At 48.2% G+C, this 525,925-nt stretch overlaps 3 protein-coding genes and 1 pseudogene across 13 annotated transcripts; 2 read left to right on the forward strand and 2 right to left on the reverse strand.

Annotated features, from left to right (window-relative positions):
* Positions 1 to 27,306: 27,306 nt before the first annotated feature.
* On the forward strand, positions 27,307 to 30,192 carry LOC127386713 (protein Fer3-like). Its single transcript, XM_051624181.1, has 2 exons — positions 27,307 to 27,874; positions 30,155 to 30,192. The coding sequence occupies exons 1-2, from the start codon at positions 27,307 to 27,309 to the stop codon at positions 30,190 to 30,192; spliced, it is 606 nt and encodes a 201-aa protein (XP_051480141.1).
* A 33,791-nt stretch (positions 30,193 to 63,983) lies between these two features.
* Positions 63,984 to 98,942, forward strand: TWIST2 (twist family bHLH transcription factor 2). Its single transcript, XM_051623857.1, has 2 exons — positions 63,984 to 64,644; positions 98,440 to 98,942. Exon 1 carries the CDS (start codon positions 64,125 to 64,127, stop codon positions 64,605 to 64,607), a length of 483 nt encoding a protein of 160 aa, XP_051479817.1. The 5' UTR covers positions 63,984 to 64,124; the 3' UTR covers positions 64,608 to 64,644; positions 98,440 to 98,942.
* A 15,104-nt stretch (positions 98,943 to 114,046) lies between these two features.
* LOC127386714 (uncharacterized) lies at positions 114,047 to 130,927 on the reverse strand (annotated as a pseudogene).
* Positions 130,928 to 131,973: 1,046 nt separating this feature from the next.
* On the reverse strand, positions 131,974 to 383,933 carry HDAC4 (histone deacetylase 4). 11 transcript variants are annotated; one of them, XM_051623785.1, is made up of 27 exons: positions 383,895 to 383,933; positions 356,406 to 356,643; positions 284,711 to 284,782; positions 251,944 to 252,188; positions 237,246 to 237,396; positions 233,525 to 233,645; positions 227,000 to 227,121; positions 213,606 to 213,746; positions 209,878 to 209,990; positions 204,713 to 204,829; positions 204,438 to 204,624; positions 200,346 to 200,575; positions 186,530 to 186,787; positions 184,856 to 185,042; positions 178,434 to 178,567; positions 170,546 to 170,666; positions 167,191 to 167,237; positions 158,653 to 158,760; positions 158,048 to 158,103; positions 157,058 to 157,145; positions 155,662 to 155,781; positions 153,441 to 153,538; positions 146,175 to 146,293; positions 144,346 to 144,479; positions 138,061 to 138,145; positions 137,048 to 137,189; positions 131,974 to 136,003 (listed from the first exon to the last, which is right to left on the reverse strand). In XM_051623785.1, the coding sequence occupies exons 2-27, from the start codon at positions 356,425 to 356,427 to the stop codon at positions 135,964 to 135,966; spliced, it is 3,258 nt and encodes a 1,085-aa protein (XP_051479745.1). In that variant the 5' UTR covers positions 356,428 to 356,643; positions 383,895 to 383,933; the 3' UTR covers positions 131,974 to 135,963. The 11 variants fall into 11 exon arrangements, with proteins under 11 accessions (XP_051479745.1, XP_051479744.1, XP_051479747.1 ...); XM_051623784.1 differs by lacking the exon at positions 383,895 to 383,933 and adding an exon at positions 383,377 to 383,395; XM_051623787.1 differs by lacking the exon at positions 383,895 to 383,933 and adding an exon at positions 371,531 to 371,561.
* Between the last annotated feature and the right edge of the window lie 141,992 nt (positions 383,934 to 525,925).

The raw sequence follows: 525,925 nt of genomic DNA on the forward strand, positions 1-525,925 counted from the left end.
TAAGGCAAAGCCCCAGTGTTCTAGAAGCTCTTATCACCTGCAATGCATGAGCTCCAGCTGGCCTCCCTCTGCCACCCCTCATCGTGCTTGCTCCTGTTGTCCAGAGGAGACAGGAGGTCTCTGCTGCTGCCTGGTCCCAACCAATGGACCCCAGAAGAGAGAGAAGGTCCTCCCAGCTCACTGCTCCTAAAACACAAGGTGTTCCTAAAGGCAGAACCATGACAATATGGAGCTACTTCCACAGATTTTTCAAACCCCTTTTGAGCACCACAAAGCCAAGGAAGGTCATGGCAGGGCTGGAAGGTGCTGAACTGATGTTGCACGCCACGGATGAGACAAAGAGAGGGTCATACCCCTGCTGGACAGACAAAACCTGCTGGAAGGAAAGGACTGAGCTTTTGACCCTCTCTTCCACCAACCTGGCCAGGGCAATTTAGTAATGAAGTCTAAGACCCAGCTCCAAATTTCTGCTCTGACCTTGAGGAGCCTCTGAACCTGTACCACATAGATTCAACACCCAGGGAGCTCACATGGGAAGAGGTCTTTACAGCTATCAGGTGCCTCCAGCTGCCTTCCATGGGGACTGTGCTCCTCCACCCACATCTGTTCACAGCCATAGTCCCCCAGGGACAGGTCTTGTGCTGCAGGACGAGGCAGTCATGTCTAAAGAAGGTTGTTCTGGTCATTGCCTCTAGGCAATTGCCTCCATCCCTGGAGGTTTTTAAGGCCAGGTTGGATGAGGTTTTGTGCAGCCTGGTCTGGTGGTGGGTTCCCTGCTCATGGCTGGGGTGCTGGAGCTTGATGATCTTTGAGGTCCCTTCCAACCTTCATGATGCTATGATTCTATAATGCTGCAACGGGACCAGATTCCTGGTCTTACACACTTTGCTCCCTATCAGGACCTTTTAAGGACCTCCTGCCTACCTCAAGACTGTGCCACACCTCTTGTGTGTCACATTCACCTTAAGGACTCCAAAAGCTTGGAAATAAATAAAAAAATACCCACCTCCCTTCAGTGTTTTTAAAACCCACACCTAGTCCCACAGTGGCTGCTGTCTCCAAGTGACCACTTTTATGTGCTTTGCAAAAGCTCCTTCCTCTTCTGCCCCTGTTCCCAGAGCTGTGGGCAAGTCAACTGAGGCCACCACTGCCCCATGTCCCTCAGCCCCACATCTACAGGGCTTTGAAATCCCTCCAGGGATGGTGATGCCACCACTGCCCTGGGCAGCCTGTAAAGAGCCAGCAGGTCTCCCCTCACCTCCTTGTCTCCAGGCTGGACACCCCCAGCTCCTCCTCACAAGTTCTCCAGCCCCTTCTCCTTCTGCTCCAGCCCCTTCCCCAGCTCGTTGCCCTTCCCTGGACACTCTCCAGCCCCTCCATATCCTTCTTGTGAGGACATGTCCTTCTGGGTGAGGAGCCCAGAACTGAACCCATGATTCAAGTCCTCACCAGTGCCCAGCACAGGGGGATTATCACTTTCCCTTAAAGAAAAGACAGAAAAACCCCACAGTTACAGATTGGGATGTTTTCCACTGGTGCAAAGGTTCAGGCACATCTGGCCTGGATGTCTAGCAGGTCCTCAGTTTTCCCAGATTCCTATTAACCACATCTCAGCTCCCCATAATGATTTTCAGAAGATCTTCAGTAGCATCCAGTGAGAACAGGGACATTTCAACTGCTCTTGAGCATATTCTAGTGACCTGAAATTACAGGTCAAGCTTAGGGAACAGTTTATTCCCTGCCATGGGCTGGGTGAGGGTTGGTGTTGGGGTCCAAAGGGAGAGCCAAGCAGAGAAATCTTTTGGATCCCTTGGGACTGCTTTTTTTCCCCAAGCCCTCGACCTCAAGGAGCTCACACAAGTCTCTGTTCAAACCTTGCCTCAAGTGAACATCTCCCCTCCTGCGTGATCCTCCCCCATTCCACTGCTTCAGCCTTTCCAGGTGGAACAAAAACGGGATTGCAAAGGAAAGGTCTGGGCCCACCAAACTGCACCAGAGGGAGAGACACGCTTGAGACACAACCTCACCCTTTAATCTCCAAGATACAGACCCTTCTTTTCTCCCCCACACAGCAATTCCTACGAAGCATGGCAGCCCAAGGCCAAAAATTGCCAAGTTGCAACGATCTTAAGTGAGATGTGGGCACCTTCCTCCTCTGCCTCCTTCAAACCTCCACCCTTGCACCCAGCCCCTGGCCGTGGGGACCACAGGACCAACAGTGTTGTCCTGCAAGACTCCCAGCTGTCCCTGGCTCCATCCTGCTCCCTGTCTCCTCTCCCCTCCCATCGAAGGGAGCAAGTCTGGGAGAATTATTTTTGAACCCATTAAGGGAGTCACCCAGACTTTTACGGTGCTGGGGACTTAAAGCTGAGGGGAACCTGCATTTGATGTGGAATATCCTGCAGGCATCACTTCACCAAAGCCCTCACCTTTTCCCCCCGGGGGGCTGCTGTGCCAGTTATCTCACTCTGCTTTGGTGTCTCCCACACGACCCTGGTGGAAGAGACGCTTGATGAGGAGAACAAGACCCAGAGACACAGCTGATGCCTTGAGATCATAAACCACCCCAGGCAAACAGGGAAATCTTCCAGCTTCAAGGGCTCACAGGCTTTTCTACTTTGCAACTCACCCGTTTCAGCCGGGAGCAATTTGCAGCAGGGCTAATTGCAGCTCTGCCCTGAGCTGTGCAAAGTCACAGGCCAATTCTTTCTCCTCCACCCCCTGTGACTGCTGAAAACAGCATGAAAGAAGCAGCCAGATCTTTTTGACCCAGCAACGGATCAGCATCATTCCTTAAAGGCCATGCTAAAAAACCCCAAATGAATTTCATCAAAAGATAAGCAAGGAAGTGTGTGTGTGTGTGTGGGGGGGGGTTGAAGCAGTTTCGTGCTGCTGTGGGTTTCAGCAGGACAAGAGCTAAGCTGGTTGCCAAACACTCCTGGAGGTGAGGAGGCATGAGGGGACTTTGCAGCAAAGCTACACGTGCACTCTCTGTGTTAATAGAACCCACAAAGTCGCTGCAGGCAAAGAGGCTGAGTCAGAGAAACTGCTGATGTGTTCAGCTCTCTGCAGCCTCCTGTTGCAGAGGCAGCCATGCCTGCTGCCTTTACAAGTCCAAAGTGTTGATATCCTTACAATTTAACTTTCAGTGGATAAATGATCTTTCTTCTGAGTAACATTAATACACTTTTACTCCTATAAAAATCTTGGAAAGTCTGCATTTTCCCATCTCAGGATCCTTTGGGACTCAAAAGAGGGTCCCACCTTCAGAAAAGATCCAGTTTCTTCAATGCAAGTGCACCTGCAGAGCTAGCAAGGAGATCTGTCACGTTTCAAAGCTTTGAGGAAGCTAATCCTGGGATTTTGCACTAAACTAGAAGCCAAGTTGAAGTGGGAAGTCCAGGTGTGCTTGAAGAGAAGACTGAAAATGTTTAGGGTTCCAGCTCAGTGATGGGGAAGGGAGAGGTGAGTGTTCAGAACATCTCATAGGTCCACCAAAAGGTCTGTGAACCAGCATCCCCCAAATCTATTTCCTGTGTCACCTGAAGTGTCCTGAGCTACTCTGAAATGCCACCAAAGTCTGATGGTCTTTTTCTGGCACAGAAATAGGCTTCAGATTGCCCCGGGATCACCCAGAGCATGGTTTTTGCAAGGCCAGCTGGTTGAGAAGCTCAGGAAAACAGCTGGTACCTGTTGTCATGCAGAGGCCATGAGCACACCCCTCTCTTTCCCACCTTGTCCCCAGACATTCCTGACTCCCATCCCATTGCACCATGATGGTGTCAGGAATGGAAGAAGACTGTTCCCTGTGACAGCTGTCCTGTCAGAGGCCAGCAGCATGTGGTTATAGTGCCAGGCAAACAAACTGCCCACAGTGGAGCTAAAGAAGGATGATAGTACCATGTAATACAAAAAGGACAATTAATATCTCCCATATTAATTAACATGACACAGAGGCAGCACAAACCCAACAAGTTCTCCCTTCCTCACACCCCCACTCTTTTTGGCTACAGCCTCCAGTGCATGAACAACCTCAGATCCAGAAGGCAAGTTAATGAGCTTTCCTCCAGCCAGGCAGGGTTTCCAAAGCCAAGGTTCACCACCAAATTCTTCAAGGTTTTCCTTACAGAGGAGAAGGATTTGACCACAAAAGCTTGTAAAAGCCACTCACCTCCTATAGGGAAATCCATCCCATTCCCACTGTCACCTGTTGCTTCCCAGCTCAGATCTACAAAGATGCCAGGCTCCCTGTATCAAAAAAGAGATGCCTTCTCTCCTAGGGATGAATTTCATGTCACCTTCTCCTTCCCAAGGAAGGCAGACACACAACTTTTGCACTGGTGGAGTGTTCATACTGCACATGATGCAGCTGGGCTCTAGGACCAGAGGGGATATACAAAAGGGGACCAACAAGAGCTAATAAAGCTCTGCAAAGATCACAGAATCACAGAATTGCTTTGATTGAAAAGACTTTTGAGAACATCAAGTCCAACCATTAGCCCAGCACTGCCAAGGCTGCTGACCCCCAAGGTGTTAAACCCTCAGCACCATCTCCAGGGCTTGGAAATCCCTCCAGGGATGGGAACTCCACCCTGGCCAGGAAGGAATTGTTCCCAAGTTCCAATCTCAACCTCCCCTGGCACAACTTGAGGCCATTTCCTCTTGTCCCATCCCTTGTTCCTGGGGAGCAGAGCCCGACCCCCCTGGCTCCAACCTCCTCTCAGGCAGCTGCAGAGCCAGCAGGTCTCCCCTCACCTCCTGGTCTCCAGGCTGGACACCCCCAGCTCCCTCAGCTGCTCCAGCTCAGTCTTGTGCTCCAGCCCCTTTGCCCTTTATCTGGACACGCTCCAGCCCCTCCATGTCCTTCTTGTGCTGAGGGGCTGAGAACTGACCCCAGGATTTGAGAGGTGGCCTCAGCAGTGGTGATCCCTGCCCTGGTCCTGCTGCCCACACTGCTGCTGATATACAAGCCAGGATGCCCAACAGATCTAGTAGCACAGGGGATGCTCTCAAAAGGACAAGGCTGACTTTCCTGTGCTATAAACAAAGTCACACTTGTGTCACAACACCAAACAGCACCATCACAACATGACTTCTTGCCACATTGCAATGTTATTAGTTGGGCCTCAGCAAAAGATACCAAAAGAAGGAGGCATCTCCTGGAGGCCAAGGGAAGGAAGGGAGAGCCTCTCTGGGGGAAGAGATCAGACTCTCCATCTACATCAGCACAACCTTGTTGGATCCAGCAGTGCTATGTCGATGTGCACCTTATGCCCTGAGAATTCCTTGGCATTTCCATTAAGATCACAAATCAGTTGCTCCTCACTGTGATGACTCAGGACAAAAAGCAGCAGCCAGCCAGGTTCAGAGCAGAGATTTGGAGGTGAAAAGCTCTTTAACCTACTTTGAAAACTCCACAGACCTAAACCACGCCATCCAAGACACAATATTTATGCGCAGCTTATAGATCACAATGAAAGCGAGTAGGCCAAAGACCTATCAGCTCTTTTATGTATCCTTGGCAAGGTTACAAGACAGCAATTCATTTCCCTGGGACCTTTCACTCCCCTAATAAATTCCAAGAGCCACTTTTTTTTTTAATTGGCAGATGCAATTTTTGTTGGTTTGTTTGTTTTATTGTAAGGAAATTTGTTTTGCTTCAGCGATGGGCAAACGTCTGCAGCCATAAACAAAGAGAGGGAGGGTGGATTTCCACTGAGGCCAGCCATAGCTGGCTAGTGAGATCTCCAAGCAGAAGGAAAAGTTGGATTGTGGGGTGAACTACAAAGAAGTTCTGCAGAAAGCTGAACAACAGCTTTTGTCCGGAAACCCGAAAGCACAGGCACTTTTGGAAGGCTATGGAATGTGTTACAAGTTGTAATCCTCCCAGCAGAACCTCAAAAGCCTTGGCTTGTCCTGCTCTTTTAAATTCAGGACTTGACAGCTATTTAACCAGAACCACAAGTGTTAAGAGGTGGAAAAGGCCTAGGGATTATCTAATCTATTCCATGACTTTGGAGAACAGCAACACGAACACTGCGCCGCGAAAGTGATGTGAAAACGCCTGCAGAAGAAAGACTCAGCAAAACTGGTGCTGGAACTCCAAGGCAGCACATCTCCCCTTGACTTCCAACTGGTTCATGAATCTTTTAGCTTCTTGACCAGAAGGATGATGGCATGGCACTCAGCTGCTTGCAGGCTACCAATGAATGCCCACACATGAAGAATTCAATCTTTCCAAGTGGCCTGAACCCACTCAGCAGGTTCCCAGCTGGGGAGAAAGGCCCTGGCATCCATCCACCACCAAAACATGCATCCTTTATACTTTTATAGCAATGTTGCTTTGAGTCTTAAGAAACAACCTCTCTATAAATCACATCATAAAATGTATCCAGACCGATGGTTTACAGGAAAGCTCAGAAACGTCAAGGCTGCGGGGTTTGGGTTTGGGTTTTTTTTGTGTGACCATCTGCTTGAAAAACAAGCAAAAAAAAGCAGTTTTCTTCTGATGCTGGAGGTAGGACGGTTCATTGCGTGTGGATTAAAAGCCTTGCTCACAGCTGAAGTATTTGGAGTGTTAGTAGCCACTGGCAACTGAATTCCACCATCACCCCCTCCTTGTTCTATTGGTCTTCACATTTGTGCTTTGCAGGTCTGCTGTAGAATGGATTCTGGTTTGCTGAACTTCTCACCCTGCTTCTTCCACAGGCTCGGAAGCGTGCAAGGGGACAGCTCAGAGAAGATTCTTGTGTACCAGTTAAGAAGAGAAGGTGATCTAGGTCTTGACCCAGGACTTCCTGAGTCTTCTGAATGCTGGCCCGAAGACAGCAGTCTCTTTGCCTGGTGGGGCAGGTGGCAGGAGGGTTGGATAGCACAGGAAGAAAGGCAGAAGCCCAATCTTGGCTGATTTGAACACTCTAAGGGGACAACACGTAGTGAAAACCCCTCCAAACTCCCACCTTTAAGGACAATGCCCCTCTCTCAGTTTAAAGACATCTTCAGATGAATTGTGCCAGGTCTACAGCCAAGGAAGGCCATGACAGGAGATACAGAGTTAGGTCAAGTCAAGATTCACAGAGTTAGAAATCCTCTGGCTGCCCTCAGCAACAGGTCACAGCAGCTGGTGGACAGGGGAAGACCATGCCAGGCTGTGTTGCCACCAGCTTACAAAGTCTCCCCAGGGTCTTCCTTCTGGGACACACACAGGCAACACAACAATATAATCTCATCTCTGTGTGATCCTTTGATGTACTTAGTGGCCCGAAGCTGATTTTTTTCCCCATGCAGGATGGTCGGTGTTCACAGATGACCTTGGTGCTGGAGCCTGAAGCTGTCTCCTCTGCACAGTGCCCTTACCACCCACCAGGGCAACGTGGACATCAAGGAGCAAAAGTCTGCCCTTTGGCATGAGAGATGTTGAATTCCAACTGGTCCCACCCATGAGTCCCAGGTTAAAATCCAAGGCCACCTGTGACCAGGTTCTTCACTGTACCACACCTCTCCGATAGGAATCCTGGTGCCTCAGCACAACATCAGCTTGGACACAAAACTCCTGGGAGGACTCAATTCCTTGGATGTCCCACTGGCTCTCACCAACACCTCTTCAGGATCAAGGAGGCTTAACCCCACCCTGGAAGCCCACTGAGGCAGAATCAAACCTGTTGTCCGGTTCACTCCCATTCCTCAGATCTTCAAAGGGGAGAGTGAAACTTTGGGCAATGGGGGGACTTGGCCAAGACCAGTGTGGGTCTGGAGGCTTTGGCTTTAACGTTTGCCCTAAAGACAGAGAGAACCAATGCTTCCAGGCACAGAAAAGCTGCAAGCAGATGGCTCCGACCTCTGGAGTGTTCAGCAGCCCTTCCTCCGGCCTGGGCTTTGCGTGCCACTGTCCTTATCAAAAGGAGCAATGACACATCCCCAGCTGGAATGCAGGCTGTGCTGACATCCAGAGGCACAGATGCTTCGCTGAACTCCCCCCATCCCTCCACTCTGGTGGCTGGGAAGATCAGGAGCAGATTTCTCCTGAGATTTCTGGCACTCCTCCTTCCAACCACGGCCGGCAACTCCAAGAGAAGTGCCTCTATTATGTTTTGGCACTTCCAGTGCTGGCAGGAGGGAGGAGGGAGGAAAACAAACCTGAGGCTCCCAGAAACTCCCTAAACAAACAAAGATTTCTTCTCAATGTGGTTCTGAAGAGAGCCAGAGATCTGGGAAGCAGAAGGAGGGGGGGGTATTATAGCCTCAACATCCTAAACACAGCACAAAAACCAGCCCACGCCTCTCCTGGACCTTATGCCCCAGTGCCAGCCAGTTTGGATGGCAAGGTATTCCCATTGTGGGGAAGAGATCCTCTGCCAAGCCCTCTGAAAGTGCCTGCATGAGGGTCTGTCCTGCCCCAGGCCATTAGGCAGTATTGAGAAAACACAAACCTACAGCCAGAAGAAAGATGGGCAGGTTTGGGCACATCACAGCAGAGCAGGGAAGTGCTTTTTCCAGGTGTGGAGGCACATCCAGCCTCCCTGCTGGATCTCGGATGAAAACAAAGCAATTTGGACTCTTGCAGGGGAGCTCTTCCAGAAGGAATTTCTTCTGTTAGCCCTCTACATATTGAGGTGATCCAGACAAGAGCTGCTCCTTGCTGAGTGTGTTCATTATGTCCCTGAGCCCAAGTGGGTGGCATAAAGGGAGTCTACACAGCTCCCCGTGCCTGTTACACTGAGGCTCTAAGATAAAAAATCAGCTCAAAAATGGGGGAGTTTGGGAGGTCAGTCAGCAGCTGGTAAGGCAGGAAAAGCAGGTGAGAGGGCTGATAGGAAACCTCTCTTTGTGAGAGCTCCAGTACCCACGGAGAACAGATTTTCCCAGTTGGAAGATCTAAGCAGACTTGTAAGGTATTAGATGTTCAGGAAGAAACTGCTTAATAAAATACTTTCCTCCTCTCCTTCCTCCAAAGGGGGAACAATCCTGCTGGGATTGGTGCTATTGTTAGAGCATCCTCCTTGCCCTTATCCAGGCTCCTGCCACTTTGGAACTGGCTTAACAACATATTCTCCTGAGCACTTCAGCTTCATTTTGTCCAGGGCAGTGCAGTCTGGTTTTATTAACTAATTAATAAATCAATTCATGTCATGCTCACCTGCCTCGAGTTGCACAACTTTTGTGAGTTGTACTGATGAGCACCTGATGGCCCAGACTCTCATCCTGGACGGGTTTTTTTCCAAATCTAAAGCAATTCAACTCTCTCACTGTCACCTCCTGCCCCTGCAGCCCAGGGAAGTGCTTCCAAATAACTTCCACTTAAATTAATCCCACTTCTTTTCACCCAAAAAAATGGTCGTACCTGATAGGACCAGTCATTGAAAGATGATTTGTTGGGTACATTGATTTCAGTAAGGGTAAGGCCAGGCAATCAGAGCCTCAAACACAGAGGTTTTAGTGAAATGCTGCCTCCTGGCCAAGAGTCCTGCTTGGCTGAGGAGCCACCACTAGACAGATGTGATCTGAAAAAAAGCCAGTTGGTCAGATAACAAGAGCTCAGCTCTTAATCCCATCATTAATGAACAACTAAGTCACGAATGAGTCACTTCTACCTCTCTGGCTTAGTTTCCCCACTAATACAAATGAATCATCTTTTTTTTTCTTTTTCTTTTTTTTTTTTCTTTTTTTAAATTTATCTACTTTGCTGTGATGTTCTGCAGACTGATTAATGAGGTGTTTTGCTGTGAAACAAGGCAAAAGGATGCTAGTCCTGGGAACAGTCTTGTGGAGATGCTGCTGAAGAAGTGCATATTGTCAGGGGTGACATGGCAGAGAGGCCAGAGGTTCAATTTACTGCTCTGGAACCCCAGGGCATTATAGTGTTGTTTCCCACCCAGTAATTTTCCCTTTTTGGATGGATTTTATCAAAACCAACTAGGGCTTCTCCAGAAAGGCACCTCTTGCAATGGAATTAAAAACTCTGCTCAATCCAGATTAACTCTATAAGGGCTATTGTCTCCCTTGGGGGGGGTTGGTCAAGGTACAAAGCACAACTTGCTGCTCCATGATTTAAGCAGGGGAAGGGAAGGGTGTTATTTATATGCCCGTATATTGTTTCCTCTCCAACGTTGGCTTCTCTCTGCTCTGACTCCAACATCTCAGCTGCTCCTGGAAGCACTTCACACAAAGGGAACACTGGGAGCTTCCACCAGAGGCTTCGCACGCCCGACGGGACTTGCTGCAGGGAGAGAAAGCTCCCCCAGACCCAGGCTCCTCCTGGAAGGTCCGCCCGCGTTTTCTGAGCCACGGGACCACGTCCTGGTGTGAATTAACATTTCCCACTCCCCAGATGTTCGTTCCGCCTTGTTGCGACACCTCTTACCTACTTTCAGGCTGACCTTGTGCTGGGCCCGAGACTGTTCACGAGTTTTTTAGTCATGGTTAAAGCGGGAGGGAAAAGCAACAAACATCTGGTTCGCAGAGCTGCCAAGCGCGCATTCCTGCCTTGTTTTTCAACCTTTCAGTCCCTTTGTTTTCGGCCTGAAATTCCACTTGATAAATGCGCGGAGAGCCACGGGGCACGGGGGAGATGCAATTCCAGTCCTGCCCCACGCCACCCCTCCACCAGGGCTGCTTGGTGGAAGCACCACCGACACGCACGGACCCCAAACCAGGAGGAAGGGCCTGGTGGATCCATCCCAACTGTCTTCACATATGGGGGGGCCTGATCCTACTCCCACCCAGGTCAGTGGGAGCTTTGCCACCAACCTCAATGGGAACAGGATGGGGCTTTAACGTTGTTGCTGCACTGAAATGGTGTTCAAGCCCATCCTCTGCCAAGATGTGGGCTTCCCAGCTCCTATAGCTGTAGCGTGGTTTTTTTCTTAATTGGAACCAACAACTTAATTGAATCTTGGCCCGTGGTGCTGGTGCAGCTTGACCAGACCAGGTGGGGTTGTTTCAACAAAGGCTCATGAAACATCAAGTAAAAGAGGGGGCCACAACAGCTTCACCTTCTTAACCTTGGCAACACTAGCTGCAGCCTCCTGCACCTCCGCGCCAGGGTGTCCTTCTGGACCACAACTACTCAGACCTGGGTCTGTCATCCCCAGGTGTGGGCACCTCTCTCCACCAGCTGAATGAAGGAAGGGAGCTGCCTTAGATTTCATTTGTCGGTAGAGGGACCCTTCCAGGGGTGGATTCAGACCTTGACCAGGCTGCACCACCTCCCAGAGGCACCTGCTCTTTGGCAGCTACGTTTTCAGTTGAAACCAGGAAACCAGGATCGTGAGCTCAGCATGAAGAGCAGCTTTGAATCCTTCCAGAGATCTCTCCCAGGGAAAAGGTAAGGCACAAGAGGACAACTCTGTTCTCAGTCAGCAGGATGCCACTGCATTAGCTGTTGCCTGGAATAGCGACCATCTGAGTCTTTTAAATGCCTCCCTCTGTTTTTTATTTACGTGCGAGTGAGTCTGTGTCCCTGCAAAACCAGATTGGAAGATCATCAATCCGAGAGGGGGAAGCGCCAGACTCGTCCAACGCTGTCCCACCCGCTTTGTCAACCCTCACCCGCCCCAACCTACGCAAGGGCTGACGCGGCGCAGCGGGATCGGACCGGCCTGGGAAGCCTCTCTTTCCCGTCAGAGCCGCCAGGGCTGCGGTGGGGCTTGATGGTCCCAGTTGACACCAGCCAGGAGACAATTCCTTCTCCTCCCCGCTGGTCAGTCCCACCAACGCCAAGTTTTGGGCAACACCACGTACGGCACTTCCAAGCAAACTGCTCCGTGACCTCATTTGCGTTGCCAGTTGGTTTTGGGGGGGGGGGGGTTGTTGGGTTGGGTTGGGTTGTGTTTTTTTTTAAACTGTTGGTTTTGTTTGTGTGTTGATTTTTTTTGTTTTTCCTTTTGGCCATACATTTTAGATTAAAACATCGTAATCGTGCAGTCTCTCAGGAAATGGGGCTTTCAAAATCAGGGACACTAAGAAGCGTGGGCTGGTGGAGACGTGAGCAGGCAGACTTCACAGCCACGTGTTGGATCCCCCTTTTTATCAAGATTAGTTTCAGTTTCTGGCCCCTGCCCTCCCATCACAAGTCAGATCTTTACCCCCTGCCTTTCCCTGGTCCGAGGGAACTACAAACTCAACAGCCAGTTATTAATTTCACTTGTGGATGCACAGTCCTCATTGATTCCGATTTAAAGTGATTTCTGAGTCAGGAAATTACAGCCCAAGTACTGGCTACACACATGAGGTCTGAACATTAGCAGTCAAGTCGCTGAGAGCTTCCAATCTCATATCTCAGAAGAACAGAGTCTTGGGGTGAGCTTGAGCAGATAAATGCAGAAGGATCTTGGCATACCAGATGTGTGTTTTACAAGCCTAGATGACCATGCCCTTTTATCAGCTGGAAGGAGGAACAACACACCTCTCACAGCTGGGAGCTACAGAATATTTGTATCAAGACATCTGGACAAGCATGGTGGAGACTATTGGCAAGTGCAGCTCTGTGGAATGAGAACTGTTAAAACTTCCCTAAGCTTTCCTATCAGTTCCATCTATTGAATCCCACCAACTCAGAGTGGCTTAATGGCCTCTGCAAACCAGCAAAAAAACCACCCATAAAATCTTTAATAAAGAAAAGGTTTTGGAAAGCCAGTTTCTCCAGGTCTTCTCCAAAGCTTTAGAAATTCTTCCTCTGTGCTGTACAGATGCCCTCTCACTGACCCACAGCTTCATTTCATTCTCCTCAAGAGGAAGAAAGGAATCCCTGCTAAAATTATTAGCTTTCACAAAGAGTATTTTCTTTGAGGAAATGGCCAGCACACGTGCTTTGCTTTCTCAGAGGGCTCCCACGAAATGCAGCACACACTCTCTGCTCCTGCAGCCAGGAGACTTTTTGTCTGCTCCCCAAAGGCAAAGGGATATTAGTACTCTGTAATGCTTCTCGTCTCTCCTGTTGCACTTCCCATGGAGATGCCACAGAGCTCAGCAGATAGACCTCCCCGGGTGTTCACACTCTGTATCACAGCTACTTCAGGTGCTTTGTGTCCCTTGGTCACATCTCCCACTTCTCTCAACCTGCTTTTGCTTCTGCAACAGCCCACAGGCACCAAGCACAGGGTGGTTGGTGGGCAGCAAAGATGTCCAACCGCTTTCATTCCCTCTTGTCCAGCTGCCTGCCCACCCCCAGAAGAACTGCCACGAAGTGGGATGTTTAGACCTGAAAAGCAGCCCAGGGACTTCAGCTGGAACCCCACCACAGCCTCCTAAGACAACATCTGCCCTCTCTTTTTAGAGGGGAAAACCAAACCAGACCGAGTTTGCACAACATGTAATCAAACACAGTTATTCACAAGGCAAGGAGGAAGAGATTCCTGCTGTCCTCCAGCATCCATCCAGGGCCCTACCTCCCCAGGCTCTGCCTAACATGATCTTGTTCAGCTTCTCAATCATATTTTCTGCGTGTAGCTCGAGGAGTTCTCCCCTCGTGGAGGTTTCCAAGCCATAAGGGCTGCAAAGAGCACAAGAATATTAAGAGCAGTTGACAGAAGGGTTCTCAGGGGGACATGAGGGCTCCTGGCTTACCACTCAGTGCACAGGCCCTTAGGATAATGTGCATTGTCTTCTTGTTATAATTATTATTACTCTCATTAAAGTAGAGGAGAGGAGAGACCCATTAGGGGAGGAGAGCCTAAAATCACACATACCTTCTTTATGACACCCTGCACAACCTGCTGTCCGAGCCAGAGCACCCAGACAGCCTCTCTCATCACATCCAGCAGCAGTGAAAAGAGACCTGTGAGTTATTTGATGGAAAGCCACATGATGAGGTATCGTGGCCTCAGACATGGGGGGCTTCAAAGCTACTCCCAGCTCCGGGGCTTACTCAGGGTTGGCCTCATCTCAGTCCACGTCCAGGCCCAGAAAATGCTGCCTGTTCTGAAGAAAACAGCATCATGGAATCATGAAGCCAGAGCCTGTGCACCAAAAGCCACTCTGCTTTGCTGCCACTGCTGGGTTTTGCAGGAAGACCCAGTGTCTCTCAGACTGCTGCCACAATGATTGCAAGGAGTGCTAATTAAGCCCCTGTGGCATCACCCAGCCAAAGTAGGTACAAAATGTCCCTGTTTCTAGCACAGCTGAGAGGATCACAGAGTGGTCAGGGGTGGAAGGGGCTTCTGAAGATCATCTAGTCCACCTCCCTGCTAGAGCATTATCACCTACAGTAGAGTCACACAGGAACACATCCAGGTGGGTCTGGAATGTCTCCAGAGATGGAGACTCCACCAGTTCTCTGGGCAGCCTGTCCCAGGGCTCTGTTACTCTCACAGTAAAGAAGTTTTTCCTGATGTTTAACTTGAAACTCCTGTGCTCCAGCTTGCACCCATTGCCCCCAAGGAAAAGAGAGTGGACCCATCCTCCCGACACTCCTCCTTTAGATATTTATAAACCTTCCCATCACACTTCAGACCAGGAATCAGGATAAACCACTGGTTCCCCAGATGACAGGATGTTCATCCACAGGGTTGTCACCTCAGGCACCACACGACGTAGCCTTCTCGCTCCCCCCCAGCGCTGTGCAAGTACCACCACCCCCAAAAGCAGCTGCTTCTCCCCCTTCAAAACGTTCCTCAGTCTATCATGTTCTTGGCAGCTCCCCAGAGAAGTCACACACGTGCAACTGACCTTGGGCAGGACACAGTGTCACCTCCAGCACTGTGTCCATCACACGTTCTTCAGCCCTGAGGAGAAACATCTCCGAATCTGCACAAACGAAGAGAAACACATTAATTAATCTTTCTGATCCATCTTCCCCTAATCCACCCAGGAGTGTCCTTCAGCTTGTGACTGCTGGCTTGTTACCCAGTCCTCCCAGAACACATTAATCACTTTAAGACACAATAAAGCTTTCTAATGAAGAACAAGCTACAGCTGTTAAGGAAAAGCAAACGCTAGGCCAGCTTTTGGGGGCAAGTCGTATAGCAATGCTGCTCTGGTGAACTTGCCATTTGGATGCATGCAAGTGACATTAATTAGCACAAACAGAAGGTTAACTTGATGACTGTTTTAATGTGTTCAGTTTGTTTGATGCACGGGAGACGCTGACGCTAGAGAACCACGCGCTCCGTGGAAGCTTCACTGAAGCCAGTGGGAGGCAATGGTTAGACAATGAGGTGAACTCTTCAACAGACTAGATTGTAACCCATGGTTAGTAACTTGGATTAGTCCCAGAACATTAACCCCACATGCATCATAGTCATCTCTTGTCTCAGCTGCCTGCAGCAGCTGTGGCCAAGCTGCACAAAGCCAGGTCCTGCAGAGATACCAGTGCTTACCTTAGTGGGTAGAGGCTCATGTAGGGCTTGGAGTGGCTGGAGTGAAGCTGTTCCTGCTGCTGGCTTGGTCTGCTGTGTCCACAAGACCTGTCGGTCTGAAATGGGGCCCAGGAAAGGGAACAGCAGGAGGCTGAAGACACAGGACCTATGTGGGGAAGTAAAAGGGAGCCATGCTAAGCACAACAACTCAGTAAAGGGCAAAGAGCAAGACAGGACAGGGGGACAGACTGTGGAGTCACAGGTGTCAGCAGAAGGGAAAAATCAGTTTGGGAATGTCAGAAATCATTAGGAAATGTCTTCTATTAGTAAGGATGGGAAAGCACTAAGTGAAGCTGCAGTCACCACCAGCCTCTCAGAACAGGTAAGGCACCCGTTTGGGCTTAAAGGTGCCCTTGGTCATGTGCTGGGGAGAGAAGAGGAGTGACGTGGCTTCCTGAAGTCCTGCAGCCACACTGTAATTGCCATGTGTTGGGGGTCTGGTGACTGGGCATTTCTTTAGTTTTTGCACCTGATTCTCTAGTGGTGCCGCGTTGCTTCTGCCTGAACTACAGGACTGGGACTGATGCTAAACCCCATGGGTTTAGAGCACCATGGTGATCACACTGGGATCACACCTTCTACACCACCTGGTCAGCTTTACTTTAGGTTTATCATAGAATGGTCTGTGCTGATTTGAAAAACGTGTCTAAAAAGTAATTTATACTCATAATCTGGAAGAAACGTAACTGATTCCCATTCTCCTCCTCCCCTCCAACCTCCTATACTTAAGCTTTTCACCTCTGGTCTCTGCACACACATCCTTTTGCAGAAAAACTGTCCTAAAGGTCAAGCCAGTTGAAGAAATCTAAACTCTTGCATATGAGGGAGAAGACCAAGCTCCTCTTGGGACTCATCCATCACCCATTTTTTGACCAATGGGTCTGTGAGGCAAATGACCCTGACCAGTTTTTCTGCAGCTTCACTTCAGAGCTAAAGATCACCAAGAAAAACTCATGCCTGGTTACGTAGAGACCAAATGAAGAGCCAGGTTTTTAATTCCTGTGTGTTGATGTGTCTGTGGATATGGGGAGGTTTATTCACTTCATTTGTGGCTTTCACTGGTATTTCCACCAAACAGGACAGTGCTTTGAAGCTGGAGGCTGGGCAGGTTCCTTAAGAACTGGGGGTGGTTCCAGAATGCAATTATATTATTAGCACAAACAAAGCATGACATTTCCTACTACAGCACATCTAGAAGGAATTCTGCCATAGTTTTCAAAACTCCAGAGGCACTTCAGCCCAACTGCCCTGAGCACACAGGTTTCTCAAGAGACTTCCCATTTCAGTCTTCCTCACCCCAGCTAGAAATTTCAGACAAATTCCTTGAAGACTGACTCAAGGAAAGCAGCCAGTCACTCTGGAATACCAGCTGCTCGGAAGAGCAAAGACTCCTTAAAAGAATGAAGTGTTTAAGGTTTCATTTTTATTTTTTTTTTAAAGAAGTGACTTTCCTTTGTCTTGCTTCACTGATTTTCAGTGAGCTGAATAGATTAAGTTACTGCATCACCAGCAACAGTTGAATTATGATCACGAACATGCTTCTCTTTGGTGGACTTGCAGAGAAAATGAATACCATTTCTCCACATACCTGAGGAATAAAAGCACTTGTGGAGAGGAATCCCTCCCACAGGGAACCCTTGTGTACTTTGCAGTAGTATTTTATTAAGAGCTGGAGAGTTCAAAGGTCTCACAAATGTAAGTTTTCAATTAGCTTTCCATTGTGTCCCAAACAGTCTCTAAATACTCAACTAAACTTTAATCCAATCACTTGATTTGACTCCAAGCATGATTTATCTTTTAATCATCATCTGTTCAATGAGGGGGAAAAGAAAGCAAACTTGTTCTTGGCCCATCATGACTCATACATGATTTTACTGCCATCAGAGCTGTGCTTTCCTTTTGGCTGATGCCTTGGCAGTTGCAAGCACTGCCTTTGGCTTGCTGCTTAGCTATGATCCTCCTGCTCCTTCCCCACCTCCCCAAAACGTTGAGCAGCACTGCATGCTTGTCCTTTCCACCTTTCCCCACTGAGGCAGGGAATTTTTCTTTTCTTTTGCAAGATCTCAACCCTGCATTCATCAAAAGTGTCTGCTACTTGGCCTGCACTCAAAACACAAAGCATTTTTTAAGAAGGGGGTTACTATTTGAAAAGGAATGGCATTTTTTTTCCTGGAAGGATGTATCAGGGGGCAGAGCAACAGCAAGGCACTAACCTTCTGGGTTCAGAGCTCAGCTGTTGGGCCTGGGGAAATGGTGTTTCCTCATAGACAGAGCCTGGTGAGATTTAATCCTTCCTCCACGTGGCTGGCTTGCTGACCTGCCGAGCTGCTGACCATGGCCTGCCTCAGTTTCTCCACCTGAAAATGAGACTTTCATGCAGCACCTTTAAAATCCCGTTCTCCAGAATTTCTCCTTACCAGCTGAATGTTTTGTGGCCACCACAGCATCTAGATAAAGACAGAGATACAAAGTCCCCCCCAGCCCCTCTTGGGGAGGGTGGAGACTGCATCCCAGGAGCTGCTGCACTCTATTCACCAGCCACACCACTGAATGACCTACCTCCCAGAAACATCCCAGCTTTGGTCTTCATTCAGCAGCCCCAGTCCAACACACCCCTCCAGCTAAAATAAGGAGCAGGCCTGACCTTTGCCCATGCATGGCATGAACCTTTGAGGTCTGAAAGGCTTGTGCAACATCTTCCCATGCATTAGTCCTCGTGTCAGGGGCTTGTGCAACTCCAAGTTCCAGCTGACAGCGGGGGCAGAGTTTGCAAAAAAGCTGCTCTCATCACTATTTGCTGGCTGCCCAGAACCACGGAGCAGCAGAACTCCCCAGAGCATCCAGGTTTCTCAAGAGGTTTCCCATTGAAGTCTCCCTCACCACAGCCTGAGATTTCAGACAAATTCCTTGAAGACTGACTCAAGCTTCAGTACAGGGCTAACAGATTTTGATAGTCTTCTCCAAGTGCCACGTTTTGGAAACAGAAAATTTCATTACAAGCTCAGGTTTCTTTTTTGTTTCTGTGGGAAAGCCAGAAGACATAACCCCTCCAGACCAAAGACAACCAGCCTCATTCCCAGACACATTCAGATGGAAAAGACAGGAAGGCCTTTTAAGCTAATGTCATGATCTAACTGACCAGTTCTGCTCAGCAGGAACAGATACTCGTCTCCAGGTTTCTGAGGAGCAGCCATACTGTGCCTGGCCAGGAGTCCATGCTCTCCTGGCTCTGATCTAACCCCTACTGGATGCTCATGGAAAGAGCACAGAAGTCCTCATGCTCATAATTTCCCTGGCATCCTCCCCTAGCTTCCAACAACCTGCAATTTAGGGACTTCTGGAGCTGTGGCTGGTTCACACTGAGGTTGCAACTAGTGGAAAAGTCAGGGCTTCGTTCCTCATGGGATAGAGCAGTGAAGGAGATGTACTTGGGTATGTAGGAGGAACCATTTGCAGACACTCCCTTGCCCAAAGCTTCAGTGAATGGACTTGCTCGTGGGCTGCTAAATAAAGACTCAAGTAACAAAAGAGACCCAGCTTAGCAGCCTGTGGGCCAGCTCAGACACTGCCAGGGAGGCTGTGGTGACTCTAAGTGATACTCATCTCTGGAAGCTGGTGTAGAGGTGTCCTTCTCCCATTCATAGGCAATTAATCCTCCCCATTGCCTGCTTCCAGTTTCCTGCCAGCTTTGGTAAAGAGAGTCCAGCCAGCCAGTTCAGGTGTCAGCATCTCCTTCATAGGCAACTTTGTTATCATCAGGTCTTATTTTCAGCCAGCTTCCCATGCAGCTTCCCAGGCAGTGGGAACTGGATAACTTGTTGGGGAAGCAGCACTGGACTGTGCTTCCCTGGGCCATCTCCATTTGCTCACTCCTGTCCAGCCCAGAGGTGCTGCTGTGGTCTGACTCTTTCCAGGGATTCTGCTACTGGGCAGGGTGTCCTCTGCCTCCAGGGCATCTCCTAGTTAGTCCCCCCAGGTGCTATGCTTCAAATTAGACCTTATATCCAACTACAACAAGAAGATCCCAAACATGCTGGCTAACAACCAACGGTGTGTTTTATCAGAGCAACCAGACTAGCAGGTCTTCATGACTCCCTTCTGTCCTTAAATCCCCTGGAAACTCACTGCTTGTTGATGCTGAATCCACAGAGCAGGAATTCACACTTGGGATGGGTAGACACCACAGCAATCTCAACCCTTTCCTGGTTTGATGGTGGGAGGTTGCATCTGTGCCTCTGGGAATGGCTCTCAGGTCTCACTCTGGTGCTCAGTTGGTTGTTGCTGCCTCTTCCTCTCATGCTGCCCGTGGCCTTGCTCTTCTGCAGACCTGCCCCAGGGGGGAATGGTGCCACTGCTGATCACCACTGGCTCAGCATAGAGAGGGAAGGGTGGGAGATGGTAGAATTCAACTTATTTTTTGACTTCAGGGTGATTCGTGATTCATCTGATCCAGATCTTCCCCAAGACTCTGGCTCCCTCCTGGTGTCTGTGAGACAGAGACCACTGGCTCCTGTCTGGGAGCCAGCAGTGACCTGCCAGCAGGAAAAAGGCAGAAACACTGAAAAATAGAGTGAGATCATCAGCAGCTGAACAATTCTTTGCTGTGAGGGTGGTGAGAGCCTGGCCCAGGCTGCCCAGGGAAGCTGTGGCTGCCCCATCCCTGGCAGTGTTGAAGGGCAGGTTGGATGGGGCTTGGAGCAACCTGGGCTGGTGGGAGGTGTCCCTGCCCGTGCAGGGGGGGTGGGACTGGGTGATCTTTAAGGTCCCTCCAATCTAAATCATTCTATGATCCCTGGAAGAGGATCTGGCTGGTTATCCCATGCTGGTGTAGGGCCCAGCTGCACAGCTGTGTCCTCACCAATCATGCTCAATAAAGAGTCCATCCAGGTGGTTCCAAACTTGCTTTTTAATCCTTAACCTTTGTGTTTTCCATGGAGTACAGCAGGACCCTCATAGTCCTCTTTGGTTGTTCCCACCTGCTACTGTCTTTATCCCCACACAGATCTGGGGGAGGGTATTCTCTTCCAGACCAGTCTGTTGTCCTGGTAGGCACTTAGTCTTGTTCCCAGATCTCTGAGTTTTCTCTCCTGATTTCCTAGAGATATTTCTGCAACACCAAACCACCCAATGGGGGGAAAAAATAATAGTTTCTTCTCACCTCCCCCAGTGCAGCATCACCATAACATGGTGGGACAGGTCTCTGTCCCATGCATGCTTGGTCCAGCCACTGTGTCCTCAGCAGTGGCCGTGGAGCCAAAGTGGTTTTGCAGAGAAAACTGCCTGAAGCTGCAGTTCCTGAGAGGTTTGTTTTCCCCCCACAGCCCAGTGGGTAACAAATGCACCTGCAGGAAGGGCACGATGATGCTGCCACCCCTGGGTGCTGCCTTAGCTTCTGCCTGAGTCGACCAAAGCTACAAGGGACCAAGTTGCAAACAAAGCACATCGAAGGTGGTTTGGTAGCTGCCAGGAAGAACCACCTCGCAGATGGAGAACGGGGCTGAAGGGTCTCATGCAGGTGGAAGTTTTCCCAAGCTTTTATTCCTGTTTTATAGCAGGAACATGTGCTGCCTTCCCATAAAGCAGCCACAGCTGTCAGTCAGGCAGACATCACTCTGTAAATCTACCCGGCTCACCCTGGTTCCAAACTCGAGGTCTCCAGGCAAGTTTATGAGGTGCCACCTGTGTGTGAAGAACAAGTCCCAAGGATGACTGTGCAGGTGCAGGGATTAGGAGGGGAACGGGGCCAGGAGGAACCAGGGTCCCAGCCTGGCCAGAGCTCTGCCACCAACCTGGACTCCAGGCTCTGCTCCCATGCACAGGGAGTGCAGGCTCCAAAGTCCCATAAAGATGACACATTAACGGGAAACATCATGAGATTCCAGTACCTGAAGGGTCTCCAGGAAAGCTGGGAAGGGACTTTTTGCAAGGGCATGGAGTGATAGGACAAGGAGCAATGGTTTTAATGGGAAGAGGGGAGATTTAGATTGGAAATTAGGAAGAAATCCTTTGCTGTGAGGGGGGTGAGAGCCTGGCCCAGGCTGCCCAGGGAAGCTGTGGCTGCCCCATCCCTGGCAGTGTTGAAGGGCAGGTTGGATGGGGCTTGGAGCAGCCTGGGCTGGTGGGAGGTGTCCCTTCCAATAGCAGGGGTTTGGACTGGATGATCTTTTAAGGCCCCTTCCAACCCAAACCAGTCTGGAATTCAGACAGGGGGTAAAAGCTGGAGCTGCACCAGCATGGATCTCTTCTCTGTCCCATCCTTTTGTCTGGGCCCAGCTGTGTCTCCTCATCAGCTCTCCCCTTAGGGAAAGCAGAAAGGCCATGTAGAAATGACCCTCAGCGCTGCTCTGGGAGACAGAACTTGTGAGGGTTTGCATATGGTTCTTTCCAATATTTTTTCTTTAAATCAGGCCCACAAACAGTGCAGGCATTCAGGACTGCTTGCACCCAAAGCAAGGGCAGCTGGCCAACAAGAATGGATAATCCACCCCTTTAAAAGTCGTTCATGCCCCTTGCAGAACAAACATTTACTACAGTGGTTTTGCAAAGGGGCTGAGGTTTGTTTTCCTCCAGGAGAAAAGGGCAGAGTGGTTGTTTTTAGCTCCTGACTGGCTGAACTCACTGCTCTGATGATCCCCAGATTTTAAGGCACTTAAGAATGGGAACAAGGCAGCTAAAGTCACTGCTTTGAGACAGCCAAATAAAACCACTAATAACAGCACTAGACGTGACACAAATGGCAGTTGTTCCTGTCCCTGGAGATGTTTCTCCTGGGTTATGGAGACAGGGTTATTCACAGGCACTACCTGTAAGGCCTGGAGGCAGTGCTGTGTTAACCTCACCAGGGGCATGTTTCAGATGGATGAAGAAGACACCATAAAACACATCACCTTCCTCAGGCTGTTCCACAATCAACACCACTTCCCACGAGCCCTTCCAACCCCTTGAGCTCAAACCTGCAGAGCTAAACACAGGCTGGTGGGACATCTTGTCTCCCAGAGGTGACCAGTCCCTCAAACAAACAGTCACAGCCTCCACTGCAGTGACTTGGACGAGGAGCTATTTGGCAGGAACAGCCCAGAGCTCATCTCCCAGCTCATAAAAAGCTCTGTGAAAAGGGGGAATACCCGAGTGAGTGTTTTTTTATGAGAGAAAATACCTCCCTTCTCCTAGAGACTGGGATTAATTTTCTGCAACTCCGCAACCCCCCGGCAGAAAGGTTAAAGTGACTGTGTTCACTTTTAAACACCAAAGACTTTTCAAGAAGAGGCTGCCCTGACTAGTTTATACTAATAATGAAATAAATCAAAGTTATATTAACAATCACTCACCAGGGCCTTCCTCCACAAACGTTGACATCTGATGTTTCCACCCTGCAAATAATAAAGGTCCTGTTACCTTTTTCACTTAAAAATCAACATCCTGCCTGTGCAGTGAAGGTTTCATTTCACAATTACTTGAGCATCTCAGAAACAGCCATTATTCCTTTGAAATTCCCTTGCCCTGGAAATCCTGGTTCTGCTTCTCATTACATCATTACATTTGCTATTGTTTGAGGTTAAAAAGAAGCACATTGGGCTGTTAAATGAGGATACTTGCACTTCTCTTGCCCCCCCAGCACTTCACGACCAACTTGCCCAGTAGTTCAGGTATCCCAGGCATGGCATGTGGCTCAAAAGAAGGTACAGGAGCTTGGTGGTCCACCCTGTAGCTGTAAGGAATCCCATCATCCATTTGGAAGGCCAGCCCAGGTCCTGGAGATCCCTTTGCTTTGGCAGTGCCATTACTAACACATGTTGAGGGAGCCTGACAACCACAAGCTGCACTCTCCCACCTGGATGAAGCTTTCCCCAAGATTTTTGGCTTCTCTCATCTGGTCTTCTCTGCTCATCTGGGACCCAGTTCCCAGCTCTGAGTGAGGAGGAGCTGCACAGCATAACATTAGATTAGCAGAAATGACACGATGGACTTGTACTTTAGAGTCATCCAACTTGAAAGCAAAGCATCTGGTCCTCTCTGCATCTGTTCTTTGTCCAGGCCAAGGACTGACTCCCTTTATTAAGCAATTAAAGATGATGGAAACATGGTCAAACTAAATTCCCAGCAAAAATAAATAAATAAATGGTAAGTATGCCATTTTGCCAGAACTGGGAGGTTTTGCTGACTCCAACATAAAAAGGTGACTGGGAAGGCTCCCCAAGCTGAGTCTGAAATAAGGCCAAGGGGGCATGAAGGGGAGAGAAAAATCTACCCCCAAAATAACCTGAGGAGACCCTGTTATCTTTGAGATACAGGCACAGGGGAACAGCTTTCAGCTGTGAAGAAAAAAAGGCATTGGAAATCAGGTTTGTACCCAGAATCCTGTGAAATAGGCAAAATGGCAGAGGCTCTCTAGGTGGATTTGTTTAGATGACTGAGGAGGGTAGTTCCCAGCAAGAATATGGAAAATTCTGAAGGAAGATGTAGACGTTCCTGGAGGAACTCATAGAATCATAGAACTATTCAGGTTGGAGAAGCCCCTTGGGATCACCCAGTCCAACCATCATCCCTACTCTGCAAAGTTCTCCCCTAAACCACATCCACCAACAGCACATCCAAACGACCCTTCAACACACCCAGGGATGGTGACCCCACCAGTTCCCTGGGCAGCCTGTTCCAGAGTCTGACCACTCTTGCTGTGAAAAAATTGTTCCTAATGTCCAGTCTGAACCTGCCCTGGTGCAGCTTGAAGCCCTTCCCTCTTGTTCTGTTGCTGATTACTGTGAGAAGAGACCAGCACCAACCTCTCTACAATGACCTTTCAGGTAGTTATAGAGACTGATGAGGTCTCCCCTCAGCCTCCTCTTCCTCAAACTAAACATTCCCCGCTCCTTCAAGGGTTCTTCATCAGATTGATTCTCCAGGCCCTTCCCCAGCTCCGTTGCCTCCTCTGTCCTCGCTCCAGCACCTCGAGATCTCTCTGGAATTGAGGTGCCCAAAACTGGACACAACACTCCAGGTGTGGCCTCACCAGTGCTGAGCACAGTGGGACAATCATCCCTCTGCTTCTGCTGGTCACACTATTTCTAAGACAAGCCAGGATGCCATCTCTCAAATCCAAACGACCATGGCTCCATTGCCTAATCTAGATAGAAAGCCCAATTTTATTTCACTAGACCCTACTGACTAAAATCAACTGGCAGCCAAATGGTATTTCTGGATTCCACTGGACCTGACGAGGTTTTTGGAGAAATGGTGGTTGAGAAGATCTTGAAACAATACCAACGTGCCATAATCAACATCATTCCCACCCCGTGTGGTGTCCACACGACCTGGTTCCCTGTTGGAGATTCCTTCACTTACATCTTCCAGACAAGTGCAAAATTAGCCCAATTAGTTGTACACTTCCTCCTTCTCTGATGAAGAGAGTTGCAGAAACACTGGGAGTGCAACAGGCCTGAAGCTGTGGTAAGGGTTGCTCATGTGAGGGATGGGAACCTCAGCTTCTCTTTTGAGACCTGACCTCTTTCGTAGCCTTCTAAGGGGAAATCTTCTCTTGCTTTCCTCTCTTTCTTCCCCTACCCTCCCCCTTCTGCTTTATCCAGAGACTAAGAGAGCCAAATTCCCCTTGCACACACTAAAAAGAGGCTTGCTGGAACATCTGCTCTCCATCTGTGGAGCCAGACATATCCCCAGGCAACACTATTAGCAGTGATGGATCTGGAAGGGAACGTTAAGCACTGAAGAAGCATCTGCTGAGAAAGAGGAACCCAGCACATAAAACTAACCATGTTATTTGCTGAGCCTCCTTGTCTCTGCCCATTGCTCCCACTGGACAACAACTGTCTCCTCCAGAGCCCTGGTCAGGAGAAGACCTGCTCTTCTCTTGTTGATTTTCAAGTGTCTTATGTTTGTGCCTAAGGTGGCCAAATAAGCACCACCAAGTGCTCAGTGAAGCAGTGTCTGGGGAGCCAGAGAAGCATCTAAAAGAGAATCTGCAGCGTGGGAGCTGCAAAGCATCCTGCCCTGTAGCCAGCTGCCTTGTCCCTTGGTGGGATTCAGCTGGAGGAGAGGCTGGTTGTCACACCACAGACTTTCACAATACCAAGATTTCCTGGTTGGGTATGTTGGGATCATGACAAACGAGGTGATTTGTATAAAACCAGAACAAAATTTCTGCCCTGAGGTGACCAGAGAAGACGAGACACAGTCTCATTATTTAAGCACCACCTGCCCTGTAGTGTCACACTTGTTGTTTTCCTTGACCAAGCAGATTTACAGAAAGGTGGTTTCTTGTCCAAGTTGCACCAGAAAAGGAAAAAAAGATACTCCTGGTGTTTCACACACTGCAATTTTCTCACTTCTACTCTTTATAAAAATCTTTCCTGCAGCCTGTTTTCTGTTGCCTGAAACTTCCTGGAGCAGGTAGAATTGCCACAAGGAAAAAAAAACAAGTTGCTAAGAGTCATCAAACACCTTATCTTAAAATAAATCCCTATATTCATGGGGTTCAAAGGCCTACCAGGCTACCAGGGCTGCATCCCAAGTCATCCTTAGATGGAGGACCTGACCATCCTTTCGGATCCAAGGAAAATGCAGGTCATTTTCTGCTCTCTGGCTCTTCATCTGAAGCTACTGAGATCTGTGCTTTCAACTGCCCTATCAGGAAGTTGTCTGTGGCTCATCAGCTTCACAGCAGACATCTCCTGAAACTTCACACAGCAGCAGGACATGAGTCTGTGCATGAAGTCAAGCATTTGATTGAGTGTCTTGATAAAAGTTCTTTATGACATGCTTCAGGAAAAGCATTCAGGCTTTCTCTAACGTAAACCACCTTTCCATTCCATTCATTTAAGTCCTTAAAATATAACCTAAACTACTTCTGAATGAATTTAACACTGGCTTTAACATTTAATTTAACATTGTGGAAATCAAAGAGACTGAAGCATCCACTTCTATTATGCACTTGTTTCAGACTTCTAGAGCTGCTTAACGCCTTCCAGCCCATTTGTCCAGCATCCCAGGAATGCTGGACACCTGCTACTCTCCCAGTTTGCAGCACATCTCAAGATGTGGCCCACCTGGTCCACCATTCTAAGGACTGCACCCGTTGTGGTTTTTACAGCTGCTGTTGTTTCTCAGACAGAGAACTGAATACCTGCGTGCCCACAAAATGTGTCATTTCAGTGTGAAGCAGAAAATGCAGCAGCCAAATATATCAGCTCACTTCATAGGAGGCATCAGTGTGTTCCAGTGTAACACAGCACTACATCCCATGTGTTTATCCCAACCTTTCTCTTCCTAGAAGAGCAGAAGGTGCCACTCACTAGCTTCTATTGTCAAAGAGGGCAGAATCATGTGTTTCTGACAGCGTGATAATAGTGCTTTGTTTGCCCAGCCACAGGAGAATGTGAGGCTATTAACCCTTTGCCAAAAAGATAAAGGACTGTGTTTTGTTTCTTCCTCCAACCACTCCTCACCAAAACCAACAGTAAGAACAACAAAATCCCTGTGTGAACCCTACTCTACACAGCAAGTGAAGAGCCTGAACTTGGGGAAGAACTCAATAACTGTTTCAATGGATTTTCCAGGAGAAAGTCAATAGAAACCCCACTCTTCCTTGTTGCATTCATTTATATTGTTTTGCAGTCAACAGCTAATCAAAAGAGAAGCACGTGTACTAATTAGTTTTGAGTGGAGAAGAATAGGATCATTCCCCTGCTGGAGAGCCATGAAGTATTTAAATCATGAGTCCCACTTGGGTTTGCAACTGGGGAAGCTTTTGCAATAGCCCTCCTCAAGGACACAGCCAGGACTCCCTGCAGTTAAGAGACTTCACTGAGAAGTAGAATTACTAGGAAGAAAATTGGTTCTGTCCTGGCTTAAACCAGGACACCTTGATATTTTGGGGGGGGGGATTAATGAAATTAAGAGTTTAGTCTGAAACTGCAAGCTTTCCCATTAGGTAGGTCAGAGGATGGAGGACTTTTGCTACAGCTTTAAGCAGGAAGACTCGGCTCCTGAATTTCCATTCTGGGACCAGGCAGATGATTTCCTCCTGGACTTCTCCTCCTCCCTGGCCGACCCCTTCTCCCCTCGGTCCTCCCCCGCTTGCTCCCTGGCCCTGGGACAACCATCACAAGGTGCTGAAGCGGACAGCTCCGAGCCACTGGGACCCACCGCGCCCACCACTGGTCCCACCACTGGTCCCACCACCGGTCCCACCACCGGTCCCACCACCTCACCACCTCCTGGTCCCACCACCCCAGCACCCCCCGCCCACCGCCCCCAGCGCCAAGCCGCCAACATCCGCGAGAGGAGGAGGATGCTCAGCATCAACTCTGCCTTCCAGGAGCTGAGGTGCCACGTACCCACCTTCCCCTACGAGAAGCGGCTCTCCAAGATCGACACGCTGCGCTTGGCCATCGCCTACATCGCTCTCCTGGGCGAGATCCTCCTCTCTGGCTCTGAGCCCAAAGCCTACGTGGAGCGGTGCCTGAGGGACGGGCTGCAAAGCCAGCAGCGGGCAACCTGGAACACAAGTGGTGAGTGAACCAAGGGTTGTGGTTTGGGGGGTCACAGGGATGCTTTGGGTGGCCAGTGAATCGATCCCGTTGCTTCGGAGCACCCACCTGTCACATTCAAATGGGGCAGCTCTGCTCTGGAGCCAGGCTGGGAGAGTTGGGGTGTTCAGCCTGGAGAAGAGAAGGCTCCAGGGAGACCTTAGAGCACCTGCCAGTGCCTGAAGGGGCTCCAGAAAAGCTGGGGAGGGGCTTGGGACAAGGGCAGGGAGGGATGGGAGGAGGGGGAACAGCTGTAAGCTGGAAGAGGGGAGATTTAAGTTAGACATTAGGAGGAAATTCTTCACTATGAAGGTGGTGAGAGCCTGGCCCAGGTTGCCCAGGGAAGCTGTGGCTGCCCCATCCCTGGCAGTGTTGAAGGGCAGGTTGGATGGGGCTTGGAGCAACCTGGGCTGGTGGGAGGTGTCCCTGCCCTTGGCAGGGGGGTGGGACTGGATGAACTTTAAGGTCCCTTCCAATGTGGAGCTCCTGGAGCAAGTCCAGAGGAGGCCAGAGAGATGCCCAGAGGATGCTGGAGCAGCTCTGCTCTGGAGCCAGGCTGGGAGAGTTGGGGTGTTCAGCCTGGAGAAAAGAAGGCTCCAGGGAGACCTTAGGGTGCCTTCCAGTGCCTGAAGGGGCTCCAGGAAAGCTGGGGAGGGACTTGGGACAAGGGCAGGGAGGGAGAGGACAAGGGAGAACAGTTTCAAGCTGAAAGAGGGGAGATTGAGATTAGACATGAGGAAGAAATCCTTTGCTGTGAGGGTGGTGAGACCCTGGCCCAGGTTGCCCAGGGAAGCTGTGGCTGCCCCATCCCTGGCAGTGTTGAAGGGCAGGTTGGATGGGGCTTGGAGCAGCCTGGGCTGGTGGGAGGTGTCCCTGCCCATGCAGGGGGTTGGAACTAGATGATCTTTATATTCCTTCCAACCCAAACCAGTCTGGGATTCCATGATGCTATGAAATGGCTCTGACAACATACACCAATTTTAAAAAAGAGCAGCTAAATAAGGTCTCAAAAAAAAAAAAAAATCCAACCTTGTCTTCTAATTTTGAAGAACTTTTCCTTTAAAAAAACAAACAACAAAACAAAACCAAAAAGAAAATAGAAGAACTCACTATGCTCATGGGAGTGATTCTCTTTACAAACAAGATTAAAGATTTTTATTATTTTTAGAGTACATTTTAGTTGGTTTTGTTCTTTTTGTCTCTGCTGCAAGCTGATGGAGCCTTTACAAAATTTTCTCTGCTTCCTTATAAGTTTCCTGTAGCCATTACCTGACTGAGAAAAACACCAGGTTTTGCATATAAACAGTATCTCAAGTCTTCCAATACCCCAGTCCTAGTAACCAAGAGTTTCTCTGAGATGTCACAGTTTAACAGCAAAAAAACTGGACACACAAGAGAGTGCACTCAAATTTCAGGCTTGTTTCAAAGGACAGGGCAGCAAGTGCCTATTTGCAATTTACATTCTTATGGAATTATTTCTATTTGGAAGGGAAGGACTGCTATTCTGTTTTCTGTTTGGCTTGTACTCAATCCTGACTTCTGTGGGACTGAACTTCGTGCTCACGTATTCACCAGAACATGGTGCTTCATCAGTCCACCTGATGGTGCAGGTGGGAAATTGCCCAAGTGTCCAACACGGGGGCCTCCAGTCCCAGATTAAAAGCAACAGGTTTTGTGTCCCTTCGTGCAGGGAGGAGCAGAGGGGGATTTTCAGGAGCTCCTGGCACTTTGCATGATCGGGTCATTAACCCCCTTTCTATCTCTGCTCCTTTGCACTCTAAGTTCCTTTGGATTTTGTCACTTTTTGGAAATGGACCTTGGAGCCTTATCAGCCTTCCAAAATGTGGAGTAAGTAGAAAAAAACTCACTCCAAACAATATTTCCCTTTCATTTCACAGGGAAGTGTCAAAGGCACAAAGCCTACAGGGAAGGAGCAAACAGTTAACTTTAAAGAAACAGTTAATGAAGTCTCTTTTCTTTCCCTATTAATTTCCATCAGCTACATGAATCCTGATCACGACTCTGTTGACTACACAGAACATTTGTATTTTATTTCCCAGCTGCCTCCACAGGTTTTAAAACAACAGGAATGGCTTTCATAGGTATCACCTTTCTTGTTAACTACTATTTCTGAAGAGCTCCACTTGGACAGATCTAAATGGAAGAGGCTGAAGAGTTGACTTGTTAAACTCTCATTTAAATTTGGTTTTGCATTCATGTGGTGTGTTCTTCACTTTGGGTTTTTCCTTCTGTTCTGTGCAGATCTGACAGCCCGCCTGTCCTGGGTAAAGTGGGATTAAGTGGTACCCAAAAAAGAAAAAGGCTCTTTAAAGGCAGCATATTGCAAAACCTGAGGACCTGACTGCTGGGGACCGGCTGTTACATTCTCAGCAAGCAAAAGCTTGGCACTTCTTGTCCCAGATTGCTTCTTCTCCCCTTGTCCAACCTCTTGTGTTGTTCATTCATGGCTGTGTAAGGACCTTCTGCTGCTCTTTCTTCTTGTTTCTCACACCCTTACGGGCTGGAAACTAACAAACCTGATTAAAAATCAGTGTCATTGCAACATTTTTCTCTTCTGCCGAGTGAGAAGAGTGTCCAAAGCCCATTTCCAGCGTGTGGGAAAACTGATCCCAAGAAAAAAACTCAGCACCACCTGTCACAACCAATTGCTTGGCTGAAGATGTCCAGGGCTGTAAAAGTCACCAGTGATTTAGAGCAGAGAGACCATGAAAGGGCCCAGTTTTCAGGAGATGATAGATGGGCCTGTCTGTGGATGTCTCTGAAATTTTTTGTGCCTTCCTCCCCGTGTGACAATTTCAGGAGGCCTGAGCCCAAGGCATTTGGGTAGGAAAAGGCCGATGGTCACTAGCACTTGTGCACCACCTCCTCTCTGCCCCTCATCCGTGTCAAGCCTGAATGCTCATGCACAGACAGCAGTTGGCTTTTGACATCTTTACAATAATGCTTCTGGTGTGTGGTTGATTTTTTTTTCTCTTTTGGAGCAAATGCCGGTGACCTGATCCTGCTCCAGCACCAATCAGGAAGGATTTGATTAACTTTTCCAGCACGAGATGCCACCCCCTTCCCCCTCCCTGCAACAAAACAGAGGCAAAGCAGCACGTTCAGCCTTGGAAAAAGATGAGTAAAGGGTTCTTTTCACCCAATCCTGTCCTGCAGCCAGCCCGTGGTCATCATGAAGAGTTTCATAACAGCAAAAATAAAACCATGAGGAAAAACCTACAACTGTTTCCAACACAATTCTCCCAAATCACCTGATTATACCAAAAGCCAATGTGGTGTTTGTCTGTTAAATGCATTTTATTCCCTGTTGGTCAATTTTTTGGCACAAAGAGCAGCCATCATACACCTTGCACTCTTCTTTAACACCCTGCTAGTGCCACCTGCTATGCCTGAAACCCTTCGTGTACCTTACCCTGGCACTTCTTAGCAGGTAGGATGCAAGATCTAGATAACAGAATATATTTATTCTATCATACTGGTTAGTTGTCCTCATAGTTTTGATCTCTACAAGGCCAAACCATGTCAGCAATGGAGGGTTTGGGTGGGAAGCAAAAAAAAAAAAATGAAAAGGGGCCTTTTGAGGGGAAAGCCGAAAAGAACCTTTTGACATTTTAAATTTTCCTGTCAAAACAGAAGCAGGAATTTAATCTCAGATGCAACAATGTCCTTCAGTCAAGTCAGAATAAAATATCGGGTTGCAAAGTTTTGACTCTCTCTGCTGTTTCCCCCACTTCAGACTCCTGGGTGAGTTTTTACAGGAGACAGCGCCTGAGAAGGTGAAAATGTTAAAAAAAAAAACAACAACAAAAACCTGAAAATGCCATTTTGCACTTTTACCTACTTCTCTACTCAATTTGGTTTAAAAAAAACAACACCCAAACAAACAAAAACACCCCCCAAAAGAACCACCACAAAAAAAACCCCTATCAGATTTGACTTGAATAAGTAAATAGTATAAACCTGCACAATCTTTAAAATATGATGCAATTGTGGGTTGGTTTTTTTTTCCAAATCTGAGAAAGACAAGCAGGACAAGTGCTGGGCAGGGTGGGGGTCTCCACACTATCATCCTCCCAGCCCACAGCTGCTCATTCATGGAAGGGTGGGAAAAAGGCCTGATCCAGGTTTGTCTGGCAGGGAGAGGCAGAAGCAGGAGGCTGTTTTCTTTTCCTAGGGGAGTCCAGGTGATGGCATCCCGAGGAGACCACTCCTCTGGGTGAGATCATCGATAGAATCTCTCAAGTTGGAAGGGACCCATAAGGGTCATCGAGTCCAACTCCTTGCCCCTCACAAGACCACCTAAAACTAAACCACACGGCCAAGAACATCGTCCAGAGGCTCCTTAAACTCTGACGGGCTCTGTGCTGTGAGTGCTTCGAGTCTGTTCCAGGGACCCACCACCCTCTGACAGTGAAGGAACCTTCTGCTGATGCCCAACCTGGACTTCTCCTGGCACAGCTTCATTCCATTTCCTCATGTCCCTGGCACTGGGCACCAGACAGAAGAGCTGAGCACCTCCCCTTCCACTGCCCCCCCAGATGTTATTCAAAGATCACTCCAGAGAACTTAAACTCATGCTTCCCTTCTTACATCGGTCTCCAACCGCTTGAAAAGGCCTGAATTTGGAAAAGTTACCACAAAAATAAACACCTTGAGGCTTCTTCCTTTAGCGTGTCACCAAAATTCAGGGGAACTTTTTCAAACTTAGTATCTTAAACTGCTACTGAAGCCTTATCCCTGAGACCGTCCTAGCTCTTTCTCGGTTGCCGTCCCACGGCTGGTCTCGGGAGAGGGGGATGGAAGAGGCAGGAAGAATTTCCACACCCGGAGAAAGAAGGAACGTGTCCCCCTGTGGCACCCCACCCTACAGCCCCTGCCAGCCATCACTGCCCCACGTGTGAGGGGTCCCTCTTGCCCCCACCCCAGCCCAGAGGGGCTCTGGCTACTGCCCTGCAAGCCCCAGTAGCCATGACCCCCCGGGCCCATCCTGGCCTCAACCTGCCCTTGTTGAGCCCCCCCCAAACACCCCACAAACCCACCTGAGCACCCCTCAAACCTCCCCCAGGCACCCCCAACCTTCCTCCTGAGCCTGCCTCAGCCTGGTAAGCCCCCCTGAAACTCCTCAAGCACCCCCCAACCCTCCCACTCCCAGCACCCCAAAACCTGCCTTGGACCCCCAAGCCCAAGTGAGCCCTCCCCACTAACCCATCCCCACCCCCAGCTCCAACCTGCCCCTGGTGAGCCCCCCAAACCCCTCCTGCACTCCAACTTCCCCTGGGCACCCCCAGAGAACCCCCAGATACTCCCAACCCCCCAAAAAAGGGGTGCCCCCCCTCTCATTAGCAATGTCAGACCCAGACCATGAAGTGGAGGCAGCTGATGGCAGCTTGGATGGTGAGGGGTCACACCAAACCCTCCCCCCCTCCCCCCAGGACCCCCCTGGAGCCCCTCCAGGACTCCCAACCTCTGGGGAGGACCCCAGGAACACCCCACAACAAGGAGGAGCACCACAACACCCCCAGAACTCCCTGACCCCCACCAAGGAATCCTGGGGACCACCCAAGGATGCCAACTGACAACGGGGGGACAGCCCAGGGACCCCTCCTGACAAGAGGGGGGCACCCCAACAACACCCCGGGGCTCCCCAAGTCCTGAGGGAGGCACCTGGGAACCCCCACACCCTTTGGGGTCCACCAAGACCTCCAGAACCCTCAATGCCTCCTGATCTTGTAGAGCCCTGGTCCTGGCATCGCACAGATTAACGCCTCAGATGGACTGACCAACACTCACACACCTCACACCAACACACCAACGCCTCACACAGACACACCAAAGCCTCACACCGACACACCAAAGCCTCACACAGACAGACCAACACCTCACACCAACACACCAACACTCACACCGACACACCAACACTCACACCGACACACCAACACACCAATGCCTCACACAGACACACCAACACTTCACACCAACACACCAACACTCACACCGACACACCAATACCTCACACTGACACACCAACACTCACACAGACACACCAACACCTCACACTGACACACCAACACCTCACACCGACACACCAACACCTCACACCGACACACCAACACCTCACACCAACACACCAACACCTCACACCAACACACCAACACCTCACACCAACACACCAACACTTCACACCAACACACCAATGCCTCACACAGACACACCAACACACGGATGCCTCACACAGACAGACCAACACTTCACACCAACACACCAACGCCTCACACAGACACACCAACGCCTCACACAGACACACCAACGCCTCACACAGACACACCAACACTCACACCGACACACCAACACTCACACCGACACACCAACGCCTCACACCGACACACCAACGCCTCACACCGACACACCAACACTCACACAGACACACCAACACCTCACACAGACACACCAACGCCTCACACTGACACACCAACGCTTCACACCGACACACCAACGCCTCACACAGACACACCAACGCCTCACACAGACACACCAACGCCTCACACCGACACACCAACGCTTCACACCAACACACCAACGCCTCACACAGACACACCAACACCTCACACAGACACACCAACACCTCACACAGACACACCAATGCCTCACACAGACACACCAACACACGGATGCCTCACACAGACACACCAACACTTCACACCAACACACCAACACCTCACACAGACACACCAACACCTCACACCGACACACCAACGCTTCACACCAACACACCAACACTCACACAGACACACCAACACCTCACACCGACACACCAACACTCACACAGACACACCAACACTCACACCGACACACCAACGCCTCACACCGACACACCAACACTTCACACCAACACACCAACACTCACACCGACACACCAATACCTCACACTGACACACCAACACTCACACAGACACACCAACACCTCACACTGACACACCAACACTCACACAGACACACCAACACTTCACACCAACACACCAACACTCACACCGACACACCAACACCTCACACCGACACACCAACACCTCACACCGACACACCAACACTCACACAGACACACCAACACTTCACACCAACACACCAACACTCACACCGACACACCAATACCTCACACCGACACACCAACACTCACACCGACACACCAACGCCTCACACCGACACACCAACACCTCACACAGACACACCAACACACCAACACTTCACACAGACACACCAACACCTCACAGACACACCAACGCCTCACACAGACACACCAACGCCTCACACAGACACACCAACGCCTCACACAGACACACCAACACTCACACCGACACACCAACGCCTCACACCGACACACCAACACCTCACACAGACACACCAACACACCAACACTTCACACAGACACACCAACACCTCACAGACACACCAACGCCTCACACAGACACACCAACGCCTCACACAGACACACCAACGCCTCACACAGACACACCAACACTCACACCGACACACCAACACACCAATGCCTCACACAGACACACCAACGCCTCACACAGACACACCAACACACCAATGCCTCACACAGACACACCAACGCCTCACACAGATGTTGTGGCAGGAAACCAGTGGTGGGAAAGCAGGAAACCTTAACCTTTACCACAAAGATTAGGGCTCACAGCGCCATGAATCCAAACTCTCCAGTAGCAGGACAGAGGCAAACACAAGGAGGCTTCCTCCATCTCCAAGGAAAAGCCCCCCTGACGCCCTCCCTCCCTCCTGCTCTGGCAATGCTGAAGGTGACACGAGTGTCAGTCAGCTGGCTGGGACCTTACGGAGATGAAACCCACCAGCCCATGGCCTCTTCAAGTCCTGTGGTCCCACCGCCACCCCCCTGGGGAAATGCAAAGATCTGCATGTTCCCAATCCCTGAAGTCAGGCTACCATCCTCTGTCTGCAAAAACGTGTCCACGCGGGGAGGGCTGAGTCAAGCCAGCTCTTTAGAAAGTCCAAACAGACCAATTAGGGCTTTCAGCAAGTTTTCATCAGGGCGGGGACTTCTTCAAGGTCCTTGCTGATGGCAACAGGGACCTGTGACTCGTGCCTGGACACTCATCCCTCCAAGGTGCTTTCAGACAGATCCCGCAGGTCTGCAGTCATCAGGGAGCAACAACCACCTCTCTAGTGTTGTCAGGGCTAGTGGTGGAATAGCCTCCAGCGGAGTTACCTGTTGTAAAAGGTCCTTCACCCCAAGCTGATTTTGGGTGTCCAAAATCCCTGGCCCCAGATATCCCCCATTTTGATGGTATCAGAGCCTGGACTATCTGCCTTGCTGCTCTTCACACGGCAGCAGAGGTCTGTGCTGGATACAAGACAATCATGCCATGCAATGAAATGAAGAAACAGATGGTGCAGGCACCTGGTTACAAGCAGAAATGTCTTTTTTTTTTTTTCCCACCCCTCAACACGTTGAGTCCAGCTCAGGAAGGCTTTAACTGCAGCTCAAGCCTTGCTCTGCTATGCCACCACTGCTGGTCCATGCTCGAAAAAAGCAACGCCAGGGAAGACAGAAATATCTGCAGAGCTTTCTGCAGCCCAGTCCCAACACCACCACCACCACCGTGGAGCTCCTAGGGGAACCTGCTCATGGGCTGCAGGCTGGGACCTCAGCTGTGGAGGCACCCCCTCCTATCCCAGCTGCCATCAGGGAATGGTCACACAAGGCACAGCTCTGAGGAACGGGCTGCTGGAATTTGATGATGACTCTTGAGCTCGGAAAAACTGCGGCAAATAAATCCTGCAGCAGGGTATGTCAGGATTGGGGTTTGGGTTGAAGTCAAAACGAGAAATAAAAGTGTTCCTTTTGGGAGTTAAGACTCTAATCCTGGGCTCTTGAGTCAGTAAGTAGGAGTCAATACATTTATTGCCACTATTAAAGCTGGTGAAGCTGTTTCTCCTCACACACACTCTGCTTTGACACCCGTATCATTCCATCACCTTCAGAGGAGCCACATTTGATTGATGCTGGCCAGAGGGGACAGTCCACCACTGCCTGCCCTCCCCAGGCTACCCTGGAGTCCGACAGGCTGCTCCAGCCACAGGTGTTAAGCCAAAGGATGCTTCTTGGGTCATGCCTTATTAAGTCATTTGGATGCAACTGGCTGCTAAAATGGTGAAGGTGTCATGACAGCAAATCGGTCTAACTTTCATCCTCCCCAACGACCCCATTAATTTGGGATAAATAAAACCAAGTGAAGAGGGTATCAGGTCTCTCTGGCTGAAGAAAGACGAGCCAGTGCTACAGCCTCTACCTGCAGAACTGTACAAAGCTTAATTCATACAATCCTTTTGGTTGGAAAAGACCTTTCAGGTCATTGAGTCCAACCACTAACCCAGCACTGCCAAGGCCACCACTAACCCATGACCCTCATAAGACTTGGACTCCAGCCCCTTCCCCTGCTCTGGACACACTCCAGCCCCTCAATGTCCTTTTTCTGGTGAGGGGCCCAGACCTGCCCCCAGGATTTGAGGTGCCCCCTCCCCAGTGCCCAGCACAGGGGGATGATCCCTGCCCTGCTCCTGCTGCCCACCCCAGTGCTGACACAAGCCAGGAGGCTGGTGGCCTCCTTGGCTACCTGGGCACACGCTGGCTCATCTTCAGCCACTGTCAACCAACAACCCCAGGTCCTCTGCCAGGCAGCATTCCAGCCACCATTCCAGCCACTCTTCTCCAAGCATGGGCTGCTGTAAAGGCAATGGGATATGACCCAGGAAGCCTGCCTGAGGAAACAGCAGGAGAAAATGACAACAGCCTGAAGGGTTTCCACAGGTACTGCTGTCCTTGGGATCTGCAGAAGCTGGCTGCTCCTAGGTCAGACTTTGGGATGGAGGCAAGGAGCCTGTCCCCTTTGCATGGCTGCAGAGCAGCACGGCCAGGGCCAGCCCCTTGGTCAAAGCAGGACCTTGCCCTGTCCCTGTGGACACTCCTTGGAGTCAGTTTGCACATGTAGGGAGGCAAACAGGCAGTCTCTGCATGGGTTTCCAAGAGGAGGTTATATATATATATATATATAGTCAGCATCCTAAATGCCTTGTGGGAGTCCCCTTAGAAAAATCCAACACATTGCCCTCCTGGATACCCCCAGTAAATCCACATGTATAGACCCAGCAAGCCCTGGCGTTTGGGAAGAGCCTCCCAAGCCACACCAGCTCCTTTTGTGGGAACCCACTGCAATGACAACCACAGTGCCTAATTTTAGCTGACTCCCACTCCCATCCAGCCTGTTTGCTTAAGTCCGAGGGCGTTTGAACAGGGAAAGGCCAGAGCCAAAGGGATTCCAATCTCCAAGGTGATTTCTTGCCAGGAGAGGGGAGAGAGGGGAGGGAATAAAATGAGGTATTATTTTGCACTCCCAATCAAAGCCTGCATCCCAGGCGGGTGGAGGAGCGGTTGGAAATCCAGCTGCAGGCACTGCCCTCTCGTGGCACAGGGTGAAACTCTCGCCTTGCCAGAAACAGGGAAGTGTATGCACACCTTGTTATCTCTGCAATTAAGACTATGGTTTGTGCCTCTTCAGCTAAATCCCAGGTGTTTTATCTTTCTGCAGCCATTTCCCCGCATCTTCCTGCCCTCTCTCCAAGTGCTTAATTCCAAACCTTGCAAAGAGTGGAGGCTCCTTCACTGGAGACATTCAAACCCACCTGGACACGTTCCTGTGTGATGTGCTCTGGGGGACCCTGCTCTGGCAGGGGGGTTGGGCTGGGTGGTCTTTCGAGGTCCCTTCCAACCCCTGGGATTCTGTGATTCTGTGAAAGAGACAAGAGACTGAATTATTATTTAGCCTCATAATGCTCCCATCTGCAGTGCCCGAGCACCCAGGAACGTGGATGCAACACTTGCACAGCACCTGGAGAAGCCAAGATGACACCAGCTGGCCCACAAAGCACCCTCTGCCATGGCACATCCCCAGGCAGCAGCACACCATTCCCTGCGGGGCCTGCAGGTCCCAGAGGCTGCCTGCCCTGCGGCCAGACGCCTCTTTCTCTCATCACAGCCTCCCGAATGGCCAAGCCATCTCCTCCAAAAGCACTTGCCAAAAATAATCAAGCTAAGGCAGACACCGAGCATGGAAAATTTTAGCCCCAGCAGTTCCCGTTAGACACAGCTGGAAACGGCACGAAGCAACGGGAAGGGGAATGACAGGTTTGGCTACTTGCTATGCTCGTTTATGTGTCCCTGTCTCTTGGAAATGTGCGATGGGAGAGGAGGGAATAAGAAGACTTCACATACAGAGATCAGCAATTGTTATCCACCACGAAGTGACACCAGCCTGCTGGACCTTTCCTTGCAGCAAGTGTTTTCACAGCGTTTCAGTGCCCGGCAGGTTTCCCTCACACCTGTAAGCAGTCACACTCACAGGTGAGGCTTATCAAAAACCCATTTCCTAGCTCACGGAGCCAGATTTCAGCTGGGATTCCCAGAGAGGGACTTCTGCTAAATGGCCACAAAGCTCCTCAGAGGGGAACCTGATCCTGATACCCCCTGGGCTGAAGCTCAGGCAGGCGTGTGTGCACACACTTCAGCACGCAAGAGCCATTCCCCAAGCTAGCATTTACACAGTTATCCAGAGGACAATAAAGTTATATGAACTGTAGCAACCATTATTGGATGTTATAGCCCGAGACCCAGCCAGTGAGCTAATCTGAGACCTGGTTTTCAACAAACATCAAATCTTCTCATTATTCAGGTACCTGCATTTCAGAGCAGTGATTTTTGACTCGCACACCCCCTGCTCCAAGCTTCCCCCTCCTCACCCTAAATCACAGCAGATACTTGTATTACCTTCCTCATTTCTCTCATCCCATATTTTCCTACCCAAAGTCACCAGGGTGTTTCAGAGTCGTAGGTGGTGACACAAGACAAGTTGGCAGTAGCGAGCTTGCAAGAGTGAGGCAGAACTTCCCAGCTAGCACAAGGCTTTGAGCAGATTTTTGCTGGTTTGCAACATTTCTCCTTGTTAATCCCACTCCAGCAGCACAGGAAAATGAAGTAGCCACTTAAATATAAGCGTGTGCTTAGGCTGAGCTGGTTTCAGTGGGTATTAGTACACAAGACAGACTCCTGTGTCCTGATGGATTGACACCTTTCACTGAGTAGCTTATCAGGTTTTCTTTCTGCCACTGAAGCATGTGCTGCACTCTTAAATCAACATTTTCCAGGCAGGTAATTCCTTATTAGCAGCAAGTTTCCAATATACACTGTCCAACTCTCCTCCTAACACCATGGGCTGTGATTTCTGCAACATCATGACAGTACAAAACCTTCATCCTTAGAAACCTAACACTGCCCCAGCAGAACGCTGGACCTGCCTCCGGGGGGTGAAAAATCCTCAAGCCAAACAAAAAACACCAGAAAGGGTCTTTCTCAACAACTTTCTTTTCCTTTTCCACACGACGTTCTTCTACTAATTCTTACATCTTAGTGAACCCAACCCAATGCAGTGTTGCCACAGCCAAGACTGTTCTCCATGGGGTGAAACATCAGCAAAACACCCGACTCGCAGCCAGCGCTGAAGCCGAGCGGCTTCGCAAAATGAAAGTAATACCCGGGTTGCCACCTTCCCTTTCCCATGTTAAAGATCAATAGTAACTCCACAATTCTATAAAAACACAGAATTAACTCAGTGAGAGAAGTTAGCAAACCCTTGAAAGTTTTGCTGGTAAAAATATAATTAGAATTGGCCAGTTCTCACGGTATCCTAAATGCCACAGAAGAAGGACTTGCAGCCTATCAAAGTAACTTGCTCTGAGAACATTCAGGTGAATTCCCTAGTGAACCTAATCTTGGTTATTTTCATGTCAAAATGTGCTGCCCTTATCTTTTGAGAGAGTTCATAAAACTAAACATAATCTAGGGAGGAGCTGAGCAGCCTCTCATCTGAAGGCATTTAGCACAAAGAGGAGTGAGACCAAATTCCTAACTAACACAAACTCTGATCTTCTCAAAGCCAGAACAAAAATAGTCACGAAACTGCCTGGAACGATTATTTACCTAGAATTTGTTTTAATTCTTCACCTCACTAGAAAAACCAGTACCTTTTAAAATACTCTCACTGCTTAAATAAATTTAAGACCCTAAATAAGCAGCGATAGAAGCAATTTTTACCTTCCTCAAAAATTCCCCCCCCCCTTCTTTCTCTTTGCAATTTCTGTTACCTTGCTAGTTACTGCTAGCTCAAGTTCACAGCTGCAGGGAGGGCTTGCCTTTTTTTTTTTCCCTTGTTCTGTGAGCAGATCAGTTTGAATCTGGAAGGGAATTTCATGGTTGTGGTTGTCCCCCAGCCTCCCGAGTTGAGGAGAAAGCTGGCTGGCCTCCCCTCGACAAAACCCTGTGGCGCAGCGGATCAGTGCCTTTGAGTCTCAAACTGAAAAGAAAAAGAACAACAAAAACCCCAAACACCCCAGATTTCATAAGCTCAACCAGATGCCTTAAAAGGGCAAATATCTTGTTCCTCTTTAATTAAAAGGTATGGTAAATAAAAAATCTGGCTTTAATTAAACAGCAGGAATAGAAGATGTTATCTCCCCAAACCGCTCCGCCGCGGTGAATTAACTTCTGCTAGGTTTTTGTTTGGGTTGGGTTTTTTTTTTTAAAAAATCCATCACGTATCAACCTAAACCCTGCACATAGAAGGAAAACATCGTTTCTATGTGAATATTTATATGCTCCAAGGCAGCAGCTCCAAAGCCAGGGACAAACTGGCAGGGTCAATGGTTTGTACTGGTCCAGGCTAAGACCAAAACGGGTCCTTTGGAGTCAGTTGGCGTTGACCGACACGTGAGCACCCGCAAGTCCATACATAAGCACATTCACCCTTTGGCTTCACACTCTGAGAGATACAGGGAACTAATTACAGCATTGAATTGATTTTCTATCAAGCCCTACCAAGCCACTTGCTCCAGTCCCTCCAGACTGTCCTTCTTCAGCAACCAGCACCCGCACGGATGCGGCTCCCGGATCGCAGGGAAAAAGCCCTTTGTACAAAGGCATTCCCAAGCAGGGTTAAGTCCTGGCTTTTCCCAGCAGCGTGCTATCCCAAACCAGCACCCAGCCTGCTTGTAAAATACTGCAGGTGTGTTTATTGTAATCATCTCACACTAAAATGAAACAGGTTTAGGGAGTTTAAATATAATTAGCATGAGCTACACTCCTGCCTTTAATCACTACCTTACTGGTTAATATAATCAAGAAGGTAAACAAACAAGGATTAACTCCATTAAATAAAATATATCTATATATTCTACTGAGGAACTTGCAAAGGAATTTGGTTTTATTCTGCTGCTACAGTGCATCATTTTATTTCTGTGTTACAAATTATTTTTACCACTGAAGTACTCTGACTGTCTCTCACAAGGAAGAGCCCAAATAAAACACCCTTTCATAGGATTTCACAGTCAACATAGCCACAACACTTTGTCTTTCTCAAGAAGACATCCCAGCACTGAAAAATGTTTTCTCGTTATCTAAAATATAAGACAGCAGTTGAATCACACACCCACCTCCTTGACAGTTTATATAAAATATGTCAGACACAAAGGCAGGTTTCAGCACATTTTGGTGTGCCCAGATATTTGGGGCAGAACACTGCTGTGCCTGGACCCTCTTGTTTGTCATCCAAGAAACTGCCTGAATCCTGAATGGAGTTTTTGGGCTGTTTGGATATGGGATGGCACATTCTGCTTTATCGTGACACAGGAATCATACCCCTATGAAACTGCCGTTCATTTCCCATGGAAAGCTCAATTTAAAATAGTACTTCAATAGAGGAAATGCTGTTATCAGCAGAGGTAGAGGCACAGGGCTTTAACACGAGGCTCGTGGAACGCCGCGATCATTGGCAAGAGGAAGCCGGGGATAAACATGGGCATGTGGATATGAGCTTGTTTCGGATGTGGAGATAACTGCCTATCTCCTTGCAGAGACAACAACTACAGAAATCCACTCTCTTCTCTTTCCTACCACCAGCCCTCAGGGTCTTCCAGAGATACATGTGAACCAATCCTCCCTGAAAAGGGAAAGGCAGCTCCACTGGTGTGTTTGCTGATACAGGTCGTTCGGTACCTGACTGACCAGCTTTTGCTTATAATAAAGACACTTTTTGGTGCAAATTTTACAGAATGCAGCGTGCCAGAGTTTAAAATCAAATGGGAGATCACCATGGTAACAGCACATGGGGGCTGCAGTTGGGAGAGGTCCCTCTGGGAAGTACAACACTGGCAGAATTTTAAGCATTTGCGATTATTCTGGTTTGTATTTTTTTTTTTAAGTTACTTCATCGCTGTGGGGAAGAAACATCTGGGGTGAAAAAGAAAAAGGAAAAATACCACAAAATTCTTCACCAGTTTGTAAACAGACAGCTGTCCTTTTCCCCTTAGAAACTGCAAAGAAGAGGGAAGAAAGAATTCCTCCCAAAACACAGCAGATGGGAAGCGAGGCAGGAGTCGGAGCAGGTTAAAGCGATGCTCGGCGGGCGGCTGCAGCGAGCCGAGGCCAGGGGCCTGGAAAGCATTACTGCCAAGGACGAGCCCAATCCTGCAGCAGTTTATTCCCTGTGCTCTCTGTTTTTTTTCCCCCTCCTCAACCTCCCCTCAAGCAGCTCCTCTGAGCTCAGGGCAACTTTAGACATTTAAGAGAGAAAAACCCCGGCAAAGTCCCTGCCACCCCGGTAACGCAGCTCACCGGGTCTTAACACCCTCCACACGTTAAGCAGGACCCCAAATCAAGCCAGGCTTAAACGTCCCTCCAGCAGGTCAAAAATGAAGAAGCAGCTTCAAAACTGAGCTGAGCTGCTGGAAAATAGCACCTTTTGCAAGAGAAATGTCTATCAGCTTTCCTACTTCTAACTGCTCGCGTCGGGCGAGTCTCAAAAAAAACGGGAACAAGAGGACCTGCTCCCAAAATAAATGCAACATTTTCCTTCACCATTACCTGCATTTCCAGAAGCCAAACACTTGATCTTTTTACAGCAAACTGAAAATGTTTTGTAAAAACAGAGGTTACTTTTGGTTTTAACCAACTTCCGGTTTTACATTCCTAATTTTGGAATCAAAATGCACGGGTCGGGGGGGGGGGAACCTCCACCCTATCTTTTAGCACAGAAAACTTCATTTTTATTTAAAAAAAAAAAAAAAAAAGGAAAATGTTTAAAAACTGACCAACCGTTTCTAACAGCAACTGGGAGAGGATTCAAAGTTGAATCATGCAGATCCTGGTTCTGCCTCTCATCATTTCTTGCATTGCCCAGGGAAGGCAGAGCCTGCAGGACTTTCTGCCGGCAGGAAGAAAGGTGACTTGAACCACATCTGGCCAGAGGCAAATTCTGGAATTTTGCAGAGTTTCAAGAGTTGTTGGGGAAAGAAAAGTAAATAAATTTAAACATCCTATCAATAAAGAAAAATTCTGTTTCAGAGCCACAGCTGTACGTGCTATATCTCATTTTAGACACATAGTGCCAGAGATAACTTAGAGACGCATCAAGTAAGGAGACCTAGTTAAGCTCCACTTTGAGGACATGAAATACTCATGCACTGTTGTTTTTTTTAATGAAAGGATATTAACAATTGAAAAAGTATTCAAATTCTAGGCTGATCACTTGGAATAAACAACAGGTATGGCTGCACAATAGTAATGCATCAGTTTCTCTCTCTGCCCTTTGAAAGGGGCTTCAGACATTTGAGCTTTCTCCTGCTTTTTGCACAGATTTGCTCCTTCCTGGGGCGTTTTGGCGAGGAGGTTTCAGCAGGAGCAGGGAAAGAGGTTTTGAAACTCATGCTGCCCTAACACCTGCAAAATCCCAGGGCTTTCCGTGGAGTTAAAACAGGGCATGAGAGTGAAAGTAAGTCCTTGTTACATTAGATCCTTCTTTCAGCAATGCCCTTGGGTCTCAAGAGTGCTGATACTTGCCCCGCAGTGCCCTGGAGCATCCCCTTCTGCCTTGCCAAAACCTGCTGATGTCCTGAGAGCCATGAGCTCTCCACAACTTGTCATGGATGATGATAAAGGCATGAAGGAGAGCAGAGGTGGTGGGGGCATATTGTAGGAAGAGGACAGTAGGGTTGGTTTGGGTGTCAGGGTCACAGGGCTGTTGTCACCATTTGATGATGGTGGGGACCAAAATGTCCCATAGGTGAGCTCTGAAGTGCCAGGCTCACTCCCCACCTCCAAGCCCTTTAGCAAGCAGATGGGAGAAGATGGCAATGAACAGTAATTTCTGGAGCTCTGAAAATTAGTGGAAACTGAGATAAATTAAGCACCAGAGATATTCTTCTCATGTCCTTTACAAGCTCATGAGAGCGCAGCGCTAGCAAGAACATCACTGTAAAGCTTTGAAACAAGCTCTTGTTTATCAAGACCATGACGGTAAAAGCACATGGATACTTTCTTGTGGAGGCCAAAATAAACCACTAGTATTTTTCCATGTAATTCCACCCCCCCCCAATGGAAAATATTCCCTTTCTGAAACATTTTTCAAATTTTTTCAAAGTATCCTTCTACTGCTGCTAACCTGATCCGTCGCCCTCATCTGTGCCCCAGAGCAGAAAAGAGAGTGAGTGAAAACAAAAATTACAGAAACAGGAATAGAAATACATAAAAAGGAATTAATTGTGTTAAAATCCTGATTTTAAAAGCTGCACTTTGAGAAAATAAAATGTACAACCTATTTTGGTAGGCTGTAAAACAGGGAATCAGGGGGAGCAAAGGGAGATCCCTCTTCTTCTCTAGGTGCTTCGGCAAGAGTTTTGTAAAGCATAAATTTTGGGGTTGGTGGTTGACCCCACCTCTTTCTTCCTCCCCAGGAAAAGTCCAAGAAAATATAAATATTGGGTTTACTTAAGCTCTTTTTTTTTTTTTTTTTCTTTTGTCCTTTCAACAAGAAAACAGTAAGGAAAAAAATGTTCAGATCAAACAGGACAAATTTCATTGTATGTGAAACAAAACTGTTTCGGTTTTGTCTGGGCTGAATTTTACACTATTTAAAAACACAACATCCAACCAAATTTAGCCTGACAATACCTTGTTGTAATCAAAATATTTTCCTTCTAAAGTTTTAGCACAAAAAAACCCAACAGCTTTAATGAGGGAAAAATCCACCCTTTTTGATTAAGGCTAACTTAATTTCCACACTAACTCACAAACGTTTTTTGTCAAAACAAAAAATACACCTTTTGAGTACATCAGCTAAACATCTGGACTGGGTTTTGTGTAGAAGGTGGCACTTCTGAGGCCCTGATGTGCACTTTGAGGACTTGACTATTGTTACAGGTTGGACATCACTGTTATATCTGTCCTGCAGCTGAGAACAAGGCTGCTTCATCCTGGGTGCTGTAGAAAGACTCTGAGAAAAATACAAGTATCATCATCATCATCAGTATTATTATTAATAATAATTTTATCTATATAATTACTATTAATTATATTATAATATTATATATTATAATATTAATTATATAATATACTATAATTTATTATTATTGTTGTTATTGTTGTTGTTGTTGTTGTTGTTATTATTATTATTATTATTATTATTATTATTGCCTGGCTTGGACATTCAACCACCCCAAAAAGACAGGGAACAAAATGCACCCCTTCACTTCTTCTCCTCTTGGGACTAAGCCACCATTTCTTTGGCATTCCCGTTCCCCAGCATCACGGCAGCTCTTGCTACACTTGAAAGGTTTGACTGCACTCAAGACCATCAATAGCTAAGAGCAGCAGAAAGAGATGATCATCAACACAAGATGATAATATCTGCTTTGGCCCTTTGGTGGCTCTGGAAACGTGCAAGTATCGTTGGGGAGATGGAAAATAATATGAAACACTCACTAACAGCATGTAGCGTAGAAACTCAGAAAACCACTGTAGTCATTGACTCACAGATGGTCAAATGAACAACATGTTTCTATTCCTGTATTTAATTAAATCTTAATTATGCCACCAACAGGGTTCAAAACAGCATTATGAAACAGCTTGCATGAATACCAAAATACGATTGGCTGACGAGACTTTGAACTGGTGTAATTATCTTCCCAAAAAAGCACACACGTTGGGCCTATGAAGGCTCTTCGCCCAGCAGCCCGTGGCACCACAGCACAAGATTGGCAATAAATCCCTGTAGAATATTCTCAGCTCAAGATATGGAGCTGATAAACAGAGAGGCAGATTTCAAATTACCAGTGAGACCAGTTGAAAGATGCTGGGAGTCAGAGGGAGAATTTCCAGGCCTCCAGTACCCTCTGGATTGGGCTCCTCCATGGAGGCTTTGCCTCTAACCTTTGTTGGTCTGTAGATAAAATGGACCCCAAGTAAAATCAAGCAACTTTAATTTAATTCTTCCACCAGCTGATCACGTGAGTTAATTAAAAGCAGCTGCCTGAAATACTCCTTCGAATTGTCTTTTTATTTTGTTGCTGTTGAAAGAAGGCCCTTTATTGACAAGAAATATTTTGGAGGGTCTTTCTCTTTCATTTTTAATACAGCAGCTAAAACTCGACGACAACAACAACTTGCAAAAGCATTTTCTCAAGGAGTTTAGTATTTGCAGTTCTTTCCAGAGCAGGGCACTGGGGAAGGCCCCTGGAAAGGAGATCCAACCTAAATTCAGCTCCCAGGCTCTTCCTCCAGATTTTAAAGCCATTTCAAGCTGCCTTTCAACTTGATATCAGAGCTGGGATCCCATGCCTCTTTCCCACTTGCAAGCACCGCATGGAAGAGCCGTGTGCCCCGGAGCAGAAGAGCACATGATCCAACCTGTGTCCACCCCACAAGCCACAGGTTCAAGAAAAAGCATGAGAGATGTTAAAAAAACCCCAACCTTACTGCTTTCAATTTTCATGAAAGCTTTTCTACTTTGGCAACATTTCCTTTGGTGGACACAGACAACACCTGTCCCACAGCCTTTGAGCTGAAAAGACATTTTGCTCTGCAGAGAAGTGTAGAGGGAGAAGAAGGAAGACAATGAAAATGTCATTGTATTTTTATTTTCCAATGAGGTAGCATAATGTAAGCCATTGTGGTGAAAACCATGAGAAAAAAAATTATGTGAAGCTTTTAAAAAATGGGTCTGTGAAGTCTACTTTTTTATGGAGGTGGTCAGAACAAATGCAACAGAGAGCAGGGAAAAAGGAGAGGGAGAAAAGGAGAGGGAAAAAAAGAGAGGAAAGTAAAGGAGAGGGAGAAAAGGAGAGGAAAGAAAAAGAGAGGGAGAAAAGAGAGAAAAGACAAGAAAAAAAGATGAGGAAAAGATGAAGAAATAAGAGACAAAAGATGAAAAAGAGACAGAAGAGTAAAAAGAGACAGAAGAGTAAAAAGAGACAAAAGAGTAAAGAGAGACAGAAGAGTAAAGAGAGACTAAAGAGTAGAGAGAGACAGAAGAAATAAAAAGAGGAAAAATAAAAAATAAAAAAAAAAGAGAAAAAGAGGAAAAAAGAAGAGAAAAAAAAAAAAACCCAAGCCCTAAGCTGCCTCTGTCAAAAATTCCCACCCAAGATCCACAATTGTTTCAGGGTTAGATTTTCAGTGAAAATTATAAGTTTGGAATAGTTTTAAATTTTAAATATGTATAGCTGCTCCCTCCACCACTGGAGATATTCTTCAAGATGAACTCAAATTTCTAAGGAAAGTGCAAGGAAAACAGACCCTTTTCAGGAAAACTTTTGCCAGTGCAAAAATTCTGTTGGGTGGAGGGAAATAAATTCACTAGAAAACTTTAACCTGTTTGAAAACTATTCACCCTTTTGGTTGGGTCACCTGCATTCAGACGAAAAAACAGATCTCCCTTGGAAATACAAAGGTTCTTGAGGAAAACAGAGAATGGGAAACCCTCTGGATGGAAGAAGACCTGGCTGGGGACAACCTTACACCTGTCTCAGAGAAGAGGTAGAGCACAGAAGTCTCCAAAGCATCCTAGTAGGCATGGGTTGGATGCTCCTGGGCATCTCCCGTCGGGGTGTGCCTGCCCAGGAGTGGAGGCCACCTCTGCCACCACGTTGCTAAGCTCACCAAAGCCCTGGTAGAAGGGTCCAAGGAAGGTGCTGCTCCCTTGCATTTTCCTTTGGAGATGAAATACGACACAGACACGCACTCGGCAGACGGCTGGCAGCGTTCCTGCTTCCTATAAAAATCTCCCCAGATCTGCTGAGAGAGAGAGAGAACGTCTTTTCACACCCGTTATTTGCACTTTTTGGTTTTTTTTTTTTTGACCTAACTTGATTAGCGAGTCATCTTAAAAGGAGAGCAGAGTTTTGCTTGGTCTTTCCTTTTTTTCCCCAGCGAGGCCTCACGCTCCCTGAAATACCCAAAATCGCTGACACAGTGCGCTCCTCCAGGAATCCAGAGCCTTTCCCACTGAGTTACAAGCTGCCAAGGAGGCTACATTATAACAAAAGAAGTTTTTATATCCTCCTGTAGGCAGAATACTGGAAACTACCATGAAAAGAGCATTATCTGAGCGGTGTTTGTTGATGGTTAAAGCTCAGCTTATTTAGGAAATTTCCAGCTGATACATAAACACGCCATGGAGAAAGGATGGAGACAGCAACAGTGATGCAGGGACTGTCTGAACCCTCTTGGCCCTGGTCCTGGGACTTAATAACTTGTCCTTATGAGTCACTGCAAGTGAAGGAGCCAGGATTGCTCTTGTCACATTTGGTAGGTGGACTGAAAGGCAGTCACAAACCATGCGGTGGCTTGAGGTGGGGCTGGGCAGGACATCTCCATCACGGCAGGGACGCCATCGTTTGCTAGGGACCTTGCAGAGTTTAAAGTATGAAAAGGGAAAAAAACACAGGTGGTGTGGGTGTGTGTGAAATAGGTGAAGCTGAACAGGGAAAAGGAAAGAGAGAGGTAGGGAGTGACAAATTGTAGGCAAACAGGTCAGGGGACTCAGCACAGGTGTCTGCTCCTGCCTGCCACAAACAGGAGGTCAAGGCAATCAGACAGCAGCCCCTTCTGGCATCGAACTGCTCGATTTTTTATTAAACCAGCCCAGAGCACTAAGGGCCCCCAGGAGGGCAGCCGGAATCGTTACCCGATCAGCATGGCTCTGTCCATCCCGTGTTTCCTCAGCTTTGCTCAGAAGAAGAAGGCCCTTGTAGAAAGGAGTCCCCACAAAATCCACCTCTCGGTGCCTCCTGCACCCGTGAAGTGAAATACAAGTGCTCCCAGCCAAGAGGAAGGGCAGCAAATGTTCTTATTCACCAGCTCAAGCGATCCAGCCAGAGCCTAAAAATCAGGGTGCTGGCTGCTCTTCTCTCCCTTGCCATTCTGCCCCGCTGGCCGGGCAGGTTTTCCAGACCGAGTTCCAGCCTCAGATGCACCTTCACTGCATCCACTGACCTAGCACTGATTTCCCTGGGCAGCAGCAGATGAGAAAGGAAAAGAAAAGCTGCAGGGAAGCCAGCAAACCCTCACGTCTCCGCACGCGTTTGGCCTCAACGAGTAGCTAATTCCGCGCTTACCAGCGGCGCCAAAGGAAAGCAAACCCAAAAGCAAACAGGATTGTCTTGGGGAAAAGGCCACATGTTTTACACTCAGGTTTTTCAGGCTAAAACCCAACTTTTAGAGCGACTCCGGCGCCAAAGGAAAGCAAACCCAAAAGCAAACAGGATTGTCTTGGGGAAAAGGCCGCATGTTTTACACTCAGGTTTTGCAGGGTAAAACCCAACTTTCAGAGCGACTCCGGAGTCAGCAAGTTGTTTGAGAAAAAACAGCACCTTCAGCCCTGGTCCTCGTGCCCAAACCTGCCAAGTCCTGCACTAAACCCAGTGTTTGTGCCTTTGGGAACTGCAGCTTCAGGCCGGCTCTGTGAGAGGCAGCTCCATCCCCCTCTGGCTCCCAGCTTCCCAAGACACGTTATCCCAAATCCTCCCGCCGAGCCCGGTTCCTGGCACGGACGTGGGAACAGGAAGGAGCCCTGTGAGATGGTCCCAGCCCACGTTCTGCAAAGAAACCGAGGTGACTGACCCGATTTTTCCCACCCCCCCAAAAAAAAAAAGAGTCCCCAGTGTGGTGCTTTCATTTGGAAATTCAAATGTAATTTCCTTGCCAACAGGTGGGGGCAAGAGGGGATAGGATCTGTCATGCATGGATACTCCTCACTATCCCTCTCACTAATTCCTTCATCCTTCTTTTTCTTATATTTTTTTTTTTAAAAAAAAGGGGGGTGGAAATCAGGAATTGCTTGAGAACACAAATATATATATATTTTCCAAACCCTGATTTTCTCTGCCCTATCCCCCTTTCTGCTGACAGGGAAACCCTTCCCAAAGGAAAAGCAAAAAGGAGCAAACTGAAGGAGTGAAAGAACTTGTTCCCAGAAATATTTCTCTGGTTTTCTTCTCAACCTAGGAGGCTTCGCTGTGAGCATTTCAAAACGAGGGCTTGGGTGGGGTTCCCTTCTTTTTCAAGAGGTAAGAAATAAAAATGCAAGGAGTAAGTTTTCGTCTGCGTTTAATCGCTCCCTGAAAAAAAAAAAAAATAAAATGCAGGGAATCTTGAAAGGAAGTGGAAGTTTCACATTAATTTCCAAATTAAAAATGTAGACGTATCAACATTTCATGACTTCCTCCTTGCCGTGAAACACTGAGGGGAAAATACCCAAGCCCAACTTCCAAAGAGCGACGAGCGTGATTTTTGTCCGAGGCGCCTTCTCCAGCAAAAACAAACCACCAAAAAAAACGAAACCAAATCTTATCAGTGACATTGTTTTGGTCCCCGCCATCCAACGGCCTCTTTATTTTTAACCCCAGAGATTTGTATCTAGGTCAAGTGTGCGACCAATCAGTTTCTCAGGTTCTAAAGACAATTTGGCAAAAACGCTCTTGGGGTCAGCGACGAGAGCCAGTCCGAGGCCAATTCATATTCCATATGAATCGGTTGGTCCAGTCCTAGGGACAAGAGCCAGAATATCACATATGCAACAACACCGGGCCCTCCTTAATGATGTTTAAAACATATGGCACAACAACCTACCCCACATTTCCAGAGCTTCACGTGGGGGTGTCACTGATATGCCTTGGATTATAAGGAAAATAGGAGGACACGTTGGATCGCTGTCCCCCTCCCCCTTCCCTCCACATGGAGAGGATTTCATCATACGTCTGCTCTGCTCTGATTTTATTATTCATCTGTGCTAAGTGTCTGACAGATGCTTGCTTGCAAATTTCTAACTCGGTCTGCGCCGGCCTCACGTCTCTCCCGCCGCATTCACCGGGCGTCTGCATGGAATCCTGGAATCCTCTTGGTTGGGAAAAGACCTTTCGGATCGAGTCCAACCGTTAAGCCGGCACTGCCAAGGCCACCACTGACCTCAGCACCCTCTACACAGCTTTGAATTCCCTCCAGGGATGGTGGTGGCTTCACCACTGCCCTGGGCGGCCTGGGCCAGGGCCTGACAACCCTTTTGGGGATAGAATTGTTCCTCATATCCAATCTAAACCTCCCCTGGCACAACTCGAGGCTGCTTCCTCTTGTTTTACCCCATTGTGTGTGGGGAGCAATGCTGTCTGCCTGCTCCTGCATCCTCCCCTGCTGCAGTGAGACAAACCCCACAGCAGCTGCGAGATACAATGCTGGCAACAAGCACTGGGAGGAAAAAAAGAAACACAACCCCATCCCATCTCTTTTCTCTATATTCCCAGCCTCCTGCCACACAGCAGAATAAAGATGCCGATGCAGAGAGGTGTCCAGGCTGGAAAGGTCCTGCATGAAGCTCACATCTGGTGACCAAGAGCTGTGAGAAAAGGGTCTGGAGGTAGCAGGTTTCTAGGTGGACCTTCAGCAACAAAAGACTGAGCATATCTGACGAGTTCAGTAACCCAAAAGTGCCACTAAACAAGCCCACTTTGCTGTTGGCAGGTTCCCATCCTCTCACAAAAGCCCTTTCCTCCAGGGTCCCATGCATCTCCTAGGTCACCCGTTATGTTTCTAGGCACCTTTGCCAGGCCACACCACCTTGCAAAGATTTCAGCTTAGAACCTCCCTCCATCCTTGGCCATGGAAGCATCTTTGTACGGAGAAAGAAGACAACATTAGAACAGCAATCAGACTTGAGGGTTTCCAAAATTGTGGTGTCAGTGAGGCCAGGCTGAAGATTCATCTTATGATGAAGACTCATCACTTGCTTACTAAGCACTGTTGCATAAAGCCTTCTGCTTTGCCCCAAAAAAAACTTCATGCTTGTGAAAACTTCCTTTAGGAAGTTCTCAACTTCCTTGAAAATAAGTTGTTTATTTTCAAGCAACCCTTTTTTTTTTTTTTTTTCTATTTGCTTTCTGAACAAGATTTTTCAGGGTGTCCTCCTATTAAAAAAAAAAAAAAAAATCCCACTGGAAAAAAACCCCACAACAACCAAGGAGCAACTTTAATTACAAAATGTAGCTGAGCTCTGGTTGCACAACAAGCTGTGAGGCACTGATGTTTCCAGCTTTCAATTTAGGCTCTGCCCTGTAAGCTAGAAGGTATGTGTCCCACCAGCCCCACCACAGCTTTGTGCTTAACCAGAAACCTTGGCTCTTCATTTGGCCACCCCAATCTCACAGCTCCCAAAGTGAAGCTGACCCAGGGCAAATCAATGGGAGTGTTTCCATCACCCTGCCCAAAGCTGCTTTTCTCCTGGTTTATGTCTGGTGCAAGCAAGCTGTGTTCTCCTCAGGCTTCCTTCACTGCTTAGGCAGAGAGGAAGTTTCCAATGGAAACCACAGTTTTATAGAGGTGAGGTCTGAGTAAGTGGGTGCTCATGTGCCTGGGAGTAGCCTGATGCTTGCAAGGTGGCTTTACTGGAATTCATTAGAAACAGGTGAACCCAAAAAGTAGAATCATAGGGGTTGGAAGGGACCCCTGAAGATCCTAGAGTCCAACCCTCCTGCTGCAGCAGGAACACCTAGAGCATGACAAAGTGTTTCACTGTGAATCTGTGCTGTACCCAGGACATCACTCTTCAGCAGGAACTTTTACCTAAGTGGGATGGTGAAAGGGCCTCCTAAACTGGGGTTCCTCTTCCCAGTCCTTCTAACAGTTTACAGATCATCTGCCCTCCCACTTGGATGCGAGAGTGTCTCCACCCAAATCCAGCTGCACCCCCCCTTCTATTGCCTACCACCCCCCAGAAAATGGCTTCTCACACTGCTTCACTTTTCCCATCACCTGAGCAACCCTTGGGAGCCCTCCACAGCATCCTTATCCCAGCCATGAAATAACAGCCTTCCCAACAATGACAGAACTACAGAAGAGCTGAGCTAAAAACCCACCGGACACATCTACGGGCAGAGCCCATGGCAGCTTCTCCACCTAGGTGCCCCCAACACTAATTCTTTGCAGACAAAAGGCTACCTGGAGGTGCACTGAAAATTGAGCCTTTGAAGGCAGCAGGCAGCTCCCCGACCTATTATTGCTTCCTCAGATACCCTCCTCTAGATCAAAATTCTACAGATGGTTCTGTCACGAGAGCAAAAGCAACTGCTTCGGTGTCTTCCCTGCCTGAAAAAATAAAATTAAACAATGCAAGCCAGCTTATCCAAAGGATCTTCCAAGTTGTATTTCCTCCATGTGTTATTTTTATGTATCTTCCAGGGAAAGGCAACTGGAGAATTGGAATTTAATAAGGGATACGGGGGGCTATTAAGTCTTCAAAGAGCAATCGAGCACCAGCGATGGATCAAAGGCCTACAAAAATGTGGCAAGAAATGTCTGGCCCCTGAGAAGACTGGGACACACAACAAATGCCCTACTGGATTTGTCCTCCAGCCCCCTTAGGAGGGCAGATTTACTAAAGGTGGCTGTAAAAAAAACCTGCCGAGAGCAACATCAAAGTTTTCTCCTGACTTTGAGGGTTGTGGATCGGACTCCGGGTCACCTGACAAGAGCCTATCGTGGAACAGACAGTAAACCTTTCTCTTTGCCAAAAGTGCAAAGGAGGAGGAAATGAAACATCCTGGTCGTGTGGATGCCAGGAAAAAATAAAGGGAGAGAAAAAAAAAAATCATCACAAAGCTCAACTGAGAATGAAAAATCTGGGGGAGGTTCAGGCTGAGGACAGGTATGCTTTATAGCTCTCCTCCTTCAACAATTAAATGCAAGTTAAATGACTTTTTTAGCTAAAATACACCAAAAAATGCCATACTTTGTGCTCCACCAGAGTTGTGGTGCTCATCCTCCTCCTGTTGTTTTAATTCAAGGGTTGGATAACACAGGAGCTACACTACCTCCTGAGGAGCAGCTGCTGCCCAGGTCACCTCCTGAACTGAGGTGCTCCTGGAGAAGGTCTGAGCACAGGCATCACCTCCTGAACTGGGGTGCTCCTGGAGAAGGTCTGAGCACAGGCATCACCTCCTGAACTGGGGTGCTCCTGGAGAAGGTCTGAGCACAGGCATCACCTCCTGAACTGAGGTGCTCCTGGAGAAGGTCTGAGCACAGGCATCACCCCCTTAACTTCAGTGCAATGACTTACATGCTTGAAGTTGATCACACACTTGAAGTTCTCTCCCACAGAGACCAAAACGTGCCCCACCCTAAAGTGCACCCAGCCCTGTAAAGCAGCTTGTAGCTTCACCACAAGGAATATTTCTCAAGGCCACTTCTCATCTGTGATGCCAAGGTAGGATGTGAGCAGCTGAGACAGATGAATTAGGGCCCAGCTTCTTGCAACACCACTGGAGCACTGCTTCCCACCACCCAGTGTGTGCTTCCCACACAGCAATGCTCCAGATTTGGAGCTCCCTTGAGCAAGTCACCCTAGGAAGTGATGCATCAGGGATGCAACAGGGCAAGGAAGGGGGCAAGGATGCTCTGACTCCTGGATTCAGCAGGCCTGGAAGGTTAAAATACCCCAACAAGCACCTTTTTTGACATTACACATGCAAAAAACAATGACAGTAACTTGTGACTTTATGGTTGCTTCTTTGAAAATCTACCAACCTTAACTTTGGAGAATTTGTTTGGGTTGGGGCTTTTTTACCTAACTGTTTTGAAAAGAAATGATGGGCTTTTCCTGCTTTTTCTCTCCAGATCTCACCAGGAACATCAAGCCTGGTTTTCCCTGGGATTTGCTGAGGGTCTTAGAAATGGAACCTGATCTTTTGGGGTCCAGTGGAGTCTTTAACAAAGCTACCTTTTCTCCTCAAAGTTTATTCAGGTGCTTGAGTTAAACAGGTGTTGGTAAAGACAAAGAAAAAAGGCAAAGTTTATGAAAAATCATTTCCTCTCTCTGCTGAGCAGGTTTGGCTGACTGGCCCTTCTGATCTTGTGAGATTAGCTACCCAGCATTTTGAAACTTATTTACCTATTTTAAATGCAAGATTTCAACCTCTTAGCCAATGAAACAGCCCAAGTGAAACCAAACCAGCTGATAACCAAGCAGCTGGGTCAAGAGGTACCAGCCCATTGCTGCAGCAACCTTCAAAGTGAGGACATTGTGTCCATCCCACTGGTGGCCAAGCAACCTGGGACATGGCAAGCTCCTTCCTGCTCAGCTGCCATGGTCCATCAGGGGCAACAGGCAACTCAAGTAGCTGGACACATAAGGAAACTCAAACTGCAACACTCAGAAGTAAAGCAGAGTTAGTGTGCCTGGTTTTCCAAAATAACTCACATTTCCTAGGAACATCGGTGCCTTTCACTAAACATGGTTCCATTTAGAAAACAAACATTTTTCCCTCAACAGCCAATTCTGCCAGGTTTTTCTTCACCTGCTTGGTGAGAAGTTTACCAGTCACCATGTTTACCATGTTCCTCATGTTAAGGTGGGGCTTCCTATGCTCGAGTTTGAGTCCATTGCCCCTCGTCCTGTCCCAGGGCACAAGTGACAAGAGCTTGTCCCTGCCTTCTTGATGCCCTCATGTATTGATAGACATTCATTAGATCCCCCCTCAGCCTTCTCTCTAGACTCAACAGCCCCAGGTCACTCAGCCTTTCCTCATCAGACAGATGTTCCAGTCCCTTCATTATCCTCGTAGCCCTCCACTGGACTCTCTCAAGTAAATCCCTGTCCCTCTTGAACTGGGGAGCCCAGAACTGGACATAACACTCCAACTGAGGTTATTCCCATATTCTTCCAAAAAAAAAAATAAAGCAAGAAGCAGGCTGGGGTGCCACATTCTGTCCTGCTGCTGTGAGAACCTCAGTGACAACTAAAACCACAGGGAGCAATGCTGGTGGGAAAGAACTTAATAAGATGTTAAGGTGTAGTTTAAAAAGATGGATAAGAAAGGAGGAGAGGCTCTGATCTTTGAGCAGTTTTTCCAAGAAAGGGAAAACAAACCATAGGCATTCAGTTTTTCCATCAAGTTACAGGAGAACAGCTGTGATTTGGCTCACAAGAAGCTTCACAGCCTTCAAGGCAGAAGGTGCAGCCCCCTCTTTTAAGTAAATGAATATTAGGGGAGGTTTAGCTCAATTGCTTGAGTTGGCCCAGTGCTGACAATGACCCAACCACTAGAGCTCTTCCCTTCTGGTACAGGAAACCAAGGTCCCATCTCTAGGATCCTACTACCAGGCTGAAGGGGTGTGGAAACATTTCAAAGGCAGGACCTTGCACTGCTGGGAATGGTGATGAATGACCTGTCACTCAGCAGCGAACCATCCAGCCCATCAACCAGTGCTGCTAATGAGCTGCCCAGTCTCCCTTCACCAGAAGATGCCACATGATACATGGTCTCAGCTGTGGCTTAAACCCTGGAAGAAATGACTGGAGAGTTATGGTGCTGTGGGATGAGAAGTGAGGACAGATGTTGCCTGTTTTCATCTGGGCAAAGGAGGGCTCCAGGGTTTTCAAACTCTGAGGAGCTCAGATATCAGCCTAAGCCAAGGTAAAGCTCAGAGAGGACCAAAGAGGCTACAAATAGTTTCTTTTCACTAACCCCATCCTCTTCTCCTTGAAAATTCAGTTTTTCTTGCCTCAGAAACCTTAGAATATTTCCCCTTGTTTTGCCCTGCCATTCAAAACTGTGATTTTTCCAAATTCTGACAATTCCAAAAGTCTCGGTGGGTCCCAGATGTCCCAGGGGCTGTGCTGAGGCCACCAGCACATGCACCCAGTTCCTAGGAAGGGTTTGCCTTCCCCTGGCTGAGCTGTCTTACAGATATCTGTGTCCAACTTCATCATTTTGGCCTCTTCTCTCCCTGGCTCCTCAGTGGGAGTAGTCCTGCATCTTCTGGAGATGGAGAAGCTGGAAGCCAAATTTGATGATGTTTTGAATATACCTGCCTAGAAGGGTGTGGTCCAAAAAAGGAACAGAAGGCTGACCCTCCCCAGCAGTGCTCAAATGCTGCTGGAACAGCCAGGCTGGTTTTGGGTCCTCCTTGATATTCATGGGAAGTCCTTCCTCCCCAGTTTATTGTGGCTGGAGACAGTGGAGGAAAGGCAAGGAGAACAAAATGCTTCCTATCTTTTGATTTTTCCCACTTCATGAAACAATATTTGCAATTCTCCTAGACCACTTTTGAAGCTACAATTTCCACTGCTGCAGCCTCAGTTAATATTTCACCTTCCAAAAAGAGGGTGGAGGGGGAAGATCTGCCTTCCCTGTGGATTCCCCGGGAGACATTCCGCTCCCATCTGCAATTAGTGGCGGCCTCGGGTAAATGTTCTAAAATAGAAATGTTATTTTTGGAATCATGATAGCTACTACATTTTACTCCCCTGTAGGCCAGTTACTTCTTTTTGCTTTATGCTGTCATTAAAAATAGAAGCCACAATTGCAACATGGCTGCCTTTTGGGCTCTTCCTACAGCAGGACACGTGCTGTCTTCCCAACGATACTGACAAGAGAAATGACATGGATTTCTAATCTTGCCAACAGCCAGACCTGAAACAGTGCACCCAGTATTTGAGACAAGAACTCTGTCTGGTCTATGTTATCCTTGTCCTACTGACAATGGAGCTTGGATGACCACAAGATGTGAACTGGTCGTCCAGAAGCTTAATGCTTAAGACCCTGATCCAAAATCTGTTGAAGCCGCTAAAGATGTCTCTTCTTAGAATGGTCTGGGTTGGAAAGGAGCTTAAAGATCCTCAAGTTCCAACCCCTCTGCATGGGCAGGGACACATCCCACTAGACCAGGTTGCTCAGAGCCCCATCCAACCTGACCTGGAACAAGGAGGAGGCATCCATCATTTCCCTGGGCAACCTGTTCCAGTGTCTTATCACCCTCACACTAAATAATTTCTTCCTAATGTCTCACCGAAATCTCCCCTTTTCCAGTTCTAAAATCTCCAAGTTCTTCCCTCTTTCCTGTAGTTCTCCCGTGAAGTCTCCCCTGAAAAGACCTCTATTTCCCACCTCCTCAAGCACACAGCTGAGGAATCCAGTCAGAGCCATGAAACCAGGCACGGGCAGAAGCTGCCACCTTGCTCCCAGCAGGGCAGGCACCAGCACACCCCAGCAACCAACATCTCTGCAAATCAAAAGCACACCTTGACCTTGACTGCATTTACTGGCAGGACCAGCAAGGAACAGGACTGGCTGTGCCCTGGCTCAGCTTCCTCTTTGCTTGTGTCTGCTGCTCCCGGGGCTTTTAACTGAGGAAGCAGAAAGGAAGAGAGGGCACATCAGCTGGTAACAGTTCAGAAACAGATGTACATTCCTGCAAACAACTCCGACATTAGCAGATCCAATTACTTTGAAGCCCTGCTCTGCTCCAACTGTCTTATCCCTAAAGCCTCTCTCCCCTTCCCTCCTGCCTCTTATCTGTGCTGCTCCCTTACTGCTCCTTTGCTTTATGATTATAATTTGATTTGGGAAGCACCCACCCTGGCTGCACTAGGAACAGGGAAACAAAGCCACAGAGCAGAAGAGCAAGGTGAAGCACAACTGCCTTTGCAAAGGTAGCAGCATGTGGAGGATGCACACCCCACACTTCTGCTGTGCAAAAGCAGTAAGGAATTATCCCCGATGTCACACCAAAGGCAAGGAGAGGGGAGAAAACCAGCTTAATTACACCTGGCTACATTAGAGGCCATCCAACACTGGATGGAATTTGCCACAGGGATGTTTCTGAAAGGGGAGACGATCCTTTTCTATAACAGCAGGCAGTGAGGAAGAGGATGGCATTAAGCACAACAGCATCTTTCTGCTTCCAGTTTGCACCATAAATGTGTGTCCCTGGCAGCTCCCACGACAGAGAGGAGCTGGAAGAGCAGCCTGAGCACACTGAAATGCACCTTTGCTGCTGGGCACCCAAACTTTTCAACTTCCCTTGCTTCCTACTGCAGGCAGAGGGAAGGGGGGCAGGAGGTCGAAGTCCAAACGCCCCTGTCTGCAGTGCACAGGGGCTGAAGGGTGTCTTGCTGGCCAAGCCCTGCCAGGAGGACAACTGGACCACAGGTTTCCTACAGAGAATGAGAACTGCCCCAAAAGCCCGGTCTGTTTTCCCTTGTTTTCCTGTAATTTAGAAAATCTTAGGAACCTGGAAATGGCAGCAGAACAGCAGCAGCACCACCAAAGTAGATGTCACATTTAAACAGGCTGTTAAACTTTCACCAAAATCTGTTTTTTTTTCTTTAAAGGGCAGGTTTTAATTCATAAGCTCTTCCCCACCCTGCTGTGGTAGCAGGGAGGATGCCCCCACCCCATCCTCCTTGGCCAGAGGTACCTTCATACCACTTGGCTCCCTCCAAACCTCCCAAACTCCCTGCTCCTTTGGGACAGCCAGATCCTATTTCACCCGAGTCTGTGCACACCCAGACCTTGCTGCTCCAAGGGAAGATCTTTGCAGTGCTGTCAACACCCTGCCTAGCTCTGGCACTTGCTGGGGTCTCGGTGGCTGTGAAGAGCACACACACACACACAGACCAGCTCTGGAGTGGAGCTTGTAGACTTCAGCATTATGACACAGCCCCGAGTTTCACCACGTATTTCCCCTCATGAAGCCTGCCCAGTACTAAAAAGCTTTGCACATTCAGAGGTTGCACACAGCAACAGCCTCCACAGGGAGAAATCCTGCCTTGCTTTGTCCTGCAAAAGCTTCTTCAGGTTCCTTGGCAGAAGCCAGGCAAGGAGCTGAGGCTGTTCGTTGATTTATTTAACACAGCCGTGGCACTCAGAGGAGCTGGGCTGTGCTGCACAACCCAGAGAGGCACAGTTGGAGAGGCACGGGGAGCAGCAGCCACCTGGCTGGACCAGGATTGTACCACACAGCCGTGTCCTTTGGCCACTGTGGCCAGGAGCTGCTTGTATGGGATGGGTTCAGTGGGTATCACAAGGACAAAACACCTGGGCCAGCTGAGAATGGGGTGTTTTGAGATACACCCACACTGTCAGCCTTCCAAAAAAATCACTGTCTCCAACCCTTGGGAGGACCAAGTTCCACTGCACGGAAACACCTTCTTCCCTGGGAAATCAAGTCCTGCCTTTGGTGGTTATGGAAGAGCAAAAGGAGGATGCAGAATAAATATAACACACATCACCAGGGCGAGGAGAGAGGCAGCAACGAGCATCTCCACTTACGCTCTCAAGCTCGGCTGCTCTCAGATACAACCCAAACCCTCAGCCCTGCTCCCTCTCTGAGCAGCCTTTTGCAGGCACCTCCAGCACCTTTGGGCAGGGCATGCTGGGTGCTTAGCCGTGCATCCCAACAACCCTCCCATGCTCCATCCATCCCTGCAAACCCTGCATCCCAGCTGCTCCCCCGTGCTCCACGCATCCCGTGCGGACCCATGGCAGCTCAGCACCCAAAACCACGGTGCCGGAGGAGCCAGCTCTGTCAGCTGGGAACCTGTCTGCTGGGAAAAGCTCTGAGCAGCTGCAAAGCAAAGGTGCCCCTCCAGCCTTCTCCTAACACTTGGAGACACAAACCAAACAGCCTCCACGAGGGGTGTTTTGCCCTACGAGGCGCAGTTTCACATCGGCACCGCTATCGACCACAGTTTATTTCAGTTACAGGGCAGGAAAGAGGCCGATTAACTCTAGTTTTCCCAGTGTAAATGCCTGAATGGCCTGAATGCCTTGGGGTCTGCGAGGTTGGCAGACACCATCCCAGCCCCAGTGGACTTCCAGGACACAGATACAGAGCAGCTGCCCACCCTCAGCCCCAGCTGCCCAGCTCTGAACCCTTCTGGAACCCTGGCTCGGGGGTGCGAGCGGCGGAGGCACCCGCCCTATCCCGCTCTCCAGGGTCTTAAATTGGATTTAAAAAATCTATTTGCAGAACTGCCTCCCTTTCCGACTTCTGTGCTGCACCTGAAAACCTTTCCTTTTGAAAGCAAACACAGGCTCTCCCCAGGGGCTGCCTGGGGAAGTCTTTCCACTATAAACATTACCTACCAGTAGTAGAGTCAGCCCCAGGCAAGCCAAAATTCCTTCTCCTACCAAGGAACACTTTCCAATCAAACCAGACATTATTTTTTCCATTAATGGGTGTTGATACCTACTGGAAAACTTTGCAAAGAAATCCACTCCAAAATTAATTCTTCTGATACAACATCTAGACTTTACGAGTTTCTTTTGTCTTCCTTCTTTTTTATTCTTGTTTTATTTCGTTTCCCTGCTCCGTATTGAAAACACGATCTTTGCTGCCCAGGAATGTGTCTGTTCCTGCAATTTGGGCTGTGACTGAAATCAAGAGGTCCAAACCTGATTTTGCTCTGCCTTAGCTCCACGGAAGCAAGCAGAGTTTTCCCACATTTTCCCTGGTGTGACGGAGAGGAAAAATTAGATCCCTGATCTTCTGCTTGATACATCAGAAACCCTGGAGCTGCTACCGCAATTTCTATGCGCTGGGATGCCACAGTTTCACCAGCTGGATATTCTGGAGGAAAAGGTGTCCTCCTGCCTACCTCGGCTCTTCCTTCCCCAAAAAGTACTTTAGAATTTGACTGGGGGGTGGAGGAAATGGGGAGAAAAATGGCAGGCAGATGGGCTGTGTGGTCAGCATCGCCCCTCTGGGAGATTCTTTACAATCTATTATCTACTTTCCAGAAGATCCATATTTTGGGCTCCACTGGGTTAGTCCAGGAGGGTCTTTCCATTCCTCCCACAAACAGGGGGCTTGAAGGGGTTTCCCCCTAAAGCCTCACCTTGCATAGAATCATTTTTGGTTGGAAAAGACCTCAAAGAGCATCGAGTTCAACCACTAACCTCGCTCTACCCAGAACATTCCCCCAGCTCACCGTGCCCCAGGGGACCTCTGCCACCCCAAGGGACCAGGAGGAAAGTCTCCCACCACCCCCCATTTCCCTAGGGAAGGAGGTTCGGAGAGGAAAGTGCTGCAAGGGGCAACTTGCAAAAGTGCAGCAGAAGGTTTGTGAAACCTCCCCGCAGCGGGAGGTGCAAAATAGGGCACAGTTTTGCAACAATGGGACACCTTCTTGGGGGTACACCTGATTTGGGCAAGCTACTGCTGCCCACCTGGCCATGGAGCTGGGCTGGGAAGCAGCCTGCTAGGAGACCAACACCCCCCCAAAAAAAAAATACAAACAACCCAATCCCCTGGTAAGGAGGTTTCTTTGGAGGGGTGCTGCAAATTCAGCATCTAGAAGGAAGCAGACTGCAAGGAGACCAGCACCCCTCCAAAAAAAAAACCCAACCCAACCCCCTGGCAAGGAGGTTTCTCTGGAGGGGTGCTGCAAATACAGCATCTAGGAGGGGTGGAGGTGGGGGTGGTGGGGGTGGTGGTGGCCAGCTATCTTTTTATTCGAGGTGCATTCCCAAGATTTTAGTGAAGTGTAACATAAAACTGTGAAAGTTTAGCAGGGGAAAAGCTTTCCTCCCACTGACCTGGCCGGCCAATCAGAAGGGAGCCCCGCACCTCCCTCACTTCTGACAACTATTTAGCAACTGAGCTCAGCTAAAGTTTCCAAAAAGTTAGAATAACTTCCTCTCTCCAAGACCTCACAATTTTTTTTTTAATTTTTTTTTTTTTTTTCTTTGCACACAACCCCGCTCCTTGAAATAAGAGCCCTTCAAGCAACCTGGAAAACGTTTGGTCAGCAAAAAAAAAAAAAAAAAAAAAAAAAGAGAGAGAGAGAGAGAGAGAGAGAGAGAGAGAGAAGGGGGGAAGAAAAAAAGAAAAAAGCAAAAAAAAAAAAGCCCTCCTGTTTTTCCAAAGGATCTGTCTCAGGAATTTAAAGCACATTTAAGACACACACACACACTCACATAACATAAGGAGGGGGGGAAAGTCTCTTCCCCTCCCCTTCTTGCAGAAAGCATGGAAGAAAGCTCCAGTTCTCCTGTTTCCCCTGTGGATAGCTTGGGGACCAGTGAAGAGGAGCTGGAAAGGCAGCCAAAGCGATTTGGCAGGAAGAGAAGATACAGTAAGAAGTCCAGCGAAGATGGCAGCCCCAACCCAGGGAAGAGGGGGAAAAAATCCAGTCCCAGCTCCCAATCTTATGAAGAACTGCAGAGCCAGCGGATCCTGGCCAACGTCAGAGAGAGGCAGAGGACTCAGTCACTCAACGAAGCTTTTGCCGCCTTGAGGAAAATCATCCCCACTTTGCCCTCGGACAAACTCAGTAAAATCCAGACCCTCAAGCTGGCAGCACGGTATATAGACTTCCTCTACCAGGTGCTACAGAGCGACGAGATGGACAGTAAGATGACGAGCTGCAGTTACGTGGCTCACGAGAGGCTGAGTTATGCCTTCTCCGTATGGAGGATGGAGGGAGCCTGGTCCATGTCAGCCTCCCACTAGCCACCGCCCGGGCCAGGCCAGCCCAGCTGCCGAAGGGGTAGGTACCCGTTTCTCTTCTCCTAGATGATGCTCTTGTGTCCTCTGTGGGATGGGGGTCCTGTGGCTTCCTCTTTTGGGGAAGCTTTTGGCTTGGTCCTGTGCGGGGAGAGGTGGCACGGCTTGGTTGGGGCTCAAGGGTGCTGCTGGGCGAGGGGTTTGGGGTCACTGACCTGGACGTGAGACGGGCAGTGTAGATGTGTCTAGCCCCCTCCTGCTTCCCCATGCCAGAGAAAATTAAAAAACCTTCCAGGCAGACAAAAAAAAAAAAAAATCAGATATGCCCCATTTTTTGAAAGAAATGGGCATGTTTCTATGCTGTAAGGATGGGGGAGCTGAGAAGGGACCAGCACCCAGAGCTGGGTCGGGGGGGAAAACCATCGTTGCATGAGATTTCCCAGAAAGTGCTGCTTCAGGGAAAGGTTTTAAGCAAGGAAAAGGCAATTCGTACAACAGGCTGACAAGGGGATCTGAAACAGCTGCTGCTGCTCCTCTCCTCGGGCAGCTACACCCAAAAAACCCAGCAGCAAGCCATCGGCTCCTGAGGCAGCCGCGTCCTTTCCCAGCTTGGGGGGACCAAGGGGTCCCCAGGACAAGTTGGCCCCAGGTTGCGTTTCTCTTAAAACAGAAACGAGCAGCAGATGTCGGCTGCAACCCCGGGCTGTGCCCCTTCCCTCCCCTCACACCATTAAAAAAAAAAACACAACAAAGATAGAAGAAACTTTTGCCACATTTTCAGATTCGTGCAGTTTCCCTTCCCCAAAGCGCCGGTAAAGCAAAGGCTGGTGGTGTTAGATGGAGTTTCTTATTTACTCTCATCACTAAACCCTTCCCTCACCCTTCTCTGCTAGCAGAAAGCTACTTCCTCTGAAGTTGCCTTTTTAATATTTGGGGAATAAACAGTAAAAAAGGAGAAGGGGGGGTGGAAGGACCTTAATAACACCCTCATCTCCAGCTAATTAAGCGGAGCAGCTCTGCACTGTGTCAGCTGGAGTTTGTGTACGGCCGGTTGCTCCCTGGGGCTCAGTACATAAAGCAGAACCCATTTTGCCCAGAAAATGTTGGAAAGGGAAATTTGTGTGTGTGTGTGTGTTTCCCCTCACCCTCCTCACCCCGTGTAACGTCGCTCGTGATGCAAAATGAAATAATTTCATCACGCGGAGAATCGGCTCCTTAAAGATGAAAGTTTATCCCAGCCCATTGGCCAGGCTGTTTTGAAGAGGCAAATCCAACTTTGTTGGAGGAGCTCATTTTAAAACAAACCAAAAATCACAGAACCTTGATGCAACTACAGGGCTTTGGAAAAAAAAAAACAAACAACAAAACACCACAACAAAAAACACACAACCCAAAAAATCTTCAACCAGGCCCTGCTAGTGATGTAAAACACAGACTTAAAACCATGTTAGAAACCACTTCAACGTGCATGTTTTGCTTGCCTCCTGGAAGTTTGCAATTAGGGTTCCCAGATGGTTTTCTGGAGAAGTTTCCCCCCCCCCAAATTATTAGGCTGTTCAAAAATGGGTCCCTCCATCCATTGCCCCAGTTGCCTGTTGTTTAGTTTCGTCTCAAAAGGCAAACGCCACCGCGGTGGGTTTTATGGCTATTGCTGGTGTTGCTGTTTTTTGCATTCTGTGCCCTAAATCCAACCTCAAACAAGTTGAGTTGCTTTGAAAAAAAAAAGAAAAAGGGTAAACCCTCTGTTTGTTAACCAGAAAGCTTTTTCCCCTTCCCATCTGGCTAAAAAAGCTGCAGCAAATAGATAGAAAAAAACCAAAACCAAACCCAGCACAAAACATCACACGCAAAAAAACCCAGGCTTCTTGTCAGAAACAGATGTAAAATGTCCCAAACACATATTTCTTCAGCAGTTTAGATTGGCTGAATAGTAAAGTGCTGGGATGGAACAATGCATTGATTCTGTTGTTTCCCAAATGATGTCCTGCCATCAGCCAACACGGTTTTAAAGACTATTATCTAACGTACAACCTCCTGCCGCGCGGCAGCAAAACCTGCTTCTTTTTTTTCTTTTAAAAAGCCCATTTCAAAAAAATCAAAAAAACCTGTTGGAGTTATCACTAGCCTTGCTTTGATGAGGTGGGGTCTATATGGCAATGCTCAGGTTGTCCCCACACTTGGGGCTGTGTGGAAAAACCTTAACGTAGAGACAAACCCCGACGCCTTTTCGGTTTGGTTCGGAGCGCTCCGGTGTCTTTGCCGTGACCTGGCGTCCAGCCTGGTGGTCGGAGGTGGCTTTTTGCTCTGCCTTTGTGCCCCCTGCAGAGGAAGGTGGCCTGTCCCCAAGCCCCCAGGACCTTCCCCTCCCCCTGGGTCTCTCCTTTCCGCGCGTGTGCTCGCACACGAGTGCGGTTGAACTGTTGAAAACGCTGTTGACAAATGGCCTGGTGTGGTGCGGTGTCAGATTCGATCGTTTATGGTGACAGAAATCATGTCTGCCAGCAAAAAAAAAACCAAAACACCAAAAAAAAAGAAATTAAAAGGATGAGACCCTCAAGAAACCCTCCAAAACGGGCAGACTTTGCTGGGTGGCGTGTCACGGGCTTCTGCGTGGGTTTGTCCTGGCTGGAGGAGTTTTTATTCATAACAGGGGAGCTGCTTGTGCTGTCTCAATGGCAATAACAACCAACCTTAAAGAAGTAGGGATCTGACTTTGGGATCAGCTCCTGCTTTTCTTCGGGAGCAGACTTTGGGTGAGCACGGAGGGCTGAGCTCCTTTCAGGCTGGCTTGCTGCAGCCAGCTTCCCTTTGCCCCGGGTTTTGGGGAGAGGTAGGCAAGGAAAGGTTTTCTCCTTGGAGGAACAGTCCTTCCCCCCTTGGCTGCATAAAGAAAACCAGAGGAGCTCGTTGATTAGAAAATCAGAGCTTTGGGAACTGGTAAAATGCCACCTGGCCTCAGCCAACGCCCGCAGGTCACCGCCGCCGGCTCCTCTGGCCTCGAGAGGTTTTTCCTGTTCTGCTCCGTGTAATTGCAGGCAACTAACTCCGATAGTTTTGGGAGAAGCAGGCACAGCTTTGCACCTCCAATAGTGCAAAGGGATGCTCCAACAGGAACACCGAGCTGAGCCTTCCTCCCCCGCAAAATCTCTGCCTCCTCATCGCCGGCACCTGCGCCCCTTCCCTTGCAGCCACCTCCCTCTTTTCCCCTCAGTGTGTTCAAGATGCTCTAAACAGCAAAAAAGTCAGGGGAAAAAAGAAAATATGTTTCTGGCTATTCTGTCCAGTAGGAAAAATACCATCCAACTGGGATGTCAGGAGGACCAGCAACGTGTAAAGGACGACGTAGCCGTAACCCTCCTCCCAGTAAGACCAGTCTGCCAGTAACCCCCTTATTCCCACTTGCCACAGCAGGGCTTGGGATGAACCCTTTGCCTCCACTGGGCTTCCACGGGCACTAACGACACCTTTCCCACCACTTTTGTCCTGGAAAAGCAGTGTGCAACGTGTTCTTGTGATGTGCAGTCCTCTTCCCATTGCCCCTTCAGGCTTCCAGGGCTGTTTCCAGCACAAAACACCAGCATCCTATTTCATTTTGTCCTTAAAGAAGCAAACAGATCTTATCTCTGCTGGCCCTGGGAACAACCTAATTCTATACTTTATGAGAGCAGTACAGTTAACTGGGGGTGTCGTGACACTGGAATTAAGCCCTTTTTGTCCCCAAAGCCCCATTTTTTTAAAAACGCATCCTTAGAAAAATATAAATACGTTTCCTTGACAGGAAGGATTGTAAAGTTTGGTATTTATATTAATAGGCTTGTAGCAGAGGAGGGGGGGGGTGTGTTGTTGGTGGTTCATCTTAGTGCATTTAAAAGCCCAGCAAAAAGCATTTTAGATCTTCTGTTTATGTTCGTGTCTTTTCTTGGGAGAGGATAAATCTGTTACACTGCGGACACCGAATACGCTGCAGCCGGGCAGAAAACTCTCAGGCTGGGAGATCTTGGAATGGGAGAGTGGAAGGAAAACACTCTGGAGAAGGAGACATGCTAAAGACAAGTCTGCTAGATGGGTATAAACTAGTTATCCATCCTAAAGAGCTAGAGATATGCACAGAGGAGGGAAAATGCAGGATCAAAACTGGAAGACCCCTCAGAAGGGCAGCACAAGCGGGTTGTTACTTAATCTGCTGGGGCCAGGGCTGTGGTAAAAAGTCCCTTTCAGGAGAAGGGTCATTAAGGCAGCAGTCAAGGCATACATTTCAGCTAAGTAGACCTAATTTGTCTCCAAATTAGTCATCCTCACACCCAGTCATCTGCGTGGAGTCACTCTAATTTTAAGAGCACACAGAGCATCCTCATTAAAACAAAGGGGAAGATCGCGACGCTTCTCCTCTGCAGCTCCCTCCACATTCCTCCCTGCAGTGCTTTTTTGGGGCATATTTCACAGTTACAGGTAGTGGTGATAAATTAACTTTGGAGATCACAGCAGCCTCTTACAGAGCGGGGACAGATCCTGTAACCACCGCTGCAATCTTTCAGGGACATTTCTTGTCACTCTTTCCCCCAAGCCATCTAATTATTTTTATAGCTGCAGCTCCGAGAATCATTTCCATGTGGTTCAGCACGACTTTGAAATCTCCAAGCCTGAAATCTCCTGAATTTATGTCTTGCTGGAGAGCCGTAGGAACAGTTTGATGAGGCCGTGAACATGTAAGGGAACTCCACCACAACCCCCAGCACAAAACTTAAGCAGGGAATTACAGCTGCTGGGGGGGGGGAAAAGAACACATTTTGGGGAGCTTCCCCCCCACCTCCAGGCTTTGCAGGATATTAGAAAGGTGAGGGGGAAAAAGCTGATTAAAATAACATGTTTGCCATGAAAAACAAGCTGGGCCAGATCATCAGCTGGCTCTGAGCAACCTGGCTGCTCCCTGGAGCTGCCGAACCCATCAGACATCCCTGTGGGTTGTTCTAAGGGACTTCATGCTAGACACTACCACCTGGGTTTACTTCTCAGGCACATTTGGAAGTGAGGAAAACCAAGAAATCCTGCAGCTGGATACTAGCAGCCTCGTGCTAATTAATTATTAGTTCTCAAGAATTAAAACAGTAGAAATATTTGCCGAGGGGGGGGGGAGAACACCAAAACACCAACTCTAGGCACCCCAGCAGTTAATTAGATTTGTACTTGTAGAAGATGACCACTCAGCAACAGCAACTAATCATAGACAAACAACAAATTAAGTCAGCCAGCCAATAAATCAAAGCAAGGCAGCCCCTGGTACCCATCTCTTTAACCACTTCCACACCAGACCCAGTCAGCGGCAGCTGGGCTGCCCAGCCCATGCTGGGGCACAGCCACCAGGCCACCTCCTGCAACACCCCTGTCCTTCTCCTGGCCAGGGGAACCAGATGAAGCAGCAGAAAGGTTCTCCTCCCTCGGCTGGGCTCTTTGTTAGGCTCTGCTCATCCTCTCTGGCCCTTGCATTTTCTTTGTGTGCCTGTTGACAGGCAGGCAAGGTGGGGACTGGGGCTCTGGTAGCTCTTTGAGATGTGCTTCTCCTGCATTAAAGCAGAGGACCTCCCTTTGAATTTTTTCCGTGGTCTGTCACCCTTACAGTCCAAGGCTTTCAGCTTTCAGCAGTAAGGAAGGTTTTCCTTTAGGCAGGGGGAAAAAAAGAATTAAAAATGAGGCTTTCTGCCCCAAAAATGAGTCGTCGCATCACGAGAAGCAGCAGCAGGAACCTGGAGACACGGGCAGGTCTCTGGAGGAGGGTGAACACAGGACAGGTAGGCTGCTGGCACCACACAAATGTGAAATAAGCCACAACAACTGCTCAGCCCTCTTGCTAACAGAGGAGTTCAAGGAGGCCATTAGACCCCTGATCATTTTTGGGGGGGGGAGGCAGAACAATATTTGGATTTAATTCTCTGCGCTGAACCCAGACGGCACAAACGCTTTCCCAAACCAGCAGCCAGTGGGTGCTTGTCAGGGCACCCACTTCCCTCCTGACCCCAACTGGGTACCCCCAGACCTCTCCCAGGGCTTCCTTTGTGAGCTTTCACACCATGTGGAGTTATTTTATTGCTCCTGCATTTCAACAACGGATGGGAGTCAGGCAGACCCAGTCTTGTGCAGCTTGTCAAAGGGACCAGGCATCAAAAGTGAAAATAGCCCTTCTATCCTGCACAGTGAGCTGGAAATGAGCTCTAGTCCCTCTTCCTCCCATATTCTCCTCTCTTAACGTTTAACCAATAAAGTTAAACAAGAGGAAAGGGGGGGGGGGAGCAAAAAAAGACAGATGTCTACTGGTTCAGCTTGATATATATTTACTGGAAAAGGTCCAGTAAGCCTGTACTAGCTTTAATTGAATTCCTAATAAGATAGTTTTGCCTTTTAAACTGCCACCCCCAAGAAGCAGAGCTTTACTGTTTCCTTAAGAGATATTAGACCTGCCAAACACACATTTTAAAATGTAGGAATTAGGTTTCAGATTAATTTAGCCACCAAAAGTTGTCACGCAGTAATTTATGTGACGATGCCTTTGGTTTAAGCTCTTCAGGCCCCTTTTAAAAATCATGTGTTTGTGCTTAAATGTCAATAAACTTAATTGCTCAGCTAAGAGAGATGTGGGGGGATAACAGTTGTACTGAGGCTCCTGCTAAAAAAAAAAAACCAACCAAACAAAAAAAACCAACAACATAAAAACATCAGCTTATCCAGCTTGGGAAATTCAGATGGAGCCAGGATTGGGCTTTCAGGCAGAAAACAGCATTTTGGGTGGCTGGGGGATCCCCCAGCACGTCTGTATCTAATGGTCCCAGCACTGAGCTCTCTAATAAAACGAATCTGCACCTTTAAGACTGACCCTCATGGCATAGTAGAAGAAATTCCAGCAAGGAAATGCTGAAGGAAAGTGGGGAAACGCAGTTTCGTTGCTGGTCCTCTGCATTTCCTCACTTTCCTTTCAACATCTGAGCAGCCCCAGCCCCTACGTGGGCATTCAGATTCCCATTTCCTGGTGGAAAATGCTGCTGCAGGCAAAGCTGTACACACGGCATGGCCCAGGAGGAGCCCCAGCATCCCTGGTGCTGCCCACCCCGAGCACAGTTTTATCATCCCCAGCAGGACCATGGTTCGATGAGGGACTCCCAGCAAAAAAATCATCCAGGGCACAATCAAAATGTTAATCAAAAGGAGTTTTGGATGAGGAAAATGGCTTTTTTTTTGGGGAGTGTCAAAACTCCCCGGCTGTTTTGCCTGCTTCCCACCAGGATGCCCAGCATCACCTCCACGCCACGACCACTCCAGCTTGCATCCCTCAGCACCTTCTCTAAATTCTTGTGAGCTTAAGTCTTTCCTCCCCCCCACAAATGACACAGAAGGTGGCCCAGCAGACTGAGGCACCCTAGGGATCCGTGGGTGCCACAGCACGGGGTGGGTGGCAGGGACTGAGCCTGTGCAAGAGCATCCACATGAAGCCAGAGAGTTTCCAGCTACGGCAGAGCTTCTGGGAACACCATGGAAACTTCCCAGTAAGATCCTGGGGCATAAAACTACATGTTAAAAGAAGGCCAGATGAAGTGATACCATTAAAAAAAATTAAATCTATGCCTACAACATATTAATGTGGATTTTTACGCGTTAGATAGGATGGCTACTCTGTATCTTTGGAGGAAATTTGTCCTTTTGCCTGATGAGCCCAGAAAACTGCAAACATCAGCGATGCCTTTTTGCTGCCCCTGGTTCAGGCACAGCCCTGCAACCTCCACACTCCGAGCTCTCCTCCAGCTTGGTGGGGTTCTATGCACTGAACAAGCAGGTCTTTTGCAAGAGGTTTTTCATCCTTGGCCACCAGAAGGGCTGCTTAATAGATCCCTGTTATTACCAGCACCAAATAATCTCTATTTTATACCGCATGCGTCTGAAATGTCTGTTGTTGGAGGGGAGCTGCTTTCTCACCACCTTCCCGCTAGAGAAGTGAAAAATGTGTCGGGCTTTGGTGCTAAGCACCAGGTTCTGAACTGTTCAAACCCCAGTTTGTGCCTCAAGAGCAGGGGAAGAGATCAGAGTACCCCTTGGAAATTTTAAAACCAGGCAACCTAACGATCAACGTTTATTGCCATAACTCAAAGCACAGAGGAATAACTCACCCCTGTTTTACACGTCCGTGCTGGGGAAAACGGTGCTGGAAAGCACCACAGAAAGACCCTGTCACCCCAAAAATATAATTACAGGTCCTCCAGGGCCAATGCCATGTGTCCCGAGGGCTGGGGATACAGGATAGCATTTCCAGCTGTGAATTGGGAGGTCAAAACGCACCGATTTTCAATAGAACTGAGTTAGTCTGAACACTCTGAAGCTGTTATTTTGTAACCCAGGCAGTACTTTCACTCTCAGTGGGTGGCAAAAGGTAAATATTTTAAAGTGGTTGAGGAGCCTGAGGGAAACGGACACAGCTTGGAAAACTGTAGCTATTTTAGCCGTGAATTATGTCAGGGAAAAAAAAGAAAAAAGAAGATTTAAAAATGCCTGGCTTTAAAAGCAAGTCGTCAAACGTGTGCTTCCCTCTTTTCATACTGGTTTATTGTTCTCATATGTCATAACTGGCCCGTTTTCTGCTGCAATGGGAAAGGCTTTCAGGCACACCGCGGAACGCCTGAGCAGGTACGGCTGCGAATCCCAAGCACGTTTATTAGACCTGCCCCCTCGTCCCTGCTCCTGTGGGAAATAAACCTGTTTAGAGCAGGTTTGGAGCCATTTCCCAAAGCCATCATCTCCAATCGGTGCTGATGCATTTTCAGTTCCCCAATGCCATTTTCCTCCCCCCCCCCCTTCATCTTTCCTTTAAATGCCGCCACACAAGTTCTCTGCGCCGCTCGCTCTGCCTCTCAGCTCCTCTTTGCTTTCGGGCACAGGCTGAAAATTGCACACGGGGCCAAAATATTTCACAACGAGGGGCTTTGGGGTCATTTCTGCCACGGCACACCAGCAGACCCAGCCTGACAAAGGAACCTGGGAGAACCCCAGGAGAGCCAATTCCATGCAAGCTTCCCCGCTGCATCCAAACACACAGCTCATCCGTGCAGTACCCTGTGCTGGGCAACCCCAGTAGATGTCCACCTTAACTCTGTGTCTTCAACAAGTCCTCCAGACTGCACCTTCCCTATGCAAAAAGGGTGGTTGCCCTTGGGGCTGCCAGGAGCTCTGGAGAAGATAAAGCTGTAGAAAGTCACACAGTGGGTTCTGCAGCAGCGCTGGCAGCAAGCATGGGGCAAGCTCCTAGGGACAGGGTGGTGGCAATCACACCCTGGATGGTCCTTTTTCATGGGACAAGGCCAGCACAGCCCACATGTGCTAGGGAACTTAAGGATCAACACTGCCATAGTGGATGCAAAGAGGGAGAGGAAAGCTTCCTGGACCTCTTACAAAGACCCCAAGCCAGGACTCACTGCCTAAAGATTTGCAAGGTTGCTGGGACTATTCAGGGATGGGTGTTTTGAGTTGCTCCACTGTGCTTTGTAGGTGCAAACACGGCTGGTGAGGCCTTTAATCTTGGTGTGTTCCCCCCCCAGCACCTCACATGAGCCCTCCTGACTGTGGGTTCTCCACCTGAGCCCTCCTGACTGTGGGTTCTCCACCTGAGCCCTCCTGACTGTGGGTTCTCCACCTGAGCCCTCCTGACTGTGGGTTCTCCACCTCCCTGGCTGTCAGCAACACAGCACCACAGAGGGATGAAGCACCATCAGGCTTTACCCCTGCAGGTCCAGGCTGGAGCTGAGAGGCAGATGAGGTTGTTCCTCTCGTTTTCTTAGGAAGAGAATAAATTAAAGGGGGAAAAAAAAAAAATAAAATAGGAAGAACAGCATTTGGCAGCAAGCAGAGGGTGGGGATCCCTGCCAAGGCCTGGACAGCTGTACCTTCTTCACTAGCAAGTTGTGTGATCAGCAAGGGCTGTGCTGGAAGCCAAGAGGAGTTACCATAGCTGCCACATTGCATTTGGCTGATCCTCCCTCTGGGAGACACCTTCAAGAAACAAACCCACCCTAACAGCTACGCCAGCCCCTCACGCTCCACCGTGCATCAGAGGAAAACTATGGGTGACCTCTCGGGGTTCCTGCTTTGCCTTGGGTTTGTTTTTTTTCAGCCCCCCCCCCCTTTCCCCTGCCTGCACCCCCCCTCCCCCCCCAAATCTCCAGCGTTTCTGATCCAAGCCGAGGAGACGAGGGAGGAGGAGAGGAGTTTACAGAGCTGTTTTTCCACTCCCCGCAGCCCGACTCGCACACAACGAGGCCGCCTGCCCCTCCCATGAGCAGCCCTGGACCTTCCCAACAGCTTGAAATAACCCAGGAAATTGTGCAAAAAAAAAAAAAAAAAACCCACACCACCAAAAAAACAAACCAAAACAACACAACCCCAACAACAAACCCCCCGGGGTCCCATCCCACCCGGCTGGAGGCACGCACAGCTCAGCAGCCAGGACCAACCCTGGGCCCTTGCAGTGTAAATCTTGAAGCTCTTGCTTGGTGGGGCCTTAAATAAAACAACAGCGGAAGGGAAGGGACACGTCAGGAGGAGGGAGGGAGATGGGATGAGCCTGGAGGAGCTCTGAGGAGCACGGACGGGCTGCGCCCAGCTGGCAGCAGATAGCCACCAGCAACAGCCCTGCCAGTCCCAGGCAACCTCTGCAAAGCTGGTAATGCAACTAAAGGCCCTCAGATTTCTTTTGAAATGGAAAGTTTTTCATCCTTTTCCCAGAGAGGCCTTTCCAGGTGTTATCCCTGCTCTCTCTGCCCCCCTACATGACAGCCAAGCACTCCCCAGGCTTTGAGATTGATTTTTAAGCTTATCAATGAAACAGCCTCCTGACCTTCAAAGCCTTTTTCCATATGTCCTGCCACCTGTATTCTTCTTGCCATTATAAGGCTCATTTTCCTTGAAAAACATCTCCAAAAGGTACTTCCAAAGAGCTGTGCTTGCTGCAAAGCCATACGGAGATACCCACTCCCCAAACTCTTGCCCAGACATCCTGATGATGCACAGACGTATTGAGCAGCTCTCCTTCTCCTACCAGCCTCTTAATTAGCAGTTTCCCTGGCTCAGAGAGCTGGATTTCATCATATCATAGAATAGTTTGGGTTGGAAGGGACCTTAAAGTACACCTAGATCCAACCCCCTGCCATGGGCAGGGACACCTCCCACCAGCCCAGGTTGCTCCAAGCCCCATCCAACCTGCCCTTAACACTTCCACGGATGGAGCTTCCCTGTGCAAAGTCAAAGGAGCACAGCAGAGCTCACTCCTGGGCTCCTGCTGACTCAACATCTGCTGGCACTAGAGGGCAGGATATATTAAAAAGTTTGAGGTTGCATTCCCGGGCCACATCTCACCTACATCTGACAGGGAACCTGCAGCACACCTGGGAGCAGCCAGGACCTGCCCTGCTGCACAAGGACCCAGATTTTGCACTGAGCACATCCCACAGCAGTGCTCAGCAGGACAACAGCCTCCCAGGTTGTTTAATTTACTCTCAGAACACCAAAGGCCACCAGAGGCACCTCCCACTTCTCTACCAACCACATAACCCAGGGTGAAACATTCTGCCTTAGCAAGTGCTGCAGCTCAGGTTCCTGGAAATCAGCTTGTTCATCCACAGGAACAGGCTGCCCAGAGAGGTTGTGGAAAGTCTTCTCTGGAGACTTTCAAGACCTGTCCGGGATGCCTGAGTGATCTGCCCTAGTTTTATTTGGTCCTGCTCTGGCAGGGGGGTTGGACTCTATGATCTTCAGAGGTCACTTCCAGCCCCTGATATTCTGTGATTCTGTGATCAACCAGCTGACACTCAGGCAGTTGTCAACATTATCTTTATATATATATATATAGTGTTGTTTTTTTAAAAAAAAACCTTCATACATAGAAAAACACACCAAATACAGGAATATAAGTCAAGCTATACTGCCTTCATCTTAAGAAATGTTTAGGTTAGGGCCAAAGACAACAAGCCCAGGTTTACTCCGTCCCTTTATCGAGAGCCACTTCAATAAACAACCAGTTTTTTAAAAAGCTCTCTCCACACAGAGGGTGCAGAGTCCTCTCATTAGAGGAAACCTCACAGCATTGGCAGGCTGCAGGAGAGAGGCAATTTGTGGTCTAAACACAAGAAAAACTTCCCTCCAGACCTCCTTGGAGGGAGTTCCTGCTCCTGTAACCACGACGTGCTGCTCTACAGTGTGGGGGATACGGATACCCTGGACATGGCTGGGGGAAAAGACTGTGGGCTGACAGCCAGGAGCAGCAGGTTGCACCCTCAACAGGGGCTGGTTTTTGACACTACGACTTGTAAGCAGCTCAGCAGCCCCTGCTCAAAGCCTTCATTTTAAGCTGAGACACCTGAAAACAGCACAGGAGAGATTTCAGGACCTGGATCGAGATAGTGGGTTAGGGAGACGAGAAGAGCAACAAACAAAATATGGCTGTTCCATAAATTGGTTAGAATGACAGAATGGTTTGGGTTGGAAGGGATCTTGGAGATCATTTAGCTTCACACCCCTCAAAAGGGTGTTGGGGCTGGCTCTGCTCTGGCCAGCTAGCTGAGGTCCCTTGTTGAGGCAGTTCCCACCAGGGCTTCTGGGCTAATGACACGGTCAGCAGGTCTTTGGTTACTGCCTGCTCTCTGCTTTGCTCTCCTTGCACACACAGCCCGTGCTGGGGACATCATCTCCACTGTGCCCTGAATGAAGGGACCAGGCTCAACCTACTCCTGCTCCAGGCCTGTACTGGGCACTGGTGAGACTGCACCTCAAATCCTGGGGGCAGGGCTGGGCCCCTCAGCACAAGAAGGACATGGAGGGGCTGGAGCGTGTCCAGGGAAGGGCAAGGGAGCTGGGGAAGGGGCTGGAGCAGAAGGAGAAGGGGCTGGAGAACTTGTGAGGAGCAGCTGAGGGAGCTGGGGGTGTCCAGCCTGGAGACAAGGAGGTGAGGGGAGACCTGCTGGCTCTGCAGCTCCTGAGAGGAGGTTGGAGCCAGGGGGGTCGGGCTCTGCTCCTCAGGAACAAATGATGGGACAAGAGAAGATGGCCTCAAGTTGTGCCAGGGGAGGTTGAGATGGGATATTAGGAGAAACTTCTTCACTGAAAGGATTATTAAACACTGGCCCAGGCTGCCCAGGACAGGGGTGGACTCACCACCCCTGGAGGGGTGTTAAAGCCATGTAGATGTGGTGCTGAGGGACATGGGGCAGTGGTGGCCTTGGCAGGGCTTGGTTAATGGGTGGACCTGGTGATATGAAAGGTGTTTTTCCCCCATAACAATTCTGTGATTCTAGGATACAACCCTGGTTGATGGATGGTGCCTCAGTTTCCCCTCTGAAAAGCAAAAGACTTTGCCTTTGCTTGCCTGCCCACCTCAAACCTCCCCTAGAACCTTCCTACACACAAAGCAGGGAGAGAAGGGACCCACATGCAACCAGACAGGTTTTTCCCTGCCCAGCCCCGTGCCTCCCAGTTAACCCACCCTCCTTACTGGTTCCCCCACACACAGCACAGTCCAACCCACTCAGTACCCTGTATTTTTAAGTGCTCTTTTGCATCCCAGAGGGATCCAACCCCCCCGGCAAACGGAAACCAGCTCAGCACTGGGCTGAGCAGCCCATCTACAGCAAGTTATTTGCATTTCACAGCTTCTCATTTCAGCGATCTAAATTGCAGATGTGCCCTTCAGGTTTTGGAGAGAGACAAAAACGGAAGGAAAAAGGTTAAAGCAGCATTGTGAGTCACTCCAATCCACGACCTACTGTTGATTTAGAAACCTGCCTCGGCAGTAAATACAAGAATAAAGTTCTCCCAACTGTTTAACCTTTTGTATTCTGGCCAGCAAAGCAAATAAAACCAGAACAAAAAACACCTCTGCAGAGTCACAAAAAAGCAACAAATCTGGAAAACTCTGCAGTGGGGTTAGGACCAAGAAAAAAAAAAATAAAAAATGACCCAAACCAAGTGACCTAAAATGGGCTGAGAAAGAAAAAAGCAGCAGACATGAAAGGCAAAGAGGCAGGAGATAAGGAAGGGAGAGCAGAGCTCAGGCTGTGCTGCTCTCTGGGAACTGCTCCAGGCAGCACAAGGCCCACCACAACTTTCTAGGCAAGAGGAGGGAGACAGCACAATTAAAAAAGAAATTACAACCCAAACCATCCTGCAGTTGAAGCCAACAGCAAAACCCTGGTCCAGCAGGCACCAGCACCCACTTTGGCAGGGGAGCACTTTGCATCCAGGTTCCCCTTGGAGCTGCAGACTGGCCTTGTCTCAGGAGAGCCCCAAATTATTTACCCACAGGCTGCCACTTTTTGGGGACTGAAACGTTAAAATCTTACGCTAGTCACTGCTTCCCATTTGTGTCTTCAGAGACTTTTCTTCTACTGGTACCAAAGAATCGATTTATTCCTTCAGCTTCCTTAAAAAAGGGGGAGGAGCAGAGGTGCAGAATGAGCAGTTCATAGGGTGTCTCTGCAGTGCATGTTAACTGCAGGGCTTACTTTCTGACAGGTGGGATATTTTTGCATGTTTAGCTGCTTTCAGGTAAATTATAACATTAAAAAAAAATAATCATCATAATAGCAAACTGGGATTCCTGGGAAAATGAGCTTCAGTGCAGGCAGAGGGGTGGTGAGGAAGCTCTGCAGAAGGCTGACATGGAGCAGGCTGTGCATGGAGGTCTCCTTATCTCAGCTTTGCAAACCCTTGTGAAGATTTGAAGGCAGCTGAACCATACAACTCCCCCCCCCCCACCCCCTACCCCAAGATCTTGTTGAATCCTTTTCTTTTTTGCCTTCAAAGCACAGGGTGTAGCAGCGGAAGGAAAGATTTCCCTGGGATTTGAGGCACTGAGTGGGAGTTGAGAGAAAGGCCAGCATCTGCTGATCTCAGGGTACCACCAGGAGAATACTCCACCAGAATCTTGAGGAGTTCACTTGGGCCAGAGCCATCCCAATGTCTCCAGTTCAGGCTAAAAAGCAAAGGGACCGGGGGAGCCAAGGGGGGGGGCTTTAGAGTCCCAACAGTTGCAGTGATTAGAAGGAAAACTGATGAGCAAGCATTTCCAGCATAAATCAGGCTTTCCTTAAACATTTAGGCATGCTTTCAATCAGCAGCACCGTGGTTCACAAACCACCAGGGATTGTGTGGAGATGGGGATGCTTTTTTAAAATTATTTAAAAAAAAAAACCCACACCAAAACAAAAACAAACAAACAAAAACACCAAAATACCCCAACAAAACACCGTTATGGTCAGCACAGAGATGAGATGCAAAACTTAGGGAAGAGACAGAACTGCCTGGATAATCATTGAGATGTAAACACTGCTTCTTGGACTGGTTTTCTCCCCTGACTTCCTAGATCACGGATGCAACGTTTCCCGCCCCGTACACACACTTTCTGTACAACAGTTGAATACAAGACTGAATTTCTTGGTCAAAAATCATGCTGATCCCTGGAGCACCTCTCTCCACCTTGCTGGGGAAGCCCTCTGTGTTCCTGCAGCTCTGAGCAGCCCTGGTTTGTCCCCATCCCAGGCAGCTCCCAAACCCTCACATCAGATGCTGAACCAAGGCAGGATCTCAGAGACCCAAGACTTCAGGTTCTTTTCTCTGCTGGTTTTGAGCTCTTCAAAGATCATGTGTTCGAGCTGTCCCACCTAAAGTCTGAAGGCTAAAACCAGGCTCTATTAAAAATACTACATTAGTTTATTGAGTAGGGCATAACGTGTTAATAGCATTTTTAAAGCTACATGGGGCTTTAAGAAGAAAAATAAAGCAGGGCTAAAACTAGACGTGGCAACATGAGGTTTGTGCTTTCTGCTTTTCTTTCTGCACCAAAGATCCTTCCTTGCCTCACAGGTGCTGTTCAGCCAGCAGCCTTCCCAAATTATGGATATTTTCAAGTATGTCCTCCTGCACTTTCATCCCTTTGCTGTAGACACGAGGGCTGCAGGGTCCTCCTCCAGGCTGCAGCCCCTCCTGAGGAACAGGATGGGACCTCAGGGGAGGTGCCCCCTTCTTTGCAGCGTGGCTGTAACAGATGATGCCTGGTGGTGGGAGGGAGCCCATGGGAAGCTGAGGGGACTTCAGCATCAGCTTCCTCCAAGGCAGGACAAACCCACGCTGATTGAATGGGAGGAGAATTCCGTGTTGCTTCTGAAGCTTTGTGTGAGAAGGAGCCTTAAGAAGGGTTGTCAGGGAGCTGGGATCATCTCCTGGGCTTTCATCTTGACGGGGGCAACTGATGGAGCAAAGGGAGTTGAGGAGGAGCAGACCAGGAGAAAGGGCCCAGGAGCCCAACAGAGGAGGAAGCAAAGGGCCTTGGAGACCAGGGAAGAGGAAATAGGCAGAATGAGCAGCCTGGGCTGGGATTTATCACAAAGGGAGGCTGAGACTGACCAGGCATCACACGAACGTGAGGAGCCTGTTCCCAGTGGGAATATCTCCACTTTGGTGAGCAGACAGAGCATTGCATCACATGGAAGTTGCAGGCACAGTGGCTGGGATGAAGGGGGAGCTGCCAGACCTGCTGTCAGCATCAGGGTCAAGAGAGACAGGCTGGAGCCAGAAAGACCCCCCAGGAACCAGCAACACCCTCTTCACACCTACACATCCCCCAGGGGCACAAAAAAGAGGGAAGGAGGAAAGATCTAAACATCACCCTGAACAAACAGCCAAAACTACCTTCTGATCTGTTGTTAGGGAAGTGAGAGGGTCTGATGAACAGGCTGTAGCTCAGAGGTGAGGCCAAAAAGATTCAGGGCCCCTTCAGTGCGGAGTTGTTCTGGCTTTTTTTGAGGGACACCACATTTCCTTGATCCTTCTGAGAATTCCAGCCTACGCTCATGTCTGAGGGTTTTATCATTTATTCACTCTTTGAATCCCTTGGAAAAAACACGAATCCATAACATACAAGACCAGCACAAGTCAGGGTATAGAAACATTTTCAGGTCTGATGCATACAGCTGGAAGTCCAGGAGAAGACCCAAGCTGGTTCAGAGCAGTCCCTGCATGTCCAGCTACTGCAGTGGCCCAGGTCATCTCCACAGACATTTCTGGTCCCTAGACTTTAACCACAGCTCCCTTTCCTGGAAAGGCAGCCCCCAGGCATTCCCTTGGCTCTCCTATGCCCAGGAGCAATCCTCAGCCAACAAGACAACTCTGGGTCTCAGAGGTGATCCTCTGGCCAGGCAGTGAGTCCCCAAAAGCTAAGCATCTTATCCACAGCCACCCCTCATGGAAGGACATAAAGGGGAGCAGATTCCCCCAGAACAGATACAAAACACCAGCTTTTGCAGTCACAGAACAGCTTGTGTAACCAGGCACAGCTCCACTAGAGGGAATAAACTCAACTCCTTTAACTAACAGAGCACAGATGAAAACAGTTTAGCTCGTTTAATACTGGAGAAGTCTAAGACTCTATTCCCTGGATTTAAGACTATTCCATATCCAGAGATCAATGAGCCACAGGAAGTGATGGGAGCAGAAAAGGGACATCCCTAGAAGGAAAATCAATGCCAACAGTTCTCCTTTATCTTTGGAGCTGCTGTGATACAGCAGGTTTCAGCCAGTTCTTACCCCAGCCCTACCTAGTTTGGGGCAGCATGGAAACACCTGGAGGTCAGTGCAGGTCCTTCCTTCACACACACCAGGATGCTTTTGCAGCATGTCCTGCCCTGGAAGGGAAAGCTCTCCAGTGGAATAACCCAGGAGGGTTTGCCAAAGAGGGACTGAGGGGAGAGAAGGAAAGGAAGTAGAAAGCATTTACTAACTCCTAAATCATTTTTTAAAAATTCATTAGCTATTATTTCAGCTGTATGACCTCCTGAAGGGACTTTCTAGAGGGCCAGATTATGCAGTCAACTAAAAATATAAATAAGTAAAGGGCAGAGATCACTTTATTCAGCCAAATGGTGTGGGATGGCAGGTTAAGTTTCCTGTAGGATGCATCCATGTACTTCCAGAACACCAGTGTGAGTTCTTTCTATTTTCATTCCTTGCTACTTCTACCTTCAAGGAAAAAAAAAAAAAATCCATATGCCACAAGAACCAGCCAGTCCCCCTGAGCCCACCTCCTAAAGCTTCAGTTCATTCACACATGGATTGATGCTGATTTAGTTAACTGCTGTTTTCAGGGAGCCTCTAAGGTGAAGGAATGCTGATCCTTGGAAACCTATTTACCTTTCACATGTTAGAAATACATCTAATCACATTTAACTGAGGATCAGGTGGCAGAGGAGGCTCTCTCCACAAGGTGTGATGTCTGAAACCAGAAATTCTTGCAGTGGTTTGGGTGAGAAGGGACTTTTAAGTATCATCAATTCCCAACCCCTTTGCCATGAGGACACCTCCCACCAGCCCAGGTTGCTCCAAGCCCCATCCAACCTGCCCTTGGACACTTCCAGGGAGGGGGCAGCCACAGCTTCTCTCTGGCCAGCCAGTTTCTCCTCTTATCACTGGCATCCCCATGGCTGGGCTCCTCAACAGCTGAACATATATATACATGCACATCACCATTTACTGACACAGGCCATGCAGCACACATACAGACATGACAAGACACATCTTTGCCTGATTAAGAGTGGCAACCAGACATTGCAAAAGAAAGCAAAAGCACCTTTAACTGTTAAAAAGCACAGAGGAGTAAAAAATGCTTCGGTTATGTCTCCACAGCCATCCTGTACTCCCCTCCACACCTACAGAATATTTAAAGAATCATGCACACACACACTCCTCTAGATAGAAACAAATCAGTACCTCCCCACAGCCAACCTGCATTCAATTTGATTAATTAATGAGCCTTCAAAGCTTCCACTTCAACTACTAAAGGTGACATCCAGCCTCCCCCACGCTTCAACATACAAGTGCAGTTTTAACCTGGTGAACAGGCAGCTTCAGGAAACATTTTGCTGCATTGCAAGCATAAAACACGTGCAAGACTCAGTTGTGTGCAGCAGAAAAGCTGCTCAGTGTCAGCCACAAACCCGAGCAGTCGGATGAGAAGCCCACCAGCAGCAACTTCAGAGCAAGCCCCCAGTTCCGAGGAGGCACGAGCTCAGCTCCTCCTAGGACAGGCTTGCGAAATTCAGAGAGGAGCAGCCGTGCCAAAGTCAGAGCACAATGCCTTTAGTTTGGACAGATTGCTCCTCTTCCCAGCCCCCGGGGAAGGAGATTGCCCTGGTAGGGCAGTCTCACAGGTTATTAGCTCAGTGGGAACCCAGCAGAGCTCAGCCTCAAAGGTTCAAGCACTTCTAGCTTGCAGCTGGCAAACCTAAACAAGAGCCAGCCAGCTGGCCTTGAGCTGAGTCATCCACACAGCAATCTGGTTGCAAATGTTGACTTAAACCATTCATTTAATCACCCAAATAAAATTAAAAAAAAATAAAAAATAAAAAAAACCCTGACAACTGCAGTCAAGAGAAGGTACATCTGCCTTTTGCAGAGTAACAGGCTGGAAAAGACCATGTAAACCAATTTTCCAGAGCTTTTTGTAGGCTTCTGCACACACCACTGTTCACATTCCTGGACGTGGCTTTGTAGCCTGTTCTGCTCCAGCAAAGCAGACTGCACATCCTTAGAGTGTGTGCAGAGCATTTAGACACCAGGCCTGTGATTAAACACTTCACCAAGCAGAGACAAGCTCAGGACACGCCGACTTTTATTGCTCCAAAACCAGAGAGATTTCATCTCTGCATGCTTCTCCCTTCAGGAGAGTTTGAAGCTGCTGCAGGGAGACTGTTTGTTCCCCTTTGAAAAACAGCAGCAAGGCGGGGGATGGACTTTTATGTCTTGCCTCTGGTGAAGCCATAAGCTGCATAAGCATGGTGAAAAACTGAAGTGATGGCTTATTTCTAGAAAACAGCCCCGTGAAAAGGTGGCAGGCAGCAAACAGAGCACACCACCCTTTGGTGCCTGCTCCCAGCTCACTGATGCATATAAAAAATATTTTAAAATAGTGTTTACTCGTGGCAGATGAAATTATAACACTAAATTATAGGAGTGCAGGCTGTTGGAGGACATAGCAGAGGGTTTGGGGCAGCTCCCAGCACCAGCCAGGCTGGAAATGTGTTGCTAAAGAGGTGGTGAGTAAGATCATTCCCTCTCCTGCTTCCCGGTACTTGCCTGCCCGGGATGACCCGTGTAAAAAGAGTTTCAGGAAAGGCTACAAAGCAGGCAGCCAACCTCGAGTTACAAGCAGTGATGCGATCCTGATGAGTCTTGGAAAATACAAGTGATTCATGGTTTCTCCGTGCCCGGACAGGGACCTCTCGGACTAAGATGGCAACATCAAAAACCGCAGAAAACAAGAGGAAAAAAAAAATCTTTCCCCCTGTGAAGGGCTGAAGTCACATTATTCCCTCCAGCTGCTGCAGCACTGCCTTCCTCTCCAGGAAGCCTGGCCATTACCTTAATTAGGAGCTCTCTGGAAGCCACCACAGCCCGAGGGAGACAAATCCCGCCAAAAACCAACACAGACCTTCACAGTGTTTGAGGGAGCTGAGCCAGCCAAGAGGTTTGAGACAAAGCAAACAGGGCCCTGCTGAAGCACGGGGTATTTACCGAGTCACAGACAAGATGACCCAGATCCAACCCCTCTGCCATGGGCAGGGACACCTCCCACCAGCCCAGGTTGCTCCAAGCCCCATCCAACCTGCCCTTCAACACTGCCAGGGATGGGGCAGCCACAGCTTCCCTGGGCAACCTGGGCCAGGGTCTCCCCACCCTCACACTAAATAATTTCTTCCTAATGTCCAACCTAAATCTCCCCTCTTCTAATTTTAATCCATTCCCCTTCATCCCATCCCTCCCTGCCCTTGTCCCAAGTCCCTCCCCAGCTTTCCTGGAGCCCCTTCAGGCACTGGAAGGTGCTCTAAGGTCTCCCTGGAGCCTTCTCTTCTCCAGGCTGAACAACAACTGAGGCAGTGGGGGGGGGGGTTGCCTCACAGGAGCAGGCAGCAAAACACACAAAAAATATTCAAACACACCAAAATACTCAAATGCACCACCCCTCCCAGACCCCAAAACTCCTTGTTAGCCCCTTAGATAAACTCACCTTCAGCCACTTGGGCTGGAGCCCAGGCTGCAGGTCACCCTTCCAGGAGGTGGGAGACAAGGAGGTAGCCAGGCTGGTGACAGATCCCAAAGGGGAAAGGGAAGGGGCTGGTGTAGCTGAAGAACAACAGCTGGGTTGGAGGAGTCGGGATTTTAAAGGGGCAGGTTGAAGCGCCAGGCAATGCCAGCCACCTGGAAAGCTGGGGAGGGAAGGTTGTGAGGAGGGTTGTGGAGTGTGGGCAGCAAAGCCCGCAAGAAATGGGCCAAGGTGGGGATTGCAGGAGATGTCTGTTGTTCCTGAGACCTTGGAGCACCTTCCAGAGCCTGAAGGGGCTCCAGGAAAGCTGGGGAGGGGCTTGGGACAAGGGCAGGGAGGGATGGGATGAGGGGAAATGGATTAAAACTGGAAGAGGGGAGATTTAGGTGAGATCTTAGGAAGAAATTCTTGACTGTGAGGGTGGTGAGACCCTGGCCCAGGTTGCCCAGGGAAGCTGTGGCTGCCCCATCCCTGGCAGTGTTCAGAGCCAGTTCGAATGGAACTTGGAGCAACCTGGGCTGGTGGGAGGTGTCCCTGCCCGGACAGAGGAACCCAGGGAGATTCAGACTGGACCCCCTTTGCTTTCTCAGCTCATCAGAGAGGAGCCCAGGTGCAGCTGGGTCCAGTCTTTGCCTCAGACCTGGCTCTTCCAGGGAGAGGGACTAAAATGCTGTGGTCTGAGGAAAGGCTTGACTGTCAGATACCCCTTGCTCAGGTTCAGGTGAAACAACACCCCAGGTCTGCCTTTGGACATTAATTAAAACTATAGAGGGAATACTGATACTTCAATTATTACCTCGGGGCTGCTCAGATCACAGAAGCTTCCAAAGCCCACCAGCACAGCTCATCCTTTTATAGGCCTGTTTCCCTTGGGCAATCATTTCACAACTGATGAGTAAGCAGTTGAGACAGGATTGAGCAACTGGAATGGTCCTCCACCCCATCCTGATCTCTGTAGTCCTTATCTCTTTGTCTCCATGTGCAGGCTGTGATTTCCATAGGCACCGGGCAGTCCTTTGGTTTTCCTTGAAGGCTTACAATGTTTTTTCCACACCATTCCCCACAACAGGCCCTGAGGGCTGGTCCCTCACACCCTGCCCATGGCAGGGGAGTTGGAACTCCATGATTTTAAAGTCCCTTCCAGCCCAAACCACTCGAGAGTTCTAGAAAGTGCAAAGCAAGCCGTGGTCTACCAGCACATATACCACTCCCAGAGGCAGGGTGTCTGCAGCTGCCCTTTGCAGGGTCCCCAAAAGGGGGGTGCATGTGTCCTGGGGGGCTCCTGTCCCCCGTGACTTTCTCTGGAGCATGGTGTGGCTCACACCACCAGAACACACACTGCAGTGTCTTACCTGCAGGATGCCAAGTGCTTCTTACCCCAGCAGGATCGTTTGGCATATAAAAATATATCTCCCTCTGCACCACCTATTCTTAAAGAGAAAAAAAAAACCAAACAAACAACAAAGATCAGAGCATCTTTATTGACTGCAGTGGAGTTCAACTGGTTTATTCCAAGTGAGAATTTGGGCCCTTGACTTCAATGAAGCTGTGTTGATGAATCCCAGATGGAGACCTGGCCGGGTGCAATCCTCTCTGGAAGCCCTGTGAGATGAGTAACACACAGGCAGGATCCTGGCTGTCACTCAGAGCCTGGGTGGTTTATCAGAACCCTGCACCTGCCCGCCCAAGAAATGCTGTTGGGACGGGGCCAAGGGATTGTGGTCACCAACTTTGGGGACCAGGATGGGGTTCTTCAAACGCTGCTTCCTGCTCGGAGCTGGGAATGTCACCTGGGGTGCGAGTGAGTCCTGGTTCTGCCAAAAGCTGGGCATGGTGACACTGAGCAAGGGAACAGGGGAATCCTCCTCCCTCACATAAAGGGCTTTTTCTGATGCTCTGTCAAGATCCATAGGTGCAGAAGTTGAGGATTAAATCCCCCAAGCTTCAGGGAATCTGCCTCAGCATCTCTTGGCCGATTTTGAAGAGCCAACAGCAGCTTCGTGCAGCAAACTTTCCTCCCCACTCCAAAGGCAAAACAAACCAGGGTCTTTTTTTCAGCAGTCACCTCCAGTTCTCTCTCATGGCAGGCAGAGTTTTGCTTCCCAGTGCCACAGGAGCTTCTAAGCAGGGAATGAATCCACTGAAAAAGAAAATCCCTTGGCCTTCCCAGCAGGTCCTTTGCATGGAGAGGGATGGTGAAGCTCTGCCTGGTGTTGCAGAACAACACCCCAATAAACCCATTCCAAGGTGGGGGTTGATGGTTGTCTATGGGGTCTCAGGTGGCAAAAAAAATGCAGAGTGGGTGGCAGAGAGCCCATCTCCCCAGGACGTGAATCACACAGAGGCATGATTCCTGGCTGTAGGAATGCTGGCTGCCTGGAGTGTCCCCTCTATTTGCTGGGAGGGGGTTGAGGTGGCCAAAAAAAAGGGGCTCAGGATGGCACGCCCAGGAGACACGACATGGTTGCTGGGGAGGAGGAGACTCCTAAAAGAGGCTGCTTGCTCAGCCCAGCTCTGCCTTCCAAGCCTCTCTGAAGTCAGGCAGCTGGAGCTGAGGCCACCTGAAGCTGAAGCAGCAGCAGCACACGTACAGCTGTGCACATCTGGCCGGCAGGTGCTGCAGCTGCTGCTTGTCAGGGGCTGCAGGGACCATGGAGAACAGCACCCCGACTTCCTCAGGCCATCCTACCTGGCCCACCCCTTGTCCACAGAAGCCCACGAAACGTCACTGACTCTGTGCAAAACCATCCCTGCTGTTGAGTGGGTGGCCCCAGGGTGTTTCTCCTTCTGTGTCTTTGGAATTTAAACTGTAGGTGCTTTTAAGGGCAGGGGGTTTGTTGTTATTTGTTCTGCTTCTTCCAACCCCTATCATTCTGTGATTAGTTCTGTGAGTTATTAGTGGAGCCAGCCATAGTGGATGGCTCCTACCATCCACTTGCTGATTGACCCTCAGGAGTCCAGGTTGCTCACAGAGTCTTCGTGTTGCACAGATGATAAAAAGCCAGAGCTGCCCCTCCTCGTGCTCAGCTGTGCATGAGCCCAGCAAGAATTCCTCCCAAAGGACCTGATCTGAAGAGGGCAGGGACAGGTAACCTGGGAAAAATGGGTAAAAAAACCCACAAGGTTTCATCCACGGGGGAAAGACCTGCCTGTGCCCAGTCCTGGAGCTGGAGGATGATGCTTCTTGCATCCTGCAGGGATGCTGCCACTCCTGAGGGCTGCAGGCTGCAGCTGGATGCTTGCTGCACACAGGAAACATGAGGAGAGCAGGGAAACTCAGCAGGCCAGACCAAAAGGTTCCCCTTGGAAAAAGAAGAAAGCTACAGATGTATCCACTTATTTTTAGAGAAGGTGTTTTGGTTTTTTCCCTAGAATTTGTATTATTTTGGCAGGAAGGCAGCGGGGAGGAGGAAAGGTTTCCTCTTTGCTGTTCTGAAGTGGGGTGGAGGCAGAAAGGTGTTTCTGCAGCTCATCTCACATCTCACTTACGTAGAGAAGGACTTTTCACACCAATTGCCAGCAGAGCACACTGCATGTCACACCAGCTGCCCAAAGCCACCATCTTCACATATTTCCAAGAGGAAGACAACCATGTTCCCAGGGCTATTTTCCAGGTAGTCTCAGTCAGCCTGCAAGAACGTGTTTGTCTGAAACACCAATATATTTGACTTTCCAAACAGCTCAGTGCAGGTACATGATCAGTCATTGTAGCCTAGCTGATGGCACAAGCCACTGAGCTGTGACAACAGGTCATACAAGTGTCTCCTAAAATAGATTGAGCCTCAGCTTGAAAGCTCTGTTTGTGCAGGGTAAGATTTGCACATGACAAACCTCCCACCAGCCCAGGTTGCTCCAAGCCCCATCCAACCTGCCCTTCAACACTGCCAGGGATGGGGCAGCCACAGCTTCCCTGGGCAGCCTGGGCCAGGGTCTCACCACCCTCACAGCACAGAATTTCTTCCTAAGATCTCATTTAGATCAGCTTCAGTCACCATTCAAGGACATGGGTGCATCTGTGCTACCTCTCCTCTCCAGCCCCATCTATTTCCCTTCAGCTGCCCAAAAAGAACATCTCCTTCCCTGCCTTTCCCTGCTCCTTTATTCCACACCTTTCTTGGGCACAGTGTGGGTGCCCCTGGGGAGAGGAGATGATGATGCCCAAAGAAACACCCATGGGCTTTCTCTGCTGCTCTGGGAGGGCTGGTGGTGGCTGGTTCCCTCCTGTCCTTCTTTGCCTTTGGCTTTCCCTGGCCACTTGCCCTTTGGTGGGTCAGGAGATGCTGGTGGTGTGTGTGTGTCCCCAGCCCTTGTTCTTCCGAGCCACCCACGAGGCAGCTGGGCAGAGCTGAGGACAGGGCTCAGTGGGTCCTTCCAGCCTGCTTTTTCCTGCTCCAAGTGCTCATTAGCAGCTTCCTCCTCTCAGCAACTCCTGGCTGCCCTTCCCAGTGATCTGCTGCCAAGGTTTGAACAAGGGGCTCCCACCAACCCACCTCCTCCTCCAGCTGCAACAAACCCCACCGCCCTGAAGCTGATGCTCAGAAAATGTTCCTTCTGGGGGGGGGTTGTGTGTGTGTGTGTGGGGGGGTGTCTTTCCTGTCTAAAGCTTTTTTATTTTAATTTCTTGTAAATTTCATTTTCTGGTGAGGGAGAGAGACAGCACCTGGGAGCCAACATTCCTGACTGCCCAGGGCTTGCTGCAGAGAGGCAGGACAGAAGGCAGACACCCTGAGTGTCCCAACAGGGAAATGCTTCCCTGCAGAGCTCTCACCTCTCCTCCCTGCAGTGAGACCAGCCCCAGGAGACTGATTTTTATCTGGGCCAGAGCCATATCAGCCACAAGCCAAAATGCTGAAGAACTGGCTTTTTCTAGCTGTTCCAGGGCCCCAAAGGGCGGGTTGTTGTATGAGATGCTTCTCATGAGCCCACAAGTTCCTGGGTCTGATGGTGGCCACCTCAGCTTCCTGGTGTTGGTGGGCACAGTTGTTGGGTTCTGGCAGTTCAGATCAAGGGGCAGAGCTGGTGTCCCAGGGGGGCTCTGAGCTTGCAGGTACAGGATGGGGTTGCACCAGACCAGCTTCTCTCTTTGGTGAGCACCTCTCTCTTCTCAAGCACAAAGGAGCTGAAGCCCCCAAGGAAAGCCCAACAGCTTGGTTACCAGGAGCTAAGGAGAAACTGAGGTCACACCATGTTAAACTTCTTCAGGAGGGTCTCAGCCTCCTCTGGTGCCAGAGGCATCACTCCAGGTGCCTTGCAGAGATATTCCTGAAGTTGGAAGAATGGGAAACCTCATTTCCCCTCCCCCTTTTAAATACAAACTGGGTGCAAAGAAGGTCAGCTGCAAAATAGCAGAGTAGGTGGCCCTCAGAAGCAGTCAACTAAGTGCTGCAGCTGATGGTGATTTCTTAATAGATGAGCCCATCAATTAGAGATGAATACAGCAGGTTTAATTGCAGGCCTTTCTGGTAAACTCAGCAGAGCCACTTGCACACCAACAGTATCTCACCCACTTCTAAAATGTCTGTTTTCTATATTTTTGTGTGTTGAGTTTTTTTGTTTGGGTTTGTTGATGGTTTGTTTTTAAATGTAAAGAAGATTAACCCAGGCTGGTGAGAAGGAAAGAAAAGCCAACCAGGGACCAACACACCACAGCACTGTCAAACTGGACTCCAGCACCTTCCAGGCCTGGCAGCTCTTCCAGGACTGCCACCCACTCCAGAGATAGTGTCCACTGAGATGGGTGGCCATGGGCACCAATCAGCCTTTCTGCAGCAGAGTGAGAAGAGGAAAAATATTTGATGATTTCAAGCAGGATTATTCAGTCATTTCCATCAAAGTTTGGCTGCTTGCTGACATTGGGCTTCTTGAAAAATAGTGTTAAATTCAATCGGTCCCCTTCTCTCTGCTGTGGGTGGTTAGAGGAGGACACCCAAGTGTCCCAGCTTTACTGAGAGGAGGACACTCAAGTGTCTCAGCTTTACTGAGAGGAGGACACCCAAGTGTCCCAGCTTTACTGACAGGAGGACACCCAAGTGTCCCAAGGAGGACACCCAAGTGTCTCAGCTTTACTGAGAGGAGGACACCCAAGTGCCCCAAGGAGGACACTCAAGTGTCTCAGCTTTATTGACAGGAGGACACCCAAGTGCCCCAGCTTTACTTCAGCTGTGGGTGAAGGACCATTTTTGGTGGCTGGTCCTGTCTTTGGGCTCTTGGGCTCCATCCTGCTCCTCTGGCTTGGGACAAGACACGGGCAGGAGGAACCAGAGCCAGCAGCTTTCCCCTTGGTTTGTTTTTTGGGGCATTGCCTCTTTAGGGTCTTTCCTGGGTGGTGAGGTGTGAGCAAAGCCTTCCTCCACGGTGGGCAGGATGGGCTGGGGAGACAGAAAGAATCTTTGGAGGGAGGAGAAAAGTCTTCAGTCTCCTTTTTTTGTTATTGCCACATCCCCATCAAACAGCTCGTGACGATAACGAACCGGGGAGCTGCCGGACGCGGGGAGGATGTTTCCCCTTGGCCCAGCAGATAAATCCCCCAAGGTCTGAAAATCCTGAAGCAAATTAGATTAGAGGCTTTCTTCTAGACACCGAGGGGAACATTTCAGTGATAGCAAAGGGTGGCCCAGCAGCTCGGGAAGGAGAAACTGCGAGGGGCTTGTTAAATGGTTTCCCAGCTGCAAGACGCACGTAATCGTGGGTTTCCTTCATCTGGGAGACTTCAAGAGGGGGTGGGTTGATAAGGGCTCATGCCAGCAACGGCAGGAAAACACGAGCCAGGGGATCTGGTTTCAGTCTGTCTGTCCCCACAGCATTAAGTCTGATTCTGGCCCCTCTCCCCACGCTGCCTCTAGACAATGATCTGAATTCCTTCCTCCGCTGCTTCCTCCCCTCCGCAGCCTGGCAGACCTCGCTGCCTTCTCTGTTGCTTGGGGGACAACCACACATTTGAGCTCCTTTCCCGGCCCACGGAGGGGTCTGTGCCACAGCCACAAGGACCTGCACTCCCTGGAGGATGGGAATTTATTCCTTATCCCCGTCTCTTTTGTGGTGGGGAAACGGCCTAAAAAAATCAAGGGATTTCGGCTCTTTTAAGGTGCTTTTCCTCTGTCTCTCAATGTTTAGGGATGCTCCCTATCCCTAAACAGAGCAGAGACCCAGATTTCCATCCTCATCCCTCAAGATTTGATGCATTCAGCTGAAGTTTTCCATGCCTTCTGATTTGGGTTTTAGCCTTTTGTGATACAAGTCATATGTAGAAATTCCAGCGTGGGGATTTGGGAATGGAAAAGCCTTTGGAAATGCCCCTGATGCCACTTCCTGACATCCAGTTTTGACTGAGAGAGCAAAATCTTCTGCACAAACTCCAGAAACAAGCAGGGCTGCTCCAGCTATGGACCAATTGCTCTTGTTTTGGGGGTGAAGCAGGCAGAGAGAGGGCAGCAAGGGGGGTAGGGGGAGAGGATCCTTCATATGAGGGCTCTGGGGGTTCCTGGGCATGGCAGGAGAGAGGCAAGGCTGCACCTCAGCTTGCTACAGGATCCCAGGGGCTTCTCCAGGCAGGAGGGAGGCAAGAGGCTTCTGCCATGGAGCCAGGCTGGGAGAGCTGGGGTGTTCAGCCTGGAGAAGAGAAGGCTCCAGGGAGACCTTAGAGCACCTTCCAGTGCCTGAAGGGGCTCCAGGAAAGCTGGGGAGGGACCTGGGACAAGGGCAGGGAGGGATGGGATGAGGGGGAATGGATTAAAATTAGAAGAGGGGAGATTTAGGTGAGACATGAGGAAGAAATTCTTTGCTGTGAGGGTGGTGAGAGCCTGGCCCAGGTTGCCCAGGGAAGCTGTGGCTGCCCCATCCCTGGCAGTGTTGAAGGGCAGGTTGGATGGGGCAGTGAGCACCTCATGCAGGGACCCTGCCCACCATGATGACCACCCCTGGCAGTTAAAGGATTTCTGTGTCCCTGCTAAGATCCTCCCAGTTGTCTCAGACCTCTGCTCCTCCAGCTGCCACGCAGGTCTCGGTGGCAGTGCCCTTGGCTGGTGTATCTGGGCTTGAAGTGGTGGGGGAGGAGAGGTGCATGGAATGCTCTCAGGAGCCCAGGCCCCCTGCTGTGGGTCCCATCCACCCCTCTGGCCAGACAGGGCTCTGATGGCCAGAAATAATCCAAATCCAGACTTTCTGGCCTGCGAGTCCAGAGGCTGAGCTTCAACCCTCCTCTCCAGCTTGGCATTTCCTACTCTTCAACCCAGAAAGAATTAAGCAGGACAGCCCCACTTCTGGAGCTGCTGGCTTTGGCATTCCAGCAATCCCTGCCTGCCCATCCTGACCTTCTCCCCACCACGTGCAGCCCCGAGTCACGTTTTGCATTGTTCCCTGTGGTTGCCCCTGTTGTCCCCTGTGCCCGGGGGCAGGACCCACACGGTGCTGGCTGTGACAATGGAACCCAACCAGCCCCATGTCTTCATCTCACAGAAATGTTCAGGGCAGCTGCTACAACATTTTTGTTGGTTTCTTGTTGGTTGTTTTGTTTTTTTTTTCCTAGAGCCCCTTTTTGTCTTGTGACCCAGCTCTGGCTGGAACCCCCTGCTTGGACTATTGGAATAACTCACCTACCTCATATTTTAGCTGCTTTCTGAAGAGAGAGAGGGTCTCCAACCCTGAGGAGATCTGGGTAGCAACAACCAGAGAGGTCACTGCTTGTTCTGCCTTGTCTTGCTCAGGCATCATCTCCAAGCAGATCCAACTCAAGAGGGGACCTCTCCTTCCCCATCCACGCTGCAGTGTCCCTGTCACATCATAGGAGCTGCTGTGCAGAGTGGGATGTTGTTGCATGTTCTCCTGGTTTTGACCCCTTCTGGTCATTCTCATCTGGGACATGTTTGGCTCGGGACAGTGAGTTTTGAGACCTCCAACTTCAGGTGGTTTGGTGTTACCCCATGGGCTGGTTTAACACTCCCCTCCACAGTGTGGGTTTGTTTCCAGGGATGGAAGATGGCCAAGCTCTTCTGCTCCCTGCTCCAAACCTCCACTGCCTGCAAATAAAATACAAATAAATCAGCCTTTGAAGTTAACATCCCATGAGAATGAGTGTTGTGGGGGTGCCTGAAGAGCAGGCACAGTCTGGAGGGAGACTTCCAAGGAGGCAGGGGTGGTGCTGGAGGCATGGGACAACACAGACCCATGGGGATGCTGGCTGGGACCACCAGGGCACAGGGCAAGCAGCTGCTCTTCACTGATTCTCTCAGCCCTCATCTTCTCCCTGCAAAGCCCCAAAACCAAGGCAAGAAGCTGGGCTGGCACTTTCCTGGCAGGAATTTTGGCTGGAGAGAAGGAGGGAGAGAGGCTCAGCCCCAGGCACAGAGCCACTTCTTTGCATTCCCAACTTTCAGAGAAGTTGGAAAAGCATCCTTAAAACCAACCAACCCAACTCAGCAGCTCGTGCTGCATTGCAGATTTCATTTGCACGCTTGGCCATGGGATGGAAATGATTTCAATCCGTTTGCAACCAAACCCACCCTGATCCTACATAAGCAAGGACTTTGGGAACCAGTTGCTGGGAAATGCTCCTTTGAGGGGCTGGGAAATGCTCCAAAATCAAGGAAAAAAAGGCCCTGGACTCCCTGGCCAGCAGGAACTGCTCTGGCTCTGCAGTGTAGTCGTGCATCACAGCTCCATTCTGTGTTACAAGCTGCCATTTCCCAACCAGGGAAACTGAGGCACGTGCAGAGGCACCAGTTTCCTGAGCTGGGATTAAAACCAAGCTCTGCAAGGTCCTGCTGTCCCAGCAAAGTTTAGTGCCAGGAAGAAGCTCTGCCCCCTCCCCGTGAAACCCACTCTGGGCTTTGCTGCCTCTTTGAAGAAGATAGTCCCCGAGATCCATACCTCTGGAAACCCTCTGCCATGCCTGTGGGATTGCATGAGGAAGCCTCCGTGGCTCCAGCTGCTGCAAGGAGCAGATGCCCACCTCCTTCACTTCCCATTGAGGTGTTTTCAAAACTGGTAATTCAAGCCAGGTTTTCCAAAGCAGTCAGGATCCAACATCCCAAGGGTCCGGAGAAGGAGAACTGGAAGGAGTAGGTGGCACAGCAGGGTTGTCTCATCTTGTGCTCTCCTTCCCTTCTCTCCTGCTGACAGATTGGGTCTGTGAGGGAGCAGATTTGCCCCTTGGATGTGGGTCTTCTGCAGAGGAGGTAGAAAGAACAACCAGCAAAATGGACTGAAACCCAAGTGCACGTCAGGGTGGGGAGAACAACCCCTTCCTTCATGGCTACAGCCACAGCAGCTTCCTTTGGGTGGCCTCTGCATCTGGTCAAAATATTGCTCCACCAGCTGAGACAGGGTGTTTTCATGGAGAATGACAGAGAACAGCAGTGGGAACAGCTCGTCTGCTCCTGCCAGGGCTGGGAGCCAAAGGCTGAACAGCAGCCACATCTGCCCACCCTGGTCCTGGTGCCCTGGGAGGGGACCTGGCTGAGGGGCAGACCATGCTCAGTGCTGATTCATCTTGCCTTAAGAGGGAAGGCAAGAACACCCCGTTCTCACTGAGCTGCTGTGAAATTCCCATTTTCCCAGCTGGCAGGAGCCAAAGGAGCTGCTGGAAACCAGAAAGGACCCGTGGAATCAGGCTCCTGCTCTGCAGCAGCATCTGGCCCCGGGGTCAGAGATGTGGGCTCTGCTCCACCAGCAGCTTGGAGATGACCTTTCCATGGTGTCTTAGGATGAGTATTTTTGGAGTTGGAAGGGATCTTAAAGATCATCCAGTCCCAACCCCCCTGCACGGGCAGGGACACCTCCCACCAGCCCAGGCTGCTCCAAGCCCCATCCAACCTGCCCTTCAACACTGCCAGGGATGGGGCAGCCACAGCTTCCCTGGGCAACCTGGGCCAGGCTCTCACCACCCTCACAGCAAAGAATTTCTTCCTGATATCTCACCTAAATTTATCTTCTTTCAGTCTAAAACCATCCCCCCTTATCCTCTCACTGCAAGCCCCTGGAAAAAGCCCCTCCCCAGCTTTCCTGGAGCCCCTCCAGGGACTTCCACTATGAGGTCCCCCCCAGAGCCTTCTCTTTTTCAGACTGAACACCCCCAACTCCCTCAGCCTGTCCTCATCAACAGCTGCTCCAGCCCAAGGATCATTTTCGTGACCCTTCTCTGGACACATTCCAAGAGCTCCACATCTTTCTTCTGCTGGGGGCACCAGAGCTGGATGCAGTGTTCTAGGCGAGGTCTCACCAGGGCAGAATCACCTCTTTCCATCTGCTGGCCACACTTCTTTTGACACAGCCCAGGATAGAGTTGGCCTTCTGGGCTGCAGCTGCACCTTGGTGGCTCATGTCCAGCTTTTGATCCACTAGTCCCCTCAGGTCCTTTTCCACAGGGCTGCTCTCAGGTGTGACCTCCCCCAGCCTGTGTTCATATCTTGGGTTACCTTGGCTCGGGTGCAGGACCCTGCCCTTGGCCTTGTTAAGCCTCAGGAGGTTCACCTGGACCCACTTCTCCAGCCTGTCCAGGTCCCTCTGGATGGCATCCTGTCCCTCTGGATGGCATCCTGTCCCTCTGACATATCAACCTCACCACCCACCTCCTCCTCCCTGCATTTTATTGTCCTTCCCTGAGCCCCTCCCCAGCCAATTGCCAATTCCTGTGGCAATTCCAGCATTAGGGAAGGACCAGCCTGTCACCTGCCATACCCAGCCCACCACAACTCACACACCCCCCTGAGCAGCTGAGCTTTCCCAAGTGCTCCTGGGCAGCCCGTCAAGTCCCCCAGCTCCTCTGCAGAATGTGGTTGCAATCAGACAATTAATAACTTTTGAGGAGGGAAGAAGGAAAGGAAATCAGCTAAATGGAAGCTGGAAGGAAGTCATTACCTCTGCTTTTTGATATAGGAGCTGAGGTGGATTGCTGAGGGCAGCAAACAGCATCTCTCCTGCGGAGCCCCAAGTTAGATGGGATCTCCCCTGGGTTCTGCTGGAGCTTGTCCCACCAGCCCATCAACCAGCAGCAGGTGGTTGCTGCAAGACCAGAGCAAACCCTGCAGGTTTCAGGGCTTCCCCAGGGTGCTGCTGCATCCCCTCACCTCCCAGTAAAGGGGGCAGAGGAGACACCAGCTGCAGGGTCCCCAGGAGCCACGTGGAAATGAGGGATTTAGCAGCACGTCCCTCAGGGCTGGGGACACTGCTGTCACCACATGGAGCCCCTGCTGGATGAGTTGCTCCTGCCCATGGACTCGCCACATGGACTCACCGTTCCTGCAACAACAGGCTGTGACACAACCTGACCCTCAGCTCAGGCTGTGCATCCAAAAGTCAAAGGAATTGTTCAGTTTAGGTTGTGTTTGGGCACCTTCTTGAGGACATCGGCAGCCTGTTCCCCCAGGATGCAAAGAGAACATGCTCATTCCCAACAGGATTGGCCTGGGTGTGCAGGAGGAGCTGGGAGGCACTGAGGGTGGGGTTTCCAAGGTCCATCTCAGGTGCCTGAACATCCCATCTCCCCACTGCAGTTCCTGCAGGGATGGTGAGTTCCTGCTCCCACTGCCCTGGAGCTCACCCAGCTACCGGGTTATCCCTGTGCTGGGGACCAGGCATCGAGGTGGGGTTGAAATCCAGGTGGTTGAACCACAGCCTTGATTTGGAGGGAAAGGAGCTTAGGAGACAACGTATCTAAGAAAGATGCCCTGTATCTGGTGTGTTCATTTCTATTTTCTGTTCTGTTGTCTTCTTTCTTCTTCTCTCCAGACTGTCCAGCGTCTGAGACTGAAGTGGAATTGGGATGTATCCAAGTTTGTAGCTTCTGAAACCTTAACAACCTCAAGTAAACTGGTCCAAAAGACCCCTCTTGACCTCCCCTCGCTCTCAAACTCTTGTGGAGCACTTAGACTGAGCAGAAAAGAGCACCAAAACCAACGGCCTGAACCTCTGCACCATCTCTTCCCCCGAGCGAGAAAAGAGAAGCAACATTCCTGGCTGGTTGCTGTTGTTGGGTTTTGTGTCTGTCTGTCTGTCTGGTTGGTTTTATGTCTTTTTGTTTTGTTTTGGCTGAAAAAAAGAAGAAATCTTAATTCAGGAACACGTTGGGTTCGGATTTTATTTCCCCTTAGCTGTATTATTATTATTATAATTATTATTATTGTGGTGGGTTGGTTTTTTTTTGGGTCTGTTTGGTGTTGGGTTTGTTTTTTTTTTTTTGCCAAACTGAAAAGCCTGATTTCTCCTGCAGCAAATGTCAAAACTGGACCAAGGCTCTCAGAAGAAAAAAAAAAAAAAAAGAAAAAAGGATTAAAAAAAAACCCAAAACAATAACCACCTTCCCTCCCCACCCTGTGTCCCCAGCTCCCTGCATGACTTTTGTTTCCAAGCACAGCCTGGATGACAGACCTGCCCTCCACACTCTTCCTTATTGCTCCATGATTTGCTACCCTTCCCCCACCCCCAGCATCTCCCAACCAACTCCTTCCCCCCCCCCCCCCTTTTTTTTTTTTGGTTTGTTTTGTTATTGTTATTTTTATTTTTCTGTTCCAGTGTATATGTTGCTTATTTGTTTTATTTATTGAGATATTTTTAAGGAGCTAAGAGACTGCAATGTTGCTGTGTATACTGCTTCTCTTGCCAATAAAGAAATAAAGATGTCATGCAGCTGCTGGGGGTGGTGAGACTGCACATTCTTGGGGGCACAGCAGAAGCTGAGCTGCTTCCTTGCACCCCACCATCTTCTGTCGTTCACCAATTTCGTAGAGTCCCAGGATGGTTTGGGTTAGAAGGAACCTTCAAGATCATCCAATCCTGCCACAGGGCAGGGACACCTCCCACTAGACCAGGTTGCTCCAAGCCCCGTCCAACCTGCCCTTGAGGACTTTTTGGCTAAAAGCTGTGACCCAGCTAGGGGGTGGTGGGTGCAGAAGGTGTGAGGATCACTTGTCAGGGCTGATGCCTGCCTGCAGGTACCAGCAGTCGTTGGGCTAAGGAGGTTTGCTCAGGCTGGAAGTGCTGTAGAGGGACCACTCAGCTCTTGGTGGTCCCCAACACACCCCAGGGGTGGATTCTGCTCTCAGCAGAGCCCTTTATGAAGCAACATGCAACACATCTCAGCAGGCATCAGACCCACGGGTCTGCAGGCTTGCCTTCAGCTAGAGGAACAACAGGTTGGTCTCCATCCCACTTGCTGGTGGAAACACTGAGGCCGAAGAGTTTCTGAAAGAGAAGAGGGGCTGCAGGAACATATGGAGGTGGAAAAGCTGTGTCTGTGATCCAGAGAGGCCTTGGTGCCTGGAATAATCCACAAAAGCTGGTTCCACCACGGCAGTGCCCACCCAGAGCCACTGATCTGCTCCTTTCTGTGAGCACAGGTGGGTTGTGTTGGTGCTCACTAACCTGAACCCTCCTCCCCTGCCTTGCAGACCCACCCACGTGCTGAAGCCAGGTTTCAATTCCCAGGTCATAAATAACACATTTCAAAAGAACTCATCCTGAAAAAAAAGAGAAAATCCTAAAAGAAAGAAACTATTGAAAGAACAGTCATGGTGGATCTAGGATCTGAGTGGAAACATGGGCCCAAATTATCCCACCTGACCTTCTGCTCTCCCACCCTTTCCCTGCTGGATTAATGGCAACGTTAACCAGCTTGAGAGCAGCTGGACTGCAAGGCTGAGGTGACAGGGAGAGATGGATTAAAGGGCAGGTCCCTGGCAAAGGCAGTTTGGGAGCCTCAGCCCTCCTCGGTGGGATTATCAGCTCCACTTTGTGAAGCAAGAGGCAAACCAGACCTTGGGAAGAAAGATCTGCTCAGAAATTGGCAGGGGGTGATGTCTCGGCGGGCAGGAGGGGCAGGGAATGGAGGGAGGAAGAAAAGATGGTGAGGGATTATTTGGGGTGGGGGGGGGGGAAAGGCAATTCTGTGGTGTCTAGAGCCATTAAAAAAATAAATCATGTCATTCCATCTAAACCAGCTTCAGAGGGAAAACACTTCACATGCCAAGTCAAGGCCACGCATGCGTGTCGGGCCCACTAATTGCCTGATGGGTTTCAGAGCTTGGACCCCCTGATGTTTATTTTAAAACAAGAGCAGTTGCATGGAGTAACAGCCATCGAGTCCATTAGAAGCTCTTTCCTTCTTCAAAATAAATGACATCTCAGTCTGGGCTTTTGGTACCAGCAGAGCCAAAAATGCCATTTAAGAAGGTGAGCTGAACAGATGTCATGCGACGCAGCACGCCCAGCAGCAAACTCAATTGATGGTTGGTTTGGGGTTTTTTTTCCCCTCAGTGTGTTAGTTTCTGCATTTTTCTTTAATATTTACTGGTGCTCCAGCTTGTGCCAAACTGATTTCACCACAAGGAGTGACACTTTTCCAAGCATGAGCACCCAAATCCAACTGCAGCCTTGTGAGTGGCTTGTCAGAGCCCAGAAATCACAGAATCCCAGATTGGTTTGGGTTGGAAAGAACCTTAAAGATCATCCAGTCCCAACCCCCTGCACGGGCAGGGACACCTCCCACCAGCCCAGGCTGCTCCAAGCCCCATCCAACCTGCCCTTCAACACTGCCAGGGATGGGGCAGCCACAGCTTCCCTGGGCAGCCTGGGCCAGGGTCTCACCACCCTCACACCAAAGGATTTCTTTCCAATATCCCATCTAAATCCCTCCTTTTCCAGCTTAAAACCATTCCCCCTCATCCTGCATCTTTTCATTTTCAGGCAGAAAAAGCAGGAACTATAAAAGCTGGTCAGAAACCAGCCAGGCCATGGGGCTGAGACGAGTGGGTTTTGGTTCCTGAGGAGAGAAGTGAGGCCATCAAAAGCTCCAGCAAGCCCTGACAATTTGAGAGCTGTTAAGCTCGTCTGGGTAACAGATTTTTAACAGCAACCACATTGGGATTGATGACTAGAGAGAGAGACACACGTTGCCATCAGCTGCTCCAAAGGCTTTTGTGTGCGAGTTCACCCCAATTCCCAGGGTGACTGAATTTGTCCTTCCTGATCCCACCCCTGCACGAAGCCCCAGAGGTGAGAGAGCTGTGGAGCTGTGTCCCTCTTCCTGGATGAAACCAAAAATCCCCTTTTATGCAGCAGGCTCAGTCATCTCCAGACAACAGGGCTGCTCCCCCGTGGCAGCACGTCACCTGGGGCCGGGATAAATCCCCAAACCAGCTCAGCTAAACACCCCCAAACTCCCTCGTTTTCAAAAGGGAAAACCATCTCCAGCTAGAGGCCTCCACACAGAGCAGAAGAAGAAAAAAAAGATAAAGAAAAAGAAAGATTAAAAAACCCAGCAAACAAAATCCAAACCTCAGGTCCCACCCCAGGATCTCTCTTCCCTCCCAAGGCCACCCCAGGGGAGGGTGGCAGCAAGGAGGGATGAGGGAAGGGGGGAGCACTGGCAGTTTCTCCCAGGGATGCTTGTCAGCTTGGAGTCCTTGCTTGGCTGGGACCACCCAGGCATCATTTCTGGGGTGGTGAAGGCAGCTCCCCTCCAAGGGTGGCTGCACACAGAGGTCTGTGGTGGTGAGCATCCTCTTGGCACTGAGGGTTTGGCATCCCACCCAAGCCTGAGACAGCAGGGAGCCCTTGAGCTTTCAGGGGCACCCATACACCCCCCACATCAGTTGTAAGATCAGGATGAGGAGACACCTTCTACTTACTGCTGGTTTGAAGCAGATGACCCTGGCAAGCTTGAGGAGCAAAGCATTGCAGGTGGTCCCCCCCACATGGCACTTGCTCCAGTCTGGATGGAGCCTCCATCAGTTTTGCTCACAGCCTTGGCCAGAAACACCCTCATGTCTTTTCAGTGGGGGCTCTGTCCACTGCTGGATTCAACCAGACATGGATCTCAAAGACCACAGATGACTTGTGGATGCCTGGACTTTGGAAATCCTTTCTGAAGTACTCAAGGAGAGGAGAGATCACAGCTACAGAGATCAAGAAGCAATGCCCACCTGCCCCTAGAATTTCACCAGTCTTTTCCTGGGACTCTGTTGAGCCTCACCTGGCTGGCCACCACACAGGGAGCTGTTAGAGGAGCAGACCCTTCCTTTGGGGCCCTCCTCCATCTTCCTCAGGCAGACAAAACCTCTTCCAGCAGCAGCTTCAGCAGCAGATGGACTGCTGGAAACCTGGAAAGACAAAAGGAGAGGTCAAGCCCAGCAGAAGACCCTCTTTCCACAACCCATCCCTTCATCACTCAGGTGTGTTCCCTTCATCATGCATTTAAAAATCATGAGCTAATGCCTCAGCTTTAACCCTTTCTCCCACTTCCAGCACCAAAGCTGATCACTTAAACCCCCATGAGAAGCAGACACCACCCATTCCCAGCATTTCACCCACATTTTAATGGAATAAGTTCAAGCTGGTGGAGGTTTCTCAGCTGTGTCTTGATGCTCTTTGTGGTTTCCATGCCATTCCCCTTGCCTTTGTAGTCCCAGAATTGGTTTTGAGCCGGGTAAAGCCCTTTTATGACTTCCTGTCGTGGTTCAGAGCCCCTGTGCTGAAAGACTTTAGTTGCCTCCTAAATCTTTTCCCAGAACTCTCCTGTCACGTCCAATATTGGTCAACATTTTGTTAGCTCCAAGACTTTGAAAGAATATCAAAGTAAACCTCAAAGGAGAAGAAGGCAGTAAAGAGGCAGGTTGGAGCTTAATTCCTATTTAAATCAAGATCTTTCCCTTCAGCCTGGGTTACTGGGTAAAAGGACTGGGAGCAAATGGGGCTTTTAAAGGCCTCATTCCCCCTGGGGGTCTCTTTTAAAATGATTGGTGACCCTACCAAGAGAGGAATGAAACTGCCTTCCCATGAAACATTCCCCAGCATTGGGAAGGGAAAAAAAAAAACTATTGAAGTTCTCCAGAATCGAGATGGACTTTTTCCTCCCTCCACCCCCCCCCAGCTGTGACCCCAGAGGATGTTTGCAAACGATGCTTTGTTCCTGCAGGCAGAGAGGAACTTTGTCAAAGCCCTTGCAGAGGGAGACAAGGATTGATTTGCAAGTCAAAATAGAACTTCTCTCCTTTCCCCTCTCCTTCACGTTTTCTCCTTCTCTCCTCCTTCTTCTCCTCCTGCTTTTCTTTCTCCTTCTCCTCCTCATTTCTCCTTCTCCTCTTCTCCTTCTTCTCTTCTCCCTTCTCCTTCTCCTTCACTCCTCCTCCTCTTCTTCTCCCTTCTCCTTTTCTTTCTCCTTCTCCTACTCCATTTCTTTCTCTTCCTCCTCCTCTTCCTCCTCCTCCTCTTTTTCTCCTCCTTCTTCTCCTCCTCTTCTCCTTTTTTCTCCTTCTCTTCTACTTCTTCTCTTCCTCCTTCTCCTCTTCTCCTTCTCCTTCACTTCTCCTCCTCTCCTCCTTCTCCTCCTCTCCTTGTCCTTCTCTTATCCTCCTCTCCCTCCCTCTCCTTCTCTCCTCCTCCTTCCTCTCCTTCTCTCCTCCTCCTCCTCCCTCTCCTTCTCCTCTCCTCCTCCTCCTCCTTCTCCTTTTCTCCTCCTCCTCCCTCTCCTTCTCCTTCTCTCCTCCTCCTCCTCCCTCTCCTTCTCCTTCTCTCCTCCTCCTCCTCCTCCTCCTCCTTCTCCTTCTCTCCTCCTTCTCCTCCTCCTCCTCCCTCTCCTTCTCTCCTCCTCTTCTCCTCCTCCTCCATTTCCCTCTCCTTCCCTTCTCTTTCATCTTCTCTTTCCTATTCTGGGGGGAACTGCACATCTTCTGAAACACAGACAGAAGACACCCCCCCTTTTGCCCCTCTCAAACTGCTACTTTTTGGGAAAGCAAGCAGGACCTAGGGGCTGGTTTCCAACAACCCTCAGCACCTGACAGGGATCTGTGGGAGGCTGGAAAGGCAGGTTTCCAAGCCCAGCACAGGTACACTTGGGAGAGCAGCCAAGCACGGGGCTCTCCTTGTCTTCCCCTGGGGATCTCCTCTGAAATTGGCCTTTCAGCTTCCTATCCTGGAGGAGAAGTGCTGCTGGATTTAGCCTTCCATGCACCCTCTGCCTTCATTTCTTATTTCCTATCCCAGCCCCAGGAACAGTGGGTGGGAGGGACGAGTTTTGCTAACGCCAGCAGCTCCGGGGCTGCCAAAAACCCCAAACAAAGGCTGTGAGAAAAATATTCCTGCAGGAAACATTTGCTGAAACATGATTCATTTCTTTGAGAGAAGTCACATTTCCTTTGGCCAACACTTAGAGAAGGGTTAGCCTCCCTTCTCCTTACTCCAGCCTGGATGATGAACACGGATGGAGGATGTTGGGGTGTTCAGCCTGGAGAAGAGAAGGCTCCAGGGAGACCTTAGAGCACCTTCCAGGGCCTGAAGGGGCTCCAGGAAAGCTGGGGAGGGGCTTGGGACAAGGGCAGGGAGGGATGAGATGAGAAGAACTGGCTTTCAAGGGGAAGAGGGGAGATTTAGGTGAGATAGGAAGAAATTCTTGAGTGTGAGGGTGGTGAGAGCCTGGCCCAGGCTGCCCAGGGAAGCTGTGGCTGCCCCATCCCTGGCAGTGTTGAAGGGCAGGTTGGATGGGGCTTGGAGCAGCCTGGGCTGGTGGGAGGTGTCCCTGCCCATGGCAGGGGGACTGGAACTGGGTAATCTTTAAGTTCCCTCCCAACCCAAACCAGTCTGGGATTCCATGTTGCTTCCAGTTGACCCTCTGGAGCTGCACACGGGTGTAAATTTGCAAAGGAAGCTTGAAGCTGGGGACTCACCTGGTTTGCTCTGGGGTTCTCCTTGTTGTCAGCATGATGTTCCCTCCTCCCCTGCCCCAAGTCAGGCTGCTGAAGGGGACTGTTGTCCATCCCTCCCCCCGCCCCCCCCCCCCCCGATTCATGCTACCACTTCAAGCAGCATTGTCTTCAACCCGGGTCTGACATCCTGCCTGGGTCATGGTGGCTTTTTCCACCAGCTACTAGAAACAATGGGCTCTGAGGGTCATTTGCAGCTCATCAGGGCTTGGAGATGTCTGGGTAGCTAGCTGACAAAACCATTCCTGCTCCAGACGTGGCCACAAGATGCACAATGAAGTTTCCTCACAGCCCCTGTTGCAGAAACCTCTTCCAAGAAGCCAGGCTGCTGCTGGCTTTCCCAAATGAGTGAGCTGGTGGGAACTGGGCAGGAGGTGGGTGAGGGACCAGCTGGCAAGGTCCTGGTGATGAGAGGTGGGCTCTCAGGGCTTGGTCCCACCACCTGCAGCCCCTGCTGGTTTTGGATCTGGACCCCTGTCCTGACATGTGGCATGAAGAGCTGGTGGAGCATCTTCCTCCTCCTCAGCCCTGAGGGGGCTAAGCAGAGGCTGGGGGCTGCACCAGGATCCAAACAGCAGCCAGGCCTGGACCTGGGGGGTGAAGGACCTGAAATGTGGGGCAGGGAGCTCCGTGGGCCCAGCACCTCTGGCCGTGCTGGTGTGGTGTGTGCCAAAGCTGGCAGATCCCACCCACAGGGACATGGGACACATCTACCCTACTCGAGAATGAGCCTGGCCAACCTCAGCCACACTGTAGTGACAACGTTCATCCAAGATGAGGCTTCTGAGCTCCATCTTTGCTCTGCCTTTCTCCATCACTTTCCCCTTCATCCTGCCCCACTGGTCTCCACCAGACCATGTTTTCATCAGTTTCCTCTATGCAACAGTGACAATGACAGCCAGAGTCTGTTCAGCCCCATGGCCACCACCCCACCAGGACCACCTTCCCTCCCACGGACACGGGATGCTCCCGGAGATCAAAAGGATGCCTGAACTCCAGCAGCTCCTTGCAGCTCAGCAGGAGTGCTGCAAGCAAAGGAGTTGTGGTCTCCTCCTGGTGGCTTCATGGTATCCAGAGCATCCTAGCCAGGATACCAGGAGAGGGGACAGGTGAACACACAGATGCTGTTCCACCCCAGAGAGGGGTGGACGTGGTTTTGGCTGCGCTCAGGTTTTAACACCTTAACATGAATGAGTGAATCATCTCCAATTTCTTTTCTTTCTTCTCTTTTTTTTTTCTCCCAGGGATACATCCAGTCAGAGGCGTTGCCCAGAGAGATGTTTCCATGAGTCATTTCCTGGCTCTGTCTCCCCACAGGCAGGTCTCCCCATCACCTCAGCTGCATCCAGGCATGGTGCCCCCTGCCACCACCACACATCTGATCTAGTGGGAGGTGGGAAATTCCAGCCCCTCTGCATGGGCAGGGACACCTCCCACCAGCCCAGGCTGCTCCAAGCCCCATCCAACCTGCCCTTCAACACTGCCAGGGACGGGGCAGCCACAGCTTCCCTGGGCAGCCTGTTCCAAGTGTGGTTGTTCTCAGGTTCTAATTTCACTCATGCTCAACTCTGGGGACAAGACGTCTCAAGAAGAAGTCTCAAGTCTCTTCTCTGCACTTCAGCACAGCCTTTGGAAGCCACAGCTGTTCATGCTGCATTAAAATCGAATTCAATCAACTGTGCCAATATTTTTGTGTCAAACGATGCAGGAGCAACGTGTCCCCACCAGAGGAGTCAGAAGATACACTATGCTACTAAACATGGTCCTTTCTCACCAGTTCTTTGCAAGAAATTCCTCAAAATACCCATTAGACAGGCAGAGCCCTCACTCCATCCACCTCCACAACCATATGGGACACACGGGACCAAAGCCCTCAGTGGTGAGCCTGGAAGTGCTGCATGACTGGTTGGACTTGATGACCTTGAAGGTCTTTTCCAACCCAAATGGTTCTCTGTGGATTCTGTGTGTCCCTGCCTCAAGCCCCAGCTTGTGCAACACGGTGCATGGGGTCTCCTCTCTCTCTACACCCACCATGGATGAAGGGGGGTTTGGAGAGGAAGAGCAGGACACCCAAAGGCAAGAGGTCTCTGCAGAGCAGCTGCAGCACAGGCACCACCAGCCCTGCTGAAGTGGGATGGGGGAGAGCCCAACGTGGGCTGGGAAGGGCTGGCTCTGCTGGGCTGTAACCAGATCTTCCCCCACTGCACCTCATGCTGGGACGTGTTTATACGACCAGACCCTTTCCCCTTCATTAGTGTTGGGGTCAGGAGAAGCCAAAGGTCGAGCTCGAAGCCCACGATCTCACTCCTGAACAAAACCATCACCTCCCTCTGCCTTCCTCCTCAAAAAAGCCTGGCTCGTAAATTTTCGTTTCGTGCCACCAAGCTGATTTCCACTCCCCAACACACACATTCTCTTTTAACAAGAGGGATTATTTTATTCCCCAAAACCAGAGGGCAGCTCCTGATTACCCTGAGTCCCAAGCTATTTGGAAAGCTTCAGCCAAGATCCTGTGCTCCTGATTTACAAAGTGCCAGGGGTGGGGGAATGGCAAGAAAAAGAAGGCTTGTAGCAATATAGATATAAATATATATTTTTAATATTATATCTATATATTATCTATATAATATATAGATATAAAAAATAAACAGAAATATACAGATACAGATGATAAAGATGATAAAGATACAGATGATAAAGATACAGATGATAAAGATGATAAAGATGATGATGAAGATGATGAAGATGATGAGGACAGACAACCCCATGGCTGCCTCTTGCCAGATCCCTGCCCAGATTTAGTGGCTCTGCCACCCCATGGTCCCACAGCACCAACACCCCCTTTGACACGCTGGGGGGGGGGGCTGGAAAGGGCAAAACCAGAGGCAGAAACGCACATCCTTGCTTTGAAAAGATGGGGGCAAAAAAAGCAGAAAACCAGGTTTTGGGTTTTCTTTTCACATCGTAAGAGTTCGGCTAAAGCTGAGAGTCAAAGAACAAACCAAACAGCACAAGCAGAGCCCCTGTTCTGGTTTGGCTGGTGGGTTTTTTGGTAGCAGGGGAAGGGCCCCAGGGTGGCTCTGGTAAGAAGCTGAGGAGCTGCCCCTGCTCCAAACCAGCCAAGGAGCCATTAGAGGGACAATAAATGAACCTCTGCCATTAACATATGGAAGGACTGATGTAAAACTTGAGCAGAGAAGGACTTGGGGGAGAAGAGCTGTGCTGGGGGAGAAGAGCTGTGCTGGGGAAGGAGAGCAGTGCTGGTGGTTGGTGAGGAAGAAGGGGAAGAAGGTGCCCAAGCAGCAGTTTCCCTGCAGCCCATGGCGAGATGGCAGCTGTGCCCCTGCACTCGTGGAGGAACGTGGTGGGACATTCCCTGAAGGCGCCAGGAGGGGTGAACTTGGCCACTGGACTTGGATGTTGTGGCCAGAGGATTTGCTGCCAGTGGCCTGGGATGGTGCAGCTGTGGAAGCCCCCGGGCCAGGGGAGGTGCCTGTTCCCAAAGCCCCCGGGACTGGAGCAGCTCCAGTGGGAAGGACTCATGGAGGAGAGGTTGGTGGAGGCCTCTGCCATGGGAGGGACCCCGTGGGGAAGCAGGGCAGGACTGTGAGGAATCCTCCTTCCTGAGGAGGAAGGAGCAGCAGGAACCACCAGCCTGTGACCTGACTCTAAACCCCATCCCCATCCCCCTGTGCTGGGGGGAAGGAGGGAGAGAAAGTGGGAACAAAGGGGTTTGGGTGGGAAGAAGGGAGGGGTGGGTGACATGTGCCAGCCCTGGTCTTTGTGTTGTCTGTGTCCTCTGTATGTTTGGTTATGGTGAACTTAAATGGTTGGTTTTTCCCCAAGTTGAGTCTATTTTGCCCAGGCCCTTAATCAGTGAAGATCCCTCCTTGTCCTTTCTCTCCACCCAGGAGCTTTGTCCTCCTCATCCCAGAGTGTGTGTGTGGGGAGTTGCCATGGGGCTGTTGTGTTGTGTTGGGCCCAAACCAGGACAGCCCCTCTCCCCTCCTCTGCCCTGGACTGCTCTGAGCCTCCCAGAAGGTTCAGCCCCTCTGTTGCTTTACAAATCCTGGACTCACTTGCTGAGCTTCTTTAGACAGCCCAGCAGTGACGGCCCTTGGTGCTTCCTTGTCCAACAGCATTCTGCTGCTCTGAGGGAAGTTCTGGAGCTCAACCAGCTTGGGATAATAAGTAGGATCCTGCCATGCAAGGAGGAGGTGGGTTAGACAGCCAGTTTCAAGAGAGGTTTAGGGATGTGGGTGCTCAAATCCTGCTGAAAGCAAGGAGCTGCCCAGTGGGACAACCTGATCCTTCCTGGAGCTGCAGGTTGACATCCCATAGCATCTGTCATGGGTTAAAACATGGTGGTTTCAGCTGGGTCTCAACTCTCATTGACCACTGGGAAACAGGACAGTTGAAAGCCAGCAGGTGTTTTCTGAGCTGGGGGGGCTGGACTTCTCTAGAGTCTCATGATAGTTTCAGGCCAGGAGTGCCCATCTCCTCGTGTCCACCTGGCCAGGGACCAGCCTCTTGCAGGTGCCTGCTCAGCAGCTGCTGCAATCCCCACATAGCCCAAAGTTGTGATTGGTGCCCTGGGGAGCCATAACCAACAGGAACAAGGTGGGACACGATCAAAGGCAACAACTTTGGACTTGATGACCTTAGAAGTCTTTTCCAACCAAAACAATTCCAACTTCCCGTCACAACCAACGACGACTTTGCTGACAACAGTACCTATAAATCACCCCCAACCAGGAGGAAACGGTTGGTGTGCACCTGGACCCAACACAAGAGGTGGAGGTCACACCCAGCTCTGCTTTTCCAGCCCACTGGGCCAGGGCTGTCAAGGAAAGCTTCCCCTGACTATGTTTTCTTCACCTCCTCCCCAGCCTAGCTCAGTGTGCAGGACAGTGCCTGTGGGCTGGTGCCATCGTGTGGATGCAGCTGCAATGAGGAGGAGGAGGAGGAGGTGAGGAGGGAGGAAGAACACTGGGAAAATGAGAAATTTGGTGTCGTCCAAGTCAAGAGTCTAAGCCTAGATCCCTGCTAGGGATACCGATGTGGCTGCAGTGGGACCCTGCTGCTTCCTCCAGCAGGAGGAATGTAAACATAACAACAGCAAAAGCACAGGCCCACCTGCACCTTATCTACCCTATGATATCTCCAGGTGCTGACAGCAGCTCCTCAGGAGGAGCTTTCCCAGATGATGCCCTAATGAAAGCAGCAGCCATTGAGATGAAGATCTCTGCTGTGCTCAAAAAGGCTCAGCAGCTGAAACGGAGCTGCAAGTGATACTCACTCTACCTCACCAAGGCTTTCACGTTTGGAAACGGGGCTGGAACACGCTCGTGCACAGATCATCTCCTCCAGGATCTCCAGGACTGTCTGGTGTACCTACACAAACACTCTTGAACCTGAAAGAGAAGCAGGTTGTGGATTTTGGCTGGTGGCAGAGGGTGGGTTTCTTTGCTCCGGGCTTGCATCCTGTCCTGGAAGTCACACAGTCCCCAACCTCCAACTCTCTTGCAAAACTGAAAAGCAATCCCAGCCCGGGATAAAAATAAAAGGGTCCACGGGGTCCTGCCACTCTGGGGTCAACTGACACAGTGGACGTGCAACCAAGCTCCTTCATGTCATTTTTCCACCGCCTTTTACAGGCTGGATCTGAAATGGAGCCAAACGATGAGTGTGTGTGTGGGGGGGGGGGGTTGGTAACAAATCATGAGCCTGGGGTTTCCTTTCTGCAGTCAGAATCCCAGGCCAAGTCCTGCTGGCTGGGATCTTCCCATTATCTTGCAGAACAGAGCACTCAACTCCAAGGGGCTCCTTCCCAAAGCCCATCCGCTGGGATGGAGAGCAACCTGCCCCGACTGCACGCCTCGCTCCTCCCGGGATGAGGATGGGGGGGGATGAGCTTGGTTCCCACAAGGAACAAGGGAGGAAGTCTGTGGGGACCCTGTCCAGGCACTGCTCAGCCTCCCTCTCCGAGGAGCCAACCATGTCTCCTTACCGACCTCAGCGCCTCCCACACGCCTGTCCACCCTTGTCAGGGTTTTGGCTCCCTCCCCTGAGTTCACACTGCCAAGGTCTTTGCAGAGCACTCGTAGCATCACAGCAGAGAGACTTCCCACACACAGGCACTCTGTCTTTGCTAGGATGGCTCTGGAGGAGCTCTGGGTCTTGGCTCTGGAGGAGCTCTGGGTCTTGGCCCTGGAGGAGCTCTGGGTCTTGGCCCTGGAGGAGCTCTGGGTCTTGGCCCTGGAGGAGCTCTGGGTCTTGGCTCTGGAGGAGCTCTGGGTCTTGGCTCTGGAGGAGCTCTGGGTCTTAGCCCTGGAGGAGCTCTGGGTCTTAGCCCTGGAGGAGCTCTGGGTCTTGGCCCTGGAGGAGCTCTGGGTCTTGGCTCTGGAGGAGCTCTGGGTCTTGGCCCTGGAGGAGCTCTGGGTCTTGGCTCTGGAGGAGCTCTGGGTCTTAGCCCTGGAGGAGCTCTGGGTCTTAGCCCTGGAGGAGCTCTGGGTCTTGGCCCTGGAGGAGCTCTGGGTCTTGGCTCTGGAGGAGCTCTGGGTCTTAGCCCTGGAGGAGCTCTGGGTCTTGGCCCTGGAGGAGCTGGCCCCTGGAGACTTCCTTGGATGAGATGCAAGGGACACACAGGTGGCCAGCACTCAACCCTGAGCTCCTGGACAACCCCCACTTGCTGGTTGTCCTGGGTTGGACCCCCAGCCCATAGGTGCAGGTGGGATCTCATTCCTTGATCCATTCAGGGCACATCCATCCGTGGCTGTTTAGGCAGCATGTGGATGACTGCATCCAGGATTCATTCACGACCCAATCCCACGTTGCTGTTTCAGATTAAACTGTTCCCAACGCTGTGCATTGTTCTTTGGGAAAGGCAGGAATTTTTCCCATATGTCTTTGACCTATAAAACGAACATCCCTCAAAAAACTGGAAGGTTGTTGCCAACGACGACGTGTTTTCATTTCTCATCTTTAAGCCCATTTCATGGGCTGCCAGAATTTTTTAGGAGGTTGAAGCTGAAGGCCCTGACTCAGGAAAGCGCTTCGAACACGTGCCAGAGAGGACTTGCATCTAAGCACATGCTGGACTGAGATGTTTTTCCCAAATTGGTGCCAAAAAAACCACCCCCCCCCCCATCTCCCTCTTCATTAACTCCTAGGGTCTCAGCTGCTGTTCTCAGCTTTATGGACAGTCACCTACAGGTGACATTTGGCTTGTAGGTGTGCAGCTCCCAGACTGCAGAGAGCAGGTGACTGTTTGGGGGTGGCTGGTGAGGGGCTTTGGGGAGCCACAAAGAGCCAGAGTGAGTGGAGGTGGCTGATACTTCTTCTAATTGCTATTATTAAAACCACAGCAACTTCCAGGGATGTCGTGGTGTGGTTGGTTTGAGCAGCAACAACATCTGGCCAAAAAAAAACCCAAAAGTCCAAATCAGGATGTTGTATCTCAGGAGTGTGTCAATTAAAATTCTGAAAAGGACCTTGATTTGAAAAGTCTTTTGCTTTATGATACAAAATAGTCAGTGTCCAAGGGAAATATTTCAGGCTGACTGAAATATCTCACTCGCCAAGGAATATATGGGGCTGATTATTATTATTTTGGTTTGCCAGAAATTCCTACCATTCCTTTTTTCAGTTCATCTCAAATCAGCACTTTGACTCCTTGAAGTGTCTCTAATAGAAAAGTCAGTCCTCTCCCTCTCTCTCCATGTTGTGAGAACTGAAAACAGAGCTGGGTAAACAAAGAGGGGATGCAAAAGTCCGAAGTTGGTAAGAACTTGCCAGTCATCCAGGAGGAATTCAAGCTGTGGTAGATCCCGTGGGTATCAAAAGACAAGGGAATCTGTGCTCTGCTCCCAGGAGAGAAACATTTCACAGTTGCAAGGAAGAACACTGGACAGAAACCAGCTCCCCGTGAGCTTTCAGCATTCCTACCTGTGCTGCTAAGTCCCCAAACCAAGCCTCCTCCATTACATGCTCTTTATCTCAGCAGCAGGGCTCTCTGCAGGACAGAAAACCTACCTTAGAGTCATAGAATCACACAACTATTTAGGTTGGAAAAGACCTTTCAGATCACCAAGTCCAACTACTAACCTAACTCTACCAAGTCCACTGCTAAACCATGTCCCTCAGCACCACATCTAGACATGTCCAGGGGTGGTGACTACAGCCCACAGCTTCATGACTGCTCTAGAAGACACTAGCACCACCACAGAATCACAGAATCACTTTGGTTGGAAAAGATCATCGAGTCCAACCATCAATCTAACTCTGACAGGTCCTTCACTAAACCATACCCCTCAGTACTGTGTCTATACACATCTTAAATACCTCCAAACACAGTGACTTCACCACTGAGCATCCCACCTCTGAGCCCAGCCTGGTCAGAAGACTTCTCCACCAACCTGCATCCCCGGGCAGCTCTTTGGAGTTGGTCTTCACCAAGCAGAGAGCAAAGCAACCAGAGCTCTCCCACCCATGTGGCTGCTACACAACACGATGGCCCAGAGGGGCAAAAATGCCCAAATCACTTGGTTGTTTTTCAAAATCCTTAACAAACGGGGTCACTCCTGAGCTCCATTAAGAACGGAGAAGCTTTAACAGGGGGTTGAAAGAAGCAGGAGGGCAGCTCACTTGGTTTTATTCCTATTGTCACAGGGTGCGATGGGTCCTTTCCTGAAGACGTCGTAAAGCTGGGAAGCAAACACACCACAGCCAAAGAGCCAACTTCCCAACATCCCACCAGAGTGAGACCTCCATGGACGGAAGGAAACGGGCTGCAAAACTTGCACGGAAATAAAATCAACCTCCCTGAGAAGGGCTTGGTCGGAGATAACGGGGGAAAGAGGCTACGAGCGTTGGTAGGAAAGAGCGCGGGAAGAGCTGAAAGAGCCCCGAAAACAAGGAGGAAAAAGGAGAGGAAAGAGCAGAGGGAGAGAGGAAGTGGGGCCAGGGCTGTGCCCGTCAGGAGGGATTTGGCCGGAGGCTGGGTTTTTTTGGGTTAAAAAGTGTAAAGATACAGTTGGGTGAATCCTGGTAGGCAACACCAAAGTCATACTTGCAACTCCCAGCGCGCTGATCAGGGAGAGGAGGCGGAGAGTGACTCATGTTGGAACCTGCCCAGCTTCCAGAGGGGGAAAAGGAGGAAGCAAAGGAGGGGGAAAAGGGGAATCTCAGTGCTCAGGCAACCCTGACAGGCCCTGGATCTGTGCTGGGAGAAAGGGCAGGGCAGGCATGGCTGCAGGGAAGGAGCACCAGGTGGGCTGTCCCCAAGGAGGGCTTGCAGAGGACCTCCCCACCAGGAGGATGGGGACCCTGGGAGAGGTGGGGGGTCCCTGCTGTGGGTGCCTCTCCAGGGCTGGGTCTGCCTCAGCATCTCCCTGCCCACGTGGGCAGGACAGTTTCCCTTCCCATCGCTTGGATGCTGCTGTCCCAGAGGTGCCCACAGGAAGATATCTACCCTGGGGAGGTGATTTCTCCTCCCTGACACCCCCCCAAAAAAAACCCCACCTTCTGCCAGGTGAGGGTAGGAGCTGGGGGATTGCAACGTGCTCCTACCTCTGCCACCACCCTGTCACTGAGCCATGGAGATACTTGGCTTTCCAAGCCAACCCCTGCTGAACTCCTGGGGGTCTTGCAGAGATGTGGATGGAGCCCACCAGCCCTGGGTTGCACGGAGGCCAGGTCTGATGCCTCACAGAGGGAAAAACAAAGTCACAGACCCCATGTCAAGCTTCAGGCATCCCACTCAGTTCCTGCATGGTGGGGAGGGAGCTCCTCACCATCATTTAGCAAGGAGATGCACACACACAGATGTTTGCTCAGCAACCATCACCGCCAGCTCCAAACCGTCTCTCAGGACAACAGAGGAGAAACTAAGGGGGGGTCCTTGCCTGATATTTATTATCCCACCCCAGCTCCCTTCTCATCTACTCATTTTTAACTCTCTGAGAAGCTGACAGCATCAGAAACCGAAGCCAGAGCATCAGATTAACAACATCTTTCTTCTCCAGGCTTTGGGCCACATGTTTGAATCGGTTCAGCTCGTGAATAAAACCAAACCCCCAGAATCTTACAGGCTTGAGACAGAGGTGGGGAGGCCTGGGAGGGTTGGTGAGGAGATGGGAATGGACTTCCCAGGGCAGTGGTGGAGGCACCACCCCTGGATGTGTTCAGGGAAAGGCTGGATGTGACACTTAGTGCCATGGCCTGGCTGATGTGGTGGTGTTGGTCACAGGCTGGACTTGATGACCTTAAAGGTCTTTCCCAGCCTTGGGGATTCTGTGACACCAGATTTAATGTCTTTGTAGCCAACTGGAGTTTTGTTTCTTTAGCTTCTTTTTTTTTTTGAGGGGGGGGGGGAGAAAAAGAAAGTTGTTTTATTTGGGGTGGGTTTTTTTGGTTGGTTGGTTTTTATAGAAAGCAAGAAATGAAGCTGCAGGGTGTGACTCCCCCATCCCCAGCACCCTGGCTCACAGCTTGGCAGTGCCAAGGATCTGTCACACGGGTGGCACTCAGGTCTTGCTTGACCTGAGCAGAAACCCATCCTGTGGCTTTCAAGTAGCACTGACAACGGGGCAAGGCATCACCAGGACACTGCCCTGCAATGCTGTGCTCCTCCTCTCTGCCACCCCATCTCCACCACTCACCCAACTGGCTCCATAACCACTAGAGGGGGGTGGAAGGCAACTAGTTGAGGAGATTAGTTCCTCCTGGGAAACATGGACATCAGCTGGTTGGGGAGGTCTGGAGTTGTGGGCAGGGTATGGAGGTTCACCAAGCTCCAAGTGGTATCCCCATGAGGAAGCCTCCCCACCAGCCCCACCAGCACACTGCTGGAGCTGCCTTCCTAACGGAGGAACCACAGGGGGTGTCAGAGCTTTTCTCCAAAGAGGGATGTTGGGTTGGGGAACAATGCCCCTTGGGGTTCTCCTCGTGGGGAGGGAAGGTTAACCAAACCACAGGCTGGGGAGCTGTGGAAACCAGCTCCCAAATGCCAAGGTGGGAGAGGGAGAGAAAGGCATCCTGATTCAGAATGTAAGTGATCTCCCATTGCCCTAGCCCCCTTCCAGAGAGGATGAACCTCCCTGCAAGCAGGCCATCTTATCTCTAGTGGAGATAAGAACTGAGCTGCTCTGCAAGACTTATGTTTTCTGGGAGGCCAAAGAGGTGGAGAAACCACTGGATGGGGGGAAATGCTCCTTCGGGCAAGAGGAACCCACCACAGCTCTGGGAGAGGATGGAACCTCAGTTCTCCTCCAGGTTCCTTTCACCCATCCTCCTCCTGAGTGAAGAATCTATAGAGACAATTTTGCCTGGGGACCTGTGAGATCTTCTAAGGGTGAAATAAAGCATTTTCCTGTTGGAAGACTTGAAACTGATGAAAACAAGAGTTTAGTAACATCCATCTGGCAGAGTTTTCCCCTGGGAAATGTTCCAGAAGTTGTGATTCTAGGTTCCCCACGTCTTCCTTGCTTTCTGATTCATGCCACAGGGCAGCAGCTCCTGTCCCCAGCAGGCTGCTGGGTCTCCTGCAGTCTCTCTCCTACTTCTGGAGATGCAGGGCACCAAAGAGCAGGTGGACCCAGGCCACAGCCTGGCCACCCACCTAAAAGCTGGCACTGACCTGGAGCTCATCAGCATGGTTTGATCTCCACGTGGTCTCTGAAGTTAATTCGTGTAAATGAGCAGAAAGCAGGATCACCTGCAGCTCCCAGAAAACTGTCCACAGATGAGGGGTTCTCTCCCTGTGACCAAACCACCTGGGAAACCCTTCAGGATGCTCAAAAAAGCAAACCACAACCCCTGCAAAGGTCCTGCTGAGCTTCCCCGAGAACCACAGCAGTGAAAGGGTTACTCAGGAGCTACAGGAGGCCAGCTCCACCTTTTTGGGTCCCTTAGCTCATGCCTGCCTGGTGACACCTGATGGCATCCACAGGGCATGGGCTCTGTGGGTCAGAGACCACCACTACAATCCCATGTCCTCCTGGTCCCTCTGTTGTCTTGCTGTGGGATCTCAATAAAGACCAAGGGCCAGTCCTGTCCTGCACACAGTGCTCAGGTGGTCTCCTAGACCCATGAGTGTGGTGGAGCCTGGACAAAAAGCTGTTGACTCCCCACAGTGACACCTGCATGCATGTTCTCCTCTTGGTGGGGAGCTGATGCCTGCAGGCCATCAGCCACAGGGACAAACCTCCAGGCTTGTGGAGACCCTGCTTGCTCTGCTTTCCCTTTTCTGACCCTCTCCTTGCTGTTGCAGCTGCAGGACAGAGTGCTGAGACAGGACAGAATGAGGTCCAACCCCAATTAGTCATCTCCCACTAATGAGCTTGGGTTACCAGAGGAAGGCCACCTGTGTTTTCTCAGGTTGCTCTTGAGACTCCCAGCCACAAATATGTCAGGGAAAACGGGGGAAGCTGCCATGTGGGACACCAAGCCACCCAAAAACCCCAGTGTTCTGCTGCCCATGGGGCATCCAAACCACCCTGTGGGACCCGAGAGCCTGCACCTCTAGTGCCTGACCCAGTCCCTGCCAACAGTCCTGTCATCACAGAGCTGAGAAGAGACCAAAAACCATCTGAAGCTGCCAACGTTTCCCTACCACAGAGTTCCTGCTGCCTACAAACAAGATCCTCCTACAAACAGCATCATCCAGTAGAACCACAGAAGGTTTGGGTTGGAAAGGACCTGGAAGATCACCTGGTTCCAACCCCCCTGCACGGGCAGGGACACCTCCCACCAGCCCAGGTTGCTCCAAGCCCCATCCAACCTGCCCTCCAACACTTCCAATAATTGTGTCTTCTATAAACAACACAATCCTAGAAGCAACAGAGTCAGAGAGTTGTCATGGTTGAAAAAGACCTCTAAGATCATCAAGCCCAACTGTCCCCCCAGGGAAAAAGAACAAAACAAACCAATGAAACCCAGGCTGGACTTCACTTCTCCAGTTGGTAACGACGGGCTCTGAAAGGTTTTTCCACCTGAAGAAAACTGGGAGAAAAGGTTGAACATTTTTTTCTTCAGTCTGGAAGTCCTTGAGGTGCTTCCCTCCCCTCCAAATAATTCAGTGTGTGTCTCAGTGTGTCCCAGCCAGCCCGAGCATTCCTTCTGGGACACAGCACACAAGAGGCTGGGAAAGGTGGAGATGGCCATGAAATGCAGACAATTTTGTGCCAGTCCCAGGACACATGGAATATTTCTCCTTTTGCTCGTGGGAAGATACATTTTACTCCACTTGAACTTCATGTTTTACTCCACATTTTACTCTGCTTGAACTTCACGTTTTACTCCACTGGAACTTCACATGTTATTCCACTGGAACTTCACCTTTTACTCCACTTGAACTTCATGTTCTACTCCACTGGAACTGCACATGAAACTCCTTATCAGGGTGTTTTTGTCAGAAAAAAAAAAAAAGGAGGCTTTTTTTGGTGCCAGAGGGAGTTGTCCTAGATCCAGGGGGAAGCCCATGCTGGAGGAGAGGAGCAGGGATAGAAAGCACAGAGCTTCCTGGAAAGTGGCACAGGGGACAGATGGGGACAGACTTTTTAGCAGGGTGATGGGACATGGGGTGATGATCTTAAAATGAAAGAAGGGAGATTGAGAATTAGATAGAAGGAAGAAATGGTTTACTCTGAAGGTGGTGAAGCACTGGCCAGGTTGCCCAGAGAGGTGGCAGATGCTCCATCCCTGGAACCACTCCAGGCCAGGTTGGATGGGGCTTCGAGCAACCTGATCTAGTTGAAGATGTCCCTGCTCACTGCAGGGGGGGTTGGACTAGATGTCCTTTAAAGGTCCTTCCAACCCAAACCATTCTGTGATGCTATGGTGCTATGAACCCCCTTGGGCCATCCAAACAGGTGCCCTGCAGTGCAATTTGGCAGGTTCTGAAGAGGTCCAGCGTGGTTATGGTAGCTCAGAGCAGCCTTTGCTGCACTCATCATCCTCCCCCCAGCCAAAACTGAGCCATGTATCTTCTCAAGGTGATCAACTGGGGCTCTGGTCTCATCAGGCATCTTCCCCCCACTTTTATCTCTCCCTAATCTGTCCAAGCAGCTCTGGAGTCCATCAAGCCTGTGATATCACCCCTTGGCACAGCCCCCTCCTCTTCCCCTTTTGCCAGGAGGAATCCTGCAAACACTCCCAAGAAATCCCAGTGGGCCCTGGGGGAAGGACTCTTTTTTTGTGTGTGTCTCCCCCCTCCAGAGAAACTGCCCCAGGAACATGTTCATGGCTCCTTCATGGCTCACACAGGATGCCAGGGAGAGAGGAAGCAGAGGCTGAGGAGAAAGCAGGAAGAAGGTCAGGGATGGAGGACCTTGCCATGGTTTTCCCTGGAACTGAGGAGTGAGGATGACCACATGGAACACAAACAAGCCTTGGGATGAAGGAACCAGCTGGGCTCTCTGCCATTCCCTTGGTTTCCTGGTTGTTCTTTCTCCTGCCCTCCAGACTCCTTCCGAGCCCATTCCCAGTTTGCAGGCTGGCCTAAGTGAGGGCAGTGATGCCAGAGAGATCAAATGTTGGGAATGCTCTTGGCAGACGTGTGGGGAGAGCCTTGGGGCATGTGGTTTCCAGCCTGAGCCCAGCCCAGCTTCCCCCCAGCGTGGCAAAAGCCACCCAGTGAGCAAAACTGGAGCCCACCAAGAGCTTGCAGGTTCCTCGGGGTGATGTGGGAGGAGGCAGCTCAAAGTCACCTCACCCTGGTGCTGACATGTGGTGCCCCACCACGCAGCTGTCTTAAGGAATGGCAACCATGGCCTGGTGCCAGGGCAAACTATGGGCACATGGAAATGACCTTCAAGATCATGAAGCCCAGCCAGGAGCCTGTGGCAGCACGTGGAGGTTCCTCTCTCCACGGCTGGAGAGACCTAAGGAACTTTGAGCTGCCCCCCCCCTCCACAACCATCTTGCAGTGCCAGAGAAAGAAAAAACAAAACCAAACCCAAACCCCTAAACACCATAAACAAACCACCCTCCCAGAGCACTTTGGGAGCTGGGACCATAAACATTCCTTAAGGGAGAAGGTGGGGATGGAGCAGGAGCTGGGGGAGGGGAGATGCAACACCCTCCTGCAGGTCCCACCTTCCCACCTAATCCCCCTCTTGCCATCTGGCAGATTTACTGGCCCCAGTAATGTTGCTCCCACTGATATAATGAGGAATTGCAGCCTGGGCTGAATTTCCTCATGGATTTTGCTTCCCTGCCAGAAAAGTTCAGGGCTGGGTCAGACTTTGATATATACTTATGCATATTTTATATATATATATATATATATATATATATATATATATATATAGACACAAATACATGAGATACCTATTTTTCTTCTTTCCAGGTGATTTTCACCTTTCCCCAGCTAAAGACTCTTTCATCCTCATCTTCCCTGCTCACCAGGAGGGAAACTCCTCTCCCTGAATCCCACATCTGCCCCCTGCACCCTCCCTCCAGCTTTACCCCACCACCCTCAAACCTCCCAAACACACTCCCCTTCAACCTGCAGATTTCTTGTTCTGAGCAGCAACCTGTAAACCACAAGAAGAGTGTCCTTCATAAGCAGCAGTGACAGGAGCTTTTCTGAAGGCCAAAATAGACCTCAAAAACTCATCTTAGGGCTTCTTGTCCTCAAAAAAGGGGGCTTGGCCACCTCTTACTGCAGCAGGATGGCTTGGCCATGGCCATGGGGATGGATGGGGCATGGACACAGATGGACAGGGACACAGGACAGGGCCATGCCATCTTGGCATGAGGAGAGGACACCAAAGACCTGCAGGACCTGGCTGATCCCCTAGCATATCCCCTGCTCTCCCACACTCCTGTGAACCCACAGAGAACCTGGATCACCCCCTTCAGGAGGGGAAGGAGAGGACTTGCTGTACTCGAGGCACTCCAGCCCCTTCAGGAGTGGGAATTTTTATAAAGCCACTTATTAAATACGAGGCCATTGCCCCAAAAAGAGCTGCCAGAACCTTTGCTTCTCCAAGCACCATCCCCTCCTGACCAGGGGTTGGCTCTAAGCTGCCTTTTTCCCACAGTTTCAGAGTTTTACTGTCAACGTTCCTCATATTCCATGTCATTAATCTCCCTGGGCCCCAGCTCCAAGCAGGCTGGAAGCCAAATCCTGCCAGACAGGTTCCAAGAGAAATCCAAGTTGTCTGGAAAAAGAAGGAAATTCAACTAAAAAGAAAAAAATATTTCAACCAGCACATGAACTGTAGCCTGGCTCCCACCAGGGCAAGCGTGAGGCTGCTCCAGCCAACAGATGGGTTTGGTGGCAGCCAAAGTGCCTTGTCCCATCCCACTTGACCAAAATAAGTCTGTTTGCCAAAGAGAAAAAACCCAACGACAACAACCACCCAACAAAGAACCAAACCTGGGAGATGATTTGTAAGTTTCTCAAGATTTCCTTGCTTTGAGAGCTCCCGTTGAGCATTTTTCACAGCATTTTTGGTGTCTCTGTGAGCTGCTCTGAGGCCCCAAAGCTGTGGGTAACACAGGCAAAAACCTCTTCTTTTCCAGGAAAGAGAAGAAGCCTGTCCTGTGGTGGGAAAAAGGAGAAAGGGGAAGTGAAAACAACTCCCTCATGTGGGTATCTCAAGAGATGTCCTACTGCTTTCAACCAGCCCTCTCCCCAGCTTGTCCAGATTGCTGTGCAGTTTGTCTCTGCTCCAGAGGATGAAGCTCCATGTGGCAGGAATACTACTGATCTTCACCTTTCTTGCCAGATGCAGGTGACTCGAATCTGAGGTGACCTCAAGCTTTTGGCTTTGCTCAGTGTCTCCCCAAACTGCTCAGCCTTTGCCAACACCACTTTGAGCACCAAGGAACTTGGGAAACAAGCTACGTCGGACCCAAGACCAAAATCAAGGTGACCAGTGGGAGGCTGGGAGATGTGGGATTATCCCAGAGTGGTTTGGGTTGGAAGGGACCTTGAAGAACACCTAGTCCAAACCCCTGGGGTTGGGAGGGACACCTCCCACCAGCCCAGGCTGCTCCAAGCCCCATCCAACCTGCCCTTCAACACTGCCAGGGCTGGGGCAGCCACAGCTTCCCTGGGCAACCTGGGCCAGGGTCTCCCCACCCTCACAGCAGAGTTTCTTCCTAATATCCCATCTCAGTCTCCCCTCTTTCAGCTGGAAACCCTTCCCCCTCCTCCCATCCCTCCCTGCCCTTGTCCCAAGCCCCTCCCCAGCTTTCCTGGAGCCCCTTCAGGCACTGGAAGGTGCTCTCAGGTCTCCCTGGAGCCTTCTCTTCTCCAGGCTGAACAGCCCCACTCCTGCCCCAGCCTCCTGGCACTGCCATCCCTGCCACAGGCTGCACAGACACACTCACTCCCCAGCTGGAATTACCTCCCCAGCCTCAGACGGGGCCCGGCAGCAGGTGGGAGCTCCGGGCTCCCCCTGACATCCCACAGGAGCCTCGGAGCAGCCGAGCTGCTCCTGCCCGGGCTCCCAGCAAACAAGGCTCCTCTCCAGCTGCTCTTCCCGCCGCTCCCTCATCCTGGCCCTGCCTGCTGGGCACACAGACCCTCCACAGCTCTGCTGGAGCCTCTGGAAGCCGCCCTCAGCTCTCCCCGGAGCCTCCTCCAGGCTCAACCACCTCAGCTCTCTCAGGCAGTTGCGTGTAGGCGCCTTATTTTCCTCCCTCCAGACACAAGTGCCAGCAAGGGTTGAGCTGGAGGAGCTTGTGTGGCTTCACACCGGGGAATAAACTGCTGAGCAGAGCAGCAGCACTAGCGTGTGGAGCTGGGATCCATAGGAACAAGGGCTCTGACAGCCCCGTGGCGTGATCCATCGCTCCTCCGCGCCAGCCCTCTTGGAGGGAACCCGAGAGCTGCTCTGGAGGAGCCCTAATGAAATCTGCAGAGCTTTGACTGCTTCCTTCCCCCCACCCCGACTCCAAACCTCTTCCAAACAGAGCTTGGTAGCTGCCTGCGATGCTTAAAGTCCTTAAGACCTGCCTCTCTCTGCTCGCAGAGGGAACCAACAAGGAATTGTTTTGAAATCACAGCGCAAATCGAATTACCCGTCGCCGATAAGGGGGAGAGAGGTCAAATATGAAAAGGCTTTAGATGAAAAGAAGAATTAGCCCGCAACCCACAAGGAATAACTCAACTCAAGTCTCATTTTCAGCACTCCCCACCCCCCCCCCCCCCCCCAGAACCTGGCGCAGCAGAAGGTCCCGAAACGAAGCCCGAAACAGATAAACCCGGCCAAGACGATTTGTTACGCGGAGCCGCTTCGCCCGCCACATGCTGAGCATCAACCAGCCCCTCAGATGGGAGATGTATATCAACGTGCTGGAAGCCATCATCAATCAGCTCGGAGGAAACCAAGCAGCCCTTGCTCAGGTTCCAGCCAGAGCTATGGGAAGCCAGGCTGTGGTTTGGGTTTGAAGATCCTCAGCACTCCCTCCTCCTCCTCCTCTTCCTCCCGAGGTGGGGTTGGGGGCCTGGCTGCTGCCCCAGCCTGCAGACATCCCCACAGCCCCGAGAAGACCTGGGTGGTGGTGGGGGGAGGTTTGGAGACCTTCTCCTCTTGGCTGCACCCAGACTTGGCTGGGTTATTGACGGGCTTGGGGACACGCCTGGGGCTCCCAGAAGAGCTTTTCCAGCCATCTCTGCTTCAACTTTCCCCCCCCCTCACTTCTTTCACAGAAGAAAAAAAAATAAAAAATCCCTCCACCTTTTCCCAAAGACATATTTTATCCCCTTTGGTTGCAATCTTCCTTCTCTCCCAGAAAGAAAACAATCCAAGGCAGCCCTACCAAGGCTGGGCTTGGTTTGGAGGCCAAGCAGGGACCCACCTCCTGGATAAACAGGCTCCAGAAATTCCTGTCGCTCACCAGCCAGTGAACCCAAGCAGCTAAAAGGCAGCTGGTGAGCTTGTGCTGGCTGTGTTATCCACAGGGATTGGGGGAGGATTTTAGAAACTGCAGTGGGGAAGGAAGGATTCTTTTATTCTTTTTCTTTCCATTTTCTCCTTCTCACTGAAACGCGTCCTTGAAGAGCAAACTTCTGAAAGCTTTTCTCAAGGACTCTGGGTATTTAACTGCCTTTAAAGCCCAGGAATTGATCCCCATTCCCTTTCCTGACTCAATGGGAAACAGGTCTCTCATCCCTACAGACCCTCTGAAACTCCCGACCATTTGGTAATTGTGGCCTGACAGATCCACCTACAAATGCACAGTGGGGTCCATACCCCCCCATCCTCCTAGATGCAGTAAAAAATGTGTTGTCTTGCTGCTTTTCCTTTAAATTGCATTGAATTTGCAGATTCCCAACCTTTCCTCCTTGGAGCAGAGGCATGAATGAATGACAAAAATAGATGAAAACTACTCAGAAGAGCCACATTAAAGCAGAGAAAGTGGACGTGACTGTGGCTGGTGCACATTGATGTTCTGCCCCTGCAAACAGACCTGCATGGGAAGAAATGTTTTCCCCACCCATGCTTTGCATAGAATCATGGGATCCTTTTGGTTGGAAAAGACCTCTCAGATCATCCAGCCCAACTCTTAAACCCAGCCCTGCCAAGGCCACCACTGCCCCATGTCCCTCAGCACCATCTCCAGGGCTTTGAAATCCCTCCAGGGATGGGAACTCCACCCTGGGCAGCCTGGGCCAGGCCCTGACAACCCTTTCAGGGAAGAAATTGTTCCCAAGATCCAACCTCAACCTCCCCTGGCACAACTTGAGGGTGTTTCTTCTTATCCTATCACTTGATCCTTGGGAGAAGAGACCAATCTCCCTTCACTCCAACCCCCTCTCAGGCAGCTGCAGAGGGTGAGAAGGTCTCCCCTCAGCCTCCTTTCCCCCAGGCTGAACATCCCCAGCTCTCTCAGCATGCAAAGCAGGAGGGAGGTTTTGGGGAGCTCTTCTTTAAACCCTCCCAATCTCCTTTCAGAGCAGCAGCAGCAGCCTGGCTGGGTAAAGAGGTCCTGCAGCAGGTGCCACCACTTTTTCCCCAGGACACAGTCCAGTACAGCTTGTTATTGGTAGGTGACCCCCTCCAGGGATCATACCTGCCTTCTGGACTCCTCCTGTTTCTTCTGCATAGCCCTCAAGCTTCTTCCAGAAAAGAAGCAAGTCCCAGGCCTGCAGCTGTGAAAGGTTTGAGGGTCTCCTGGCCAACAAGCACTTCTGTGCTGCTCCCAGGTTTTCTGGGCACTCTCAGATTTGGGTAGTGTAAGAGGATGGATAGAGGAACAAATCCGAAGCCCTGTGCAGTCATGGCCCAGGTGGCTTCTCAGATCTCCACACACTTGCAATCACACAGAAATCCCACAATCCCATCCAGAAGCCCCTCAGGAAACACCGAGAGCTGGTAACTAGTTCCTCTAGATTGGTTCTTCCCTGCTGATGCCTTCCAGCAGTGCAGCCTGTGACACAGAGGGTGGTCAGACACTGGCCCAGGTCACCCACAGAAGTGGTAGATGCCCCATCCCTGAAACCATGGAAGGTCAAGTTGGAAAGGGCTCTAAGCCACCTGATCTAATTGGAGATGTCCCTGCTCATTGCAGGGAGGGTGGAATTCGATGTCCTTTGGAGTTCCCACCTGAACCACTCTGTGATTTACTGTCTCTGGGCCCCTGAACAGGGGACCAGCTGTACTGCCTGCAGGTTGAGACCCTAACCTACCCCCACCACACACATCTAGGACTCACATTAGGTCGTTCACATCTGCCTTGAGACACCAGTACAACCCAATGTGCAACATGAGCAGCAGATGCCACCAGCCTTTTGGGTTCCCTCAGAAAATGCCCAGTATTACTCTCTATTGCCCATCCCTGGGGTCTTGGCCTGGTCTTTGTTGGCAGACATGGTCTGCAGGGTGTTTCCTTTCACTGGGAACCTCTCCCTGTTCTCCTAGAATTCAGTCAAACACATGCATTTTTCAGCCAATCTCCATGGCAGTCTTAGAGAGCAATTCCTGCCTCATGCACACACAAAACAGCTCCACCACCCCGTTGTGCTGTGTCCACACCACCCCACTCACCTGGCCAGCACCAAGCTTTCCAGAGCATCTGAACTGACTTTCTGCTCCACTGGCTGCATTGACTCCACCTGGGAACAAACTCTTACTGGCATTTAAAAATCTCTGTCTCTTGGAGTAGTTACTGTGGGGTCTCTGGGTCTCTCTCCTTTGATGCTCTCATGTTCCTGCAGCCCATGTGCAGCCCTTTCCTTCAGCTTCTAGAACTTCAGGTTCTAAACCCACCAGTTTGAGAACAGACAGACCAATCCCAGCCAGTATCTCCATTATTTTCTTGTTTTCAGTTCCTTCCAGATGTGATCTTCCTTTGGAGCTGGATTTGCTGTTGACAAATCTCACCCAGGCAGGACAAAAGAGCAGCAGCTTCAGCCACCTCTCCTGGCTGGTCCTGCTTAAGTTTGCTGGGTTTTAAAAAAATAATAATTATTATTTTTTTAAAAAATCTATCATTGTTTTCTTCCCAGTGTTTATCTGGGTGGCCCAAAGCACATCCCCTGGCCAGAAGACCACCCGTCTGGGGACAAGACTTGAAAGCTGCAATCCATGCCACCCCCTTATGCATCACTGGCATTTTAACACCATTGGATATGGGATTGTTGCTTTTCCTTCACGTGGAGGAGCAGATGCCAGCTGCCTTGGCCAGGCATTAGCCCTTCTCCCTCCCATACTCAGGCAGGAAGTTCTCAGTTCCCAGACACCTTTTCATTAGGTACCACCAGCTTTTCCTCCAGGGGAAACACTGGGAAACACCTCCCAGCTTTTCCCCACTGAGAATTCGAGCTCAGCAACATCCCAGAGCACCCAGTTCAGGGACCAACATCTCTAAACATATTGTTGTTTTTTGTTTTCTTTTTCCCCAGCACCATGACTCAGTTTTCCCTGAAGCTTTTACTCCTCAAAGACCTGCACATTCCAATTCCCACTCCCTGAGCCTCACTAATAATTTTTTCCTTGCCTAGCAACAGTTGGGTTTTGCAGCCCAAAGCTGAACTTCACCTGGAGAAGAGCAGCCGGGATTCTTGGAAAAGGACCATGAGAGAGAGAAAATGGCTTTTGGAGCCAGCTCCATCCCACAGCTCCCAGGGAAGCCCCACAGGACCCTGGCCTGGAGCTGGGCAGTCCAGGGAAGGCAGCAGCAGCCTCGTGCCAACAGCTCCCTGCCCTCCTGCCAGCACCAAAACCCTTCCTGCCTCCCCTGGAGAAAATCCAGCAGCTCTCCAGAGGCAGCTTTGGAAGATCACACTGACATTTTTTTGCCTGGTAAGATGCAGGCAGGGGGAACATTCCCAACTCCTCCAGTGATCTTCAGAGCAGCCCATAAGAGCTCAGCCACACACCTGCCCTAGGAGCAAGGTTCCACCCAGCACAGATCCAAATCCCATCACAAAAGCAGGACGTTTTGCTGGCACAGGCTGAACTCTTTGCCTTTCCTCCACGTGCTCCTGCTCTATTATTTAATACTCGACCTTATCCTTTCCCCTCTGGTGCTCCCATGGCTACAGAGACATTCATTTAAAGGACAAAGCCTTGACTTGCTGCCCAGAGTGAGGAACAGCCTCTTTCTACTTAAAAAAGCAATGAACTACAAATAATTATTAAAAAAAAAAAGCAACAACAGAACTAATCCCTAAAAGAGCCCCAGGAAGGGCAGGGAGCAGCACCCACCCTAGTGCCCAGGGGAGCATCCTCCCTCTCCAGCCACAGGCACCCACTGGAGAGGCTTGGAGGGACCCACCTGAAAGGACAGGTGGATCATCAGAGACTGTGGGTCCTGGGGGTGGGGCAGAGGAAGCCCTGACACCTGCTGCCCCCCCAAAAAAACCAAACATCCAGGCCCAGCCCTTTGAAACAACCTCTCTCCATCATCCTGATCTGTAGGGTCTCAAACCCACCTCTCAGCCATGAATATTTATCAGAGCCCCAAGTGCCTGGGGCTCCTTCAGAGGATGAGAAGGATTAGCAGCCTCTGACACCCACGCTGAGGCTGAAATGGTGTTTGCAGCCCCCCCCTGCTCCCCTCCTCCCACAACAAGCCCCTGCCTCCAGGCTGTAATAGCTGGGCTGGATGGCCAGGGAGGGCAGGGAGTGATGGGATGAGGGGCAATGATTTTAAGCAGAAAGAGGGGAGATTTAGATAGGTTTTAGGAAGAAATTCTGTGCTGTGAGGGTGGTGAGAGCCTGGCCCAGGTTGCCCAGGGAAGCTGTGGCTGCCCCATCCCTGGCAGTGTTGAAGGGCAGGTTGGATGGGGCTTGGAGCAGCCTGGGCTGGTGGGAGGTGTCCCTGCCCATGGCAGGGGGGTTGGATCTAGATGATCTTTAAGGTCCCTTCCAATCCAACCCAATCTGGGATTCTACGATACAGAGGGTAAATAGAGGGAAACCACATGGAAATGAGACCATGAAAGAAAAAATTTCTATCTACTTAACCCACCTGAACTTGAGGGTAACACCAAGACCCTCCCCTGAAGGGCAACGTGAGCAAGTGTGAAGTCTGATGGGGGCACAGACACAACCCATGGGTTTGTGGAACAACCCCCCCACCCAGCCTGCACGACTGGGCAGAGCAGAACAGGACCATCAGACATGGAAACGTGGTTTGGGAGACCCCGGCGTGGTGTTGGGACACCTCGAGAGAGGGTCCTTAGGACCTTGAAAGACTGGAAGGGGTCAGTATTCCCACCCACTTCCTGTCACAATCTGTACTATCCAGGAGAGCCAGAAGCTTTGCCCTTCACCCTTTCTGCTCCTCTCTCCCTGCCAGGGCTGCTGCTGGTTCCTTTGGTTTCCCACGTGCTCTCTCCAGAATCCACCTGCACTGGGAGCTGTGAGGAGCCCTGCACCTCTCCCGTATCCCTGCAACCATCAAGATGGGTTTTGTATGGAAAGACTTATCTGTCCTTCCCCCATATTTTACCCTTTCCCCTTGTGTTACAGTAAATTTGCTTCTGGTTTCAATTTCCAAAGTTTCTCTTCTGTATTCCCCTTCTATCTTCCCTGGCTCTTTGGTGCGTGGGCATCTACGTCCCATCCCTTCACTGCCCATGTCTCCAATCAGGCAGCAATATCTTGCCACAGGGCTCGGCCCAAAGGGGCTTCCCCCTGTGCTGCCACTTGTCCCATTTCCATCCCTTCATCCACCCCCACAAAGCGTTTGCTGCCATCCAGGAACCCGTGCAGAGGTCAAGTATTGGCCACTGCTCTGCAACGTCCAGGGCCAGCTGGACGGCCTTTCCTTCTGCAAATTGCCTCGATTCACCTTCTCCATCCTCAGCTTGTGCAACCTGTCTCGTAGGACTCCAGGCTGCAGCTTTCCACCTTTCCACCTCCGCTGACTTCCTCCTACAAGATCCATCAGTGAAATGAGCAAACTGCTTTTCATGCTCTGACAGTTGATTATACGGGGCAGCCTCCTCTGCACCAGCCACTATCTCATCAGGTGCCATTCCAAAAATCTTTGCCTCTGGCCAGTTTGTGATCACCTCCACCATGCCTGGGCCACTGGGGCCCCTGTTCCAGCTCGCTGTGTTATCAGGGCCATCCACTTGATCCAGGTGGCATTAGTGACATGGTGTGTGGGGTCTTGAATACCTCCAGAGAAGGAGACTCCACGACCTCCCTGGGCAGCCTGTCCCAGGGCTCTGTCACCCTCACAGTCAAGAAGTTTCTCCTCATATTTCAATGGAACTTCCCATGTTCCAGCTTGTCCTGTCACTGGGAACTCGTGACAAGAGTCTGGCTCCATCCTCCTTGCACCCACCATAGATACTTACAGGCATTGATCAGGTCTCCCCTCAGCCTTCTCTTCTCCAGGGTAGAGAGTACAGATGTCCTACCATGGCCATCCCGACACATACACATGGGTTATCTTTGACCAAAAAGCCACTTTTGGTGCCCAGACCCCCTTCCACAACACCAGGAACTGTGCTGGTTCCACGTGGATGCGACACGACGCCAAAGGCATCAGGTGCAAAGAAGATCAGCGACAGAAACCAGGGTGATACTATAATTAACTTTTTCTTTTTATTTACACCACAAGAATAACAAGTTGTCATAATGTGGTACAAAATACTGGACTCCTAATAAAGTTGAAATTGAAGTTGGTACTGTCAGAGAAAGACACCATTGGCCAGTAAAAAAAAAAAAAAGGAGATAAAAGAGAGGGGGAAAAAAAAAACAACAAACCACAACCAAAACAAAACAACGGAAAAAACCAAACCAACCCAAAACAAACAAAAACCAAACCCTAAACAAAAAGAAAAAAAACAACCAAAAACCAAGAAAAATACTCCAACTCCACCAAGTAAAAGAAAGGACCATCAGAAAACTTAGCACAAAGGATGCTACCATCACTTCAAAGTAGGGTCCATACAAGAAGAGTGAAACTTGTGTCTCAACGACAGCGTAAACCGGGCAGCTGCTACCAATGGTGACGTCATACTGAGCATGTATAGGTATAAAGTAGAATATAATATAGTTACAACTTTTTGATACTACATATCTGTAATAAGCTCTCGGGTGAATAATGTTTCAACCCCTCCCACCCCTCCCCTCCCCCGTCCCCTCCCCACTTTTATATATATATTATATATATAAGTTTGTCATCCTCATAAATTGGAAAATAGCGCCTCCACTATGGAGCACAGAAAAAGTGTTAATTTATTTATTTTTTTTTTTCTTTCAATAGGATACTTTTTTTTTCTTCTTCTTCTCCTTCTTCTCCTCTCTCATCAATATCAAAGACAAAGGGAAGATGAGCCAAGAACGGGCTCAACTTCATGACAATGAAGAAACGTGTTTTTCCTTTCGATGTCAAGTCTCCTTTCAAACCACAGTGTTGCACAGTACACGACTGTTTTTAAAGTGAAACCCAGCAAGAATACAGCATGGAAAAGTTATTTTTTTTCTTTTTCCTTTTTTTTTTTTTAAAAAAAAAACCAAAACAAACAAACAACCAAAACCCAAACCAAAAAGTTAACCCAGCTGTGCTGAAGAGTTAACTCTCTCTCAAGTCCTCGTCATCCGTCTCTCCTTGGAATTAACGACTCCGTGCGTTGACAAAGGGTTTTGCATCCAACCTCCCCACCCAGCTGAGAAATCCAACCAAAAAACACCAACCCCAAGTTATTAAAAGGAAAAAAATAATTATAATTATTATCATCATGACGACACAGGCAGTTTTGCTTTGTGTAGTTTCCCAAAAAAACACTGTTTCCACATAAATACAATAAACTCTATTATTGGTAAGTCACAAGTGCTAGATAAACTTTTTTTTTTTCTTTTTCTTCTTAAAATGAGAAATGTTAAGTAGTCCTTTTTTTTCTTTTTAATTACTCTTCTCTTTTTTTTTTTTTTTAAACAATAAAAAGCACAATTTCTCCTTAAGTTTCAGTAAGACACAAAAAATAGTGTTCCCACTCTCCTTCCTTCGTGTGTACCTGTGTGGGTGCATGGGTGGGTGACAACAACATCCCAACCTTTAGTCTCTGCAAATGCCACGAGAGGAAAAAAAATATATACCCCCAAACGAAACAAAAACCAAAACAAAAAAAACCCCAAAAGAACAAACAACCCCCCAAAAACCACAATTTTTCTGTGTGTGTCTGTTTTCAAAGCTGCCAAGTTTGGCGTGCAAAAATCTGTATACAATATAAAGACATGCCAACCTTACAGACCATGCAACCTCAAGGTGTAGGAAACTTAAAAAAATAGATTCATATATATTTTTTTATATATATATTTATATATATCAATGCCCCTAAAAGACGTGGGCCCAGAAAAGTTTACAAAAGGAAGAATGGAATGAATACATGACTGCGACTAATAAAAAAAGGAATGTTTTGTATTGAAAGTAAAAAAAAAACAACAACAACCCAGCAACACCAACCCCCCAAAAAAAAACCCCTCAAAAACTCCAATGATTACTTGTGTACTGCAAACTGGGCCTCGCTTCTCTCTAAAGAAGGTTTAAAGATTTCTCTTTTCTTTCCAAGCAGGTATGAAGGACGCCCTGCGCAGCACTCGGCAGGGATGCAGGAGCACCCTGGGCTCCTGCCCTGCCGGTGCAGCTGCCCTACAGCAAAGTCATCTGAAATGAAGAAGCTAATGGCTCAAAAGGTGAAAAAAAAGATCTCCGGGGAGCCTCAAAACGAGGGCTCCTTCCCCCCCTCTCTGCATCTGCACCAGGAGCATCCCGACTTCACCCGGGGAGTGGGCACCGCTGAGGGACAAATCCACATCTCCGGGAGTTTGGAGGAGACGTCTCGGAGGGGAAGAAATAATCTTTCCATCCCTGGCAAAAAGCTGAGCGAAATGATGGAAAGAAACGAAGGCAGCATCCTGAGAAGCTCCTCCGAGTTTTCCAAAGAAAGCAGCTCAGCACGGGGGCTCTCAGGGACACAGAAAGGGAGAGAGAAAAGCTTTGCCACAAGCCAGAGGAGATACAAGAAAACCCGCCGGGGAGAAGCGGATGACAGAAACGGACGCGTCAAGGCGGTCGCTGCCCACAGCGTCTACACGGTGAAACATGAAAGTCAGTCACCAGATTTGGCAGCCAGGTTTGAGTTTGGATCACAGCAGCAAAGTGGTCGGTTGAAAAAAAAACAACAAACAAAGAAACATCATTAAAAAAAAAAAACCAACAACAAAACCACAACATCTCCAGGTACGTCGTGTTTGGACACGGGAAGATCACTTCTAGAATCTGCTGAGGCCGGTCCCACGCGACCGAAGCTATTCGTGATTTCAGCACGTACTTGGGTTTGCAAAAACTCAAATACAGTAGTGTCTGGTTTCTAAATTGCATTATAAACTGAGGAATAAGTCATAGTTTAAAAAAAAAAAAAAAGGCACCAAAAAAAAAAAAAAAGCCTCTTGCATTTGCTCACACGTGTATGATTACGCTTCAAATTCCTCCCGCGAGCGAGTCCTGAATGGAATGAAAACGGCCGCTTCGAGAACTGGAAAAAAAGAGGAGTTACTGGAAGCGACCCCCGCCAGTCGTCATTGCCACAGAACAGAGTAAGGATGGACAAAAAAGCTTCCCATTGTTGTTGGGATGAGGGGTGTGTGCTCTCCTACACTGCTGTAAGAAGGCACCCGTGTCGAGCCGGGCTCCTTGAGCTCTTGGTGGCAGAGCTCGGGTGCTTCACCCACCGCCCTCCTCAGGAGGCGAAGGTCAGCAACAACCTCCTTGAGGGAGGTGGGGGGGGAAAAATACTTGGGGGAGAAGTTCTCCAGCCCTACCAGCGAGGGGAAGGAGAGGAGAGAAAGAGTGAGGGGGAGAAAAAAAGAGATGAGCGTGCGTGTCCGGCGGAGAGAAAAACACCAGCTGTCCCACGAGGGTCTGACAAGGCTTCCCAAGGGTGGGCAGCGGCGGCAGCCGCCGGGATCCTCGCGGAGGACAAAGACGTCGCCCATTGGAATAACTACTATGTGGAAGGTAAGAAAATTCCTTATGTTCTTTACACAGCTACTACAACAGGACGGAGGAAAATATACAGTCGGCGGTAGCGTTATAGACAAGAGCTCATCGTGTTCCCTCCTCCTCGCTAAAAAAACAACCTCGCCCTTCTCTCTGACAAAAGAAATAAACTCTGACCAATCTGCCAAGGTTCCTTACGCCTGCAGAAAGCTGCTCACTGAAAGACTTCAGAAAAAGGAGGGGAAAAAAAGAAAAAAAGACACAAAGGAAAATCATGTACAAGCAAGAAGAGTGGGAGGGGGGGGGAAAGAAAGGCTGAGACGCGAATTCGATCGGAAACGAAACCTGCCGAAAGGAAATCAAGTGTCAAAGAGTCGCACAAACAAGGCTTCTTGAGGGGGTTGTGAAGTCTCAATATAAAAATCAACAGCAAATTCATAGTCTTTGCTATAAAAAACTCATTTTTTGTTGTTGTTGTTAGAAAAGGACCGCAACTAAAAACCTTAAATTAAAATACAAATGTTTAGGGTAGTTGCCCAGTGGCTAACGTGTTGGCTTTCTGAAAAACTTCCCCAACCTGTTGCCTCAAAAGTCCTCGAGTTTCAACCTGGATCCTTTTCCAAAAGCACCTTTGACATCCCCAATTCAAAAATCTGTCCCTAGGGAGCCTCCAATGGCTACTGTTATCGTATGCATTTATTACATATATTTTTTTTCTGTAAATGCATCATAAATATTTGTATCAGTAATTCATAGGAATCCGGTTTCTAAGCTTGGAATAACATTTGGAATATACATTATACACACATATATATTTATACCTAACAATTTAAGCAATATCTCATGCTAGTTGCTTTTGATAAAAAGCATTCCAGTCTTAAACCTGCATTTGTCTCTAGTACATGCTTCAAAACCAAATTGATAAGTTCAATTACTAGGTAATGTAGAAGAGAGAAAACACTGGAAAATTTGCTTTCAAAAATGGTTGAATTTCAAAGACCCAACAGTATTTGCCACTTTCTTGGCAACTACCTTAATTCATTTTTCCTTTTTTCCCCACTTTTTTTTTTTTTTCCTTATTTTTTTCTGAAACAGCAATGAAAGAAAAACAAAACAAATCCAAACTTGTAGACAGCTTTTGGAGACGCTCTGTTCAGCTGATGCCTGCTTCCCAACCATCATGCCAGCACAAGCCAAAAAAAAAAAAACAAACCAGTCTTCCTTTCCTGATGGCAATTCTTGGCTTTCCCAACCAGAGGAAAAATATTCACGAACTGCTGTGTTCTTTGTGGTGAATTTTTTGTTTGTTTTGTCTTTTATGTTGTTTTTTTTGTTTTGTTTTGTGTTTTTTTTTTTTTTACTTAAGGCATTGTTCCTCAAAACTTCAGAAAATCCAGCTGCACCAAATCCATCAATTAAAAAAAAAGGCACAAACTCATCTTCAGATGGCTTTGGAGACAATAAAGCCGACTCCATCTGGGCTACCATTTCCCCCCTTCTCTTTTCCCTTTCCTTTAGATGTAAGACAAGTCCCTCCTTCCCTGTCCCTCCCCATTAAAAATACAACATCTCCCATTGTTCTGGTTCCGACAAGAACGTCGTTGACTCACAGGCAGGCAAGAGCCATTTTAAAAAATCCAAGGAAAATGCAACTACAAGGATGGGTCGAGTGGTTCAAGCAGAGGTTGCTGAATGGTGGGTCATCAAATTGTAAGCACCAGTTTTACCTTAAGGTTTGTTTGCTTTGTCTTCCTGTGTGTTGATGAAGCTTCGATTTTTATGTTTGGTTTGGTTGGTTCTTTTCCTGGCAACTGTGCCAAAGCCTCCACGGGCCTCGTTCCCCGTTCCGCTCCCGGTGAGGGCAAGAGGAAGAGTGCCCAGTGTTGTCAGTCCTTTTTACTGCTCTTCACCAGCATGTTTCTTTTTCAGCAAATTGATACTGCAGACGAGTAGAGATATGGAGAGACTTTTTTTTTCTTTTTTTTTTTTTTTTTCAGTTGCTTTGTTTTACACCTGGTTGTCCTTCTGTATTCTGGAGAAAACCATGACAGGACGCAGGAGTAACAAGAGAAAGCTTCTTGGCAGAGCTTCAAGACGAAGACGAACAAACAGGAGAACTCCAGCTCGAAGGTGGATGCTACAGGGGAGGTTCCTCTTCCATAGGTTCATCATCAGGTCTGAGCCGTTGCACAGCCAGGAAGGATGGGAAGGGAGGGAAGAAAGAAAAGAGGGTTGAGGGTGACAGAGTTGGACTATTTCACAGAATCGCAGAATGTCTTCGGTTGGAAGGGACCTCTAAAGGTCATCTGGTCCTACCCCCCTACAATAAGCAGGGACATCTCCCACTAGACTAGGTTGCTCAAAGCCCCATCAAGCCTGACCTTGAACATCTCGAGATGGGGCCTCCACCACCTCTCTAGGCAACCTGTTCCACTCATCCACCACCCTTGTATTAAAGAACTTTTCCCTAATGTCCAACCTACATCTACCCTTTTCCAGCTTAAAACCATTACCCCTTGTCCTGTCGCTACATGCACTTGTAAACAGGTCTCCCCCAGCCTTCTTGTAGGCTCTTTTCAGGTATTGGTATTTGTGGTGCTAAGCCTTACATTCCCATCACCTTCCCCCCCCAGGCAGTTGTGCTCACCTGGACTTAAAACCTGCCACCAAGAAGGTTTTTTAGACAATCTGTTTTCACTTGTGCAGTGTTAACACTTTTGCAGTGAAATCTCTTTCCTCTTGTGGTCCAAAACCATGTTCAGCTCCTGTTGGAGCAGGCACAGTGGGCATCATAGAATCATTAAGGTTGGAAGGGACCTTACAGATCATCCAGTTCCAACCCCCCTGCCATGAGCAGGGAACCACTAGACCACGTTGCACAAAACCTCATCCAACCTGGCCTTAAAAACCTCCAGGGATGGAGCTTCAACAGCCTCCCTGGGCAACCCATCCCAGTTCCTCACCACCCTGAGAGTGAAGAATTTCTTCTAATACCTAACCTAAATCTCCCCTCTCTCAGATTAAAATCGTGCTAAGGTCACACACGGAGATCATGGCACTGCTCTCCTCTCCCAGCCCCCAAACTCGGGGGTTTAGCAATACAGAAGATGTGGGGAACATGCGTGTGGCGGTTAAAGGGAGAGGATGAAGCCAGAAGGTTACCCACCGTGGCCTGGGCAGACTCCCAGATGTGAGGATAAAAGGCCAGGAAGGCAACTCACCTCTTCTCAGCTGGCTTCACGCCCACCGACAGAGAGGCCATGGCTGTCACCGTCTCTGCCTCCTCGTTCTCGCACTTCTGCGCCTCCACCAGGGAGTATCCCACCGTGGAGGAGAAACGCTGCAGTGAGTGCCAGTATTTGCCTGGGGAGACAGGAGGCTGTTGGGGCACCTGCACCAGAACGGGCCCAGCTCCTGCTTCCCCATGCCCAGCAGGTGGCTGAGACCTGCCTGGGAGAGACTCACCACATCCACAGAATCCCAGAATCATTCTGGTTGGAAAAGACCTTGCAGATTAGAGTCCAACCCTTCCCCCAGCCCTGCCCAGGCCACCACTGCCCCATGTCCCTCAGCACCACATTTTCATGGCTTTGAAAACCCTCCAGGGATGGGGACTCCACCCCTGCCCTGGGCAGCCTGGGCCAGGGCCTGACAACCTTTGCCAAGAAGAAGTTGTTCCTAACATCCAATCCAAACTTCCCCTGGCACAACCTGAGGCAATTTCCTCTTGCTCTTTCAATCCATCCCCCAGGAATGTCCCCAGGAAAGCTTCAACCATCATGACTTTATCTTCCCCAGCTAAATCAACCTACAATATTAGCAACTTCAAGCAATATTCTGTTTAACTTTCATTTCTATCCCCTCTTAATTAACGGGTGCCACAACCCCCAGTGAGACTTATGTTATCTGGAGATACCTGGCTTGCTTTGAAGAGAGACACACTCTAAGTACAGGACATCCTGTCCTTTACTGAGATTTGAGAGGTTTTAATACTAATTCCTCCTCAAGTGTCAAAGCAGTTCTCTGACCCAGCTGCTCCCCATGCCTGGCTCAGTCCACTGCTGCACCCACAGCAAGACCAGTTTGTGGCTGCACAAATCCAGCTCATGCCACAGTGACCACCTGTAAACTAGGAGGAGGGAACGTGGGGCTTCCTGGATGATGGAGAGGTCAAGCTGGTGTCCCCCAGGGCAACCCAGCAGGGGAGCAGCTGGGTGGACAGGGCTGTACTCACTGTGTATCTCGATCACTTTCTCCATCGAATGCACCGCGTTGGCATTTGCTCTCTGCTGGAAAACCTTTTCTGGGAGAGGGTCAAGCTGGAAAGAGAGAGAGGAACACCAAAGAAACATCACCTCAAGTTAAGAGACCAGGCGTTCAGTGCCATTTAGCAAGTGTCTCTGCCACCTCAAGCCTCCACCCCTTTTAGGTAAATACCCAAAATGAACAGACCTTCTCTTGTGATACTGAGCACAGCCTCCTCCAGCCTGATGCTCCTCCACACACACAAAGCCTGCAGCCACTGATGGACACTATCAACAGGCACTGCTGCAGACCAGGAAGTGATCCTGGGCTGCTTTTACAAATGAACTTTTTAAACTATTGTTTGGATCTACCTTTTCTTGCAAAGTTTCCACTATTGAGATGAAGTGACATGCAAATAAGAGGGACCTAAAAACAAGGTACCAGCCATACTTCTGGTATTCCCCTAAAGAAATAAGCCAGGTAGCTTTTAAATTCTTCTAAGTGCCCAATTTGATGCATTTATTAACACTTAAGTGAAAAAATCTGTACCCTGAGTGTAAACAGCCTAACTTTGGTACAGAGAAGCAGCTTTAAAAGACACATTCAGCATGAGTGAGGTGACTTCAGTCACCAGTGATGGCTCTTCCCAGCTGCTGGGCTTGCAGCATTTCACCTGTATCTTCATCTTCACACAAATTTGCCTCAAAGTTACCAGTAAAGCTCCTCATGGGGTACTAAAATGGAGGCTTTTCAGTGCTGGCTCCTTTCCTTTGCTCTTTATAAACACAGGTGACAGCAAGAACATGCTGCAGGCACTGAGATTTTAAGTTGGAAGACGACACAGCCTCCCCAAAATGTTCAGTGTGAATGCACATAATGAGCAGGTATTTTTCTGGGCTTGGCTGCTTTTATGCTGTGGGGAGTATCTTTGTTTTGCTAGACAGAAGCTTATTTAGGGAATGCCACTCTAAAGAAGCTCCTGTAAGTCCTTTCTCCAGTTGTTCACAGAATCCAAGACTGGTTTGGGTTGGAAAGGACCTTAGAGCTCATCTAGATCCAACCCCCTGCATGGGCAGGGACACCTCCCACCAGAGCAGGTTGCTCCAAGCCCCATCCAACCTGCCCTTCAACACTGCCAGGGATGGGGCAGCCACAGCTTCCCTGGGCAACCTGGGCCAGGGTCTCATCACCCTCACAGCAAAGAATTTCTTCCTAATGTCCAATCTACATCTCCCCTCTTTCAGCCCAAGACCCATTCCTTTGTCAAGTCCACAGAGTCACACCCCTGAGAAAGTCTGTTCTGCAGTGGGAGCCTGAGAATCCTCTCTTGAAGGAAAGGTCCTGACAGAACTGCTGGAGGGTTGTTTTAGTTTTTCTTTGCTTTCCTTTAAAAAATAAACCCAAGAAGAGGACACCATCCTCAGCTGGGCATCTCCTCTCTACCTTGAGACAACTGCAAAGCTAAAACTGTCCCCTTGACCTTGATGAAGTTAATAAACCTTTTACTGTTGTAGCTACGACGCTTGGTTTGATTCCCACTGGACAAGACACTTGGGCTCAAAACCAGCCCGTGGTTGTTACTAGTTTGTTGTGCTTTTATTTTTTCCTGAAGAGCCAGTGGAGACCCCAAGATCCTTCCGTGTGGCTCCAACAGCAGGTGGGACAAATCATGCTACATGGTAAGATTTTCTAAGGGGAGGAGATGGGGTTATTTGCTGTCACCAGGTAACACAGGGGAGACTCTTGCTTTCCTCTGGCACAGTAGGAGCATCTCCTTGGTAGGCAGGGATGTCCCAACAGCAGCTCTGCTTGGCTCACATCCATGGCCAGCAACTTGGATTTGATTCACATCAGGACACGTCACAACCAACGAAACACTCAAGAAACTTCCCTCTTCTTTCTTTCCCCCCTCAGATCTCCAAAAAGAAGGTGAATTCATCAGCAACCTCCCCCTTGGCTAGGGATCCAAAAAGAGAGATGTTAATTGTGGCTGGAAATAACAGTCAAGGCTCATCCAGGGATATTCCTCAGTAAAGAAGCAGCCTCAGTTTAATAGCAAAACAAAAAAATAAATAAACCTGTGGCAAAGTTTAACTGTAACTTCTGCTCAAAGCCAAGAAAAACTCCAGCCAAGAGATCTGGTACTTCATGAGGACTGGAACTTGCTCTGCTCCAGATGTAGTAACTACAGATTGCATTTTTTATGAATTCTCCACTCTAAAAACAATTCTGTCCTAACCTGGCTCTGCATGACATTAAGTGGAGGCAAAAGCAATTCCTGGATGAATCTTTAAGGAAGAGGTTTCTAACACCTCTGGGCTGATGCTGATCTAAAGCACACCCCACCAGGCAGCCTGGCCACACACGTGCTATTTCACAGATGAATCCTTCCCAGTACATGTTCTTCCTCCTGAAACAACACTCCCAGACAACAGCCCCACCCACAGCTCTCCTGGAAAAGGAAGGACATACCTCTGGGCATTAGGCAAAGGTTTTAAGCAACTACCTCTTACCACCTTCTAGTTCACTTGGGATGTCCTGAGTCTGGCACTGGACACCTCTCCACTACTTCTGCATGAAACATGACAAGGCATTTGTGGCAGTGACAGGCAGCACTGCTGAGCTCCAGGACTCCTGCCACGTGTCTCCCATCCCTCTCCCCACCACCAGCAGCTCCCATGACACAGGAGCTCCACACTCTGCTCCAGGCATGGTGCTGGCACAGGTCCTGGTCTGGGGAAGCACATGCTCTGGATGTCCCAGAGCTCAAATAGCAGCATTGCTCCCTGGGGAACACACAGCTTACACAGGGTATTTGCCACGGGGGGCAGAAGCTGGTTTGAAGAGTAAAGGTGATGTCCAAGTGAGTGGCTTTGCATGGATGATGCCTGAGGGAGTCACAGAATCACAGAGTGGTGGGGGTTGGAAGGGACCTCTGGAGATCATCCAGCCCAAGCCCCCTGCTAGAGCAGGATCTCCTAGAGCAGATCCCACAGGAACACATCCAGGCGGGTTTGGAATGTCTGCAGGGATGGAAACTCCACAGCCTCCCTGGGCCATTTGTTCCAGGGCTCTGTCACCCTCAGAGTCAAGAAGTATTTTCTCATATTCAGGTTAAATCTCCTGTGTGTCAGTTTGTGACCCTTGCTCTGTCCCTGGACACCCCTGAGCAGAGTCTGGCCCATCCTCCTGTCACCCCCTGTAGATACTGACCAGCACTGATCAGATCCCCCCTCAGCCTCCTCATCTCTCAGCTGAGCAGCCCCAGCTCTCCCAGCCTTTCCTCCCAGGCAGATGCTCCAGCCCCTCATCTCAGTGCCCTGTGCTGGACTCTCTCCCTGCCCTGCTTGAACAGGGGAGCCCAGAACTGCACACAGGGCTGCAGGTGAGGCCTCACCAGGGCAGAGTGGAGCAGCTTTGCACGGCTGCTGCCCCCTCTGCCCCCCAGCACTGCTGGGAGGGGCTGCTCCGAGCGCTGGAAGAGGCTTTTCGGGTCAGACCTCCCCTGCATCCTGCCCAAGCCCTGTTCAGTTTTGCACGACTCAATTCGTAAGGAACGTCGGTCCCATTTTCAAGCAACCTTCCCAAGCAACCCCTTCCACATGACAACAACCTGCTGCAAAGTGCAAGCCCTGCTTTCATTTCCTGGATCGAGCCGGCTCCGGCCCCCGCGCTTCTTCCGAGGCAGGAGTTTTGATCTGAGGGCAGATGCTGCGGGGACTGGCAGCCTTCCCCTCATTTCCTACCACTTCCTGGTGGAACTCCAGGCCCTGCTCCTCATCCAGCAAAGCTCCCCACAGCCCCTGGGCGGCCGCAGCTGCCTGCCCATGTGCAGGCAACGCTGCCTGACACGCTGTAGATCAAACCTCATCAAAGGGCCGCGGGACAAAGCGACGGCAGCTCCCGCCAACTTCCCTGCATCAAAAAAGGTGGTTTGTTGGGTTTGGTTTGTTGTTTTTTTTTTTAAGAAAAAAAAGGCCTTGATAAAAGCAGTGTTTCCTGCTTTTTGATGTGTGGGTCGGAGAAGGGCTGGCGGGAGATCTGCAGAGTCTTACAGCCCACCTAGGGAAAGCGAGACCAGGTCCACCTCTGAGCATCTGCAAGCGCCCTGTGGCGGCGATGCAGTGATTTAAACAAAGAAATGGGAGGGGATTTTTAACCTTTCACGATCAATATTCACTCTGCTCATGGAAGCACTTTGGGCAGCTGACAGCACCCAAGCTCTCCCGAGTGCCGAGATCCCCCCGAAAGCCTCACACTCCCACACGTGTTTGTGGCTTGGATCAGGGGTGTGATTGCAGATGGATCCTCTCGCCACGCTGTGCTCACCTGCCTGCATCACAGGAGCATGTCAAGAGAGAGGAGCCTTTGTGTCTCACCTCCTCTGCCTCCCCTTCAAAGCACGTCCTGCCATCCCAGCAGGGGATGGAGCTGGAGGTGGTGACATCTGTGGTGACACCAGCACTGCCCACTGAAGGGAGATGGGTGCTGTAGTAACAACTCCGTTGCTTCCACGCTGCTGGAGCAGCTGGCTCCCAAGTTTCTGGCTGTCCTGAGGGCTGAGCACAGGCTGGATCTGTGAGCCATGCCAAGAGCCTTATCAGAACTGCCTGGCCAAGCAGAAGGAGCGGATGCTGCCTGCATGCTTGGAGATGGGATGCTGGATGCCTGAAGCATCTGCTTTTGATGAATCCCAGCTGGTTTATCTCTTGGTTAGTGAGGTTGCCCCAGGCACTGTCGCCCTTGGAGTGGAGATACTGCAAGACAGTGCACTTCTTCAAAAGGCTGGAAACGTAGCTGATCTGAACCTCCATGCAGATCCAAGCTCCAACATCCCAGACCTGAGAAAGGCTGACGGTCAACCCAGTGCAGCTGTGAGTCGAGGCAGGGCTGCTCACAGCAGCTCACCACCATCCCCAGAACTCAGCTCCCTCTGGAGGCAGACCCAGAGCTGAAACACTGCTGGGCTTCCCCTCTCTGTCCCCATTCACATGTCCTCCCTCAGCTCCTGCCCCAAGGGGTTCTTCAGCAAAGGGTGGTGATGAAAGACCCTGGTTGTGCTCTCCAAGGCAGGTGAACACTTTAGGAGGAACCTCCTTCCTTCACCATCAGACAGGCAGGCAGATGTCTCTCCTTGTGATAGAGACCACTGCCTTCAGAGCTCTGCTCCATCAGGGAGCATCTCAGCAGGCTCCTCACGTCCTGTGTTAACTATCTTTTGAGATATGTTCCTTTCCACAAGGTACTGAGGGCAATCTCCAAAAGAGATTGTCCAAAAAAGACCAAAAGAACCAGGAGGAGGGAGGCTTGACCCAAACTAACCAGTTACTCATACTCAAAGGTGAACAAGTAATAGAGAAATATGCTTCTTGAGCAGAAGTGTGTGCAAAAGTAGAGCCACAGCTGACCCACCAGAGCCCCAGTCTGGGATTTTGCCACCAAAACCTGATTTCTGTACTTCCTTGCAGCCACCTTTCTCTGGTACATGACCCTGAACTCCCCCAGCCCAAAGACGTGTCAAATGCCACCACTCCCAACTCCTTGATTACCAACCACGTTGGAAGAAATGTAGGAGTGAGCTGCTCATTCCATGCCTGCTAGCCAGGCTGCAACAAAGAGGATGGACACAGGGAATTCAAATATTTTCTTCCTTAATCCCACTGGTACTGTAAGTGGAAGGGAAAAACAAAGGCAGAAAAGCTCAAGTATCTAAAGTTTCCTCTGTAGGAGAACACCCTCGTCTCCCCAGATCCCAACAACTAGATTTCCTTGGTGTGGTTCTTTGTCTTGCTCTTATCTTGCAACTGGCCTTTCTGGCCAAGTTCTGTGACACAGCTGAGGGTTGTCCAAGACACGAATGTGCAGAAGAGAGAAACTGTAACACCATCCCATCAACGGAAAACAACCCCAGCAAGCTGCCCAAGGCAGCAGGCACAGCCTGTAGCACTGGAGAGGAACCTTGTGAAGAGAAGGGAGGGCTTGGGCAATGACTTCACAAAGAAATTAACACTCATTAGCTGTTTTCCAAAGGGCACGACTTGGATAAAGAATAAACCCAAATTCAATCCTCAGCTATTTCAGTCCTTGTCATGTGGGTTGGCAAACATAGGTAGTTTTTAAACAAACAAAGCACTGGACTATTTCAATCCATGTGTGTCAAAGGGACCAAAGATGATGACAACGATTTGACAGATGGACTGTTTTTGGAGAATGGGGTGCTGAAATGGAAGGGGGCCGGGGGGGTGGTGGCCCCAGTTTTTGCTTGTGTCTGTACCTCATTTCCCAGCAAAGCAGAAACACAGGCTTCTGAGGCATCACAAATGGCTGTCAGGTCGTGGCCTCCTTCCAGGGCCAGGACAACGCGGCCCCCGGCCAGGCCCATCAGCTGCTTCGTCAGGTACCCAAAGCCTGGAAGGAGGGAAAAGAGGAAATGCAGGAGAAGGGCAAAGGTTGTGGCTGGAATCAGGCTCCTGGCAAAGGATCAAAGAATTACAGAAAGGAATTACATCATATTAAAAAACCACAAGGGATCTGAAAGGACTCAACGCATAATATAAGCCAGGTTGGATTTTAAGACGCCTGCCGCAGAATTCCAGCCACGGTTCCCTGCTGGACTGCTGGGATGGATCCGTGTCACCCCCACCAGCACTTTGCTGGGGTTTATCCCAGGTGAGAAACACCACGATTTTAACACAGCAGGGAGTTATCTCCTTTGGAAAGGAGGAAAGAGGGTGGAAGGAGGCAGCTTTGTTGCCCCGTTTTGGAAGATGCAAAGTTGGAGCAGTCACGGGGGAGGGAGGGGAAGGGGAAACCAGTAAAACTGCTGCTGGTGCTTTCAGCTGTGATAGCAGCATCACGGTACCCCAGAGATATTTGACATCTAGTCCTTAACAGACGTTTCTTCCCATATATAATATGCTATAAAAATTCCTGGGGCACCTGGGACTTTGATCAGATGACACACAATCCATTTCTACCCTTTAAACAAAACAGAACCAAGCTGCGAGGGTATAAAAAAAACGTGTCCTCAAAGCAACCTTCCCCCCTCAAAAAAACCCCCCCACCAAAACCAACCCAAAAAAAAAAAAATCCAAACACAAGAAAATCCAGGGCATTTCTACCTTCCATCCAGGCTCCCTGCTTTCTATTTTGCTGTGAACCCCCCGTGGGGGCTTTTGCAAGCTGGCAAATTTGCAGCCAGACAAAAAGATTCACAGCTGAGCCCATAACTGGCTTTGCAAGAGAAGGAGAGCACAAGAAATTCAACAAGGAGGTAAACAAGACCTTCTATAACAGGGTGTTGCTGGAGATCTTAAATAACTTGTCTCTTGTAAATCTATTTCACTTTATTCTTGTATAAAGTTTATAGGTTCAGCTACCTTACAAGGTCCTGAAGTTCGCTGTAGAGAATAAGTTTCCTGGCTGAAACAAACTCTTAAAAAATAATAATACAATCCTTTTGCAAGTAAAAAAAAAAAAAAAAAAAGAAAAAAAGAGTCTTCTCAATTGGCTTGAACAAAACAGAGCCAGACAAACCCAGCATCACTAAAGAGGGGGGTGGGATTTCAGTGCAACTCCTGTGCAATGCAAAACAACACAGACCCAAAGCAAAAAGGAGGTTCTTGTGGGCCTGGATGAAAATTGCTTCAAAGACACGGAAGAAAAACACTCAGCTGGAATTTTTAAGAAGGTATCCTGGAGGAAAAGAGGGACTTCCACCAGCATTCAGGGCAAGGCACAGTTCTTCCATCTGGCATTGCCCCTGTCTGCAGTTTTGCATTAAGCCAAGCAGAACTCTCTGACTCTGCAGCCACCTTCTGCAGAGATGGGGCTACAAACGACTTGGTAACTTCCTTGCTTAATTTATTTGCACTCAGAAGTGAAACACGCAATGCTTCAAGGCTTCAAGGCAAGGAGGAAGGCTTCAGCCAGACCAAGAGATGTACAGTGCAGTGACAAAACACAGGAACATTCAAAGGAAAAAACAGAAAAGTTTGTGAAAGATTTGAAGGTGAAGTCCCGAGTGTGAAAACTGCAAATATTCTACATTTTCAGCATTTTACACCAGTTTCGGATCTCTGCTCTTGAGGACGCCCCACTTACATTTTGCTGACAGGTTGTATCCTCCCAGAGGTGTGGGGTGACCTTCCACTGCATCGAAACCAGATGACACCAGCACCACATCTGGGGCAAACTCATTGGCAATGGGCATCACTACCGTTCTGCAAGAGAAGGGGAACAAGGGCAGACACGTGACTTGGGCTCTTGAACAAACACAAACACTCACACCGTCTTGAACAAACCTGTTCTAAAACCTTGTACAATTATCCCAGGGTAGCAAAACCCATCTCTTCTTTACTTACAAGGTGAGAGCCTGGCCAGCAGAACACCTTGCACCACCACGCCGGACAATTTTCAACTTCACCTCACGTTAAGTTTTTTCAGTGAGGTCTCTGAATTCTTCCTCCACCAACAGCTTCACGTTTTGACCAAGTTCTCACACTTTGTGTTTCCCATTTCTGATCATATTTGCTTTACATACAGGGCAGGAGGGGATAAGGAGAAAGTAAGAGGGCATCTGGCAGAGGCTGCAAAACCACCTGGGAAACCTGCTCGATGGCAGCCTTGGTTTGTGGCACTTGTCCCCATGTTCTTCTTCAAAATACCTCCCCTTTAGCCTCCCCCCAAATACACCTCTCTGAACTCTGGTTCCCCATCCTCTTGACGTTTTGTGAAAAAAAGATGGGCTGAATTGTGTCATATTGACCAACTCCTGCCTGCTGAGCCCAGGGTTTAAAGGAAACAAGAGGCGCGTGTCCGTGGTTCCTCAGCAAAAGGCCTTGTCTCTCTGTTTTCTCTCTTCAATCCACTCCATTTCTGTTCAAAACTAAGGCCTGATGTTGCAAACACCCCACATCAAGTTGCCAGCTCAGTAAAACTGGGAAGTTAAGGAGAGAGCAAGGGATTGCTTCTTGGTATAACAGCCCCAGCACAAACTTTCTAACACATGAAGCGACTCACACACCACAGCACGACCCTGTCAGTATCTCTGCATACCTGAGAACTTCTCTTTTACTGAGTAAAGCTCTTACATCACGTACCAAAAAACAGGGAGAGCCCCAGCAAGGGCTGTTCCGTGCTGAGAATGCTCAGGTGGCCTCAAGACACCCATAAAAATCCACATACTTTGCCTCAATGATGTTCCACAGCCTCAAGACACCTCTGGGCATCAGCAACTCGTATTAGCCCCAAGGCTGATCTGAGCTCGTGCCATTGTGCCCTCCACATTCTGTTTTATAGCATAAAATGTATATTTTACATTTTATATTTATGTCATATTTACATTTCATTTTATATTTATATTTTATTTTATTTATTTTATTTCAACCATCTACCATGCCCATCAGATCCTCCCAGTGTTGCTCAAAGCCACCAAGTGGTTTCCATTGCCACCACTGAGCAGGCAGGCAGGGACACCAGGCAACATTGCAGGTCTGGTCAAGGTACTTGGACACCATGAAGTCCAAAACAACCCAAACAAACCCTTTTAGCTTAATTTTTTTTGCCAACCAATTGCTGCAATAACCTACCAGCCTCCTGCAATCTTCCTGCCTGCCAGGCTCTGCATCCCAAATGCTAAAAGGGTCTTTTTTTTTCTCTAATATAAATTCTCACAAAATCCCAGAGAGGAATCCAAATTTCTTCCCCCAAAGGCTGTGATGTTCACATACATGTTGTCCTCAGAGAGATGATTACACAAGGAAGACAAAATAACACAGGTTTTTTGCTGATGACTTTGCAGTCGACAAAAATCTGTTCAGTGAAACCCACAGAGGCTTGAAGTAGAAACCACCTCCACAAAGGACCAAAGCAGCAGTTTTGAAGCAAGTGCACGTGGCAGAAGGTCTGGGTTTTTTTTTTCTTCCCCCTGAGCTTTGATGTCCTGCTGAGCTCTTTAATTTCTAACCAAAGGAAAACTGCTCAAATCATCAGATTTCTTTTCTTTTTTCTTGCTTTCCCTCACAGTTCCGATACCAAGGGAGCTGCTGGTACCTCTACTCCTGTGGGGGACCACCCGTAGCTGGTGGCAGAGCGAGCCCAAACCTACACCATGGTCTGTCAGCACTGAGCAAGCCCCACAGCCCTGAATCAGCAAGGATTTCTTGGCCTGGAGACAGCTCGTCCACTGCTGCCCAAGCACTGAGGCTCCCAAGGAAGAGGGGCAGCAGGACAGTGCTTGGCTGAAGGTCCCTGCTGTGACAGCAGCTCCAAGGTACCCTCTGGTGGCACAGCCACCACACAGGCAGTGCCCAGGGGTAACCATCAAGCCCAGTCTGTGTAAATTTGGGGAGAGAAAAAGCAGCAGTTGCTAGTTAAAAAACCAAATCAATCGGTATTTGACAAGAGTTAAAAGAAGCTCTTTTGAAGATGTTCAGAGTCTTCTCCAGTGCAGGACAGGGTGACCTTACAGCTGCAGCTGCTTACCCCGGCAACTATCATCATCTCTGAGCAATTCCTACTGCTCTGTATGCACAGCAAGTTTTTACTAGGTCTACCAGAGGTTTAAGAAACATGTGTCCTCCAGGAGGAGCTGGGAGGACAGTCTGCCCGGGAGCCACGAGTCTCAAGCGCAGCTAGAGGAGAAGTGCAAGATGTCTGGGTAAATAATCTCATGATGCTTTTAGTCCCTGGACCATCACAAGCCCATCCAAACATAAGAGCACTCTCTCAAATCCAGACTTGAACCCTTTCCTCCACCCGTGACTCCTACCCAAGCTCTGCTGGTCTGCTCTTTCTTCTGGCGCTCTCCTAATTCCACCGTGACACCAGCTCTAAGTTGATCCTCACCACGTATAATCCATCCCTCCTTTCCTCTCAGCACTTCCTCACTCATTTTTCCTTTCTACTTGTTAAAAAGAAGACAATCACATGTGAGAATGTAAGCCCCAAGCAAACAGCTTTCAAACGAAAACCTCAAAACCTTTTTGTTTCTTAAATTTTTCTTGCGCCAGATGAAACCAGCCCCTTTGCTCAGAGCCACCCCTGCAAAGCTCAGTCCTCAAGAGAAAGCAACAATTACACTGCAAATCACCCTATGGCTTTGCCCTGGTGATGATACTACCAAAAAAACCCCCAGAAATTCAAATTACTATCAAAAAGGTGAGCAGTTTTGGCTGGACCTGGGTCTTCTGGCTAAGGTGGCTGCAGAGCTATTCGCTGAGGAATGGAAGGGTTTGTAACACTGATTATTCATTTAAGCCAGGCAGAACTTTTTAAAATACAAAGGTTACCTTTCAATTTCCTGTATTTTTACAGGGTTGTTTTGCTTGCTTAAAATAAAGCAGATCCTTTCATTTGATTCATTACTGAACAGTTATGCACCAATCAATACCAATGGCTGCAGACAGTAAAAACGACTGCTCGTCTTCTGCAATCATTTGGGGGAGACCAAAACCATGCTATTTTATATCTATTTTCCAGAAGATTGACTAATTTTTAGTCTGCTACTAGCCAGATCAGCAATTAAACCCTTAATAAATGACAGGCAGATTAAACAGTCCTTCTTTTTTTTATTTGCAATGCTCCATTGCAGCAAGCAAATGGGTGAAACTTAAAAGCCCTGAGCACTTTTTTTTTTTCCAGAGCCTTTTTCCCATTGTTGGCTCTCTATATATCTGGATTTTATACATCTATATGAGGCTAATCATCCTCCTGAAAACTCCATTCTTTGTTTCTTCAAGCAGCCATCTCCACGGTCATTTACTATGTCAAAAGGGATTAGGAGTCTGGGGACAAAATCAGTGTCGGGAGAGCATGAAATCTAAAATACAGAAAGAACCGTTCCAGGCAAAACATCATCAACTTCCCCTCCTTCCCTCCCACTCACTCCTGAAATGGTTTATGGATTGAGGGAAAAAACAAAATTCCCCCCCTAAATTGGCTCCTGAACTCATTTAGTGCTTTCTGAGAAAGGCAGGAGGAAAGGGGGACCTTTCAAATGCAATCCTGGCTCTTGCTTCTGGTTGAGGTGTTTTAAATAAAACAAAAACTAACAGGGAATCGAGTTGTGTATGGAATTATAATTGTAGAGGACAGCCCAGGGTAGGGGGGGGAAAATTGCATGAGACAACACAACTGCTAGAACCTTCAGGAGAACTTTCTTACAGTAAATTCAGAGGAAAAGTCCTGTGGTTAAATACACTTTAATTTCACTAAGAAATTGTTCTCGGGAAAGAAGGAACCAGCTGCAGTCTTAGCATTTTTTTTCTGCAGGTCTCTCAGCTGGGTTTGCACACTCTGCTTTTGCAAATGTCAAGAGGATTTACAGGAGCAAACAGGATTTTAGTTAGGGAACAACAGACCCCAACAAAAAAAAAACCCAAACTACCTGAATTTTACAACTGTTTGTTCCTATAACTACGGAATAACAGCACTGGGCACCAAGAACATTCTGATGAGTTAAGGGGCTCTGCAAATCATATGCCCTGCACTTCTTTCACATTCAAGTTCAATCCATTCCTGCCTGCTGTGTGAAATGGGTATTGCCCACATAGTTTGGGGGTGAGCTCAGCCATGGGAGCTTCGCCCAGTGAGCAGTCCGCTCAGTGAGAATGTCCTGCTGGCTGGGGCAGGCAGAGCCGTCACCATGCTGGGGTGGAGAAGCTCCATGCTCACAGCAAACTCCCCAAATCCCTTCTGCACATCTTGTAAGGGACTGGGGTGACTCCACCCTGCTCCCCTCAATAGCAAATTAAATAATAAGACAGCAATCATGATATCACCCCAGCCTCGAGATGGGGCAGCCGGTGATTTCAGCCCTCAGTTATGGAGACAACGAGCGGCGAAGTGCACAGCGAAGCTGCTCCCCACCTTTTGCATTTTTAACCCTTGTTCTCACTTGTGAAAAGGCTGGGGGGTGTGAACAGACAAGCAGAGGTGAGGGGATCCCACCCAACCCAACGCTGCTGTGCAAGGGGGTGAGGGGGCAACCCTGACATTAGAGATGTTCAGCAGAAACGTCATCGCTGCGAGTTACCGTCCTTGCTTAGGAAAGAGTAAAACCAACAGGTTTTCAGCGTGGGGGTGATGATCCAGCTCTCACTGGGATTTGTGTGTTGGCTCAACAGAAGCCTAATTTATGAAGAACAATTATCTCAGCTATTCTTTCATCAGAGCACATGCTTTTATCACAGCCCTGCACCAGCTCATCCTGCAACAACAGAAGGTCTCAAAAGACGGAGAAGCGCGTTGCTTGTTTGTCTTCTGCTCGTCTGACACAGAAAAAGGCCTTTCTTCCCCAGAAGCAGACAAGCATGCAAAGAGTTAAGGCTTAAAAAAAAAGGGAAAATAAAAAAGAAGTATATCAGTATCTTTGCCTAGCTCAAAGGATTTCCACTGATTCCTCTACAGACTTCAAAGCCTCACAGTTTGGCATTTGGGCTGGTTTGAATTAAAGCTCAGTTCTCCGCTGCGAGTTTCCAAGTTCATGGTGAAAATGCCTGCTGCTTCTGGAGTTCATTATGGCCAATTTTCTTATCTTTTCTTCATCTTAGGTTTGATCCCCAGCAAATGCAACGTGGCATTGGATGGGGTGGAATAACAAGGTGCTGCCTTGAAGGCATGCATTGTCTCAAGGGGCTAACCCAAGAAAAGGAAGGGGGGAAAAAAGGATATATGACCCATTCCCTTCACTTTCTAACTCTCAGGGGACTATAAATTGCAAACATCAAAGCATTATTTTCCATTAAAATCAATAGAAAGATTCAAGGGGCAAAAAAAAAAAAGAAAATGTTGTTTCAAAGAAGCTGGTTAAGATTTAAAAAGGTCACTTGATAATGTATTATCATGAGCACACTTGGCATAAGATGAAAAAAAACCCTCCCAGTTTCACTTCTTGACTGAAGGTGTGCACATGGGGCAGACCACGGGAGGTGCAACCTAGGAGGACATACCCCAATGTCCCAAAACCTTGGCAAAAGAAGAGCTGTGTGACTAATTCCAAATAGCTGCAGGCTCTGGGCAAAAAGACACCAGCTCCTACGAAGGGATGGCTGGCAAAGGGCTCACTGAGCAGTTTTCCAGGAGCCTTGAAACTCAGTATTTAACGGCAAGTACATCACTCTGTCACCAGCTACAGGTTCTCTTCATAATGAAGAGATCAGTCTTGTTGACTGCTGGGATAAACAGACTTCCACTTTGGAGGAAAGTGCTGCTTTTCTGCAAGAGGAATAAAACCTGGAGACAAATGACAGTTATTTGACGAGATGTTATTTTAACTTGTATACATTCTTTGAAGGCTTTTTCATGGCAGGCTGAGGAGTGAAAGCTCTTTTTGCTCAGTCTAACAGAATAAAAATAATGCTGTTCCATGAAGTTGATCATTCCATCTGCCTGTCACCAGAAATTACCATCTCAAGTGTCTGTCTCCCTGAATTCATGGGAGGTGGTGGCCACTGAATCTGACCTGGGGACAGAAAACCACTTCAACCCAGGATTGTTACAAGGGATGCCAGCTGGAGGAGGGACACACAGCACAGGGGAGGCAGGGGGTGGAACAGGACAGACCTTAATTAAAAGAAAGCCTGTCTCTCCAGCAGGTCAGAGAATGAGATTCCTTCTCCTGGAAGGAGTATGAGAAAGGTCTCACTCTGGCCTCTGCTCACTACTGCATTACCTACAAGTTCTCCTCTACTCAGAGATCCACCTTCCCTTCATCTTGATATTCTGTGGTTTCCATAGCTAATTTTAAGTCCTTCCTTTCCCTGCTCTCTGCAGCTCTGGGAGGTAAATGCATCACTTCAGGCTTGCAGCAACACCCCAGAACACCCATGAGTCTTTGAGTCTTGGGGTGTTTTGCCTGTAGCTGCTCAGGGCAGCAAGATGGTGTTCAACTTACTCTTGCAGAGACACTGCTCAGAGACACCACAACCTGGGTCTCCATCACTGCAGATCAGCTCATGTGTTTGGCTTCATGCATCTCTTCTGATGACACTCACGTGAGGAGGAAAGCAGGGATCAGATCAGCATTCCCTGCAGGTCCCTCCCTGTGATCTCCAGGTACCCCATGCTTCTGTGAGCAGGACAGTAAGACCAGCAGGACATGAACAAGAGAGGCAACAAGTGGCTTCATCCCCTGTCTCCATTTGAAGACTCAGATGATGCCAGTTTTTTGGAGCACGTTTGAATGTGCTTGTACAACTCAGCTTCACTTTTTCTTATGGGACTCCAAAAGTAACAGCAACTAGGTGTACATCTGGTACTTCTGAACGTAGCAAGAGAGAAACTCCAGATCAAGGAGGACTGCACAAGGGAAAGGTAAACCCAGTTGAGGAGAAAAATATGTTTGTAAGAGGAAGACTTCAATGTTACCTGAAAGCAGTTAAGTATTCAGTGTCTCCCATCGGTGGATCGAGGCCACCAGTGAAGGCCATGTTAACATTGAAACCAACTCCTGCTCCTGTGCCAACCTGGAAAAAGGAGATGGAACTCTGAATGACACACACAGAAACAGCCAACCCTGGCAACACATTCTCTGCTGTCTTAATACTCTTTCAGTTGCATCTGGATTTTGGTTCTACAGTTTAGGTGGTAGTAAGGTTCCTTTTTCCCTCTAAAGCCACCGGGTCCCCCAGACGAGTGAAAATAAATGTTCTGATCTTTACAGGAGCTCTAATTGACTGCTGCTCACCCAAAACCACCTCTTCATCAAGTGGATCCTCTTCCTCTTCTGCAGGAGAGCACATCACATGCAACACCTTGCCTTCATTCATTTTCAGCTTTATTTAGAAGATTGTTTTATATGTCTTTACAGTGGCAACTGGGGGAACAAACCCACCGTCTTCATCAGAGCGAGCTCTCCCTCTGCTGGGGAAAACCAGGATTCACAGGGAAGAGATTTTCACTGCTTGGGGGACATGGGGGTGGTACACCTAAGTCCCATCCTTGCATGTCCTGCCAGCGTCCCCATCTGCACTGACTGCAAGTACCTGAGAGAGGGGAGAACTGAAAAATAAACCAGGGCTTTCCAGTAACTCGTTTGTCAAGAAGTAGGGCCTTGTTCTCCCCACCCCTATGGAAACCCAGGAGCCTGTGTTCAGTCCCTTCATCAAGCTGGGGACCTTGTAGCTGTCAGAGCACAGGCTGCAGGTCCATGGGGACAACCAGGGAGCCAGGCAGTATCTACTGTCACCAGCCACTGGCTGCTCTGCACTGGGCTCTGAGCTCCTAAACACACAGTTTATTTGGTTGGGTTTGTTTCTTTTTTTAGGTTGCTGCATATTAAAAAAAAAAAAAAAAAAAAAGTAAATGGGTGTGTTATACAAAACCCAGCCAGATAATTCAGGCTGGATAAAGCTGCAGGGCTTTTAATGCATATTCCTCCTTGTATTGGTGCAAATACTGCTAGTAGGAAAACTCAGGGGGTTCATGCCTCCATCCACAGACTGTTATTTAGCCATCTGTGGCTTGAACTGAATTTATTTGGTATTCTTTGTTTAATTTGGTCTAGAATGGCCCATCCAAAAATCCCTCTAAATGGTAAACAGGGAGTGGATGTAGCTTCGTGACTCTGCATTTTGTAAGCCAGATTACTAGGTTGTTAAAAGGTCAGTAAAAAGGTAGGTCTGAGACCTTTGCACACCCTGAAGCAGAAATAAATCTTGATGCTGTTTATTCACTACAACAGCAAGGCACAAACAGGGTAAAGAAGCTCTGTCAAGTTATGTTTAAGTTTCTCTAGAAACCAAAGTGGCAACAGCGAGTTTGATGAACAGGGAAATGTAAAATTGACAGGGTGGAACTCTAGGAGTGTTCAGATGTAACCTGGAGTGCCCCAGGTTACACAAAATTCAGTATTAAATACAATTCCCCTTAATAAGTGACCCTGGAAGGAAAGTATTTCCTGCCAACCTAGAGGGAAAGCAAGAATGGGATGGATATAGGAGCATCTATCCAGAATTCAGGGAGGTCTCCCACCTCCACCAGCCCAGCCCTTCTGCTGTAGTGTCTGAGGACACCTCCAGGACCTGGTGGATTTGGTCCAGCAGCATCAGTGAGGGGTACTCAGATCCCACCTCTGGGAATGCAGCAGTGACAGAGAGTGATGCCTTGGCAGGGCTGGGAGGAAAGGAGATGGACAGGCTCCAAGGCTGTGCCAGGAGACTGGAGTGCTGGTGGCACAGCCACAAATGACCTGTTCCCCCTGCCTCTAAGGGGGAAATCCTGAAAAGTACAGGGAGTGCTGGGACAGCTGGCAAAGAGCTCCTCTGGAACAGGTTCTCCCATGCAGGCTGGAGAGCCTAATTGCATTGACTCATTTTCTGCTCGTTAGCCAAGGCTTTCCTGCCAGCTGGCAGGGCAGGACACAATGCCCATGGCTGTCAGGACTTGGATGAGAAGGCACCAAACACACAAACCTGGGTGGCGTGTTCCCAAAGGGGCATTAACAAGCACCACCGTGGGAGTGGTGGCTGGAGCTTCTCTCCAAGCCTTGCTTGGCAGAGGCTCCCCAAGACTTTGGGGGCATCTGAATCCCAGCCCCAAGCAGTTCCTTTCAGACATGGGTGGATGCTTGTTGGATCTGTGCTCTTACCTCGTCAGGAGCTCCACTGCCTGGAAAGAAGTTCCCATCATCGTAGCGATGTAGTGAAATATAAAGAACATTTGGGTCATTGTAGAAAGCTTGTTGAGTACCATTCCCATGGTGAACATCCTTTGGGGACAGAGATTGCAATATATGAGGGAGGTCAGAACCTTAGTAAAACCAAATGAAAGTCACCAACTTAGGATTCAGGGCGGGTTTTTTTTTGGCTGTTGAGCTTCCATTGTCTGTGCTTCTCTGATCCAGCTGGAGCAGTTTGTTGCAAGTGAGAAGAACCTGCTCTGCACAGCTGGCTTCAGGTCACACTCCTTGTTCCACACATGGGCTAAATAGGGGTCAAAAACAACCTCAAGCTTGTAGCAAAACTGAGGAAAGAATCTTGGATGGAGAGAACTGGATTCATAACCTTGGGGGATGAAGAGACAGTGTATGTTACCCCAAATCTGTAGCTTTAATCCATCCGTGGGGTGACCACTGGCAAGAGTGCTCAGCAAAGCTGTGCTGGACCCAGCAAGGTTAAACAACACACCCCCATTAACTGGATCTCCTACTGCACTGCTACTTGGGGCAGAAAAGCAGGATGGGCATTCAAAATGCCCCTTTCTGACATGAAAACCAGGAAAAGGATGTCCATCCAGTAGGATAAAAAAGCAAATACATCCCTTTTAACTTGTGGGTCTAGCCCATGGGAGATCCTTGAAGTCCCTTCCAACCTGGCATCCTATGATTTGTGCATTCTAATCAAAACTCTTGGCCAATACCCAGCAACTCAAATGCCTTCCCAGCCAGAGAGACACATTTTTAAAGCTACAAAAAATAAAAATAATAATAATCAATCAATCAGGCCCATTTTTACACCCACACAAGCAAAATGCCAAACAAGCTCCTTCTCAAATCTGCTGTGCTGCCTGAGGAGGGTTCCAGTGCCTTGTTCCCATTTAGAGGTGACTTCTGACTGTCTGCCCACCTGCACAGAGGCTGGACACTGAGACCATCCAGACTGATAAGTCAAGCCCTTGTCCCTTGTAGGATCCAGTCCTCACATCTTGAACAGAAGGCTGGGATGGATTGTAACAGTTAAGGTCAAAAACCTTCAGAAAAAAATAACCAAAAGCCAGAGTGGTTTGCAGTTATCCAGCTTTGAGACTGTGCTGGGCTTGTTTTAGGAAGCAACCACTTCTTAATCACAATTTTCTTCTGAAAACCATGGTGCCTTTAAGAAATATTTCTATTAAAACCCCTTTTAAAATAATAATAATAAACCTTTTCTAAACAGGTGACATGTCTCACTGACTTACAAAGCAGGGCTGCCCTTGCAAGAAAAAAAGAACCCCAAAAGATTTCCACCTGCTCTTCTGAAGGGTAAAACCAGACATTTTTTACTCACCCAGTCCACGATAAGGATTTTGCTAACATTCAGTCTTTGCTGGAGCAGCTTGGCTGCAATTGCCACAGAGTTAAAATAGCAGAAACCCCTGGAGGTGGTGAGAGGGGGTAGAAAAGGGGGAAAGGAGAGGTGTTAGATGGAGGTTTCCTCGGTCCCGGTGCACCTGACATCTAGATACAGCACAGTAGGAAGGAATAGCTTGGTTTTGCTCTTCTTTCCTCCCTGGAAGATGTTAAATGAGAGACAGAAAATAGACCCGCAGCAGCAGGTGTCTTGTGATCTCTCTGGGAATGGGGAATGTCTCAAACTTGCCCAGACCTGCTGCAATGAGATGGTGGTCAGTGCCCAAGGGACCTCCAGTGCTGTGTGCGAGGGAAAGGGACAGGAGAAGGAGGGCACGTGGCTAGGGGGGAAGGAGCCAGGGCTGGAGCACTCAAAGAGGCCTCAAAATGATGAGTTGAGAGGAACCCAACAGCAAGCACTCATTTGGGTCCTTTTCCTAAAAAGAACTATTTCTGAAACTTGGGAATTCTTCAGTCAAGTTGTGTGTATATCTTGCTCCCACTAGACATCCAAACTTCTGGCTGACACTGGGCTGTCAAGAGTGCTGGGTCATTTCTGGTTGGAATTAATCTTCATTTTGAAGGCCAGGGTTTAGTGGTGGATTTGGCTTCACTGGGTTAACAGTTGGACTTGATGATCTCAAAAGGTCTTTTCCAACCAAAACCAAATCTATGATCTCCCACCAAAAAGTGCTGAAGTACCAAAGACATGAAACTTCAGCACCTGTTAGGACAGATACACCAAGTCAATGTGACCTTGCCATCTTCAAAAGAATTACTGGGAGCTTTGACTATCATACTGTCTCACAGATCAGTAATCAAGAAATTCTGCAATAAAACCCCAAGAAACCCCAATTTTCATTTCCATCTGCTGCTGGCACAAGAGATGAACACTGAGGCAAGTTGCTGAAGCACATGGTGCACTTACATGGGTGTGCTCTCCTCTGCATGGTGACCCGGAGGCCGAACGACAGCAAATCCATTCTGCACACACAAAAAAATAATGAAAGGAAGAAGTGAGACAGAAAGGCAGATTTATTGCACTAAGACAGCTGCAGAGGTTGCAGCAGTGATTTCTGCTTTGGAGCTATGTAGCTGTTCTCAGTGGTGGCCTCACAAGATGTGGGGATGATGCCCTCGCTCGTTTTGGAGAGGAGGGGGTAAAAAAGTGTGAATGTTATGGAACTGGTTGTTACAGCACTTCCTTCCATTCAGGGAAAAAATAAAACAGTTCTGCATGAGGTGGCTGAAACAGCAAACAGGCTGGTCCAGCTGAGGGCAAGAGCAAGGCCCTCAGATAACACAGGAACAGGGATTTCACTCACTGCTCTTGTTTCTTTCTGCCTTTTAACCGGCACATAAGAACATTCACCAGGAGCCTGTTGCTCACTTGCTGGGAACCCCAGTGTTTTTTATGGCCAAGGCCAGATGATGCCATGAAAAGGAAGCTAAGTGGACCTCCTGCAAAATGCAGCCCTGAGCTAAGCCCTGTACAGAGCCTGCATCAAAGCCAAGTTTGATTTTCGTACCAACCTTCAGTTCTCCCGTGGCTACTTTGAACACCAGCTCAATGACACAGCCCACGGCCAGGCGGGCGGCGCCGGACGAGTGGACTTCATTCCAAATGGTGTCACTGTCCACCTAGTGGAGACACAGAGGAACCACGTTTAGGAGCCACGAGGACAGCCCAGAAACAGGCCCACGTTTTGTAAAGAAGCAATTAATACGCAGTGAATGGATATTTCTGCGTTACATTTAAAGGCGTTCATTTTAAAGGCATTAAATTGCAGAGCCGGTCTTGGCAGCATCAGGGCTGGGACCCCTGGGATCCCACCAGTGCCAGTGTCCATTCAACCAAACGACCTTCTAGGGGTGACCACCTGCAACCCTCTGCCAAAGGGTCAGTGCCATAACAGAGAAGCAAACCCAGCATCTCTAAACACTGCACGTTTGCAGGCGTCTCCTACCAATGCTCCCACCAGGAGCTGTATTTCTCTTTACTTGCTGGAGGAAACTGATCCCAGATAGAACAAAAAGGTTTGTGAAGCCATTCAGTTATTCTAGAAAATAATAAATAATAATTTAAAAAGCAAAATAAAGGAGTTTTAGTCATGGGTGTTTAAGAGCTGCCTGCCCAGGACTGCCAGGTTACGCTGACAGCAGCTTCCCTGGGGAACCATAAGATCAACCCTGCCTCATCAAAGAGACCTTCAACATCCAGCTGCTGACTACAGCCATTTCCTCCAACCCTAAATACCAGACAGGACCACCACCCTCTGCATTTCTCCCCAGAAAATGTGCCAGCAGGCCAAAGGCAAGGCACTCTGCAGCCACCCCCACCCCATCACTGGAGGGGATCATGCCCCAGCTTAAACAAGAAGCGAGAAGCGCTGGTTTCTACCACGCTCATCCCAACAACTGCAGGAAGATCAGTTTGCAGAGACGTGATGAAATAAATGTCTGTTGGTTGCTTTGGTGGGTTTTTTTACTGCCATTCAACCACGACTGTGGAGAGCAGAGGAGGCAGGACAGCTCCCAGGGGCTGTTTCCAGGCTGAAGCTCTGGATCTTCTCCGCCGCGCCGCGATGAAAGCCAAGCTGCTTTGCTCCTCTTGCCAGTCCCAGCCTTTGCAAAAGCCAGGCTGCTGGGACTGTCCCATGCCAGGCCAGCTTGGGAACATCACAGGATAAATATAACATTTCTCATTCTGGAGGATCACCAGCTATTTTTTTCACGCCTTGACTCGGGGTTGAGGGTATTTATGGAAACAATGGCAAAGGAGGAGAAAGAGAGAGAGAGAGATGATTTGTTTTGACTGCTCGCTGAGCTGCAGGGAGATGCAAGTGGCCTCACAGAAGCTTGATCCACCTCCTTCAAGGTTGTGCTAAAGCCAGTGGAAATGGTCCCAGGTCTGTTATCAGGGACAGCTTCTGGCAGCATCTCTGCCCTGAGGATGCTTTGAAGTCACAGTAAACCAAGGAAGCATTTGGAGAATACCAACAAGCCAGCTCTGTGGGGTCCTCTTGCCAATACCTGCACTGTCCCAGACTCTGGGAAAGCCACCACACTGGTGGAAAAGCCCTGCAGTGGTATGAGGGCTCGCTCAGACCTTCAGGAGTGTGGGCAGGAACATGAGAACAGAAGTACAGTGGGGTCTGAGTTACACACACCACCTCCAGGAGTCCTGGATCAGCACTGCACACGTGCAGGAGGTGGGACTGATCTGACCACATCCTTCCAAAAGCCCCTAGAGCAAGGTGGGAAGAGCACCAAGCTGCTCCCCACTGACCAGCCAGTTAGTACTCTACAAGGCTCCATCTTTGTGCTCCTCCTCAGCAGTCCTGTAAAAACATTCTAGGATGGTCAAGCTGCTTTGCCATCAGCATGACACTGCTACATGCCTGCAGTCTTCATCCTCAGATCCTCTCCCCCCAGTATCTGAGAGCTGGAGATGCTCATGGTCTATACAACAGAGAACATCTACTTGCCTTTTGCTAAGAGCTGACCACCTCCTGCCCTTGGTCTCACTGTTCAACTGAGATACACCTGCATCATGTAGTCTGGGCTGAGCCCACCTAGCCCATCCTTGAGCCCACCTAGCCCATCCTTGAGCCCACCTAGCCATCCCTGAGCCCACCTAACCATCCCTGAGCACACTTAAGCCATCTTTCTTGGTCTTGAAAGAAAACACTGCAGGACACCAGTAGCTAAGAGCTTCCCTCTCTGCCCAGCCACAGCAAGCACCAGGCCCCTTCCACAGATGCAGAATTGCAGAGGACCATCTTCATTCACCGTGAGGCATCAGAGGAATGGAAATACAAAAAGCCAAAATTCAGCTGTCCTAGGCATGGCTTTACCTAAGGGACCAAGAGACCCTGGGATCTCCTCAGACCTCTGCTCCAGCCAGCCCTTCCCATAAAGCAGGCTGAAGTCACCAGTGCCTCAGCCAAGCACTGTCACCTTCAGGCCTTTTGATGCCTGCAGGAACTGGGCTGGTCTTGGCAGCACTTCAAGAAGAACAAGGAGGGCAAGACAGAGTGGTTTTATAGAGTTACTATTTCTGCAGAGAGAAATTAAGAACTTAGACAGTATTCCACCTGCCTTTTAGAAGCCAATTTGAAGGACTCTGCCATGCCCCCACACTCAGCTCCCCAGCAGGAGGGGGACTGGATCCACTGTCACCCTCAAGCTCTCCACTGCCTCATGCCACGTGCAAACATCTCCAAGATAAGGATTTAACACCCAGCTACCTTCCCCAGAACGGATGTCTGGAGACCACTGGGCTCTACTCCAAGGCAGCACTTCATCATCTGTGTGACTGTGTTTGAACAGTCCCACTGAAGCCATCAGAGCTCTGCAGCAGGGGGGTGTAGACTCTGCCATGGTGGAAAATGTTATTAATGTGGCTCTGAGCTGGACTCCTCTCTGGCTCCAAAGCTGCTGCTGTTTGGTGCACGGGCTGCTGTTGACCCCTCCATCAGTCCTGAATTCTGAAGTTCATTACAGGGGAGATGCTATTTGGCTTTCCCTGCCTATAAGCTCTTTGATGTAGCTGCCATCACAGGAGTTGTTGCTGGGACAGCACATCAAGCCTTACCATCTGGAAGGACTTTAGGGAGAGAGGAAGCATATTTCTTGCCTTTTGTTGATCCAGCAGCCTATCTTTCTCTTTTTTTTTTTTTTTTCCCTCCCAGGCTGGAGGATAGAGCTGCAGAGATATTGAGTCTTCCACATCTGCTGCTGCTGGATGAGGAGCAGTTGTCCTGGTCAGCACGCTCATCCTCCTGAGAATATTAATGCCTTGCTCATTCCAATAAAGAAGCTGCTGTTCCTGCTAGGTGAGCCTGCAGGAGAAGGCTCCTGGAGAGGTGGGGACCTGCTGCAGGCTCTTAACCTTGACAGCACATACTGCTATTAGAAAACCATGAGGGAATGCAGAAGACAAAGGGTCAACAGTCTGACAACAGGCTCTCTTCTACAAGGAACGTCTTCAGGTGTCTCAGGGTGAAACCTGAAAGAGCTTTTCCTTCCTTGTAACACGAAGTCATGATTCATATAAAAGAGGAGGCTCCTGCTCACACTCTGTATACTCTGCTGTACACAAACGTGCAGCTATTTAAAATTGAAAAGAGGAGGGTCTTATGAAAGGTTTCATTGTTCTCATCTTTTCTGTAGCTGAAGAGCTGTGCGGGTAAGAAATTAAGTACAGGGATGGACAAGCTGGAAAGTGGAGGGAAGCAAAAGAGTTCTGGCTCTTCCCTCCCCACTGCTCATCACCTCGTTTAGGTGACAGCAGCACAGGCATCTTTATCCAACCCTGTCTCCTACTGCTCTCGAGCACTAATTAAGTCACAGTGCTCACATTTTGTTCTTCCAAGTCTTACTAATTAGTCTCTTCTCATTTACATTCCATGGAAGTCCTTTCTGTTGTCTCTGCTCTGTGCTAATGCACCTTGCTTGCACAAGGGGAAGATTTTTATACACACTCATCAGGACCTTAAGAGCCAAAAATAGAATAATGTCTTCTGGAAGAGACCAAAACACTAGGAACATTTTTTAAAGGCCTAGATCTTAAGATATTTTTAGACTGTAGAAAAAGACAATACTACACACAAAAGACAACAAAGCTATTAGCTATCACAAGATCAAGCCTTGGAGTGTTCTGAGGAATCTGGATGCAAGGATGCTGGAAATACTTTGCAGATTTTCAAAGCTTGTCTCCAAAAGCTTCTTCTAATTATCCTGGATTATGTCATGCTCTGGTGCATGGAAGTCATATGTTCAGAAAAGGGCGTGTGCAGCAGAGAAGTGAAGGTAACATCCAAAGCAGAAATAGTGCACACTGCACTTGCAGATGCTGCTGAAGATCAGCAGAAATAAATTACTGTTGTTGGAATCAGAGCTCCCATCTGTTGATCCAAGTGCTTCTGTGCTGTCTTCCCTCCTTCTCGCTAGGATCAGCCCTCTGCAGATGGCAGGAGGTTTGGTGGAGTCAGCTGTGCTGATGTGAAGGTTTCTTAGTAAACAAAGGAGAAAAAAAAAGGCAACACAAAACTGACAAGAGTTTCCAAGCACCAGGGAACAAATTTACCCTTTTTCTCACTGCTCTCAAGACACTGTGACTTAGTTTGTAAAGAGAGAGCCTGAAAGGTGATGAGCGATGAAGCGATTTGCTCTCGACTTCTTCCTGCTCTTTCACCCTCTAACTCCCATCGTCTCTCTCGCTGGCATAAAGAACTCAGGGCTGTCCAAGTGCCAGATTTCATCCTTCATCCTGGTGCTTCACAGCTCTTCTTCAAGGACTTCTCTCCCCATAAACTGCTACACATCACTTTTCAGACCCATGTATTCTTTTAATCAACGTACCATCCTCTCTGGAAGAGAATATTTGTTTGCAGAAAAAGGACTTGGTTTCAAGGCTTCCAACCTACCACTTCAGCTGGTAGTCCCAGCTCCTGGATGACAAGGAGCAGCAATCATTCAGCTTTCACCTGCTCCAAGCCAGTCCCCCTCCTGCCCACAAGCATCATTCTGCATCCAACACTGAATTTCATCTCTTACGTAACTAGTTATGTCTCTCGTTATCATGACACCAACCTGATTTCTTCGTAGGCAGTTTTCATTTTCATGACTAAATCAATTTCATTCCATCAGCAAAGGACACAGGCTTATGACCCATCCCCTGCACAGCAACATTTCGGTGAACACACGGGTTTCTGGGGGACTGTAATTCTGACACTGTATTTCTAATCTTCTAACCAGAAATTAATCCAAAGGAGGGCTGGTCCCACCATTTTTCTACAGTAGCATGTTTTTTTACAACTTCCTTCTTCCCTTTTCTTTTCTCTTTACAGCATCATGTTCCCCCTGGAAAGCATTTGGCAAACCAGTATCAAGCTCTCCAGGGACATCCCTCCTTACAAGGCATCGTGGTGAGCTGAACACAAAGACCCATGAAGCTTCCCCTAACTGCACTTAACATTAGGTGACAAAGTCAGAGAAAACAACATCCCTGCTGAAATAAACCCCATCTCCTTCAAACCTGGGCTAGAAGCCATAAGGAGTCAAGATGATGTCCTACAAGTGCTCTGATCACCACATGCATTTGATGTTCCTTCAGCATGAAGTGACTGGAGCCCACACAAACTCCTCACAGCACCAGGGCTGCCCCTGCACAACGTTCTCAGCCTCTCAGAAAAAGACAGACCAGGGACTGATTACTGCTCAGTGAGGAGGAATGTTCTGCCAACCTGATCATCTCCAGCAAGGGAGAGTCTAAATAAAACTCCATCACTCAAGGAAGCTACACGGCCACCTTGCAGCCTGGAAATGGCCTGCCAAAAACCAGCAGAAAAACACCCCTTAGGGTCTCTTGCCACAACAACTTGAAACAATCTCATTACACCACAGCAAGCATTCCACCCCCCAGCAGCATTCACATGAAACTTCTCAGGTCTACACTGCACGAAAACTCCTCAAAACTGACGTCTTACCCTAGGCTCTGATTGTTAAAAATCCATTTTTCTGATTTCCTTACCAAAAAAGAATAAATCAATCATCTTACACGCATCTCAAAAACCTCTTGTCATTCTCTTTGGTGCAGAAAATATTATGGTTCTCACCTGCTACTGAAAGGTGTGCTCTGGGGCCCCAGCTAAGATCCCAGCTTTGGGGCTTCTCCCAACAGTTCCCCACAGCAAATCAAATCAGGAGCAACTCGTCTCCCAGAACTGGCTCCTAACAAAGGCTACAGTTTTCTCCCTCTGTCTTCAAGAAACATCCCACGCTGCTAAACCAGCTTTCTTGAACAAACCACACACTTCAGGAGATCACTGGAAGTCTCTCCCACCCCAAAGGAGATGGCCTATGCTGAAACCCACATGTGCTTTGTACACGTGCAAAGCACTTTAAGTGCTGTAGCCAATCGTTCTGCACCACAGGCTCAATTCCCCTACAATTACTAGATATTAACAATATATTAATTATGCAATACTGTAGATATTAATTAGAAATGCCTCCCAAAAGCAGTGAGGATTGTGTGTTCCTTCTGAGATAAGGGGGGAATGAAAACCAAGCACAGACAGAAACCTATTTTGGTGAGAAACCCACCAGGCAGTTGCTTACTGGTAAACCACTGGTTTTAAGAACCTTTTCCTAAGAAACATGGACAAGATGAAGGTTGGTGCTGGTCTCTTCTCACAGTAACCAGCAACAGAACAAGAGGGAAGGGCTTCAAGCTGCACCAGGGCAGGTTCAGACTGGACATTAGGACAAGTTTTTTCACAGAGAGTGGTCAGACCCTGGAACAGGCTGCCCAGGGAGGTGGTGGAGTCACCATCCCTGGATGTGTTGAAGGGTGGTTTGGATGCGGTGTTGGTGGAGATGGTTTAGGGGAGAACTTTGTAGAGTAGGGATGATGGTTGGACTGGGTGATCCCAAGGGGCTTCTCCAACCTGAACGGTTCTGTGATTCTATGACCTTCTCAGGATCTCTGAAGCACTGCACAGAAGTCAGCAAATGCTTCATTTAACACTTCAGGGTCTGGAGAGACAACCCACCAGCAAGTTTACTGCAACCACAGCAGCTCCGCGGCGTTTCCTGCCCGGGTTTGGGATTTCATGCAAGACTCCCGGGTCTGCGCTGGGCTGGGGCACCGTCTCGACTTGTCACCATCCCCTCTTCATTTGCAAATGATAGCGGGTTGGGTTTGTTGTTTTTTTTTTTTCCTGTTATTTTTTTTATTTTTTCCCCTGCTTTGAATGGCATGCCTGGCTGCAGGGCAGGGTAAATCCGAACCTTTCAAGCTCCAGCCAAAAATTTGCCACGAATTAGGGAGGCTGCAGCACATTTACAATACAAAATAAAACATCTCCACGAGAGCTCAGCGGTGGCTACGAAGAAATGCTGATTATTCTTTTTGTTCCCTTCCCCCCCCCCGCCCCAACCTCTTTTTTTAAAATTTTTTTCTTCTTTTTTTTGACAGGATAATTTTCAAAGCAGCGATTTTGCAAAGGCTCAGGAAGAAAACAATTTTGTTTCATTTCCATAACAGAATCCAGACCTCTAAATTCAACCTCACGAGCTACAATTATGCACAAGAACTACCCACTGTGAATTTTCAAACACAATGCCTTTTATTGTCCCCCCTCATTCTTTTCCCTTCCTGCTCCCCGAGCTTTTCTGTCCTGTCACCCTCCACAGACATATTTTTTTTTCTGAGCAGAAAAGTCTGACTTGAAAGGAAAACCTTCCAGCTTTCAGGCTTCAAAGGAAAACAATGACGCAAACCTTCGACACAAGGTATTTGGGTTCTTTTCAATCCTTATGGGAACAAACAACGGAATCTGGACAGATGAAAACTACTGTTCAGCTTTTCCATGACGGATGGAGGGGGGGGTGTTTTAGTCACCTCCTTCAGCATTTGCTTTGTGATTGTCCTGGAGCTTCAGAAGTGAGAGATGCTGAACCTTGAGGGCTGCAGAACTCTCCTGTGCTGCGAGACCTTCCAGCCGAGGACACTAACGCAGCCCAGACACCAACCCAGCAAAGCAGTATTTACAGGAACTTCCCAAATATTGCCCTCCAATATGACTACTTTTCTTAATATGTTTCCCACCTGCGCTGGGAAGCTCTGAAGTACAAAACACTGAAGATGAAACACCTACGCAGCAGGGGGAAAAAAAATAGCACATCTTGCTTTCCTACCGAGCAAGCTTTTGTTTTTTCGGATTCAAGGGGTTGCTTTCAAATCTAGTAACCTCCAAGCTATTAAACATCACTGCCTGGGAAATGAGGTCTCTCCCCTTAAAAGCCAGAGACAAAACATGCCTCTGGATGTCACACACACTTCAGGTCTCCAGAAGAGCTTAAAAAAAAAAATCTTCATGCTGCTTTTGAAGAAAAAGGCACGTGAGGCTGTCGCTGCCACCCCGCGCCCCAGGCAGGCCCTGTTTATGGGGAACATCTGCTGGCAATTACCCACTTGATGGAATGCAAAGCAACAATTTTTGGTTACCAGTGGGGCTGGGAGAACAAACAGGACATTATTTACACATTAAAGGGAGTACTCACCCCGACACCACCGCAAGGGAGCCTGACAAACATCGACGTTAGGGAACCTGTTGGGGAAAAAAAAAAACAACACCACTGTACCCTCTAAGTCAAAGAGTCAAAGTTCACCAGATTTTGGTCCAATTTTATGGCAAGGCTGTATTTTTTTTCTGAAGGCAGGAACAGAGCAAGGCTGTCTTGCCATTTCCAGAAAACACACAGCCAAGCCTGTGACATTACAATACCTACGTGCACAATACACACACTTGTTCAAAAACCTTTCCAATATAACCCCCCCTATAAATCTCCTCTTTTTAGGCAAAGTTTGTTTGCTGTCCCTATAAATGACTGAGATGCTACCAGCAACTGCTCAGCATGTCTTCTCAGATGAACGTTTTAATTCCTTTCAACTGGAGGAGGATAAGAAATCAAAAAACACCCTAATTACCAGTCATCTGCACAGTTACTAGAAGACTCTGGAGCGCCTGAGATTCATAAAAGAGGAAGACAAAAAATAAAGTGGTGGTGAGCAAACACAACGTGTTTGGACTGAAAGAGCAAACCCTCCATTAGGAACACAAGAAAAATGGAGAAAACCATCTGTGGGGCTAATTTTGCATTGCCACATCACTTTCTAGGCTTGCACACAAGCAAATTACCCTCCATTCAGAATTCTGCAGGTCTGTAAAGCACGGATTGAAACAAGAACATGCTGCTTTGTACCCACCCACCAGCACCCTGTGTGCGTGACTTGTACACGTGTCTGAGCACCACGGGCAAAGAGGGAGAGGGAAACCTGTGCAGGCAGACACTGCAAAAGATCTGGAGAACATCACCTGAGACTCATTTGCCTGAGGCCTAAAGAAAGTTACCGAAAGCTAACGGTGAAATAAACTTCGAGTTGAGGGATTTTTTTTGGGTTTCTTCCCCCCCCTCCATCAAATCAGGTTCTTGCTCTGGTCATGCCAGACTTCTAAATTCCTTTAAATACTGGCTCCCAGCTTTGGAGAGTGGGAATTGGCCATGACAGCAGACAGGCATTACTAAGGAGCACGCTGGTGTCAAAGGCATCGCAGCCACAGACGTTGCCCTGTGACTGGAAGAGGAGTTAATGCACCTGTAATTATTAACCTGAGTGGAAGGGGAGGTTCTCTCTTTGATTAGATCCACATGAAAGTTCTTAGATCATCCTGCCTTGGACCTCCTGTCACATCTTTCGCTGCTAATCCACTCGTTATTTTGATATTTATCTCCATGACAACACTTCGTGATAGCTCTCCACAAGTTAAAAGCAGCCTTAGCTGCCTAACTTTAAACTTGTTCAACAGGTTCCAAAGCTTCACGCTGTCAAACGAGAGATGGATTTGGGTGCTTCATCCTCAGCTTTCTCAAGGGCTTTAGTGACATTTCCAGGGGTGGAGACGTGCAACCTGAAGGCCACCACCTTCAAACCCTCCTGGATAAAACACAGCAAAGCAAATCTTTGTGATGCTCAGGGTTCTCTGAGGAAACTCACTTCAATACCAGGTCTTGGGTTTCTACTGTAAGTCTCTTCTACATGTGTGAAGAAGACTCAGAAGTAACAAGCTACAGGACAACTGCAGAAGAAGGAGTAATCAGCAGAGCCACATCGATGCCTACTAAGGATTCTGAAAAACCTGGACCATTTACCCCCTTCCTGCTTTCTCCTCAAGAACTGCCAGATGAAGGGACACCCTCCTTCTCATTTGCAGCAGCTTAAAAAGAAACATTCATTGTTTTCATCCCCCAGCTTCACAAGCTCCTCCTTTTAGGCTGAGGTTTCTCATGTGCCCTCAGAGGTTTTCCCAACACGTCAGGAGCTGTTTCCCTCCCTCAAATCCAGCACTGTGGAAGCCATCAAGTTAAGACACTGGTTCTAGGGCCACCATCACCCTTCCTGCCCTGCTCCCAAGGAAGAACTTCTCCCCAGGTGCTGTGGAGAGACATCTCAGCCAGGCTCACTCCTCTTGTCACTCTGGCTCACCACGCTGTCCCCCCAGGCCCCCAGCTATCAAGCTGTCAACTTATTTTCTCCTGCCTGGTGGGATGAAGCTGTTTTCTCTTCCTCTTCCAGGTCAGATCCTGGAGGGCTGCCTGGATCCCACCACAGCAGACAGTCAGGGGACACAGCCTCAAGAATTCACAGAGAAGCCAGCCACTGGGAAGGTGGTGCAGCTGCAAAGGAGGAGCCTTCTCAGAACTACCAGGCAAGATTTACAAGCAGTTTTTTTGGACTGGTGGAGATGCCTTATGTGAGGTGAGAGTTTTACACTCCCAAGGACATGACATCATAAATTCTTTACACTTCACATCTTAATTGAGCTATCACTCAGCCAGAGGTACCTACTTTTCATCTCTCTGGGCTTTAAAGAGGTGGTAAGTTAGCTATAAATACAGTGCTAATTGCATATTTAAACAAGTGGCTAATAGCTTTCCTCTTTGGGGATCTAGTGTACATACTGAATAGTTGCAAAATCTTTCCAGCTCTTTTGCTGCAACTCCTCCATCATGCAGGTGATCAAGCTAATCCTCTTTTTATATCATCCAAAGTCAACTTAATCCCAAAATAAACTTTCCCCAACTTCTGGGCTTCAGAACTGTCTTTCTGCTGATCCCCATGCACAGTTCCCAAACTGTCCCTCACCTACTGCTGCAAAAAGGCATAAACTACAGGGAGAAGATGAAGCCTCCTCAGAGGTATGGTGCCAAAATCTCTGTGGCTTGGTTGCTGTGGAAACCTTGTTTATCTCAACAACCACTCCCTAGATTTTTTGCAGGGAAGACTTCTGTGTTTTAAGGCAGATGCAGCCTTGTTTCAGGAAGATCCAGTCTCCAGTGAAAGGGATATACAATCTTACTCCAAATCAAGCAAATCTAAGACTATCCAAGAGGCTCCTGCATCTCTCCTGTGGGTTATCCACACAAAACTGACAGCTATTTGTTGATGTCTATGCAGCTGGTTGGTGCTGCAGATCCAGGTGCTTGGTAGGGTGTTCTAGTGCCTACTTAGCAATGGATAACTTCCTAACAAGCAGAGAAGAGCATCCAAGGATAAAATAAAATGTTTAATTTACCTTTCCTCCTCAGGGAAATCTCCTTTTATAATTTGAAGAATGGAAATTGGAGCTATCTAGGATTTATGGATCTACCTGAGGAAAGGGATATGTATCTTTACTGCTCCCAAGAAGACACTGACTGGAGGTGGGACGAATTCTCTTGGAAACTGCCTAGAGTTCAGGATGGAGGGAGCCACCTTTCATACTGCTCTCACTGACTGCCAGAGCCTGGGCTGAGGACAGTAGTGGGAGTGCTGGAGGTCAGGAAAGGGCTGTTCCCCCCCCCCATGGAATGATACCTAGAAGTTTCTTGCTGTCCAGTTTCTGTCTGTTCAGAGGGTTTGTGCCGTACAGCAGCGCGTGGGCTTCCGAGTGAACTGTCTGCAGCTCTTCTAGAGTTGCTTTTCTTCCACGAATGCACTGAAAGAGGAAAGAAAAGGGGTGATGAAATCACTGATTAACTCCTTAATTCTCATTAAAACTTTTCTTTCTCCTTGGAAAATCATAAAGATAGTGGCTAAAAAAACTGGAACTGGTTCCTGTGCAGAAAAATAATTCACTGGAAGACAGGTTTTGGTTTCATCCCTTAAGTCAAAATACTAGCTTAACATATAAAGTCATCTTTCCATTTTTTTAATGTTTGTTTTGAAAATACTTACAACAGAGTCTTTGCTAAGTGACAAAGTGACTGCTTAGCTACTGCAGATATTCAAGATTCCAGTCTGAAGTCATTAAAAAGTGATTCTCTGGTGGAAAATGCACCCCCTGAAAGGAGGCCCTGACATCCCCAGCACCACTACAAAGCTAACCCAAAAAACTCTCCCAAATACAGTCCTTTCCAAACTGAACCTTTGAGCAATTAAGGGCCCATTGGTTGGAAGGGACCTTAAAGACCACCCACAGTCCCAAGCCCCTGCCATGGTCAGGGACACCTTCCACCAGCCCAGGCTGCTCCAAGCCCCATCCAACCTGCCCTTCAACACTGCCAGGGATGGGGCAGCCACAGCTTCTCTGGGCAACCTGGGCCAGGGTCTCACCACCCTCATAGTGAAGAATTCCTTCCTAATATCTCTTCTAAAACTCCCCTCGACCACTTTTGATCCATTTCCCCTCATCCCATCCCTCCCTGCCCTTGTCCCAAGTCCCTCCCCAGCTTTCCTGGAGCCCCTCCAGGTACTGGAATGGCAGCAGGACCCAACCTAAATCCACATTTTACAAAATGAGGAACTTTTCCCCTTTTTTCACAGGAGTCCTGCTTACCTTTGGACCTTCTATTTTTTTTTTTGCCATCAGCCACCTGTGATGGAAAACTTATCCATAACAAAAAAGTGCTGCTTGGACATGCCAAACCTTGGGCATACAAGGATCATGCCATGGCCTCTCACAAAGGAGCAAGCATTTCCCAGCAGGCAGATGGTGCCAGAGGTCTATCAGGTGTTCCAGAGAAGACAACCGACTCCCAGCAGTAGGGAAAACACCTCACCTTTTAAAATGGGAGCTTGTGTCTGCCTCCAAAATGTTGGCAGGGAAAATAAGCACCGAGTGAAGAAAGTGCTGAGGCTGGGGGAAGTCAAGAGATGGCCATGGGAAAGGGGAAGGAGTTCTTTAGAAATCAAGATAGGTTTGCTTCAGAAACATCTGTGCACTCCCCTGCCTCCAAAAAGAAGCATTTTACATGGCTTGAGAGTACTTTGTGAGTTTTGGGTCATGATTTACTCTAACATGCTTTGAAAGGAGTCGTCGCTTTGGGGGGTGGTTTCCTCCAGAAGGAACCCCAGGATCATTCCTCCCTGCAACAGTAATACTAAAACATAAACAGCTATCAGCAAAATGTTGGAAGGTTCTGAAAGCCTCTTGCAGAGGTCCCAGGGTCACCCAAGACATGAGCTTCATCCAGGAGCATCCTGCTGGCAGCCCACACCAGGTGACAGGTACCTCCTGCACAACCTGCACCTTGGCCTGGTGGCAGCCAGTTGCTTTTTTGACTTCCATGCTCCTGGAGAGGCAGAGTTTCTCATGAGAACAAAAAAAAACTGGATAGCTTAAAGGAAACAAAAAAATTAATCACACTCCTAAAAAGAACAGACTTTCAAAAGGAAAACTTGTTTGGAGAGAAGGTCAAGCTGTGCCACTTACTCCTGAGCTGCTGCAGCTCAGAAAGCACTGCTGGGTGCTGCTCACTTTGCAGGAGAGTGCTGGAGACAAGATTTTGGACTCAAAACTTCAGCACAAGCACAGCAGGAGCCCTCACACCCTCTGCCTCTCCCTGCTCTGGCAACCCTGCTCTCTGGTTCCTCTTTCATTATCTCTGTGCTCTGCTCCATCACCCAGCACTTCCTGAGGTTAACGATGAGGCAAAAATGCAGCATCCCATTAAAGAGGCAATAATAACAAAAATGCTAGACCCAGAAGGGATGGAAATATCTGGCAAATCCCCCTTGAACTTTTATTCTGTCTTTCTTCCTTTTTCCTTCGTGCTAAGCCTGCCTCAGTCCTCCCTTACAGGCTTCTTCAGCTTCCCTCTAACCCACAAGCCAGTTCTCTGCCTTTGAACAAGACATACTGCTCTGTTGAGGGGAGGCACAGAAGCAGCATTTTGTGTCTTTTGGTGTTGTGTGAGGACACCAGGGCAGCTCCTCCATGGATGTGAACAGCTTCAGCCCCCTGGGATGGGGAAGGGCTGCTCCTGTTTAAAGCAGGTGGCCCCACCAAGACATCCACACTCCCTGTGCTTTAGGAGGGGATCAAAGCCACCCTCCCCTCCACGTGACACCCAACAGCCAAATGGAAACTACAAAGTGGATGAAGAAGTTCCTTCTCTGCTGGAAGCACAATATATTAAAGGAAAAAGCTGCTGCTTACTGAAACAAATATGTATCACCAACATCACTGCAAGCATTGCCTGGTTAGGAAGAATTATGCTTGAGTTGCTTTGCACCTTTCTCATCTCCCAGCTCACACACCACAGGCTTTGTCCTCGGCTCTAACACAGACACCAAAAAAATGAATGAAACCCCCAAGAATAAAGCTGGAGAAGATAACACGTCTCTTGCTCCTGTTTCCAGACCCATCATGACTTGTGTCTCAGTCTGTGCCTCAGCCTGCCACCCACACTCACAACTTGGAGTAGTTCTTCACTTCCTAAGACCTTTTCAAGTCATGCTACTCTTATCTCTGAGGCCTGCTGAGCTTGCTCACTCCATATTACCCCCCATCTTGTCTAACCTTCTTCCTGGCTACTAATCCCTAGCTTTTCAGCTCAGGAGCTGGCTTCTTAACCCCAATAAACTAGTTGGTTCTTCTTCTTTCATGTCTCTTTTTGCCTGAAACCTGACCTTTTGTAGCTTCACCCCACCTCTCCTCTCTCACTGCTTTATACAGGTCCTTCTGCAACTCTTCATCAATTTCCAGCTTCTCCTTTGCATTTTGAACACCAGAAAAACTTACACTAGTCTCTTACGTTGCATTTTGCTCACCCTTTCACCCCATGTTCTTTCAACTGGAGAGGATGTGAATCTCAAGCAGAACCACCAGCCAGACCTTGCCTCAACTGTGGTCCCCAAAAGGCCACAAGACCAGCTATAAAAGCTCCTCTCCAGGGGCTGACTTCCCACCACCACCTCCTACATGCCCTCAGTGCTTTGTGATGGGAAACCTTGGGCATGGAGCAGCTCTCCAGACCCATCCCATCCTCCAGCCAGACTCCTGCCCAATGCTGTGGCCACAGCTCTGCTCTTACAGCCAGCCAGCCTGGGGTCTGGCTTTTCACATCTGTCTTCTGCAGCTGCATTTAACCTTCAGCTTCCAGTCCTCCCGCTTTTAAACAACGCAGGATCACTGCCAAGAAGTGCTTGGAGACAGACTCTGGGTTGAGGAACTCATTCCTCCCCATCCTGGTGGAGCAGCCTGGGGATTTGATTACCAACCCTATCGATTTCCTCGGGCTCTTGATGAAGGATGGGAGGATTATTCTACCCCGTGATTGTGGGTTTTCGTCAAGGGGGCAGAGCCTTTTATTGAGATTGCCTCAATTAGTCTAATTGTTGCTTTTAAACTCTGAACATACACCAGAGTAATTGCCATATTTTACAAAGTTAACTTAATTAAACCAGCAATAGTCTCAACTGCAGCTGTGGGTGAGTTTGCTGCTTCCACTCCAAAGGGTCATCCTGAACCTCGTGTGACTTTGCCAGACTCTTGCCTACCTCATCTCTCACCCCAAGCCCAGCACAACTTCCACAAACATGTATCTGTTCTCATTGCTGAAAAATGAGAGGTGGGTGGGGGGGAAGCCATGTGGGTTTTCTTCTGTCTTAACAATATCTGTGCCCCTCCTGGATCCCTCCTCTTGCCTCCGACAGCAGCGCTAGGAACGCAGCCCTTGGCAGGTTGTGCAGGAACCTCTTGGCTGCCTGATGAAAACAGGTTTCCACTTAAGTTTGCCTCTGAAATTTCAAAGCAAGCATTTGTTTGGACGCCTGATGAAAATATTTATCTGCGAGCCCTTTTCTGACTGGGGGCATCTGTGCAACAGAAACACCCAAAGGCATTTCCAGGAGACAGACGCCGAGAGCTGTTGGAGCTTGCGTGGAAAAGCAGAGCTGGGATTTATTTCCAGTCGTGGGGGCAATGAGAGTGTTAAACTCCTTCTGGAAGAGGACAGGGATCCAGTGGAGGCTCATCTGATCCCTCCCAGTGTGCACGGGATTATTCACTACACAGGGTTCTGTGTTTTTCATCTGTGTTGAGCAACCACTTTGCAACCAAGAGAATCAGACTATACCCAACCCCAGACCCCAGCAAAGGGCTGTTAAGGAAATGTGAGGGTAAGGAAATGTCAAAGTCCAAACTGTCCTTTTACAGACAGGAGTTGAATGGAATGGATTAAACTATATCATCACAAACAATTTGCACATCAGGCCCTTGGGCTTGCTTATAATGTCTGAGGCACAGGACAACAGACCTGCAACACCGAAGACAAAAATGAGTGTGCATAGATGTGTCCAGCAACAGCAGCTTAGAAAAAACACAACAAAGAAAAAAGAATAAAACAGGAATTCAGCAAAAAATTAGGTGTACAGCCTGGCAAGTTTCTGAGTGCTGTAGTCCAGGTTGCTGCTGCTGACCTCCTGCAGCCCTACTCCTAATTCTGAAAATATTCAGCTCTTTCTGAGTGCCTGCAGGGCTGCGAGGCAGAGGGAGCAGTTCTAACCCATAACCAACCTGTAGACACATAACAGGCTGCATTGGTGGTGTCACCATCCTCACGTCAAGAGCTCTGATAAAGTTCACCCATGACACACACACTGTTGTGGGTGGGGGCAGAGGGCACAGCTCGTGCTGTCCCCGCATGGAGCTTTGCCAGAGGCAACAGGGATTTGAAAAATGTCATGTGATTATTAAAAGTAATCAGAATGATTAGGCCAGACTGAAAAATTCCTTTTAAAACAGTCATTCGATGGAGGATGTCCCACAGAATGAAGTTTTCTATATGTTGAACCTACAGCATTCCTAGAGGAGGAATTCCTGTAGGAGACAAGTCCATCACCCCAGGCAGTGACACCAGCTCACAGCCATGCTCCAACCCAACAGCAGACATCCCTTGTGCCCAAAAAGCTGTGCCCTTGCCATACAAGTGCACCTGATGTGGAGGCAATCCTTCCTGAAGGATCATCCCACATGGTCCCCTACTCTGCTTGCTGGTAGACAGGTTCCAAGTGGGGAGCTTCAGAAACTCTGGAGGACAAGGAAGTGAGCAAATGGCTTTCTAATGTGGAAAAGAATTACATGGGTCAAGAAGAGTGGGAAGTGAACAAGTGGCTCCAGAGAAAACCCTGTCAGGAACAGAAGAGTGAAGTGTGGAGGTAGGAAGAAGAGGGAGGAACAGGGAAAGGTTGTGCACATCAAGCCATGAGAAAAGTCAAGGTAAAGAAGGAAGCTGGGCAGGAGGAGCAGACAGTGGGGGTAAAGGAAAGCAACTGGAGCTGATGAATGGAAGCTCAGAACTTGAAGCCATCAGAGAAGGGAACACCAGAATTAAGGCATGTTTTTATCATTTTCTGAGAAAGGAAGGGTCAAGATGCAGCTGAATGTCACCAGTGGTCAAAGGGGAAACACAGGTGAAAAGCAGGTGAACATCAAGAACACCACTAATTGTGAGAGGAACTAAAAATACCAAATGAAGGGGATCATACCTGGGATCATACCAAGAAGAACTCCACACATTAGAGAACATCTGTAAGACAAATCTAGGAGGCAGTTAGCACTGCATGATTTCACTCCTGCTTTGAAACAGAGGAGCTAGACAGCAGTGGGCTACTTGTTTGGGTGTGTTCTTTTGGTCCCCAACAGTAATCCCAAAATTAGATTAAATGGGTCTCCACAGACAGAAACAGGTTTGAAGTTCTTCCTGGTTCTCCTCAAGAAGGGTAGGACGGGAACTTCAGGCAATGGCAATGCTGCCACCACGTGGAGGTCTCTTCTGATTGCTCAGAAAATCTTTCCAGCCAGGTGCTGACACAAATACACTGTGTGCTTCAATCCCCTCAGATGCTCAAAGACTCAATGAACACATGCTGCCATCAGTTATGAACAATAATTGCTAATCACCATTCATAATAATTAGTCTCTTGATTTCACAGTATCTAAGCTTTTATCTTAGCTTGCCTTGCTCTTAAAAAATGTACATCCAGTGCAATTAATTTCACCTCTTGTGCCAACAGGGCTTTGTTATGCCCCCCTACCCTCACACTTCTGACAGTGTCTTCACTACAGGTTGACCATTACTTATCAAAGAGTGTTAAAAAAGTTATTAATCCACAGAAATTGAAACTTGTTGTGGTTATGACTGGATTGAGAGCAAGTAACAGGGTTGCTTCATATCATGCTCTCAGCTTTGGCTGCTTCAGCATCCACTGCTTGGTGGGGACTTCCAGTTTACAGGGAACTGGGCCAAGAATTAAAGCAGCAGCTTTACTGCAACACCAGGCAAGATAATTCTCCATGACATTTCACAGAATCATGGAATGGTTTGGGTTGGAAGGGACCTTAAAGATCATCTAGACCCAACCCCCTTGGATGGGCAGGGACACTCCCTACTGGACCAGGTTGCACCATCCAACCTGGCCGTGAACACTTCCAGGGATGGGGCTTCCAGAGCTTTCCTGGGCAGCCTTGTGCCAGTGTCTCACCACCCTGACACTAAAAAAATGTCTTCCTAATGTCTCATCTAAATCTCCCCTCTTCCCGTTCTAACCCATTCCCCCTCATCCTCTCACTACAAGCCCTTGTCCAAAGTCTCTCCCCAGCTCTCCTGGAGCCCCTTCAGGTACCAGAAGGTCACTATGAGGTCTCCCCAGGACCTTCTCTAAGCAATCTACAACATTCCTAACAGTCAATGCAATGCAGCAAAATCAGATCACTAGGAATGTGCTCCTGACAGATGCACGCACACACGAGCATTAGCAGTCATCCAGGAATGGATTAAATTTAGGCCACATATGGCAAAACGTGGCCAACAGCTGGAGCTGTAAAGATCTCAAGCCAGGATGCACTATAAAGTTTGCACATCCAGGTAGCAATCACCAGCCTGAGCCTCCGGGTGGGTACATACACCATCATCCAAAGCAGAAATCAGCCCCGCCCCCCCCCCCCAAACGCTGATAATCACAGAATCTTAGGGGTTGGAAGGGACCTGGAAAGATCACCCAGTCCAACCCCCCTGCCAGAGCAGGGTCACCCAGAGCACATCACACAGGAACGTGTCCAGGGGGGTTTGAATGTCTCCAGAGAAGGAGACTCCACAACCTCTCTGGGCAGCCTGTCCCAGGGCTCTGTCACTCTCACAGCAAAGAAGTTCTTCCTGATATTCACATGGAACCTCTTATGCTCCACTTTGCATCCATTGCCCCTTGTCCTATCACTGGACATCACTGAACAAAGCCTGGCTCCATCCTCCTGACACTCACCCTTTACATATTTGTAACCATGGATGAGGTCGCCCCTCAGTCTCCTCCAAGCTCAACAGACCCAGCTCCCTCAGCCTTCCCTCATCAGGGAGATGTTCCACTCCCTTCAGCATCTTTGTGGCTCAAATCCAGCAGTGGAATCAGCCAGGCAAATCCAAACCCTCCCTCTCTCCCAGGCCCACCACCTCAGCTCCCCCCTTTTTACTGGCAGTTTTCTTACCTCACACTTGCCACGGAGCCCCGTCTCCTGCAGCCGGGACCAGATGCTCTGGATCCTCCCCGCGTGCTCGGGGTGGCTGTTGGTGTTTCCACAGGTACACTGGTGTTTCAGCATCAAGGTGTCATACACAAGGCCTGCAGCAGGGGTTACAAAATTGCTCAGTTAAAAAAAAAAAAAGAAACAAATTTTAAAATTGCCAGATATATATAAAAAACACCTTGGTTGTTTTTTTTTTTTTACTTTCTATTCAACTGAACACTTCTAGGCCAAGACTGTTCTACCAGGAGCCACAGAGCTCTAGGAAACGAAATTGCAAGATGCTGATTTGAGACAGCACTGAACCTGCAATGATCCCTTCCTCTGGAAATCCTCAGTGGGGATGGAAAAGGTATCAGGTCACCAACATCTCCGCAGGCTGAAGTTATGAGAGCGACAACTTGAAAGCCCCAGCGAGGGTACAAAGATGCCAGAACAGGACTGACCCCAGCCTTTTCCACTGGGTCCTTTCCTAATAATGACTCTAGAGCTTGGGATTAAAAACCAGAAGGATTAAGTCGTTAGCAGGCACTAGGTTTCATTAAATAGTTTGTGTTGAAGTCTTCTGCATCCATGTTATTTGACAACATGCTAATTAAGGCTATTAGCACACGCTTGGGCATAATTATTCAGCATGACATGTGAGTATTTAGCAGTGTTGTTTCATGGGAACGTGGGAGTCAGGCAGCTAAATCCCCTTGCACTACCAAGGATTTATGGCATGACAACAGTGCAGGAGACTTTGCTTCATGCTTCAGAGTCGCCCGGGTACATTTTGGGAAGGGGAGTTATGATTCCATAGCCAGTGTTCCACTGGAAGAAAAGAGCAAGGTCCTCACAGCTATGCAGTCCCAGGGACAACCCCCTTTTTTTCACTTAAGCAAGAGAGACAGACCCCAATGTTAAATCTACCATTCTCATCAGCCAGAAGCTCTAGAAAACAGAACAGAAGGGATTGGATTATTCCCCCCCCCCAAGCAATAAGGTTTCTTGCAAAAAATACCTGTCTGAAAGCACAGTATAAAGTTACAAATCAAAAGTCTTGGTGTGAAATTTAAAAAAAAGCCTTTGAAACAGCAGTGAAGGCAGGAGCTGTTCCCAGATTCCACTGTGAAAGGGTCTGCACCCCGACAGGCCCAGCTCCTCCAAAATGCCAGCCCAGCACAGCTATGCCAGGGAGCACAGCCCCAGGAGCTGACTGGAGCTGCCTTTCACAGAACCAGTTCAAATGCTGGTAAAACAACAGGATTCACACCTGCACGGAGTTCAAAGGGGCTTGTGAAAAACCAGACTCTGAGAACATCCATGGCTCGTAGCCTGCAGCTGAGCACCCTGCTGCTGCACACACCCAAGATTGGCTCCAGCTGCAGTCCCAGCTTTTGATGGAGTGTGGGCATGTTCTGCCACTGCAAAACTCAGCTTTCCCTTCTGAGGCTAAGCCTGGCACTGACACTTTTAGATATTCAGCCTCAGGGGAGGTATCTGGCAGTCCCCTGCTTTGCTGCAGGTGAGCCCAAAGAAAAAAAAAGCAAGCAACAAACCAAACCAAACCCAAACCACATTCAGGTCTAGGAAGAGAACAGAGCACCAGTGAATTGGCTGCCCTTGGGTCAGCCAAAGTTCAGCTAAACAGGATCGTGCTGCAAAGCTCTGTAGAAGTCTCCCACATTTCATTCACAGCATCAAACTTGATGAAGAGCTGCCAGGCAAAGGCAAGCACTGTAAATGTCACCTGAGGAGAAACTGGAGCCCAGTGGTAAGGGTGGTTGGCCACGACAACTCCCCAGTCTGAGTTCATTAAATCAGCTCTAGTTTTGAAGGGAACTCATCTTCAGGGGACATTGTGCATTTTCACAAAGTATTTGTTACCCAAAAGAACCCCACGTATCTACATGGCCTCCTGGACCATATGGGAGGAGACAACAGGTTCGGCTAAATCAATCAGACTAAAGAAAGGAGAGTGGTTCCTGTCTTCCCTGATTTCCAGATGTATCTACAGAGACTATAACCAGGCTTTCTAGATTTAAAGCCAAAAGCTGCATGTCTATCTATTCAACATAGAATCACAGGATGGGTTGGAAGGGACCTTGAAGCTCATCTAGTTCTAACCCTCCTGAAAACAGACATTTGCAGTCAAAAACTAGCCTTGAATTTAAAAACAACCCAGGCACAACCTGGCAGTGAATTAAACCCATGGCACTGCAAAGCTGGAAGGGGTCTAAGACCATGTAAATAGCTGACATGTGAATCTGTGCTAGAAGTTTCTCTCCAGAGGGTGTTTTCCCCAAGTCTTTAAGCTTTAAATAGAAACTCCTGAAAAATGATCGGGATGCATCTCCAGGTCTATGGGTGAGGCAACACGAGGCAGATGAAGTCTCCATCTTCTTCTCTATTTTGTTCCTGGGTAACCCTAGAGCCTGGTAGGGTAGAAGCCAAAACAGAATCACAGAATAATTCTGATTGGAAAAGACCTTTAAGATCATCGAGTCCAGCTATAACCTAACTACCAACAATTAATCTAACTCTTGACACAGGTCAAACCAAAGATAAATGCAAAGGAAACACCAGCTTTTTGCTTTGACCTTATATTCTTCTCTTCTTCCCTCATCTTCCTACAGCACAACAGATTTGCCAGGTAACTCCCCAGGTTTTTTGGGAAGAAGTCTGGTGTCAGCTCAGAAGTAGGCTGTGGGATTTACCAGCTCATCCTACTTGAGAGCAAACACAGGTAGCTGTGGGCAAGATCCCCAGCCACACAATCCAGCACCTCCTCATCCACAGATGGGCTGGAAAGCTGCACGTGTTTAAAACACACATATGCACCTAAAATGAGGTTTGGCTCCCGGGCTCATTCAACATAGGGTTCAAGAAAAGGTCTTCAGAGAAGGGGGTGGGAGGACGCCTACTTGTCTCTCTTTGTTAACAGAGGCTGCAGTGGGGTTTACAGAATCTGGTTCATCTATGAAGTTCCTCCTTCCCCAGTGACTCAGTGATAACAGAGGTGTCTCAAGGAAGTTCTGCACATCACTCAATGTGTCTCTTTTTAAAAACCAAACCCATGGAAAGGAGGGAACTGCTTCAAGTTCCTTCCTGTGGTCAGGGACACTCCGAGGAAGACAGGCACACACAAAGGAAGGCTTGGCAATTTAAGTTTAAAATACAAAGCTACATTGGCCATTACAAGTTAAATTAAGTGGTGCTGGAAGGAATACTCTCAGACATGAGGACAATAATTTTTAAAGGTCAGCAGGAAAGCATAACCAGCTCGCTTTTCTTGGCAGAACAAACATACGATTTGAGGTTCAGATAATTATATTGCTCTGCTCAGGAGAGGATAAATGCCTTCATCAGAAATGAAAAATACTTTAATGCAGAACATCAGAGTAATTTGTGGATCCATCTTTAGAGGAGATCAGAGACTGGATAATTGGAGCTATGCAAATTAATGGCCTAACCTGAGAAGCCTTATTCAAGTGTGCAGAACAGTGCAGGCAGAGGTATTCATTAAAGTCAAGGGGGCTACTTGTGCCAGCGAGGGCAAGTTCAAGGACTAGCTTTCTTTTATATGCTAGGAGGAAGGAAAATTACATGTCATGCTTCAGGACATGAAACTGATTGCTTGAAGAAGTCAGGGAGGGCACTGTCTTCACTTTCATGTGGAGTAATGCACATCATGTTTGAGAGGTGTATCATGTTGTTCTTCCTCTATACCTTTGAAGTCTCAGGTACTGGTCACTGAGAGAGACAGGGAAATAAATTATACATAAATCCTAGAATTTGCAGCTGTCTGGTTCTAACTCTGTCCAGAGAGAGCATTACTATTTTCTATCTAATATCCCAAACGTGAAAGTGAGGAACAATTCCTTTGTCTGTTGGACAATAACTGATCTCTTAAGAGCCACATTCATGCCTAAAGTGATCATGGTTGCCTTCATTAGGGCCACTGAATGAGGTTTGTTTTTTCCAGTCCTCTCCCAAAATGATCTCAACTATTCCAATCTTAATTTCTCTGAAATCCAGAGTGCAGAATCATGTCAGGATCAGCCTCCTAAGCAGCCACTTATCAAACAGATGGATTTTCCTAGCAAAAAAGAAGCCCGATGCACTTTGGCACTGCTTGCTTTGAAAAATACCCAAAACTTTGATTTCCTGCCTTTCAAAGACTACTTCAATCCTAGTGATTAAAGCTTTAGTATCCACCTCCAAAAACACCCTCTCCAATGCACTGTGGATAACTTCAAGAAAACATTAGCAGTCAAACTCACACACATGCTCAGCAGCTGAAACCCCTGCATTTCCTCTCGGGGCTCACGTGCCCACAGCAGCAGGCTCTTTATTTTTCCTGCCACTTTTAAAGCAGTGACAGTTAACTAACTAGTTCTTCACCTTTTATGTAAGGTGAAAGTCTAGTTATAGGACCAGTACAAAGCTCTTGCCTTTTATGCTTTGCACCTTCTTCAGTGCAAAGATGCCCACCAGCATTTCTTCCCTTGGCAGCATTTTATTGTCTTTTTCCTCCTCCGTTCACCCAGCACAGAGGTAGAGAACTGCCCAAGCTAGAAGGCAGTGGGAAAATCAAGCCCTTGGCATCTTAACATGGGTAAATGCCATGAAAAGGCTATTTTACAGCTGAGCTACACACTAAGCAGTCTTCACATCATCACACTGGCAGTCCTGTAGAAAAGCCATGTGATATTCCACCTCTTACTTTAAAAGCCACTTCTTTACTTTAAACCCTGCCTCCAAGGAAAATACATCACAACATTGTAACGGTGTCTTTTCAAAGCAGCACAGTTCCCAAAATCTGCATTTTTACCATCACCTGTAATTTAAAATGAAATGTAGAGGCCCATATCAGAATCCAACTTATATCCTCTGGTAGGAAATGTTATTGTAAGTTCAAAGTCTTGTGTATGATTGACAAGGCAACTTAAATACCGGAGGAGGAGACAGGAAGAAAGAGAAGGAATGAATAATCTCTTAAAGTAGGGCCAGGCTTCCTTGTTCTTAAAGCATCAAGGTTTGGAGTCCAAGTGTCTTAGATGCTCAAGTTTCATCTGGTTTGACTGTGAGTCAGGGGACTACCCTCCTTTGTACCCTTGGCAAAAGCCAAAATCCCAAATAATCTGGCTATAACTGGTTGCATTTGAAAGGCAGTGTTGCCAACATGCCAGGTTTCAATATTAAGAAGAAACAAGAGACTTTAAAGGGCTGATTTGCAAAAATGAGAGAGGCTGCTGGGGCTTTTGCTGCGCTGATGGCACGTGCCTCCCACCCTGCAGCAAGCAGCTGAGGAACAAAGCCAGATTTAACACGTCCCTGTTACTATCCCAGCAGTGTCTGAAAATAAACCCCATTCACAGCGCGGATGTTCACGATGCAAAAAAGGGTGGCTTATGGAAGAATAAATGGATAAGGGAATGAGAAACAAAATCGTGAGTTAACTCTTATTTGGGCTTTCTGGATTTCTCCCCCTTCTCCTCCCCCTTCCTTTTCCCAGGGCACAGATCACACTGCAAAATGTTCAATCACAAAATGGAGCGTGACATTTGGGGAAGAATCACTCAGCGCAGGACTTGAAAAGTTGCTCGTAAATTACCCTTCATCTGTTACTAAGGCTACTGAACAGACAGAAAGGAATTGGGGGAGGGAAGGAAGTTGGTTGTCAGGAATCAGGAAGAACAATTATTTCTTGTCTTTAATCTTGGTGAGGAGATTAACACCTCTTTTTGCACTTCTGGTTTTCACCAGACAGATGCAGGATGGCATTCATCATCTTCCTTTGAGATGAAGACTGAACAGGTAAGAAAAGACTGTTCAGTCTGTTTGTCTGTTCAAGACAACTTGAAATAATCAACTCACCTCGTTCTTCCTAACTGGTGGGCACAGGTTCCTGGGCTGAGATTGTGTTACAGAAGGAGGGATGGGCTGGCACCGAGCCTGGAACGGGTAACTTATGGCATGAGATTGCACAGGGACTGGAGAAGGTGCAGAAAATCCAGCCAAGAGATCCTGCATTTGGCAGGCTGTCCTTCTGCAAGAACATTGCCTCTCTCTGCCTTGCATCTCAATCAGCTTTGTCACAGCATATGACTTGCCCTTTTAATGATTTTTATTATTAGATGCACAATTAAAGTACTGAGCTATGCTTCTTTTTATTTGTGCAGGTTGTTTTCTGGCTGGACTGTAGGGTGTCTGTCCCTCTGGGGAAGGGACAAGCAGGACAACGGGACAGAAGATGCCTGCATCTTATCCTTGATGAAGACAGGATGTTATGGAGTCCCCAAACAGGAGGCTTTGTAGGGACAGGGCAAAAAAAGCACAACCTATGGCAAAGCTGTAACCACAGCCCCACCATTTCAGCCTCCAGTGCCCCAAAACGTTACCTGTTGTGAACCTTGGCTTAGTGGGTGGCTCCTGGACAGACATTGGGAAGGTGGCTGAGGCAGGGGAGGACTGAGCCCGGGACAGAGGCCGATGGCCTCCGAAGGAGACGGGCATGCCAGCTGCTTCCAGCGACGCCTGGTAGTTCCTCAGCTGGTGAATACGTTGCTGCTCCAACAGAAGGGCTTGCTGCAGGAAAAAGGAGCAGTTAGTTGCTGAAAGTCTGCCTGGTGCCCTCGTAAGAGGGTTTTGTAGGAGGTTTTAAAGTTCACAGGTGCGGGTTCCTTTCCCTGACAAACGAGCACACACGTGCAGCAAAGCAGGACGTGCCCATTTCCAGAGCAAGGCCAGGCAAGTGCAGCAAGGTTCAAAGCACAGCCCTGAAGCTGGAGCACGCTGACAAGGGCACTGGCAGAAGCAGCCCCATCCTCCCCTCGGGCCTGGCCACATCCTCCTCCCCCTGGAGGATGGAACATGGAACGAGCCCAGCTCAACTAGACCCCAGTCAGGAGAAGGACTTTCCAACAGAGCTGGTCCTCTGCACAGCCACACCACCAGCTGGCCAGGCCAGGCTGCTCCAGCTTGCCACGCTGCAACCACAGCCTCAACACCTTCCTTTTCACTCTGTTTTCTTTCCTCTCCTCTTTGAGGCCAAGGAATTGCAGAGGACACTGCCTTTTCAAGACTCCTCAGGTGTCACCATGCATCTAGGACTAGGCCAGGAAGGAGGCTGCACTTTGAGAGGAAGCAGGGCTGCTGTGAAGATAACCCTGCTCAGACAGGGACCAACAATGCAGTCTCTGGAGCAACAGGCAGGGACACTCCTGCAGGACAAGGGAGTCAACTCCGCAGGGCAAGGAAGATGGAAATCGCTACAGGGAGCAGCCTGATTCCCAGGCACTGCAACTGCAAAGCTGGCACCAGGTCACCTTCCCTAGCCAAGGGCTGGGGATTTTCTTAGGGAGCTCCACCCTAACCTGGCTACAGCAAACTGCTCCTGGCTGCAGGTCCCAGGCGGGGTTACGCACAGCTCGAGGCGCAGCCAGAGCTCTAAGGGCTGCAAGGATGAGCAGAGCACTGATGCCTGGAGAGATCTGCAACCTTCTCACCTTCATTACTGCTGCCACAACAGGCAGTTTTTGGGATGCTGCCATGTAAGTGGGAAGATTAAACTATGCTACCTTGTTATTGGATTTACTGCTTGCGCTCCACAAGCCTCTGGTGTTTACCCTCAAAAGTAAGCACAGCTGCAAACCCTGAGATCTGCAGTTCTGAAGAAGGGATTTCCTCCAACGAACTTCATCCCTCCTTCCCTTACCCTCTGAGACAGTCAATTTGTTTTAAAACATTAAATCCTCTGCTAGAATTTAGTCCTAAAAAAATGTAAGACATGGCTTGTCTTCCCAAAGAAACAAACAGAAAGTGGTTCACTGGCTGCAAACACAGTGACTGTGGTCTGTGCAGGTGATCCAGACTCTTCTCCCTGGGACTTCTGAGTAGACAGGGTGAGTCCAGGGAAGGATGGCACTGATTTTACCCTGCAGGTTTCTTTACGTAGCAAACCCTCAAGAGATGGCTCCTCCTTCCTTCTGCCAGAGTAGTACGAGGTGACTACCAAGAAACAAACAATCTTCTACAAAGAACCAAGTCCCAAACTTGGTATTTTGTGAGCTCACCTGACGGAAGAGCAGCTCCTGCTCAGCCTGCCTCTGCCCAGACTCCAGCTCCTGCTGTGGCTCTGCTTCCTCCTCATCACTCTCAATGGGTTCTTGCTTCACTTGCACCATGTTGGTCAGCCCTGGGGCCTCCTTTTGGCTTGTGACTCTGTCACCATATGGCTCCTCCAAAAGGGCTTGGTGTTCCCGCAGCTCTTCTTCTGTCTCCTCAGGGTGGCTTTCATGCTGGCGAGCTGGTTCATTGGGTTTGGATATAATCTGAAAACAACCCCAAGACCGACTGATAAATAACATGTAACTGATTGCAAGTAAAGTTCACTCTGTTCTCCTCAAAGAGCCAGCTTCACAATAAGAGCAATTATGAATTCTAGCTTTATCTTACAAACTAGGTCCAAAACAACCACCCCGGGGAAGGGTCAGGTCAACCTTGGCACTAAGCACCATGAAATCCCGTGTCCTGAGTAACAACAGCCCCTTCATTTTGCATTTCATTTTCCCTCTGAAGAAGGAAAAGCCTCTCCCACCTGCACACCTATGGTCACTACTCCATTCACAAACCTGCCCGGGAGAAGAGCAACAACCACCAGTTCCCTTGGCAATTAAATTCTGAAAAACACTAAGAGAGAACAAAACCCTCAAAGAAGGTTTCTGTTACCTCGCTTGCCCAGCTTCTTCTTGACTCATCCTGAGTTTCAGCTGTAAAGTGAGAAGCTGTCTTAGAAATATTCCTCCAAAACCTGCACTCTTATCAAGTTAGTTAGGAGACAACTGGGGACACTCTCAGCATCTGTACAGAAGCCAGAAGAGAGTCCTTCTACCCAGATCTTCCTAAGGAGGTAGCAAACCTCTCTGAAACAGCTGCTAAAACAAAGGGAACAATATAATTTTCACTGTAACTCACAGAGGCTCCGATTTTTTTAAAGTTCATTGGCAAGATAAAATTCACAGCTCTGTGTCTCAGAATGCTTGTGATTTTTATTTGGAACAAAGAAACCCCACCATGTGAACTGTTTTCAAACCCAGCACAGGTAAAGAAATCCATTTCCTTTCTTGAAAAGAGCTCAGGCTGTAGCTATTTCACGGGCTTACAGAGAAAATACTGAACTTTGAAAGATGCCAGGGCAGAGCTTTAATAAGGATTAGGTCATTGGTATGAAAAGCAATATTGATTTTAACTCTAATAAAGCTAAATCAAAACAGGGTTATTGAACACATGCTGAAGGAGTGACTACTTGTCAGTAACTTGCTCTTTGAAGAACAGTGGCTCAAACCTAAGGTATCACAGGAAGGACAGCAAGAGGTTGGCAGAGGATCTCAAAGCACTGGAGCTCAAGGCTTGCAAAAATGGAGCACTGCAAGGACTTGGCCTGCAGGGCCACAGCTTCCCAGAACCCTGTGGATTCCTGCATTTCAGGTATGCCCAACCCTGAGAGGAGCAGGACACACAGTATCTTACCTAGAAGCTTTAGGCAAGACCTTCTGGGGTTCAGGTGGCCCCCCCCAAGTATGGATGGGGGGGTGCAGCCCACCCCTCTTTGTGACCAGAGATGGCACTTTTGTAGTGGTCAACAACGGGCTGCTGTTAGCTGTTGGATTTCAAAGTCAACAGTTTCTTGGAAGAGGTGGGATCCACCTGCCTAGACAGGGAAAAACTACCTTTGCCAACAGGCTGGCCAAGCTGATAGTCAAGAGCTTCAAACCAGAAGCAACAGGGGAGGGAGCAGTTCCTCAACAAGTAGCTAAGGAAGCTGGGGACAAGGGCCTGGGGTGGCGTGAGCAGAAAGGACACAGCCATCAACAAAACAGAGCAGTTACAGGGCTAGGACCTCCCTGCCATCATGGAGACACGGTGGGACAGCTCACACGACTGGATTCTGTGATGGAGGGATCCAGGCTTTTTAGGAAGGCCATGGGAAGGCGAGGAGAGTGAGCAGCCCTTCATCTAAGAGAGGAACAGGATGGCATGGAACTCTGTGCCTTGGTCTGTGCCAGGAGCCAGTCAAGAGCTCAAATATCAAGACAAGTGGACAGACCAAGAGGAGAGCTGTTGTACGGGTAGACTGCTGTAGACATCCAGTAGGTGAGGCCCACTTCAAACACCTGGAAGAAGCCTCATGTTCACAGACTGCCATCTTCATGGGCGACTTGAACCACCCTGCTATCTGCTGGAAGGACCAAGCAGGGCTCAAGCAGCCTAGGAGATTTCAGTGCATTGATGACAAATTCCTGACCCAGGTGAGCCAAGAAGGAAGGTGCCCTTCTGGATGTGACACTTACACACACGGAAGGACTAGCCAGGGATGTGAAAGTCAGAGGCAGCACTGATTGCAGTCAGCATGAGATGGCAGAGCTGGAGATCTGAAGTGGAGGGAACAGGGCCTGGATTACAGGAGGGCAGGCTTCAGTCTCCGCAGGGATCTTGCTTGGCAGACTCCCATGGGATACAGCCCTGAAGAGGAGAAGGGTCCAGGATTGCTGGTTGACATTTAGGGATCCTACAAGCTCAAGAAAGAGCCATTCCAACATGTAAGAAACCAAGCAGAGGCTGCAGAAGGCCTGTGTGGATGAGGAAGGAGCTCCTAACTGAACTCAAGATATCAAGAGGTGGTGTACAAGAGTTGGCAGCAGGACAGGCGGCCCAAGGAGGAGAGAGTTGCTCTCTGATCTTGTATGAATGGTGTTGAGAAAGCCAAAGCTGACCTGGAGCTTAATCTGGCCAGGGGCATCAAGGGCATCAAGAAAGAGAAAGGAAGACTAGGGAAAACGTGGGCCCACAGCTGAATGGAGCAAGGAACCTGGTGACAAAGGACATGGAAAAATGTCTTCTTTACCAGCAAGAGTGGCCTTCATGAATACCAGGTCCCTGAGACCAGAGAGAAAGTCTGGAGCAAAGGAGACTCACCCTTGGTGGAGGACCACCAGGTTTAGGGAGCACTTAAAAAAACCTGGGCGCATGGAAGCCCATGGGGCCTGATGGGTTGCACTCACAGGTGACAGGCCAAGAGGCAATGGGCACAAATTCAAACACATGGAATTCCTTCTGAGCACAAGAAAACTTTTTGTTTCTTTCTTTTACTGTGAAGGTGGTCAAATACTTGAGCAGGTTGCCCACAGAAGCTGTGGAGTCTCTATTCTTGGAGATATTCAAACCCCGACTGAAAAGTGCTCTTGGATAATCTAGCTGACCCTGCCCAAGCAGGGACATTGGACTAAATGATCTCACGAGGTTCCTGCCAACTGAAAAAGATTCAGTGATCAAAACTCCTCAAGGATTTCTGTGAGGCAACCCCCTCCAGTTTCATTACTTTATTACACATTGGATAACTAAACCCTGTCAAGCCAAAGATAGTCTTTTCCATCCATTTTCTTTAAGCTCACTTAGGCTTGATGAATATAATCTGTTTTAAAGATAATTAAATCATCATAAACCATCTTCTGCTGTTTTTATTTCTGCTTGGATCGAAGGTCTCAGGCTTTGAACTTAATACCTTTTGAACTTATGAACTATACAAGGTAATTGCTGGGAAAATAACTTCCAGTGTCATTGTCAAATCTAATGGAAATGAGCAGCAGTGTAATTCCCTAGAAGTGTTAAATTATTCTAACTCCAGAAAAATGCAAGAAAGAAATGAAAAACACAATGAAGGTTGAAAGATAATTGGTCGATGACAAGGACGTTGGGAACATTCTGTTTGCTCTCCTCATTCAAAGTGAATCTCTCGGTCTGCCATTTGTTCCAGTTGCTGCAACCCTCTTCTTGGAGGACAATTTTCCCAAGAAAGCCCTTTGTTAGGAACACATTCCATAAAATGCATGTGCATCCCATTACAACTCCCTAAAAATATTCCAGTTTTTGTGATTTTAGGAACACGTGTTCATGTAAATTTAGAAAATGGAAGGTAATAAAAATGCAAGGAAATGAATATAAAGTTAAGACAGCACTGAGAGCACTTATGTATCTGAAATAATAGAATCACACAATCATTTGGGTTGGAAGGGACCTCTGAAGATCATTGAGTCCAGCCTCCCTGCTGCAGCAGGAACACCCAGGGCAGATCCCACAGGAACTCATACAGATGTGTCTTCAAAGTCTCCAGAGAAGGAGACTCCACAGCCCCTCTAGGCAGCCTGTCCCAGGGCTCTGTCACCCTCACAGGAAAGAAGTTTCTCCTCATATTGAGGTGGAACTTCCTGTGTTGTCACTTGGTGCCGTTTCCCCTCGTCCTGTCACAGGCTCCACTGAACAGGGACTGGTCCCTTCCTGACACCCACCCTGCAGATATTTATGGACATTAATCAGGTCCCCTCTCAGTCTTCTCGTGACTAAACAGCCCCAGGCCTCTCAGCCTTTCCTCACCTGACAGATGTTCCAGTCCATCATCCTTGTAGCCTCCCTTGGACTCTTCCCAGCATCTCCCTGTCCCTCTGGAACTGGGGAGCCCAGAGCTGGACACAACACTCCAGATGTAGTAAACAGCTCCACAATGCACCATAACTAACACATCCTTCCCTTAATTAATTGTCTAGCTTCCTTTGTCATGCATTAACTCCTCTATTCTCAAACTCAAGGCACCTCATGCCAACATAAAACACTGCTCAAGGTGCTGCCTCTCCAGCTTTGGACAGACAACTACTTCAGTACCAAAGAAACCCCACAGCTCTAGTCACAAGCACTTGCAGAAGACTGGATGCAGCTGCCAAGATTTCTTACCTGCATCTTTGAAATACAAAGAACAGAAAGGAAAAATAAAATCAAAATCATAGCAATGTCAGGTCACAACACAAAGAGAACCCAAGAATGCATTTTGCTGTGGAAGTCTTTGTAAGGAACAACAAAGAAAGAAGCTGTATTTCTTTGCTGGTAAAATTTCAGGTCAGCTGGCATTTGATTTGTCTACCAGGTATGATGTATCTACTTCTTCACGATACCTTCCCTGTGGTGATACATCCTTAGGACACTGATGTCCTTGAAGATATTACCAACCAGGCTAGAAATGTCTGTCAACTCATCACTAATGAAGAGGCCCTAACAGAAAAATGCTTGAGGAGCTCCAAGAAGGTTACAACTAATGCTCTTTTTCTTTAGGCAACAGGTGTGACAGGGACATGTCTGGTGGCTGAAGAACTCCTTGGGAAGCTGAAACCGAGCTGAAGAACTTCCATAGGACTGCAAAAGCTTCCTATCAGGAAGACCAACACACACACCCTGATGAAGCTGTGCACCTCCAAATCTTTCTCCTAAGATGATAAGCAGTTACAGAAGACATTTCTGGTCCTGCAGAATTAAAAGGACAAGGCTCCTTCAACACTGAACATGAGAGATCGCCTCAGTTATCAAAGAGTGACAAAGATGAAAGTTGAGCCTGACTTCAGGTAGAACTGGAAATAGATTTATTTTCAAGATCTTTTCCAGTTGAGGAGTCCCAGACAGGAATGTGGCATTTCTCCAGTGTTGCTCATCATGGCAATGGTTACTGAAAGCAGAGAACAAGTGTCCTGGTTTGAGCCAGGATTAGGCCAATTTTCCTTTTACTGATTTTTTTTTTTTTCCTTCAGTAAGCTTTCTTGTACCTAGTAGCAAAGTGTTCCAGCTAGGAATGATAACAAACAGTGGAATGTTTCTCTAACTGCTGGGGCTTCAAGGTCTCAACTTCACTCTGCTGGCTCAGACACAACAGGGAGATCTCTGACCCCCCTGTAAGAGGCTGAGTGAGACAGACAGCAAAACTGGCCAGAGATCTTCCATTCCAGAGAGCTACGTGAGCTCAGAGGAAGGTCAGAGATCACAGAAGACAACTCCCTTCCTGCTTCTTCTGCCCTTCTGCTCCATCCATGCCTGGGGAGGACTCTGTCCCTCCCTCCCCATGGACCCCCAGGCTCCAGCTCTCCTGACCCTCCTCACTCTGTGCTCTCTCTGGCAGCTCCGGGAATTTCGGGGCTGTTCCAGCTCAGGAGACGCTGTGGGAGTTGCTGGGGGTGGGGAGAGGCAAGAGGTTTTTGCAGATATCTGAACACATTTGTCTGTAATTGTATATATTTTCTTATATCGTTAGTGTTTAACTCAAGCTGTGCAGTTTAGTTTTCAATCCAGCCTAGTCTCTCTCTTTTTCTCTCCTTCCCTACCTGGGTGGGAGGGGGAGTGCATAGAGAACATGGTTGTCCAACCTGAGTCAAAGGGTGACAACAAGTTTGAACCACTGAGGGGAGTGCTTCAGATGGATAATAACAGGCTCATGGGAAGAGGCATCTGCTGGAGGGAAATACCTCGAGTTGCATCCTTCAGAAACGTCAGTGCTGCTGGGCAGACTGGTGTGCATCAGAGGTTGGAGGCTGTATCCTTTGCAACAAACACCTGCCTTCAGAGGCATCCCATCTCCACACAACTCACCCAGGGTTAGCTACAGGTAGTAGAAGCTCAAAGAGATCATCCTTGACAAGTCATCACTGGCTACACTTTGCCAGTTATGTGCAGCTGGTCCAAGCTTTGTGCAGACTGGGACATGCTGGAAGGTGGTTGGGACAACACCCCTGTTGGTAACACTCCTGTTTATATCCTGGGAAGTGCAAGCATGCCCAACGGGGTGGGGTAGCAGAAGGTACCAGCTAGAATGCAGCCAGCCTCAGCCTCTTCTGGGCTGGTACCATCAACCACATGAAGTCCTGTTCCCCCTGTGAGGGACACAGGTGTTGGTGGGGTGGGACAGCAAGTCCCACTGACCAAAGGAAGACAGAAGCCAGGAAGCAAGGAAGGATGACAGACTGGCTTGGCCCTAACCATGCCATGCTGTGCAGAAGTGAGCAGAAACCTCCCTTTCCTCCTTCTGGAGACCAAGGACAAAGTCAGGGAAGAAAGAGAACAACTCTAGATACCTGGAGAGACAGATCTGGTAAAAATCAGGGGGGAAAAAGCAAAACCAAAAACACAGAGGAAAAAAGAGATAATAAAAGCTCAGCTCAAAAGTATCCTGAGACAGACAACAATTGTTGGTCTCAAGTCCAGGATGTGGCTAGGAATGGAGAAGTGGAAGGCAGGAGGTGTGGAGCAGGAACACCAGCTGGGATGCTCAGGAGGAAGAAAAGCACCAGCAAGGAGGTGTAAGGCAAGAGGGCATCTGCAGGGGAGCAGACATGGAGAAAAGTACTCAGAGAAGAAAGCATAATGCTGAGGGCTTGAATGAATCACTTGGAAATGAGAGCACAAGCCTTGCTCTTCTGGCTGTCACTGTGTTTCTTCCCATGGGAGGCACCCCTTGGATTCTAACGTTTTACTTATATAGACTTGGGAGAAAAAAGAGATGAAGGGCATGTAGTGATAGGACAAGGAGGACTGGTTTCAAGATGAAAGAGAGAAGACTTAGACTAGACATTAAGAAGAAATCCTTTCCTGTGAGGGTGGTGAGACACTGGCACAGGTTACCCAGGGAAGCTGTGGCTGCTCCATCCCTAGAAGTCTTCAAGGCCAGGTTGGATGGGGCTTGGAGCAACCTGGTCTGGTGGGAGGTGTCCCTCCCCATGGCATGGGGGCTGGAACTGGATGATCTTTGAGGTCCCTTTCAATCCCCAAACCAGTCTGTGATTCTATGATAAGGGATAATGGGAAAGGCTGAGTTGGGCACAGGCCACCTGGGGAGCTGCAGCAGGTGAAGCCTAGAAAAAACCCCACTGAAGTGATGAGCCAGCAGGCAAAGAATAACTGCCTGAGACAGCCTACCTGCTGGCAGGCCCAGGAGACCTCTGGCCTCTGTGCCTAGACCAGAGGGACTGACCCAACTGCAATGAATCAAAGAACAGGGACAGCCTGGGTTGGAAAAGGAGATGGAGAAGTCTTAAAGCGGAACAGACGTGGGGCTCTGGGAATAGAAGACCAGGGAAACGAGGATGTTGATAAAGCCCCATCCAGAGAGGTCAGCCTGAAGCAGTCAGCCCCACGCATGAGGACTGCTACTGTTAAGAGCAAGAGGGGGGTAATTGTTACAGGAGGTGCCCTTCTGAAGGGAACTGAGGGTCCCTTAGGACAGCCAGACCCTTCCCACAGGGAAGTCTGCTGCCTCCCCAGGGCCCAGGTTAGGGATAGAACCAGGAAACCTCCTGGTCTGGCATGGCCTCCAGGCACTACCCACTACTGGTTGTGCAGGTGGGCAGTGACAAGATTGCCAGGGGAAGTCTCAAGGCAATAAAAAGGGACTTCAGGACACTGGGTTGAATGGCTGAAGGATGAAAGGAACAGGAAAACACAACTGATTAACACCTGGCCCAGAGGCTGGTGCCATCGGTGGAATTCTGGGTTCCTTGACTATGGGGATGTTTACACGGCACCAGTGACAAGATGGAAAAGGGGAAGAGGGTTCCTGGCCAGGAGTTGGTGGGGCTTATTGAGAGGGCTTTAACCTAGGTGTGAAGGGGGACGGGGACAAAACCAGGCCCACTAGAGATGGGTGACAAGAGGGCAAGAGGTAGCAGGGCTTGTTGAACGGGCTTTGAGCTAGATTCTGAAGGGGGTGGGCATGTAACTGGGCTTGCTACAGAGGGGCCCGGGTGCAGTAGCTCAGGACCTGCAGGGCAGAGTGCTTGGTGTTTTTGAAAACCAGGAAGGCCCACCACCCCTCAAGAGCCAACAGGGAAACACCCACGAAACACCTCTAGGGAAATAAGGCATGTTTCTCTAAAAAGATGATAGGGCCAACAGCCCAATCATGAGGTGCCTTGACACGAACACACACAGCAGGAAACAAACGGGAGGAGTTGGAAGCTGCCCTGTTGCTGGAAGGCCACAACTTAGTGGCCTGTGTGCTACTGTAACCCATCCCTATAAACATTCAAGGCTTGACCAGGTTCTGACCAACCTGATCTAGTCAAAAAGGTCCCTGTGCACTGCAGGGGGGCTGTATGAGATGTCCTTTAAAGGCCCCTTCCAACCCCACACCTTCTAGGGTTCTGTCTGAATGCTGTGCAAGATAACCTCATACACTTTAATTTTTATAATCTTACAAGTGAAACATGACACAGGGAAAGCTACTCCAGGAGTCACTTGAGGCTAAACAGTTAATGTGTTCAAAAAAAAAAACCAAACAAACAATTGGGGGAAAAAAAATTATCAGGAAATAGCAAAGTTAAATTCTAGGTGTTAATAAAAACGTATCCACCCAATGCTGCTGCACCACAGGCAAGTTGGAGCACTGTGGTCTGCTGTGTGTATGTTGCCACATATATGCCAGAGGAGGAGAAACACCTCACCTTCCAGAGTGTGCTAAAAAATGGGGCTTACTCAGAAGAACCATAATTTGACCACAAAAGCTCAGTGTTAATTTGCTTAACAGCACAATTCAGGGCAAAAAGGGAGATGATCTGTTCTAGCAACTCTCTGTGAACTATACATCCAGGGCACTAATGCCAGCACGCTCATTTTCACTGTGGAAAGGTACAAAGTTAATTTTTCTGGCATAGAATTTACAGAAATTTCACTTGTGTGCTTCTTTTTAGAAAGGGAACTGCTGCTTCAAGACCCATCATGCTGAAAAACAAACGCTTTCTACTCCAAGCACCTTGGAGCCTGCTGAGAGAACAGGGTCCTGCTTTGTCTGGTTTGCTGTCACAACAAAAGCATCCCCCCTAAACGCTGACCTCCAAACACCACAGAGATCCGCCAACATATCACAGCTCTTCTCTCTCATCACTAAAAGGCTCAATTTTGCATCTTAAAAAAGCCTGAAGTCTGCAGAGAAAGTGTAACTGCTGCATACATTTACCACATGGCAAAACAAGCCCCCTCGCCCAGCAAAGCTCCTCCAGCCATGGGGAAAGAACACTCCTGAGGTTTGAACGTTAAACACACAAAAAGGGTGGAAAACACAAGCTCATGTTGCCTGTGTAATTTCAGGTCAGTGCTCCCGTGCGTTAACGTAGAGCTTTTATTTTCAGGACTGTTTTGTGTTTACTCTTTTTCAGGCACATGCCTCATTCTGATCAAAGGTTGCACTGAGCTCAATTACCAAGAGGTGATTCAGCATCTTACCCAGAATCTCACTTAACCAAACCCTGCTTCTGAAGAAAGATCTGTTGATTTCCACCTCGGTTTTATAATGTGATCATCACTAGAGCACCTGAGTGTGCTCTCAAATCCGAGCATGCCTGCATTCATAGAACCACAGACTGGTTTGGGTTGGAAGGGACATTAAAGATCATCCAGTTCCAACCCCCCTGCATGGGCAGGGACACTTCCCACTAGAACAGGTTGCTCAGAGCCCCATCCAACCTGGCCTTGAACACTTCCAGGAAGGGGGCATCCACAGCTTCTCTGGGCTGCTTTCTATTCCAGTGTCTCACCACCCTCACAGTGAAGAATTCCCTCTTAATGTCTAGTCTAAACCTCCTCTCTTCCAGTTTTAATCCATTACCCCATGCTCTCTCACTACAACCCCTTGTCAAAAGTCTCTCCCCAGCTTTCCTGTAGGCCCCAGTGTTCACCATGACTGGATGGCAGGCAGGGAGTGGAGATGCTCCCTGACACCAAATGCAGAGTTGGGGCAGAGATCATGGTCAAGCTGTGAGCTGGATGGGGGTTTTGCTATGACATGGTTGATTGAACGTGGCTCTGGGGCAGAGAGGAGAAAGCCAATTCCACTAAGGCCACTTCTTTCCCTCTTCCCCTCATTAAGCTTCCTCTGATGACAAATGAGGCACCATGTCACTGGAGAGCAGCCTCACTCTTCCCCGTCTCTGCACTTACTTCAGAGTCTTGTGAGAGAGATACGACTTCATCCTCAAAAACGGAACCAAAGAGATGCAAAAGTAGAAAAAGTGATTGAGTCTTGCATGGGAAACTTAACTGTCCCCCCATCTTAGCGTGAGAGCTCAGTTTGGCAACTTCAATAATGCTCTTTTCACTCACTCATGTCTCTTTTGTCCTCAGTTTTTGGGAGGGTTGCACGGGGATTTTTGTGTGGGGTTTTTCCCCCCCCCCTCCTTAAAACAAATGCAAATGTAACCACCAGGTGACAACACAAACACCAGATGAGACAGGCTGGGGCCCTCATTGTCCATACAGAGCCTTGCACTGAGCCAGGGGACGGTGGCAGACCAGGGGCTTTAGAGCCCACACTGGAAGGGATCACACCCAAGGAGCACAGGTCCCCTCCAGTCACCCCAAGGAGCCCTTCTATCCCACCCAACCTGCCCCTCTGCACTCTCCTTCCCTATCCAGCCACACACCCTCTCTTCATTTCTCCAATTCCGAGCTACTGCTTCAAAGCCTTGGGCTTCACAGCTGAATTCCCTAGATTCTTCACTAGGAAGGTGATGAGACACTGGCTCAGGTTGTCCAGGGAAGCTGTGGCTACCCCATCCCTGGAAGTGTCCCAGACCAGGCTGGATGGGGCTCTGAGCAACCTGATCTCATGGGAAGTGTCCCTGCCCATGGCAGGGGGTTGGATCTAGATGATCTTTAAGGTCCCTTACCAAACCATTCTAGGATTCAATGATTATTAATTTTAATCAGGACCAAAACAACATCTTTTTCCTTAGCCACCTTCTTGGAACCAGCAAGACTTGGTTTGGCTGCAATCTTCCCCAAAATTTCATCTGATGTAGACACCTTAACAGGGAAAGTTTAAGGCCAAAATCCTAAAATTCAGAAAAATCACAACCAATTGAAAACAGCCTCCTATTGTTTACCAGAAACCCACCGCAAGTTAAACAGGCAGTGCTGTCACTCCTGCTAAAAATTAAACAGGCAGCAATCTATTACATTATTTTTAGTTGTGCCCTTACTCTCCTCCATACAAGGGTCTTAAAATATCTGTGCATCTGGGAAAAAGTCTTTTTCCATGTCAGCACTTGGCTGCAATCCCACGGGATAAATTTGCCACACGCGCACAAGCGCTCGCACCAAACCCGTTCGAACTCGGGACTTACATAAATCCAAGCCAGGGCAACGGCCCCTGCGCCACCAGTGCAGTGACACCCCCACCTCCTGCCTGCCCCTGCTTTGTGGATGTGAGGGATCCCAGCTCCAACAAAGGGGAAATTCAGAGGGCTTGCGGGAGGACTCGCTCGGCTCCGCTCACACACGCTTCTCCAGCTCCTGGGAGGTCCAGGAGAAAGTCTTGAATGAGTTCAGCGGGGACGTCACGGCCAAGCGTTGGCAAAGGAGCAGCCTCCAAGCCCTCAAACAAACAAGCTGGCATTTCTTTCCCAACAAAGAAACCCGACCTAGCACCCCGAGCCTGACCATCCTGGGCACGAAGCGTGTTTGGAGGGGGAGGAGGGGAATTTCTATGGAGCAGCAGCAGCTCCCCACCACCCCGGTGCGCGGGGCCGACCGAGGGCTGGGGCTGGCACCCGCCGTGCCTGGTGGCAGCTCTCCAGAAGTACATGATTGACGTCAGTAACTTGTGTAATCATCCTGCCTCAGCTCCAGTCTATAAACAAAGTTTTGGGGGGTTGTGTGGTGGGTTTTGTGTTGTTGTTGTTGTTGTTGTTGTTTTTCTTTCTTTTATTTTTCAGTCCAGCTCCCGGTAGTTGTATTTTCTCATGGGAGTGGAACAGTGAAAATATTTGGAGAAGCCTCCACCATAAATTAATCTGCAGCATTATGAACGGTCTGCCTGCCATTGAACTTGAGCCTGAAACCAACTACTGGATTTGTTTGGTTCTTTAAGAAAGCCACCACTGTAAATCCTGGAGACAAGTCTTTAGAAAAGCCTCTAAACAGTACAAATCTGAGTCAGAAAAATACTACACTGATTATGATTGATTTCTCCCCTCCCCAAAAACATTTCTATACTGCAAGCCCAGCAGTAGGTTCTGAAATCCTGGGAAGAAACCTCAGCTGAGGTGAAACATCACAGCTCCATCCATACTACTTGGCATCAGACCTCCTGGGCATGAAAGGCAAGTTTAACTTCCCTTAGGCTACAACATCCACACAGATTTTGTCTCTTCTTTAACGCAATCACCTCAAAGCAGCTTGGATTCAGTCTCACTGTAACATCAGGATGCCCAGACAGAGGATTTTGGCTACACAGCAACTACAAAAATCTGGGCACTGATGAATGGTGCTCAGCAACGCTCACCTGGTGCTCCCCACGTGACTGACAGGAAGGGAGATAAACACAGCGCCTGCTTTCCTCAAAACAATTTCTGAATCACAACCAATTAATCTCTAAAACAACCTCTGCAGGATGCACAGTAATATTGTTCTCATTTTCAGGAGAAGGAACGGGCAGGACACTGCAAGGCTTTACACAGGGCTGCAGGGAAGAGAAATCTGGATGGAGATGGGAAAAGCCTTTCCCTTCCCAAAGGTTACTCCAGGGAAAAACGCCGCAGTCAATCTGAACAGCGTCACTCACAATTATTTTCTGGTGTTGTCATGTCTGAAATCCTTTTTTTTTTTTTCCCCCTCAAATCTGTTATTACTGCCCCACCTCCCTTTCAAAACAAATACACAGCAGGTGTTTTCCCCACATTCCTTGACAGCATTTTACGTTCTCTGCTACGACACTGACAAAAGATCCTGATGTGGATGAAGGGCAGCAGTGACAGCTTTAAAAAAATACTACTGGAAAGCCAGAAGTTTTAACCATCCTGCCTTTCCACTGTCTCCAACACAGACACTGATCCTCACCTCAGTGATGGATGTCCACATACTTGATAATGGACTTCTCAAAATCATGAAGAAGAAGTTCAAGGATGAAGGCCAGGTGGTTATGGAGGCCCAAACACACACACTAATGCACAAGAAACTCTGAAATAACGTTGCCCAAAGTTGGTCTTGATGCCGTATGAGAAAGAACGACTCGAAAAGCATCGTGCCTACCTTGTTGATGTGCAGCTGCTGTTGCTGGAATTGCTGTTTGTGTTTCTCCAAGAACTGCTGGTGCTGCTGCTGGATCACTAACTGCTGGAGGGCCTGGGCGTTCTGGGGCAGGGGAGCAGACTGCGTGCGCCCCAGCGGGCGATGCTGCCGGAGTTTGTGTATTGAAGGGGAGACCCGTTCTCCACCAACCAGAGACTGTGCATGGAGGGGCAGTCCTGAAAGATACCAGTCTGAAGATAATATGGAGGAAAAAACAGCAGAGAAGAAAAAAAGGAAGAAGAAAGGAAGGGAGAAAATGGCTGTTGAGTAACACTGATGGTGACAACGATATATAACGCTAAAACCAGCCACCTTGCCATTTACAGCTCGAGCACCCTTCAAAGAGAACAGATAACAATTAATTACCACTGGAGAGAGTAATATTTTGCTTTCTTCCAAATTCTCTGCTTGCTTGTGTACCCAGAGACCCCATGGAAACGTTTCAATGCCATGAAATCAGCAATACCTTTGTGGACCCTTCCATCACTCAGTGGGTGACATGAATTAAGATGACCAGGGTGGTTTGCAGAAGTTGAAGTCTTACAGCTTGTCTCGGGAGAAAGGAGCAATCCCTGGCTCACTTCCAGGTTAAGTACCAACCCAAGCTGCCAAACTGTGGCAGTTATACCTTACATGGAAAGATGATGGATGCTGATGAAGCTGCTTCTTACTCTAGACCACACGAGGACGCACATCTGCCCTCGGCTGTTCTACACCTCACCACACAGAGATCACTAGGGATGAAAACTTCCACATGATACACCCCTGACCAGGTTGCTGTTGGAAAACAGCACCCCCTTGAAGCATTTCAGGAATATGGGAGCCATCAGGCTTCATCATTTCTGTAGGAAGGTAAGTTAGAGGCCCAGATAACAAATAGCTAGAATTGCTGCCATCACTGTTTGGTGTATATATGCCAGTGCCTCAAGGAAAACACAAGGTTATTCTGGGATAACTTGCATTACTCACATGCTCTTGGCCATTTGAGTGTCTCTGATGACTACCATGTGAAATACCTGCCTGAGCTCCAGTAAGGGCATGTCCTTAGGAAAAACCTTTTAGTTGGATCTTGGGGTCAGCCAGTTCATGCTCTCTGAAAATAAAGCTTCACATACTTCCTAGAAAGCTGGCACATAAAGACATGCCCAACACAAAGCCCAACCCAAGGGTGGAGGAGCTGAGAAGGAGCCTTTAACTTTTGCTTGTTACACCTTGGGATGGCAAAGCATCACTGGTGTGAGGTGTTGTCTCCCTGATGTGGATAAGGCTGCACAGACTTTTAGTAAAAAAACGGATTCTCTTGCTTTTCTTCCCTGTATAAAACAAATCAAAGGTTGTAGAAGTGGCCAATAACATTCACAGATACTGCCCTCAGTTCAAAGGTCAGAGAAGTTGTATCTTCTCTCTGTTTGAGAAGAGGGTGAAGCTGCCCAGAAGTTTGCAGCCACCTGAATATACTGGATGCACATGGACATTTCTGTCCCAGGACACTGCCTCCTTTTCCCACTGATTCACAGCACTGCCCCCCGTGGAAGAAATGGCCTCATTTAAAATCTCCCTTCCTGGGGAAAGATTTACCAAGTTTCTCCCACCCTTTGCTTTTCTGAAAGGCACCAGGAAAATGGGTGTCTTGTTTTATAAATTGTCTCTATACACGTGTCTGTAATTTGGAAACTTGAGGTTCATTTCCCTTCCAGCAGAGTTCTTCTTACCAAAAGTTCAAATTAGACAGTAAAGGAAAGGATTCTTTACAGTTTGCATAGGACACCTTGGAAGATCACCTTCCTCCAAGAGAATGACCAAGGGCACCCTGTGAAAGCTTTCCAGGAAGACACCTTGCTGGAAGGTGTTCCTACTCCAAACATAGGGTCATAGAATTATGTTGGTTGGAAAAGACTTTTAAGATCATTAAGTCCAACCATTACCCCAGCCCTGCCAAGACCACCACTGCCCCATGCCCCTCAGCACCACATCTACAGGGCTTTGAAACTCCACCAGGGATGGGGACTCCACCCTGGGCAGCCTGGGCCAGGGCCTGACAACCCTGGCCAGGAAGGAATTGTTCCCAAGATCAATCTCAACCTCCCCTGGCACAACTTGAGGCCATTTCCTCTTGTCCCATCACTTGTTCCTGGGGAGAAGAGCTCAACCCCCCTGACTCCAACCTCCTCTCAGGAGCTGCAGAGCCAGCAGGTCTCCCCTCACCTCCTGGTCTCCAGGCTGGACACCCCCAGCTCCCTCAGCTGCTCCTCACAAGTTCTCCAGCCCCTTCTCCTTCTGCTCCAGCCCCTTCCCCAGCTCCCTTGCCCTTCCCTGGACACACTCCAGCCCCTCCATGTCCTTCTTGTGCTGAGGGGCCCAGACCTGACCCCAGGATTTGAGGAGCAGCCTCAGCAGTGCCCAGCACAGGGGAAAAACACAGGTTGACATAGGTCAACGTGAATATTATCCAGATATTATCCAGAGTGACCTGTCACAAGAGGAACAGCAGACCTAGGGAATTCTGCTGTTTCCCAAAACCCCCATATCCTTTCAGCACAGAAAAAGCAGGGCATCATGTTGGATTGTTTTGCAGATGTCAGGAGACCATCTCCAGAGCTGAAGGCTATCAGCAGAATGCCAATAAACTGCACTTTGCTTCCAAGGAAGCCTGAAGTACTAACTGTAGTTTGGCAGCCAGTCCACTTAGGGCTTTGGAGACATGTGTTAGCTTGCTCTTTTGGTTACTGCAGCTGGAACGTGTGTTTCTTCTTGTTGCTCTGTTGTGTAGTGAACACTTCTCCCAAGTGCTGGTTCATAACATGTTGTACTCGCTCTGAAAACACCACACGTAGCAGGTGGACTAGAAGGAATACACTTGGAAGCAAACACAGTAAACTGAGGGAAGCTTTGAGAGGTCAAATAAGGAACAGAACATTTCTCCCCATGCGTGCTTTACAGCAAACACCACCACGAACAGAGAGGAAAGCCTGGATGGTGGGATAACAGGAAATCTTCCCCGACAGCTCCTCATCACCAGACCTTGGGCAAAGGGCAACTGGTGAGGAGCCGTGTCATGACTCTGGGTAACCTGGTCATGCCACAGCAACCAGGGCAGGAGGAGGCAAAAGAGAATCTTGTGAAGCTTCAAGGAATCTGCACACACCCTCCTCCCAGCTCTGAGCCTGCTGGCTGAACATCACACTTCTCTGCTTCAGCCTCCCCACACGCCCCTGCATAAGCCCGTAAGCTGATCACAACCCCATGTATATTCCTGTCAGAGACAAGCCAAACCAGGAGCCTGCTGCAATGCTCCAGCGATCGACAACTGCCAAAGAGCTTCCATCAAAAATGGAATGAAGGAAAGAAAAATGAACCCTCCCGTCACTTCGGCAGAACGTCCTTCGTCCCAGCGTCACGCACCGCAAACCAGAAACTCATCCTGCTGGGGACTGGTGCTTCCACCCAGCCCTAGTTATAGAAACACGCCTTCCCACAGGTACTTAATTCTGAAAATATGACACAGGGAGTGATTCAAAGCAATTAGCACACTGAAAATGTAACGTATACAAACAAATACAATCTGCTTGAATGCAGCTGATTTTGCCATTTACAATAATGATAAAAGCAAGTATTTTCATCTCAGATTTTGTAAACGTGTGCCTTTCCTCTACAGAATAGAAACCATCTGGGATAAACAGGAAGGGTAATCACGAGGCACAACATTTTTGTCTCCACTTTAATCTAAAGTGGCTAGAACTCTTAACTATGTAGTTTTAGATTGTGACCTACAAACTTGGGCTTCACTTACAGAAGTAAATACTATTTATCTTCATTTTGCCAACATGACAGGGCAGCTCCCCACTACCTGCAAGATGAGGTGGGCAACCTCTGAGTTTGCAAACGCCACCGGTATCCAACCTGTCAACACACACACCCTAAAGGTTCTGTCACACCAACAGAACAGGCAGATGATGCTGTCTGTCCCTCTTTTGCTCTCACAGCCTTGACAAAAAAAACAACCTCTTTCCCCAGCTGGGACTGAGTTTCACACAGTAATTCCAGAGCGCTCACCTGTGACTAAGGGAGTTTGTGCAGCTGGCTGTTCCAGTAAGACCATGTGTTGCAGAAGAGGGTTATGTGCAGTTCCCCCATCTCTTTCCAACGTTGTAGTGCTTAGGTATGGAGTGAGGTGGGTGCCCGGAAATAAAGAGATCCGCTGCGGTAGGGTCGGGATGGCATCCTGCTGTGCTGACCCTCCCTGCCAAAGCACAAAGGATGGAGCAGGGTGTCATGGGATGAACGGATGCAAACCACATTTCAAAGGCTTCATTCCCCACCCCACTTACACTGGAAGGGCCAGTTGCAGGCAGTCCTAGCGTGATGTTGGGCAAAGAGGGAGATGTGTAGAGTGGAAGCTGTGTTACCGAGCCCTCGCGATTCACAAGTCTGTGAGCCAGGCTGGTCTGCAAAGAGAATGGAGAACATTGTCCTGGTGAGAGAGCATCCAGAGATGGGATCAAGGGCACGGTGCACTTGTTGTAGGGACACATCAGAAACGTGCAGAGCTGAAGGACTGAGCAGGGGAGCTGAGCTGTGCTTTAGATCCAGCCTAAATAGGCCCAGACGGGATGCACACCCTGAACCACACAGGGGTGAGGAGACCAGAACAACCAACACAGATGATCTCACCCTGCAAGTGCCACCTTCATCCTCCCTGGGTCTCAGCCTCCACGTAGAGCCACTGCAAAAAGCTTGGGCAAAAAACCTTTAACAGCTCACTTGTCCGTTACAGGTATTTGCCCTTTAAAAGCTGAAACAGATTACCTTAAAAAAAAAAATGGCATTTCAATGGCTGTTGTTCTCTTTAGCAAATCACAGACAATTTGTGCTGTTTACTAGTGTGCTTTAGCTTAAATCAGACTTCAACATTTCATCCAAAAGTTGCATTTATGCAGCAATTTCCTGATTTTCAGGGTGAAATGCGAGATTTACTGAATTATCTTCAGGGCAGCTAAAGCAAGAGCACTTAAGTAAAAATACCTTTAATTTCAAAACAAGATTGATTTGAAACTGGTGCTAGAAAACCCATTATAGAAATTACATTACTTTAAACTGCTCGATTTTCCTGTTAGGAAACAAGTGTTCTGATCACCCTGAATTGTCTGCAGGCCATTTACCAACTTAAAGAAAACAGACTTTAGATTTGCAAAAAAGACTTTCTATAGAATTTCTACTGTTTAACTCAGGTGCTCTTGTGAAAAAAGGCATTATGATTAACTTATTATCCTATGGAACAATCTCTGCTGATATTTGAAGACTGGCTTTCTACATTTCAGACCTAAATTCAGAGTCTTGTAAGTCCAACCTACACTGCAGGTTATTTTCCTGGCTGCAGGGCTGGGACAGCTTTGGATAAATAAAAATCTATTTTTCTCCCTCAAAAGCTTTGAGGTGGAGCTTAAAAAAAAAATGCCTGCAGCAACCTAATAGAGGAGAAATAAAAACCCCTAAACACATAAGAACTAATACTGAAAAGCAAACATTTTCTCTAAAGCAATCCTGCCTCCTTGATGAGCCAAAATTGACCTGACAGCAGCAACAGGATCCTCCATCCCTACCCCTGAGGTTGGTGCTGCCCATCCAAGGAGGACAGGAGGAGCAAAGCCATCCCACAACTTTGTCACTGTCACCAGACACTGAGCTGCCTTTTCAAATGGACTCTTGGCTGTGCCACTAACTTGCCAGTCCTGCTCCCACTGCCCAACTTTGTCTGAAGTCCTGATGTTGAGCAGAGCCACCCACGTCCCACACGACCTTGTGCAAAATTTAATCTGCCAACTGTTTGGGTTGGGTTTTTTTTTTTCCCCTCTTATTTCCTTTTGCCTTCTTGTGTTTTCATTAATGTCATTCAAGCTTATTGAAAATAGATGACAAATCAGCTTCCCCATAAAGAGAGTAAATCGGGTTTTTAAGATGCCAGTTCACAATTTGCAGCTCCAAAGGAGGAAACTGGCAGGGAGAAATTTTGCTGTTGAGTGGTACCAGGTAAAGGCACTTAACAGTGCAAACCACACACCTCTTCTTCCAACAAATTTTAAGCACTACTGGCAATTTTGCTTTAATTTAAATTACATCATGTTAGCATGCTGCGTGGAGAAGGAGACGGCTCTTGTCAGCAGACTGATGAAATAGTTTACTGATCTCAGAAGCGAAACAAAACTACATCCATTTTCTCTTTGAACAATCAATACTCTCTAGTTGTGCCTCAAATTATCTCCTGGGGATTTGGTTGAAAAACAGCAAAGAGGAAAAACGCAGCAGCTCGATGTTATCAGATGATATTTTGCAGCATTATCTTAACCTTAAACACACAGATCCCAGCTACCAGCTGTACACAAACATCTTTCCAATTGCTCAGAACAGCTTCAGCCTGTGCAAATTTCATCTGTAGTCAAGTACTTTTCACAGTCTTCTATCAACTGCAATGAGAATGAATATCATGTACCTTTCAGAGGAGGAAAAACACTAAGATTTAAATGCAGTATTTAAAAATAAATCCTGTCTATTTTAAAATGAGGCAAAGAGCTGCAGTCTTTCCATGCTGAAGGCAAGCACTGAAACAAGGAACCCAGAGAATCTTCCAACAGATCTGAAATGGTTCAAGAGGTGACCCAGCAAACTATGAAGCAGAGAGACATATTTCTCAATTTAAATTAAACACTTGAAGCTAGCAACATTATCTTTTTCAGAAACTTTTAAATATTTATAAATATTCAGAAAAATATTTCTAAACATTAAATATTTCTAAACATTAAATATTTCTAAACATTAAATATTTCTAAACATTAAATATTTCTAAACATTTAAAAGTGGGATCATGAGAACACCTGGCCAACTATTATTTACATAACTCCAGCACTTGGGCTACCAGGTAATACTTCTTTTACTGCAGAAGTAGATTTTAAAGGAATCAAAATACCACCTTGCCAGGTTGTTTTTTCCCAAATTAACCTAGACAGGCAAACTGATCAGGTACTATCACCCCACAGGAAATGATGGATCAAAGAGCAGAGTTATTTTTCCTCAAAAAAAACCCCAAATACAAAGGACCAGGACATTCAGCTCAGCCACCCAAGAAATGCTGAGAGGAGAACAGTTTGTGCAAAAGGCTCTCCATGTTCTGCTTGCCACCACACAGTGATTTATGCTCCATTCTGTTCTGTAAAGGCAATGATCCCATATCCTTAACACACCCCTGGGCAGCCTTCAAATCGGAGCTGCACAATCATTTGTTATCTTCTTCCTATATCCCCCAAATTATTAAAAGTTGGAAAAAAAAAAAAACAACAAAACAACAAAACCCAACCCTAGGCATCATCTTCAAGGAAAGGAAAATTAGATTTTCTTCCTCCTTTTTGCATAGGTTCTTTGGAGGGGGTCCTTCAAATGCTGCTCTTGTGAAAGGTCTAGATGAAGAGGCTTCTTTCTTCCCATGCAGAGGGAATTGCTGTGAATTGCCCACTGCAGCTCAGCTGCAAAAGAGCCAGTGACAAATCCCAGGAAAGGCTCTGGGAGTAGAGGGATTGGGTTTTTTCCAATTCATCTGCACCATTCATGCCTCAGCCTAACTTAGAAAACTGCTGAATTAGAAGCTGTTGATGACAAGAGTTCCTCTTACGGTCTGTGTCCATGTAATGAGGTATTGGTGGTCTAGTCACAGGTCACCAGCTCAAATTCTTTCCCAGTCACCTGCTTGAGCTTACACTGACTTGCAGGAAGCTGTTTGTACCACAATAAAACTGCTGAATCCTCTAGTCTGGGCACCAGCAGTAATTGGGGCTTTGCAGTTTGCTAAGTACAGACAAGATCGACACCTCCTGCATCAGCAAAACTTCTGAGCACTGCTCTTCCTGGGGCTGACACAAACACACCTACCAGCTGCCCTCAGCTCAGCCCTTCTTTGGTTCTGCCAACCCCAAAAATAACCCTGCATCTAAGATACCTATTCCCAGGTCTGCTCCACACTACTACATGGCTGGTGTGCATTTCAAAAGCCACATCTCTTCAGAGCAGCTTTCAGCCGTCCGCGTCAAGCGAAGGCTCCACCTTAACACCATCTTAATCTTTAGAGTCATTGTCTAGATCTTGTAAGGTCTACAGGAGATGAGAGTGGAGAAGAGAAGGCTCTGGGGAGACCTAAGAGCACCTTCCAGTACCCAAAGGGACTACAGGAAAGCTGGGGAGGGACTTTGGCGTGGGGTGATGGGATGAGGAGGAACGGTTTCAAGCTGAAAGAGGGGAGATTTAGATCGGAAATTAGGAAGAAATTCTGTGCTGTGAGGGTGGGGAGACCCTGGCCCAGGTTGCCCAGGGAAGCTGTGGCTGCCCCATCCCTGGCAGTGTTGAAGGGCAGGTTGGATGGGGCTTGGCGCAACCTGGGCTGGTGGGAGGTGTCCCTGCCCATGCAGGGGGTTGAAACTGGATGATGTTTAAGCTCCCTTCCAATCCAAACCAGTCTGTGTTGGATAGTTTGGCAGGGGAGAGGGTGGAGCAGAAGGCCTAGTCCCCACATTAAATGCTGCTTACACTACATTAGAAATAAAATGAAGTGAAAATCTGTACACAGCTAGAAAGCAGTGAGGGCTTATATTTATGCTGCAAGGAGCCCTTTTCAATTCTAAATGACAATCTGGGGAGCACAAGCCCAAGTTTGTTTTTACAGTCCTGGTGTAAGAACAGACACTATAGTCATGGAGAGAACAGCTAGTGGTAAGCTGGAAAAAAAAAGAAACACACCAGTAACATCACACAACCACAGTGGTTTTCCACATGCAAGGTTTATACTGGAGCCAGTTAGCATGGCCCACATCCCATTATCTGCCCTTAGGAAAAGGTGGGCTTCAGTAACCCTGAGCACTGGAGCTGCTGGGTTGAATCACAGTCCCAGTTTGCCCAGCCCAGCACCCTGCCCTTGACACCCACAGCTGAGGCCTCAAGTGATGGTGACACCTTGTGGGATTATAAACTAGCACATCAGGCCTGACCTTCCCAATCCCTAAGTGGGGAGGAAAAGGTTAAATCCATTCCCTTTAATCCAGTTCTGGTTTGGTCATATTTAGACTAACCCACTGCACACAACAAAGCCACCCTATGGACAAGAGATGAGAACAGATTCCCCACGTTTGAAAATACTTGCATATGACCCCAAAACTCTCTGCATGCTTTACCTTGCTAAATCGCTTCAGTATTAACTCTCTCCTCACAACAAAACCCCTGCAAGTTACCACAGGCAGCTTGTGAGCTGGCTCAGACTAGATTTAATAACCAGCTCTTGCGTCCTGTCAGCCCAGACCGAGAGGGAATTCCCAGAGTCTGATCCAAGTCACGACCTGGGGCTTGTCTTCTTTTCCAGTGTGGTGCACACCGGTTTGTAGGCCTCAATTCCCCAAACTCTGCAACAACTGGTTAGAAACCCAAATGTTAAAAACCAGAGGTAGGGAGGGCTCTGTACCTCGGCTTGGATACTCGTGACTGATCCTGCAATTCCGTTCTCGGCGCTTATGTTATTGGAGCTGTTGTTTGGAGAGCTGGGACCAGATCCAGGAGCACTGTTGCATGCAGAGTCTGAAAAACACATCCAAAACCAACCTTCAGCGTTACAAACAATCTCTGTGATGGTATTTAGACAGATAACAACCCCTCTGGTTTTGTTTGGGAGGAAAGCAAACCTCCTCTTCCCTGTTCCCCCCCCGAAAAAATCTTCCCAGGGCTCTTAAAATACTGAGAAACACTTTCAAATGGTCTGTCCAAGTATCTACTTACCATATTTATCTCTTCTCCCCATGGGGATTTCTCCTATAGTATATTAATAACTTTAAATACGATTGGAAGATAAGACATGGAGGGCTCAAAGAGGCCAAACTGGAGGATGCCAGATTGTCCTGTTTAACTTTCCAGCTTCCCTCACCCTCTTTAACCTGTAACCCTGGAGACACCCTCTTGCCACCTATTGCATCAGACTCGAGCTGGAACAACCAGGGAACCATCTCAGCCTTGACATTTTCCCATGCAGGCTTCTGGTGCATCTGGATTTACTGGAAATAGGCTGCCAGCACCCAGCCCTCACACTGATTATGCCTGAGAGATGGCTCCTCCTTTTATAAAGAAGCATCAAGATCTTCTGGTGCAGGCAAGAGGGCACATGGATGTCCCCGTTCCCTGGGAAGTGCCCACACTGTGCCAAGTCCTTGGAGAAACTCCACCTGCCTTGGGCTGCCCTTCACACACCTCCCCGATGGCACCAAGCTCCCCAAAACCGTGTGGGGACTGACTCACAGGGATGATATTTCGCTGGGGGGGGAAATGAAATTGTTTGGAGAGATTTAAAAGCTGCCTGAGTGACTTGGAGGGACAACTCGCCACGGTCACAGCTGAGCACATTTGACCAAAAAAACAGGCAAAACTTGACAGGGTCCAATAAAGTAAATCTGTTTCAAATCACTGCCTTTTATTTCCTGGGAAGGGTTCTTCACTCAGGGAGCAGAACACTTGCTCACCCAACGCAGACTTAATCCGCCCCCAAATAATTTTGTTATCACCTGAACTCTCAGAAAATCCTCTCAGCCTTGTTTATTTTATCAACACAGGCCCTGCAAACTCGCTAACCAGAACCACAGAGATGACCAGCCTGAAATCAAAGCCTCACACAGAAATAACAACAAACAAACAGTGCACAAAATTGCAACAGCCAGAAAGGCTTCCCTCACAATGTGTCCCACCTGCCCAGCCCCCCAGTGTTTCTCCTTTTATTTTGGAAGACAAATAACATCAAGACTTTTTTTACCTCCCTGAACTTTCCTCCTCCCCAAGCACAGGATTTGCCCAATGCCAGAAGAACCTCCCAGCTTCTGCATTAACTGCTCTGGGATGCCCCAGTAGAAATTAAAGCCAAATCTTACAATTTGGGAGATTGTAAAGAATTCTTTCTTTTGTGGCATTCTTCTGTAGGTAACTGTTTTGCTATTTTGAGCCTTCCAACTACCTCCAGCAGAGTAACAAGGACCATTTCTGCTTTTAAAACAAAAAAGAAGCCATGCTGCTCTTTGTTGGCTGTGCATCTGGGGAGGCAGCTCACTTAGCAAAAAAGCCTCAGCACTGAGTAACACCCAACTGAGCACCTAACATTGAACTTCTTCATGGAAAGCAACTTTGGAGAGCTGAGCTGTTTTGAAACACTATTCTGGCTGCATGGTAAACATGTGCTTCTTCTGGGACCATGGCCTTAACTCCAGCCTAGCAGAGAAAGTTCCTGATACATTCAGACTGTGACTCTGTGGGGATGGATTCTTCAAGGATTACATGTCATTTCGATTCTCCAAAGTGGGACTTCCTTAAAAGGTTATTTTCCATTCAAAAGTCCCCTCTTGTTGTAAAGACTCAGGTATTTTTCTAGCCAGGCTCCAGGCTGGCTTCCTCAACTACATCCATGCTCAGTGAGAAGCTGGAGCTTCCAGTGCTATTTCTGAAGGCGCTTCTGGGACAGAGTGGTCAACCATTAGGGCTTGATTGATCCCAAAAGCCACATGACATAGAGCAACATGGGAAGAGGGAAGCAAATTACATTTTCAGTGCAGAGAGAAATTATGCTTAGCTGTTGGGATCATCTCTTCCCTCTGTGAACAGAGGGGCTCTGGCAGAGTGGTGCATGGCTGCCCCAAGGTGTCCCAAAGCCACCTGGCTCTCCGAGAGAGCTCACTCTGAGTTGGTTTCAAAGATGATAATGTGCCTTAAAGTGAGACAAAAGTTTGGAAAAGCTGTCACGTAGTGGTACTTACACAGAGGCATCCCTAGATGGTGCTAAGAATTAACTTTATGGTAATCTATACGATCTACTTGACTGGTCCCTCCTCACAAACTTTACTCCCAGAAGAGTATTATTTTTCAACAAGAAACTGTCAAATAAGTGGTCAGAAATATCAGCTCTATACACATACCCAAAAAAACGTCCTACATGTTTTAAAACTTTGGCATAATGACTTCCAGGGAACTCTGGCAGTCTGCCCAAAGCCTCAAACAAACAGGGGCTGTAAAACATTTCCTGCTGGAGATGGACAGCCCTGAATTACAGCCTCCCCATAGATGTTCAAGGGATCACCTTTCAGAAATTTTCTCTCTCAACAACCTGTCGCTGAAGGTCTCAGAAAAGCTTGGGGGAAAAAAACCAACAACACAGCACTCAGGTGTTGCGTCTACATCTGTCTAGATGTGTCTTAAAACAAACTACAGAAAAAGCTCATGGAGGTGGGACCGCTGTCTCAACAGACCTGATGGCCAACACACATCTGCATCACCCGCTGTAGAACTGCACCAAATTCATCTTGGTTTCTCCAGCACTGAGAGGCACACGAGAGAGCCTGGAGCAAGTTCAGAGGAGGGCCATGAATATGATCAGAGGGCTGGAGCAGCTCTGCTCTGGAGACAGGCTGGGAGAGTTGGGCTGTTCAGCCTGGAGAAGAGAAGGCTCCAGGGAGACCTTAGAGCACCTTCCAGTGCCTGAAGGGGCTCCAGGAAAGCTGGGGAGGGGCTTGGGACAAGGGCAGGGAGGGAGAGGACAAGGGGTAAGGGTTTTAAACTGAGAGAGGGGAGATTTAGATGAGACATCAGGAAGAAATTCTTCACCATGAGGGTAGGAAGACACTGGAATAGGTTGCCCAGGGAAGCTGTGGCTGCCCCATCCCTGGCAGTGTTGACGGGCAGGTTGGATGGGGCTTGGAGCAGCCTGGGCTGGTGGGAGGTGTCCCTGCCCATGCAGGGGGGTTGGATCTAGATGATCTTTAAGGTCCCTTCCAACCCACACCATTTTATGATTCCATGAGTTTTAAAGCCTTTAATGCTTACTGCTCATCCTGATCTCTCCAAGTTAGAACTTCTGTTTACTTGGGTCATCTCTGTAAACTGCTGGGAATAACAAGTACATCTGGTCTGAGCTTCTAATCACAATTTCCCCAACAACTACGTTTTCAACTGGAAATTTTCAGATGTTGGTCTCCTAGACCCATGTCAGGAGACCCATGGGAGGTGTCCCTGCCCATGCAGGGGGGTTGGAACTAGAGGATCTTTAGGGTCCTTCCAATCCAAACCATTCCAGGATTCTGGGACACGATTCTGTGATGCAAGATTTCATTCTGGAAAGGCACACCTCCCTGAGCAGGCAGCGACTGGTGCAGGTTTGGTGCTCACCTGACGTACCTGTGACATCCAGCGGGCGCTTCTTCAGAGCAGTGACCACCGGGCCGTCCTTCCTGCGCAGGAGGGGGCTGCTCCGCCGCTCCGCAACCTTCTGCTTTAGCCGGGACCGTAACTTCAGGTTGGGTTCAGAGGCTGAAGGGGGAGGGGAAAAAAAAAAAAAAAAAAGGGAAATCCAGCAATGTTTTGGTTCGTGGCAGCAGCTTCTGACTCGAGGCAAAGGCTGGGCTGCAGTTCAGCACTTGCAGAAGCCTAAATGAAACAGACCTGGAGCAAAGACTTTAGGATATAATGACCAGGTCCCAGCCTGTGCTAGATCTGAAGTCACTGGGAAGGAAAGTCAGTAGCATTTAAATTAAAAAAAATTAACAACCATTCTGCAATTTCTTCTCTCAAGCAATGACACAGATTTACAACCTTCTCTGCACTCATCTTGGATGAGTCCTGAGAGCACCGGTCACATGCCCTTGTTTCCCACCTCTGCCCAACTTGCTTCCAAACCACTGGCAAACCTAACTCATGGGTCCTAAACAAATCGATGCAGGGACTGGTGAGACAACTGAGATGTTGCTGTCTGGTCAGCAAGGAGCATCACCATGAGGCTGAGATGCTATCTGTGATGTGTTGCTGAAATGGGCAACTCTGCACCCTTGGAGTCATCCAATCCCAGGGTGAGCTGCTTAGGGAGGTATGCCAGGGTAGGGGGAAAGAAAATATGGGAATCAAACCCCAAAATCAAAACAAGGGAATGTTGTCCTGCCAGTTCACCCCCCTGAAGCAACTCAGCCTGGAGTCAGATGAGCCAGTGTCAGCCCAAGAAAAAGGGCATGAGAGTGTGGCCAAGGCCAACGCCAGGGAGGAGAAGGTTAATTTGGGAAGCAACTTGCTTACAGCATGACAGCCACAAAGTTAACCCATATCAAAAAAACACATCAAATATTCAGAAAATTCAGGGCTGCCAAGGGTAGGTGTGCATGGATTTCTTGAGACCACAGTCTGACTTGCTTTGTGTCCACCATACCTTGGACAGATTCCCTGAAAAACTTCTGCTGTACCCAAATCCTGAGATTTGATCTCTCCAAAAGTCAAAGCCAAGCTCCTGGGAAGCCCTAATGCCTCTGGGTTAACGACAGCTGGCAACATTAAACACGTCTGCATGGCCCAGCTTCCTGAGTTATTAGAAAGGTAATGAAGCCTTAAGTCAAGATCACTCCTGCAAGATGATTTTCTCTGTAAACTTCCTGATCCTTTGAGCATACATGAAATATCTGCTCTGGCACTCGAGGGCTCCTGACAGTTACAAGCTTTGTGAACTGGCCCAATCTTTTCCCTTTCTCAACCTCTTAACAACTTTGAGGCTTAATCCCTTTGAACCAGCTAATCCTGTGCTCTCACCATCCACTACCAATACCCTCAGCTTCCCTCCATTCCCGGGCTGATAATCTACATTTCTTTAGAAGAATTAAAATAGGGTTTACAAACTGATTTGAATTCACTAAGTCTGGCTACAGATAAATTTCCCTACAGTTGGCTTTGACCACTGGGTCACAGAAATGATCAAGCCTGACAACGTTAATTGTAGGGCTCTAAAAATCAGAAGGCTGATGAATTCAAAATCAAATGCTTCAAGTTAAGCCATCAAAACAGTTCTTTGATGAAACTTTTTGGGAGGGGAAAAAAAAAATAGAGAGCTTTCATTACTGTTTTGGACGGAAAAATGCCAGCAAGAGATAAAGGGAGCACTAAAAAAAACTGTCAGACTCCTTAAGATGATGCTTAAAATGCAGCATGAAGTGCATTAGCAAAGGGGGAATCATAGGGCATTTGCATATAAAATGGCAGGGGACTGAATGCAAATCTGGCATTTGCTCAGAGGGCAGTACTACAAGAGTGGACTAGTTAAAATACAAGTGCACACTCTAGCTAGCTCCTTCAGAAAGTCCTCTTCAAAACTGAAGCTGACTTACTGTGTTAAAAGTAGTCTTTGGGTACATGATCATTCAGTACCACATCCTGCAATCCAGAGCTTTGACATGTTCCAAATATTGAGCATCAGTAACTGTGCTGGTCGATGAGAAGCTCGACATGAGCTGGCACTGAGCACTCACAGCCCAGAAACCAACCATGTCCTGGGCTGCATGAAAAGCAGCGTGGCCAGCAGGTCAAGAGAGGTGATTCTGCCCCCCTACCCCACCTGGAGTACTGTGCCAAGTCTGAGGCCCTCCAGACAGGAAGGACATGGAGCTCTTAGAGTGAGTCCAGAGGAGGGCCATGGAGATGCTCAAGAGGGCTGGAGCACCTCTCCTATGAAGACAACCTGAGGGAGCTGGGGCTGTTCAGCCTGGATAAGGCTTCAAGGAGACCTTAGAGCACTTTCCAGTACCTGAAGGGCTACAGGAAAACAGGGGAAGAACTTTTTACCAGGGTGTGCAGTGATAGGACAAGGGGTAATGGTTTTAAGCTGGAAGAGGGTGGGCTTCAATTAGACACTAGGAAGGAATTATTTTAGTGTGAGTGAGGTGAGACCCTGGCCCAGGTTGCCCACGGAGGCTGTGGATTCCCCATCCCTGGAAGTGCTGAATGCCAGGCTGGATGGGGCTCGGAGCAACCTGGTCTAGTGGGAGGTGTCCCTGCCCATGCAGGGGGTTGGAACTGGGTGATCTCTAAGGTCCCTTCCAACCCAAACCATTCCACGCTACTACGCTCGGGTCAAGACTTTAAAGAACAAACGGGAACGCGTCGCAGCTGGATGCTGACACATCCATTTTAGATACATTTGCACTGAAAACCAGCAAATGAAACAGAAGCCTATGGCACAGCTGCTGAAAGGATCTGTCTTCAGACAAAGACAAACATGACAATAAAACTGTCCTTCTGCGCAAAATTTCATTCATGCGCAATTTATGCCCCGCGTGGTGTTCATCTGAAGTGTGTTTTCTGGTGGGAACAGGCAAGTAATCGTGTGGCTTTCAAATACAGAGAAGGAATTGATTAGAAACGCCTCAAAAATGAGCAGGGAAACCACCAAGGTCTGGGGGCAGAGAAGACCCCACGCCACCAGATGCAGCCCCTACGTAAAGCCACAAGAAAAACCTCCTTCCACGTAACAGGAGGGAAAGAACATGGAAAACAACTACCTTAAAAGAGAAAACACCTTGCAAATGAGTTATGGCAAAAGCAGGGTATTATCATTTGTCACACAAAGCTATTTTCAGACAAAACTATTCCCTGTATTGCTCCTCCTCTTCCTCAGCTGGAGGATCAAGTTTCAAAGCCCCAAAGAGTCTGTGTTAAGACTCACATTTGTTTCGTTTGCTCTGATTTTGTTGTTTATCCCTCAGATCTAATCCCAAACCTAACATGCCATCAGGACCCCAGAGAGCATAATCCCTCCAGGCATTTAATTGGGGGCTATACAGCCCAAAGTAGGTGGATTAAAATTCAGCACAGGCAGCTCAGAACACTCTCAAATGCAAAGAATTTACATATATGTTATCATAAAAGATGGAGCCTTCAACAGAAGCATTTCCAAAACTCAATAATTTAGGCTTGTTCAGATCATTTGAAAATGACTATATGTAAAAAAAAAATAATAATGCATTTTTAAACTGGAGAGAGTTGTCCTTCAAAATTATGAAATATTAATTTAAGCAATACCTAACCATCCACACCAGACAGTCAACACAGGTTCAATATTCTCTCAGGAGCACCAGTTCCACTGAAGATCTGCTGATATTCACCCCAGCAGGCAACAAGCCTTGCTCCCCATCACTGCTTGCTCATGTAAACTGGAGACTAAACTACAAAGCTTACTGGTCTTCTACATCTTAAGGTGAAATCTTTTCAACAAACCCCACTAAGTTCACAAAAAACTCAGCCTGATTCTTGTTTAGCAAACAAATGAAGCCCATGCCCAAGTCTGAGTCAGCTTCCACAAAGCCAGTGGGATTTCTCAAGCAGTGACATACTTAATTTGACCCATAATAAGGATTTATACAAAGAATAGTTTGTTTTCCTCCGAGTAAATTAATAACTAGAACCTAAGCCAAAAGCTTCCCTAGTTTTCGCAGGCTCAAACCCAAGTTACCCGTCTCACACGTCACTGATTGCAGCAGGACCCATGTAATCCAATTCTTCAACATTTATGTCCTTCTCCTGGTTTCCTTCCTAGAATTGCATCCCCTAAGCTGCTGAACTAATCTGACATGAAGTCTATGTAAGTCAAAAAACACAAAGTCCTGGGCAGAGTTTGCCCTCTTCCTCTTATCCATCCACCTCCGTGGAAAAAAAACCTCAACTGAATAAAAAGCAAACCATGCACCATGAAAACCCAGTCCTTGTACATCTTAGTTTTGGCAGCTGGGGACTGAGAAGGGCTGTTATTCTTTTATTAATATTATTTTTAAGCTTCATACTAAGCCTCACCAGCCCAGAAAAGGCAACCACAATGATCTTGTCCCTCTGGCTACACACAGGAGAGGGAGAGAAGGTCCAAACTCGGCCTTTTACACAACCCAAAGGTTTAATAAAGATAAATGATCTCTTGTTGAAGTGGAAGGGACCACAGGTTCTGCAATTGAGCATTCACTCCCCACTCTAATGCTTCCTTGCCCCCCTGCCTGGCTCTACCCCAGATCCTCATACTCCTCCTCCATGTGCTTGCTGGTGTCTCTGGTCTCCAAAAATCATGGCCCTATCTAGTTAGGGGGACCTGGGAAAGCTGGACATGGCAAAGTTCACTTATGGTCAAACAAAAAAACCTGAAAATCATAGATTCATAGAATGGGTTGGAAAGGACCTTAAAGATCACCCAGCTCCAAACCCCCTGCATGGGCAGGGACACCTCCCACCAGCCCAGGCTGCTCCAAGCCCCATCCAACCTGCCCTTCAACACTGCCAGGGATGGGGCAGCCACAGCTTCCCTGGGCAGCATCTACAGCTTCTCTGGACAATGGTTTCACCACTATCCCTCTGAAGGCCAAGTGAGCCAATATTTTTCATAGAATGGTTTGAGTTGGAAGGGACCTTAGAGATCATCTAGTTCCAACTCCCCCGCATGACTGTCAGTACTTTCAGGCATCAGCATAGAAAGGGACAAGAAGAATATGGTCCCCCACAAACGTATCTAGGGGAGACAGGTACCACAGGGCAAAAGTGGCAGCAAAAAATTCCCAAACTGGAAAGCAAATCAAGCACAAGCATTGATGTAAGAGCTCTGTGGATGGGCTATTTGTGGGAGACTGTGTCTGTTCAACTCCTTAAAGGCCAATATTTGGCACTTTTCATGCTGAAGTTCAGCAGTCACCACATCTCAGCAGTAGAAAGGAGGCTTTACCATCCATTAAACCGAGCAGAGGCTTCTCCTTTCCACAGCCTAAACAAAGACAGCAGCTTCCCACGGTTCAAAGCATCATCTGAGAGGAAAGATAAGAGACATGTGGAAGGGGATAAGCGATAGAAAGGACACAGTGAGGTCCTCCAAGCCAGTTTCTCCAATGAAGTGCTTAAAACAGCACTGAGCTCTACAGAAGGTAGGAGAAAAACATGCCACTTCTGTCCAGCAACCAACCAGCTGCAGTGCCTGTAGCAGAGGGAGCTCCTGGCTGCCTGAACAAGAGGGCAGTTCCAAAACCAGGAAGATCCAAGCGAGTGACCCATGATGGCCACAACTTTTGGGGACAGGTTCTTCACGTTAAAATGACCTTCTTCCAAAATATCCATTTTAAACTCGAGAACTGCACTGAATTTTATTGAATTGTAACTTGTTAATATATAAAAGTCCAAAGTGGGTCAAAACATGCAGGGTGGTGTGCCCTTCACCCTTCTTCAGAGTCTCATGGACCAACCAAGCAGTTGTTTTTCAGTCCAATCTGTTCTGTATTTAGAAACCTTCCTGCCCTGGCCGTGATGAATGCATCCATGTCCTACCCTGCCAGCCCTGGACAGTTTGCTTTTCTTCCCTCCTCCTTGCCCTGTCCCACAAGCATCTCCTCCCTCACCCCTTGCGTGAATCTGGGCTGCTCCTGTGGGAAAGTACAACCTGTCCTACCTCCAGCCTTCTCCTGCCCTGGACACACTTCCAAGAAACTGTAAAAGGGTAACACAAGTTACCAAGAAATCAATCTCACACTGTCACATATGGCTGCAAACTGCTGAGGAGCCAGCAGGACATGGCCCAAGTGCTGCACTGTTTCCTCAGAGCTCAGCTGTTGTGCTTCGTTTTGGAGAAATCACTCCAAGTTACCACTCTGGATGCTGTTCACACAGGGCTTGTGGTCAAAGGTATCCCTCAGAGGACAGGCACGGACTTGTCATGCTGTCCTCACTCAGACTTGATTCTGCTAGATGCAGTGGCCCAAACATCAAGTGATTTGGCTCTGGCCAGAACAAACCTGGGTGCACATATACACACACACACAGAAGTGAAACGATGCACGCTCCTGACAGTGTCTGTGAAGCAGAAGTGGGGCTCAGAAAACCAAGAAGGAGAAGGATGGGTTCACTGAATGATTAAGAGCTAGGTCCTGGAGCCCCTGCTCCCCAAAGGCAACAGTCAACCAGAAGACTCTTTGGTCTTCTTCTGGAAGAGGTTTCTCCTTCAAAGCACTTTGACAGTACTTCCTGAGAAGTCCTCTGATGCCAGCTTTCCCCCACGGGTCCCCAGCTCTTCTGCTACAAGTGCATGTGCTTTATCAGAGCCCTGAGCAAGGAAAAGGGCTGTTCCCTCCTTTTGTCTCCAGACAAACCTCAGCACTGGAGAACAGCACCCATGGAATGCATCTCACGGCCGCTGGTGCCGAAGGAAAAACATGGGAGTGAAGAACTCCCTAGCATGCATTCAGACAGGACTGCCAGAAGTGATGGGACTAAAGTTAAGTGTTTGCTGGTCCTTCAGCTGCACTTTGGTTTGCTCTGCTCTCTGAAACTTCAATGGGCTGGTCTGAAGCTATTCTGTAGCATCACAGCAACAAAGTCATTTTTGTCTTCCATGAGTTATTTTTGGATTATTGAGACTGACGTCCTCCACTCGGAACAGGAAAAGGGGTATTTGTAACAACAGGGATTTTCAGGCAGATCAGTGCCTCCTCTCAGCAGAGCACACCCCGGGGCAGTGCGTGGGTCCCTGGGATACAGAGCCCCCCCAGGAAGGCCAGACCTCTGACCACATTAGCTGGAAGGACACTGGGGGTGGGAGAGCAGAGACGCTCTTGAACTGGAGTGACACCCCATGTTGCACAGAGCTCCAAGGTTTTCTCTAAATCACACTCCCACACTACACTGGGATTTCAGCCTATTTTCCTCTAAACAATCTTTGTCATAAAACAAACCATTTAAAACATTCCAATAACCAGAACCAACTGGGAGAGGTATTATGCCCTTCTTGACAAATGCAGTGCTTCAATTATTGACAAATCCGCTCGTTTTCCCTTTCCTGGCTGTTAAATGCAGGAAGCTCCAAACCATTTCACCTGCTCAGCTGCAAAGAATGCTCAAACAGCCCTGTGCTTCTGCAATACTGTGAGGGAACCCACGACATCACGGGGTGCTGGGTGCTTCCCTCCCTCTCTTTTCCATGGGAAAAGAAGAACACCAGGAAGCAGGAGATGGCTGGTGCCAGCCCGTGGGCTCCTCATGGTGAGCCAGGACACATCGTGCACTTGGTTCCTGGGGTCTGGCAAGGATGTGCAGGCAGGGGAGGATCACTCTGCCCATTTCATGGCCAGTAAGTGTTTGGGACCCTGCAGCCAAGATACATCTCACCATCATCCATCTAACTGCAAGCTGGGACTTGGGAGGAGTCATTTTTCCCATCTCCTCATGCTTGACTCAGACGGAAGAACAACATCTACCTTTCCCGTTTCTTTTAGAAGCTGGTGTGCTGGAAGATGAAGTGGTTGCTGGGACCTCCAGAGGGGACAATGCTTTGTCAGATTCCTTCTGCAGTAGATCCCAAATGGTGGCAACATTCAGGAAAACCACTGGCCAGGGCAGCCCTTCAAGTGGCAGATGGGCCAGATTCTGCCCATTTGCACCACAAACGGACAAGTTTGAGGAGATGTCTCCTTTTGGTTGCACTCCTTTTCTTCTTGAGGGAAGTCACTGCTTGGACCTTTCCTGACAGTTCTTAACCGTGTGGGCTCTGAAGACTGATGACAAGTGATTTGTTTTCTTTAACCACAAAGCCTAAGACACAGTGCTTGACCTAGAACCAGTTCTTCCTCTGACTTGTACAGAAGAAACAGATGCCGCTAGGATGGGAGGTTTTTGGGTAGGACACTGGTTTTTCCCTGGTCCCCAGAGAAAAGGAGCTGAAAGAGGGGTCTGAAGCTCTTTCTACTTGTCATTTCTCCCCAGGTCCACCCCACAGACATGCAGGCAGCCACTTACCACCTAGGCAGGCAAGTCAGAGACAGTTGCCAAAGCTGTCTGTGTAAGCTCCCAGTCTGGCACTCAATTCAGTCTAGCTTTGGAAAGAGTGGAAACTCATACCCTGAGATGCCATCCCACAGCTCTGCAGTGAAAACATGTTTGGGACCACAGGAATCCTTTGCCTCCTTAAAATCCTGGTGCCCGTCAATGTCCTTCTGATCTTCCCCTCCCCAGTGCAGCCAGTTGTGAGAGTGGAGGGAAAGGAAAAGGCAGGACCCAGAGCCTCAGGGATGCATCTGATGCAACCGTGACTGTGGCTGCAGCAGCCATGGGCCAAGCAGCCCCAGGAACCAAGCCAAAGACACCAAAACCAGCTGCCCCTTGCTCTTGACGGATGCAGGAGGTCTTCTAGTGCACAATGAACCAGAGAGATCCACAAACAAGGGACAAGGTGAAACAACAGTGTGTTTTTTGACAGCATCAGCTTCATGAAGAAATCCCACCTCTGCTGACAGATCACCCAGGAGAAAGGGCTGAAGACCAGCAGCCAGCCTAGGGCAGGGAAACTCAGCAGCAGCAAGGGGAAAGATTCCTCTCTCCTGAGGAGGGCTGAAGGAGAGTGGCTGCCCTGGGAAAGGTTGGCTTTATCCACCAGCAGGGGCAACACCACGGTGAGATCTGAGCCTGCTTCACAACCCACCCAGGTCCTACAGATGCAGCCGCTTTTACATTTAGGACTTTGGAGAACAGGTCAGGTTGAAATACAGATACAGGACAATGTTTCCAGGTCATGGATCCCAGCAAGCTGAATGAGTGCTGGGCCAGGGGGCTCTGGCAGGTGCCGAGTTTGGTGAAACTTCTCATTTTAATGACAACTAATTGAAATGCTGGGGCTTTCATGAGAAATCCTGATTAGCTGTCAAGCTGCGGTGAACGCAAGGAATCCTTACCCTGCCCCTCTGCAGGGAGAGCCAGGGTCCAACAGGTCATGGTCCAGCCCTGCACAGGATGTAGAAAAGCCCAAAACCAACCAAAAAACCCTACATAAGCAAGAGGAAAAGCATGTTTAACAATTAAATAATTCTCTTTGGTCTTTTATGAATCTCACCGATGGTGGCTGTGTTGGCTTTCTAATCAAGAGCATGTTTTAATACATCCATTCCTTAAATTCCACAAAGCAGGGAACACCATGAACAACCTTGCTCCTGGGGGGAGAGAATGAGGCCACCATTCTTCCTCAGAAACACCAAACTGAGGAGCTGCATTAAAAATAACTTCAGCAGCTCCAAGAAAGCTCTTGACAAACAACTCTTAGGGTTATCAAAACAGGCAACAAAAGACTGCCCCAACCCAAGACTCCAAAATCACTCTGAAAGGATTCTCCAGGGGTTTTCTTACAGGGTACTGCACATCATAAAGCTTCATTACATTTGGAAGGCCCCAACCTTGATCTGAGGGTAGAAAAGTTCACTTTGATTTCCCCCTCTCAACAGCTGCCTATAAAATGCACCTACTAAAGGAAACGTAGGTCTAAGAAAGGAACCAAAGGGGAAAGAAAAATCCTGGTGTTAATCCAGTTATTTAACAGCAAAAGCATGAGCAGCACCAACCAAACTCTTCTTAGCTCAGCCAAAAAAAAAAAAAAAGGAAGAGTTCCAGTGTATTTAGATAGAGGGAACAGAGGGAAATGCATCCCCCAGCCAGGTTAGAAACAGGATTCAAGCAATCAGGAACTGCACCAGCCAGCAGCCTGACAGGAAAACAATTTCATGCACAACCCAAACGGCCAAGAAACTGGAACATAATTTAGTAAAACAAATCAGGCAGGGTAGGGTTTCAGGGGACAGGATGCATTAGGAGCACGTTGCAAGCGTTGCCTGTTTCCCATGCTGCGTGTTTTCAAGCCCTCTGAAGACATTATTCATGCACACATCTACCCAGGGGAGCCTGGCCAGTTCCCCAGGGCTCTCCCACAACACTCACACTTGAGTTTTAGACTAGGCAAGTGATCTCCAAGGGTGCACAGAGAGAGAACCTGGGACCTGTGACGCTTTAAATGAGAGTTAAGAAAGGCAGTGCTTTAAAAGCCCAGCAAAGTGATGGATTCATTCCTCCTGAACGGTTTCTCAGCGTGCAGGACTCACTACCAATGCACCCTACAATAATGACCATTCCAACTGCCTTCCTGCAGCCCCCTTAGTCACTCCCCCCCAACGCCAACACTGGGCAGGTTCCAGCCCTAGTAACCAGCTCTGTGTTGTGATGGACTCTGTTATTTGAACTGCAAATATTTAATCAAATTTAATAAAATTGGACTACACGATAGGGCGGTTTTAAATTACAAACACCCAGCCAGAGTTTTGCCTGGTGCCAAAAATCTGAAAAGCTCACCCGTAATAAAGAACTTTATTTAGGATGGGCTCCAGCCTCCCCTGCCTTTTGTTTACACCAGACTGTTCAGGAGCCTTTCTTCTCCCAGCAACTTAACATTCTTGGCAGTGGGATTTCTGCAGGATAGCGCTGTGCCAGAGGCTGAAGTGCTGTTTGTGTTGAAAGGAAAACAAAAGAAAACAACAACAACAAAACTCTCCCCTGAACCTTGCAAGTGAACTCATAGGTCTCACAGACCAGTCCCCCAAAAGATTAATGCTGGTGCCCAAAAAAGAACAAGCATCAGCGTTCTGGGAAAACAGAATCAGCTCAACATCTTCCTGTTTTAAACCAGCAATGGGTTTGGTTGCTTCCATTTTTAATAATGTGATTAGATACATTCATCAACCTTAATTCACCCTGTCTGACAGGGCTTTTATTCAGACAGAGTTTGATTTAGAAGCTTAGTCTGGGAAGCAGCAGAGGGGTGAGAAGTGCAGACAATTTCCTTCTCCTGCAGAAATCCCCTTCTGTAACACTGGGAGCAAGAAGGGGACTGATCCCCAAACTCAATCTGACAAGTAACATCCCCTGACGTGATGAGCAAGGGAGGTTTCACAGGACATCAAAGCCCTTTTATGCTGTGGAAATGCCAACACACCAAAAACCCATCACCTGGCTCCACCAGGAAAGAGCTAAAAATCTCTTGGAATCAACACCGTGGCCACGAATCCAGACAGCATCACTTCAGCTGTCCCAGACACTGGTGACACAGCAGCACCTCCTGCACCTCACGGGGTGTTTGGCCTTTCATTACCTAGAAGCAGAGATTAGATGATGTCCTGCCCTTCAGCAAATCCAGTTCTCTAAGCTCTGGTTTTGGAGTACTCCAGAAAGGACACAGTTGAAACTACCACCACCCAGAGCACAGGGTGTGCCCAGGAAAGCACCCACCTCCTGGGAAGGGCTTGCCAACTTCAGGTTGACTTCTTGTGCAGCTCAAGTTTTTGACACTTGCCACCCAACCCACCACACCTGCTGAGGGGAAAGACAGCCTACTGCACAGCTGATGGGAACCCAGCCACACAGCCCTCCAGCAAGGCAGGTGCTGTGGTGCAGAGTGTTCCCAAAAAGGTCTTTAAATCTACAGAACTGGGAAGCAGGAGGCACAAGGTCTGTGTGTGGAGGTGGATTTTTTTTTTTTTTTCCCTCATCAGATGGTAAAAGAAGAAAAAATGCCTCAAGTTTACCAAGATAATGAGAATGGTGTTAAATCATCACTGTTTGGGCAACCAATTTGATCAAAGACACTAGTAAACCCACAGGGAGATCTGGCTAAGAGACCATCATCATTCCTCATCACAAAGATGTCACACTTCTTCAGCACAGCTGCTCATCCTTCCACATTTGAAGATCCACAGAACATACCTGAAAAATAACTAGGCAGCACCTGCAGAAAATACGAGGTTCAATCCCACCTCTGCTTTCCTCCTACCCCCACTCCATCTTTTCAGGGAAGTTTTTCTCCTATTCTGAAGCCATTTCCAACACACAGCACTGTCTGCACCATCCACGTGAGCAGCACATCTCCAAATTGGGATGAGCTCATGTAAGCTTCCCTGAAGGAAGCAGCTGAGGATCATGAGCTGGCCAGGCTAGAAGCCGTGTTGGCTCAGGCAGGAGGTATCCTAGAATCATAGAATGCTTTGGGTTGGAAGGGACCTTCAAGATCATCCAGTCCCAACCCCCTGCATGGGCAGGGACACCTCCCACCAGCCCAGGCTGCTCCAAGCCCCATCCAACCTGCCCTTCAACACTGCCAGGGATGGGGCAGCCTCAGCTTCTCTGGGCAACCTGGGCCAGGGTCTCAATCCCTCACACTAAATAATGTCTTCCTAATATCCCACCTAGTTCTCTACTCTTTCAGTTGAAAACCATTCCCCCTCATTCCATCCCTCCCTGCCCTTGTCCCAAATCCCTCCCCAGCTTTCCTGGAGCCCCTTCAGGCACTGGAAGCTGCTCTAAGGTCTCCCTGGAGTCTTGTCTTCTCCAGGCTAAACAACTCTCTCAGCCTGTCCTCATAGGAGAGGTTCTCCAGCCCTCAGAGCTGAGGACCAGAGCCAACCAAAACAACCTGGTTTACATATTGTATAGTTGAGAAGTAACTGACCTGGCTTAGCCACCATGCAGGGAAAAACCTAACTGAGAAATAACTGTCTAGGTGTGAACCAAAACCCTCGCAGGAAGTCCCGACGCTTTGACTGGCAGAAACATTTTTGTTTATTTTAAGTATAAACCTGTCCATAAAACGTAAATCCCAGAAGAAATGAACTTTTCTTGGTGCTTTTCTCACTCAGCAAGACATACCTGGACTTCAGACACCCAGATCTCTGTATTAGCTTTGACTTTGTGAAAACATCTCCCCAGCTTTGACACACCACTCCGCTGCCTCCCGCCTGCAGCTTTGCAAGTCCATCCCCAGAACTCCAGCACTGCCCTCACAGCCTCAGATGATGGGAGAGCAGGACAATACATGTTAAACAAACACAACCTTTTGGTACCATACCTTTTTCCAAGAAATAATAAGAGGAGGACCAGGTGTCACAGGGAAGGCAGTAGGCAACACAGAGAAGCAAGGTGAGCGCTACCTGTTTTTCTGAGTGGGAAGTCATCTTTGGAATCGTACATCCCCAGTACAGGGTGATTGTAGGTGCCGGATACGCCAGTTTGGGGTGGGGAGCTCTGGTCCAGAGAGCTGTGCTGGGTCTTCCTGCACAGAGGGAAAGAGAAAGAGAAGGCAGAAGCTTTACATCAGTGACACACGGAGGGAAGAGGTGCGGCTGCACCAGGCCTGTGCTCTTGGTCAGTGGGGAACAGTGCAAAGGAGAAGATCTTGGTAGTAGCTTCCTCCCTCCAGGCACTCATACAAAACAGACACTGAAGTCTAATACACAGGGAGCTGACTAAGCACAAAAAGCTTGATTTTCAGTACAAGAAGTTCCCTGTTGAGCATGGCAGAGCTCAGGAAGGTTTCTAACCACAGGTACAGTTTTAAGCATGTACCTGGGCTGGGTTTTGCCGAGTCCTGTTCTTGAAGATAAGCAGGGGTATCAAGGGTGGTCAGACACTGGCCCAGGTTGGCCCATCCTTGGCAGTGTTCAAGGTCAGGTAGGATGGGGCTTGGAGCAACTTGGTCTAGTGGGAGGTGTCCCTGCTCATGACGTTGGGGCTGGAGCTAGACAATCTGTAAGGTCCCTTCCAACCCAAACCATTCTGTGATTCATTCCCCTTCACTGAATAAAACCCAGACCAAGCAGGCAAAGTCTCAGGATGGCACGAAACCGAAGGAGAAGCACGTGAGGTGCCATGTTTCCAGTGGCTAAGAGCAGCTGTGCTGCACAGGTGGCCTCCTGCCTTGTGCTTCACTGTCTCCCAACCCAAGTACTCTGCAGAGATAGGGCCAAAGTACCCAACACCTTTCCAGATTAACTTATTGAGGCTGATAATTTATAGCTTGCTTTGAGCAGGCTGCTGGAAGTAAATTACAGTCTGTTTGCTGAAGATATTACATAATGAATCATTTTTCTAAGCCTCCCACCAGTTTGTTGGCTGCATCTTTCCTACTTAATGACTTGAGCCCAGCTTTGCTGTTCCTCAGGAGCTTTACCAACCCTGATCAGCACAGACTTCAGGAATTCTCCAGGCTGTGCATGTAGCTACATCAACAGAATGACTGATTTAGCCATACAGGTGACAGCCACTCACCATCCTACATTTTAAGGTTAAATAAAGATAATCTAAACCCAGCATTACTTCTTCAAAACACTAAAGAACATGGAGACACCAAAAAGTGAGCACGTCATCAAAATAAGTGAACATTTGAAATGTTACATCTCCTAATAACCAGGCATTCTTGGAGACCTTGGTTAAACATATTCTCCTGCAAAAGCTTCTTTAAGGAATCCAAATGAGCCATTCCTCATTGAAAATGCCCCCAAATCACCCAGTCCTTGGAGCAGGACGTTTTGAAAGCTCAAATCCCCAGCAAGCTGTTTGGTGAGACACGTGGCATCGACTCCACCACAAGTTATACCCTTCAAAAAACAAGTGGCTAATGCAACGCCAGGAAAAGGCATCGGATTCTCTTCATGATTTTCTTACCAAAAAAACCTCTGAAAAGTTTATTTGAGCATCTACATCAACATTTTCTATACCCACAGCTCTTCCCAAGCAGTATGATTCACTGTGGTTTCCTAATCCTCTCCCCTCCCCCCCTTTATATTCCAAACTTCTCTCTGGACCTACAGGCAGAAGCATTTTTCAGGCTTGTACAGTTGTATTTTTCATTAGCACATCCTGTGCCCTCCAGCATTCACACCAACCAATGCCCACAAGCACACGCAGTTTAATCATCACCTGAAATCCAAACAGAACCAAACTGAAAAATATTGGAGCCCCTCCTGAAAACAGAAGCTGCTTTCTCTGCTGGGATCTGCTCGTACCATGGGAAGGCAGCACAGAGAGATGTTTCACCAGCAGGAAGCCCCAACGCTGCAAGCCAAGAGCCCTCAAACCCACCATGTCACACAATGACATTTTTTTGCTCTTGCAAATTGACTTTTTTCATTATTTTTCTTCTTTTATTTTTTTTTTCTTCCCCCCCCCAAGCCTGACTTAGGCTGCACAATCATGGACATCGAAGCTATTTTCACCATTTTGTCAGGGAATGCTCAGGAACTCAAAGGGCCTGTTCAGATGTACTTTGGGGTGGCTGGATGACAGAGATTTAACTCTGCCAACAGGAATAGATTCTATTGCTGGAGGACTGGGATGCAACACCCCACGCTGCTCCGAGCAAAATGCACTGGCCTGCCTGCCTGTTCCAGAATTTCAGAGGAGTGGAAAGGGATGAAACTGCAGCCTCCATCGACTTTGCAGGCATTCCTGAAAGCACAAGGAATCACACAGTGGTTTGAGTTGGAAGGGACCTTAAGAGACCATAGAATGTTTAAGGTTGGAAGTGACCTTAAAGATCATGGGGTTCCAACCTCCCTGCCATGGGCAGGGACACCTCCCACCAGACCAGGCTGCACAGCCTCATCCAACCTGCCCTTGAACACCTCCAGGGAGGGGGCAGCCACAACCTCCCTAGACAACCTGTACCCGTGTCTCACCACTCTCACACTGAAGAATTTCTTTCTAATACACTCCCCCTCCTCCAGTTTTAATCTCCTGTTCTGAGAGCTCCAAGGTCCTTCAAAAACCCATACGCGGAGTAAAGCACGTGTGATACTTCCAACATAGGGAAGACTGGACTGGATAGCAGAAGAAACTTCTTCACTGAAAGGGTTATTAAACATTGGCACAGGCTGCCCAGGGAAGTGGCTGAATCACCACCCCTGGAGGTGTTTAAAAGATGTGGAGCTGAGGGACACGTTTAGCAACACGCTCAGTGGAGTCAGGTTAATGCCTGGACTTGATGATCTTAAAGGTCTTTTCAAATAAAAACAATTCTAAGATTCTTTATTCATGCAGCATAAACTGAGCATCCATTCAAACACACATCTGTGCTAGAATGTGTGCAGAGGCTGCAGACACCTATGTAGACTGGAATAATTTTTTGTGTCATTACATCTCCCCACCCCCTTTCCTTGCAAATTCCCAGTTAAACGCCCTGCCATGATTGCTGCCACATTGAGTGGCTACTTCCCAAGCTCTTTTCTGACAACTTCCCAGGGAAATAATAGCCCTGTTTACTCAGCCCGAGGTGCTGTCTGTGTGTTCCTGCTAAGCTGCTCTTACTTATGTTAAGTATCTTGAAGAGCAAAACCTCCTGGGAGGCAGGGCTGTCCAGCAGGTTCAGAATCCACGGGAGGGACAGTCTGACAATGCAACTCTAAAGAACCTCTTCTGGTGTTGCCTATCATCAAGGTAATCTGAAAATTACAGCCCACAAAGCTATTTTTAACAATTACACCCAGACTGGAGCTGTGGATGTTGAAACAGAGTAGCTGAAGACTAAGCAGAGACCTCTGTGAAAGCCTCCAAGAAGCATTACTGAGCATCACCAAGCTCCTTTCTTTCATTTAGTAGATCCTTTGGACTATGATTACATGCTGCAAAACCTCTAAAACTGGTCCCTTTTCACCTCAAGGGTTGATCCACACATGTGCTTGTGACAAGGTCCTGCAGTATCAGTGATTAAAGAGAAAATATTCCCAGATTATAAACACCTCCTGTGGCTCCAGCAAACGACAGCCTTGCACCAAGCTCAAACAGACTCAAGACACTGAAGGCAAAAGCATCTGGACATCTCAGTGGACAATTGAAGCCTGGTCCAAAGGGCAGGGGAGCAACAGCTATTCCACATCTCAGTGGAACATATTTCATGTCACAGCCATTGACGTAGAACCGTTGTGGTGATCAATGCCCTGAGGAGATCTGGTTTCTTCCAAGTAATGCTTTCAATTTTATTTTTTTATTTAAAAAAAAAAAAAAAAAAAAAAAAGAATTCACAAACCTTAATAAGACCAAAGGAAGTGCTTAAAAGCAGGCGTGTCATTTAAAAGACCATTTCAGCATCTGTTACCACTTAATTGGCTTGCCTGCTCACAGTAGGAGCATCAAGTCTATCTTCTGTGAGCATGTGTTACATCCCAACACCACCCAACTGCATCACAGCACAAGTATGTGCCTCCAGAAATATCTCTACAACCAAACTGGTAACCTATGAGATGCCACAGAAATAAATACTAATATGTAATTAACTTAAAGCTTCTCTCTCTTTTTTTTTAATTTTTAAAGATTTTAAAAATAGAATGGAAACTCAAATCCTGGAGCTCCTGCCTCACCAACTGAAGGGTGCATTTGAAAACCCTCCACTGCAAGATAAGCCAGACAGCCCCGCTGCCATCTGCCCCCCTTCAAAGGCTGAGCAGAACCAGCTCATGCCTGCCTGCAACTCCCTCAGACAGACCCTTGGGAAGATTTGTGAGGCTTCTGAGGCCCCCTCTTCCCTCTCGTGGCAGACACCAAAGTCTTGACCCAAGAAAGAGATGGAGGGAAGTGAAGGGATGGGACAAACCCGATGAATCCAGAAGTAAAAGGATGGTCCCTTCTGCAGCAGTTTGTGGGTTGTGACTACCTGTTGGCACCCCTGGAGCATCTCAGGAAAGGGCTGTTTTGATTACCACAAGCCACAATAAGCCTAAGCAACATATATGTGCTCAGAAAGTCCTCACCCTCAGCTTCCAAGGCAGCAGGGAACACAGTGGAACCTGCAGTGTGCTCAGTGTCACAGAGCTCTGCTCTTCACTCTGGCTCTCAGTGAAACAACAGCTAATTGAAAACTGGGAAACCCCAAGGAATTCAGATCACTCCCAAATGTAGTTTTTCTTTCCTAAATTCTCCTGTGATGGCTATTTCATCTCAGGTTTCTCTACAGCCAAAGGACTGTAGGCTTTGGGGAAAAGCATTTGTTTACTATCCTTAATTCTAATGGAATTAACACCACTTGTGCATTGTAACCAACTGGAAGAAACAGAGAACATTTCAGCTCAGAGTCTTTAACTGCATTTCCTAAAATTCCCACATTGCCTGGCAAGTCTCAGTTAAGAACAATGGAAAATCAAGTTATCTGAAGAAGATTCTGTGTTTGAAATCCAGTTTCTCCTGTTTCTTTTACTGTCCTGGAGAGTGACCTAGTGGGCCTTAAATAGTATATTTGCACAAACTGACAACATCTCACACTACTTCAACCAGAGCTACAATCATACAGTTTTCAAGGCTCAGATGAGATTTCTGGAGATGTGCTACAACTGCTCCATCTCATTCCAGCAGAATAATGTTATATTTTGCTGCCAACTACACTCCAGCATTTTTGCACTGGCTCGTAGCTGGGATATCTTTCAAACTGAATTTCAGCTTCGTTTCTTGAACTTGGAAACATCTTCTGGCTGTGACCTCATTGTCCCTGGATATGTGTTTCTTTCTTAAGACTTAAAACACTCTCAGATACTCAACTTGAACATCAATTTCATGGCAAAATGTCACTGACTTTTGTAATGCAAAATGTCATTACAGCATCCAACACTTTTTTTTTTTTAATATATATTCACAATATTCTAATAATGGAAATTTTCAAATAATATAAAGTTTTCTTATTTTCTTTTATACAATCAATTCCTGAAACTAAGACTTGTACCTTAAAGCCATCATGTCTGTTTTCTATTTGGTGCATTTGAACTAACTGAAGAAGTCACTCTTTGTGCCATTCTAACAGCAGCTGTTACCTTCTCATCCCCCTTACATGGGTCTAGGAGACCAACATCTGAAAATTTCCAGTTGAAAACGTAGTTGTTGGGGAAATTGTGATTAGAAGCTCAGACCAGATGTACTTGTTATTCCCAGCAGTTTACAGAGATGACCCAAGCAAACAGAAGTTCTAACTTGGAGAGATCAGGATGAGCAGTAAGCATTAAAGGCTTTAAAACTCATGGAATCATAAAATGGTGTGGGTTGGAAGGGACCTTAAAGATCATCCAGATCCAACCCCCCTGCATGGGCAGGGACACCTCCCACCAGCCCAGGCTGCTCCAAGCCCCATCCAACCTGCCCTTCAACACTGCCAGGGATGGGGCAGCCACAGCTTCCCTGGGCAACCTATTCCAGTGTCTTCCTACCCTCATGGTGAAGAATTTCTTCCTGATGTCTCATCTAAATCTCCCCTCTCTCAGTTTAAAACCCTTACCCCTTGTCCTCTCCCTCCCTGCCCTTGTCCCAAGCCCCTCCCCAGCTTTCCTGGAGCCCCTTCAGGCACTGGAAGCTGCTCTAAGGTCTCCCTGGAGCCTTCTCTTCTCCAGGCTGAACACCCCAACTCTCTCAGCCTGTCTCCAGAGCAGAGCTGCTCCAAGCCCTTTGATCATCTTCATGACCCTTCTCTGGACCCTCTCCAACAGCTCCATATCTTTAATTAAAATAAATTCGAAGTTATTCACACTGAAACCCTCTGAAAAACGCATTTTGGTAACAACGTGCAGCCAAGTCCAGCCTTGGGTTCTACCACTGCTCTGGTTCATCCAGTAAACACATCAGGTCTATCCACCACATCTCCAGCAATGGTCAAAAAAGGTGGCCCAGGCTGCATCTTAAGAGACAAGCCCAGCACCACTTACCCGTACCAGAAGCGGGGGTCACTGGATATGCAGTGGTTGAGATTCCGGTGTGCCAAGGCCTTCTTCTTATTTAAGACAAATTCTTGTAACTTCATCTTTACTTCTGTGCTTGCCACTGCACCTGAAACATTAAAAAATGAATTAAATAAATGAATAAATTTAAAAAAAAAATAAAGAAAAAAAAAAGGTGATTGAATCAATTCACATACTTGAAAGAATTTAAATTTCTCAAAAAGATCTGGAATTAAATCTTTGATTTCCTGTCCAAAAGCAGAACTTCTCTTTCAAGAGAAAAGAACAAAGCTCCTGCAGGAAGGAGCTCTCCTTTTTTTCCTTTCCTTTCTTTGCCTTTAGCTTTGTACATAATCACAACTTATGTTTGAAAACAGAGATTTAATCAGGGATTGATCGTTGCGCTATAAAGGATTCCTGAAGAGGATTTTTACACTTGCATGGAAGTACATTTAGAATAAAGCACTTGCACAAGGTATCCCAGCTTTCTTTTCATCAAAGGTATTTAAGAAAAAGGGTCTTGTGTAGATGCAAGTTTTTAAATGTCACATCTGCAAGCAGAAGGGGAATGAGACAAATGTCTCATGTAGATTTTTGCCTCGAAAACTCTTGTAAATAGGGACCTCTTTGTTCAAAAGCATCTCCGTACAATAAGACCTACATAATATTCCAATTCATTGACAAGTCTGCAATCTATTTCTTCAAAGAGGAAATCTAACATTTAAAGAAGAGAGCCAGTGATTTTATAGCTTGGAGTTAAAATGTCAACTGTGCAATTTCGAATCATTATTCCCTCCACAATAGGGACCAGTCTGTTTTACTGGGATGATGGATTAAAATCACCATTTGCTTGACAGAACAGATTTGCAGGCAGCCTTCCTGGTGGAGCAAGGCACAGAGGGCCTGGCCAGAGGAACATGTGGAAAATGATGGCTCATCTACACCGTGGTGTAAAGCAGGAATTCCAAAGGGAAAAATAGCTGGGCTACAAGAAAATGAAAAGGCCAGGAAAGCTGCCTGCTCCCCTGGGAACAAGAACTTAAAATACAACAGGGTGATCATTTGTCTCCTGGATCCTCCTCAGCGTTGACATTTGACAGACTGGGGAAACTATTTCTTTATTTCATCTCCACAACAGAAGAAATCTGCAGCATTTCTATAAAGCACTGCCTGAAGATGTCATGTTGTTTCAACCACGGAAGCAGGGTTGAAAAGCTTGAAAATTCACTTTTTGGGAGCCCTGCCTTTCTTGCTAGCTCTACAGACGTGTATCCCAACGGGAAGCTCAACTGAGGGGGTCAAAACAAAGTCACCTAAGTGTAGCAAACCACGTGGCTAGAGCAGAATAGGTGACAAATTCATGCTTAAGGGCTGCCTTTCTCCAAAAAATGTCATCTTGAATCTATTAACATCTTCAAAACAATGAAACATGGCTGTGTCCTGGCAGTTTTGGGAAAATCTAACTTTATTTAGAAGACCTGAAGCTCAAAGGGTTTTGGATGCTGAGATTTACAAAAGCTCCCCTAGCATGGCTTAACTAGGAGCTGAAAGGCCCCATATGTGCTTAACAAGCTCAAAACATGTAGCTTTCCCTTCCCTGGGCAACACTGGAGCCATGGACCGAGCTGTCATGCAAGACATTCTGACCATAACTCAGCTCTTGACACTTGAGTTGAAAACAACATGAACCTAACTCACTTTTAACAGCCTATACTGGGTTCTTTTGGAGCCAGTCACAGGTAGGAGGACTGTACAATATCCAGGACAGATGTTAAAGAGGATGACAGAGGAAGAAAGGGACAAACTGTCACAAGTGATGGTATTCATAGAATCCCAGACTGGTTTGAGTTGGGAGGACCTTCAAGATCATCTAGTCCCAACCCCCTGCATGGGCAGGGACACCTCCCACCAGCCCAGGTTGCTCCAAGCCCCATCCAATCTGCCCTTCAACACTGCCAGGGATGGGGCAGCCACAGCTTCCCTGGGCAACCTGGGCCAGGGGCTCACCACTCTCACAGGAGAAAAATGGAAGTTAATGAGAGAAAGGACTTAATGATAGGGTGGGCTGGTCACAGTTGGCCAGCTTGTAGGAGAAACTCCAAGAAAAGCCACCAACCCAGGCTCCTGAGCAGCAAGTGATGGAATAATCCAGGCTCAGAAGGGTCTGGAAACATTGATGCACAGCACCAAGTCTAGGTTCCGTCCTACCAATGGGAAGACAGGATGACCACCTCTTGCTTCTTATCCTGCACAAACACCACCTTCACTTCACCCGTATTTTCCTTCCTTTGGTGGAAGTCACCCTTTGATCCCACGCTTTCTGACAGCAGGTATCAGTTCACAAGGGACAGGCTGAGGCTCCCAAGATGAAACCACAAGGAGCTGATATTACATTAACCAAAACTGAGCTGTGATTTGCCTTCTGAAAGGTACAAACCAACATATTTTGGCTTACAGTGACGGAGGAAGGAGGGAGAAGCAGCAATACTCTGCATCCATTACAGTTCATATTTCAGATCAGGACAATTTTAGCTGTGTGGAGCTTGGCACCATTTTCTGATGTGAGAAAAATAACTTAAGTATTCTTAAGAGCTGAGCTTGAGAGCTATAATGATTATACACCATAGTACTTCTTAAATAAAAAGTAATTTAAAAATAAAACTGTAGCCATGGGAACAAGGTCTTCAACTTAACAGCCCCAAATTCTGTTCTTTTCCTCTGTGTTGCACCCAGAAACTCTTCGATGCTTTTGCCATTTTAAAGAGATTCAGGCTTCTTTTTTTTAAATACATATATATATATATATCTGCAAATTCCTTTAATGAGAGTAGCCAAAACCCAATTTTGCAGAGAGGCTCAGCAGAACATTTTGACTGCAGCTTCAACTCTGCCATGGCAAGATGCTCATGCAGGGAGTGGGGAATTCAGCTGTCAGATCAATTTCTCCTCTCCTACACGCTAGTCCCTTTCCTACCAGAAAAATTCTTCCTAGAGCTTCATATTGTTCTGGGTCCCCAGAGAGCAGCTCATCTCCTCATAGCCTTTATCCCTCTCCACTTCTCCCACCACAGGCTTCTTTATTTCACTTGAAATGAAGACCTAACGAGTTGACAGCACAACTTGGCGAGGTAGTTTTCCTCCCATTCACTTCTAAAAGAAAACCCGAACAAGCAACCAAAGTGTCTTTGATAAGGGAAATTGTGAGGCCATCATCACTTCACTGAATCTCATGAAGTGCATAATGACACGGGGGAAAGCCAACCACAATCTGTAACCTCATGAAAGAAGTACTTTCTGAATGAAAACACTTTCAAGCAAAGAACTGAGAACTACATCTTAAAAGAGCGAAATTAAGTCAGGAAAAAGAAATGCAGCCTGCATCTGGTGTGTTTTATGGGCTTAATATTCTGCCTCCATTAGGAACGCTGCCAAAAATACTTCAAAAAATGTTAAATCAAGTGAAGAGACGATGTGCTTCCTTTGGAAAAATGCTAAAGTGGCATTTAGTGAGACAAAAATGAAGATAAAGCAGAGAAATACAATTTTCTTTCCCTCAATACCACCCAACGGTTTAGACAAGTTCCCTGTGAAGGCCAGCTCTGTGGAGAAGCTACCATGAAGGTTTCTCCAGCTTTATGAAAGTGCTTTATGGATTCCATTCATCTGCTCTCCCTGTCACCATCAAAACAAGTGAGCTTTGGCTACTTACTCTCTTTTCCTTTCTCTTTGTTTTTTAGCTGCTGAAGTTTCTGCTCTCGGTGCTGCTTCTCCAGCTCCTGCTCCTGTCGGTGCTGCTCCAGCTTCCTCTGGTGCTCCAAAAGCTCCTGCTGATGCTTCATTGCCAGCATCTCCTGCTGCTGCTGCAGAACAGAGAAGGGACAAGGGGGAAAAGAGCAGATTGACACAGTCAGGCTTCCCTGAGCTAAACCAGAAGCTGCTCTCAGGTGACACTCACGTTGCCTAATTGACAGAAATAGGAAAAAGGGCATTTTCCTTGTCCAGAGCCTTCTGCACCAAGACTCACAGGCACTTTGTGTAGCCCCGTTTCCAGTCCAGGACACCTACACACTCCAGGCTCCAGGGTACAGTCTGTTTCCAAGCACAAGTATCCTGTTCAGAAAGGGACAAAAAGCTCCGGCCCAAGCAGGTGCTTCCCCAGCCACTTTGCTGCTGCCCAAAGGTGTGGCTGGGTCCCCACTTCTGCTCCATGAGCCACCTGCTGCCACCACTGCCCTGCTGGAGCCTAGGGGCCTGGATTCTGTGCTCCAGATCCTGGAGTCAGCACAAACCACCACTCCAGGTGCACCTTCATTTTCTCTCCATCGAACGTTTTCAGCCAAGCCCCATTAGGACACCTCAATGATGAACTCTCACACATTCACCATGTACAAATCCTGTGCTGAAAGAACATGGTTGATCTCACCAAGTCAGGCCCTCACAGCAAAATATGCCACCATCAAGGCAGGCTTTGCAAGACCAGTCCAGTTCCCTTGCTTTTTTGAATAAGCCTTTAATTATATGACTTTGCACTCTGGTTTCTCCCAAAGTCCTCTTCTCCCTCTGTGTAGATAGTGAGAGTTCCCATGGACTGGGACAACTGCAGCTTTTTAACTTCACCCAAGGCTGGTCACCTCCCATCTGCTGTGCAAACCTCACACCCCAAGCCAAATGCAAAAGTATTAACTGCCTTCTGGGCACGGTCACCACCCATTACCGAGGCCAATTATAAAATAATTGGTTCATTATTAAAAACAATTCCAATAATCTCTCCAGGAAGGGTTCACCCTGGCCCTCTTGACTCACACAAATGTAGAGGAAGATGTGAGAGACAAGCTGCCTAATTAAAGTCAAGATCTGCAAAGCTTTCATCAGATGTTCAAGACTTGAAGCACCACAGGCTCCTTCCCCCATCCACGATGCAAGAGGTCCCTTGGGCCTCCAAAGCTCAGCACCTAGAAGATGCACGTGGACACACCAACCTGCTGGGAAACTTGGGGTGGATCCCCCTAGCCCAGAGCACCCTTTTGGGGTCCAGGGGGGATTCTCCCAGGAACTGGAGGCTGTGGTTTGATCTGGCTGGCCCTGGGGTGGTACCTGTGAGTGCTCAGAGAACACCCTATGTCTCGACAGCCAGCCTGGAGCAAGCTGGGCTGAGGAAAAGCTGATGAAAAATGACAAGTCTCAGCAGCTTTGGTGTGACTGGATCTCCAGAGGGCTTGCAAAAAGTTCCCCAGTAGAGACTTTCTCCTTTTGCACTTTTTTCTGTTTGTGTTCCTATTTTTATTTGTGGTACTGTAGGTTTCTACTCTCCAACGTTTCAGTCCTGGACAAACTATATATATGATACACAGAAAATTATACAATTCTATATAAAGATGCAAAAAAATAATGTAAGAGGTACTTTCCAATCTGCCTGGCTATCTGCTGGGAAGTCTCCACAGAGGAGTCCTTGCTGCTGCTGCTGCTTCCAAGCAGGCAGACTGTTGTACAACACCACACCCCAGTGAGCAGAATTTGCAGTGATTGCACCTATGTTTCCCTCCCTAATTCTATAGAATTTTATGTCAACAACAACAAAAAAAAAACCTCTAAAACCTACAAAAGGGAAAAAAACACAAACAACAAAGCCACAAACTAGAGAAAACTAGTTATTTTTGTTTTATCATTAAGCAGCAGCTTCCACTAACACACCCCCATTTGGAGAAAAGAGGATCTCTTCAGACTTCCAACAAGTCCACCACATGGTGGGCTTTTATAACCTAGCCACAGAAAGTATGCAAATGAACAATATTTAATGCACAATATGTTAAAACAGGTTTTGTTATTTTTATGAAATCAGGAGCCTTTTCTCTCCATCTGCAGTCTCCTAAGCTTTGCATGCTACGCTTCCTGCAATGGTTTACATACATTAGGAGGCTATAGAAGGAGCTGTGCTTTCACTGACATCTGGAGTGAAATGGAAATGAAAAGACCAATTTGTATCTGGATGGCTTGGAGAAGTTTCATTAGTGATGTATTGTTTCTGCTGATTCTGACCCCGCTTCCCACAAAGCCTGCTCTTAATATAGTTTTCAAATCTTTTCAGAGTTGAAAAAAAAAAAAATATTAAAATATTGATTTATAAAAACTGAAGTAACCTCTCCAACTGTCTCCACAGAGAGCCCAAAGGAATCACTTTGGTGGTGTCTGCTGGAGCCCCAGAAAATGACTGAAGAAAGCCCACTGAAGTGCTGTCTCTGAACTGTGGTGGCTTCTTCCAGCAGGAACATTTCTCCACAATTAGGGCTGGAAACCAACCACACAGCCAGGATGGGATGAGTGTCACCCACCTTGGTATGATGGGAGCCAGAGGGAACAGAACTACCATATAAAATCCCAGCTTTCTGTGCAAAAAGGCCTTTCTTGGCTTCAAAACACACTTGATGCTAGATTGTGCCCCAGTTTCATATTTTTGAGGGGTTACAGTTTCATTTTCTTATTGAAAAATGGGGTCTTCTGCAGATGCTTTGTGAAAGAAGAGCCACAAGGAAGAGGCACCACTACCATCCGACAGAAGCAGGAAACAGGAGAACACCAAAAAAGCTGTTCTGTGCAGAAAATCAAGTGAAGCTGTAGAAAAATGAGCTTCTGCTTCAGCTCAAGCAATCAAGGCCTATTTCAATAGGTAGCAAGAATTCAAACCCATGTCTGAATTTTTCCCTCTCTACTCTGCTGAGACCCCACCTGGAATACTGTGTCCAGTTCTGGAGCCCCCAACACAAGAAGGATGTGGAGGTCCTGGAGAGAGGCCAGAGGAGGCCACGAAGATGATCAGAGGGCTGGAGCAGCTCTGCTCTGGAGACAGGCTGGGAGAGCTGGGGTTGTTCAGCCTGGAGAAGAGAAGGCTCCAGGGAGACCTGAGAGCACCTTCCAGTGCTTGAAGGGGCTCCAGGAAAGCTGGGGAGGGGCTTGGGACAAGAGCAGGGAGAGATAGGATGAGAGGGATGGCTTAAAACTGGAATAGGGGAAATTTAGGTGAAATGTTAGGAAGAAATTCTTTGCTGTGAGGGTGGTGAGACCCTGGCCCAGGTTGCCCAGAGAAGCTGTGGCTGCCCCATCCCTGGAAGTGTTGAAGGGCAGGTTGAATGGGACTCGAAGCAACCTGATCTAGCAGGAGGTACCCCTGCCAAGGCCAGGGGGTTGGGACTAGATGATCTTTAAGGTCCCTTCCAACTCAAATTCTACAATTCTGTGTGGTCAACCACAGCACGATCTTACCCCCTCCAGCATCACACACTAAACAACTTCTGCCACGGTAATACCCACTCATTGTGGGCTTGCTCTGCTGTTTAACCTTCCCTTGACTATCTCAGTAGAAAAAAAAAAAAAAAAAAGTGCCTTTTTTCCTTAAAGGCAAAATGTTTCAGAGCTGCATTTAAGCAGGGCACGATCACCCACGCTTGGGTCCTCTGGAGAGTGCCCGAGGTAGAAGCTCAGAAATGTCTCTGGAACTGCAATTCATGGCACACCAAGACACTTAGGTGGCTCCAGTAAGGATTATTCATTACCCAGTGGGACTGTGCTCACATACCACAGCACATCCCTCTCGCTGGCACGTGCACCGACGCCGACTCCTCAAGTGTTAATTACCCGAGTGTTAATTGCACGTGGCTGCGTTTTTTTTTTTCCCCCGACGGGAATGAAAGCTAAATAGTCGAGGAACTCCAAGTGATACACCCCTGGGGAAAGCCCTTGCAATCTGACTAACTCAAACCCTCCATCTGAGGAGCACACCGTGTGACAGACACGCACGCCGTACGAGGCAGCGCAGCGAGGAAGATCGGAATCAGGTGTTCCTGCCAAAATCAATATTTGTAAATATTTATAACTATGGGGACTCCTGCACATGTTCAATGTCACTGCTTCCACTACTTATGAAAAAGGCACAAACGTGCAACTGTACCTGAAGTTAGGGCTGCTGGTGCTCCTCATAGATTAATGTTAATTAATGGAATAAGGAGAACGTAGAGCATTTCCAGGTATTTATCAACTGGGACGACTCAGCAGAGCAGGGAATGTTGCCATCCCATTCCTCACGTGTCTTCAGCAGAATGGGGACTGACACCTTATCAGTTAGCACACTGCCCAACTCCGTGACACAAATAAACCTCTTTATAAGCAAAGTGGTGCTAAAAGAGCTTCCTTCCGTCACCACAAGTGAAAAAGCAGTGCCCAAAAACCTTCCAAGAAGGTAGGGAGTGCCCTCCCAGGAAGCTCATGGTGCTGCCAGCAAAGATCTCGTTTAGCAGAGAGAACCAGGATGCATTTCATGGAGACACGTTGCATGAAGCCTTGCACAACCACTCCTTGGTTTGCTAGATGAGCAGCAAGAATGTAGGTCCTTCCTGCATCCCAGTACCCTGCAGACACTACCTTATTCTTCCCCCAAAAGCCAGGCACTCCTCCCTGCCCACGCTCCTCTGCTTCTTCCTTCCCAGACAACCATCATTTTAAAGGTGCTTCTGTCATTTACTTCACATCCTGCCGTGGTAGACCTGATTAAAATCTGCAAAGCAGGAGAAGTTTTGAAGCTCAGACTATTTCTCCTAAGGTTTTTGTAATATGTATTTGGAATAGCTTAATGCAATTAGTGGAAGGCAGTGTGAAGCTATCTGAACCCAGACAGCTCACTCTTACTCACACAGGTAATCCCACATGCCAGTCTGGGTGAACAACAGTTGGCTTATTTACGCTGATAAATGTTTCCTGTGATCCAAAGCAGCTCAGTGCTATGGCCAAGTCCTAACTTGGATCTCAATCTGTGCCTGAGATCACCTCCTGAAGGTGCTTCAGCCTGGTGGGACATCACCCAAAGCACTTCTGCTGCTCTTTGGATTTGTAGGCGATTCCTACTTCTTCCTAGCACAGGGCAGCTAGGTTAAGAAGAAACATTGATGAAAAGGTAGCCTGATCCTCTACCTCTGGGTCAAAATTCCTCCTCACACATACACATGGTTTCCATCTCAGACCAAGGTTATGCTGGCATAGTCCAGCCTGTCATAAGAAGGCTGCAGCCCGAGGATCTCTTCCAGGCAAGCTCAGAGACTTCATGCATTTACTTCACCTGCCACCCCTGAACAAGAGGTTGGTCTCTGATGGAGGTGATAGCTTCGAAGAAGTTGTAAGGATATATAAGCAAAATATTAGCTTCAAACCTGACACCTTAATACCAGGCAAGACCAAAAAAACCTCCCAAGCAGATCTTCTCAGCACCCCCTGAACTTAAGGGCTGAGTTAAAGTACAATGACCCAGTGAGTGCTTTCAGAAGCTTCACGTAATTGTCCTCTCACCAGGCAGACAAGTAAGGCTGGGGCTTTGGTGCAAACAGTGGCCTTAGGGCAAATCATCTGCCATCTGCTTTGGCAAAATTCTACAGTTTCTGAGGGTTGAAACAGGTATTTAAAAGGCTCTGGAGCTCAGATTCTACAAAAATAAAAGAAAATTGTAGGTGATGATGAAGAAAGAACTTGCCAAGATACACACACATCAAATCACAGCCTCCTCCTCCCCAATCATTAGCATAGAGGTGGAAGCAAAGCATGGATTTTGACACATTTCTGGGAGAACTGTTGTACTGGGTTATTTTAGGGCCATGTCAAACGTTCCTTTGGCTGGACTCTCTCTGCTTCATCTTCTCCCCATCTTGTTTACCCAAGTCTCAGGCTGTAGCTCCAGTTTCAGGATTCTCTCTCTTTGCTCCATCCCAGCATGTTTCAGATATCTCCTGGAGCACCAGAGGACAGTAGGAACTACTCAGGGAAACAGGGGGACAAAGGGGGGAAGTTGAGGTTTTCAGCAGAAGCCAAGAGACAAAAATCTGAAAGCACAGCTCAGAAGGATGATTGTCTATCATCTCTTTTCTTGGACACATCTGCAGCTGAATGTACATTTGGAGCATCCCTCCCAGCTCCCAGGCAGGCTGACAGCAGGCAGGCCCGTGCCAGAAGATCCCATGGCCAGCACCTCTTTGCTAGGCAGGGAAAAGATCCTTCCCAGTTGACAGCTTCCTGGGCTAGAGACTGATCTTGGTGAGACACATCCTACTGAGAATATTCCTGGCCTAACAGCAGGATTCACTCATGCCCTGATTCTCTGTGTGTTCCCTGAGACTGCTTCAAGTCGATTTGATGGAGTTCAAAAACAAGATAAAGTTGGAGCTGAAAATTCAGAGGTGTGAACTGCAAGATATTCCTTCTTCTGCTGTTTATTTTGAAATTCCAAATTGAATAGACACCATAAGGCTTCCAGCTTTAAAAATATATATCACTGTGCCCCACACAGTTTTACTGGGAGAGAAACTCATGCTTATAAAGGACGAAAGAAGAGAAGTTTGATCACTTCAAAAGCTGTCTGGACTCCACAGAAAAAGTGAACATGTGCTCCCCCCAAAAAAAGATCTGTATCTGCTTGTCAGCCAGCAAACTCTGCCATTTCTGCCATTTACGTCAGACTTTCAGCCTTCAGAATACCCAGAAGTCACCCAATTTAAATCCCACTTCAGGAGATTCAGGAAAAGAAAATGCTCTGGGTGAACGGCTCTTCTTTGGCTTCACCAAAGGAACACGGAGCAGCCACGCTCTGGGGGCAACAGGGCTTGTAGCCCCCAACACTGACAGCTCAAAATATGCTGCTGGAAAGTTCTGAACCTCTATACAGCACAAGGAGGACAAGGTTGGCTGTCACCAGCAGACTCCACGGGCACCAGTTCAGGGGGTCACAGGATGAAAGCCACCACGTTCACCGACTGCAGCGAGACCTGCGACTTCACTTTGTGACCGAGGCTTTTGCATCTCAAACTCTGGTTTATGCATCTCAAGCCTGAGAAAAAATCTACAGTTCTCATTCTGCTCCTTCCATCCTGCAAACTCTGGCCCATCTCAAAAGAGGTTAAAAGGACACGCACTGCTTCTACCTGGTTTAAAGAAGGTCTGGAAGGACCAGTGCAGACAACCCTCCTGGCTGAGCAATCCAGCTGCAGTCCATAAACCACCAGTGCCAGACAGGAAGGTGCCCAAATTAACCCAGTCTGTTGCATGACTTCTTCAACCAAGAGATGGGGCTTCCAGCTGTCCAAGCTGCTGGAAGATTTTGCTGACATACCAACCCCTTTATGTGCAATTTGTCCTCACCCTTCTTGGAAAAGATCTTCACTTCAAGGCTGAGGGAAGTCACTCCCCAACCCTTCAAAGAAGGCAAACACTCTGACCTTACAGAAGTTTTCCCCAGGCAGTAAATCCAGGGTTACTTCCATCAGAAGGTAAGTTCTGCAGGATCCAGGTCTAAGTCTTAAGAGTCAGCTCCATGTACCAGAAAAATGGGGGGAGGTCACCAAAAGAGAACAGGAAGCCATCTAGAAATAGCAAGAGAGCACGGTACAACACATTCAAGTAGTAACAAGGCACAAAACGTTCAGTCTGGGTTATGTGGGGTTTTTTTCACCACTGACTGTACCCAGCTGCAGTTTTCTAGGATGAATAATCCTATCATGTCAGGATACAGACAAAGGCAGACACCTGGTATCTCCAGGCTTTTCAAGTTTCTCTTTAAGAGGATGCAGGCTGTGAGGAACAGCAGAGAGGCACAGAGGTGAGGGGAGGGAGTCCCTCTGTGCTGGCTGCTGCAGGCAGGAAGGATGGAGCAGACCTGCTCGGCCACGGGAGTCAGGACACAGGGATGTCAAATGAAGTTTGCACTTCCAGAGTCCAACGTGGGGAGGAGGACACAGGGGGAAGGGGATGTTTTGCAGGAACCGAGATGGCAGCTTCAGTGTCCCCAGCCCAGGGGTCCAGGCAAGGTGCCACCCGACAGAGCTGCAAGGGAGAAGCAGATGACACCAACCTCATCAGCAGATTTGAAACAAGCAATTTTTTTCCCCATGAAGCAGGAATTGGCACAGAAAGGCCACAAAACAACCAGGTTCTGGGCAGCTACCCTGAAAGCAGCCACACTTAAAAGCCAATGGAATTAGTGCCCAGTGAGCTATCCTGAAAGCAAACCTGTCACTCCAAGGGCAGGTGGCTCCAAATGAAAGCAAAGAGCAGTTTCCCACTGTAGCATCAACACAACACACAGTAAGTGTAGATATCATTGGAAAAAACCCTACATTTTTCCTTACAGCATTGCAAAATCTGTCTGGAAGGTTCCCTGCAAGGCTTCTGCCTTCCAAAGTGAAAAACAAGGAACGGCCAGAGAGCTTCATCCCACGTCTCCAAAGAAGGGGCTAACACCTTGGATGTGTTACCACCTCTCAATCAGGGCTCAGAAGCTGCACTGATGAAAAAAAAATGTCATTTGAAACCAGACAAAAATAACGAGGCCATCTCCCCAGGCTTTACCTGAATGTTGAGATATAAATATATATATATATATATATATATATATAAAGTCAATGTCTGAAAACATTCCACCTATTTATTTTTATTTATTGGCATAAAGCCACTAGGCAGCCCAGCATACTGTTTAACACAGGGAATTGCTGTGTTGATAGAAAACAATTCCAGAATCACCTCCTCAGCAAACTCGGTTCCAAAGCTGCTGTAGCTGCTGACACACAGAGTCATGACTCCTCTGGCCATGCAGGACACGTACAGCCCAGCACTCCCTCTGCTCCTGATGCAAATACTCTTCTCTCAGCTGCTGGGAAAGCCAGGAATAGCACTGCACGGCAGGATGAACACCTTTGCTTGCCTCCAGGTTAGGATTTCAGGTCCAGGAGGAGCTGTGAGGCTCGGCTGCTTGCCTGTGGTGCTGCCCCATCACCGTCAGGACTCTCCTGGTGTCTGCTGTCATGTGCTCACACTGACGTGCGTCAGCATCCTGGAGAAGTTTCCGGCTTCAGCTATAAAACAGCCAGAGCTGGGAAGAGCCCTGCTCCGAGCTGGGGCAGCGCAGGGACGGAAGAGATTAACCACATTCCCCACCACCTCCTCCGCTGAGCTCACACCGCCCGAGGTGCCTCCAGCCCTGCCAGAGTGAGGGAGGATCCTGCCCCTCTTCAATCATCTCTCTCCAGCCCTTGACCAGAAGGCAAATGGAAAAGCTTTTTGGTAACTTCCAGCTGATCTTGGCCGGGAATGAGTGACTCAAGAAGGAAAAAATTTACTGCCGATTCCTTTGCAATCAAAGGTCAAGCAAAGCTCACGCTGGGACCTGCAGAGAAGCCTTTCCACCATCTCACCGGCAACGGCCCGGGCGCCAGGCTCCTTATTCCATCCTTATTTTTGTTTAGGAAAGCAGATTTGAAAGCCATAAATACTGTTACACATCTGGCGAGGCACGCCTGAGCGGAAAATCCATCTGGCTGAAGGTAAGTGGCTGGAGGAGAAGAGCAGAGCCCTGGCCTCTGCCCCCGGGCAGCCCGCAGCAGCCTCTGGTGCTCACCAGCTCCCTTTCCAGCACCACTTTGGGATGTCGAGCTCCAGCAAGCTGCAAAGCCGTGCTGTAGTTGTGAAAGACAGTTTTCTCTATTTCCATATGGTGTGAAGCCTTCATAAGGCTCAGCTTATTTTCCCTAAACATGTCAGGGGTTTCTCATTACTCCCCACGTGCGACGATCCCGCTCCCTCCGCGCGCCGGGCTCTAACTGCATCCCTTGTACCTCCCTTCCACAAATATTATTGCACCCGTAGCCTGGCTCGACAAGCTGCACGATCTTCTGGAATTTGCCACCTTGAGATGGGGGCTACTTCTTCCAAAATGCAATGCCTACGAAAGCAAGGACTGCTCGGTGGGGAGGAGGGAAGGAATGGCAGGAGCAGTCAGGACTGCAACCACCCCATCCCCTCCTGTTGTGAGATGTTGGATGATGAAAACTGGGCTGCTGAAATACAACCAAGTTCTGGAAAATGCCCAGACTTTGAGATTTCAACAGGAAAAAAGTTATCTACTTGAACAGAAAAACAAGACAGACGTGCATCTTTCAAGCCAAATTGCATTTACTTAAGATGTTTCTTATACTAGTGCTTTGTTTGGGAGATACTTCCCCCCACCTCTTAATTCGCACCGAGTCAGAACAGCTCCTCTGTTCACACTGAAGGAATAAAAGAAAGAAAAACACAAAACGTGATTCCTGTTGGACCACCGAAGATTTCAAACATTTTAAATAAGCTCTTTAAAATTTTGAAAGTGCTGTTGGCTGTAACTTAGCAATGCTGGCTCTACAGATGTCTGTCCAAAACAGAGTTCCCCACCCCCCACTTTGGCTACAAGAGCTCCTTCAGAAATGCATCAAAAATGTGGGTTTTTTTTACTCTTAGCAGCAGAAGCCCAGCCACTGAATTCCTGTTGACAAAACTATTCAACATCTAGAAGTGGAAGAGTGCAACTGTACTTGAACCTGAGCATCTTGCTGAAAGAAGGAATCAATGAAATGTTTGCTCTGAATAAGTAACTGTGCCCAGACACTGCTCTGCTATATCCAAAACTATGCTTACAATCTAGGAATTGTGAGCAAAAGTCTTAGAAACAGACAGGATAAAGCACAGAAACTGCTGCTCAAGTGCACAAACAGATGAACAAAGCAATGCTTTGCACTTGTTGATTCAAATGGTGGAGGTCAGGCTGCAAGGAAAAAAGCCAAATCAATTGATTCCAGATAGTGCTCGGTATGCAAAACCCAGGAAGATGCAGAAAGTCATTCTGCTTTGCAGAAATAGTTCACAAAGTCATTGCAGGATTTAATATTCGGTTAACAAAGGCCCTGATCACCTCCAAGGAATCCAGTGCCTGGGAGAAAGTAAAAAACCTGCCATTTTGTTCAACATCAGAATAAGTTTAGAGCTTTGATGTTTGCACCTTTAAGTTTTGGGTTGTTTCATAAGATTTTGAGGTTGTTGTGATGCTGAAAATTCTAATCAAACTGCACGAGCTCTGCATTTTTGGAAAGGAAGGTTGTGAGATCACTTCAAGAAGGATATTGAGGTGCTGGAGCAGGTCCAGAGGAGACCAACAAGACTGGTGAAAGGGCTAGAGGGAAAGTCTTACAGGGATAGGCTGAGGGAGCTGGGGTTGTTTAGCCTGGAGAAGAGGAGACTCAGGGGACACCTTCTCACTCTCTTCATCTACCTGAAGGGAGGTTGTAGTCAAGTGAGGACTGGGCTCTTTTTGCAGGCAACAAGGCAAGAGGGCTTGGCCTGAAGCTCTTTCAGGGGAGGTTTAGGTTGGATATTAGGAAGTACTTCCTCACAGAGAGGGTGACTAGACATGGTAATGGACATCCTAGGGAAGTGGTGGAGGCACCATCCCTGGAGGTGTTCAATGAAAGGCTGGAGGTGGCACCTGGTGCCATAATCTAGCTGATGTGGTGGTGTCAGGTCATAGGCTGGACTTGATGATCTTAAAGGTCTTTTCCAGCCTTGGTGATTTCTGTGAAGATGCAGAATCACAGGACATTAGCTGCTGAAAGCTTTCTGAATCAAAAACCACCAATGTTGAGGAAGACATTGAAGGTGTCCAAGAACCAAATCCAGTGCAGCAGAAAGGCACGCTGCAAGCACACTCTTGTCTTTACACATAATATTAACCAACAGAAATCTGGGTAGGTTTAGGTTCCCAAGCCTTTTCTTAGCCAAAGTGAGACTTGACCTCCACCCAAGGAAGAAACTTGACCATAAAAAAAATTGCTAAAAGCAATGGACTTGTGACTCCATCATTACGATGCCATAAGCTCAAGCCAGGAAACACTTTCAGCTGGAGAATCCCACAACTACGTCGCTCAGTCTAAACAACTTCTGCATATTGAACAGTTTGCTTTGGAGGCAGAAGGCTGATTGAATTCTTCATCTCATCAGTGACGCCATAAAAAGGAGCTCTCAAGAGGGATGTCAAGAAATTTGCTGCTTCCTTGATGGATTTTGTCAATGCTTGAGTAAACAGACAAGGTGACAGACTGCATCCCCACTGCTGCTCCTCCCCACGCCAGAGCTCAGCCCAGCAGGAACACATCTGCTTAGATCTTTCCCAAAACCTGGAAGTTTTCATGCTCGTGGCAGTAAGAGATAAGGAGAGAAGCAGTAGGAAGCATCTCCTTGATCCAATGTAGGTGCAAGAGCCAGCCCTCCCCTTGCACACGTGGAGCATGAACGTGTACACATGGGTCCTGCAGACACACCCTGAGCAGCTGCTTTAAAAAAATTATCCGCCTGAATTCCTCCAAAAAGTGCTTTGCATCTTCATTTCAGTCTGTTTCTATACTAAATGTCAGAGTCTGCTTCACTTCGACAGGATACGAACTTTTTGTTGCCTTTAATATCCCCCCTGTTTTTTTCACAGGCCCATAAAGAAGCTGAACAGCTCAAAGCCCAGAATACAAGGTTATAAACTTTAGTTCTCTGGGCAAAGTAACAGCAGCCCTGCACCTCCAGTCACTGCACTGAACACAGCTGCCAGTTGGTTTCATCTGAGAGGCATCTAAACACGGGCTGGCTTATGAACACAAATGTAAGGAGTGAGTTTTCCCAAAAAAAGTGCATGATGATGACATATCAGCGTCCTGCTTTGTTTGGTTTGGGGTTTTTTTTAGGGGAGATCTCATGAGGTTTATTTCAATACTGTGCTGTTTTATTTTTAAAGCAATTCTGGGCATGGTGACACATTTACTACTATGGGAGATCACCTTGCAGGTCATCCTTTTTCACACGGGATTATATCTTGCCTATTTTAAGTTTTGGATCTAGCCAAGCTTACACATTCAGAGGAAGAACTTCATTACCCAATGGTCTAGATATACTGTGCTAACTGGCTTCTCAAAATTAGATCTTGACTTCCTTCTAAAGCAGACTTCTACCAGATTCAGTCATAGCTGTAACATAAACAAGAGCAAGTGTGTTCCTACAATCAGTGTTAGAGCCTGTCCAATCAAATGAATGACTCTTTTAATACGAAAATGTCTAAGGGCACATGCAATTAGAAGAATATTTGCTACAGTATTTCTCATCCTTTCCTTTTTAATGTACTACGTGAATCACAGATGCTGTAGCTGTTCTTGTGCTATTCCTGCACAAATGTGTACATTTTAACACGTGTATCCATACATAACTACATACATACACACACTTAGATACACTTACTATGCATGCATACAACTGGATATATTAAGGTATTTACATGCATGCACCTCCCCACACCTTTGTCCTGAAGAGAGCACAGAAGACCCCCTAAGGCCACAGGTGTTTGCTGCTAATCAATCTTCAAACAACAACTGCTCTTACAAACCCAGGCTCATACCTGTGTTTGAAAAGTCTGTAAATAACACACCATTAACTTCAAATCCTGCCTTCCCCACTCTGACGACGTGTAGTTTGTCTTCCAATGGCAACTACATAAGGTTGAACTGAGGTTGCTTTTTAATATCACATTAAAGCTGTTTCTCATGTGCGGTGCTAATCCCCCTTTGAAAAGAGAGCATGGTAGCAAGTGGGAAAGCTTCCATTGCCATGGCAACAGTCTAGCACTGTGAAATATTTATATAATGTCTAACATGTCCACTCTGCAACAACCATCTTCTAAACCGTCCTTCCCACTTGTCCCATGTGTTATGTTCTCTCTCTCCGTCCCGTGCGACGGAGCGGCCCAACTTGTACCCTGGGTCTCTGGAAAACCTCCTGCTGTGCAGACCAACCTGTACCCCGTGTGTCCATGAGATGGACAAACGGACATCAGCCTTTCCTGCTCCTGCTGAGACACTAAGGTCCAAATACTTGGTTTGCACCTTGAGCTGAGTGCACGTGTCCAGTTTACATACCGTTCTACTCCCAAATATCTAACATTAGTATCGGAAACGCCCTCCCGGGGAGTTAAATTCCACTAGCATTTCCCAAATGCAGGGAAAGCAAGCTGCCTGCTGGCAGTGGGGCACAGCACCTCTGCATACATGCAGATGGGTGGATGACATTCAACATGACACCAGCTTACCTTGCTCCCTCTCCTCCACCCTATCTCCCCCTTTTAAATCCTGGTGCTCTCATCCCTTTACAAAAGATAAACAGGCCAGCACAGGATAGAATCCTACTAATCATTTGGAAAAACCTTTGAGCCCATCAAGTCCAACCACTGACCCAGCACTGCCAAGGCCACCACTGCACCATGCCCCTCAGCACCACATCTCCAGGGCTTTGAAACCCCTCCAGGGATGGGGACTCCACCTTGGGCAGCCTGGTCCTGGGCCTGACAACCTTTTCCACTAATAAATTGTTCCCAAGATCCAACCTCAACCTCCCCTGGGCAACTTGAGGCCGTTCGCTCTTGTTCTATCGCATTTCCTCTTGTCCTATCACTTGTAACTTTGGAGAATGTCCACCCCCCAAAATAAATTGGTGGGGAGGGGATCCTGTCACCCCCTCCCCACACCTTGGAGCTGCCCACCACTTACCTTGATGTGCTCATGCAGCTGGGCCTCGTGCTGCCGGGAGAGCTGCTCGTGCTGCCGCTGGAACTCGGCGATGAGGATCTGTCTCTGGATCTGCTGCTTCTGCTTGAGTGCCAGGAGCTCCTGCTGGAGCTGCTGTTCCCGCAGCGTTGGCTCCGTCACGGGCATGGAAAACTGGTGGTCCAAGCGCAGATCCATGGGGACTGAAGTCGGTGCAACTTGCAAGGGCAGTGCTGTGGTCACATCAACTACAATATGAAAACAACAGCAGAGTTCGATGTATCCTCGTTCACACAGGGATCTAGTTTTTACAGTGCCCGGCAAAGACCTTGAGGATCCATGGACTGAACCAAGAACAGCACCAATAAACTCACACCACTTACGAAGTGCTAATAAAGCACTACAGGAATTCAGAGTTCAAGCCGTTTTCCTCCAACCATCACCTCCTACAAATCTGTGCTTTCTCTAAAAGCAAAGACTTCACCACATCACACGGGACCCTTCTTGATACCCATATCCCACATCTGGATATTCAAAACACATCTCCTTTCCACTCTTCAAACACCACTTGAGATGAGAAGGATAAAGATTAATAATCAGACTTCACAGAAAGGACCCACCTTGACTTACAATGGGTCAGCTGAAGGGACTCTATGGTCAGGAACATGAAGGTCCCCCTTAAAAAAACGTGGGCAGAAAAACATTATGTGCTGTATCCTTTATAACCAGCTTTGGGAAGGAGCTTAGCCACAAACCAATAGGTAGTGAAGCATCTAAGAAAAATTAAGTGCTTCTATGACAGACTTCAGTGACATCTGACTGGGATGCTGCAGAGCAGGAGCGTTGGGAAGCAGATGCCCAAATGGTGGCTGTGCCAAGACTTGCCTCCATCCTTCAAACTCCAAGTGGGACAAACCAAGACTGAAGAAAAGTAACCTGTACTAAGAGGATGTACTTCATCCAGCTTCATCCTAAGAGATGCACAGAAAAACTAGCACCTTGATCATCTGTGTAGCAACGTGGAGTTCTTTGCTTACACAGAAAGCATCTCCCTGAAGATGAGAAGCTTGTAGTAAAAAAGGGCAGCAACAGCACTCTACAAAAAAAAAAAAAAAAACACCTTTGCAGTAACTGAGCTCAGCTTGTTTCTGCTAAAATCCTATGAACAACTAGAAATGCCTAAATTCCACTTGAATGACAGTTCTGCATCTCACATGCACTCTGTGCAACATGTAGTGCCTTTGTCTACAGAGCAGTCACTCAATAACTCTTCTGATACCTTTCAGTGAACATCACCTGCAGAACAGGAGAGGATAACCCTCAGAGACCACTTGGAGTCAAGTGTGAAGCATTCAAAATGCTTGAGGACACTGTGCTAAATGCAGCACACGGCCCTGGTCACACGAGCCACTTCACTGTCACCTTTCTGTGCCATCCCCCAGAGAGAGCCAGACCAATACTTGGCACATGCCCACACACAACACTGCAAACTCTTATCAGAACATCAGTATTAGCCATTCCAGGGGAAGAGTTTTAATAGGATTTTCTCCAAAATGCTATCCAGTTATTTATTTTTGCCAGTAATTAAGAAATGCTGGTGAAATCTGAAGCTAAATGAAGCACAGAGGCACAGAAAGTGAAAATTAATTTTAAAAAGAGTGGAATAATTCAGAGAAATATGCAATGTTTTGTAAATTGGCCCCATGTATTGCCCTGATGTCAAGGACAAGGCTACAATGCAGGGACAGGAGGACTGGAAAGGTTAACTCCACCTTACACAGCAGCTTCTGGGAAAGGGGGACATTGAGCAAAGTGGGGGGGTTTGAAAAAGCACCTCCAGGCCAATGCTGCTGGAGCCAGAGACAGAAAGAAGGTGATCATCATGAACTACGAGATGAATGCAGAAACTCTGCTCACTCTACACAAAACCATTTTCAGGGAGAACATCGTTACCTCTCCAAAAGCAGAGACGTGCAGGAAATGGAAAGCAAAGTGAAAAAACCACCACTGTGTTTACTTGAAAATAAAGATATAAAAAAAGAGGGAGGAGGGTGTTACAGAGACAGGATCATGTGAGTCGAGTTTCTTAACATTTCTGAAGTTTTGGGGTTTTTTTGAGGCTTTGTGCAGCCTGGTACAGTGGTAGGGTTCCCTGCTCATAGCAGGGAGGTTGGAACCTGATGATCTTCAAGGTCCCTTCCAACCTTCACCATTCTATAATTCTGTAAGAGGGGTGATGGTTTCTTGCACCCCATTGCTGGTTGTTCCTCCAGAAACCCTGGGTGCCTAGGCCCTCCTTGGAGGCTGGGAAAGCAACGCTGCCCACCCAGCCTGGGGCTGCAGCAGACACCCTATGTCCCACCACTCTGTCCTTCCTGCCCAACACCCTGCTGGCAGGTCCTGCCTGCACCCATGGGGTGCAGGGGCCACCTGTCACATCTGACCACCCCAAAGCAGGCAGCAGGAGCGCAGCAGCATCCAAGAGGAGCTGCCTCCCCCTCCCAACACCCAGTTTGTGCTGGGGAGGAGGAGACTTTTTTTTTTTTTTTTAAATGGAAACATTTTCTGCAAAAGGTCACATTACTGGAAGTGTTGCTATTTTTCAACCCACAAACTCTTCCCTCCACTTCCCTATTGTTTTCCTTCCTGTGGCATTTTCCCCCACTCCCCTCTCTCTCCCCCACAACTCTGGAGCTGGGATTCCTCACCATGGGTCACCATCCACAGCCCAGGATTCTGGGAGAATGCCAGGCTGTTGCCTACAGAGAACCTTTCAAACCCACCTAAAAACCATGTTCCTAAGCCCTCCTTGGGAACAGTTGATGCTGTCCCGTGTGGTCGGCACCGTGGTCAGGCCCTTCCCATTCCTGCCCACAGAGCATCCCTATGGCAACTGCTGCACAGAAAAAACCCTCATCCGCTTTCCCTGCAGGCAAGTGGGAGCTGTCAGCTCAGAGCCAGCCCTGCCAAGGCTCTCTCCTTTCATGGACTATCACTTCAGAAGCTTCTCATCTCAGAAGTGGTGCTTTAAATTAGATCCAGGATTTGAGAGCGACAGAAGAAATGTTCTGGGTTCCTCCTGCACGGCTCGAGGACAAACAACCCCTTAACAGGCCTCTGTCTAGATGGTACCTGCCCCAGCAGCACGTTGTACAGGGCAGGAGGTGCAATCTGAAACCACTTGGTGTCCCAAGGACTGTGGGAAACTGGACATGAACTGGGAAAGTAAGAGCAAAGTTTCCATGCCAGCAAAAATCCCAGTACTATGTTAGATGTATACGGAAAACAGGGAGAGATGGATCACTGAAACCAACAATAGACTCTTGCAAATTAACACTTATTTGAACAAAACAAACACAAAAATCCCCCCAAAAGCAATGTACCTTCAAGGATATGATGCACCATGGCTATATAAAAAAAATCCATTTTAACCATCTACATAGGGATGTTATTTCCTGAGTGTTACTAATGTAATTACTGTACGTTAGGGAAGATGTACAGCACCTACTCCTGGAAGAGCAGGAATATTATCAGGTGGCAAAATCCAGGGGAACTCCATGGGCTGAAGCACTGTTTCACCAGGGCCAGCAGCTGCCCAGCATGAATTAGATCCACCACTGAAAGAAGCCAAGACAGAATCGCACAACTCAGCTCAGTCTTGCCCACTGAATCATACCGACAGTGATTGGTGTCCTTTCAACAGAAGGGGTAGTGATAGGACAAGGGGCAACAGTTTTAAACTGAAAGAGGGGAGATTTAGGTTGGACATCAGGAAGAAATTCTTCATCACGAGGGTAGGAAGGCACTGGCACAGGTTGCCCGGGGAGGTTGTGGATGCCCCCTCCCTGGAGGTGTTCAAGGGCAGGTTGGATGAGGCTTGTGCAGCCTGGTCTGGCGGGAGGTGTCATGGCAGGGAGCTTGGAACCCGATGATCTTTAAGGTCATTTCCAACCTTAACCATTCTATGACCACCCCAACTTAAGGCCACAGACACACCTGACCATCAGCAACACACAGGATGCACATGGGAATGATGTCTAGGCAAGCTCTGAATACAGACATGAGCACAGCGTAACTGCAGCTCTTCGACTACTGCCCTCCTTCCCAAATTGATGGGCAAACACCCCAGAGCTCCAAAACTCCTCAGAGATAAACTCGAGTATGTTTTAATGCAAATTCATAGCCCCCAAGGCTCCAGGACAGCTCGAAACAGTTAATCCTCGAGGATCAAACCCAATGAGTCAGTAAACCAAACAGTGCAGCGGGCTTTGTGAATCACAAGCCTTTTAAACACATGGACTATTTTTAGGTCCCGCCGAAGATTTCTGAGCACCTGGCAACAACGTCTCCCATCTTTTATCCACGCGGACTAAAGGTCAGCGTTATCAACACAGAGGTAGCAGTCACTTGCTCCCTCTTACCCAGTCTCCACATCAATCTGTCTGTCTCCACTGCAGCTCTCTGAATTTGTCACCGATGTTTCGGCTCCGCGCCATTCCCTCCGCAACCCACGTGTGTTTTCCTACACACACCCTCCTGACCCCAACACTGCGTTTCCTCCAAGCAGGAAAGAAAAAAGCCTTCCATGTGTTTAAAGAAACCCCAGTCCAGGCAGAAAGCACACACCTCTGTTTGTGGTCACTACTCCTGCTGTGTCTGCTGGTAACTGAGTCCTGCTTGACTCCCTCCTAAGAGTCTTGCACAAGGCTGGGTAAGGGTCCCCAGGAAACTTGACAAACACATCCAAGGGGACTCATCCCCCCCGGAATGGCTGGGCACGGGGTGCCAGCTGCAGAGCCCGCCACCACAATTCCCATTCAGAGTCCCGGCAGAGGCTGCGTCATCCCCGACTCTTTACTATTTCAGTCTCAAAAAAACCCCTATTTGAAATGCCACGACTTCCCCACAGAAGCGGCGAGTGAGCCTGACCTACCGAGCCCTCCCGAAAACAAGAAAACCTTCTCTGCTTAATGAACATATCATCAAAACAAAAAAGCCTGTATTCTTATGAATATTTTATGGTAGAGTAGAAAATTGCTTTTATAGGTTCTGCCTTGAGAACATATTAATACAATCAGATTCATGACGTTAGCAAAAGCACAAAGACTATATTCAGAGTTTTAATGAGAAATGCCAAACCCATGAATTAGAAGACAAGATTGAGATTATGAATAATAAACTATCTCATGTTCTCCCAGCCTTTTCCTTCCCTGTAGGAACAGAAGGAGAAAACAGGAGGAATTCTACTTTTCTAGATATTTTCTTTAACCTAGGTATGAAGGGTTGTTTTTTCCCCCACCGTCAACTCACCATTATTTTTATACCACGTTAGAAACACTCTGCTGGCTTTATCCCTCCCAAAATAAATAAAACATGGCTGTGCATCAAAGGCTGCCTGTGTGTTGTACGTTAATTAAGACCTAAAGCATTCTAGTCTCCATCGATCGCCAGCACAGAGCGGCCTCGTGGTCAAGACTGTAAATTTGACGTCTCACAGCCTGCCCGAAATGCTGGTGAGTGGAGCCCATCTCAAATGCATTCAAGTTGTTTAAACACACTTGCTGGAAATAAACTGAGCACCTCCAACCTGTAAGCCAGGGTGCCTTTGCAACCAAAAAATGTTTAACGTGAAAATCGTTTCTCATAAAGGCTGCAGATAAAGACATGATCAGAACAGTCTTATATGGAGCCTCCTCCACATTCCTAGAAAAGAACTTCTCTACAAGTACTGAGCATTTTGGAAGGGATTAGGGGAAGGTGACACTACTTCAATATGTGTATTTAAATAAACCTACCAGTGATAACTGCATTTTGTTCCCCTTCTCCGACACAGCATTTTCCTGCAAGTTGTTAAAGGACTAAAACACAGAAGGATTCAGTCCTGAAAACACACTCCAATGTGCACTAAAACAAACTTCAGCATGAGATGGACACGGGATATTTGAAGCAAAGATTTAAATTCAAATCTCATTTCAGCATAACCTTTACTTAAGCTGAACTTTAAAAAATATTTCCCAAACTAGTTTGTTTGGTTTGGTGTTTTTAAAGTCAAAGGGTGTTACCAGAAAGATTTTTAATTTAATCTTTTTTTTTAAAGTTAAGCAGCACAGAAAATTGCCTCTCTCACATTTTAAAGGCAACATCACCTTCAAATGGAAACTGCACAAAACGTTTTCCCCGAGACCTCCCTCCCTCCAGCACAGAGCAAATCCCACTGAACTTGCACAGCTCCTTCCCAACCGCCCGGCTCCTCTTTGCTCCACAGTTCCCTTGAAGGGAGAAATCACTTCAACCTCTCCAAATCTGCTGCAAAACTCTGGGGACAGGGCCGTGGTCAAGGCTGGAGGTAGAAAAGCAGCACCCCCCAGCAGCCCCAAGAGCATATAAAGTCCAGACATACCACCACGTGGCTGGGACAGAGCGAGTCAGGAGCCAGCGCGCCCAAAACCCCGATCAAAGAGCGTTTCAGCTCCTGCAGTAACTCTGTGGTCCTAAGGGCTGCACACCAGGGAGGGGACACTCCTCTGGATGCTGCAGAAGAACCTCCCCGGCCAGTGCTTTCCAGAAACCATTGACTCAGCTTCTCCCCCCTCATCTCCCACCCTCTCTGGACTCGGGTTTTATTTCTAACTAATGAGTTTGCTTTCTAATTACTGGTGCGCAAGCACTGCCCTCCAGCCAGATTCTGCCAATAGCAGCACGTCAGCCTTTCAGCACACACAAAAAAAACACATACAAAAGCAGGAGCCCGTGATCAGCATCCCCAAGCTCTCAGTGGAGACATCCCCATCCCACCCCACTGAACCAGGGCCACCCCAGCACACCACAACTCACAGGACACCCAGCAAGTGTACGCACCATCCTGCCCCTCTAAGCATTATTTCCAGCTGCTTTCACCCCTGGACAGAAACAATCACGTGTTTATTCCACCCACTTTACTTCCTGAGGGCTGCCCTTGCTGTCAGGCAACAGCTTGGGATTCTTTAAACATTTTTCCTATATTTTGCAAAGCCTCCAAACACCACGTCGCTGCCGGCAAGAACGACTGTGACGAGTCAGGAGCACGGCACAGGCAGGCTTCACAGCAGAGAAACACTGTTCCTTAAGCCCACCCGCTTTGTTTGGCTTGAAATCAGCCCAGAAAGGAGGCAAGGAGCAAGGGCTCCCTTCCAGTGCAGCCGACAGAATATTTGCCGTGGTTTATTCTGGAAGGGAGACCTGAGTTATTTGAGTGTCGCTGGATTGTTATGAATTAATTCCCTCGTTCCAGTGGGAGCTGCCTGCTCTGCCTGTGCAGGCAGCAGGGACAGGCAGCAGGGACAGGCAGCAGTGGGCAGGCAGCAGGGACAGGCAGCAGTGGGCAGGGAGTCCCCTCCACCAGCCGTGGCAACTCTTTCCAGTGGGGCTTTCGTTTCCGAAAATGTCAGAACTTGCCAAAACACCAAGAGACTGTGAGATCAGAGCTATTAATAGAAACAAGCCACTGCAGTGACTGCAGTGCCAGGGTAAAAGCAGCATGTTGATGTGTAGAGCAGAACGAAGTAGGTGGAGACACAGCAAAGCACCCTCCAAGTGCCTGAGATTCAGTTGGTTTTCATCCACAGCATGCGAGATGCCCCAGATATAAGCAGAAATTAATAGGTGAGAGGGGGAAAAAACACAACACGTTGCCATCTATATTTAGCTTATTCCCTAGAAAAGGTTGTGCCAGGCTGTACTAGAGGAGCCCCGGAACTTGGGACCCTGAGAAGGTGGTAGGAGCTGGAGGTCTCAGTGCAGCAGCACCCAGGACACCAGCATCCTCTGTGACACATCAGGAGCATCAAATGGAGGCAGGATGAAGGCATGGTCATGCTGTGCTCCTCTGTGGATTTGTACCACACCAGGGCAAACTAAGGGACTATGTGCAGAGAAGGTGGGATGCTGCAGGGTAGCAAGGAGCAGCACTTAATTATTTCCATTGAATTCTTGCCTCTCTTCTCCCAAAGCCAAGGACCAGGATCCCAAGGGGGTTTATTCTGGGCTTGAATCACTCAACGAGCTTAAGCATCACAGTGCAGCTAGTCTGAAAGACAGCGAGATAGAGAAGGCAGACCATTCTTTCACCCTGAGATGAGAAGGTGGTCCTCACCTGCAGGGGACAAGCAGCCTTCTGTTCTCAACAGGTCTGTCAATACAAGCAAGCTGCAGGGGCAGCAGGGGCAGAGCTGTCCCTCAGAAGCCGGCAGGTCAGCGCGCTGCAGTCGCTGGTATTTTCGCAGAGCTCGCTCCAGAGCTACGTGGGTGAAGGCAAAGGCAGCCTGGATCCTTTCTCAGCACACCAGCAAGGAGTAAACAGCAGCTGAGGTTTCCTACCAGCACCACGCATGCTGCAGCTCAGCAAGGGCTAGAGTCATTCCCTGCTAGGAGAGTATTTCGTGCGGCATGAATGGGAACCAGAATTAATCATCCCATCCCGCACTGAAGCGCACCGTGAGGCACCGCACCGTGGGCAACAGATGGAGCTTTAAATGTCACTCACTCATTCACTGCTAAGGAACTTTTTGCTGATTACTACTCAGACCAGAAGACACAAGGGCACAGTGATTCCGGATTTCTACAATCAGCTTTTTTTGATCCCAATACCTCTCCTGAGATGATCCCACTGGCACTTATTCGCAACCTATAAGAAATCTACCTACAAGTTTTATTCATGACAATCAGAAAAGCAAAAGTTGAAGAGCAGATCACTTACCCTACTTTCTCCACCTTAAAGCACCAAATACTGTCTCTTTACTTGAAGAAAAACCACCAAATGACATCAACAGACTGAAAACACCATTTTGTAGAGTTTTCCTGGTCGCAGCCTCAGAGCAGTACATGAGAGCCTGGAAAAATCTGAACTTTCACAACTAAATATCTGGATCTCAAAAGCCAGCTGCACTTCTCATGGTTCCAGCTAAAGTACTGCAAAAACTTCGACACTTCTGAGCGGCGCAGCAGCAGCACCAGCCTGATCTCCTGAACACCTTCACCACTACGTCCTGCCACAGCAGGAAGGCCAAACTCTTCACAGAAAAAAAGAGGGAGCTGCCAAACACACAACATGTAATAAGTCCTTAACAAGAATGTGATGAGTTCATGTCACAGTGCCTCTGAGAAAGCCAGGAATAAAACCTTCATTATTACATAGATGTCTCCAACAGATGAGCCTGTGCAGGACAGAGGAGCTCCAAAGGAAGACAAGTTTCATCATCTCCTTCTCAATCATTATGCTTCTCTGCCTTCTTTTAATCAACGATTTCATTAACAAATGAGCACCTTGGATTATGCCAGTTCTTTTACTGGAATTAAAGAGAATGGAATCAAAAGAGTCAGCTTGGGTTGTTTCACACTGTAGACTTCATGCAATTGTGGCAAGCCTTTCCTTGCATGCTGGGGTGGGGGGGGTAGACAACCAAAACCTTCCTGAGTTTCCACAGGAAAAAGCATCTAAGTAAATAACAATAAAAACCAGAAAAGAAAAGCATATTTCCCTTCCTAAAAGGCATTCCTGGAAACATAATTTCACCTGTCTCACTTCAAGCATTATTTGGCAACTGAACCTCTTTGATCCATCTGTCTCGCTGTCGATATAAACAGCTCCTCACCTTACCATACACCCAAGGCAAACAGGCAGGTTGAAGGAAGATCTGATATACTTTGAAGAGTCAAACCCACATGGATTTCTCATGTGCTTCTCTCTAATCTCAGCACAAACTTCCTCCAAGGGAAAGTGATACTTAGGAGAATTAAACAGGGAGGAGATGGAGCAGGAGCCTGCAAGTCTCATCCTCAGATGATACATTTAAAATGTGCCACAATGAACAACAAAAATCTCCCCACGCCTGGGTGAGTTGGGGGGATACACTGCAAAGGTGAGGCTACACAAATGCCTGGACCTTCTTACGGGCTTCTTTCTGCAGCGGTGACCTCCACAGTGGCAAGAACAAAAGCCAGCAGATGAACCAGCGATTGAGCAGGAGTGCCAAGAGCTGAAGAGTGACCTTTTGAGAGGACAGCAGACACCACATCTCCTCCTTGAAGAACTGGTTTCTCATTACAACTCCTGTCAAAGCACAGCGGTGCCGTTCACACAGACAACAGGGAACCTGGGGCAGAGTGGGCAAGGTGATGTGATGAGAACTGAAGTGAAGGCTGGCTTGCAAGTAAGAGATGGTGCCAGCTGGTGAAGAGCCAGGCCGTTTGAAAGAGAGAGTCGTGTAATAAAAGCAGTTATGGCTACAAGGAAATGTTGTCAGCTTCCTAAAGACACGGAGAGGAGCTGGGAGATTCAAGTCACCTGCTGCTGAGAGGGGAGGCTGGGCTTCTGCCAAAACCACATGGAGAACTCATGGGCAGCCCCTGCTCTCCCCTGCCTGCTGTGTCCTACCAGCTTGCGAGGCCAGGGAAGGGAATCGTTAGGGTTAAGAGGAGGAAAAGGCAGCAGCAAAAAATGTTGCTGGAGGAGGAAAAGGCAGCAGCACAAACGTTGCTGAAGGCAGGGCTGGGCACTGCTGAGGAACACAGCAGTCTCTGGGATCAGCAGCTGGGGACTCCAGGGAAATGGGAGCTTTAACATGCAGCTCAAGATCTAATGCACCCATTTCTTTAGAAACTAACCCATGGTATGTTTAACTCCCTGAGATCAAAAGAGAAGATGAAACGTAATTCTTAGCAACATAATCCCACGTTATACGCTAGAAATTTACTAAAAAGACATGTTCTGGTCATTTTAAACAGCAAAATAAGTGGTTATTAACAACGAGGTAGTAAACTCATTTCTGGCAGTAGTCAGGGGATGCCCAGCTGTACAATAAGCCCCAAAACGTGCAATGCAATCTCCTTCATCATGAAAAAAAAGTAAGTAAAAGCAGCAAAATCAGCAACTAAATAGCAAATGGTAAAAGGAAAGTGCTCAGCAGCTCTCAAAGAATCTCATGGATTGCTCAAAGGCTGCTGTGTTCCTGGTGGTTTAGGAGAAACCCAGACCCTGGTTCAAGCAGGGAAGCATGAAGTTCAAATGGGCAAGTAGCCCATAGGTTTCTGTAGCCCCTCTCTTGGGGCTTTTGCTTTCAAGTGACACGCAGACTCAGGTACCTCAGCTGCTGGATATTACTTGTTATCCACTCAAAATGATTAAGATGCATAGGAAAAAAACAACCAAGCAAACAAAACCCCACACTGATTTAAGAGAATGTTAACCACAAGTAGTTTTCTAGAGAAATCTCAGACTAAAGCACTTCTTTGTTTCTGCACAACATGCAGGTGTTGCCTTTTGGTTCCTTACCCTGAACACTATGAAACACACACCTGGGTCGGGATTTCAATTAAAAAAACCCACCTTTTCCTTTTCTTTTTTTTTTCCAGAGGCAAGAGATGAGTTGAACATGTCAATACAACAGGCTGAGGAAGGGCTGAGAATAATCAGAAAACCCTTTTGGTAAGGAAGGCCCATCGGGGGGAGTGTGAGCCAGGAGGAAGGATCATAGAATCACAGAATCATTAAGGTTGGAAGGGACCTTAAAGATCATCAAGTTCCAACCCCCCTGCCATGAGCAGGGAACCCACCACTAGACCAGGTTGCACAAAATCTCATCCACCCTGGCCTTAAAAACCTCCGGGGATGGGGCATCAACAGCCTCCCTGGGCAACCCATTCCAGTTCCTCATCACCCTGAGAGTGAAGAATTTCTTCCTAATATCTCACCTAAATCCCCCCTCTCTTAGTTTAAAACCATCACCCCTTGTCCTATCACTGTCTTCTTTGATGAAAAGCCCCTCCCCAGGTTTTCTGGAGCCCCTTCAGGCACTGGAAGGTGCTCTAAGGTCTCCATGGAGGCTTCTCTTCTCCAGGCTGAACAGCCCCCATCTGATTAGCCTGTCTTCATAGCAGAGCTGCTCCAGACCTTTCTGCTGCTCCCACCAAAATCCTGAAGGACAATGGTGGGTTTCCCTGCATTCCCCATCCCAGCAGCACTCCATGCACGACAAGGTTCCCCAACATCTCAGTGATGACTCTCAAAGCAAGCTTTTTCTTAGCATTAATGCAAAAAACCACTGACATCGTTGTGGCCTTTTAATAATGGAACAAAACCTCAGCACCCATTTTACCAAAAATATCCCAGCCTGTGAGGGCCAGAACATCATTTTCCTTTATCAGCACTGGACAGGCACTGCAGCCTATACACACAGAGAGCCAGTGACATGGGAATGAGTTTTAACACAAGTTGAGTGTAACAGAGCCACAACAATGCAATAGTTAAGATCACAGAATCACAGAATGATTTGGGTGAAAACAGACCTTAAAGGTCACCTAAGTCCAACCCCCTGCATGGGCATGGACACCTCCCAGCAGTCCAGGCTGCTCCAAGCCCCATCCAACCTGCCCTTCAACACTGCCAGGGATGGGGCAGCCACAGCTTCCCTGGGCAACCTGGGCCAGGGTCTCCCCACCCTCACAGCAAAGAATTTCTTCCTAATATCTCCTCTAAATCTCCCCTCCTTCACTTAAAAATGTTCTCCCTTGTCCCATCCCTCCCTGCCCTTGTCCCAGGTCCCTCCCCAGCTTTCCTGAAGCCCCTTCAGGCACTGGCAGGTGCTCTAAGGTCTCCCTGGAGCCTTCTCTTCTCCAGGCTGAACACCCCAACTCTCCCAGCCTGGCTCCAGAGCAGAGCTGCTCCAGCTCCTCTGATCATCTTCATGGCCTCCTCTGGACCCTCTCCAACATCTCCATTCCTTCTTGTCTTGGGGCACCCAGAACTGGACACAGCACTGCAAGGGGCATGTCACCAGAGCAGAGGGGGAGAATCCCCTTCCTTGACCTGCTGGTTACAGTTTTTGATGCAGCCTAGAATCTACATTTAATTGTACCAGTTTTACCTTTTTTCAGATAGAATATATTTTTTAAACCCACTTTAAACCCACCTTCTCAAGGAAAAAGCAGTGAAACTAGAAACATCTCTGTGAATGAACTTATTGTTTTAAATAGGCAACTTAGTTTTGTTGCTACAAGCTTCTAGAATTAAAGTTCTAGTTTTGTTTTTTTTTATTAAAGGATATAATCTGGTTGGTCACCTGCTGTGTCAGTTAAGCTGCTTCACAAACCACCTGTGCAGCAGGGTTCCAGAAGGCAGTGCAAGAACTGCAGCCACTGCCTGCCCAGCCAGTGCATCCAAGCCCTTACAGAACCAGTTGCAAGCAAAAGGTCCCTGACATGGAGAACCACATTTGCTACCAAACACTCATGTGTAAAAAAATAGGAATAAATAAATTTATGCTAAGACTCACAGTAAGATTTTGGCTACAAAATGAGCACTTGGTCCCCTCTCCCTGCCATCTCATATTGGATGTCCTAACCCCAAATGAAGAGCAATGACCACGACAGTCCTGGACCCCCCAAGGACTCTGTAAAGAATGTGAAAGAGAAGGACAGTCAGTGTTCCCCAACTCCAACGTGGACTGCCAGAGACACAGCTCAGTGTTTTTCAAAGAAGTGTGGATGAAGGACAAACACCCACAAGTTCTCACTTCCCCTCCTATCTCCTTTATTGTATTTTCACCACCTTCTCTGTGGCATCCATCACTCTCCAAACCTTTGGTAGTACATTACAAAAAATTAAAAAGATGGGCATCAGTTGGGTACAAAGTTAAAAATCCACCTTTATTTTCACCCTGCTATTGGAAATGCCCTAACTGAGCAGCTCCTAGGCTGAAGACAAATCATTCACAGCTATATAAAATTTGGGTTATATACTGCAACCAAAGCAAGAGGTGCCAAGTCTTCTTTGACTGCTCTGATGGATAAGGCAATCCTGGGTTGTTTTTTTTCCCTTAAAAGTTCAAGTCAGTCATTTAGCATCAAGCTCCATTTACCTGTAGTTCAAGCAAGAATGGTTTTTTTACTCAAAGAAACAGGCCCTTGATATAATTAGCTAAAAACATCACTGTAGCTAAACTTGGATTCTGTCAAAACACTTCCACCAAGCATTGTTTTCTCCTGTGGACAGCAAGAAAAGCCAGGAGGTTTTCTCACCATGTTCACCTAGATATGTTCCTTCCTTAAAACAACCCCTTAATGCTACAGCATCTCCCTTACTGCCTGTTGCTATTTGAAGAATACAATAATAATATTTGGAGAATAAAATACCAGGTCCTCAGAGACACCAGCCTCTTGCATGGGGGCACCGTGTTGTGGGCAGGCATTGCTCAGGGCCCTCCCACGTTTCAGCCCCACATCAGAAGAGCAGCAGGAAGATGGTTTATTTCTGCTGGGCAGTTCCTTCAGACTGTGAGAGCTGGAGCTACAGGGTCCCTGGATTGCAGCAAATCAAATGCTGCCAACCTATTTCAGTGGTAGGTTACAACTCTGCTCCAGTTATGTCCAGGCAAACTTCTCAGCCTGGGGGTTGACTGGAGCCTGATTCTTCCACAAAAAGAAAGAGGGGGTTGTGAGAAGCTCGAAGGTGAGACTTAAAATACATATAAGAACTAAGATGTTACCTGCATCTTACCTATATGACTTTTTGGAGCGCTTCAAGTAGGTAAAAGACTTTGGGAAGAACTTAAAGAGGGTTCAGTGACTGAGCTGACCCAGGCTTAAGAGGACACTTGCATATGAAGGGAAAACATGGACAAAAGGCATTAAAAATACCAGAAGATGAAAAGGACATCCAGGCAAACAACTGAGGAACAACTACAGGAGATAAGCTGAAGAGGAAAGTTTTTAAGAGCAAGTTTAAGAAGGTTAAAAAGTTGATGTAGTGATAATTAGAGATGGAAAATATTTGCCTTTCACTTCACTGAAACAGTATAGAATCACAGAATCACTTTGGTTGGAAAAGACCTTTCAGATCACCAGGTCCCACAGTTAACCCAGCCCCGCCAAGGCCACCACTAAACCATGTCCCTTGGCACCACATCTACAGAGCTTCTAAATCCCTCCAGGGATGGGGACTCCACTTAGCATCTTCATTGGTGAAGACTGAACATCAACACATCCGGAAAATGCGTTAATTTTTTATTAACTTTGGTTAAAGTCCATCTCTCTTCAGATCAGGGAATGCACAAAGCACCAGAGGGATGACGTGGCTCCTTAAGGTCTGTCTTGAGACCTTGTGACTCTTTTTATAGCACTCTACAGTAACTGAAACACGACAAAAATGGGACATTTGGTTCTTGCTTTCACTTCAAACATTCCCATAGAAAAAAATCATCTCAAAGAAGGCACTGAAAGCTAAACAGATAATCACTACCAAAACCTTCTTTAGATATCTTGTTTAATACCAATACACAGTTAAACCCTCCTTCATCACATTTTAAATTAACACTATTTTATTTCTAGGCCACTTTAACAAAGCACTGAGTGTTTTACAGCTTCATCCCTCAAACCCATGAACCCATTCTGAATCAACATTTTTCCAAGAAATGTTAGAAATCCATTAGATTCCATCACTTTTGGCAATTCTTTCGTGCAACACCAAGTGGCAAAAAAATTGCTGCTGTGGAAGAGGCAAACAGCACTTCTGCAAGTTGGGTAAGACCTTGATAAGCTCTGGGATCATTGCACCTACTGCCTTTGTAGTGCCATTCTGGTTTCAGCTACCAGCACCACAGGTTCTGTTCTCAAAACACATCAAGTATGGGAAATATTAAGTCAAGAATTTCTCCTCTCATTTAGAGTAAATATTTTATAAGACTACTCCTCCTTAACGTGTAGTTGCCTTAATGGGCTAAGTCATTTAAAGGAATTGTGAAGTTAAGGTGTTCTTTTTTCTTACAGGGCACAGAATTGAGCCAATAAACCACATACTCAAAAGATTTCAGGAAACAAGTCGTCCTTGCAAGGGAAGCCAGACCATTTGAAATATTCATAAAACACCACAGCATGTGTGAAAATGAACAGCACAGCAATCTTGGAGCATCATCCTCTGAAAAAGCAATTCTTGCTCATAAATCCTAAAAATAGGGAGAGGACATAAAGGTAATTTTCCTTCTAAATAGCACTGATAAAAACTTCAGGTTCTAGCAACTGGTTTCCAAGATGTGCATTGAAGAACTGGAACAACTGCAGAGAGAAGAGCACAGTGGCTGGAAGACAGCAGGGAATACTCCCCCGTGAGGGGTGTCAACTTGACAAGTCCACCAACACTGCAAAGCCACTGGGTCACAACATGCAAGCACCAGCTAGGAGGGAATAACCAGGTGCTTGTGGGCTACAAGGCTATAATGAAAGGCCCATCCTTCAGCTGTGAAAAGCGAGTTGAACTGAGGCCAAGATAACTGCCAGGATGATTAAGGGCCACAACAACTACCAAGAGAAGTGGTGGATCTTCCCTCTCTCAGTTCACAACCCAGACGACATTTTTTGGCAAAACCCAAGTACTGACCTAAGTGTTTCTGGGTGGCATTTAACTTAAAACACAGCCAGGAGAGGTGATCTAATGGCATTTTGGGAGAGACTGCTGGTGTATATTCATAGATGCCAAACAAATCCTAGACCACACACCTCCTGACGCTCCAGAAGCCCACGCCTGCAGGCCACACACCCTCCAGCTCCACAGAAATGTGAAGCCTATGAAGGCCCCTCTGCCTTTTCTTGGTGTACAGAAACTTCTAGAAAGAGACTGATTTTTGTGTCTGCCTGAGTGTTGGCCCACCCTTCCTAACTACTGAGACAAGGAGCAGAACTTCAAGCACGTTGAATCCCGCGTCAATGTTTCCATCCTGAAACAAAGCTGCCTTAAATCACTGCAGCCTAATCCTCTCGTGATTTAGCCCCTTTCATTTGCACGTTTCCACTTCACAGCAGATCTGCCTCAAGTTTGCTTTGCTCAAGGTAGCAGGCTTTACCTGCAGAGCCCTGCTTTGCTGGGTACTGTGAGACAGCACCAGCTCCTCCCTGTGATCCTCGGCCCGGCAAAGAGCCCAGGGGATTTACTACAGACTTCACTACTGGTGGATGAAGTGCTCAGGGAGTCCAGAAGCAATGCCTGAAAATGGGGGAGGGATGAAGCTGCAGGAGCTGTTGTCTCCTCCTGGCTAGGTGGGCTGAGGAGCTCCTGCCATAAGCAGGATGCCAAAATAACCCGGGTTAAGCACAGTCCCTTCCCGCTGGCACAGAGGAGCTGGGCTACTGGGATGACCAGAGAGATAGATGAAGTTCTGCTACAAAACCTAGACATGCTGGAACTATTTAAAAAGGAAGTTGTTTGGCTCTATTTTCAGGAAAAAAAAAAGGAATACAAACAGTACAAAGCAGTGCTGATCTGTGCAACACACTGAGGTCTTCATACTGATAGACTGTTCAGAAGCTCTGCTGAAGTCACTTCATTTACAGGTAAATCTGAACTAGAGACACAGAACTACAAATAAAACAGAAACTCCATCAAAGCTACAGGGAGCAGGAAACATTAGGCTCAAACACCTCACAGTCTATTTGATCACCATTAGTACTTACAGGGCACAAAATTCCTTCTTGGCCTTACCCAAACTTTGACTTCCTCGTACAATCATCACTTTGTCAGAAATGTCATCTCAGTACTTTTAGGTGACAGTCCATTTGTTTGTACTGTTCATTTCTGGTGAGCAAACTCGTTATATTTTGTAGGTCACTTGGTTTCACCATCTGCCTTGATTTATGCTTAAGGGAAGTGTTGTTTCTGAAATCCCTGGTGTCCAATGCAATTGTGAAGATGTCGAAACCAGCAGCAGTTTGATTTTTTTTTATCATCCCAGTGTAAATATTTGTGGTCAGTGGAAAAACATACCTTCAAAAGGTTGAACCAGAGCTGTATCAAGGCATTTAGTGCCCCTCACTCCCCTCAGCCCCACACTGGGTCAGGGTATGATTAGTAACTCCCCTGGAAAGGCTGGTGGGGGACAGCCCAAGGTCAGGGCCAGTGCTGGGGACAGTCAATGCTCCATGGGAAGACCCCAGGGAGATACCTGCCCACCACTGTTGTCATCTGCAGCAGGTGACAACCTGCATGTGACCACCACCATACCCACCCCTGGAGAGCCTCATAAGTGGGGACACAGGCCCATCTGAGATCCTTAAAGAAGCTTTTCCAGCCACACTGTTAGTGACAAAAATAAGGCAATGACAATGAGTTGGTTCTTCAGAAGGAAAACCAAAAAAATTTTCGGTAAGGTTTAGAATTTTATAACTGATCTGTCCTTGTTTGGATCATAATCTCGCAAGTGAGGCCAGCAGCAAACCCATCTGATGGGTGTTAAGACTCAGTATCTGCTGCTTGTGAAAAATCAATGTCTTAAAATTAGCACGCGTGTTAAAGATCTGCTTTGCAATAGCTTAAAGTATCAGAAAGTTCAGTTGAATTTAAAATCCTTTGCTCTTCCAGACTGCTTGGGGAAACCCACATCTGTTCCCAGCTAAAGGAAAAAGGGAAGGTACTGAAAACCAGGAGTGCTGCACTTGGGCACAGCCTCAAGGCAGGACCCAGCCACTTGGATTTGCTTTACCAATATCCCACTTTATCTCGTTTGTGGGAGAGGCAAAGAGCTCCCTGGCCACAACTCTTCCACATGCTCATTACCCGAGGAAGACCAGGAGCACGACAACCATGACATGACACCTCTCCTGTGCTCAACATCAGCAGCAGCAGGAACCCACAACTCTAACCACACTGCAGATGGTGCTGAAGCCACTAACTAGGTGACACATCTAAGAAGGGTTTAACCTCCATCATCATCACCTTCTATGTTGCAGTTAGAAAAGTACTCAACACTCGCAGTGAGCTGTACTCACCAAGAGATTGCAGTCTTTGGATGGAAAGCAGTACTTTGACATAAAACAGCAGTTAACATTATAATTGAAAGGTGTAAAATAACACCACGTGTTATACAATGGCTGCTTAGAAGGTGAAATTTTCATCAGATGCAAGAACTTATTTCCTGGGATAAAGAGTAAAGCATATTTTAAACACTGCACACCAACTTATTATCTAACATGCTCTAGATAATGCTCTAGCCCAATTAAAGCTACTTTAAAAGGACTAGAATTTTTTTTTTTTTTTACTATTACAGGGATTTTTAGATGGCATGTAATTCTTATTCACCTGTCACCTCACGCAGCCCACCCAAAAGTGATCTCTTGTGCAACACAACTACAGTGCAGCCCCTACTCCAGCATCAGTAATTTTGTTAGCACGTTTACATGTAGCCAAATCTCTACATTGAAGCTCAAATTCTTCAACAAAAAAAAAAAAAAAACATAGCAAGGAAAAGGGTACATTGAGGAGCCTGGGAGGAACAGTGCAAAAGAGCTAGTGCTGGGCAGGAGTGTATGAGCATTTACAAGCTTCAGGTGGGGTTCAGTGATGTAGAGAGACAAGCTGCTAAGTAAAGTGCATTTTCTGCTTCTCTCCTGGTGTGACACAAGCCCTTTCCAACAGCATCAAAACTTCAAGGCTCCCCCCTCTGTGCAAAAGAAGAGAATTTGTGGTGAAATGAACCTGCAAGTGCACAACTGGTACCTGTAAGTGCATGTTTGGGGAAGGGAGGGAAACGGTGTCTTTAAAAGAAGTTCTCCTGAAATCCACGACTTCATATCAAGGCACAGGACCAACTTTGTCTGCCTGTGCCCATCTGAAAGGGCTTTCAAGGCTGTTGACAGCAACCCAAGGATGGCAATGGAGAAGAAAATCAAATAGAACATGTAGCAGCAGCACAAAGCTTGCCCACCAGACACTCAGGACCCAAACAAGGCTTCAACAAGGAGGCTTGTTCTATACACAGTATTTTGAAAACCGGTGCAGAAAGTTTTTCAGGCTGGTGAACTGAATTCCAGGATGTTCTTGCAATAGTTACAAAATGTCATACTTGGGTATGACACACCTGCAAAGCAGCCACAACCGCAGAGGCCAAGTGGGACCCTCTTTGAGTGAGCTCTGGGCAAAAGCCAGGTGGGAACGATGCTCCAAGATGACTCTTGGGTTTGAAGTTTGAAGGCTTTGATCAACACAAGCAACACAGCCGAGACAGCTCCTCTCCTGGGGCACAAAAGGAGTGGAGGTGGTGCCAACGTCAGCTTTGCACCCAACCTTGGCACGTTCAGGCTCCCTTTGCTGCTCCCTCATCTCCATGAGGGCATCAGGTCAGCAGAAGGCTGCAGAGGTAGGAGGAAACCCATAATATCCCAACAGCTGATGGGTCCACTTGAACATTTTACAGCTTTGCTGCCGAGCTGCCACCTGTGGGAACAGCACTCACTGCGTCAGGCAGTGGCCTTGAACCACTTTGTGCCCCTTCCCAAGCAGCCCTTAGCACTGCTGCTGGAGGAAGAAATGCAAACACAGGACCAGGAGAGGACACAGCACCAGGGGCAACAAAGAAAGCCAGAAACAGGAATCCATCAGGCACCCAACCTTGGCAAATGCTATGCAACCTAGAAGGTGCTAATCACAATGCTGTCATTAAAGGCTGAGTCGAGTCATGGATCTCCAAGCTCCAGGAGTGAACAGCTAAAAGCAGAGTGGATTAATCAATGCATTCCCAAGTCAAGACAAACTAATAACTTTTATGGCAATGCCCCAATTCCCTGGTACACTGAATGAGGTGAGATGACCCCATGGCTCTCCCTGGGCCTCAGAATGAGAAAATGCCAATTGCAGCTCCTGTCCCTATTTGGCTTCACATAAAACCAGATGAAGTTTCTTGGCTGCATATTCAGGATACTCGATATTTGTGTCAACACAGCCAATGTCTTTCCTGCTGTTTTATTTCCACCTCTTATCAGCAGCTGGATGTTGCCATATCATGTATCAAGGCTAATGTAAAGCAATAGTCTAAACAAAGGCTAAACCTGCTTCTGTGCTGCCGTTCTAGAAAGGAAATGCTACAGAATTTAATTCTCTGCAATTTCAAGGATTATTTTTTTTTATTCTACTCTCCTTTTCACTACTAATTTTTCGTTTTAACTACATCCTGCCCAGAGCACAACCCAGATGGATTGTCCTTCCTCACACTCCAGCATGATACAACTTGGGTGAGGAAACATAAAGCAGATAATTCCAGCACAGAACAGGAGTTATTTCAGCTGTTGTTTTTTTTTTTCTCCCTTATTCACTCTAATCACATTTTCTAACTCATAACATCTGTTAAAAGACAAAAGAGCCCAACAATACGTCCATGTGGGGCTGTCACACAGCTTCCCAAGAGCTCTGATGCTCCAGCCAGACTGATTGCCATCATCTTCCATTTAGACTTTTTAATTATATTGTGACAATACTGTTGAGATAAAAAGATCCATGAACAAGAGACCACTGCCCCTAGACCAGATAAGGAAAAAGTTCCCTTTGCCCACCCACAGCACACACCGACACCCTCGTGCTGCAGCCTGGGCCAGGCCATCATGATGCCTCATGGCTGGGTGTGCAGTCACCACAGTCCCCAAGGTCCCAAAAGGGATTATGTAGTCATTGATTGTTAGCACCACTAGGTAACTTGGATCTCAACTGGTAGCCAAGTGAATTGTAGTTGTTCTAAGTGCTCAGTTCAGCCCAAAAACTTTTGGTGGCATCATCTCTGAGGATCAGCAACTTGGCTGTTGAACATTAATGATCACCTGGAGCTCTAGCCATCTTGAAGCAGCTTCTGAGGAGCGTGTAGTGGTGTATCAGAGCAGACACAAACCATCCTTTTCTTGTCAATCAAATCACCTTCTGGGTTTCTCCCCAAACATTTGAGATACCCTTCTGTGTGTTTAACATGATTTATAGTGCACAAGTAATACACGAGGTTGTTACTGCTACTACCATCAAAGTCACAAAAACAATTACAAACTGGTAGGGTATCTGAGATGTACCCTGGCCCCAGACAGCTCACATTTTCCTTGGAGATAAATCAGTGTTCCTGTACCAGCAGACCTGCACTTTGTTCATGTGGAAGGACACTTGCTGCAGTATTGGTTAAGGTGCTATTAAGTTCCTGCAAATTTTCCTTTGCTTTAAATAAACAAGGTCTCTGTCAAACCACCAGCACCAGGAGGAGACAGTGTGGCTCTAATTACCACAGGAACACTCGTCTGTTAAGATATGTTGACATTAGCATTGTCTGCCAGTCACTTTCTGGGGAGCTCTCACACGATTCCGATCGGCAAACGCAAAATACATGTCAAGTAGCAATATTCCCCGACGGGTGTTCCCAGCAAAGCTTACAGCTAAGACCACTGGTTTCCATTTCAGAAGGACCTGGTGTAACCCCCTCCTCATGGGCTCTGTCCCCAAATGTGGGGGCCATCCAGAGGGAGGATGGTGGTGAGCAGGATAGGAGCAGCTGGGTCATGAGGAGGAGAGGCAGGAGAGGCGACCACCAGCAGCCAGGTCACCTCCAGCCCTAGGCAAAATGAAACTTCTTCCCAAATCCCAGTAGGTTTAGTAAGATTTCACCACGCTCCTCCTCCTTACTTGGGGCAGCAGTGCCAACACCTTCAATCCTAGCACCACCAGGCTTTTCTGTCAGCTGAAAATCCGCACAGCAGATGTACATCCCCCTCAACACAGCTTACACACTACCACCACACTGTGGAGATGAACATCAGTCGCAGAGACCCGTTTTCTTGCACAGAGTGTCCTGGAGTACAGGCAACACAGCAGAAGAAATAAGGAAGGGGTCATTTGGCAACTGACATCTTTTTGCAGCAGACTTTTTCCACCCATCCAAAGCACCGCTAGAAATGCTGTCAGCAGTCAGTGGCCAGTTCAAGCAGCAGAAGTGAAAACTTCCCATTCACCCTAAATGTGCAGTCTCTGTTCCTGAGCCCACAATGAGTGGGCTCGTAATTTTGTCACTAGACATATCCAAGGCACCACAGGGGCACCACACAGGGAAGATCCCCACCAGATGTCCCACCAAGCCACAGTGACCAGGTGGTCACCATGCTTTAAGGTAGAGAGGCTGCCACTGAGAGGTTAGAAGCAGCAAAAATTTGTTTGCTGTGATACCAGACCCGGGGAGACAAAGTTGTGTTACACAGGAACAATACAGTGTCTCCTCCTAAAAGGAGGTGAGGTGCTGAGCAGAGATCTCCCTCACTTTCAGGTGTCATGGCTTAGCAGGGTCACCCAAGTGACACTGTGTTCTCCTTGCAGAGAGCTATACACAGGGCAGCTTGTTGGCCAGGGGCACTAGAATAAAATCCAGACACCTCAACTGCATTTAGTTACGATTAATCAGGTGTGATTCATCCCAACAACTGAAAAGCAGGAAACAGCTGACACTTCACCTCCACTTCAGCTTTTCTCCATTTGAAACTCCCCTGGTGCTGATTTCGCATTGAGAATATTCTACATGTCATCCAGGCCTTGTGGCTTTCTCCCCCATACAAGGTGTTTGTTTCCTCCCACTCAGATCTTACTGTTCTCCTGCCTTTGGCATTTTCAATATTTCACAAGTCCAGATTATTTCCTGCAAATTCTTTTTTCCTCCTTGCAACTTGTTCACTCTCACAATTCATTATTTGCTCAACAGGAACCAATTCCATAGGTGAATAGAAATACAACCCTGCAAGGAATTAGACAGTATATAACAGCACCAGAATCTGTATTATATTAAATAAAAGCCTGCAAAAAAAAAAAAAAGAAAGGGAAATAAATGCTCTTACATTTCCTGCACAGAAACTCTCATTCCAATAGGAGGCTTAATAAGGAATAGCTTCTTTTCTCAGACAGCCAACAACCTAAGTTTCACACTGTTAATCAGGATCCTGAGCCCTGATGGATGGAAAGCAGCCTGGTATCTGCTAACACCTCCTCTACCTGGGGGTCATCAAGGGATCAAGCAATCCCCTCAACATGACTAGGACCTGATTTTTCCCAAATTATTTTTAATTTCCTCCTGTTTGCTGCAGGTATCGTGCAGGAAGGTGACCACTACAACACACCGCTGCGAGGATGTGCAACACAAAGTTACATCTTCACAGTCATCTTTACTGGTGCAAACCATATCCTCCTGCCTCCTAAACGTCTGCACATCAGCTGGAACCCCCTCTTCATCCCTGTGACCAGGCCTGATCTCTAGCCAGATGTGCAAGGAAAGACTTTTTCTGTCACTTTGCCATTCCTTCTGCCAGAGGCAGATCACCCAGGTTCTCTCCACAATGTCCTTCACAACCAAATAGTTGCCACAACCCAGCTCCAACACTCACCCAGAACCATCATCACTGAACAAAGTGCCTGTCTGCTCACTCTAATATAGTGAAAACAGCCAGTTTAATCCTCCAGCATAAGCTTTCACTGGAAAGCTTTTGACAACATTTACCACAGGATCTGGCTCCCCAGGAATGATACTTGTGAGGTGCAATTGCTTTTCAAGTGCCAAATGAACTTGGAAATATCCACCTTGAAAGTTTTTTTGAGTCTGTCCATCCCTTCCCCATCCCTGTTCCCCATCCAAAAGGGATGAAACAAACCAAAAATGCTGATTTTATTCATGACAAGTTTTTCTTTCCCCAGCTGGAGGAATTCAGTCCAGGCAGCAAGACTTATTGGAAATCATTCCATCAGAACATGGATATGCTTCCTTCACAGGTACATGATCAAGGAGATGGGCTTGCTCTGACTTGTTCTGCATGATATATTCCTTCTCCTCATACACTATACAGACATCTGATGTTAAGAAAAGTACAGCAGGAAATAACTTGGACTGCTATTTTTCTAATAAAACAATTTCACAGAATACTTAAAGCACAGAAAGCTCTTATTACACACAACTGAAAAAATATGAGTGCCTCCCATCAATACTGTAACAGTTTAATCTATGTCTGGAAGAAACTCAACATTTGTATTAATTTCTTTAGTCTGAGAAACAATTGGCAGACAGGTGGCAGATCACTGTCCTTAGTGAAAAGAAAAGCTTTCCATATATCACTGAAGCAATGCACATGATACCCTGTCAACTCAGAATCTTCAAGACCTTCATTAACATCATTAAAACATGACTGTCTATGAGCAGGACTACAAACTGGTCAAGGAAGACAAGTTTTCACCTGACTTTCACCCACGGTTTGGTCTTCACTTCAATGTGAAGAACAGCTGCAATAGCTTGTGAGGAGTTCCTCTCTCCAGTGGAAAAGGTGAGTTGCTGAATTTCGTTAGAAACTTTTAAATAAATTCATCTCACACCATTCACTAGCAAGAGCTGCAACAGCTTAAAAAATACCAAGCAAAGTATCATTAAAATGTGCAGTACATTTATTCTGTATATTTCAATTACAGTTCCAAACCAGTGATTCCAAAGCTTTCTGTTAGATCATAAAAACTTAAGAACAACTTTATAATGAAATCTCTAATCAAATATGAATGAATCATCCAATATGACACAATTTCTTGAATGAAAAACAGATGGAAAAGTAGTAATGATTGAGTGGTTTAAATCACAAGATATGAGTTAATCCAAAGGAGCAGATATTTAATCATAAGCACTTGTTTCAAGTCAGAGGAGAGCCTGGCTTAAGGTAGACCACAAATCAAGCAGCTCAACGGGCAAATGTCAAGTCAGCATCAACCATAACAGTAAATGAGATGGTTTTAGTGTGAATGAACTTACTACTGCATCCGAGGCACAGAAAATGCTGATTTGCCTGATGGAGAGAGGAATCAGGCAAGGAGGGAAGAGGACATCCCTGCATGGTCCTCTTCCAGAAGCCTGGAGAGTCCATGATTCAGAAAAGCAGAGGCACACAGAAGGAAAGGATGCCAGTAAGGCTGAAATGCTCGTGTTGCAATCCAGCTCTGAAAAGACCCTACTTGCTGAAGGCAACGTCCCATCTCTCAAGGCCTAAGCAACTAAGAAGTGAAAACAAAGTCAAACCATTCCACATTGGCAGCGCTCTCACATTAGCTCCAGACGTCAGTGTTGCCAGGGATTTTTGGCTTCAAGTAACTTGGTTACAATTTTTATTTGTATACTTGGTGAATTCTGTCTCAGCCTTCATCACTTTTGGGTTTGGAGAAGGTTTTTGGAGGGAGCAGGGAGGAAAAAGCAATGCAAAAGGAGAGGAATGGTACATTTAATCAATGAAAAGCAATCCTCTGGATCAGCATCTGGAGCTCGCTCCAATATAGTAGGCATCGTTGCACAAGCCACTCACCTGATATTCCCTCCCCTGCCCAGAGACAAAGCAGAGCCAAATATAGCCCTAAAAATCAATACACGCTGGGGAAGAACTTCTAGGATCTTGATAAAAGCATCTTGTGTTAGAAGAGGAATTCCTGAAATCCTGGGAACGCAGGTGGCTGCTGAGCACGGATCTACGGCATCTAATTCCCCTTTAGTGATAAACTACCTGGAGTTAATTTTGGCATAAAGCACTCTGGGGAGCTCCTCAACAGAGAGCACACCAATAACAAGGGAACGTGGACCGAAGCAAACACGCTGCTAACGAAACAGTCCTCAACAGCTCCTCCACCCTCATCCTCCAGCTGCATCCGAGCAGATGGAAAAGAGAAGCGAGTCCAGGGTGTGTCAGACCACTTCAGCTAGAGGATAAGTGTTATCTTGAAAAGGGGATGGAATTAAAATAAAAGAATAATAATGAAGCCAACAAAAATTCCATCTTGATTACCTTTCTAAGGTTGCAGATCCAGGCAAAACACCCAGAGTGGAAACACACGTGGCCAGCAGGAGATGGCACAGTCACCAAGAGACCGCGTCCGAGACACGCAGAAGGTTTTCTACCAAAAACGCCTCAATCCGTGATCAACCTTCCATGAAACATTTCCTGCTTTTCATTCATCACACGGAGCTGTTATTTTTAGCAGAGCCAGAGGCAACGGGAACAGATTCCTGATTAACAATTCCAGGGAGCCTTTAAATGCCTGCCCAGTCTCCTGCCATCTCCTAAGAAATCATAAAGTTTAATGTAAATACATTCAAAGGCTCTTCCCTCCATCACCTGCCTTGACACAGAAGCTGAAGCACAAAACAACTTTGCCTTTGGTAGGGAATCAGTGAGAAGAATGGTTTTGGAAATAACACTTTGTGAGCAGCCAGGACTAAGCAAATCCAGTGAAATCTATAGCTGATCAGTGCGAATTAATAAACAAAACAAGGTGAGGGAGGCAGAAAGAAAAACAGCAAGTTGGATCTTGCAGCAAAGCAAACTTTCCTGCCAGTTCCCTTTCATCTAAGAAAACAGCTCTGCATTCAAGTGCTTAAGATTTAAGTGCTGCTTTCAGCTTTTAAAAAGAGGAAAAAGTCATTAATAATTCATCCCACCTCCTCCGTTTAACAACCATTTCTTTGTGGGTAAGACAGGAGGTGACAGCTAGCTCTTTTTTGAGACAAAACACACCAAAATAAAGTTCGGGAGCTGTGGACACCTGGGGGCTGGCTGAAGAGTTCTGCAAGGCTTCCCTTGCTGAGCAAGGGGTTACAGAGGTGAGCTTTGCTGCTCCTTCTAGCTGGTAGAACACTTGGATTGTCATTGCATGGGCTACTTTGTGAATGTCAACCTTAGGCCTGGAAATAATACCTGGTGCAGTAAATGCAAGGTGAATTTAATCTTAACCCTCAAGGCTCTAAGTTAGGGTTAACCTGCAGTTTCTCCACCATCTTAACCTAGAGCATCTAAATGGTGGCAAAATTCCTACATTAAGCCTGGCAAAAATAGCTGCAGTTTTAAAATAAGCTAAGAATAGGCCAATAAGCAAACAACAAATTTCATCTGCTTAGTGTATGGTTGTGACATGAAAACGGTTTCTCAAAAAATGAATTTTTAATTCGTTTTGGTTTTTTGGGGGGGTGGGTTTTGCCACTACCACTCAGCCAAACTGCAGAGAACAGACCAGGCTATTTTTAACATGAAAGGACTGGCCTTTCTGCACATGAGCTGCTCTTCTGGAGCACGATAAAACCATCCTCCTTCCCTGTACTGACATGTCCCAGCGTGAACAGGGATGAATGAGCTCCTGTCAGCAGAGACTTGAGCCTGTTGGGAGCCCCGAATCCCAGCTGACCAGCCAGCAACCTGAACCTGCTTCAAAGCCATGCCATGCTGATCTGGTGCCTTTCTGCAGGAGCTTTTGAAGCAGACACATTACAGAAAGCAGGCAAGCATCTGAAAGTCCAGTGCAGTGAGAGGGCAGCCCCTTCCTTTGAAGGGATAAATGAACAGAGGTGCAGGATTTGCCTCTCCCAGACCAGCCAGGCTACCAGTCCTTCCTCTTCGACACAGGGATTAATCTCTGATTTCAAAAGCCTGTAAAATCATGGAACAATATTAGCCCAGAAGCTCTTGCAAACCGTTCATTCATCTTTTTTTTTCCCCAAATGAGTGTTGAAGTGATGCTGTATAATTAGATCCAGGAAGAAAAAAAAAAAAAAGCAGAGAACTGAAATCTCACACATAATCAATCCCCTGGCTGTCTCTGCCATGCTGCCCTTGCTCTTGCCAGAGTCAGAACCAGAAGAGCCTTGGTCCCACGGTGGAAGAGCCATCCACAAAGCCATTTTGAGCAGCCCCTCATAGGAGATGCAGTCTGCTCATCACCATTATTAGGACATTTCCAGCCCAGTCCCTGTTGCTCTTAGGGTCACTGCTCAGCAGCAGCCACCCTCCTTGCTTGGTTTAACCCACCAATTCCTAATCTTTTGCAGGACACTGCTATCTACCTTCAAAAACTCATCAGAAAACCACCCCAGATCACTTCTCTTAACAAGCACAACAGCTTGAGAGAACACCAGTGGCTTGCAGACATCAGCTAGAGAACAACCTCCAGGCATGTCCCAGCTTCCCACCTGCTCCACATCATCTACTAGAGAGGGGTCTTCACCTAAGGAGCAAGCAGCTCAGGGTCTTTACCTCACCCTCTCCACACATTTGTTTCTTCAACAGATGTGGCCCTACGCAATCTACTTGTCAGCTGCACTCAACCACAGCAATAAATGATATGATTTCACTGTTACTTTTATCACAGCTTGGGAACGCATCCCTGAAAAGCTGATGGAAATGCTTTGGGAAGGGGAAAGTCTCCTAATTCATCAATTGTACCACACCCAGCCCCAGAACTTCAGGCCATGACCAGCAAATGGGGTAAAAAAACCCAAAAGCTGGCCAGCTGTGACTCCTTGTCCCAATTTGCAGTTTCATTGAAGTAACGCTTTCAAGTTTAAAGATCACTAGTTTTCATCCTATTTCATTCCAGCATTTTATTTATATATCTCAGATAATTTCTCATTTCTAATACTAATGAAATTGCTGGAGATTGTATTGTCACAAAATGAGCAACTGTAAAGTTTGTACCAAGAAGAAAAACTGAAAATACTGAAGGGAGGTAGTTACCTGAAGCACTGTAACTGTGCAAGACTGAAGACTGTCTTACACAGAAAGAAAACTTCTTCTGCAAAGTCCACTTGACGTAGATCTATTCAATAGATCTCCAGGATGGTATCAACAGTACACAGGTGATGTTTTTCAGAGGATTACCCACAAAATATCCAGGTATTTACACAACTGAGGTCTTTAAGACTGGCCCCCCAGCTCTGCACTATGGAAAAGGCACAGCATTGCTCTCCTTAAAAGTAAATGAAGAAAAAGTAACAGGGCAGAAGTGTCCCTCACTCCTTAGAAATGAATCAGTCCACTTACACAGACCACACTGCTAAAAAGAAGAAAAAAACTATAAACCACCAAAAAAATGACTTAAAAGCAGTACACTACCTCACAGGACCTTCACCTTTCCACAAGCAATCTCCTGCCACCCATCACAACCAGGCAGTGGCCTCTGTGCCCGTGTATCTGAACAATTTTCTGTCCAGCCAACCCTAGCCCTTAATCACCCCATGATTTTCCATACCACTTTAACTAAAAATAATCTGTGTAGTCCTTGGTCTGAAAATCTCTGAATTTGGCAAGTAAAAGCTAAGGAAAAACAACGCTGCACAAGAATCTCAACTATTTATTCCCCTTCCCCCACCTCCCAGGCCAAAGACGCAGTAATAGTCTGAAGACAGAAAAAGGGAGCAGCACTATCAAACATGATCATATTCCCATGCAGGATGTGGGTTGTGGGGATTTTGTCTTGTTTGATTTTTACAACTGACTAAAATCCAGAAGCACCAATTATGGGATGATACATTTTTGAAAAGACAAAATGTTTCCCTTCCTCAAATTAAGCCTTAATTCATGCAAAAAGCAGAGAGAAATCATTTTCCTAGAAACACACCTTGCCAATGACTGAACTCCATTCTTCTCAACCCAGTTCACTCCTAAAACAGCTTCCTAAAAATGGTCTAAACCCAGATCATGTGGTACTCAAGATGCTACCACAGAAAAGAGCATGTTTAGGACTTGGGTGTGGTGTCCATCCCTTCCTCACCCCTTTACAGCAGAGAATAACAACTAACAAGCATCAAACTTCTCCTCGGTTGGCAGCAAAGAGAAAAAACATTCTGGTTTCCTACAAGCACACCACAATGACTTTATCTTAACTAGAAATGCAGTTCTGGGTACAAAGGCTCATCATCAGCTCAAGTTTACTCATCATGAGGGCTACAAGTCAGTCACTTTACCATGACCAGGCCTGGATAAGGTTTGAAACAGAATATCCCAGGACACAATTAAGGATTATTTATTTTTTTTTCTCCTTAAGCTGTTTTCCAACACCATTATTTCAGTTATGCCTGAGACCCAGATCAACACCCAGAACTTGTTTTTCCAGAGCTATACTTGGTATTACTTCTCCTTTCTCCCCTCAGAAGGATCTGCAGCAAACTCCTAAAGGCAAGAATGATAAAAACCAAAGAGGACAATAGTTTTCCCAAGTGGGTAAGTCCCTCAACTTGACAACAACTTTTAATTTGCAAGTTAAAATACAAGATAGACAAAATTTACCAGAAAGTGGTAAGTGAAGGGTCTCGAGTGAAAAGCACCTGGCTGACCAATGCCCCGAGGCAACCCTGTTTCTTGTATAAAGTCCTAACTTTCATTCCCAGTCCATCCCACCCCTCACCCACTACATGCACAACCAGTCTGCAGCTTTCCAGCACGAGAGGGGAATCCCCAGGGCCAAATGCAGGCAGAAGTCATTTGACAAAGAGACATGGTTGCCCATCTCACCTCATGCCCACTTAGCATGAGAACAGCCCCACAGTGCTGGCCAGCTGCTTTTTTTCCAGTAGGTACAGCTGAGCTATTAAAAAAACCCTCAAAATAGAGTCCAAAAGGTGAGATTTCCATACAACCTGTACCAGTCCAAAACTCCTTTAAAAAGCCTCCTTTCACCTGGGGAAAACAGAGTCAGAGCACACCAAACTACCATCACGTTACCCAAGCTGCTATTCAGCATCAGCCTTTATCCAGAAATACCTCAAAAGGAAACATTAAACATAACAAGCAGCAATGAAACAAATTCCATAAAACACAGAAAGGAAACAAAATAGTAGAAGACTAAAACCCGCCACATTCACAAGACTGGCCACTGATCTACTGACAGAGCAGAGGACTGTGACTCCCCTTGTGCAGTCACAAATCTCAGTCTAGCACATGGATACAAAACAGGGAGTAAAACCTTTCAGTTGACCTGAGTTACCACAGCAGGTCTTAAAATGAGAATCTCTCTCAGGGTTAGGAAAATACAACCTCCCTTACCCGACAGACAAGTTTTGGAGCACAAGGAGGGAAGAAAGATTTCTCAGAATCCAAAGCCAAACATTCATACCTTGTAAAAAGGGATCTCTTCCTTTTTTCCCCAAAACAACAGCTCTACCCCCTTAAAAGCTTCCTTCCCCAGAGATGCATTTAAGCTCATAAAAATCTAGGTAAGGTCACAGCCCATTTTTTTCCCCCCTAAACTACTGAAGTTGTTTTGAATAAGCTTCGTTTACATTTTTCCAACTTGCATGACCAGAAGCACTTAGATCTTCTGCAAGATCTCTTCCTTAATATAAAAAGACCTAAAGGCATTTTGGAAAGCAGCAGAGAAGGGAAAGTTGGGGTTTTTGGAAAGCTTAAGCTCCTATCTGGAAAGCAGACAATGCTTCATATACCCACATCATCCCTAGCATAAATATCTCTTATCTACTCACACCTGGAAACAAAATACTTTTGGAAGAGAGACAGGGGAAGCACAAAAGGCAGCAGATTTGTTTTCCATAGCATTTCACATACTTTGACCAAAACTTTGGTTTCTGTCACTTGAAGTGCTGCAGTTGTGAGCCCTAAGATCTCTCAGCTCTATGAGGAGCAGTCAGCCTCCAAGAGGAGCACTGTGGCTGCTGTGATTGCTTCACATCAGAAGGACAAGACCCAAGAGACACAGTAGCAGGATCATTAGAAGAGGGAAGAAAAGCAAATAGCCCAGAGCCCAGCTTTGATCAGCCCGTGTTGGGATCCTCATTTCAACACAAAGAGCTTAAGGAGAGCAGCAACTCCAAAACCTACTTTTCCTTCACAGTGCTCCTTTCAGGCTGCAAAAAGACTGGTGAGGTGCTGCTTTGCTCTGCTGCCCTCCCCTTACTATGGAAAAACACACAGGTCCAGCCAGGTTAGGCTTTCCTCAGCCCCCTGCCAAAGGTGAGGGCTGAGCAACTCCCAAGGCTGCTGTGCTCCATTCTCCCTCCACTCCCAAATCCCACTCTCTCAGCCTGGGAAAGTAGATGTGTGCAAGTTCTAACACACTTTGTTCCAGCCTTCTGCATTTGCATTCTGCTCTCCCACTTGCAAGATAGAGCTGCCGAATATTTTTACTGCATTCCCAGAATAGGAACAACATTTAATAAAAGTTTCTTCTTACCAGAGCTAGGCATGTGGTTCACTCGAGGTGGATTCAACAGCTCTACTGGCTGGTCTCTGCCAGAAAGCCCATCTGGAAAGAGAAAAAAAAATAAAAATATATATATACACATAAATATCATATCAATTCCTTGGCTGACCTATTTTTAGGCATTCCAATCAGGAAAAAAAAAAAAAAATCACTATCAATGCAAAACAGAAACACAAGTATCACAAATCAATAGGAACAAGAACAGGACAGCTCTGTAACAACCTCTCACACTAAAGCACAAAAGATACTGTAGCCCCAGAGACACTCAGGTTTTCCCTGGCTAAATCCACAGCGGGGATTGATCCCCATCCAAGGAAACGGGCATGTCAGCTTATGAACCTTACCCAAAGCATAACTACATGGCAGTATGATTCCTTGCTCAGAGAACGGAGGGACTTAAGACAGAGATGCAGCTCAGGGATGCAGCCCTGGGAAGTGAAGTTGAAGAATGGCTCTGATGTGCCAGGGAGATGTTAAGGAAAACTGACAAATCACTGCAGGAGATTAAAATGCACAGACACGCATAACAAGCCCTGTTTTGCATAAGTTTGGATTTCAGAAAGGCATTAAAAACATACTTTGTAAATGATATGCAGAAATCCATCCTGCTGAAGCAGTTCTCTGTTTAAAATATTTCAAAGATTGTATCTTGCACTCAGGTAGAGTTAAAACAGAGGAACACGACACCGACTGCTGCAGACTGCCAGGCCAGATTTTCTAGTCATCCATTCCCCTCCCACCTTCCCCCCCCCCCCCAGTAAAAGCTGAAGCAAAACCAGGAGCTAAACTATGTTTTCAGTACTTAGGTTATGGATACCTGAACACAGACAACTTATCTCCAACCCACTTGCTCCACTGTAAATATCTCCACCTTTGTCAGTTCTGTCTCACTTGTTCTCTAACGCCTTTCTGCACTCGGTGCTGCACCACAGATACCATCAAGCCAAACCCTGTCTGCAGACAACAAAGAAGCCACCCCATCTCTCTCAGGCAAAGCAAAGGACAGTGTTATAAAAATGTTAAGATGCCAGCAGAGCACTAAAAAAAACCATCTTCAAAATAAAAATAAGTAAATAAATATATCGCACTTTGTTTTCTTCTCCCTACGTTTTCTGTTCCAGGTCTCTGGAAAGAAACCATAGCTGTGTCTTCTCCATCACTTGCATGGGTTTGTCTCCAGCAACCTTAACCAAGGATCAGTGCAGCCTCAGGCAACATGTCAATAAATGCAATTATAACCATGCTGGGTTCTCCTTCTCCACCAAGTCATATAGATCATTTAACATTGTAATTTATTTGGCTCTTTGCTTGTGCTTCTAAAGCCAAGAGAGAGTGGCTGGGCCTGCTGTACTGGAGCAGCCAACCTGTGGTGCTGGTGGGATGACACCAGGCCAGCTGAGCTTCACCTGCAAAAGCAGCAGCAAAGGACAATAAGTGAGGAGGCAACTGGATTGAAGGAGCAGAGTGAAATGTGGCTATTTTAAATAACATCCAGCCACCAGCTTCTCCAGACTCACGACCCACTGGTCACTGCAGATCAAAGAGCATAAATGAATAGCAAAAAAAAATATGACCCACCCTGGTTACTAAACTGCTGGGTTTTACAGCCTTGCTTTTTTCTCTAAGACAGACATTTGCCAGCTCAACCCTCATTAGCAATTTTTTAATTCAGAGGTGATCTGCAACCCTACTTGCTGTTGAAGCCTTCTCTGTGTTTCTACGCTGAACACACCAGCCTTGCCCAGGGACCACAAGCAGCTCCCAAACCTCATCTCTTCAGCCTGCCAAGCAGCTTGAAAAAGTAAAATAATAAAAAATAACCACTCTGCTGAGCTCTCCTAGCAACAAAGCAGCAGCCACCCCAGCAGCCAGCCAGCATGGCACAGGTACCTGCTCTGGCTTGGCCGGAGAGAGCAGCTGGGAAAAGGGAGAGTGCACCCAGGAGAGGGGAAAACAGCCCTGGGAGCCCCACATTTTCCTGGGGAGAGGAGTATTTTCATCTTTTCCACTGAGCCATTTCAGATGAAGATGTGTCTTCAGAGGAAAAGGACCCAGCTGCAAACTAAACAGCCCTGGCCCAGCAGCCCAGGTGCTCCGAGAGGCAAATCCAGGTCAATTTTGCCAAAAACACCCACTTGCAGCAAGACTCCCAGAGCAAAGGTGCCCTTTCCTCTGCTAAACCCAGCAGTTTTGAACAAGTGACTGCTGAAACCTGCTCTTCCAGGGGCACAAAGCAGAGAACAACTGACAAGATCCCACCTATTCCTAGCACAACTCTGCAGCACCAAGGGATTCTTGGGAGGCTCACCTGGCTGGCCAGATACCATGGACTGGCACGTGCTCAAAGCAGGCAACTGGCTTTGATGCCACCCAAACCAATAAAGACCCTTTGTTTTGTTGTCCCTGGACTTCCTCCACCTCTGCTGTGAATTTTCCATCTCACCAGAGGTCACTAACAAAACTGTTGGTTGGTGTGGATCTTTAAGACTTGAAAATTCTAAGAAATAAAGTACTAATTAAAAAACCCACAAACCAACACACTTCAATCATTCTTTTGAAATGACTAATAGACTAATCACAGAAGAATGGTTAAGAACACCTTTTAAAAGCACTGATGCCTTAAACACTGGAAGTGAAACCAAACTATGTAAGATCAAGGGTCTGTAGTTGCTGTATGCAGCATAAAATAAATCTCTATTTGAACAAAAAAACAAGAAAAGGAGGTAGTTTATCAGAAGGCATTTGTACAAGGCACCTCTTCTTTGAAGCTAGTAGAATGGATAAAAAACAGGTTAAAATAACCTGCCCAGCAATCATGACACAGTCAATGTGATAGCTGCTAAATCAGTCACTTTATGTTATTTTTTTTAAAACTCCTTGGGTTGGCATGTCCAGACCATGATCACTTCACCCCACTTGCTCCAGGTAACCTACCACCTTCTTTCCCAGCCTTCTGTATCTTCCTCTCTCAGGCGACTTGCACCATAAGGTGCATCATCTTCTGGCTGCAGGAGAGAGGAGCCTGGACATCACAGAATAGAATCATAGCATCTTTTAGGTTGGGAAGGACCTTTAAGATCGTCAAGTCCAACCACTAACCTAACTTTACAAAACCCACTGCTAACCCATGTCCCTCAGCACCACATCTACACAAATTTTAAACGCCTCCAGGGATGGTGGCTCCACCACTGCCCTGGGCAGCCTGTGCCAGGGCCTGACAACCCTTTCTGTGAAGAAACTGTTCCTAGTATCCAGCCTAAACCTCCCCTGGAACAACTTCAGGCTTGGACATCTAGGCAGGCCCATTCAGTCCCAGCAGATGACCCAGGACATGCCTTGGGCACCTGCATCCACTTCCAAACTTTGCAAATGCCCCTTCCCCTCTTGATGGGGAGGGGTGAACACACCGAGGCTGCAGCACCAACTACTATGGCTGGGGCACCAGGGCACCCCTGCTCTGCTGGCAACCAGGAGCCCTGCAGTGGCAACAAGCATCCCTGACATCTCCACAGTTAATTAAATGCTGAGAAGAAAAGCAACGATGAAGACTTTTCCATTTACTCACTTTCTAGCACCTAGAGGTGTTTTGGATTTGTTTGGTTTGTTTTTATTGAAGCAGCTGCAAACAAACTCAACTTCTGCTCTATTGCTCCCCGTACACATACCTTCTCTCTCACTACAAAGTAAGAGCAGCAGTGAAAAACACAGGACCTCAGAGGGGTTGCAAGCCCATTTTGTACAGCTACTCACTGCAGAAGAGGCAAATGATTAAGAGAACATTTGCTCCATAACCAGCCTTTCCAAGCTGAAACTCAAGTGCTGTCTGACTTCTCCCAGCAGCATCCCTACAGCCACAGCCAAAAGCTTTTACTCCAGTCACCTCCATAAAAGGCAGGCAGAGTTTATCTGGTTTCAGACACCACTTACTGCCAGGATACTGCAGAAAATTCCTGAAAATCACAGCCCTACATCAGATCACCTACTTGGGGTGTCAAGTATTCTTTTGCTCTGGGTTGTGGTGGTTGCAGAGTATCCAGAGTACTCAAAGCTATGAAGATTCACACCATCCATGAGCTTCACTCAGCAAAACCACCTGAACATCTTGGACTCATAACTTTGCTACCTCAGCTTTGGAGCCTACAAAGAAAAAAAAGACTGACAAAACTGAAACTTGGCCTCTCTAAGCAGTTAAAACATTCCTGTTGTCTCCTCAGCTTCTTAGAACGAGCTAACAATTCTACAAAAACCAAATAAATCCTTTAACATTAAGAAACTAGCTTATCAGTTTAAGGTAGTCGAAATACCATTGCATCATACTTACTGCCAATACAAAACTGATCAGAAAACCCAAAGCAGCCAAAACCTTACACCTTCTGAAAGGAGCAGAGAAGTCCCTTTACACTGGTCTGAAGGAAGGCTTGAAAACCGTATCTATGCTACATCACATTTTGATCAAGTACTAAAATCCACACAGCCAATCTAGCAGTATTCCTCCTTTGCTGCCCACAAAAGCACTTGCTACAATTGCTTCCTTCTCTCTCAAACAGATGAGGTAAATTGATGTCAAACTCTTCAAGAATTATCTATGAAAAAAACCCTGAGAACTGACCGCTGAAAGATGGAGGGGGTTGGAGTCCTAGGCTGTGATTAGGTGCTCAACTGAACCTTAAAAGAGAAGTAAAATCCCCATGTTTTGCATGTTTAACCTCATTTCTTCACAGATCCTGTTGTGCCATCACACTGAAGACAAACTGGTCACCTGGGGGGATCTAAGCCTTAAGAAAAGCATGTTTTTCTGCTACTGCTGCACTGAGTTTCCTACCACCAATACTGGAGACTCTCTCCTAAATCAACTCCTGCATAACTGTCCTTCGTGTGACAAAGCATGGTGGTGGTTTATGCCAACACTTAAAAAGCAGTGGCAAAATGAACATAATCAGCTTCCATTACACAGAAGTTTTTCCCTCCTACCTTTACAAAACACTCAGCTCCAATCCTCCCCACACTTCACCACCTGTCTGCAGAGAAAGCTTTACCCATTACAAAACTAAAAGAAAAACAAAAGATGCTAAGAGTGTCTGAGCCACACACACAGCTCTATTGTTTTTTATCCTGGTTACTGCCTAGAAGGGATCACAGGGGTGTTTCTGCATTCCCCAAAATGTGGGCAGGGATGGGAAGCAGCTTGTCTTACCACAATGGACAGGGTAAAAAAGTGCCAAGATGTCAAACCATGCAATCGTGAATTGACTCTTTTAGAAGCTACAAACTGGTTTGAACAGTACCAAGATGAACCAGACTACCTATGAAATATTTCTGAGCTCGCTACTAGCCAAATTCTTCTTAAGCTACTCAAAAGAATCGTAAAGAAAATGTCTGGATTGGTTCTGTATGAATTAATCTATTGATTTCATCCAAAATATCAGAAAAGGGCAGGGGTGAGTTGTCCCAGCTGTACCTGGGAGGCTGAACTGGGCAAGTTAATCCCAGAGCTGATGGTACCAGCAATGAAGTGATGCCTGCAGAGGGGCCAGTCCAAGATGCTCACAAGGGAAACACAAACTGCCCTGCCCATTGAGCCTGGAAGGAGGCAGACATCAGCCTGTCTGATTTATGGCTCGAGTTAGAGAACATTTAGAGCAGTTTAATTTCCAGATGGGTATTTCTGCTCATTAATTACTAAGATGAAGCCATTACTATTCACTGATGGGAACGCAAACACTTGATTTTTTGTCGTACTCGGTTCCAAAGAGTTGTTTAAGTTACTTCAAAAATATAGCCAGGACAGGCTTGGGAGTAGCTGGGTTTGAACATCTTGAAAATGGCAAAACAAAGACAAGATGGTCCCAGCACACTCCAGAATAAGACAGAAACATCCACAGATAAAAACTCTCAGAAAAGGCAAAGCAGCAAAAATCCAACATCCAAGGCAAAAGCAAAACAAACAACAAGAGGAAAGTGCAGCTTTATTATTTCAAAGAAAAGGACAAATACTGAACAGAAACAGAAGGTCGAAGCATTCACTGAGCTCTTACAGAAAATTCTAAGCAGCCTTACTATAATTAACTCTGATGAGTTTAAAAACGCAGAGCAGAACTGGGAACAAAGAGGTTATTTAAATAGTTTTCCGTCTATTCAGATCTTTCAACCTGATGCAAATCACCCTGGCCTGCTCCAGCTCCTTGAGGAAAGTGATGAACAACCAACGATTATCTTCAAAGGACACCCAGAGCAGAGGGAAAGCACTACAGAGCCACACAAGTAAAGCCTTAAGAGAGGCAGGAGAGGAAGGCAGGAGCAAGGGGTACAGCAATGAGCAGGATTCCATTTCCTGAAAGAAAGGACAATTTCAAGAGGCAGAACAAAAAAAAAAAAATCAGGTAACAGGATGGATTGAGGTGAAGGCAAATGGTTTGTTTCTCTGTCAGTGTATCTGGCTGGCAAACAAATGAGTTGGTTTTACTCAAGTTTTATAAAAACAAAACAAACACAGACCAGACCACGGTGAGAGGCTACAGGGAGCGCATCAGTAGGGAAAATAGCTCTGCATGAATCACCTGAAACCAAGCACACACCTGGTTTAAAAAGCCCACTCACTCATCTTCTGCTTCTGTGGTTCACAATTTGCTGGTAAGAGCAGTAAAGATAGATTTAAAATTCATTTGTGCCCTCAGACCACAGAGATTTCCCCCCCCTCTTCAGAGCACGAGATGCAGAATTCAGTGACAAGCGGGCAAACTGGTTCGGGTTTTGTTGTTTCTTCATGGTCAAACGTACCATTACACAATGAAATATACCTGGCAAAAGCGAGGATACAACAACAAAAAGAAGCCAGAGCACTGCACAAAACTGAGCTTCCATCATTTGGCACAAGTTCATTCCAGGATGCATGAGCAGGCACATATGCAAGGCAGGGGAGGTCACTCCCTTTCCCTCCAACCAGTTTTCCGTCTGCTTCACAGTGCAACTGAGAGACACTTAACCACAACAGGACTGCACTTTATCAAGAAAGCTTGAAGACAGGATCAGCCTCACAGTTATCTTCACTCAAGAGACAAGCTAGTGTGTGCTTGAGCAGGGTTATCTTCAAAGCCTGTACAAGGAGGAGCAGCAAGATCAGCTTTCACCCTGCACTGGGAGCAGGCTCTTGGAACAAGCCCCTGGCTGCCCCACTTCCCATACTTTTCCACATCCCCTATTTTTGGCTGTACCATGGAGCAGTCTGAGCATGCAGGCTGGATTTTTTTGGGGAACACACCCCAACCTAAAACACCCAGTCTAACATGTTCCAGCCACTCATGGAGGACTCATGGACCTCTTCCAGACACGAAACCATCTGGTTTCCCCCCACCACCAGTATCTAGGTACCACAGCCACTTTATTAAAGCTATTTTGCATTATACAGACGAGCTGGGGGGTTGTTTTGCTGAACAATGTGCCAATAGTATTACTCTGAGTTACTTCTTGGCAGGATTTGGGGTGGGGGAATGGGTGGTTCTGGTCAACCCTCTTGCTATATGATTTCTAAAACCAGACCATGCACTAACCTTATAGCCCTGGGATACCAGGTGGCTCAAACAGGACCTCTGAGGAACACAAGTCTCAGTTTCTTATCACTAAGCACAGTCCACTAAAACATCCTGACTTGCATATTAATGGCTATGGTGCGTAACAACAAGTTAAAATATTAGTCATGAGAACAGTAATTATCATGGACATATTATTTATTTGTCTACTCGTTTGGAATTTATAGGAGAGGGAAAAAAAAAAAGAGAAGTCTTCAACATTTACAAGAAAGCAATTAAGGCAGCAAATGGATTATTTCTCTTTAAACCTATGAGAAAATGCTCAGTGCATATTTCCTCTCTAATTTGTCTGCACTCAAGAATCTATTTTTGGAAGTCTCCCTAGACTGTATTGTAGCACCACATGTACTGTAATGGCATTTTAATTAGCCCAGAGAGCTGGAAGATGCACTATGCATCCAAAAGAGAAGCAGCCTAACAAAATGAGAGCATCCTTCTCTTCCCTTCTTTGAGATTTACAGCAGCTATCAAGATGAAATACCAATTATGTTTTCAACTGGAAGCAACTGCAACTGCTATAAAAATCCAGTGCATCCCAACAGCCTACAGAATTCAACAAAAACAAACATAGTATTTAAGCACTATTTACTCATGCTTTAAAGGTGGATGGTAAAAACAAAACGCTGTGGATACCCTCAGGAATAATGGGGGACAGAAGGAAAGGAGGCAATAAACATTTTATATTATATATATATATATATTATATATCAGAATCGTGCTCTAAATAAGTTTGGTTTGGCCTGCAACTATAATCAAGACACCCATTTAAATGAAAGCTAATCCAATCTCATTTATACGGCAGGCTTGTTTGCTTGTTTAATTATTATAATTACTATTAATACACCTAAAATCTGAGTTAGCCACCTTCCATTGCCCACGAGTGACATAATGCATGCACATCATCACCTTGTATATATTTTATTTACCATAATTCTGACTTGTTACTTTTGATGCAGCAGAAACCAGGCCAGGCTGATGTCCATCCCAGTTACAGAAGAGGCTGACACATCTGGAATTGCAAACCTCCTCTGTGCCCTTGACAATACTGATTACTCCAGACAGGTTCAGAGGAGCAGATGCCAGGTGGAGCTCTCCACCCAAGCCAGCTGCAGACCACAGCATTCAGCACCTCACAACCAAGAACTGTGATGGGTTTTCAAGCTTGCTTTTTGCATTACAATCCACATGGATGTTTCACAAGAGTCAGAAGATACTCAGGAGTACCATCTATGAGAGCTTCATGCTGCTTTCCTGCCCAGAAACCAGTAAAGATAAATCCACCAGATCCCACTTTGGTTAAGAGCAAGGTAAAAGTAACACTCAGCAACAGTTAACTGAGAAAAGAAACCTTTAAAATATCACCAGGAAGCTGTCCTAGAAGCCAAATACCTAAGATGTATTCAAACACTGTGGTCCTCAAGGTGTCTACAGATCAATGCCCAAATGACAATACACTCCTTTACAAATGCCAAGTAGGAAAAGCATTGTGTTCCACCTTCTACATCATTATTTTCCTTAAATCTTTGCAGTGGGAAGGGAACACAATTCCCACTAAACAAGACAAGCTCCAGTCTCTTCAGCAGATTCTGATGAATTCATCTCCACCAAACCTGAAGCATGTAGCCTTTTGGAAATCCATGGTAATAAACTAACCCTTTACATGCAAATGCAAGGAACCTAAAGTCTGTGGTAACCATTCCATTAGATCCAAGAGATAATACTCACTGAAAATGGTCTGACAATGACTGCAGAAAGGAACAGCTAGACATTTCAGGAGACTTGCTTCCCCCTTTGGGCAAGGAACATCAGAAGCCCCCACAGCCAGCCCTTCCATCAGCCAGACAAAGCATTAAGTGAAGAAAAATTAAAATACAAAGGGAAGAATTACCACATTAATGAAATCACATGCGTAGAACACTTTTGATGTGCATTTTCCCTTTTAAGCCAAAAATATTCATATTTAACATTGCTTCTCAGTTTCAAAATCAGCTCATTTAGTACACAGAAAATAACCACAAAGTCCAATTATGTACGAGATGGAGCATGTGCCTGCAGATGTAAAACACGTATGTGCTCTGGCGAGACCCCTCTGCAGTGCTGTGGCCAGTTCTGGGGTCTCATGGAGCTGTTGGAGCAAGTTCAGAGGAGGCCACGGAGATGCTGGGAGGGCTGGAGCAGCTCTGCTCTGGAGCCAGGCTGGGAGAGTTGGGGTGTTCAGCCTGGAGAAGAGAAGGCTCCAGGGAGACCTTAGAGCACCTTCCAGTGCCTGAAGGGGCTCCAGGAAAGCTGGGGAGGGGCTTGGGACAAGGGCAGGGAGGGATGGGATGAGCAGGAACAGTTTTAAGATAAAAGATGGGAGATTTAGAGGAGATCTGAGGAAGAAATTCTTTGCTGTGAGGGTGGTGACGCTGGCCCAGATTACCCAGAGAAGCTGCGGCTGCCCCATCCCCTGGAAGACCAGGCTGGATGGGCCTTGGAACAACCTGGTCTAGGGGAAGGTGTCCCTGCCCATGGTGGGGCTGTTGGATGAGATGGCCTTTAAAAGGTCCCTTCCAACCCAAACACTCTGTGATTCTGTGATCTTAAGTCCTGATCACTTGTCTCACCTTAGTAGTCCAAGAGATTACTCAGGCCAGAAGGAAAGCCCAGAAATACACCTGCTCTCATTCAACACCAAACACCCACCTAAAAAACGCAGCCCACCACTGAACACCAGTGTCCCAACCATTCCCCAGTGTGCTCTGACTCCAAGGGTCAGAGCCAGCTCAGCCTCTATGTGAGAGCTTTAACACCTCCCTTGGGCAATCTCCTCCTGCACTCAGCCCCTGGTTAATCTCAACGTCCAGTGGTTTTACCTCTCCAGTCACAGGCAGAAAAGCCTGCTGTTTCATCTCCTACACACCCAGTCACCATTACAGATGCCACACCAGGACAGTGCCATGTCCCAGGCATGGCTCTATTTTAGGCTGAGCTTACACAGTCACTTCCCACAGACCATTTCTGCAGCCAACATCAGAAGGTATTTGATGCTGGGCACCCAACACCACCTACCTTGAGCCCCACCAGAATAGCTCAGGGTTTCCACCACATGGAGATTAAAACATCATTGTGTCCATCTCCCCAGAGCGCTGGGAGACCCAAGGTGGGGTCTGCAGGATCCCACTCTGTCTTGATGTTAAATCCATCTCAGATGAGAAGCTGCACACAGAACCAACCTGGCACTTTGCCCAGCATTTCCCCATTATCCCAGCCCTATCCAACAGAAAGTCAACTCCTGCCAATGCCCAGCAGCATGAGGATTATCCCAGTCTACCTCATCCTGACATAACACCAGCCATTACCTACCAGCTTTAGACAGTCCATATATAATATCTTCATGTCAATTAATGTACAGATTTCTAAAATTTGGGCTTCAGATATTTTTAAATCCCTGAGGGGAAAAAAAAAACCACACAAACTACCATTTCCAAGCATCTAAAAGTAGATTCCACTTTCACAGACTCGGTGGAACTGCAATTTCCCCCCTTGCAATGAAGGAGCTGAGACTAGGCTGTTTATTACTATAAATATATCCAAAGATAGACTCCCCGGCACGAAGCACTTCCATTTTCAAGGCAAGAAATTCATCAGCTCTCATGGATAGCTTCATCCTTGCTGCTTTTATTCTGTCAGTGAGCACACGCTCCTGGCAAGAGTGGAGGAGGGTACAATCTGCCACCATCTGCAGGGTGCTATCCATCTGAAAAGGTGACTGTCCTCAAGAAATTAGCATAGTCCAAGCATTAAACTTAACTCTGGAATATTATGTTCAACAGCCTCTTTCAAGAGCCATTCTACAAAATGTCTCTGTTCCCTGCTAACTGCACAGTTGGGTGGGTTGGTTTTTTTTAAGTTGTAATGTAGCCTTTTATCAAAAGTGAATAAAACTTTATGTCCTTCTGGGTAGGGGAAGGGGGTGAAGCCAGTGTTCCACAAGCACAGAAGAAAATACTTCTACAGGAGGTAAGGGTTCTCAAAGGCAAGGTGTTTAATCTGCCCAGACAGGTGCTGTGAACTTCAGCACACTAAAAAAAGGCCAGTCCCCAGGAGCTCCCTGGCATGCAGCAGGAGAGGTGCTGCTGGCACCCTGCCATTTCACAATCACCCACCATTCAGAACACATGAATTCACGTTTGATAGCTACAAAATGCCCAGACAGAATGCCACTTTCATCAAAACCAGTATTTCAGCAGGTTTTTAAAAGCGATTGGTGATACAAAAACGAAGTGAGGAAAGGAGAGGAAAAAAAATAAAACCAACAAACCTCAACCTTCCAATTATCTGCAATTGTCAGCAGAAGGAGACCTACGAAGCACATTTTAAAAGCGGGAGAGAAGGTTGAATAACCTGCTTAATTTTCCCTTCTCTCTGGTTGAATAAACTGTCAGGAAGAAATCCAACTGAAAGACAGTCTGGCTCTTCTTCAGCTTCCAAAGAGACTCCAGCTCCTGCTCACAGGACACTAAGTTCAAACTAATGAGATAGCAAGTGGAGAAAAGGTTTGTCTTGTTAAAGAAGGAATGAACCAAATGGCACAGGTTGCTTTCCTCACCCCAGCCCTACATTTTGCTAGCACAAAAATAAGACTCATCTACACAACTATTTCCAAGGCAGGCTGTGTCCAAAGGCTCTGATCCTTTCCACAGCAGAAAAAGGAAGTGCTTATAACCCATTACACAAATGCTTCCAGAAAGCAGGCAAACCCAGGGAAAATTCCTGGATGAAGCAGAGGGCAGGAAGAAAACAGGCAAAGGAAACTGATGCTCAGCCCTCTCCCTGGACACTGCTGGCAATGGGAACCATCTACAATTTCACTACTAAATAGATGCCTTCTCACCTTACAAGCTGCAGCTTTTTGAGCTGATGGCAGAACTGGAAAGTGCAGAGGAAAAAAGGGAGAATTTTTTGTTGAGGAAAATAAATATGGAGACATGGAAACAGGACAGTTAGCAATAGAGCAGGACTTGGGTTTGATGGAGCTGCTGGGCCCCAGGTGGCTGTCAGAATGCAAGGCTTCGAGTTCCAACCTTTCAGAGTGCTCCATCAAGCCTTTATTCCACAAAATGAGAGCTAAAACACTAGGAAAAAACCCCACACAACTGAAAATATCATTCAGAGATCTGAGAAAGCTTCCAATCAAAGGTAAAAAACAAACAGCACAGTCAAGGAAGCTGGATTGCACATGTCTGATTTACACACAACTTGTTAGAGACCTACAACTCCAGAAGCTTAAGCAAGACCCTGAGAGGTCCTTTCTCCCCTCCCTGCTGTCACACCACCCTTACTCAACACCCATCAGGACAACACATTTGGAAACAACAGCTCCATGGGTGCAGGTGTATCCCATCTTCAGCCTCTGTGTGTCACAGTAACCACGACTCCCCACTCCTCCAGGCTTGGATCTTGTAGGACAGTATTGTTTGCTTAAAACCCAGCTCCTTGGGTATCAGCAACAGCCTCTGCAGCTCTGCCTTCCCAAGAAGGCATCCTCACATGTGGCACCTTCTCTGCATTCCAGTCTCTTACTGTAACAGGGTAATCTGTTGCTCACCAGTGAAAAACCCTTTTGGCCAAACATTTTAAGCACCAGATTCCATATTTATCAGCAGCCTAAACTTCAGTCAAAACCCCTTCCCAACCTGCTAATTCAGGGTGCTCCAGAGAAAACGCCCAACGGAGACAGTGCCCAGCAAAGGACAACTGTTTAATCAGAATCACCAGACTCTGAAACAATCCTGAAGGTGCACAAACAAACTGCAGTTACATCCAAGTATGCCATTCCAAACAGCTGTCCATCAATGGAATCCATAGAGGAGCACTTCCCAGTTGGCTCTCCCCAGCTCACACCAGAGCTGAAGCATATCTTGCCAGGATTATGGAGGGTCTTGTTTGGGTTTTAGACAGATTAAACATGCAGTCCTTCTGCTGCAATAAAATATTTCATGTTGCCTTGTATTGCATTAAAGACCAGCATACACAGCTAGCAGTCTTCTCCAGCCTTGTGCCAGTAACTCAGAGCAAGGTCCTCCAGCAGGTAAGGAACATGATCATCACTCAGGTGCTCTCTGAAAACCTTACCTGCCAACAGCAAAAGTGCAACTTGTACCACCTCACAACCACTGAAGGACAAAAACCTCCTGAGTATCTGACCTTCTCGTTGAACATGGCTCCTGCTGCAAGCTTGAGAATCAAGTCAAAAGGCAGGCTCTCTTGAATGAGGATCTCCAGCTTGCTTCCAGATTTTCTTCTCATAACGAGATTTCACCTGCTGGCTGTACAGCTGGATGTCAGAGAATGTGCTAGGAATTACTCAAAGTAAATCAATTTTGACGGGAAGGAAAGAGAGCTACAATGATAACCAACTGAAAAGGCAAAAGGCCTCAGAAGCATGAAGAGATATTTTGTAGAATGCCATGTGTTTCCCTACACTACACTCTAGGAATATTATTCTTCACCCATGAGGTTACACGGGCTTCATCCTGCAATGCTTCCAGCTCTGATCTACTGCCAAATGCAGGTCCTTCCACTGCAGCAATTCCTTCCACTCTCCTCATTTGTTTTTTTACAAGGAAAGTCTCTTCCACTCAGATCAACTGGGATGCAGGATGCTGGGATGCCAAGCTCCATTTGGATAAACTGTGTGCATTGCAAATGGTGCAAGACCCTTTTCCTCAGTCTCCAAGCTGTTGTATTTCTCACAAAACAGAGACTACCCCAGATTTCTTTTCTTGTCTAGGAGAAACTCGGGCTGTTTGATGCCTTGTTGTTGATGAAAGCAAAAGTGTTACTCTCTTGAAAAACTGAGCCTGCTCACAGGAACCAGCTTGAGACTGCACCTCAGGGAGAGAGATGTCAGCTCCCAGCACCTAACCTGGGCACTTGCTCTGGCTCACCCTGATGATGGAAAGTAACAGCAAGCTCTGCCAGAGGAAAACCTCACCAACACCATGAGCAGGTACCAACAACAATTTCTCCCTTGCACTCAAAATTACTCTTTTTCCTGTTCTGTTGCACACAGGGGCTTAACACAAGCTGAAATGCTCATAATGCTTTTGTCTCACCATTTTACCACAATGGCTCATTTGTCCATAGCTATCTAATATAGCAATATTAGTAATAGAGATTTACAATAGTAAAAGCTTTTTAAATTGCATTAAGCACAGTAACATGAAAATAGCCCATTTTGAAGCAGAAATGTCTAATCTCTGCTCTGTTGAAGTGCAAATCCCATTTCCAAGCCAAGGAGAAGCAAGTCCATCTTACCATGGGGCCAACCCAAAATGCTGGGTTTTGCATATAAAATAGTCAGGCCCTCAGCACCAGGGGGGTCCAGTGCAGAAAAATATTGTCTGCAATCCTTCCTGGGGGTTCACGTTCCTCAGTGGCTGCTGGCAGCCCAAATGTCAACCTGCTGTGCCAGGCTGCTTCAATAAAACCACACACGAGTCTACTCCTTACCTGACCAGGACAGAACAGCTTGTAAGATACCTTGGCTCACCTCACTGAGGGTGCTGGGCAGCTTCAAACGAGGCGGCACGTTCACTTCAACAGCAAGACACACCAAAAGAAACCCCCAACTCTGTGCCAAAGTTTCCTTGACAAACAGAACAAAAGCAGTGGAAAAAGGCCTGGAGCAGCTCTGCTATGAAGAGAGGCTAATCAAATGGGGGCTGTTCAGCCTGGAGAACAGAAGGCTTCAAGGAGACTTTAGAGCACATTCCAGTACTTGAGGGGGCTCCAGGAAAGCTGGGGAGGGGCTTTTCATCAGAGAATATAGTGATAGGACAAGAGGTGATGGTTTTAAACTGAGAGAGGGGAGACTGAGGTGAGATATTAGGAAGAAATTCTTCACTCTAAAGGTGGTGAAGAACTGGGATGGGTTGCCCAGGGAGGCTGTTGATGCCCCATCCCTGGAGGTTTTTAAGGCCAGGTTGGATGAGGTTTTGTGCAATATGGTCTAGTGGTTCCCTGCTTATGGCAGGGGGGTTGGAGCTTGATGATCTTTGAGGTCCCTTCTGACCTTAATGATTCTATGGTTCTATGAAATGTACTTAAGCAGTACTGCTTGCCCATTCCTTTTGAGCATCTAAGCTTTTACCTGCAACTTGGAGTTTCACAGGGCATTAAAAAGCTCCAGAGAACCCCACAGATAGCAGCTGAGTAAATGCTGTGGCCACAGCACACGAGGTCTGTCCAGGGACAGTGTTAATGCACAATAAGAAATCTCAGGGGGTTTAACACCAAGGTGAGCTCTGAAATCCATGGGGATTTCTCTGACTGCAGAATCAGATGACTGCATGATGAAATAGGTTTTATATATTACAAAAGGGAAAAAAAAATAAATCCCAAAAGATATTCTGTAAAGGTCTCCAGCTCTTACAGTGGGATGAAGGTTTGCTGTAGGCTTAAACATCTGAGCCCCCTCTCAACCAAAGGCACCACTCAGCTTGCTCCAATGCAGTTGGCCAGGTCTCACCTTGACAAGCAGGGAAACTATGCTGATGAACTGCAAACAACAGACTGAGAACCACCTAAATAAATACCATGTAACCAAAAATGTGTTGGGCCTACAGTGAAGTTCCCATTGCCAGCTGAGGAACACCTAGAAAAGCAGCTGCACAATAGCCTGAATATCCATCAGAATACTTCCTTAGGTTGCCCCTAAGGGTCTTCCAAACACTCTTCTCCTTCTCTCCAAAACCAAATAAAAAAAAGATCCCATTGCAAAAATCAGAGTGGTCAGGATTGGAAGGGACCTCTGGAGATTATCTCGTCCAAATGCCCTGCTAGAGCAGGATCCCCTAGAGCAGATCCCACAGGAACATGTCCAGGTGGGTTTTGAACATCTCCAGAGATGGAGACTGCATAACCCCCCTGGGCAGCCTGTTCCAGTGCTCTGTTACCCTCAGAGTAGAGAAGTATTTTCTTCTACTTAGTTAAACCTCCTGTGTACCAGTTGGTGACCACTGCCCCTTGTTCTGTCACTGGACACCACTGAGAAGAGTCTGGACCCATCCTCCTGAAACCCCCTGTAGGTATTTATAAGCATTGATGAGATTCCCCCTCAGCCTTCTTTTCTCTAAGCTGGCCACCATCACCTTAGTGGCCCATGCTGGACTCTCTCCAGCAGTTCCTTATCCTTCTTGAACTGTGGAGTCCAGAACTGCACACAGTGCTCCAGGTGAGGCCTCACCAGGGCAGAGCAGAAGGAGAGGAGAACCTCCCTCAACCTGCTGGCCACACTCTTCTTAACATACCCCAGGATAAAATCAATACATTAGTTTCAAAACCCAATTAACCCAACAAGGATAAGGCACTAGCAAGATTACATTTCTTTATTTAAAAGCTCACTCCCAAGTCCAAGCAAAAACCATAGAATGTGTAGGGTAGGGAGGGACCTTTAAAGGCCATCTAGTCCAGCCCCCCCTGCAGTGCACAGGGACCTTTTTGACTAGCTCAGGTTGCTCAGAGCCACATCAAGCCTGACCTTGAGTGTCTCCAGGGACGGGGCCTCCACCACCTCCCTGGGCAACCTGTTCCAGAGCTTCATCAGCCTCATAGTAAAGGACTCCTTCCTCATGTCTAACCTAAATCTACCCTGCCCCAGTTTCAGACCATCCCCCCTCATCCTATCACTACACACCCTTGTAAAAAGCCCCTCCCCAGCCTCCCTGTAGCCCCTTCATGTACTGGAAGGCAGCTATGAGGTCTCTCCAGAGACTTTTCCTCTCCAGGCTGAACAACCCCAACTCTCTCAGCCCGGCTCAGCAGGAAGGGTGCTCCAAAACCCAACTCTGGTTTACCACCCCTGGACCAGCAGGCTTTGAGCTGCACAGGAGCTGACAGGAGCTGCTGCAGGTGATGCTGAATCCAGCTCCGTGCTCTCAACTCGCACACGGAGCCGCCCGCGGAGCCAGCGCGGCCGCCGAGCGCTGGACACACACGGGCTCTGCCACCAGCAGGAAATTAAAAACCACAGCTAAATAAAACAAAGGCCGAGAGTTGCAGGCAACGCAAGAAGCCCGCTTGTAAAAACAGCAATGCCAAGAAGTGTCATCATTCTTAGTAATCAAAATATATCTGGAGACAATGAAAAAGCCTTTTCCCCCCCCAAGTAGTTGCTGCTTTGTTATATTGGTTTTTGTTTGATGGCTGAAAGTAGAGAAGTGTAAATTAAGATACCCAATTTTACTACTTGAGATACTTTTCAAGGCACCATTTACTCAGCAGTAATAATAATAATAATTAAAAAAAAAGGATTTCAGGTTTTGTTGTGTTGGTTGGGTTGGGTTCTTTTTAATCTGAAGTTATTTCCCATTTCTCATCTTAAAGCCAAGCCTCCCACAGCTTTCTGTGTGCCCCAACCAAAAGCCAAGTGGCACCTCCCAGAAAGCTGTGAGAAGTCCATTAGAGCTTCACCCAGCTGAAGGGTCTCTCCTTCCCCTGGAAGGGGAAAGACAATGAAAAAGTATTTCCAGCCAACAGGGGAGTAGAGAAATCAAAATTAATCTCACACTATTGGGAAACAGATTTTTGAAGAGCAAGGCAAACACATCCAGGCAATAACCTCTTCCCAGTGCTGCAGGAATGCAGGGCCTTTGCTGCTGACCTCATGGACATGGTACTGTGTGGAATGGACCATCCCACCACTCTGATCCACTTGGAAGCTGTGCCAAAGGCCTGCAGACATTAAAAAGGCCAGAGAGCAATTTTACACATACATTTAGGAAAGCCACAAAAGAGATTAAAGACTTCTCACGGTGGGCGGGAAGTGTGTAGGAAGATAAGGCAGCTTGAAATCAGCAGATTTTTAATTGGGAATTGCCAGAAAAAGCACCCAAAAACCCCACACTGGTGCAACCAAAAGTGTCCATGTCAAGTCTGAGCACTCACTCCTCTCTCATACTGCTGAGATTATTTTTTACAGGAGAAAACCCAGATATGAGTCCCTGGGTTACACTTCTGGTTCTGCTAAATAGCCACAAAGATGAAAAAGCTCAGAACTAGGGCAGATTGGACAAAACAACCCAGTCTTTTCAAGTCAGTGATTCTCTTCATCCCAAGTGGTGCTGCTTTCACAAGGAGCACTCTCTGGAGGGGCAGACATATGCTGCCTGGAGTCATGAGCTAGTATCTTTAAAGAATATTTTTGTTTAATGAATAATGGGCCACGAGTTCTCTCTCTCTGTCTTTAAATACACTTAAAAGTAAAGCCTCCTCATTCCCATTGCTTTTCCAAATCCATATTATACACGTTGAAGATATAAAACAGAAGGCTTAATATAGAAAAGACAAAGTTATTACATAAATCAGCACATTGATATAAATGCACGTGTATGCACTGATTATATGTATGTAAAGATACAATTATTGCCCTAAAACAACAATATATTCCATTTGTTTGCCTCAACAGCAAGCAACAGCTTGTGCAGTAAATGCACCATAAACTCAAACACAGGGAGGAAAATTTAAAATTGTATAAAGACGACCTGAATTTATTTGGAGATGTTTCAGCTGGAAATGCCTTTCTGAAAGCTTTATCCCTCCTTCTTTTCCAGGGTGGAAAAGTGACAGTGTCTTTAAATGGCGGGTTCCTGGTTTCCCACTAGAAAACTGCCTTCCCTTCGTCCACAGTCCCAAGAGGCACCAACCAGCTCCCAGCAGGGACAGCAGGCAGTGGTGCACAGCATTCCCTAGCATCTTTCACCCTTTGTTTCTAGCTTAGGTCCTTCCCTGAAGTGATTTAAGTACCATAGGAATGAGATTTTCTCCTGGTGCCAAGACACTAACAGCAAGGTGGGATCTCAGGGCTGGCAGTGGCTAAACAGCACTGGTGCTGGCAGGGGAAGAGGAGCCTGCCAGCGTTTCCCAAGCTCCAAGGCATTCACCACTGACCAAAAAAAAAAAAAACAACAAAACATTTTCTCAGTTTCTCATTTCCTAGATGTCCTGTTTTGGGTCCAACACAACAACACAGAACAGCCCCATGGCCGCTCACTCAACTCCCCACACACACACACACTCTGGGATGAGGAGGACAAAGCTCCTGGGCTGAGACAAAGGACAAGGAGGGATCTTCACTGATTAACATCCTGGGCAAAACAGACTCAACTTCGGGAATAACCAACCATTTAAGTTCACACTAACCAAACACACAGAGGACACAGACACACCCAGAGCAGGGCTTGCACATGTCACCCAGCCCTCCCTTCTTCCCACCCAAATCCCTTTGTTCCTGGTTTCTCTCCCTCCTTCCCCCCAGCAGCACAGGGGGATGGGGATGGGGTTTGGAGTCAGTTCACAGGCTGGTGGTTCCTGCTGCTCCTTCCTCCTCAGGAAGAAGGATTCCTCACAGTCCTGCCCTGCTTCCCCACGGGGTCCCTCCCATGGCAGAGGCCTCCACCAACCTCTCCTCCATGAGTCCTTCCCACTGGAGCTGCTCCAGTCCCGGGGGCTTCGGGAACAGGCACCTCCCCTGGCCCGGGGGCTTCCACAGCTGCACCATCCCAGGCCACTGGCAGCAAATCCTCTGGCCACAACATCCAAGCCCAGTGGCCAAGTTCACCCCTCCTGGCACCTTCAGGGAATGTCCCACCACGTTCCTCCACGAGTGCAGGGGCACAGCTGCCATCTCGCCATGGGCTGCAGGGAAACTGCTGCTTGGGCACCTTCTTCCCCTTCTTCCTCACCAACCACCAGCACTGCTCTCCTTCCCCAGCACAGCTCTTGTCCCACAAGTGCTTCTCTGCTCAGGTCTTCCATCAGTCCTTCCATATGTTCATGGCAGAGGTTCATCCATTGTCCCTCTAATGGCTCCTTGGCTGGTTTGGAGCAGGGGCAGCTCCTCAGCTTCTTACCAGAGCCACCCTGGGGCCCTTCCCCTGCTACCAAAAAACCCTCCAACCAAACCAGAACACTAGAACCATTGCACATTACCACCTCAAAAATATTATCCTACCTGCATGTTATTTAAAACCCAAAACATCCAAGATTTCCCACTTTGCTACATGGCAAATGCCTCCATCAGCTCTGGCTGCATTTTTCAGTCTTTTACACCAACAGATATTTTTGCTTTCCTTCCCTCCAGCCAGCGACAGAGAAGCCAGCCCTGCTCACCTCACCTACACTGCCACGCTGCCTTTTGTTGGAGAAACAGCACCCAGAGGCAGTGCTGCAGTGACAGCCCAGTCAACCCAGCAGTGACAATCAATGGCCTCCCTGAAAAGAAATCCATTCTGGCCCACACTGCAACTTATGAATGCCCAGCTAGCAGGGACTGCTCATCCTTTGAACGCCACGTGCAAAGGAGCAGCTGAAGACACTTGATATTTGTCAGGTCTGTTGCTCTAGATGAGCTTCCCCCCTGCGCTGGGAATGGTTTCCCACTTCTGGAATTGGAAAAGCATCAAGGCAAAGCCAAGCCCAGCACTACTGAAGGGCTGTACAAGGAGGACATCATCCAAACTGCAGCCTTTGGATGAGCCTTCAGCACAAAACCAGGAAGCTCGCACATGAATGGAACAGAAACGTGTCTCAGGTGTAAACTCTGCATCAAGCCAGACTCAAACCAGGGCATTCAACACAGCTTTGATCAACAGCAAAACTCCCTGATGGCTGCTTCCCTGGGCCCTGCTCTGCCACCCGGATCCTGCAGGCAAAGCTAGTGGAAGCAAAGAACAACCTCAACTTATACAACTCCTTCCCTTTCCTTGACATAAACCTTGTGCTTTGATCCCTCTCTGCTCTATGTTAAGAAATCACAAGTGATGCAGGAGAAGTCCTTGCTGCTTTACCTCTAATTCCTCCTCAGTACTCCAGACGTACTGTGACAGTTCTCTACAAACATATTGTTCACAATCCACATTTTAAAATTCATCTGCGTCCCTGCACCCTTGTCATCCTGTACTCCTGTCTCTGGCATACATGAGGTTTGACCTTTTCAGATTTACATTTATAGCATTCAGAGTCTTTGTGAGCTCTGTTACACAGAAAAATGAACTAAGAGGAATTTCTGGAATGGTGACTGGACTGGTGATGTTTCCTAGGGCAAAACACACACTGTTCATATTCCAGCTTCCTAATACCCTGGTAAACAAGAGAAAATTGAATGACAAAAGCAACCTAACTAGCTGGAATCTTCTAAAAGATGGAAAACAGACTTCCAGGGCTGCCCACACGAAGTTAAAATGCTTTGGCAGTTCATGTTCAAGGGGAGCACAAACAATGCTCCAAACGAAGAATGCAGCAGAACAAAAACTAAATGCAGACCATGGACTGTTTTTCCAAGTGAGGAAAAACCAGACACTCACTTCCAAAAGCATCCCACCGTGTATGCAGCCTCACGTTTCCTTTGTGCTGCAGGTGCCAGGTTTGTTTTCATGGTGTACTTAATTTATATAGATATCTTCAATTCAGCCTCAGCACCACAGGGCATGCTGCCAGGCTGGGGGCTCCTCCTGCCCACCCCAGCCTGCAGCTGACCTTTCTTTCCACTGCCAGCCCCAAAAGGGAGACAGGCACCCTCTTCCTAAACATCAAAAGCTTGTAAACACACACACACGGCCCCCAAGCCCCTGGATTTACCAGCACTCCCACTCTATGAGACTATATTTGTGCAGTCACACAGGAGTGCAGAGCCAGCTCTTGGATAAGGGTGATGAGCTCCTGGATCATGCTGATCCTTCACAGACACAGAGTATCTTTGGAATGGGCTATTCAAAGTATCACCAAAATCAGGCTTCTTCAGTCCTAAATGCTCTTCAGTGCTACAAAGCACCCACCTCCACAAGTGCTACCAAGAACACAAAACACAAGACAGCATCCGCAGTAATATTACAGCATGAAGGAGTTTTCAACCCTCTTGGTCAGTCATCTTACTAATTACAAGTTAACCTTTTTTATGTATTTCATTTCTTAACAAGTTGACAGTTGAAAATAAAGAGCGTGAAGAGGAAGAGACAGCCTAAGTCCAAGGAATGGCATCTCCCAAACATCACCACCACAGATTCTCCACCCCAGACGTGCCACCTCAAACTGTAGCTCGCCACTCTGCAAAGCATCAGCCTCCTATAAAATGCTCAGCTTCAAAATAATCCACCCTCAAAAGAAATTAATCCGCAACATGTAATGAGTCGGTGAGATTTAAAATATTTCTTATTTAATTACCTGTTGGTATTTTCACTGTACACTGCAGAAGACAGTAAAGGAAAAAACGTGCCCAGACAACACAGCTTACAAATCAGAATCACTTGCCTCTGCTTTTAACAATTTTTCCTAAACTACTACTACACCATACACAATCTATCCATCTTGTCCTGCATCAATAAAATCTATTGATCAGTGTCAGCCACAAAAATCCAACAAAAAGGTAAAAAGAGCAATAGGAAACTGATAGCTGCCTTCAAAGGAGATGGTTCACGGGGCAGAGAACATGAGGAATTACTGGGAAAAGGGAGACAAGCAGCACAAGACCGCAAGAAAGGGGCAAAAAAAGTAGAAAAGTAGGACACAGCTGGTTAAAAAAAAAAAAACCCAAAACAACAAAAAACACCTTGGGAGTTTTGCTTGAGGCCGAAAATCAGCTTGCCTACAGCATTTCTTGAAAGCTCTACTTGTGAAAGGGAGAGTTTACAATATCTATAAGCTTTAGAGCAAAGAAGCTAAAGAAGCTGCTCTGCACAAGCAAGAGAAACCCATTCTGGCAAGCCTAGAGAAAAAATAATATGAAAAAAAAGAACACATACACCCCTAACACTTACACATCACCTTGAATTCATAAAGAAAGTATTTGGAGGAGTTAAAAAAACACCCAAAAATATTTGCTCACCTTCCCTCTGGTTGAGGGCATCTCCCACGTTGCAATGTATGCCTGGAATAAAGCTGCTGACCCTTAGGTGCAGGCCTCGAGATCACACAGGAAAGAACTTATTACAAAGCTGCTAAGATTTCCAGAACTTACGGTTTTCAGTAGAAAGCCTGCAGGTTGTGCTGTAATGTAAAGGTGAAATCAGATCTGTGGTTTTTTTCCATAATGCCTTCAGGAAACAGTCATCCCCAAGAGGCTCAGGACAAAAGCATTTTCAGAGCATTAGGAATGCCATACGTGTGCTCCCTTTTGTCACCAAATAGCAAGTGCACAGTCCTGTGCTTCAAGTGATATTTGAAAATTTTACAGGCGACTGCATAGTTACAGCCATTTGAAAGAGTCACTCAGATGCTCTGAGTGACCTTTAGGAGAGCGAGGGCTTTGGGGTGAGTGTTTTGGTTTTAAGCGCCGTGTGTGAACACATTTCCACTTGCCAGAGAGTCAGGAATAAACAGCTTCTGTGTCCCAGTCACTGGGAGAACCAAAAAGGCAGCCAATACCACACAGTTCAGACCATGAACAACCACTGCTAGCAAGATGGCCTGGTGGGTTCTGCAGGTGCTTGTTGCCCCCAGAAAGGGCCCACCAGCTTGGTCTCTCCTTGGTTCACTTCATTTTCACTGAAACAAATCCCAAGGATGCACAGGTAGGAGCAACTTCCCAGGGCTAACTGCCACCTCAGTGCTGTGAGCTCAGAGTCTGTGCCTGCAGCTGCACCCTGGAACCACAGGAGAACCGTGGCAGCTTCAGCGAGGTGGAGAGCTGAGCTGCTGCAACCGAAATCCTTTAGCAGCAACTCAGGATCAAGGGAAGACAGAAAAAAAACCCCTGTGGTAACCATGCAGCTGTGACCACACGGGCGCCTCTACGCCCAGGGGCGCTGGAAACGAGCAGCCCTGCATTTCACCACAGGTAAGGAGGGAAGGACAACCAAAGAAACACCATGACAAGGGTGTATGACCGGGGGTCTTCAGAGCAGGGCTCCTCCAAAGCCCACAAGCCTCACACCTCACTCTGTCCAGACTCCCTTCTTCCTCCATGGGGTGTACCGACCCACACACACACACAGCAGGGAGAGGAAACGTTGCAGGTCAGTTTGGGTTTTGGTCTGCTGGAGTAGAGTTGGAAAGAGAGGTTTCTCCAGGCACACCTTTGGTGGCTCCCAGAAGTGGGAAGCCCAGCCAGCACCCTTGCCTCAGGGAAGAGCAGTCCATCTGCTCCTGCTGCACTGGCAGCACCTGATGCCAGCTTCCCTAAACACGCATCAAACGATTAATAAAACGAGGTAAGGCAAAGCTATTTTTACTCTTCTGGACACCATCAGAAAAGCAAGCCACCCACTGCCATGGGATGGCTTTTATTATTCACATAGAGTTATTATCTGTCCTCAAAAGCAGACCCTAGATATAAAATCATCTGAAAGGACTCTGAACAAGCAGTTTAGAAACACACAGATCAGTGGAGCTCTTGTTTACCAGCAGTTTAGGAATCTTCTCTCTTAAGGAGGCATTGCACCAATCTGGTGCTGGTGTTACAGGGCTGAGTTTTATGTGCCTAGAGCCAGGCAGCAGCTCCTCTGCACAGAATAATGCACACTGGATACACTACATGGGATATATATATGTTTTTTATATATATACACACATGCATATGCATGAGTCAGTGCTGCTGCAACATATACAGGCACGTGCATAACACAAGATGCATCTACTTAAAACTAATCCAGAAAAAAACCCAGAATATACCCATTACAGCCAACAACTTCACAGCCATGTATTCCTGTTTGCTGTAGAGATCTGCTTTGAAAAATAACACAGCAGAATAAGGAAGACACAGCAGGAAGGTCTGTAAACACTCAGGGCTTTTAGGGCAATGAGTGGTATGGAAGAGAGTAAGTTTCTTTGTTTCTGTCACCAAGTGTTTCATCAGACCATGACTGCCATAAACAGGGGGGAAGCATGAGGATATGGGTAGGGATTGAATGAAAAGATAAAAAACCCTCAAGTGTGACAGTACTTTAGATTAAGAGGGAAAACTCAAGTCCCTAGTAAAATTCAGGGCAAGGTTTTACTGTCATTAATACCAAAAAGTAATTCCTTTCAAGACAGAGTAAGAGCCACCCCACTGCAAACCCCTTCTGCTATAAAGCCAGAGCCACCAAGATAACCTGAGCTGTGACCTCCTCTCCTCCAGTGCAGCCACCTCCAGCTAAGGGTCTTGACACCAGCACTTATGGCATGTGTGGAACTCAGGCTTGGAAGTCAGAAAGCTTGTGGGCTGCCCAACTGGCTTTACCACCACTACCGTCTCTGCTCTGCCATGAGGACTGACTTCAACAGGTCACATTCCCTTTCCCATCTTGCTCCTGCATCTCAATCCTGCCTCTGCACCAGCTTTTTGCTTGAAGAATCATAGCAGGTGTTCTGCAGCCATACAGTGAGCCAGACCAGCACGAGGAGCAAATACACAAAACAGCTGAGGGTAAGTTTCTATTTCCAAAGGACCAACCTTCTACAGGCTTTATTAAAAAATAAAACACTTTCACCTGAAGTCAAAATCCCAGCTAGAAGTTCACATCATACACACATGTACAATTTCCACCCATTTCTGTCTGCATAATCCCTGAGGAGACCAAAGAGCCAGGCTTGAGACTGAACTCTGAAAGCACTTAAGCTGCTACGCTGCCAAAGTGTAAAAGGGCTTTTGAAACATCTGTAGTTATCTAATAAAACCAAACTTCACTCACTAAAACAGCACAAAACAGGAGGCACTGGCCTATTGGTTTTCAGTTAACTTAATATTGACACTTTTGGGCCCAGAAGTATTACTTACAAAGTTAAAAAAAAAAAAAGAAGAAAAGAAAAACTCAACATGAAGATTCTTCACTGTGAAGTTGTTCAAAAAGATGACAAGCAACTCAAGGACTTGGAAAACTGCTGAAGAGCAAAAACATCCTGAAAAACTTCAAGCTGCAGTCTTAGTTTACAGACTGACACCATCCCAGAGTATTTAATAAATTCCACTTAAGTCAAGCTAATACAAAGATTTGATTTTAATTTCCAATGAATTTCTACCAAAAGCTTTCCTTTAGCTTAGAATGGAAAAAGTACTTTTTCACCTTCCTCAGGATACAGTCAGGAAAGGAAATGAAGCACAAAGAAGCTGCCAAAATTAAGCATGGTTTGACTGATTGCAGCTTTCCCCTTGCAGTTGGGGTCTTCTCAGGGAGGCTTTTTGCCTCTCCCATCTGCTGGGCCACAAGCAAGCACAAAGCCAAGACAAACCTGACACAAGCCCCACGCTGACTGCCTGCTTTGGACAAACAGGGCAAGGGTTTGGGGTTTTTTTTTAATGAAAAAGCTCCTTTCTTACCCTGCCCTAGACTTTCCTTGAGCAGATGTACTTGTGCTGAGGAGGTCTCCTCCAGAAAGACTTCTAGCAGGACTGGACACTTTTAAGACTCAGCTTGAGAAGGTGCTAGGCCATCTCATCTAAACCGTGTTCCTACCTAGGAAAGCTGGACCAGATGATCCTCAAGATCCATTCCAACCTGACACTCTATGATTGATCAAGGGCCTGCTCTAAGCTACCTCCCAACTGTTTTGGAGGCAGAAGTGTTACTGGTGCAGCCTTCGGTGCTGAGGGAGCAGAGTCAAAGCCTGGGCAAAACTCAGCACCACAATGAAGTCTCACTGGCCGTGCAATCTCCTCTTGGTCATGGGGTAAAGGAGATACCAAGACACACTTGATCAATGCTGTGCAACTGCACCTACTGTTTGCAAGATCAGAAATACAATTCATCACCAAGCAGCTGCTGGATTAAGACCTGCATTCTTAAACATTTCAAAGTTTGCATGGGTAAGAGACATTTGGAGATAAATCCACTGAACCGGTCACACAAAGCTTTAAAAAAAAAAAAAACCCAGCCCAGTACTATGCTGGTTTTGCAAGCCCTCCCTTTTCCAAGTCCAAGAACAGCCTCAGTCTCTTCAAAGCCTTTTGTAACACATGGCCCTTTTACTCACTCATTAGCCTTAAGTGCAGCCATTTGCTAATTTGGAAATGCAGTTGTTCATAAATCAAAGTTCAAAAGGTGCTTCAAAACAACTCAGTGATGCAGCTGGTCACCACTGATCTTTACCACTTCAGGAACTTTCTAGCAGGGAAATACTCTTCTAACAGCAGCATCAGTCTCAGCATAACCCCAGCTGTTGTTTTCAGACTATATTCTTTGGGTTTGGTGAAAACAAGGCTAGGTGGCCTGCAAAAGCACCAGAGGTTAAGCAGCCACTTGTCAGCTCAGCCAGAGAAGACCTGCAAGACAAAGAGAGCCAGAAGGTGCCTATCTTAGGGCAAGGGCATTTCTGATGTCCAATCAAAAGACAGCTGGGGATCCACATGTGTCCTTCATTAAACAACTCAAATTTGTCATATATTCCACAAACCAGAGGAGAATTTCTGCTCCAGGGAACTGACTGCAGCTGACTTTTCTGCCACACCTCCCACCCCACATATCTACAAGTGCAACCAGATTGAATAAGGGCACCTCCCCAAAGGGCTCCTAAACACCAAGGAGGAACTAACACTGCAACTCACACATATTTTTTTTATTTAAATAAAAGCTCTGTCTGCATGTGGTTGTGATAAAACACAAAGGAGGAACAGGTCCTTTCTTTAAGCTGTCCTCTTTAAGCACATGAACACAGGAGGCTGCCACCAGGAAACCTCAAGAAAGGAAAGACAGAGTTCCCACTCCACACCCCAAACAGCTCCTCCAACATCTTTAACCCAAGAGAAGGGATCAGTACAAGATTTCAAGCTGATAAAGGACTATCACACCACTGCCAAGAGAAATTTTAATTATTATTTTTTACTTTCTTTTACATTCACCTTTCCTCTGAGGTGTCTGAGTAAGCAGAAACTCTGCAGGGGAAACAAGGACCTGGACAGGAGCATCATGGTAAGCATCAACATTGTCCACATCCTGGCTCTGCCATCACTAGACCAGGAGGACCAACAGCCCAAAATAGTACAACCAGACTCTTCAAACCAAGCACATAAAGAAAAATATAATCTAATTAGTCCATCAAGTCGACCAGTCAAAAAAAAATTAAAAATAAATACGGAAGAGCATGGCAGTGACTGTTGTAACAGCCTCAAAAAGAGATTTGGTTAATGAACAAAGTTGAGTACCTGAGGGCTCTTTGCAACATTCAGTAAGACTGTTTCCCTCCCTACCTCCTCCCAAGTAATTTCATAGAAGCTATGAACTACCAGAATGCAAAAAATGTGATATGATGAACTGATAAAACAAAAACCAGCTAGCAGTGACACCCCCGAGTCTGGAGAACAAGGCAAGCAGGCCTGGTCGTGCTCATTTCCAGAGGGAAATGACTTAGGCTGTCCAAAAATTGGACAGTTAAAACCAGCCAAAATTTACAACCAGAGTCCAGAGGAGGAAAACACGGGTAGAGAAAAATCCCAACTGCATTTCTCTAGTGTTTTATCAACATTTATTGATTTATTTTAAAAGTAGGGTGGAACACGAGTAATTAATAGGCTGCCATATGCCCGTGTGCTGCATCTGCTACTGCAATTTATTCTTATAGTTATTTTATTACCTTCTTTGGCAAGTGAATGAGATAAGGATCAGCATCCTGACACTTGGAAATTAGCTTGTTTCCATGACTGTCAGCAGGAAAGCAGGAATTAATCCTCTAATTTCAGCCTGAAAAATAGTGAGAGTGAGTCCAATGAAGAGAAAAAATATCAAAACCTGTTTCTGTGTTTGCAAGAGGGGGTGGGGGGGAAAGAAAGTGTTTGGAAGAGCAGTGGCCTTATTATGCTGGCAAACCTACAGCCCATGAGATCAATGTTTTGATGAGCAAAGGGACTGGTGCCAGGGGGGGACGGGAAGGAGGAGAAGAGACTTCAACAAGCTGAAAAGTGTGGAGAGAGGAAGAGGCTGGGAAGTGGTTTGAGAATGAACTAGGTCAAGGGTGGGTTTAGGACAACAGAAAGCAGCACAGAAACATGAGAGCTAGGGAGGACCTCAGATATGGGTCCTGGAGGCTGGGAGGAGAGACAAAAGGAGGAAAAAATGGTCGCTCTGACCTACAGGGGAAAGGAGATTTACTCTGGACCTTGCACACAAGAAGACAGCATGCAGGTTATGGCTTGCCTAACCACTAGGCAAACCTTCACCAAGGGGGCTTTTTTTGGTAATGGCTCTCCAAAAGTGCTCCTGCTCATCAGCAGCATGAAGTCATGTCCCACACCAAGGCCGAGATTGCCAACAGAATTTATTTCTGGGCTTGCAATCCAGTTTGAGGTGGGAGCTCCATTTCAGCACTGACATTGCCTGGCTCCCCATCCTGCTGCAGTCACAGTTTCTAGGTCAGAAAGCACAGACTTACTGTCTAAAAGCACAGATCATTCCATGAGAAAGGACTCCCCCATTCGGAGGTATGGAAATACGATTCTGCAATGAATCTAAGCTCTGATTTTTAAAAAACCCAACAAATAATTAAAGGTAAAGACAGATCCGTATCCCTTTGCATCAAAACTCTCATCACAGCAACCTTGGGGATAAACCCCACGCTCACACACAGACAAGTCTCAAGAACAAGCCCAACCCTACGGGTTCAAAGAGTTCAGTGACACCTCGGTGTACCAGCAGGAGGGGCCTGGGGAACTGGAAGGAAAAGAACAAACTTCTTATCTCCCTCTTGAACTCTCTCTCGCCCCAGAGTCCAAACCGTTGAGCCCAGTTTCTGCTCAGAGGAGTTACTTGCACACTTGCCTAGGTCTTGTGTTCCCGACTGTGAACAAAGCCTCTCTCAAATGTGGTCTGACTGACGCAAATCAAGAGCTGAGCGGTGATTCATACTTGTCAGACCGTAACACTTGAATAAAAACAGCATGGGGACAAACTTGCTGATGCACTCAAATGCTCAGCACTATCATAAAGGCATTAGAGTCAGACCACTCAGGAGAAGGTATTTTTTCACTCGTCCTCCTTCCCCCCTCCTCCCTCCAAAAAAATCATGTATTTTCCTAAATAACAGAGTTGTAATAAATCTTCAGGCGTAAATGTGTAAATGGCATATTCCTGTACTTCCCTACAGCTTGGCAGGAAAGATTAGTGTGTTGAACAGGTTATAGCATAATCCCAGTGGAGTTAAGGGATAACTCATAACCAGACCCCACCAAGTGCCTGCAGTTGGACAGCAAGGCTGCTGCACTGTCTCTCGTGGATTTTGACTCTTACTCACACCACACATTTACTCCCTCTCCCTCCACAGCAAAGATATCTTCCCTCCTCTTCTCCTTTCTCATGAGCTTCAAAGGAGCATGAAGAGCACGACCAGACAGATCTGTGGCTGGGGACAGAAACATTTTGCCTCATTTCGTAAAGGTGCCTTCAGGAAAGAGCCAAAAGCAGGATCTGACCCGACCCCAACCTTCAGCTCTCCTTGCTGGCCCTGAACTGGTCCCACTTCCCACGCAGGCTCTGCAAAGGGTGTTCAAAAATGCGCTCAAGGAAGTCAGACCTTCCTACCAGACTCAGGATTTGCAAATTTGGGAGAAAACAGCACAGATCACAAAACTTCCATTCTCCTCCCAGCTGCAAGAGGGTGGGAATCAGGGGAGCGGGGTGCTGAGCACAGGAGGGTCCCTGCCACCAGCAGCAGGCTGGTGCTGTGGTGCTATAACTCTGCCTACCACACACAAAGAGAGCATACAAACTCCCACCATAATTAACTCATCAAAATGACACCATGATGTTTCTGCAAACAATTAGGAAACAAAAGAGAATATACAAAGATCCTGCCAACATCACAAAATAAACTGAAGATATTGTTCCATGCTAATCTTTCCTTAAACCATTTCATGAGAAATGCAACTTCAGGTAAGAAGATTCAAACAAGCAGTATGACTTCTGAAGCAACCCTTAAAGCCAAGATGCACCTTGATGACACTCAGGCACTCAAGGTACCTAGAGCACACAGCTCTCCTCCAGCACTCTGCCTAAATAAGACACCATCCTTCCCTCTGAGGGGCTGGAAAAGGGTGTCAAGATCTGCCCAGAGGCCTGCACCAAACCTATGCACTTTAACCTCCAGCTCTGCCAGGATGGCAATCTATCCCAAAGCCTCTGGATCCTGAGCTGGCTTTGCTGGAACAAGACTACCTTCTGCACCTGACCTCCCAAAAGAGACTTCCACGCAACACCCACAGCCCTTCAGCTGCAGGTCTTTTGAGGACTCCCCCACCACCATCTGCATTGCTGAGTCCCTCACCTCTCCTTCCAGCTGGAATCTGGAGCCAGCTGCCTTTCAATGACCCTGGGAAAGTAGCTCCCCTAGCTCTGTTCAGAATTGAGTAAAAGAAGGCTAAGCAATGGAAGAGCCCCCATCTCAAGTTCACAAGACTCACCTCCTCCCACTGTTTTCTTAAAGTTAGCTGGGAATTTAAAAAAAAAAATAAAAAAAATTAAAAAAAATTTTTAAAGCTGAACCAAGCTGGCAGCTCTCAACCAGGATCCCTGGAGAAAACACAATCAAAACAGCAAGTACCTTAGACACAGGGTACATCCACATCAGCATTTCAGTTTGGGCCAGTGCACTTCAGAAGGGCATCTCCCAGACACACCACTTAACCTGTGCTCTGGATTGTATCTCGGAGACCTTTCAGCACACAAACTAGATTTCTCTGCAGAAAAATTAACCCAGAATAGGTAGCACTCCAGAGCACTCCAGGAGCACTCCTAATAGACTTTTTCCACTCGTGGATATTCAGTCCACACAATCAGATTAGAGCTGGCATGAAGTGAGCTCCTGTGGGACACGAGCTCATGTTTCAGCCCCTTCCCAGCAAGGACACAGCCTATGTCACCAGGTCTGCTCCTGCACTGAGCTGCCTATCCAGAGCCCCCTCCCAGCCAGGACAAGTCCTGCCTTTGCCACTTACCCATTGCCATATTTAAACAGTGCAGCTCTGCTACAGAGAAGATATTTTAACTGAAGGGTAAGACCAAAAAGAGCTTTCAGTGTAACACACGCCTCCCAGCTAGCTCAAAAGGAACATCTAAAACGTTGGAGGCACTCAAGTTCCACATCTCTGCATTACTGCAGTTGAGACCAGCCTCAGGAGGAGCTGTTCCACCAACACAAGAATATCAGACCTAACTCAACAGGATGAAGATTAGCTAGAGAGGAGGGCAGAAAACAGAGAAAGGAGACTTCTCAGAAAGACATTATCATGAAAGAGTGAAGCACAGCAAGTTTAATGCCACAGCACTGCAGTTGTCACCCTCCTCAGTTTCTGGTTTAGTCATCATTTAAAAAACACAACTCAAAGCACAAAACCCTCATGAAGTTGGTTGCTGAAGCACTGCAGCAGGATGCTGGGAAGGAAATGAAAAAGCTACCTTGACTTGGTATTTTTCAGTATAAACACATTGTCCCATGTGTTTTTTTTAAGCACTTATGTCAAATCTAGAAGCCAGTGGAGCTGAAAACACTCTAGAGCTCCAGGCCTTACAAGCCACTAAAGTAACTGATGCCTCAAAACCTTGTGGCAGCCCATCCTTGGGAGCAGGTAAAAATGCAGACAAGGAGGTGCCTTCACAGGGACAGCACTAAGACAAATCATTTAATCTCGGCTTCAAAACCTGCTATTTTTCTTCTATAGTTCACTCCCAGGAAACTCCCCTTTCTCTGCTTATAGTAAGTTGTCTGGTTGGAAGACTTTTTTTAAAGTAGTGTTGAGTTTTCAAATCCTATGAGCAAACCAGCAAGTGCCCATGCAGTTACAGCAGGGTTTTTGCCCCCCCCCCCGGTACATTGCTGCCCAAGAATCTGGCAGGATGAGGCTTCAGCTGTGCTCTCCAAACAACGGGTCACTTCTTATTTTCTTGGCCAAACGAAGAGAGGAAGGGTTTTTTTCAGGCAGGACCCTAAAAGCAGCTGTCTGCAAGTGTCAACAGCTGGAACTCAAAGCACATGAACTTAAAAATAGAGAAGGCAGAAGATCAACATGTGAAGATCAAGGTGACAGACAAGAGCAAATAAATACTTTCAAATATAGGCCCCGTGGTCAATTTCAATAGCTCTGAGGGTTTGGGTTTTAGGAAACGAGCAGCATGACTAACATGTTTAGGAAGTCCAGAAATGAAATCTTGCCTTGTTTTTGGCTTGATGCAGGAAATCAGCTTTAATGACAACCTACAGTTAGCTCTGTAGTAATTTTCTTCCTGCTTCATTGACATATATGACAAGACTTTATTAGCAGGGCTAAAATTAAAACAAAACATTTTTCCCAGCAGCAGAGAATGCTTAAGCATTCATTGACACCTCGTGAAAAGAGACAAAAAATTATGCCTGAGCAGTTCCATCACCTTTTTGTATTTCAGTTTTTCCTAGCATTTTACATCAGAAGCTTTGTACTCTACACGCCCATGACCACAGATTTTTCATCATCAGGACCAAGTGCTGTGAAAAATGACTGTCATAAAGGGCAGTATGCATCGCTGTATCACAAATAAAATGATGACTTCTAACTCAGAAAACCAGCATGAAGACACACTCAAAAGGAAAACCACTGGGTAATACAGATTCCAGCCTTGCTCACCATTTTAAGATTCCACACAATCCAATGACCAGCACTAGAAGCAGCTTCTGAAAAGATTCCAGAATTTAAGTGGGAAGTGATTTTGATTTAAACTGCTTTCCCCATATTTGCCACCTAAACCCCCCACAACTGATGCTTATGAATGGGGAGGGGAGGAAACCCCAGGTACCATTAACACCATGATTTGAGCTCCAACACCTCAAAGCCGTGCCCACCTCCCATCTGAAGCAGAGCTTGTGCAGTATCACCCCAAAGACTTTGACCCTCATTCCCTCCCCACCAAGATACTTATTGCTGCACATTTTGTTTACTCTTCTGTCAAGTACCTCAATTTTATCAGCTTTTCAGGAGTTCCAGTGCTACTTTAAGCCTCCCCAGACTCCCTCTAGAGAAGCCAGAGGCAATCTGGGATCCTCAAAACCATGCAGCTCAGGAACTTCCTATAGGACTCACCTAAACCATAAGCAGTGCTCAGATGCCTCCAAAGATGGGACCCCACTGAACAGTCCCCCACAAGGCGACCTGCCCCACTGGTTTTTCCACTGCCCTGAAGAAGCACCAAGAGTGGTTTAGGGAACATTGTTTGCAGTTAAGATGTTAAAGAACAAAACAAGTTTTATGGGATGCCTGGCAGGCTAAAACCTTTGCTAGCTGCAGCTGTCTCCTTCAAAAATTGTGGCAGTGTTATTTGGTATCAAACAGCAAACTAGTTCAGAGTGGTCTAAAACCATTTCACTTTTTAAAACCTTTTTTAAAAATCTTTTTTTTTTAATGGCTACCATTTAACAAAGAACAGACACAGTGCAATCTGAGGGGACTGCTCCTGAATTTTATTTTTTTGAAGGCTCAGACCACAAGAGTTGAACATTGCTCAAGAACATAATTCAAATGCAGTTCTCCCAAGCAAATCCTATTTGGGCCATGCTTTCCAGTTCCCTCAACACAGTCTTCCACACAAAACTCCAACCAGGAAGGCTTCTTTGCACACTAACAAGAGGCTCTAGAAGCACCATTCACAACCAAAACCAGTCAAGCATCTCACTACCAGTAACTGGGTTATGGCAAGATGATCAGCTTCTAGCTGGGCAAAAAAGCTGTCTTGTATATTTAGAAAGGGTCTCATTTCTAGCAGAGATTTTCTTCTGGTTAAATCGTGTGCACTAACAAACTACATTCCTCTCTCCAAAGTACCTGTCTTTTTTCTAAGTCTTGAAGGTTTATTTTGGCGTGTTTTGGTTTTTTAAAGGCAGAAATTACAGCATCTAGCAAGTAATGTGGTTGGGGGTTTTACTGACACTTGTTTGGCATGACCTGGATGGCTCTTAGAGCTTTAAAACTCCTGCATAACAGACACATTTAAAAACTAAAGTCAATAGAAACACATATGCTATGTAAGTATGAGAAATATAGTCAAGAGTGCAAAACTTTTTCAGGGTGTTCCCCCCACCACCTTAATTAACATTAATAGTTGGCACAAACTTGCTAAGCAGCAAGGGCAGCACTAGATAGTTAATTGTTATGTTAGATATCTCAGAAAAGATGATGAAGAGACACTGGTACAAGGAACTGTGCTCGCACTTCTGGAAGAGTTGCACATAGAAAATTTCAGATTCTCAAATCTGAAGCAGAACTGTGGGTTGGGTTTTTGTTTTTTGTTTTGTTTTAGAAATGTAAAGCATTGCCTGAAAAAACCTTCAGAGATCTGGGGGGGGAAATTGCAACACCTGTAACAGATCTTGCTTGAGCCCTTCTCTTTGACACTAGAGAACCTCTGGCTTTAGAAACAGAAAGGAGGAGGAACAGCAACAGGGATAAGAAATAATGATTATGGAAAGGAAACTTATTTTTGCTAAATTACCAGCATTGTGCTGGGGAGGGAAGTTACTGAAGGAAGTGATCCTGCAGCACAGCATAACCCCCTCAAGACTCCCCAATCCAACTTCAACTGGAACGGTCCTGTAAGTACTTCCCAAACCTCGACCAGGTAAAGAAAAACATCCCAATTCACAGGAAGCCAGCAAAGGCAGTGTCCTTGACATGGTCATTAGTGTGTTCATCTAGTTTCAAAAAGCTTACCGTGTTCACGGTACACTCCAAAGAAAAGAAAGCTTTCCTGTCTGTGTAATGAGTTACTAGGCTATAGTAATAAATACTAGGATAATAAAAATAGGATGAAGCAATTAAAAAAATCAGGGATCACCATAAATGCCACAGCTCAATGCTACAATACCTTGACTTTGTGTACTTTGTGTAGCTAAAACTCATACTAACAGTTTGGGCTTTTTCTGTGCTTGTCAGTAATACAGATTAAAAACATTTCAACCACTCAAATAGAGCAAGTATTGCAACCACCATGCAGAAACACATCTCCAGAGCTGACCTCAAGTATGCTCCCAACTCATGCAGCTTTAATTGCAACTTCAAGAGTCACCAATTCCAAATGTTTAACGTAAAACGGGAGAGAACTTTCTAGATGTGCTGGGAAGAGGAGGTTGTCACAAGAGTCTCAGAGGAGCTTCTGTTGATACATCAGTTATACAACTTGAATAGCCATGTGGCAATTAGGGTAAGAAGTAGGAAGGAAGTGTTACTGTATGCATGAAATTCCAGGTAGCAGAGGTAAGGAAGCAGCAATTTTCAAACCCCCAAAGAAGCAGGAGTAGAAACCCTGGCAACACCTGTTTCACAACTGTGGGAACCACTCTTACATAAAAGAGCCATCTCCCCTGTCCCTGCTTGCACCAGAAGAACACAAAAGAGCTGGAGTTGGCACTTCTGGGAGGACACTGCTGCTCGGCCTTGCAGCTATTTATAGCAAGCACAGCCCAAGGTGGGTGCTGCCACAGACAAGCCAGTGCCTTGTTCTCCCAGTAACTGATACGCAGGGCCCAGATTACACCAACAGTTGTTTCTTGCTCATTTCCACTCCACCAGCATCTCCCAGGATAAAAATGCACTTGTCAATAGAGCAGCTGCTATCAAACAGCAGAGCTGTTAGCAGCTGCAAGGTCTTTAACTGGGGGCTCTAGGTGAGCTTTGGGAAGCTGTGCAGAAAATACAGCTGCAGAGCCTTCGGGTGCAGCTGTGTGCAGACACCGAGCAGAGCACTAATCTCTTTCCACGCTATTCTTCTGTAGTTTAAAATAAACACAAAGTCAATTTTTTTTTTCAGTTTCACTCACTATAAATCCTGGTTTAAGCAACTCAGTATCCAGATTCTAGTTTTGGAAAAGACAGTCCAATTTCATAGAATCATAGAATCGCAGAACAGTCTGGGTTGGAAGGGACCTTCAAGATCACCCAGTTCCAACCCCTTTGCATGGGCAGGGACACCTCCCAGTAAACCAGGCTGCTTCTTTTACAGTTATCATTTCTACTTTAACGTTACTGTTTTCTGCAAATTTATCCTTACCTTTCTGTATCCCTGCAGAGAAGACACAGCTACACTGTGCTCTGGAAGCAAACACAGCATGCCTGAAGCTGACCATCTCTCTCTTCTCTGTGCTGCAGGACTTTAACATTTCTCCCCTGCAGGGTTACAAACCAGCCTGCCTTACACAGCCCTGTGCAGGACCAAGCCCTGAATATTGAAAGAAGCCTTGCACTTTCTTAAAGACGATGAGAAATCCACACCAGCAGTGAGCAGACAAACCAGCACGTGTGAGGCAGCCTTCTTTTGGGGGCCGCTGCTGCTCAGAGGCTGGGAGCACCAGAAATAGCTGGTGAGAGGGCAGAGATCAGTGGGTAGGGTGGTCAAAGGTACAGATAAACAGAATTCACTACAGCAACAGCTCATGGTTAGTGCCGAAATACACAGGCACAGATCAAAGCTAAACCTGCCTTTTCAGTTAACACAGGCCCCCAAACAAAACCCAGTGCAGACAACCTGCCCTTCCTCCCCAACCCCTTGCAGGAAAGAAAAAATAAGTCTTCTTGCACTTACTTATTATTACACAGAGCTGGCAGCTGCCTTTACCACCACTACCATCCTCACACAAGGAGCTGCACACAGGGCTGGAGGCACATCTTCTTCCGCCTGCTACGCTACAAGACTCTCTTCAACAAGATGGGAGCAAGTGAAGGCTGAAAAGCTGCTATAAACAGAAAAGAAGCAATCAAGCTGCTCCCCACACCTGTGAGTGCTTTGTTTTACTGGGCATCATCAAGGCACACCTGATCCCTTTTAGGCTGATCAGATTTTCAGAGCTTCACCAGAGCAGGACCAAAAAGCTGCAGTTTAACTCTATGGTATGGGTGGTGTCCCCTGCCTAAAGATTCCTTATCAAGTTTCCATTTTGAAATGGAGTTACAACTTGGAGAACCAAAAGCTGGAACCTGGTTAGCATACACTCAGAGCTTGGGGCCCTGAAAACTCGCTTTCACCCACAGATAGAAGCACTAGAAAAGAGAAAGAAAAAAAAAAAATCCAAACCACCCCCAAACCTTTGTTTTCCCACCAGTGATTTACCCAGTTTTATTTTGCTAGCTGTGCATTGCAAAATCAATGCTTACCTCAAGAGCTGCCTGCCTGTTGAGCAACCCTGTCTACGGTTCTGTTGCAACTGAAGCTTGAGAGCATGGGGGGGATACACTCAGGAATATCCCCTCTCCTCCTAACTCCCCTCCCGTTCAGCTTGGGTAACTCTGCTTTTCCAGACTACAGAAAAGCCAACAGCAATGAGCACAAACCACTGCACAGCAGCGCTCAGCTCCGCTTTTAACAACTTGTTTCTCTACTGTTATGGACCAGAGGAAAGAGGTAGGAAGCCCCACAGCTCTCACTGCTCAGGAAGGACACTGCAGAGAGGGACAGCTGAACCTCCTTTCTTTGCTACATCTTGAGACTGGAAGTCCATCCCACAAGAGTTAAAGCAAGTTCTGGCTCTATCCTGCAACAGCAGCACTAACTGAGATGTTTATTTTATAGAGCTTTTATGCAAAGGTTAATACTGGGTGTTGCTGGAGAAAACTCCCCTCTTCAAGTCAAGGCAGCAGCATACCACATTAGCTTAGTAGAGGAAAAAAAAAAATGTGGAGGCTCTCTTGCAATTAGTTCAAATGTAAACACCTTGGACCAGGAGCTTATTCCAAGATGTGATGTGAAAAGCACAGCTGAACTGCCAGGCTGTGCCCCATGGAGAGGATGACAGGTCAGAGGTCTAACACCCAAACCTACCTCAGTAAGGTCAGATTGACACCAGTGCCTTTGAACAGATGCATGAAGAACAGACACTTTGCAGGGTCTTGTGGTGGCTTAAACATTCCTAAATCCCCCAGATAAGCTAGAGGCTATTTTTCATTGATTTTAAACAAAATAACTAAACAAAGGGAATTAGTCAGGAGCGTGCATTCACTCCCCTAGTGTCTTCTGGGGTCCACGAGGTTCTCCTCTGGCCATCCCAGAGGGTCTCGACTGACCAGCCAGCACTGAAACAGCAGGCTGAGCTGAACAGAATTCCCTAAATATCCACTATCACTCCCTCTGAGCCTGAAGGCTCTTTCCCAAAGAGCCATAAACGGTTCCACCTCCAAGCCAAGGCAGACTCCACAAACACTGGGCTGCAGCCTCAGCAGGCGAGTAATCCCTGGCCTCTTCACAGTCTGTATCCGAACACGGAGTACTCAGAAGGCTTTTTGCTTTCCCCTTTATGTTCAAATGGGAGCGAGCTCAAGTCAAGCCCGGCTGATTGTATGCAAATACCTGTCTGTAAAGGAGCTGTTGTGTTTAACCAGTGCACATGTCCCTGCCGGCCGCTGTGCCCCCAGGCAAACAAGCTATGGAGATGAGATGTTTGTTTATGCACAGGACATACATCTATGCATTTGTATATATGTACATATACGCATGTTCTGTATGTATTTTGTATATATAAGCATACCTAACAGCAGTAGTAATTACCACGCATCATGAAAACCCCATTAGCCACTGAAAACGACTTCAATTCAGACAGATCCTTGTCTTTACCAACCAGCTTGCAGAGGTATCCACAAATAGTTGTGTTCCACCTCCTTTTCCTGCTACCTGCTGCAAGGAGCTCCCAGTTCAGCCCCCGAGCTCAGCAGCAGAGAGGACAGCACCACAGCTGCCTGCACCGTGCTGGCATTTGGAAAGGAGCTCTTTGCATCCATCCCAGCAAGATGGTGTTTCCCCCCTGCCTCCTCCTGTAAATGATGAAAGGTTCATTTATTCAGGAACCAACTACGGTGAGCTCCAGCCTACCTGGGAAAGCTTCCCATTCACCACAGGCAAGCAGAGCTCTCAAGACATGAATGTCTGTTTTATGAACATCTGCACTCCATGAATGCTCAGAGTAAGAAATGTATAAATGCAAGGATTGTGCATAGGGGCAATAAGTTATACCTCTAAGGAGAAAAAAAAAAAAGTAAGATGCAAACCAGTATAAAAGCCTAAAGTAGCACTGGTCCAAGATCATCCTACCTCATCTTCTAAAATTCACACGAGAATATCCCTAGCTACTCACTCCTTATGACATCTCTCCAATATACTCTCTCAGCATCCTTCACAGCCCTAAAAATCTTCCTATTCCGGGTGTGCCACAGGTACCCAAAGCACAGACTTACAGACCTACCCTGTGCAAGCCCATCCTGTGCCGTGCTCAGTAACTAACCCCAAGACACAAAGATCCTCAAGTGAAAGATGTGTGCTACAGGAAGCCCCATATCCTTAATAACCCTCCAGAATATCCAGCCCCAACCCTTTCTTCAGCAAGAGAAAAAATTCCCACTGTACTCATCCACCTCATGTCTCCAAAATAATGCATTTAGGGCCTTCATCCAGACACTTATCACACAAGACACTGGAAAAGCTGGATTTTGGGGGCAAAGTGGTGAGGGGATGAAAGCAAGCACTCTCCCCAGCATGGATGCCACAGGACAGCAGTTCCTCTGAGCTCCCTCCTCTTGTCTAGGGGAAGATTACAAAGCTTTAGAAACCAGTAGCTGCCTCGGGGCAAGATGTTAAATGATCGGCTTGACTCTCTGCTACACTTCAGCTCACAGAGAAATCATCACTTTCAGCAGTGGCAGCAAGCCTGCAGGTGAATGCAGCTTAAATAATTGCTATTTGGCAAAAAACTTCCAAACATATAAGGAATAGCAGTGGAGATAATAGCATTTTACTCAGCTGGTCTCATCCACTGTGAAATTTGGGGGAAATATTCCCCAAGCACATTACCCACCATCTGAAATTAGCACCAAAATTTAGTCCTCTACCAGCAGGCTCTGTTCACACAACATGAGTTAGTATTCCTTTCCCCTCTGCTGAAGAACTAGGGCCAGGTAAAAGCTATGCAAAAGGCAGTGTGACCAATCTGCTAAATGTGCAACTCGGTGCCCGACACGAGGGAGCGAAACAGTTAATTTCACAGCTTCAGAAGACAGCAACAAATTTCATGCCTTCCTGAAGCCAGCAGACATCAGCTACCCCCCTTCCCCTGTAGGGCTGAAAAGGCTTACAGATTTAAACCCACATCTCATTTGAAAATAGACTGCTGCAGCACTGTAATCGTATGATAAATTGACAAAGTCTGCAAGTTAATCTGTATCAGCCTTTAATCAAGACAGTTTCTAGTGGTTTTCCTTTATTATTGTCTCAGTGTCAAGGACAAATTAAAAGTTACGACGAAGATGCCAAATGCATTCCCATAACAACAAGCATCTTTGAGATTTACCACCACTGATTTCCATGTGTTTCCACAGTGCAGCCCACAAACACGTCAAAGGGCACGTGAGAGAGTCCAAGTAACACCATCACCTTTCAATTATGCACATGTGGAAGCTTCTCCTGCCCATAGGATCTTTTCGCTGCTGCCCATGGACCTGGGTTTTTCTCCTGAGGTTGTCCAGAAGAAGGCAAGAGACCAACAGCCAGAGAGGGAGACAAAAATTTATGTTCTCCTTAAAAGTCTGAGTAGGCAGAACCTGACAGTCCTTAACTACCATCCACCAGAGACACAGGCTTTAAAAAATTGCCTCACTTAGATCAGCAGTTTGAGTTATCAGCTCCCTTCAACAGCAACCCACAAAGCACCCCCCTCCTGGACTTTTTTCCTTAGTCCAGCTACAATTTCCCCTTGAAGGCCAAGCCTTAAAAAGCAAACAACAAACATACATCCTCGTTATTATAAAAGCTGATTTGATGCTGCTACTTTAAGGAAGTAAAATTATATGCATTTCCTTGAATTTTTAATAAATCCTTCATAACTTTTTAATGGTTGTCTCCTTATGCTTCGTAGAAGTTTAGATCTTATATGATAAAAACTTATTGTGAGAGGATAAATAGAAAGGACAGAAAACCAGCTGGCTGTATTGGATCAAATGCATCCCTTCAAACTGCACTTTCTTGCCTGTTTTCACTTGGGGTTGTATGATCTTGTGTGCAAAACACACAGTATGTCTTGGCTGGTTTGGGAGGAGAAAACCCACAGGATTAATTTGACAGCTCACCTTGCATGGATTAATAGCAGGAGGTGTGTTGAATCCTTCACTCTACAGTTGACCTGGCAGAAAAGCAACACCAAAAAATCCCCAGCAAATATTAGGACATCATTGATTTCACATTTCCAGTGAGAAAGAGCAAAGTTTGGAAAAGCTGTGATAAAACAAAGGGGGTTTCTCTCTGCTTGCACCAACACACTTGGCCCCAGCTAACAGCTGGACAACTCCAAGCCCTGAGAAGCTCTGCAACACAAGGTGGTGCTGGGATGCTCTTTTCCAGATGTGGACCAAGTGACCCTTGCTAGACTTGCACCCTTGGGGATCAGGATTATACAGGCCAGACACTGGGAAAGAGGTGTTGGTGGGTTTCAGGATGGGCAGATACAGACCTGATGTGTGGGTTGCAGAGTCACTTGATGAACTTGCATGATTATGGGCTGGGGTAGGATGGATATAAGAGGACAGCTTCCAAATTTAAAGCATGTAGCACAAAGAGAAGCTGCACCACAGCTAACGACAGCACAGGCTGTTGAGACCAAACCTACCTGACCTCTAGAAATGGGAGAAATTCTTCCCAGCTGTGCCTTCATCCCTCTCATCAGTGAGATCAACAAGCAAGCTCTCCATATAACAAAATCCTCATACCAAAGGAAGGAATTGATGATGAACTTTTGAAGCCTAAACCACAAGCCTTGCACTTCTCAGTGTAGGCCTACATGAAAGCCCAACCTAAAAACTCCTGCTCAACACAGTTACAATACCAAAGATCTGGCAGCTAAGCTCCTTTTCTTTTGAGCTTCAACTAACCACCCTATCCCAAGTTTCCAGACTAAGAGCACTTTTTACCTTTAGCTTTTCCTGTGGGCAGGAAACAAGGAAGCTATTGATGTTTCCTCCATTTCCTACACTCAGTTCAGCAAGATGACAGCCCTGTGGGGCCCAGTATTTCATTCAGCTTGGAACAGCTCTCACCTACAGATTTGCCAGGGCAAGTACAGAATCTGTGACACTCAGATCAGGACCTGTACAGGAAGACTTCTTGCACTCTCCTTAAGAAGGACTGTCTACTGGGAGAGCTTCTTCCTCCACCTGCCAAATGATAGAGGACTCCTGCAGTAAACATTGAAGGCATAAAGGCAACTATGCTCAGAACCTGCACTTCTTCTGACTGTAAGGAGGCACCAGAGCTTATGGAGAAAGGGCAAGCAGGGACAGCCATGAGCTCCCTCCACCCCAGGCAGAGACAGCACAGGGACCCAAGCCTGGGACATGAGGACACCATGCCAGTAGGTCAGCACAGTCCCCAGACCATGCCTGCAAGCTCCTCACTCCTCAATGGGACCAATCTATCAGCCCAAGCTGCACCCTTTGAAGAACATCCCAACTCTGGATTAGGAAGCTGTGAAGGCCACTGAAGCAGCAGCTCTGCAAAACAGATAAAGCCACAGTGACACATCTGATGGCTCTCCAGGTAGATGATTCAGGTGTGTGCTAATGGATTAATCTCAGCCTGAGAGCAGAACTTGTTTTTTAATACCAGCAACTCAGTTCTTTTGGTTTGTTTAATCAGGTATTACAATAGCAGAAGCCTTGGCATCTCTAGAAGTAGCTAAAACTTTTCCATAAAAATCAACCTAAATACACGACTGGCAGGAGGTTCAAAGACATACAAACTCCAAGGTGGATTTTCTTCAACTTGTTCAAGGCAAATCATTTAAGAAGTGCTTGGAAACATGATTTCCTCATTGGGGTTGTGTGGGTATGGGTCTTTTTGTGAAGACACAAACTCCCATGAGTTTGCTGATCAACACAGTCCCCTACACTCCTCCAGTACATGAACTCATTCAGCATTTTGTTTAATTCATGCTGACGTTTCAACTGCTCTGAATCATTCCAGAATGATTAGGAAGTCCCACCTTACCAACGCAGCAGCCTCTCTCTCTGTCACACTGCATATTCAAGGCAGCTCCACAGGGTATGTCCTTTCTTACAGCCCTCATATTTTAAGCCCCTTTCAGATTGTATTTGGGGAATTTATTATGATGCATTGCAGCTTCAGTGCTTTGTTGCTCAGGTAAAGCATTTAAGGGCTTTAAGTTCAGTCAGTTTGATTTATAAGAAGCATTACATTCACAGCCTCAGCACCTCTTCTCTATGAGCTGCTCCTGCTTGCACACAAACACATGCAAAAACCCCAAAGCAGCGAGTGAAAATAACACCAGGGCCAGAGTTGCTCTCCTTCTGTTTCAAGCAGCAAAACCAGAATTCCCACAGAAAAGGTTAAATCTTTCAAATGGTTTTATATTTCTAATCTGCCCAAGTACTTCAAAAGTGACACAGCGGGGGCGGAGTGGAATATTCAGCTTTTCTTAGAAAGGTTTGTATGTTTGCAGAAGAAAAAAAAAAAAAAAAACAAAAAAAAACCACCAAAGCAAAGACTCTAAACGACATCAAGAATTCACTCTGTGAAAAGGTCAGTGTGTTGAGCTCATCGGCAAGATTCTTCTGAGCTCCCCAGAAGGAAAGACAAGTATGCTAGAAGGGTTTACATTGAAAACCTTTTCGATTTAGATTTAAAACACTTTAAAAAAAAACATAAAAATGGATTTTAAACACGCTGACATGCTTAAGAGTCTGCCCTTCTCTTTATTCTTTCCCCACCCTTCGGTCTGTCTTCTAATCAAAGAAAGGTAAAGAAACAGCAAATGGAAATATAAACAACAGGTGCATTCAGACAGCATTGTCCATTGAGTCCTAAGTGCAACCTGACCTGCTGCAGTGGTACTCTGGGACCTGTCATTTGTTTGATCAGAACTGCTGCATATGAAGAGGACTGATCTACTCCAGCAGCTTTCCAGATGATCATGACAGCCCCAGAAAACCTACAGGAGCTTCACGCTCAAGAGCAAAGACATCCAAAACGGTACCATCCCTAACCCGCCGCAGCACCTGATTCCACAGAGGGATGCAGAATGCTTCCTCCTGCCCACAGCAGTGTACAGCCCCAATTCTGAAAAATGTAAACCAGCAGTCATTTTAATCTGCAGTGGAAGGTCAGGCTGAGCTGCAGCTGCTCTGGATCCTGCTCGGACTGTGCCTAGCTGCAGCAGCGCTGAGGCATGCAGCTGAAACACTAACCCCTCTTGTCTGGCCATCAGCAGCCTCCTCTGGTGAGTCAGAGCTCTTCCACTGCAGATCACACTTTCTGCCACAAACAGAGCCATCAGGGAATGACAACATCTCTTCCTGCTTCACATACTCCCTTATGCAGCAGCATGAGAGGGCAAGAGACAAGTTCTGCACAGATACACTAGAGTCACGCTGACAACATACACTGCTCCTAACAGAATTACTTAAGAAAGCATTGCTTCTCTGCCCTTCATTTCAACTGCATGTACGTCCTGAAAAATTTACTTCGGGGAAACTACATGCTCCAGGAGTCAGATTTTAGACTTTGTGCTTATGGAAAAGTACTTAGCAAGTTCTGCTATTGTTGCAAACAGTCGCATCCAGGGCCAGGGAAACCCCAAGTGTTGCTTTGAGGAGAGAGGCTCCGAGAAGCTCCAGCACCTGAATATCCAAGGGATATGTGATACATCAACAGCTTTGTGTTCAGCCTCCCCATAAAAAAAAAAGATTTTTTAACTTTGAAATAACTAAAGTTAAAAAAAATAAATCAGTTTGAATGACAGCAACAACTCAGAATAAAATAATGAAATACCAAATAGTAGAGAAATACAGGTGGTGCACTCAAAACGGTGCTGGTCTGAGACTGCTCTCTTTTTCATTTCTATTTCACATTTGCAGGACACATTTTCTCTAATTCCTATTTGTAGAATATCCATTATCTGTGTCATAATGAAGCCATCCAGTAAGGACCCATTTAGGCTTATACCTTATGTTACCACTCTCCAAGTCCAAGTCAAGTCCAGCCTTGCTCTATCAGCGTGCTTCTCCACCAAACCAGCATCCTACTGCCTGGGCCTTTGTGGCAACATAAACACCTAAATCTCTGTCCTCCAACACATTAAAAAAAATATCCCTGCTGGCCTAAAAATGAAACAGGAGAGAAAGCCTGACTTCAAGGACACTAAGTGCCAGGACACAACTTGAGCAGAGACGTTCCTCGCTTTGCTCCAGGTGAACAGAAATATCCCATTTGTGCAAACACAGCCTTAGTCAACAGGGGACAAATCTGTACACAGATAATTGTCACAGATAGTGACGTTAGTGCCACAGCAACCTAGTCAAAGTACAACCTTCATCTATTTTTAAACCCTGATTAAGGTATTTTTCTTAACAAAAAAAAAAAAAAGAAAAAGATATATAAAGACTCAGCTTTTTAAAACAATCCCTTTTAAAGATTCCACGTAGCAGTAAGAGAGCTGAAGTACTTTTTCCCCCTGGTACACCAGACACAAAAGCACAGCCCAACCCCAAAACGAGCTGTTCCATCCGATGCGTCACCACTCTAGAAAGCAGAAGATAAGGATTTGGGAAGGCGCCCGCACCAGATTGGCACCAGCCTTTGTATTGGAAATTCACCCAGACAGGTTAAAAATAACCCCACGGATGCTCGCAGCCATGCTGAAGGTCGCTGTCAGCAGAGCTGCTGGTTTTATAGTAAGAGCTCCTGGTGACACGTGACTCGCTCTTGCTAGTATTTTTGTCCCCAGAAAACACGCCACACAACTGGGTTCCCTTGGCTGAGAACTAAGGTCACGGAGGCTGGGCACAACCAATGCCACAGTGCCACAGCAGAGAAACCAAACACAGCTTCTCCTTGAGTGACTTGTAAGGCACTGGACCATTACCTTTAGGAAGGAAATCATTGGGAAAAAGCCATTTCTGTCTACCAGCACACTCCGGCCAACAATCAAGACCTGTTATTGCAGGGTCCAGTTTCAGTAATGCGAGCGCCGGCACAGCTCGAGAAGTGGTTACACAGACCAAGCTACTGAACTTCCCAATCTTCTGGCCTTGCAGAGCAACCGCGTAAGAGAGAACAGCAGCATCACCTTCAGCAACGTGCTTTTGTAAGTGAGCTGGCCAAATGTCCACAGGAGCTAACCTGAGGGGATGTTCTCCAGAGATTGCCCAGGGAAGTGGTGTAATTACCACCGCTGGAGGCATTTAAATGGCATGTGGACCTGGTGCTTAGGGACATGGTCTAGTGGTGAGCTTGCACTGTTAGGTCTAAGGCTGGACTGGATGATCTTGGAGGTCTCTTTCAGCCAGGGACGTTCTGTGACCCTGGGGACTCATGCTGGGCCCCACAGTCTCCATTTCAAAAGTTATTCTCACCAGGAATGCCTGATGCTGCCTCCAGGTCTGGCTTCACCGCCATCTCGAGGACTTCACAAGTGCAAGAGGTCCTGCAGCTTCCCTGCAGCTCTCAAGTTACCTGTAAGTGCTTCATGTAGAAGGAAAAACAGAGTCTTCAATAGTTAAATCTTCAATTTAGAGGAATGGACTATAATGGAACTTCATTTGGGGGTTGGACTAGATGATCTTTCGAGGTCCCTTCCAACCCCTAGGATTCTATGATCCTGAGTGGGGGCAGCAGCAGGAGAGAAGAGGCAGACTGTACAAGCTTACAACACAAGCCACACTGCAAAATTAGCATTTCAAGGTTGAATCTTAATACTCAGATCACAGACAAGTTACAGGAGGAAACAACCAAACACCTTTTAACAGTCAAGTATCTGTTCCCATCAGAACTTTTCCAGAGGATTTTGCATTTTGTTTTTGAAGAGCATACAAGGAACACAGACCATTTTTCACATTTTCATCCCACCCAGCACCCCTTCCTTAATGTTTGCCACCTTCTGTACAAGCCATGCTCACTCAGTACAGACAACATAGATTAAAATTTGAGCAAGTATTTTTTTAGGGTAATTGGAACAAAAGTGAAACTCCACCAACTCCTGAAGTCTCCTCTGTCTTGGTCTCCAGCAGCCCAGGTACAGCATTCATTATTATCAAGGCTCTTCACCACTTCACAGGGTCAGGGTCTCATTTTCAACAGGTTGCTTGCTCACCCTCCAGCAACTTGCAGGGCACTAGCTATGAAAGCCTTGGGCCCCGAGGCAAAGTCCATCTTGCTACTGGTTTTCCAGGAATGGAAGAACCCACTATTTTCTTTTCCAAGTGTGGCTTCTTCACAAATACTAACAACTTCTTCACACATAAGCTCAGATCCCTTAGTAGAGCTAAGCAGTAACCACATATAATGAACACAAATCCTCTTTCCAGAGGTGGTATGGGTAGGATGCTATTTGTAAGTGTTCACATTTATCTCTTATCCTCATTTTTTTTTTATTTTTTTGCTGGATTTTAAAGGAAGAAACTTGCCATTTAAAAGGAGCAAGAATCTTTAAGTCACTGCCAGCACTTCCTTTGGCTGGAACATAAAACAGACGTTTAGCTCTACTTAATAGATAAATGAAGATACCAGCTTCAAGAAAGATTTCTGAATCATTACTCCTCACAGAGACACAGAAAGCAAAGGCCTGTTTAGCACCTAAGCTTGGCTACACAGCAGCCACCCAGTAAAAAGCTGTCAGTGCAGAACAGAAGGATTTTTATTCAGTGGAACATGAAAGCTTCATCCATAACACACTCTCAGCCTTCAGAGAAGGAGCACACCGAGGGAGCTGTAAACCAGCTGTGCCAAACCCGGCCTGCAGGATCCAGCTGGGATGCTTGACACAGCTCCCACTCCCAGGGAAAAACTCCAGCCCCTGTGGCCTCCTCCAAGCATGAGCTCCATCAGCAAGGTACTGCTGGCTTCTGAGCTTCGCCAGCCAGAGCAACACAGAAGGGAAGAAAATAAACCTTCAGCAACAACAACAAACAACAACACAACAGCAGGCTAAAAACGAGAGGAAGAAAAAGGAAAATTAAAGTCAGCTACCACTCAGTGAGATCATGTATATGTACTTGTGAGGATGCATATGAACATAGATGTTTATTGATCCCTCTCTCCACCAAAGGTTGCCTTATTTAATGGAAGACAGACGAGATAAACCTCTTGGATAAACTAGCAGTGGAAGAATCCATTTCCTCACAGAAGGGATCAATGATTATCCATTTTCCCTTTTATCCTCCTAGTCACAGAGCGAATTTGAGAAAACTAGCTGACCACAGCTCCCATCTGCTCTCCTCCCAGAGGCTTCAGCAGCTGAAGAATCCACAGCAGAGTCTGCACCAAACCCATTTTGATAGGATTTTCTTGCAAAACTTAATCAAGCACGGTGAGTAAAGCAGCTTCACTCTGATTGCTAAATTTAGTGCCACTCTGCAGCTTGACCATATAAGCCAGAGAGCTGGACATGCAGAGGTGGTCTCCCACAACCAAGCAGTTTCTTCCAGCTCATGTGAAACTGGAAATAAACTGGCTCACAGATCTGGAGTAGCACACAGACCTTAATTACATGAAAGCACACAAGTACTGAATAACAAACTCTTTAAGCAAGAACCATGCTGAGAGCTCTGAAGTCCCCTGCAGCACTTTCCCAACCCCCCAACAAATAAAACCCCATATATTCAGGGAGGGGGGAAGGAATACAAAGTACATTTACTGTAATACTCACAGATGAAAAATTGTAATTGCTCTGCCTTGACATCTGGTTTCTATTTCGCTTCCATTATATCAGATTACATAACAAACAGATGATGCACTCGAGCTACAGCGTTCTTCTGCAAGTCTTGTGCCGATCTGGTGTTTACATTCTTGTTCATAAAAATTTCAGCTATGCCACACACACAGGAGGCATGTTTAAAGCAGACAAAGGCAGAGACAAACGAGCAGTTTTCATAGAAAAAAAGTAAGAATGATTGGGGGGGAGGGAGGGGAAGGGGCAGCGATTAAGTCCATGTCAAAAAATACTCCATTTCACAATCCAGTTCAGGAATTGAATCTCCACATCACAGCACTTGCAGCAGCGCAGACAAAGTTTATGTCACCGAGCCATGGGGAACACACAAGTTTACACCCCGGTGAAACCGTTAGATAAGCAAGTGCTAAATTTAATGAGGCAAATACAAATTCCACTCTGCCCCATCATGTCACCCTTCTCTCACTAAATGCAACTCTACATCACTCGTATCTTCTAATCCTCCATCTTCTAACTTGGGTCTGTAAAGTTTCGGGGTTTTTCCCCCCTAGACACCACTACTATTAAGTCACTTCTGCTGTCGTGGTGATTCACGATCTTAAGAGCACATGGCAAACGTGTAACCTTCACAATCAGACATCAGCTTTGCTGACCTTGCCCCTAGACACACGTTATAAACTTTCTTCTGTGTCAACATCACATCCTTCCTCTGCAGCAATTCAGGAAGTAGGGCAGTCGTTACAAAGCTGACTCAGCTGAACACAGGTGATCTTCCCATGCCAGCAAGGTTCCACTCCACCTTCACTACGCACAACCTGTAGCCTCCCTTATCAGAACAGAGGACAGATTTCTTTCCAGAGTGTGCCTGCACGTGCTTCTCTCCTCAGCATTGCAAGGTGCACAGTTGCATCTGAGCACACCGCGGGTCAGAAGCAGGACATCATAACCCAGCTGTGGAGTTACAGGAATGTACAACACCACCTCTGAAGCTTCTAAGTCATAAAATGATCAGAGGGCTGGAGTTCCTCTCTGATGAAGACAGGCTGAGGGACTTAGGGTTGTTCAGCCTGAAGAAGAAGAGGCTCCAGGGGGACCTTACAGCAACCTTTCAATACCTGAAAGGGGCCTGTAAGAAGGCTGGGGAAGAGCTGTTCACAAGGGCGTGTAATGATAGGACAAGGGGTGATGGTTTAAAGCTAGAAAAGGGTAGATTTAGGTTAGACACGAGGAAAAAGTTCTTTAATACAAGGGTGGTGGATGAGTGGAACAGGTTGCCTAGAGAGGTGGTGGAGGCCCCACCCCTGGAGACATTCTAGGTCAGGCTTGATGGGGCTTTGAGCAACCTGGTCTAGTGGGAGATGTCCCTGCTTATTATAGGAGGGTAGGACTAGATGACATTTAGAGGTCCAACCCAATCCACTCTATCATTCTATGTCCTCAAACATGCAATTCTATCCCTCAGCTCCACAGTTATCAGCCCAAATGAATCTCCTCTCCCCAAAACACCACACACAGGAGTAAGTAACCAAAGAGCTGCAAAATTATGCAGCTTGGGACAGTCCTCTCTGCTTCTCTCTACAGGATGCTCAAGTTTTACCTGGAACAATTCTGAATTGTTTACAAACCCCATATTCACAGAAACTGACATCCACAAAATATTTGCATGCAGCGAATTACCCTAAACTTCATGTCACCCCCAGGCTTCCTACTGCACATTTGTCTGTGTGGCCTTTACCTGCACTCTTGCACATGTCCATGTTCTGCAGAGCTCAGGTAGGGCATCCAAGCCAACAAAAGCATCCAGATTCTCAAGCATCATAATGGCAAGAATTATCTACGCATCCAATATATATTCTATTACTCTGTACTCATCTTGGGTTACCTCTTTTGTTTCCTAACAGCCCTAAACATTTCCTACTACTTGCTGTCCAGCAGAACACTGGATGAGATGTGCCTTCAGCCTGCTCAAGTAACACACTCTCTATGATCAGATTTACAGCTTCAGTAAAGACCAAGTCCAACAGGGACTTGACCATTTTGGCCCACAGAATCCTCATCACCACATTTGAAGAGAAGCAAACATGGGACCTACTCTACACAAGAAGAATAAAGGAGGTAGAGCAATATTCACTACAATTTGAGGGTGTAAATTTTGTCACACAACAGGACTTATATGGAGAAAAGGAGGCCTGACACACAGCATAGTCACATAAATCCAGATATATGCAGCCTCCGTAGAGCTTATCATGAAGCACCAAGCAGGCAATCAATAGTATTAATTCTAGAACAAGAAGACAGTACTATGTGTATTCAACTTCTTACCATGAGGAGCTTTTTCCTTCTGAATGTTTCCTCACTGGACCAGGAAGCCCAGTCTTAGCAAGTCCAGGAAGAAGTACTCCAAGCAGCAGCTTCGGGGAAGAAAGGGGGAGGAGGAGGGGAGAAAGGCAGGAACTAAAAAAAAAAAGCAATGCCACCTCCCGTTACAAAACACCAACCACTAAGATATTTAAGGTCTTCTAAGGAAGTCCCACGAAAACAAAACAGAGGTACGTTAGCTCAGAGAAGAAAGGGAAGAAAGGGAAGAAAGGGAAGAAAGGGAAGAAAGGGAAGAAAGGGAAGAAAGGGAAGAAAGGGAAGAAAGGGAAGAAAGGGAAGAAAGGGAAGAAAGGGAAGAAAGGGAAGAAAGGGAAGAAAGGGAAGAAAGGGAAGAAAGGGAAGAAAGGGAAGAAAGGGAAGAAAGGGAAGAAAGGGAAGAAAGGGAAGAAAGGGAAGAAAGGGAAGAAAGAAAGGAGAGAGAGAGAGAGAAAGAGAGAGAAAGAGGGAGAAAGAGGGAGAAAGAGGGAGAAAGAGGGAGAAAGAGGGAGAAAGAGGGAGAAAGAGGGAGAAAGAGGGAGAAAGAGGGAGAAAGAGGGAGAAAGAGGGAGAAAGAGGGAGAAAGAGGGAGAAAGAGGGAGAAAGAGGGAGAAAGAGGGAGAAAGAGGGAGAAAGAGAGAGAAAGAGGGAGAAAGAGGGAGAAAGAGGGAGAAAGAGGGAGAAAGAGAGAGAAAGAGAGAGAAAGAGGGAGAAAGAGAGAGAAAGAGAGAGAAAGAGAGAGAAAGAGAGAGAAAGAGAGAGAAAGAGAGAGAAAGAGAGAGAAAGAGAGAGAAAGAGAGAGAAAGAGAGAGAAAGAGAGAGAAAGAGAGAGAAAGAGAGAGAAAGAGAGAGAAAGAGAGAGAAAGAGAGAGAAAGAGAGAGAAAGAGAAAGAGAGAGAAAGAGAGAGAAAGAGAGAGAAAGAGAGAGAAAGAGAGAGAAAGAGAGAGAGAGAGAAAGAGAGAGAAAGAGAGAGAAAGAGAGAGAGAGAGAAAGAGAGAGAAAGACAGAGAGAGAGAGAGAAAGAGAGAGAAAGACAGAGAGAGAGAAAGAGAGAGAAAGACAGAGAGAGAGAAAGAGAGAGAGAAAGAGAGAGAGAAAGAGAGAGAGAAAGAGAGAGAGAAAGAGAGAGAGAAAGAGAGAGAGAAAGAGAGAGAGAAAGAGAGAGAGAAAGAGAGAGAGAAAGAGAGAGAGAAAGAGAGAGAGAAAGAGAGAGAGAAAGAGAGAGAGAAAGAGAGAGAGAAAGAGAGAGAGAAAGAGAGAGAGAAAGAGAGAGAGAAAGAGAGAGAGAAAGAGAGAGAGAAAGAGAGAGAGAAAGAGAGAGAGAAAGAGAGAGAGAAAGAGAGAGAGAAAGAGAGAGAGAAAGAGAGAGAGAAAGCTAGCTCTAGGTTCAGTTCCAGAGTTGTCCAGATACCACAAGGGACAGCAGTTTCATCAAAATTAATATCCTTATTCTTCCATTTCACCTTCAAAAGGTCTTTGAAAAAGATACTTAAAAATATGTTTTAAAATATGTTTACCTACTAAAAAATATGCATCAGGCCTGCATTACATGCCTAAAATAATTCAGCTGCAACAGCTTTCTTATAAATCTCAAAAATCCTAGCAGCTGGATGTACTCCTCAAAGGCTGCCTGCATTTTTGGTAGTTTCGTAAGGCAAAATTAGCAACTGGGATAAAAATCTGTTATTGGATTAGGAAAAAAATTACCAAACGTTCCAAAAACCCTGCGTCAGCAAGGAAAGCTGCATTTGTATCAGCCACTGTTTCAACTGCAAAATTCATGATGGATCCATCCTTCCCCTCTGTGAAACATTCATGTCAAAGACAACCACACAACACACTCCTGGGGGAATCCGTCCCATTAGCACAAGGGAAACCACCCACTAGCCAAAAGGAGAAACAGCTTCACATTTTGGCATGGATAAACACCTAATTTGACTCCCTTGAGTCACCTTCCAGCTGCACTCTTGCACATAGCACTTCAACTCACTTCCAGCAGGAGACCCTGCCTACATCATCTCCTAGCCCATGCGGACCAGATGTTCCTCGCTGGTGAAGAAGTTTGATGGGGTGGATTGTTCTTTGAATCCCTCATCCTGCTGATGGAAGGGAGTAAAAACCAGGCAGCCAAGGGGTCCTTCTCTCCATAAAATCAGCACACAGCCCTAGTCACAAGTCCTCAAGCACGGCAAAAGCAGAACAGTGAACTCCAGAGGGAGGACGAAGGATGCAGAGAGTCTTAATTTTATGCTTCCTGACGTTTTTATTCAGAGCAGCATGTGACAGTCTGAGAAGAGGGGCTACATGACTTTCTCCGAGGCCCAGATGAACAAGCTGTTTCTTCAGCACCAAAATTTGAAGTGCTTATTCATTCCTGCTTGTCATCTGTAAGCAAACTACTCCTCCATTCACTCCAGACTGGCAGCATGCAAAGGCGTAGTGCAGTGCAGAAGCCATCCCTTTTACTATTATAAATTGTGCTATTTTTGCCTTTAAGGCTCTGGCATCACAATCACGCACCCTTCACACACATCACCCCCAGCTCCCTCCACTCAGCTCTTGTGTCTTCCAGAGCTGTAGGTGTTTCCCTCCCGTAGCTTTACCTGCTGAGAGCAACCGGGAGCGAGTTGTGACATCTGGCTGCTCTGCTACGGTGCGGGAGGATTGCACAGAGCTGCACGTGTAAGGCTGTGTCCAACTGCTTATTCATGGGACAGTCCAATTAATAAAGGGCTGCACGTGGCCAGCAAACCACAGCTGACAACAAGAGCTGTTGCAACGACTGCCCAATTTGTGCTTAACCTCCCGAGCTTTCAACATTAACGTCACCTTTCAACACAGAAGAACAAACTGCCACGGCCGTTCACCGTCAGACAACGCCAGACACATCTCAAGCCTCAGCACACATTGCATTTTCTGCCCTCTCATCTCTTTCCACCAGCAATAAGTTTTCTCTTCTGCTCAAATGCCAGACAAAACATCTTTAGGCTGCCAGCAAGCTTCTCTGCTGGCACAGCCAAGGGCACTCGGCAAAGGTCAGTGGTTTGAAGGATCTGCGCAATGTATCAGAAAGCCCCACGAGCATGTGATGCTTGGAATGAGAGACTGATCCATAATTAGATGTTTCAGTGTTTGTTATCCTGGAAAGAGGTTTACAGCAGCATTTCACAAGTCCAAGACAGGGAAGAAAAAAAAACACAACCAACTAACCACCAAAGAACAAAAAAAAAACAACAAAAGCCACACAGGCAAATTAATTTTCTCGGTGTCTAAAAAGGGCTCCAGTGGAAACTGAAATTTGGAGACCAGCAGAGGCAGGGCTGTCTGCTTCAGTCGTGCTGAACAGCCTCACAGCTCAAATACCTCTGACTGTATCTGACACATAAATCAGGTGACGTGGAAGCTCAGAGTCAGAAATGTTCTAATTAAAGGAACCAACAGGCGATCAGTGAAAGTGTCCGGCAAGCTCCACTGATTTCAACCTGGGAGGAGGAGGAGGGAGAAGAAACACCCTGATCTGAGTTTTCTTCCCTCCCCATCTTCCCCCTGTGCACAAAGGTGTCCTGTGCACAGCTTAGTCAGCAAAAATGCTAACTCGGAAGTGGCAGAGCGGTAAATAAAGGGGATCTAAGCTAATAAATCACTTAGAATTTTGCCAATACAAAGAATATACTAAGAAACCAGGATGTTATTAACAACTTGCAAAAGTGACAATAACACTCAAGCTCACAAACATGACAAAAATGCAGCCTTGCAGGAAAACAGTACAAAAAAAAAAAATTAAAACAGTGAATACCAAGTGTTCTGCCTCTTTCAAAGTAAGAGCCAGTTACAATCTCACTGTTCTAAACACTACTTACTACTTTTTAGTGCAAAATAATTTCAGTTTAAGATAGAGGGAGGAAAAAAAGGCCACTACAGTTCTAAAGAATAGTCTCAATTTTGTTTCTTGCAATAGAAAAAAAAAAAAAGCAGCCTCTACAGCACAACAGAAGTTATCTTTCAACACAACTACGTCTCATACTTTTGCTCACTAAAGCCACAAATACGTATATGTCTAAACCAACTACAAGCATAATTATTTCAATATAAAAACAAGCTCCTTCTGCTGAGCTCTGGAGGCTTTGGGAGCTTGAAAAGCAAAACCAAACACCACAACCACACTCCTTTCTGCCAGCCCTGCTCCTGGCTCACCTTCCCCAGGAGGGAGGGCTCATCCCACGGCTACAGAAATCCAGCTCTCATGACTGGCAGTTCCTGAACGACTATTCTCCAGCCAGCCTCTCATGGAGAAAGCAGCTCCCACAGTATAATACAAACCAAAATAAGCAGGAAAGAAGGAATTTTAGAGCCCATATGAAGCTATTTTAAAATTCTTTCCAGAAGGAAGGAAACTGATACAGTTTTAGGCTACAAGGGCCCCTTGGTCCTGCTAAAAAGTCCCAAACAACATGTGGGCTGCTGTGTTCTGCCCTCCTTACAGTTCAGTATTAAGGGTCTGACAGGTCCTGTAGCCTTAACAAGACAAGAGCAAGACAAATAAGGACTGGCTTTGAATGGACCCACCTACTCAGCAGCACTGTCATCTATCCTAACTTTGAGACCAACACAGCCAGAACAAACATGTTACTAACTCGCTGGCTGGGCAGAGATCACAGTGTGTTTCGTGTTTTGAATTGCCTACCCTAAGTCTCATCAGGGCTGGTATTTCTCTAGATGGTGTCTAGCAGGCCAAAATGTTGTAAAAAAATTACAAAAACGTTGCCAGGTGCATCCTGCCACACACTGTGCATGCTGTGATGGGCACTACTGGCATGCTGGATACTCCAGGAATGCGTACTGGTGAAGCTAATACTGCAGCAGCCATCAGGCAGCCCAGCAGCTTCTCAGAGGTCACCGTTTGGGACTTCAGGCACAATGAGACAACTCAAAGTATAATGGCCAGTGCCGGGCACCTTCCATCCCTGGTCAAACAGCAGCCCAGAAAGGTCCCAGAACCAACACTAACCTCCATGGAAGGAAACAACCATGCTGTGTCCCAGCCTGAATAATGTGGGTATTTAACATCCAGTTCACCAGCAACTAGTTCCCAGGGAGTAAGAAAAGCAAAGCACACCTTGATTTTACACCCAGCTTTACTCAACAATTAGGAAGTCTGCCTTTTTCCCAACATCACTGTCTATACCACCATGCTGACACCCCAGTTATTTAAAGGTCCATCAGACACCCGAAACAGGGAAAATGAGTGTGTGCATGATGAGCAGGCTACAACACCCTGACCCCAACAACGGGCTGCAGAAAAGCACAGCCCCAGCCAAACACGGCCCTAAGGAATTAACCTTTGCCAGTTCAGATGGGAGGAGCCTGGACAGACAGACAAGGAGCACTGCAGCAGCAGCATCACACCCACTAGCCAACCAGAGCTTATCTGTACCCACTGCAGAGCTGAACTAAAAGATGACTCCATGGTCAACTTCAGCAAAAAATCCTCAACAACTTCAAGCTTTAGCAACAAAGGCAGAGTTAAAATACACGTATCTACACACACATCTCTATACACATCTGAATACACATCCTCTAGCCAACTCAAACCCGCCTTGTTGCTAACAGCACCGCATACTTCTGAGCAGCCACACTTTCTGCCAAGATCCTCCAACTCAGCGTCAGCACAGATTCTCCTTACAGGAACAGCACCAAAGCATAAACACCACCATCTGACTTGACAATTAAAAGAAGGACAAGCACACACAGTCTGCACACCAAGGTATGGACAAGCAGGTATGGATGAGCAGCTGCCAAAAAGCCACAGTGACATAAGCACCGCTGCCTTTGCCCGCAATGCTCAACATCTCGTGGCTCCTCGGGCACCACCAGGTGCCAGGAAAAGGGGGGAGGTGGAATACACTCGGTCTACGTTGTGCATGAAACTTGACCAAAACCATGAAAATCTCTTCATTAATATTAGCTTATAACTAAAGAGAGGAGAAGGAAGGGAAGTGGGGGATATCGATGGTGTAGCTCCGACACGTGGCACAAGATGAAGGATCCTGTACTAGAAAATACACAGCTTGTCAAATCCCTACTTTGAGCTGAGAATAAGCCACATTTTCCTCTCTAGCAACAAAAGTCAACTTTAACTGGACAGTTTTCTCATCAAATAGACAGGGATTATATCTCTGACAGTATTTTAAAATACGAATCACGTGAAGGCCTGACCTTTCAGGCTTCCTCCTGCTTGCAGTATGCTGACATGGGCATTAGAATCAACAGATTGTTTGCTTTTCAAAGGACAAAAAGAATATTTGCACAAGTTTATTTTGAAACAAACTATTTGATAGCAGCTGCAGCTGGTTTCTCAAAATTGGCAAAAATAACTTCAAAAGCTTTTATCCAGGAGTGGCATGTCTAGTAATTTTCGCCTGACCCTCCACCAGCATTTTTTGTTTGTATTTAGATACAGAATAGGAGAATAAAAAAAAGAAAATACAGCCGAACTTTAGAAATATTCCTAACATTTCTCTGCCATTTTGCCCATTAAGTCTGCTTAACTGCTCCATTTACAGGTAGGGAAGCTGCAGCAGGGACATTGGTACAGTGAGACAAGTGGAGGAAGCCAAAAGGAGGAAGATGCTTCCAGAAGGACCAAACAGGCTGTTTCATCAAGGCATTCTCAAAGGAGAAACCACTGGAGTCTCAGGGAACAAGCAGGTTTCACCCCAGCCTGATTCACACTGAAAAGCAACTGCCCATGTATCATTTCAGCCTCTTCAGCAGCTCCTTCAGGCTTCCCTGCAAGAATCCAAAAGCAGAAAGAAGCCTGTGTCTGAAGTGTCAGACTGCAGCTACTCTGTGATGGGGGAAGAAAGTCTTTACAGCTAAGTCCATCACTTAGACACACTTCTTTAGTGTGCCTTAATCAGGACATTTCATAGCATTCAGTCATTTCTAACGCCTCCCATTTTGGCTCTGCTCCTCTCCTGCTTTACTAAGAGCTGTCAATACACTCCTGACATTTTTTTGCAATGGCTTTAGCAAGCTACTCCAGCAAAGAGGCAGCTCTATTAGCTGCTGCCACACACTGACACCAAGCTGCAGGTGTCCAGAGCACCCCCCAAGGCAAGTGGCACAACTTGTTTTACTCTGCCAATGCCCCAGGTTGTCACAAGGCACACGGCAACACATGGATCACATTCGGTACATCCTTGTTTCAGAGAAGGATCTTACTTCACTTGAAGAAAGAAAACAAAGCCAAAACCACCTTGCACTGCTTTTTGGAACAGAAAAGCAGCTTGAAAATGAGTGTTTGCTTTACTGTCCAATTGCACTACTTCTTTCTTTTTAAATGAGACCAGGGTTGCAACTGGATCTCTTAACCAAGACAGGCATGCTGACAGCAGGGACTGGCACACTGGGAATCTGCTGTCATCCTTGCAATCAAATCCGAGTTTTCCTCCTCCTACCTAATAGATATAGACTCTACATTTCCCCAAAATTAAGCTCTACCCTATCTTTAAAATCTGCCAAGTCATTTACCAGGTTTCTTTACCTTCCATTTCTTGAAGCACTCAGCAACTTGTTTGCACAACTATAGTTGTTCAAGAAAATGGCTTTGAAGAAAGTTTCTTTCATCCAATTGCTAGAACACCTAAAGATCAAGTGACTGTTGCCCAATTACTTTGTTCAGTTGTCTCCAGAACATCCCATTCAATCCCTGCTCTCCCTGACAAAAACAAACACCAGGTCTGCTTTGCAGAAATTACCAGAAGAAAGTAAAAAAAGCAGTCTGAGCATCCAGCTGCAAAGCAAGCCTTCCCAAGCGTGCAAAGGTGAAGAAGCGAAGCGAGGTCTCGGACCTGCCCAGCAGCCTCCCCAAAGACAGCGAGCACGAAGCAGGCACAGCCATGACCTGTCACAGACGTTCTTCTGAGCTCAGCTGCATCTCCAAAGTGACAACCTGCAGGTAGCCCTGGGGCAGGGGATTGCAGCAGCCGAGCTGTGAAACAACTGATACACACCAGGACAGCGAGAGGCAAGCAGGTGTGAGAAGCAGCAGAGTCCAGAGAAGAAATCAGCAAAGCCAGGAGTATCAGGGTCACACAGACCAGCGATCTTTGCCTCATTGCTAGCACCAGGACAACCCAGGCAGCAGGGATGATGAGAAAGGCTTGCTCCTAGCTCTAAAACATGCACGGTTTGCTCTAGTACATAATAGAAATACACCTAAAAACATTCTCCTCTGAGACAGTTGGAAACCAACAACTTTTTTTATACATAATACAGCTCCAGAATCTACAAATTTAACGGGGGGAATAAAAGGCGCTCAACTTGCAACCTGAAAGGCAGCACTTCTGGTATCCCACCAAGCACGCACACCCCGCAGCACCCTCTTGGACTTGACCACTTTGCAGCTGCAAAATTAGCAACCTCTGGCCTACTTTCAGGCATGTTAGAGTCCAACCGTATTTACGCTGACAGAGACAAGCATAGGTTGTGACGATTTATTGACGCAAGAGCTATTTCATGCTCCATGCCAGAAATTAACCAGTGGAGGAGGAGGAATTCTCTTTAAGCACCCGGTCAGAAAGTGCTTTGGTGAACTGCTAAAAACAACAAGCTGAGGTCTTGCATGACAAACATGACCAAAAGGAATAAATAAGTAAATTAAAAGGATAATTTTTAGACAGCAGCTCCTTTAGAAAGACTTGGAAGTGACAAGAAGCCAATGCCTGAACAGAACCGTTATGCATACCTTTCTTTGTGAAAAAGAAAATACATGAGAAGACTTAATTCCGACCATTCCCAAATCTCTGTCAATATAAACTGATGCTACATTTGTTCAGATCACCCTGCCTCAAACCCCTTTGGGAGAGGCAGAGGTGATGATTAAAGATCCTGCAAGCTGGTCATTGGCTCTACCTGCTGCAATTCTGGAAACAAAGAAGCAAACCAGAGCCAAAAATCCCATGACCCATTTGAAACAGCTACTGCACAAAGCTACACTTGAAAGAAAAAATAAAAAACCCAAGCATCTCTCATGCAGACTGAATGCACAGCACAACCCCTACCTGCCAAGAAGCCATCACGATAAACCTGTCAAGAGTTAGGAGCCTGCAGAACAGGCCTTCCACCTGCTGGAAAGAAAAGAAAAAAGGGAAAGAAAAAAAAAAAAAAAAAAGGAAGAAAGCATCTAATGCCAATCAGATACTTGCTGCTGGCAGGGAACAGATGCCAAAGCCATCCCTCTCAGTTCGTTAAGCTGTAAGGATCGCTTGCCTTCTCCTGGCAAAGGTTGTGCGAGACCAGTGGCACCTTATTTAGAATAAAGCAAGGACTTGGAAATTTCAGAGATTTTTGCTAAAGTGACAGATGTCAAAGACTCAATACTTGGCTGTATTGGCTCTGCTCTTTTATTCTTCTGGGTTATTTCTTGCCTAGAGAACAGAAGGGGTATTAGCTTGGTCCGGGTTCAAGCTTTTTTATATCTTCCCACAAAGGCAGCTCAGGCATTTTATAGAACAGGAGCATACTAGTGTGGAAAAAATATTAAACTAAGACGTTTCTTTTTATAGCCAGCATAAAACAAAGGTCACAATTAAAGGAGGGAGGAAAATCTGTTTAACTAGAAAGTCCAAGTTTTGAATGCTTGAAAGAGAACAGCAAAAAATTCTTTGCAACGGATAAGCTTAAAATCCTAAGTCTTTCAGGGTTTCCTGCCTGAAGAATATTCATCTGATTAAAAATACTGAAACAAACTTTACAGAAAAAAAAAAAAAAACAACCAGACAACAGAAAACAAAACACACACCCACACACAAACCTTCTGCCCTCTGATCTCTTAGCAAATAAACCAACTGAGGGAGCACTACCTACCTTCCAGCTGCCCCCAACCTGACGGGCTGGACGCCTAAAGTGGCCGCGCGTACAAATAACTGCATTGATCCTGGTCTATTGATTAGAAGGTGAAACCTGACAGCAAAGAGTCATTACACAGTCGTTCACCCACAGCAACATCTATTAAAAAATAGTCAAAATACACAATGCAATGAGTACAGTGCCAAGAGAGGCAGCGAAACCCACTCCCCCTCACCCCGAGGCTCACACTGCCTGCTATTATAGAAAGGCTGAGGGGTTTACATGACTACAGCAGCCTCCTTTCAGGACAAAATGGTTACCTGAAGCCAAGGCTACCAGTTCAAAGCTCACAAACTAGACCTCACTCCCATTACAGTTTTCCCTGTATAGCTATTTATGTGGTTTGGCAACATAACAGCTACAAACAAAATGAGTACATAGATTCTTGAATAGTGAAAGGGTCAGGATTGATTTTTTTTTTATTTATTTTTTAAAAAAATGGTTTCTTTGAATTCATCTGTCATTTCTCCAACATCCTGATCCCAGCCCTACCACAGAGTGCAGCTGTAGCACAGTGAGAACTCCCAGTAGCCCCCCTCCACCGTAAGCAACTCTACCTTGTCCATGGTTAGGAGTTTCTCCTGGGGGATAAAGTGGCACTGGCAAAATCCTGCTTGCTCATGGTCAAATTAATGTAAGCAGCAATTCAGAAAGGAAGATTTTTTTTTTTATTTTATTTTTTTTGGTACAACCTTGTACCTTGGTACAACCAAAACAGTGCAAAACAGAACTGATGGAAGTTTTGTACAACTTATCTCCATCAGCATCCCAGCACCCAGCTCCGGTGTTTGCAGTGAAGGGCTCAGATGCAACTGCTGCACTCCTCACAGGGGGAGGAAGCAGACCACCAAGAACATCTGTTTCAGGCCCCCAGGCTCTGAAGCAGAGGAATATAATGCAAGCACTTCTGCCCCAGGAAGGTCCAACTGTGCAGTTCCTTGCAAATGCCAAAGATTAAGCAGCTTCCAAAAGCAACCGGGCAGACGACAGAAAAAGAACCAATAAAGTAAAATTTGCCATGCCCAGCCCCAAAAAAATTCAAGTCACACATAACTAGGCATTGAGAGGGTATAATAGTGGGTTTTGCCATGATCTTACACGTTCTTGCCCTCTTTCCCAGGCACCCACAGCTAGGTGTGGCCAGGCTCCAGGACCTGATCTCCCCAAGGCTGACCTCGCACAGCGATCCTTGCAGAGTGTCAGACTTCACAAAAGGTGCCCTCAAAATAAACCTGATGTTGCTACATCGAAGTTGAGCAGACCAAATACAAACACTAGGAAGATTAAGTCTAGTCTGTGGATTCCCTGGCAAAGCCTGCTCTGCTGGGGTTCAAAAGAAGACTAGTGATGCCCCACTGAACCCCACACACAGGCAGGAGCTTCTGATAATACTCTGAAGAAGTGAAGCCACCAGTGGTACCTTCAAGCTGAGTTTCTCCAGAGATGCTGGTGGACAGGGAACAGCCTTCACCATCATGAGGACATGCTGTACCACCCCTTAGAAAAGTTAAATGACAACCAAAGAAGCAGCTTAGCAGAACTTGCTGAACAGACTTAGCTGCAGAACTTGTGAATACAAGTGTATTAACTATCAAACAGTCCCAGTTATGGTCTGGACACACGGACTCACCCCTTGGGCTGACAGTGGTGTGGGTGGGAACTCCAGAAGCCCATAACCCCCAGGGCAGGTGGAGGCAGAGCATGGCTGTGCAGTTCAGAAGCTGCAAGAGCAGCTTTCCAGGGTATTGCTGGATCTGGGCTAGTCCTAAAGGACATCCACAGACTACTTATCTGCTTTTCAAGCAGTAATAAATTAATCTTGAATTATGCTTCAAATTCAAGACATATCCCTAAATTGTTACAGTCAGCACGCATCTTTTATTTGGAAGAAGATACTAAGCAGTCTTGATCAAGTTCAGTTTGAAAAAGATCACAAGGAGACAGAAGGATCTCAAAGAAGTTCACAAGTATTTTGCTGTATGTAATGCAGCTTTCAGTAAGTGCAAAGCTAATATTAAGCTTCATCCTTTCCCAGGAGGAACACCAAGATCCAATCAAGCATTTCAAAGCAGAGAAGGACACTGCAGTAAAGTATTAATTTTTTCCCAGTAACCGAAGAAACAACTGGATTTTGGTTATAGAAACAAATGCTTAGAAGAGCTGCTGATACACTAATTTTAGTTTTTGTAAAGGAAAAATTTAACTGTATGCCCTGTTTCTCATTAGTTAGAACATCAAAGATGCTAAGAGAGACTGACTTGTCAGTTTTCTTCTTGCAAGGAGCCACTGGAGGCGTGGCCCCTGCTTCAGCCAGTCTCTAGCTCTCAGAACCCCCAGAGGCCACGACAGCAAGTACCACGATCCCAAAAATTAGGAAAAGATGAAAGAGAAGTGATAGAAATAGAAAAGATGACAGCAACACACAGCACAAACGGCCCGTGTCTCCATTTCCCAAAACCCAAAGTGGATGCTGCAGTTTGACTCAGAGGCACGGCTGCAGGAGAGGGTTAAACTCTGCTCATCCTACCTCAGAAACTGCAACACCACCAGTTAATTAGTTAGATCAATTATTTGAGATCTAATCCCACTGAGCATCTTTGAAGTTCCAAAGTGCAAATTTATGAAAACTAGAAAAACAGCCATAGAAAGCCACCCCAAAATCCATGCAGGGTTGTATTTCATAGGTGCTACCTATTAATAGGATCGTTCTTGTTTATTTGGAATAATTATATTTCTGCCATCAGTTTGGCAATAAAAAAAAAAAGAATGCTTCATTTGGTACCTCAAACCTTGCAGGTACCAGGGCACTTTAAAGGCCTTTCAGGCTTTACAGCCTAAACAGAAAAGAACAAAGGATGTGGAGAAATTCATGGTATATTGCAGCCTATAGGGGGGGGAAAGGGACTTGTCAAGCCTTTCCTGAAGGATGGGAGAATTAACACATTCACAATTTCTCCTTTCCCAGTCTGGTACTCCATGTTCAGTCACTCCTGCCTCTTTCCTGACTGTAAAGTCAGTTTGTACAGATGTTAAGGGATGCAAAAAAAATTTACTAAAAGAAGAGTTGTCACTGATTTTTTTATTTCCCACTCTTCTCCCCAACCCAACAATATGAAAACTTATTAAAAAAAAAAAACAAACAACCTCCAAAAGCTTTAGACCAAGACCTCTCCAAAAGAAGGCAGTCTTTTTTCTTCTGCAGTGAGTGTAAGCAGTACCTGTCAAAGCACAGGTACCCAGACAGCTGAATTCCTAGACTTAAAGGAAGAAAAATGCCCCCTATGGCTGACATCCATCTAAGAATAAGTGGATTTTCTACCCCAGCTCTTGAATCACTCTCGGAATCAGCAGGATGACTGAGACATTCCTCCAGGATCAGCTCTGTCCTAACTGATCTGACCACATCAAAGACACACAAATAAGCCCCATCAGTGTGAGCACCTGGTGGGAAGATGACAAGCTGAATAATTTAAAATAAACGCTGAGAACATATTCCTTGTAACAGGCCAGTAACAAATCTCATTTGGGTAAGCATACATGAGCTAAGGTACAGGTCAAACTTGAGGCTGGCCAATAGTGCTATCAAAAATGCAGTAACGATATAGAAAAAGGTTTCTTTCCAATCCAGACATGAGGTCCCAAGGACTATCTCAAACATTATCAGCAGAGTTTAAAAGTACAGATTTTTTTATATCCTTTTCCTACCATGTACCTTATTCAAAATACTTCAGAGTTCTCTGCCTCTCATTGTAGCCACCTGCTTCTCAACTTTGTACTGCAGGACACATCATAGGCTACAAAACTTATTTTAGAAACAGGCTTTTGAAGAATTCCAAAGCATGAGAACTGCATTTAAAGAAAAAGTAGGAATGAGAGTAGTGTACTTAGCAGGGACACTGACCTAGAAGGAACTTCAGCTTGAACCCCAAGTTGAAGCACAAAACAATTTTTCCCTTTTGAGGATACAACAAAAACCTTGTATAGAAAGCCTCGACTATTTGATGCTCCAGAAAGTGAAAACTTCACAGGTTTCAGGGTAGCAACCTTCAAACTTTCAAGGTTCTCAAAATGATACAGCTGTTCTCGCAGGAAATCCAGGACACACTCAGCTTGCACAGGGGTAAGAATCAGAATGCAGGGGGAGTAAGTATTCTGTCACAGGTTGAAGAAAGACAACAGAGATGTGCTCCGTTCCCATTTGGAAGGGTTTTCCGCTCTTCTAACCAAAGCTTCTTACTGCTTCTTCCAACCAACCTCAAAGTCCCTGCCAAACCCGGGGGACCTGTCTGCCCAGAGCAACAGTTCCAAGGCACAGCAGTAGCTCTTGCTGCTGAGCTCCACCAGCTCAGCACCTACCCTGCTGCTGTAAAGGACAGGTGGCAGTGTTCCTTCTTCAAAGGAGTTTGTCACCTCCCCTGGGCCTGCCAAACAGTTGAACTTTTCCCCAAAACTTTAGCTTCCTATAGAGTACACAAGTGGCAGCAGGGGAAGAGAACAGGTCTGGAGAACTCCTTGCTTTTTCCTCCAGGCAAAAGACAGGATCAGATAGTGAGGTTCTACCTGTACTCGCTATCAGCAGTGTTTTACTTGTGAACAGGAGCCTGAATGCCCAGTCCAGAATACTCCAGCCTGTAACAAACTGAAGCAGAAGACAGGCAGGGGGAAGCAGGGACCCACCACATCCAGATGTTCTTCCAAACAACAGCCACTAGGTATCAGCTGTGTCCCAGCCCTGCTGAGGGAGGGCTGGCATTTACTCCTCTAGTCCTTATGTTTATTGAAAGAATGCTCTTGCCCCCAGATAACTTGCAGAAACAGACTCATTACTGCCAGAAAGTAGGTCAGTGTCATTTAAAGCCAGTTTGAAATGCATCTCCACAGAAACTTCTTAATCTTTAAAAAGAGAATGCATAAAATATTTATTGGCTGGTGCAAAATGTTTGAAAGCCTAACAGGGAAAGCTCTTATGTATACTGCATGAAATGGCTTTCCATGCCCCATTGAGCCATGGAGTATGAAAGGAAAGTGGCTCCTTGCACACGGCAGATAAAACGCCACATAAAAGTACTTATCAATCCAGCAAATCACAGCACATGACTTGCTAACTCATTTTCCCAGTGCTGGGTGATCATGAAGCTTTCTGCTTTCTCTGGTATCTCATCTCCCTCAGCCTTAATGATCCCGCTGCAGATTTTTTTTCCATATCAGATAGGCAGCTCATTCTTAAACTTCAATATTCCTAATTATCAAACATTCAGCATTTCAAAATGTAAATAAAATTTGCATCTCTGCAAGAGTAGCTCTGAAGAAAGAGTATAGCATTTGCATTCAGACTGCCTAATTCCTGTAAGATAACATTTCATAAACAAAATGCTTCATTGAACATGGAGATTTTCAGCTTTTACAAAGGCAAGTGAACTTTAAACAAATACAAATCAGCTGAGTGATTAACTTTAAGTGTTTTGGTTTTTAAAACTAATCTTTACATATAACTAGTATCAGCAGAACAATCTTTACTGATTAAAGAACCAAATGATAGTGAAACTTATGCCACTGAAAATGAAGGGAGGAGGCAGAAGGTGACCACAAGAAATCACTTAAGGTCAGTAAGAGAGAGGGGAAAAAACAAAACAAAAACCCAGCACACCTTCACAACTCACTCAGGTTGGGTAAGATGAGTGGCCTCAGCACAGGTTACCTGAGGTAAGTTTAAACTTTGGGCAACGTAACAGGTTAAGAAGTGAAACTTAACACGCTTTCCCCTGCCCTCCCGAAGCTTTGTCATAATCCTAAATGTTATCTTAATTAGCCTAATTTTCTTAATTATACTCTGCAGCAACTTGATCTTTTATAGCACAATTTCAGCTTTTTTTTTGGCTTTGCTCCAGCACTGGATGAAGCAGCAAACTCCTCTGCCAAAAGCCAAAGGGCACATGATGCCCCTCAGCTTTGTCTTCACTGGGTCTACGCAGCCTCCTTCTCCTCCTCCCATCGCCACAGGGAAAAGTCTGTCCTTCTGCCACCACACCCTCCAACAGTTTCAGCCCCTTTTTTCCCCCCCACTTCATCCTGCACAGCAGTTTCACCGAAAGCAATTCCCATTCCCACCTGGGAAACCAAAAATCCTACTGACACCTGCAGGGAGCTGGTTGCTCCTCCCGGAGTAGAGGGCACCATGCAATGCTGGGCACACGGGGCTGGTGGCAAGAGGGACACCAGCAACCCACCTGCTTCTCCTGCTCCTCACACTCACAGCAGCACCCACATGTGTTTTTGTGGCAAGTTAAGCTCACAAGAGCTGCTCGTCTTAACGCAAGGCTCAAGCAGGAGACTGTGGAGAGAACGTTTGGCCCAAAAAACAAAGGTCAAGGTCTTTACCCTACACCTAGGGCTCAAGACAGATTGATTTACCCATTAGAAATTCTTGAAGATTAACTTCTCCCACGTGGCATTCTTACTTCTCTAAAAGCTATCTCTTATTCTCTGAGAAAGCTTACTCCAAAATACAACAAAAGAAGTGGCAGTCATGGGGAAGAATGATGAGAGCTGCAGAGTCGAAAGGAAAGGGGAAAAAAAAGGGGAAAAAAAAAGGAAAAAACCACCAAACAAACTACTTTCATTCATCCACGCTGCAACAATTTCATGGCACTGTTCCTAAAACATCCCATTAGTGATAGGTTTGGAGAAGATTAGAGAAGAAAGCTCGTATCCACTGAAGCAAGGTTTAATAGGCTCTTGAGTTAAGCCAGAGCCTTCCCTTAAACAATGCACATCATTAGCAATAATTACCTGTAGCTGTATAATCAAAATAGCTATCATAATTGACATCAGAAGTCCAGATGTCATCTTTGGCAAGGCTTGGAAAACATTTCTACCAATTATTATAAAACTGACTCTAAAAGACAAACAAGCAATCCTAACACCACAGTAGAAAGCAGGAGTAAAAAGCAACCATGACACACTGCAGAATTTCAACCCAACACTTGGAAATAAAACCAAAATAAGAACCCAACACCTAGAAAGGGCACAGGGACAATTTCTCCACAGCACCTTATGAGAACTAAGAGTTTGAGAAAGTTAATACCATTTGAAAATAATACTCTACAAAGCCCACCTGCCAAAAAATATCACCACAAGACTATTTCCTCTGCTTTTTTTCATTCTGATGAAACGTTTTCACCGCTTAAATGATCTCCAGTGAAAGAGCTGACAAAGGGTCTTGAGTTTCCATCACGTCCTCCATTTCATGGATTACTGTCAATATGGTGTTTGAGCTATATTTCTAAATAATGCAACTGCAGCAGTTCCTTTAAGTTTGAAAGGGCTACCTACCAGAGCAGGCAAAACTTGCCCCTGTTAGTAGTATTTTTCTCTACCAAACACTCCTACAGAACTTCAGTTCTTACTGAGCCACCCCATACCTCACTCTAAAGCTTCATAAGTGGTAAGGGCTGAGAGGGGTTAGGAACAGCAGCACAGGAGAACACACATGCATTCAAAGCCATCCAACAGAGCTGCCACTTCCCAGGGTTTTGGTTAGACCAGCCTTCTCAGCCAGAGCCTTTCCACAGCTGCTAGAAAAGCTAGGCTCAAGACAATTTTTAGCACTGCAGAAACCAGTTTTACACGAGGAGCTTCTTGTTTTCTTTCATTAGCCCTTCTTACATGACTCCCTGCTACACCATCAGCACAGAACTTGAGCAAGAGCAGCAGCACCAATAAATGGAGGCAAGACCGAAAAAATGGGTTAGCAGACGAACTGATGAAAAACAAGACAAATCAATGGGTTCCACTACCCTGCACTATCAGAACAACACAACTAGGAGTGACACCCCCTTTCCCAAACACCTGGAGAACTGCTCCTTAAGAAGTAACATGAGTTAGCTTTGCTAGCTGTTTGTATATATAGGTATATATTCAACCTAGCCCAGTACTGAGGGAAAAATGCAAGCAGCCCCTAGCTCCTCAGTGCCCTGGTATTTGAGGCAGAAAAGCATTCAAACAACTACCCACTTACTTGAAGAACACATCTCTTGACAAACATCACATAGGAAGAAAAGTATCACAGGTGAACACTTAGATGCAGAACACTCCACTCATATGTATATGCTTGGCTACCACACTCTCAAAGTACCAGAGCTAAGTTTTGAAATCTAAGTGAATTCTACATTATGCAATAGAAGCCAGAGTCTCTTTTTTCATAAGACTGGCAATTTTAGAGACTTACCAACTCATTTCAGATTCTACATCCCTATTGACTGCAGTGTTCCTTGCTCCCAGCCTCACAACACAAATGGGCTGCTAGATGCAATTCCAAAGCAAACACAAAGTTTCTCTCCCACAAATACACAATTTCTTAAATCTTAGGAGCTGTTCATTGGCTTTTAACTTCAGTCTTACTTGACTGTTAACCCAAAACTGATTAAACTGAAGTCACAAATGTAATCTCTCAAAGGCATAGTTAAGTAAGCACTTTCACATGCTTTGTTGTTGGATTACTTGCTTCCCAGCAGTCATTTTCTCCACCATAAACTGAAACAGTCAAACCAGGGATATTAGAGCACAATCAAAATTCCTCTTCCAAAGCACAAGCTCAAAGCTCTGCCCAACACAGTTACCTGAAACTCACTAAATACAAATGCATGAGACAACATTAAGCTAGAAAGCAGGTAACTGAGCATCTACAGATACTCCTGACAGACAGAAATGCACAATTTTGTAGTGATGAATCATAGCTCTTAATTTACAAGACACATTAAGAATAATAAATCCCCAGACAACACTGAGATGGATCAGTTGACTCCTGTTCTAGCAGAACTCATCTTTCCTACTCAAAGGTACTTTGAAAGTAAAAAAAGTTTTCTTAAATACCAATACACACTAGCAGAACCATGACTATGGCACCTTACAGGTGCTCTACATATCTTTGAGACTTGTCAGCACAGATTTAACAAATCAAACACCTGGTTCACATCTCAGAAAATCTCTACAACTTCCAGTGACACATAATGCAACAAGGAGAAACCTAAAATGGCAACATTTCTAGTACCAGCAACACAACCTTCCACCTTCACACCAAGTCTTGATTTTAAACAAAGTCATAGTACAAGAAGAGTGACTGGATTATCACTTCCAACACTATAAAACACGTGGTGTTTTGCTGTCCTTACTAGATTTGAAGTGTTTCTTCCCTTACCTGGATGGCTTTGGGAGCTCATTGCTAGTAACGTCTAGTCCTTTGGAGAGGGGATTCGAGATGGATCAGTTCCCAGACAAGTAAGGGCAGCTCTAAAGAGCTCCAAATGCTTCACCAATACATAGAAGTTGGAAGTGGGGATTAAATCATGGCCACCTTATAAAATCCAGGGCACAGTGACATGCTGAGTTGTATAGGAAGTAATCCAATATCTTCTAATGGCTTTCAAAATGGAAACCTGCAATTAGAGAAAAAATACCTCCACATTAGAGAATTAGGATTTACAACCATTTACATTACACATTATATAGTATATGTCTCCCTAGAATAGAAGATTAAACTAGGATACTATTTTAGGCATTAAGGTTGCAAAGAGTAAACTTCAGAGTTATAGATGCAATTTTAATTAATAACCATAAAAATGCAGACTAATATTCAACGTATTTTTTAAAATAAAGAAAATTAATTTTCAACTACACATTCAAGTCTCAAAAACCCAAACTTGCATGTTAATTCTGATCCTCCAACAGCACCATATGAAGCCACTTCAGTCCAACAGCTTCCATATTTTAAAAGCCATATGTACGAGTGGTAACTGTACTTCACGCATCTGTTCCCCAAAGAAGACTAAAGAAAAATTCCTGGGTGCCAAGAAGCGGTCTTGGAGCAGGAAGGAAAAAAACCCACACAATCCATTCCACTCCCACTCTGCCCAAGCCTCCAACAGATTATTAAGAAGAAACTTCATACTGCCCCAGGGGAAAAAAAAAATAAATCCACCGTTCCCAATTATTTTCAAGCTGTGTATTAGAGGGACAAAGAGGAAAGGGGATAAAAACCCCACTAAGTTGGCAACCTAGTGTACCCCTGCACCCCAAAAATAAAAATCCAAGTACCCTAGCTTATAGAAACCCCCACCTCAGAGGCCCCCACAGATGGTGTCACTGATGCAACCAACAATTTTTACACCAAAAGAATCAACTGCAAAGTGTCTTGAAGCTCAGCTTTGGGGGTTCAGTTTTGGGGATTTGAGGCACTTTCTAAATAAAATCACAGAACCATTTAGGGTGGAAATGACCTTTAAGATCACCAAGTCCAACCATAAACCTAATACTGCCATGTCCAGTACCTAAGTGCCCCATCTACACATCTTTTCAACAGCCACATTCCACAGGCCAGGTATCTTAGGGGGGTTGCTCTGTTTTAACAGACCTGCCACCAACACGTGCTACTGAAACAGATCAAACCCAGTTGTGTCCTTTGTGCAAAGTGTTTCAACAACCCCAGGTTATTTCCCTGACCGAAAGTGTCATCAGCATCCAGGCTCCCAGCAGATAACCCCTCCTGGATGCTGAGGATGGGAAAAAGACAGCTGGGACCCGGAGGAGTCCCTCGCTGCCCTGACATGGCATCTCTGCCCTCCCAGCTTAGCCAGCAGGAGCAGTTTATACCCAGCACTCTCTAACCCACTGCAGACATGAAGTAAGCCTGCTAGCAGAAGCCAACTAGTTAATCCAACCAAATTAATCTAGCTGACTCTGCTCAAAGCAGAGCAGGGAGCACTCACCCCAAACTGCTCCACCAGCAGATCTGAGGGTGTGGTGACCTCCAGCTAAGAGACAGCAATATTCCTTGGGCGGGGGATGATTATGATAGTAACTACTACTACCTCTTGCACAATGAGCATCTCTCCAAATTTTACCTGTGCTATTATTTCAAGTGGCCCCATCTATTCTTGGAAGAGCTCTTATCACACTCAGATATTCACGTTCCTTTCCAGTAAGGCAGCAAGAACAGGTCTCAGACTTAAATACCAACACCCTCACTTAGGATGGGCCCTGCTTTGTAATGTTACTTCCCTGGATTGCAGCATAATGCCCAAGCAGATGCTGTGGTTCATTAAAAAAGCTCTTTAATTGGCTGTTTCTCTCTACCCCAAGTGTTTCAGCACCACTACTCTCCAAGTTCCTCTGCCCATCTTGCATTTTGAGAGACCTGGAATATTCCTTCATGTTATGCATGGAATTCAAGAGAAAATTACTTTAGTGTCATTTCTAATCCCTGCAGGTCTCTGCCATCCCAAACCTTCAAGATCTTCCAGCTCCATTAATTTGCACATCCTGTTCAAGACAGTTGGGTCAGCACGGACCAGGCATTAGCAAAATATTCACATCCTTCATTTCCAATAAAAACAGCACGTAATCTTACAGCATAAGCAATCTCAGCTGCAGGCAAGAAGGATTGGGAATGGAGTTAACAGATTTCAGATTGCATTCAGAATGCAAGAATGAAGTACAAAGCATGAAAAGTATGCATTTCACCCCCAAAACAGACTGAAACAGTAGCAACAAATCCATTTAACGGCGCCAGCTATTCCCACTTCCTTCTCTAAAGGCCTATCAAAATTCAGGCAGGTATGAAAGACCCCTGAAACATCAAGCTTCTGCATGTTTCAGTAATACTAGTGCCTGGCCAGAGCAGAGACAACAAAATAAACATGATCAAATGGACAAGCTACAGATATTTTTTTTAAAGTTTCCTGCATTTCTCCTAGAAGACTGAGTAAACTGTAAGCAAAACAGACCTCTCCAGGATACAGACAGCAGCCATTTCCCAACTTAGCTCACCTCCAAACTCTTATTTTCAGTTACCACCTGCACTGACCTCAACACAGTCCAGTGAGATTTCCAAAGCAGTAAAGAGCTGTTGTCAGGCCCCTGTCTGCAACAATTCTTCTGTAGATTTGCCATTTCTGCCATCATCTCACGAAAAACACTTCTCAAATTAGGAGAAGCAAAATGCTTAGGATATTTAGAGGTCTGTGGGCTTTTCTAAGCAAATTCTCTCATTTAAAATAAATAAAGAGAGCTTGTTCTACCTTGACTCCACTGCCTTCCAGGATGATCACTTCTGACCTGCAGAGATCTCAGCCCTGAGGAACACCGAGTCCACCCCACATATGTTCCTAGCAAGCTCTTCAGGCACAGGCAAGGAGTGGGTCAAGGCCAGGATGAGCTGCTCAGGCAGCCTGCCCACTAACCCAGGCATACACTGGGATGAGTGTTGTTTGTTTATAGCAGCACGATCCTCTCATGAGTAACTTCATAACCTGCTATTTTGGCCAGACACGTCGTTTATCTTCCTTCTTCCAGGGGAGCAGGATCACAGGCACAACAGGCTTCATTGCAAGCATGCTCAGGTGAGACTCACTGGGCTTCAGCATGCAGAAACAAAAGAGGTGTTGAGCTGCTGCCACAGGAGCATTTCACTTTGCCTGCCTGCTGCTCTCCAAGCAAGCTCCAGGACTGCCAACCAGCCAGGTGAATTTTCTTGGCTGACGACAAGCAGTGCCAAACTGATTATGTCGGGCACTTCACATGGAGTCCTTGCCCAGGTGCTGAGCAAAGGGCAGCCAAAAACCATCTGCACACAAGACAGTGGATGGTACCACACATCTCAGGCTAGAGAAAGCAGAATTGCTATGGCTAAAACAACCAGGGGTGTAAAACACACACTCTTATTTAACCAAGTGTAGCAAACAGGACTGGTATGATCAAGCTTTCTGCCTTGCAGGAGAGTTGTTCGGAATGTGGGCCTTGCTGCATTGTTAAAAAAAAACTGGAATAGTGGCACAAAGATCAAGTTAATGCCTATTTCTTTCAGCCTGCTATGACCAGGGTATGTCCAAGAGCATATGCTGCCTAAAACACGCAGGCTGATGCATCTGCAGCTGTGTCCTCCTCACATCCTTCGCTCAGAAAGCAGCCACAGCCTGTGTGTGCTGTCACCTCCTTGTCACCAGCTGATAACAAGCCTCCACATCTGCAGTCACCACATAGTAAGAGATGGACTCAGGGGCTGCAGCCTCAGCAAAAGCCCCTTGTTTCTCAGTTGGTTTGGTGCCTCCACAAACCACCATGCCTCACTACACACCTTCCCTAGATCAACAGCACTGTGGGTCATTTTAGCTTTTCTTTATTTACCTACATCCCACAACACACTCGGTCCTCAAGTAGAGCAGACACACCTTTCATCGCTTCTGTCAAGGAAGGGATGCATCTGCTTAAAATACCTTCATGAGACTTCAACAGCTTCTTCCAGAAGCTGCAAAGAAAACAGCAGCAAATTCATCAACGGGCTGGGTCATGACATGTGGCAACAAACCACCTATACACAGGAATAATGTGTGGAGAGAGAAAGCATTATGGCTCTAAGCACAAAACTATTTAACAGCTCTCTCAAACAGAAGGTCCCTCGCCTTCTTCCTCTCCAACTGCATGACCAGGCTTGTCTCCCACAACCACACACATGACAAAGCCCCACAAGTTCTACACTATTCCTTCCACACACTTTCCAAGACCACTTTTTCCCCCAGGCATCTAGCCAACCATTAAGAGACAGAATTGCATGTGAACCAGGAAATGTAAGTAATCCAATGGTTTTCCAAGTCTCTTTCCATACATCTTAAAGCTACTGAAAGATTTTTTTTTTAAATAATAAGTAACAGGAACCTTACAGTTCCATCATATGAATGTTTAGACAGTATGAACGTCCTCTTCTCAGCCCATTACAGATGTGCCTCTCTACAAGTCACAAGTCCAGATGTGCAGTAACCAGTAATTCAAGTTACGATCAAGCTTTGTAAATAAAGCTCTGTTTTTCAGAGCTTAAATTGCTACAGTACCTCAGCCAAGATAAAAATCTGGGCCTAAGGGGGAAGTTTCAAGATTGCTTTAAGCCAAGTCAGTCCTGTGGCTTCAGGACACTAGCCCTTGATGACCTGGCATCCTCGGCAGGCCCTCTCAGATGCACACCCCCAGATGGCAACACATCAGCCAGCTGACAAGATCAGTTCTGTTTAACTGGGGTTTTCAAGTGAACTGCCTGCTGACTCAATGCAGCAAAACACAGTGTAGTCATACACACACTATCCAGATCACTGTATTTTGAAGCTTATTTCTAAGTCCAGAAAAAGCTGCTCCGTCTTCCAGCCCCCTGAATGTTAAAAGCTTTGAAGAAGATACCACCTTCTAAGCAGGACAAGGAAGCCAGCTCTGAAGACAACAGCAGAAGGGATGCTAGGAGAATGCCTTCTGCATGCTGGCACTTCTTTAGCAGTGCTCCAACACCGTGGAGTCTGGTCTCCAAAAGCTGTGGAAACACCCATCTTCCCAAAGGCATTATCATCGATCCTTCTGCCTCACACTACAGATTAAATAACAAGATTCTATTCCTTCCCCCAAATCTACCACAGTATTAGATACCTCGCTGCCTTAACAGGCAAACAGCATCAAGTTTCATCCCACATGCTCCACGTAAGATGATGACACCACCACCCTGATGCTTGCTTGGATTCCTACTCACAACACACAGCCTGGGAATGACCTGGTGCTGCAGCACACGTGTTTTGCAGACACCCCCAGACCTAAGGAGAGGCAGAGCCTCTGCTGGAGCTTATTGATAATCTCTCTCCTTTGCCAACAGATCCTGAACTTTACCCACAGGGGAAAAAAAAAAAAAAAAAAGCTGCCTTTGCTTTTCAGGCACTGCTTACAAAATACTGCCAGTATGGGATCCATATCTGAATGGAGGAGGGGACATGGATGAGGCATATAGCTGTTTGAAAACAGTAATCATTTACTGTGACCACAAAGTGATTTACTGCATCTTTATTTAGAGCAGTGTGAAACAGTCTCCCGGGCTAATCTGTCTCTCTAGGGGCGATGTCTCCAGAGCCACCACTTTGCAAGATGGCAAAAACAGTAGCAGTAACCCTGAGGACCCACACAACACTTCCACGAGGCCAGTCACTCCTCACGCAGATACAGCTTTACTGAACCCGTCCCGAAAGACCACACTTCACAAGCATTTCCCAGTTCCAGAAATGCTGGTTTTCCTACAGTTTCAATGATACTCAAAGCAGACATTTTGCAGAAAACATATTTGCAAGCCTCAAACATCCTCTCAATGTGTTTAAAGTCTCAGAAGACAGTGTTTCTGTCTCTAAACACATACTGCAGAAGTAACAGGCTGCACTATTAGCTTAATGCTTAGTTGTGGACAAAAGAGCTACTAGAATACTGTGACAGTAATAGAAAATAAAAATAGAACACCAATTTGCTGCCATATTAGCCCAGTTCCTCCAAAGTCACTAACATTTTGTGCAAATCCAGACACCCCTCCTCCAAATTCAAGAGTTGCAAAAGAAGGGCAAGGAAAACTACCAGAGGTGTGGTACAAACTCCTCATGAGGTAAAAGTGATTTTAAATTTAGAGGTGACTCAAGGATATTTGCAGTTATGCAGAAGCATGATTAATGCAGACTAATCACCAATTTTCTACCTATTTCTTTCAAAGCAGTAAGTATTTCCATTCTTTTTTTTCTGGGAGAGAAGTTGGGTGGACACAGAAGGGAGGGCAGGTATCAGAAAAGATACTTTGGCTGGCAAGGTGAAGCAGAGACAATTACATGCAAATGGATAAAGTCCTTAGGAAATGAGACAAACCCCAAGTGCTCCTGCACAAGGCCAAGAAACCCATAAGACAAGTCACTGGCTCACAGGAGAGTGTTTCAGAGAAGTGTCACCATGCACATGTCTTGTTGTGAAAGACTTTCCAAGGTACATCATCTTGGATGCTGCTAGAGAATGTGGCAATCAAGTACCTTTAAAGATAAAAGCTCTCCTACACACCAACCTACAGCCACCAAATCAAGGTAATTCTGCTTTGTCCTGCACTGGTGTGGCAGTCCCATCTTGCAAAATATCAGGTTTACTCCTTGTAACTTTCCATATTGCACTGAAATGGCATACCAAACTCTTTATTAGTTTCCACAGAAGTTATGAGCACACCTGCACTCATTAAGTTAAAGAAAATACTCAAGTGAACTGGTAGGTGGAAGCATCTCCATGGCACTTCAGTATCCACACAGAAGAACAGAGTCAGTCAGAGCACCTGAAACCTTCATTACAGTTAGAACTGTTTAACTGATAATTAAGCAGAAAACCCAACCTGAGAGAGCTGCTACAAACAGCTTCTCAGCAATAGTATCCTAGGCACATACATCTCACAGTTAGTACAGATCCAGACTGACCAGTCTGGCCCTTAATACCAGGACATCTCACCTTTACTAAACTCGTTTTTTCCACTCTCTTTATCTTGCAGTAGCAAAACCAGAGGTACCTACCTTTAAGATCAAAAGCTCAACTTTAATGATTCAAACATACTAACCCCCCCAAGAACTACAGAAGCACTACCCAGTACTTCAAGGAATTAAAACACAGGACATTTGTATAGCAAATGCTGACATTTCAATGCCAGCCATTACAAGAGCTATTCTCACATGACAGCCTAGAGTAGAACAAATACTGTGTTTCTGCCTCTCCCTTAAACTTCCACTTTCAAACACACGCTGTGAAGTTCTATTGCTTACGTGCTCACACTAAACATTTTAACTTTGTGACAGGTTTTGAACAGCGTAATGTTCAGAAAGAGATTCAAGTTCTAACCATATTTGTCCTAAGTGTTAAATTACGGTATATGTACATTAAGACTTCAAGAATAACCAATACCTACACTGTATTTATGCAGTTCCTTCAGGGAAGGCTACAGCACATTGCCAGACAGTCCCTGGCAGTTGCTTTTGGAGCAATCCTGCTATTACTTCAGGCAGTGGCTTGTTAAACAAGCTTCTGCAACATAAGCAGTGCCATACATGCACTTAAAGTCACCAACAGGCATTAAACAAAATTAGTAACAGCCACAAAGGGGAAGACACTGTGAACAAACTGGGAGCTACTTGATTAACATGAAACTAAGGGTAGCTACTTAAGGGTCACAAGCCTATATAGAAAGAATTAATCTAATCATATGCAGCAGAAATTATAAAAAAAAAAAAAATTAAGAAAAATTGCTTTCTACAGTTTTGTGCCCCTGTTGTCAAGAAACACTCCACTACTTAATGTCCACAGCACAGATTCCTTAAGTAAGGCTGCCTTTCCCAGGCCCTTTTCAGCTGTGTTTCATAGTCAAGTCAGCTGCTCAAACTTTTCTCTGGTGGCAGCCCTGGCACTTCAAGACATGTCAATCCAAACACTGAGACATTAGCCCAAAGTGAAAACACAGAGGACACCAATACTTCAGTAGAAGTGAAGACCTCCATTTCAATGTTAAATTGACACACACCTGCCACTATTAGAGCTGGCCCCTAGCAAAGCCTGCAAGTTTTCCTCACTGAGCTTTAAACCAAGGGCTGCTTGGGAGAATATGCATTTTTGCATATTCTGCATAAAAATCCCTCACGGTTCCAACTTCAGACATTTTTGCAAATCACCACCTTGATCAATAATTACAGCTACTTTGAAAGCTGGAGGTGCCTCCTTCATGTCTTAAAAAAAAAAAGCCTTAGGTCTTCTCCTGGACACAGTGAAACACCTACAATTTTTGTGGCTCTTCTCCTGGAATGCTAAGAGCACACAAAAGTATTTACATTATTTCAACTTCCACAGATTTCAAATCAATAGCAGTACTAGCAGGGAGCTGAAGAGGTGAAATTCTCATGTCTCCTCTGTTTTTAGACCTCAACAAGGAAGCACTGAAGGAGTGTTGCAGGTATCTCAAAGCCAAAGCAAAAAAAAACAAGGCTTTGGGAGAAACCAAGTGGATGTAAATCCTCCAATGCATAATCCAGGACTCTGAGCAAAAGACCACCTTCAGGAGCCTGAAGAAATCTGGAAATAACACATCAACATCATTCTGTGAAAGCTTCAATTGAAAGTGGTCAACAGCTTGGAAAACAAATTTTTAGTCAAGCAGGAACACAGCTCACAGAAGCGTTGCAGATTCCGAACTGCAACTGACTGTGTAAAACCTGGGGATATGTAGATTTGCAGGATTACAGAGCTCTCCTTGACTAGCAAGGCTCTGGCAGAGGGTCTGAAGGAGCAGGATGCTTCTGAGCTCGATCCAGTTTCTCAGCAAGAGCAGCAAGAACAAGCAGTCTCACAGATGGATCCGCGTGGGAGGGAGAAAGGATAAAAGTCTGCCTCGGGAGCCTGTTCCAGCTGCTACTGAAGCCTTGGAGGAGTATGTACAAATTGGGCAGAGTTACCTATAAAAGTCTACCGTCTTGGCTTTTTCTGAAGCCCTTTTCTTCCCCCATCCCATGTTTTTCCTCTATCCTAGTATTTCTGCATTTGAAAGAGTTCAAATCAGACAGATGAAAGGAGTGCTTGACAGAAGGTAAATGAATACTGGGAGTTTATGGCCACCGTCCATCTCATTTCTTCCCTCCTTCCTCGTATATCTCCCTAGCTACAATTCAGAAGCACAAAAAACAAAACTCCTTTTAAATACTAGACTGAGAAGTGATAAAAAATAGTATACTCTTTTTAATCAAAATCCCCCCAAACTGCATTTTAAGTGCCAGGAAGAGTTTGTGTGACCAGCCAGCTCTGACCGAAGCATTCCCGTGCAAACACCACAAGAGCTGAAGCTTCCTATCAGTAATCTAAGCACAACACTTCAACAGGAATATTATTAACTCCCCTAATTAATGCAAATTAAAGTTTCAGCAACTTGTAATGTATCCTGACATTTTAAAACTTACCACTGTAACACTAAAGTCCCATTAAAGCATTCCAGCAGCGCTGAGACCTCTTCACTTTGCTGACATCCACCTTCAGATACCTTCCAAATCCTCTCCCTCCGTGCTGCCAGCATAGCAGACACCAAGGGGGAAAAGAGAATCATGATAGAAAGTTCACAGACCTAGACACCAACCATTTCTCTGTAGACTTGCTCAGTAATGCAGCTTTCAAGTAAGATTTTTTTTTTTCCCCCACCTGCTTGCACCCACAATCTTTCTCTTTCAAAACAGCTTGACACAGCCAAAAAAAAAAACAACCACAAAAGGACACCAACACCTTCTTGTAATTAGTTCTGGACAACAGCTGAAAACCTTCAGCTTTTCAACCACATTTTCACTCCAGCTCAACTCTCTCAACTGCTAAAAATGAACAACCCGCAATTCCTTGCCTGGGGTTGTTTTTCAAATTCTCATCTATAGGTAGGGAAAGGCAGGGAGAAAAACATCTACCTTTTTTATTCATGTATTTCAGCTGTTACAGCCCACATCTGAACTTCTTGTTCCTTCTGACAAAGAATCAAAATTACTGGTCACTAGCTGTGCCTAACCCATCTGGTCTACAAGCATAAAATAATTGAGTACATGTGTCATCAATCACTGTTGATTACTTCATTAACTTGGAAAAAGAATATTGACTTTTTTTTAAAGAACAAACATTGTTTAAGGTTCATCTAGTTCTTTTTTGTTGTTGTTTTTAATTGAATGCTATCTGATTACCAAGAGAAAATAATGCAGCCTGAACACCAGAGCAAACCTGTCACGTCACTCGTGCAATTCTTTTGTCTAGTAAAACATTTCCCCTTGTTTCTTCTGGAAGTGACTACATTTCAATGCTGGTTTCAACCAGCATTAAGTTTAACCAGAAAGCTAATTATGCATGTTCTCAAATACTCCGTGCTCACTGTACGATGTTAACCAGGCTGCCGTTCCCACTTACTGCCACGGTGCTTTTAAGTTCCGACCTTTGTCATGCTCTTGGAAAGAAACAGGCCTCAAGGTCTCCACAAACAAGTTGCATCATTTCCAACTGGACATTTAGCCCTCTGCTACTCGCTGCAAAACAGTGGCACAGAGGTATGACAAGGGTTTGTGAAGTTTAAACTGCAAGATGGAGACGCACATTTTTTGGCATAAGGGAAAAAGGACAACAAGAAAAAAGAAGTGTTATCATGCTAGCAGCACAGACTAAAATCAGCTAAAGAGTCATACAGCACAATGCAAACTTCCCCCTGGACTCTCCCACTGCTTCAGAGGCTGGACTGGTTCATCCTGTGAGGATCTCAGCTCAGCTCCACCACCTCCATCTCCCCATAACCAGCACATGGGCACAGCTCCCTTCCAGGGAGGGTTCCTCTGTGCTCTCCTGCCTGCTGGCCGAGCCTCGTCCAGCCAGGCTCTGTGGGAAGAACCACTTAGCTCTGTTCTTCATTACATCTTTTCAAGCCCTAGTTAAATGGCTTAAACACTCATTGTCAGCCTTCAAAAAGCTATTCTGTTAGCGAGCAATTCGGTGCCATTTTCTAAATCTAGAATGACACACAGCTCCTGCAAACACCACCCGTTAATGCAGCCTTCTTACACCACTGGCAGGAACCCACTGCCAGCTACCACCATTCAGACATGCAGCCCTTTTCACTCCTCAACTCCAGGAACCTGTCCCACAGCAGGCTTTGCTTGCCACTGTACACTGCAGGAAAGCATGTAGACCTCAGCTCACCAGGCAGAAGCATGCCCTCACCCACAAAAGCTAGCATCATGAGATCCAAAGTTTGTACTGTGTCTAGTTCTGGGGTCCACAGCACAAGGAAAATGGACCTGCTGGAATGAGTCCAGAGGAGGCCACGGAGATGATCAGGGGGTTGGAGCAACTCCGCTCTGGAGACAGGCTGAGAAATCTGGGGTGTTCAGCCTGGAGAAGAGAAGGCTCCAGGGAGACCTTAGAGCACCTTCCAGTGCCTGACGGGGCTCCAGGAAAGCTGGGGAGGGACTTTTAACAAGGGCATGGAGTGATAGGGTGAGAAGGAATGGTTTCAAGTTGAAAGAGGGAAGATTTAGGTGAGATATCAGGAAGAAATCCTTTGCTGTGAGGGTGGGGAGACCCTGGCCCAGGTTGCCCAGGGAAGCTGTGGCTGCCCCATCCCTGGCAGTGTTGAAGGGCAGGTTGGATGGGGCTTGGAGCAACCTGGGCTGGTGGGAGGTGTCCCTGCCCATGCAGGGGGTTGGATCTAGATGATCTTTAAGGTCCCTTCCAACCCAATTTCTATGTCTCTACGGAAGTTTACATTTTTCTATGTTTTACTACTTCTGTCTTACACTGAGTGCTAATACCTGTTACCAGAACACTGCACTTCCCTCAGCACTGCAGCAATCCAGACCCCAGCCCTGACGAACCTGGGGTGTCACTCTTCTGTTTTTTCTTTTAACAAGTCTCTCTTTTCATACAGCTGACAAAAAAACATGTTACAGTGCAGAAATGCAGTGCACAATGTATTTGCCAACCTTCTTACTCAAAGGATATTAACCAGGGCATCACCTAAACCCACATATTACCTGTAAGCATAAAGGATACTGCACTGAACACAAAAAAAAAATACAACTTTGCCTTTAAAGTACAATATGCACTTTATTATTATTATTTGTCAGGAAAACCTTTTCTTCTCTCATCGTAAGCACATGAAAAGTGTTGCTGACATACACCTGTAAAAGCATGACAGAGCTGGCAGTCAAACACTGAAATTCAGATAACTGAATGAGTAATACAAGCTAAGTCAACAGTTATTTCTGCCACGTAAAGAATTTCAAATAGTAGCTAGAATTTTATTCTTTAAATGATATGTAACATGTTAGCAGTGATTTCCCCCTCCCCTTAGTGGAGCCAGGCTGCTTCCAGGGAGGCAGAGAGGTCCTGGGCACATTAGGTAGTCCCTGGCTTATCTGCCAAAGCTGCTGGAACTTCAACCACAAGCATGCCAGTAGCCAAACAGGCAGCAATCCCAAGGGGAAGCTAAAGCAAATGTATTATATTCACAGTCCATGTTTTCCACTTGCCCCATTTTTAAAGTGCAAGTCACACTCCCAAGCCACAACCACGGCCCGAATAGAAAATTAACTCAATCACCAGAAAAATATAAATTCCTGTGTTGAAATACTACAAATAGGGTTGAATTTGTAATGCCCAACTTCACCCTTTAATAAAAATTAGACTCTTCAGTCAAGTATTTCAAGCTTGTGGCTGACAAGCAAGAAAAGCAAGGAAGGAATAACAGACATTACTCATACATGAGGGGGCTTGGTTTTTATTTTACCACCACCAAAGCAAAAAAGGACAAAACCCTTTAAAGAAGTAGTTGCAGGTTACCTTCAGAGAGGCAGAGGCCATCAAACTTCTGAGAGTTCACTTACCAGGTGCTGCTTCCAACACCAGGGCTGTTATCTGACACAGAGTGAAGGAAGAGCTCCATTGACTTTATGATTTACACCACATTTTATATGGCCCATTTTGTCTGTGGCACAACAAAAACAGCAGGAAAAAAATTGAATTGTTCCTTTAAGTAAGAAAACGGGAGTGTAAGGCCTCAAAAACTAGGACTTATTTCAAGGACTGATACAGCATCTGCCACAGGGTTGGGTTTTTTTAGGTAGATTTTAGAAAACTACCAGTTGCCAGCTGCAAAGACAGACTTCAACTCAGTATCCTCAAGGATGCCTTAGAGCCCTAGCTTAGATTTGAAAGGATTCACATTCTGTTAACTTTCCATGATCTACATTAAAATTTATACTGCCATTTATGGCCTTGGACACTAAAAAGCATAGATGCAATATTTATCCCTGTAAGACTTCCCTCTTTCAGGGAAGGAATGAAGGAAAGTAATTTAAATCTGGCTTTAATCCCTCTTCAACCTTCTCTCTTCATTTTTAAAACACCACAGCCCAAACTTCAGGGTCTTTTATTCACAGTTTTGGGATTTTGCACCTCTGCATGCTCCTCAATATTCTCCCAAAACCTTCACACCAGCAGTTCCAGCCACCACACTAGGAGGAATCTCTCAGCTTCCACGGTGAGCTGCCACCAGCCACCAAAGCCCTGCTGTGCTCAGCTCCTTCCACTTTATCACCTGCTACTTCCAATGCTAAAATAAACAAAGAGGAATGAATACTAGATACTTTCCAAATCTTGGTGTTTGTGGTTTAAAAACGTTCACCTGGATTAATCTTGTGTCACCACGAACATAATGATTAATAAGTTACATTATGCCAGAGGAAAAAAAAAACAACTAAATGGCCTGATAACCAATGCCTGCAACTGCTGCTACCTACACTGCTGGCCCCTCTGTAGGAACCATTGAAAATGCAGAACTAGCTACAGTGCACTACAAAAGACAAATAACTCCCTTGGATTTCTGAAAATTTACCTTTCAGCACCAGGTTTAAATTCTGGCAGCGGCTGCCAAGCAAACAGGACTCCCTGTTACCTCCCAACACTCTGCATGCAAAGCACACTCCAAGGCTGGGGAAAGGGGAAGGAGATTGTGAGAATTTTTTCCCTGCAATGGAATGGGGAGATAAGATCAAGTGAAAAGGAGCAGAGGCTGCTGACGTCTCTGATGTCTCCAGATGCACAGAAGCCAGTGCACATGCAAATAGGCAGCCACTTCTACCAAGAGTGCAAGATGCCAGGAACATTCAGAAACAACTTCAATTCTGCTTAAAATACATTGCATTAAAGCAAAAGGCACAACTCAGCACAGAACTAAACAGAACAGTTGTTCCCTTTGACCAAGGCAGCTTTCCTTCTCATTCAAGGCAATCCTGAACAAAGGTTTCTACTAAAAAAATGGCTCAACTTGGAATATCACAGTATTTAGGAACCACCGTGGACATTCACCATTTAGCACTCTAATTTGTTAGTACCATTAAAAAGACTCTATACAAAGCAGTAAACCACCCTGAAAACAGCTGCATCAATTGCCAGTTACAAACCCTTTCACAAAGCAGGAAGAGCTTGTTGCCCAGAAGCCACAAACAGCAAATTTCACACAAGATTTCAGAGAAAGGAGGAAAAAAAAAAAAGGCTGAATTGGCTCTGCATCCCTGAAGACAGATATTACAGAGCAAGAACTGAAGTTTACGTGACTTGATAGCAGATGATAAACTCAGACATTAGGAGCTATTTCAGAAAAAGGCAATACTTGGACATCCATCTGTTGCCCCTGAAGTTTTGAGAGGGAGACACACAAAGCAGACATAGATATATTTATATGAAAATATGAAATACATATGATCTATTTACATATATTTATATGAACTAGATGTTCATGAAATAAATATATACATATGAAAACACCACAGGCAAAGAAAGCATTTTACTTTGTCTGCCTGCTTCCTCTGAATCAGAGACACAGGCTCAAGGGCCAGGGCTGGATATAGCCTGAGACACGCATTTTGCACATTTAGAAGCAAGAGGGAAAGCAGCTCTTACCTATTATGGCAGGGACTGAACTCAGCTTCAGTAACTTATTTAATTCAACCAGCCTTTTTCCTAAAAGAGGAAAAAAAGCTACTTCAGCTAGGACACCTGCTTGATAGCCCTCTTCTGAGACAATGTACATGGGGAAGTCAGCTACCTAACAGGCACAGAGAACTTCAGCAATTGCCAGTATCAAAAAAATAAGTATTTACAAAAGCTAGGAAGATGTAAAAAAAAAAAAATTAAAAAAAAATCAAACCTTTCCAGGCTGAATAAATAAGCCTCCCACGTGCAGCAGACTGCAACAGAAACAATTGACCCTGAAATGTAAGCCACTGCAGGGAGACCAAAGCAACCTACAGCTCTCCCAAAGTAGAACATGCAGCCAGCAGCAAGGATTGGGGTATTACCAAGGCCAGGAAACCATCCCGAGTTGTCTTCAAACCTGTGGTGAACACAACCAGTAGCAATTTAACAAGAGCTCGCTCAGCACAACACAGCACTGAAGCTCCTGGAGAAAGGTTATGACAAAGCACATTTGCTGACAGGAAGGCTAAAAGCAGACACAGAAGGGGCTGGGGAAGGCCTGCTCCAGGGGAGATGAGTGGCTGCAAAAATAGACCATGAAGCCCCTGTGCTCAATCCATGCTCTCTCTGTCCCAGCCACCCCAATCACTGCACTGGAAGCTAATTGCCTCCTGTCCAGAAAGCACCCAGTGGCACAGCCTGCAGCCTCTCTCATGTAGCAAGTCCTCCTGCAGCTGCAGGAAAACATTAGTACCTTTTCCCATGTTTGCTTGAATTTCACACCCACGCTTGCTGGTTAGCTAGGGCTCAGAATTCAGTTATCCACGTTCACAGGCTGAGATAATTTAGATTTTCTTTGCCAGTGTTAAGAACAAGCCTCAGAGCTATACATTGAGGCCCTGGAATTTAAATATACGATAACACTGTAAATAAAAGGAAACAAATTCCTTAAGGAAAACCTTTTCGCATGCCAGATCAGTTCCCAATAGTAACTGCTCTGCTTTGACAAGAGATAAATATTTACAGTCTAGAACAGAGAACACCTTGTGTTGCAATAGTAGGAATGCAAGCCTCATCAGTCCCCAGCATACTTAAGAGGTTATTTTCATATTTTTTTTTTAAAGAAAAAACAATCTGAGTACTTAGAAGCACACACATTAGTCTGCTCATTTACACCACCAAAGTGAAAAACTGAAGGTAGTCGTACAGAGAAATTGTCAAACATACTGCAGCCAGAACAGATTTTCACAAAAGGAGACCTCATCCCCCAGGGAATGTAGACAGTTTACAGCAAAAGTCTAAATTATTGCCAAGAATATGCTGGGTTTTGGTTTTTTTCTTTTATTTAAATATAGCCTAACTTGCTCCTCTTTAACGTTGCTCTAGTGAATGTAGACGCTGAACACTTATCTTACTGGGGCAAGAAGGCAGCAAGGAGAATCTGATGTCCATACTCAACTCGTCAGGCTGGGGGTCTACCTCACTGGGAATACCCTGGGAAGAGGGAAAAGAAAGGCTCCTGTCCACTAGGCTGTCTCTCAGCTTCCAGTGTGCCTCCTGACCTCCCGGCCTGATCTGCTCCTTCCAGCAAAGGAAAGAATGTGGGGAATGTCATTCATAATGGCACTTGGGAAGATCTAGGAATTGAAAGTATACAATAACTGGATATCCTCCTCACGAGGGGTGATAAGCTCCATGCAAAGAAGGTGCTCTCATTTCTAGCATTAGGCAGCTGCCTCTCGAGTTCCTTGGGTTCTCGGCCATTTTAACTGAGGTAAGTACCCAATTAAACACGAATGCAATCTTGTTTTTTAAACCTGCCTGTGCCGTCCGAAATCCAGCTTCTAAAAGGACCTGCACAAGGACAGTCTGGTTTAGCTGTTACGCTGCAGGATTTCATGTTTGAAGTGCAATATTCCCCACCCAATTGCTGTTTTGGCTTTACAGCACCCTTGAAGCGTAGCACCGTGGCCGCTGGGAGGCTGACGGAAGGTCGATGTCTATCTCGGAGTCTCAGTCTTCTTGCTCCCTTCTTCCCTTACAATGGAATTACTACCTTGTGCAAAACTTCCCTGCCTTGACCTCACTCACACCACGGCCAGCATTACCCTGTGACAGCATCTCCACAAGCAGCCAAGCACTCTCTGCCTTATGTTCTGTGCACAGGTTCTTCACTTCACTCCCCTGCTTTCAGCATCCCCGTGCGGAGGTTTATTTTTAGACCTGCATTTTTATAGCAAAGACCAGAAGCAGCACACTTTCAGTGCCAAGCTGAATTCAGCTGAGATGTTCTAATACTGTCAAGAATTGATGTAAGGACACTCCAGTCTGATGGTCATAGAACACTGGTAGTAGCTGTATGTCCAGCTCCCCGCTGCCCCACACCACCACCCACAGGTTACCAGCTCCCAAAGATCAGCCCAATATTGCCCAGGAGGGACTCACAACATCTAACTCTCCAAATGGATTTGACTTTGGTTTTCCATGCTCGTGCAAGCTTTCTGCACTGAGAGGATCTGATCTCCCCCGAACAGAACACCAACTTTCTTCACACATGCAGTGCTACAGACTAAGCACAAGAATCAGATTCATCAGGCACCACCACCATCTATTTCTGTTTACAAAGCACAACCGAGTACAGGACGCATCAGCAAAAGACACCCACCTACAGCCACAGAGGTGAACAAGACCATGTGAGCTGTGTAAATCCTCCCCAAACCAGCACAGATTGCTCATAAAGTTGTATAGAAAAGGCTTCTACAGCTTTCAGTGATTCACACTATGTGCTGACAAACAAGTTTCAACTTACAAAGCCACTTTCTTCAAGTTATACTGTAGCAAACAGCAGCTACACTTTGCCCTGAAATCATATCCCTACCTACATCAGCATCAACCTGTTCATCTGCTGATCCGTAAGTCTCTAGCTCTTCTGCATGATGCTAAGTTTGATAGTTTATAATGTAAAAACTCAGACTACCATTCTCTGTCACAAACGCACTTGCACCACTTGGCAGTTTTTGCTGAGCCCTTCTGTACAGGGATGAAGAAAAGCTCAACAGAAAGATAGGCAGGTACAGCCCCCAACCAAAGTATTCCTTATCTACCACATTCTATCAGAATAAATTCCCTGCTGTTCATTTCTAGTTCTCTCCCTCCTCCTTCGATCATGCTTCCAGACTACAAATCCTGTGAGAAGCAGTGTTCAACCAAATGCATCCTTCAGCTCCTACCAAGCTCTGACAGCAGGTAAAAGTTGGAGGAAATTAGAAGTATTAAGTATTTCAAATTTTCTCACAACCAAAGCATGACCATTAGATTCAAACAGAAAACCAGTCTTGGAGAGAAGTGCACAACAGAATCCATACGGAAAATAACTTATTTTAGGAGGCTCATTTCCATCAAGTAAGTGAGGAAAAACTGAAATGCAAATGCAGACCATGGTAGCCAACTGCTGTTCCAGTCCACTGGAAGGATCAGTTACTCAGCAGGATATCCAACACTAGATTTAAACACACCTGACTGCGTGTGACCTCTTCATGCTGCTTTCCCTTCCTCTGCATCACTGAGGGAAGGCAAGACACAAAGTGCTGAGCATATTGACTACCCAACACATCCAGGTCTTGCCTCATCACGCTGAGAAAGAACAGAGGCAACAGAACTAAACTCTGTTTGTGACAGTGACCACCACCCACAGCAGGTGAGCGTTACAGAAATCCCCCTCCTTCACCGCACTCTCAGGAACTGCACTGTCTCCTTGGAAAGGCAGCACAAGGCAGCAGGGAACTGCACCTTTCTGCTCTCTTGCCCTCCCCAGTTTTATAAAAGGTGCCATCACTCATCCCCTCCAACAAGATCTCTACAAGAGCAAGAAACACCACCCAGTATCTTCTGAGATATGCCAGGAAGATGCCTGTGCTCCCTTTTTTCCCCAAACGGTCTAAAGAAACAAGCCAGGCTTCCCCATCAGGGGGTAGAGCCTGCTGTGCTGCAGGAGTCCAACCTCTGTCTCATATAGTCCTGCTACTTTCTTCATACCATGACTTGCAGAAGTCCCCTCCAGATTCAGTCAAAGTACTAGGCACAGCAATTTTATTGTTCTTTCAAGTTTGTGCTGGCTGAAGAAGCATCTTGGTTTTGGTTTGAAAAAAACAGGTTTCATCGATGCAAGACTCTAAAATACAATCCAGCCTGCAGGAGAGCTCAGTTTTACCTAGGAATTCCCCCTCTCAGACCCCTCTTGCCTGGCACAGCAGGTCTTCCCTTTCTGCTGGTCCTTGGACATCAGATCACCTCTACATCCTTACTCATTTGCAGTTTGAGCTGCTGCCCAAAGTTAAGGCCAACAGCCCATCTTCCATCTCCTCCTACCTCTTCCAAACCAGCCAGTACTGACAAACATCTGCCCCACTGGCCCTGCATTTCCAGGGTGGAGGCTTTGCCCTTCTCACCACCATTTTACAGAATCCTCAGCATTTTGAAAGGGTCCGTTATACAACTTTTCTTCATGTTATTTAACACTTCACTTTTGTGCACATTATTCCACCAATCTTACAGCTCTCCATCTTAAGTGAGCCCCCAGCAAGAAGTCAGGACAGTTTTCTGCTCATCACAAGAACTACCTGTATTGGAGATTTCTAAGAGAGTTTGGAACAAATGCTAACAAAAACTAAATAACTGTCACTCCCACAGGAAAACTTTAACTCTCCTAACACTTTGAACAGCACTCCCTTTCTGAGCACTTCTTTGGACCAGCATGCAACAAAATTAATTCATTCTTTCAGGCTTACATTTTGGATGCTCTTCTGGGAGTGATGCACATGAGAAAGTTTTGTCAACACAACAGCAGAACTAACTTGAAGACTCTTCCTTCCGAGCAAACACAAAACAAGCTTTTCCTTTTAGTCTATCAGGAGAATGCAACACAGGAAAAGTCCATTAATCGACTAAAGATAACTTGGTGAAAGGTACAGGTTTTTACTGAAGTAAAATGAAACCTCAAACGGGAAGACAACTTGGAAAGCACTGGGGGAAAGGGGAACAGAGTAATGTGCTCATCTGCCCTTAATTCTGAAGAGTTTCCCACTGATTATTCAATGGGAAATGCTCCAAGTCACTGATGTGGATCTAGCTGTGATGCTGCACCTTCCCACCAGCATCCTCACCAGCAACTGCAGGGAGGACAAGGCAGCACCAGTTCAGGCAAGTGCAACACTCTGCAAACTCTTTACACACCAGTACTAGTGACAGGCTGGTTCATAATAACTGCTGCTTTTCAAATTCAAGTTAACACAAATTATATCAGCAAGCTAATACTATCGTGCGCGTCTGACAAATGAAATTCCATTTTACAGAGAACCAGCCACAGTATACTAATGTTCACAGAATTTAACAGTAATTAAGTCTTACTGACAGGCATCTCATTAAAGCATCAGTTACTCAGGAAAATTAATAAAGTGAATTATTTCCTACATGTGAAATATCAAAATTCTTCACTGCCCATAAAAGATAAACGGAGTGAGGTTCAGCTGGATATCAGTGTTCACCAGAATAAAAGAGCCACAAGGTTAAAAAGATTATTTAAAACACATTGCTATGCTGCTAGTGCCCAATACGAGACATTTGTCTCCTAAACATTTACTGGCTTGTTAGAAAATGCTCATATCCAGGAAAGGTCTACAGGAGATCCAACCTGAACGAGAAGAAGGGAGTGAACACAGCAACAAACCCAGACCCGACAGCCAGACTGCACCCAAGGCAGGGTCCTCACTTTGTCACTTCAGCAAAGTCACAGCTGCAGCACAGAGAACTGAAAAACTTGCCAAATGCTTTCCAAGATATCATCACCTTGTGGGCAACGTGGTCCCATAACAGGACTTGGGCACATTCTATGGACTGGGGCTCCTTTCTGGTCCTCAGCCAAACTAAACGACTGTATCGGAGGTCGCTCAAGGTAAAAACTTTTTAAAAAGCAAGAAAAATAATTAACAAACCCTAATCTTGACCAAACTAGAACGAGGTTTCTTACTAGCCTAAGACCAAATTTTCAAATTGCAACTTTTTGGGTTTTAAGTACTTGTATGAGGAACAAAAGTTTAATCATTTGATGAGGTCAGACAGCGAGATGTGTCCATGACCACAAGTCAACACACTTTCTCTGCACTGGAGGGTGGCAGCTTGAAGCAGACTTCCATCAAACTTTTCTGAGGTAACATCCAATAGGAAAACATGAAGGAGGAAAAAAAACCAACAATGAAGTCGATCAAGACATGCCTAGTAATGAATGCCATGAAAAGAAGGCACGATTTATTTATCTTTTACAGAGGAAGGCCAAGGTGTAATTCCTTGCAAAGGGAAAACCACAGCAGCTTTCCAAGAGTTTTTATAGTGTTTTCCTAATTGTTCTGTTTCCAACATCATTATGGAACCTGTGTGTGCTGTCCTGCTTCTCTAACTCCTTATTTTACCTACTTCTTCTCCCACTGCCCTTCTTTTAAATGCTTGTAAGGCAGATCCTTTAAAACAGCCAGAAATACAGAGCATTTTGCCTCTTCTCCTCCTCTCAGTTTAAACTGCCCAAGTCTTCCCTGCGAAGAAACACTGCCCAAAATCTGCTTGCTATTCTAGCAGACCTGGCAATGACAAGCATCACTTCATGAGTGATGAGCCTTATCAACATGGTCCCCTGCAGGACAAAGTAAACCTGGCCCACTTCAGTGACCCACAAAACACAATTAACATGCAAGTGGAATTAATTACTAGAGCAATCCAAGGAGTTCCCTCATCCAAGGACTCGAATATAGATAGACACAATATATACTAAGAGACAATCCAAATCAAGTCAATATGCTAAGATGCATTTCCTCCCTCACAACACACAGCTACTTCGTTGTTTTTTATTAGAAGACCATTTATCCCTTTTACTAGGAACAATATTGCCACATTTCTAATTATTAAAGCAGACAGCTTTAGTTTCTCTGCTGTTTATCAGCTTGAACAATTTGAGGCAAAACCACATACTTTCAGGGGTTTGTTTCTGCCCCCCCCCATCCCGACCTCTGAGATCAGCAAACAAGCTGAGGAGAAGCAAGTTCCTTTCATTGCTTTGGAGCACTGGTATGCTTGGACCTGGGGAACCTGGAAGGAAAGGTAAATGGAAAACAGAAACCATCCATTAGGGAAGTGGACTCAAAACTAAAAAGCAATTCTGAATTCAGTGACATGTCCTGTCAGCTTCTCTGTCCCGTAAAACAGTCTTTTACAAAAGCACAAACTCAAAGGATTTCACAGCAGGAGTCTGATAAAATATAAACTCAGTGGCTGGCCTTGTAGACCAGGTAGCAAGATTGAAAAAGTTTACAGGAAAGCATGGGATAACTGGAAACAAGCTAAAGGTGAACTGGGGGAGCAGTGAAGTAAAGATGACATCATCAAAAAAGCCAGCAAGAAGACTTAAGAATACTTGGACAAGATTTAATTAATGTCATTACCAGTGTCCAAATAATACGTCCAATTAATATTTATGTGTGGTTTGTGACAAGTGTTGCTGTTTGGAACAGGCTAGCAACAGCCACTATTCAGCAAATAAACTATTCTGGTAATATTACTGTGTTTACTTAACCACCCAGGCAAGACAAGTAAAAATATGGTCCCAAGTGTTTGGATTTTTATATTATGCTTCATATATATATACACACACACAACAGCAAGGGGTATTCACTTCCAGTAAGTACATACACATACAGTGTCAAGGACTGTAATGTAATCACTTCTTTAACTGGAAGAGGACACCAAAGAAATGTTTTAACCCCAAGATTAAGCTGGTACAGCACAGCCCTGGAGAGAGCAGCAGGTTAGCATGCAGGTAGGCCACATAACCCAGACAACCATGTGCTACTACCCTTGAGAGGGGGAGGACAACTAATTCCTGTGACCTTCCAAAGGGCCAGCATGGCATGCAGGCATTAGAGGAACGCTTCAAGTAATCCAAAGTGGCAAAAAATAAGACAAGAGCCTTTCAGTAGAGCATGCCCAATATTCAGCTGGTCAAGAACATAAAACCCCCACACACTAAATTGTCACTTTACCTCCTTCAGGTGAGGCTGCACAAGTTTTGAGACACAGTCAACAGACTAACTCCTTATAGCACAAGTTATTTCATAAGCACATTTGGGAGCAATCCACTGTAGAAGCACTTGCCTATTCTCAGCTCTGCAAGATGAAAGAAATTTGGCCTAGAATATTTGATCCTATCATATTGCATGTATCTGGTGGCAAGTGTTTTGTCTCGACGCTTTGCGTCAAATGTGTTTGGGCACGTTCATGTATAGAAAGTCTGTAGCTTCCTCAGATTTGAAACCTACAAATGATCCCAGAGGGCAAGTTTCAGGCATTGCACCGAGTTTCTGAATCACAGATACACCTTAAGAGGGCTTTAAAAACTCAGCTCCCCAGAAAGCACAAAGCCATTTCAAAGAGAGATTAAGAGGCCAATCTGATCTAAAACCAAAGACTCCTCCTCAGTGTCAACCTTCATTTTTACCAAGTCCTACTCCTCGCCCTTGCAGCTCAACCTGTGATTTGGTGTTGAAGACTGAGATCAACTCCACCTTTTCAGCAGTCTATAAACAGCCAGCTCCTGTGCTTCCACCTCTGCCCACGGCAGGAGGCAGAAAGAAAAACAAGCACTCGCCACAGGAGCAGAAAGTCACACTTGCTCAAGCTGCTGCTTTTGAGGGATGTGCAAGCCACAAGGCAGGCAAGCTATCTGCTCACCGTGGAAGCAGAAAGACCAGACAGGTTGGGCAGAGCTTCCTTCCAAAACACTCCATATTCCAACACAAGTCCACGGGATCTGTAAGTCTTGCCCAATCCAGATACACCAGGGGGTTGGGAGGCAGCCTCGAATTCAAGCCCTTGAAGATCTGGGCAAAACACATTACAAGAATATCCACTGCAATCTGCACCTTCCTATGCATCTCTTATCACCTCCCGTTACTAGGTAACTTCTTCAGAAGTTTGTCAGTCTGCAACTGTCTGTAGACACACCACTGCTAGCTAAAAAAAAACCCAACAACCAAACTTCATATTAAGTGCATTGTTGTTTTTCCCTCTTCTGCATTAAGGGCACCTTGCACAGCAAAAGAGAAAGTTGCACCTGGACCAATACCAAGACACACCACAAACTACTTTTTCTGGTTTCTTCTTTTTGCTAGTAAGTCACTATCAAAAGGCAAACTAAACCCCACGATGGAGTTCACCTGCATGGCCCATCTGCATCTGGGTGTCCCAAACCTGCTGTCTCCTAACCTGGGGCTGACAGATGCTCCCTGGACTCCTGGAGAACTTCTTCACTGCTTTCACTTGGCACTGACCACAGGGTTGGTAGCACACATTTGCCAGTTTTCTTCTGCTTTAGGACAGCCTGTTGTGGATCACAGTACCCCATCCCAATCTCCTCCCACAGGAAGAAAAGCCTCCATGCCATACAGACACTTTTCTTTCATGCCCCCATACCATGAAGTAAATGACAAATTCCTCTGGCATCCTGACGTAATTTTCAAAACGCACTTCATGCGTTTTCTAGTTTATCCACTTGCTTAAAACCAAGTGCTGAGGCAAAACCAAAGAAATCAGAGGATAGCGGAGTTTAAAGATTTAAAGATTTGGGGATTTCCCCCCCCAAAATTCAGACAACCAAGGGCGCACACAGCTCAGGACCAGCAAGGGAAATCTGTCAGATGCACGTGCTAAAATAAAACACACCACCCAAACATGAAGCAAAGCACAGAATCCTGGAAAGCTGGGTACTGCACGTTTCACTTCATCCAAAAAAATCTGCAGTCCTAAAACTTACTCTTTTTTAGCTGGGTGGCATTTTACATTTCCAAATGTAATTGAGTGAACATGTTGCCATGGTTACAGTGGGATCCTGCAATAACTTTGTTGCCTTGAAATTGCTATATATTTGTATACAAGCAGCTGAGCTTTCTTACTTCGATGCCCTCTTAACTCTTCCAGAGGGGAGGCAGAGTGGCAATGGCAGCTTTTAGGCTGAAAACTCCACGAAACTCCACACAGTGGTGGTGGAAACATCAGAGACAATTAAAACTCAGTTCAGCGACAGACTGCATTACAAAGAAAAAAAAAAAAAGAGAGAGAGAGAGAAAGAAACCTTGCCAAGAACCAGATTATTATATAAACTTCAGAGCTCCTTAGCTTTTAAAAATGTTGCCATTAAGAAAAAAAAAAAAAGTCCAATTCAGATAATTAACTCCAGGTAGCTTTTGGCAACAACCAAAAGCACTTTGACAACAGTGAATACAGCCCAAGTTCCACTTATTGACAGTGCAGAACAGCAGCAAAGCAAGATGCGTCGGGAAGCAGGTTATTCCCTGTGGCACAGAGGGCCAAAACACAACCTGCTCCATCTCTCCAGTCTCAAATCAGCGTTATGAAGGCAACAGAACTCAGCTGTTGGCCAAAAGCACGAAATGAAGCCGTCAGGATGAAGAAGAAGAAGCCGAGAGCACCGGAGAGCACCTACACCCCACCCTGAGCTGCACGCCCCATCCCTGGTTTTACAAGCCCTTCTCACATCCCGAATCCACCCACACCTTCCCGACACAGAGCCCACCTCTTTCAAAAACCAGGTTTTTAGACCTGCAATCCAGTCTGGAATATCAAGCCCGTGACATGAAACCTGCTCTTCTGGCCAGAAAGCAAGCGGGCTGCGGCGGCAAGACTTGAGGGATGCAAAACCTCCCGAAGCAGGTTGTGGACGAGCCAAACACCAACCCGCCCCTACCAAAAAAAAAACAAAACAACAACAACCACCCTTCCACTATCACGAAATGCCCGCACAAAAAGAATTACGCAAGGGGTTCGAACGCCGGGCAGGTTCACTTCCCTCTCCAGGCTCCGGCAGCACCGAGACACCGGGTGAGAACGGTCGGGATGTAAATAAATACAACCAAGCTGCCCCTGCCGCCCTCCCCACGCCACAGCCAGCCGGGAGGCAACATTTTAAGGAGCACAGCATCTCTCCTGACAAATCCCTGCAGCAAAAACCCACACACGACCGCTCGGCAACACCTCCCTTCGCGCTCCTCCCGACAGCGCAGGAGCTGTTGTTGTTTTCTTCATCCCCCCCCCCCAACCCTTCCCCTCCTCCCCAATTTTTTTCGGTGAATCGATGGCACAGACTAAGGGTTCGCATCTTCGGAAGGGGCACCCGCGCTTCCCTCGCTGGGGGCTCCAGAAAAAACGCCTGTTCTGGGGGGGGAGCAGCAGCAGCAGCAGCAGCAGCAGCAGCCGCGGGCTGAGGACAGAGCCCTCGGACCTGTCGTTTTTCCCCCGCAGGACTTTCCCGCAAAGCGCCGGGGATGCCGAGGAGCACACCCCCCTTCTTTTCTCCTGAGGGTTACAAAATTTAAATATATATATATATATATAAATAATAAAAAGCCGTTTTCCCAGCTCGCCGTGGCCCGGTGCCCCCGGGGGGGACCGGCACCACCTCCCCGGGGGCCCAGACTCGGGCAGCCCCGGCGATGAGTTCCTCAGGGGGTAGAAACTTTCCCCAACTCCCGGCGTTATTCCCGGGGCGGGGAGGAGAAGAAGAAGAAGAAGAGGAGGGAAGAACCGACAACCCCCCCCCACCCCCCCCTCCCCGGAGCCGCGGCCCGCTCGGGGCCAGCCGCAAGGCCCCGCCGCGGGCGTCACCCCCGCCGCGGGGCCGCCCCGGCCCGCGCCCCGCCGGCCCCCGCAGCGCAGCCTGGGCCCCGCGGCCCCCGCAGCCCGCGCTCCTCCCGCGCCCTCCCGCACTCACGCACCCGCCGCCCGCATCGCTCCCGCCGCGCTCCGAGGCGGCGCCGCTGCCCGGGAGGGGGCGGAGCCACGGCCGCCCGGCGGGGGAGGGGCGTGGCTTGGCGGGGGGGAGGGGGCGTGGCTTGCTGCCCCGCCCGCCCCATTCACAAAACCCCCACCACAACCGCGAAAGGGGGCGGGACAACCTGCCCGCCCCGCCCTCCCTCCCTCCCCCCCCCCCCACGCCGGGTTGGCCACGCCTCCCCCTCCCTCCGGCGCAGCCGACCAATCAGAGCGCGGCAACAGCCGCCGAGCCGCTCAAATCCGCCCGCCGCCGCCGCGCGCCGCGCGCCGATTGGCCGGCGGAGCTGCCCGTCACACACCCCCACCCACCCACCCCCCCCCCCCCGCGCTCCGCAGCCGGGCCGCGCCGCCGGGCCCGCTACCACCCCCGGCCGAGCGGGCAGCAGAGCGCCCGGCCCCCCCCCCCACCCTCCCCCCGCAGCGGGACGGCACGGGGAGGCGGCGGGCGCCGCGTACTGACCTGGCGAAGGCGGCGCGGGGGTGAGGGAGGGAGGGGGGGGGGAAGGGGAAGCGATGGGCCCCGTGGGGCGGACAGCCCGCGGCGCGCGCGCCACCGACGGCCTCAGCCCGTGACGGGATCCGCCATCTTGGAATTTTTTTTTAGACGGGGAGTCACGTGGTGCGACCATTTTTTTCCCCCGCCGGCCAATCAGGAGGCGCGGGTTATTTATAGCCGCGGCGCCCTCTCGGCTAACCGCCCCCCCCCCGCCCGGCGCGGGGACCGCAGCCAATCAGGACACGCCCCGCCGTCCTGGCCACGCCCACCCCCCCCACCGCCCTGGCCACGCCCCGTGGCGCGCCGCCCGTCGCCCTGGCAACCGCGCCCGGCGGGGTCTCCGGCCCGTGCCCGCCCTGGCGGCGGCGGGACCCGCAGGCCCCGGGAGGCCTTGGGGGGCACAGCCCCGCTGCACCCGCCGGGCCGCAGCCTCGGAGGGGCCCAGGCAGGCTCGGCCCCCTCGGCGGCCACCCCGGGCAGCTCTCTGACCCAGCAGGCCCGAGGGAAGCCAGGGCTGCCACCGGCCCTTTGCTCACCCCGTCCCACCTCCTCACTTTGTCCCCATCCCACCTCCTCACTTTCTCCTCTCCCCATCCCACCTCCTCACTCTGTCCTCACCCCATCCCACCTCCTCACTTTGTCCCCATCCCACCTCCTCACTTTCTCCTCACCCCATCCCACCTCCTCACCCCATCCCACCTCCTCACTCTGTCCTCACCCCATCCCACCTCCTCACTCTGTCCTCACCCTGTCCCACCTCCTCACTTTCACCCCATCCCACCTCCTCACTTTCACCCCGTCCCACCTCCTCACTTTCTCCTCACCCCAGCCCACCTCCTCACTTTGTCCCCATCCCATGTCCTCACTTTCTCCTCACCCCGTCCCATGTCCTCACTTTCTCCTCACCCCGTCCCACCTCCTCACTTTCTCCTCACCCCGTCCCACCTCCTCACTTTCTCCTCACCCCGTCCCACCTCCTCACTTTCTCCTCACCCCGTCCCACCTCCTCACTTTCTCCTCACCCCGTCCCACCTCCTCACTTTCTCCTCACCCCGTCCCACCTCCTCACTTTCTCCTCACCCCGTCCCACCTCCTCACTTTCTCCTCTCCCCGTCCCACCTCCTCACTTTCTCCTCTCCCTGTCCCACCTCCTCACTTTCTCCTCACCCCGTCCCACCTCCTCACTCTGTCCCCATCCCACCTTCTCACTTTCTCCTCACCCCGTCCCACCTCCTCACTCTGTCCCCATCCCACCTTCTCACTTTCTCCTCACCCCGTCCCACCTCCTCACTTTCACCCCGTCCCACCTCCTCACTTTCTCCTCACCCCATCCCACCTCCTCACTCTCTCCTCACCCCAGTGCTCCTCAGCCCCGGACAAACTCCATCATGGAGAGAAGAGATCTCCACCTGGGATGGGGAAGTCGTTTTGAGAAAGACACGCTCCTCTTTCCCCTCTCCTTGCTGCCTAAAGGTTCCTCCACAGCTTCACCTGTGCCTACTCAGAGGTGGAAAAGTGATGGAAGAAAACACTCATAGCAGGATTAATTCGGTTGTGAGAAACACGAGGTGGAGGAGAGAACCAGCAGAGAAACAAGTGTCATCATGCATTCCTTTGAAGTTAATCCTTCTACTTGTTACAAGGAAAGCTCTGCATCCTTTTGCCTTCTTCCCCGGGTAGTTTGACATCTCTGAAACTATGGGGTTTGGGTTTTTTTATGCTCAGGATAACAATGGAGATGGATTAACTAGAACTACCATTAAAAAAAGCAAGCCAGAAAGCAGTATTTTAATGGAGTGTGAAAGGTTTTTTGCCAGTTTTCTGCATCCAAGATCCCACTGCTGAAGTGTTTTGCTTTTATCCATCCAGTATCATCTGTGAAAACTGCTGAGTATCCTGTTTGAAATAGTGAATACCCTGCTTTTAAAACAGCTGAATGAAGATATTAAAAAATGGGAAGGGCAGAGCATAGTTCAAAATCTGTGCAAATCCTTGCTTGAATTACAAAGAGGGGGAAAAAAAACCCAGAATTGTTCAACTTACTTACCTCTCCCCACGTTTTCCTAGCAACCACTCAACAATGAATTTCTTTTTCTGTTTCCTATTTAAGCATTACCCTATTGAGCTGTCAGGGCTCCTCGAGCTGCAGATTTTTGGTTGGCACTACTCTCATTTCACTTGGGTTTTGGGGGGTCATCTTTGACAAGGACAGTGCCTGGAACTAAGAAGTGACACTGCAAAAGTGCACTGTGAGAAGCAAAGCATTTCAGCAGCTACACCAGACGGTGTGAGGAAGCTTGGCTGGGGGATACCTGTGAGAGAAGCTCCTGGAGAGAGTCCAGAGGAGGCCATGAAGATGCTCAGAGGGGCTGGAGCAGCTCTGCTCTGGAGACAGGCTGGGAGAGCTGGGGTGTTCAGCCTGGAGAAGAGAAGGCTCCAGGGAGACCTTAGAGCAGCTTCCAGTGCCTGAAGGGGCTCCAGGAAAGCTGGGGAGGGGCTTGGGACAAGGGCAGGGAGGGATGGGATGAGGGGAAATGGATTAAAATTAGAAGAGGGGAGTTTTAGTTTGGACATTAGGAAGAAATTATTTAGTATGAGGGTGGTGAGACCCTGGCCCAGGTTGCCCAGGGAAGCTGTGGCTGCCCCATCCCTGGAAGTGTTTGAGGCCAGATTGGATGGGGCTGGGAGAAACCTGGGCTGGTGGGAGGTGTCCCTGCCCATGGATTTAGATGATCTTTAGGGTCCCTTTCAACCCAAACCATCCTATGATTCCCTGATCCTACCTGAGATGTGTCAACCATCTCAGGCTTGACTTCAGGGAGTATCAATGGCCAAGGAAAGCACAAGCCTCAAATGCCACAGCATGACATCTTATTACCCCCTTTTTTTTGGTGGTGGCTGTAAACATTTTTGAAGAGAAGCCACCATGGCAGTCCTAGAAAGAGGACAATCCCTTTTCTGGTCAGTTCCATTCTGTCAGAGCTGAAGGCCACCTGCACGGCAGGGTTCACACCTCTCCCCTCCAAGCACACCTTGCAGAGGGTTCTTGAGCTCCACAGAGGAGTTAATGGTAGCAGGCTGGGCACAGTGGTCTTGCTCTCAGACCTCTTGCAGCACTCAGGGTCCCAGAGCTCAGTCACTGCACCCTCCTCCCAGCCCATGAAACACATGGAGACTTCCCACTCAGCTTTCGAGGAGTTTCTTAACATCCTTGACTAAGACAATATGAAACATAACGTTGCTATTTGCAGGCAGCCATCCCAGCACACTTGTGGTGGTTTTGATTAATTGGCTCTTGCTAAGTTGTTTTTAAACTCCCAGATTTTCCTTAAAGAAAAATGAACTCCTGTAGTTCAGCCATCTGGATTTACAGAAGTTCTGGGACCTGACGGGAATTACTAACAGCTTTGGCCCTCCCTCAAAATTTACATATACATGCTAGTATATAAACACAGCTTTTTTTTTTTTTTCCCCCCCCCTCTTTGAGATGTTTAGCAACTCCCTTTGAAAGGGCCACCCATCTAAATGTCCTTGCCATCTAGATCTGACCCTTACAGTTGCTTTTTTTCCCCCCATGCTGTGAACAACACACCCAGGTCTTGGCAGAGGTCAGAATTACTCTGAGAGTTCCATCAGCAGTGTCATCCCATGAACTTGAGCTCTCCCATCTTGCTTTATTTTTATTTATGACTGTGAATTTACAACAGATATTACATTTTGATTATTCCTAGCTTGAGCTTAGGGCCTGCCATGGAGAAAGCCTAAAGTTTTGGAATACTCTCCCTGTAATGTGCACCTCAGAACACTGCTGGCACGAAGAGCACCACTTCTGTGTGAAGCTGAAGCAATTTTTGTTTCATTTTTAGCTTCTATTGGCTTGTGGGCTTGTTTGTTTGTTGTTCTTTGGTTGGTGAGGTTTGGGGTTTCCTCACATGGTTGTTCTGCTGTCTTTACTCAGGGCCAGTTTGTATCCTCACATGTATGTGTGTATAAATAAGCTTCTAAATTATTTTTAAGTGTCAAGAGACATAGGGGTGTAAGTACTTTAGAACTAGAAGTTTACTGATGCCAACTGAGGATCTAATGATGGGTGGTCAGCATGGGACCTGTGTCCCCTGTCCTCATACCCTCAACACTAAGGCTTGGATGTTGCCCTGCAGACCCATTCTCCTGGCTACCATCTGCAGAGGCTCCTTGCCTGGCCACATCAGTAGCCTCCAATGCTTTCTGCACTGCTGAGGCAGTTTAAAAAGAGGAAACCAGAGAAACTGTGCCTTAAAAGTTGCCATGGAGTACAAGTTTTCTCTTCAAAGTGTGATTGATGCAGTACGAGTGGCCGTGGGTGTGAATTTGTGTATCTATTAATATCCAGTCTAGGCTAACCTGTGCATAATGACAGAATATTAAACCTTGTCATTGTTCATGTAAATTAGGGCTCAGATACTAACAAGAAAAAAGTATTCTTCCTATATGTTAAATCCAACTGTATATAGCACACTCTGCTTCTCCTGTAACCGCAGCAGAGAAATTTACTCAGAAGCCATTCGAAGTAAAAAAAGAACACAAAAAACTGGCAGAGCTAATTCATAAAGACTGAAATAAAACGCAGTTACAGAACTTGCCGCCTACCTCCACCTCATCTTCAGCTGAACTTGACTTCTTGCTCGTCAGAAAGGCTCCGTTTGTTGTGTTCCTCAGCAGGAAGCAGCCCGCACAGCACGCGGATCTGGCGGCAGCAAAGCAGGGCGCCTCAGCCCTCCAACCCTGCCTCTCCCACCTCCTCCTTGGCCAAGGAAGAGTTATCAAGGCAGGCAGAAAAGCCAGCGGGGTCTCCCTCCAGATCCCTGCCACTCAAGGCCTGCTCCAAGGGCCAGAGCCACTGGCTTCTTCAGGGTCAAGCCCAGACACCAAGTCCTACCTGGCGAGCCTTTGGCTTCGCCGCCCCCATCAGATGTTGCCACTCTTGCCTTCCCTTGGCACTTCTCTCCCGCCAGCCCCCCTGCTTTGCTTCATCTCCCACTCCCATCTGTTCTGCACCCTTCCTACATCATACGTATTTACTCCTTTCTGCCATCAAAAATTAAGAAAAGAAAAAAAGCCCCAGGAAACCAAGCAGACTTGAGAGACAGGAACAGAGAACATTAACTTCCCATCTCCCCACTCCTGCCTTTTCCTCTGACATACCTTTTTTAGGGTGGGCTTTTTGTTTTTTTTTTCCTGGTGAATTTTGCTTCAGCTGTGACTCCTCCTTGTATCTTTGTCCAACATTCTTGCAGGGAGACTTCTCCTTTTGGCTGTGCTAGGAAATCTGTCACCTGTGCAGAGCAGCCCTGCCTGGTTTAACACGAGCTGCAAAGGAGAACAAGGTGGTTCTCCTGCACTGAAGGGAGTGCCTGTTGAGGCTGAAGGAGCCCGTGTTTGGCTGCAGAAGCTACTTCTCCAGCTTGTCTGCAGACCCAACACTTCATTGAGTCTTCACCACTGAAAAGCTTAAATACTGGATGTCATTAAGAGCCAGCCCCTCAGAAACAAGTTATTGCTGCGGTCTTGGACAAACTCAAGTCCCTGTCTCCCACCTGGAGGAAAAAAAAAAGGCAACTGAAGTTCAAAGCAAAGGTCTTTCTCTCCTCTTCATATTTACACTTTGTAAAAATCCTTCCATCCTCTGTAGTGTTTCTCACATGATAAACGTGAACACAAACACAACGTGTCACCGAGTGCAAGAAGTATTGACAGGAGCTTAGAGAGCCCCACAACCCCCTGTCCCAGAGTTCCTACAGTGCTGTAAATCCCTCTTGGTTAAACTGAAGAGTTAAGAATATGAAAAAAAAAAAAAATAACCCCTTTTCCCCCTCAACTGTCTTTTTGGTTCAGTTTTAGCAGCGCGCTAGAGCTTAAATTTAGAAAAAAGTCTAAAATTAATATAGAATCTCTGTGATGTTGAGGCTGTAACAGTTGTTGGGTACACTTCATTTACCAGTCATTGTTTTCTGATTCTTAACACTAAAGAAAAATGTTATTTAAGTCCTTGAATTTCCATCCATGGCACCTGCTGTGCCCTCAGTAGTGGGAACATTACAGGAAATATTGATTCATTTTTCTACTCTTTTTCAACCAGAAGAAGAAGAGGCATCACACATGATACAGGGTGAAAAACAATTAAAATCTAAATAAAGGGGGGAGGGGGAAGAAATTACAAGAAAAGCAACAAGGAGCTTTTTCAATAAAAAACATCTATGCAGTCTGGCCCCCAGGTGTTGGTTTTAAGGGAAGATATTGACTTCCAGCTGAATGATGAGTAGAATATTTTTCTACTGAAATATTGATAGTAGATTACACGAAACCACAAACTCTCTCCATAAAGCCCATCATTTCTAATCCTAATGGTGTTTTCTTTCCCTTGGATGCCTGCTGCATTCATGATATGATGGCTTTATTCTATCTGAGGGAACAACCTCTTACCATACAGCTAAATTAACTTGCCAAAAGACTTCCAACTTCGGAAGCTTTTACAGCTCAATTCAAAGCTGTTATTCAAGATTAAATGAGAAGGCTGTGGACTGTAAAGGCTGGCAAAAAAAAAAAAATAATAATACAAATAAGAAAATCCACAAGTTGAATGGAATACTTGCTTTTTGTTCAGGTTGTGTTTCATTGAGCTGACTCAGAATAGCTCGGTTTTGCCTCCAAGCCCCTGGGCTCAGCAGTGAAAGGCAGAATTGCTGCTGCTTTCTGCTGCTCTTGAAGCTGTGACCCAGTGCACGCCACCTCACACACACACTCGGTTATATTTAGTTTGTGCCAACCTAAATAAGTGTCAAGCAGCTCTCCAAAAATGTGGGGAGCACAAAAGAGGACGGCGAGCTGCTAAATCGAGGCAGAGCAAGAACACAATTAAACTTATTTTTATCCCTTTCTTTTAAAATAAGATCAGAGACCATCTTACAGGCAGTTACAGCTTTCTCACGCAAATAAAAATGCCTGGCTTCAGGAGCAGCAACTGCCTGCAAGGAGAAGGAACCTCCAGGTTTTACAGACAAGTAGCAGCTGGCAGAGCTCGTCCTCGACGCCTTTCCTTTCACAGATCCAATCTGCTTTGGGACAAAGCTCGAAGAAAAGGGTCAAGCCAACAATTCCGGCCCCAGGAAGGGAACCCAGGGCTGTCAGACCCACAACTCCATGGCAGAGCATGCAAAAAGATTCCCAGGCACAGGATGTGGCAGAATGGGATCCATAGTGGGCAGCGTGGTGAGTGGCCGGGATTCAGCGTGTTCTCTGTGCTGCTGCCTGCAGCGGGTCTGTGGGGAGCAAGTCTTAAATACAGATTGTCACTAAGGCCTGCAGGGAGCTTCTGCCACTCACCTGGGACCCACAGCTCCCTCATTCAAAAGCTGAATTAGAGCCACTCTGCTTTTTTTAGATGCCCACAGCTTGCAGAGTTTTCATGTGCTCAGAGCACCCACCACGAAAGGGGGGATAGAAACGCCCTTCCCTCTTCTACCTGGCAGGGTCCTCCTCCCAAAAGGACCGTGGTCATGATGGCACAGGATCACATCCCTCTGGCTGCAAGGGCAGCCCACTGAGCAGAGAGACATGCAGGAGGCACAAGGTGAGGGAGCAGGTAAGATGCTAAGGTCCATAGCCTGGACAGGAGGGTTGAGAAACATTTAGATTCTGGAACATCTTCCAAGTTTAGACTGGTGTTGACGGGACCAGCAACACAGCACCAAGGTGTTTTGAGGCCTTGCACCCCTGAAGATAAGCTCTAGGGAGGCCTTAATAGCTGCCTTCATAATAAGGTAGCAACCCACTGTGGCTTGGGGAAGAGCATCTTTGAATGTAGGTTACTGAATGAAAGCCAACTACAGTACTGCATTTGGCCTTTTAAGTGCCTTGGTCCTGCATCTGTGAAATAGGAATATTATTGTTTCCCCTTCTAAGAACAAGATGAAGACAAATGCACTGGGATTTCTTACCCATTAGTGGAAGACCTGCAGATACAAATGAGGCAGTATAGCATAAAAACCATCCCCCACAAATCATCACCATGCACTTCTGTGATCACATGGAAGAAGGGAAACTTTAGGCCGTGACATTTTTTTGACCAAGGTCCAGAATAGAAGACTATTCCAGTTTTAAGCATTTAAGACTAAAAGGAACACTGGTAGATGATGTGTGGGGGCAAAACTGCCCGGACCATTCCAATTCCCAATTTCTTTCTTCTCTGGTTCATTTCTTTTGAGTTTCATTTGTTTTCAAATGGGTCACAGCTTTCTTATTTAGAGGCCACACATTTCCCCCAGTGTGTGTATCTATAAAAAGGCTTGGGCAGCTGGGTTTTGCACTTGGCAAAGCCTCAGTTGTCTTGTTTTCCCTTTCCTATGACAAAACCAAAACCACAGCTAGTTTTGGATTTGAACCCAGTAGGAAGTACTAAAAGACCTCAAATTTGCTCTCTCTGCTCAGGGGGGGAGCAGCCACCGTGGTGTATCAGCTTTTCAGATTACACCTTCCTGTTGCACATCCAGTAATGAAGGAGCAAGAAGGCAGGCACAAGGAGGAGGATACATGAACAGAAGTGTCAACTGGGATGCACTCAGAAAGCAGAGTAGAACATTGTCATAAAACATAGCAAGGAGCAAGAGCTGCTCTTGCTGAACATACCTGAACGTGTTCACAGATGTAACTGGGAATGGACTTCCCAAGGAAGTGGTGGAGGCACCATCCCTGGAGGTGTTCAAGGAAAGGCTGGATGTGGCACCTGGTGCCATGGTCTGGAGATGTGATGGTGTTGGTCATAGGCTGGACTTAATGATCTTAAAGGTCTTTTCCAGCCGTGGGGATTCTGTAATCTAGAAAATTTCTGGAGGTTAAAGCCTGCAGCACACACTGGGAAGGGTGTCTGTGGACGGACAGACACAAGATGCTGAAACGTGTCATTTACAGATCATTCCTGTGGCACCAGTTCAGCTCTTTATGCAGAGACTCAGAGGCATCTAAAGAGGGAAAATGCTCAGATCCTCTTCTCCAAGACCTCTCCTCCAAGATTTTTTCCCTGATGCTTGTTCATCACTCACTGTAGCTTAAAAACTTGTGTTAGTCACGAGCACTTTTTCTGACTTCTTAAAAAGCATCACAGCAGATCAGGAGATGCCACAGAAGTTCAAGTGTCCAGAATAACACCAGAGAAATGGGCTTGGGGAAGGTGGTATCAAAATCATGACAGGAATGTCTCAGAAGTCTGAAGAGTTACACTCAGACCCTCCTTGGCTCTACTGAATGACTGGGTGGGACTTTTGAATCTAGGACTCTTGCAGATATGTTGTTTATTAGAAAGCTAAGATGCAGAGTATTCAGGTGTTGAGGTTAAAACTTAGAATGTGCTGTGATGAGAGGTCAGAAAAGTCAAAACCTCTGCAGCCCCAGAAACATTTGTGCATCTGTCTATAAAACATGGGCAGAAAGGAGAGTAACTTCTCTCTTCCAGGATCACCAGGCAAGATCAGGCCTGTGAAAGAGCAGGAGGTCCCTCTAGCTTTCCTCCTCAAAAAAAAAAAAAGAAAGAAGTGAAGAAAAAAAAGGCAGACTTCATATTCTGAAAAAGAGCAGGTGGCAGGAACCCCAGGCTGCCACAGCCTGGATTCAAGAAGAGGTCCAAAAGGGGTAGCGTGGATGCTCAAACCGACACACTGTTGCCTCAAAAAGCTGCAAGGCAAAGGGAGACCAGCCCAGAAATGGAATGTAAGCAATTGAGATGAGATCAATAATACCTACACTGTAAGTACAAACTATTTCCCTTCATGGAGAAGAAAGCTGGCAATAGTTACCTCTAAAGATGCTGTTGCCATGGGGCACATCTGCACCCTTCCAGTGCAGTTGGTTTGGGTTGTTCATGCTGCAAATACTCCAGCATCCCAAGAGACAAGACACCCAGATCTTGATTCATCCTTATCAGGAGCTTCCTATCAGGTTAGCAGGTGGCCTGCTGGGTATTAAGGACTCAGCTATGATGGGAACTTTTCAGACATCACACAGTGCCAGGCTAATAGGGATAACCTCTAGGAAAGCTGCTGGGAAGTGTGAGTTTGATAAATAGTGTTCTGCCTTGGGCTGGGCCAGGGGGCAGGACATGTTCTAGCTCACACACAGAGACTGGGATGCAAGAGGCTGTGATCACATGGCAAGAAATGCAGCAGATCAAAACTGGGCTGTGCTTGTATCAAAGGGAAGACTGAAAAGCCACGTTCCTTGGTTTCATCCTGCCTTCTGAACCCTGCAAACCCTGCTCATCTCCAGCACCAGAGCACAAGAATGCTTCTGTCACCTTGCTTTTGGTAAACCCAGACAACTACTTCAGGGGAGATGACTTGTTCCATTACCCAGTGCTACAGATGCTAGGCTGTTTGTTTTGGCCCTGTATTTCAAACAACAGCTTCTCCAGCAAACAGCTTAACAGCTGTGGCTGATGAAACTCCTGGGTGTCATCATTATCATCTTCTTCCTGATGGAGACTGTCACAGATTTACCACTGAGTTTTGGCCTAGATACCGGTGATCTACAGTCAAAAATGAAATGGAAAGTATATCCTGTGTCCCACACAGGCACATGAATACCTTTTGGGCATGGCTGCATCACTGCAGACCTGCTTCTCTCATGCCTGGCCACACGGATCTTGCCACAAACCGATGATTTGTGAAGGTGGACTCCTGTGCCATCATGAAAGTTCTCTGAAGCTCTCCTATGTATTTCAGAGCTGAATTCCCAGGAGCACCCAGCAGTTTCCATGCCTCAGTTACTGGCAGCTCTGTTCAATAAGGGCCTGACTGCCTATAAAATGCTCTCTGAAGTCACAGTCCAAACTCCTAGCCTGAGGTTTCTCCTCATACAGAAGGCCTGGGCACCACTTTAAGAGCACAGGCACCCTTAGCCTTTACCACACAACTGTGCAGTGAGCAATGAAGAGCTGCACACCTTTGGCAGGACACCTCCTTGCAGCTCCTCTGCCACGTGTGACTCTGCAAAGCAACTTACCCATCAAAATCAACGCTCCATGCAAAGCCAAGAGGCTCCGGCGTCGGATTTCTTCTCGTAGGAGCAGCAACTCCTTCCAGGGCAAAGCAGTCTCCCTCCCACGGTCTTGCCAGCCCTCCTCAGCAGCAGCCTTGAAGATTTAATCCTAAAATTGCAGGGCTGGTCAGTGCCTTCTCTGTCGATTCAATCGCTGGTCTGTCCGCTCCGGCGCGCGGCGCAGATGCCAAGTGAAGTGGTGGTTTCTGTGATGCAGACACCTGACCACCAGGACCTGGAACAAGACCACCAGCTTATTTCACATGGGTTCTGAATCACCACGGAGGGGAGGGGGCGGGGGGGTGTTGCAGCTTTCCATCACTGCCACCCTGGATGGGATTCAAACCAGTAACCTCAAGCCAAAAAACGATCCCTACTCATTTACCCAGCTCCTGATACATCCCATCCTCTGTGTGTTTTCATGAGAGGAGCTGGACAGCCCCCTGTTACAGGATAGCAGCCTTACAGTTGGTTTTAAGCAAGCATTTTTGCTTTTCTGGACTTCAGCCCAAAATCCCACTCGGAGTACCTCACATTCATCTCAGCAGAACAACACCAGCCAAATATAAAGTTCTTTCTCTCTCCCCATCCCTTTAATTAAACTGTTATTTTCTCAAATCAAATACAAGCATTATCATCACTCCAAACTAAGAAACACCAGGGGTGAATATTGCCAGTGAAATTTTAAATCAGCTTGACACAGGTCTACTTTTAGCAGAAAGGATCTTGTTTCACTGGATGTTTCCTCAACAAGCCAACTGTTAGAAATGAAAGAGGGCAGGTTTCTAGACTATCAAGTGCAGAAGACATTTTCTCTCTGCTCTCCTCCTGCCTTCAGAAGAAACACAGCATCCTTGTTTCTCTGTGCTTGCTTCAGCTCTTCACATCTGAGGCTGGGGGTGATGATGCCAAAAACATACCCCATTGCTACAACAGCTCATGTCATCCCCAAGACCACTGCAAGCTTTGCTGGTAAAACCAATTCATTCCTGCCAGTGCTGAGCAGGTTTGCTGACACAGCTCTGCATTTCTGCTATCAGCCATGCACAGAAAGTCCAAACACCAGAGGAGCAGCACTTATACCCAGCCCAGATGCCCTTGAAGCCCTCAGCTCCCAGCAGCCCTCACCAAAAACCCCCTTGCTACAACGCTCACCAGTTTATTTCCAGCCTGCATGGGAGCTGTGCTCTTTATAACCAGTGGGGTTACAGAAATGCTGGGGAAGGACAAAAGACAGTTAAAAACCAGAGCAGAAGTACACACTGACTACTCGTTAACTGACTTCAGATGATACCAGGTTACTGGTGTTTTGTTGGGGTTTTTTTCCCCCACAGCTCTGCTGGGGAATGTCTTCTTTGCTTAGTAAAGTTTTCACACGCAATATGTTGTTGCTGTTTTGCTTTGTTTCTTAAATCCCTTACCTATATATTTACTATAGACAGATATTATACCCTCGCAGTAAAGAAACCCTGCAAAGTGCTAGTTAACTTCTCAGAGCTGACTGAATAATACCATAAATACAAGGGTACTGAAATGACAACAATAAAGGGATCTGTACTTTGAACAATAAATATGAACTGGAGCTGTGCTTTGGATTTTCTGCGTGCTCTAGCTAATAGGTATTCAGCTTGTGTGGGCCACTGACATTTAAATAAACACATGTGCAGTCCAAGGGGGTTGGCTGCAGAGCCTCTTGTCAATTGAATCCAGCCCTGGGAACACTAAGAGAGTGGCTCAGGATTGCAGAAATTCCACGCTGGGCTAGCCCTTGGTGACATCTCTCCTGAAACCATAAACCAGCCTCCATGAGGGGGGAAGGGACAATGGGGATGAGGAGGGGGTGGAAAACCCCAAAAAACATGTGGCTTCAAAGAGATGCTGAAAATAATGCTCAGAAAAGTGCTTGCCAGCCTGCCCACTGCAGACTGAGGCAGAACTCTGCTTCTCTGGAGCTAAGCTTGCTTGTCAGCCTCACCAGGATTCCTGCACTGTGCTGGGGAAAAATAATCCCCTTTTTAAACAGAGCCATCATTTTTTTTTTCTTTGCAAAGCAAGGCCACAGAGGACGCTCATGTAAATCCATCACTGATTTGAAAGGAACAGGTTAGAGGGCCCAGGAGGATCCTGAGACAACAACTTTCTGCAGCACACGAGCTCCTGAGGCTGTGTCTGCATGAGAACACAGGTCTGATGATGGGGGAGCAACCTCGATGGCATTTCCAGAAAGCAGAAGGACTAATGTTGTCAGTCTTTCTGTACCTGTTCTGGCAAACCAGTTGGTAGTCCTAGAAATGAAACATTATTTGGCAGCCTCACACAACCTGAGCTGCTACAGGGACAGTGTTAATCACCAGCACCTCATTCCCTAAGAGGAGGAAGATTGGGAAGGGTCCCAAGCTCCTGTTTTGCATAGTCCACATAATAACCCACAGGTGATACTGTTGGCATTCATAGCACACCAAATATTCTCCCCCACTGCTGTAGGAAGCAGGGTCTCACCTCTTCTCATTACCAGTGCATACTGGTGCAGATGGGGGATAATCCAGGAATAAAACAACATCAACTCCAGGGCTGTCAGCCTCTGACTAAGGGAAGTGGCCAGTGAACACAAATCAAAACCACACCACAAAACAACAAGGAAAAACTCACTGAGCTACTCATCAAAGAGTGGAGCAGTAAAAGCTGTGTAATAGGCATTATAGATCATTAGAAAACTAGGATTAAAGAAACATGCTTTTGGTAGCTGGAATCATGCCTCCTGGGGGATCCTTTGTGAGCACCAATATATATGTAAGCAGGGGCAATTTAGTTGATACTAAATTGTGCTCTGGTTTCTCAAAAGCCCTCTCACCAGGGGCTCCCAGGAAATTAATCTCTCCTGGGATTAATAGAAAGGTTCTCAAGTGAGTTCAAAACTGGTAGAAAATAGGGACAGGTAGGAATAAATGGTTATTTTTCACAGCAGAGGGAATCCCAGTGGAAACACAGAGCACTTGGAGCTGTGACCTGGGTTGTTCTCAGAGCCAAAAGGATCTGGAAAAGGGATCCAGGAGTGGTGTGCTGAGGATAAAGGGGAAAAAATTAATTACTTAAAGCAGCAGAAATGAGTGCTGCCTATGAAGAGCTGCAGAAGGATGTGGGAATACATCAGAGCACCAGGTGCTATCAAATAAGCAGCAGCATAAAACCAAGCTGAGCTCACTATTAGTTGTTACCTCTCAGGGAAGAGAGAATCCAAATCAACAAAATCATCAGTTCATTCTCAAACAGTGAGCAGAGAGGTGAGCAGGCTGTAAGGAACTGCCAGGAAAGGGCTTGAGAAATCCCTCCCCTGAGGTTACACTTTACATCTGGCCAGTTACTCTTCTGCCTGGAAGAGAGGTGACTCCTGGATGACCAACAAATAAAGAGGTGTGTGGTGGTGAACACATCATTGCTCCTGTTAACAGCACCAGAGCAGTATCTGATGCACATTCTTCAAATGATACAGGCTAAAAACCAAACCAAAGCACTTTTTCATGCCAATACTGGACTCCACTACCACCACCAGTTCTGGAAGACAGAAAAGTGAGCATGCCCAGAGGCAGCCAGCCAAAATAATGGAAGGCAAGCTGAACAAAAAGGTCTAAGGAACAAAAATAGAGAAAAACCTCTAGCTCAGGAAGAGGTTAGGCTGCAGCTTGCTGGGAGGGTTTGCTGGAGCCAGTGTAATGCCTGGTTTTATGTTCCTTCCATTAAGTGTCCACTACCAGCCAATGTGAGAGATAGTGGGCAAAGCTCACTGAGCCTCTGGGCTGCCTTCCTCCAGCTGCTCCTGCATTTCACAGCTTAACTTCAGGTCTGGACATAATTTGTCCAGAAAGGAAAACACTGAAAGGAGTCTGGGAGAGAATGTCTAGCATGCATTCCTAATGGAGCCAATGCTTTCAAAACAGTTCTGCTAAATATAGTCTCCAAAAAAACACTGAAGTCAATAGGATTTAGGCACGGATGTAGCTTCTAAAACATGCCACTGGGGTAGGAAACAGGAAGATTTGCAGGAAGAGGAATTTTCCCCACAAGCACCTTCTCAGTGGGGGACAATCAGAGAGAGGACCTTGTGTGTGAAGTGTCTGAGACTCGGAAGATAAAACAAACAACAATCAAGTACCTGGAGTCCATCACTTCTCATTAGCAAATTACATAACTGAACCACCACTCAAGCTCGTCATCCGAAACTGCCTCAGTACCTGTTCTCAACTTTTGCATTTAAAGGAGGAGGACATATGGATGCATAAGGATATAGCCATGGAGAATCAGCATCATTCCTGGCAGGGGAGGTTTGGCCTCACCAAACGATGGTGGTTCTGTGAAGACGTCACCGAGCACGTGGAGAAGAGAGACAGTTGCTCTGATCTTCTTGCATTTCCCAAACTGTTTCCAGCATTTTCCTTCGCCGAGTGCTCTGAGGTGCTGGGGGAGAAGAGGGAGGGTCCTTGCACAGGTCAGATGTAGCAAAAAGCAGGAAAGGAGTGGAAAGCAGAAGGTACAACACCGGTGTTAGCCCAGGCTGGCAATCCAGAATTAACCAGAACATCCATTTAATGGAGAAACACTTCTGACTGCATCCACATCTGAAAAAAACCCAAAGCAGACATCAGGGATTGTCAGCAAGCCTGTCTGACCCAGGGGTGGCTGGAGGCACAGCTGGGGCTGATAAATGCACCTGCCTGGTCTGTTCACTTAGAGAATCTGGGAGGCTTGTTTGGGTGGAGATGGGTGCTTAACCCTGCCTGAAGGCTGGAAAGGTAGAAGTGCTGCTGCAAGCACCACACAGCAAAAGAAAAAGTACCATGTCTTGGGGTACAGGACCAGGGTATGGGACCTTTCTTGGGATAGAGTGCCTAGGAAAGCAGCCTCAAGCTCTGCAGAACTAGAGCAAGGAAGAGGACGTTGCACTCATTTACAGAAAAATGTACTTAACGACATCAGACACAGTCCTGACTCCACTGCTGTCCTCTCTATGAAAACAAACCTGGAAGAAGATCCAACCACATGGAAATACACTCCGTGCTCACCGGGCTCAGTGGAAAGATTCCTGTTGATGTCAACAAATATTGGCAGAGTCCTCAAGCAGAGCCACGAAATGCATTTAGATCCAATCACAAAATTAACCACAGGGACAGTTGAAGGTGCTTGGGGCATGATTCCCAGCACAGCCAGCAGGTGGGCAGGAGCCTTCCCAAGCATCCTGATCCTGCCTCAATCCAGTCCTCCCAGCTGCCCTCCTCAGGGGCAGGGAGCCCACTGGTTATGGGTTTCTCCAAGGGATGAGCATCACCTCTCTGGAGAGGCCAGGAGCCTTGCTGCAGGGATGCAGGAGAGGATCCAGCCCCAAACCCTGACACAGTGCCCTCCGGGAACAACAGGTGCCAAATGGAAGAGTGGTTTTAGGGAGTACATGCAAACACCTGCCTCAGAGGAGCTGAACTGAGACTGCCGACTCATCTTGCAGAGACTACAAAATATTTACCATGGTTTCCATTCCCCAGCAAGTGAGGCTCAGGTGTCATATTGATTGGGTGCAGTGTAAGGGGCCTGACAGACAGGGAGGGTGCAGAGCAGTCTGGGAAGCACGGGAAGCTGGGCTCCATGGAACACTGGGGACTTTCCAAGACAACCCAAAGCAAGTAGCTGCAGGTAGGAAGAAGAGCACGGGCTGCAACCCGAGGACAAGGGACTGCATTCCTCAGGGACTGAAACCAGAGTCCCTGGCAAACACCTGGGAAGCTGCAGGAAGAGAGGGAGAGTTCACTTCAGTCCTTGGATGCATACGCAGCAGAAAAATCAGCAAAGCACTTTGGCAAGACCCCGGCTGGATGAGTGTAGAAAGCACATCTGGAAAGCAGCTCTTCAGGGAAGAGGCACACAGATCTCAGCTGAAGCCTGGAAAACCTGCCCTGAAGTCCAAAGTGGAAACAACTCATCTCACCTTGGGCTGGAGAGATGGTCTGACCAGCCTGTCACAACCTATATTGGAAGAACAGGGGGAAAGCTTTTAGCAAAAGAGCTCTCCTGAGTTTAGGAGAATCAGGCTAAGGAACCCACTGGCTGAGCACAGTGGGACTCAGTCTGTGGCCCTGCAGTGACACAGCCCTGCTGTGCAGCAGAGTCCCCTCCAGCCACCACCACATGAGTCTAGGAGTCCAAAAGAGATACCTCACTAAAAAGGCAGGTCCCAAGGGAACCCCAGGAATCTATTGTTTAAAAACCTGAGTCTTTTCTGAGCATCACAGCAACACCTGCTTTCTGGAGCAATATCAGATTTTCTACCCTTAGATTCTCACATGCTTGACAGTACCAGGCTCCTGGAGTGGCTGTGTTATTTTCTTGCCATGTGTTACCAGACAATCTCCTTTCTTCACTTGTCTGTAGTTACCAGATAGTGGAATTTATTTCAGTTAGGGGAATATTTCCTTCAAGAACTGAACACAGCCCAATGTCCCAAAAGACAGAACAGCTTCTCACAGAGTTAAAGCTATGATATTATGTGAATATCTGCTGTACATTTTGGTGATCTATTCCTTGCCTGCCCACAGCACAAGAAGCTGCTGTGCAACACACAGGATCCAAGAAATGGCAAAAAAAGAGACACTAACCAGGCTCCAGAGACCTGCCCCTTCCCACTAGCAGCAAGACAGAAGAAAATCAATTGAATTCAAATCAAAATGACCTCAAAGAGTGGGTGCAGTAGACTTGTGGCCATCCAGAATTTATGCTGGAAGGGAGAAGGGCTTGAGGATCTGGGGATAGGGAAACATCTTGTTTGGGACTGAGAGAAACTCAAGGAGCTGCAAGACTTGGATGAAATGCAGAGCTTGGTGGCAGGTGACCGAAAGCTGGTCCTGACACCATCCCCTGAACAGCACCCTGGAGCAACTGGTAGCAGCTGATGGGTGGGCCAGGGTCTGTTTGGGACCATGCCTCTAGCCTAGTTCCACCACAAGCTCTTTGCCCTGCAGCAAGCAGGGAGGGTGCTGGTCCCACCCGGGTGACACCCCCAGTTCCAGTTCTCTCTTTAAAAGAATCACAGAATGGCCTGGCACCTTTCAATGCCAGGCAGTCCAACCCCTGAAATGAGCAGGGACATCTCCAACTAGATCAGGTTGCTCAGAACCTCATCCAGCCTCACCTAGAATGGTTCTACAACCTCTCTGGGCAACCTGGGCCAGTGTTTCACCATCCTCATTGTAAAAAAGTCTTCCTAATAACTAGACTAAATCTCCCCTTTTCAGTTTACAACCATCACCCCTTGTCCTATCACTACAGGCCCTGCTAAAAAAAAATAAATCTGTCCCCATCTTTCTTACAGGCCCACTTTAAGTATTGAAAGGCCACAATAAGGTCTCCCTGGAGCCTTCTCTTCTCCAGGCTGAACACCCCAGCTCTCCCAGCCTGGCTCCAGAGCAGAGCTGCTCCAACCCTTGGACCACGTGTGTGATAATCCACCCATCCAGCAGAGCTGCAGCAATTGCAGTTCTTACAAGAGCCAGGCCTTGAGCTATGAGGCAGAGAAACCTCTATAGAAGCCAAGAGATGCAGAGCAGCATCTTCACTTCCCTCCCTGTTAATTTATTTCTTGCTTTTTCTAAGACAGGTTCTCTCATGGTTTGCTCCTTGGCAGTACTGTGCTTTCAGCCCAAAACCAGTCTCCTTCACTGGTCCCAACTGGCACGACTGAAAAACAGCCTCTCTCTTGCAAGTTAATTATGGGAGAAAGCTGTTGTCTGCTTAAGCCCTTCCTCAGGCAACCTCCTGGAGAAGCCTGGCCCCAGGAGCCCCCAGTGCAGGCAGTCTCACTTTGGAAGCTGGTAAGAATAAGAGATACAAACCAGGGGACACACAGGGGAACCTCATCCCTGCTGCTCAGCTGAGCTGTTAAGCCTGTAGCCACCAGCTCTTAGTAGTTCTCTCTGGAGCCTCTGGCCAGAAACACCTGGGATCTTAAAAGATCAGTCCTGTAGCAGTTCACTCTGCCATGGTCCTTGCTCCTCACAAGGAACGTGCCACCACAGACACAGTGACTCAGTGCCCCGAGGCCCTTTTGCACCCAGAATTTTCAGCTGCTGGCAGGTTTAATACTCACTCTTTCTAGATTCCCAAAGCAGAGGTGCATCCTCATCTGCAGATTCTCAAAACTACTGGCACGTGATCCTTCTCTTACCAGGGCCCTGCTGAGAGCTGCCTGTGTTGATGCTTCACTGACAGCAGAACACTTCACACACTGCTATTATCTGAAACCACTTGGAAAAATAACACATCCAGAAGGTTGCCACGAAGGCATCCTGAAGGATGGGAGCTGCCATCAATGACGCTGACACCTCAGGATGTAACCCAAGACACTGCTCAGGATCACTCAATCTATGCTCACTTAAAACAAGTTCAATTAATCACACCACTGGTCTGGCCCAACAGTAACCATGTTCTTAATAAACAGGCAGCATGAAGAGTGTGTGTGACCCCCCTCAGGTCACATAATGCTTTTGTCTTCCATGTGCTCACAGTTTCTCACTGTCACTTCTCAGCTTGTTCCATGAGCTATAATCATCACTTTCTTCCAGCATGCCCAGTAATACTGTCACATCTGAGTGCAGTTTGCATTGAGCCCGATTTAATTTCTCTTCCTCTGACCTGCTGGGCAGGCCTTTCCCAGTCCTGATAACATCCTTAAATAATCCCACTATTCCACAGTGAGGAAAACAGCTGCTCCACAGGCAGAAGGCAATTTTGCACTGGTTCACAGGGTAAAAAGGTACAAGCCCTTAGAAAGACAAAGGGAAGTGTAAGTTAAAGTGTGGGTTGAAAACATAACATCCACAGGTTTGGTTTTATTTTGTGGGGTTTTCTCCCCCCCATCCCCAGTTTATTGTGCTTCCAAAATCCTCAAATGTAATTTTTCTCCTCTCGTGCTCTCCCCACGTAGCCAACACTAATCCTTCCCTTCCCCACCTAGCCCCTTGCAGGGAGCAGAGATGAAATAAACAGCTGGGCGACTCCTGCCAAGAGCAATTTCACCTCCCAGCAGTGCCAAAAACACTGTTGTCTGCATCCTGGCCCCAGCCCTGGCAGCACAGCCTCAGCAACAGGATTTGCACAGCCAGCAATAGAAAGAAATTGGCTTTTCCCATGTCCGACCAAAATAATGGCCATTTAAAAATATCCTTGGCCAGGGAATGGCAGAGAGTGCCTTAAAATACCAGTCAGACTACTTAAAGTCTGCAGGGACCCAACAAGACATCAGAGAGGGGTTTAAGATTACAGGCAGCAAAGAGGGTCATTGTCAGAGCTGCATGGAAAGGGAAGTGCTTCCTTTTCAAACGGGAGTCAGGAACAAAGTTTAGTGTCACAGGGGGTTTTTTTTGGGTGGGTTTGAGGTTTGGATTTTCTTTTTTTAACCTTCTCTGGGGAAGGGGAGGCCAGGACTTGTGTTGCCAGCCAGCTGGAAGAGAAGTGCCTTGCCCAGCTTGGGAAACAGGCTGTGGGGCAGCCCTGTCTTCTCCCCAGCAGGCAGCCAGAAGAAGAAAGCCAGCAAGAAAGCAGGTAGGCATCCAACAGAAAACTGTTTGGGCTCCCCTAGAGCTTCCTTGAAGTCAAACAAAACCTGTGAAGAATTTCAACATCAGCACATGAGGCTCCTCCTGACACACAAAATACCATTAACCTGGAGAGTTTCTCACTGTTGTTGGGAGGAGCAGGGGAAACAGCAAAGGTTGTCTTGGCAAGGGCCTGGAGGTGGCCCAGTCACACACTGATCTTCAGGGTGCTCTTCTCAAGAACATGCCAGTTCCAGCTCCTGCAGAAACAGGAAGGAGAGTTTATGTAGCTTGGGGCAAGAGAAGCTGTTAGCAAGGGGCTCAGTTGGAGGGAAGCTTTTATGAACCATCTCCCTCCTGGGGTGGCAAGTTCAGGGACCCTGGAGCAATGAGCAGAGTATTTTGGAAAACTCAAGAGTCTGAGATCCCCTGGTTGCAACACAAGCAGCATCTGCAGCTCCACCTGCTCTGCTGCAGTTCACAGGCCTGGAGCAATCCCCTGCCATCACCTTGCTGAACAGCAAGGACAAGTGCTTATTAAAATACATCAGCTCGAAGAGCATCCAGGTCCACAAACACTGGCTTCCTGCTATCTCCACCTTCTCTGGGAAGTTTTTCCCCTCCTCTTCCACATCTATGAAACTTCTGAGCTAAGAAACCAGAAAAAAAAAGAGCCAGCAGAGAGATCCCTGACATCCCAGCACCAAGGATTTATACAAAAGTTCTTAACTGCAATAAGGTCCAAGTACCAAAGGGGCAGCCACAGCTTCTCTGGGCAACCTGGGCCAGGGTCTCACCACCCTCACAGCAAAGAATTTCTTTCTAAGATCCAATATAAAACTCCTGTCTTTCAGTTAAAACTGTCTCCTCTCATCCCATCCCTCCCTGCCCTTGTCCCAAACCCCTCCCCAGCTTTCCTGGAGCCCCTTCAGGCACTGGAAGGTGCTCTCAGGTCTCCCTGGAGCCTTCTCTTCTCCAGGCTGAACAGCCCAACTCTCCCAGCCTGGCTCCAGAGCAGAGCTGCTCCAGCCCCTCTGATCATCTCCATGGCCTTCTCTGGATTCACTACAGCAGGTCCAGGTGCTTGTTTTGGGGACCCCAGAAATGATCCCAGCACTGCAGCTGGGGGGGGGGCTGGGGGGGGTGGTCTTAGTAGAGCAGAGGGGGAGAGTCCCCTCCCTCAGCTTGCTGGTTACACTTTCATCATCTTTTCAGTTCCAAGACTTCTGGAAAAAAGCATCTCCTGCACAGCTCAGGCAGATCTGAAGATGTTCATGGTCAGCAGAAGACAAGCAGTACCAGGAACACCACCAGCATGTTTGGTCAAGACCAATGCTAGAAGTGGAGGAGCCCAGAAAACACTTGTGGTTTGATGCAAGACAGAGGAAAAGACAAATCACATGAGCAACAAAGAGTAACAGAGCCCTGCACAGGGACCCCACAAGCTTCCCTTACAGCAACCACACACAGACAGGTGGGAAACTGGTTTAAAGACTTTAAGAAATGAGGAGATACAAGACCTAACAGATATTGGAGCTAAGATAATTTCCCATGCTCCAAACTACCCAGCTCTTCTCCACTGAGGAGCTGCCCAGAGACACTTTAGACAGGCACAGTCTTTATGCACATGAAGCAGTAGCACTGACCCAGAGCAGCAGGTTCATAGGGTGAAACAGCCACTCTACGTCCATGCTACGTGCATTTCAGAGCTTCATTTTGGCTACCTCTGGTCTGATCCTGACACCTGGACACCTAGGAACAGTAGTCATGCATTTGCACACCTGATCTGAAAGGAAATGTCTCTCTAAGTGCACCCAGAGCTGATGGGGTCCCTCTGCAGGCAGGTGCCAGGCAAGCTGTGCCCCCAGGCAGAGCTCCTGCTCCACAGGAGCCCACCACAGCACAGGTGTTGCAGCATCTGCTGAGCTGGGCTGGTGCCAGCATCGGGAGAACAGGAAGGGGCTTTGGGGAACCTGGATCTGTATTTGGGTCAGAAACCACTTCCTGAAGTGAGTTTCCAGGGCATCAAAGAGAAAAGAAGGTCTTCTTGAGGGAAACAGCTTCTGTGTAGCACACAGAGCTTTGTCCAGCTTTGAGCCTTCTGAAGGGCAGCACTGTCCTACACTACCCCCTCTGTTTCCTCAGCAGATCTCTCTCTCAGCCTGGTTACCTGCCCATGCTCTGCCTCCTTAGGTCTGGATCACTGTGAATACAAGAAGAGGACAAACAAGCTTGTTATTGATGTGCTTTGGCATTGCTCCGTTTATTATTGATGAGGAGTGTCAGCCAGGGCCTGCTGTCCATTTCCCCTGCTCTAAAGTGTTAATATCAATTATTAAAAATACTCTGAGGCACGAAATATGGGGCATAAAAACACTTGCCCATGAGTGATGGGCACACAGCTGGGATACAGCTCCACCCAAGCTGCATCCTTCCTGTGACAGCTCAGGGCTGGCACTGGCTGCTCACCCCAGAGGCAGCAGCCCCTGCCGTGCCAGCTCCTTCCCCTGCCAAGGCACAGGGCTGGCAGCAGGTGCCAGCTCGGGTGCTCTCTGGAAGCAAGAAGCTGCATCTTGCAGTCAGAGCTCTGCAAAACGGCCTGAAGAGGCAACATCAGACACGGCCAGCAGCAAAGAAACACCCCAACAAAACAAAGGGTACCGGTGTCTTTCCAAGGGGCGCGCTGCTCCGCTGAAGAGGGCATTGCGTGGTCTGAACCAGAAGGTCTCCTCTCAGTCTTATGTCACTGCAGACCCCTCATTCTAAAGTCCCTCAGCTCCCAGCAGCCCAGGGAACAGCTCCTGGTTACACAGGGAAATGCTGCACGTGCAGGAAGGCAAGAGGGGCACACGGAAAGGAAAAAAAAAATAAGTGCCCCTGCTTAATCATTCAGCATCTCAGCTACTCCTCCTCCAGGAGAGGAGGGTCCTTGGGGCTGGAGTACACACTCCAGGGAAGAAGAGGGCCAGATCCTCCCTGTGCTGCAGGAAGCCTTGGGAGCCCCAGCATCTGATTCCAGCTCAGCCATTTCAAGCCATCAGTTCAGCCTGCTGGCTCCCAGGTCCCCGACAACCCATTTGCTGTTTTATCCTGGGGACTGTTTCCACGCAGGCAGGAGATGCACAAACCCTGCAGCTCAGCCTTTGCCACCTCCTGTCCTCCAGGGCTAGTGGCCCACTTCTTCCACCCTCGCCAGCCTAGCCATGCCCCCATTTCACACGCAGAACCACGTATTCCCATTCCTTAAGGGCTCCTGGGACTTGCACCCCATCAGGGGAAGGAAGAATCCCCTTGTCTGCTGCAGAACCACAACATGGACCCTTCCAGCAAAAAGGCAGGTTACTGAACTCAGCATCCTAAAACTGGCACCCCTGGGGGCCATGCAGTGGTGGGCCAGGGGGTGCACAGAGCTGGAGGTCCCTTCCCTGTCACTGAAAGTCCAGAGTCAGCAGGAAGCACAAGCTGGAGGAGAGCCACAGCCCACATGGACCAGTCCAGCATGCCTGGAAGTGCAAGGCCTCAAAAAGAGCCCGAAGAGGTGAAGGACACCAAAGCCAGGCTTGCAGCAGCCCCACCAGCTTCATGGCAGAGCAGCCCTCACCCCATGAGACAAAGTGGGGCTGTCACACAATTGAGGTGTTTTGACAAGCATCCCTTGCCTATTCAGAAAACAGTTCTTGAAGCTGCATGCTTGAAGCAGAGTTTTCCCTCCCTCCCTCCCTCTCTCCCCCACCTCCTTCTCTCAGGGGATGGCAGGCGAGGAGCAAAGCTGGGTTTATTCATCCCCTCTCCATTGATGGGGTGTGTGTGTCACCAACTGCACGTGTGTGGGAGGTGCAAGTGTGTCTCACCAGCAAATCACCAGCCCCTCAGCTTAACAACACCTCAGGGGGATGCAGGCTCTCTTCCCCTTTTCAAAATAAAAAACAGGAGAGGAAATAAATGTTCCAACAATATAAACAACAAAAAAAAATAATAAGGGGGAGGGGGGTGGAAGCCAAACCTCCACAGCAGGAGGCAAAGGGAAAAAACAACGCCTGGAAAATAAACATGATCTCATTCTCTTTTGCACAAGGCAGAAGAGAGAAGATGTCGAGGATGACAGCAGATGGCAAGGACCCTGGACCACAGAATCACAGAATGGTTTGTGTTGGAAGGGGCCTTCAACCATCATCCAACCCCACTGCAGTGAACAGGAACATCTTCAACCAGATCAGGTCACCCAGAACCCCATCCAACCTGACCCTGAATGTTTCCAGGGATGGGGCTTCTACCACATGTCTGTGCAACCAGCACAGGACAGAGCAGCCAGGTTGTACCAGCTCCAGGGAAGGCCAGGGTCACCACTCTAGCAAGGGCTACATGCAGCCAGAGTACCAACCACCAAATCCCAGAAAGCTGGGCAAGGCAGCACTCACAACGTAAAGAAGCCACGTGGCCAGCACTGATCATTTCCATGAGCACCTCTGCATTTTGGGAGCTCTTTTTAGAAGGCTTGAAAGCTCAAGATGGACACCTGGAGAGAGCCTGAACCAAGAGCTGCACAATTTCACTCCTGGCAGCCCCCACGGGCTCAGCTTCTGCAAACCCAACTGCCCAGCTCCGACAGCCACCACCAGTGGCTCCTGCAGGCACCTCCAGTTGCAGACTTTCCACCACATCCCCGCTGCATGCTTGCTCTCTGATATTTTTATCCCCTGGAGAGCTGAGACAATAGCCCTGGTGTGCTGATCAGGCAGACACAGAAGTAGCCTTTCATCAGAGAGGAGGCATTTTGCTTGCTCAGTGGCTCAGAGCAGCCCCGGCAGATCCACAGCAACCCTTGGAGCCCAAGGCTGTACCAGCTGCTGGGGAGGCCCTGCTGGCTGATCAGGGGGCTTATAAAACCCACACCAAAAAAATAAAAAATGCAACAGAGGTCAGCCATCCACCTTCTGATGAAGGACTCAAACGTTCAAGTGCCTAACACCACCAGAGGTGGGACACAGAGTGGATGACAGCAGACCCCTCCGACAGGGAAGAAGAACCTGGCTTCCATGTAACAGGAAGACTCCTTCATAGCAGCACCATTTCTAGACAAGGAGGGACAGAGCTTTTACATCCTTAAGATGAGGAGCAGGCAGGAGCCCCTTCATCCCGTTATAATAAACTTCCCTATAGCCCAGAGTTTTGGGACACCCAGCTCCAGGAAACCCAAGTCCCTTTGAGAACCACAGAATCCTCTCGGTTGGAAAAGACCTTTCAGATCACCAGGTCCAACCATTAACCCAGCACTGCCAAGGCCACCACTGACCCACGTCCCCAAACACCACATCCACACAGTTTTGAAGTCCCTCCAGGGATGGGGGCTCCACCCCTGCCCTAGGCAAGGTGCTGCCAACTCCTCTGCCACGAGCTGCCTGTGCTGAGGAGGAGCCCACGTCCCAGCAGGCTGAAGATGTTTTTCTGAATGCATCCCCGTTGATAATGAGACATTACTCACAAGCTGGAGGATAAAACAGAATAATAGCATCTATCAGTGTTAGTCATGTTTTAAATGCTTACCTTTCAGAGCAGCATGGGATTTGATAGGATAATCTTCTGATAGACATGTAGGAAGCTTTCATTGAGGGACACAGCTCTGCTGGCAAATGACAGCTTGCTGCTCTTTGTGCTGCTACACTCAGTGTTCCTGTTGAGGAGGCTGGAACTCAGAGAGGGGGGTGTCCACAGCCCCTTAAAAATAGGCTCAGAGCAAAATAACAGGTTGGGGGAGTTTGGTTCCACAATTCTTTTGCCTCTTGACGCCAGGCCATACCTGACCACAAGGGCTTTTTCTTCCTTTTCCTCAACTGTTTGACTCCAACATGCTCAGGGGATGACTTCCCCTGCCCAAACAAACTCTGCATTGCTGAAGGAGACATGCCAGTTCAGAGAAATACACTCATTTTTTTGCACAGGTGGAATCAGGCCTCAGACTTCTGTGAGTGAGGAATGCCTCAGCCTCTGGCAAGCACTGCTTTGGGATGCCCTACCAGAAGGTGCTGGGGATCTCAGAAGGAAGCCAGTTAGGCCAGGAGAATGAAGTTTTGTCTCAAACCCCAGAAGGCATCCGTTTTGACCATTCCCTTGACAAAAAGCAGAAGCCTGCTTGCTGGGAAGGCCCAGCTCTGAAGCATCCCACCCGAGGGCTGCTCTTCTGGGGAGCCCAGCACGACCAGCCCAGCACGACCAGCCCAGCAGCCATCCTGCTGGCACTCTGCTTCAGAAAATTCCCTGCAGGATTTCAGCTTTGTGAACAACTCTACCTTTTTTTTTTTCCCCAGCCACGTCTGAGGCACAGTAAAATCTATCAAGCAGTCTTTCCTGTACGCTTAAGGAGATGGAGAGGAAAATTTGGCTCCCAGTCAGATGCTCTTCACCAATTTCAGCAGTGGCAGGACACAAGGGAACAGCAGTTTTGCAGAGCAGTGATGCTCCTTGTAGCCTCCTGCTGATCTGAGAAAGGCTTCTGTGATACCTTAACAAAACAGAGGAGGTGGGAGAAGGGCCCAAAGCCTCCTGCCCTGCCCCAAGGAAGACCCCTGTAACCAGGCTCACCAGCAATAAGGGTGTTTTGTTCTTGGTGGCTGCCAGTCTCACCCCACAGTCACAGCCTGTGGAGAAGGTCAGCCAGCTCCCCACCCTTCAGATGGAGGATGCAAAAATTTTCCAGCTCTGTCAGAAAACACAGGCAGCCTCCAAGAAATCCAAAACCCACTACGTGCCCTCACCCAGGGGCTTATTGTTAAACAAAAAAAAGAAAAAGATAGAGAAAAGTAAAAAGAGGAAAGAAAGAGCTGTGGAAGGATGCTGCAGCTCACCCAGGCTCACACGGTGGGCACTGATGTCCTCAGTAAGTGAAGCAAGAGGTTGAGGTTTGGGAGCCTCTCAAGGCTCAAGAGAGGGATTAAATAAATCCCCTCTTCACGTGGTGGACCTGCAAGCCCAGGGAGTGACTCTGGTTCCTTCTGATGGCCCCTCACATCACCCCAAAAAGGGAAAGAGTTCAGCTTTCCCATGGCAGTGCTGCACCTGCTAAACACCAACATTTGGAATAGCAAAACCACAAATCTCCCTCCCCTCTTCTTTCAGATCCAGATAGAGAAGGAATTAGGAAAACCAACAGCCAGTTGATGTGACAGAGCTCTCGACAGGAGATGTCCCCTGCACACCTCTCCAGGACCCACTGATGTGACCAGCAAATCAGGGCTGCAGACCCTGGTTCCTGCTGCAGAGAGGAGGTGGGAGAGCAACAACTTCCCCTTTAAACTAAATTGAGGTGAAAAAAAACAGAGAGAGAGTATCCTGCACGTTTTCAAGCATGAGACTCCCATACAAATGGTCCCTGCAATGTTTAAACCATTTGGGCTCCTTCCTTATGCTGTTTCTAAGTTTGAAGAATGCCTGCTGGGTATGATTAATATTCCTCCTCCTACACTGCCCCGTTACTCCTGACAGCAAGAATTAAAACAGGAGCTTCTCTTCATTCAACCCCAACCCACAGGAACATGGTTACATGGAGAAAGCTGGTAATCATAATAATAATTTTAAAAAAAAACAATCAAGAGGAAGGTTTGTAGATCTGCTGCATTTACAGCCAGGAGAGGTGTAGCTCTCATTCAGCATCCCTGACAGATGAAAGATCTCTCACCTCCTCCTGATGGGAGGCTTGGCATGAGCACTGCTCAGCCAGGTTTGGGGGGAAGGTGCAGCATGAGGGACCTTAATTCAGGTCCCTCTCGTGGCAGGGGTGCCTGGGGGATCACTGCAGCCTTGCTTGCACCAGGAGATGTTGCTATGGGCACTGCTGCCTAGGAGCAGCCAACAAGAGAGGGAATAGAGATGCTGTCCCAGAGCCTTCAGCATTCAGCTTCTTGTGAAGCTGCACGTGTCTCTCCCCTCCTCTTCCCTCTTCTCGTGTGTTCCAAGATACCTCTCACCATTGAGTAAAGTTTTACCCTTAATCAAAACACTGTCAGCAGATGTGTGAAGAGATGTTTCACAACGGGAGGGGGAGAGGGTGCTGCAGCTCAAAAATAAACCATTCCTCTGAGCATTCCCAACTCAGCCCAGCTCTGCATACGTCCCCATAAGTGCCATCTGATGGGGTGAGCTGCAAAGACATTGAAAAGCCCTTCAGGAGGAGCCCTTGCCTATGACCCAGAGCTGGGTGTTTTCCCCATAACACAGCAAGTCAACCTGTATCACCCTTGTAAAAGCTGCTGCTGGTGGGACCAAACCCACCACAAACCCATTTCAGGGCATGGAGCCACGTTAGCAAGTTGTCAAAACCCACAAAGGAGGAAGGAGCCTGTCCAAAGCTCTGCCAACCTCTCATCATACTGAGAGGAGATGTAGCAGCCCTGCCACCTCTCAGGTCCAAACAGTGTTTTCCAGCATCAATCTCAGAAGGCAGAGTATGTAGCCACCAGAGCACAATCCACCCCACTGAACAACAGGGTCCTGGGACATTCCACCTCAAAGACATGGAAAAACCTTCAAAGACTTTTCAAGGTTGCACAGCATCCTAAAACAGAGCATTAAAGGCATCAAACAGCTCCAGAACTCACAGTATGGACCTGTCCTGCCAATAGCAAAAGCTAAACCAAAGGCAGCCGGAGGGATTAGCCAGAGCAACCCATAACTTGATCTGCTGTGAGGACCCATGTCTCTCACAGAAGGATCTCTCAGACTCTGCAGGAGTCTTCTCCAAGGTGCAGATAGGGCTGCAAGCTGTGTTGGCCCTCCTGACTTGGGACTACATCCTGACACAATGAAGTCAATGACAAAGTACCAGGTCTGCTGTTAGGACACCTGGTGCAAGTGGACAACCATCTGGATCCAAGGGCAGCATTCCAGGCTCACTTCTCTGCTGCTTTTGCTTGGCCTGTAGGTTGCATGGATCCAGGGGAGAGCAAAGCAAACCTAACCTCACACCTCCTTTCCCTTGGAACAGGCATCTTCTGGCTGAGAACACACTTGAAGCCACCTGGGCCTACTGGGCTCACACAGGCACTTGGAGATACCTTCAGCATCAAACCCAGCTGGGTCATACCCTGACTTGGGCCATCTCACACCTTGACTTTGGAAGAAGCTCAGGTGGGAAGACAAACACAAATTGCACCCTCCAAGGGAAGCATCATACTGTTGGGTGGGGCTTGGAGCAGCCTGGGCTGGTGGGAGGTGTCCCTGCCCACGCAGGGGGGTTGAAACTAGATGATGTTTAAGGTCCCTTCCAACCCAAACCAGTCTGGGATTTGACCCATCTGGGGTGCATCAGCACCCAAGGGACACATGCCAGAGCTGAGCTGAGGATGCTACAGTGGGCTTTCCCACTCCCTCCATACCCCGTGTAAAACTGGATGAGCACTTTGAAAAGCTTTGAAAGCCCCCATGGTTGACACCACAGGGCACAAGCCTCCCTGCAGAGAAAGGCCAGGGCAGAACGTGGCAGGACTGCAACTGGGCTGGGAAGAGGAGACACCCCAGCTCCATCACCGCCACGACTGGATGTCCTCAAACTCCACAGGTCTGCTGCCACACAAATAAGGTTAATTGCTGCCTCACAGAAAGCATCTTCAAAGGGCAGGTGTAAAAAGGGGAAGAGACAGTGAGGAACAACTACGTTCCTCTTTAATGAGGATTAAGAACAAAATGGAGTCAATTAAGTCTGGCTCTGGTGACGTTCATCCAAGTACATGAAGAGTGGTAGGAGTTGAAGCAAGACAAGTTGCCTGAACTCTGTGGGCAGGAATTTTACTTTTTTTTTTTCTAAATTATTTTTTCATGATGCATTTCAGTTCTTCCCCCCCCCCCCTCTGTCACTGGTAGGTTCAAAGGACATGTGGGACAGATTCAACTCAACAGTTTGTAAACAGCTGACGTGGGAGGGAGAGGGCGCTTCAGTTATTGGAATTGTTTTCATTCAAAAAAAATTTGGTAAATTAATTCCTCCCCCAACTGCCTGCTATAAACACCACAGAGCCATGTTCCTCCTCTTCAAATGGCTCACGCAGACAGATGTGCCTTCTGTTCTTTTGCAAACATCAAGGCTGCCTCGCTCGCTGTGTAAATGTCAAGGTGCTAATTAGTTGTAACGGGAGTCAGGCGAGGACAAGCCCCAGCACAGGGCAGGACTCACTGCCAGCTTTCAAATGGCTCCTTCAACTGGTCACTGAACCACCAGCAGGAACAGGAGGAGGTATCTGGGTCTGACAGCACATGGGGGCTCAGCAGGGGAGCCCCCTGCCCCACACATGCCCAGAGAGGGCATCCCCAGGCTTGGGCAGGAAGAGAGAGGAGCCTGGAGGAGGGAGGAATACACTGGTCTGACACACAGGCTTGCCCCTGAGTTTATAATCTGGTTTTCTTGCAGTAAACACCAGTCCCTTGTTCTCCAGGGTGGCACTGACAAATTAGATGCTTCCTTCTCACCCCTTGCCAGCTTCAACTCAGAAGTCAGAGGGTTGTTATATCCATCACATTTCCATCAATACCTTATGATTGCCATTCCCCCCCCCCCTTCACCACAGAGTAACATTTTAAGCCTCAGGACAGAAATGCCACTTAAGTCCTCTTTGTTTTGACAGTACCTGTTGACCATTTAATTGCATGGTAATTACCATGTAGCACCAGGGTAATTACATGGTAAATACCATTTCACTGCAAGTGAATGCTCCTCTCTTCCTACCTGTGATGCAGGCCATGGCAATTCCTCCTGGCTCTGCCACATGTGACTGCAGTCATTTACTACAGCCCATAATTATCAAGCCGTTACAGGGTGTTTGCCTGGTGTGCCTCAAATTACCATTTAGGAAAAAAAATGAAAGCAGATGTGGCACCAGAAAGGCGCCCAGTTACAAAGCAACATCCCTGCAGAACAGCACCCACCACTGCTCCCTCCCCACTGTAGCTGCAGAGGAAGGTTAGGAGCAGGCTGACAGATGGAGGAGGTTGGTGGCGAGCAGAAAAAACCCTGCTCAATTTGGCAAGTGCTTCCAGGTGCCAAAAGGAAAAGCCAGGGCATGTTGCCTCAGCAGCAACCAGCTCAGTTTCCATCACAAGCTGGGGAAGTTGATAACCCTCCCTCCTCCACGTGCTCCCTCCCTGCCCTCTGCTCAGCGCTCACGTGCATCCGAAACGGGGTCATACCTGCTGGTACAGCCACTCTGGGGTGGATCCTGCACACCTGGGGGGGGTAGAAGGGACTCTTTTGCTACACCCACCCACCCTGCAGTCTCAGGACCCCAGCTGGCCAGCTCAGCTGGGCCACAACCTCCCAGTTGCCATATAATTCATGGAATCATAACTTTGCTGCTAGCCATCCAACCCTGGCAGCAAGACCTGAGCAGCTTCGTGGTGGCTGCCACCCCGTGCTCCCACCAAGGCTTCACTGGGGGTTGCAGCAGGGATGCTCTGATCCTTGTTACTCAGGCTGGTTCTTCACCTGATGAAGAATAATGAACCCCAACCAGAACACAGGTCCCTTTCCAGCAGGCATCAGAGCTCTTCTTTCCCAGACTGGTAGGAGCGAGAAGTAATTAAATGTTATTTCTCACTATTTATTGCTTCCCCTGCCTCTGTGAGCAGCTGCCTCCCAGCTCTCACTCGCATGTGGAGCTTGCTGGAAGCATCCCTGGGTTGCCCTTTCTGCTCTTCAGCAAGCTGGCTTTCCCAAAGGCTCCCTTCTGCACTTCCCTGCAGGAGACGGAGAAAGTTCTGCCTCCTCCGCCGCCTCATAATCCTTTATTCAAACATCCAGATCATTTAAACATAAGCAGGGATTTCATGCCGGGTTTTGGAACGCAAGAGGCTCGAGAGTACTAAATTCCACTGGTTTATCTTTAGCATGCTAAGTCCTAACACCCTCCTGCACAGAAATAGAGCAGCAATGCTGAGCCCTGGAGGAGCCATTGCTCTTCCAGCCCGGAGACAGAGCTCCACACCCTCTGCCAAGCGGGGAGATGCAGGCGAGCACTGCCCACCCCCTGGAAGCCAAGTGAGGAGCATCCACAAAAAAACCCCACAGAATTATTCTGGTTGGAAAAGAGCTTTAAGGCTGAGTCAAATCATGACCTGACTCTATCAACAATCAACCAAACTCTGCCGAGTCTGGTGTTTATGCCATGTCCCTCAGCACCACATCTGCACATCTTTGAAATGCTTCCAGGGATGGGGACTCAACCACCTCCCTTGGCAGCCTGGGCCAGGGCCTGACAACCCTTTCAGTGAAGAAGTTTCTTCTGCTATCCAACCTAAACCTCCCCAGCACAACTTGAGAACATTTTCTTTTGTCCTACTGCTTGTTCCTTGGGAGAAGAGACAGACCCCCTCTTTGCCTGAACCTCCCTTCAGGGAGTTGTAGAGAGCAAGGACTCCTCCCCTCAGCCTCCTTTTCTCCAGGCTGAACACCCCCAGTTCCCTCAGCCACTCCAGAGGCTCCCCAGAGAAGCTGTGGCTGCCCCATCCCTGGCAGTGTTGAAGGGCAGGTTGGATGGGGCTTGGAGCAGCCTGGGCTGGTGGGAGGTGTCCCTGCCCATGCAGGGGGGTTGGAGTTAGATGATCTGTAAGGTCTCTTCCAACCCAAACCATTCTGTGGGTCTGTTAAATGTAACCCAAGGAGCACACACTCCTCCCCACCACTCTCTCAGTTTTCCAGCAAGCTCACATATCTGCCTGTCTCCACCTTCTTCCCCAGCTCACTTCACCTTTCCCAGGGACCTCTTTCCCTGTCCATCAGCCTAAAAAACCCCAAACTTACGTCTGGCATCAACCTTGCTTGTGCAGCTCCAGCAGCCTCCACGAGCACCACCAGCCCTTGATAACACCACAGCTCTCCTATGAGCTTTGTTGCTCTACAAGCCTCTGCTCCCTCAGCCATTGCTGCAAAAAAAGCCTCCCAAACCCTCTTTACAGTCCGACTCTTCCTTTTAAGCCTGTTGTTCTTCAGCAGAGTTTAATTGGACACTTAATTACAGCTGGGTAGTTAACGAGGCCCCTCATTAACACCTTCCAGGCAGCAACAGTGTGGGATTTGTTCACTCCATGGTGTGGCCCAACTTTAGGGTGAAAAGAGGAGCATCAGGGCATCCCAGGGTGCTGGGGGTGCTCCAGCAAAGCTGGGGGTTTTCTCCCCAAAACACCACCTCTCTCCAAATACCTCCAGTGACTTGGCCAAGGTCATGGTGATGCAGCCAGAGAGGGCTTAGGTGCTTCCCTGGGCATTCCTGCTTCTCCTCACAGAACCTCTGTGGGTGTAGTCCTCTTGGTGAAGTAAGAGCCACAAAAGGCTGACATGACATTATGCAGACTTCAGATCTTGCATCCTTGCCAGGGACCTCATCCCAGCCAGAGGAAACACACGACTCCAGACAGTCACACATGCCTTCAAATGCAGCTGTGCTGGTGGCTCATGACTCCATACAGGTCAGTCCTGATGAGGAGCAGGTAGACGTGGCCTCAGCAAGTGAGTGTGACAACAACATGATCCTTGGGAGGATGCTTAGGCAGCAACAACAAAGCTGAACATTTCTGAAGTGGTGGGAAATCAGCTCCATGCTGTGGATAGTGAAGGAGATCAGTGTGTAACTGGAGGGCAGAAGAGAGTTTCGACTGTGCTGAGTTTCCAGTCAGGACAGCATATCTCAGCATGGGACAATTAACTGCCTGGCGTGACTGGGACATGGCACAGAAGGTTTGATGGCCCAAACAGCCTCCCCTGTTCTTCTCCCACCACTTTCTCATGCAGGCTGCTCATGCTGGGAGGTGTGCCCACTGAACAGGGGGGTCTCACAAGGCTGCCTGCTCCATCCCACCTGCAGGGCTGTGTGCCTCTGCAGCCTGCCAGAGAAGGTGCAAAGTGAAATGGCCACCAAGGTCATCATTAAGCTTGTTCCAGAGCTGCTCTGCTTGAGCTCTGACCTCTCCATTCCCTGTGAACCTCCTGCATTTTCGTTAGAGAAAGGACTTTGTGTAATTGCACATGAAAACACTTAGCAAAAGGTCTCTTCAGATGTGCCATCAGTCCTTTTTTGTTTTACATTTCTTTCCTCCTTTGATTCTACCCAATTAGCCTGTCACAGATGAGCTATATTTCTTCTTCTAAAAGAGAGACAGTATTTATTGTTGACTCCGTACTTGCCACCTGTATTTTCTCTATTGGGTGTTTTTCCCCCCCTCCTGGCTTTGGTGGCTCTGTATCACAATTGCTCAGCTTGTTTACTGATCTCTGACTCTGAAAGTTGACACTGTGCTCCAAGAAGCCACCCTCCAGCACACCCCTCCATCCTTTCCTGCCCGCTAACTTTGCCTCTCCCCCCTTGGCACAGCAGCAACCCTCCAGCCCAGCCTCTTCCCCACAACTTCAAACCCAGCATCTTTATTAGCAGGTGCTAAATTGCAGCTCCAGCTGCTGAATGGTAACAATTAGCTCAATTAACATCCAAACAGATGTAATTTTTGAGGAAACGAACAACATTAATAACCACCGAAAGGGGAAAAAGGCTGCAATTACAAATGTGGAAAAAATCATGCACAGCTACAGACAGGCGTGTGCTGTTCCCTGTGTCCCCTGGAGAGCTGCTAGAGCACAGCCCTTCAGCTGAGTGTTGGCAGGACGTGCAGCTCCTCCTCTCCTTCAAGAGAGGTTCTCCTACCTCTTTATTCTGCATTGGTGAGGCCGCATCTGGAGTCTTGTGTCCAGTTCTGGGCCCCTCAGTTCAAGAAGGACAGGGAACTGCTTGAAAGAGTCCAGCGCAGAGCCACAGAGATGATTAAGGGAGTGGAACATCTCCCTGATGAGGAAAGGCTGAGGGAGCTGGGTCTCTTGAGCTTGGAGAAGAGGAGACTGAGGGGTGACCTCATTAATGTTTACAAATATGTAAGGGGTGAGTGTCAGGGAGATGGAGTTAGGCTCTTCTCAGTGATGACCAGTGATAGGACAAGGGGTAATGGGTGGAAATTGGAGCATAGGAGGTTCAAGGTGAATATCCGAAAAAATTTTTTTACTGTGAGAGTGACAGAGCCCTGGGACAGGCTGCCCAGGGAGGTTGTGGAGTCTCCTTCACTGGAGACATTCAAACCCCCCTGGACACGTTCCTGTGTGATGTGCTCTGGGTGACCCTGCTCTAGCAGGGGGGGTTGGACTAGATGATCTTTCGAGGTCCCTGCCAACCCCTAGGATTCTATGATTCTATGATTCTATGATTCTATGATTCATGTGCATCCCACTGGCTGCCGAGGCTGGATCTGCCATGGATCCAGCACGGTTCTCCTCTGCAGCACAGGCTGGAGAGGTGTGGGCTCTGTCTGTCCCGCAAACTCTGAGGGCTGAGCCCCTTCCAGCAACAGCAGCACCTTGCCAGGACAGCTCACCCGACTGCCTCGCAAATGGTGTGCTTGGGAGAAATATCATGGTAACAAATAACATTTTCTTGCATCTCCCCACTTCCTGGCTGTTGGCAGGACATGAGGGGGAGGTCCTGGGTGTGCAGATGTGCTGCATGATGTGTTGACCCCCAGCAATCTGTTACTGAACAGTCACACTCTGCAGCTTATAACCCAGACACCTCCATGGGCTTCAGCCTTTGGCTGCTTGCTCCACCTGACAGCCCTGGAGACAACCCTGTGGGCACTAAACCCACAGAATGACCACCTAAACCCATCTGTGCACTGGCTTCATCTTTGTGGAATCACAGTCTCTCCTACAGAGGCCTTCACTAAAGAAACCAGACAGAAGCTGCAAAGACAACAACAACAACAAAAAAAAATCAGCTTTCTTCATTGCTTGGTGACCTTTGTTTACCAGGAATGACCTGTCCCAGCTCCATGTAGGACACAGAGACATCTAATGGCAGAAGAACAACACTGCTAAACAGTGCAACCCCAACCCATGGTACCACCGTGGTGGCAGCTCAGCAGACAGGCAGTTTGCCTGTGTTGTCCCACATTCTGGATGGCATCTTCCCATAAGGCTGTGGTTAGTACTTCATCTGCTGGGCTGGAAGCAAGGCAGGAGGTGATGCCTTGGGTGCTAGACTCAGGGCACTAGTGGTCTTCCTCAGGGGGGGTGGGTAAGGATGCTCCCTGATAGCCCCAGTTTGGTCACCAGCCTTAAAAGAGTCCACCTACATACAGCTCCCCTTCCTGCAGCTGGGGAATACAGGCTTGAGGGAGCCATGGTGAGCAGATACCACAAGTGCAGATGTCTGTTAGGTTTAATGTTCAGATTAATTTTTAAAGAGCATTTAATTGGCATTCACTCTGCCATTTCCATTTATTTGCCCCGCACCCCGCTGCCTTCGCTCACATGTCCCAGGCCAGGGGCTTTCCCTTGTGCTGGGGGGAGCAGAGTTTGCTCCTGGGGGTCATCTCCAGCCACCAGGAATACAGAAAGAGGAGGGGTTGCCCCTTGAAGCCAAATCCCTCTTCTCAGTGACTGGAGAAGTTCTGGGCTGATAGGAGAGGGATTTAGCTTGGGTTTTGTGTCTTGTTAAAGACGGATGGTTTATGTAAACGTGCACCTCGTTCAGATGTCAATGCAGGGGAGGTCAAAACCCAGATCTGTGTTTTGCTCAGGACCCCAGCATTTCCACAGTTCTTTACCCTGTGCTCAGGAGGGAAAAAAAACCAAAACATTTCCAAGATCCCCTGCGCAATCCTGTGTGCTGGGACAAGCCAGAGCGCTCCCTTTTTGTTTCAGCCGATTCTCAAACCTTTCTAGCTGCCATTCAGGGCAGGGTTCTCTAAAGAGAGCAGAAGCTAAGCTCCCCTGAAAGGGGAGCAACACAGCACCACTTCCCAACAGGGTCTTTCACACCAGGATTTCATCCTGTTCGTACCTTCCCACAAAAAGGCTCCGCATGAGCTAAACCGCATCTTTCAAGGGGAAGCAACTTCGCCGAGAAAGTTTGGGGCTAATTATACACAAACGAGCTAGATGGGGGTTTTTTTTTTGCCCTCTTTGGAGTTTATCTCCATCTTTATTTCAGTATCAATAGGATCTCTGGAGCCAGGCACTTGGTCACGTAGCCCGTGTCACGGCCGCCGCTGACAACGCTCACCCACCGCTCGCTGCCGTCCTCTCCTTTCATTTTTAATTTGCTGTAATGAAGAGGCCTGCTGGAAACAAAGCAAACTTGGGGATAAAAATGCTCACTGCCGGGGGCTTGGCGAGGCAGCAGCTTGACCCCGGGGTTGTTCTGGAAAAGGCAGCTAGAAGAGACTCAAGTCCTCTCCCGATGCGAATAGGAGCGTCCGTCTCCAGTCAGGCTTTCTTTAGCTCCCACTCAGCTGAAGTGCTGTGGGCTGGCCTGGCTGTTTGCAGAACACACACACAGGCTGCAACAGCAGCCCTGCTCCAAGTCATGCTCTCCTGCTTTTCCAACAGCAAAAACATCTCCTGGTATTTTGGTCCCCAGTGGCCAGCGATGAGCAGGATGACACACGCAGTTACTGATCAGCAGTGAGCGCCTGCTGGGGTTCACCCAACACAGGTAGATCATCACCTCCTTCTGGATGAGAAGATGGAGACTGACACCACCCTAACACTACTCTAGGATCTTCGTATGGGTGGGCTGCCCACAGGATGGCTTCTGTTCCCCTGGAAATCAGGGCTGCTACCCAGGCTTCCCGGGACAGGCAGCAGCCCATCCTGGGCACAGAGCCTGGCAAAGCCTGATGTTCCCCAACTCCCTTCCTGTTGCATGTTTACTAATGAGATGTAGCTTGGTGGGGACTGGAAAAACAGAACAAAAAAACAGGGAACTGTTCTCCTGTTCCCCAGAGACATGTTGCAACAAGCCAGAAAGTCATGATACCATTTAGCTCCACACACCTGCAGAGTGACCAGGCCAGCAGTGCCCCATCCCCTCCCTCCTGCAGGCACTGGGCTGCTCCTGAGCCAGCCCTCCATGAGCAGGGAACTGTGGCCTCCAGTGACAGGGGAGGCAGCACCTGGTTCCTCTCCTCCAAGCTGCTTTAACCTCAATGGGGTCACCCCACTGCCCACGTTTGGAGGAGATTACCCAGGCCCTGCCCTACTTGGAAGGAGGTTTCAAGTTCTCTAAGGAGGTTTCCTCAGTCAGTGTTTCTCAGTCTCACATGCAGTATCTGGATCAAATAACCCCTCCTCTCCATGGAGAGTCTCCAGCACAGTGGTCTACACAAATACAATAACAAACCTCCATGGTTTATTCAAGCAATAATGGAAGTCATTCCAGATACAAGCCAATTCCCATCTCTTTCAGCATCCACTTGGTCTCTACTCCAAAGCTTTTTGGAAACCCTTCCCTGGTAGCTTTGAAGCATTTGGAAAAAAACTGGTTTCCCCTCTTCATTGATGTACTGTCTCTTTTTTCTGCCAAAACCCACACTTTTTTTGCCAAAATAAAAACCCACTAGTGTATGAAAGCTGCACTCATCCTCCAGGGAGAGGAGAGCTTGCAAGTAAGAGCTGACAGAAATAGAAAAGCTTCCAGGAAATAATATCTTCAGTGCTGTTTTATCTGCTTCATCATACCACAGTCAGAGGAGATTTTACCAGGGTCCATATGAGCCCAGTTAAAGCTTTCTGATTTTCACAGGCTTCTCTAGAGAATAAAGGTCACAAAGACCTGGTGGAGACTGTGTTGGCCTTCACAGCTTCCACAACCCTCTGCTAGTGGCTGTGATGAGTCTGGCTGTGAGGTGTCACACCACGTTGTGTGGCTCATGCTAAGGTCCATAGTGTCCCCAGGAGCACAGAGGTGGCCATCATCTGACCACACCTCTGCAAGAAACTCATCAGCCTTTTCTAGTTTGTTAGGTGGGGGCAAGGGAGGGGTTTGCAGGACAGAGATGGTGGTATTGACCCAGCTTGATGGAATTTGTGGCTAAGAAAGCAAACACATCAGGAATGTCCCACTCTCCAGGTGCCACCAAGGGTCACTCAATGTGTTTCACTACAGGGGATGTTTTCAGGGGGAGAGCAGAAGGGACAACCCCCTCCATGGAAGCAGGGACAGGGCCACCTCCACAGTGACCTGAGGACTCCAAGCAACCACAGTCCCCGTTTCCCTGAGGATTTGCTGAAACACCACCCACCCCACCACATTTGAGATCTCTGGGTGAGACAAACTGGCAGGGCACCTCTTCTGAGACAGATGTTTGGGAGGTGCTTGTGATCAGCTCCTTCCCAGGGGTACATTCCAAACGCAAGCCCGGGGAGGGTTTTGCCTCCGAGTGCACGTTGCAAGAAGGGCTGGTGCAAACAAGAGAAAAAAAAACAACAAACCACAAACAAAACAACCCAAACCCACCTCACTTTTAACCAGGAGCTTGCTGAGGTTACAGAGGTGATTTGGTGAGAGGGGGAGCAGAGCCAAGGGGGCACTCGCTGCCGAGCACTGTCCTCCTGCCCTGCCACCAGTGTGCAACAGGGTGGCACTGGCTTGGGCCACTAAGATGCTGAAGGGAGTGGAACATCTCCCTTATGAGGAAAGGCTGAGGGAGCTGGGTCTCTTTAGCTTGGAGAAGAGGAGGCTGAGGGGTGACCTCATCAATGTTTACAAATACGTAAGGGGTGAGTGTCAGGGAGATGGAGTTAGGCTCTTCTCAGTGATGACCAGTGATAGGACAAGGGGTAATGGGTGTAAATTGGAGCATAGGAGGTTCAAGGTGAATATCCGAAAACATTTTTTTACTGTAAGAGTGACAGAGCCCTGGGACAGGCTGCCCAGAGAGGCTGTGGAGTCTCCTTCTCTGGAGACATTCAAAACCCACCTGGATGCATTCCTATGTGATGTGCTCTGGGTGACCCTGCTCTGGCAGGGGGGTTGGACTAGATGATCTTTTGAGGCCCCTTCCAACCCCTAGGATTCTATGATTCTATAATTCTATGCAGCTGGGGGCATCCCCATCCAACAAGCAACTGAGCCACGTCCCTGAGTCCCCCAGCACCAGAACAGCATCTCCCAAGCCCAGGAAATCATAAGGTCCCAGCTTCAGTTTCCAATTAATCTTTCCCACAGGGAAATCCAGAGGTTTCAGCTTCTCCCTGAGCAGGGACGAAGCAAAACCTGACAGGTCTGCCTTGCAGACCATGCTGGCTTGATTTTGCAAGGTGCTAAGCATGCACTGTGATCAGTCGTGGGGGGGAGATGCACTCCCCACCCCTGCAGGCACACAGGAAGATGTTCTCTGGGGAGACTGGCAGCAGGTCGAGCTGTGAGAGTCCCCCTCAGGACACGTGTGCTCCTTTATGGGTCCAAAGGGAACATTCCTCATTTTCTCTCCTCGCCATTTAATTAATCTGCATTCAGTAATGAACCTTGAAATTTCAATTAAAAACATCATTACTAATCAGGACAGGATTCAAAACAGTCAAGAGGCTCTTGATAGCTTTACAGTGGCAGGAACTGTGGGTTCAGGCTGGGATTTGTGTGCACCAAACCCTTTCCTTTGGAGACAGATCCACCACGTTTCACACTCCTGTGTGTTTCTCCCCCAGCCTGGCAAAGCCAGGCACAGGAGATATGACTTGAATTTCCTTCAGGCTTCTGCTTTCCACAGAAAAAAAAAACAAACACAAGCCTCCACAATAAACCCGAGAAAGGGGACATCTTAAAAAAAAAGCAACCACCACAGAATCTCCAGAAAAATACAGCCCAGGTCAGAAGCAGTGCCCTCCCCTGCACCTTGCCCAGGGATTAAAATCTCCCCGAGGGAGATCTGTGTATCCTCAGCCACGGCAGCTCTGCTGGCTGGCAGGGAATCAGAGAAGCCACAAGTTCTGCCCCAGGAATGTCAGTATAACCTGACCCAAACGAGGCATCTCTCCTTCCCATGCCCAGAAAAGAGCTGCCTCCAGCAGGGCTGGATGGTGCCCTGCTGCTCCCAACACCACGAGGCCAAGGAAAATGACTGTCCTTCTGACACCAGCACTTAAAAGTTGCTCCATGACTAGAAATCCCAAGCCAGGGAGCTAAGAAAGCCCCTCCCCTGGCTACAGGCCACCAAGTGAAAACTGGTTTGGGGTCAGAAACCTGAGGAACCTACCTGAAAAAACAGGAGAGGTCAGCGAAGTAGAAAGGGGCAAAGGAGAAACCAGCCCTGTGTGCTCCAAGCTGCCCATGACCTTTAAAAAAAAAAATAAAAGAAAGAATAGTAAGTATATTCCTTGGATGAGAATGAAATTGAGATTTTATTTTTTTTCCAAGGAAAGCTGTACCTCCAGAGAGGTTGTAGGAGGACTGGGAAAGCTCAGTGGGCAGGGGACACAGGAATGCCAGGGCCTGGCACTGCAGCCTTCAAAGGGAAAAACTGACAGAGGAAAGCAAAGTCCTACTTTTTCATCTGATCCCACAACTTTTTGGGCTGCAGCTTTCAAGCCTGGGCATCCAGGAATGTTATTTTTTCATTATGGAAAAATGCAGCATGGCTTTGTTATTCAAATAAACTACCCGTGGTGTTATTCAGAGTGGTCAGTGCAGACACTTCTGTGCTGCTGTGGAGCTACACAGGAAGGCCTCTGGAGCACTGCACATGCCTTATTTCCCAGATGCACAATTGACTGTAACCTTTGTAAGATGCCCAGCAGATGCAATTACCCAACCCAGGAGGTCTCTCTGTAATGATGCTGATTTTTTTTCTAGTGCTACACCAGGTCCAAGCCCTTTTCAATCCCTGAACTCCCATACAGACCCATGGGATTGGCTCAGGATGGAGCTGAGAGCTCCCACAGGCAGGCAGAAGATGCTCTGGCTGCCCAGAGGATGCTTCAGGTCCTCAGAGTGCTGCATGGAGCTGAGCTGCTCCAATGCAGGACAAACAGCAACTCCAGGCCACATGTGCACCTCCATCAATCACAAACCCTCTCCTTCCCGGGTCCTAGTGACAAAAACCACAGGATCACAGAATGATTTAGATTGGAAGGCACCTTAAAGATCCTCTAGTTCCAACCCCTTCTGCCATGAGCAGGAACACTTTCCACTAGACCAGGTTGCTCCAAGCCTCGTCCAACCTGGCCTCAAACACTTCCAGGGATGGGGCAGCATTCCTGCATGATGAATTTCTGCACTGAAGTGGCCACTCAAGAGCAAAAGACACCAAGTATTCACTGAGGCACCTTCACAAATAGTTTTAAACCACAAACACAGTGAGAAGACTGGACTTTGAGTACAGCTCTGTGAAGGGCAGGTAAAAGCCCCATCATCCCAGCTGCCTCTCCAAGGAGAACACAACTGAAAAAAAGGTAAATGGCAACTCAGGGAAAAAACGAAACAAAACAAACACACAAAAAAACCCTCTCAATTCATGTGCTGTTCCCAAAGCCTGGCTAGTCTACAGCTTGGATAATTAGATTTCAGCAGTAGAGACAAAATTCACAGAATAAATTATTAATCACAGATTGTTTGCCCAGCATCAAGTGAGAAAGAAGTGAGCATTCAGAAAGCTTCCGCTGCATGATGAAAAGACCAGGGACAAGCACCTGTACCTACAGCTCAAGGATATTCTCCCCATCATCCACCCTGCAGGCTTGCTCCTCAGGTCCAAAACTGGGACAGCAAGATGCCACCTTCACACCTACAGCTGAGGTGAGCAGCAGAGTCACGCTGTGGCTACCCAGTGAGCTGGGCTCTCTTCCCACCTCCCTGGCAGCAGGAGCTTCCTGAGCATCTTCCCAAAAATCCCCAACCTGCACACACTGGGCATGGCCCTGGGGGGACTAAGTCCATGCAACAGAGGCTCCAAGTCCCAGTCTGTGGCTCCTGTGGCCATGTGTGCCTTTAATTACCATCGTGCTTGCCCGTGAAACAACCATCCTTCCTGCAAGCCTGGCTCAGAGCTGTTCCCTGGCAAGGAGCACTGGGGTAATTTTGTGTGGGGCCCACACCCTGGATTACAGCTTTGAAAAAGGAGGAAACATAGGAGCTTGGCTCAGAGGAACACAGTAATTACCTGAGCAGGGGAAATAAAAAAAAATATATATATATATTTAAAAAAGAGCCTTTTCTTTACTGGTAGAAAGCATCTGATAAAAGCCTGAGACCAGTGGTATTTATATTAGCAGATTTTACATCCTCCTTGTGTGTACTTGGACTGCAAGATATAAATCAAAGCAAGGGTTCATTCCAAGAACAGTTTATTTTTATCTGAGAAGTATGTGCTGGCAAACCAGGCACTGCTCTGTTGATTCTGTTGGTTGGGCAAAATTTATAACCGTTTCTATTGTTTTATAGCGCGTTTCACTCTGGAGCACTTAATTCATCTGAGTTGCAGGTTCAGGCTTTTTTTGTTTTGCTTCGTTTCATGTGTGTTTTCTTAGGGGTGGTTGCAGTGGCTGGCTGCAGCACAGCAATGCAGAGGAAGAGTGTAAACCCATGAAAGCAAATTCTCAATGGATTTGCAACCAAACGCGTCCCCCTCTAACCTGACCCGTGTGAGGTGGAGAGGGAAGCAGCAGTGAGTGCTTCTCCATGTATCACTGCCCTTTAACCACAACCAGTCCTCAGCAGGGTTTGGAGACCAGCCTGCACCCTGAGAAACAACACCCCGGGAGGCTGGGGTCCAGGGTGGTCCCTGCTTGGCATCAAAATTGCCACCTTGAAGTATTTGCTCCCCAAAGTGAAAGTCCCATGAGGTGAGGTAGCAGAAAGGAGATGGTGGGAAGCACTGTCCTCTTCCCAGCAAATCCCACCTTGCTGCTGCCCCGAGCCAAGCAGAGGGGGAGAATCCCTTCCCTTGACCTGCTGGCCGTGCTTCTTTGGATGCAGCCCAGGACATGGTTGGTTTCTGGGCTGTGAGCTCACCTGGCCAGCTCACCTCGAGCTTCTCATCACCCAGCAGCCCCAAGTCCTTCTTCTCGGGGCTGTTCTCTGTCCTTTTTCCACCCAGACCCTATTTGTCCTGCCCAAGTAGAGGACCTTGCACTTGGCCTTGTCCAAGTTCATGCAGTTTGCCCATGAACTTCATGGGGTTTCCACAGGTCCCATCTCCCCTTGGCCCTCCCAAGAGCACTGCACAGTCCCTGCAGGTTACAGTGTGAATCACTGGAAGCCTTCACAGGGTTTGGGATTTCAGCAGCTCTGCAAGGATGCCCAGTGTCATGGCTTTGCTTGGGCTCTGCTGGTGGGGAGGATTCCTGCTTTGGGCATGGCAAGGAGAGTGTGCCCTGTGCTGGGCTGCTCATCAGCAAGGTGCCTGCAGCTGGTAATTAAAGCAGGGAGAGACAGAGAAAGGGGAAAAAAAAAAAGGAAAAAATCACCTTCTTCAAGATTTATGAGAATATAAACTCAGGAGCTGAGATGTTCCTATCACCACCTACGAGGCCCAAGGGACAGCTTTGACTTAATGCAGAGTTAGATGATACTCTTGGTTATGAATTCAGAAGGTGATCTGGGGAGTTTGCAGCAGAGACGTACGAGTGCTGAAAGGGGAGCACCCAGGAGCTTTGGCACTGCCAGCTTCAGTCTCAGCATCTTATTTCTACAGCAGCACCCAAATCCTGGGGCAGGGAGGGTCCCCCATCCCAGGCTGGCAGGAGGTTTTGGGAGGGAGCAGGTGGGCAGCAAGGTCTGAAGCCCAGGTCCCCAAAGCCACATGGACACCTATGGCAGCAGCAGTGGGGCTGAAGAGATGGCTGCCCCACCAGTGAGGGGTCTGCTGCTCTGGGGGGAGGACAGGACTGAGAATGGGGTTTGGACTGTGTCCTGGGGGGTTTGGAGCATTAGCCCCCTCTCTGTCCACCTCTCAGGAAAGACATGGAGATGCTACATCCTCCCTACTCCCCCCTTGAATTCCAGTGGCCGTGGTGAAAACGTCCATCAGAAGGACCATGGCCTGGCCCTAACCAGCAACCCATTACCAAGGAGAGCAAGGAGAAGCAATGCTTAGGGGAGCAGCCCAGGGACGTGGTCAGGAGGACACCACCCCAAGGAGAGGGAGGCACCCTGATGCATCTTAATAAAAAAGGTGAAAGGAATGAGCAGCCAGGCAAAAACAAAACCAAAATAAATCAAAACAAGCAGTTGCCAGGGAGAGTCCTCGGGAGGAAGTTTTTAACACCCAGAAATGAAAACATGCAACCTGAAGACTTGGTATCCACTTTAGAGGAGGCCAGAGCGACCTGGAGCAGGAGTTTCTGTAAAGCTGCTGCAGGCTTCTCGTAAGAGGTGGGGAAAGCAAGGAGAGCCTGACCACCTGGGGCTTGTAACCCACCCCCCAGGAAACCTGCCCACCCCCCCGGAGTCATCCCCAGCTTCACAGATGAAACAGCCACACACATTCCAGTGAAGGTAATCTCCTGCCTCAATAATTCATGGCTTGCTTTCAGGAGGGCTTGAGGCTCAGAGGAAAGCTGAAAGCTGCTCTGCCCTGTCGACCAGCAGCACTGAGCAGTGCTTACCTTTATAAAAAATAAACATCAGTGGAAGCATTTTTATTAAGCTACATTGTCAAGTAATAGCTCCTTCCAAGCTGCAGAAGTCACACCTGGCTTATTTACACTTTTTTCCCCTCCCCTTAAGTCACATAATAAAAGCATTATCCTGAAAAGAAGGAAAAGATGTGAAGATAAAAGGAGTGTAACCTGACAAATACACTTTTAACAGCCTGGCAAACCAGAGTTTGTTCTCCAGGAGTTGTCCTTCAAGGGAAACATCTCCATAGATGGTTTGCACGCCTGCTTCCTCATTGCCCATCATTACTAACATCTTTATATTCTTCAATTGTCCTAATTGCATGAATGCCCCTGGATATTATTCCTGTAGGGCTTTGGACCTGCTGAGACTTTGCAGACTAACCTGGCAGGTCAGCTGGGAAGTGAGGAGGTGAGGGGAGCTGTGGGAGGGCAGGATGAGGTGGCCAGCACCAACCAGGGATGACCCAGCCTGCTGTGCCCCTGGGCTGTGGGTCAGGCAGCCCTCAGGGTCACAGCAAGGCTGCTCCCCCAGGTCCACCTGAATGCTCCTGGTCTGACCCATCTCCCAGCAGACCCTAATCTGTGCTTCTCAGCAGGCAAACAAACAGCACTGGCCTGGCATCACCATCCAACCCTCCCTCCCTGCCATGTCCAGGGATGTCCTGAGGCACAGCCCTGCTCCTCCCTCAGCCCCTGGACTGCTGGGCTTTATGGAAAGGTGGTGCTGTTCTTGGGCATTTCAGCACACACCTTGGAGTGAGGGGGAGGGCTGGCTGGCATGGGCCCCTCCAGAGCTAAACCCACCTTTGCCTACACCCATCTTTCCTCTCCAACCTGTTCAGCAGACTCCCTTCTCCCAGCAACCCAGAGTGCCCCTCTACAACACCCCCAGGCTCTGCTGGGGTCTCTGCACAGAATCACAGACTGGTTTGGCTTGGAAGGGACCTCAAAGATCATCTAGTCCAAGCCCCCTGCCATGGGCAGGGACACCTCCCACCAGCCCAGGCTGCTCCAAGCTCCATCCAACCTGCCCTTCAACACTGCCAGGGCTGGGGCAGCCACAGCTTCCCTGGGCAGCCTGGGCCAGGCTCTCACCACCCTCACAGCAAGGAATTTCTCCCGAAGATCTCATCTAAATTCTCCCCTCCTTAAGCTTAAAACCATTCCTCCTTGTCCTATCACTCCCTGCTCTTGTCAAAAGTCTTTTCCCCTCCAGGTCCTGCAAGGTGCTCCTGCGAGTCAAGCAAAGCACACGTGCAAGCCAGCACATGAAGAGCCACCACCAAGCCTGCAATCCTGCAGCATGTCCTTGTTTGGCTGCACCCATGACCACTCATTTGCAGCCTAGCTAGGAGAAGCAAAGATGCTGGCAATCTAAATTAGTGCTGAGGTCCACCTGAGCGAGTGCATCTGCTCTCAAGGTCACTGTGAGCAGCACCATCTCCTTCAGAGACCTGTCCAGGCACCCTCTGCCCCACACAGCTGTTAGCTAACCTGCACTCACCCAGAGGTTATACCAGAAGTCAAATCCCTTTCAAAAACTCCTGTGTTCAATACAGATTTGCTTCAAAACACAGGGATTCCCCGTTGCTATGAACTCTGGATTCTGGCATCACTTTCAGCCTCAGTGACGCTGCTTGGGACTGGGTTGCTGAGGCTAAAGACATGCTGGGTGAGAAAGCATTTAGCCAATTATTTACCTTCCCAGAGTGTCATTCGGTGTCCCTTTATCCACCCACATGAATGGAGGCTTCCCCTTCCTTGTTAAGGACACACTCTTCAGCTGACAAGGTGCTGAGTTTTCTCCTCTTTAGCCAGGACTCTCCTCTTTGCATTTTCTCACCACACCCACCCCTGTGCTTTTTACACACCTTCTCCATTTTACAAGGAGTTCTGGCTTTCAGCAAGGTTTTGTAATCCTTTATGAGCCTTGGCTGATTTAACACAATCCTCAGAGATGACTGAGGGATGGAGACAAGCATCCGACCAGGAGGAGAAAAAGCCCTTCAGAACAGCTTTTTCTTCAGAAGCTGGTCTGAATACCCTGAGGACAAGGCTTAACACACCCCTGGGGCTCTGGGATCCATCTTGCAGGAATCAGAAAGATCCCAGGTGACCAAGTGCTGTTCAGAAGGACTTAGGTTATGAAATGCATACAGCCTGCAGCTGCTGCAGCCATCGGGGTGGCACAGGCAGGACCTGCACTGCCAGCCTTTGAAGTCCCTGGGAATTCCTCTGATATTCTCACAGGAGGTTTTCCCTGTCCAGATCCATCTCCCAGAGTCACTGCCCGAGGACAAATACCACGCCTCTACAAATCTCCAAAGCTCCCAGTCTCCAAGACCTTGATTATCATCTTCTAGCTTATGATTTCCAAGCCCAGGTGGGATTTGCTGAAGTACTGCCTTGTGGCACCTGGATAATGGCAGCTTAATTACACCAAAAGACTCAACGAACCGTACGGTGTGGATCTGACTCCCTGTCACATTCACAGCCATTTTCCTTTTATTTCAGGCAGTACAGAATAATCCTGCAGTCAATTACTCCCACTTTCGGCCTTTGTGCACTGCCAGGTATTTCAGACAGTTTGAAAGACACTCTTAGAATATCCTGAATGACTGCTCCAGGCTGTTGCAAGCAAACACTCAGCGCATGGGGGAAAAAAAATACATCCCTCTTTTCACTGAAAAAGTCAGTGGGCTGCATCTGTGAGGAGGCAGTGTCTGATTTTGCAGATCACTACGACTGGAGCAGCAGTTTGGGTTTGGTATGAGTGGGCCCAGGAGGACAGATTGCTGCTGCTGAAACAGTATGTACTGGCACTGCAGAGGTGGGGGCTCGACTCAACCGGTCAAGTGATGCTCCTTTTAACTTTCACCGGGTGGGGGGTAAGGCAGAAAAGGAGCCAGGAAGGGTACAAATAGCTGAGGCACCCAGGGCCAGAGTGGGGAGGTGCAGAATCCCGCAGCAATAGCTCTAACAGAACCCTGGTTTTTATTTTTCCAAGACTTCAGTTAATAAAAGCACCTACAACTCGTTTGACTCCCGCTCGGCAAGGCCAGGGAGACACGCAAAACCCATGTGGGACACACAGGGAAGAAAAGTAGAGGCACAAGCACATTTCTGAGGACAAGATGAGGCTTTAGCTGACTGATTTGGAACCTACACTTCAACCAAACCGCCAGAAACCAGCAGAGATTCTGTGACCACCACTGTATAACCAAATTAAGCAAGACTGCAGTGAACATCCTGGCTCTGCTTGGTGCTCCCTCTCTAGCAAACTCCCCTGCTTGACCACCTGAACCTGCTGCAGACACAGATGGCCAGAAGCTGGGGGGGAGATGCAGGAGGATAGGGAGCCAGAGGCTGCTTGGGAGGGTGAAATGCAGTCACACAGATGGAAAGAGGGCTGTAGTATGGAGCAGATGCTCCTTCTCCAGCATCTCACCACCCTCACAGGAAAGAATTTCTTCCTCATATCTCATCCCAGTCTCCCCTCTTCCAGTCTGAAACTGTTCTCCCTCATCCTACCACTATCCAGGCTAGACAAGCCCAACTCTCTCAGCCTGTCTTCACAGCCCTCTGATCATCTTTGTGGCTCGTGGTATCTTGAACCCCAACCAGGCACAGGTCTGACCCCAGCTTCACTCTCCCCCCAGAAACACACAGCTATTCCACAGTAAAAAAAAAAACACAAAAATATCTCAGAAAAGGACAACTTCTCTTTTGAAAAGAGGTAGAAAATTTCAGAGACCTTTCTAACCAGATAAAAAATGCCCACTTTGAAATGTCACTTCAGAGACAGTACAGGTGTCAGCTCTGCAGATGTGTGTGCAGATAACCTCTCGTGCCATCCAAACTTCCTCACTCCCACCCCGAGGTGCTATAAATAGCTGGGTGCACAATTAGCAGGTTTCAGGGCAATCTACAGAAAATCATAATCCACGTAAAATCGATAGGATCAGCTTTCCCTGCTCGAGCAGCAAAGGTCAGAAGGAGATGGAGGAGGCAGAAGATACCCCCTCTGGGACGAGCAGCAGCTCTGCAGCCTGGCACTGCTCCTGGGTCCCCTCAGCTTCCCGGGATGACCCCGAGGGCTGCAGGGTGGGGAGCAGCATCTCCTCAGCAGGGCACACAGCAACACGTCTTTCTGTGATTAAAAATGGGGTGGCACCACCTCTGGCTGAGGCCCCCCCCTGCCGTGTATTTCATAGAATCATAGAATCATAGAATCCCAGGGGTTGGAAGGGACCTCGAAAGATCATCTAGCCCAACCCCCCTGCCAGAGCAGGGTCACCCAGAGCACATCACACAGGAACGTGTCCAGGTGGGTTTTGAATGTCTCCAGTGAAGAAGACTCCACAGCCTCTCTGGGCAGCCTGTCCCAGGGCTCTGTCACTCTTACAGTAAAAAATTTTTTTCAGATATTCACCTTGAACCTCCTATGCTCCAATTTACACCCATTACCCCTTGTCCTATCACTGGTCATCACTGAGAAGAGCCATGTATTTCCCATGTTATCCATCCTGGCTGTTGGGCTGGAGCTTGGGTGTCACCCGCCCCTCCAGCTGGCCACTGCTCCAAAGCTGGAACCACACAGTTTGACAAGGAATTTCCTCTCTTCTCACCTCTGCAGCATGCCAGCAGCAGCCAGGACACAGTGCCCACAGACAGTTGCCACAGCCTGTCAGTGTACACAGCCTGTGTGTGTCCCACCTGTCTCAAAACCCACTGCTGGCCAGTGCAAGAAGTGTGTTTGAAAGGCAAACAAGCCTCCTCCTGGCTAGGACTTGATTTTTCCCATGGAAAACTGACTTTCCCAAGGCATCATTTGCTTCACCCTTCAGACCTCCTAAGTTTGGGGACTAAAAGCATCAAAGGACTGATGGGCCGAGGCCAATTCTATGAGGTCCAACAAGGCCAAGTGCCAGATCCTGCACCTGGGACACAACATCCCCCCCAAAATGCTCCAGGCTTGGGAAAGAGTGCCTGGAAGGTGCAAAGAAGAAAAGGACCTGGGGAGAGTGGCTGAGTATGAGCCAGTGTGCCCAGGCCACCAGCATCCTGGCTTGTGTCAGCACTGGGGTGGCCAGCAGGAGCAGGGCAGGGATCGTCCCCCTGTGCTGGGCACTGGGGAGGGGATGTTTAGATCAGATATTCAGAACAATTCCTTCCTGGCAAGGGCTGTCAGGCCCTGGCCCAGGCTGCCCAGGGCAGGGGTGGAGTCCCCATCCCTGGAGGGGTTTCCAAGCCCTGGAGATGTGGTGCTGAGTGCTGTGGTTTAAGCCCCTGCAGTAACAACTAGAGCTCCCCTCACTCACCCCCCACCCCTCTCTGTGGTATAGGAAGGAGAAAAAAGTTTAAAAAAGCTTGAGAACTGAGATAACCACAGGGGAGGAGGCTTCACTCCCCAGTTATGGTCACAGGCAAACCAGACAGGCTCAACCTGGGGAGGAAAAAAAAACAAAACAATTTAACTTTGTGAGAACAGGAGAAAGAGAAAACCAGACTCAACCTTAAATACTTTCCCCCACCCCCACCCCCTTCTTCCCAGGCCAAAACTACTTCACTCCTCAATTGCTAATAACTTTCTTACCTGAAAATTCCCAAACTGGACTCAGCAGCAGACAGGAGGGCTCGATTCCAGGGTCCCAGTGACACAACAGCCTCGGAGCAGCTTATGAAAGCTCTTTCCCAACCACAACAATCCTAATATTCTACCATTCCATTTATTTAAGAGACAGCAAAGCTCGATCATCAGCGGGCAAAGTGCAGCTCTTCTCCAAGGAACATATGTTTCTGCCTTCCCTGTCTCCTGCTGCTTGGCTCACCAGGCATTGTCCTCAGAGGCAATGCCATGGAGGTGGTGGGTGACTTTACAAGAGCAGTTCTGTGCTCTGCCAGTGCCCAGTAAATCACCACCCCCAGCAGGTAGGGAATTTCCTTCTGTAGTCATTCCAGGGATGAGCTCTGTAGACTTGGCTCAGGAGAGCCTCCAGACCTTTCAATTCCCTTCACAACACTTTCTCTCTTGCATCATTAGGTCCCAAACTGGGTTGTAGAGGTAACACACGTAGCAGGGAATGTTAGTTTCTCACCATTTGAGGTCACAAAGTGACCTAACCCCGACGGGCCCTGGTGGGTGGCAGACACACCAGCCTGCAGCGTGTTAACCAGAGCAAGCCTGGGCTTGCAGCTGGACCAGGCACTGGGGTAACACAAGAACATGTGTGGCCAGCCCTTGGGATGAAGCAACCTGTTCCCTCAGGCCACATTATTTCTGCTGGCTTGCTCACACGTGCAGACTCTGGGCTGCTCGTGCTGACATCACAGACACTTCTGGTCCTGGAGATGTATATGGGGACCAGCCCCTTGGCCCACTGGAACAGCTCATTATGGGAGACACCAGTGGAGGTCCTCTTCTGCCTCTTGGCTAGGACAGGGAGATGGAGCTGGAAATCTTGGGCAGGAATGGAAGGGAAGCACCTGGGCAGCTCATCATTAGTCTCCCAAGCTAGCTCACTAGCTTCAGGGTGTGTGCTCTTCTGCTCCAGCTTGGAGCTTCTTTCCCACAAGCTTGGCAAGGACATGGGGTGTGGAGGTGGAGCAAGAGAGGGTGAGAGCTCCTCTGGGATCCAGATGAAAGAGGACAGAGATCAGCCCATGCTCTGTTTGGAGCCCAGAGACATTGTCTTGTGGGAGGAAAAAAAAAAGTGTAGTTAGAAAAAGGACAGTATTGCAGAAATGCCCTCCCCACCCTTTCAGGATGGCTGTGATGGGCCTGCCCACTGCATCAAGCAATCTAAACAGCTCCTTGCATCTGGGGCCATGAGGAATTCACCCTGCCAGTGCTTCCTCCTGGGCAGAATTCCCCTTCCCAAATGTCACAGAGGAAATGGTTTCCCCAGAGCACCACACTGATTTGAGATGGGAAACCTGGCACGTGCTCCACAAGCCTGGGCTTGTCATTGGAAGTGGCTGCTGAGCTTGACAAGAAGCAGGGGAGAAAAGACTCCACCTAGCAATCAGATCAGGACTGGAGGTTTTGCAAGGCAGGTGATGGTTCTTCCAAGTTTCTTTCCACAGTCTTGCAAGGGGAGGAAACTGGCAGACCCCAGGTTTTTACAGCCCCAGGGGCCCAAGACACTTCAAACCCATGTCACCTCCACGCTCTGTGAAGGCAGCTGGTGTTTGTGCAAAGCAGATCTGGACCAACAGTCTGCTTCAGTCTCCTTGATGATTGGGTGCTTTATATTTGGTTGGGATGCTCTATTTTTATTTTCCAACCACTCTGTATGCACCCTCCTCTTTCTAAACCTGTAGACTTCCCACCCTTTCAGAAAGGCCACTTTCCACCCAAGTATCTCCACCCCCTTCCAGCAAAAATAGATAAACCTAATCACAAATGAGCAATTAATACAATTAGAATGCTGCAGCTCACTCTTCTTTACATCATAATTACTCACAACAAAAGGCCCATTACCCATGTCCTTTTTAAAGGCATGTTATTATCTCTTTTCCTGCTACTTGGTGAGGTTTTTTTAGGTGAACAATACAAGCTGAGGCTCATTTCTGACCTTGACATGCATGTCTCTAGCAAGCTTTGCATGAGAGAAGTGACCCACAATCAGAGAGAGGAGATGCTTATTCCCTGGCCAGAAGGAATTATCAGGAGAGACTTGAGCCTTTGATACTTGGAATAAATTGTCAAGCAGAAAATTGAGCACAGAGATGCTCCTGGAGAGCAAGGCTTTCCCAGAGAGCAGCCTTTCTGTCTCAGGCAACGGTGAGGACCTTGCAGTTTGATGCATTTTGGGGATGTTCTGACTGAAGACAGCAACACCGTGTGCTCCAACAGCTTCTGCCTTCCTTCAGGAGCTGATGGGAGGCTCTGGTTGAGCACAGGCCACTGGGAGGTGTGCAGCTTTGTGAGGGGAGGTTGGGAAGAGGGAAACGAGGTGCCTTTGCTTGCCCTTGGGGTTTGGCTGGTGGTGGGAAGCCAGTGGCAAGCTGCCCAACACTCCTGTGGTTCAGGATGTGGTCTGTGCTATGAAAAGCAGCACGGCAGAGAACTAAGGTGGTAACAAGGAGACCAGAGGCAGGTGCTCCATATCCTGGGGCAAACCTCCTCAAGCGGCCTTTTGGTGCCCCTGGATTTTGGCTGCTCAGGGGTTAGACACCAACAGCTTCTCCAAACTAGCATAGAGGAAAGATGCCATCTTATAAACTGCCCAAAGTGACTTTGGAGCCAAAGCCTGGCTTCCAAAAGCCTTCTAAACAACCAGCATTTGGGGACAGTTGACACAACAGGTTGACGCAACCTCTCTCCAGAGGTGAGACTCATGGTAGTCCCATGGAGCCCATTAGGAATGTCTGGATGAGGTGAAGGAGGTATCATCACCCCTGCTCACCACACAGATGCTGCAGCCGATCCTGCACAGGTGGACCTGTGCAAAGAAGGACCCTCTCTTCACCTTCACATCGCAGGGGAAGTTCAGAGCTGGGTGCCAGTGTTTCAGGTCTCTGCAGACGTGAGCAGCCACCCTTGTGTCTCTTGGTGTGTGTTCACCATGTGGACTCATCTTCATGGAATGTAACAGGCCCCACATTTTTGGGAAATGGCTCCACGCTCTGGCTCATGCCACAGACCCGTGCCACGAGGAAGCTTCTCCAGACACCAACAGATAATCTCACTGATGGAAAGCCATTGAGAGAAAGCAGAGAATCACAGAGCCCTCTCTAAGGATCTCATCTGCAGGGGAAAACACAGGAGCAGATGTTCTCCCTCATTAGGCTCCAGCACAAGTTCCCCTGTGTAGCTGCTGGAGTCTCAGATGAGCTGCTGCTCCAAAGTGCCTCCTCCTCCTGCTGTGCTTTCCCTGAACACACCTCAAGCCAGGTCACCTAGAGCTGTAGGAGTCAGGTACTGCACTAAATCTGGTCCTGGTGCTCTGCATTCCTCTGGAGGGTTGAGGTAAAGGATTATTTCCTTCCCAGCCTGCGGCAAGAACTTGTTAATATGCAGAGCAGTGGGAACATCTCTGATGGACCCTTTCCAGCCTGGTTTTGAGAGCGGAGGAACCAACAGCTCAGTGCTCCCTTGCTGAGGGATGACAAGAGGATTCCAGGTCACGGCTGCAATTTGTACGTCAGGGAAAGAAGGAGAACTGTGCTGTGCATGTCTGGTCCTGTGCTCCTGGGTGCTGGGCTGGAAATGCCCGTGACAACACGAGAGAAACACAACAGCAACTAGGTATGTACTCCAGTGCAGAGAACAGGAAAGTGGGAAGGGAAAAGGTGAAACTGTGGCAGCACTTTTTACCCTGGAAAAATACCCAGAAAAAAACAACAACAACAAAACACAACAGCCAACCAACAAAAAAAGCCAAAAACCACAAACAAAACCAACCAACCAAAACAAACCAACCAACCAACCAGAAGCATTTATTACCATGAGCCATCGTTTCAAAATGTGGGTGTTCAGCACCTGGCAGCCTGTTTTCTAAGGATACAGAGCAGCACGAGGCAGGACTGGCTCCAGAGCCGCTTGAAGAGAAGTGTCAGGACCAGGCTGCTCTGAAAAAGGGATCAGAGGAAGGAGAAAACGCCGGGAAAGAATGGCAGGGTGTCTAACACTTTGCATCTAATGCCTCCACATGGCTGGAAGTGCCGTGGCAATTTGGCCCTGATAACAGGGATGAAGAGATGTTGCTAACATATTGCTTCCTTGTCAAATGTCTCACTGGTTTTGCAGCCAAGTCTCCTGCCAGCGAGGCCGCAGCAGCTCCTCTCCAGCTCCTCTCCGTTACTTTCATATGCAAAGAGGCTGTTAACTCAATTGCCAATAAAATCCTGGTGGGTGGAGAGGAGGACATCTGCCTGTCTAGTCCTGTGCTTGCCAACATGGTTCTTTTATTCCTCCAGAAGCCGCGAGCTCCGACTCGAGCTGGTATTTTGACAAGCATTTCTGTTTTCTTGACACAATGGGCAAAGCGGGCACGGATCTCGCCTGCCACTCGTAATATGTTTTCTCTGCTGCGATTTGCATCCTTTCTGGAGGAGCCCCCAACCAACCAGGACAGCCTGGCACGGCCGCAGCGAGCAGGACCGGCAGCTTGGGCAGTGGGTTTAGTCTGGAAATGTAGCACTGAAGTTGTGTGCAGCTGTGGGAGGAGGACACCACGGGGAAGACACCACGGGGAGGACGTCACCAGGAGGACACCACAAGGAGGCTTTGCAGGCTGAGATGGCCACGAGGGCCTGGCCAGTTTGGGTTGGGGTCAGGGGGTGGTGGAGGAGGGAGAAAAAAAAAGGACAGGGGGAGGAAACGGAGGCAAAGGAGCTGTGGCCAGGGACCGCACAAAACGACGACGACCGTTCTTTGGTCAACGCTGCGACCTTGCTCTCGGCTGCTGCAGGCTGCAGGGGCCCAACGAGCCAGAGCTGCAGCCCCTTCAGGATGCTTCCCCAGAGCAAAACGAGGCTGACAGGGCCTCCGTGCCCTCGGCATAGTTGCAGAGCTGCCCTCGAGTCCTGTCAGTAAAATCGTGACATGAAAGCTACCCAGTTATTAGAGCTGGCAGCAGGGTAGGTGGACTCGATTCCCTGGGGCTCGTGACCAGGCAACATGATCTTTTCCTAAATTTTGTGTAATCTCTGCTTTCAGGGCTAAGGATGAGCCACCACCTCTGTGACCACGTGGTGTGGCTATTTCTACCAGAGGAGGCCAAGCAGCCAGCGGGACTGCTGCAGGAAAGGTTTAGGCACATCAGGCTGTACAGATGGCCAGAGCCAGAATCTCTCAGGTATCACACAGGGCACAGTCAGCTCTGCTCCATCCTCCTCTTCCCCCTGCACTCCCTGCGTGCCAGCCCTGCTGCCAAGCCTCATCAATTTCCCTCTCTGAGCACTGCTCGACAGAGAGATGCTGGAAGATGGTCCAACTGCAAGCTCCTACAGCTGCCCAAGGGCACAGCAGCCAGCCCTGCTGCTCTGCTTTCCTGCCCTCAAAAGACATCACCCCTTCCTTTTTTTTTTTTTTTGGGGGGGGGACAACCACAGAGCTAAAGGACAGTTAATTTCATGCCTTATAAACCAGATTCACTTTAGCGCACGCACAAAAATAATGGAGAACTTTCTTATCTCTCTGGGGAACATCTTGAGACTCAAGCTGTTTTATTATCTGGGTTAGTTTGACATCTGAGAGGAGAAGATTGCAATCTGAAATCTGGAGTGGAAAGGGGCTTAGTCAATGTCATTTCCTATGTTCATAAATAAATGACCAAGAAGAGATACATGTCACTCTGTTTTCATTTCTGGGGCTGAAGGTTCATCTTTAGAACAAAAAGATCAGGAATTTATTGCCTTATTAAATATCTGGAGGCTTTTAATAAGGTGCTGTGTTACTTTGACCATCTCACTGTTCTGCAATTTGATTATCCAGGCTTTCCAGTTCTTAATTGATAATTAATTTGAATAACGTGCAAAGAATTGAACGATGGAAGAGAGAAAGAGAAACAGATGGTTGGTCTATGCAGATAGAAAACATTTCATGGGGGAAAAAAGTCTCACATTTGGAGCATAACAATATACTTTGTTCATCTCTAGGAAGGGACAATGGCATATGTTGTGGCTTATGTCTTCAGACTTCAGCCCTGATAAAAGGAAGGGAGAAGACACTGAGACTGCAGCTTAAGAAGGTGGATGGCAAAACCTGAAGGCCCAGGGAAGCAGCAGACATGAAGCCCAGCACAGTCATCACTGGAAAAGCCAGATCCAGGACATGGAATTTGTTGGAGGCCTTGCTGGTACAGACCATCTTAAGTTCTCTGTTAATGGGCAAAACACTCGGAGATGGAGAGATGTAAAGCTCCAACAGAAGGGGACTCTGATTTTGTTTAAAATGTGGTTGGAAGAGCTCTCTATATATTTTAAGTTCTGGGATTAATTCCTTGCCTCCAAGTACACGACAGAGAAGATCCAACCTCAGGAAACTCAGAATAGGGAAAATTACACCAAAATGCCAAAGCTTTTCTTAACCCCCTGCAACACCCCTCCCTAAAGTCTCACTGGCCCTCCCAGCCCCTTATCTTCAGACTTGCCACCAATCAACAGACCTTTGGTTAGCATTTGGGTACCAGAGTTTCTGCAAGGGACACCAGTGCCCCTTGGGGATGTGCTCAGGGGTTGATTCTCACCGTGGGCAGCTGCACCAGGCTGCTCCCCAGGAGCATCACACCCATTGTCTTCCTTCCACAACATTTCAGAGCCACATTTCAGGCTTGCCATCGATCAGGTATGTTTCAAGGCATGGCCTCTGGCTGCAGATCTCCTCCCTCTGGTGTTTCTGGCCATCACATGGCTAAGCCTCCTACAACTACGAGTTTTAGGAAGGCATCTTTTCCTGGAGTCTACACCCACATGTTTCAGAAGGGATGTTACTTAGATGCATTTGTTTTTCTTTCAAGGAGAGTCTGTAGGTACAGAGACAAGAGAGAGCAATGACTGAAGGCAATTCTGGCTCTGACTCCAGGAGGGTGAGAGGAACAAATATAAAATGGATTCGCACCCGTACACCCACAGATGTCAAAAGCTTGAAGTGGAGCAGCCCAAAGCACTTACATCACTTGAAAGATGAATCAGTAGCACACAAACACATTTGTTTTGTTCCTTGGATGATGCCACACTCTTTCCAGATCTGAAAGCAACAAAGGGCTCTGCAGACACTGCTCTTTCCTTCCTTCACCCGAGCTCAAACTGTCATGCTTTGCACGTGGAGGATGTCTTCCAGTGCACCTAAGGAGACAAGGTCGAACAACCAACACGAGGTGTTTTGAGAGGGCCCAGATAAATAATTTCTTCAATTGCTTCCAGTGTTCCAACCCCCCCAACAGAGCAAGGGACCAAAACACTTGTTTAAAGAGAGTTCCAGCAACCATCAGATGCAAACGGACGGCAACAGTTTTTAAACGGGTTAAATTTCCAGCCCAAACTACTTGGCAGAATCTCTGAAATCATTATTCTTTTATTCATAGCAGTAATAAATAATAACAAACCTAAACATCCCAATGGTCCCCACACCTCCCTCGCTGCAGAGCTCAAATATGAATAATAATTACAGCTTATCAAATCAGCCCATGATTAGAGACAACAGAAAGACATTTCACATTGTTAACTTCCTTGCAGAAGAGGGGAAAAAAAAAATCAGGTCATAGGGGTATTAAAAATTTATATCATAGCATTTGACTTGACTCATCTCTTAAAAAGAAAAAAAGCCTGGCATGTATTATGTATTTAGGCAATTCCTTTTAAAACCTTTCTCAAATGAGCACAAGATAGGCCAATAATTTGATAGATGGATGGGTCTCTCTAGCTAGTGTGCATATTTTCACACACACACGTGTGCACACAATGCACACTCACACCTATATATAAAATAATATACAGATAGAGAAAGGTATAAATCTGTATCTCTTAGCTGAAGAGAGATGCAGAGCTAACATTAAAAAAAAAAAAACAAACAGAAATCTCTACACAGATCACACCTTATTTAAACCTGGCAGCTTTGGAAGAGTCACTTTTTTGCCAGTTTTTGGTAGAGTCACAGCAACTTCAATCAAAACTTGGTTCATTAGCTGCCTTGTTCCTGTTGATGTTTGCTGATTGGTTTGTATATGCTTTGGTTTTGTTTGGGTTTTTATTTTCCCCTTTGGTTGTTTTTCTAGCTTCCTTGGTCAAAAAATAAAACACAGGGTAGAAAGCCCTTGATTCTCACACAGCACTTGAAGCCCAGGTGACTGGAATAAATCAAGTGAGAGACTGAATTTTCAACTCATCCCTTAGGAGATGAAGAGAGGTAACTTGGATGGCTTTCAGGACCCACATCATGCCCCGTGCACTGCTCCTGCAAGTTTTCTCCAGGAGCTCTTATGAAGCTGTGGAGAGGGCCTAGGCAAAGCTCGAGGTAATTCTGTGCACCTCACACACCTGTAAAGATGCACCAGTCCTCTGATAAGCAGGTCCAGGTTTTCCAAAACTGAGGGCTGCCCAGAAAACAAAGGAAGGGTTTACACTATGCAAGGGGAGGATGAGCCACTTCAGCCTCCTGAATCTCAGTGCCCACTACTCTCAGTGGAAGAAGATGCCTCCAAAACCCTCTGGATGCCTAAATCCTTGCTTAGTGGTTTCTTCAACCCTCCACGTTACAAAAGCCAACTGGCATCCTCACAATACTCAGAAAAATCCTTCCACCTGTTTCCATACAAAAAAATCTGTTCTTATAAGAGACCTGGCTCTGTGTTCCAAGGGTCTCAATATCACACCTTTCCAAAATTATGCTGGAAATCTTAGAAAAGCAAGGACCACCCACCGAGTGCTGCAGGGAAGATCTCTGTGTTCATGCCCTGGCATCAGGCTGCTGTTTTCAGGACAGGTCAGCACATTTACACAGATGCCTTAATAGGGCAGTCACCAAAACCTCCTCTAAGATGTTTCTAAAACTTAAAAAAAAATTAAAAATCCCTCAAATAGTGTTTTTTTTTTTTCAACATCTGCAGTCAATGAAAGGGGAGATGCAAATCTGCTGGCATTTGCATGCAAATTTTTTTACATCAAATCAGTGACAGAATGCACAATAAATGCACTTTAAATTGAAATATCCCACGTTCACTTCCTCCTAGCCTTGCCTGCAGCTGGGATCCAATTTTCCTGCACAGCTCCACACAGGTGACCATCCTCCAGTGGCTCTGAAGCCAGGAAGAGTGTGGGGAAGACGGAATTACAGAGGCAAAGTAATTGCATCCAAATCATGACTCAAAAACCAGCTGTCAAGAGAGGGAGTAAAGATGAAGGTTCTTCAGAAATAAATGCTGTTAGAAGAGTCTGTCTCTGTTTTAAACACTAAAGCATCCTCTGTGATACCCACTAACATTTTGATCAGAGGGAAATACGATAGTCAGTCGCCCTGGAGTCCACACAATCAGGAATAATAGTAAATGTCTCTGTGAGGCTTGTTGCTACAGGCTTTAGACAGCTCCTTTGATGTACACCACCACTGCAAGGGAGGGCAGTACCCCTAACACCAGCACAGAGATGGGCAAAGGAGGTGCAGGGAGGCTAAGGGGTGTGCTGAAGGTCCAGGAAGTGAAGCAGAGCTGGGAACTGAGCTGTGCTCCCCTCACAGTTGTGCTGTTGTGTCCCATCCCCATCCATCCCCACCTCCACCCCCACGGAGGGCACTTTCTGCTTCTTTTCCATATGAGACACAGCAGCCCATCCAGGATCTTCCAGCCCAAAACCTCTCCATGATTCCATGCTGACCAACCTCACTGCAGCACCAGGCCCATCCTAGTTTCCCTGACTTCAGAGCTATTTTTTGTCACTGGTCTTTCACTTTTCCTACTGGCAGCAAGGTTTCCCTGATGCCTGACCAAAATCCTTCCTGCTGTAACTTAAACCTGGTCATAGTTGGTAAGCTGAACATTTTTGCTGCCCATTCATTCCTGCAGCTCCCAGTGCTCCCAGCCCCATCCCACAGCACTGTGCCTGCATCCAGCTCAGCCCACATCTCTCCCAGGGGATGTGCATCCCCTAGGACAGACCAAAGACAGTGCAGGTAAATTATTTTTTCCATGCTGTGGGGAAGAAAAGAACAGTTTCCCACACATACCCTGAGGCCATTCTGCTTGCAAGCCTTCGGATTGCAGGATGCTCCCTGGTGCCATGGGAGCAGGGCAGGTTCACCCAGGCTGGTCCTGGCTCAACCCCTGCTGGTGTGGGAGCCTCTGGAAGTGGCCTGGCTCTGTCTCCAAGGTGCAGCAGCCCCAGGTGCTTGCCCACAGCACAGGCACACCTGGCTGTGACTCACCAGCTGTTAAAAGCCACATTTCCACCCCTGGTTGCTCTACCTAAAGATCTTAGATAGGTGACCAGCAAGGAGCATGAGGGCTCCCAGGCTGGTTACTTAGATCACGCTGGAAGTTAAGCACCAAATTCACCTGCCTGTTAGAAACCAAGCCTCGGGCACTGCCGAGCTCCTTGTGCAAGCTGGGAAGCTCAGGTCAGCCAGACAGATCAGTGACAAAGAGCTGTGTGTGTCCTGCCATCCTCACCTCTGCAGCTGGCACAGCAGGGCAGGCGGGGGGAGCAGGGAGGGCACACGCAGGAGGAAGCACCGTGAAGTTCCACCCCAAGAGCCAATGTCCTTGCCCACCTGGTGCACCACTGCATGAGTGGTTCACTAATGAAGTTTGAAAGCAATTCAGGGCTTCTGGTGAGTGATAGGAAGAGTGATGGCAGCGACTGCTCACAGAGCAGCAGGCAATGTCATTCTGGTGGTCTAGAGAGCCTTCAACACTCATTCCTAGCAGGGGATTGCAATGACCCCGTGGCAGAGGACACCTCAGTTCTACCACGAAGCACCAGGAGAGGTGCAGCTATCAAAAAAACCCAGCAGAAAACTGCAGAACTTGCAGCAGAACTGATGGCTGCAGCTGGGGGAAAGCTGGAGAGATACGGTTGCCTTGCAACAGATGCAGATGTCTAGCAAACTTAGACTCAAAGAACTACAGAATTGTTTTGATTGGAAAAGACCTTTAAGATCATAAGAGATTAAACCAGCACTGCCAAGTCCACCACTAAACCATATCACGAAGCACAACATCTACACATCTTTTAAGTAACTCCAGGGATGCTGATTCAACCACCTCCTTGTGCAGCCTGTTCCAGTGTTTAATAACCCTTTCAGTGAGGAAATTTCTTTTAATATCCCATCTAAACCTCCCCTGGCACAACTTGAGACCATTTCCTCTTGTTCTATCGCTTGTTACTTGGGAGAAGAGACTAAAACCCCCTCACTCCAACCTCCTCTCAGGCAGTTGCAGAGCCAGGAGGTCTCCCCTCAGCCTCCTTGTCTCCAGGCTGAACACTCCCAGTTCCCTCAGCTGCTCCTCTTAAGACTTGTGCTCCAGACACCCTGCCCTTCCCAGGCTAGGAAGGGCACCCATGAACCTGCAGCAACGTCCAAACCTGCTCCGTCCTGCAGGAAAGCTCCTGTGCTTCCAAAGTGGTCTCAGCTGACAGCAGAGCCTGAAGAGCAAGACCTGCCACCCGGGAAGGGCTGCAGGCCTGTGCTGGGGTACATCCCCCCCTTCTGCTCGACACTTCCCCGTGGGAGAGATCAAACCAGGCACACCAAGCTGAACCCTTGCTCTAGAAGCAGCGTGTCTGCACGGGCAGTTATCCTGGAGCAGGCATCATAAAAGCCAGTCAAATATCCTCATGCACGAGCAGGTTTCCCTGCCCTTCCACCTCCCTCGTGGCTTGCACTTTCTGGTAAAGCTTTTAAAAAACAGTTGCACAACCAAGTGCAGGCCACCAGCTTGCTCAGGGCTGGTGTGACTGATGATCTGCACAAAGGCTGTGGAAAATTCCTTGATGGGGCTGTGGAGCAAAGGTGTCAGGCAGCCTTTCCCACTGCTGGTGTCCCACATGCTGTCTGCAACGGATTTCTGGTCAGCAGCAGCGACATGCTGGCCAGGAAGGATGTCTGGAGGTCTCCAGTTGAACCTGTGCTCAATGCAGGCAGCCGAGCTCATCGCAGGTGTGCCCAAAGAGAACATCATGCAAAAGGTGACGGATGCTGCTGGCCCTGAGGTGAGGCTGGAAACCATTCATCCTCTTAAAAAATGGACTTGTGAGGCCATCAGCTATGGCATGAGAGCTGGTGGGGGCAGGCAGCTCTGGAAGGTGCCTGCTAGAGATAGAAGAAGGAAAAGATGGGATGTTTCAGCAGCAGAACAAGTGATGGAGCACACACAGGAGATCCTTCCTGATCCCTGCTTGAGTCTCCCATGGATGGCAGGGAAAAGATGATGCCCAAGGTGGAGAAATCCAAGCAGCTGGAGGGGTCTACTGGTGGAAGCATGGCTGTGGCTCCATGGTGAGCTGGCAGTGAGGTCAGCCCTGGCAAGGAGAGGACATCCCCTGCTTGGGAACCACTGTGCCAAGCAAGGAAAGGAGCTGAACACGTGAAGCCGGACGGTGTCCCTTCCCCCCGCAGCTTCAGCAGAGAAAAAAATGACTCTGCCCTTTTCCAGGAAAGTGCTGTGCAACCTGATTCCTTTCCTATCTGTTTATTAAACAAAGGTTTCGGGAGGAAATTCCTTGCTGCGGTGACAGACCAGGCTTCCAAGGTTATCCCAGAACACCAAGCACGACGACAGTCGTTCCTCATGCCTGCAATTAGCGAAAAGGGTGTTAGCTGATTAACATTAATCAACATTTCCACACCACCCAAGGGTGATGGGATGGGGCTCCCAAGCAAACCACAGACTGCCTTCCTTGCCACCTTGCAGCAGGCAGGACTGTGCCCAGAGCACTGCTCCCAGGGGACTCACACCCCCCACCCAAAGTCAACCCGAACTCAGCCATGAGGTGCCCCTGGACCGCAAGGAGCTTTGTGGCATCTGGCTTCTGGAGTTTCCTTCCCCTCTTGCATCTCAGGCTCTCTTCCCAGAGGTAGTTTGAAGAACAGCATCCTTCTGCTCTTCAGGTCTCCTTGGGTTTGCTCATCACAAAGGCAAGACAGTGCAAATCCCAAACCAGGATGCCTGGGAAGGCTTGGGAATGGGGCAGACTCAGAGTGGTCCCAGGTTCCTCAAAACACCTTCATCTTCAACAGCCTCTCCCCAAACCCAAAAAGACCCAGAGCCTGGCCACTCCCAGCTCCTCTGTAGCCATTTTCCAGGTTCCCAGACTTAACTGTCGAAGGCTGCAGACACATTTATTATCTTTTTTTGCAGTGCCATCTGGCATTTGTGTATCAGAAGAAGATTACATATATGTCAAACAGGGGGAAAAATATCTTTTCCTGTAACAGTTGTAGAAGGCAAGGGGAGGGGGGGACACATCAGAAAAAAAAAAAAACCCAACCCCTAAAGCCTGAGGACCATATGGAAGGCTTTTTCTTAAGCAATCCATCTCGGGCAATTAGGAAGTGTCACAGCCAATAGGCAGACCCTGGGCTCCGTGTGAGTGCTGGGACAGGAGCAGGGTGTCAGGGTCACGCCACCCGAGACACCCAGCGCTGAAACAGCCTGGGGACACCAAACGCCTGCCCCTTCCTCTCCCAAAAGAAGGGAAGGAAGGAGAGGGGGGGGAAAAAAGCAGAGAGGGAACAAAGCAAGGCAGCTTTGCAGGGTGCCGAGTGAATCAGAGCAAGGGCCTTTCTCTGCCTTTCGGGGGTTCTATCGCCGCGCGTCTTGCGAAAGCACGAGGTGTGAACCCGCCGTGGAGCCGCGCCAGGTTCCCAGCGCTCGCTCCCTGCCTCCCCGCGCCAGGGAAAGTGGAAAATTACTGGCTTCTCCTCCCGGCACTGCCACACGAGCAAGCCTTGGCAGGGCGAAGGAAGCCACTGCTGGCGTGACCCGGGAAGCAGCCGGTGGGAGACGGCGTTGCCACCGCGTCCTGGAGGGCAGGAGCCGGGGAGCAGGGTGCAGTCATGGTACCCTCTTCCCGGCAGGGTGGGTACCTCCTTGCTAGGCAGGGTGGCTCCGTGGTTGCAACCTCACCCTCTGATGGCCCAGAGCATCCTCTGTAACCCACTGCCTGCAGCCTCTGGTAGATCACAGAGAGGAGAAGCGCAGGATGGGCTGGGAAGAGTCTCAGAATCACAGAATCCCAGGGGTTGGAAGGGACCTCGAAAGATCTAGTCCAACCCCGTGAGTCTTGCTGGAAAGAAATGACAACCAGGGACGTGTGGGTCCTCCTTCCCCAGCCCATGGCTTGCAGTCACTCTTGCGTGCACGGGAGCTGCTGGAGCAGCCAGCTTGGGCCAGGAAGAAGAGCGGTGGCCACCAACCTGGTGGCTGGGGTTGGGAAAGCAGCTCCCACATCGCTCCAGCAAAGCAAAGGGGCTCAGCCAATGCCACATGAGCAGCCTGTCCCATCCTGCTGGGTGGCTGGGACACAGAGGGGAAACAAAAGAAATACCACGAAGTCAAACAGCATCACCGCCCGGGGCAAAGCCTCTTCCCCCACCCCTCCTCCCCTCTTGCTTTCCCCTTCCACCATTGTTGCTGCTCTTATGCAAACGATCACTGGGCAGGAGGACCAGAAGTCCTTTGTGAATCGGTTTGACTCAGTTTTTCTCTTCCTTCCAGCCCCAAAACTTTCCTGTGTTTCACCTAAGACGTTTTTTAGCTGCCTTGTCCCCAGCCTCTGCAGATTCACACTGGCCTGGGCAGATGTTTGCTGAGGGAGTCCAACCCTGGCTGCTCCCTATCCATCCTCCTGTGAAAAGTTTATGCCGTGGAGTTATTTTTACCAGGAAACCCACCTGTGTTCAGCCTTCTCCCAGCCCAGGGGATGAGGAGCACCAACAACCTGCTGCTCCACCACTACCACCATAAGCTGTGCTGACCTTGACCTTCCTGCAGGGCACCCCTCCCTGCCCCCCAGTATCCCCCTTGCCCCCTCAGCATCCCTCTTGTCCCCCAGCATTGTCCCTGCCCCTCACCACCCCCTGCCCCCCAGCATCCCTCTTGCCCCCCCAGCATCCCTCTTGCCCACCCAACATCCCTCTTGCCCACCCAGCATTGTCCCTGCTCCTCACCACCCCCTGCCCCCCAGCATCCCCCTTGCCCCCTCAGCATCCCTCTTGCCCACCCAGCATCCCTCTTGTCCCCCAGCATTGTCCCTGCTCCTCACCACCCCCTGCCCCCCCAGCATCCCCCTTACCCCCCCAGCATCCCTCTTGTCCCCCAGCATTGTCCCTGCCCCTCACCACCCCCTGCCCCCCAGCATCCCCCTTGCCCCCTCAGCATCCCTCTTACCCCCCCCCAGCATCCCTCTTGTCCCCCAGCATTGTCCCTGCCCCTCACCACCCTCTGCCCCCAGCATCACCTGCATCCCCCAACACCCCCCACCCCCCCTGCCCCCAGCTGCAAACTGTCCCCAGGGTGTGGGGATGTGCCAGTAGGGGGGCAGCAGTGCCACCAGCACCCCCCTCCCTGCCCAGCTTGTTTCCCATGCAAACACCCACCATGGCCTTTGGGCACTGGGCCCTGTGCCACCCCGGAGTGGGGAAGGGAAGCAAGAGGGACATGGGAAGTGGCCAAGGGGCAGAGAGGCAGCTGAGCAGCATCAGGGTCATTTGAAGGACTGGGAGCTTTAAACTGAGGAGGAAGCACAGTTGGAGGTGCATCGATTTATCTAAAGACTGTGGCCAAGACACCCCCCATCCCCTTCAGCAAGGACCATGGGTGAGAGGGGGCAGCAGGGACAGATGTCCAGGAGACAGAGGTGCTTCAAACACAGCCAAGAGGGCAAGCATGAGCCCTGGTGGTGCTCCAGACCTCAGCCTGCTCTGCTTGGCTCAAAAACTTGGTGGAAGGAACAGTACCCACCTGCACTGAAGGGGATCCCCAGGCCAGCCCACCACTGCCCCCATGCTTTAAATGACACAGAAGTCAGCTAGGTGGGGGAAAGATTTCCATTGGGTTTAAAAATCCCTTTTAAAATTAAGAATAAGGATAAAAGTCTTTCCTGTTAGTGAAAGAAAACAATTCTTTACCTAAATCTGCTTTGCCCAGGGCCCTGCCTGACAGCAACAGCTCTGGCAGCATCTCCACCAGTTATACTCTATAACAGGGGTGTATGGTCTTAGGGAAACACTGTGGTGAAACAATGGCACAGCTTGCCCAGAGAGGTAGTAGAAGCCCCATCCCTGGAAACATATGAATGTTTCCAGTGTTTCCCAACCCCAGTTTGCTCTGACAGCCCCAGACGTGCCCAGCAGTCTTTTCAGACTCTTAGCAGGCCCTTTTCAGGCTCTTAAGCAGCCAGTTTCTCCTTTTCTCACCTTGCTCTTCCACTAGGAAACCTCTTTCCTCTTTCAAATCCCACCCAGCTTCTCCTCTGCCCTGTCCAAGCCCAGGAGCAGCTCCTCCATCTTGGCAGAAAACTGGGAAAATCAGCAGTGCCTTCCCCCTGGTAAGTGCAGTTCAGCTGCCACACCTTTCACAACAGAACATTTCCTGAGTGGACACCCTGGCACCACACACCTGCCCGTTCACCTCAGGGTGCTTCAGGCAGCAGAAAATGAAAGCAAAGTCACCAACATAACAATTACCTCCATAAATACCTGCACAGCCACCCTGCAGCTCGTAACCTGCCCGCAGAACAGGAAGGGGATGAGGGAAATACAGAGGAGGCTGGATGTCAGCAAGTGGAAATGAGAGCTTGCTGGTCTGGGGGGATCCCAGTTTTTTAACTGTTTTAAGATTTTAGTCCAGGAAAACCAGGAAAAAGTGTATCTGGGTTCAAATGAAACGTTTGATTTTGCTGAAACAGGAAGGTTTCATCTCTGAAATGAAAATTCAGACCAGCCCATCCCCAAAGGCTAAAGTGGGATGTTTTGACAGACCCTTTTTTTTGTTTGTTTTTTTTAACTTCTAGGGCCCTTTTGCCTGAAATCAAGATATTCCTGCAGCAAGGACAAGCAGCACCTTTTCACCAGCTAAACATCCCCTTAAATGTCCATCAGCTGGGGGCCAAGCTGAGGACAAGCTGCAGAGGTATGGCCTCCATCTCAAGGCTCCTCTGCCCTTGGATGCAGCTCACTCCATCCTTCCTACTTCTTCCTGGAAGGTGTTGTCTGGCAATCCACAAATCCTCTCATTAGCACTTAATACACAGCAAGGGGAGACTATACCTATTTCTCCCAGCCAAAAGGATCTTCTAATGTTTGAAAATAAACTGCAGCAATATGTACCAGCAGGTGTTACCTCCTCAATGTTGTCTTGTTTGCAGCCAGTCACAAGACAACATTCTCATAACATCAGAGGTAAGCAGATGGCACTTATTAATTTACATTGTAAATATGCTCTAATATGTACATTAAAAAGCCAGTTCTGTGGAAGGTAGCTTTACCTGGCTCACAGAGCACATCCCAGCCCAAACTCCTTACCTGAGACTGGAAATGGTGCTGGAAGAGCACTGTCCCATGGACTTCCCTCATGCTGAAAACACCCTGACTTTTCTATCCCCTAAATAGTGCTCTTCTTTTAATCATTATTTGGTTTTGTCTCTTTTGGTGCAAACTGTGTTGTAGCAAAGGTGAGGACAGTGGGGGCTCAGAGCACTAATAATAACAACAACAACAACAACAACAACAACAATAATAATAATAATAATAATAATAATAATAATAATAATAATAATAATAATGCTCAGAGCATTATTCTGAAACAGCACTCAGAAAGTGAGGAAAACTGGAACACCAAACTGGGGTGCTGTGCTCATTTTTTGCAAGAAGAGATGCTGTGTGGGACATGCAGCCCTCCCATACACCCAAGTGACTTCCTGGTGCTGTTGCCAAGGTCTCAACAGCCCTGAAACAAAGGGATTTCATCCTTGGCAGTGCCACTCACTCTATGTGAGATACATATATATCCACATATAGCTATATCTCAGGCACTGTGATCTATACACAGGGACACACACACATGCAGATACACCCTGACACAGCTACCTCAGGCTCCCTCAAGCTTCCTAAGGTGGTGAAGTGCAGAGCATGGTCTTGTCTCCTTCCATCTCCCTCCTCTGATTTCCCACGGAGGATCTGTGCCTCAGGGGTAACATGTGCCATTTTTTACAGCAGCTGTAAAGGAGTGACACCAGAGGAACAAAAGGCATTTGGCAGCCCCTGGGAGGCCTGTTTCCACAGGTGTCAATCAGGACCCTAGGCACCAAACTGGAGAAAATGACACCCAAAGTTATTAGAGGCAGCAAGACTCCAGGCAGCATCAACACAGCATATGTCCAAGAGTAAAGAGATTGCACAAAACTCTCCTAACGTGCTGAGGGACCATCAGTGCTGAAACTGCTGTTCCTGAGCTGTGGAGCTCTCAGGGAAGGAAGGAGCTGCTGGTGCTGCTTGTTCCACTGGCTGTGGAGCAGTGTCCACCTTGACAGCTCCACCCCTGGCTCTGCTGAAGCACGGGCTGACCCACCATGCTGCAAAGCAGAGGTTTCTGGGCATGCAGAGACCTTGCAAGGCATGCAAGGTATTTTCCTGGCCAGGTCACCCAGCAAAACCTGCTCCAGTAATGGTCAGGGTTGGGTGGAGAACTACCAGTGCAGATGGACCTAGACTAAAATAGCTCTGTCCTGTCTCCCCTTCCCACCTCCTGCCTCTACCTTCTGCAAACTGCCACAGATGAAAATGGACTAGCTTTCTGGAAGGGGCACAAATAAATTGGTAGCAAAGGAAACCAAACATCACTGAGGAAATCAAAGAGGTGTCACTGCTGGTTAAATGTCTCAGAGGGTGTGAGCTGGGGGGGGGCAGCAGCCCAGTCTCCTTGCTATGGACACCGTGGCTGCAGAACTCAGCCCAGCTCCAAAGACTCTGGCAAGGGAAAAGGACAGCCCAAGGACTACAGGGTGCCTCCAACACACAACCTGCCAAGAACATCCAGCCTTTTCAGCAGTCTCTGTGTGCCTAATGCAGGGGCTCACCTCGAAATTCAGCTCCCACCCACCCTGTTTGGAGCCCTGGCCACCCAGGTCCACCACAGGACTCAACATCTCATGCTGCAGGTTGGCTTGCTGTCTTCTCGACAGGATCACACGAGACCGTGGGAGCCCACCACTGGAAGGGGAGACCTCACAACCCCACCCTGCTGCTGGAGCCCCTTGGCAACTCATGGGGCAGATACAGGCTCAGGGCATCCACAAAACATTAGCAAGGGCTCTGCTCTGCCTTGTGGGGCCCTGGAGATGCTGTGGGACATGCAGAAGTCATGCCATGGGAAGGGAGAGGGCAGGGGGAGAAGGGGGCCCTGGGGAGCTGTGAGCTGGACCCAGCAGGGAACAGCACATGACAATAGCTGCCTCTGTTCCAAAAATAGCTGGTGATGTGGATGCTTTCCAAGGAGGAACCTGAATCTGGAGAGTGCAGGAGGCAGGCAGCAGCATGTTGGATGCCAGAGGAGCCGGACAGGCACATTGCAGAAAGCCAAACAAGCTCGCCAACAAAGAGCTAACGTGGCAGCCAGAGGCCTGAAGGAGCAGGTGGTGAAACTGCACGTCTTGCTGAAAGACACACTGGGCTTGGAAACTGGTCATGCAAGGCTGGCAGGGCAGCCCACAGGCTGCCAGGGAGCCCGCCCAGAGCCCCGTGCCTCAGACAGCCTCAAACACACTCCCTGCCCCCAGGGCAGGGCAGGCTGGCCCAGCCTGGTCCCACCACAACCACCTTGGTGTGCTCCACACCTCTCCCAACCACGCTGTGGTGGGTTCCTGCCGTGCTTCCCAAGGGGAGGGATGTGCAACGGCCCTGCTCCTGTAGTTTGGCATCTTATCTGTTTCCCAGGCACTGCAGCAGGAGCAGTGCCAGATGGCAGGGTGGCCTCGTACCTGGCGGGGCATGAAGAGCTTATGGAGCTGCTGCTTATCTTCCATGGGCTCCAGGTCTGAGGAGGCACAAGCCCTGTGTTCGAAACTGCATCTTCCCCCGGGTGCTGCAGAGCAGTGCCAGGACTGGGGCTGCAGCATGTCCTCCCTGATTGCATCCCACCACACCAGGCTCAGTGATAGACGGAGCAAACGTGCCAGATGCCATCACTGTCGCTGATTCTCTCCAAGCATAAGGGCCTGATACTCCCAAACAGGAGCCATAAGAGCATCCCAGCTGCCTTTGCCACCACGCTTTGAGAAGCTGCCTTTCCCCCTCCCCAGGCTGGCTCCCATTCTCTCCCTCTCCATCACCTGGTGCTCACTGGGTGTTTGGCCACAACCTCCAGCTCGTACCTGAGACTCTGGGGACTTCCTGGCAGTCACCCTGCTGAGCACTGGCCATGCCCAGCCAAGGAGGTCAGGATGCTGTAAGTACTGCTTCTAGCCCAGGTCCACAGTGTCACCTCAGCTCAGCAACTGCTGTGAGCTGCAAGGAGAAAAAAAAAACAAACAAACAAAACACATCAGGAGACTGTGTTTAAAAAGTACAGAGGAATCATAGAATCCCAGAACAGTTTGGGTTGGAAGGGACCTTAAAGATCATTTAACTCCAACCCCCCTGCATGGGCAGGGACACCTCCCACCAGCCCAGGCTGCTCCAAGCCCCATCCAACCTGCCCTTCAACACTGCCAGGGATGGGGCAGCCACAGCTTCCCTGGGCAGCCTGGGCCAGGGTCTCACCATCCTCACAGCAAAGAATTTCTTCCCAATATATCATCTAAATCTTTCCTGTTCCAGTTTGAAACTGGTCCTCCTCATCCTATCATGACACGCCCTTGAAAAACGTCCCTCTCCAGCTTTCCTGGAGCCACTTCTATGATTCTACCACGTTATGATTCTGCCCTTCTATGATTCTGTGAAAACACGGGTGCAAAATCCAAGTCCTTGGGCGTTGCAGCGTCGCATCACCCCTGCATGACTTCAAACCCTCATGCCATCAGCTGTGAGCAAGGTGAGCCCCAAGATGCTGTGCAGCACCTGCCTGCAGCCTCCCTGGTGCCCACGGCCAGGGCTGGATCTGCAGGACCTGAGCTGGGAGAGCACCAACCCACGCCTGCAGAGTCTGCAGCTGGGAGAGGAAACTCATTCCAGCTGCCAGCTCTGGGTGATAATCTCCCTTCATCTCTTATTGCCACTTGCTCCACCCCTTCGATTTCTATTTTTTTTCCTCCCCCCAGTTGCACCCAAAAGCCTGTGCTCCCCAGCCCTGAGTGCCCTGCTCTGCATTCCCCCCTGATGACACAGCGTCACATTGACGTCAGGGAGGCAGCCGGGACACGCTCCTGGGGCTTCTTTCATAACCTGCCTGCCCTGGGGCCACTCGTGAAGGGCTGGGGCTGCCTGATAAGGCAGGTAACGGCGCTGGAGACCCAGTCCCCAGGGAACCCACACTGGTTTTTCTGCACAGCCTCCCTGCCAGACCGGGAACCCAGCAAACACATGCAGAAGGGAGGTTGGCTCAATGTGCGTCGCTGAGCTGGCAGCACCCACACCTGGGTGAGGCCTGGGTGCTGCCAGCAGGCTGAGGGAGGGGATTGTCCCCCTGTGCTCTGGTAAGACCCCCCCCCTGCAGTGCTGGGTCCATTTCTAGGGTCCCCAGCACAAGGAACATGGACCTGCTGGAGCAGAGGAGGCCACGGAGATGCTGGGAGGGCTGGAGCAGCTCTGCTCTGGAGCCAGGCTGGGAGAGTTGGGCTGTTCAGCCTGGAGAAAAGAAGGCTCCAGGGAGACCTTAGAGCACCTTCCAGTGCCTGAAGGGGCTCCAGGAAAGCTGGGGAGGGACCTAGGACAAGGGCAGGGAGGGAGAGGACAATAGGGATCACTTGCAATCTGAAAACACAAACCATTCTGTGATTCTATGATTTCCAGAGAGTGGGGAAAAAAAAAAAAAAATCATTTAAAACTCAAGTTGTTGCAGACTCTAGAGCTTGGTATTAGTCATTTTTGCAGAGCTGGGGTTTTTTTAGATTTTTTTCATGGCCAAGTGAGGTCTTGGGAGACTATAGCTTCCACAGTTCTGGTCAAAAGACCACACCGTGGTCTGGCTTTCATGCAGATGGACTCCAACAGAAATTGCCCACAAGAGGTTATGGGCTGCCAGGAAAGGGCATATAAAAAGCTGAAAGGTGGTGGGGACAGGGCTGCAAATCCAAAGCAGTGGGCAGATCCCTGCTCCTAGGCTCAGCAAGCTCATTCCAGGGCCTGCACAGGACCCTCTGCGTCCACCCTGGGACAAAAGGTGGAGGGTCTGACCACAAGCCTCTGGCTTTGGCAGTATTTCTTATTTATCCATCCCAGCCTGCCAGCTTCATGCCCACCTTTGGGCATTTGCTCTAAGCATCAGCCTCATCAGGAGCACATCTGGAGCACATCCCACACTCCCAGGTTGGACACAGCCACGTGGCTTTGACAGGGACAGGTCTTCAATTTTCCATTTCCCTTTTGCTTGAGCACCTTCTGAAAAACAAATAAATAAATAAGTACAGTCTTTCAGATTTCCCCAGCCCTGCCTCCTTCTCTTTCTTGCTTGCTCCTCACTGGAAAACAAGGATTACCTCAGCTGCTGGGCTAATCTTGCTCAAGGAGGCTTGTTTGCCATAACTCCTGGCATGAAGTTAAATGCTGGCCTAAGCCAGGGTTTCAAAGCACCTGGATTTTGGGAAGAGGGCATAAATTCAGGTCTCGTTTTGGGCCACAACCCTAATTTTCAGACTTTGGTCTCTCCTTTCTACATAGCAAAAATCCACTTCTTGTCTTTGGGAAGTCTGTTGTAGACAGAAGAGACCAGTGTGGTTTTCATATGGAAAAGAGTTACTATGAGTTGCTTTTTAAAACCTTTTATATTGATGTGCTGCCCGTCTCCTGTTTGCTGGTGGGTAATTAAGTCAATTAACAAGCATCTGTTTATTTATTTCCCTCATTTATGGATGTAAGCAGTTTGGGTAGCAGTTTGTAACGAGGGCCTGCTGTAGCTTGCCTGCTGGTACATGAATATTCAGGCAATCTTGCCTCTGTCTATGGGGACCTGCCTCCTCCAGCACAGGGAAGTGGGGCACAGGCTGCAGGGTGGGCTGTGGCAGGACAGACCGTGCCAGAATGGGGCTGGGACCCTGCCCCAGGAGCAGCTGGGAGTTTGGCAGCAAGGTGTGGTGAGGAGGATGGAGCTACTGCTGGCTCCCTGCTGTGTTAGGGCCCGTCCTGCAGAAAATCAGGGAATCCCAGACTGGTTTGGGTTGGAAGGGACCTTCAAGATCATCTAACTCCAACCCCTCTGCCATGGGCAGGGACACCTCCCACCAGCCCAGGTTGCTCCAAGCCCCATCCAACCTGCCCTTCAACACTGCCAGGGATGGGGCAGCCACAGCTTCCCTGGGCAACCTGGGCCAGGCTCTCACCACCCTCACAGCCAAGAATTTCCTCCTAATATCTCATCTAAACCTTCCCTCTTCCAGTTTAAACCCATTCCCCCCCCTCACCCTATCACTCCATGCCCTTGTTAAAGCCCCTCCTCAGCTTCCTTGTAGTCCCCTCCAGGTGCTGCCTGCATCTGGTATCTCTCCTGGGCGTAGGCACCCATAAAATAAGTTCCCTCCTGATCTGCATTTTGGCCAAGCCCCTTAGACACTCTTGAAGCCCTGTTGGGCTTTTGTGTTCCTCCCACAGAGCAAGGCTCCAGCGTCCTGCAAAAGAACAGGCTGTGGGGGCTACGACTGCAGGGAAGCCGGTGGAGGCTGGAAACCAGCACCCACCTCCCCTCTTCCTGTGGAACCACGGCCTGATTGAACATGTCACTCCAGCCATGGCACCCTTCTTCTCCCCAGCCTCATGCACTTCACTCTTCCCAGATGGCCGGGGGAGGAAGCATCACCAGGAAAGCAGCAGCTCTCTGGGAATTCGTCATCACTGGGTTCATGTGGGTGCACTATCCAGGCGCAGCTCTGCTAAAGCCCTCCAGCCCTGCTGGGCAGCTGGCTGCTCCTGACCTTCTGGTGGAGGCTTCTCCCCAGAGCACTGTGGGGTCACCAGATCCCCCCAGCCACTGCTCTCCCCAGCTCCCTGGCAGAACAAGCTCCGCACGCCCAGAGCCGAGGGCTACGAACCCGGCAAGCGACATTCCTGCGCGGAAGGAGTAACTTCAAGTGGTGCCTTCAAAGAGTTATTTAATCACAGGGAGCACAATTAAGGAGGCCTAGGAGCAAGAGAAAAGGGATTAGCAGTATCTGGGAAGAGCATTCATCACGGCGAGCAGTTTGCAGGGGCACATCTGCTGCTGACTCCTCTCTTCCAGATGCACCGGTTTTATCGCCGTGTCAGCAGGATGGATGTTCACTCCCTGCTCGGAGCTGCCAGGCAACTCCAGTGCCCAAAGCGGAGCACGTTCAACATGCTTGTTTTGTAGAAGTCAGGGGAAGGGATGCTTAGAGATGAGGGAATTGGCCAGGGCACATCAGACCGGCCTTGCATCTCCTGCTCCTGGCGCGAGATGCCATCAGCAGCTCCAGAGGAGCTGGTGCACGCAGAGGGTCCCCAGAGAGGCAGGACCCTCCTTGCCACTCACTTCATAGGATCATAGAATCATCCTGGCTGGAAGGGACCTTGAAGATCATCAAGTCCAACCATAACCTAAATCCCCCTGCCATAACCTCGTTCACCCGCTCAGTGCTTAAATCATCTTGCTGAGCACTATATCTACATTCCTTTTAAATACTTCCTGGCATGGTGACTCCACACACACACACACACATACCCAGTGGTGGAGTCACCATCCCTGGAAGTATTTAATTTTATTATTTCTGAGCTCGCAGAACTTTGCCATCGAGTTTTGAGCCAACTCCACTAAAAAAGTCAAACCAACTCGTTCCCTCTCTCAGTGGAAAACAAGGTGAGAAGCCCCCTGGGAGAGGGCCAGGAACTCAGCCCTTTTCCTGCTCAGCCATCCCCTGGGATGAACCAGCCCCCATTGCCAAGACGCAGCTCTGGCTGAGACTTTGCAGCATCAACCTGCAAATCAAGAAGCTGCCTCTCTCCTTGCTCAGCTGCTCAACAGTCTCTGCTCCTGCCACTGCCCTGGAGGAACCTGCAGCCAACCATCACCACCCCCATCTAGTGCCATCTCAGCAGGGTGTTCCTCAGGTTCCTCCATGTAGGCAGAACTGGATCACAGCGGTGGTGGGCTCACCTGTGCAACTCTGGGTAGCCTTTCACACCCACTCTGCTCCAACAAGAGACCTGGAAAACGCCTCCTATCTTATGGCAGAAGCAGGAGGTATCATCATACTAATTGGATGAAAGTTTGCTGTAATGGACAGTGCACTGGCTGCAGCCCAAAGCTGCTTAATAGACTTGATTTCTGGGTGAGAACTGAGCAAAGGCAGTGGAGAAACTCAGATCAAGTGGCTCTGGTCGACAGATCAAGGGCACCTGCAGGCCAGCCCCCTCAGCACAGAGCAGTGGTGGGACCTGCCCAGCAGATGTGGCCCTGGTGGGACAGCCCCTGCCAGCTCCTGCTTTAGGGCTGGCCACGCTCTGCCCGGGGGGCTGGCCTGCTGGCTGGGGGGAGCAGATGGTCTCTTTAAAATACAACCAACACTGCCAAAACCTGCTGCTTTCATTAGCTGCCTCAGTGCAGGCAGGCTTGGGAAGTGGCACCCATCCATCTCCTCTACCACCCCAGCCCTGCTCGTGTCCACGTTCCCCCCTGCCCCACAGATGCTGATGGGATCACAGATGACAAGAGAAGGCCTGATGTTGATTTTTGCCTCCTATTTTGGCAGGAGGAGAAGAAAACCTTTTATTTTCTGTCTTAAGTTAGTAGGGTGAGATCAGAGGCTGCAGCAACAGCGCACGGCGTGACCTCCCAGCCTGTGTTGGGCTCCCTGGGGTGCCCAGGACACAAGGAGAGGGTGACAGCAAAGCCAGCCCTCAGCACAGGGAACACTGGGTTCAGTTTCTGCCTCTCACTGGAGCTGTCACTGTGGACCTGCTGCCAAACATTGCCAGCTGCTGGCTGACACCAAGTGTGTGGGGGGGTGGGAACATCTTCTGGTAGCAAAGCCGAGGGAAGACATTCTGTCCCCCTGGACAGCATCCCATACTGGGTTGGATCTGGCTTTAAAAGTTAATAAGAAACTGCTCCTTGCCAGGTTCTGGTATCTGGCCTCTTCCAGTGTTCCATGCTTTATGCTCACTTGGGGGGGCTGCAAAGGGGGGACAAAGAGTAGCCAACACGACTAGAGATGCAGCAAACTGCAGTGTTAGGGCAAGTACAAACCTCTGGGAACTGGGGAAGGAGGGGAAGTTCTTCCACCCAATTTTACCCTAGAGAAACCACACTCATCATTGCATCCTCTGACCCTTCATGGAATTATTTTTAAAGTCTGTGGAAGACACCCATGAAGACAGTGCATCATTTTCCTGAGCAAATGAAATGATAGGCTTTTCCCCACGGACATTATTTCTGTGCTGCACCTTTTCCTTAATCCTACACAATTTAAGAGATGGTTGATTTATGGATTTTGGAGGCTTTCTTTTTTTTTTCCCTACTGCTGCCAGAAATGAAATGGATGGTGTCTTGGTTTGGAGCCCGTGCTGGATGAGGATGAGGTTTCTCAGCTGTGGGAAGGCTGCAGCAGAAGAGCATCCCTGGCTTCAAAGGACAACAGAAATGAAGATTTTTTCACTGTTTTGTGAAGTGGCCCTTGAACACGGGACATGTCAGGGATTTCCCACCTGAAAAACACCACATACCTGTGAGGTCAGCTCTTTGGTAGTCAAGGTGAACTTTCTGGCACCAGCCAGCAGAGGAACAGTGCTCAGCATCTGTCCCAGCCAGGGTCCATCCTGCTCCTTAGGTAGAAGTGGGCTTCTCACCCAGCTCCTGCCTTTTGTAGAGGCTTTGTGATGCCTGCAGGTTGAGCTGGGGGTGCTAAGCACAAGTGTCCCCAAGCAGGCCACCACTGTAGGCCAGCAACTGACTGGTAGGACAGACCACCTCCAAAAAAGTGGAGCAAGATTGCACTGTGGGGACTCAAGGCCAGAGTCTGCTGCAAGGGCACTGGCAGGATCACATGGGAAGTGCTGTAAACCACCCTCTGCATGGGGGGAGAAAGAGCATCCATGGCAGGACCTCTCTGTCTGACCCACCTGGGATCTGTGGGGTTAACAGCACCAGATGCTGAAACCTTGTAAAGGGGAGGTTTTGGTGTCAGGGAAGCTGGGAGGCATCACAGGCCCTCAGAGAGAAGGGGAGGGTGTCTTTTTTGTCACCGAGTGCACCCAACCAAGAGCCTTTAACAACTGTCTCCAGCCAACAGAGCTGAACTGTGCATCTGTGCTACTGCTCTGTGAGGAGCAGAGGACACAGTGAGTGGCATCAGAGGGCTCCCAAGGGGTCAAACGAATCATTATTCCCTCTCTTTTTTTCTTTACACGTGACAAGGAAGCAGAAAGACATGGAGGAGGCATATCATGACCACAGAAAGAGGCACTGGATCCAAATTCCAGGGAGGAGAAAGGAAAATGTGAAGTTACATGAGTAATTGGTGCACAGGAGGACAGAAGACAAAGCAGAACAAGCAAAGAGGTTACTTTGCAGGGGTGGGTGGTTTCAGAGTGTCTTTATAAAGCAGCCTGAGTAGGGTCCCCCTCCCAGTTGTTATTAATGTTAATAATTACCTCTACCTAATGCTTTCTTCTTCCAAGGCCCTTGTGTGCTGAAGATGGAGCCAGCAAAGATGCACAGAGCACTGGAGGTAGGATCGGGTGAGAATGAACCCTCTGGAAAACATAAGGGGAGAGACACCCTGTCCCCACATCCCTGCCAAACCCCCCTTCTGGAAGAGGCAGGCCTGCATGGTGGCATTCATTGGAAACAAAAGCCAACACACAACAAACCCAAAGCAAAACAGCCCCCTAGCACGACCAAACAGCAAAATAACAGGTTTTGGGTTGGATGTGGAAAGCTTTTTCCACAGGGCAGGAGCTGCTGTTATTCACAGAAGACACAGTTTAGCCAGCCTCCCCTGCCCCAGGGACCACCCCTCACCACTTGCTCTGTTTGGGTTTTTTCTGTGTCCAGTTCACCCTGGTTTTATCATCTGCTTCAGCAGCAGAGCTTCCTCCAGTGTTCCCTGTGAGATAGCTCAGGAGCTGAAAAATCCCCCCCTGGCCATTTCTCTGGGACATCTTGTCCTTCCCAGAGCCTGCAGCTCTCCAGGACTTGCACGTGTTGGTGACCCCTGGGATGGTGTAACAGCCCCACACAGGAGGATCCCACTGACACAGGGACTGCTCTGGGCTCCCGTTCAATAGCGAGATGAAATAATCCTAATGGCATCATCTCACTTGGCCTTCCTTTTGCTCCAGCTGTTCCTGCTTCTCCTCCAGAGACGCAGCTGCCTTTGAGAACTGCAGAGCTGGAGGAGGAGAGCTGCTTGCATCTCTCCCCCGTGTGCCCCCCACACTCTCTGAGGTGGTGGGGCTGCTTTCCTGAGGAGACCAGTAACACGAGCAAGACAAACGTTGGCTGCCTTGTGTGATCACGTCTGGATTTCAGGGCAGGCTTTCCTGTTTGGACAAACACAGGGCTCAGGGCGAAATTCAAGAAGGTGAAAATCCACACGCTGCCCATCCAAGAATATATCAAAGAAAATGGATCTCCAGCAGCAATTTCCATGCAGCCCTGGACACGGACACAAGCTGACTGGAAGATCCTCACCTTCACCTCATCTGTTCTAGGCTCCCATTTCTTGCCAGAGGGGCAGAGACCCTGTGGCTGCCAAGGGTGCAGCCCAGACTGGGGCATGGAGACATCACAGCAAAGGGCAAAACACAGTTTTCCTGAATTTCCTCCTAGAAGGTGGAGGCTAAAGCTACCAAGAAGAAGAAGAAAAAAAATAGGTAAAGAAGCTGGAAGTATCAGCACAACTGGTTGGTTGCAGTGTCTCCACGTGTACCCAGATTTTAGGCTGGGTTAAAATCAACCAGGGTTACAACCCTACAGCAAACTCACCCTGCTTTGTCTTCACCTCCTGCCACAGCTTTGGTTCAGACACAAGTGCTGCTCTAATAGTTCATGTTCCTGTGGGGAGGGTGGAAACTTTGGCTGCTCTACAGCTTGTGGGCAAATCAGATTGTAACTCATTCTCCATCCTGCTCTTCAGGGAGGTCTTCTCCAGGGGCTTTCTCATGAACTGGAAAGGGGAAGGAAGGCAATGACAGAGGTCCTAGAGCAGCCAGGAGACTCCTGGTCTCCCTCCAAACCTCAAGGTACTTCTCTGAACATCTTCCTTCAGAAGCTTCTTGCCTTTACTAAGGACTTACTCCTGTAATTCAAGTGAGCAGTTTAACCTGAGCTCACCTGAGGGTGTTACAGGCTACAGACACTTGTCCATGCCAGAAACAAGTGAAGATGTTTTGGCAGTAAGTCAGGAGGTAGCCTGGCAGGCAGCCTGCAAGGGTCCTGCTGAGCCCATCCTCTCTCAGACAATTTCCCAAAATGGCACAAAAAGGTTCTGCTGCTGGAGAAGCTGCTGAAACTGGCCTGGCAAACACTCTGAGTGCTGCTATAGTGCTGAGCTCGGAAAAGAGAGAGCAGAACTGTCTGCTTTCAGGGGAAAAACAAACAAACAAACAAACAAAACCTCCTCTGATACCCAGGAGAAAAAAACCTGATGTGGAAAACACCCAACACACACACACACACTTCCAGTACAGTGATCACTAAAGGATACCCTGCTGTGGTTTTTCTTTTGCAAGCCAAGGGAGCCTTTCCAGGCTGCTAGATGGTGAGAAGAAGACCCCCAGAGCTGGCATGCAATGCCCAGCCCAGTGGGGTCCTGGCATCCAGCAGGGATGCTGAAGCAGGAACATCAGTCTGCCTGCATGCTCAAAAGGTCCTTCCCAATTAGCTACACGCCTGACGACAAGGGAGTTTGGGCCACATTTCTAGAGGTTTTGAGATACCTGTGTCCTCTCCCTTCTGGACTTGTGGTCACTCCCAGCCCTCCTTCCTTCTCCCAGGGCTCAGAGCAGGTGCTTGTGCATCTCTTGGTGCTCAAAGCTCCTCTCTTCAGCTGCAGGGATGAGCTTTGTGGCCACGCTTCAGGGCTGGATGGAGCTGCAGCTGCATCTGGTGCAAAGGCATCTCCGCTGGGGAAGCTGCAGGAGAAGCATTACACAAAGGTGTTAGGAAAGAGAAGGAGAGAAAAACAACCCACAGAAAGGGTTTCCAGATTGCTGCTGAGCCAGACACCTCTCTTCCTTGGCAGGGACTCCCAGATATGCTCCTGGCAGCTGCACCCTCTTACCAGAGGTTCAGACATGATGTCCACCTGGGCCACAAGCCCTGCAAATCCAAGGATGTGAAACCAAGGAGAAATGCAATAAATAACTCCTTTCTGTCTCAAAAGCCTGTCAAGAAACCAGACATACAAAGACTTGCAAGTGGCTTTGATAAAAAGCTGCAAACAAGGCCCTAACCCCAAGAAGGGAGCAGCGTGCTCACCTTCCAGAGGCACAGCTGAGAGCTCTACCCATCTCCTGAACACGCCCTGGTTTTTGGTCGACAACCAGCTGAACGTGAGCCAGCAGTGTGCCCAGGTGGCCAAGGAGGCCAACAGCATCCTGGCTGGTATCAGCAATACTGTGGCCAGCAGGAGCAGGGCAGGGATCATCCCCCTGGGGTCAGGTCTGGGCCCCTCAGCACAAGAAGGACATGGAGGGGCTGGAGTGTGTCCAGGGAAGGGCAAGGGAGCTGGGGAAGGGGCTGGAGCAGAAGGAAAAGGGGCTGGAGAACTTGTGAGGAGCAGCTGAGGGAGCTGGGGGTGCCCAGCCTGGAGACCAGGAGGTGAGGGGAGACCTGCTGGCTCTGCAGCTGCCTGAGAGGAGGTTGGAGCCAGGGGGGTCAGACTCTTCACCCACGGAACAAGTGATAGAAGAAGAAGAAACAGGCTCAAGTCGTGCCAGGGGAGGTTGAGATGGGATATCAGGAACAATCCACAGCTTTGTCCATACTTGACACTGTGGGCAATACTCTGCAGCTGGCACGTGCCACTGCCAGGGCTCTTCCTCACACAACTCACCACAGATGGCTGAGGGATAGACCAGCCACCATGCAGGGCAGAAGGAAAAAAATGCCCAGGGCTGCTCCATGTGCCTGGAGGGAGGAAGCAACACAATTACAATAAAACAGGAGAGACTACAATAAGCCCATAAATCAATGGAGGGAAAAGGGGGAGCATAAACACCAAGACGATCACTGAATGCACGAGGAAGCAGACATATAAGCAGAGGCAGGAGATGCAATAAATACAAATTCCCAGGGAAACTCTGCCTCTGGCACCAGCAGAAGGTTTATCTGTGACTGGTGCCCCATGGGCAGGACCAGCTGGGCATCTGCACCCACCAGGGAGTAAGGATGGAGCCTGCAACCTGCACCCCATCACCCTGGCCCCAGAGGTGGGTACAGCCGAGGTGGGATCCTGGCTGCTGTGGGCAAGGATTGTCTGTCCCCTCCTGGGAAACCCAGCAGGATTAGCACACAGCACAGTATCTATCCCTGTGGGAAGTGTCATGATGGGGAAGTGGCTCCAAGGACAAAACATCCTGCATCACTTGCTGGCAGCTTTGCCTGGGCTCCTCACCCTGCTGGGATCCTGTTCTATGGCATCGGTGTTACTTCTCCCCTGTACCACCCCATGCCTGCTCTTTCCACAACCCTGGGCTTGTCCTGCCCCCTGGCAGCAGCTCTTCTATCCCGGGGGCACCAGAGCTTCACATGAGGAATGGGAGGCATCATCCCCACCACACCAGGGACTAGCCACAAGCCAAGGCCACCTCCTACAAGGAGCCCATAAAAGTGCAACAGGAAGATGCACTTGTATGGGCAGTATTGGGGCACTGGCCCTGGGGGAAGTGGGGTGAAAGGCCACAAAGCAGCTTCTTCCTCAGCCCTTGGGTGGTCTTTGGCTTCACTGTCAGACAAGGCCACTCCAAAGAGAGACATGACTTCTGCTTGAAGTCTTTTAGGTCACCAAAACTGCCCCGTGTTACTGGGGGATGACACCACCTTTAAAGATGTGCACACTCAGGGATGCAACTAGATCAGATCCAGAGAGGGGACAGGGAACACCAAACGTACCAGGTCCTGCTAGCCATGGCTGCTAGGGCTGCAAGGTGAGCAAGGCAGCTGGAGGAGCCAGAAGACACGGAGGCCACGCTTTGGCTGCACATGCAATCACTTTTTTTGGTAACTGTGCCCACTCCACAGGCCTCCCTTCACTTCGTGCTGGATTAAAACCAACATAGCACCTAAAGGGATTGCCCCAAACCTCCCTCCGAGCTGCAAGCTACATTTTGTAAGTCAGAAATGGCTGACAACATGCTCCCTGAAGGATGCAAGGAAGTCTTCAAATTTGAGGTGGCAGCCTTCCCTTCCCTCATTACAGGCAGTGCTACCTCAGGGATGACCCCCATATTTATGCCCTCAGCTACAGAAAGATGCTCTAGCACATGTGGAAACAGGCTCCAGCTCCACAGGGGGACCAGGACCGACTCTAGCAGGCAGTTGGTAGCATCTGACTCTATCCTACTGCCTCCTAAATCCCTGACTCTTCAAAACCCCCCAGCCCTCAGAATCCCCTTGGCAGAGCTGCTTACAGAGCAGGATCCCAGATGGAGTGAAGTGCCTGGGGGTGCAGGGACAGGCAGCAAGGGGCAGGCAGCAGGGGCAGGCAGCAAGGGGCAGGCAGCAAGGGACAGGCAGCAGGGACAGGCAGCAAGGGGCAGGCAGCAAGGGGCAGGCAGCAAGGGACAGGCAGCAAGGGACAGGCAGCAGGGACAGGCAGCAAGGGGCAGGCAGCAAGGGGCAGGCAGCAAGGGGCAGATAGCAGGGACAGGCAGCAGGGACAGGCAGCAGGGGACAGGCAGCAGGGACAGGCAGCAGGGACAGGCAGCAGGGGCAGGCAGCAAGGGACAGGCAGCAAGGGGCAGGCAGCAAGGGGCAGGCAGCAAGGGGCAGATAGCAGGGACAGGCAGCAGGGACAGGCAGCAGGGGACAGGCAGCAGGGACAGGCAGCAGGGACAGGCAGCAGGGGCAGGCAGCAAGGGACAGGCAGCAAGGGGCAGGCAGCAAGGGGCAGGCAGCAGGGGCAGCTTAAGTCCCCCCATGTCCACAGAGGCAGCTCTGCAGCGTGTGAGATCCCTTCCCCTGCAGGGTCCTGCTTGCATAAACAACATTTCTGCTATTAAATTCAGAAAAGCAATAACATCCCCAGCAATAGATGCTGCTCAGGGAACAGATAAGAATCCCAGAGATATGTTATTCCTGTTCAAAGCCTTGGTCACAGTGACCTCCATGGGTATTTTAAAATCACGCTTTTTAAACTCTGCTTCTTTATTTATTTGTTGTTGCATCCACTTTTTAAAGAAACTTTCAAAGACCTTAAGCCCTGCTGTGTATCTACTGCTCACTAAGTTTCCTTTTTCATTTAATGAGGCAAAGACCAGTTAATTAAAAAAAGATCTTCATCTCCCAGCTGACATTGCCCTGGGCTCAAGCAATAGTGCTTCCCACCCTGTGCACAGAGTGATTGCTGCAGCCACCTGGGCTCAACACAAGCTGAAATGGAAATGCAAAGCAGAGGCTGTGCTGGCAGACTCCAAAGTGCCCCTCGAAGCTCGTTCCATTTGGAAGCTCCCACCAAAAGGGGAAGGCAAAGCACCCACCACAAAACAAACCCAGCAGAACAAGAACTCCCTCTTCTTCTCCCACCTCCCAGGAGATTAAATACAGCCCTTGGAGAGGACGTGTTTGCACCATAGAGGGACCCAGTAAAGAAGTGACAGAGCCAAACAGATTTTCAGAAGAAAAAAAAAAGAAAGCAGAAGAAACAGTGTCAGTTTCTCTCCCATCTCAGCTTGGGCACAGTACTGCTTTGGGGTGCAGAATGGTTCTGCAGCACATTCATGCTGCAGCCCCAGGGATGGGAGCTGTGCCTGTGCACTGGCACTTCTTCCAGTGAGGTCTCCATCACCCAAGAGGAGACGCAGCTCCAGACCCTCAACCTGCAACGAGACCCTCATCTCCAAGCTCCTCAAACGTGAGTAGGAGCTAAAACTTGCTTTTCGCCAAAACAGGCTCCTTCCTTCCCACAGGGACCCTCTGATGGCAAGACCTATTTGGCACCCTTGTATCTTCTCCAAAGCAGAACAAGTCCTGGCCAGCAAAGCCAGGACCAGCCTGTCTCCTGGAAGGAGAAGAGACCAGAATGGGTAAAACAGACAAGCAGACTGGGCAGCCAGCAAGTGAGCAACCCAGCTGGTGAGAGAGAGAGAGAGGGTGGTCTCATGGAGCCCACAGCCCACACTGAAAGCTCCACGTCCCTCTCCCCACACATTTCTAACGCAGAAGGAGCTGCTTCTGAAGCAGCAGAAACACGGCTTCATTCAGCCTCCCCCGATGTAATTACAGATCCACGGCTTCTTCTGGGCTTCCACTTATTTAATCATCCATTCTCATCTGCATTTAATACCCCCAGCTCTGTCAGAGGGCAAAAACGCAGCCGTTACATCCAGAAGGACAAGAGTTCCCTGCAACAGCTGCTATATTTAACAAAAAAAAAAATACACTTGGTTGCCATGGCAACCCTGGTGTCTAAAAATAGACATGCCATATACAGCACAGCCGAGAGCACAGGCAGCACCAACGGAAGCTGCTTTAACAGAGCACTGGGAAATGGAAGCAAACTTTTATTTTTTGCAGGCACTGGCGTTGAGCAAATCGCGCAAAACCCCCACCATTCCTTACTCATTGAAACCTCGATCCGGCGCAAAGGGTCCCCGTTTTCCTTGGCTCAAATACTGCCCTTTGGCTCCTCAGCTCAAGGGTGTGCTTTGTTTGGGGGGTGCTGAGCAAGCTGGGGGGGCCAAGCCCAGCCGTGCAGCTGGCGTGCCGGGGCTGGAGGGGCTTGCTTTGCCTCCTGGCACTGACATGCCGAGGCCCCAGCTGGCCAAACTGCTGTGGCTCCTGCATCAGGGCAGGTTCCAGCTGCCCTGGAAGTTGGGCAGGTTGTCAGGTCACCCCCCAGCCAGCAGATCTGTTTGGGTAAGGCTGAGCTTGGTAACCTCAGTGCTCACAGCATCTGCTCCCGCCTGGCTCGCTCACGGGACAGACAGAGCAGGTACCAGCGTCATGCCCAAGACACAGAGGTTTCCAAACGGCCTTTTCCCCCCTCCATCAACAAGACGAGATCTTGGAGCACGAAATCAGGCTTCCCCCAGGGGAGCCTGCTCCTTTCTGGCTGAAATACAGACTCCCTCAGCCCAGCCTCGTGGGCAAAACATGCCACAACCACCCTGCAGCAGGAGCCAGCCGCGCATCTTCGGGAATCGGATTAGCAAGGCTGAGCTGTCACGGCCTGCCTACCAACAGCAGTTGCTTCCCACTGCAGCCTCGGCCTCCGCTCATCTCCCTAATTCCCTTTGACATTTCTTGCTCCAAGTGGAAGGAGAGTTGCCAGACTGCAACCCCCAGTGTTGTTTCCAGGCCCCGCTCCCCGGGATGGGAGGATCAGCAGCACGCTTGCTGCAGAGTCCCCTGGCTGAGCTCTCCCCACGCAGCTCCCAGCCTCCAGGAATCCTCCAGGAATCCTCCAGGAATCCTCCAGGAATCCTCCAGGAATCCTCCAGTGCCACAGCTGAGAGCTGCCTGCTTCCTGGGTGATGCACAGCTCTGCTTGACTTCAGCACCCTGCTTTAGAGGCAGGCGTTGGGTAGCCAGGAAGGGCTCTTGAAGAGGAAAATACTTCACGTTGTTGCAGCAGCCTCTGTGTGAGTGCTCATTTCTTTTCCCCCCTTGAAATAAAAACCAGATTGCCAGACCTGACGGGAACCTAAGTCAGCCCAGTGCAGTATTTTCCCTCTTTCATGGCTGATACCAGGCACAGAGGAAACAAAGAAATCCTGCGTGGTGCCTTGGTGGGATTACCTGCAGTGGTTTGCAGCAGTGCCAGCACTTCCCCAGCACCATGTGCCCCGTCTCTCTTTTCTGCTGCTCTTGCATTACACAGGTTCTTCCCATTGACTGTAAGATTTGGAGTTTTCTCAGTACTTTTCAAAGCAGGGTCTGGAAAGGGACACATTCAGGCAAAATGAGGACTTAGGAAACCTTCTGATCCCCATGGACAAATTGGCCAGTTCAGGGATCAGGGGACTCGTATGTTCTGAAACCAATCAATAGTTTTCCTGCAGGCTGAAATAGCATTGAAGATGATGTCACTTGGCTTCAAACCTGGGTTACTCTATAGCCCAAGGCTTGAGCTGCTGGCTGCAGACATGCAAGGCAGCTCATGATGCCTGGCAGGGATGCATCCACCCATCTCACACTTTTAAAAGTGCAGATGGGGCTGTTGTTTCTGCAAAGGTAGCTTGTCGTGCAGGGTTTAAGTGACTGGACCATGTCACGTGCGCAGATGAAGCCTGAAGCTAAACTCCAGGGACAGCTAGCCCTTGCTAAGACCTGGAAGAACAATCCTGTTGGACCCTCAGACCTTCTGAGCCTGCCCTTCAGATTGACCAGTTGCTTTCCCTGAGAAAATGCAGCACGATTAAACACTGATCAGGAGCATCACTTGCCTTGTTGGACAGCTTGCCTCTCTGTGGGCTCACACACCAGTCAGCACACACAACCAATCCCACCTCTCTGCACGCTTGAGCACCAGGCCTTGCCAAACCCACGAATCCACCTTCCCCAGCTGGGCATTCAGGGAGGCCAAGGGGTGAGTGCTGGCAAGCAGTGGGGGGTTCTTCTTGACTTATTCCATCTCCCACCCATGGTGGATGCATCAACACTGCCTTCCCTTTGGCTGGTGGTGAGGGAGCACCTCTCCTCCTCCATCAGCTGGACAGCTCTGCCTCCGAGTTTGCCAAATACACTGGCATGACACCAGAAATGCAACGACCCATTCTCTTACCCAAAACTGAGCAAAATGAAGATGTTTCTGTGGGTCATTAAACCGGGAAGTGCCCAGAGCATATTACCATGCAATAAATACCTCTCTTCCCACAGGGACTTAACAAGCCGGGGTTGCAGGCAAACCCAGCTCCCAGAGAACCTGGCTGGAGGGAGCTGCAAGCAGGAAAAAGGCAGGAACATCAGCACAGGCTTGGCAGGAGGCATCACGTGAGGACTTCAGGTGTTGTTTGCTTCATCCCACTTCACACTGACCCAGTTCCTGGCCAATCCCAACTTGCCGTGAGCTGCAGAGGGTAGATAAATAATAGGTTTTTTCTCCAACTCTCTCCACCACCTGTGCTGTCCTGCTACAATTTCTGCTCAGCATCTTTCTGCAGCCTCTATGGAACCAGAGCACACTTGGCCTCCTCTATTTTATCGCAGGTCTGGTCCATATTTACACCTGCCCTGCATCCTCTCCCCCTCCAGTGTCCAGTACTCAGACAGATGATGTTTCTTTAGCTTGCAGCCACTGAAGGCCACCAGCTGCTGGCTGTATCAGCATCACAGCAGCACCTCCTTCTTACTGCTCACATCTGTGGCACTTACAGCACACAAGTCAATCCATACCTTTGCAATGTGTGAAAGGAAGGGCTTTAATGGTGAATATTCATAGAATCATGAAGGTCGGAAGGGACCTTAAAGATCATCAAGCTCCAACCCCCCTGCCATGAGCAGGGAACCCACCACTAGACCAGGCTGCACAAAACCTCGTCCAGCCTGGCCTTGAACACCTCCAGGGATGGGGCATCAACAACCTCCCTTCAAAACTGGCAAAATGGTAAAAGGGTGTGGGTGACATTTAAACTACATGCCCGTGTGACAGCTCCTGGGGCTGGGCATGGCTGCTGGGCACCGAGCTAGACCAAGGGGATGAAGCGGAGGATGCTTCTTGCCAAGGGCTGCTGCTTTTAGAGGAGGGCAGAGAGTTAAGTGCCCAGATCCTGTTATTGCTAATGGTGTTTGTGTTTAGAGCTCCCCAGGCACTGCCTCAGAAACTGCCATGCCCGGGCTGTTAACCCAGCCTCACCTGCTGTTTAGCTCTTGGTCCTCAGATGCAAAATCGCGCCGTGCTCGGATGCGCGGGGCACGCCACAAAGGGCTGGCTGCAAGAACCGCAGCCTGCCTCCCGTGCTCCTGCCTTTTGGCTGCTTCAAACAAAGAGAAGGCAGAACCACAACAGCTCCAGAAAGATGGGCAAGCAGGGTAGCAGCCAAAACCTCCCTCCTACCCACATCTCTACGGACGTTACAGGAAAGCGCAGCCCATGGTGGTGCTGAGAGGCTGGGAATGAGAGGCCTTAAGGCCCCTTAAAGGACTTCAGCTTGACTCCCAAACCTTCATCCTCACTCCCATAACCCAGCTGGTCACAGCTTTGGGTGCACATGGCACCCCACAGGGCAGCAGAGGCAGAAGTCACCAAGCACTGGCCCAGGCTGCCCAGGGCACTGGTGGAATCACCATCTCTGGTGATTTAAAAGCTGTTGTAGATGGGGTGCTGGGGGACATGGTTTAGTGGTAGCCTTGCCAGTGTTTGGTTTACAGTTGGATTTGATGGCCTTAAAGGTCTTTTCAAACCTGAACGATTATATGAAGGAGTACCATGGTCAAAACTTAGTTGCTGAAGGTCTTTCAGTGTCCTGCCTCATCTGTGCCCAGTGCACAGATTTGTCATGTCTTTGTGCTGGAAGTAGGAGGAACTTCTTACGCTGATTTGTGTTAAAGAAAAAAAAAACCCTGGTTCCCCTTCTCCTGAGCACTGCAGAAGAGATGAACTGAAGACAATAAAAGATTTCATGAGGGCATCCTTCCCTCTCCATGAGGATTTCCATCACTCAGGGAGGCCAGGCCACATGGATACACAGCAGCAACCTTCTGGACGCTGATTGCACAGACTCACCCAAGCAATCCTCACAGTCAGGCAGATGCTTTCTCAAGGGAACAGCTTCTGACAGCATAGCCCTAACCTTCAACCTGCTGACATCAACCACAGGTATGCAATAGCAATCTTGCACCAGCCCACAAGGCTCCATCTACACAGGCTGATAAAGCTTTTGCCCAACACATGGACTGTGTGGCAGTGGCAGGATGTGCTCTGAGAGTCAAATGCAAGAGAGGCCACGAAAACTGCTCAAGATTTGCAGGGATGAGGCAGAATAAACACAATAATCTGCTTAATTTTTATGGGGATCTGTCCAGATTTATCTCCTGGGCTCAGCTGGGACCCCTTGGAAGAAACTCTGCTGGTATCCTACGGCCAGCCCCAAAGAGAACAAGGAGATGCATCCCAGCAGGGACAGGTCACCAGCACATCCAGACAGGAGGCTGACACAGCTCACCCCAGAGAGCTGCATCCTGAGATGTTTTTCCCCCCATCACAAATCCTCACTTTCCTCCTGATCTCATGACACCAAGCTGGCTCAGGTTTGTGCCCTGCCCTTGCAGACCTCTCTGATCTCACAGCACATGTCTCTCCACTCCCACGGGGTGGCTGTGATGGACACAGCTCTCTCCCTCCCCAGTCCCATGGTGAGGGCCCAAGGTGATGGCTCAACCTCAGTCAGGGATTTCTGGCAGAGCAGGGCTCTACTTGGCCTCCCCTCCTGCCCAGCTCTCTGCACCCCCTCCATAACCACTCCATGCACCAGCAGCAGAAGAGGCAGGAAACAAATTTATGCTGCCCTCCTGGGGATGGGTGCAGCATGGGTGTCAAAGGAGGAGAGAAACTGGAAATGGGAGTCATCTCCTGTTGCTTTGGCCTCTTCCTTTCACCTCTTAGTCTCCAGCCTAGGGAAACAGCTCTCCAAAGCTCTCCAAAGCCTCTGTAGGAAACCCAGGGATGGTCACAGGCAGCACAGTCTGTGTGCCTGTCATAAATCCGACCTGCTCTGTACTTGTCAGCATATCCTTCGTGATGAATGTGTCCACTTCTGGGAGGCAAAAACTGAAAAAAATCACAGCAGGGCTTGTGTTTCATTAGGAGTCCATGGGGAAGCCACGTTACAAGCCAAAGGACAATTCTGGTACATCCATCCTGCTGGAAATGATCTGACCCCTTCAATGACAGGTGTATCTGCAGAGACCCCCAGGACGCTCGTGAGAGTTGCTCTTTTAAAGGAAGGTCCACTCACAGAAGCAGCACCTTCTGGTACAAATTTGGCCAGGTTTCTTATTTCCAGGAGTTACAGCTCAAGCAGGAAGGAACATGATTCATTAGCAAGGCTCCTTGTTGGCAGGCATGCCCTCTAAAATATAAGCAGGCATTTGCTTCTCCTCATCCCAATCTGCATCGTGTGCATTTGTCTTCTAAGATGTTTTTTCTCCAGGAGACATTAACACCTCCTGGGTCAGAAGCAAGGAAGAGACACCATGAGCCAAACCTCACTGTGATGGGAGCTTCTTGAGCATCCAAGTGCAGAGCTCCAGAGTGTAAGTAATGTGAATTTCAGGCACTACAAGAGATCAATAAACCTTTGAAACAATGACCAGCTACAGCAAAGCCTCTCCAGAGCACCCAGCAAACACAGCTCACAGCTCAGCCCGTCAAAGGGGCAGGTGTCACGCAGGAGATGAACACCAACCACACGCCAGATCAGCCACCAAGGACAAAAAAAAACCCTGGGCTCCCTTGCCAGGCTGCTTCCCATTCAGCTCTGCGGGCACACACCTGCCACCTGGCTCCACTGCTGCCCCAAAAGCACAGCCTGGTGCCCCGGGGGAGCCAGCATCCTGCATGGGAACCTGCAGCGAGGTCCAGTGGGATGGGAAGCACAAGCCATGAATCCAACCAAGCACCACGGTGGCCTTGCAGGGGCCAAAAACTTGTGCTTCAGCCAGAGATTTTAATAACAGCCCTTTTTAAGTTGCCTCCAGAGAAGGGTACTGTGCGTGTGCTGATTTTCCAGCGAGGAACTCCTCGGTTCAGCCACATTTTCATAAGAGAGAAATGAAAAGAGAGTTCCCAGCCCATTCAGGCCAAAGGCTGCACAACCAGGTCTGATCAGCAGAGCAGAGCCCAGCAAACACAGGGCTGGGGGGGATGAATCTCAGTGTGACCTCTCCCTCCAGCCTTCTCTTGAACAAAACCTGATACAATCACCCCGAGTTTTGCCTCAGGTTTCATTTCTTTGCTCCAAGCTCAGCCAAGCCTGTCTCCAGGAGTCAGGAGTTAAGTAGCATAGCTATTCCAAAGCAAATTGCTCTGCAATTGCTTTTCCATAACAAGACAGTTGTTTTCTTAGGGCAAACCACTTTTATTCTCGAGGAAAGGGTCAGTGGGAGGAACAGCCAGAGAAAACCTGGCTGTGCTGCTATTCTGGAGCTATCACCATCAGGTGAAAAAGGCAGAGTTTCCCCTCTGCCATGTCTGTGACCTGCCCAAGCTGGCAATGACATGCTCTTAGACTTTCCTCCAGCCCAGTTGAGGATGTTAGAGAATCAGGGTTCCCCGTGGCTTGGGCTGGGGGTGTGGGGAGAAAACTGTTTCCAAACTGAAAGGGCAGGGAAAGCATGGAGCTGCTCCAGGGAGGGAGAAACGTCTATAATTAATGTAGTGGGAAAATTACACATTTATATAGCCCCCCCATACACAATAGCAGACATCCATTTCCTGCAGGGCTGTGGACGCCTGCCAGCCCACAAATAAATCACAAAAACACAAAGCCAACAAGGAGGAAAAGAAAGGGGAATTATCACATAGGATGCAGCAGCCTTTTGTACCAGGAAAATAATCAGCGTCTCCACCAGACATCTATTGTTTATCAATAATGTTCTCTCACACTCCTGTCGTGTGAGTCCCAACTGGGAAGTGATGTTCAAACTGAACGGTGGAAGCCTCCTCAGATTCTGCAAGCCCTGAATGCACAACAAAGTGGTAACTTGGGAGATGTCCTGACCTGTCCCAGAAGCATTTGTGGGACCAAAGCCAAAGAAACACAGTGAGCCTGACATGCAATTGACTTTGGCATGGGTCAAAAATTAAAAAAAAGAAAGGAATAAAACCAAAGTTCCCCACTCTGCTCCAGGAAGACACAGCCTGGTGTGCAGGGTCAGAGGGACTCAGTGGTTTGGCAGCACCTCCAGAAGGACCGTGTCCAGTGATGCTGGAGATTAAATATAAAGGAACAAACAGTTTTAGTGAGGACTTGCAGTCCTGCTCCTACACATTTTCCCTTCTTTCCCCACAGAGGTTTAATGGCACGAGCTCCAACTTCACAGCACATCTGAGTCAATGAGTGCCTCTCCATTGATTTTCAACTGCCTTTGGCTCAAGCACTGGGATCATGACACCAGTTTTATGACTTCCCCTGTGGCTTATGAAGTTGGGCTTTATCAGCAACAGGAGACTGGAGGAGAAGGTCCATTAGTGAGCTTCAGAAGGGCAGTTCCTGTTTTCTCCTTAGCCCAGGGCTGTGTTAAATAAATCAGGGGTGTGCACTATACTTTCCAGAATATATTTTGGCTACAGCAATGCTGGCAAAATGCCTGAGCACTCCCAAGTGGTTTTTGTCCCTGCCTCTGCTCCCTGTGCTGCTGGCCAGATTCCTGGTGGTAACCATGCTTTGGGGCTCTGGTTAGTGGGAGTCTCATGACACAGGTCTCTGTGCCTCATCCCCTAGTCCTAGTTCCTGATCTCATAGTACAGACCATGGGTTGACTGGCCTCTTCCAAACTCAGCTGCAGCAGCTGGACCAGCTTTTTGTGCTAGATTCGTGAGAATGCCCCCAAAATGTTTTACTGAAGCAAGCTTTCAGTGGAAGTTCCTTAGATGGCACTCAAACCCATCCTCTGCTACTCAAGTAGAAGCTTCTCCACTGCATCTTGACATGCTAGAGGAACACTCAGGTGTGATCTCTTGGGTTTATCTCAATGAGCACCCTTATTTCACCGCCTTGCCACCAGACCTCCATCAGGACCAGAGGTCCCATGACCTGGAACAGCTAAGATGAAATTGCTCCCCCCAGTCTAGGCTTGCTGACCCCAAAACCTCACACTCCCTGCTCTTACCCACCTATCCCTGGGAGGGACAGGGGGGAAACGGGGCTGACACTTAGCAGTGTCAGGGGATGGGGCAAAATGCTTCACCACACCTCAGGCATTTAAGCTCTTGCTTTCTCTACTTGGACTGCTAAAAAACCCCAAAAACAACAAACAAACAAAAAAACAAACAAAACCCTGAGAAAGTGACAAACACACACAAGTGAAACACTTGTGCTTCTCTGGCTGGTTATTGGCTGCCCTTCAGGAGGAGGGAGAAGAGCAGCCATTAATGTCTGCCTGCTCCGGGGTGATTTGTGCTTTTGTGTTTTGAACAACACACGTAATTCTGATAAAGGTCTTAGTGTAATTCTTGGGCTGAATAATAAATGATTAAATGCAAAGCCCTCTACTTATGCACTCTAAATGCTAAGAACTTCAGTGCAAAACCCTAAAGACACTCAGACTCTGGAGATCCCCACAGCAGCTCTCTCCCCACAAATGAAGCACCTGGATTGATCTGGTTGTATCCCTGGGGGGCACATTTCAGGGACGAGGACAAGGTCTGGGGCAGGTTTCCTAAATGTTTGTCCAGCACTTTGCTCAGAGCTGTCTAGAGCCCACCCTGCAGCAGTGAGCAGTACCTGAGAGCAGGGGCTCCCCCAGTAACACCCTCTGGCCTGGGTACACAGCAAACTCCCTCTTGAGCTCATTAGGACTTAGTGGCCCACAGGAACCAGTAAGCACATGCAGGATAAACACATCTGGAAGCAGCTTGCTAGCTACAAAGAAATGCTTATTAACACCTTTTTTTTGTTTTTTTTTTAGGGTAATAATGGAGCAAAGTCAAATGCAGCAAGCACAGTTCAGAGTTTTCATTTGGGGAGGAGGGGAAGGCATCCTCAGACCACAGCACTCAGAGCAGCTTTGACTTTTTTCAAACAGCAGACTAATTTTTTTATTATTAATTTGAGTTTCCATTTTCTTTTACCCAATACTCCTGTTTTGGCTTTGGCAGGCTAAAACCCATCATTTCTGACCTGGAACAACATACTGAGATTTCTACAGCACCAAGCCCTGCCTTGCTCTCTCCCTCTGGCTCTGCCCCACAATCAGGTGGGTTTCAGGGGGGGGCTCATCAGACCACAGCTCTCTCCAGGGTACACTTGAGACCACCTGTGTTATCTTTCTGACTTCTGCCCAACTCAACTCATCCAGCAAACGTGCTGGAGCACAGCTGGAGGTGGGTGAGCCAGCACTGTGTATTCTGGAGTGCCAATGGATGAGGCCATTTCAGAAAGGGCAGTGCTCTCCTGGCCAGGTGGCTGTTTGTAGCAACAGAGCAGGTTTCTTAGTTTTAAGGTCTGCCATAGCCAGGGCAGAACAAACCATTCCCATTCACAGAAGTGCCCTTCAGTTGTAAAACAATTCCTTTTAACATCATTTAAGAACACTAATGCCAGTTGCACTGTGTTTTCCTTTGCTTTCCTGGTTTATCCTCTTGGGAATCAGATTATGGCCTCATAAAAAGAGTATAATGCTACTACTAACCTTTAATTGGTTCAGTAAAAAATAGGTACAGGGTACAAATGGGAAGTAACTACCCTGCATAAGGGTGCTGAGCACTTTATAAACCTGAATAACTCTGCTATATGGTGCAAAGGTCTTTGTTTTTGGCACTGCACAAAGCCAGGATCAAAACAGCAGAAAGGAAAACATGGAAGGAGATGCACTGGAACCAGGGACACCTCACATTGCCATCCAGAGAAGAAAAACAACCCAACCTCTTATTTCTTCTTTCAACTAAGCCATGTTGTGGCCCCTCTGAGGTGCTTTGCCCTCAATCACATGGCATCCCAAGCCTGATGGAAAACAGGTGAGTTAAAGATGTAAAAAAGAGGTTTGGAACCTATAGCAGCTCAAAATGTGAGGCACAAGTGCAGGCTGCACTTCAGCCCATGCTTCACCTGCATGTGGGACATTCAGAGGGCCCTGGGTACCACCCAGCCATCTGCAAGTGGAGGCTGTGCATCCCCTGCAGGCTCCTCAGAGCAACTGGCTGCTTCCAGCTGAGCATCTGGGAAAAGCTGCTTTGCACTCGAGGCATCTGCTGCCTGGTAAAACCTCACTCGCATCGGCGTACCTGAGCAAACCCCTGTGTCTGGCTAGAGGTCAGCCCAGCGAGGAGGACAAGCAGGATGCACCACTTCACACCCCTCTGCAGGCTCCCCAGGGCTGGCAGTGGAAATTTCAAGGAAGATGGAATATGATTTTCTCTTGCTAACTGCTCCAAAGCTTCCAGAAAGCACTGGCCTCACCCTGCCACCAGCTGCACTAGCCCGCCACAGCGCACAGAAATAAAACCTGCTGATTTTCTTTCCCTTCTTCACTTAGCTTCTCCTCGGTCCCATCCCTCTGAACTCCAGGGAATTCTCTCCAAGGAGAATCTGCCTTTTGATTTTTATCAAGGTATTTATAAAGACAGCAAGTTAGCAGCAGGATGCAAAGGGCAAGGAAGAGACTAGGCTACTTCTTCCACATGTTTTGGGAGAGATTAAACACATGTGAAACACAAACATTAGCAAGGCTTGGGACTGCACGAAGTCCTTTGCAGCTGTATGGCAAATTTCCCTTGAAAGAAAAGCACTTGGGACAAATTTTAAAAGTTTCAACGTTGTGCTGTTTGCTAGATAAAGTCTCTGGTACTCCCAGCAGTTTCTGTACTATTGAGTTTAGCTGCCCAATTGGAAATTTCAACAAGTTTCAAAGGCAACCCAAGTCTCAGGATGGATTTGCAAGGCTGACACCAGCCTTCCCCTCTCTTCTGAGGACATCATGAAGAATCAAGTAGCCTTGTGTCCTGCCTTGCTGCAGGGGGGCCCATTTTCAGATGATTGATTGCCCTGTGAGGAAACCATATTTCATGATGGGCAGAAGAAGGGTTGGCAGAAGACACTTAGAAATCAGGGGACTGCACAGCTCATTAAAAAAAGCCCACGTAAAAATCGCTCACACATCTGGGTTTGAGGCAGGTGACAATAATAAGCAGTGAGAAATGAAGATCAGTCTGTGTTCACAGAAAAAGTCTCATCCTGGCCACGTTCCAGGCACATTAGTCCCTCCATTTCAGTCAAAAAATGTAAATATTCCCTTGGCCAAATGGAAAGAGTGGGGAGTACCTGGGTCAGAAATGGAAGCAAGTGTCCCAGCCAGGACCACTGAAAGTGCCTCCAGCTTTCTAGCCATGAGGAGGTCATTTTTCATCTCTTGATATCCCTCTACCCCGTTAAATGGTTGCCTGTGCTCAGCTGGGCTGTGGTTCCTACCAGGCACTCACGTTTAGCAGCAAAAACAATTACAATACAGCAGCACTTTCTGGGAGACCCGAACTGTGCAGTCACAACAGCTCTCATGCAGAGGGCAGAGACAAGCCTGGTTCTTTTCAGGCTTGATTCACAGCAAATGGCAACCAACTCACAGTCACCTTGCAGGGGGTGGCAGATTCACCCTCATGCACAGCAAAATTAGAATAGCAAAGAGCCCCTCTCTGCTAAGACTGCTGGGCAGTAATGGCACTTCCTAAGGGAGAAAAGGCTGGTGGTGGGCATGGGGGACATTACTGATATGAGTGCACTCACCAGGTGCTTGGAGACACAAGCTGAAATGTTCTCTTCAGCAGATCCTTGCAGAAGTCAAGTCAAATGAGCCCTGATGGCAAGATTCAACGAGGCACAGAAGTAAACAGGAAAGACCCCCACAATATCCTGCAGCAAAAGGGCTCGACTTCAGTGGCTGCTGCTTGATCTGGATCAGCCTGGCACCTACCAGGGCATGTATTTTCACTTCCTAGAGAAGGCTTCCTGGAGAAGCCTGTGCATTACTGTCTCTACTTCATCTTGCATGCTACGTTTTTCCTTTCAGCATCCCAGACATCAGCTCATCACTTTTCCACCATTACTTGCCCATCATTATTAAGAAGCAGCTCTGTGACTCTACACTTCTGGCTGTAGCTCCAGCTGACATGAGTTTATTGTGCTTGGGTTTAAGAACACTTCTAAAGGACTTGAAGCCCACCAGCCCTCCACTTTCTGATCTGCTTCTGAAAACTGAAATTCCCCTTCATCTGAGACTTCTCTAATCATCCTTAAGGAGACAAAAAAATACACATATTTTGCCCCTTCAGGAGCTTGCTGATGTATTTTGCAGGCCTCCTGGTTGTTGCCTATGCTTAGTGATAATGACTCAACAAGAAAGCTGTAGCATGTTACAAGAGCAGACGTTGGTCACTGGAATTTTTAGCCTGTCTGACACATGGCTTTTGGGGGCAGAGGATCTCATTTGTTGTGTCTGAGACCATTGCCCTAAATACCTCCTACTCCTCTCGATTTTCCCAGACATTATATGATCCCAGAGGGCATTTTACATTCCCTCCAACTTAACTGCAGCAGAGCCCGAAACTTGTGTTGCCTCTTCCACGGTGCAATGAAGTCTCATGAGAAAAACAGCTTTTTTGTGTGCAGTTACTTTCTACATCTGAAGGATACTCTTGAACTTTAGCCTGACTTTTGCTTTTGGCTCCTCTCCTAGGACTTTGATCCAAGAAACCCTCTCAACAAGTTCCACTTGCTCAGCTGGGGAATTCAGCACCGCAGTATCTCGCATTGCAGATTATTTTTAGGGATGATCAAACCAAGACAGATAAAATAAGAAACAAGTGGAATCTTTGCTAGAGCTGACTGCAAAATGCTGTGACTTACCAGCCCTTCACCTCATGGCCAGAGTGGAAGCCCTGATCCAAGAAAGAAGAAAAAGTATTCCTGAGGGACCAGCCTGTAGGCCCTGTTATCAAATGAGTCTCCCTCTCCCAGGTGTCTCACTTTCTGGGTATCAGCTGATTATGAGCTGGAGAGCTCCCACACACAGGCAGCTGCAGCTTCTCAAGAGAAGGTGCCCTGCAGCACACCAGGTGAACTGGAGCAGTGGCCAGGTGGCATCCATGCCCAAGCACCAAGGGGCTGAGTTGGCATGATACAACAGGCAGCTCCCACTCCAGCCCAGAAGGAAAGCACACTTAACTGGGATCATATTCTTAGCTGGTGTTGTTGGGCTGAGCCACAGCTTCTCCCTGATGTAGACCCGTCCTGCTATGAATCAATTCTACCTATTGGAGCAACAAGTTTCACATGAGGAAGCCTCCTTTCATTACCTAGCTGTCCATAAGCTTTCCTGGACAGCAAGACCACACCTTCACATAGAGGGAGCTGAACAGGCCCAAGGATGCTCCAGGAGTCTTTGATGGCTCAGTCGTGCTGCCTGCCAGCACCCAGTGAGCAACACAGTATTAGGACAAAAAGGAGAGATCACCACAGGTCAACACAGTCATCTGCATAGCAAAAAATACCCTAATTAAATCCAAATTTCACTTCAAAGTCAAGGAAACATCATCCTTTGCTGTGACAAACATCCTAAACAACGGTGGCCCAGCAAGACGAGCGATGTGCTGCTGAATTTCACTTAAGCCCTTTAAAAATGTTCCTCAGATCTTCAATAAACTCAGCTGGGCTGTCTAACCACAGCCCTCACCATCCAGCACTTTATGGGGAAAGAAAAAAAAAGAATAGCAGTAAGCAGTGAGACATACCTCTCTGTGTCATACGCCACGGCTTGAGAAAACGGTTTTGGGGGAAGTTCCAGAGCCCTGCACAGCAGAAACGTGAGGGACAAAGCCTGATTTTTGTCACTGATGTGAGGAAACAGGTTTTGCTCTTAATTGGTCATTATTGCCTGGAGAAAGAAAATAAACAAAATAAAAAAAACCCCATCACTGGGAGATGAAACAGCCAGTCTAAACAAGTCCCTTAAAGGTATTTATTTTTAAGAAGGGAATTTTCCTTTTTTTTTAAGCTGATTACTGCCAGCAGTATTGTACCTGATGCTGTGCCTGCTGACCTACCACATTTAGCCTACTTAGACTAATTAAACTTTAATTAAGTATATTAGGTGTTCATCTCACACCAAAAGTAAGTCAAAGGGTTTGCAAAGCATTGGCTAAGGTCTTACCGTGACTGGGCAGTTTTGCTTTACATAATTTTATTTCTGTGTTTATATAAAAGGTATTTAAAAAATATGGGTCACTTCTACTCACCATAACCTTTCTTAAGGCCACAGCAAATGCTTGTTCTACAGTTTCATCTAGGACCAGCATTACAGAGGGGCAATTCTTGGCTTGCTGTTACTCTTGGTGTAAGAGAGACCTCAGGAGACTGACGTGTGGTTTAGGATGCTCCCAGGAGTCCAAGACCATTAGGTCTCTCCTCCTAGTCTACCAGCTATGTCTTGTTGCACTTTTCCTTTGTTAAAAAATGAGGGAAAGGACTCTTCCTCAATTCCATGCCACCAATGCAGACTAAGGTCTCCACTTTGTGCACGGAGAGTTGTTTTCCAGTCAGCCCTACACTTGGCTCAAGTAACTCCAGCCAAGTTTCCTGACAAATCAGTCATTTCCCCATTTCCTCTCTGTCTCCAAAACAAATTCCCTCACCTCCCAGGAAACGCTGCCATGACATGTTTCTGAACTGAAGGAGCCTGAGTAAGAAGAAGCTTCACGTGACATCTGGAACAAGTGTATTACACCCAGCCCTCACAACCCACTGCTTAGTTAACCAGTGGTCTGAAAAATCCCATTAAAAACGACTCTGGTGCTATTCTTGGTTTGCAGCACTGCTTTTCCTTAAGCTCTGTAAGATTAGGAAAGTGAAAGCAAAGCTGCAGGCACAAACCTCAAGGATCAGCAGTCTGTTTGTTGGCATCCATAGTAGAGTTCACTGAGTTCACAAAATTAGTCAACCCTTTGTCCTGGGAAAGCCACGGATATTAGAGGTACTGCTCTAAAACTGCTTGGGTAAAACTGCCACGGCAGCTGGCCCAGCAGCCCAGCACATGGGCAGTGCCACAGCAGTTGTCTCCAGCAAGTTTTCAGCTCAAAGTCCTCTTGCAAGTCCTATGCCTTGCAAGCCCTGCCAGCTGGGTCACACAATGCTGCTGCTGCACACAGTCCCTCACAAACGGACAGTGCATCTGGCCAAGAAGGTCACCAGCATCCTCACTCGTACCAGCACTAATGTGGCCAGCTGGACCAGGGCAGGGACCATTCCTCTGTGCTCAGCATCTCAAATCCTGGGGTCAGTTCTGGGCTCCTCACCAGCAGCAGGACATGGAGGGGCTGGAGTGTGTCCAGAGAAGGGGAACAGAGCTGGGGACGGGGCTGGAGCACAAGTCTGAAGAGGAGCAGCTGAGGGAGCTGGGGGTGTTGATGCTGGAGACAAGGAGGTGAGGGGAGAACTTCTTGCTCTCTACAACTGCCTGAAAAGAGGTTGGAGTCAGGGGGGTCAGTCTCCTCTCCCAGTGAAGAGGAAATGGCCTCAAGTTGTACCAAGGCAGGTTTAGATTGGATATTAGGAACAATTTCTTCCTGGAAAGGGCTGTCAGGCCCAGGTTGCCCAGGGCAGTGGTGGAGTCCCCATTTCTGGAGGTCTAAAAGACCTGTAGATGTGATACCGAGGGACATGATTTAAGTGGTGACCTTGGCAGTACTGGGTTAATGGTGGGACCTGATGCTCCTAAAGTTCTTTTCCAACCAAAGCTATTGTATGATTATGTGCCACCAAGCACAGAGCTAAGTAACAAACCAAAAGGCTCCAAAAGAATCCAAAAGGCAGACAAAGCTCTGTCCCACCACCCTGCCATCTCGTTAGTCCTATTATCAAAGTGCACTGAGCTGTGCCAGGAAATACAGAAAAGCTTCCTCACCACAAAAAAAAAATCATGCCTCAAATCTGGAGAAAAATCAGCAGCATCTTCAAATAGAAGGAAATAGTTTTTCAAACAAGACACATTTTCATTTTGGATAAAGCTCAGCATAAGAAATTACACAGAGAATTTTCTGCATAAAAATGCAGGAGGAAAAAATGGCTTTTTTTTTTTAAAAAAAAAGCACCAACTTAAAAAAGGTTTTGGGAAAGAATATTTTGGCAACAAACCTTTCAGCTTATTGCTTGGCAGCCACGAAATACTGAGCTTTGAAAACTAAAAACTTGTTCAGAGCTTTGGATTTTGCTTTTTTTCCTTTTTTAAATGAGAGAAAATGTGGGTTGGCCCTGTGAGTGAGGAGGTCCTGGACAAAAAAAAAAAAAATAGAATCCAGCCCTTTCCACCAGTGAATTATCAGTGACTTCTAGGTAAAGATACATAAATCTGAGGGTAAGTCCAAATTCCCAGCAGGACCACACATAGCTGCTTGGGCTTAGTTCCCCCTTAATCCAGATTCCTCCCAGCTAGTATCAGAGGGTGTTAACAGTCCCACACAACATCTCATGGGCTTCCTCTTCCCTGAAAAGCCACTTGCCCAGCAGGAGTTCCTTCTCCTCCTCCATCACCTTTGCTATGCCACAGCACTAGCCCCAGTGCACATTTGTCCTGAAACACTCCACAATTCCCTGGAATGCTGCTGCCTTTGGAGCCAGGATCAATGAGTCAGGGCCCCTTCTGGCTGCTCGCAGCTGGGCGACCTGACAGGGAGAGAGACCTGAAAGTATCACAAAACAGGAACAGGGAAGTTGTTGTTCCAAAGAATAATCACCTATTTAATTTTCTTTTTCAGACTATCAAAAAGAAAAATGCTCATGGCCAACGTTCTGTGCACAAACACAATTTCCTGAGGAGACATTCTGTGCATCAGCTAAGCTGAGCAACAGAAACTGCGCAGGAGTGAAATGGGTACATATGTCTCCTCAGCAGAAGTAAAGGTCTGGGAAAACAGATGCCCCTTGCACACATCTTGGAGTCAATCCTCCTGGTACTTGGCTTGCAATCTATAGAGCAGGATAAGAAACCCTTTGAGCCTTCAAAAACAAAGCCAAAAAGCTATGATCCGTCCTGAGTACGAGATAAATTTATCACCAGAATGGAGAAGGGCTCTCCAAAAGGCCTGCTGCTAAACCTCAGATGGCATCACATGGAAACATCCAACTCAGAAGCATCAGCTCACCACAAGCCTCCCAGCAGGGTAGGACCCAAGTCACAGGACTCTGTTTTTAGTCCTGGATGAGCCCCAGGCAGAGGGAACAAGCAAGCTGTGCAAATAAGAAGCGCACCAAGCTCATCCACCGCGTGATGCAGACCTACCCCCCGGGGGATCCACCGAGGGTGCCTACACTGCAGGTCCTTATGGAGCAGGAGAAATCTCAGCCTCTACCTGTGCCACTTCCCAAGGTAAGCGCTCCCCCTTGCTCCTTCTGCTCACACTGACATTGACTTGCAGCCTTTCGTGGAATAAACGCTATAAATAGAACCACCAGTTTCCCAAGCAGCCTCGCAGGGTCACACTGTAAACAGTGCTGCTGCCTGATGTTTCCTGCAGCTGCTTGAGCAGCCCTGCAGAACCTGCAGCCAGCCCCGTGTTTTGGGATCCTCAGAAGGGCAGAAAGGCTTCGGTTCCAAGCCCATTTGTTGGACAGCATGGGAAAAAGCAAAGAGGTAACCAGAGAAACAGAACATTTGGCAAATGTGTATTGAACTTCTCACAACAACCCCATTAGTTCAGGCAGCCCATCTCTATGGCAACCAAACAGCAAAAAAACAAGACATTAACACCTAAATTTATTAGTGTGCAAGTGCTCAGCTATTATCAGTCCAGGGGTATATTCCCCTCCCTACTCCCCCACCTCGTTTTGGTTCATAATGAAGACAACTCGATGCTAGTTCAAATGCCAATGTAAACATAGGCTCACAATTTACAGACAGCAGAGCTGAAGCTTTCTGATTTTTAATCACAGTTTGAAAAACAAAACAACAAAACACAACACAGAAAAAGGGCTTTGTGTAGGGAGTTACTCAATTCCCATTTTATTTTGCAGAACTGTTAAAGATTTGCAAGTCATGAGCACAGAGGGAGAGATACTCTCCATCCTACCCTAACAAATCTATGAAGGTTTTCATTAGGTGGAGGAACTGGGAATATATATATATATATATATATAAAATTCAAAGCATCTTGTCTTTATTTATATGGGCATTACAAGCAGCTCCTTCAGGTCATGTCACAAGCTCTGTGGTGTGTTGCCAGCTGGGTACATTCACCCCAGAAATAAGCAAGGTGGGGATGAAGATGCTGGGAAGCAGAGGCTGTGCATGGTATCGTGGGTTTTGGCAGCCAAACCCATGAATTCAGTTGATTTTGGAGATCCAAGTGTGCGTGAGGGTGATGAGTAGATCCCAGTGACCTCAGGAGCCAAGGCCATATTGGGACAGCCTGCAGAAGACAAGAAGGAGTTAGATCTACACCTTTGCAAGTCAAAGGGAAGCAGGAAAACAAAGGTTGCCTCTCAGCCCAAGGCACATTTGAAGTTGTGCTGGCCAGTCATGGTGCTAACACTCTTCACATTGAATTAAGTGTTCACTGAACCTCTCTTTCTCATTTTTGCTTCAGGATTAAGAATAGCTTCTATTAGGAATAAGGATCTGGCTTTCTTGTGGTGGCTATTTTTAAAGAGCCTACTCCTGGTCACTGTCAGAGACAGAAAATGGGACTGGACAGCCTGGCAGCCTGATCTTGTCCAGCAGTCTCCAGTGCTGTCCAGTCAGATATGCAACAGGCCCCATTGCTGGGACAGAACTGCCCTCCCAACAACAGCAGTGCAGGTAAGTGAAATATGGAAAAGCCTTGAGTGGCACGTGGCAGTGAGCCTTGCCTCAGGATCAAACAGGCTTTATAAATAAGTGGTTACCATTCCTGGAATCAGAGCAGAGTAAGTATGTGGTTAGCAATAAATCTGACACACAAACAGATCTCCTAAGTTGGTAAGGACTGAGGGATGGACCAGGCTCCCCAGTGCTCCATGATTGCTAATAAGGATTGATAACATTAAACCCTGTGTTACTGCAGAGGGGAGGGTAGAGAGGACAGCTCTGAAGGCCACCAGAACCATTCTGATGTCAGCAGGGTGAAGACATCAAGCAACAACTGCCCCAAACCCCAGAATAACACCTCAAGGCCTGTGTGAGGGAGGGGTGTTCAGATCACCCCCATCCCTAAGGAACCACTTGGCTCCACGTACCAAACTCAACAGGTCTGGAAGTCCCTTTCTATACTGTTTGGCATCTTCCCCCTTCCATCATGCACTGCTCTTTCCAGTTAAAAGGTGCTAATTCAGAGGCAGGGTTCGTTCCTTTGCAACCATTAAACATTCTGTGTCTTTATCGAATGACAGCAACGAAAATCCAGGCTATCCACTCAGGAAAAAATCTTTAGTGGGAAGGGCAACAATGCAGTGGGAGATGATGCCTTGGAAGAGCATGGAGTCACCACAAAGACCTGTCAGGAATTACTAAAGTAAAGAATTGGTCCTCCCCAGGGGCAAAAGCAGGGATGGATGCCTGCCCAGGACAGAGGCTGCATCGGTGGTGCTGTGCTCTGTTGTGCTCTGGCACAATTTGCCACAGTATGTAGTGGGTATAAAATGCCAGAGCTGTCTGATCAAAGCCAGAGCAGACAGGCCAGGGATTTTCAGAAGGTTTTTCAGCTCTTTAAGGGTAGATGCTAGCATGAAAAGGGACCGAGTTTCCTTCAGAGGACTCTGCACAGGCCATACAACCAAACACAGCTTCTCAGGGCTGACAGCAAATGGATTACAGGGGACAGATTTGAAAAAGCATCAAACCAGACTTCTCCTCCGGCTTCCCTCAGGTGCAGTCAAGAGAGCATTTCTGAACTCATCCCAGTGAAACCAAGAGCTAGATTTAGCCCATCACTGTGCAGAAGGTCTAATGGCAAATTGCTTGTCATCTCATTTCAGACATGTGATGAGAAAATGTTTAACATAAGGGTTGCAACATATTAACCACACTCCCATTAGTGGTGGAACGATCCATTACTAATATCCCTCCATCCTCAGGCAGCACCTCCTCCCGAAAGCATTCTGCCAAGATTTAAGCTGACCAGGGCCTCAACTTTTAGGCCCTTCAGGCAGGTTACAAGAAAGCAAATTAGCAGGTTGAAACTCTGACAATTTGCTTGTGAAATAAGGTCACTGAGGATCGCGCAAGTCCCTAACTAGCTGGCTTGCTATCAGCTGAAAGACGTTTCAAGAACATTAGCACTGGTGCCAAAAATATCTGGGCTTGTCCCTGCGGCAAAACAGCAGCAGGAGAAGGAGGCTGAGGATAAAATGTCAGTGTCTGAAAAGGCAGAGTGATGGGTGGAGCTGAGCTGTTGAGATCTTGTTTGTCGAGGTACCTCCAGCGCCAGGAAGAGCAAACCAGCAGCAGACGGCAGGGGATGTGCCTCAACAGCAGACCTTTGGGAAGCCATTTCTTTGCAAGCCCCTGTAGACCTCCAAGAACAGTCCAAAAAGGGCTGCAAAGTGGTTTTCCTGCTGAGACAGGAAAGCAAGGCTAGTCGTGCTCACCCCACATCACTCCACAGACCCACAGCCAATACTCTTAATCACCACGACACCCCTTCAGCAGACCTCAGCCAGCAGGTCTAAGCACACAGCAGCAAAGACAGCTTGCAATAAGCCTTCAGCATGTCCTGTCCCCCACAGAATCATAGAATCATGGAATCCTAGGGGTTGGAAGGGACCTCGAATGATCATCTAGTCCAACCCCCCTGCCAGAGCAGGGTCACCCAGAGCACATCACACAGGAACGTGTCCAGGTGGGTTTGAATGTCTCCAGTGAAGAAGACTCCACAGCCTCTCTGGGCAGCCTGTTCCAGTGCTGAAGAAGATTTCCAGAAGATGCAGTTCCACCAAAACAAAATGCTGAGCAACACATGGGTGGGCAACCCACTTCATCCATGTTTTCCTCTACAGGAAAATCTCTTCCCATCTCTAGTCTCTCCTTTCAGTCTTTTTCTCCAGTCAATTAACCGCTGCACAACAAGATTCAGCAATTATAACAAAATTCATCCCCCCAAGCTTCGGTGTAAACCCAGCCCAAAACAAGCTTCGGATTGACCTGCAATAAATTCTCAGAACTTTCTTTCATGGCTTTCACAATTTGGTTTTTTGGATTTGTTTTCTAAATTAAGCACCCTGAAACGTTCATGCTGAGGCTTGGTGCTTTTCCCCTCAGAGGGCTCCAGGACTGGCATATCACCAGGGCAAGGGGGATGCTCTGCTACTGGTCCATGTGAGCACAGACCAGCCCTGACAGCTCTTCGCAGACACATTTCTGATTCCTAAATTTCATGTCACTATGCCACTGTACTGAGGGGAATACACATTGGAATATATGCAGATCTTGGGTAGTAGCTTCTGGTTATTGATACCCTCACTCCCACAGATGCATGCACAAAGATGCAGATTGTGTAATAGCTCTGAAAAATCATCCAGGCCCTCCGGAGACAGTGCCATCTTGAATCCATTAGCTCTGTTATGAATAAATGGATGAACAAAAGCCAAATCTTTTTATTTTTTTTTTTTTCTGACTGTGTGGTGAAGGCAGAGAGACACATAACAGCAGAGAGGTGGAGCATGACTCCACAGATGACACCAGCACCCTGAGTGTGTCCTGCGACACTGATTAGTCTTGATGGAGCTCTGCACGACCAAGAGGTGCCCAACTCCAGACCTGGAGACTGTCGTTGCCCGAGCATGTTTATTTTAGTCCTGCTTGCATGCACGTGTGTTCCCAGCAGGAGGGGATGTAAAAGGGCCCAGCCATCCCTGCCCAGCCCTCCATCCTCCAGCACGTGCCAAAACTGTTCTGCTCACACTAGCGCGAGGTCACATTTCTTGGCGGAGAGCTGAGCTCCTTCTCCCCTCTCCCTTCCCCCATGCTCCTGCTAAAATATGAAAACAGCCTGCCACCTGCCATTTGCCTGGCCTGTTTCTCTCTGTCTGCCAAAAATTAGCAACATGCCCCAAAATATAATTGGAAACACTGCACTGCACTGCAGGGGTCCCATTTCTGTTGCATAGAAGAGGCTTGAAATAAAGCCAATTTAATTTCTAGATTCCCCGGGCTGCTAAGTGGGGAGGGGAAAAAAGTCACTTTTATCAGGCCAATCCCTACTAGTAGATTCAGATCTTGTCACAAGCCATAGGAATCGGGGAGCTGTCGCTACAAGCAGATTTAGGGCATTGTTTCTTGGGCTTGGAGTCATGTGGGAGGTCAAAAGTTAAGAGGCCAGCATTCCCAAGCTTCAGAGCCGAAAGGCTGGGAGCCCACTGCGGAGGTGGGGGTGGCAGAGGATTTGTGGATCAAACCCAGGAAGCAAACGGGTCCCTCAGGTCCCTGGAGGATCCTTGGAAGAGGCATCTGGAGATGAGTCCAGGGCTGTGTGGGGGCTGCACTGCTATGGTGGCTGCCATGGCTTCACCTCCTGCTCAGTCTCCTTATGGAAACAGCTTTGGGAAGTGCTGTGTGGCTGAGGGAGGGCTCCTGCATCTCCTGCCTCGGGGCAGCTCTGCTGCAGAGCTCACCAACCACCGAGGCTCCCAGGCCGACAGACCATGGGCAAAGCAAGCAGTTATCTCCCTTGTGCAGAAGAGGAGCAGAAGAGGAGATCAAGACAATGCAGGGCACCTCGTTCACGCCACGCTTTGGCAGAGAGCTTGGCCAGCAGATTTCTGCAGCTGAAAAGCCACATTTCACCCCAAAGAGCTGTTTACATTGTCAAGGCTGGCTTGCCAGGCTTACAGGAGCACCGTGCCAGATTGGCTCCTCTTCCTCCCTCAGAACACTCAGGGTCTGCTCCTTTGTTACGGAGCGTGGGCACCCACCGTGCAACCGAGCTGTGCTAAGAACCAGGTGTCCTTAAGGAGACTGGCACACACAGACATGGAGAACTCTGCCACTTTCCCACTGCTGGAGGGTTTCAGCTCTCAGCCAGGGACAACAGTTGAGAATATTCAACTAGGCAGTGAGCATGGCAGCCACCCAGGAGTGGCCAAAGACATCACGGTGCTTGCCCAGCTCGGTAATCAATCAATCAATCAGTACTCTGTCTTTTGCAGGATTGAGATAATTTTCATAAATTCACTGGCAGACCCTCTTCAGCCTCACAGGGCACGAGCAACCACTTCACAGGTTATGTTAATACTCACTGCCATCCATCCCAAGCACCTATAATACCTCCTACTTAACAAATGCCTCCAGTAAAACCAAGTGAAAAACCTCCTTGCCAGCAACCCTGCAAAGCGATGGAGCCCTTCCTACTTCACATTGTCCCTTTGTTCTGGTTTGGTTTGGGGGGGTTTTTGGTAGCGGGGGAAGGGCCCCAGGGGTGGCTCCTGTAAGAAGCTGAGAAGCTGCCCCTGCTCCAAATCAGCCAAGGAGCCATTAGAGGGACAATGGATGAACCTCTGCCATGAACATATGGAAGGACTGATGTGAGACCTGAGCAGAGAAGGACTTAGGGGAGAAGAGCTGTGCTGGAGAAGAAGAGCTGTGCTGGGGAAGGAGAGCAGTGCTGGTGGTTGGTGAGGAAGAAGGGGAGGAAGGTGCCCAAGCAGCAGTTTCCCTGCAGCCCATGGCGAGATGGCAGCTGTGCCCTGCACTCGTGGAGGAACGTGGTGGGACATTCCCTGAAGGTGCCAGGAGGGGGGAACTTGGCCACTGGACTTGGATGTTGTGGCCAGAGGATTTGCTGCCTGTGACCTGGGATGGTGCAGCTGTGGAAGCCCCCGGGCCAGGGGAGGTGCCTGTTCCCGAAGCCCCCGGGACTGGAGCAGCTCCAGTGGGAAGGACTCATGGAGGAGAGGTTGGTGGAGGCCTCTGCCATGGGAGGGACCCCGTGGGGAAGCAGGGCAGGACTGTGAGGAATCCTTCTTCCTGAGGAGGAAGGAGCAGCAGGAACCACCAGCCTGTGAACTGACTCTAAACCCCATCCCCATCCCCCTGTGCTGGGGGGCAGGAGGGAGAGAAACCGGGAACAAAGGGATTTGGGTGGGAAGAAGGGAGGGGTGGGTGACATGTGCCAGCCCTGCTCTGGGTGTGTCTGTGTCCTGTGGGTGTTTGAGGAGATTAGTGTGAACTTAAATGGTTGGTTTTTCCCCAAGTTGAGTCTGTTTTGCCCAGGACCTTAATTGGTGAAGAGCCCTCCGTGTCCTTTGTCTCAGCCCAGGAGCTTTGTCCTCCTCATCCCAGAGTGTGTGTGGGGGGAGTTGAGTGACCTGCATGGGGCTGTTCCTGTGTTGTTGTGTTGGGCCCAAAACAGGACATTATTGGTGAGCCAGCCAGGAGCAAGAGACAAAGAACCACAACACCCTTGAATTCTGCCTTCTCCTTGACCTGATACCAAAGCCATACAGCACACTCACTCAGGGTGTTACGGCCCAAAGAGGTCCCATCCATCTTAGGGAGAAGAGTTCATAAACTTGAACTACAGCTCTACTACAGAACTCCCCAAACTCCTCCCTGGCCAGGTTCCTCAGAGAAGATGCTCAGGGATGGCCAGATCAGACATCCCGGGGGCACTCAGGTGTAACTAGGAGTCAGCAGGTACAGTGCACAAGACACTGGGAAAATTGAACGTCTCTGGGGAAAGGCTGAGAGACCCTATTTAGAGCTGGGACTCAAATACCTAAATCTCTCTATGGATCTGGGGTGTAGGACTGTGGGCTGCCTCAATTTCAGCCCCAGAAGGGAAAGGCAAGAGAGAGCCCTGGGGAAATCCCAGGTTCCTTCTCATCAGGCAGCTGAATGAATAGACTTTAATAGATCAGGGAGTGAAAAAGACAGTTGAGTCTGGCTACTTCGAAATTCTTCAATATTTAAAATTTTTCTATATCAAGCATGCTATGAAATAATGGGAAGATGACCCTGTGTTTCCAAAAAAGAAAAAAGTCATCACAAAACCCACAGCTGCTCCACATTTGCAGTAAGCTGTTTAAAACAAAATAAACCCATGTATTTGCTCCAAGAAATACGCATTAGGCACTGGCAACTTGCTTCCCTCATTCCTCTATCCCCAAGTTCTTCAGTTGAAAGGAGGGGAAAACCTTGAAGTAATATATGCCTGAAAAAGCCCCTAGAACAATAGCTGCTCTCTAGTTGACTCCAAAGCTGTTATTAAACTTGAGGTTCCCGTGCTAGCAGAGCACAGCTTGAGCAGCCTACTCTGTATTCACCACCACCATCACCAGGCTCTGCTAATGCAAAGCAAGTCAGATTTCCACCTACAAATTCCTGGAAGTTCAGAGCCTAAAGAGCAACGTGCCAGCAGTGTGGTATGAGCAGGCTCAGCTGGATCACATTATGGAAACACCCCCTGCTAGAGCAAAATAGCAGCAGGCTAACCCTCGGAGCAGAACGGGCAGGCAAAAAGAAAGGCCAGAGCTTGGAGCCAAACATCACCATTGTGTTTTAAATTGCACTTTTCTCAGAGGTCTTCAGAACGAGGTGCAGTCAGTATGAAGCAGCTAGAGTGTGGATGTCACACCAACTCTACTCAAACCCTCAGCTCTAGGTGATGGACAAGGTTGGGTCAAAAGAGCAGGCATCCAGAAGTTGGCCAATACTCTCTTTAGCCTATTATAGTCATTCCCCTGAACCCATCCCACTTGTACCATCTGAACTTACCATCCAAAGTTGTTTCACTGAACATTCCACCCAGAGAAGGGGAAGACACTTCATTCTGCATGAGCTGGAAGGAGGAGGCAGATGGTTCAGCATTTCACCAGCAACAGAGGAAGCAACAGACTCCTTCAGTGAGCTACGAGAAGATGAAACCTGGAGGGAAAGATAAACAGAGACCATTTACTGTATCGTGGTTCAAGACAGAACATGAAAACAACTAACTGAGACCTGCTTGCAGATGGTAAAAGTCTCCAGGGAGGAAGGAATGGAAGACCAAGGAAATCCAAGAGAAACAGAGCCTACTTAAAAGCAGCAGCTCATCTGGGCAAATCTATCTGTCCAGTTTATTTTCATGAACCCAAACCACCTATCATTTCAAGCAGACCTGTCATGGCTATTATCATTCAAGAAGTTTTGCCTGAAGGAACACAGACCTGTGCCACTGAACTGCCATCCCCAGGAGTGCCCCAAGCACCTCTGGGGGGGCAGGAGGGGACACGGCCTTCTGCATGTGCTCATCATGCACCGTGAGCACAACCCTTGCTGGCTGCTTCTCCAGTGCAAACAGCTTCCAGGTGAAGGGGCTAATAACCAACCTCTGACCCAAGTGTTGTGTTTCTGGGACAACTGGGAAGCACACACCAGGGACACAGGGACATGCTGCTGGGCTGTGCAGAGCTCTTGCCACACTCCCTGCCTGGCAGGGGAGCCCTGACTGCAACAGCCTTCGTGTTTCATTGGGCTTTGTTTGTCTTTCCTTGGGACATGCTGTCAGTGGGTGGGCATGGAAAAACCACTATGGAGCAAACCACACAGAAGGCTGAGGAGCTGGGGTGAGAGAAGGAGGAGCTGGAAGAGGAGGACACATAAAACACAACAGAAGTTGCAGAAGCTGCAGAAAACAGACCACAGTGCTCTTGAATGAGCAGCACAGTCCCTGGACATGTCCAGCTGGGTAAAGGAAGCTGAGTGTAGCTGGTAGCAACCAGCTTACAGCTCTTGTCCCTCCTGAAAATGGGGTGAAGAATTAGAGAGTGTGCCCTGCACCAGGGATGGCTCTGAGAGTCCTTTTTTTTTCTAGCAGCTGGCTTTGGAAGATTCATAGAATCATAGAATGGTTTGGGTTGGAAGAGACCTGAAAGATCATCTAGTGCCAACCCCCCTGCACGGGCAGGGACAGCTCCTGCTAGATTAGGTTACACATTGCCCCATCCAACCTGGGCTTGAACACTTCCAGTGATGGGGCATCCACAACCTTTCTGGGCAACCTGTTCCAGCATCTCACCACCCTCACAGGAAAGAACTTTTTCCTAATGTCCAACCTGATCTTCTCTCTTTAAGCTTCAAACTACTGCCCCTTGTCCTCTCACTACACACCTGTGTAAAAACCCCTACCCCAGCTTTCTTGTAGGCCCCTTCAGATATTGGAAAGTTGCTATAAGGTCACCACGGAGCCTCCTCTTCTCCAGGCTGGAATGCATAGAGATGAACCACCTCTTGACACCCATAACTTCTAGTCCCTTGGTAACTTTCTCTAATAGAGTTTACAAGCTGGAGAAGCTGATGAAGCACTATCTTCAAATCAAACCTTCAACAAGAGACACAGCCAGGAAGAACAGTAGCCCCAGTCCACTCTCCAACAGAACCTAACACTGGGAAAAAAAACAGAAATGGAGAAAGATCTGTGGTAGGGCTAAAGCACTGTGTCTAAAAATCAGATTTTCTGAGCATCAAGGACTCAGAAAAGCAGGTGAAAGAAGGTTCCAAAGGCTGCAGGTAGCTGGAGGCACCCTTCCACACCCAGCACATTGCACCTCTGTGCCCCTATTATTCTTCTTTCTGCTGACACATAAAGGAGATGTTTCACTGGCATTCCCAGGACACCTTAACTGAGTTCTGCACCAAAGACTTCTCAAGTGTCATTGGATCCAAGTCCGTGATTCCCACAGGCACTTTACAGATGCCTTGTGTTAATGACAGCAGGACCAGCAGCAGGATCTCTCCATCAGAGTGATACCTGCACCTCAGGGTTTCCATGAGTGCACACACCAGAGGCAGGACTCACACCAGACTGCTCTGAGTTGCCTCTTCTCCAATGTGATGTTCTCAGCCCTCTGAGGGACTGAACCCCAACAGCCAAGGTGGGACCCGGGCTGCACCTGACCTGGACAACCTCAGGGCTGCCAGCAGTGCCATTCAGCTCCTGCTGCTCTTGAATAGCAGCACAGTCCCTGGACATGTCCAGCTGGGTAAAGGAAGCTGAGCGTAGCTGGTAGCAACCAGCTTACAGCTCTTGTCCCTCCTGAAAATGGGGTGAAGAATTAGAGAGTGTGCCCTGCACCAGGGATGGCTCTGAGAGTCCTTTTTTTTTTTAGCAGCTGGCTTTGGAAGATTCATAGAATGGTTTGGGTTGGAAGAGACCTGAAAGATCATCTAGTGCCAGCCCCCCTGCATGGGCAGGGACAGCTTGAAATTCCTCAGGGCCAGTTCTTCAGCTTCTACAAAGTCATTGTTAAAACATGTACAAACTTGGGAATTACATTCTTGCCCCACTAAAGATCAGGGTTTGTTTTTTATTACCCCTTGACAAGAAGATATCACTGGCTGCTGCAGATTCAGGTGGGAACTGGTACCAAACCCTTTTCATCCAGGTTGTGCTCCAGGTCAGTTCTTAAAACCCCTGTCTGTGGCAGCCTGCCACAGGGGAGCACAGGAGATCTCCCAGAAAGTCTGAGATGTGAGGAAACATCCAGGTGCATCACTGCCCTGAGCAAAAGTGATATGGGACCACGGGAAAGTTTCATCTCAGCTGGTCTGTATTTTCCAGGTTGGGCTCGGAAGGTTGTTCATCCTGGTCCAGCCCTCCCTGCCAAACTGCATGCTTGGTATCTGCAACTACTCTGTTGTCTGTAACAGGCAAGTGGAAGTATTTTAAATCTGCAAGAGGAATAAAACTGTCCATCAGCATTCCTGCAGAATGCCAAAGGGGAGGTCTCCCCTCCTTCCACCCTGGGGGCTCTCTCAGAGCGAGATGCAGCCAGCTGTTTGGGAACAGCCTGTTGACAACACTGCAGAGTAAGATGTAGGCTATTATGAGTCAACTAAAAATTTATTAACAGAGAGTGAGCAGGAGGTACTGATCTTCTGAGTCCAGCTGTTTCACCCTCCTTGCTGGGCAAGTAAACTGAAACTTTCAGATCTTCCACAGGGAGACCAGAAACAAACAATCCAAACAAACATGAGGACTTTGCTGCTTAAGAAAAACACTTCTCTCTGCTAGCTGTGCTCCAACACCCCGCTCACATCACGTACTGCACACGTGTGTGAAACACACCCAGGCAAATCAGACCAGCACAGAAAAGCTAATTGCAATCAGTGTTCATTGTAAAGAGGTCACGAGAGACCTGAACTGTCTGAAGTCGAGGTGTAGATAATAAAAATCAGCTGCCAGGACCAGGCTGTAATTCCCCTAAGAACTCTAACAGAGCCCAAACACAAAAATTGGAAGTGCTGCTCAGGTTGGATCAAAACAGCTAAAGTGGCAAATGTCACATCTGAAGAGAGCTTCAGGAGAAGTCCTGGGTGCTACAAGCAGTCTATGCCAAGTTAGACAGAAGGAACTGCAAGAGAGCAGAGTGGAAGATGCAGGGAGAAGTGCAAAGTATTGTGTTATCTTTTCAAAATAACTTTTAAAAAGATCCCCCAAAGGTTTTGTAAGTAACTAAATTAAGCTCTTCACAAAAGGGAGGAGACTGTACCAAACAAAGTGTGAAAAAAAAGTAAGTGGTCCTTGAACTGGTAATCAACCAAGTGCTCCCAGGATCCTGTTCTTCAACATGCACAGGAAAAGTACTAATTGCCACAGGACTTTGTGGGAGTCAAGAATATAAGACAGCTGAAAAAGGAATTAGACCCACTTGAATACAATAGATCCAACAATGCCTATTAAACACTGGGATCTGATGGAAACTTGCAGGCCTGGGCACGCCCCAGAATCCTGATGCTAGAAGCTGAGTTGGAAACTCAGGGGTGCAGCAGTACTTAGGTATGTCTCTGCTGCCAGTATTTAGGGCTTCAGATGCTGGTTTGAGTGGCCAACAGGATAACTACAGGGTAGTTATGTATCAAACCAGCTGGTTAGCTCTGCAGCAACTGGGTGCACCTCTTCAGTGTGTGTCCCCTTTCCAAACTATTCCTGAATGTGCCTTTATTATTGAGGGAAACTGGGAACAGTCCAAGACATCAAAAGCAAAATTCAGGCAGGCCACCACTTCCTAGGGTACATTTATTAACAATGTAGGAAGGTAAAGTCAGTCTCCCTCCTGAGACCCAAAGCAGGGGCTGAGTTCAGTTTCAGCTAAAAAGGCCCAAAGGTTCTTCCCTGCTAGGTTACAGAAACAGTAGCTGGATGTTATAGCACTCCTGTCCAGAAGATCCTGCATCTCCTGCTGGAGCTGTGGGTGGCAGGGGCAGCTGGACAGGATCAGGTACTACTGATCTAGGTGGTTTTTGATTCAGAGTCAGGGCCAGCATGCATGAGGTTTGCCCCCATCCCTCCTCTTGTTACTCTTCTCACAACTGCACTCCCTGCTCCATTGCTCCAGCTGAGCTCTAACATCAGGAGAGGACTCTGTATGACTTTCCCTTTGGCAGCAAAGTCCTACACAGGAGGATCTTCAGCTATTCCTATCTATTCAGGAGACCCTAGAGCAGGCTGATAGATCTACTGCTGGAGAAGATGATGAGAAGTGGCTCAGAGCTGACTTTAGGAATGCCAGAGAGCAGTCCCCCCCCTTGCCTAACCAGCCCAGCAGGAGCTCCAAGTGCCTGTGCCCTGCTATCCTAACCCTGGCTTGAGGGGAAAAATGCCAGGGGCTCTCCTTGCAAGGAGAGAAAGCAGAGCAGTCTTTTAATCCAGCACCTCATGACAGTTCATTTTGCAGGAAGCCCTGTCAGGCTTTCTCCAGTACTTTCTACAGCCTGTGCCCTTGCTTTCCCCACCAAGGAACATTTTGTTCAAAGACAGCTAATGACCCATTTACACTTGCCTATAAAATGATATTGGGTTATTTCTCCTCTCCTCTTCCACCACTCAGCTGCCCCTGGTTTGAAGCTTGTTAGGGCTAATTACATTGGCTTTTTCATTGAGGGAGTTTTTCCTCTTTGCATGTGTTTTCTGTTCTGAGCATAGCACAGTTTCAACAGGTTTTTGATGCTGCTGTTGTTGTTCTTGACAAGAGCTGCTGTTATGAAAGGCATCCTGATGGCCCTGCCAAGGCCCCAGCCAACTCAGATCCAGCTCTACATGACGCAGGAGCAAATTGAGACCATTTGGTACATGGGGCACTGGACATCTTATTCAATTTGCAAGGGAGCTGGGAAAAGGGCTGAGTTCCTCCTCCCTCCCCTTCCCCTTCAATGCACTCATTTGTTCCTGCAGAAACAGCTTGTTTCTTTTCCAGTCTTCCCTTTTCCCTAATTTTATCCATATGCAGTCCAAGATGGACATGGAAAATTACCTGCCTGTTACTCTCAGCAGATGCCTGTCATTGGTTAGGTCAAGAAATTATTCCTGGGGACACGAGCTGTCCCTTACACCCTTCTACCAGGGGCAAAGCAGCTCAGATGGCAGCAAAACCAGAGCAGCCCAGGGCCAAGTCTCAGAGGGCAGAGACCCACAGCTGGTCACGGAGCCAGGCTCTGAGGGAGAGCACCCTCTCTTCCAAGCACACCAGGGGATTTGAGTCCTGGGGAGGAGGCTGCAGATCCCCTACCAAGCAAGACCTTCTCCCCCACAGAGAGAGAGAGCCTCAGCCTTGCAGGGCCCCACGGCAAGATCACAGCTATTGCACGCGCTCCAGGCAATAGTTTTTCTTCCCCACTGTGCTCACCAGTGTAGCAGCTCATTTATCAGGGAAAGGGGCCAACAAGCTGAGGTGGTGGGGAGAGCTGGACCACAGCTGTGCTCCCAGCAACCCTCCACTTCAACAGGACTCACCATGGGCCACCCCAGCACCAGCTTGGCTGGGTTTGAGGCTACATGGGACCATCCACTCCGCCATCCAGTGCACAGCAGGCAGATGAGCCCAGAGGTTTCTCACTCAGGTCAGTGTTTCCACCCTGGAAAAGACAAAAGGGCTGCCCTGGGTTAGAGAATGGTGCCAGCTCAAGTGCACTGGGAGGGGGACAACCACACAAGCCACCCCACGAGCTACAGAAGATGACAGGTCAAGCAACGCAGCTCCCTTGCTACCCTGGCACAAGAGATGGGAGACAAGCCCCCCCTCCATGTCCTGCCCAGGGGAAGCACTGCAGGGCTCTGGCTGCCCCAGAAGAGCTGCTGTTCCCTGTCAGACTCCCTCCCAACCGGCTTGAGCCACAATGCCGTGTCCAGGCTCCAGCAGTGTGGAGCTCTGGGCTGCTCCTTGAGGCTTAAGACCCCACAGACGGACCCCAGGGCACCCCTGCCCTCCACCAGGAATCGAGGCACCCCATTAATTACTGGGGACAACCTGTTCACCACACACCCAGTCTTGCCAATCCCAAGAAAAGAAAAGGGAAAAATGTCAGCAGCAGGTTAAACTGAGTAACCCAAGGCTTTGGCTTGGCCAAAGCATCAAGCTGCAGAGCCCCAGTTCAGGCCCGTGCAACCCGTGGGGAGAGGATGTGAGAACAAATCAGTGTTGCCATCAACTCACTATAGGACACCCCCCGACGAGCACAGCCCTTAGAGCAGAGGAGCAGTAATTATATTTTAAACCCCCCAGACTCTAACAAAGCCCATCCATACACATTCAGAAGGTTTTAATATGGCTTACGGTTCTTCCCAAGCCCTTATCATATTTTCATCAACCACAAAATTGTCATATAATTACAACAAAAGTGCACGTGGGGGTTGTTTCACTGGAGACAGCACCATCTTGAGCACGGGTGTCGTGGTTTGGGTCTAACAGGACAACAAAGGAACAGCCCCGTGGCCACTCACTCACACACCCTGGGATGGGGAGGACACCGAGCTAGGCAGGAGTGTTGATCTGCATGAGGATAGGGAGGTTCTACAGAGCTTGGACTTGGATAGATCAGATCCTTGGGCTAATGTCAATGGTCTGGGCTTCAACAAGGCCAATGCTGGGTCCTGCACTTGGGCCACAATATCCCCAGGCAACGCTCCAGGCTTGGGGAAGTGTGGCTGGAAAGTGTCTGGCAGGAAAGGACCTGGGGGCTCTCATTGACAAGAGGCTGAACATGAGCCAGTGTGTGCCCAGGTGGCCAAGAAAGCCAGTGGCATCCTGGCTTGTCTTAGAAATAGTGTGACCAGCAGAAGGAGAGAGGTGATTGTCCCCCTGTGCTCAGCACTGGTGAGGCCACAGCTGGAGTGTTGTGTCCAGTTTTGGGCACCTCAATTCAAGAGAGATCTCGAGATGCTGGAGCGAGGACAGAGGAGGGCAAGGAAGCTGGGGAAGGGCCTGGAGAATCCATCTGATGAAGGAGCTGGGAATGTTTAGTTTGAGGAAGAGGAGGCTGAGGGGAGACCTCATCAGTCTCTACAACTGCCTGGAAGGTCATTGTAGAGAGGTTGGTGCTGGTCTCTTCTCACAGGTAATTAGCGACAGAACAAGAGGGAAGGGCTTCCAGCTGCACCAGGGCAGGGTCAGACTGGACATTAGGACAAATTTTTTCACAGAGAGAGTGGTCAGACCCTGGAACAGGCTGCCCAGGGAGCTGGTGGAGTCACCATCCCTGGGTGTTTTTAAGGATCATTTTGATGTGGTGTTGGTGGATGGGGTTTAGGGGAGAACTTTGTACAGTAGTGATGATGGTTGGACTGGGTGATCCCAAGGGTTTTTTTCCAATCTGATTGATGATTCTATGATAAACCCAACTGAAAGCTCCTGGGTGGAGACAAAGGACAAGGAGGGCTCTTCACCAATTAAGGTCCTGGGCAAAACAGACTCAACTTGGGAGAAAATCAATAATTTAAGTTCACACTAATCTAACCAAACACCCACAGGACACAGACATACCCAGAGCAGGGCTTGCACATGTCACCCCACCCCTCCCTTCTTCCCAGCCCCAAATCCCTTTGCTCCCACTTCCTCTCCCTCCTTCCCCCCAGCAGCACAGGGGGATGGGGATGGGGTTTAGAGTCAGTTCACAGGCTGGTGGTTCCTGCTGCTCCTTCCTCCTCAGGAAGAAGGATTCCTCACAGTCCTGCCCTGCTTCCCCACGGGGTCCCTCCCATGGCAGAGGCCTCCACCAACCTCTCCTCCATGAGTCCTTCCCACTGGAGCTGCTCCAGTCCCGGGGGCTTCGGGAACAGGCACCTCCCCTGGCCCGGGGGCTTCCACAGCTGCACCATCCCAGGCCACTGGCAGCAAATCCTCTGGCCACAACATCCAAGCCCAGTGGCCAAGTTCCCCCCTCCTGGCACCTTCAGGGAATGTCCCACCACGTTCCTCCACGAGTGCAGGGGCACAGCTGCCATCTCGCCATGGGCTGCAGGGAAACTGCTGCTTGGGCACCTTCTTCCCCTTCTTCCTCACCAACCACCAGCACTGCTCTGCCTCCCCAGCACGGCTCTTCTCCCCTAAGTGCTTCTCTGCTCAGGTGTTGTCTCAGTCCTTCCATATGTTCATGGCAGAGGTTCATCCATTGTCCCTCTAATGGCTCCTTGGCTGGTTTGGAGCAGGGGCAGCTTCTCAGCTTCTTACCAGAACCACCCCTGGGGGCCTTTTTCCCCCACCAAAATTCCCTCCAAACCAGCACAAAGGGAAGGCCACCAGCCCCGAGGTAGCTCCGGACACCCGGGTGACCCCCTGCCCCTCCATGGCCAGGCCCAGCACCTGGGATGATTACAGCCCACCTCCGGCCCCGCCTGGACAAGGGGTTATAAATCATTTCCCCACATGCTAATGCAATTGTTTTTTTACCAAGGAGGCAGAGGAAATAATGAAGTGCATGTATATTGCTCCCACTCTTTTTTTAAGTTAAAGAAAAACCCTCCCCCCTCTCTCCCCAGGATGTACAGATGCAGAAGGGCACAGGTTCACCCTTGTGTCTCAGGCAGCATGACCTAAAAAGACCTAAACCCAGGTTAGATCCTCTCTACAAAAATACCACATGGCTGGGACAGGATATTCTCCCTGTTACCTTTTAAATGAGGGATTCCTCCCAAAAAAACACGATAAACTCCTTCTCCGAACTCTAATCCTAATCTGGTCTCTGTGACCACTTCAAAACCACCTCTGGGCTTCATCACACTTCAAAAACTATGTCCTGAGGGGGGAAAAAAACACCTCTGAGCTCCAGGTCCTTCATCTACTGAGCCATGTAAACACAACTTCAGAAAAGATGTGCAGTCCATTGCCCCTGTTCTCACAGCAGCCCAGATCTAAACCCTCTCTTGTGTATCAAAACCAGCTGTAGCACCAAAGAGAAAACAAACACAAGATTCCTCTAGAATGGAGCCCATGAATGTCCCTACTGGTCTAGCTGTTCCTGACTCCCCATCTGGAAAGAGAAAACTGACTATGTCACTGCTACAGAAAATGTCTTGCATGCATTGGCTGAACTTACTTCATCTATCCCCAAATCATTTTTAAAACTACCATGGCAAAATCAAAGGAACTGAGCAGAGGCTTTTTGGAGCGAGAAACAAAAACAAGAAACTCAAGTCAGCTTATCTGAAGATGGATGGTAAAAGCTTATGTGTTTTGAGAGTTGGATGGGGGACGTGAAAAGAGGAGAAGAAACTGCGCAAGGGAAAATTTAGGAGGGAAACGAGTGGCAGGTGTATTACTGAACATTGATAAATGGTAATTGCTGGAGACAGAAACACACCACCCTTCCTCTTCTGACTTGGGTTAGGCAAGGGACATGGGCAGCTCTTAGACTTGCACCAACCAGCCTTGGTTCTGGCTCCAGCCCAAGGGAAGATTCCGGCCCTTCGGCGGGGGTGCTGTGTAAGGTGGTCACCACAAGCCTCCCCTCCTGGGTTTGCTGCTGGGGATGAATCTTGCCTCTTCCTTGCACTTGAAGTGCCTCAAAGGGACAGGCAGAGTGTGCACCAAGCAAACAAGAGCAGCCTGTGTTCCTGCAAGCTTCTGAGCTCCAGGAGGCCTTCCTTTCCAGGCAGGGTCTGAACCTGCCTGTCACCACCTCCCGTCAGGGACAAGAGCAGTTTTCCCTGGACTAACTTCTCCAAGGACATCAACTAAGGCAGCTACCCTGCTCTCTCGCAGCCAGGAACCCAGCTCAGCTCATTTCACTGGAAATCTCATTAAGGAGGAGCTAGAGTTAAGTGACAAAGAAATCAAGCTTATCAAGGTCCAGCTAGGGACAGTCAGAGGAAACGCAGCAGCCAAAGCACATGCCAATATTGTTAATGGTCTTTTTTGCCAGTGGGTTTATTTTGGCAGCTGCAAACCACGTTATAAAAAAACCCAACATGTCCATGTTGTATAGATTGCACAGACCACTGGAGAGAGCCAAAGCTATGAGAACAAGGCAGCACAGGGACTCTCCTTTGGGCTTCTCATGCTTAATCAACGAAATGGTGGCTTTTAAGATGCCACAGTGCTGTGTGATTATCATCAAACTCAGCCACGTTCTGTAGTGGGTCAGCAAGTGGTGATGGGCTCTTCAGGAGCCAAGCCTTCCTTTTATTCTCAGCTCTGATATGGTAGAATCCCAGACTGGTTTGGGTTGAAAGGGACCTTACAGGTCATCTAGTTCCAGCCCCCATGCCATGGGCAGGGACAACTTCCACTAGAGCAGATTGCTCCGTGCCCCATCCAGCCTGGCCTTGAACACTTCTCACAGCTTCTCTGGGCAACCTGAGAACTCAGCAGGGTCCCCAAGACTCAGAAGGATCAGGCAGTTCAAACAGTTCCAAGAGCATGTTTGGAAGTGAGAGGTCTCTGTCAGTGACCACATGAACAAGTTTTTCCTCTCTCCCAGCACTTCTTCCACAAAAAGGAGTGCTTCAGAGGGCTGAAACCATGAACCGAGTGGGCCTGTCTTCTCGTTTATGGCCACTCTATGTCAGTGACTTATTGATTAATCGAAAATATTGACAGATTTGAGTAGCTAGTCAGATCTCAACCCCACACGCACCTGTTGCCTGCTAGAGAAAGACTGCTCTGGATGCATGGTGTCCTTCCCATTGCCCACACACAGCAGACTGGAGCCCATGAGCCATCAGTGATGGTGTCCTGGAGATATTATCCCCCACAGGTCTTTTCCTGCTGGAGAGGTGAAGGAGGTGGCCTTCATGTAGGCGGGAAGCATATGCTATATATGCTGTGTCTTCAGTCTCTTAGTATGCTTGGTTCTTGGCTACTGCCATCCAGGAGGCAACCAGCTTATTTCCTGACAAGCTAACCAAAGGGACAGTGGTCATAGTAGCACAGACAGATGGGTACATTTCTGAGCCCATGGGTGGTTGTAGGAGTCTTTCCTCCACGTGAGCTGGGGGTGTCACAGCGCTCGTGATTTTGGGGGTGAAGTGCTGTGGTTCCTCAGTCCTGCTGCAGGTGGGACTCTCTGCTCAAAGCTCTTCCCTGGCAGAGCCAAACACATCCCTCTCTTTGACTGCAAAAGGAAGCACCTAGTGTGATCCTTACAGGATGCAAGTAAAGCTTTGAACGAGAGCAAACTGGTGAGGAAAACAAAAAGACACAGCTAGGTCAGCAGTAAATCAGGCAGCCTTGGCTCGTGCCTGAAGCCACACACAGCTAGGACCATCTGGTGGCAGTGGGCAGGCTAATACACCCAAAAGCAGCTTGCTCTGTCCAGTGGCACGTGACAAAAGCTCCTGTGTCCCTGTAAGAAAGGGCCCTGCAGGTGACAAGGATGAGGGTAACAACACTGCAAAGACAGGAGGATGACCATGAGCCAGCAATGTGCCCTTGTGGCTAAGAAGGCCAATGGCATCTTGGGGTGCATTAGAAAGGGTGTGGTTAGTCGGTCAAGAGAGGTTCTCCTCCCCCTCTGTTCTGTGTTGGTGAGGCTGCATCTGGAGTATTGTGTCCAGTTCTGGGCCCCTCAGTTCAAGAAGGACAGGGAACTGCTGGAAAGAGTCCAGCACAGAGCCACAGAGATGATGAAGGGAGTGGAACATCTCCCTGATGAGGAAAGGCTGAGGGAGCTGGGTCTCTTGAGCTTGGAGAAGAGGAGACTGAGGGGCGACCTCATCAATGTTTACAAATACGTAAAGGGTGAGTGTCAAGAAGATGGAGTTAAGCTTTTTTCAGTGATGACCAGTGAGAGGACAAGGAGTAATGGATGCAAATTGGAGCATAGGAGGTTCAAGGCGAATATCAGAATTATTTTTTTTTCCTGTGAGAGTGACAGAGCCCTGGGACAGGCTGCCCAGAGAAGTTGTGGAGTCTCCTTCACTGGAGACATTCAAAACCCACCTGGATGCATTCCTGTGAGATGTGCTCTGGGTGACCCTGCTCTGGCGGGGGGGTTGGACTAGATGATGTTTCGAGGTCCCTTCCAACCCCTAGGATTCTATGATTCTATGATCCTTCAGAAGCAGCTGCCATAGCTCTCACTGTAGGGTCATCTCTCTCCCGCCTTGACCTGACCAGAGACCTTGACCATTACTCAGCAAGACCCACCTTGCATCTTCAGCTTTGCTGCTGCCTGGTCCTTCCAATTCTCCTCACACCCTCTAAGCAGCCTAACGCAGCCACTGCCTCGTGTGTCCGAGGCTGGTCCCACGGCAGGTGGCTGCAGAAGGCTCCACAGCCCAGCACCCACATCGCTTCGGTGTCACCTCGCCCTTTGCGCTTCAGACGCAGCGCGGCCGTCTCAGCCCTGCAACGGCCAGGGTTCCCCCCACGTGTGCTCTCACAAGGAGCTGGAGAGCTGGGATTCCTTCCCCGGCACTTCCAGCAGGCACACCTCGGGCCTCGGCACGCATCTTGGGCTTCCTTACTTCAGCTGTGGAAGCAGCAGAAGGGCCGAAATGGTGCCCGTCGTGCTGCGTCGGTCTCTCGATCTCCTCTCCCCTCGGGTTCCTCCTGCCGCCTCCACTTCGTCCCACGTTTTTCACATTTCTGGGGGTTGTTTTTCACCTCCCGACGCTGTCTGGAGCCTTCCCAATAGAAATAAAGGCAGCCTGACCATCACTGCTGGGGTGAGGGGCGGGAGGTTACGCTCGTGGTAAATTTAGCCTCTCACTGACAGATTTATCTTCCTTAATCAGAACCGAGTGTAGTTAGTGAGGTTTGTTTTTGTAGACTGAACTTCCCCAAAGTCAGGGCGCACACACACCTCCCCCTCCCTCCCCAGTTACATAAATGCTTTTAGTTAAGAGCTAATTTCCTGCAGCGTGTGCCAGTGCTCTCTCCAAGCAAACAAAACAAAGATGACACGTAAAAACCTGTGTTTTGCATTGAGAAGGAAGCTTGTCCTAATGAAAGCCCAGTGATGAGAAGGTATCAAGGGGCCTTCTCCCCATTTCTCCTCCTTTGTTTGCATCACATCTCAGTTAAAGCAGAGGTGGGGAGCACCCTTCCAGCCCAAAAACACAGGTTATCCTTGTAGACCTCGCAAAGCCTTGTATGACAGCATGGAGAGGTCAGTGTGCTGAGGGCTGTGCTAACTGGCTTGAGATGAGCTCATCTAGACTTCACCAGACCTCGTCTCCATCCAGCATGACCCAAAAAAGTCCCCCGTAGCAAGCACAACCTCAGGATCTCACAACACTGACCACATGTTGCCTAACACTGGCCCTGAACCTTCCTCAGATGCTGTGATTTGTCTTTCCTTCTTTTGCAAAATGCCATTTCACGCAGTCAAAGGGAACTAAAGTTTTAGCCAGAAACTTAAAACATCCCTTCCTTCTGCGGGCGAGCCCAGCAGATTCACCAGGAGAGCTGCACAGCTTCTCCACTAACATCAAGACTCTTGTCCTTTCCTCATCCCGCACTCAGATGTTGGCACCACCAAAGTATCCCATCCTGCTACAGCTTGGATCAGCAGGGGGGGCTGATCTAGCCAGGCCTTGGCTCCACAGTCCTCTCCTGGGAACAATTTGGAGTCTGTGTGGCAGGACAGACTTTGGGGACATCTTCCTTCACGGGGCTCCTCCTCTACATCTGTCCACGATCCGCTTTAACATTTCCCTTTCATTTTCCTTCCCATCATGCTATTAATTAAGAACATTTCTAGCATGTGCCAGCCTGGAAAGGAATATGTTGTAATGACAATTTTTCTGCTGTTTCAGTTTAAAGGATTGTTTTTACCGAGCTCCTAGAATGCAACCAAGTCCATAAAGAACAGATTTGAAGAGAAAAACCTGAACTCAGACTGCAGTAAATGTAAATAAACTTCTTTCAGGTCTCAGACAGGTGGACCACATGAAGGGTGACCATGACTTCAGCATGCTCTGCACTGCCCTCCTTCCCACCTCTGGTTAACAGAAGACTGCCCATGCACACATTTGTCCCCAAAGGGCTCACCACGGGTGCCTGGCTCTTTACATCCCTGGCTGGAAGTGATTTCCTGAGCCCACCTAACAGCACACCAAAACACCACCCAAGGGTTATTCTGTCCTAAAGCCAGCTGCCACTGTGGTATCTGGTCCTGGGGAAGCTGGTGTAACAAAAAGCTCTTAAAACCTCAGCTTGAGGACCTCCTGTTAAAACTTAAGCACCATGGCTCCTGGCCATGTCTTCTAGGGTTTTGCCAGAAGGAGAAGAAGGAGGTTCCTGGGTACTTGGGGGAGTTGGTTTGTTGCAGGGTTTCACTCACCTTTTCGATTTTCTTTGAGGATGCTGGCCCCAAGGGATTGCTGCTGCTCTTGGCACGTGGCAGAGGGTCTGCTGAAGAGCTACTGGGTGACCAGGGGCACAGTTCTCCTCCAGAGTCAGCCAACGCTATACGTGAAGCTTCTTAACGGACAAGAGACAGGATAAGGAACAGTTGCTTCTGGTTTGGGGTCTGTTCTCGTGGTGTTTCATGAGCCCTGGTCCCAGCAAACCCCTATTCCCATGGAGTGTCCCCATCCCAGTGCCTGGGGGCTGTACCTAAACACCTAAGATGCAGACTCATTGTTACCTTACCCTGCGTGCCATGGGCGGCCAATGCTGCTCCCCAGCTTCAATGCAACTGATGAGGTTCCACCAAACTTGGGACCCAAGGACCTAAGAAGAAGTTGGAGGCATCTGCTTCATACTCACGGCAAGAGGAGCTCCTCCACAGCTCAAATGGGGGAAGCCTGTGACTGAGGACACGCAGGGCATCCCCACAACTCACTGCCCAAGCCCCCCTGGGCCGAGGAGGATCATGATAAAAATACCCAGGAAGCAACATCAGGAAAAAGCAAAATGCAAACCAGCACTCCTGGCACAATTAGCCTGCATGGATCTTGGAGGGGAATTCTGCCTGGATCTTTTAACACCTCAGGAGGTATCAGTAGGCAGGGATGAGCCTTGTGCAGTGGCCACAGCCCCGGCTGTCAGCTCCTACAGCCCAGGGGCAGGCTCAGGCAGCCCCAGCTTCTGGCACCCAGGCCCCTGGATGCAGCAGGATCATGTGCAGATCTAGGTGGGGTTGCCTTTTCGTTCTGATCCCATGAACGTTTTCTTTTCCCCGTGGTGCAACTGAGGATCAACCCTTAAGTTTCCTTCTGCGTACAAAAACGTGAGGTCAGCCCAGAGGATGCTGCTTTTGCTCAAGCAGCAGAGAGCTCAGCTGGGCAGAAAGGAAGGTTACAGCAGCTGGGAGAAATTGCAAAAGAGGGAAGCAATGCCAGGGGAGAGGTGCATTTACATATTTTGTGAATTAGCTGAGATGGAGTCCCTGCCCTGTGACATCTTTAAGCCAGGAATCTTTCTATAGGGAACTCCCAAGAAGCAACCCCAGTATTTTAGCTTAACAGCTGCATTTTTCCACCTTGCCCTATTTGGGTGAGCAGTGACTGCCTTCTGTTTTCAGGACAGAGCAGTGCTTCCTGGATTTCTTCAAAGCTCAGCCTGCAGCTCTTTGGAGCTACAGCAGGACTGGAACGAACTGCACCTAAAGCTGAATCCACAAACAGCCTTTTTGAAGGGGCTGCAGCAGTGGGGAAGCCCTCAGGAGCACTGCTTGGGGGCTTGGGGGGGTGCCCAACCCAGCTCTCTCTGCAGCTTCTCTCTCATTGCCCCTTAAACAGAAGCAGTTACTTGGTGGTGCCACCAGTGCCAGGACCTGCCAGCCCCAGCTTTGGGGATCCAGCTGGGGGTGGGGGGCTCCAGTGAAGGAGACCTGCTCCCTGTGCCTGGCAGTCACAATCTCTGGGCCTTGAACATCAGCAACAAGGGTTGCTCACTGCAGCTGACATTACCCAAAGTGCTTCTCCCCCAACCCAGAGACAGGCCCAGGCTTCCACAGGGTGAGCTGGGAGGGAACATTTCACTCTCGTTTTTCGCTTCATATGACAATTCCCCTGAAATTCCCACAGAAAGCAGGCACACGTGGGCTATTTTTACCCTGGTTTATTTTTACTTAGGCGTTCCTATGTTGCCTCCCACGTGGCTGCAAAGCCACCACCCCCACGGGCACACGGGGACCGACGGCAGCGGCTGCCGGGGCGCCTTGTCCCCCTGCAGGGTCAGGGGCAAACGTGCCACCAGCAATTACAGAACAGTATCATTAAACCAATTACTGCATGCAGCCTTGCTCCCTGGCCCACGGGGCACAGCCCCAGGGCAGCATGGTTGCTCCTAGCCCACACCACTGCCCATACCAGCCCCATCCCTGGAGATACCATCAGCCAAACCTGCTCCCATCCTGACGGCCGCCCCGAGGGACCCAGTTCATGCTGTTCCTCTCTTACATGACACAGGATCATAGAATCATTTTGGTTGGAAAAGACCTTTAAGGCCATCAAGTCCAACTGTAAACCAAACACTGCCAAGGCCACCACTAACCCATGTCCCTCAGCACCATCTCCAGGGCTTTGAAACCCCTCCAGGGATGGGGACTCCACCCCTGACAACCCTGGCCAGGAAGGAATTGTCCATAATATCCAACCTCAACCTCCCCTGGCACAACTTGAGGCCATTTCCTCTTGTCCCATCACTTGTTCCTGGGGAGCAGAGCCCGACCCCCCTGGCTCCAACCTCCTCTCAGGCAGCTGCAGAGCCAGCAGGTCTCCCCTCACCTCCTGGTCTCCAGGCTGGACACCCCCAGCTCCTTCAGCTGCTCCTCACAAGTTCTCCAGCCCCTTCTCCTTCTGCTCCAGCCCCTTCCCCAGCTCCCTTGCCCTTCTCTGGACACGCTCCAGCCCCTCAATATCCTTCTTCTTGTGTTGAGGTGCCCAGAACTGACCCAAGGATTTGAGATGCCCCCTCACCAGTTCCACCAGAAGAGGATGATCCCTGCCCTGCTCCTGCTGGCCACCCCAGTGCTGATACCCGCCAGGAGGCTGGTGGCCTCCTTGGCCACCTGGGCAGGGCAAGCACTTTGGATGCTTGCCCAGCAGCTGTTGCCGGCCAGCAGATTTTGTTTGTTTGTTTGTTTGTTTGGATGAGCAATGTGCAAAGGCCTAGGTTTCACTCCTCAGAGGAACGAAGACATAGCTGAAACCTTGGTGCTTTTTCAGCGAGGGGAATCACTGCTTCCCTCCAGCAGGACCGACCTCACCAACTCTGGCCCCTGTGGCCGCGCAGCAGCCAGGCGGGAGGCGCTGGGGCTTTGGCTCCTTGAGAGTGGCAGCCCAGGTGCAAAGCAAGGCAGGAGGGGAAGTGGAGGAGGCCAGACCCTGCCCAAGGGACCGTCATTCCCCAGAGCTGCCTCTCACCCTGCCACGACCTCCCAGAGCATCTTCCCAAGCAAACATCTCCAGCCGGTTTCCCCGGGAGAAGCCGCAGCCTCCGTCCCACCAGCCCCTCCGCAGCGCAGGGAACTGCCCGCAGTGCCAGCCTGCAGCACTCACTGGCAGGTCCCCCGTTACCATGGCAATGCTGTCAAGGTTCAGATAACATTTTTCTCCATCCCAATTTCTGCTGCTGCTGCTTCGTTTCCCCCCACACACACGCTCGGTGCTTCTCCAGCCCCGCCGGTGCAGCCTGCCTGGCGAGGCAGCCGGGAAGGCTTAGGATGCTGCTCTGCCATCAGGGCTGTGGTCACATTGCATGAAGCCCTTGCTCAGGAATAACAGCATTAGATCTGCTGTCACAACAGAGGTAAAGCTGAAATCAGCAAGCAGATACTAATAAATCCTCTGCTGTCTTTTCTCGTTAGACTTAATCACAGCGAAGAACCCAAAAGGCCTGAAACATTTTTGTTAAGTGACGGATTTTTTAAACTATGTATTTTTTAAAGAAAAGCTCCCCGTGCCCCTAGAGGGGACAGCCACGGGCACAGCTCCTTGTCAGTGCTGTTCTCATCATGGGTCCTGCTGCCATGCTCATCAGCTCCTCTGCCTGCCCATCCTCTCTGCTCCGTATCCTGATCCACACCCCTCCTCTCCAGCTGACACCCACCTGTGTCATACCTGTGTGGACAGCCCTGCCCTTGGGGTTCAGACCACCCCACTCCCCAGCACAAGCCACCTAGGCAAGCAGGACACCCCACAGAAACATCTCCGAGGGGGCACAGTCCCTTTTGACCCAGATGCTATTTCCTGGTGGCCTCCACCCAGCTTCTCCATAGCAACATCCAGACATTAAATATAGATGCATCCCCAAACCGCCTTTGCAAAAATGCCAGCTCTCCCTACCACAGACAGGCATTTTCAGGGAATATCACATTTCCCCCTTACCCATCTCCAAATGGAGAAGATGGGAAAGCAACTAATTAGGAGTGGTCTGGCATCGTTTGCATCCCAAGCTGTTAGCTAGCTGCTGAGCTGCTGAACTATTTTTTCTCCCTGCTGAAAGAGATGAACCTGTGGCTTCCGATGCAGAGGGATGATGCCTGCTCCCCAGGACAGCTGGGCAGCAACAGAGACCCCACAACCAGAGGCCATCCCAGCCCTGGGACTTTCACACAAAATACCAGGGCTCTTTACTCACCATTCCCACTCCAGCCTGGGTGTTCCTGAGGAAGCACAGGACACAGCCACACTCTGCTCGTCTGTTCTGCAACTCCTAGAGATGCTTCTCCAGCAAGGTCAGCAGCTCCTGATTCCTGCTGGTTTTGTGAAAAGCAGACAACAGGGGTGAGAGGAGAGACACAGGTGACTCCCCAGGAGGGAAGAGCCAAGTCTTTCCTGGAGGCTGCTGGCAGGTGTGAGGCTTTACAGGAAGAGCTGCACTCACACACCCATGAGGCACCTGGTGAAACCTCCCACACTTCCCTGACCCCAACCTAGGGACACTGCTCATATAGTGATGGCAAGTCACCTTTAGCTGGGGCTTCCAGGCTCTCCAGACAGTGCTCCCTGATCTTTGTGCACCCTTTGAGGCCAGGTGGCACAGCACAGGGCTCAGGGACCTTTCTGCAGGGAGCAGAGGAGGCTGGAGGCACCACATACACAAACAGCCTCGGTGGGCACCTGGGCACTGAGGTGAGGCTTCAACTGGAGCAAAAACCTCTTTCAGAAACCCCAGACCTGCTTGCTGATAGCATGAGGTGGAAAACCTCTGAAATGGTAATGCATTCCTCCTGCTTTGTGGCTGAGCCCAGCCTGAAGATTCCAGCACTGAGGATTACAGGAGCCCAGGGACTTCTCAGATCAGAGTCTCCAGTTGCTCACAGCCCTGTGGGATTTTCCTCCCATGAACTGGACAACTCATGTTTTGAAGCTGTTCAGCTGGCTGCCACCCAGGACATCCTGCAGCAAGTGCTTCTTAATGGCACTTTTTCTGTCACCAAACACAGGGAGTTGCCTTTTCTGCACAGGTGGCCAGCTGCAACCAAGTATTTGTTTCATAGAATCCCAGACTGGTTTGGGTTGGAAGGGACCTTAAAAATCACCCAGTTCCAACCTACTGCCATGGTCAGGGACACCTCCCACCAGCCCAGGCTGCTCCAAACCCCATCCAACCTGCCCTTCAACACTGCCAGGGATGGGGCAGCCACAGCTTCCCTGGGCAACCTGGGCCAGGGGCTCACCACCCTCACAGCAAAGAATTTCTTCCTAGTGCCCAATCTAAATCTCCTCACCTCTTCCAGCCTAAAATCATTCCACCTCGTCCCATTACTACCTGCCCACATCAAACATCCCTCCCCAGCTTTCCTGAGCCCCTTCAGGTACTGGAAGGTGCTCTAAGGTCTCCCTGGAGCCTTCTCTTCTCCAGGCTGAACACCCCCAGCTCTCTCACAGTTGCACAGACCACGGCCCAAATCATCCAGCAGGTCTCTGAGCCAAGGTGATGCTACAGCTCAGGACAAAGCAAAGTGGTGGAGCAGCACTGTAGGCAATTGCAGTCAGCCCTGCATGACAAATGGAGAGCTCAGACAACTGCAGCAATCCCTTATCCAAACACTGAACCCCATGGAGATGGGAAACTCAGTGCTTGGGTCACCATCCTGCCTCTGAGCAGGCCCTGTGTTGCTGGCACTTGGGGTTTTCCTCCTTGCCATCCTTGATTTACAAGAGTGGTACTTTGGCAATCAAGCTGAGGGTACTGATTAGCTGATGTTGGGACATGGTTCCAGGAAAGGCAATCCATTTATCAAAGTGCTTGCAGCTCCCAGTTCAAGGCAGGTGAAGCACTAATAAATATCGAGCAAAGCAAATGAATCAGACTCCAAAGCAACTTAATAAATAAAAGGCTATTTAAAAAAAAAATTAAAATCTATCTATCTGCAGGTGCTTGTGCCAACTTTTCTTCTCCAGCAGCAGCTCTGGGCGCTGGGACTTTGCATTCCCATTTCACAGGGACAACTCACTGGAAGGAGCTGCTTCCCTTTACACTGCAAAATCCAGCCTGCAGGAATCACCAGCCCAAAGGAAATTGCAGATCCTTGTTTGATTGGGCAAAAACCTGCAGGGAGTCCCACCCGGGCCCGAAACGCAGGTCGGCACACCCAGCTCCATCCTTCCAAGCTGACATCCCAAAGGCTGAGGGTCCAACACATACTGCAGGCTGCACAGACACAGGCCAATTGAAAACTAAGTGCTGTCTGGCACAGAAACGAGTTGCTAATTTATTGAACCGCTCCACAAAATAATTGCATTTGGAACCCTCAGCTGCCCTGGGCTTGTGCCTTCGCGCGGGAGCGCGACCTCAAGAGGTACGACATAAAAGGGAGCAGAAAACCAGAGAGATCTTTGAAGCTGGGGCAGCAGGGCACGTGATCAAACAGAACAAAAACTCCCAGCTCCCACACCAAGCAGAAGCAGCTTCACAGCTCCCGTGGACAAGCAATTAAGAAACAAATCAGCCCTGTTTGTTTTCACGGGGTTGAGAAACACCCGCACACCTGGCAGCCGTTTCTGTCCCTGCAGACAACTTGCTCCCAGCACACAGGGATGGGATGAGTGACCACTCCATCCCCTGTCCTCCAAGAACAGGGGGTGGATTGTGTGCTGCTGCAAGGTCCTGCCCCACGTTTCCTTTGTTTCAGGGCTGACCAGTTCTCACCAAGATAGCCCCTGGTGGGGACCTGCTCTTCTCCATCCTGTCTGGGAAGAAGGGGCTGGTTTGGGGAGGGCTGTGGAGGTGCTGAAGTCTGTGGCAGCACATGCCTGAAGCACATTGGTCAGACCTATTTTGGCAGGATCCTTGTGGGTTTGGTGCAAATCATGGAGGAAGAGGCTGCTTTCAGCTTTCCTCTGTAGCTGCAACACCAGGAAGGTGCAATTCCCACGGCGATTACAGAAGTGTTAGGGAGCTGGGGGATGGAAAAAGGAAACTCAAGCAAACCTAAAAGAAATCCCCTAAGATGAAAAGTATCGAAGAGTTTGACCTAGATGCTTCTAAGGAAAAACAAAACCCCACAAAAAAAATCCACACACACAAAACCCAAAACAACAATAACAAATAAATAGAAACCAACAACCCAAAAACCAAAGAAAACCCTCACAAGCAGAGAACCACACAGACACAAAACACCACTTCCAAACATGGGCTCCCAACGTTTTACAGCACAAAGCTTTTTGCCAAGGTTTACCCAGAAAGGTGAACCTGCCTTCTTCCCAGCCCTCACTTTTAGGAGGACCCTTGGCAGTTCCTTGTGCCCCAGCTCCTTCAGTCAGAAGAGATGGGTCCCGTGACAGCCACCAAGTCACTTCTTCACACACTCATGGAACAGCACAACAAATCGCCTGCACCCTGCCCTCTGTCCCCTCAGAGCTGTGAATGTTGATGGGTTTGGGTCTTGGAGCCCCAGCAAACGAAAGCAGGGCTGGGACCAAACCCAGAGGCAACAAAAGTGCCCCAGCATCACCACCCTGCCCGGCATCTCCAGCGCAAGAGTCCTCTCCCAGGCTGAATCTCCCTGCCACCGCCTGCTGCTGCCATCTGCAGCCTGGCCCCTGCTCCCTGGGGCCACAGTCCACCATGAAGGATGCTGTCCTTATGGAGCAAGTCCCAGCTGGGTTGGTGGGGTGTCACTGCTCCTGGGGGGCACTGCCAGGCCCTGGATGGGTAAGGGGGGGGCACAGCCCAGGGCTGTGACTTGTCCCCAGCCTCCCTGCCACTGGCCTGTCCCTTGCAGCTGCACTGAAGCATTTCTCCTCCTGATTCCCAGGTGCCTGTTAGAGTCCAAGAGATGGAAAATCCATCACCAACATGTTGCTCCTCCCATTAAACACTCCTTGCTCCTGTTTCACTGGAAGTCACAGCTTCTCTGGGCAACCTGGGCCAGTGCCTCACTGCCCTTACAGGAAATAATTTCTTCTTAACATCTCAACTAAATCTTCCCCCCTTTCAGCCTAAAACGATTCCCCCCATGTCCTATCACTCCATGTACTTGTAAAAAGCCCTTCCCTAGCTTTCCTACAGCCCCTCTGGGTACTGGGAATGGGAGCAGGATGTGTGGAGCAGGCTGTTCTCCCCAGGGAGCATCCACCCTGCAGGGCTGTGCTGGAACACTCAGGGTGAACAGATCCAACAAAAAGCAAAGGAAAGAGAGGAGCCTGGGCTGCAAGGAAGGAAAGGACCGAGGAGGGAATGAGGGTTAATACCAGCCCTTCATCCCCAGCCCTTGCCCCACCACGGGTTCCCAGGCACTTCTGCAGCACTGGCATTCACACGAGGGCAGAGGGAGGACGGGGTCACTGCTGCACAAGCCCAGCAACACAAAGAGGGGTTCAGAGCTCTTCTCGCTAGAGCTGGCTGGCTTCCCTGCCCCCTCCAAGTGGGTCTTCTCTGTGCCTCTGCCTTCATCTCGCTCTTGGGCCATCTCCTGGATCAAGGTTGTTGCACAAAAGCCAGAGTAATTGCCCTGCCTTGGAGGGCTCTTCTGAAAAATCAGCACATTGAAGAGAGTGTGTCTCTGAGGTCCTGTGGTGCCCAGTGTCCGGGGCCATCCCGCTCCCAGGGACAGAGCTGGTATTCACACTCTGCAAACAACGGGGCATTCAGCAGAAATGAGGAGACAGTAAATTCAGAAGTGATGAAAAAAGGAAAAAAAAAAGAAAAGGAAAAAAAAAAAAAGCCATCTTTCCACACAATTCGCCCTGGGGAAATGCATGTCATGTGATGGGGCTGAGGGCAAGGGCTTGTGGGAGCAAACAACTGCTGAGCTGACCCGGGGTGTTCCTGTTATTCACACCAAAAAATAAACCACATACCCTGCTGAGGGAACCACACACAAGCACCAAAAATCACTCCAGCTGGTTGGCTCATAAAGCACCACGCTGGAGAAGACTTCCCAAGGGGAGACCCCCACCCCCCTTTTCTGGGAACAGGTTCTGGGCACAGCCTGGATGTGGGCTGCAGGACTTTCTGCAGCTTTCCCTGAGATTCCTGGTACCAGCTGATGCCACCTTGGCTGAGTCAGAACAATTCTTTGGTGGTGACTGTGGCAACCAGCGAGCACTTCTTCCACCACAAGGATGTGTATCAGGACTTGCTCCTTCCAGCCACTTCTGGAAGTCTTCCTTGTAGCCAGCCTGACCCCCCCACACATCCCCACACCATGGCCAGGAAGATCTTGGCTCCTCATCTCTGCACCTACCTTGCAAGAGGCTGCAGCCAGGGCTCAGGTGTAAGGGCACCTGCAGCTCCAGCCCACGTCCCAGCCTCTCTGGATGGCACCACCAGGTGTGGCTTGAGGTCACTGCCTGGTTTGGTCCTTCCTTTCAGTAGCACAGTTGATGATCAAAAACAGCACTGGAAGAGGTATGGAAAAACATGCAAGGATGTGGATGCACAGCAGCAGTCAGGATAAAACCAAGGCTTGGAAAGGCCAACCCTTCTTTTTCCCAGTCCCACTTGATATCAAGGGTTTGATCTTTTGCTTGAGGCACAACAATTCCTGAGATCCTGAGGCATGCCTGTAGTTTTTAAAAAAAGCACAGTGGGCAAGAGGGACAGAGTTTGTGCTGGGAACATGTAATAACACACAATGTCTCCCTTTTGAACTGCAGAGGGGGAACACAGGGAAAGGTTTAGAGCAGAGGTCTGGCCCTGGAAGAGCTGGTGCAATAAAATCATACCTGCAAAAAACCCTATGCCAATAAAAGCCCCGAAATTACTGAAGCTCTCCTATTAGTACTTACAGTAAGTTAACAGTTCCCTCAGGTGCTAGCACTGCAGGCCCTGGGTACCCAAGGCACAGGCTGGAGAGGACAGGGGACGCTGCCCTGCAGTCCCCAGCCCAGCAGAGGCTTTTCCAGCTGTATTTCCTTGGCTCCCCTGCACTGCAGAGAAGCTGGAGAAGCAAGAGCGAGGGGAGGTCATGTAAACCAGCTCTGAATCACTGCAGGTGTTGGCTTTTTTTTTTTTTTTAAAGCTGGTCAGATAAATGTTTTGAGAAGACACATTAAAGCCGTGGCTGCTTTCTCCAGGGAACTATCAGGATGATTTTATTTGGCCAGAGCATGGTAACAGGGTCAGGCTGTCAGCTTCTATTAAGATTTGGACGTGCGTCACTGAATGGAAAGTGCTTGGCTATATTGCTTCTCATTAGATTGCTTTATGATAAATCTAATCATTAACTTACTACACTTGGCTGATCTGAAGGTTAGAAGCCTGGCTCTGCAGCTGCCCCAGAGGGCTGCAAACCAAATGCCTTCCTCTGGGAAGGGCAGCTTCCCCAGGATGGCTCACAGCATTGCCAGGGCATCTCCAGCCGGGGAGATGTGGCCCTCCCTGCTCCCTTGCCCCACTGGGATGCTCCTGCCCTACACTTTTCACCCAGGGGGTTGGTTTTGGATAACTAAGGGGTATTCGAGTGCTTGACAGCCCAGCCACATGTTGCTGCTTCACACCTTGGTGCACAGGGCACAGGCCTGGCCTTGGCTCCTGCACTGCTCTGAGGGTATCACCAAAACCTGGCTTTCTCTGCAGGAATTTGGGCAAAAGCTCTGCCTCTCACACTGTAGCACCTCCAGATCAGGGACTCACACCCTCCTCTTCATCTAAAGTAACAGAGCAGCTCTTAAAACTCCTCTGACCACCTCCTTGCTGGGTATATGGATGGGCAGAGAGGTCAAGACCAGACACAATTCTTACTTTTTCCTCTCCAAAGGGCACCCCAGAGGACATCAAGCCTTTCCCCAGGGACATGGGAGCACGCTGCAAACCTCTGAGCAGAGAAGAGGGTGACTCAGCTTCCCCAGGGATGGACGAGGGACCAAACCACGAGGCTGCAGCAGGAACACACCAACACCCCAGCCACCACTGCAGAGTCGGGAGGCTTGGTCTCCAGGCCATCTCATTGCATTTGAGCTCTGGCCAAGGCAAGGAGCCTCCCTGCCTCTGCAGTTCCGCAGGATGCTGAGCTCAATCCACTCAGGCCAGTTCCAAGCACGCCTGCCTTGCATCCCATCCACAACCAGGCCTTAGCATGAGCACTTCCCATCCTCCTTTGTTTTTATGGTCTCATTAATTTATCAAAGACAATTAAGCTGGCCTTAGTTGAGGCATCCCAGACAAGCTGCTGGAGTCCTCTTGCTCTTCCAGAGCAGCTTCTCCAGGATAGAAAGGCTCCTCCATGCAGAGCTTGGCACCATCAGCCCCAGTTAAGACCCTCTGCCTGGAAATCTGGCAGCAGCTTGGCCCCGAGCCACAGGTTGTGTTGCAGGAGCCTGTGCCACGTTGCCCTGCCTGGGCTGCACAGAACACCAGGCTGTACCACCACCACAGGCCCTGCTGGCGAGAGATTAAAGGTGCAAATGCAAAGTAAACGCAAACAATTCTGCAAGGTATTTAAGGAGCTGCAGCAGGAGGAGCCCTGCCAGGGAAGGCAGAGATGTATTTTGAGCCATTTGTTATCCCTAAAGGGCATCAGTGGCTTCTGCAAACCATCAGATCTCCAGGTCTCTGCTGAATCAGCCAGCCACCTTCAGACACGCACGACTGCAAGATCAGGCAGCTTAGCATGAACTTCATCTCCCAACAAGCTGGGTGAAGTTTCACAGCCCTGCATTATCACCAGATCACAGACTGGTTTGGGTCAGAAGGGAACTTAAACATAATCCAGTCCCAGCCCCCCTGCCATGGGCAGGGACACCTCCCACCAGCCCAGGTTGCTCCAAGCCCCGTCCAACCTGCCCTTCAGCACTGCCAGGGAGGGGGATTGGGAAGTCCTGGGGATGGCAGCACAGCCTTGAAGCCTGCCAGGCAGTCACAGGAGCCTGGAGGTGACAACACAGCATGGGGCACACATCCCTCTGCTGCAGCAGACCCAGGAGTGAGCCCTTCCCACCTCGGGGGTGCATCAGGATACATCTGAGGGGAGAAGACACCCAGAGTGGAGCCAAAGGCTCTCCTGGGATGCTGCGGTAGTTTCCCACGCCTCGGGCTCTCCCTTTTAGGGGTTAATTACAGTCACAGCTAACAACCCCTGTCTTTGTTTACACTGGGGGCTGGCACACCCGCAGTCGCTGGGAATGGGGCTGGTTTGGGCCACACTATCACATCTGAAACCACACACGGAGCTGCAGCCACAGCCAGAAGGAGCAGCCTCCCTGCTCCGGCTGGGCTGCTCCCCTCCCAGACAACAAAAGGGTTGGTAACGCAGTTCAAAGTTCTCCCCAGTACAAAAACGGTCTTTGAGGGTAATTTGTTTCAGCTCAAAAGCAGCTGAAGTTAATTACACAGCAATGAAACATCACACTTCAATATTACTTAACTCCCCTTGGCCGGGCTGCCCTGAAACTCTGCTCTGTTTGAGATCCGGACCCAAGTGCTTTCTGATCCCCAGATAACGTCCTAGTTGAACAAGGCAGAGGCAGGTAATGGGATGCATGACCTGCCAGAGCCAGAGAGAAGGGGTGATGGAGTGTGGGGCTGCACGTGGGAGCACCCACCGTGGGAGCTGGGGGGTGCCTGGGGCACCAAGTGCATCCCCAACCCACGTCAGGTCTTCCTCACACTTTTCCCTGGGGGGGGGACCCATGCAGCCTCCAGCCCCGTGGCTTTGAGCCGAACTCCTGTTTGAAATTCCAGCACCTCCTTGCCACCCGTGCACAGGGCATTCATGCAGGTGAAGCTCTGCGTGGTCAGTGAGTAATGCTGCTGTCTGGCCCTGGGAAGTCCCCTGGCCACAGCCTGCTGTGCCTGTCAGCACTTGGCCAGATGGAGCTCTTTACTCACCCACTTCTTGAGCAAGAGCTTGAGCGCCCTGGCCAGGGCATTGCAGGTGTCTCCCTCCATCTTCTGCAGGCCCAGGAAAGTCTGCTGAGAAGGACAGAGAACAGAAGCCTTATTCTGTCTGGAGCTCCAGGCAGGGTCTGTAAGGCAGGCAAGTGCACACAGGCTGGCAACCAAACAAAAGCTGCCTTGCTCACTGGTCACCCCAGAGAAGATCCTCTGTGCCCTTTTTGCCCTGATGCCACTTGGGCACCTGCTCCTGTTGCCCAGCTTGGAGATTATGACATGGAGCAAGGCCCCAGGGAACACCAGGCTTGTGGGAAACAAAGGCCACAGCACTTGCAAAGAGAACCTGTGTACCCCACACAAGGGACAGGGCTGGTCCAAGGATCACCACAGCCACCACGTTAGACAGAGCACATCAGAGCCAGGATGGGAAATCCCACCCTTGTTTTTAGAGTCAGTAGCCAAAGCAGTTAAAAGCCCTTCCTATGTGTTCAGAACCTTGGCTGCCCCAGCCTACCCCACAATTTGCTGCCATCACCCTCTGGTGCTCCACAGAGGAACAGGCTGCATTGCCACCTAATGGGATGTGCTGGGAAAACCCCGTGCTCCCTCTTGGAAACCAGCAAGACCAGTACACTGGAGGCTCTCTGAGAGGTGGAGCTGCTTCCCCAGCTCCTCTGCACCAGCCAGAAATCTGGTCGGGACGTCCCCACCTCTGTCACATAAAACAGCACAGGGGGCACAAATCAAAGAGAATGGGAGGATGTGAATGGGGTTGTGTCCTCAGAGCTGTGCCAGGAAACACCAGGTGAGGCAACCAGTTGTGACCCAGCAGTATCACAACCCGGACCTGAGCGCACGGGGAAAAGGTTTATTGGGTATCAAAGTCATTTTTCCTTCACTGCCTCCACGGCTTGTAAAAGCTGCTGCCAGAGGAGCATGGTTAACATGAAAGCTCTTTGAGGGAGCAGATGCAGACACCCACAGGGGGAAAACCAGATCCACAGGGACTCCAGCAATGGATGTAGACTCCATGGGGTGGCAACCAGCATGGCTAGGAGGAGAAGCTGTGCCATGAAAGCATGGGAGCTTCAGGCAGTGACTGTGTCTGCAGGCAAGTCACCTCACCTGCCTCCATCTCCCCATGCCCAAGAAACCCAGTCCTGCAGGAGGCTGGGAAGCAGCCCTCCTGCTGAGCTCCTTGCTGGGACACATGGGAAGCCAGCAGCATTTCCAAGGCAAGAGCTGCCAAAACAGTTCCTGGAGAGTCCACACCACTTGCCTTCAACAGCCTTGCTGCATAAACACCTTGCAAGAGGGAGCCTGGGGGGGAGGAGACCCTGCCTGCAAAGCCCTGCTCACCCCCTTTGCCTCCCAACAGAGCCCCAGTGGTAGCAGCAGGGCTGAGCTTCACCTGATCTCACCAGAGGAAACCAGAAGGTTACATGGGAGCTGGACTCACCAACCTGGCCTTGCTTTGTCCAGGGATAACTCAGGGCTATCCAGAGGACTGGCAGCAGGCTCTGAGGCTGGTGGCAGGATTTGGGAGCTGCTCTTAAGAGTGGTATGTGCAGGTCAGAGAGATTATGATGTGCTAGCACGTGTAAGGAAGCTATAGCCTCACATCTGAACACGCAGCCTTCTCCATCACTGCTTCACTGCTCTCCATCACCTCCTGGAGAGCAACATGGCACCCACCTGTCCCAACACAGCAATAACCTTTCATGGTCCTTCACTAGGAACTGGTGGGTGCAGCAGTTCAATTAATATACTGGACAAAGTCACCTGAAAGCAACACTGGAGCTGAAGGCCCTGCCAGAAGGGTCTGCTCATCTCCCTGGTCCTGCCTAGAGACAGGTGGTTGATCTCTATCACCAACTTACAACCCAGACTGTGATCAAGAAGCAGCTGCTGGAGCATCAGCTTTGATGCCTCACTCCAGTTTAGTCCCTCACCTCCCTTCTGCTCTGTCAAGCTACAGTACCTCTTCCTCACTCCTGCCCAGAACAAGCACCCTAGGGAGAAGTCAGCAGGGATTTGAGAGACCTCTCACGCAGTGGTGGCTTTGGTTTCCCCTTCTCATTGGAGCCTCTGCTCACACCAGCCTGACTTCCAGGACTGCTTCAGCTGGCCACTGAGAACAACAGGAGCCTGAGTCTTACCCACATCCAACAAAGACAAAAGCAGCAAAGGA

This window comes from Apus apus, chromosome 6, assembly GCF_020740795.1.
Source record: "Apus apus isolate bApuApu2 chromosome 6, bApuApu2.pri.cur, whole genome shotgun sequence".
Classification (NCBI taxonomy): Eukaryota; Metazoa; Chordata; class Aves; order Apodiformes; family Apodidae; genus Apus; species Apus apus.

Coding starts and splice junctions, on each gene's coding strand:
- LOC127386713 (XM_051624181.1), top strand. CDS start 27,307: ATGGAGGACTTTTGCTACAGCTTTAAGCAGGAAGACTCGGCTCCTGAA. Junction 27,875..30,154: donor GGCAACCTGGAACACAAGTG/GTGAGTGAACCA, acceptor TGTTCTGTGCAG/ATCTGACAGCCCGCCTGTCC.
- TWIST2 (XM_051623857.1), top strand. CDS start 64,125: ATGGAAGAAAGCTCCAGTTCTCCTGTTTCCCCTGTGGATAGCTTGGGG.
- HDAC4 (XM_051623778.1), bottom strand. CDS start 322,386: ATGTTAAAGTCCTGCAGCACAGAGAAGAGAGAGATGGTCAGCTTCAGG. Junction 227,122..233,524: donor GACCCCCGCTTCTGGTACGG/GTAAGTGGTGCT, acceptor CCCTCTGTGCAG/GAAGACCCAGCACAGCTCTC. Junction 155,782..157,057: donor AAATCCTTATCGTGGACTGG/GTGAGTAAAAAA, acceptor CTGTCCCCAAAG/GATGTTCACCATGGGAATGG.